Source organism: Schistocerca americana, chromosome 2 (assembly GCF_021461395.2).
Source record: "Schistocerca americana isolate TAMUIC-IGC-003095 chromosome 2, iqSchAmer2.1, whole genome shotgun sequence".
Lineage (NCBI taxonomy): Eukaryota > Metazoa > Arthropoda > Insecta > Orthoptera > Acrididae > Schistocerca > Schistocerca americana.
The window spans coordinates 111,817,714-112,394,429 of NC_060120.1; the positions used below are offsets into that span (position 1 = coordinate 111,817,714).

Here is a 576,716-nt window from a genome sequence, read left to right on the forward strand (position 1 = left end):
ACATGTGATAGAAGAATGTGATGTGAAGAGGTGTGGCACTGCACTATGGCACACTTAAGACCAAATAATTTCTCACATTTCCTCGAACATATATGTTTCATATATCAAACTCTTAAGAAAGATGTGCATTACAAAATGAATATATTTTTGAAAAATTGATTTTTTAAAAATTTTTGACATCCTATCTCAAACGCTTGAGGGAGGGGGGGAACTATCAAGTTTTTGCCCCAGTTTGGAAATATCGTAGCTCCGGGTCAGGCCTAAATATTGTGTTGTGGGAGACATAGATTATTTGAGAAATCTAGTACTGAAGAAGGGTCTCATGAGGAAGATTAAACGGCATTAGAAAAGACTGTGTAAATTCCTTGAAATCGTATTTCTATAACATTATAAGTCAAAGTGCCATTTCTCTCCATCACAGTGCACATGAACCCTGTAAAGCCGCAGTTGAGCAGGCAGGCTACTGCACCAGCCGATGAACTGGAAGAAGAAGATCTCAAAAGCAGCTTAGACAATCAGAGCACATACCATATGATGACCAACTGGTAAGTCACTGATGCTGAGGTCTGCTGTTCAACACTGATGAGCCAGGAGTCCAGCATACAGGCATTAGCAGTATTTCAACTTGGTAAGTACTACACCTGAGCCAGTGCTAAGTAGGTGGTAAGCGTGTATACATACATCATTTACAGATAGTGAATGTGTGCATGTGCAAAAGTAAACAACAATGTTCATCTCCCAAAAGAAACAAGCTGACAAACTGAGTCAATATTGTCTGTTCTCCTACAGACCTGTTCAACTGCTGTGATTCAGTTGTGTTATTGTTAGGGATAATGATTCTTGCCTTTGTTTTGAAGAGCAGTTTTTATTTTTTGTTTTGTTTGTCTGCCAGAGTCATTCCACATCAATCTGGTGGTTTTTTGAGCCTCAAATGTGTATGGCAAGAGCTAGAGATAATTTTAAACTTATTTTGAAGTATTATCTAAGTGAGATAGAGGAGCAATTCCAGAGTTCAAATGAAATTATGAAACTTATTTAGTCAGTTCCTGGTAATCATTTGATATTAGACCCAGAAGTCTCATGGATCATAGTTGGATACCAAAAAATTGAAGTAACATATACAGGCCATAAAAAGGAAATCGAATGCTTTTTAGGTCTTCTACATCACAACAATCTCATTAGACATAAACAGGCATTGTTTGATTTTTGTTGGCAATACACTTAAAATTGTCTCTGGAACCTTAAGTAACAGGGAATTTGTTGATGTAACAGATGAGAGTAACTAGGAAAACGAATACATTCTAATGCTAGAAAATTGCTTGAACATGTAGTAATATTTCACAGTATATAACTGACAATTATCAATAACACGATCTTAATTTGTAAGGTTGTTATCAGTTCAGTGCTAATTTTGGTGATATCTGCAGCAGGAATATAATGAACCAGAAGAAATTTCAAAAATATATCTATGTCTTGAATGCACATGTAGAATTAAATATTTTGTTGTTTAGAATTACTGATAGTTTCTCCAGTACACAAATGGGTGCTTCCAACTTGAGATATGCTATTAAACTAGTGTAAATAATCATGTGAGTAGTGTCTTGTTAAATGTTAAGGATTTAGTATCATTGCCGTTAGCTTAAAGAGAAAACTAACTATTCCTGTGACTATGAGCTTACCCATCACAAAGCAAAATTTGTATTCCTACTACAAATTGAGTGATGATGATGTATGGCACATACAATGAATTAGCTTTAATCACCATCTCCTTAGCTGACTCCACACATCACTTTGAAGTTTACTGTGTGAACACTTATCCATATTTTTGGTGCCATTCCACATTTTTATTCATTATCACCCGCAGGAGAATGTTTTAAGAAGTCAGGGCAGATGATAGTCACATCCACATCACATACTGCTTTACATGAATGTCCTTTGACATAATATCTTACAACAGACAATTTTTGCTGTGGGGCAGATCTCTTGATGAATCTTCAACTGTGGAACTACTGTCCTAGGAATGAAAATGCTAACTAAACCCTGCTGCAATGGTTCACAGCCCAACAGTTGATTTATCTTTCACATGCAAAAAAATATAATACACCTTTACCCTGCAGATGCAGGTAGCAATCTTCTGGTGGATGTAGAAAACTGTCAATTGTCAAGTGGCTTTTCCCATGTATCTCAAATACCCCAAGGCATCTTATAGGCAGAAAGCAAACTATTCCTAACTTTCATTTACACCATATTCCACAGTAATACCTGTTTATTTCAGCTAATGAGTTCATTTAATTTCAAGCGAAATAGATGAATCATACAACCAGATACTGCAAGTACAAAAATTTAAAACCATTACAACCTGTGACATGGATTTTCAAGTGATCATAGACTGTGGTTGATTTGTCATGTGTTACAAATGAAACATAACAAGTCAGGTATGTGAGTGCACCACACTTTTGCAACAATATTAGAATCAGTATGGTAGAGTTATTGTTTTTAATTGAGCCTTTCTGGTAGGCTGCACACTCCACATCATCCTACGCCATGTGAGGCGACTGGCAGCAAATAAAAGACATTCATGTGGAATCAAAACTGTCAGTTGTGCTGTTGTCACTGCCAGTGACATCTGCACTGGGTTTAAGCTGGTTGGTAGCCAGGGTTTTGACCACACACACGTGTGTGTGTGTGTGTGTGTGTGTGTGTGTGTGTGTGTGTGTGTGTGTGTGTGTCCTGACCTTGCACCTCATCACCGCTTATCCTAAATGAAATTCCTTATATCTTTTTATTAAAATCATAGACATCTGTTGGACACTAAAAGTGGGTGTGGGAGCAAGGGGGAGGAGAGGGAGGGGTGCGATGACAACAGTAAAGAACGATTACCGCGCACCATGGAGGTGCATAAAAGGAGCCTCCCCAGTCATACTCTGCGCAACACCAGGAAGGACTAGACATTTCTTGGCAGCTAATTCTTTCAGTTCCATAAATGATCAGTCTCTTTCGGCTTTCGTATGACCAGTTTTGAAAATCAGATCTATCAATATAGAGGCTAAGTCTGCAGCTAAAGAGGAACTCCTCCAAAACTTTTGCCATGAATATCAGTTTGATGTCTTGTGTGTTCAGGAAACTCATGGAAATAACCACCAAAGAAAACCTAAGTTAGCCTGAATAAATCTTGTCATTGAAAAACCCCATTTACAGCATTACGGTGCAATATTTATCGAACATGCCTTGTCAGTTCTCTCCATGGGACTCACAGAGCTGAATGATGTTGAAATTATATCAACTGAGTTGATTCGTTGTGTAGTTTTGTCAGTATAGAAACCACCTGGAACAAATTTCTCTTTTCATGAAGCAAGCAATGTGGATAACCAAAGCTTTAAGTTTGTCATAGGGGGCTTCAGTGGTCATGGTAGTGTTTGGAGTTATGAAGATAATGACAACAGAATGAATTGATTCTACCAATTTGGAATTAATGATAGCAAATCATCATTGTCATTTAATAACAGATGTTACCCTGATCTGATATTTGTCAACAATTGAATTTCCTTCCAGTACATTAAAAGTATTAGCTCTCCAATTCCAGCACAGGCCTGTTGTAAGTCAAACTTTTTCTATTCTACGATATACAACAGTATCATTCAGAAGATGTAACTTCAAGAAAGCGAACTGGAGCAAGCTTTTTGAGACACTAGACAGACTTACATCAAATACAAATCCACTAGCTGAAATATAAGATGACTTTCTGGTTGCTGTGTGGGAATTGTCTAGCAAATCAATTCCCCATGGCTGCCATAACCAGTGCATTCCTGGCCTTAATAGAGAGAGTCCCAACTCTTGGGGGGAATACACGCAGCTCAGTCATACTAATGTGATCAACACCTATGTTCAACATCAGTGTGCAATAACCATTCACAGATGACAGGTGGCCAGAAGTAGAAGGTATATAAAGTGTGTCAGGGAGATGCAGAAAATACTGAGTTGTTGTCATAATGCAGAAACAGAGTGATTTATCTGATGTCCAGAAGGGCATGATTATTGGCTTTTGGGCCAAGGGTGGAAGCATTTCCAAAATGGCTAAGTTCTTAAACTGTTCATATGCCACCATGGTTGAAGTATACCTTGCAGGGCAAAATGGTGTTATCCAAAACCAGTGCCAAGGCAACTGTGGGGCACTAAGGACCATACGTGACAGGAATGAATAACAGCTGTGGAGATGTGTATGGGCAAATATACATAAACTGTTGAGCAGCTGACCACCCAAATCAACCAAAGGGATACCAACACTATCTTCTTGATGATCATTTAGCAAACATTGCAGCATACAGGCCTCGACAGCAGATGGCTTGTTCATGCACCCACGATGACTGCTGTTAGTCAGTGATGCAGGGTGGAATTTACATGCCAGTACCACAAATGGATATCCAATGAAAAGCAACAGGTGGTCTTTCCAGATAGCTCGCGTTTTATGCTCCATTGGACAGATAGCTTGTGGTGTATACCACACGAAACGTCTTGAGAGTAAACACAGGGCGGAGCATTATGGTCTGGAGAATGTTTTCATGACATTCCTTGGGTGATCTCGTCATTCTGGAAGCCACAATGGATCAGCACAAGTATGCATCTATCCATGGGGTCCATGCCTACCCCTACATGCAGTTTAATGTAACTGAATAGACAAAAAATTTACCCACCAAGCAGCGGCAGGAGAACACATATATAAAAAAAGATTTTACGTATGCAGGCTTTTGGAGCCAGTGACTCTTTCTTCCAGCAGACAGGTTGAAGAAAGACTCTTTCTTTCCTTCTCATCCTGTCCAGTAAGTCTCCCTTGAGGTGGGGTTCTTGGTGACTTTTCTGAACTCTTAACTCTTTTCCTAAACCTCTCCAGTCCTTTCCTTCATCCCTCTTCCTTCCCCTTCAACCCTACTAATGGAAGAAGGAGCCATTGGCTCCAAAAGCTTGTAAACATAAAATCCTTTCTTTTCTTAGTGTGACTGGACAGTGTACTAAGCATTTTGATGAAAATCCATTCAGTGAGCAAACTCTGGATGCTGACCAGAAACTTGCCAACTCTCGTGCAGAAACTAAGAAAACATGCTGGAAAGAAATGTTAGAAAGTTTGGATACGACAAAAAGCAGTCACATGGCACGGAGACTATTACGTCAGCTGAATGATGATTCTGCTCTGAAAACAATCCAAAACAAGTGTATCTACATATCAGATTGTTCATCAACTTGTGAATGGAAAAAGTGGGCAAACATAGTGTTGAATCTAAGATACAGAGGAAAGCAAAGCTCTAAACTAATGAAACCTCTCTTTAGAGAGGAAGAAATACGAGAAAGGAACCAAAGAAAATGATTTGGACAAGTAACCATGAAATGATTTGTCTGGTTTGTCAAATTCTTTTGAAACTGCTCACAGCAAAAGTGGATCCCTAAAGCACGATGAAAAACTGAAGTACACTGCACAAAAGAATTAAAGTGTCACTTTTTTGAAATACTGTCATTTTTATCCATTGCAATGCAGAAGTGTGAAACTTGGTTCAAAGGTGACTACAATCTTCCTCTGTAATGGTGCAAAAACGTGGTGCACTGCGATGTTATCCTCAAGCTTGGTGACACTTCAAACAGCTAGGTTTTGGCATATACAAAAGAAAGACCACAGAACTCTGAAGTTCATGTGAGGTGTAGGGTGGGTTAATGATTCACATTGGCACCAAATTTCACCACAATTCTGCCCAACACTACAGTGGATGTGTGACACTACGGAAAGGTCATTACATCCCGCTTACCCACATTTCACCCCTTCTCTCGATACCTCTGCACCGGAGGTCAGGACTGCAACACCCAGCATTGAAATCACTTATGGGTGGCCAAGGAAAACATTTGAGACACACTGCCATTCAGAATCAACATTAAAAGGGCTCAGGAGGTGGCATAAAGAGTGTCAATGAAACCACCTCTTTCCTTGGGGCATTCATTTACACACACCTCATGGTCAAAAACAACAGTTTGCACTGTGATGTGCAACAGAACAACATTCTCCACAACCTTTCACACTGGCCACATCCCTGGGCAATTCAACTTTTCTCTTAGGACGTAATGGGGCTGACTCCTTTGGAATGTATGTAGTGTGACCACAACTTTTACTCTGGTATACAGGGCAAAACCACTAGGGACCATACAAAACTATTCAATGAAATTCTTCAATGTGATCTAAAGAGCAAAGGATGGCTATGCTTTTTCAGCCCTTCTGTTTGACACTCTCTATCAGTATGGTATCAGGAGTTGTGACATTGACACTTGCATGAATAACATGGCAAAAGGTCCCTCTAAAACTTCTTGTTTGGCAACATTCTCAGTGCCACTCATGCACTTTTGTTACGCACTTTAAAATGTATCTGTACAGGGACAACCCTTGACCGATTCCTATGCACCTGCAGGCACACAACTCCTTCAACACCCTATGGCTGAATGGCTGTAGTGCCTGCTTGCAAGCATGTGGAGTCTGAAGGGTGTCAAAGGAGTTGCTTATACACCAGTGCCTAGAAATTGGTCAAGGGCTGTCTCTGTACAGATACACTTTTCAAGCACTCAAGAAAGGTTTGCAGATGGCACAGTGGATGTTGCTGAACTGTGGAATTTTGCGGCGACCCTTTGGTGTTTTATTCATGATGTCAAGTAGCTCCTCTATTGGCTTCACAAGGCTGAGAGCACCCCAGTAGGTCAAAAGTGCATGACAGCCCGGATGGTTACCCATCTGAGTGCTAACAATGCCCGACTGTGCTTCACTTTGGTGATCTGATGGGAACAGATGTATCCACCACAGTACAGCAGCAGGTACTATTTTATGAGTATTATTTCTACTTCCAAGAGGACTCATATAGCCTGCCAAAACGGCTAGAAAATGAAATTTTCTAGATCGAATAATTTGCGAACCAAGTTCTCCTTGTGAAAGTAAACATTTTGGAATCAGAACTCCAAAATTATGATACTGGATTTCAGAAATAACTATTACTTAAGGTATGAATGTTCAGTTACATGAGAATTTTGATTATAAATTAGTTTTGAAATAGATTATTTTTAGGAATAGTAAGATGTTTACAGAAAAACAGAGAATGAGAACTTTTCAATTAGCTATATCACTTTAACAAGAAATACTTATTTTCTCTCTACGAATTTCAGTTCCACAATTACCTTACAAATTTTAAAATATGGGTACTTCATTATAAACATTATTTCCAAATAAACTATTTAGAGTGTTGTCATAAGTAACTGGGAAATCACAGTGTGAGTAATAAAAGTTTATGACTGAATAAGAACATAGCTAATTTATGTAACTGATGTGTATGTGGCATTCGTAAAACTAGAACAAATAAAGGAAAAAATATACTGATATACAAATGGTACAAGAATAAGCAGGATAGTTCCACCTTGCTCTGGTGCAGCTCTGCCCACGCAAAGCAAGTGGACATCACAGTAAATGAAACTCCATGACTGATCACCAGATATCTCAAACTGACACCTATAGACAACTTTTATTGCTTGGGAGCTATTGCACCACCTGATGTATGTTGTAAAGTAGCTGCAGACATTGAAAGGAGAAAGGTTGAACTGAATTACTTATACCCATTCCATGGCCATTAACCACATTAGATTGATCAATCTGGAAATCAGATGTTCGTAAATCCAAGACAATATCATCAAACGTGGATATTCCAAAGCACTGACATAATGTGACTGTGGAGGAGGACAGGGAATTGATCACATGAGCCTCTGTTCATGCTGCCCAGAATCATGCTTTGATGAGGAGCTGATGAGGGGTAAATAAAGATGATGCAGTTGCTGTTGCCCAATACTGGGCAAATATCAGTTAGTCTTTTCTTCTTTTGTTCAATTACATACACCATGTAAATAGTAAATTATTGTTTCAGCGGTTAAAACTGCACAGTCATGTAATGTAGAGTTTTGTATGGTTTCCAACTCAAGTAAATAACCACAACTGCCCCCCCCCCCCCCCCTCCACACACACACACACACACACACATACTTGCACACCCTCCCTTATCAATGAACTGATTAAACCTGGGATATACATCTGTCTCAACTAGGCCTCACTTTATACACCACACTGCCACAACCAGTGTTGGAATGAGCCACAGTAATGTGGGGTAATGCCACATGCCACAGAAACACAAATATGACATCAGCAGTGGATACAGTACAGGGTTGTGGGGCTACCTCTCCTCCAGCCAATGGCGTTATTGACAGGTACAATTCATCAGTTGGTTGCAATGCAATTTCAAATGGTTTTATAAGAAGGCCAGAAAGTCTGATATCCCAAGTATTCATGCTCTAGGGAACATGATACACAGAAATGGATCCTCAAGATGGTTGGACTTTCTCCATTTTAACATTTCGGTTTTGGTATTGTGTCCCTAGAGTTAAATGTGTGGCTGGACTTCTTCCAAGATGAATATACTTAGGCTTAAAAATGTTCTTTTAGTGTTAAGCACAACAACTGGACTTGTTCCATGTTTACTAGCCCTTAGGTTTGGATACTGTGTTTTTTCTAGTGCTAAATTGGAGTGCACAGTTAAGAGATTGTCAGAATACTGCACAAATAGTTAGGCACACTGTGTATTATTCCTCTTATAATACAAAAATCTGTGGCTTGAGTCAAAGGTTGGCTTGCCTGCAGCCTGGGAATTTTTACATTAAAAATATGAAGACTGAAGGGAATTCCAAAATTATAATGTGTCATTCTGTTGTACTATGTTTTTATTTTGGAGGCAAAAACATCAATTTTTATGTTCAAACTCAATATTCAGGACTGGGGTGAGTACATCCCAATTATGAACTGAAGCACTACAGGGCAGTACCTAATGCTCAATGAGACTGCAAGCACACAAATTGGACTGTCGCTCCATCACATCCCTAGCATCTTTGACTTGGATATTGATAGCGTGTTTTCCAGGTGGTGTGAACTAGGACGCATATCATGTTCCATTCACAAACGCAATGGAGGCAGCACCACAGCCCCTATTCTGCTCACATACAGGAAACTCTGTGCCACAACACAAATTGCACTGTGGTAACACTGGTTGCAGCAGTGCCACAGCATGGTAGTGCCTTCCCTGACTAATGCTGCCAACCACTACAGCATACCTTATATGCAATCCTGGAGAAGATTCGCGTATGTTGCGAGTGGCAGCTGATGAGGAAAGTGGCATCGAGCATCTGCATGACAGCCTATGCTGTAAGATTAAGGTGGAAAAAGAGGAGCATAGAAACTGGGTGTGGCCAGACAGGATTGTCGCACTGGTGATGATTCGGTACAGAAAACCACAGAGGTCTTTCTTCAACACACACAGAGGAACTGCTGCTCTTTGCTGCCAGTGATGTGGTTTGCAAGCCCAATGCCAAGCTATGTGTCCTGGCTGAAATGCTGCTGAATACCTCATGCCTCCAAATTTTCCTGATGGGAACAGGTGAAGGAAAGGAAGTCATCAATACTATCACAGCTGACTATGTACTGGTGCAACTTTTGAGGATCAATATTAGGGAAGCAGCTGGCCTTCACCCTCTAACTAAGTTTATTCTATGGAGATTGTCACCTCCTGTTATTAAGCATCTGGTAAGTGAATTAATACATCATTCATCCTAGGACCTTCCCAATGGTGTGGAAGTACAATGAAGCATGGTAAAGATATTTACTTACTGGAAAATCACTAGCATACAGCCTGCTGCCTGTATTCTGAAGGTGTCCAGGAGGCTATACAACAATGGCTTCTTTGATTTGTGCAAGCTGAGTGTCACCTCCCTGTGCAGTAATTTGACTTAGAAACAGAATACCATAACCCATCAAATTCTTAGACTTGTTAAACAAGTGGTAGAGGCTACTGAACATTGGAAAAACCTCAGGGCATGATTCTGTGTGTCTCATGTGCATCTGACTTGTGTAGCTCCGGGGTCTTTTGTGCAAACTATTTGTGTAAGGGATTCTACCACTTCCATAACCTCCTTGTTTAGATATGTCTATTCCTCTTCAACTGAACTATCTTTCCCCTGTATACCTCTTCCTCTTGTGATTGTAGAACTCTGTATTTGATTACTAGCTGTAATTTATTGCAAAATTCTCTCATTCCTATTACTGTGCCCATATTCTCCTGTAGCTCTGTCTTCTAATCCTTCCCCAACTACTGGATTAGATTATCATCTCTCTTTACACACTGTTTTACCCATTCAATATTCTTGTATACTTTCTCCATCTCTGCATCTTCTGCTTATGACAATGGCATGTATATGTGAAATATTGTTGTTGGCATTGGTTTGCTGTTGATTCTGAGAGCATCCCTATCACTGAACTGTTCACAGTAACTCACTCTATGCTCTTTCTTCATATTCATGATGAATCCTACTCCCATTATACAATTTTCCGCTACTTTTGATATACCCTACATTCATATGAGTAGAAATCCTTATCTTCTTTACATGTCACTTCACCAGCCCACACTGTATCTAAATTGAGTCTTTCCGTTTTCCTTCTCAGATTTTCTTGTTTCCCTACCACTTTCAAACTTCTGACATTCTATGCTCTGACTTGTAGAATGTTATCTTTTTGTTGGTTATTCAGTTTTTTCTCATGATTATCTCACAGTTGGCAATCTCCTCCCAGAGTTACAAATGAGCAGACTAATCATGAATCTTTTGCCAGAGGAGAGATTATCATAACACATTTTCAATTACAGGCCTTGTGTTCTGTGAATACACCTTATCTGTCTTTAATGCAGTGGTTTCCATTGCCTTCTTTATCCTCATGCCATTGATTATTGACAACTCTTCTGCCTTCTTTGGACAGCTAATCCTAAAACTCTGTCCACTCTGCTGCCCTCTTTGACAAGGCCATTGGCAGAATGATGGCTACTTAAACTGTAAGTCTATGGATGATATTGCTGATGATTTTTATTCAAAATTTAAGTAGATGCTGGGTTTGAGCTCTCAACTCAGGATGTTTTGCTTACTGGTCAGAGAAACTACACAAAGACCATGGGTCTGGCAAACCAATGTTAGACTGTATTTTGTTACGGATAAAAGTCATAAGACCATTGAAACACCTAGCATTGTTTAATCAGACTAAACAATTACTACGATTCTGCAAGATATTAAGCTGAGTTTGGGACCACTGTTCATGTGCTTCCATACAGTCTAAGTTGTAATTATAATTCACTATTTTGGAAACTAATTAATCATCATTAGTGGTCTATGTTTTGTTTTGTGCTGTCACAACAAAACAACTGGTGTAATGAAGTTAAATTCATCATGTCTTGCCTACAGTCAATTTGTCCACACCACCACATTTACACAATTTTAAATTACTGCTTCAATAGTTACAGGCAATCAGTTCCTTGTCCATGTAGCAGCAGTGTATGGTTGCCCCATGACAGTTATCATGCCATAGTTAATCACAGGAACCAATGCATTGTTAGATCAACCCTTTGGAGAACAGTCAGTTTTATTACAGGGTGTAGTATTTAACACCAAGGCTCAACACATAATTATTTATTGATAGTGTTGTATGCATTTTGTGCATATGTGAAGCTTGCAGTAAAGCAGTCCTCAACATTATTCATTGGGAGTGTTATCGATAGTGCGCATGTGAAACTCAGTGGTCTGATGAGTAACTGCTCACCACGGCCATAAGTGTACTCACTGCCTTCACTGACAGCAGATACTGGAAATAGTAGGATTTAACAAATTATCTAACTGAAAATAAGTATCAAAGTTGATAAGATCTTATGCCATACTTATTTCCATGAACTGTTTAACAGCTGAAAATTGTTGTTTTTTCATTTTCCATCAAATTTTCAGGGAATAGCAGATTTGGTGTGTTGCAAAAGATGAATGTGGTGCTGGTTTCTTTTTTTTAGGGCACAAAAACAATTGAGGTTATAAGCACCCACTTCATAACCCTAGAACACTAATAAGTAAAAGAAGTTAAAAATGACTACACGTTAAGCCCAATCAACAGAATGAAAGAGAGCTAAAGCTACAAACAGCTTTCCCTTGGAGAAAGTTCCATAAAATATGCCATAGAGACAACACAGATCCTAAACATAAGATTAAATGTCCTTTGCATGTTGCTATGATGGAATAAAAGTAAAACACAGTTGACAGCCCGCAAGACATTCGCTAAAATGACCATTAACTCAGATGGCAAACGTATACTGGAATGTAAGCGGTTAAAAAAAAAGAGCATTCGGTCAGGAAATGGTAAACTGTGAAAGATTGATGACAACGAGCACAAAGTGGTGGGGGATCACCACTTAAAAAATGATGATGGCTAAAAAGACAGTGCCTAATACACAACATAGCTAAAGTAATCTCCTCGTGAAGAGAGGGCTGAGAGGAGATCGGTTGAGCTGTTGGGAGAGGTCCAGTTCCCCAGAGCTTGTCCCCATGAAGAGATGCGAAAGTGACTCCATCTGCTGACAGATGGCAACCTGGAGATCATCTGAAGGAAAGAAAGAGCTAGCAGACTGAGATAGGACTGCAGCCTTTGCAGCAGCATTATCAGCCTCATTCCCATCAGACTGATGTGACTAGGAACCCACATGAACGTCACAGGGGCTCCCTCAACATTGAGCAAGTGGAAGCTTTCTTGGACCCATGACACTAAGAGATGGATTGTATACAGTACACAGAGGCTCCAAAGGGCACAGAGACGATCAGAGCATATGACACAGTTACAAAGCTTGTGTCACCGGTGTTACTGGGTGGCCTGATAGAGGATGAAGAGCTATGCTGTAAAAATTGAGCAGTTTTCTGTGAGCTGATACTGAAAATGGTCTATGCAAATGACGAAGGCACACCTGACAACACAATCAGTCCTACAGCCATCAGTGTACACAAAGGTGCTATCGCCAAGCTGTGTGTGAATGTGTAGTGCTGATATTAAGTGCATCACTATAACATGTGGTATGAGATATAACCAGTATAGGCCAAACCACATTGGCAAGGTATTTTATACACTCCAAACTGCTGCATTAGGAAATCACCCTTCACTGATCCACGACTGACACAGAAGCCCTCTCTCTTCCATGGCAGTTAGCTAAATGCTTACAAATATGTTTCTTTCAACAGATTCATAGTGAATAGATCCTCAAGGATGTAGAACATGTCAGCAAACAAGAATACACAATATATATTTACTTCCACAGATCCCACGTGAAATGGTTCTCAAGGATGTGGACTAAGGGAAAAATCTTTAATGTATTTCCTGTTAAAAGATAGTAACAAAACTTGTCACAAAAACGTGTAAATGTACAATATACTGATGTGCATATGATAATTCTTAGACTACCGAGACCTTCATCATACGAGAGAAAAATCAGTTTACATAACTTATTTACATTGATCATGCTACTGCACTAAAGATGTCTGGAAGTCAGATTTTACATTATACTCACATTATTTGAAAATACTAACAGTATATACACATCAGTCAGTTCTACTAAAAAAATTCGTCAATGGAGTATGAGTTGGCCACCAATAAAAAATAACTCTTTTAGACTCCTCTTAAACTGAACTTTCTTAATCTTTTTTTCCAGTGGCTAGTTATTGAAAATGCATTTTCCTAAATAAAGGACAATTTTCTGACTTTCTAGGCCAAAGTAAATGGTCTTAAGCATTTGTGAAAACTTCCAAAGCTGTTGGTTGGACACAGAGCTGTATTTTTATGACAAATTTTATTAAGGATTGAATAAACTGGGAAGCAATAGCTATTATCCCCAGTTCCATGAACAGGCCTCTTCAGGACTTTCTTGAATTCACAACAACAAATAATTCTTATTGTACATTTTTGGACTCAGAAAACTTTAGCTTTGGTTGATGAGTTAGACCAAAAAACTAACCCATATGGCAATATTGAATTACAGTAAGCAAAGTGCGCTAGGGATTTTATTATTATTTTTATATCACCTGTCTCTCACAACACACATATTGCAAAAAAAGATTTGTTTAGGTGCGTCATCAATTCTGTGGTACGCTCCTCCCAGTTGAATTTATCATCAGCTTGTCGTCTTTCTTTTTCCCTGGTCGTATGCCATATCTTCAAGGAGTTGGCACATTAATCGGACTTTGGTAATGTTACTAGCAGAGGGTGGCAGGATGTCCTTCCTGTTGTTATTCGTCTGTAGTTTGCAGAATATCACTTCAGTACTTCATTTTTATGGACAACAATGTGTGAGCACATTGAACTGTACAGGTTCATGAAATGAGAGGATATTCAGTGAATGGATTGGCCTGTCTGTTCTGCTTACTTAAACCTGAATTGAGGAGACATGTTGCACATCTACATGAATCAGTGACCATCCAGCAGTTGTCAACTGCACTGGTGGAGGAACAAAATACCCTACCAGTGTAACTTCATCTCAAATCATACAGGTCATGTCAACTTGTGGTCACGAATTTCTCTGGAAAACAAAAAGCTCCTTCTTAGTGTGTTGAAATTTAGTTGCCACCCACACAGTTTTGGGCCTCCTTTAACTCACAAACTTAAGACGAAGACATGAAATTTAATTCTTCTAATTAATTTTTTTTTCTAATTTGAAAAGTCACAGAATGCTATCTTTTCTGTCATATTACCAGACACTATGGATGTAATTATAAGCAGTATCTTCTATGCTCCAGTTACACGACATTTCATTTCATTACCTGTATTATGTAAATATTTATTACTAAAAATGTAAAAAATTGCATTTTTACGAATTGTTTTCTCAAAAACTTTTGAGACTTACACAAAATGTTGTTTGGTTCACAAGTTAGTAGTCAGTGCAAACAAAGTGGGCAGTATTTTTCTCTGTAAAGTGTTACAAATTTTTCAACACTCTGCATATTTCACATCACTGAATTTCTAGTGTAAAATATGCATGTTGGCAACACTGTTTCCAGTGCTCTTCTGCTTATAACAAACGAGTGAGAACTTGCACATAAACCGTTCTGCATTGAGTTTGCTGTTTGGTTTGAATTTTTTGTTAGATACAATGCCAGTGAGGAAACACAGTAGTGAAAGAGTGAGGTGTGTGGACTACGAAAAAAAAAGACACAAGAAGGTGGTGGTTAAGAAAAGTGAAAAACACTTCACAAATATTGGAAATCTGTCAGAGGTATTGCAGAAATATGTTGGATCTCAAGTAACAGTATTAGCATCACATTCGTTGTGCAGGACTTGCTACACTCACTACAAGAAGAAATTTAGAAACAACCCACCAGAATGATCACCACCATCCGAATGTGAAACTGAAGAAGACAGTGCAGTTGCTTATATTCCTGGGTGTGAAGTTGTTGATGAGTTTATTGTTAGGCATTTCTGCTGTAGCCCTTAAACGTCCAGGAAATGTAAGAAGCACGAGAAGAAAACAGTACATAAAAAGAAAAGTGGAAGAAATTGAAACAAGTTTTACACAAAAGAACACCTTCAAAACTTTGTGAAGTAAATAATGTGGATGCACTTGGTGCAGAACCTGAAGATAGTGATACGTACACGAAATGTGGTGTGTGTTTCAAAACCTAAACACTGCTATCTCAGCAGCCACCTATACTGAGAAGGTACAGTTACCGACACTGATACCAGGTAGCTACTCTAAGCAGCAGGCACAGAAATACATACCCACTTCCGCACGTTATTTGATTTCAAAAGCTCGTAAAATAAAGAATGAGAAAGGTATTTGGGCATGCCCAGATTCTTACTGTGGGCATCCATTGCAAGATGATAGCTTACTGTTGCTCTGTAATATTACCTAAGTGATGACAAAGATTGCAGCAGGCAAAGTCCTAACAAGGGTGATGTTATTTCTGTTAGTGAAAATGGTGGGAATATTAAAAAGGTAAAAAGACATATGACAAGATCAATAACAGAAGCATATTGCCTAATGAAAGAGGCAAATTAGTGTCACAAAATTCTATTCCTTTCGACCAAAATGTGTAAAATGCCAGCCAGTGGAGGAAGCACATGTATTTACTGCACAAATTTGAAACATGCTTGTTTCATCATACGCAATATCTCAGGAAAGTACACAGATGAACCTGATGCTTTTGTGTATATGTCAAGAGCCGCAAGATAAATGTTGGTAGCAGGAGCATGCAATGTGTCCTGGTGCTGAAGTGAGGATTGTTGAAGCATTACACCTTCAGGATACTGACACTGATGTAACCTATGCATTGTGGGAGAGAGGAGAGTTGGTGAAGAAGAGAGTACAGCCAGAGAAGTTTGTTACAGAGGTTAGGCATTGTGTCATGAAATGAATAGTTCACCATCATATCTGGAGGACAAGCCATAGCAAAAGTAAAATCAGCCACATCCCAGAATACTGACACATTATTTCTTCATTTCGACTTTGCTGAGAACTGGTCTGTTTGCTTTACAGAACAAAATTCACACATCACAGATATTAATATTCACATGTGTTGCTCACTTCTGTGTAATATAACACTGTTTTGCTATTGTCAGTGATGATCTCATTCAAGACAGTGCACACACATGCTATGCTGTCAGTATGATAACTGATGACACAGCACCTAGAGGTCATGCATTTCCTAATCGTATGTATGTGACTGATGGCGCAGCATCTTTTCTTAAAAACTGCTTTCAGCTTTATGAGCTTAGTTAATACTGTAGTACAGGAATTACGACAAAAATGGAATTTTCAGCAACAGGTCATGGAAAAAGTGCATGTGATGTGGTAGAAGGTCTCTGTAAAATCTTGTAAAAAGATTTAATCTCCAGTATGAAGTTGTTGATGCTATAAGAGCTGTTACCAGATTTGTGCATAATCATATCAACATTAGGAACAAACATGAAACTCTTAATTCTAAATGAAAGTACATTAAGGGAATTCCATTTCAAAATGAGAGAAGAGTCGTTTGCTATGAAGCCTGTGGTAGGAATTCAATCTGTCACTACTGGGTTGCATCCCAGAGTGGCACATACATTGCAAGAATGGTTCTCCATGAAATGCAACCTGTTATTGTGTGTGAAATGCAGAGACCACAGTATACATCAGAAGGTGTGTATGACAAGGAGTGGAGGGTGGGACAGATACGTGTGTCTCATGAGCTGTAAGATACAATCATCTCCTTTATGTCACCTCATGGTCCTGCTAATGCTTTCAAATGGCCATAATCAAATAATCGGTGTGCAGTTCCAATTTCCCAAGTACTGCTCTTGCTGGATCATCTTTGTCCACATGCAAATTCGGCTCAGTTATACAAGTTGGATGAGAAGCAGATGAAAAAAACAAATGCACTCTCTTCAACAATGCAGTGTAGACTGCTACATTGTAGGCAATTTTAATTCATGAGAAGTTATGAAGAAGTAAAATCAAGACAGAAGACAATAATAATTTGTGAATAATATCATAAAAAGAAGAATGGGTATAAATGTTCTATATCTCATTTTTGTTATAAAAATTATGAATTGTTTTTCCACTCACTTATAATGTTGTAAAGTAATTATTTTCATTCAGAAATACCAGTTTTGCATGACATTTAACTAAAATCAGCAATCAATTTAAATATTTAAGTGTCCATGATTTTTTGACCTTGAGAGTAGAGCTAGGTCTGCCTAAAAAATTTCTCACATTTTGTAGAGACATATATTGTCCATTCTGACTGCACATTTCCCACGTACAATGACCAACTAAAGTACCATGAAATTTTTAGAACATTTAGGATGGGGGTTTTGGAGCAAACAATTTCTAAATATAACCAAAAAATTACAGATTCTTTCATCTTATGTATAAATATTTTGACCGTTCAAGAATTTCAAGCATTAATGTCATAGCTGACAGTTAGCAGTCCTTCAACTTTATCGTTTCTCTCCTACGACTATTTATATTTTCAAAAGATAATTTTGAAACTGGCAAAAAGTTACGAATTTTCATAGTTTATTTTTCCAATATATAGTATTTATTAAAAATAAATTCAGATCTCTAACGCTTTTGGTTTCTTTATTACAATTTTCCCTTTTGTTATTACATTTCCACATATACTCTCTCTAGAGAGGACTGCAGTGTTTTAACAGATCATCAGAAAATCAAAATATTGTAGTCTTGGAGAAGTATCGTCTGGAACTTAAACATCATATAATTTTCAGCAAACTTTGAAACAGTGATGTGGCATATTCGCTCTTGACCTGTATGATTTGAGATGAAATCGCCCACCAGAACTCCTTACCAACCTTGTGACCAGCATGGGAACACACTACAGAGCATGCACTGCTGTCTGTTGTGATCACAACCCTGTTTCCCATCATTTCTAATGTCCAGGGGATTATCACAAATTGTGGCGTCATCAGTGTAACTATTGTTTTTGAATAAATGTGTCTGTCGCTTTTGCACAGCTGTGCATGTTAGAAGACCTGAATATCAGCTATGAGTAATGTGGAGTGAAGGTCAATGTGAATACAAACAAGAAAGATAAAAGTGAAAATTTGTTCTGGGTTAGTCGAAAAGATGATCGCTTAAAGTGCCTAGGATGCAAAATAAACAATAACATGAAATGTAGTCAAGAAATGTTTTACAGTAGTTGGTGGTCCATTAAATAAACAATTAAGGAAATAAGTAGTGAAGTGCACTGAATGGAGAGTTGACCAGTATGGAGAATAAAGATGGGCTCTGGGAAGGATGAGTACAGATTGCATAATAATAAGTACACACTAGAAGGAATGGTGACTGGGAAGAGCATCATAGGAAGAAGAGATCAGTTAATTGATAAAATCGAGATAAATGGATCATACACAGTTACAAAAAGGTTGGGGAAAACTGGGTGGACTGGCGAATGCTGTACTTCTATTGATGGAACAGTGCAATGAGCAGGACACATCATCTTATATCAGCAGACCATTTTCATACTTTGTTAAAAACATTGTCATTACCAAGAGATTTACTACTTCTTAAAGATATATCATCTGTCTTCGGGGAGTGAAATCGATAGCCTGAAATCATTGCCACCATAGGCGTCACTGGCCAATCCAAAGGGGTACAGGAAGATGGTCACATATGTGGAACCACTGTCACCACAAGGCTCACATAATTCACTCTCCAGCAAAGCACAATCACTTCAGATCATGATGTGCTTTGCAGATAACTAAAACTGACAATGTGCTCCACTACACCTTGTGGGTGACTTTGGACTCACTTTCTGTCTCTGTCTCTATCTCTGACTGTCTGTCTGTCAGTCTCTCTCTCTCTCTGGCTGTTTACTTAGTGGCTGATTGGACACTGATGTGACCAAGGACTTGGTGAATTGTTAGGCTGGCTATCTCATTTACGGTGTCAAGGCAGGACCTGGTATTTGAGCCATCAGTGTACTTTCTGAGGTATAAAGAGCAGTGCAATTAATTACTTTTGTTACACTGACACTAGGTGTTACAGTAACTTCATTAGTGGTTGTACTTTTGTAACTAATGTCTGTTGAAATGGTAAATTACTGGATTAATATTTGTTGTTTATAGGGATGTGCCATACTTGTTGCTGCTCAAAGCAAGTAGTCATTAAAATTGTTGGCCTATGATTGTAATTTTTCTTCAATTCTCCTATGGCTATCATCATGTAAATAAATTTCAGTCGCTTCACTATGTTTGTTTCTTAATAATATTCACACTTTCTTTGTTTTATTCTTGGATTAGCTGTTTTTTTTGTGTAAAGCACATTTTATCTGTTCTAATCAATCACACTGGCACAAAATTCATTCTCTCATCTTCAGTGAGACAGATACCACACAGTATTTTCAGAAACAAACTGTTTCCATGTAAGAGGAACAAACATGTAAAATAAGGTGTTCAACTCTCCTGCGTCTGCTGGGTGAAAGAGTGACACTAATTTATTTATAAGCTTCAACCAAGAGTAAGATATATTGTTTCTTGTACTTGTTGCCTAGCACAGAAATTTTAGGTTTCTGGACATGAGTTTCTAAAACACACACACACACACACACACACACACACACACACACATTGGTGCTCAAAATCGGAGTGAGTACAATTCTACTATTGAGAACTGCATACACTAGACGTCACGGCACTGCTATTATTTTAATGCTATACTGGCTTGCTTCCTTCTCACTGTAGTTCCAAAAGTTGGATGAGTCTGAGAACAGCGGCACTGCAGTCAGTCCCTACTCGTCGAATCATTCTCTCTTACTAAAGTGTGCTGGAGGGGGCCTAGTCATGATTTAGTATGGGAAGCTGAGTACATGGTCATGCTGTTGTAAAGTAGTGCTGAAAGGTCAAACTGACTGACTGTCGGAATCAGATGGCCTCTGATGAAGCTGTTTTGAGAGACTGAAGAGGGTATGATACTGACGCAGTGCATACAACTGCCCATGTGCTTCACTAGAGGAGGAATTACATCTGAAAAAAGTTTGTGCTACAGTCCACGCTTCAGAGAGAGAGAGAGAGAGAGAGAGAGAGAGAAAACGCCATACAAACTCTGTCCAGTGCAAACAAAATGGTTGCATTCTTGTTTATACCATCTCCAACACTAGAAAACATATGTGCTCCATCAAATGAAAACTGAGCACAGAGTAACATCACTGTTATGTCTCTGTGACCAAAAAGTGCCTTATTGTGTATTCTTTTGGTCATAGCATTTATGGGTGAATAGCGAGTTGTGTAATTTATCATTAATTTCTGTACATTTTCCAAAGACTGCAATAAATTTGTTTTAATAATTAATCACCACTGAGAGAACACACTTCATCCTTGTGGCCCTTTTTCTTGTAGTTTCATCACAGACTAGGTAACATGCTGAAAATGCATGTACATCAACATAGTTATTAGAGATTCTCTGAACCGACATTAAATATTATAATACATTTACAGCAGTCTTTGAAAAAGTTTTGTATGAAGACATACATACATACATACATGAACAATCATACATATCTGTAAACACATTTGAAAGTGGATGTTGTTCTAAGAGTCATCACGCGCATTTTCTCTGGTGTTTCAGCACATATTTACAATTTCATTCTCACAATGCAGAGGTGGACTCAGTCCAAACAAATATGGTCATCTAATCGTTCAGGCAATGCCAAGTGTTGACAAAGAGTCAGTTCGTTTCCCCATTAGAAACAAAATTATTTTTAAAGAAGAATTTTACATGCCCATTCTACAGCGTGGTCTCAAATTAGGCTAGTGTGATATTCATTTTATTGAGATATACTGACAGGGACAGTAAAACACGAAGAATAACTAGTACTCCAGCAGTGATTGCCATGCAGCAGTGCAACTCAGTTGCTGCTGGAGTACTGATTGTTCTTTGTGTTGGACTGTCCCTGTTGATATGAGGGTGATTCAAATGAAAAACTTAAAAGTTCCCTACAACTTTAAGAAATCATGTGATGGAGTTGGTAATTGGCATTAATGCTATTTGAGATTCAGAAAGTGACCAACAGGTGGCAGAGCAATGAAGGAGAAGGCAGCACTGTCCACAAGGTTACTACCCTCCTGTCAACAAGCAATGTGACTGAGTAGTGATCTGTGTTGCATTTTTTGCGTAGTGAAGGTACTAGACAATCAAAATATATTGCATAATGGCAGCGCAGTACAGAGATTTATATCTGTCATTCCAGCAAGTGCAAAAGTGGTGTAGGAAGTTCAAATGCAGTATAACTTCTGTGGAGGATGCCCCGAGACCAGGGCAGGCGCACCACATCGTGACAGATGAGAACATTGGGTTAGTGGAGGAGAACAAGCGCGTAACTCTGAATGAAATAGCCGCAAGTTTGAACATTAGTAGCAGTTTAGTGTGTAGAATATTGTTCACAATGTAATGCACTTCAATAAGGTGTCTGCACCATGGGGGCCAAGTCACCTGACTGCCGAATTGAAAGACCATTGCTTAGATGTCTGTGAAGAACATTTGTTTCCATATCAGAGGTGATGCATTTCTGGGAAAAATCGTTGCAGGTGATGAGACGTCAGGGAAACAAAAAGTCAAGCGAGGAATGGCGCCACAGCTCACTGCCAAAACTACAAACATTTCTGCTCTCTGAGGTATTTTAGAGCATTAGGGGAGTGACGGTAACCACTGCTTCTTATTCAGACAGGGTGTCAAATCAACTTCATCCTGCAATCAGGAACCAACACGGAGGACTTTGACTACAGGAATACTGCTGCAGCATAACAATGCCTCACTGCATACAGCCTATAAGAAGATAGTTGAAACTATTCAGGAAATTAAATTTGGATGTCTGGTATATCCTCCTCATTCACCAGACCTCACTCCTAGTGACTAACCGTTTTGGGGCACTCAAAGAAGCAATGGGAGGGGCCGTTTCAGAAGTGACAAGAAGAGGTGAATACAGAAATGAATGACTAGCTACGCATACCACCAAAAGAATCCTTTTACTGTGGTATCTATACATTTCCAAACTGAGGGAATACACGAGTTCAACAACAGGAGACAATGTGGAAAAATGACAAGTTAGTTTTTTGTTCATCGTTACAATAAAAGATATTATATCACTTTTAGGGTTTTCACTTGAATCATCCTCAATTATACTGATAAAATGAAAATCACAGTATACTAATTGGAGACTGTCCTAATGAATGTGCATGTAAAATTCAATTTAAAAAATAATTTTTTTGTAACAGGAAACAAACTTTAGCTTTTCTTTGACACTGGGTCTCACATAATCTGTGGTGACTTCAATATTGACTTCCTTATGAATAGTGGAAATAGGGAGACCATTTTGAACCCTGCAACATCCAACAATTTAAAGGCTGAAGTAAAAGCAGCGACCCGAGTATCAGAAACTTGCCAAACAGCTCTTGATCAGTTTCTGGTCAAGAAGAGTTTACACAACACCTCACTAAAAATTTTCAATGCAGGTTTTAGTGATCATTTTGCTCAAATATTAAGCATAAAAGTACAAGGCAGTATTATTAACAACATGCCTTTCAGAACAGCATATCAAAGTTATAATCAGCATAATGTAAACTACTTCAACAACTTATTACAGAAAGAAAAATGGCTAAGAGTGTACAAAATGAACGATGTAAATGGAAAATTCAACACTTTCATTGAAACATTAACCCATTTCTTTGAACTTGCATTCCCACTGAAAACATTAACCATACGGGAAACTCTAGAACAAACAGCTGGATCACAAAGGGAATAAGGGTTTCATACCAGAAGAAAAGACTACTTCATGAAATATGTAACTCAAAAAATTCCTCACCTGTAGTACGCGCACAGTATCAAAAATACTCCAAAATATTAAGAAAAGTAATAAAAGCAGCAAAAATAATGCATAATGATGAAATCATTTATAATTCAGCTAATAAATCAAAGGCTATGTGGAGTGTTATAAAAAAAGAATGTGGAGAATACAGACAACCTTGCAAAAATATAACACTATCAAATAAAAATAAAAAAGTAACAAACCCCTTAGAAGTAGCCAACACATTTAACAACTTTTTCACAGGTGTTGCTGAAAATATGTTACAATCAAACTTTAAGAGCACCCAGGCAAATGAATGTAAAATAAGTGCATGTAGAGGATCAATGTACATCAGTTCTGTTTCACAAGATGAAGTAGCTAAAGCAATAAAAGGACTAAAAAATTCCAAATCGGCAGGTATTGATGGTATACCTGCAACAATGTTAAAGAAGAGCGCATCAAACCTAATTGAAGTACTCACACACTTATGCGACTGCTCACTTCAGGCAGGCACTTTCCCCAATGTGTTGAAAACATCAAAAGTTATTCCTGTATATAAAAAAGGGGATAAAGACAATGTAAATAACTACAGACCCATCACAATTTCCTTCTGCATCTCTAAAGTACTGGAAAAAGTTATGTATGAGAAACTTATGAAATTTATAAATAAAAACAGCATCGTATGTAATGAACAACATGGATTCAGAAATAAGAGGTCAACGACAACTGCTGTCTATGACTGCAGCAATTCCATCCTAAACCTGATGGACAAAAAACAGGAAACAATAGGAGTCTTTATTGACTTGTCAAAAGCTTTTGACATAGTGGACCATAAAATTCTGCTATCAAAGCTAGAAAGATATGGTATTCGAGGTCTGTCCAACAAGTGGATCAGTTCCTTCCTGACTAATCGTATGCAGGCAGTGTGCATCAAGCACACAGATATTGAACTAAAAACTGTATCTAATCACTTATCTGACTATAAACAAATTAAATGTGGTGTACCCCAAGGATCAGTATTGGGACCCCTTTTGTTTCTTCTGTACATAAATGATCTAAGCTTAAATGTTGATGCACACAAAACAATCATATTTGCAGATGACACCACAATTCTACTAAAAGGAGACGACGATGAACAGTTACAGCAGACAGTAAACACCGTTACGAAACAACTTAGCAGCTAGGCACAGAGTAATCAGCTTGTAATAACAGTAAGAAACCCATTGCTCTAAAATTCCACAATGTTCCTAACAAGGACATGTTTATCCCATCAGTCTCTATCAATGACGAACCAGTTGGTAACAATACTAAAACCAAATTCTTAGGACTTTGGCTGCAGAGTAACATCAGATGGAATAAGCATATTGAATATCTCAATGTAGAACTGAGCAAAACATGTTACCTTCTTTGTTCATTAAAATCATGCTGTACTGAGAAAACAGTATTGAATGCATATCATGCGTACTTTCATTCTCGTCTTAGATATGGGGTCGCCTTCTGGGGAAACTCTAAAACAGCTAATAGCACTTTTAAACTACAAAAAAGGGCCATTAGAATCTTGTTTGGGTGCAAGCCTAGAGACTCTTGTAAACCCCTGTTTAAGAAATCTGGTATTCCTCCATTACCATGTGTATACATTATGGAAACCCTTTTGTTCTTTAAATTAAATGTAATAGGCAAGGACCGGAGACTGCAAAAAAACTGTGATATACATGAGCACTTTACCAGACAAAACAGAAACTTACATATGACTCAAATCAGCACAGCACTGTGCCAAAAAGGTACTTTTCACATGGGGAGTTAAGCTTTATAACAAACTTCCTGAAAACATAAAAGATGTCACTGAGGTCAATACATTTGGAAAATCTCTAAAGTCATATTTACAGCATCACTGCTTTTACTCCATTGAAGAATATTTAAATTTATGAAATGTGTTATATAAATACTTACATGTGAAGTGTATTATTGTAACCTTAAATATGTATGCCTTGAAATGACTTTCAGCCTGTATATTTATAACTTGACTTGTCCAATGTCTTATGCATAAGCTGCTATGTAGACAACAGGACCAATAAATAATACAATACAATACAATACAATACAATACAATGGAACATACGATGAGCAGTATTTGTTTGTGCTGATAACACTGAAGAAACCAAATATACAATATCTGGCAAAACACCAGAGAAAATACACATAAACACTCTTACGAGGGACACTCATATACATGTATGTATAAACAGAACAATATTCACTGCTAACAGATCAGTCATTGTGCTGGTATGTAAAACAAACACACACACACACACACACACACACACACACACACACACACACGCACGCACGACCTTTACGAGGATGTATATGCATAATGCACGCAAAATTAATGTCAAATGCTCTACCCATTTTTTTTACCTGTCCATCTGCCCCCTTCCCACCTCCACATACCAGAAAACCCCTCAAAAAGTGTTTAGATCACGCCACTGTATTCTGTGGTGTGGAGCTGACACACTATTCTAGATATAAAGTGCATTAATTATGGCAAGGAATCTGGGACATTCATCACTAGTTGGCATTACTTAAGAAATGTTTACATTAAAATAGGAATATTACATTATATATTCAAATTTAATTAAATTCATTAACAGTCACACTCCAATTGAATTATATCAGTCTTCATGTTTACTCAAAAGGAAACACAATGAGGACACAATAAATTCACAAACAAATAAACTGCAGCAAAACCATCAGTAAAAATGAATTGTATTATATTTCACATTGACGCTCCCAACTTTGCTACACAGCAGCAATTAACGGGGAGCTGACACATCTGGTATCTTATAAAGAAAATTACATTCAGTTTTAACAAATGTCAAATTGCCAGTTAAGTTTTGTGAAATGTTTACACTTACATTCTCTTCGGTTTACAGTTTACATATAAATCCAATACAAAGAGTGGAACTAGTAACAAGACAAGTCAGAATTTGTACACACTGAAACTAAATCTCTGCACTAAATTTTACCACCATATCACACAGACACATGCATACTTTACAATATAAAATTTATGCCAAAATGAAGGCATTAATGGCATCTTATCATTCACAAAAATGTCAATATATATTATTTATGATTGCAGTTAACATATCCTTCTCGTCTTAGGGAGGTCACGAAAAGTTGTCAACAATAGCACACATGGGATAATTCTGTCTGTTGGCACAAGATTAGAAATGACAGAATACACGACATAAATAAGACATCAGCTGCAATATAATTATATTACATTGTATTTCACAGCATAATGACTAACTATTTCCTACTGAACAAAGGATAAATTTCTATCACACATACTATTTCAGAAAGTAAAAGTGATAGCATTAATTAGAACAGTATTACTATATAATAGTTGTATTTCTATTATAATAAATTTCTCTGGGTCATTAAGTGAAAATATTACAACCAAGAATAAATTTTCAGATCCTGATAACTAAAGGGCTAAGGTAGATGAGCATGATGAATGTTAAGGAGCTATTTATGCTCTTGGAAACGTGCTTCATTTCTGAAGTGAGACATGCAATTATTGAGTAGAGAAGGTAGGCAAAGAAAAATCTACTCACAGATGTAGGTACAAGAATCAATTAAGAAGAAAACACATAGTGGAATTTGTAGAGTGGTAACTGGGCATGTAATTCATGTGATTATTAAACATTAACTGTGATTTCTACCAACAGCTGAGCATGTCTCTTTCCCTCCTTCATAAAGATATGAACATAATCTACAGTATGCCTCACAGAGCTCACACTCTTCATAATGATTTATGTAACACTATCAGTGAACCATCCAGTTGGTCTCCAAATAACTTAGTCACTGAGAAACAGCAGCAACAATACTCTAAGTAATGAACTCTGCAATATTGTTTTTCTGGAATAAAGTATAAAATGTGGAAAAAATGCAGTTTCTTTTTTTATTGTTATAATTTGTTTGATTAGTGTAAAACTATTTTTCATTGAAGGTGCACAACACAGCATGATACACAGTAAGCATAATGATTTATAAATGTGGTAGCTTTTAATTGGTTTTGATTATCAACATATTTTCAGTACCTGATTTTGTCTTCTGAAGAAAATTAATGAAGTCAATAAATTCACTTTTGTTAGGAATGCTTGAAACAGAGATTTGTCTATCATATGACAAAGCACAATTTCTATACGCTCTTTAAAGCAATTAAAAGCTCAATCAATTTCAAAGAATAGATCATTAGCATATTTTCAGAATACTGACACATCAATATTCTCTTTGCACTTGTGTGCTCAGTTTTTCTATTGCACTGCCAACAAGAACATTGTGTGGTGACTGCACAAGACAGTTGCTGCTATCATTATTTCTCCCCTTTTGGTCAAGGAGCTACCTGCCTCCTCTGCCCATTTCAACAACTAATCTGCAGATGCATAGATAAAAAAGAATAAATAACTGCTCGATGGCAGAGGCTACGAAGGAGATTCACTCTACAAAACAGCAACTGCATATAGTGAGTTGTTACATTTTCTACAGAGTGTGCTAGATGAATGTATAAGATACAATGCTTAACTAAACCTGCTATACAGAAATTGGAGGGAAAGACATTTACTATTTTGGGTATCCAGTACCTTGCAACAAACTGCATTACACAGATAACACAGTCCTTAATGGAATTTTTTCCTATTAGTTACTGCCTTATACGAGAGTATGATGATAACTAGGGACAGCCCTTGTTATGTCCTCTATAAATTCCAGTTTTTGACAAAAATGGTGAAATTTGGTCATTTAAATAAAAGATTCCTGGCTGACCAAGACAAGATCAAGGTTGGAAAGCAAGAAGGTAGATAACATTTATAACACATGTTTCACACATTAAAAAGTTCAAACTGTAATAACATGTTTCAGGTTTTCATCATTCATATATACATACATAAAATCTGTTCCCCACCAATGCAGTATGACAAGGGTTAACAGAGCTCTGGGTGAGAACAGATACAGTAGACGCAAAAGTAGCATAGGATGGGGAGAAGGATGAACAGCAGCTGAGAACATTAGGAAAGCCCACAGGAGTGTTGTATGTATGAGGGAGATATCTGACATGTACATCAGGATGCAGAGTTCAGGGGGGATGTGGGTGATCCAGATGAGAGAGTGGTGTAGAAAAGAATCAGATAGATTGTGATGCTGGGATGAGGACAGGAGGATGATATGGGGTGGAAAGAGGAGAAGGGATAAAGACAAGGTAGAAGATGGGGACTGCAGGAGACTGAGTTGAGATGTTGTTGTAGTGGTGGTGGTGGTGATCATGGGGGGGGGGGGGGGGGGGGGGGGACGACGACGACACAGGAATGTAGACTGTGTTGCAGGAAAATCTCCCTTGTGGCACAGCCTGTAAAAAATTCTGATGATGATAGGGGAGGGAGGAGATCTAAATCACAGTGGTTGTTGAACAGTGGAGCAGCCATTGAAGTCAACCTCACTGTGTTGAGTAGTATGCTCCAAAACTGACTGATCTAATTCACCCAAGACAAAAGATTTACAGTGGACTTTCATCAAGGTGGATAGCTAGTTTCTGGTTCCAATCTCATAGAATACCATGCAGTAGTTGCGAAGTTCTTCAAAAGCTGTCCCACAGAGAATTCAAAATGGACAGAATTATTTATATATGCCTAGGTGACTGCAAATCAACTAGGATAGGTATTGTATGTAAAATAGGGGAAAGGCAACCACTCACCTACAGCAGACTGATGTGTGGCACATAGAAACATGTAGCAGAAAACAATATTCACACTTGTTTCCGAGCTATCCTGTGTGACTGTGTGTGTGAACATGTGTACTTTTACATAAAAAAGCAAGACCTAGTGTGAATACTGTTTTCTGTTAGGTGTTTCTGTGCATCACACATTAGTCTGCTATAGGTGAGTGGTTTCCATTCCCTTATTTTGTGCATTGTTCCAGCCAGGAAATACTATTATCATTATAGAAGAGCACTTGGCAGTATATAAGCACATATAATATGATAAATGGCAAAGCTTTCTGATGAAGTCCTTGATTCAGAGTGACAACATGCACACACAATCACTACAGCCCCAAATGGGCAAGTAGTGATGATCTGATTAGTGTATGATGTGGGAAAACTGAATGGGCTAGGTTGGGATGAGAGAGAAGCAGCAGAGTGTGGTGATATGTCAGAGTGAAACATGTACATACATGCAGGTAGATGGCTGCCACAAAAGAAGGGAGACAGTGGACAGGGTAGGGGGTTGCTAGAAAGATTGCGGTAGGGGAGTGTTAAGGATTTAGAATAAGAGATGGAAATAGGGAAAGGGAGATAGAGGAGGGTGGGGTGACATACACATTGAGGAAAGAGTGACACTTCACGATAGGTGTTGGTAATATCAGATTGTGAATGCCAACAAAACTGGCTTTCCACTTTGTGATATGCAAATGTGTCTTTGTTTCTCTGCAGAACATTGCAAGTTGGGTGAAAGTTGTGTAGGTGAGAAGGGGAGTCAGATTAGAAACTGGTCTATGTTCTTGAAGATGTGGCAGGTAATTAAAAGAAATTGAGATGATGGGTGACAAACTGTATGTGATAACTTTAGTCTCTATAGGGGAAAAGTAGTAACAAAAAGCAAGGATATGAGAAATGAAAGAAACTGAAACAAATATCTGCTCCAGTTATTAGGATTGTGGGAGAATAGAAACAAAGAAGCTCCTTATGGTCTCACATGAGGAGTATTTAACGAATGCACTAAAAATTTTCAGTAGAATTAACTCTGTCATCATGTGTTCACTATGTGGTGCATGGAAATACTACTTCTATTCCTCAAGCTAGCTGAATGCATTTTGGATTTTGTTGATGAAGCACTGTTCTGAAAAATAAGTTACTTTTTGTCTCAGTAACATTTTCATCAATCATGTGCTGATTTTAACAGCTGTGTATGCATAAGAAATTCAAACAATGAAGCGTAGGAGAGCAAATATTAAAGGAGCATTATCTAAGCTGAATGACTACATTGTGCAGTCGACATGGCAAATGAAAATTACATTCAAATATTTAAGACACCCACAAAGTGAGTTATCACTGCACTTATTACAAATATTTGGGTTTGTGGTTTTGTAAGAGGAAATATAAATAATCAAACAAATTTATGGTATCCTAGGGTTTAAGTATTGTTAGTCATTTATTTTTTAAGGTTTAGGTTAACTCAGTAGGAAAGTTTAAAATGAAGACATGTAATTCAGAATTACAAAGAGTAGTTGCATTTTCAGACCTGAAACATAATAAAATCCCAGTAGCACGGTATAGCAGCAAGGTGCTAGAAAAACCTAAACAAAATGGCTCAGTCCACTGATAAAGTGGAATATGTACAAGAGGTTGTCATCAAGTTTTAACTACCACCTTGAAAATATAAATTTGCACAGTTAATTTTTTGTTTGTTTGCCAATAACAGTGATTCCCCCATGCCACAGTACCAAAGCATGCTGTTAGAGGAGCCAAAACAATATGCACAGCCCATCTCCACTTTATCAATGGGCTACACCATTTGGTTTTGGCACCTCTAGTGGATGACTATGGTGCTGTGGCATGGGAATTTCAGTGTGTTATAAGACTGCAGACATTAAACTGCAAACTAATAAAGCATGAATTACATAATTTTATTTTTTCTAGGTAATAACCAAAACTTAATGACTACCCCCAAATATAATAAAGTCTTTAAACACAGCAAAAAATATGTGGATGTGAATGCTTGAGAGATGGTGGTAGGGGAGACTCAGAATGCTAAACACTGCAGCTGTATCTATTTACTGTACCCAATCCTCCTCTATTCATTCACAGAGAAGAATTTTCCTTTATGTCTGAGGAAGTTGTTCCTTTTAATGTTGGTTGCCTAAATGGTAGTAGCCACTTTCAGAAATTTAAAACAGAAGTGTCACATAAGTGTTCAGATGATGTAGAAAAACTGTGTGTGTGTGTGTGTGTGTGTGTGTGTGTGTGTGTGTGTGTGTGTGTGTGTGTGTCACTCGTGTTGGTAGAAAGAGGGAGACAAATTAACCAAAATAGGAATATCATAATTTTATACTAAAATAGGATTACTTTTTAATATAAAGTGATGTCACAGGAATTCATAGTCTTTGTATGATATATGTGACACCTAATCTTGCCTTAAGTAATCACATTCTTTTCACAAGAAAATTATTACCAGCAGAAACACACACATAAGAAACATAATCTCACAGATAACAAATTATTGTTAAGTATAACGCACTTCCGAACTGTTCTTTATGCTGATAATTATGAGTCATAAATAATGGTACAGGGCAAAGCTAGAATAATGCAACACATGGCTTATTATATTTTTTCTCATTATTATGTAATAATTACCACTACGAAAACATAATTTATATTTTAAACATGACTGAAATATAGAGCAAGTTGCTTTATTTCTCTTTTTATCATTGTCTAGCCAGCTGTTATGTCACTATCAGCACCTTAAATTTTAAGTGCCACAAGCATGTAACTAACATCAAAGAATACGAAAACTGGGTGTGAGGAACACATGTGAGCAGCAAAGAGGAAAACAAATTAAAAACAATGGGACTGCATTCCTTTTTTTCCCAGAAATAGGATCACCTTATATTAAAAAGTGATGTCAGAGGAATTCATGGTCTTTATATATTAGTGATATCCTAGCTCACCCTAAGTCATCACATTCTTTTAAATTTTTCATAGTTAAGAACTAACAACAAAACCAGCTATAAAATTACAATAGTTCAGTGTAGTTTATATAAAAAACTTATACCTGCATACACATACCTCAGGTCAAATCAATTGTGGATACAGTAACCTAATATACAACCGAATGAGGGCCAGATCATGATATCAACAACATTTTGTCAAAATTTTAAGACAGTAATGAAGAGCCCAAGATGTTTTCAATTTATAGACTTCACCAGTTACTGATATTGTAAGCTTTGCTTGATGTTCACAAACAGTACATAAAGACAAATAACACTCGAATTTGAATATGTGTATGTATTAGAAAGAAATGTATGTATGTGAAGTATTCTGTGGCTAAACATATTCACTCTCATCCAAAAAAAAATGCTCCATATTGTAACCAAATATTCTCATAACTTTTGTAAAATAAACCAAACATGTTACACAACTGGATTTAGCAGACAATTTACAACAAAAATAATGTGCTTCAGAACTGGCCCCTACCCCACTTAATTTCAATTATTTTTCTGGATCTGCCATGTGGAAATATATGGATAAAAAGAACAAAATTTTAAGCTCTAATTTGTATCAAGACTGAGAATAATGGTAACAGAGTGGAGCAAAAATTAATACAAATATTATAAGCCAATTCCTATGTTATAAAAAGCACCAAGTATCAGTGTTCTTAAAAATGAATAGTTGTGTGTCTTCAAGAATTTGATTTACAGACATGAAAAAGGAGAATAATTCCAATTACAATGAACATCTCTACATGGAAGCACGGGATTAAATTAACATAACCAATCACATAATATCTATGAAATCTGACAGAAAGGAAGGAAAAATATATTCATCTCATACTCCAGAGGCATAAGAATGTGTGCATATGGCACCGGGTAACATTTTTAAGTACAATATATTTACATTAAGCATGGGTAAATAAATACGAGATATCATCAAATTCTACTACTCTTCTTCCTTCAAAATTTACAATTTATTGTAAAACATTTAATATATTCCCTGAAAAGTGTGCTGCTGCTGAAAACTGAAGCTCTTTTCTGCAATAACAGGTATTATCTTTTTATCACTGAGTGTCTTGTATTTGTAAATCCTTGAATAGTGAGTTGTAAATTCTGTTACATGACCTATCCTAATAACATATTACTCATATGGCCTGCAAAGAAAGAATTTCAAGTGCAGAGATATTTTGTACCATGAATATGACTTGAAAAATACACTTACTACACTAAATCACAGACAATAATATAACAATAACAAATTTAAAACAAACCTATTAATACTGGCAGCTTTATGAACACTGTGATTTATGCTGATGTCCCTGCATTATTACACTAAACATTCTGGGGGACTCACCATGTGATACGCACACACACATAACAAAATAAAACAAAACATTCTATAATACAATGTGTTAGGAAGATGATGATGATGGTGATGATGCGTTGTTGTGGGTCTGTAAAATGAACTGACAAAGTTATACTGCACTGAGAAAATAAATTTTCATACAATAGTCATGTTTTGTGTCTAAAATTGCCAGATTCAACCTAGAGTGTAAGTAAAATACCTGGAGTGCATTTTGTCAAATGCAAATGACCTGTTGAAAAAACTTCATACTTTACATCACTGTCACCAGAATTTACAACATTATTGTTCACAGCTGATTACTCTTGAGAGTTACAAACAGTTGTTTAGTGACTGAATCATGGTGGGAAACATCAACATATCTCTGGTTCCTCTGAGAGATTGAGTCACATTAACTATGTGTTAGCCATCCAAAGGCGGTCCCAGGTAGACCATGGAAACTTCAGTGTTCCCATACACTGCAGACACCGAAGGATATAGTCTTTTATCTGGGAGACCTGTCAACAAATCATGAATGTCAAAATGAAAGAATTTACTGCTGAAATAGTCACAAGCATTATTTATGTGCATGTCAAGCATAAAAATGCTTCTTGAGGATAAAGTGGTAGTGCTACACCAACAAACTGAGAATTAATTGCACAACTGCTATGAAATATCTACCTATATCAAAGTTTGTGTACAAATTTGGAGCAGTCCAATGGAGTTTTACACCAGTTCACAGTCAGCAGCAGGACTGGATTAAGGTTCAACAGACAGAAGCAGCTACTTGGGGCATCAAACAACACAAGTCACCACTTGGGGCATCAGGTTGAGCAGCGCACCAGAGATGCCCCTAGTGCCAAATTTGTACACAGGGTGCATCACAATTAGTAGTGAAATAAATAAATAAATAAATGCTCACTAAATTTTATTTATTTTAAAGTTCTTGTACCAAGACCATAATGAATGTATTGGGAGGGAGGGCAGGAAGGGTAGTGGAGGTGACTAATGATGTTTCTTGTGTGGAACAAATGTTCTCAAAATGGCCCTGGCTTGCAGTCACATCTTTCAAAGATGAAGGTGACTTCAATTACTTTTGTATTCTAATTACCTAGCAGAAACATTCTATAGATCATAATCAGGCTATCTCATTATAATGCACAACATGTCTGCCCAGGATATCCTTCAGCAGTCAGCAGTGAAATGATATCCTATGATGTCACAGACGGTTGGTTTCTTATCAAAGTCCTAGTTAAGCACTGAGCTCAAAGTCTTGCCAACATAGCTAATGGGAGCAATACTGCGGCTGTTTTCGTGTTTCCATGTTTTAATAAGGAGAATTATGATAGTTTCCTATCAAACATTGTGAAGCTGCTCTGTCTCACTGCTTAAATTAAAAAGAGCAGAGCATCTAATGCCTTATAACTGACACTGGCATTAGAGAAGGGGCACAAGCTCAGACTTGGAAAGGATGGGGAAGGAAATTGACCAAGTAATTTTGTATGGAACCATCCTGGCAACCAACTGAATGATTTAGGAAAACCATAGAACATCTGCATTTCTGTGAACAGATGAGGCTTCGAAGCCCACTCCTCTCAAATGCATGTCACAGTGCCAGCTTGCTTTGTGTTTTCTTTTGCCTTCCTGTGAAGAGGAAGGGCAGTTGTAAACTTCAACAATGGTGCAACCACAACTCCAACTGTTCTTTTTATACAGCTCTGTGATGACAGAAACCTAGTTCAGACTAGCAGGGCAGGTAACTTTATTGAAATTCTTGGACACTGTTGGAGGGGTTGTCATCTGGAACCCTCTGGAGAGGACCATTCTTCATTACACTAGTTCTAAGTATCTCCCAGGTATATTTTGCTAACTGAAATGCTGCATAGTTCTCTGCAACTGAGTTGTGCTTAAAACCTGCCAGTCTCACATGCCTGTCTTACATCAGTGAGTGCCACTCCTCATTCCGTCCAGAAACAAGTTGCTTCTGATGCTGGCCTGAAATCTTTGGCACGGATGCACTGAGTCATACGCATTCACTGTATGCTCCAACCATTCCTGTACACTAGTCAACTGGCTGTGCCTGAACAAAAAGATAAAGGATCCAATCTGACAGAATTAATATTTCACTCTTCAGTAGAGTGTACACTGTTGCATAACTTCCTCACAGATTATTAATGTGTGCCAAACTGGAACTTTGATCTGAAACCTTGTCATTCATTCATGGGTACCCTTTGACTGACTGAGCAATCCAGGCATGGCTCATGACCCAACTTCACAAATTTACTAATCCCAAATACCTTGGTGGGTGCTATTCAGGTGGTTCTTTTCATGGACTTTTCACTTTCACAGGTATGTCCAAATAGGGAAGATATCAATGAAGAGCAGGCCTTTAGCAGTTTCTTACTGATAAGTATCTGGAATTATGGATGATGGGCATAATAAGACACTGAGCATACAGAGCAATCCCGTAGCAGCATTAGACATATATCTCTTCTAATTAACTGAGCTTCACTGAACACTGCGTGCACTAAAACTGTCACAAATCTGAAATTGTTGAGGAGTTTCATGATATGGTTGTTGAGAGTTTCAGTGTCTAGGCCTTTATGTGCTGGCAGCAACAAGGAACATATAATTGCCCTACATGGTACATTCAGTTAAAAAGAAACCACCCACAAGCTACTGACGAAGATGACATGTATGAGCAATTATTTCTTCATAGTGGGCAGGGTGCCACAGCCATGAATTTGTTGAATACTGGTGACAGTTTTTCCACCAAGGCTTTATTTAGTAAGACCACTTCTTAGCTACACAACTAACTTCAGCTTAAAAAGCCATTTTTGAGTGTTTACCTGTATAAAAAAGCACACTAAATTACCATGGCAAAAAAAGAACGCAATGGTGCAAATGTATCATAACTGAAAATTAGTTACCCGGAACTAAGTGCCATATGCATGAAAATGTGATGTGCTACTTTTCATGATAGTTAACATCACATATCTGTGATGTTTTGACATTTAGTCAGTGCACTTAACTTAGTCAATGTTACATCTTTACGCATCTTCTCGCATCTTAAGTGCACCAACTATTATATTGTTTGAATTTGCTACCATTTTCATGCATATGGCACCTTGCTCTGTGTAACTATTTCTGTATTACGAGGGTTGGAACTTTAATGGTGGCAACTATTTATTTACAGCTCGTACAAAATAGATACGCCTTTCAAAGTGTTTCTGACCTTCAAAGTAGTCACCAGCATTGGGTATAACCCATTGCCAGCGATGTAGAAGTTGTAGGATACTCTTAGCAGTGCCAGTTGTGTTGACAGTTCGAGCGGTGCAGTCTATTGGCCGACGAATTTGTAGTAGTTATGAAGTGAATGCCGTGAAGTGTTTCCTTCAGTTTAAAAATCGAGCTGAACTTACGAGGGCTTAAGTCAGGGGAGTGCAGTAGGTGGTATAGTACTTAGCAGCCCCATCAGTCAAACAAATCAGTAACAGCTTGCACTGTACGTGCTTGAGCACTTTTGATCTCCTTCCTCCCAGTGTTTGCCTATTAATCATCATTAGTCTTTACCATGCGTATTTCTTGATGACTATTTTGATTTATCATTAATCTGAGCAGAGTTAATGAGAAGACTAAGTTAGCACCTGCTGCTTTGCATGGTCTGCACAGATTTTATCTTTCTTTGTTCAAATTTTTATGTTGTTCATGAATTGCAACAACTTCTAAACTTTTCATGCTAAATAAGTTCACAGAAGCAGTGTCTGTGCAGAAAATACTTCTGACCAAAATGCGATTCTGGTAGCTGGAGTCAGAGGTTTTGTTAATCGTGCTTTTTGTACTCTTGTTGTGGTATTTACATCAAAACTTAATCCCCTAATACATATTTCTTTATATCCAACCAGTAAGTGAAACACTAATTTTCATATATTTACCTTTAAACGTTTAATGTAATAAAATATTTTCTTAAAAATTTTCATCCCTTTTTTTACCCCCTTAGTGGTTGAATTTACAAAAATGCTTAAACACACACACACATATATATATATATATATATATATATATATATATATATATATATATATATATATATATATATATATATATATATATATATTTTTTTTATTTCTGACTGAGAAACCATATACCAATTATTGTAGTTCTAGCTTCAAAATTGTCTTAATAATGACATTTTTCAAAAAGCCTTTCACCCTTATTTCACCTCCTTAGGAGCACAATTTCAAACAATCCCTTCTTAAACGATGCCAACATTATAAGATCCACACCCTCTCCTAATTTCAGGTTTTTATTCTTAGCAGTTTGGGTTGGGCGTTGATGAGTTGATGAATAAGTCTGGCCCTATTCCATCCCCTTAGAGGTAGAAACAAGTATTTTTTCCATTTCTAAATGAGAAGACAAATATCTGTTGTCATAGATACTGGTATAGCTTTCAAAATGCTTTCACACTCATATTTTCATAAAACATTTCACCTCCCTATTTCACCCCCTTAGGGGTTTAGTGTCATAAAACAGTGAAGTGTGTACTTTTTTATTTCTACAAGAGAAGGCAAATGCAAATTTACATAGATTTGTCTTCAAAAATTGCTTGCTTAATGAAATATTTCCATAAAAAATTCCATCGCCTATTTCTCCTCCACACAAGCTCAATTTCAGTGAAACATGTGGTTTTTATTTCCAACCAAGAAGCCAAATTCAAATTTTCATAGATTTACCATTAAAAATGGTTTCATAAGACTCCCCTTTAGGGGCTGAGTTTCCGAACCCACTGGAACACATTTTATTTTATTTATAACTGTTCCAAAAACACAAACACATGTTTTCTATTTTTAACTGAGGATTCAAGTACCAATTTTCATGAAATATTTTAGTACTTCTTTGATAATGATTTTTTCAAAAAACTTTCACCCACAGTTGCACCCCTGTAAGGGTCCAATTTCAAAAAAATGCTGAAACAATTTATTTCTTTATTTCTAACTAAGATACCAAACGCCGATTTATGCACGTATAGCTTCAAAACTGCCTTAATAGCAAAATGTTTTCAAAAACTTTTCATTCCCTTAGGGAAGCAATTTCGAAAAATCCCACCGTAAATGATGCCTACAGTGTACGATCAAAATCCTCTGTAAATTTCAAGTTTCTATCCTTAGTGGTTTGGGCTCAGCTATGATAAGTCAGTTAATGTGTCAGCCAGTGGGGACATTGCCTTTTATAAATAGAGGTTGTTACATCAAACAATGTCATGCTAGTCACAAGAAATCTAGTACTTAACTGATCTATTGTCATAGAGATTCAGATCATTCTATGCACTGTGTAAGGGCACTAGTGTCCAAAATTAAAGCAACAAACTGCTACTTCCCCATCCTGTATCTAATTCACGATATAATCATACAGACTGTCAACAGATGTCATTACGATCGTGTTCTGCATGGAAGACTGCATTCCAATCAATGGACAACCATGCCAGCAATGACATCACGGGGACTATCAAGCTGGGTAATGTTTGCAAGGTATTCCCACATCCACAATCGCTGTGTACACAGTCACAGACAGTACAGTATTCCACAGAGAAGATAACTATGTACACACTGCTTTGGAGGGCCATAGGAGGAATGGAAGCAGGGGAGTCACAAATTGATATAGCGCGATAGCTTAATGTGAATCGTTCTGTTGCTTCTTGGATCAGGTGACAGTTTAGAGAGACTGAAACTGTACCCCAGTGACCAGGACAGGGCCAACCCTATGTGACGCCAGAAAGAGTAGACCATTATTTGGCTATAACGACACGACAGTACCAACTTAGTACTGCGCTGCAACTGGCATCTGACCTTGCAGTATCCTCTGTATGTGTTATATTGAGGCAAATGGTGTACAGAAGGCTTCAGCAGAGTGACCTTTACTGTTGGAGACCTATTGTCTGTTTACCTCTGGCGTGTTTTCACAGAAGGGAACGTCTGAAGTGGAGCCGTCAACGTGCCACCTCGACCTTCGAACGGTGGTCCAACGTTCTTTTCCCAGATGAGTCTCGATTTGGTCTGGAGAGTGATTCCTGACAGATTTGCATCTGAAGGGCACGTGGAATATGATTTTGGGACCCAAACATTGTGGAAAGAGATCAATATTGAGGAGGATCCCTAATGGTGTGGGCAGGGATTATGTTCACCACTTGAAAAACTTTTCATGATATTGTACACATGAATCAGCAAGGTTTAACTACTGTCAAGTACCATGAGGAGATCTTGGGATCTCAGGCGAGGTTGTTGCGAGTTGCTGTGGGCCCAGACTTCATATCAATGTAAGATATTGCACCCGTGGTGTGATGCGCTTGCTCTCCTGATTTGGATCCCATAGAGAACGTCTGGGAGGCACTACAGAGAGGGGTTGCATCATGTCAGCAGCCATCAACCACTCTCTAAGCCTTTTGAGCAGCTCTGCAGGAAGAATGGGCATTATTGCCTCAACATGAGATTGATCACATCATTCACAGCATGTCCCATCATAGTCAGGCCTGTACTGGTGCCAGATGTAGTCACACCTCATATTGAGCACATTAATCAGTTGACGGAATGTGTGGGAAAATCCATTAAGTTGGCAAAAACGAAGAACATTTTTGTCTACTATTATGCAAGTTGCATATGATTACCTACTGTATTCTTTACAATGTTTCTATGTTAGTATCACCTGTTTATACTGTTTTGTGGCAAAATAAGAACAACCTTGCAAAATTTCCATTTGTTGTTTTAATTTTGTACACCAGTGTCTAATGTCACTAGCGCACTACACAGTGGAAAGTTATAATTGAGTTACCAGTACATGGCATTGTAATTAAACACACTCAAAAAGTCAAGAAATTAATTCACAAACATTTTCAAAGGTATGCAAAGTAGATAATTGTAGACAAATGTAAGCAGTAATGCAAACATCACTTACCTCTGAAAGCAACACCAAGGAACTCATAATTTTTTTCGAATGACAATGTATTATCATCACAATCGAGTATAACTCTTATTCTTTCGCCAACCTAAGACAAAACAAATAGAAACAGTAGTTAAGATTTGAGGATCACAAATCTACATATCTGTGTGATAATGACATATCAGTAATTTCATGTGTAACTTAAAACAATGATGATACCTATCAATGATAGAAACATTATGAAATTTAGCTTCTGCTTATTACCAAACTGATTCTGTTCTGAAGCAAAACAAAACCTGAGATGGACATATGGATAATGTGCTCAACCTTTGCAATACAAGTTGTGACTGGAAATGACAACAAAGTTAAATCAAATTACATTTAGAACATTCGTTTGTTTCCATTTGGACATTACATCATAAAGAAAAAACAAACAACTGGAGAAGCAGTAGCACCCTAAAGAAATACCAAAATGTGGTACAAATTTCTGGCTGGAATCAGTCCCAATCATTTTAGCTATCAGTTTCTTTACAACATCAATCACAACATTTTACATGAAAAGTACATTCATAAGCTTGTATAGCTCCTCTTTTTGTCTTGGTTATCTCTTTTGCTGTTTGGCTTATGCTTATGCGATATCTACCAACGCTTCCATATTTTTCTTAAGAAGTTATATTCCCCTAACATTTTTGTAATCATACATTTTATTTGTACTATTATTTCTGACCTACCTTTTTGCAACTCTATAAGCACACTTTAAGGGGTGCAGGGAGGGAGAGAGAACACCCATACTATTAGTAACATAAAATACTCATTACTTTCAATAAAAGTCATGATTAGTGATTAACTGGTACACTGACAGCTCATCTATGTCAGAGACATCAATGTCTACCTATTCTTCTCAAAACAAACTGTGATCGTGTTAGATACTGAATGTGGACATTTGATCAAATTTTCCAGTTTACTGCAGATCTAAAAAGAAAAACAAATAATACTAATTTCAAATCTAGACATGACATGCCTCAGTCAAGTTGTGAAATTTGTTTCAAATGCTCCCAATGTCACAAAGTGAAAATAACTATTTTCTTGGAAGAAAGATGGTAAAATCTCGTTGTCCAGCACCTCAATGTAACTGTTCTGATACAAGATAAATGTCACCTCAACCAAAGGACTGACTTTCATGTAATTTAAACATCCATGAAATGTCACAGTCTCTCCCATATTTTGCTGCTTCTAATTTGTTGTCTTCCTCTAAGGTTTTCAGAAGTTTACGGTAAACTTGTCAATGTGTATCATTCACACTTTATCATGATTGTGTTTTGTTTAATCAAATAGTGGATTTCCAGCCCACTGTTCCTGTTCTCTAAAACCAGGCAACTTTGTAGGCAGAAGTGAGTAAGGACTTCACTCTCACAACTGTGCACCAAATAATCTCCTAATACAATTTTCTTAGTTCCTACATCACTGAGGTGTGGACTTTTCCTTACAAGCTGTTACACATATTGGACATATTTACAGTTGTGGTATATTGTAAGCATATTGTGGTCAGAAATCTAATGTTAATTTCATGTGACTAGAAAGTTTCCAATGTCATCAAGCCAAAAATGTATCATACAGTGATACACGAGTGGATATGTGTAAATTCTGCTGTATGAACTTTAATTTGTCCAAAGGCAGTCACCCCTTTCTTGGCATTTCCTCTCAAATTTTGCATTTTTACACGACAAATGAGAGAGGCATTGAGCTATACTGCCTCCATGGAGACTGAATACTAATTTACAATCAACAAGTCTTTGATTCTCCTTTACCACTCCCTAATTGTTGCTCCTATTTCTTAAGAAGAGGAAACCAAATTTTAAGACACTTGAGAATATTTAGTCTTGTTTTGTGTGTTTTTGTTGTTTTTATTATTTCTGTGAATTCAGCAATCATGTATTTCATTATTCATTTTCCAGTTTTCCACACCTGATATTTTTCTTTACATCATATTTAGGAGTGTAGATTACTGATGCACTTAGTACACAAACAGTGATGGCATGCACTTCACACTGCTTTGTAGAGTGCAGATGGGGATGTACAACAAAGGTACAGAGAAGAAATATACAGGGTGGTCCATTGATAGTGACCGGGCCAAATATCTCACGAAATAAGCATCAAATGAAAAAACTACAAAGAAAGAAACTCGTCTAGCTTGAAGGGGGAAACCAGATGACGCTATTGTTGGCCCGCTAGGTGGTGCTACCATAGGTCAAACGGATATCAACTGCATTTTTAAAAAAAGGAACCCACATTTTTATTACATATTTGTGTCGTACATAAAGAAATATAAATGTTTTAGTTAGACCACTTTTTTCACGTTGCGATAGATGGTGGTGTAATAGTCACAAACGTATAAGTACGTGGTATCATGTAACTTTCCGCCAGTGCGGATGGTATTTGCTTCAGGATACATTACCCCTGTTTACCAATTGCGGAAAAGGTCAATATCGTGTTGATATATGGCTATTGTGATCAAAATGCCCAACGGGCGTGTGCCATGTATGCTGCTCAGTATCCTGGACAACATCATCGAAGTGTCCGGACTGTTCGTCGGATAGTTACGTTATTTAAGGAAACAGAAAGTGTTCAGCCACATGTGAAATGTGCCCAAGTAGGTGTTTTAGCTGCTGTCGCGGCTAATCCGCACATCAGTAGCAGACAAATTGCACGAGAATCGGGAATCTCAAAAACGTTGGTGTTAAGAATGCTACATCAACAACGATTGCACCCGTACCATATTTCTATGCACCAGGAATTGCATGGCGATGACTTTAAACGTCATGTACAGTTCTGCCACTGGGCACAAGAGCAATTACAGAATGATGACAGATTTTTCTGCACGCGCTCTATTTAGCGACGAAGCATTATTCACCTACAGCGGTAACGTAAACCGGCATAATGTGCACTATTGGGCAACGGAAAATCCACGATGGCTGCAACAAGTGGAACATCAGCGACCTTGGCGGGTTAATGTATGGTGCGGCATTATGGGAGGAAGGATAATTGGCCCCCATTTTATTGATGGTAATCTAAATGGTGCAATGTATGCTGATTTCCTATGTAATGTTCTACCGAAGTTACTACAAGATTTTTCACAGCACGACAGAATGGCGAGGTACTTCCAACATGATGGATGTCCGGCACGTAGCTCATGTGCGGTTGAAGCGGTATTGAATAGCATATTTCATGACAGGTGGATTGGTCGTCGAAGCACCATACCATGGCCCGCATGTTCACCAGATCTGACGTCCCCGGAATTCTTTCTGTGGGGAAAGTTGAAGGATATTTACTATTGTGATCCACTGACAACACCTGACAACATGCATCAACGAATTGTCAATATATGTGCAAACATTATGGAAGGCGAACTACTCGCTGTTGAGAGGAATGTCGTTACACGTATTGCCAAATGCATTGAGGTTGACTGACATCATTTTGAGCATTTATTGCATTAATGTGGTATTAACAGATAATTACGCTGTAACAGCCTGCGTTCTCATAAATTATAAGTTCACAAAGGTACATGTATCACATTCGAACAACCAAAATAAAATGTTCAAACGTATTTACGTTCTGTATTTTAATTTAAAAAACCTACCTGTTACCACCTGTTCGTCTAAAATTGTGATCCATATGTTTGTGACTATTACAGCGCCATCTATCACAAAGTGAAAAAAGTGGTCCAACTGAAACATTCATGCTTCTTTACTTACTACATGAATATGTAATAAAAATGGGGGTTCCTATTTTAATAATGCAGTTGATATCCGTTTGACCTATGGCAGCGCCATCTAGTGGGCCAACCATAGCACCATCTGGTTTCCCCCTTCAAGCTAGACAAGTTTTGTTCTTTGTAGTTTATGTGTTTAACACTTATTTCGTGAGATATTTGGCCTGGTCACGATCAATGGACTACCCTGTATAAATAAAAACAAAACAAAATGCGACAGATACCACTACATGAAATTCATTTTTGGGAGTGAATACAGAACATTACTCATAGCCACGTGAATAATGAACATGAAACAAGGACCAGTTTACAGCATCTATCTGCCACAACCTCTAGCCTTTCCTTGAAAAACTGGAGAATAAGGTTTTACAACAGCCTCAAGTGGAAGAGTACTGCTTGTGAAAGGCAGGAATCTACATATGAATCAGCATAGTTACAATCATTAATGTTCTTTAAATGATAGTTACCCCTCATCAGTCTAATGAACTACAAATTGTGAACTTGCGTATCACAGAAACTACTCAACTATGGTGAACTGATGTGTGCAACACAGAAACATGTAACAGAAAGCGGTATTTATATTAGCTTTCAAGTTCTTGCCCTTTTTATAATAAAAGTACACACACACACACACACACACACACACACACACACACACACACACACACACACACACACAACCATGCAGACAACCAAACACACACACTTTCTGCCACAGCATGACTGACTACTGTTGGTTGTCACCTATAGAAAGCAACCATGGAAGCTCCAGGTATGAATATAAGTAATGTAGGAAAAGACAGATTGCTACTTATCACACAGAAGACAAGTTAAGTTGCAGACAGGCACAGTTAAAGGAAACTTACTTACAGCTGGGACTGAAACCTTTATATAAGTGTCTTTTCATTGTGCCTGTCTGCAACTTAACATGTCTTTTATAAATAAGTAGCGCACTATTGAAAGCAGTTGCCTGGGCTGATGGAGGTGGGGCGGGGGGTCTGATGGACACACAAGGCAAGGAGGAGGTAGTGGGATATAGCGAAGCAGATCTTTCAACAGATGAGTCAGTGGCGACACAAGTCAACAAAAGGTGTTCAGACAGTACTGGCATAAGCTGTCACCAGCATGAATATCAATAGTACGCGCTGGATCAAGCGCGCCTATTAGAAGAGACGCCAAAGACAGACTCGCAAGCAACGTACCGCCGACACCCTCTCGACCACAAGTATTTAGAATGCCGCCACTGACCAGAGGGCTCAGTCTCAGTCAACCTCAGTCTGAGTCTCAGTCACTAGCTCAGTCACTAGTTCAGTCACTATCCTAGTTGGCTCCGTCAGTTCACATCACTGGCTACAAGAGTGTATAGCGACTGGAGTAGTGTTTATAGCGGGACTTGTACTTCACCAGCAGTGCGGCAATGTGGTCTATTATTTGATGTGCTTGTACCACAATACACGGATTCTCTTTAAGATAATATAAATAAAGAACCCTGCAACATGTTGCAGTTGTGCTGTAGAAAGAGGATACCGTCCACCAAACAACATCCTCTGCCTTGATTCCTATGGTACAAGACTCAACAGCGGCAATGAGGACAATACAGTGGGGATGGAGATGCAACAGTATCGATTAGGATACAGCAGTGGCAATGAGGATAATTCCGTGGGGATCAAAGTTAATCAACTTGGCCGACGATTTTGCTTACTTCTCTTGTAGCTTGCAGGAATGCTCATTTCTATTTGCTCAATTGTTGTTGTGTTCTTGCATGTATTCCAGGAGGGTGCCACAGAACTAATGAAATTTCTCTTTTCAGAAGTTTTTCTTGTTTTTTGATATAATGTATTTGTGTAAACCATGGCTACCCTGCGGCCTCCACCCCCTGCCCCCTGCCCCCTGCACCTCAGCCTCAGACGACCAATATGATCGATCTAACACAAGCTTTTCAGTTTCAGGACCAACAAATTGCTGCCTTACTGATGATGGGACAACAACTACTGGCTGAGCAAGCTGCGTCAGCCACACGACCAACCAACAAACTAGCCCAACGAGTGCTGCTGACCAACATACCAATGTTCCAGCAATTTAACAACTAACTGACTCAGTTCCAAGCACATTGTCAAGTTCATCAGGTTGAAGGTACTGTAAAGTTAGAATACTTCCTTTCAATTGTGGGGTCCCCAGCGTTCAGGTTAATACAAAAACTATTCCCAACTGCTTATCCCAAGGAACTCAACTATGACCACGTAATTGCAGCATAACTCAGTGTTATGACCAGCAAGTCCAAGTAGCTGCAGCTAGATATCTTTTCTTACATTTGCAGAAAAAGCCAGAACAGACGTACCGTCAGTGGTACACAGAATTAATGAGCATGACTAGGAAGTGTAAATTTAAGTGTAGTTGTGGCAACTTTTACAGTTATTTAATGATAAGGGATGCAATAACATTCAATATCCCAGATAGTAGAATATGGGGCCAGATTCTAAAGTACTCAAATCCATCACTTTCCCAAGTGTTTCAAATCTTAGAGCAATATGATCCAGGTGCCACAGCGGCTGATAAGTTTGACCAGGCACCGATTTGTGGGTCGAGTTGCCCCTTGTTCGCAACCACCCCTAGCAGCCCCATAACGAGCACGTACACAGCCATGCAGACAGCCACATAGACATGTAAACAGGCCTGTGAATTTAGTGAAGTCTTGCCCTAGATGTTTTGCTCACCATAAAAGACAGGATTCCCCATCACGTAACACAACATGTTACACATGTGGAGAAAAGGCTATGTCCCAGCAACTTGTTTGCAATGGCAGAGAAACACCAATTTTGCCCACTCCCAGAAAAAACAGGCTTGTGCACATGCAGTGGATGTTGTGTTTTCCAAACCTACAACAGCCTCTGACAAAAGTAAGATTAAGGTTGTGCTTTCTTCTCGCCCTATTGCTGTGCAACGATGTTCTAACAAACTATTTGTCTTATTATGAATTGCTATCCATCGTGTGAACTTTCAGTTAGACACAGGTGTCTCAGTAACTTTGCTTAATCATGCCATATACAAACAATTAGGCTCACTTTGTCTTCCTAAATCTAGCAAGCACTTCACTGCTTACAAAAAAACAGGAAATTCCAGTGCTTGGACAGTGTAGCTTGCCTGCCACTTACAAATTTCACGCTAGGACAGTGAATTTTACTGTGTTGAAATAAAGATATAGTGAGAACATGTTCAGTTTAGATGCCTTTGATTTGCTTGGCCTTTCAGTATTGGCTGTTGCACCAAACGAAAGTGTCAGTAGCTTGCTTAAAGAATTTCCTGAATTATTTTCCAAAGGAATGGGAAAAGATAATAACTTTGTAATGCATGTTACATTGAAAGACAATGCACAGCCTAAGTTTTTCCATGCCCGCCCTGTTCTAATTTCTTTATGAGACAAAGTAACCAGTGGATTGAAAGAATTGCAAGATAATGGTGTAATTGCTCCCATTCAAGCTAGCCAATGGGCAAGTCTTTTGTTTTGTTGCCTAAGCCTTCTGTCGCATCTGCACTTGTATTGACTTCAAGTCTACAGTCAATCACATACAATAGTTGATACTTATCCAACAGCTCGACCTGACGAACTGATGGACGGGCTTGGTGGAGGACACTACTTTTCTAAGACAGATTTGCATGATGCATACTTGCAAATTCCATTGGATGAAGAAACACAGAAAGTGTTTGTTGTAAATACACACTTAGGACAGCTCAAGTATTTGTTTGACCTCAGTGCATTGGAGAAGTATGTGCAGAAAATGTGGAATGAGGTACCCTCCGCCACGCACCGTATGGTGGACTGCGGAGTATGTATGTAGATGTAGATGTTGTGTTTCCGCACCCACCATTTTTCAACGTTACTTGGAGCAGGTGACTGCAAAAGTGCTGTTTAGTTCAAACTACCTGGCGATATTGTCATCTCAGGTTATATTGCCAGGAACATATCGCCAATTTGTGTACTCTTTTTCAAGTGTTGTCAGAAGACAACGGTGTGGCAGTTTGGGTGGGGAGTGGGGGGGGGGGGGGGGGGGGGGGGGGGGCGGGGAATGTGCCGGTGTAAGCTGTCGCCAGCATACCGGTCAGCAAACATGTAGCGAGATCAATAGTAGGCACTAGATCAAGCACACCTATCAAGAGAGAGGCCAAAGACAGACTCGCAAGCAATGCGCTGCCAACACCCTCTTGACCACAAGTATTTAGATTGCCGCCGCTGACAGGAGAAAAGAGTCTCAGTCACTATCCTAGTTGGCGTCTGTCAGTTCACATCACCAGCTATGAGAGTTTATAGTGACTGGAGTTGTTTTTATAGTGGGACTTTCACTTCAACAGCAGTGAGGCTAACATGGACTATTATTTGAAGAGCTTGTATCATAACACATGGATTCTCTTAAAGATAAGTAGCTTCCTGTTCATGTAAATAAAGAACTCTGTTAATACATGTGTGCAGTTGTGTTGTAGAAAGAGGATACCAGTCAACAAACAAAGTCCTCTCCCTTGATTCCTATAGTACAAGACTCAACACAGATGGTAGACCATAAAACAGATATTGAGAAAAGGCAGGGGAAGCGACAGAAAAAGGGATGAGGAGAAGGGTGGAAAAAAGGAGAGGAACATGGAGATGAAGATGGAGACAGGAAGGCGAGAAGGATGGGGGGGAGGGGGTGGGCGAGGGGTGGAGAGGGGAGGGGGGGGAGAGGGGAGAGGGGGAGGGGGGGAGGGAGAGTGCCTGCATGGTGTGGGGAGAAAGGAGTACAGAATTTGGACAGGAAAGCAATGGTGAAGATAAAAGAAAGAAGAGAGGAGGAAAAAGGTACGGTGAGGTTGTGGGAAATAGGTGAGCAGAGATTTAGATTTAGGTCAGGGAAATTGCATATCCTGTGCTCTCACAATCCCCCCCCCCCCCCCCCCCCCAACAAATTTCCACTAACGTGTTTTCCACTTCCTCACCTAATCTCTTTCCTTCTCTCTTCTGTCCTTTTCACTCCTTTCCTGCCCTGATTCTGTACTCCCTTCTCCCATCATTCTTCCTCCCCACAACATATGGGGTCTCTCTCTCTCTCTCTCTCTCTCTCTCTCTCTCTCTCTCTCTCTCTCTCTCTCTCTCTCTCCTCCCCTTCCCCCCTTTCTTCAACCCTCTCCATTTCTCTTTCCCTTTTCCTCTCCATCTTCCTCTTGATCTTCATCGTTCCTTTCCCCCCCCCCCCCCCTCCCCACCCCTCTCTCCCATCCTCTGCCCCTCTCCGTATCTCTTTTATGTTCTAGCCTCTGAATTCCTTTCATCTTGTTGTGTAGCCACTGAACAATCTGATAAAAGACCTGCCCTGTTCTATCCCACTACCCCCTCCTTGCCTCGCGTGTCCTCCTCTACCCCTCTTCATCTCCATCGGCCCATGTAACTGCTTTCAGTAAACAGTAATCAATTATCTTGCTGCAACTATGGGAATGTGTGTTTGGATGGGTGTCTGTGTGGTTGTGTGTTTGTATGTGTACTTTTACTATAAAAAGAGTAAAAGCTCAAAAGCTAGAGTGAATACTGTTCTCTGTTAAGTGTTCGTATGCTCCACACATCAGTTCGCTACAAGTGAATGGTTGCCTTTCCCTTATTTTAAGTACTGTTCCATTCAGAAATTTCCACTATTGTTATATCACAGGAACTGAATTTTCTAATAAAGTTCACTGCCAAAATGATCTTATTTCATTAATTACATAATTAAATTATCTCTTTGCTGTTGCATGGGCTGCATACTGCAGTACTGTTGACAACAGATACTTCAGAGACTTACTGTCAAAGGCTGCCATAGTTACACTAACCAAGGAACACGAGCATTCAAAGAAACAGGAGTGCTTATGTTTGGCCTTAACTATTCACCATCTTTTGAGTGTTAATTCATTTAGGTCAGATACTCTTCTTGGGTCCCCAAAGTGTTACCTCATCTGTAGCAGATGTTTTTCATGGATAATTATAGTGTAAAAACGGCTGCCACATCCACACTCATATAACATTGCAAGCTTTCCATGCATTCTCACAATTACTGGTACTGCTATCTCACCATCATATTTCATGGATATCCCGTCAGAGAACTGTTGTAGACCAGAAAATACTTTTTGCATTAAGTTACTTCAATCAGCCCATACCTTTACATATTTTTTTCTCTATGTCCTTACAACACCATATTTTTCTTTTTTTGTATACTCCAGTTTTCATCAGGACTAAACTGTCATCCTAATAGGCCGTGTAGGATTTTCATATGAAGTTAGCTGAATTATGTCCTGGGGATGTTACAAAGCCATGGGACTTCAATATGGAACCTTCCACATGTTACCAGAAATTATGTTGATGCCTGTGATGGAGAAACATTAGCAGCAATGCTGAGTCTGTTAAATGGTAGATAACTCAGCTTATTTCCCTACAGCCTTTCAGCATCGTGCACCCATTTCCATGCACCACCACTGTCCTGGTTAAAGCGGTTGAACATTCTGATCTCAACAGCATTTTTGATGACAGAATTCCAGTAGGTAGATGTAAGGACTTAGATACTTGTTTCATTGAATATAATAACATGTTTGTTTATTAAATCGTGTTTTGCAAAGGAAATGTGTCGAAACTGTGACTTTTTAACGATGTGTTGGTGTTTTATTCTCAATTCCGAAATCATTTGTATTGGCAAACCAGTTTAACACCAGTTTAACAGCTACCATATTCATAAGGAATTTTACTAATTACAGGAACACTGAGACTACACAGCATCTCTCTAGTTTTCTTGCGTAGTTGGAAAAATGGAATGAATATCTTTTCTTGTCCAGGACTCAGATGCTGAATGCAGCCTCACAAACAACCATACAATTAGGTCTGATGAAAGAAAATCTTATGCTGTGCAGCTATCTACTTGGATTTTGTCATCAAAGAAGCTTCCGAGATCAAAATGTTTAACAACAACTTTAAATAGGACAGTCACTACACTCATGAATGGGTACTCAATTTGCGAAGTCTACAGAGAAATATGCTTAGTTATTTACCATCTAATGGAATGAGCATCACTAAAAATGTTCCTCCACAATAGAAATCAACATAATCTCTGGTAGAATACGGAAGCTCCATGACTGTAAATTAAAAAGCTCCCACCCAATAAAAACTCTATAATCAATTATTAAATAATAAACACTTGAAATAAAAATTGTAGTATGACAGTTAACTTCTGATAAGAATGACAGAGGAAGTAACTGAAAGCTTGAATATAAAAAAGTTTGAGTATAAAAATAAATCTGATATGGTAAGAAAAGCACGAAATGTTTTTAGTACAAGAATGTCTTTGGCTTTATTTTCATTGTCACCATTGTGAAGTGTCAAAGGAGAATAATGAGTGAAACATAAGTCATAAAAATAAAATATAGGGATAATGAGATCCTCACTATTCAGGAGAGAACCAGGGAATCACTATCATCCATCCAGGATAACTGAAAGTCAGCAATAAGGAGTTGCTGGTACTCTGGATTTAAATGGCATTTTCTGAGTGAGCTGCAACAACTCCATGGGATCACTACTACTTTGGATTCAAGAATGACAATCTTCAATTAACAAAGTGACATTCTGGAAATAATGCCAGATGAGATTTATAAAACTATTCACGGTAGAAAGAAATGTAATGTGCCTCAATTTGGTGTTTCAATGGAGATTATTAAAGAAAGAGAAAAGTTAATGCAACAGGAACTTTGAAAATGATTTACAGGATAATGGAAAGAAATACAATAGCCCAAAACTAGATCAGAGCTATAAATGCTCTACTTCATAAGAAAGGAGATGGATGAGATGTAAAATACTAAAGATTTATCAGTCTCCTTTCCAGATATTCATTAAAATTATCACAATAAACCATTAATTTTACTCACGTAATTTAATAAGTTGGCTATGGAAAAGGTTACAGCACAGTGTATCATTTGCAAGTTCTGAATGAAATTATAAAATGGAGCAATGAGTTGAATTATGACTTTTGCTGTGGCTCATACATTTTTTGAAAGCTTTGACTCAGTTTCAACAAAATCTATGCTAACAACCCTTGAGAAACAGGAGTAATTCAGTAGAAATACGTCAATGTTACAGGCTCTATTAGAATTCATCAAGACTGTGTGAAGTTCAGAACTGAAGCTGGGGATCATACAAGCAAATACAATAATACCAAACTATTCACAGCAGTTCAAGAAGAAATTTTCAGATTCTTAAATTGGAAAACCAAAGAAGGAATGGGTGTTAATGGTACATGTCCGAACTGTCCTCTTTTTGTAGGTGACTTTGTACTGATGTATCTAGAGTAGATAAACTTCAACTACCAGTAGAACACAAAAAATAAAGTTTGAAAGGAGGCCCGAAAATCAATTATAATTAAGTATAAAATAATATATAATCAGCACACTGAAGTGAAAATAGCACAAATTAAAACTGAAATTATTGAGTTTATGTATTTAGGGAAGCTAAAGACAATAACTAAATGGACTGAAGAAGAAATTAACATAAGATTAAAAATTACCAGGAATGTATTTAGGAAAGCAAGAAGTGTCTCTGAAACTAAGCTTTCAAGGTGTCTGAAAGAGAAAGTTTACAGTCAGCTTTGACTCAAGGTGGGGAGACCTGAACTTTTAAGGCGAAAAATATTTGGAGACTGAGGGTTACTAGGCGTACTATGGATGGTTGTGTGCTGCGTATCATTAGATGAGGCATAAAAACAAACAAATGGGTCACAGAACATATTGATATAGAAGAAATAATTGTGACTGTAATCAAAATGAGACTTATAGCCAGGAAAACTGATGGTAGATGGCCTTAAGGAAATTGTTTACTGGATTCCAATAGATATCAGTACCAGTAATGTATTTGTCCAAGGATCGTTTTACAATGATCAGATTCCATCAGTTTAAGGGTACGCTTATGCTGTAGCCTCACTGCTGATACATTGCTTCTTACTGCTTTCTGGGAACCTTGTTACACTTACAATGCAACCTTGCTGCTGGCACATTGCTTCATGTTGGTCCCACAGCATCTTGTCTTCCACTGAGGATCTTTACTCTTCAGCTGTTCACAGTGCTAGTTGAGTGGATTACTTGCAGTGTGTGAAGCAAAAAATATGTTCTATGCAACGTTTGATGGCAACAATAGCAGATCATTTATGCAAAAAATGTGGTTACTGAAAATGAGAAAGAAGAAGTGGTATGGATGCATTTTTTGAAAGTAGATCATCCATACTGCTCATATTTTCATTAATTCTAACAACAGCTCAAAAATTATCCACAGTTCTTTTTCAGACAGTTACATATATCACAACATTTTTTCGAGTTTATTTTACATATCACTGAACCAGAATATCTCAATGAAAAAAACCAATTTCTGAAAATATAATTCGATGAACAAGAAGTCTACTCACGGAAGCTTTTGGGCCCAGTGGTTCCTTCCTCTGGTAGAAGGGTTGAAGAGAAAGAAAAGAGAGTAGAAGAAAAAGGCCTGAAGAGGCTTTGGAAATGAAGAGAGTTATGGAAAAATTGCCCAGAACCCCATGTCAGAAGAGACTTACAGGGCAGTAGCCTTTCCTTCTCATCCTGCCTGGTAAGTCTCCCCTGACTTTCCCATAGATCTTCCCACTTCCTAAACCCTGACAGTTCTTTTCCTTCCCCTTCAACCCCCCTGCCAGAAGGAGCCACTGGCTCCGAAACTGTGTCCACTTCATTAACTTCTATGCATTGAACCAGAACAGTTTGAGATATAAAGATCTGACCCAAAATTATTGGTATAATTCCTATTGAAGAGCTACTTATAATAGTACTAACTCTGAGGTAATACTTTGTCAGTTTTTATCCACATCTCCTTCCTACAATAAATTTTCTACTTGCAGGTTTTCGAGCTGATACACTCGGAGGAAAAAAAAAAAAAAGAAAATGATAAATTAGGTGGAACAGAGCAACTAATTTCCAAAGAGTATTACACCTAACATTGTCCATAAGAAGCAGTTCTGATGACCTGTATGCTACTAGTCAAAGTTAGATCTGCATCCAAAAACTGCTGAAATAAGTGCCTGTTTACAATCACTACTTAGAGTTCTCACACCATTACTGTCTATGTATGGTGGTTTCATTTGTTGGATACTACAAAGTTAGACACGAACTATCTCTCGAAAGACTATTTACAAAGTTTCAAGTACCACCATTAAGTGATGAATCTAGCAATATACTTCAGCTCTCTATACATCACTATTGCAGGGATCGTGAAAATAAGATTAATTTAATTACAGTTTGCACACTTCCATTTAAGAAGTCATTTTTCTCTGCCCTTTACCTTAATATATTGCACAATGGGAAGTACCTTCTGCAGTGCACTTTGCAGGAGTTTACAGAGTATGAATGTACAAGAGTGGTTTGAAAAATTCTCAGAATCACCAGGAGAGGTCAGTGCTAGCACAACGAGTTGTTCACGTGATATTCATTGGACTGTTACTAGTAAACACGTGCCATGTCAGTGCTCTTGGAAGAGAGCTGTGGTGGTGGTGATGTGGCTTTGTTGTTGTTCCCGTGTAGTGATTTGTGAAGATGGAAAAAAAAAAAAAAAAAATCAAGATTCGAGCAGCGATTAAGTACTTCATAAAGAAAGATATGAAAGCAAAAAGACTTTCATGTTGATTTCCAGATTACACTGGGGGACTCTGCTCCTTCATATTCAACTGTTGCCAAGTGGACAAACGAATTTAAATTTGGTCGGGAGAGCTTAGATTATGATCCGCGCAGTGGTCTGCCAAGATGTGTCCCTATTCCACAAATCATTGTAAATGTGCACAAAATAGTCATGGAGAATCGTCAATTGAAAATGCATGAAATTGCTCACACTTGCTAGATGTCATCTGAATTGGTATATCACAATTTAACTGAAGAATTAGAAATGAAAAAATTGATTCACTTCAAACGAAGAATTGATAGCTGGAGTTGACAACTATTTTGCAGGCTTGGAGAAACCTAATTTTCGATGTGGGATCAAGGCACTGGAACATCGTTCGACCAAGTGCATTAATATACAAGGAGATTACACTGAAAAATAAAAAAAAAATTCAGTGATGTAAATACTTCTTTTGTATACCATTCTGAAAACTTTTCAAACCACCCTCGTTTATGCAGATGCATGCCGTGTGAGAAACCACACGATGATGCTGGTTCACAGGTAGGCACAACAAAAAGACTGTCACAATATAAGCTTTCAGCCAATAAGGCCTTTGTCAAAAAATGGACCCCCCCCTCTCCCCTGCACACACGCACACACACACACACACACACACACACACACACACACACACACACACAAATGCAACTCACATACACATGACTGCAAAGCGTATCCTGTGAAAGTCTTTTTGTTGTACCTATAAGTGACTCAGCATCTCCACTGTATGGTGAGTAGCAACTTTCCTTTATGTAATATTGTTACATTCCATCTTGGATTTTCTATTGTTTGAAACCACACAATGAGGAGCACTCAAACATGGCACTGTTAGAGTGACATGGAAGCAGCCAACCACAGCTCAAGTATCAGTACATGCAATGAGGTAACGGCATAAACACACCCTAATTCAGGGAAAATGTAAGTCGTATATACACCCAAACACACAAAAAAATCAGAACGGCCAGACAGAGCAGGAGCTGCCATCCTCCCTAAAATGAGGCCTGTATCTTAATAAGTGTACTATTTCAGTCAGTTATACCTAGTGTATAGCTCTCTTGCATCTGTACATGCTTGGAACAAATTGGCTTGTTAACATAAAAAATAGAAACAAATTACCGAGGAAATGACCATTTATACCTGGAACATAATACTGAAAGTGAGTAACTGCTGTTTGTTTAAAGGAGCCATTTGCTACCTAAACAACAACCAATCAGGAAATGAGCTTAGGCAACAGCTTCTGTTCTGTTCTCTGTTATTACATCACTCTGCTTCCTCTCTTATCAGCTACCACAGAGTGCTGCAGATGATACTTGCAGCTGGTAACATAATAATGTAATTATATATATTGTTTGTTGTTTGTATTGTTTCCCTAAGCAGAATGGGTGGAACTAGACGTGAAAAGAAACAGGTAAGTGATGCTGCTAAGTAAACACAATACTGCTCATTGATAGGGAACATGTGAAAGTATCCAGAGCTGAAGTGTATAGCTGTTGCTGCTGCAATCATATTGTGTGTGCTGGTCAAGGGAAACTGCCAGCATTACTCCCTACCACACTTGACTGTCAGTCACATTTTTATGTTGACCGAGGTACACAAGACATTAGGACTAACATATTGTAAAGTACATAGGAGGCCTTTGTCCAGCAGTGGCTGTCAAATTAGAGAGAGAGAGAGAGAGAGAGAGAGAGAGAGAGAGACCAGAACTCTAAGGGACAGTAAACTGATACAAATAGGTTGGTTCAAATGGATCTGAGCACTACGGCACTATGGGACTTAACTTCTGAGGTCATCAGTCCCCTAGAACGTAGAACTACTTTAACCTAACTAACCTAAGGACATCACACACATCCATGCCCGAGGCAGGATTCGAACCTGCAACCGTAGCGGTCGCGCAGTTCCAGACTGTAGCGCCTAGAACCACTCGGCCACCCCGGCCGGCCAAATAGGTTGAGTTCACACTATTATGTAACAGGCCTGGACATACTCTAGCTGCAACAATGGTTTCAAAAGATCACACCAAAGTAAATGTCACATTCCCACACACTTTGCACAACTTGGGACAAAGTTATCAATCAAAAACTGGACAGTGCTGGCCATGAATGTTCAGTTTCCAAGATTATTTTGGTGAAGGGGGAAGCGTACCCAGAGCAGATATGATGGCTTAAATAATTATTGTGTGCTTTAGTTATGAGATTCATGCGGGTTCTTGCTAGTTTTCACAGAGCCTTACAACTTTTCTCACAAATATGTTTGTCCTATGAGCAGGAAATTATGGAAGATTTGGTGGAATATTTGAATTATTCTGGATGGAAGGAAGAAATATTTGAATGTGAATAGTATGAAAAAGAATCATAACCAGATAAACTACAGTCCAACTACTTATGTTGTTGTTGTGGTCTTCAGTCCTGAGACTGGTTTGATGCAGCTCTCCATGCTACTCTATCCTGTGCAAGCTTTTTCATCTCCCAGTACCTACTGCAACCTACATCCTTCTGAATCTGCTTAGTGTATTCATCTCTTGGTCTCCCTCTACGATTTTTACCCTCCACGCTGCCCTCCAATACTAAATTGGTGATCCCTTGATGCCTCAGAACATGTCCTACCAACCGATCCCTTCTTCTGGTCAAGTTGTGCCACAAACTTCTCTTCTCCCCAATCCTATTCAATACTTCCTCATTCGTTATGTGATCTACCCATCTAATCTTAAGCATTCTTCTGTAGCACCACATTTCGAAAGCTTCTATTCTCTTCTTGTCCAAACTATTTATCGTCCATGTTTCACTTCCATACATGGCTACACTCCATACGAATACTTTCAAAAATGACTTCCTGACACTTAAATCAATACTGGATGTTAACAAATTTCTCTTCTTCAGAAACGCTTTCCTTGCCATTGCCAGCCTACATTTTATATCCTCTCTACTTCGACCATTATCAGTTATTTTGCTCCCCAAATAGCAAAACTCCTTTACTACTTTAAGTGCCTCATTTCCTAATCTAATTCCCTCAGCATCACCCGACTTAATTAGGCTACATTCCATTATCCTTGTTTTGCTTTTGCTGATGTTCATCTTATATCCTCCTTTCAAGACACTGTCCATTCCATTCAACTGCTCTTCCAAGTCCTTCGCTGTCTCGGACAGAATTACAATGTCATCGGCGAACCTCAAAGTTTTTATTTCTTCTCCATGAATTTTAATACCTACTCCGAATTTTTCTTTTGTTTCCTTTACTGCTTGCTCAACATACAGATTGAACAACATCGGGGAGAGGCTACAACCCTGTCTTACTCCCTTCCCAACCACTGCTTCCCTTTCATGTCCCTCGACTCTTATAACTGCCATCTGGTTTCTGTACAAATTGTAAATAGCCTTTCGCTCCCTGTATTTTACCCCTGCCACCTTTAGAATTTGAAAGAGAGTATTCCAGTCAACATTGTCAAAAGCTTTCTCTAAGTCTACAAATGCTGCAAACGTAGGTTTGCCTTTCCTTAATCTTTCTTCTAAGATAAGTCGTAAGGTCAGTATTGCCTCACGTGTTCCAGTGTTTCTACGGAATCCAAACTGATCTTCCCCGAGGTTGGCTTCTACTAGTTTTTCCATTCGTCTGTAAAGAATTCGTGTTAGTATTTTGCAGCTGTGACTTATTAAGCTGATAGTTCGGTAATTTTCACATCTGTCAACACCTGCTTTCTTTGGGATTGGAATTATTATATTCTTCTTGAAGTCTGAGGGTATTTCGCCTGTCTCATACATCTTCCTCACCAGATGGTAGAGTTTTGTCAGGACTGGCTCTCCCACGGCCGTCAGTAGTTCCAATGGAATATTGTCTACTCCGGGGGCTTTGTTTCGACTCAGGTCTTTCAGTGCTCTGTCAAACTCTTCACGCAGTATCATACCTCCCATTTCATCTTCATCTACATCCTCTTCCATTTCCATAATATTGTCCTCAAGTACATCGCCCTTGTATAGACCCTCTATATACTCCTTCCACCTTTCTGCTTTCCCTTCTTTGCTTAGAACTGGGTTTCCATCTGAGCTCTTGATATACATGTAAAGTGGCTCTCTTTTCTCCAAAGGTCTCTTTAATTTTCCTGTAGGCGGTATCTATCTTACCCCTAGTGAGATAGGCCTCTACATCCTTACATTTGTCCTCTAGCCATCCCTGCTTAGCCATTTTGCACTTCCTGTCGATCTCATTTTTGAGACGTTTGTATTCCTTTTTGCCTGTTTCACTTACTGCATTTTTATATTTTCTCCTTTCATCAATTAAATTCAATATTTCTTCTGTTACCCAAGGATTTCTACTAGCCCTCGTCTTTTTACCTACTTGATCCTCTGCTGCCTTCACTACTTCATCCCTCCAAGCTACCCATTCTTCTTCTACTGTATTTATTTCCCCCATTCCTGTCAATTGCTCCCTTATGCTCTCCCTGAATCTCTGTACAACCTCTGGTTCTTTCAGTTTATCCAGGTCCCATCTCCTTAAATTCCCACCTTTTTGCAGTTTCTTCAGTTTTAATCTACAGGTCATAACCAATAGATTGTGGTCAGAGTCCACATCTGCCCCTGGAAATGTCTTACAATTTAAAACCTGGTTCCTAAATCTCTGTCTTACCATTATATAATCTATCTGATACCTTTTAGTATCTCCAGGGTTCTTCCATGTATACAACCTTCTTTCATGATTCTTAAACCAAGTGTTAGTTATGATTATGTTGTGCTCTGTGCAAAATTCTACCAGGCGGCTTCCTCTTTCATTTCTGTCCCCCAATCCATATTCACCTACTATGTTTCCTTCTCTCCCTTTTCCTACACTCGAATTCCAGTCACCCATGACTATTAAATTTTCGTCTCCCTTCACAATCTGAATAATTTCTTTTATTTCATCATACATTTCTTCAATGTCTTCGTCATCTGCAGAGCTAGTTGGCATATAAACTTGTACTACTGTAGTAGGTGTGGGCTTCGTATCTATCTTAGCCACAATAATGCGTTCACTATGCTGTTTGTAGTAGCTTACCCGCATTCCTATTTTCCTATTCATTATTAAACCTACTCCTGCATTACCCCTATTTGATTTTGTGTTTATAACCCTGTAGTCACCTGACCAGAAGTCTTGTTCCTCCTGCCACCGAACTTCACTAATTCCCACAATATCTAACTTCAACCTATCCATTTCCCTTTTTAAATTTTCTAACCTACCTGCCCGATTAAGGGATCTGACATTCCACGCTCCGATCCGTAGAACGCCAGTTTTCTTTCTCCTGATAACGACATCCTCTTGAGTAGTCCCCGCCCGGAGATCCGAATGGGGGACTATTTTACCTCCGGAATATTTTACCCAAGAGGACGCCATCATCATGTAATCATACAGTAAAGCTGCATGCCCTCGGGAAAAATTACGGCTGTAGTTTCCCCTTGCTTTCAGCCGTTCGCAGTACAGGCACGGCAAGGCCGTTTCGGTTATTGTTACAAGGCCAGATCAGTCAATCATCCAGACTGTTGCCCTTGCAACTACTGAAAAGGCTGCTGCCCCTCTTCAGGAACCACACGTTTGTCTGGCCTCTCAACAGATACCCCTCCGTTGTGGTTGCACCTACGGTACGGCTATCTGTATCGCTGAGGCACGCAAGCCTCCCCACCAACGGCAAGGTCCATGGTTCATGGGGGGGCCAACTACTTATACAGTTGCTATTAATAAGAAGGTATCACATTTTACTAGTCTGTCCATCTTTTCCAGAGGAATCTGGTGATGAGCTTTCAGTTGTTTGGAACGATTCCAGTCAATCAAGCAGTCCTCTGCAACAAAGTCAGCTTCATCTCCAAGAAAGAGAGAAAAGGAGATGACTGGTGATGAGTCAGGTTGGTCATTTGCAGACCAAAAGGTCACTTACCAAATACTTCATGAAAGAAGATAAGTAAGAGCAGCAACTATGTGGCAGTATGCTGGAAGCACAGAGCGGCAGCTGGATGGCACTCCCTTGGAAGTATTTCAAATCTTGCTTCCTGTTTCCATGGTGAAATACATAGATCAGAAACAAGTATGCAGATTAGGTTTATGGCAAAGCACCCCCACTACAGCCTCATGGTTGTTGGCACTCGAGGACAGGATGAAGCTACACTATTTTTCTACTCCTGTGGATCGCTATCCACCATGTGTCTAGTGAAAAATCAAAATCTGTGGGCTAGTGGTCTACCAACAGTAGTTCCTTCTCAATGATTTTATCGGGATATATAACAAAAATAAATAGGGTTAAGACATGCTGTACAATTATTATTTGAGTGGCAACCAGTCTTACATTCCTAGAAGAAGAATCCCAGCATAATTCCACACTTACAATTATACTTATTTTGCTCATTCATTGGAAAGCTCCTAAAAATCATTTCATCACTTGAAAACCTCATGATCCATAAATGTATATGGAGATTTCAGTGGAAGAACATATGTCATTTGTACCTACAAAAAAAATCTGATACCTACAGATTAAAGATACTTATTGTACATAATTTCTAGAGTGGTTATGTGCTAGAGCTGGAAATGTTCACTGGTAAAGGATCACAAAATAATTCCATTTTACTGCTCTTTCTGAGACTGTTTACTGATTACATAGGAAATGTTCACGCTGTTTATATAAACAGATTTTGTAGGTCACCAACAAATTATGTTTTTATTTTCAGTAGCAAAATGAAATTAAAGTTTTAGGGACATGTGTGCTTAATCTGAAAGAACTACTGAAACTGTTGTTTCAAATAAACTAAAAAGGTATGAGGCTGTGATGAATCACCTGTTTCATTTAACAGGACAGAAATACATCATGCCTGTCCTTCGCATACAAAATTACTTATTTCAATGTAAGCATTCATAAGAAGGTTGTTATCAAAATAAAATCTAAACCAAATGACATTCTTAACTGCAATATGTACAAAACAAGGGGAAAGGGAAATAACCACAGAGTCTCTCCCTGTCATTCAAGATGGAATAATATGACCAAAGAAGTTGTTCTTACGCACGTTCCTAATAGCTACTTTTGTTCCGTATTGTAAGATTAAGCAGCAAAGCGCAATCTTGTACTTTATGTCTTTTAGAGCCACACTGCTGACGGACTTCCTCAAAAGTGTACAACGCTGCCTCAAGAAAGTGCAAAAGTTCCTTGTGCAACTAATAGCAAGGGGCTTCATCAAAGAAACTTTCAAGAAAAATTTCAGCAACTGCGAAGAGCAAATATCCAATCACATTTTGTAAATGCTTCTTTGGAAAAGTCCAAACATTCTGGTGGCATATCAGTAAAACAAGCTGGTGATGTCCTGACTTTTCCACATGCTTTAATAATTCAAATTGTTTCACACGAACCCCAATAATCAGAGAAATTGGAGTCAGAAATATGGTTTTTAGTAGGGAAAATTACAATCTCTTACTTCATTATTTTTAAAATCAAAATGAATATATATCACACAAAAACTTAACAATATTTCATTTTAAAAAGTGTTATATTTGGCCGATTTTGTGTGTCCCATAAACAGTGTCAGGGCCTCATTATTTCACACAATGGCCACAATAAAGATGAGTGAATAACAGAAACATTTTCACCATATAATCAATGAAATATTATAAAATTTAAGGGAAACATTACTTAAAGTTAAATTCCTTGCTTTATTACGTTGCTGAGCACTGGAGACAATGTGAGGAATTGCATATTGCTTTCCTCAATGAGGTCTTAGTGGAGGTAAGGCTTGCCATTGCCTCCCATGAATTGGATAATGTAAGTTCATATTTGTGGTTGAGTGATGGGTGCTTGTTCATCATAGTGCTGTGCATCTGTTGTTACTGGTGCATATAGGTTGACAAAACAGGAGGGGGTAAAACCCAGTGACAGCACATATCCTACAGTTCTTGGGTAGCATTAAGTAAAATGCCATTTCTGTCCATTACACACTGCAAATCAGCTTGGAAATTAACTGACAATATTGGGACATACTGTGTCTCTCCAAATCCGAGATGACTTGAATGCAAGATGACAACCACCCTACTCTTCAACCATTGTGTTGGATGGCATATTGAAATAAACAGGAGTCTTGTCAGTGCTATTGATTTGCCCTAAGAGGTAAGTCCGTTCCTTTCACAATCTTATACTGTCTCATCAATATTCCAACAACTTCTCCACATACGGTACTGGAAGATGCTGTGTAAGGGGTGCGCAACATCACAGCACAAGTCCATTGCACCGCAAGTACACAGCTGGCTTTAAATTGGACACCATGTCCCTGTACCAATTCATGTGCTTTATTTGATATGACATTGTGGGAAACAGCCCTTCCTTCTTTGTGGGAAATGATCCTTCCTTCTTTATGTTTTACATGCACAAATGCAACTGCTTGGATTTTAGTATTCCCAAACCCCCATTCTATGGGCCACTGAAAGTTTTTATAGTCGACTTCCCATTTTTCACATATTCTTTGTCCTTGTGCCTCCTCTGAACATTGGCTTCTGTGACTTCATACATCCTTTATTCTACACAATTGTTTGTTGCTTCTGTGTGCTGAACAACCACGATTTTGAAATTTGCATCATAGTAACGCCTACATACTGCTGAAAAATTTGATGTTGAAAGGTATTGTTCCACACCACTATTCATAACACATTATACTACGCAGTTTAGAAGTGGGGTTGTCAAAGTCAAACAAATACTGATTAAAAAAAATTACCACAACAAACACCTCCTGCTATCATACGGTGAAGCTCAAAGTGCATGCTTATGTTCAAGGTTAGAGCAACAGATGTGGCACAGAGTAGAGTTGCAGTTTAACGAATGCTCGAGGTTCTATTTAACAAACAGAAGAAAAACTCCACATCACATGCCACAAATGTAAGACGACCTCCTACTTCTGAGCACAAAATGTTGGGAAAAACATTGTCTAGGATTCAGAGATGTATGGGAGTTTAGTAATAAGGAACATTATTCCAGTACCTTTATTCTCCAGCCAAATACTGGTTAGCAAAATTTTGTTTTCAAGTACAATTAAATCAGCTACATCCTGACTGACTGTGATTTAGATGGTGTAATGTTTCTTTTCTTTCAGGGACAAACTGAAACAAAATTTTTGTTTTATAGCTCTTGGCAGAATTAATAAGAAGGAGCTGTGACATTAACCTCTGTGGGAAAAGCACGTGAGAGCTGCATTGACCAAGGTTGGTTTTTCCAAATACAGTAAGTTTCAATGCACACTACAGCAAATAAAAAATACTAACAGTTCAATATTTATAAATTAAAAAAAAAAAAAACAAATGGGGTATGTCTGTACACAGTATACAATCAAACGAAAGTAAAAATTACAGCTAAAATTATAAATGGAGGGAGAAGGGTGCACGCTTATTGATTTCCAAGGTGAAGAATTTGACAGACACATAAAACAAAGAAAACAGTCACTAATGTTGAGTTTTCATTACTTTTCCACTGATAAGAGGGAGAGACAAATAGGGAATGAAATGACAAAAGATGCAAATATAAACGAAAATGGAACAGAAATATTGCTGTCGATCAGGAGAGAGAGAATTTCAGATATTATGATGGTAAAATAAGAAAGGTTTTATATGAAGTTGTATCAAAAGTAATTTTTCCAACACATAAGAATAAGAAAGAGATAAAATGATACTGGTACATTACACACCCTGTGTCACAAACTGTACTCCCTTGTGGAATACAGATGTGCTGCAGACGCCTGTACCATGTGAGAGTCGACATTCATAGTATTAAAAATGATTCACATACAACTGATGGTGTAATTATAAGACCAGAAACAGGAAAAACATAATGAACATAAAGGAACAACAAATAAATGAAGCTAAACGAGGTATGGGGAGGGAAGTGAAGTGGAAAAAGATAAAGGGATTGGGGAGGGGGGGAGGGAGAGAGAGAGAGAATCATGAGTAAAAGTACCTGTAGATGGACAGTTGTCAGTAATGGAGTTCAGAGCCCTGCTATTGGTATGGGAGATATAAATGATTATAGTGGTAAAACAAATTTCCAGATAATTATTTGTTCCACAACTTTAGAGGTTTCGACCCCTTCTTCCATCAGGACATCAGTGGATAATCTTGGGTGTAAAATATAAAAACCTATGTATATGGATAACAATCAACATTAATAATCAAGATATCATTAATGAACAGGCTCAAAAAATGGAACTGAAGGACTCTTCAATTTCTGAAGTAGTAATTATCATAAATTGAGTGTGTGGAAATCTCGTGTGCTTCATTTGGACGGGGTAAAGACAATAAAAAACTAAAGATTCCATACGTTCTCTTGTGCGCATCTGCTCATTGCTTGTGATCTGGTCCAGAAAGAGAGTGGTGGTATATCTTATCTTTGCACTAGTTTCATACCTGAACACATATAACCAATTTCATAAATTTATTAGATACCCAGAATGCATCTCAATTATATCATTCAGACAGAATGGTTCCACTTTATTAGGAAAAGTGTTCTTCATTTTGTGCTGCAACTATCTTCATATGCTCTTCTTTTCCTTCCTACCTCTGCAAGTGCTTCTTGACCTACATTATGCTTGACCTACTTGGTATTTTTCCTCTCTGCTAACACCTTGTTTCCTTCTACTCCTCCAGAAGGAGAAAACTGCACTCTGAAAGATCAAGAAAAATCAACCACTCTTTAATTTGCATGTTGGGATGGCAATTTTTCCTTTTTTTTTTTTTTTTTTTTTTGTAGTTATAGTCAGTTTAAATACCAGAATATAGTAGTGGGTTCTGGTACTTACAGCTGTGGCACTCCACAAAGCATCCAACAAACCCATTTTTGTTACATGTATAACTGAATTCTATCTTTTTGTTCCCATCTACCATGTCCAGAACACTTTGCTGTTTACTGTTCTGATGTTTTAATTTTATAAAAACTTATTAAATTTGTCCATCTGAACTGTACATTTCTGACAAATTTTACACATCCTATTAGTTAAATCTATTCTTATATATCTAGCATCTTTTAAATCTTCTGCCAGTCCACTTTCTACTACAAAAGTTAATGAAACCAACACTTTACATTGCATTAATAATATGAATTAATTAATTAGAAGTGACTGTGACATTAATCTCCGTGGGAAATGCAAATGACAGCTGCATTGACCTGAGGTTATCGTTTCCAAATACAGTAAGTTTCAAGCCCACTACACCAAATAAAAATACTAACAGTTCAATATCTATAAAAAAAAATTAAAAGGTGTAAAACAAATACGGTATAAAATCAAATGAATGTAAAAAATGAAGCTAAAATTATAAATGGCAGGAGAAGAGTGCATGCTTATTGATTTCCAAGGCGAATTTGACAAACACCCAAACAAAGTAAACAGTCACTAATGTTGAGTTATCATTACTGTTCCACTGATGGCAGGGAGAGCCAAACAGGGAATGAAATGACAAGAGAAACAAATGTAAACAAAAGTGGAACAGAATTATTGCTGTGGATCAGGAGAGAGAGAAGTTCAGGTATGAATGAGGCGGGTCTGCAGTGCCCTCACCGACCGTGAAAACAAAAGTGGTGCAACACGGTTATGGAACAGGAAAACAGGAACTGTGTTTATTGTAGGCCAGCCACATGGCAACACTCGAGCAGTGGGAATATGAATAGCTTGTAGGGGAATGGGGTGGAATGAGGGAGGTGGAAGAAGGGAAAAGGGGAGGAGGATAAATATATGGGGAACCTTTTGCACTGATATGAAATAATCAGAAAAGAGAGGTAAAAGAGGAAACTGTATGGTGTGAGGTTCACATAAAATAGAGGGTAATGTTATAATACAGAAAAGGAAAACTTGTCAAAATGTTAGTAGAAAATTTTCCCTGGAAAGAATGGAGAGAAGGTTGGCATAACTGTTCAAAGAAAAGGAAGGTAGTGACGAAGGGGAGGGGGGGGGGGGGAGGGGGGCGAGGCACTCATTTTAATACGGAAATCGGGTAAATGGGAGGGAGTGGGGGCAGTGGATGGTAGTGGGGAGGGGGCGGGTGGTCAGAAAGATTTCACTTTGGAAAGAAGGTGGATAACACAGTATTGTAAAAAGTTTGGTTTTTCTGTAATCAACTAAGAAATGAGCAGTCAAAAACGCTTCAGCCTTCTCCAGTCACCTCATGAGAGCCAACCAAGCATAATCAGCATCCTCAAGATAGGTTCCACAATCTCCACTACAGCACCAAATGGAAAAAGCTTTCACTTTTGGGAGAGTCAGAAATTTCCAAGTTTGTGAGTGATCTGCAAAACACAGTCTCAGTTAGCAGTTCATTACAATACTATGGTACCCACCTTCATCCAAAATGATATCTTCCTGTCCCCTGTCCCTTCACTACCACCCATCCCCTCACCTCCCACTTATCCTATTTCCTTATTAAAACCAATCTGCCCCCCCCCCCCCCCCCCACACACACACACACACGCACCGTCCTTTAACTTTTCTTTCAACAGTTACAGCACCTCTCTCTTCATTGTTCCCATGACAATATTTTCTCATAACTGCACAGCAAGTTTCCCTTTTCTTTATTCTAATGTTATCCTCTTCCTTACATGAACCTCACTTCACTTCATTTCCTTTTTTACTAACCTTTTGCCATTATCTACATCTACATACATACTCCCCAATCCACCATACGGTGCGTGGCAAAGGGTACCTCATACCACAACTAGCATTTCTCTCCCTATCCCACACCCAAAGAGAATGAGGGAAAAATGATTGCCTATATGCCTCTGTACGAGCCCTAATCTCTCTTATCTTATCTTTGTGGTCTTTCTGCGATATGAAAGTTGGCGGCAGTAAAATTGTACTGCAGTCAGCCTCAAATGCTGGTTCTCTAAATTTCCTCAGTAGCGATTCATGAAAAGAACGCTTCCTTTCCTCCAGAGACTCAACCCGAGTTCCTGAAGCATTTACATAACACTCGCGTGATGATCAATCCTACCAGTAACAAATCTAGCAGCCTGTCTCTGAACTGCTTCTATGTCCTCCCTCAATCCGACCTGATAGGGATCCCAAACGCACGAGCAGTACTCAAGAATAGGTCGTATTAGTGTTTTATAAGCGATCTCCTTTACAGATGAATCACATCTTCCCAAAATTCTACCAATGAACCGAAGATGACTATCCGTCTTCCCCACAACTGCCATTACATGCTTGTCCCACTTCATATCGCTCCGCAATGTTACACCCAAATATTTAATCGACGTGACTGTGTCAAGCGCTACACTACTAATGGAGTATTCAAACATTATGGGATTCTTTTTCCTATTCATCTGCATTAATTAACATTTATCTATATTTAGAGTTAGCTGCCATTCTTTACACCAATCACAAATCTTGTCCAAGTCAACATGTATCCTCCTACAGTCACTCAACGACGACACCTTCCCGTACACCACAGCATCATCAGCAAACAGCCGCACATTGCTATCCACCCTATCCAAAAGATCATTTATGTAGATAGAAAACAACAGCGGACCTACCACACTTCCCTGGGGCACTCCAGATGATACCCTCACCTCCGATGAACACTCACCATTGAGGACAGCGTACTGGGTTCTATTACTTAAGAAGTCTTCAAGCCACTCACATATTTGGGAACCAATCCCATATGCTCGTACCTTAGTTAGGAGTCTGTAGTGGGGCACTGAGTCAAATGCTTTCTGGAAGTCAAGGAATATGGCATCAGTCTGATATCCTTCATCTATGGTTTGCAAGATATCATGCGAAAAAAGGGCAGGAGCGATGCTTTCTAAGGCCGTGCTGATGCATGGACAGCAACTTCTCTGTGTCAAGGAAATTCATTATATTCAAACTGAGAATATGTTCGAGAATCCTGCAACAAACCAATGTTAAGGATATTGGTCTGTAATTTTGAGGATTCGTCCTTCTACCCTTCTTATATACAGGCGCCACCTGCGCTTTTTTCCAGTCGCTCGGGACTTTACATTGGGCAAGAGATTCACGATAAATGGAAGCTAAGTAAGGAGCCAGTGCAGTAGAGTACTCTCTTAAAACCGAATTGGAATCCCATCAGGACCTGGCGATTTATTTATTTCCAACCCATTCAGCTGCTTCACAACCTCAGGGATGTCTATCACTATGTCATCCAGACAGGAATCTGTACGAGACGCAAACGGCGCTATGTTTGTACGATCCTCCTGAGTGAAAGATTTCTCAAATGCTAAATATAAAATTTCAGCTTTCGTTTTGCTGTCTTCCGTTGCCAGGCCAGACTGATCAATGAGTGACTGGATGGAAGCCTTCGACCCGCTTACCGATTTTACGTAAGACCAGAATTTCCTTGGGTTTTCAGCAAGATCTTTTGCTAAGGTATGACGGTGGTAGTGGTTGTATGCTTCGCGCATTGCTCTTTTTACAGCAGCATGAATCTCTACTAACTTTTGCCTGTCCTCATTCTCCCGATCTTTCTTGTACCGCGAGTGCAACTGTCTTTGCTTCCTGAGCATTTTCTGAATCGCGCTGTTAAACCACGGTGGGTCTTTTCCGTCCATAACCCAGTTTTTCGGCACATACTTCTCCAATTTACAATGTGTTTAAAATTTGCCCATAATTCCTCCACGTCCATCGTACCGGAAGTAAATGAAGTTGATTCATTTACTAGGTGGGATGCTAACAACTGCTTATCTGCTCTTTCTAGTAAGAATACTCTCCTAGCCTTCTTGACCGACTTTTTAACTTTCGTAACCATAGTTGTAATGACATCATGATCACTAATCCCTGTCTCAAGACTCACACCGTCGATGAGGTCTGGTCTGTTCATGGCGACCGGATCTAAAATATTTCCATTATGCGTTGGCTGTCGATTTAGCTGCTCAAGACAGTTTTTGGATAATGTGTTCAAAAGTAATTCACACGACGGCTTGTCTGTACCACCTGTAATGAATCCGTAGACATCCCAGTCTATACTAGGTAGGTTGAAGTCGCTTCCGACTATTATAGCATGATTAAATGAAACAAAAAGTTTACTGTTACCAGTGACTGGTAACAGTAAACTTTTTGTTTCATTTAATGTCAGTAACAGTCACGGTAAACCCTAACCTAAAAATGTTCGCATTTAAAGTTAAATATAGCATGATCCGAGTACTTCTGCAATACAGAGTGTAGACTCCCTTTGAATGATTCTAGAACTGTCACGGTGGAACCTGGTGACTGGTAATAACACCCTACAATTAACTTTATTTCTCCTAGCCCTATTAAACGTGTCCAGATAACTTCACAATCACACTCTATTATTTTATATCAATACATAAGGTTCCCTGCACATTTAACATCCTCCCCTTTTCCCTCCCCCCAATTCCTCCCCATTCCCCTGCACATCATTTACATTCCTGCTGCTTCAGTGCCTCAACTTATGCAGTTCCTATTCCATTACCTTGCACCACTTCTGCATTATGGTCGGTGACAGCACTGCAGTTACACCTCACTCAGTCTGATGATGTAAACATGTACCTACTGCAGCACTTCCATCTACTATGGAAAGTTTTAATTAAATGACATCTCTTCCTTATTACTTTTATATTTTATTTGTTATGAGAAACTTACAGGGGTAAGAAATACTTATTACAAAGGCTTTAGGAGGAATGATATGAGATCTAATCAGAGAAGCTTAAAGACTAGGTGGTCTGATAGACTTTTCTGAAGTGGGAATGAAGACTATTCTCAGTATTATATGAAATTGTGAGTCACCCTTTAAGGCCACATAAGGAAAACATTGGCAGTATTGTAAAACACAAATTGTGATGTCAAACTTTTGAGGTTGCTACACAAGGGCACATGTGTCATGCTCCACCCAAGCCACAGAATAAAAGGGTGGAGGATAAAAGAAAGCTTCTGAAAACACAAATGAAAATAAGACACGGCAATGAAGAATCTCCTTAACTGTATGCCAGTATTGCCAACACTGCATGTCAATTAAAATATGCACAGAAATGCCCTTGGATTACTAAGAAAGAGATTTTTTAGTTTTTAAGTGTTCTGGATCCTCACACAGGAAATTGTACACACAATGTAAAAAACTTAAACCACATTTAAAATTCATTTTGCATAAATAGGATATCTGAGGAGGAATGGTCAATATTCACGGACATGATAGGAATGATTATTTGAAGTAAAAATGTTTAATAAACATGGGCTATAATGCCTACCTTATGAGCCACGAGTTGTTCTCCATCTTTGATACTGTGAAACAAATCTCTTCCACTGCAAACTCTTTGCTTTCTGTATTTTGAAAGGTGGTAGATTGGACCACTCTGAAACACATATCTTCTACTGAACAAGTGCTCATTGTTCTTAAGACATGCATTTTAGGGCCCATGTTTACTAGAGAATTGTTTCTTGTTTTCATCCGTACTTCCTCTTCTCAAAAAATGGAAAGCAAAAAAGTTATGACAGAAGAGATTTATCTCACAGCATCTAAGATGATGCAGTCCATATTTACTAGACTTTTTTGCTCTGAATGATCATTTCTGTCATATCCTGAATATTGACCACTTCTCCTGGGACACAATGTACATACTCAAGTGAAGATTTGTAATATCTCACACTTATTATCACAAAGATTTGAATTCGTCATCATAATATTACTCTGATATATGGCAAAAATGATGTCCTGCTTCTTATACTTTGGCCTGTATTACAAATAGGCTGGCAATGGGATTTTCTAGAACAAGTGAAAATTTAATTATATGACAGAGGCAAATGATGATAGCATATACAGACTGGTTTGGTAATCAATTACAAATGTTTTGTTTTGCTTGTTTCTTTGATATTCATACACAATTTCATACTTTCACATTCATATTTAGTGAACTTTCCATCTGCTCATACTGTGCCGCCATCTGGTATTTTTGCAGTGAACTCAATGTTACAAAAAATCAAATCGCTCTGAGCACTATGAGACTTAACTTCTGAGGCCATCAGTCCCTAGAACTTAGAACTACTTAAACCTAACTAACCTAAGGACATCACACACATCCATACCTGAGGCAGGATTTGAACCTACGACCGTATCAGTCGTGCGGTTCCACACTGTAGTGCCTAGAACCGCTAGGCCACCCCGGCCGGCTCAATGGTAAGGAGACTGCAATTTTACTGTAATATAACTTCTAATCAAGTGGATGTGGAGACTGCCTAAAAACCACACCCAGGCTAGCCAGTAAACTGGTCCCCATAGATAAGCTGTGAAGCAGATTTGATCTGGAGTTGGCATGCTTCCCAGTGTCCCAGAAGCAGGCACTTCAACGCACTTGGCTATCTATGTGGTTGCACTTAATTCACTAGTGCATAGAGCAAATGCTATCTTGAGTGTTAAAAGAAAGTTCAAAATGAAATCACATGTGTGTTATCAGAAGAATGGTTACAGCACCTTTCAGACTTCATTAGCCCTCTAATTTATAAGAGACAAGGGAGACAAAGTGTGAGACACAAAAGAGAAGAGCATTCTTTTTACGCTCTGGTTCAGCTATAGGAAATAAACCACCTTTGTACAAGCTCAATACAAAGTATGTCATTTCACTGCAAGCAAACAATTCATCAGGTCTTGTGACCTGCTACAGATAACAACAAGTTTCATACACTATGTAATCAAAAGTATCCAGACATCCAGCTGATAATGACTTATAAGTTGGCCCACCCTTAGCCTTGATGACAGTTTCCACTCTCGCAGGCATATGTTCAATCAGGTGCTGGAAGGTTTCTTGGCGAATGGTAGCCCCTTATTCATGGAGTGCTGCACTGAAGAGAGGTATCGATGTCGGTTGGTGAGGCCAGGCATGAAGTCGGCGTTCCAAAACATCCCGAAGGTGTTCTATAGGATTCAGGTCAGGACTCCGTGCAGGGCAGTCCGTTACAGGGATGTTATTGTCATGTAACCATTCCACCACAGGCCGTGCCTTATGAACAGGTGCTCGATCATGTTGAAAAATGCAATCACCAACCCCAAATTGCTCTTCAACAGTGGGAAGCAAGAAGATGCTTAAAACATCAATGTAGGCCAGTGCTGTGATAGTGGCATGCAAACCAACAAGGGGTGCAAGCCCTCTCTATGAAAAACATGATCACACGGTAACACCACCGCCTCCAAATTTTAATGTTGGTACTACACATGCTGGCAGATGATGTTCACCGGGCATTTGCCATGACGTTCACCGGGCATTTGCCATACCCACACCCTGCCATCGGATTGCCACATTGTGAACTGTGATTTGTTATTCCACACATCTTTCCACTGTTCAATTGTACAATGTTTACACTCCTTAGACCAAGCAAGGTGTCTTTTGGCATTTACCGGCATGATGTGTGGCTTATGAGCAGCCCCTCGACCATGAAATTCAAGTTTTCTCACCTCCCGACTAACTGTCGTAGTACTTGCAGTGGATCCTGATGCAGTTTGGAATTCCTGTGTGGTAGTCTGAATAGATGTCTGCCTATTACACATTACGACCCTCTTCAACTGTCAGCGATCTCTGTCAGTCAACAGACGAGGTTGGCCTGTACGCTTTTGTACTGTATGTGTACCTTCACATTTCCACTTCACTATCAAATTGGAAACCGTGGACCTAGGGATGTTTAGGAGTGTGAAAATCTTGCGTACAGTTGTATGACACAAGTGACACCCAATCACCTGACCACATTCGAAGTCCGTGAGTTCTGCGGAGCACCCCATTTTGCTCTCTCACAATGTCTAATGACTACTGAGATCACTGATATTTGGAGTGCCTGATAGTAGGTGGCAGCACAATGCACCTAATATGTAAAACTATGTTTTTGGGGGTGTCTGGATACTTTTGATCACATAGTGTATATTTGATGACAGTTTTCATATCTCCACTGTCCATATAAAATGATCACAAACAAATACATAGCGGGAAATGAGCAAAAAACTGCATTTTCACATTGCGAATGTACAGTTTCTGGGATAGTGCCACTAGGAAGGTAGCTGCCATCAAAATATAGAATGGTTTGGGGATTAACATGGGACAACTATGGCAAAGTTTAACTGTGTTCATGTGAACAACAATAAAGCCTTCATCATGATAGGCATCAATATAATTTCAACTATATGGTAATGAGTCACTTGACAATGGTGAGGAAGAACTCTGACCTTTACATTCATTTTAAACAATTGACAACTCTCGAAACCTGATAATGTTTTATAGTGTTCTGGTAGAGCCGATCACATTTCAACACAACAAAGGATCATACATTTGGTACACAATAAATTTTAGTTCAGAGTAATACAGTGTAACAATGAGAATATTTCACAGATTGTTGGTTCTAAAACCACCACATAATACTGTTCCTGCCTCGCCTGAATATAACATACAAACTATTGCTTGGAAACCAACAGCCACTATCCTTCTTTCACTGAACAATATAACAATCACAACTAGTGTCATACTGTTCTTCATTAAGTTCTGCAAGACATAGTGTGAGTGGTCCTGAGAATTGCCTTTTTTAAACATCCAATTCACTGGAAGCTATTATAAAAACTATATATCATGACAATGTAATCAATTTTATCTAGACTAAGAATCATTTGCCCCATTCAAGTACTGCACTTACAAACAGATCAGAAACAGAAGCATCAGATCAGACTGCCTCCCTACTATGTAAAATTACTCTTAAGTTGCCTAAAAGGTGGTTTATTAATACAGTAATACGTCTCTGCCTATGAACTAACTGAGGTTAATATACATGTTTGCTGTCTGGCCCCTTAGTGGGCTTGAACACTGCAACTTTCTGGGACAGCTCACATATCTTCTCTGTGGTGTAACTTACTCTTCTGCCAAATTCTATGATGCATTCCTCACATTGATATTCTTCTATCTGCATATTTATCTCTACAGCAAGTGCAGCAAAAAGCAGCACTATCTTCACTTTCACACACACGACACTCATACCATATTTAAGAATTGTCAGCACTATGATCTTTAAAATTTTCTTTCTCCAGTAACAACTACTTTCATTTCTTCACTCAATTTTTGCTCAGTAGGAATTCTAATGACACTACGTTACAAAATACATCATAAAATTATTAGAACTTAAAAATGATACTAAATAAACCACTGAACTCTGAAGTTACAAAATTAAAATAACATACAGATAACAACAACAGTAATAATGCTTGCTCAAATGATTTGGATAACCAGCAAAAACCCAAATCAGGATGACTGGATCAATTACACAATCCTGTATTCTCTGTACATAAATAGTTTTGCTTTTCAATTTCAAACACTTTGATTAATTATAACAACATTATGTTGGAGACTTAACAGACATAAACAGTTTTGTCTATTAGACCATTCATTTCAGTGAATCACATTACCATAACAAAATAAAGGAGACCCAAAACATTCCTGCAATGGATAGAAGGACTTTGCCATGGGAAAAGCTTTTGATTCAAGTTTGAAACATGCAATTTGTCAACTCTTGTGGAAGTGTATTGAAAATGTATGCTGCTGAGTGCTAGTAACTTTTACGAGCATTAAAGGAGGTACTTGCAAAATAAAGATGGTTTATCAATTTCATGTTCTCTGAATGGATGATGTTTTTCCTTTCAAACAAGTTCACAATATATACCACAAATTTAACAAAGATGAACTGCAATGTCACTGTATGAATCCCCAGTTTCCTAAACAGGTCAACATGTGGGCTTCAAATAGAGAGCATTTATGGCCCAAAAGGTTCATTTCTGGCCTACAATATTATTTTTACTTGAACCGAGTCATTAAAAAGTTTTCCCCCAGACGACATAAAGAAATGTTTCACTGTATCAAAGGAGCTGACTGCACAATAACCCAAGTGTAACGTCTGCTGCATTCAGCATCTGCAGAGATCAAGTTTGTGAATAGGGCCTACCTTCAGCCCTGAAAATCTGACACATTTTCCTACACTAATAATGTCACCATTGTAAGACAGCTTGCGTAGAAATATGTGTAAGATATTATTATATGTATCATGTGTTAATGCAATCAAGAGTCACCACATTAGCAGCAAGCAACAATATTTTGAGGAAGCTCACAGTCATGACCTAGTTAGCTCACATCCTGAGAACTTCTGCACTTGCACTGCATGTGTTAGCTGTGGATTACACCTCACCTGAGTGGAACGCATCTGCTAACACCAAGCAGGTTGGCACTGCTGTCAGCTTGACTGTCCAAATCCTGTTGGGATATATGAAACCAACACCACACAACAAACACTATGTGATTGCTGGAATAGCTCCCAGCACTGTCAAAAGGGCCATCACTGCTAATGAAAAGAGGGCAAAGTAGATCAATGGTCCCTGTTGTCCATTTCATGACAATGTACCTGTCTTCTGTTGACTGAAATCTACAAAGAGCTTCATTGGTAGGACTCAACCTCTAGATTGGACACTGGAGTCTAACCGCATCACCAGATGAAAGAGTAAGCTGCTGCCAAATATTCTTGCAAAGGATGATCTAGCCTCTGGAAACACTCAGCCCTATACTGTTTGGAAAAAAGACCAAAATGCAAAAATTGGCCATCTTTCTAGTTGAAGGAGAAGTTTCCTGCAAGCATGGAACAACTCAAAGTCTGCACCCCTTGCTTATATGTCCTCTATTGCAATAACCACACTCATCACACAGAACTTGATCGATGCAAATAACAAAGCCACGGGGATGTGCTGCATTCTGGAAATGCTGACCAGCCATGGAATTTAATTAATGAATAACTGTATGTTGGTAAAATAAATAGCCACAGTTTGGAACTCTTAAGAATGCCGTATGTTACAGTACCCCTGCTGGATGCTAGCTCATTTTGTGTTCCACGAGAGGATGAAGCAACACTTCTGGTTATTCTGTTTAGGTAAGACAAACCAACTAAATGACTTACCTGTATTTCCAGAAAGCAATTATTTGTTTTACACAATGAAAACAACTCTGTTAAGCGAAAGAAGGTGCTCAACACCCACACCACTTCCTCAATACCTTCCAATATCTCATGCAAACAGGAGTAGTTGCCTGGAAAACTGATTAGCTATTCTCAAAACCAAACTGCAATTCTAATCTGAGGTCACACAAATAGGAAACTAGTCAACTGTATATTGCATTTTTCAAAACACAAACAACAATGACATTGGCCTATAGTTTTTAACATATACACAGAAGGATGAGCGACAAGGAAGGACACAAACCTAAAATTTTACAAAGCAGTTGCTACCACTGTTCTAACATAACAGAAATAAATATTGGATATTAACTAAAAAAGAATGAATACAGTTGGCTTTTTAAGGAAAGTTGAGGGATGTACCCTCAGAGAGAAAATAGAAAATAATATTATAATAGAAGAAGTTAATATATACTGTATAAATGGAAGAAAGAGTGTGAATGCATAAAGTGGAAACAACTTATTGACAGAATGAGGGAAGATAGATTAGTTAAACAAGTTATCAATTGTAGACCAACAGTAAAGAATCCCTAGATCAAAACTGAACAAGAAAATCCAGAAAAACGTAAACAAAACACCACACAAATCGAGAGACCCATGACACACACACACACACACACACACACACACACACACACACACACACACACACACACAACAACAATAACACCTGCACCTGCACCATGCAGCAAGGGCATAACACAGAAACTCACCAGACAAGCTAGTACAATCTCACATACAGAAACTGACTTACACACAGAACTGAGAACTTTCTTAAGAAACAACGAATAAAAATAGCACACCGAAGTAATAACTCTGTGCAGAAATGTCTTAAAAAGGATGATCACACTGACATACCATAGTAAAGCAATAGTTTTCACATATTAACTCCCTCTCTCTACACACACACACACAGAGAGAGAGAGAGAGAGAGAGAGAGAGAGAGAGAGAGAGAGAGAGAGAGAGAGAGCGCATACCACTACCAAAACAAAGAAAAGATGAACACACCTCGTAAAAGCAAAACAATACACACAAAATGCCGAGACGACAGTGGTTCTCCACAACACAAAAATTTGAATACATCTTGTGTTAGTGAAAGTACTATGTGCTAAAACCTACCACATATATGTGGAAGAACAGGAAGAATGCTGTAAACAATAAAAACCATGAGTAACGATAAGAATTAATACTGTTTATAGTAGTAAGTTAACATGTGTGAAGTGATGATGATCCTAGCAAACAGAAGTACAACAGGAAAAAAAATGCATAGTGTTACAGTGGCCACTTAAGATGCTAAGTCTACACCCTGAAATGATGATTAAGGAAGAAACAGAAGAAGAAGTAGACATAATCTTTGTCTCCTTTTTTATGTGGAGGTATAACCACTCAATGTTTAAACTTATCTGGGAAAATACAGATTGCTTCATAATACTTTTGTCCGCAGCAGGTGGTCTTGCAGCAGCGTTCTCGCTTCCTGAGAACGGGGTCCCGGGTTTGATTCCCGGCGGGGTCAGGTATTTTCACCTGCCTGGAGATGACTGGGTGGTGTTGTGTTGTCATCAACATCATCATTCATTCCCATTACAGTTGGAGGAAGGCAATGGCACACCACCTCCGCTAGGACCTTGCCTAGTACAGTGGTGCGGGTCTCCCGCATCGTCACCTATGCTCTGTCAAGCAGTATGGGACCTCATCATCATCATCATCATCATCATCATCATTACACTTTGTTACATGAATAACTAAGTACACTGGCAATGTAATAAGCACAAATCCTACTTGGTATCTGACTATTATCATACGAGTCCTTGTACTCAGCAGACTTAATAACTGCCTCAATTTCCTTTTATTAGTCTTAAGTAACTGCTTCTCCAGTTGTTTACTTAAAAAGGTGTGTGATAAGAAGTCTTTGTAACTGGCATTATGAAAGAAATTTTGTTTCAGTTTGCACAAAACCATCAATGAAGGCAAGCCACTATTGTAAAAGAAATAGCCATACATTTTACACATCCTAGTAATGTCAGTAACTTTATTCTTCTCATATTTCAATAAACTTACAACTGAATCTTACTGTTGTGTTCCTGAAACTATCCTCTTTGATTTTGTACATCGTACTTGCCAAAATTAGCTAGTCTCTTAACATTTCTTTTTTTGATTTTGCTGCAAGTATAGATAACATTCCTGCTTTCTTGCATGTGAGGTTCTGATGTTTTGTGTTATTCACACTGCAAATTAATGGTTTTCCTATAGTATAGGGGTTATTTCTGGAATAAATCTGTCCCTTTGCAGCACATCACATGGTGGTTTAAAATTCTTTCAGAGCAATGCTCCTACTAACTCAAGTTCCAGGTACAGAACACTGGCTTAAATCTGATATTGACGTCAGCAAGATTTTGATTCTGATTGAGTGTTTAAGGAGATCAAACAGCTAAGGTCATCTCCTATTCACACCCCAGGACAGTAGCAGTGGGAATAGATGAAGTCTGTGTTAGTGTGAGAAATTGTTCTAAGCATTTGCATAATGTGTATCTAAGGAGTAAAATGGGACCCAGGACAGTATATATCTAGTGGGATGTGGGAAATCACCTAAAAACCACACGCAGACTGGATGGCGCACCAACTCCTCATCGTTAAACCACCAGGCGTACTCGATCTGGGGCCGACACACCTTACCAACATAGAACCTGTCATGTTAACATGTGTGGCTAACTGGGTGGGTTCATATAAGCAAGATGTTTTAGGTAAATCTTAGAGTATTGAAAGGATGGGATAATGGGATATAGTGGTGATTTATTTATCACAGTAGGCAAGAAACTCTTAATTCACAGAAAACAATCTGCATGCATGACTGTTTGGTAGAACTCAGATCAATGGTGGCCATAAAATTATAACTGGGTCCTTATATCGATCAAAAAAACTCTCCTTCAGACATAACCATAAAAGTTAGAGAAAATCTCAGCTTGCTAGTACAAATATTCCCCAATCACACTGTCATCATAGAGGATACTTTAATCATCCAACAATTAATTGGGATGCTTACAGTTTTGTAAATGGTGGCTGTGGCAAGACATCCTGAAACCCAATACTAAATACCTTCTTGAAAATGACTTAGAATAGACAGTGGGATGGCACTCATAATGGACAGTGGATCTAATGGTAACAAATAGATCTGACCCCTTTGAGAATGTCCACATTAAACTGGCAACAGTGACCATGAGGCAGTTACTGCAAATATGTTTATTAAAGTATGAAGGGCAGCTAAAGCAAATAGAAAGGTTTACATGTTCAATAAACTAGATAAGGAACAGCAGCGCCTCATCCCTAGGAGAAACTCGTGGCCAAGTACTGAATAGATACATATCTAGTCATGGTAGGGCCACTTCATGATATATAGGCTCTGTAACGAAACTTCTAAAGCAACAGTGACAACTGTGTAAGCATAGAGATGTAGACTGTGAGATATTGATTGCGATGTTTTTGGCTGTCAGAAGAGCAATGGGTGAAGCCTTCAATGGTTACTGTACAAGAATCATTGAAAGACCTCTCTCAAAAACACAAAGAAATTATGGCCACAATTTGAGGCTACCTGAGGTATCAACGTTGGGGTTTAGTGTCCAAAAACTCATTAATGACATAGCAACTGAAACTGAAGAGATCAACGAAATATATGAAATTCTGAACACAGTTTTCAACTTTTTAATGAAGGGAAGTCCATGAATGCTGCCCTAGTTTAATTTTCACAGCAACACGGAGCTGAATGATGTAGACATCTGAGTCAGTGGCACTGATAGACAACTGCAATTGCTAAAATTAAATAAAGTCCTAAAGCCACTTGGAATTTGCAAATAAGCTAGCCCTTTTCTTTACCAAAACCCTCAGCTCAGTGATTAGAAGAAACCACAGGTTACTGGAGGACTGTGAGCTGAGAGACATAACACTGAATAACTGCATCTTTGTAGGTTACCAATTTACCATAAATTTATACAACAGATGAGTCCACACATGAATTATTCTGCATTATCTTGGGGTACCCACACATCATTATAATTGTGTGTTCATAAAATAGCAGACAGTAGCAGGAAAGTTCTTTTAGTACAGTAAATATGGCAGCCATCTTAAATAATCTGGTGACACCTGGATTGACCCACACTTTAACTTGAGTTTTTTCCATCAAACAAGAATTGATGCGATCTTTAGAAATCTGAGAGCATGACTTGTCACAAGCAGGTGCTAGATAAAACACCAGTGGTCAATTCCCCTGAATTTTAAAGTTCTTTTACTGAGACTGCATCATTAGTTTATCATAATTCCAACATAGTTCCATCATCAAACTAACATTATTGTTCATTGGAGCTAATCACTGCTCAGCATAAAACATGAGAATAACTCCAATGATTCATTACTGTTGAAGAATTTTAGAGTATCAAAACAATGGAAAATCTAGGATGGAGTATAACAGTATTACGAAAAGGAAAGTTGCTACTCACCATATAGCGAAGAGCTAAGTCACAGACAGGCACAACAGAAAGACTGTCGCAAATAAATAAAGCTTTTGGCCATTAAGGCCTTTGTCAGCAATCCCACACGACTGCAGCCTCAGGCAACTGAAACCACACTCAGTTGTCTGAGACAGCAGCCGTGTGTTGAGTTACAGTTGTGTGTGTGTGTGTGTGTGTGTGTGTGTGTGTGTGTGTGTGTGTGTGTGTGTGTACGCACACCTATTGTTGATGAAAACCTTAATGGCCAAAAGCTTTATTTATTTGTGACAGTATTTTTGTTGTACCTATCTGTGACTCAGAATCTCCACTACCAAGTGAGTAGCAACTTTCCTTTTCATGATATTGAACTTTAGAGTATCAATGATACTAGCAAACGTGCCTAAATCCCAGTCTATATCACTGTAGCTTGCTGCTACTGCCTCCACAAGCCAACTTGGTTACATCTGCAAGACTCACTGGATATGCAAAACCTACTACTCTCATCCCTCATAGCCTCCAGCCAATTGGCTGTACCATCTCCCTAGCTTTTGATGACACAGTCTATGTGCAGACTGGGGGCAGCAGCTAGCAACCCCCCCCCCCCCTCACCCCCTCCCCTCTCCCACCTCCACCACAACCACAACCACAACCACAACCACAACCAACCCAACTGCTGCCACTGTCATAAAAAAAAACAGGTCTATAATTAAATCCAAGACTACCATGACTCCTTCAGTCCAAGTCCTATAATGAAACTGTCTCACTTCTATTTTCTAACAAATATTTTCAATCGCATTTTAGCCTTTTATATCCTGCGTGTTGTCATACATTATCAGTACCATGTCGGACAGTCAACGTAAAGAGGTTGGCGGTAAATCATATGATTTCCCAACCAATCCACGGTCAGCTCGAAGACACGCCCTCTGCCGCAGAGCACAAGTTGTGCCACTACCAAGCTGACATTTGAAGATGCCGCACCCACGCCAGCCCAGTCGGACAGTGGAGGCCATTAGCCGCATTAGAATCCTAAAAATTGGCCTTACCTTCCTGTGTTGTTATTTATGACAAATATGTCAGTGTAATGGACTTGCTGAACTGAAATTAAGTTCACCAAGTTAAGAACATGTTGTGTGTGTTTCTGATTATTTTGCTCTCTGTCTCACCAGCAAACCCTCTACCGACTCAATAACTCCTCAAAATCAACCACCTGGTGCTGCAGTTAATTGTGTATCCTTTTTTTGCAGAATCGTGATTTTTCACCATGCTTGCCTCACTGTACTTTTGTGTTTCAGAACATGGCCTGCAACTGACTGGGTTCGTGTATACTAAGGCTAACATTCATGCTTTTTTTTTGGGTGTGCATACTCTCTTTCAAATTCTGAAGGTGGCAGGGGTAAAATACAGGGAGCGAAAGGCTACTTACAATTTGTACAGAAACCAGATGGCAGTTGTAAGCGTCGAGGGGCATGAAAGGGAAGCAGTGGTTGGGAAGGGAGTGAGACAGGGTTGTAGCCTATCCCCAATGTTATTCAATCTGTATATTGAGCAAGCAGCAAAGGAAACAAAAGAAAAATGTGGAGTAGGAATTAAAATCCATGGAGAAGAAATAAAAACTTTGAGGTTCGCCAATGACATTGTAATTCTGTCAGAGACAGCAAAGGACCTGGCAGAGCAGCTGAACCAAATGGACAGTGTCTTGAAAGGAGGATATAAGATGAACATCAACAGAAGCAAAACGAGGGTAATAGAATGTAGTCGAATTAAATCGGGTGATGCTGACGGAATTAGATTAGGAAATAAGAGGCTTAAAGTAGAAAATGAGTTTTGCTATTTGGGGAGTAGAGAGGATATAAATTGGAGACTGGCAATGGCAAGGAAACCATTCCTGAAGAAGAGAAATTTGTTAACATCAAGTATAGATTTAAGTGTCAGGAAGTCCTTTCTGAAAGTATTTGTATGGAGTGTAGCCATGTATGGAAGTGAAATGTGGATGATAAACAGTTTAGACAAGAAGAGAATAGAAGCTTTCGAAATGTGGTGCTACAGAAGAATGCTGAAGATTAGATGGGTAGATCACATAACTAACAAGGTGGTACTGAATAGAATTGGAGAGAAGAGAAACTTGTGGCACAACTTGACTAGGAGAAGGGATCAGTTGGTGGGGCATATTCTGAGGCATCAAGGGATCACCAATTTAGTATTGGAGGGCAGTGTGGAGGGTAAAAATCTTAGAGGGATACCAAGAGATGAATACACTAAACAGATTCAGAAGGATGTAGGTTGCAGTACGTACTGGGAGATGAAGAAGCTTGCACAGGATAGAGTAGCATGGAAAGTTGCATCAGTGCGTTCCATGGCGTCGGAGGGACTGGCGAGATCGAGGTCCCCAGCAGACGCCAGGATCTCCACCTTGTCCTCAGACGCAGAGTTTGAAGGCTGCGGTGGGACAGGTGCCACCGCAATGTCAGGATGCTTGGGAGCCTTTTTCTTCAACTGCTTCGCACGCTGTGCCTTGGGAGGGTCTGGCTGGGAGGGCCCCACTGGGTCAGTCTCAGGGACGGACGACGACCGTGAAGCCCTATGACCAGCGACCGGTTGTTGTTTCAAAACTTTGCGGGTGTCCGCTTTGACACTGGGCAAAGCCTGGGAAGGGAGGGCCCCAAGGGACCCCTTCCTGGCTAGAGTAGCCGAAGAAGCCCTACGCTTCTCCGGCTGGGAAGGGGGGACGAAAGTCCCCAATGGTTGGGGTGGTGTTGCTCCTGGAGTAGATGGAGCAACAGTGGGCGAAGTGCCCCCCACAACCAAGGGGGCCGGTTCATTGAGACATAGCTGAGAGGCAACAGTACGTGACGACACGGTAGAGGATCGGACTGCTTGTGCAGCAGCGGCATAGGTGGATGTCATGGGCACGGGATGTAGCCGCTCATATTTCCGCCTTGCCTCGGTGTAGGTCAGGCGGTCCAGGGTCTTATATTCCATTATCTTCCTTTCCTTCTGGAAGATCCGATAGTCCGGTGAGCAGGGGTAATGGTGTTCTCCACAGTTAACACAAATGGGAGGCGGAGCACATGGAGTATCAGGATGCGAAGGACGTCCACAATCCCGACACGTGATGCTGGAAGTACAGCAAGATGACATGTGCCCGAACTTCCAGCATTTAAAACACCGCATCGGAGGAGGGATATATGGTTTCACATCACAACGGTAAACCATCACCTTAACCTTTTCCGGTAAGACATCACCCTCAAAGGCCAAGATGAAGGCACCGGTGGCTACCTGATTATCCCTCGGACCCCGATGGACGCGCCGGACGAAGTGAACACCTCGTCGTTCGAGGTTGGCGCGTAATTCATCGTCGGACTGCAGAAGAAGATCCCGGTGGAATATAATATCCTGGACCATGTTGAGACTCTTATGTGGTGTGATGCTAACGGAAACATCCCCCAACTTGTCACAATTGAGCAACCTCCGCGACTGGGCAGAGGATGCCGTTTTGATGAGCACAGAACCAGAGCGCATCTTGGACAGGCCCTCCACCTCCCCGAACTTGTCCTCTAAATGCTCCACAAAAAACTGGGGCTTGGTCGACATGAATGATTCTCCATCAACCCGCATACACACGAGGTACCGGGGTGAATATTCTCCACTGCCTTCTTTAGCAAGACGTTCCTCCCATGGAGTAGCTTGGGAGGGAAACGATCTCTGATCAAATTTCTTCCCGTTGAGGTTAGACCTCGATCGCTTAGAGACTGCTGGTGGAGGCCCACCAGCGATAGATGATGTACCACGCTTCATTGCGGGTCATCCGCCCTGATGCCACCTACTCCGACCAAGGGCCCTCCCCACGGGCGCCACCCAGCCACAGCAATAGCCACCTGGCAGGATGGCCATTGCCGGGAGTCCTGATACCTCAGGGAGATGGGCATCTACTCCTGGGCATACGTGGGGAGTGAACGGCGCAGGCATCAGTAGAGCGATCCCTGTGTTGTCAGGGGGCTACAACCAAGAGGGTACATGGTGGCCCCACCACAACGGACTGGCTACCGTGCTGGATGTTAGGTGAATGTGGTCCATGGGCGTCGCCAGTGCAGAAAATGGCCCTGCACAGTGCTTGGCAGAAAGAGCACGCAGGAGCGCATCCATGCCCAAGTGATGGAGAGCGGGCAGGACTGCAATGCAACGACGAATAAGATGGCGAAAGTTCTCAACACAACATGGACACAATGCACCAAGTAAGGCGCCCTTCCCCAATCGGCTCGCTCTTCGGAAAAATTTGGAGATATGGAGGTCAAACCCGACAGGGGACCATCACATAAGGCCGAAACGTTTGAGACTCCTTTTAGTCGCCTCTTACGACAGGCAGGAATACCGCGGGCCTATTCTAACCCCCGAACCCGCAGGGGGGACTGTGGTTCTGGAGGAATGTCGATAGGGTATCTTCACCCTCAATCCAAATCATGAAGATGTCATCAATGAATCTGAATCAGGTAAGGGTTTCAGATTATGGGTGTTTAGGAAGGATTCCTCTAGGCGACCCACGAATAGGTTTGCACAGGATGGTGCCATGCAGGTGCCCGTAGCTGTACCTCAGATTTGTTTGTAGGTAATGCCTTCAAAGGAGAAGTAATTGTGGGTGAGGATATAGTTGGTCATGGCACCTAGGAAGGAGGTTGTTGGTTTGGAATCTGTCGGACATTGGGAAGAGTAATGTTCAATGGCGGTAAGGCCACGGACATTAGGGATGTAAAGGGAGGTGGCATCAATAGTGACAAGCAACGTACTGTATGGTAAAGGAACAGGAACTGTGGAGAGTTGTTGGAGGAAATGGTTGATATCTTTTATATAGGCAGGTAGGTTGCAGATAATAGGCTGAAGATGTTGGGCTAAGAGAGTGGATGTTCTCTCAGGAGGGGAGAGAGGAACTGGCCACAATGTGACATCCTGAGTGGTTGGATTTATGGACTCTAGGAAGCATGTAGAATGCAGGAGTGCAGGGAGTGATAGGGGTGAGGAGAGAGATGGACTCTGGGGAGAGGTTCTGGGATGAGATTTGATGAAGAGAGACCAGAGATCCTGCTGGATTTCTGGAATGGGGTCACTGTGGCAGGATTTGTATGTGAATGAATCTCACAACTGGCAGAGTCCTACTGCCAGGTAATCCTTGTGATTTAAAACAAAAGCGGTGGAGCCTTTGTCAGCAGGTACAATTGTAAGGTCGAGGTCAGTTTTTAGGTGGTGTACTGTGGTTCTTTCTGCAAATGTAAGGTTAGTTTGCATTTTGACAGATTTGGGGAATGACTGAGGCAATGTACGAGGTTAAGAAATTCGAGAAAATTAACAGGGGGTGATTTAGGGGCAATGGGGGTGGATCATGTTGAATGGAGGAGTGAATTGTGTCCAGCAGGGTTCAGTATTGGTCTCTGGTCGAGTCTGATTGGTAGGATTCGTGGTGTTTCCACTGTAGGGCAGGGAAAAGGAGAGAAGGCCTTTAACAAGTTCTGCATGATCGAATTTGGCAGTGCGGCATCCTACACTCTCGCCCTGGAGTCCACCTCTCTCCTCACCCCTACCACTCCCCGCACTCCTACCTTGTACCTGCTTCCTAAAGCCCATAAACCTAATACCCAGGATGCCCCATTGTGGCCGGTTACTGTGACCTCACTGAGAGAACCTCCACTCTCGTAGACCAACATCTTCAGCCTATTACCCACAACCTACCCTTCTATATAAAAGATACAAACCATTTCCTCCACCGACTCTCCATAGCTCCTGTTCCTTTAGCACATAGTGCCCTGCTTATCACTATCGATGCCACCTCCCTTTACATCCCTTCTGCCCATAGCCTTACCACCACTGAACAGTACCTTTTCCAATGCCCGGCAGATTCTGAACCAACAATCTCCTTCCTAGTCACCACGACCAACAATATCATCACTCACAATTACTTCATTGAAGGCATTACCTACAAACAAATCCAGTGTACAGCTATGGGCACCCACATGGCACCATCCTATGCCAACCTATTTATGGGCCACCTAGAGAAATCCTTCCTAAACAACCAGAATCCTAAATCCCTTACCTGGTTTAGGTCCATTGATGACATCTTGATGATCTGGATTGAAGGTGAGGACCCCGTGTCTACTTCCTGCAAAACCTCAACACCTTCTCCCCATTTACTTCACCTGGTCCTACTCAAGCTAACAAGCCACCTTCCTCAATGTTGACTTCCACCTCAAAGACAGCGACATCAGTACCTCTGTCCATGTCAAACCTACCAACCAACAACAATACCTCCACTTTGACAGAACTAAAAATTTTCCCTCTTGAAAACAGTTACAGGCACTGGAAATCAGTTAGGCCTATTAATTTTCTTGACTGAATTTTCTTTCGATAGAAAATTAACAATTTTATGAAAAGAACAGATTGCTACTCACCAGAAAGATGATCTGTTGAGTTTCAAGCAGGCACAATGAAAAGACAGTCTTTTTGTTGTGCCCATCTGTAATTCAGTGGACCATCTTTACTGTTAATATTCAGACCTGGAGCTTCCATTGTTTGCTTTTGATAGAATAAGTACATGTACCAGGTGTACTGGTATGAAATGAGCTTTAAGATACAAATGTGTTAATAGGGAACATTTTTGTGAACGAGCCTTAATTATTTTTTTTTTGTTTGTTTGGTATGACATCTGTCAAAGATATTTAGTATACATCAAGTCATGGAACAAACATCATCATATGTTTTCATCGTGTTAACAATGTCGAATTTTGTACCAGAAAGTTCTGATTTGTGGAAAGCATTAATTTTTTTTTGTTTTCAATTGAAAAAAAGTGCGTCAGAGTCGCATCGAATGCTTGTCAAGGCATATGGTGATCATGCTCTATCAGAAGCAACATGCAAAAGACGGTTTCAACGGTTCAGAAATAATGATTTTGATGTAAGAAATGAAGAAACATTGGAAGACCACCAAAAAGTTTGAAGATGTCGAATCGCAAGCAATATTGGATGAAGATGATACTTTGCGTCAGAAGCAGCAATGCTAAATGTTGCACAACAAACAATTTCAGACCGTTTGAAAACTGTGGGAAAGATCCAAAAGTGTGGAAAATGGGTGCCACATGAATTGAACGAAAGACAAATGGAAAACCGAAAAACCATTTGTCAAATTTTGCTTCAAAGACATGAAAGAAAATCAATTTTGCATCGAATTGTTACTGGTGATGTAAAATGGATTTATTTTAAGAATCCTAAACAGGAAAAATCATGGGTTAATCCGGGACAACCATCAACACCGACTGCAAAACCAGATCGATTCGGCAAGAAGACAATGCTCTGAGTTCAGTGGGATCAGAAAGGTGTGGTGTATCATGAGCTTCTAAAGCCCGGTGAAACTGTGAATACTAATCGCTACGGACAACAAATGATCAATTTGAACTAGGCATTGATCAAAAAATGACCAGAATGGGCCAGAAGACATGGCAAAGTAATTTTTTTTTTTACGACAATGCACCTACACACAAAGCAAAACTGGTTCAGGAGACAATCAAAACACTTGGCTGGGAGCTGCTACCCCATCCGCCGTATTCACCAGACTTGGCCCCTTCTGACTACCACTTGTTTTCATCACTGGGACATGCATTGGCTGAGGAACACTTCGATTCCTATGAAGAAGTCGAAAATTGGGTGTCTGATTGGTTTGTTTCAAAAGACGAACATTTCTATTGGCGTGGTGTCCACAAATTGCCAGAAAGGCGGTCAAAATGTATAGAAAGCAATGGTCAGTAATTTGAACAAAATGTTTTTACTTTTCAATTCAAAATTAGTGTTCCATCTTCACACACACACACACACATACACACATACAAAAACACACACAACGCTCATTTCATACCGGTACACCTGGTAAATCAATTATCACCTATAATATTTTACCATTACCATGAAAACTAAATACTAAATTGAATATTGTATATAAGTCTACTAAAAAAGTGGTACAGTTGCCAACATTATATACCCTAGAATTTTTCAAAGAATGCTATGATTCACATTATCACCTTTGTTTATTGCTGTCAGAACACCACACAATACTCAACATAGTACATGTAAGATGAATATTTATATATTAAACAGTAATCTTTATGCAAGTGGCTTTATAAATGAATGTTGTGGTTATATTCACAGCAAATTTCATTTATCCTTCAGCCTCAGCTGCACATTTTTAGTTACATGACATGCTTTGATAACTTTGGATCCTATTCAGATCTACATAAATGCATCAGCAACCTATCTTGTTTATGTAAGAACCACATAACAGAGTACAGTACAGGCAAGATAAGTTGTTGATGCAGCTACTTCTGAAGATAATCCATAGTGATGGAAATAAGTCATCTAGTGTAGTCAAAGACGTAAGACAGGTTGGAGGTCGTAGCTCACTTGTCATGAGAGTATGTGTGTGTGTGTGTGTGTGTGTGTGTGTGTGTGTGTGTGTGTGTGTGTGTGTGTGTGTGTGTGTGTGCCACATGATGCAGTCTGTCGTATTTACATTCTCACTGAAAAGCATTGTTTTCACTCTATAGCCTGATATTTTCAGGTTTTTAACATTTTTGAAGGCATTAATAAAATGTATGTCACCACCCAAAATCAACAGGGATTTCAATACGTTGGTAAAAAATACATAAATGTGCCGCCAAATAACTGCCCCTTTGTTACTATCACTGGTTTAAAGATGATAGGTCCTTCCAGTACTTCCAGACCATGCTGTGGTCAAACTAGCTATTGTGTTATTTTACTTTACACCTAGTGACAAAATTGTTTAGAATAAGTTGTGTTATACACAAAGCACAACAAAAAAAATGCACAAACAAACTGCATACAATTGCCTTTTATCTTTGTTTCCAGACTCAAAGGGGTGACCTAATCATGACACACTATTTACATACATACTTTTGTATCAGATATGCAAAAACTCTGCTACAAAATACTTGTAGAATCTTGGAAAAGCAAGTTATTACTACTAATCTATTACTAATGAAACACTTCCAAATGTTCTGCAAAATTTTGCATGTTCTGCCATATACCAACTGAAAATTCAGTTAATGCTGCTTCAAAATATTTTTCAATTAGTGTATTTCTGGACCTATACAGAAAAATTGGAGTTAATTTTTGAGTAGTAATATATAAATTATTGGACACATAAAGCATATTGTTGACAGTTGCTGCATTTCCACGGAAATAACGTACAACAAACTTTATACACACCTAGTACAGGAAAATATACTCAGCAGCAAAAAGTTTGGATTTCAAAAAGAATTTCAATTAAGCAGGTTATATTTCCCTTTACAAGAAACACTATTAATTAACAAATCAGGAATTGTAACAATGGAAATGTTTAGTGAGTTAGCCAAGGGTTTTGGCTGAGTAAAACATGATATCTTTATGTGAAATTTAAAATATTAGGGAACAGTAGGCACAGCACGATCATGGTTCCTATCTTATCTGAATGATAGAAAGCAGTGTGTACCTGTTCCATGTCAACCATATAATAATAAGCACTCAGATCTCAAGCAAGCATACAAGAGTTCCCACATGGTTTGATTTTGGATTCTGTCTTGTTTCTGACATAAATAAATCATCTTTCATTTGCAGTTTGAGAAGATGCAAATTTTGTACTTTTTGCAGATGGTTCAAGTATAAGAATAAAAAATTGGATCAGCACCACTATTGAAAAGGCAGCTAATGAAATATTTGAAAAATCAACAGACAGCTTAAGGCAAATGGATTATCACTGAATTTTGACAAGGATCAGAACATACAGTTCAGTACTTCTCAACAGCTCCACTAGCTACAAAAATAGGTTTCTCCAACATGGAAAAAATGAGAATTAGACAGTTTTTAGGACTACAGACATCACAACTTAAATTTGAAAACCCACTGCCTCGATTTAATAAGAACCTTGGTTCAGTTATGTTTGCAATAGACATGATTGCTGCTGAAGGCAATTTAAAAATGAAATTAGCTTTATCCGGTTTTAATTCAGAAAATCCTGCAGAGACTGTTCAAAAATGGGTGTTTTGACAATAGCTTCACAATACATATATTAATTAAGTCCCTTTATCTCTGCCAATACTTGTATATTCACGAAAATAGTGAAAAAGATGAATATAACAGCAGGACCAAAAATGACTGCTACAAATACCTCGAGAGGTTAAACATTAGTGCAGAAAGGAGTCAAGAAGGTGGGAAGAAAGGAAAATCTGGGTTTAACATCCTATCAACAATGAGATCATTAGAGACGAACCATAAGCTCTGATTGTTTCAAGGATGATGAAGGAAATTGAGCATACCCTTTCAAAGGAAACATCCCAGCATTTGCTTGTAGTGATTTCGGGAAATCACAGAAAACCTACAGCTGGATGTAGATTTGTACAGTCATCCTCCTGAATGTGAGTTTCATGAGCTAAGAAAGGAGTCAGATACAAGGGTACACATCTATTCAACAACCTACCCCAGCACATTAACTATAATACAGATGATGTAGCAGGTTTTAAGCCTTCATTAAAGAACTTTCTACTGGGCAACTTCTACTCCAATGAAGAGTATCTTCACAGATACTCTTAAATCTAATGTTTTTCTCCTTTGGTAATGCATCATTAGAATCAGCACTGAAATATAGTAATGCAATGTTATATTACTGTATTCCATATCTCTGAGCCCACACACTGTGGGATCCATAGAATGCAACTACCACATAAACATCTACACTGTCTTACGAGATCTGTTACATGCTTTCACAGAGCAGGGTTCTTCTATTTGTCTGATACACATCTTTGCCTACTGTCAATAATTATCCAAAACCAGTATCCATGTACATACGTAATCCACAAGCCAGAGTCTGAAGCATGGCGGACGGTACCTTGTGTCACTACTGGTAATTTCTTTTGCTGTTCCACTCACACATGAAAAGCGAGAGAAAATTGACGTCTATAAGTCTCTATATGAGCCCTAATTTCTCTTATCTTTGTGGTCCTTGTGCGAAATGTGCACTGGCGGCAGTAGAACCATTCAGCAGTCAGATTCAAATACTAGTCCTTTTCTGAATACATTTTACAAAAAGAATGTTATCTTCCTTCCAGGATTCCCACTTGAGTTCACAAAGCTCCTCTGTAATACTCGCATGTTGATCGGACCTACAGGTAAAAAATCTAACTGCCTGTCTCTTAATTGCTTCAAAGTCTTCCTTTAATCTGACATGGGATCCTAAACACTCGAGCAATACTCAAGAATGTGTCATACTGGTGTTCTATAGATGGGCTCCCTTACATATAAATTAGACGTCCCTAAAATTCTTCCAATAAACTCGAGCTGACCATATGCCTTCCCAACTATTGTCCTTACGTGCTTGTTCCATTTCATATCGTTGTGCAGTGTTACACCAAGACATTTAATTGAAGTGACTGCATCTAGCAGTGCACTTCTAATGCTGTATTTGAATATTACAGTATTGTTTTTCCTACTGACCATGGTTAACTCACATTTTCTACATTTTGATCAGGCAGCAATTCATGACACCAACTTGAAATTTTGTTCAAATCCTCCTATGTCTTCCTACAGTCACTCAGCAGCTACACCTTTCATACATTTCAGTCTCATCAGCAAACAGTTGCAGCTGCTATTCACAGGTCGTTTATATATACAGAGAACAAGAGCACGCTTCCCTGGGGCACTCCTGATGATCTCCTCGTCTCTGAACAACTGCCATCCAGGAAAAATTACTTGGTTCTGTTACATAAAAAGTCTTAGAACCACTTGCATATCTGAAAACCTATTTTGTATGCTTAGACCTTTACTAACAGTTAGCAGCATGACTGTGTCAAATATTTTCTGGAAATCTAAGATAATGGCATCTGCATGGTGTGCTTCATCTATGGTTCACAGGATATCATGCGCAAAGAAGTAAGCTGAGGTTCACACAGGCATTGGTTTCTAAATCTGTGCTGATTTTTGAACAGGAGCTTTGATATCTCAAGAAAATTTATTGTATTCAAACTCAGAATATTTTTAAAAATTCTGCAGCAAACGAAAGTTAAGGATATAGGTTTGTAATCTTTTGGTCTGTTCTTTTATCTTTCTTATGTACACAAGTCAAGTGCGCTTTTCTCCAGTCCCTAGAGACATTTTTGGGGGAGGAAGGGGGAGGGATGTTGAGAGATTGAGAACCGTGGTAACTGTCTGCTAAGTAAGGGGATGTAGAGCACTATCAGCAAAGTAAAACTGGCATTCCATCCAGACCTGGCAACTTCTTTGTTTTCAACCCTTTCAGCTGCTTCTCTGCACCCAAGATGCCTATTACTATGTACTCCATATGGGAGTCTGTGTCACAGCCAAACAACAGTATATTTTTAAGATCTTCCTGTCTGAATGATTCCTTAAAAATGAGATTTAAAACTTTCCTTTTCCTTTCTTCTATTAACATACCAAACTGATCAGCTAGTTACCAGATAGAAACCTTCGACTCATTTAGCAATTTTACATAGGACCAGAATTTTCTCAGTTCTCCACAAGATCTTGTACTAAAAGTATCTGACAGTGGTAGCTGTTGAATTCTTGTGCACCTTGTGTGCAATAGTCACTGCTTCATCAGTAGTTTCTAAATATTGTTATTAAAACATGGTGGGTTTTTTCCATTCTTAATTAACTACCCCGGCACATATTTCTCCAGCGCTTTATTTACAATCCATTTAAAGTTTTCTCATAATTTGTCTACATCCATCGCACTGGAACTAAACAATATCTATTCATTTCTAAGTGGGATGATAACAACTGCTTATCTGCTCTCCCTAGCAAAAATCTCCTAGCCCTCTTGGTGGATTTTTTAACTTTAGTAACCATCGTCACTATGATGGCCTTGCAATCACTATCAGCTCTCAATTCTGAGAATAATTTGAGCACTACTGTTTTTATGGAGGACAGTAAATTCAGGAACTTTGTTACGAATCCTTTAACAACTTACTGTGTAGTTTATGCAGCCCAATTCTGCTCTCTGCGTTTTGACTAGCAAGCATTCATCAGAAGACCCTAAACTACTGTCTAGTCTAAAAGAGCTCCATGTGCACTCCACAAGTACTCTGCTACCTGAGTAGCTACTTCTTTTGTATAGTGCATCCTGACCTATCAAGTGGAATCCTACAATTCTCGACCCCATAATGCAGGTCCAGAAATCTGCAGATGATATTATCATAGAATTGATGGAGTCTCTGGTTGAGAGCCTGCACTCGGCTCCAAACCAAAGCCCCTTGATCAATTCTGGGAACGATGCTGCAAATTGTGAGCTCTGCTTGCTTCCTGTGTGTGAGGCTAGCAGTCTTCACCACTTCCACCTGCCACCTGTATGAACTGAGGATGACTTCAGAACCCAACTGACAGATGTCATTGGTGCCCACATGAGCCACAACTTACAGACGGCCATACACTGCACACCCAACAGTTGCAGCCACGGCTTCCTCCACATCTCAGATGAGGCCCCTCAGGAGACATATTGAATGCATGTTCGATTTATTTCTGGCTTTGGAGGCTATTCCCCTAAGGGGCTCCATACTGCGTCTAACAATCGCCCACCACCACCCCTGTGTGCCTGCTTGGACCCTGCAGAAGGAACAGCCACCTGTCCACTCACAGGGGGAATGAGCAAGGCCACACAAGCAGCCTCCACAATGACACTCTGCGTCAAGTGATGTGAATGCGTTACCATCTGACACTCATGCTGAAGTGAGGCAGATCCACCACATCGGGTGTACTGCAAGGTGCCTCAGCAGCAGAGCCTGTGGGCAATAAGTGATGCCTAAGGTGTCCCACATGATGCACCAGGTTCTACGGCACTGCTACACACACCACTGACTGTGACCAGAAGCATCTTCAGCTATTCATGAACTGCAGCCAGCTCCTCCTGCATCTGTACACAGCATGCACACATCCTATCCACCCTAGTATTACTAACTTACTAATCAATATAATGGAAGGAAACATTCCACGTGGGTGTCTGTATGTGTGGATGGATATGTGCGTGTGTGCGAGTGTATACCTGTCCTTTTTTCCCCCTAAGGTAAGTCTTTCCGCTCCCGGGATTGGAATGACTCCTTACCCTCTCCCTTAAAACCCACTTCCTTTCGTCTTCCCCTCTCCTTCCCTCTTTCCTGATGAGGCAACAGTTTGTTGCGAAAGCTTGAATTTTGTGTGTGTGTTTGTGTTTGTTTGTGTGTCTATCGACCTGCCAGCGCTTTTGTTTGGTAAGTCACCTCATCTTTGTTTTTATATATAACTTACTAATCAACTATAAAAGCACACAGACAAAGCTAATTATGTAACTTGCTACACTGCTGAAGTGTCACCGATGAATGCTGACACATTACAGAGATATGTAAGAGGCCACTGAAAAGAAATGACAACTGCGCTACAGATTGCGCATAAAGGTAGAGAAAAAGAATATTATGCACTATTAGGAAAAATCTATTTAGGAGATGAAGAGATGAATCTGTGAATACATTACAGACCTTTATGTTCCATTCCCATTGCAACTGTGATGACAGTTACAGTGTGTACTGAGACATACAAGCTGTCATTATCCCTCTGCCCCATATGCAACTGAAAATTAAACCCTAATAAGTGGTGCAATGTAAAACATGGCTGTAGAGGTGAATGAACAATAATAATCATTCCAGAAAGGCTCAAAAGAAAATCTAGGAAACTGTCATACAAAATTCTTCTTCAAATGTTTTCACAAACTTTGAAAAGAATTGTTGCAACTCAAAAATTATTTATCATCTTCGTCACAGTATGACAAGATTATAATATGTGCATTAACAGTATTAGGAAAGGATAGATTGCTACTCATGCTAAAGATGAACAGTGAGTTGCAGACAGCCGCAATTAAAAGTCTGTTACACATTATAGCTTTTGGCCACAGTCATCTTCAGCGAAGAATCTGACTGTTTGTGCCTGTTTTCTAGGATGAAGAAGGCTTTGGCCTACTGTTGATATTCCATCTTGGACTTTACAATGTTTTAATATGCGCATGACTGTATTTCTAGGAGATAAATGTTTATCTACAGAAAACTCCCAAGAGGTGACAGGAACTTTCTCTGCACTCAGAGACACAACTTACTGTATGAATCTCTCTACAGCTCTTTAAATTAGAAAAAAATACAAAATCGAGGCCAGGATTTGACATGTTTCAGATCGTATGTAAAGGTAGAAAGCAATGGCAGTTATAAAGTCATACTCAAGAAATTATTTCTCAAATCAGAGAATGATTTTGCAGGGAATACAACAAGATTGAATTTGAGTATAAATACTGTTTTTTCCTCTACAGGCCTATTATTAATTTATTGCCAAATAAGATTCCCCATTGTGGTTTAGTTGCAGATGACATTTCCACAGTTACCAGAAATGAAATTAAATATGAAATCCTTGCACGTATCAAAATATACTAGATAACTACAGCAGTGGTTTACTCTTAATATATTAAAAGTTACAGATTGTGAAGATATAGCTGACTGTTTCAACACTAGACAATTAAAATCAGATGGCTTTCAAGTTAACCACAACCCTAGAACCTTAAAGAAGCATATTCTGTCATATGCTTAGTAGCACAAAAACAAATCTCAGTCCTGATTTTCAAAACACATGTTACAGCAGCTAGCAAAAACATCTTGCATGGCCGAAAAGAATACTGCCCTGAGTGGTGACACGGCCACAATAAAGGTAGGTAGGTACTACAGCTAATTTGGCCCTGTTTTAAAATACGGAATTACCTGCTAGGTGAAAGAAATTAGTCCTAGCAGCCTATAAATAGAATACCGAGCCGTGCAAAACAATTATCAGAAATATGTGTAAAGTCTTGGATGTTGAGCCCTTCATGACTTTATACTTACAAATGATGTACCAGTATCTGTACATATGGACACACCTGAATGATTTTGGGTAAACTATTTTCTAAATGTGACAAATAAAGAAATATTGAGAATTTCATGTTTTCTTTTCACAGATTTACAGTACATAGTCAGTGAAAATCCATAACAAATTAAAAGGCGGAAACTTTCACAGAATGAATTTAATAGTAACAAAAAAAATATTATGCTCACTATTTTTGCTATTATTAACCAAAAGAACAATTGCATGATTATAGCACTATCTTCGAAGAATGTAATGGTAACTTGTGCTGGCAGCTGTAAACTGAATTCAGATAGCCTATTTGAGGTTATGAGCATGGTGTCTCATTTCAGTTATGTTTAATAACATTGTAAATTACCATATCATGTAATTTACTAATAGCACTTCTGTTGATTAAAACAAATGTTTTAAATCTGTATGTACTGAGAGAATAAAATTCTGTTTCTGATATGTAAAGAGAGAATGGTAGATAAAGAGGGAGCAAGCATGTGGGAGGCAATGAGTGTGAGGTATGGGGTCCAGGAGAAATATTAATGTCTTCATAAATGATTCAAGGCTATGTACAACAGTTCAACACAAATTGATAACACAGACAGGTGGTTACATATATAAATACATTAGATCTACTGCATTTGCATCCCAACATCTGCCAGCATCATACTCACGCAAAATATTAGCGTTTCATCTTGTGCACAAACCTGATATTTAGGAGCGTTGTTCAGTAGTGGATAGTTTCCTTGCGAATCTCCATTATGAAGTAGATGATTATCCACTAAGTTCCAGCCCCAGCTCTGATCATCAGAACCCAAAAGAGCGACGTAGCCATGGCACTGGAGCGGCGCTTCTTTCGTTGCAATTCCAATTACAGCTACGGTTCCAAGTGGACCTTCCCATATGACTTCCCATGCATGCCTCCCATGCCTAAAGCCAATTTTTCCTCTGGCAGCGTCCGTACTTTGCGCGACAGGGTTGCGATGAAGTGTAAATCCATTAGGTTTGATATAAACGTTCCTCGAACAGTCATTTGGATTCCATGCATGATAAAACGCACGCAACTTTGCTTTATACGTTGGCACAGAAGAAAGTAAATCTGACTTAAGGGCTTCCTCCGCCAATTTTCTTATGCAATGTAAGCGCCACACGTCATTATTTTCATCATTCAAAAACCTGTACCAATTCTTGCACACGAGTGAGCAGTTTCTTAGATCGTGAAGGTCCAAATAAGAAAATATAACTTCCAAAACATTGTCTGGCAGCGTCACTGACAACTCTTCTACCATTTTGCCGGTTCCTACTAACGCACGGAACAAACAAGGAATAATAGGATAAACTAACCAATGAAAAACGATCCCCATTATCAACTTCCGGTTCAATTTTCATCGTTCCTTTTAACCGGAAGTACCTAGCACCACGTGACTTCGTCCGACCAACCAGCTGTTTAGCATTGTGCCTGCCGCCAAGCTCATCTCAGGTGTAGGTACTCGAAAGGGTGGTATTTTGTACGAAGTTCTGTGCTCGATTTTGAAATGTAAAGTAACGGTTGAAGCGTAACTATGTGAAACGTGTATGTTTTGGCTACGCTGTATTCGAAGAGGAGACAGTATTTTAGTGTGAACAGTGAGAAAGAGTGGAGAAATGTTGAGCGTTTGCAGTCGCCATTTTGCAGCATCGAAGAAGGCTGACCTGATCGTTGGCGAAATGACCAATTGATTTTGAAAGAACTGACAAACTGCTTGAAGCAATTTTTTATACCATTAAAGTGTCAGGAGTCCCATAATGACCCAGCAAAACAATACAGTGAATTTTCTGATTCATGATTCGAATGGTACGTACTGAAACATTCACAGTGCATGCGAGTCTTAAAAGACGAACATAGTTCGCATTACCGACGTGATACGTTGTGGATGGTGTTGTCTTACCACCTTTCACTTGAAGATGGATTGTCGAAGGTTTTTATATCCAAGATGTGTTACGGTACCGACGCTATGCACTTTCAGTTGACGCCCACGCAGCAAGCAAAGTCGGTAGATCAACAGTCGCTGGTAACCACGTATCGCTTGTTGAAGAACGTTATCCTACTTAACTTGTGAGGAACAGCGCTATTTTCGTTCGTGGATAAATTTGTATACATTTCTATGTGCTGAGACGTTGACTGCGGGTATTGAATAATGAAAGAAACACATGTTTGCATCTTTTGTAATTTATGGAAACATTCAGTGAACGTCTGCAGGATTTTTCTTAAGGCAAGATTTTTGCCGTGCAAGGTACAGCATATACACGACGGGTAAACATGTTCTGTCTATTAATGAAATGATTCATTCTCAATTCATAAACGAAGTTCTATATTGTATCGTCAATCAGTTGAAATCGACTCCTATTCTGGAACTGTTTGTAATCCGTTGTTTGTAACAAACTAATGCGTGACTTAACGTATCTGTTGTATGATACTGACACTCTTAAAATGAAGTCATAAATCCATAGATTGTTTTTTTTTTGTGTACTCTCGGATTGCCGTTGTTAAAATGTGTATGGTGAGGTTTTGAAAATCAGTGCAGTATTCCAAGAGGGGGCGGCCAAAGTGTTTATTGGGAGTCATATGTTGTGGTTTCAGAATGTCCGACACTTCTAATTTGTTTTCATTGGGTGCAACACATGTTTACTGTGAACATGTAAGATGGCTGTGACAATCTTCTTGCAGCCTGCTTACAGTAGAAACTAAACTTAAGAACCTGCTAGGGACATCACAATAATGCTTTCCCAAACTGAAGTGTAACTATTGGAGTGTTTCGTGGTAAATTATCGAGTTTACTAACAATAATAGCATCGGTTAACTTGGGTCCTTGAGGCATAATGAGAAAAATGACGTATTTCACTAAATAACAACGTGGTGACATGGCCCTGTGCATTAGGCATACGTGTGAACCTATCGAGTAAATAAATAAGTTTAGTGGAAATTCTGTATAAGCTCTTGCTGGACAACATTTCACAAAAATTTCGCAGAGTTTTTCCATGTGTGCTGCTACAGTTTGACTACCATGTGTTTTTTACCCCAAGAATGTAATGGACACATTTAGAATCTCGTAATAAAATTAGAGGTACATGTTCATGTCTTAGCCCCAAGTATTAGAATATTTTTTTGTTGAAGTGAATTCAGTGTACCACTAGCTGTTTTTGTTGATCTAGAGCACATGTAACCAGTAGGCATTAAAGTTTTTTTTATGTACTTACTGGTAAGCCCAACTTTCATAGTAGAAAGCTTGGTAATTTTTGTATTCGCATTTTACTTTTCATTGTTGTAGCCTTTAGCACTAATTATCCAGTTTTCATAATGCAACACACCTGCGAAGACCTATTACTTAGATTCAATAGTCTTTCCTAATATTTTAAATTTTGGAGATTTTAGCATTTTTTAGCTTGATTTATTTCTGATTATGAATGTACATGCACCTTCTTGGCTTCCTTTCAGTTTGTTACCACTGACTTTATTGCGCATTAACATTTGTTGGCTTGGGAAACTGAGTTATCCCCTTTTCACCTAACTTATAGGCCTATCTCCGTATACCCTGCAGATCAAGATGTTGCCACAGCCAATGTTAAAGAGGAGGCCACTATCACTCTGGCTACCAAACCCAACGATGAATTAATATAAAGCAAAAGCGAAGCACCAACGCTTATTAACCCTCACAGAAAGAAAAACATAATCTGAATCTGGTTGCGATCTCCAGATTGTGGATTCTCAGAATGTCTGTCTTATACTGCAGTTGGTTGCCTAAACTACTGGTACTAAAACTAGCAGATCCCATTTGCAAAATTTAATACCCAGCTGTTCTCCCGCAGTGGAGCCATGCTACTCTGCAGTAATGACCTCAGTCGATTGGCTCACTGGATGCTGGTCTTCTGCCGTTTACAGCTTATGTTGTGGCTGAAGCAATTACTTCTCTATCTAGTAGCTACTTGGCCTCACAACGGCTGAATGCACCCCACTTGCCAACAGCACTCGGCAGACTTGGCCGACCGTCTGTTCAAGTGCTAGCCAAGCCCAACAGTGCTTAACTTAGGTTATCTGAAAGGAATTGGTCTTGCCAGTGGAGCAAGACAGTTGACAGTAGTGTGACTACATGTACGATTAACTGTTGGTGTTTCCATTAATAAATAAGCTAATTGTAATGTATAAGATGATTTCAGAAGTAATGTCTCATAGGACAAATAGGGTGAGCCAGGACTCCAACAAACTTTCAAAGCTGGTTGTATGGACTAACAAAAGAAAAGAAAGTCTGGTAAATATGGACTCTAATATGCATACCTTAAATGCTAAGAGCACTTCATTTTCAATACTGTGAAACAAATCTCTTCTATTTATTTTATTTACACGTCAAGTTCCGTAGGACCAAATTGAGGAATAAATCTTCAAGGTCATGGTACATGCCAGTACATGAAGTTACAACATAAAAGCAATAACAGGTAAAAATAAAATGTTTATAAACCGAAGAAACTCAAGCCATAAGTTTAAGTAAATGCAGTCCACAGTACAACAAGAATTGGGTTAATTTTTCAAGGAACTCCTCGACAGTATAAAAGGAGTGACCCATGAGGAAACTCATCAGTTTTGATTTGAAAGCATGTGGATTACTGCAAACATTTCTGAAGTCTAGTGATTGAAAGTTTATTGAAAATGGATGCAGCAGTATACTGCACACCTTTCTGCACAAGAGTTAGGAAATGCGATCCAAATGCAGGTTTGATCTCTGCCGAGTATTAACTGAGTGGATGCTGCTTATTCTTGGGAATAAGCTAATATTGTTAACAAGAAATGACAGTAAGTAATATATATATTGAGAGGCCACTGCCAAATACCCAGACTCGTGAACAGGGGTCGACAAGAGGTTCGTGAACTTACACCACTTATTGCCTGAACAGCCCGTTTCTGAGCCAAAAATATCCTCTTGGAATGGGAATTAATATAATACCATATGACATAAGCAAATTACACTAATTTTCATGTAGAACGATCGCTCACTTCAGATACTGTTCTAATAGTACAAATGGCAGCATTTAGTCTTTGAACAAGATCCTGAACGTGGGCTTTCCACTACAATTTACTATCTATCTGAACACATAGAAATTTAAACTGTTCAGTTTCACTAATAATATGACCACTGTGTGAAATTAAAATGTCGGGGTCTTGTTGAGTTGTGGGTTAGAAACTGTAAAAACTGAGTCTTACTGTGAGTTAGCGTTAGTTTATTTTCTACAAGCCATGAACTTGTCATGAACTGCACTATTTGAAACTGAGCCAATGTTGCACACAACATCCTTTACTACCAAGCTAGTGTCATCAGCAAACAAATATTTTAGTTACCCGTAATATCATTTATATAAATAAGAAAGATGAGTGGTCCCAGCACTGATTTCTGGGGCATCCCCCATTTGACTGTACCCCATACAGACCCCAAATCTCGGCCATTCTCAACACTTTGAATGATGACTTGTTGCTGAAGTAAGAGGTGAACCAATTGTGAGCTTCTCCCCATATTCCATAATGGTCCAACTTCTGGAGCTATATTTTGTGATCACCACAATCAAACACCTTAGTTAAATCAAAAAATATGCATAGTGTTTGAAACCTGCATGGTTGTACCATGCAGTAATGACATCTCAGCCAGCTGAGATGACCTTCACATTTGTTGATAATTGTATTGCACTGCCAGTGTTGTTGGTCCCATCAAAGTAGTTTGATAAACATTACAGTAGACCTACACTTCTTCTGTATCATTGGCAATCAGACCAATGTCCAAGCCCTCTGCTCACTTACATGACACGCAATAAATGATTTGTACACTCAGCATTCAGTGCTGCTTGTAGTTTATTTATCACAATCCTGTCAACTAGGATATTTGTTCTGTTCCCGGTTTTGATGTCTCGTGCTGCTATCAAAATCATGCGAGAGAAATTTATTTTGCAATTAGAGCAGCTTAAATTGTTGTTTTGTGCACCCACAATGACAGATTTTTTACATTTGTGTTTTATTGTAATTGCTGTGGATTCAGGATGTGATCTGTGAGAAATTGAACTGTGTCGTAACTAGGATATGTGCAATTCGTTTTCAATTGCTCCCTTATGGTGTGAACTAATACACTGCCCAAACAAATATCCTTGATGTAAATAGATGTTCAATTAAATGCATAGAGTGGTTGGCAGTTGGGACGAACGCACTAGTGGCAATTTGATGCATCAACAAAAAATGACAGGAGAACAGAGAGTATTCAGAAGGAGAGTAAAACTTGTTTTTACAATCTCGGTTGCATGTGAAAAATGATTCAGCACTAGTTTTGATCATATGTATATGATCATCCTAGAGTTACATAACAAAGAATAACAAAACACACACTTCAAACCGTAGGGGTGTGTGTGTGTGTGAGTGAATACATTACCCTGAGAGGGGTATGGGGAATGGGAAGAAGGGGAGGGCTAGGATTTTGAGGTATAAAATGGCAAAAAGAATATCTTTATTAAAACAAACTATGAGATGGATATGTGAATGTGTCTCTTGGATTGTTAAATAAGTATTCCTTCACTAAAGGACGTAAGACGTGTTCCTTTTGGTGTACAATGAGCGCAGCCTCCATCCCAGCACACAGCCTGCGAGTAGTGCATGTGCTGTTGGAGTCACTTTACATTGAAAGGGGCTGGCCCGTTACAAAGCTGGAAAGTCACTGCTCTGTGGGATGTATAAAAAAAATGAATATTAATGAAACATATATAGGCAATTCCTGAAATCACAGTAAAGATTAAGTTTGTGAACAGGTTGCAGGTGATACCTGTAGAATTGTATGTCTCTGCAACATGAATTGATTTCAGTAACATGTTTTATGCTATTAGAAATAGTCATCCAAGGCTTGATGGTAGAATGTTCGATTTGGTTTTTTATAACTCCAGGCGTAGAACTTTTACCAAAAGATTTGACTGATTTCCAACAATGAACACTTTGGTATTATTAGAATGGCAGAGTTGTAATGAAGATGATCATTCTTCTGCGGACACTACATCGTGGCAGTATTAGTTGGGGAGTGTTTTGAACTATGTGTGAATAAGATACCGGTAGAGGTCGGGCCTCAACTACCATTACCAACCGCAGCAAACAGTTGCACTGTAGCAACTAACAAATGCTTTGTGTCTACAATTTGCTTTGAGTTGCCAGTTGTGGTCTTCTTCTTTTTTTTCTCATTTTGAAATGAGTGAGGAGACTAATCCTGGTGCATAAAAGGATTTAAATGAGACTCTCACCGCAAGACAAGAAATCAATAATCCGTATGACCATTATGTCAGTTCTGCTTTCATGGAAGCACAGAATGGCGACAGATAGGGAGGGCTTATTCCCTCGTATCACCCCCCTTACCTTGGACAGTCAAAGTTTTAATTTGTTTACAGTAGCAGATGACTGCCATGATACACTGTTTGCATAATATCTGCAATCAAAAAAGTTTTCAACTATTTGTACTGTGCAGCTGAAATTGAAAAAATACACTTTTTTAAAAAATGACATTTTTCAGTATGACATACCTGTAGGCATAAACATTAGGCTTCGCTGCAAGTCAGTTTGTCACCGTGACCAGATTTTTTGCTTTAACATTTGTTAGCTTCCTGAGATTGTCAGCTTCCAACCTAATTAAGACTTCAAGCTATGCTACACAACCAAGATTTCAAGGGGGTCCAGCATGTAACTTCAACCCACTTTTCTTAAAATGTACACAGTTGTAGCCTCTCACACAGTGGCCATTGTCAGTATTAGAATATTATCTTGCATTCCACATGTCATTTTTATTTTATACTTATGAAAATCTACCCAAGTAGATTATTCATTTCATACTTTACTTTGCTTTTATTTTGTACTGGAAGCTGTTCTAGAGCCTGATTAAAGTTACTTGTTAATTAACTCTTTAACACTTTGGAGCTCTAACGTACGAACTGTTGCAATTGCCAGTGTGTCACTACAAAGAGTTAATTCACCTGCAGTTATTCACAACAGCTGATGCACTTGGTAATCTGTGGCCTATGTGATTACTGTTCAAAAAGATTTCGGGCTTGCAGCCGGTCGTCGTAAACTTCAATGCACGATATTTCGGCTGAACAACTGCCAGCCATCTTCAGGTGGCTTGAACGAGGACTGACGAAGACACTCCGCTCCAGCTTATATAGTGTGCTGATAGTACTGCCGCGCACGTGTTCCAGTCGCAGCGACAGAAGGGCCCACTGTATAAGCTGGAGCAGAGAGTGTCTTCGTCAGTCCTCGTTCGGGTCACCTGAAGATGGCTGGCAGTTGTCCAGCCAAAACGTCGTGCAATGAAGTTTACGACGACCGGCTGCAAGCCGGAAATCTTTTTGAGTCGTTGATTCGCTGGGAAAATTTCAAATTTTACATGATTACTGTTGATCACTAAGGGCAATCAGTCTGTTTCTTCTGTACAAGCAGCCCCCCACTCCACTCCACCCGATTTGGTTGAGCCTTAACCTATTTGCGAATAGCAGCTGTCATGCCACATAAAAATGTCAACAAACAATTACTTTTAATCAGAGTAAGGCTGTCTTGTCAAAAATGTTACTAGTAATAAGGACAGTACTATGTTTATGCACTAAATCTGATACTGTACTAATACATTTTATTCCTCATAGGTCAGCCCCAAGTGATTAAATTAGTACAAACACATGCTACAAAATCTCACAATAATGTAGCAGTTGATAATCAAGCTCTGAAGACAATATTTAAAGCGCCTAATCAAGATGGTAGCCAGGTATGTATAAGTTAAGTGATGACTTAACATCATGTCACAGATGTTGACATTATTTGGATATGTCATTTTTGTGGTAGGCATTAATTTACAATACTTATGACTTGTTAGTATTAGTGTGGAGCTGTTGTAGTTGAAATGGAATGTTTCTGGAACAGGATTACCGAATGTTGAGATTCTCCTCTACTGCTTTGATCCATAACATCATCAAGATGGTAGATTTTAATCATATACAATGTGGTGAGCATGATGCTACTCATTACACCCCTGAACAGACTGGCAAACTTGCAAAACCATGTGAAAGATTTAACTCCAGCAATAAAATGAAACTGCTGGTACAACCACAGAAAGTAGAGGGTTTTTTGTGGGTACAAACTAAATTTATGTCGATAATAGTGACAGTATTCCAAAATAAATATTAACCCAAAAAATCAATCACAAGAAATATTCAACACAACAACAAAAATGCAAAAACAAACACCATTGGTGTCATGAATTTGATCTATGTAGCCATGAACTCGCACACAACTCGAAAACCCGGTATCACAAATTTTACTTAACCTGTATAGGTCAGACATAGTCCTTGGTAGCATGAACCTGCACACAACTCCTGAGACGGATGCTGCAAATTTTACTTGACCTATATGGTTGCTAAAATGAAACCTGCAGTATCAAATCATCATATCCGTTTTTGAAATCTTCACTTACCGTTTCTGTGTGAAAGCCCACAGTACAACAAACAAAAACTTACTCATGTAACGGATATCAGAAATATAACCTAAACAGTGATGGTAAATCTAGTATCCACAATACTTATCAACCACAGTTTGACACGATTACCAACCACTAACAAGAAAACTCCTAAATTTCTGAAAGCTTGCATAATGATCAACTTAGATATACACAGACAACTACAAACATACTAATACATCATACATACATCACTAAAATGCAAATAAAACCACAAAAAGTACTTACCAACCAAAGTCACTGTCGCATAAATCTAGACTGCACACACACACACACACACACACACACACACACACACACACACACACACACCTAAAAACAGAATAAAATAACTGTAGGAACTTGTCATTTCATCGTTTCAACAAGCAATTACCAGCTCATAAATTTCTGTCATAGCCGTTACTGCCAAAAAGAAGAAACACTATTAAATTTGCGACTATGGGACACACAACACTAGCAATACCAAACAAAAGCCTGACTGCATCACCTAAAATATGCAAAATCCGAATAACTCATTGTTGAACCAGCATAAACTCTTCTAATGAAAACCTTAAACACTCCCCTAACAAGGTCACTCTCTTAAGATACCTAACTAATGGCTTTGAGAAATGAACATCAAACACGAGAGCACCACCAAATACTAGAACACACCATCTACAAGCATGACCGATCGCAAAACTATCATGCCACCATGACGCTGCACAGCACATAGGTCAAAGCAGAGGTATAGGATCGCAATTTTCAGTTGACCCTTCTGTAACTTTTATATGGTGCCCCTCGTGCCTTCCTTCTCTAATTCTACAAGTCATCCCTGCCCACAGATATCGATCCTCAGCTATTGCATTGATGTTATGATTGGTTTTGCACACTATATAGCTCTTCAGTGAAGTTGGTTGTGTGACATGTAGGACACAAATATTTATCATGAAGTGAAGCCCAATCCCAGTAAAACTCAAGTGAGCGCATCCACATATGAATCAGAAGCGCTGCAAAAGCTGGACATCACGTGGCGAGGAGAACAACTGAAACATTGCCCAACACCAGTCTACCTAGGTGTCACACTGGACAGGGCTCTAACGTACAGGCAGTAATGTCGAAACGTGAAACAGAAAGTCATTTCTCACAGTGGGATACTTAAGAAGCTGATTGGCAGCAGTTGTAGAGCTAAACCGCACCTCCTAAGGACTTCCGCACTTGCACTTTGTGGATCAGCTGCTGAGCATGCTGCTCCTGTGTGGAACGTTTCAGCTCATGCTAAGCAAGTTGAGCCAACACCAGAAATTGTATCCGATTGTTGGAATAGCCCCACCCAACATCCAGAGGGCCATTGCTGCAATGAGAGAACAAAGCAGGAGAATGACCACTGACATCCTCTGTATGGTCATCAGGTAGCAAGATCCCGCCTTAAATCCCCCAATAGTTTCCTTGCTAGGCGTGCGCCACTGGAGGGAGCACCAGAGGCAGTTAGTCTTGTAACATGGAAGAGCTTACTGCCCGTAGATATCTCACCAAAAGAACAACTAGCTCCTGGTGCAAACCTACAATACCCTGTGTGGAGGTCCCTCAGCCGCCTAAGAGTGGGCATTCCCCGATACAAGACCAACCTGAAGAAATGGGGAATTCTTCCTGCGAGCGCTGACACCTTTTGCGACTTCAGGGCTGAAGAAGATCCAAGCCATCTACTTGTATGCCCCTTCATGGACAACCTGTGCATGATACAAGATGTTTACGGAGGAAATGACAAAGCTATTGCAGCTGCTATTTTTTGGAAATGCTGACCAGACACGGAAATGAATGAATGTTTGATAGCAGCTTCGCATGATTAATCGTTGGCCCAAAGAAATTCATGCTGTGACAGTTTGCATTTCTGTGTTTTTACGCATTGTTGCCAACTGATAATAGAAAAATGTACAAGCATACTAAACATAAGGCGATGCGTTCTGTCTTCAGTTACAGCACCTGTAGGATGAATTATAAGATATAGTTCATGTTATACATCATTGGATATGTCTCACCATATTGCCTGGGGTGGCACTTGTGGCCTTTTGGTGGTAATTTAGAGGGGTTCTTATGAAGATAGTCAAGGATTCCAGACTTTATTCTAATGTTTATGTCTTATGCTAGTTTAAGTGTCTGATAGTGGGAGAGGTGTTATAGAATATTGTCTTTTGTATGAGGTGACAGTGTCTTAACTCGTCCTGAAAATGTGAATATTTCTAAGGACTTCTTGTATTTTTCTTATATATGCTATTCATCCCAAAATTTGGTTGGTTTTAATATATCCATGCAGAGTATCATTGGGTCATTCTATGTCAAGTCGCACAGTCATGTCATTATAAAATTTTGTTTGCATGCTTGAAACTTCGACTTTTTAGCACTGACTCTTGAAATTTCACCTCCGTGTCATTTATGATATGTTGTACAAAGCTTTCCTGGTTTGGCGAAGATTTTCCCAACACTTAATGATTTAGACAATGCTAAACTTACTGACTAAAGGATTTTTTTAACTATCTGGTTGTATGTTTTGGAAGGATTACATCAAGTTCTTTGATGGCTTTCAAAAACCTGAAGGGATAGTAACTGTGATGTCTACATGTACTTCTTTCTTGATCATCTGGAAAGTTAATACTGGACTGTAACACTGTCAGATCTTGCTGGTCTCCACTCAGCTCTGAAAATTTTTGAAGAGTTTTTAAAAACTGGTGTGTAGGCTGTCAAGTGATACATTGTTGCAAGTAATTTTCCAACACTATTTGATTTGATATTTTCCATAGTAACTAAGTAATCAGTACTTTGGTTAAAAAAATATAAGACGTTACCAACAGAATTATAAATGGTTGGGCCACAAACAAGTATGACCATCTAACAGAAACACAAACAGGAACTGAGGACAAACAGACTGATTGTTGCATATCGGCGATGATCAACAGTACATGGCAGGGATTGTTGCAGTGCTTTCATATATGCACAGGTTTCAAGCAAGCTATTGCAAACGCACAGAACACTTTATCTCTTTGAGCTGGTGGTTTGCTGCAGAGGATATACTACATTGTTTCAAAATTCACTTAATTAATAAAATTAAATTACTTTTCACACTTAAGATTAATTTGCCTATAATAGTTGATATTTAAATATGCTTTTTGAGACCTCTGCATCTGAGGCATTCTGTGTCGGACCTGATGACTCATTTTTCATCACAGTAAAGAATTTATTAATTTTTGATCTATTTATTTGTCCATTCACAGAAAAGATATTAATTTTTTTTTTATTTTGTTAGTCTAGCTTATAACCTCAGGAATCTTAAGACCAAAACTAGGTTCTGCCAGGTCGGCAAAACATGATATAAACGTTTTCCAATGTCCCTGTAAGTTTTCCAGAAATTGGAAATTGTCATACACTAATATTTTTGTACTCACCAAGCTGCACCAGAACACACACATAAAAGGTTATAATTAGGCAAGCTTTCGGAGCCAGTAGAGCTCATTCTTAAGGCAGAAGGGTTGAAGGGGAAGGAAGAGGGGTGAAGGAAAAGGACTGGAGAGGTATAGGGAGGCTTACCAGAGAGATGAGAAGAAAAGACTGATTGTTGGGGAATCCACTGGAGAAGATTTGGAAACCTGAGAGCTTAATGGTGGAAGACAGGATAATGTGAAAGACAGAGATTTCTGATTAAACATCATGCACGAGTTAATAAGAGTGAAAAGCTTGAGTGTATTGTATGTAACAGAGGTGGGAGGGGGGGGGGGGGGCTTGGGAAAATAGACAGGTAAGAAAATGAAAGATGTAGAAGACTAAAACGGATTGAAGAAAGGAGTAGATACTGTGAAGAAATGCGGACAAGGAAGAAGTTTATGAAAATTATAGCCAGGTTGGTGGTGAGGACCAAGGAATGTTGTAGTGATAGTTCCCACCTGCGGAGTTATGAGAAATGGGTGTCTGGGGGGAAGAATACAGATAGTGTGTGTGGTGAAAAAGCACTGAGGTCATGATTGTCCTGTTGTAGTGCATGCTCTGCAACAGGATATTGTGTGTTGCCAGTATACACCCTCTGCCTACCATCATTCATCCTAACTGATAATTTGGTGGTAGTCACGTTAATGTAAAAGGCTGAACAGTGTTTACATAACAGCTGGTATATGACGTGTTGTTTCACAGGTGGCTCTCCCTTTGATAGTATATGTTTTGCCAGACACTGGGCTGGTATAGGTGGTGGTGGGAGGGTGCATAGGGAAAGTCTTGCAGTGGGGATGGTCAGAGGAGTAGGAGCCATTGGGTAGGGAGATGAATTCAGGAGCAGCATAGGGCATGACAAGAGTATTGCGGAGATTGGTAGGGTGACGAAAAGCTATTCTAGATGTGATGGGCAAAATTTCAGCAACTACTGTTGCTTGTTAGTAGGTTTAATGTGAACAGAAGTGTGTAGCTGGCCTTCGGTGAGGACAAGATCAACATCAAGGAAAGTGTCATGGGATTTGTAATAGTACCATGTGAAATTTACTGTTGATCCCTCCAAAAAACAACTTTGAAGAGCATCACTGGTCGCTCAGTATTATCCTGGTCTGGAATGTATTAATCAGCTACTTTGTGTTCCTAAAATGATGCCCTGAGATGAGATCCATTTTGTCTGATGAGATTTTGCCCACCACACCTAGAACAGCTTTTTGTCACCCTCCCAATCTCCGAAATATTCTTGTCAGACCATATGCTCCTTTTGCATCCATCTCCCGACCCTATGGCTCGTACCCCTGTTCCGTCCCTGCTGCGAGACTTGCCGTCCCACCATCACCTGTACCAGCCCTACACGTCATATACCAGTTGTTATGTAAACACTATTCAGCCTTTTACATTGGCATGACTACCTCCAAATTATCTGTTAGGACGAATGGGCATAGGCAGATGGTGTGTAATGGCAACATGGAAAATCTTCAAATGTTTTTTAATTCCATTCTTTGATCAAAATATCAATTCTTTTGACGATGACCAGTTTCAGTCCGCGATGACCATCCTCAGATCTTTTCTACACCATGTCCTAAAGTGATAAGGCCATAATGGAAACTTTTTCAGTCCGTGATGGCCAGCCTCAGATCTTTTCTACACCAGTCTTAAAGTGATAAGGCCATAATGGACACTTTAGGACATGGTGTAGAAAAGATCTGAGGATGGTCATCATGGACTGAAACCGGTCATCGTCAAAAGAATTGATTTTGTGATCAAAGACTGGAGTAAAAACACATTTGACAGTATTGGATCGCTGTTCGTATTCGCGACTATGTCGCAGCTGGTGACCGCAGTATCCTGTTGCAGAGCATGCTCTATAACATGACAGTCATGACCTCAGTGCTGTTTCAGCACAAGTGCCATCTGTATTCTTCCCCCAGACACCAGTTTCCCAGAACTCTGCAGGTGGGAACTATCGCTACAGCATCTCCTCGGTTCTCGCTATCCACCTGGTCGTAGCTTACATTAAATTCTTCATTCTCAGCATTTCTTCACAGTATCTACTCCTTTCTTCAATCTGTTTTAGTTTTCTACAGCTTTTATTTTCTTACCTTTCTATTTTTGGCTGCCCCTCTCCCACCTCTGTTATATACAATTCACTTAGCTTTTCGTTCTTACTAACTCTTGTACAATGTTTAAGCAGTTATCTCAGTCTTGTATATTATCCTGTCCTCCATGTTTAAGCTCTCAGGTTTCCAAATCTTGTCCTGTGCAGTCCCCAAAAGTCAGTCTTTCTTCCTTGTTCTGTTTGGTAAGTCTCCCTTGATATGTGGTTCTGAGTGACTTTCCCGAAATCTACCCTTTTTCCTAGAGCTCTTCAGTCCTTTTCCTTCAACCCTCTTCCTTTCCCTCCAATCCTTCTGCTTTGAGGAGAAGCCACTGGCTCCAAAAGCTTGCCTTCTTATAACTTCTTTTATGTGTGTGTTATGCCACAGCTTGGTAAGTAGATTTTTGTGTGTATTCAAGTAAATTGTTTTGTCAAAAATTGATTGTTTTTGTTGTTATATTAATTTTTTGTAATTTTCTTTGTAGCTTTATTGCTTAAATAAATTCATTCTTGTTAAGTACGTCTCTCTCTCAACTTCTGAAGAAAATTCCGTATCAAAATCTTCATATACATCTGAGTTAGAGTATTTCTGTAGATAAGTGCTACTTTACATGGGCATTCTCACAGAACCAAATTACTAGAACATTACTATAGGCCTATTGAAAATTCAGAATAAAAAAAGTTTGTCTGTGACCAAAAAGTATTTTCAGAAGTTCTTATGTTATAAGTACAGGGTGATTCAAAAAGAATACCACAACTTTAGGAATTTAAAACACTGCAACGACAAAAGGCAGAGCTAAGCGCTATCTGTCGGCGAATTAAGGGAGCTATAAAGTTTCATTTAATTGTACATTTGTTCGCTTGAGGCACTGTTGACAAGGCGTCAGTGTCAGTTGATGCTAAGATGGCGACCGCTCAACAGAAAGCTTTTTGTGTTATTGAGTACGGCAGAAGTGAATCGACGACAGTTGTTCAGCGTGCATTTCGAATGAAGTATGGTGTTAAACCTCCTGATAGGTGGTGTATTAAACGTTGGTATTGTGCCATTTCAGCCAATAAAGTTTTTGGTCCCTTTTTCTTCGAAGGTGCTACTGTAACTGGACTACAGTATCTGGAGATGTTAGAGAATTGGCTGTTCCCTCAGCTCGAACAAGAAGCACAACAATTCATATTTCAGCAGGATGGAGCGCCACCACATTGGCACTTATCTGTCCGTAACTACCTGAATGTCATCTACCTGAGGCGATGGATCGGCCGCCAGGCAGCCCGTGACAGAGCACTTCATCACTGGCCTCCAAGAAGCCCTGATCTTACCCCCTGCGATTTTTTTCTTATGGGGGTATGTTAAGGATATGGTGTTTCGGCCACCTCTCCCAGCCACCATTGATGATTTGAAACAAGAAACAACAGCAGCTATCCAAACTGTTACGCCTGATATGCTACAGAGAGTGTGGAACGAGTTGGAGTATCAGGTTGATATTGCTCGTGTGTCTGGAGGGGGCCATATTGAACATCTCTGAACTTGTTTTTGAGTGAAAAAAAAACCTTTTTAAATACTCTTTGTAATGATGTATAACAGAAGGTTATATTAATATAATGGAAGGAAGCATTCCACGTGGGAAAAATTATATATAAAAACAAAGATGAGGTGACTTACCGAACAAAAGCGCTGGCAGGTCGATAGACACACAAACAAACACAAACATACACACAAAATTCAAGCTTTCGCAACAGACAGTTGCCTCATCAGGAAAGAGGGAAGGAGAGGGGAAGACGAAAGGAAGTGGGTTTTAAGGGAGAGGGTAAGGAGTCATTCCAATCCCGGGAGCGGAAAGACTTACCTTAGGGGGAAAAAAGGACAGGTATACACTCGCACACACGCACATATCCATCCACACATACAGACACAAGCAGACATATTTAAAGACAAAGAGTTTGGGCAGAGATGTCAGTCGAGGCAGAAGTGTAGAGGCAAAGAAGTTGTTGAAAGACAGGTGAGGTATGAGTGGCGGCAACTTTAAATTAGCGGAGATTGAGGCCTGGCGGATGACGAGAAGAGAGGATATACTGAAGGGCAAGTTCCCATCTCCGGAGTTCGGATAGGTTGGTGTTGGTGGGAAGTATCCAGATAACCCGGACGGTGTAACACTGTGCCAAGATGTGCTGGCTGTGCACCAAGGCATGTTTAGCCACAGGGTGATCCTCATTACCAACAAACACTGTCTGCCTGTGTCCATTCATGCGAATGGACAGTTTGTTGCTGGTCATTCCCACATAGAATGCATCACAGTGTAGGCAGGTCAGTTGGTAAATCACGTGGGTGCTTTCACATGTGGCTCTGCCTCTGATCGTGTACACCTTCCGGGTTACAGGACTGGAGTAGGTGGTGGTGGTGGGAGGGTGCATGGGACAGGTTTTGCATCGGGGGGCGGTTACAAGGATAGGAGCCAGAGGGTAGGGAAGGTGGTTTGGGGATTTCATAGGGATGAACTAACAGGGATGAAGGTGGTTTGGGGATTTCATAGGGATGAACTATGATCATCCCGGCCGCCCCATTGTTGCTGGTTACCAAGCCCCCACAGAACGTATCTCTGCCTACGTAGATCAACACCTTCAACCCATTACATGCAGTCTCCCATCCTTCATCAAGGACACCAACCACTTCCTTGAACGCCTGGAATCCTTACCCAATCTGTTACCCCCGGAAACCATCCTTGTAACCATTGATGCCACGTCCTTATACACAAATATTCCGCACGTCCAGGGCCTCGCTGCGATGGAGCATTTCCTTTCACGCCAATCACCTGCCACCCTACCTAAAACCTCTTTCCTCATCACCTTAGCCAGCTTCATCCTGACCCACAACTTCTTCACTTTTGAGGGCCAGACATACCAACAATTAAAGGGAACAGCCATGGGCACCAGGATGGCCCCCTCGTACGCCAACCTATTCATGGGTCGCTTAGAGGAAGCCTTCTTGGTTACCCAAGTCTGCCAACCCAAAGTTTGGTACAGATTTATTGATGACATCTTCATGATCTGGACTCACAGTGAAGAAGAACTCCAGAATTTCCTCTCCAACCTCAACTCCTTTGGTTCCATCAGTTTCACCTGGTCCTACTCCAAATCCCATGCCACTTTCCTTGACGTTGACCTCCACCTGTCCAATGGCCAACTTCACACGTCCGTCCACATCAAACCCACCAACAAGCAACAGTACCTCCATTATGACAGCTGCCACCCATTCCACATCAAACGGTCCCTTCCCTACAGCCTAGGTCTTCGTGGCAAACGAATCTGCTCCAGTCCGGAATCCCTGAATCATTACACCAACAACCTGAAAACGGCTTTCGCATCCCGCAACTACCCTCCCGACCTGGTACAGAAGCAAATAACCAGAGCCACTTCCTCGTCCCCTCAGACCCAGAATCCCCCACAGAAGAACCACAAAAGTGCCCCACTTGTGACAGGATACTTTCCGGGACTGGACCAGACTCTGAATGTGGCTCTCCAGCAGGGATACGACTTCCTCAGATCCTGCCCTGAAATGAGATCCATCCTTCATGAAATCCTCCCCACTCCGCCAAGAGTGTCTTTCCGCCGTCCACCTAACCTTCGTAACCTGTTAGTTCATCCCTATGAAATCCCCAAACCACCTTCCCTACCCTCTGGCTCCTATCCTTGTAACCGCCCCCGATGCAAAACCTGTCCCATGCACCGTCCCACCACCACCTACTCCAGTCCTGTAACCCGGAAGGTGTACACGATCAGAGGCAGAGCCACATGTGAAAGCACCCACGTGATTTACCAACTGACCTGCCTACACTGTGATGCATTCTATGTGGGAATGACCAGCAACAAACTGTCCATTCGCATGAATGGACACAGGCAGACAGTGTTTGTTGGTAATGAGGATCACCCTGTGGCTAAACATGCCTTGGTGCACAGCCAGCACATCTTGGCATAGTGTTACACCGTCCGGGTTATCTGGATACTTCCCACCAACATCAACCTATCCGAACTCCGGAGATGGGAACTTGCCCTTCAGTATATCCTCTCTTCTCGTCATCCGCCAGGCCTCAATCTCCGCTAATTTTAAGTTGCCGCCACTCATACCTCACCTGTCTTTCAACAACTTCTTTGCCTCTACACTTCTGCCTCGACTGACATCTCTGCCCAAACTCTTTGTCTTTAAATATGTCTGCTTGTGTCTGTATGTGTGGATGGATATGTGCGTGTGTGCGAGTGTATACCTGTCCTTTTTTCCCCCTAAGGTAAGTCTTTCCGCTCCCGGGATTGGAATGACTCCTTACCCTCTCCCTTAAAACCCACTTCCTTTCGTCTTCCCCTCTCCTTCCCTCTTTCCTGATGAGGCAACTGTCTGTTGCGAAAGCTTGAATTTTGTGTGTATGTTTGTGTTTGTTTGTGTGTCTATCGACCTGCCAGCGCTTTTGTTCGGTAAGTCATCTCATCTTTGTTTTTATATAAAAGAAGGTTATATTATGTTTCTTTCATTAAATACACATTTTTAAAGTTGTGGTATTCTTTTTGAATCCCCCTGTATAAGCAAATACACAAAGTTTTAGGATAATCTGAGATGGAGGGTTACATATCCCAGAATTATTGGGCGATTCGACATGGAATGACCCCATTGGCCTCCTGTGCCTCCCCCTCCTCCCAATGCGTTTGTGTGTGGCTGCATGAAATAAGTAGGAATTGTAAACTACCTGCCTCCTCCAGTCTTTATACCAGAAGAAAATAACCAATCTGCATCATTCCTATTATTTTCATTTCACGCCGTTGGATCAATCCATACAAGGTGGTTCAGCACTGGTTGTTTGACATATTAGAAAAATTGGATATTCGCTGGGCAATGAATTCCCTGATGTTTAGTGGACTCAAAAATGTTTCTTAAAATTTTTTAATTGTTAATGAGAAATGGTGACCATTTTTGTTTCAGTCTGCATATTTTTGTTTTTGTTTTTTGAAGTATTCAAATAATAGTTTGTACCACGGATTTCAAATAAAAAGCATTTAGTCCAGCACACTCTGGCCTGCAATTTTGAACCATCACCTCCTAGCTGAATTTATTCCCTATGTATTTTTAATAGCTCAAAGGTTTTGGTTGGAAATTTTAAACTCAATTTTTGGACAGCAGCTTTTCAAAAAAAGGAATAATTTCTCAGCTTTAAAATTTTTGGTGCTGTTACATTCTGCAATATAGGTACTTTTTTTTAGAGTATCGTTGCTTAGAAGTTTACATTTAAAAAATATAATATTTTAAAATATAGGTTTTTTGGGAATTTTCATTTTCTTTGAGCAAGTTGTGTGATAGGAATATAAAACAATGAAAAGGTTGAGTGCCTTTAGTATTCTGTAAAGATTTGAACCGTTCCTCCAAGATATTAGCAGAGACTTCTTGTATTCCCTCACATTTTATAAAAAAACATAGGTAACTCCTCCTACCTGTTCCTTACAGAAGGTAAACATTTCTTGACGTGTCAAGATCTGGTTCTCATAGATTCGCTGAAAACCAGCCGTCGTGGTAGCATGTTTTGTCGCGCCCCTGATGCTATCATGAGCCTTCTTCCTAGGCGTGATGTGAAAAGTGTCATTCTACAACAAATCCCCAATCTTCTTTGTGAAAGAAGTTGTAAATAAACTTTTTTTTGTTTCTGTATTGGCTTGCAGCACCATCAGAGTAGTAGCTTGTTTATGGAAGGGTGGTGGTGTTTTATTTAGTTTGTTAATTGCAGTTGAAATTCATGCACTGCTGTAGTGTTGCGTTAAAGTTGGTCACGTATGACACTAAAACTGTGACTCCTTAGTTTATCTTGATCTCTATAACAGAAAAATGAATTGTGGCCAATTTGTTTACCCAGTAGTGTCCTTGCTCTTCATCGTTGACAACAAAGGAATTGTTTTCAGAAAAGTTGGCAACATCCAATCATTCATGAACTGCCAAGGTGTGTTTTTTGTCTTTCACAAATTTACTTTGAGCTTTGACAATAAAATGATATATTTGCGTGTTTTCAAGGTTATTGTGGTTTTGTGATTGTCACCACTTTATAATATTGTTAATTTTTAAACAATATTAACCTTTTTTGTCTTTGAACCTTAGTACCAAACAGTCTTTTTTGGCAGGCATCAAACGGCTGTTGCTGTCATCTACATGAAACCTAATAACCTTTTTGATGGTATTTTCATCTATCAAATAAGATGCATTTTTCTTCTGTAATGCGAGTAAAATTCCCTGGTTATTAAATGTTTTGTTAATTTAAGCAAACATTGTGACCCATTAAATTCATTACTAATGTTTGCTCAACTTCAAGAATTTAACAGTAAACTTATAATCTTAATTTTATCCTAGTTGTTGGAAACACAACATTTATTTTTGAGATTTTCTATCAGATCACCTAGGATTTCGCAAGTGTGTGTGTGTGTGTGTGTGTGTGTGTGTGTGTGTGTGTGTGAGTGTGAGTGTGTGTAAGATGTTGTTGAATGACAAGTGATGTACGAGGGGCAGCAACTTGAAATTAGCGGAGGTTGAGGCCTGGTGGGTAATGGGAAGAGAGAATATATTGAAGGGCAAGTTCCCATCTACAGAGTTCTGATAGGTTGGTGTCAGTGGGAAGTATCCAGATAACCTGGACAGTGTAACACTGTGTCTGTTCATGCGAATGGACAGTTTGTTGCTAGTTATTCCCCCATAGAAGGCTTCACAGTGTAGGCAGGTCAGTTGGTAAATCACGTGGGTGCTTTCACACGTGGCTCTGCCTTTGATCGTGTACACCTTCCGGGTTACAGGACTGGGGTAGGTGGTGGTAGGAGGGTGCATGGGACAGGTTTTGCACTGGGGGCGGTTACAAGGGTAGGAGCCAGAGGGTAGGGAAGGTGATTTGGGGATTTCATAAGGATGAACCAAGAGGTTACAAAGGTTAGGTGGACAGTGGAAAGACACTCTTGGTGGAGTGGGGAGGATTTCATGAAGGATGGATCTCATTTCAGGGCAGGATTTGAGGAAGTCGTATCCACATTCAGAGTCTGATCCAGTCCCGAAAGTACGCTGTCACAAGTGGGGCACTTTTGGGGTTCTTCTGTGGGAGGTTCTGGGTTTGAGGGGATGAGGAAGTGGCTCTGGTAATTTGCTTCTGTGCCAGGTCAGGAGGGTAGTTGCGGGATGCGAAAGCTGTTTTCAGGTTGTTGGTGTAATGGTTCAGGGATTCAGGACTGAAGCAGATTCGCTTGCCACAAAGACCTAAGCTGTAGGGAAGGGACCGTTTGATATGAAATGGGTGGCAGCTGTCATAATGGAGGTACTGTTGCTTGTTGGTGGGTTTGATGTGGACGGATTTGTGATGCTGGCCATTGGACAGATGGAGGTCAACGTCAAGGAAAGTGGCATGGGATTTGGAGTAGGACCAGGTGAATCTGATGGAACCAAAGGAGTTGAGGTTGGAGAGGAAGTTCTGGAGTTCTTCTTCACTGAGAGTCCAGATCATGAAGATGTCATCAATAAATCTGTACCAAACTTTGGGTTGGCTGGCCTGGGTAACCAAGAAGGCTTCCTCTAAGCGACCCATAAATAGGTTGGCATATGAGGGGGCCATCCTGGTATCCATGGCTGTTCCCTTTAATTGTTGGTATGTCTGGCCTTCAAAAGTGAAGAAGTTGTGAGATAGTATGAAGCTGGCTGAGGTAATGAGGAAAGAGGTTTTAGGTAGGGTGGCAGGTGATCGGTGTGAAAGGAAGTGCTCCATCGCAGCGAGGTCCTGGACGTGCGGGATATTTGTGTATAAGGAAGTGGCATCAATGGTTACAAGGATAGTTTCCCGGGGTAACAGATGGGGTAAGGATTCCAGGCGTTCGTGAATGTGGTTGGTGCCTTTGATGAAGGATGGGAGACCGCATGTAACGGGTTGAAGGTGTTGATCTACGTAGGCAGAGATACGTTCTGTGGGGGCTTGGTAACCAGCTACAATGGGGCAGCCAGGATGTTTGGGTTTGTGAATTTTTGGAAGTAGGTAGGAGGTAGGGGTGCGGGATGTCAGTGGGGTCAGGAGGTTGATGGAATCAGGTGAAAGGTTTTGTAGGGGGCCTAAGGTTCTGAGGATTCCTTAAAGCTCTGCCTGAACAATATATATATATATATATATATATAATAGAGGGAAACATTCCACACGGGAAAAATATATTTAAAAACAAAGATGATATGACTTACCATACGAAAGCGCTGGCAGGTCGATAGAAACACAAACAGACACATACATACACACAAAATTCAAGCTTTCGCAACAAACTGTTGGCTTATCTGGAAAGAGGGAAGGAGAGGGAAAGACGAAAGGATGTGGGTTTTAAGGGAGAGGGTAAGGAGTCATTCCAATCCCGGGAGCGGAAAGACTTACCTTAGGGGGAAAAAAGGACGGGTATACATTCGCACACACGCACGTATCCATCCACACATACAGCCACAAGCAGACATATTTTCCCACGTGGAATGTCTTTTAATATGTCTGCTTGTGTCTGTATATGTGTGGATGGATATGTGTGTGTGTGCGCGCGCGAGTGTATACCTGTCCTTTTTTCCCCCTAAGGTAAGTCTTTCCGCTCCCGGGATTGGAATGATTCCTTACCCTCTCCCTTAAAACACACATCCTTCCGTCTTTCCCTCTCATTCCCTCTTTCCTGATGAGGCAACAGTTTGTTGCGAAAGCTTGAATTTTGTGTGTATGTTTGTGTTTGTTTGTGTGTCTGTCGACCTGCCAGCACTTTCATTTGGTAATTCACATCGTCTTTGTTTTTAGATATATATATATTTATTTATTTATTGAGAGGCCAATGTCAAAATACCCAGACTTGTGAAGAGGGGTCGACAAGAGGTTCATAAACTTACACCACTTATTGCCCGAACAGCCCGTTTCTGAGCCATAAATATCCTCTTAGAACGGGAGTTACCCAAAATATAATACCATATGACATAAGCGAATAAAAATAAGCAAATTAAACTAATTTTCATGTAGAACGATCACTCACTACAGATACCGTTCTAGTAGTACAAATGGCAGCATTAAGTCTTTGAACAAGATCCTGAACGTGGGCTTTCCACGACAATTTACTATGTATCTGAACACACAGAAATTTAAACTGTTCAGTTTCGATAATATATGAACACTGCGTGAAATTAAAATGTCGGGTTTGGTGAGTTGTGGGTTAGAAACTGTAAAAACTGAGTCTTACTGTGATTTAGCGTTAGTTTATTTTCTACAAACAGTGAACTTGTGTCATGAAGTGCACTATTTCAAACTGTGGCAGTGTTGCACACAACATCCTTTACTACCAAGCTAGTGTTATCAGCAAACAGAAATATTTTAGAGTTACCTGTAATACTAGAGGGCACATCATTTATATAAATAAGAAACATGAGTGGTTCGAGCACTGATTTCTGGGGTGTCCCCCACTTGACCGTACCCCACTCAGACCCCAAATCACAGCCATTCTCAACTCTTTGAATAATGAGCTTTTGCAGTCTGTTGCTGAAGTAAGAGGTGAACCAGTTGTGAGCTTCTCCCCATATTCCATAATGGTCCAACTTCTGGAGCTATATTTTGTGATCAACGCAATCAAACACCTTAATTAAATCAAAAATATGCCTAGTGTTCGAAACCTTTTGTTTAACCCATCCAGTACCTCACATAGGAAAGAGAATATAGCATTTTCAGTTGTTAAGACTTTCAAAGCCGAAATGTACATTTGATAGCAAATCGTGTGATTTAAAATGATCAGTGATCCTTACATACAAAGTCTTTTCAATAACTTTAGCAAACACTGGTGGCATAGAAATAGGTCTAAAATTTTCTACTGTATCCCTCTCTCCCTCTCTCCCTTTTTCCTTTTTTATAAAGCAGCTTTACTTCTGAGTACTTTAATCGTTTAGGAAACTGACCATTCCAAAAGGAAAAATTATCAATATGGTAAAATACAGGGCTAACATGTGCAGCACAGGACTTTAATATTCCGCTAGACACTCAATCATAACTATGATCGCATTCAGGAGGACGACGGTTCAATCTCACGTCCGGCCATCCTGATTTAGGTTTTCCGTGATTTCCCTAAATCGCTCCGGGCAAATGCTGGGATGGTTCCTTTGAAAGGGCACGGCCGACTTCCTTCCCCATCCTTCCCTTATCTGATGAGACCGATGACCTCGCTGTTTGGTCTCTTCCCCCAAACAACCCAACCCCCCATAACTATGAGAGTCCTTAGTCTTTAGTGATTTAATTATTGATTCAATCTGCCCCTTGTCTTAATCACAGAGGAGTATTTCAGGCATCAATCTCGGAAAGGCATTTGCCAAGAGAGTTACATGGTTTGGTATAGAAACTAAATTTTTATTTAATTCACCGGCAATGCTCAGAAACTGATTGTTAAATACTGTACATATATCTGATTTATCAGTAACAGAAATATTTTTAACTACAAACTGACTGTATACCGTCGACCTTCTGCTGCTGACCAGACTCTTCCTTCACAACTAACCATATGGTTTTAATTTTATCCTGCGAATTAGCTATTCTGCTTGCATCCCACGTACTCTTTGCCTTCCTAATAATGTTTTTAAACACCTTACAAGACTGTAATGGGCTACTGTAGCTTGATTGTGACTACTTCTTACATTTTGATATAATTCCTTCTCTTTGTTGTACATGGTATCCTTTTATCCCACTAGTCAGCCACCCAGGCTGCCTTTTACTGCTAGTAATTCTTTTAGAACATTCTAATGGAAAGCAACTATCAAAGAGCATGAGAAATATATTAAGGAAAACATTATATTTGTCATCTATGTTATCGGCACTATAAACATTCTGCCACTCTTGTTCCTTGGCAACGTTTAAAGAACACTCTATTGCTGTTGGATTAACTTTCTTACTTAGTTTGTAATTACATGTGACATTAGTTTGAATACAAAAGCCTTTTAGTGTTAAAATTTGTGCATCATGGCATGAAAGGCCATTAACCCCTTTACTAACAGAATGCCCATCTAGTAATGAAGAATGAATAAAAATATTGTCTATGGCTGCGACACTGTTCCTCTGCATCCTAATTGAAGAAAAAGAAAAGAAGAAAAAGTCTGCATCAGATCATATGAATTTAGGAGATCTTCCCCATCCTTTTTCTTGCACCATCATACACAGAATTTATATTGAAGTCACCACATAAACCTAATTTCTGGTACTTCCTACAAAGTGAATAAAGAGCTTTCTCTATCTTGAGCAGAAATGCTCTGAAGTCAGAGTTATGGGACCTACAAACAACTGAAATTAGAAGTTTAATTTCACTAAATTCGACTGCCCCTGCACAACATTCAAATATCTGTTCAGTGCAGTGCCGTGATATTCCCATGGGCTCAAATGAAATACTGTTTTTACGCACATAGCCACTCCCCCACCTGCCAAGGAACTCATTGATAAACGGCCAACTAATCTGTATCCTGGTAAAGGAAGCCTCTGAATTGTCAAGTTATTCATGCGGTGCTCCGACATACCAATAATTTCAGAGTCAACATCTATAAGCAGTTCACTAACTTTATCTCTAATACCTCTTATATTTTGATGAAATATGCTAATCCCTTCTCGACTTGGAAACATGACAGCCTCTGAAGGTGAGCCCTTAGTTAGAGGGACTTCCTTTGAACAGGCATACCTATCTATCAACTGGCTTCAATCTAAGGTGCACCTCTTAACACCACCTACTACAGGAATTTTTCCGTGAGTGATCCCACCACAATCCACTACACTGTCAACTGTAACCTCTGCCAGCCTCCCCTTCCCATACCTATTGAGGTGCAGGCCATGCGTAGTGAAACCTGATCTAATGTTAGACCCAACTGGCACCACCGAAATGTGACCCATGCCCTCTGGCATCAGCGCCCTCTCCAGTCCCATGTTAACGCGCCTAACAGCTGCATTAAGATGAGGCCGATCATGACGTTGAAACAGTTGCACGAAATGCACATTAGTGCCACCAGTTTGATTAGCTATCTTTACCACGTCACCACCTACATCATATTCCCTGTCCCTATCAAGTCTTTTCCCTGCTCCACCCACTATCACTACCTGATCTACTTTGTAAAATTCCTGCGTGGCTCCCCTATGCTGTCAGTCACCTGAGCCAACCCTGCACTAGGTTTCACAGTGCTGGTGACGTGATACTCGTTCCCCAACACTTCCTGCAACTGCTGGCCCACACCTCTACCATGCGAACTACCTAGCAGCAGAACCTTCTTCTTTCTGTTAGACTTTGCAACTAACCTAGGCCTCCTAACTGCTGAGGACTGCTGCATGTTCCCTACATCTACATCTACAAGAGGCTCCTCTCCACTCAGCTCTGACAGCTGGTCAAATCTATTGCATATACACAAAGTATAACTGTCTGAATACCTCCTCCTCCTAGCTGCCTTCTTGCCAACAGCCAGTTCCCATTCCCCACCACCCTTCACCCTCCTCAACCTATCTAGTTCCTCATTTGCATATTGTAACTGCACTTGAAGGGCACAGAGCTTATACTCCTGCTCCTTTATCAACTTATTTCTACTACAGATTCTGCTTTCCAAGGAGAGGATCTCGTTAGAATGCCCACTGGCTTCCCCACTGTATTCCCCCCAGTGAAAATACTTTGAACAAACCCCACACCGTAATCCACTACTCACAAACCTTTCACAGAGCTCACACTTCTCACTCATGGTAAAATTCTACAGTTACTGAAAAAAAAGTGTACATCTACATTTCCTAAGTTCAGTTACACCAGTAGAATTATTTATGGAACTAACAATAGTGGTCTCGAAATTCTCTGTCTATTAAGAGAGCAACTACTTGTATTAATACTACTACACTACAGCTAATACCAACACCAATTATTTGCTAAAATCAAAAATTCAAGCGGCCGCTGGAACACTCAACGAACTTAAAACACTGAATGAAAATTTCACTGGAATATTTCACTAGAAACAATAAGAAACATCCGCTGAAAACTAAACCACGAAATTTACTCAATGACTTCAATGATAAGAAAACTCGCAAATAACTTTGTCGGTGCTTAGCTTTATACCTGCTACAGCTGCAGCTGCATGCCGCAAAATGTAAACACACTACTGAGGCGTGAGTCTCGGATGAACAACATAAGCACACTCACGAATAACAGACCACTCGAGTCAATAACACAGGAAGAAAGACTGAGATTATTGAAAATCCACTAATTAGGTACTTTTACAGTGAATGTTAACACAAACTTTAAAATAAGTAACTGAAGACTAAAACTTTATAAAATATTGACGAGCAACTTCAACAGCAGTCTAGCACATGTGGCATCACACCCTCCACTTTTGCCTCGTCCATTCTGTTACATGCTCAGAATACAATTTATCCCTTAATATGGTTGTACTGTTCTTAGATGTATTACCCCCCCCCCCCCCCTCTTAATATTTGTTCTTAGCCCACCTCATTAATTTTATACCATTGAGACACTGGTTTTACTAATCTGTGTTTTTTTCTGTTCTCGCCAATGCAGAAACTATTAGCCCTAGAGAAAAATCAATAGGAACTATTTTGTTGGTAATTTGATGTAGTTTAATTTTGTACTGAGAAACATTTTTGCTCAGTGCTACAGTTTTGGAATTAAGCCAGAAAAAGAATAAAAAGTTACCTTTAAAACCCCCATCCATATGAGAATTTGTAGTACATTGTGAATGCATCCCCCTCACGACTGTAGAGAAGTTTGCCACTAACTTGAATTGTTCCTCTGTTCGCTTTTCCTTGGTCTTTGTTGACTGGACCATATTTTTTGTGGAACATGTTGAATATAAATTTGGAGAACTTGAGTCATTAGGAAAAAATCCACAATGGATTGCTATTGATTAAAGCCTCTTATGCTGCACTCTATAGCTCTCCAGGCATATGAAGCACTGACCCTTGCCCCACTTAAGACTTTGAATATAGCTCAAGGAATCATCAAGGAACCATGACCTATGGATCCCACGGCTGCCTGCTCTTCATCCATCCTCACACTTGTCGTTGGTTTGCTCTTGCAAGAATCCCAGCCACCAAAGGCTGTGTGGAGGAGGAGGAGAAATTGGGACAAGACTACTGTGGTTACCTCAGAGGTGCCAGATCCCCCCATGTTGTCGGATTCTGAACCAATGCTCATTGGTGTGGTTCCACCCCCATCAGCAGGAGGCATGACCTCCTCCTGGCCCCTTCACGCCTAAACTGCCCCGTCGCTGCTAAACTGGATGCCCATAACGTGATCATTAAGTGGAACTGTAATGGATGTTACAGTCACCTGCCAAATTACAACACTTTATTTCCTCCTCTTCTGAAATTTATGTTGTTCCACAATAGTTGCACTTCGTTGACGACCATTCCCCAACACACCGTGGTTATTGTGTGTTCTGTTGAAACTATGCTGGTCCTGAGAGAGCATCGAAAGGGGTCCATACATCAGTTTGCATAGATGTGGTCAGTGAGTGGATTCCCCTTCATACCACACTGGAAGCAATAGCGGTACAGGTGCAAACTACCTCAGTGACCACCATTTGCAACATTTATTTATCTCCAGGCAGGCAGCTTACTTACTTTGAGTTGACCACCTTGATCCAGCAACTGCCCCCTCCTATTTCTCCTCATACTTGGAGATTTCAGTGTATTATACCATGCACCAACCCCTGTGGTGGACTACCACTTCGTCTGGTAGGAGCCTTCTATGTGATCAGCTTCTTACCAACCATGATCTGTGTCTCTTCAATGAATGTACTCCTAGACCCACTCATTTTAATGCCATCCAGGGCACTTTTTCAGCTATCAATATAACCATCTGTTCCATCAGTCTCGTGGCTTCGCCGTATGGATCACTAAATGACGATATTTGTGACAGTGACCATTTTATGGTGCTCCTGTCACTTCACTGCCGCCACCAGACGGACCAGTTACCATACTGGGTGCTTTGAAGAGCCAATTGGCATTTATATGCCTCTTCCATTATTTACGGCCCTTCTCTATCAAATTGCATCAAAGAGGTTGTGTGATCACCCATGCTATTAGAACTGCTATTTCCCTTTCTTCAGTTCCCCTCGACCACTTACCCTTACTATGGTGGGCCAGAGAAGTTCAGGATAGCCAAAGAGCCATACAGTGTTTCAAGCGATACCATTTGCAGACTGACTTTATTGTTAGTAGGTGACTTGTAAGGAGGAATGCTGGGAGCACTACATATCCTCCTTGGGATCATGTGCCTCGTCATCCCAGGTGTGGGCCAAGCTGTGAAATGTCAATGATCATAAACTGTTCCAGATTGTGTCCTTCAGGGCGGTTTTTGTACTGATGCCTTGGTTTTTACTGTACGTCTTTCCACCAACTTGGTGTAAGCATAAACATCCTTTTCTTACATGGCTACCTTTCTCCTGCAGAAGTGACATGTTGAAAATGTCCCGCCCTTCTCGCAATATGGCTCTGGGCCATAATTCAAGTCATAATCAGATGATCCAACACCTGAGTGTTAATCAAAGTCTACGTCTGCTCAGGGTCTACAACCTTATTTAGCTCCTAAGTGTCTTCCCGTCGCCATGGCAAGGTAGCATTGTCGCCCCAATCCTTAAGCCAGGCAAAAACATAATGTCTCAACAATTGATGACCAATTAGCCTTACTAATGAGCTCTGCAAATAGCTTGAAAGGTTTGTACTGGTTTCTTGAGTCTCGGGGCCTTGTTTCCCCCCTATCAGTTTGGTTTGTGGGAGGGAATCTCTACAACTGACCATCTGGTTCATTTGGAATCAGCAATCTGACAGGCTTTTTCTTTTAACGCCATCATGTTAGCGGAGTCTCTTCCTTGACTTACATAAGGCGTACAGCACAGCTTGTTGCCATCACATTTTACATACCCTCCGTGACTGGGGCTTTCGATGCTTTTCGATTTTCATTCGGCAGTTTGATCCCAGCTGTTGTTCTGGGTTCGAGTTGGTTCTTCACTCAGCTTTCCACAGGTCCAAGAGAATGGCATCCTGCAGGGCTCTGTCTTTTATTGTCACACCCTTCCTCATTGCCATAAGTTGGCTCGTGACCTGTGTTGGGTCAGGGCGCTCATCAGCCCGGTGCTGTACATCAATGACCGTTGCAATTGGTGCAGCTTCCACTCAGTAGCTTCAGTTGAAAGCCAGTTCCAAGGCACTCGACAGGGCTCTGTGTGGACCCTTCCCCCTCATTTCCAGTTCTCTCCTGCAAAAATGCATCATCATATCATGGTCCGTCCTGGCCCAAAAGTCTTGGTTAACGAGTGCTTGGAAGTTTTTGCACAGTTCCGTTTTTTGGTAAAAAAACTGACTTTTCTGCCTCATATTTGTCAACCAACAACCAGTTTCACACGGCTTAATGCTCTCTGCTTCCTTGCATATCACGCTTGTCTCATTCTGACTGGGCTATGTTTGCCAGCTTTTAGACATGACAGTGCCTTTGTCCGAGTGTTTTGATTGCAAATCTCACAGGTCAAGAGTGAATGGGCCTAAACATTACTTCAAAGTTTTCTGAGGAAAAAAAAATTACGTTGAAGTTCCACATAACACCTCTCAAAAACTAAAAAAAAATATTTTCTGATTATTTGTTAAGATGTTATAGCCTTCTCTAAATGAAAGCAACAAAAGCAAAAATCAAAATATTGTGGTAAAAAGCTGTAAGCAGTAGAGATCAAAAATTATTTTTAGTAAAAACCTTGTTCACAGTACTGTCAGATACGATTAATACATACACAATTCTGAGCTGTTTTTTATCTTTAATTTGTAAAAAATGAACTACGAAAATATGTAACTATAAGTAAACTTCAGAATTATGTTTTGGAAGTAATAATTGTCATAGGATGTTAACTGTCTTGAGAAATGATTAAGTGGAACTGTCAGCTATGTCATTAATGCCTGACATTTTTAAACTATCAAAATATTTCTACACAAAGATGAGAGAATCCGAAACTTTTTGATTTTTTTAATTTTTTCTCTGAATACCCCATCCTGAATATTCTAAAAGTTGGCAGCTATGTTAGTTGGTCATTGTACTTATGGAAGGTACAATCAGAGTGGGCAGTATTTTGTGGTGCAAAATTGGAGACATTTTTATTTTAGACCTAGGTATTCTCAAGGTTAAAAATTATGAACACTTAAAAATTTTAATTGATTGCTGATGCTGAGTAAATGTAATGCAAAAGTGGTAGTATATTAGTCTAACTACTTATTTTAGTCTTACAAGGGAGTGGGAAAACAACTGTTAATTTTGTCCAAGCAACTTATAAAAACATTAGATATAGAAAATAGCTTCATGTATACCTTTTTCTTTTTCTGATGATATTCAATAATTTCTGCTGTGTTCTGTCATGATTTCACTTCTTAGACATTCCACACATTAAAATTTCCTACCCTGTTGAAAAGAGGGTCCCCCCCACCACCACTACCACACGCACGCACGCACACACACACACACACACACACACACACACACACACACACACACACTTGCTCGTCTTTGAACTTTTGCAGCCGAGCTGAATTTGAACTTGTACAGGGGTGCCCCAACAAGAGCAGTAGTTAGGAAATGGGAACTACACACTCATCTGTTGATGATGGCCATTTGAAAGAAATTACTGGACCATGAGGTGCCATAAAGAAGGTGGTTACATCTTGCAGCTCATGAGAGACTAATTATTTGTCCTACCCACAACTGATTGCCACATCTACAACATATACACAGGAGATGAAGTTGCTCGAAACAGCGTCTTCTAAAGTATACTGAGGTCTCTGCATCTCACACACAGTAACAGACTGCATTTTGTGGAGAACTGTTCTTGCAATGTATATGCCACTCCCAGATGCAAACTAGCAGTGACTTGATGAATTCCTACCACTGGCTTCATATAGACCACTCTTGTCTCTTTTTTAATGGCATTGCCCTAAGGTACTTTCATTTAGAAGTAGGAGTTTCGTGATTTATAATAATTTAGATATGGTCTGAACAAATCCTGTAGCATCTCTTATAACATCAACAGCTTCATGATGGAGATTAGATCTTGTTGCAAGATGTTTACAGAGGCTACCTATTGATTTTGATATGGTCTGTACAAATCCAGTAGCATCTCTTACAGCATCAACAGATTCATGCTGGAGATTAAATCTTGTTGCTACATGTTTAGAGAGACCTTCTACCCCCTCTCACACACTTTTTACATGACCTGTTAGTGAAAATTATCCATCTTTGTCGTAATTCCTGTACAGTGTTTTGTCGTAATTCCTGTACAGTGTTTTGTCGTAATTCCTGTACAGTGTTTTGTCGTAATTCCTGTACAGTGTTTTGTCGTAATTCCTGTACAGTGTTTTGTCGTAATTCCTGTACAGTGTTTTGTCGTAATTCCTGTACAGTGTTTTGTCGTAGTTCCTGTACAGCGTTTTGTCGTAGTTCCTGTACAGTGTTTTGTCGTAGTTCCTGTACAGTGTTTGTGTTTTGTCGTAGTTCCTGTCCAGTGTTTGTGTTTTGTCGTAGTTCCTGTACAGTGTTTGTGTTTTGTCGTAGTTCCTGTACAGTGTTTGTGTTTTGTCGTAGTTCCTGTACAGTGTTTGTGTTTTGTCGTAGTTCCTGTCGTAGTTCATCTACAGTGTTTGTGTTTTGTCGTAGTTCATCTACAGTGTTTGTGTTTTGTCGTAGTTCATCTACAGTGTTTGTGTTTTGTCGTAGTTCATCTACAGTGTTTGTGTTTTGTCGTAGTTCATCTACAGTGTTTGTGTTTTGTCGTGGTTCATCTACAGTGTTTGTGTTTTGTCGTGGTTCATCTACAGTGTTTGTGTTTTGTCGTGGTTCATCTACAGTGTTTTGTCGTGGTTCATCTACAGTGTTTTGTCGTGGTTCATCTACAGTGTTTTGTCGTGGTTCATCTACAGTGTTTTGTCGTGGTTCATCTACAGTGTTTTGTCGTGGTTCATCTACAGTGTTTTGTCGTGGTTCATCTACAGTGTTTTGTCGTGGTTCATCTACAGTGTTTTGTCGTGGTTCATCTACAGTGTTTTGTCGTGGTTCATCTACAGTGTTTTGTCGTGGTTCATCTACAGTGCTTTGTCGTGGTTCATCTACAGTGCTTTGTCGTGGTTCATCTACAGTGCTTTGTCGTGGTTCATCTACAGTGCTTTGTCGTGGTTCATCTACAGTGCTTTGTCGTGGTTCATCTACAGTGCTTTGTCGTGGTTCATCTACAGTGCTTTGTCGTGGTTCATCTACAGTGCTTTGTCGTGGTTCATCTACAGTGCTTTGTCGTGGTTCATCTACAGTGCTTTGTCGTGGTTCATCTACAGTGCTTTGTCGTGGTTCATCTACAGTGCTTTGTCGTGGTTCATCTACAGTGCTTTGTCGTGGTTCATCTACAGTGCTTTGTCGTGGTTCATCTACAGTGCTTTGTCGTGGTTCATCTACAGTGCTTTGTCGTGGTTCATCTACAGTGCTTTGTCGTGGTTCATCTACAGTGCTTTGTCGTGGTTCATCTACAGTGCTTTGTCGTGGTTCATCTACAGTGCTTTGTCGTGGTTCATCTACAGTGTTCTGTCTTGATTCCTGCACAGCGTTTTCCAAGCAAATAAACCTGAAAGCAGTTTTTAAAATGGAGATGCTGCACTGTGAGTCACATAGACATGTTGAGGAAATTTATGGCCTCTAGATGCTATGTGCTCAATTATTATGCTGAAAGCATAGCATGCATGAGCACTGTCATGAATGAGGTCATCGCTGACCATAGTAAAACAGTGTGATGTTCCAAGGAAGTGAGCAACACGTGAATATTGATACTTGTGATGTGTGCCAGTGGTAACTTTGAACTTCGATCTGCAAATCAACAGACTAGTTCTCAACAGTCGAAATGAAGAATTATTGGGTCAGTTTTCTGGGACGTGGCTCATTGTTCCTGTGCTGTGGTCTTTTATTCTGAATCCTGTGGATATGATGATAAGCTGCTACTTTTTATGCTGAACCTCTGTAACAAACTCCCGTAGCTCTACTGTCCTCTTCACCAACTCTCCTCCCTCCCACAATGCGTAGGTCACGTCATCGTCAGTACCCTGAAGGTTCATTGCTTCAGCTGTCATCCCTTCAGCACCAGGACACTCTGCACACTCCTGCAACCAACATTTATTTGCAGCTCTTGACATGTACACAGAAGCATCAGGTCCATATCTGTGTACTTCTTCCCTGTGACACTACTTTTGATGAAACAATTAAATTTCAAATTAGTGCAGTAAATACATGTGCATACTTCCTTAACTAGCTGGCATTGTACCCATTTTGATCCTAAGCAGGAGAATTTTGAGAGAGCAGTTTTTAAATTTGGGTTCTCCTTTTTTGTTAGGAGACGTGCTTCTCTTGCTGATCTTGCCATGTATATTTTTACCATTTTAACTTTTTCGCCATTTTTCCTAATGGAAGTAACATCAGTGTGATTAGGATTTTGCCTGCTGAAATGTTTGTCATCGCTTAGGTAATATTCCAGAGCATCATTAAGCGTACTGTCTTGTAGTGGATGCACACAGTATGACCAGGAATGACCAAATATCGTTTTCATTATTTATTTTATGAGCTTTTGAAATTAAATGTGAGGAAGTGGGTATGTATTTCTGTATCTGTCGCTTGGAGTGGTTATCTGGTATGTGTCCTGAAACCACACTACGTTGAGTGCACTTGCCACTATCTTTACCGAGCAAGTGGCACATTGGTTAATACATTGGACTCGCATTCAGGACGGTAGATCAAACCCGTGGCTGGCCATACTGATTTAGGTTTTCTGTGATTTCCCTAAATTGCTTCAGGCAAATGCTGGCATGGTTCTTTTAAAAGGGCACAACCAATTTCCTTCCCCATCCTTCCTATCTCTGATGACCTCATTGTCAACGGGATGTTAAACACTTAATCTCCTCCTCCTCCTCCACTATCTTTAGGTTTTGCACAAAGTGCATCTACGTTATAAACTTCCCAAAGTTTTGAAAACATTGCATTGAATAAAACTCGTTCAAATTTCTTCCATTTTTCTTAGTACATACCATTTTCTTCTTGTTCTTATTATACCCGTGTGTTTAAAGGGGTGATATATTAGGGGCTACAACAGAAATGTTAACATTTAATGCATTAAGAACTTCACACCATGGAGTACAAGTGTCTTCTTCAGTTTCCTGCACAATGGATGGTAACACAGTTACTTGAGGAGCAAGATATTTCTGTAATCCCTCTGACAGATTTCCAACACTTGTTACATGTTTTTCATGTTCCTTAAACACCACCTTCTTGTGTCTTTTTTCATTGTCCACACACCTCACCCTCTCATTACGGTTTTTTTTTTTACTGACATTGCAATAATGTGCAATTTTCACGAGTTTTGTGACAGGGGTTTTCAAGTAAATAATTTGTAAAAACTCATAAAATGTGATTTTTAATACTTTTAGTAATAAATATATATTCATGATACAGACAACTGGAGCAGAGAAATATTGTTGTAATTGTATCAGTTGTATCTAATAATGTAACAAGGAAGTTAGCATTCTGTGACTTTCCAAATTAAAAATTTCTAAGTAAGAAAAAATTAAAAGTTCTGTATTTTCTTCTTAAATTTTTAAGTTGAAAGAAAGCCCACAAGTGTGTGTGTGTGTGTGTGTGTGTGTGTGTGTGTGTGTGTGTGTGTGAGAAAAATTTGATCATAATAAATTTTGTATAACCAGTTACGCTGCTATTTTTTTATTTGAACTATAGACCTATTTCAGCTATACAGCCATCATCAGATTGTGTTGTTCTATTGTTCTACCTTTTATAAATTTTGGTACATTTGTTGTATGAAATGAGTGTTAATTATGGATAATATAATCTTACATATGTTTTCAAGGCCTGAATTCCTTGCAATACAATCGACTCTGTTGCTCTCTTTTTGTTTACTGGCTGTACTCTTTCATTGTTATTTTTGTACTAATTAGTTGTGTGTTCCTCTATATTTTGACACTTTATCAACAATGGTCAGAAGTAAACTTTATTTCAAGTTGAAATTTTGCGACAGCAATTATGTTAGACAATCAGCGACATTGTATGGTTACATCTATTTGTTGACAATTCTCTCAGCGGTGCTATTGGGTTACATTGAATGAAATTCTGTAGTGTTGTGTTAATTAAAATTGGTGTCTGGTTGTATTATGATTTATCCAGGATCTTGGTGGATAATGTCAATAAAGTTTTCGATGAAGTGTTTACATTTTAGATAATTTTGTTTGTTGAGGATTAAAGATGGACAACGTATAGTGTGTAAGTATATCTCAATTTCATTATTGCTCCTTTTGATGTTACATGTAAAATTTAGACAGCATTTTCCAATAATGTTTTGTGTGTTGTTCACTTTTAATGTGGTGGAAAAAAGGGAATGGGTTGTTGTCACTTAGTCTAACATGCTCTTGATATCTATGGTGAAACTCTGTGGTTATTTGTGTATTATATTCATTCTGTTGTCACATATTGCAGGATTCTGATTTCTTTTTGTATAGTGTCCTGTTCTAGAGGCAGGTTAATCATTCTACTGATCACAGGCCTATAGTTCAAGTAAAAAATGATACCCACAGCAGTGTGACTGGTTATACAAAATTTATTATGCACTTGAAAGACATTTATTGCACAGCGGGCCCCCAGGATTATAAATTTGATCATACAAAGAGGGAGCTTTAAAGTAAAACATCTACCAGATCTCCAGCACTTTTGATCTATTAGTTACATTTTTTTAGGTATCTAATCTTTTAAGAGATATCAATATAATGGAAGGAAACGTTCCACGTGGGAAAAATTATACATAAAAACAAAGATGAGGTGACTTACCGAACAAAAGCGCTGGCAGGTCGATAGACACACAAACAAACACAAACATACACACAAAATTCAAGCTTTCGCAACAAACTGTTGCCTCATCAGGAAAGAGGGAAGGAGAGGGAAAGACGAAAGGATGTGGGTTTTAATGGAGAGGGTAAGGAGTCATCCTTACCCTCTCCCTTAAAACCCACTTCCTTTCGCCTTCCCCTCTCCTTCCCTCTTTCCTGATGAGGCAACAGTTTGTTGCGAAAGCTTGAATTTTGTGTGTATGTTTGTGTTTGTTTGTGTGTCTTTTAAGAGATATGTACAAAATAAACATTTGTCAGAGTAGTGTGCCATTTGCAAAAATCGAGATAAAATGAACATACATAATTTCTTAACACACATTATATAGAGGTCTAACGTATATTTTTTTCCAGATAAATTCATGATCATGAATTGCTGTGCCGTGTATGATTTGAGAAGAAAGTGCTTGTCTTTGAAATTGTTAGACCCAGTCCATCATTTTGGAGGTCATCTGGCCACTGGTGCCTTCTGGACCAGTCTTGTAGGCAGTCGTCTTGCTGAAGAGGTTATCTTACCTCTTCAGTTCAGACAGTACCAACTCTTGGTCTCCTCTGCAATTGTCATTCGACAGTTCTCTGATCATTCCATTTATGCCATTTTTCTTGATATGTGTGGCATTGACCTCCTGATACCCTTTCATGGGTGAGATTACCAGTTGGAATGCGACTTGTAGCTGTCTGCTAGAGTCTCTGCCTCTTGTCCCTGATGTGTGCTCCCCATGCCCCTCCCTCCCCCCGTCCCACAGAAAATGAAGAACTCAAAGATCATCCCACTGCTTAAGCTGTGAAAACCAAGTGACCAGCTAAGGAGAAGAGATATAGACCAATCACACTGCTCAGTGTCATATGTAAGCTGCTTGAGAGACAGACTGAGCCAAAAAATACTGAAATCAATCCCAGATGAACAAGCAAGATTCCGACCTAATAGAAGGTGTACTGGCCAAGTACTTCCCCTGACAACCTACATGGAGGCAGCCTATCAGAAAAAATAAAAAACCTTCAACTGCGTTCATAGATCTGGGTGTAGCCTATGACACCATCTGGAGACTAGGGCTGTTGTACTAATTCAAATAAGTCCATGCTGCAATCCTATCAGACTGATTGGTAACATGCTCGCTGGGAGAGCTTTTAAAGTCTTTACTGGAAAAAGAAAGAGCCCCACCAAGGCACTCAGTAACGGGCTAACCCAGGGCTCAGTCCTTGCCGCATTGATCTTGAGTCTGTATGTTTCAGACATTCCAGACACACAATCTAGGAAGTTTGGCTATGCGGATGACTGGGCACTAGCTGCACAACACGGACCATTTGAGGCCACTGAAGACATCCTGCACTCCGATTTAGTCACTGAGTCACTACTTTCGCAAATGTAATCTGCTGCCAAACCTGAACAAGACCGAAGTATCATGCTTCCACCTTTGCAGCCACTCAGCAAGAAGAGGGCTCAATGTTATTTTTGAAGGCAAATGCCTTAACCATAACAACCACCCCAAATATCTAAGAGTTACAATGGACAGGACACTCTTACAAGGAGCACCTGACAGGACACTCTTACAAGGAGCACCTGACAGGACACTCTTACAAGGAGCACCTGACAAAGACAGCAGGCAAAATGAGGAGAAGAAACATCAGCAATGAATTGTGCGGCATTATGTGTGGCTCCACAGCACACACACACACTAAACATCAGCAATACATCACAGCTCTGCACATCAGCAGTTGGGTTTGTCTACTTAGTGACAGAATACTGCACTCCAGTATGGATCAATAGCCCGTACACAAACAGAATTGATGTGGTATTAAACGACACCATGCACGTAATCAGTGGTACAATAAAATCTACCCCTACTGTATGGCTGCCAACCCTGAGCCATACACCACCACTAGATATACGATGGAAAAATGCCCTCCTCAGACAATAGAACAAGGTAATCAATAACCCTTAGCTGCCCATACACAATGATGCAGCTGACCTGGAGCGCATGACTTAAATAGAGAAGACCACCACTACTCACTGTTAAAGAGATGATGACCTCCAACTTCGACATCTGTAATCTCTGGAAACAACACTGGTGAGAACACTGCTCACCAAAATGCCAAAGCTTCATCATAAATAAGAAGTCGCCAGGCTCAATCAGTCAGGCAAAGTGTGGACATCTTTAAACTGCATACAAGAAGTGCTGATGCCCTCTAAAGATGGGGAAAGATACCAACTCCAAATTGCAACTGTGGTGCTGAAAAACAAACAATCTGGCACATAGTAGAATTACTTCCAGTTCAAGTTTACAAGGGAACCTTTGACTTCCTAGCTGCAACAGAGGAGGCTATCAATTATGTTCAGTGTCTGGATGTCAGTTTGTAATTAAATTGTATATAAAGTGTGTAAGGATAGCAATGTATGCCATACAATAAATGCATTAATAAATTAATTCATGACCTTCTTGCTGAACTCAGCCATATTGAGTACTCAGTTGTCTGTCTCTGGGTCCCAATTCTGGATGACTTAGTGCAGGCCCCCGCTGCCCCCCTCCTCCCCCACTGCCCCCGGGGATGCCAGGTGCAGATTTGCTGCATGGAATGAATTTTGTTGCCTACTGCCCTAATAAACTCTGCATTATCAAGGAGACTACTGTTGCTTGGCAGTCTTCCTTCTGTTCTTTCCAGAAGGATTCCACTGTCTTATGTAGTCTTCCCATTGATAATACCAGGCTGGCCCACAGTTTTATTTCTCATAATGAGCCACCCCCATACTGTAGGTCTGGAGCCACACAGATAGTAGCTCAGGTTCTGGTGGAACGCCCCCTTCTTCTGGCCTTCCATATTAAGCATGGCCTTGGAATTCTTTCCTCAAATATTGGCAGACAGTTTGTGGACAGCTGAACCGATAGTGTGTTTTTCTCCGTGACAGTGGCTTTTCTTTCAGGTGTAAGGTTTTCAGGGCAGGGGCAGGATGGTTGAGATTGTAGCCTCTTTCGTTGCATGCTGTCTCGGAAGGACCCCTGACACTACCTCCTTGACCAGCACACTCGTCCATTCCTTACTCTGTTTTAATTGCTACTAGATGTTAATTGTCTCCTTTTCTGCCACACACTATTTTCTATTTTGTAGGTAACACTGTGTCATGTAGGGGGTTCTCTGTAACATCTTGATTACAATGGAGCACGGGTAGGACAACAGTGGGTAGAAAAATTCGTCACATGTAGAGACCCGGATGCCCGCTTGCTGCCTTAGCTATTTCATTCGTCTCATTATTGTTATTGATTGCCCAACTGATGTCCATTACAATTTTAGCCTTCTTACTTTTACTGTCCTGAATCTGCTCTGTAATTGTCTTCTCCCTTCATTGGGCTGGTGGGTGTTGTTTGCAGTGTGGGACTTTTCTCACCATTGGATGAGACCTGGGAGGCCCCTTGTCTGCTCTGGCCTACATACCGGCCTGACCTATACATTCTCAGGAAATTCTTTCACGACTCTTGCATCAGTATTGCCGTTGATGCCTCACTCTTATCACTTGTACATAATTCCGTCATCAGAACATGTGCTTCCTAGATGTCACTAATTCTGGATGAACTACACTTGGATTTAGGGACTGATGACCTTGCTGTTTGGTCTCCTAGCCCCCCATCAACCAACCAACTGAAAACACCAGTGCCCTGCTTCATCGTTGCATCCCAACAAGTCGACGGTGGCAGAGCACTGTGTGTCGAAGCCTGCATGATGGAATAAAAACACACCATGATTTTAGCACAAATATCAAAATACTGGATCAGTGTTCCTAAGAGAGAGACCATTGAAGTAAGCCCCTGGGACAGTTTATGGCTATCTCAGTGAGATTTGAGAGCCATTCCTAGGTGTAGTTAAGAAAACATTCAGCAAACTAAATGAGATGGTGGCCAGGCCAAGTGCAGTGCCTGTGTCCCCACTGCTATGTCTGGGGAGCCCTGCCGAACATTACCAGCCACAGCGGCCGACACGATGGCCTCTGTGACTGCCATCATGCACCCTCTGTCATGAACCACATATGGAGCAGCCCTCGGAGGGGAGCGATTACAAGTTGACCTTGTGCCCCCAAGAGTTTAATTCGTCAATGCACCTGATGGCGGCATCATGTCTGATCATCAAAATATTGTGCGTTCCACACTATGAACCAGCAGCACACCTTTCTCTTATCTATCAACTAATATGCTGGGAAAAACTGGTTTTTCAGCCAATGAGTACTTCTTTCTTATGGTGCATGTGCGACTAGCAATAGCATGGCCATGTGGCATGTAGCATATGAGCTAGCAGCTACAATCCCCACCACTGACATTGGTCAGTTACAAAGTTACTGCAATTGAAGAATAGATTTCTAACTTTGAGACTCTCTCTCTCTCTCTCTCTCTCTCTCTCTCTCTCGTCCGTCTGCGTGTGTGTGTGTGTCCAAGTGGAGAACAGTTCAGTTGAAAATAGGTTTGGTTGTATGTAGGTTGGTAGGCTCTGTGATGGGATAGAGGAGCAGATAGCCCACACAGAAGGAATGGAGTAATTAGAAAGTGTTTCATATGTCGAGGTGTTGCAGAGCTCTGCCATGTACTCTTCAGTCAAATCTGACAATTGTGAAGCCTTTTTCTGCGGGATGGATGATAGAGCAGTCTGCCTTTAGGTCACAGGTAGTTTGACACTTTAGCCCAAGTAAAGTTGCAGGCTTTTGCGATGTATTTTAAGGAGGAGTCAGGGATAATACTGGATGTGAGGAATTTTGAAATGCTTGAGAGGATGGTTTTGGGGTAGAGCAGGGAGCTGTCTTTCGGGCTTACGTTGGAACTGTTCCAGACAGTATTGATGCTAATCTTCAGTTGTGGGTTGCCAAGGTTATTATATGTACAGTTGTTTCAACTGTAAATCATAACCAATGCACCCACATACTACAGCTCCACCACTGTTATATCTACATACACTGCAAGTCATTGTGAGGTGCATGGTGGAGGTCACCACATACCACTACTAGTTATTTCCTTTTCTGTTCCACTCACAAGTAAAGCAAGGAAAAGAGACTGTCTGTAAGGCTCCTTATGAGGCCTAATTTCTCTCATCCTGTCTTCATGATCATTACGCGAAATGTGTGTTGGTGTCAGTAGAATATCTCTGTGCAGTTGGCCTCCAATGCTGATTATCTAAATTTCTGCGATAGTGCCTTGCGAAAAGACCGTTTTCTTCCCTCCAGGGACTCCTATTTGAGTTCACAAAGTGTGTCCGTAATACTTGGGCTATTTGAACCTACTGGTAACAAATCTAGCAGCACACCTCTGAACTGCTTCAATGTCTTCCTTTAATCAGACGTGGAAGCTATCCTAAACATTTGAGGAGTACACAAGAATGGGTTGAACTAGCATTCTTCTATACATGGTCTTCTTTATAGGTGGAGACTTTAATCTGGCGTCCATTGACTGGGAAAATTACACATTTATCACAGGGAGCAGAAGCGAAGACTCGTGTGAAGTTATTCTAGGAGTGCTGTCAACATACAACCTTGAGCAATTGGTTAGAAAACCAATATGAGACGGGAACATATTTAATATTGTGACGACAAACAGACCTGATCTTTTTGAGGGAGTTAATCTAGAAGAAAGTATTAGCAACCGTGATGTCATTGTGGCTTCTATGTCAGTGGAAGTTGCAAAAACACCAAAGAAACAGCGTAGTAGAGTTTTTTGTTTGGGAAAGCAAATAAAAGTATCATTAATGAATATCTTCAAAGTGAGCTCCAAGCTTTCACTGTGGAACACAGAGAGATTGAGCATATTTGTCGGAATTTAAAGGAATTGTCCACCACTTGCTAGGGAAATATGTACCTAGCAGAAATATAGGGGAAGGAAAGGATCCACCTTGCTTCAACAAACATTTTAGGAAGTTGCTGAGAAAGCAGAGAAATTTGCACAGTCGTTTTAAACGTAGTCACCAACTATCTCACATTCTCTACGAGAGTTCTGCGAATTGCACTACCGAATGGCTGACAAACAGAAATTACGCGAAATGAAAGCAGCTGTCAAAAGGTTAATGAGAGTTAGTTGGTTAAACAAATTTTTCCTTTATTGTGCAGATGTTGACACAGGTTCTGAAGGTAGAAAACAAGTTTATATGTTGAGGTACTATGCTCCAATTTCAGTTCATATGCCTATCCACTGCTCAGTGCCTCTTCTGTATAGTGCTTTATTGTCTTGTCATTTCACTATGTATATTACAGCCATTATTTTTTGGCATCATATTAGGCTATAATACAAAAATTATTAATTTTTCATTTGTCTGAGGGCACATGTCTGCAGTCCCTGTACACAGGGTGAATCACCTAAAACTTGTACCATAAATATTGTGGAAATGGAAAATGCTATTTTTAGAATCTGTAGATAAAATATTGCTTCCAAACTCGTTAAAATACACAGAATGGATTGGTTCTCAGGAACTTGTGTTGTTAACCATTTAACAGATTGTAATAATACTTAAACAATGGAAATGCCAGGTAGGAAGATCAATAGTGGAGGAAAAGAGAGATTGCTACTTACGGTAAAGAGGACATGTTAAGTTGCAGAGAGGCACAAGTGTCTTTTTTAATTGTGCTTGTCTGCAACTTAACGTGTCTTCTTTACAGTACGTAGCAGTCTGTCTTTTCCTACATATTTGTAATGATACTTACGAAGTTTAATTTGTGCAAACATACACTTTTTAAATGGAACAATGCTTAATTGACATTGACAAACTAAAAGTAGGGTAAATTAAAATGTCAGTGGTGTTTGTTGCAGGATTCTAGTGAAGTTGTTTGAGATATCGTATTTTGAAAAGTTCTCACACCAACACTTCAACAATACCTGTCATAGCACACTCTAAAGGACAACACAGGTGCAGACATTAAAACACAGATTCTGACCAGTAACAAGACAATTGACCATCACAGGTTGTGTTCAAAATGACTGCCCGCAGTGGCAATACGTGCTTCCTGTTTGGTATGGAACGACTGCTGCACATGTGCTAGCATTTTAGCAGAGGTGGCTTAGCAGGCCGCAGTAATATGTCACTGCATATCATTGGGTGTAGTTGGTAAGCCCTTGTAGACAGTGTCTTTTGGTTTTACCCACAGCAAAAAGTCCACAGGTGGCAAATCCGGGGAACAGGCCAACCAATGTACAGGTTCTTTACAGCCATCAATTTGATACTAAAGGTTCCTCCTAGTCTGCAGAGGAAAGTCTTCTAGCATCTGTGGAAGATGGTCTGTTAGGAGGCTGTGATACTCACGTGCATACAGTGATCCATATGTGAAAAATGGGCCTATGAGCTAATGGTTTACTATCCCTAACCACACATTTACACTCCATAGATGCTGACAACTCTACATGACAAAGCCAATATTGATTGTCAACAGACAAATAATGCATGTTTCGGCAGTTTACCTGGCCATTACTGGTAAATGTGGCCTCATCACTAAACAAGATACAAGGTACATCTGGAGTATCATGTCTTAATGCCCATGTACAAAAGTTAAAAAGATTCTCATAATCGTTTCTATACAGCTCTTGAAAGGAGGTAGATGAGATAGTAATGGAAATTTATGTCGATGAAGAATGTGTAGGACAGTGGCCTGACTCACGCCACTTGTGAGATTGTGCGGGACCTAATGTGGTGGTCAACTGCAACAGCACCAAGAAAATTAACTTACCCCTCTTTTGTTGTCACTTCTTTCCTCCTGTTATATTGTCTAGGTGTTGCACTACCAATTTAAAAAAAAATACTGGTTGAAGAGGTTGATAAATAATAATCAAGATGGTTGATGTCTATTGGAATATCTTGCCACATATAGTGTGCAGACTTCCTACACTTTCCACACACCACAAGCATGTCGCCTAACCCATGTCTGGCCATCCTGATTTAGGTCTTCTGTGATTTCCCTAAATCGCTTCAGGCAAATGCTGGGATGGTTCCTTTGAAAGGGTACAGTCGATTTCCTTCCGCATCCTTCCCCAATCCGATGGGATCGATGTCTTTGCTCTTTGATTCCCTCCCCCAAATCAACCAGCCATGTTGTCTCTTTCTGCGTGGTAGATCGTATTGTCCACACATGACCCTTGGGCTGTCACGTATGAACTGACAAGCAAGTCACAATGTACTCAAAGAACACCAAGCACACTTTAAGCAAACAAAGCAACATCGTACGCAGCAGCTACGGAGGGTGAATGGCACAAGCATGTAACAGTATGCCAACTTTTCAAACTACGATATGTCATAAATGACTCACACTAGAATCCTCCAATCGACACCACTGACATTCTAATTTTTCGTACTTCTAGAGTGTTAATGTCAGCAGGCATTGTTCAATTTTTTTTTAAAAAAGTGTGTGTGTATACACAAAAAATACACTTTCTAAGTAGTGTTACAATCTGTTTATTGGCTAACAGTACAAGCCACTGATTACCAATCCATTCTCTGAAAACAGCACTTCAATAGCACTTTCCATTTCCACAGTATTTGTGGTGCAAGTTTCAAGTGGTTCGCTGTGTATATAGAAATATCTGGGCTGCAGTATCTTAGCATGCCACTAGATGAGCTGAAACAAAATGGCACAACCCACCAATAAAATTAAGTATGTTGTGATTAGTTTTCGCTAGCAGAGGGAAGAAGTAATTTAGATTGCCTGAGCAGAGCTGCAACATTTCCACTGTCACCAAAAATTAATTACAACAATATAGTCTACATTATCAATAAACTACACCATTTTTTATTTTGATTCCTCAAGTGGTGTGCTAAGATACTGTGGCACTGGTTTCAGTGTGTACCAGGTCTGCAGATATGTACCTGCAAATAAACAAAAAATAGTTCTGCTACTGTTTTTGGAAGTGAAGATTAAAGCTTTATGATTACCACTTGTGGTAGGTGTGACTATTATGTTAGCAACATTTTTAATGTAGCAGATAATGACTCCCATAATACGTAATGATAATATTCATGAGTTATTTGCACTAGAACCCTACAACTAACACCGTTGTTATTTATACCACCAGTTAAAAAAAAAAAGTTTTGTCTATAAGTAAAAAATAAAACAGATTAGAGAAACATTTTACACGCCTTTCAACAATACTTGAAATCCTGTACAGCAAATTTTTGAGACTGAAAAACTGTCAACTCATTTATGACTTTAACTTAGATAATAGAAATATGTCAAATCCAAACAACAACAGACCACATGGTGTACATAATCTAGCACATGAATATCCTCTACCACTCTTAAGATTCTAAGTTGCATATTGAACTTCAAACTCTGTCAGCACCTCTTGTGCTGTTCATGATTTTGAACATCATTCAGAGGCAAGTCAAATGTTTTTAGCTTATAATCTCCTTCATTTCTTGCTTTTAGCAAATGATTTTGTAAAACATTTGATTGTGTTTCTTTTTTCCAATTTTATTTTCAAGTTTTGTTCAGAGAGCATGAAATGTAATATTTTTAAATATTGGTCAATATTCTATAATCATTAACATGTGTAGATCAAGTAAAAGCAGAGAAGTTCAAATTTATGCTGTTATTTTATGTTTATTTTGTATTCTAACTTGAAAGAAAGAAATCCACAATTTATCACATGATGAGAATTAGAATTATGTTAACCTTTTCAGCTCTAGAGATGGTTGATCTTTGTGCTCATTGTTGTCATCATCAAAGGGCAGTGCAATAATAGGTGTAGGAAGTCCTTCCATTCTAAAGTGTTGTTCTGTGTCAAATGGTTGAAGACCTCTCAAATGCACATACTTTTTGACAACTTCTTGTGAGATGCAGCCACAGAACAGTCAGTCTCTGTTATTATCCTCAAAAATGAAAAAAAAGGGGTCAAGAACAAAGTCTGCTCAAAATTACATATACTGAACCACTGATGAACATTCATCTGGCCAAGTAGACTACACCTGAAGGCAAAGTAAGCCCATGTGACGTGTGAGCAGTAGTCTCCCAGCTCAGTATCAAAGGAAGCTGAAGTCATAGGATTTTTGTGTTGAATTTGTGATCATAACTAACAGCTATTGGTTGAATATTACAAAGGTGTTTATCATTAGTTGAAATGTTGAGAGGATTGTCTAAGCGAATGACAACTTCCAGGGGTTGCTGACCTTTGTGAAACTGAACTAGATACACGTCCAGCGAATGTCAAAAATTTTGGTGGTCTGCAATTGTTGCGTGCTTCTGGTGGTACTTGAGACAGTGTGTAGTAATCAGCATGAGAATTAACAGTGCTGTTGATACCTTTAAACTGTGAAGAAGCATTAACAGCTGCTGTGGAAACAATTGTCATCTGTAGAGTTGCGACAACACTGAGACGTTAGAGAAGTTTGGAAAACTGTTTTCCCAGCATCCCTGTTCTTGTAATGTCCTGAATTTAGTGCTTGGTTTGAAGGAAGCCATTTTGACAGTTTTCCACACAAGTGCAACATTTTATGTACAAAATGGCCTGGCTTTGAAGAGAGAGAGTTTTTGACGCTTCATTTACATAGCTAGCAGCAGCTGTTACGAAATATTCCAATTTCTCCTCAAATAACTAATTAAATTTTTCTCAGTTACTCTGGTTTTTCAAACAATTAAATCTTTTTTTGCAAAATTGCACCTCACTAGTCAATTTGATATCCTGTTTGTCCAGTTCCCACTCTTCACTTGGTTATGAACATTCAGACAGGAATCCGTATTGAAAGCTATGTTTGACCATGAAATTTCGGATAAAAATCCATTATGTAGTTTATAGAGAGTGTAATTTATAGACATTGTGCAATTTAAGAAACATACAGGTAGCCCTGTTGAAGATCTTTTCCATTATTGTTCGAATCTTGGTTTAATTTAACTTCGAAACTATCTATGTGTGGTTACATTATCTCAGAACATTGTAATCATATTACAGCTAATTTTTGAAGTTAAAAACTGACAAACATTATTTGTGTTCCACAATATTATTTATTTTATATTTTGTTGTGAACTGGCATCATCAGACAATTCAAGACCATTAAACAGACAGTTTAAATGTCAGCAAGAGCTTCTAGCCGTAAACTTACTGTTACTTTTAAAGATAGTGTGATGATTTAAGATTATGCACCTATTTAGTTCTAAGTTGTCTGATGGTGGGATAAAAAGTTACAACAAAATATAAAGTAAATGTTATTGTGAAACATTAATATTGTGTGGTTTTTAATAGATCTGCCTTTTTTCAAGTTCTGGCTGAATATTGCACATTTTTTTTGAAATGTTTATGGTTGTAGTTCTAAGTGAATTACTTAGTGTGTAAAAGGAAAAATCCGACAAGAATTGCTAGGTAAAACACATTAGTGTGTCATTAAATATATTAGAGGTATGAGCAACAAAAAACAGTAATAGAATTATGTGTAATGAGTGTCATTACAGACTGCTTTTAACAGTATAATTTCTGCTGATACGAAATTTGCTATCTGTATGCTGGTTGACGAGTCATTTTGGTATACAAGAATAAAGTGAAAAGTTCTCGATCTGGCACAGAGAGAGCATTGATATCAATGACTTCGTTTGTACATGTTGATCAATAATGTTACGTACCTAACAGGTTCATTTGGGTGGCTTAATGTGGTCATATGGTGTGTTTCATTCAAATGGAGAAACTGCTGTCATAAAATTCTTTGTGTTGTTTTGTAAATCAACTTTGGATGTCACCCATGGAGATTCATCCAGAGTGAAAGATTTAAACGGCCTCTGCTGTTTTGTTTTTAACAGTTATGAAATTGGTGGCTGAAATAAAATGAAACTGCACTTCTTTTGAAGATGAACCATTTGATGGATGTCCCAAAACTGCAACCACATGAGAAACAGTAACATGACAGAGAACGATTGGCATCTAAAGGCGTACAAAGTAGCTGATTGATAAGCTTATCAGAATAAGTAGTATGATATATTTCAAATGAAATACGGAACTGAACAAGTAAAGTACAACATGGTTTTCGCACTTTTGAAAAGAATCTGACTTATGTTGTATGCTGATCTGTTATTGCAGATACAGTTTAGGTGTACGCACCGTGCCAGAAATGCAACACCAAGGGAGTAGACGGAAGCTGGTTGCTGTGCACGAAAGATGACAGTGTATCATCCACTTTACTTGTTATGACGATTTTTTTTTTTTTTTTTTCCAGGATGCAAAAAGTTCTGCTTCATTGAATATGTAACAAAGAGTTAGATAACTGCAAATACTTGGTAGGTTCTTGACAAACTGAATAAAGAGAGAATTTGAAGAGGCTTGAAATGCAAAAGGAAAAAAATCCTCTTTTTATTAGGGCAACTCACTATTTACATTGGTAGATAGGATAGATTGCCACTTACGTTGTAGAGGAGGTATTGAGTCATAGACAGGTGCAGTGAAAAAGACACTAGGTCACCATCTCAGGGTTCTAGAACTTGATTTCCCAAAAACTTCTCATGTTTCATATCAGACCTTCTTGACCAGTATTTTATTATTGTAGAGTAGTAAGAAAAAGAGAGTGAGGTTTGTTTCATCCATATATATCTTATTTCTCTTGTGTGTGCTAGTCCTTATGTTCATTGTATCATACGTATAGCGCTGCCAGCAAAATTAAGAGGCAATTAAAAGTTGGTAGAATTTTCTCATGTTATAGCAGTTCATTGCTAGACTATAGTGAGCCAGTATGACATGCGGTTTGAGATTGACAGTTGCAGATTTATGGTTTTGTTTTTATTGTTCTTTTTAATCAGTTCTGTTCCTGTTTGCTGGTTGCTAAACACCTTGTAATACCTAATTTAGAATTCAACCTTTGACTACATCCAGTATCTCGGCTGTGTGTATGTGAAAAGTGTTCTGTCGTGTAGTATTACTACACACCATGCGTATCTTGCAACTAGTCATTAGTAGTAAGCAGCTAGTAAATGGTTTCACTGAATAATCCATTATTGTGGCTTTCCAATGAAGAACTGAATGGCAACAGTGTACAATTCATAAATGGACCTGGTGGTCTAGTGGTAAAGTGTGTGTCTGAAAACTGAAAAGTCATGGGTTTGAATCATAGTCAGACCACAGATTTTTTTTCAGTCTACCTTTAACTTAGTCTTCACCACTCGAGAATGTGAAGAGTCACAACAAATGAATTTGCTTAGGATTCTACATTAAACCATAGATCCTTTTTCTCTTGTAGGATAATTGGGTTAGGTTAGGGAAATGCAAGTTGCCAAAGTGAATTTAATTGAATAAATTAGTAAGGAAGCTGCTACTTTGAAAAAACTCCTGCTTCCACAGTTTTACTACAAATCTTTCATTTATTTACTGTCAACAGCTAAATATTTTACTTGATTACATTGGCATTTCTCAAAGAAAATGTTTTTCCTATCAGTCAGTACTGATTACGATATACAGTATATTATTATATGGTTATAATAGAGGGAAACATTCCAAGTAGGAAAAATATATCTAAAAACAAAGATGATGTGACTTACCAAATGAAAGTGCTGGCAGGTCAACAGACACACAAACATACACACAAAATTCAAGCTTTCGCAACAAACTGTTGCCTCATCAGGAAAGAGGAAAGGAGAGGGAAAGACGAAAGGATGTGGGTTTTAAGGGAGAGGGTAAGGAGTCATTCCAATCCCGGGAGCGGAAAGACATACCTTAGGGGAAAAAAGGACGGGAATACGCTCGCGCACACACACACATATCCATCCACACATATACAGACACAAGCAGACATATCATTATATGTGTCTGTATATGTGTGGATGGATATGTGTGTGTGTGCGAGTGTATTCCCGTCCTTTTTTCCCCTAAGGTAAGTCTTTCCGCTCCCGGGATTGGAATGACTCCTTACCCTCTCCCTTAAAACCCACATCCTTTCGTCTTTCCCTCTCCTTCCCTCTTTCCTGATGAGGCAACAGTTTGTTGCGAAAGCTTGAATTTTGTGTGTATGTTTGTGTTTGTTTGTGTGTCTGTCGACCTGCCAGCCCTTTCATTTGGTAAGTCACAGTATATTATTATTATTATTATTATTATTATTATTATTATTTGGTATTCAGCTGTATAACGAACATTACCACTTGCCTTGTGGCTAACAGAACCTTCATTCCCTGATTGTATATATTCCAATATTTTTGTAAAAAGAGTGACTAATGAGGTATGTTTGCATGTCATCTACGAGACACAATTCTGTAATTTAACTACAAGGAAGAATAAGATTAGAAAGTTAGTGTTGATACCACAGAAAGAGTATTACATACCAATTTTAATTTCACTTGGTCACACTTTTAAAAATGGTGTTTTCACTCCTTGATTTAGAAATTTATAACATTTCGGGTTTCTAGCTTATGAATCTTTTTTTTTTTTCTCAGTGATTTGTGCTTCTTCATGAAAAAGTTATGCATGTTACATTTGGACATTTACAATGTAAATTTTTATGGGAGTCATCAAGGAGCCGTACTTATCACTGTTAATTTGGTTGGATATTTGTGGATACCAGACATTGATTCATCAATGCTTAACATGACAGGAAGAGGGAGCATGGAAACAGCCATTTATGTACACTTAGAACAGTTTGTAATAATAAAGGAACAAGATATAAGTATATTATAAAATGAAGTGCACAGCAGGGCTAACTAAACTGAAGCTAGAGAATTTGAGGATTTAAGAATGTGGATTGTTTCTTTTTCCTTTATTTGAGAAAAGATGGAGAGATGATACAGTCATTGTCACATGATCCTATCCGAGGAACCAGGAACTGTAAGAGTATAAACTGGAATATTGTTATTAATCGAACCACTTTTTGTGGTAAATAATGCAATTTTGCTATTTGTTATTCGTTTTGACATGAGAAAAAGGTAACTATATGAAGGCAGAAACTGTTGTAAAAAGAAGACACAGAAGCACCAATGAAAAATGGGATGAAAATAACGAAGTACGTTATTATGAAAATCTGCAAGATGGTTAGAATGTTTGTTTACAACCCGAGAGTTTGATTTAATGTCTGTCTACCAGTGGAGAAGTATCAAATAATATGATAAAGGGTGACATGGGTACAGCGATGGAGTGTTCGGACTTTGGTAGTTGGGTCAACGAAGGAAAATTAGTAGAAAAAATCATGTAATTGCAAATTTTTGTACAGTGTTAAGAGGGTGTGTCATGAACAACATACTATAAATGCTCACCAGTGGGATGTGAGAGTGGAGGTGGGGCAAAATTTGAACATCAATTAATGTTTTTCTTGAGTAACTCATAAACTGTGGCAGTACCAAAAACGTTTTCCAGTAAAAAAGTAAACTGTGTTAAATTCCCAGTAAAATCGCCCTAGCAATTTTTTCCCCCTCTAGGATTAATAGCTTCCATGTTTCAGGGGTGGGAATGGAGGGTAGAAGTGTGATTGGGAAGGTAGGTTGCCAGTTTGTGGTCATGCGCTTCCTTCCTTCATAGTTCTACAAACAGAAGATTGAGCATGTGATTCCCCACTCTATCTACCCCAATACGTGACAAGAAGCAACTATATGGTTCTTCACAAAGTTATACTGATTGTCCGCAGCATGTCATGAGAATCACTGACAATGCTGTTTGCAGACATACCCAGGGCATGTTTACTTTCTACAAAGTGCACCAACACTACATGGAATACAGACATGAGTTACTAATAATACTAACACAAGAAACACATATGGACAGCATCTATGTAAATATCTGCATACTATTCTGCCTAGCCGAGCAGTCTAAGGCGCTGCAGTCATGGACTGTGCAGCTGGTCCCAGCGGAGGTTCGAGTCCTCCCTCGGGCGTGTGTGTTTGTCCTTAGGATAATTTAGGTTAAGTAGTGTGTAAGCTTAGGGACTGATGACCTTTGCAGTTAAGTCCCATAAGATTTCACACACATTTGAACTATTCTGCCCTGCTGAAGAGGAAGTCGATTTGTGGTCGTTCTGTATGGCAGCTTTAGCATTCTTCTAAGAAAAGCAACTTCCGCTACTATGGCCCCTGCTTGCTGTTCAGTTTGCAGGCAGATTATCTACCTCCCCACTATTTAATGCCCAGTTCTCTTGTGCGAGTAGACAAATAACTTGGCTCAGCTTGCATTTATGTAGTGGAGTTATTTTCAGTTTGTTAAAGGAGTACTTATTTGCAGGTGTTAAGTAGACTTTTACGTAAAAGACATTCCTATAAACAGTGGATGAGAAGTGTATAACTCCTAAGTGTGATTGTGTCAGTGGCTTTTGTAGTGTTGGTGCAAAAGATGTTGGATTGATAAATGTGACTCCCTGTTGCTATCTGTCATGGACAGCATATTGCAAAGCCGTGTGATAGTGTTGTTGTCACTTTGTACTGAATTAATGAATGGCTAGAAAGTTACTTCAGTCGTCTGGTTTTTGTGTTACTGGTAAACTGCAAAAATCACTTCCACTGAGGAAATGCTGGAACTTGTAGAGTGGGCTGCACTGAGTGGAACCACTTACCAGAGATCTGCTGTATGTCTTCCAAAGTGGATTTGAATACAAGGTTTTTCAAAATGAATATACTAGTTATAAAGCATTGTAGCATTTATTACGTTCAACTTACAATTGTAAATAATACACCAATGAAAGAGCAACTCAAATGGTTCTGTTTGCATACCTGTGGGAAGAATATGGAATGACAAAGTGTGACTGAAAAACATGTTGAACAAGTGTGAGTCTTTCACACTTAGGTCCAAGAAATATCCCCACTGAAAGTTTATGGGTCTGTCTTTCTCTGTGATCAACTGTAACTGATGTTGCTTATCTTGATGTGCTACAGCTATGACCCGTGCCTCAATGGGGAGAAGCTCAACAACACATACATATTTGGGAGCAAGATGGTGCACCGCCTCACTAGCATAACTCAGTGTGTGACTGGGTAAATGACGTTGCATATGACCATTGGATTGAATGCAAGGGGCCGGTTAACACAGAATTTTATGCATGACCTCCACACTCACACACGATCTGATGCGATCATGTGCATGTGCCTCCAATACCAGATGATCTATCTGGCTTTAGAAACAGTGTTATTGCAACAGTTACTTGTGGCACATTGTTCAGTTTCAAAACAACTCTCTTATCAACTCGATGTGTGATCTGTGTTCACACGGAATAATTGCAAGAAAAACTGTATGTGTTTCCCTTTCATTTGGTGTATTATTTATAATTGTAAGGTGGATTAATATGTGCTACAAAGCCTTAAAACCCATATACTCATTTTGAAACACCTTGAATGTCTAATGGATTGAGACAGTCTAAAAGAGTAATCTGCTGTAATGGATTGCTTGACTTGTGTTGAAATATCGAGACACTAGGTGACTTTCTCCTATTGCAGAGGGAGAGAATTTAAGCCTGTGAGCCTCATCAGATGTTGGGAGTTCAGGGTGACGCATTTGTTACCCTTCATGCTGTGAAAAGTATTCCAGCCAGTGATAGTGGAGACAATGAAGTAAACACTGTTGAATACAATGAAATTTTCGCTCTACAGCGGAGTGTGCGCTGATATGAAACTTCCTGGCAGATTAAAACTGTGTGCCGGACCGAGACTCAAACTCGGGACCTTTGCAAAGGTCCTGAGTTAGTCTCGGTCTGGCACACAGGTTTAATTTGCCAGGAAGTTTCACTGTTGAATACATATTGACAGCTTGTTTGACTTGGGCCCGGCTCTTTAGTGTGATAGATCAACAGCTCTAGCTGTTAGATTTTGTTTATGTAATAGCTTGCATAACTGCAAATAAGTACTCGTTTAATAAACTCCACTGTATGAACATGAGCTCTGTGAAGTTACACTGTCAAAGAGAAATGGACACAAAATTCAGGGAGGTATAGTCTGAAGTAAACTGAAAAAGTGAGCCGTGCTCTCTTTCCCAGAAGAACGCTACAGCTGCCCTATGGAATGACAAGAATAATTTCACTTCTAGAAGTGTAGAACAGTGTGCAGAGATTTATGTAGCTTCTGTCCATATGCGTTTCTTGCCGTAGTACTATTAGTAACTCACACCTGTATTCGACGTAGTGTTAATGCACACAGTAGAAAATTAACACACCCCAGCATGTCTGTGCACTGCTTCAGCAGTGAAGGCACACTGTGGAGGGTTGATATGACTGTGAAACATCCTGCAGTTGCTCCTTGAGACATGGTGGTAGAAATAGTGAAGAATCACTTGCTCACTCTTCAGTTTGCAGACCTAAGATGGAGGGAAGTACCCACATTCTGGCGACCTACATTCCCTTGTGCTTCTACCGTCCACCCTCGCTTTCATCTATTTTTAATTCACTTCATTTAACAGTAAATAATAATTTCGTACCATTAAAACACTATTTTTAATAATAGGGGTTTTTTACATTCCCTGCAATGTGGAAACTGTTAATCCTAAAGAAAAATAATAAAACCTTCTTTTATTATTATTATTATTATTATTATTTTAGATAATTTAATGTAATTTTGTACTGCAAAATGTTTTCACTAGAAATGTGGTTTTAAAGCTATTTGAAAAAATGTTAAGAAGGACCTTTAAATGGGCCCCCAATCCCACTCTCGCACCCCACTGGTGGTGGTTTTTAGAATGTTGTTCATGACAGTCTCTCCTACCACTATATGGTACAAAAATTTTGTGACTACACAATTTTTTCCTCTATTGACGTTGTTTGGATTTTGTTGGCTGGGCTATGAAATTTGAAAGTCTTTGAGGGCAAGAATTTTTAATGCCTTATTTGATTTGACTCCCCTCAGACCAGTCTTTGTTAATGAAACAGTATACTAAACATAAAATTTTTAGTCAGGAATGGCAGCATCAGAAAGTCAGAAACATAATGAAGCTGAAAGACAGACAGTTGTGTTGGACTCATACAGTTGGGCCAGTGTCAGCATACTGTATGCTAGATTTGTTAGAGGAATTTTTTCTCATCTTCATGAATTTTGAGAGATTGTCCCCCTCATATCTTCACAGGCACTTTGCACAGTAGGCTCATTTTCTGGATTTAAAGACATCAAAGTGACTAAATATCAATAAGCTCTGCACCTGTATCATAATATGTTTGTACTCTATTTTTAATTATATTTTGCAAAGTAAGTTTGCTATGTTTTAATTATGAGGAGCCTAATATTATATGCCTTTAGTCTAGCTTCTTATAATCTTTGAGAACAGTGTTGTATATAATATATTATTTACTGGATTATGACTGTCAAGAGAGACTCTGGCAATATGTTGCTTATTTCACAGAAAAAGTAATTTTAAAAAGCTTAAAATATGGCACAGAATTTTTCTGCTTAATCATTATGATACTTAAGACCTCAGGTAAATAAGTGCATATTTTAACCAAGTAATTATATTAATTGCAGGGTGCTGGTGTGATCTCATCTGCACCACAGGTTCTCCGAACACTTAGTTTGCAAAGTCCAAAAACATCTGGGCAGAGTAAGTGCTGTTGTTGTATTATTTATGTTATTCTAAATTATTGAGTATCACAGTTTAAACTTCCCCTATAGATTTCTAATTCTATATAATCATATTAAAATAGTTTAGGCTTTAAGAACAAACTACTAATCCTTTTTGTGTTAAATATGACACAGTGTGTTTTCTTTAGCGCCTCAACTAGTTACTGATGTATTGTAAATCCATCATCTTGATTCTGGTCAGATAGAGATGTACTGCGAAAATAGTCATTGGATAAAAGATGTGATATATTATTATACAAATTAAAGTTCCTTGGTCACTTGTGTGGTTACGTGAAGTTGGTAGTATGTGTCAAATTAAAGATCTCAATCAAGATAATTCTTTAACATTCACTGCATTGCTTATTTTGCTATCTGAACTTACCTGTCATAGCACACTAAAGCTTCAATTTCCCATAGGTTTTTAATTCTTTTCGGGCTCTGCAGAGTCTCTTCCACTATGCTGTAGGACAAATGCTGTAAGGCAAATGATTATAGCAGAGAATTTAGCTTTTACAAAACTTCAGAGCTGTTTATGAAATAGAATTCTTCTAATCTTTAGCAAAACATCCACACCTATTCAAGCTTTCCTTGTGGACAGGTCCGAAGCTTTTACTAACCACCGGCATTTTTCTGCTCCTTCCGCACCACCCACAAGTTGCCGAGATGTAAATTCCTACCAATGTGCACTCTTAAGTGCTAATCATGCCATTGTGGGAGAGCCCCTGTGGAATCATTAAGGAATGGGGGAAAAGCATGTCGCACATGTAAGCTTTGTCCTTCGAATACACTCACGTAGTTGAATTAGCAGTGCACTGTCTGCAAAAGGCTCTTATCTAGCTTAAGTTCAGGTGCGGGTGTGGCAACTGACATGTCATACAGTCGGCTAGATTGTAGAATGTCTCTTTCAAGCGAAGTTGTTACAATATATTCATTGTAAGAGAATATGATAAGTCTAAGAATTCAAAAAATTATTGCATTGTTGAAAATTCTCATGCCTTTCTCAAAAATACGTCAGTGTAGTTACCTATGTGGTAGGAACTTTTAGCTTTCTGTGGTGCAGTATTCTTTTGTAGACTTTACAACTCTCTGAAATTCACTTTTTAGTAACCTAGCATTATACTGAACAAATAGTATTACTTAATAGCAGCAAACAAAATATCAAAGATGAAGAGCATATTGGACAAAATAATAAATAACGAAATTATTCTGTTTGAAAGATACATGATTGAGAGAGTGATAGTGTTGAAGTAATTTTTCTTTTATTGAAAATGGAAATGCTGTGTGGCTATGGCCTCCCATTGGGTAGACCGTTCATCTAGTGCAAGTGTTGAGAGTTGACGACACTTCGGCGACTTGCGTGTTGGTGGGGATGGAAGGATGATGATAAGAACAACACAACACCAGTCCCTGAGCGGAGAAAATCTCCAATCAGCCGGAAATCGAACTCGGGCCGTTAGGTATGACATTCCGTCGCACTGCCCACTCAGCTACCAGGGGCGGACTTTCTTTTATTGTAACATACTCTGCATTACCTTGCAACATCCTCGGAAAACATCGGAAACCTTTGTAAGTGTTCAGCATAGAATTACACGCACCGTTCCCAACAACTGTAACTTTTCTTATCAGTCTTATTTTACTTTACAGTTAGTCAAAAGATCTCACAATGAAAAATGAGTGATTTAATGAAACAGAGGTAACATGTCTCTCTTAGGCCATCGCTATATTGGTGCCTCTGTGGTCTCTAATCTTTCAAAAGGAGTGAACCCATGTTGTTGTAAAGGCATGACTGCGCAGTGTCTAAAATGTTGTGTTACCAAAATTGACTCATATGTTGTTTCCATCATGTACCCCAAAGAATTCGTTGTTTACGTCCATACTCGCCACAGACATTTATCCTTTCCTGCTAATTTTTCAGCTAAAGATTTAGTGATGTTTTTTGTTATTTATTTTTCCATGCATGATTAGGGTCTGTTCGTTCTTAAGCCTAGCCAGGAAAGACTCTGGCATAATACAATACTGGATACAACACTTAGAAGTAACTATTAACATCTATAGTGGAAAGTAACAGTAGCTGCAGTAAAAAAAATTTGTTTATTGAAAGCAGAATAACAAAGGCAGGTTACAAGAAGATAGATTTAAACAAGGGATAGTAGTAGCAGTGGCCATCAGAGGATGTGTGGGGGTGGGGAGAAGGAACAGGATAGAAACATAGTAAAATGGAAGGTGGGGGGGGGGGGGGGGGGAGTGGCTTGACAGACTGAGAAGTGAGAAGCGATCAGGTTCCTCATTAAGTTAAAATGATAATTGGTACAAGGATTCTGAACAATATGGTGGTATCTTTTTGTACTCCCTGGTCTGTGGCTATTGTTGTTGCTTTGAGTGGCAAGATGATTGTCCACTCAAATGGCAGTGTGCAGGGTCATGTTGCTCTGATCCCCACTCATTCCACATAAAACAAGAAAACACATACTTTATAACTATTTCCTAAGGTCATAATGTATAAAAACTCTTCCATGAAATTTTCAAAGAAATATATATCCTTACAGCACTCCGGTGGCAAGGACAGCAGTGTGCTTGATAATTCCTTCGAATTACAATTTATGTTAAGTATTCAGTAATTTTGCTGTGGACAATATGTTTCAGGACTTTGTATCTGTTTAAGATGTTGTCTGTCAAGACTAATACTAAGTTACCCTTCACGCTAATGCTGATACCTTCATTGTTTATCACTGCAGAAGTGATTCTTATTATTGCTTTCCTTGTTATGTGTAATGTGTCATTTTTAAGTAGAAAGCATAGTCTGGCAGTTCTTGGCAGGATGGAGACTTGAGTGGTGCTGAAAAATGTCGTGGAGTTCAACTGAGACCTGAAAAACAGTTGGTGACTTTCTTTCCTACACCCCAGCTTCGGAGATTCTTTCATAGAATCGCAGGGCTCGTATTGGTGCACACAACAAATTTATGTTGACTTCGTATAAAGATAGTGTCATGAATATGCAGTTGGAATTATACACTCCTGGAAATGGAAAAAAGAACACATTGACACCGGTGTGTCAGACCCACCATACTTGCTCCGGACACTGCGACAGGGCTGTACAAGCAATGATCACACGCACGGCACAGCGGACACACCAGGAACCGCGGTGTTGGCCGTCGAATGGCGCTAGCTGCGCAGCATTTGTGCACCGCCGCCGTCAGTGTCAGCCAGTTTGCCGTGGCATACGGAGCTCCATCACAGTCTTTAACACTGGTAGCATGCCGTGACAGCGTGGACGTGAACCGTATGTGCAGTTGACGGACTTTGAGCGAGGGCGTATAGTGGGCATGCGGGAGGCCGGGTGGACGTACCGCCGAATTGCTCAACACGTGGGGCGTGAGGTCTCCACAGTACATCGATGTTGTCGCCAGTGGTCGGCGGAAGGTGCACGTGCCCGTCGACCTGGGACCGGACCGCAGCGACGCATGGATGCACGCCAAGACCGTAGGATCCTACGCAGTGCCGTAGGGGACCGCACCGCCACTTCCCAGCAAATTAGGGACACTGTTGCTCCTGGGGTATCGGCGAGGACCATTCGCAACCGTCTCCATGAAGCTGGGCTACGGTCCCGCACACCGTTAGGCCGTCTTCCGCTCACGCCCCAACATCGTGCAGCCCGCCTCCAGTGGTGTCGCGACAGGCGTGAATGGAGGGACGAATGGAGACGTGTCGTCTTCAGCGATGAGAGTCGCTTCTGCCTTGGTGCCAATGATGGTCGTATGCGTGTTTGGCGCCGTGCAGGTGAGCGCCACAATCAGGACTGCATACGACCGAGGCACACAGGGCCAACACCCGGCATCATGGTGTGGGGAGCGATCTCCTACACTGGCCGTACACCACTGGTGATCGTCGAGGGGACACTGAATAGTGCACGGTACATCCAAACCGTCATCGAACCCATCGTTCTACCATTCCTAGACCGGCAAGGGAACTTGCTGTTCAAACAGGACAATGCACGTCCGCATGTATCCCGTGCCACCCAACGTGCTCTAGAAGGTGTAAGTCAACTACCCTGGCCAGCAAGATCTCCGGATCTGTCCCCCATTGAGCATGTTTGGGACTGGATGAAGCGTCGTCTCATGCGGTCTGCACGTCCAGCACGAACGCTGGTCCAACTGAGGCGCCAGGTGGAAATGGCATGGCAAGCCGTTCCACGGGACTACATCCAGCATCTCTACGATCGTCTCCATGGGAGAATAGCAGCCTGCATTGCTGCGAAAGGTGGATATACACTGTACTAGTGCCGACATTGTGCATGCTCTGTTGCCTGTGTCTATGTGCCTGTGGTTCTGTCAGTGTGATCATGTGATGTATCTGACCCCAGGAATGTGTCAATAAAGTTTCCCCTTCCTGGGACAATGAATTCACGGTGTTCTTATTTCAATTTCCAGGAGTGTACTACAGTAACCCAGACTTTTTGTGTTCACATAATGTATGAACAGAGCTTTTGAATGTCCCAATGGAATTACGATAGTCAAACATTAGAGACATAATTAATGGTTGAAAAACGAATACAAGCAGCCGAAACTAGTCACCATTAAAAATTATATGCAACTATGACAGACGCCATAAAAAATAAATTGAGTTGCTGGTCCTTTAGCCCAACTCAGTGTTTGAATTGTACGAACTGAAGACTTCAGCATAGTTGATTCAGTTTTGTAATTACAAAATGAAAGAGAGAGTGTTATGTATCAGAAAGGAGGCAGTCTGTCCGAGAAAGTACGTCAGTGAAATCAAGGTCTGCTGTGTAACATTTGATACTTTGTTGCTCCACCTTGTACTTTGTAACATGCTTTGATCCTTGTTGGTATGATGTCCATATGAGATATGTTCAAAAACTTCTGGAACTATGTCCACAAAAGTTTTCTACACGTACCTTTTGCTTAATGTGCATGGTCTCCTTCAAAACACTATCCTCCAGAATTGATACACCGCTCCCAATGCCATTTCCACTTCCAGAAGCGGACTTGCAGTGTTGCTGTATCGCTCGAAGTACCATCCACGAATTTTCTTGTATCTTGTTTATCGTTGGAAGTCTTCGTCTTTTCAACGGGTTTTCAACTTTGGAAACAAACAAAAAAGCGGGGGACAGGTCTGGAGAGTACGGAGGATGAGGCAGCTTAGCGATTTTGCTTTTTGTGCAGTAGTTGCGCACCAACAAAGATGAATGTGTGGGTGCGTTATCATGTTGCAAGAGCCATGAATTGTCTCGCCACATTTCAGGCAGTTTCCTTCTCACATTTTCTCGCAGGTGTCGCAACACATCCTGACAGTACTATCGTTTAACAGTTTGTCCTTGTGGCACGAATTCATGATGAATATCAGCACATTGCTTTAAAATTTGACCTGACCTGACGAGCTTTTTTTGGTCTTGGAGAACGTTTCCCGACCCATTGTGAAGATGGAACCTTGGTCTGAACATCCCAGTCGTAGATAACATCTCATCACCAATTATGATCTTCTTAAGGAACATCTCGTTCTCATTTACACGATTGAAAAGCTCTTCACAGATTGCGAGCCAGAGTTCTTTCTGGTCTAGACTCGTGAGCCATGGGACAAATGTGGTAGCTACAGGATGCATTCCAAGATGCTGTGTCAGGATTTCTTGACATGACTGAAATGTTACATTCTTCTGCAATCTCTCGAGCAGCCATCCTTGGATTTTCATGCACAATTTCATTTACATTCCGGGCATAAGCGTTGTCGGTAGGCATTGAAGGATGTGCTGAACTAAGGTCATTTTAAACTTCCGTCCAGCCATTTTTAAACCATGTGAACCATCCGTAACACCAAGTACAGCTTAAGCACTCATCACCATATGCTTCCTGCATAATTTAAAGTGGCTCTGTAAAGGTTTTCTTGAGTTTTGCACAAAATTTAATGCAGATGTGTTGCTCATCTCACTCTGCCATCTTGAAATTCGCGATCTGTGTGACACATCATCCTACTTACTTAATACAGCACTGAACAATAAGTAACAGACATACAACAAGGAAATCTCTGGCAGTGACACATTAAACACAAGCATGTGCGGGGATGCCAACTGCATTTCACTCGCACACCCCATTGGCACAAAATTATGAATGTTCTGGATTTTTTTTGAGCAAACCTTTTAGGTAGCTACCGCATTGCTACACAAACCTGTCCCAGTCTTTGAAAGTACCTCCCTGGAGTCATTTCATTGTTTGTGGAGGGTTCTTATGATAACACTTGCATGTTTCAAATGGTTACAAGAGTGCTCAGTCAGTTACATGTCATTAGGTATGGCATACCATTCCTTGTGGTTGATTCGTACCTTTTGGAGGAAAGTGTTCACTTGGTGGAAATTGTGTGCTTGCACATTATCACCTTGGAAGATAAATCTACCACCGAAATGTTTATTGTAGTACTGGATAATAGATTGGATAATCTTGTTCCAAAACTGCAGTCCTCAAATTTCCGTCAATAGTGATGAAGTGTCGCCAACATCAGTTGATGGTATTTGCCTACCCAAAACCTGACCTCCATCCTGAAGCAAGCTGTTTAACTGTATGCCTGAACTGTGGATTGGTAACTGGCTGCCTCCACAACCTTCTACAGTTATCGTCAGGGGCAAGATTATCTTGCACTCATTTGGAAAGAGAACCAGTTGCCATTAATGCAGGTTCTTTTCCACACTTTCCATTGGCCACTGTCTTTGCACACTGATCAGGGATTTGTGCTTTTCGTAATGACCATGTAGAGGCCAAATTGATTTTGAAGAGATATTTGCAGAAAGCCGGGGCAACACAGGTGTTGCAATTTCCTCCAAAGAGGCAGAACACAGTTTTGTTGCGTTCTCCTCAGGATCGCCACCTGGGGTTGTTAACTGTAGTTGACTGCTATGATCCAGATATAAGATGTTGAATATTCAAATGATGATGCTGTACTATACATCAGTTTGGTGGCCAGCTTTGCAACCCTTCATGTAAAGTGACAATGCGTGCATTGTCTAAACTAAAAGACCCTTCAAGTCTGTTGGTAGACCGAACATTGTATGCAAGCTGTATTGCATTGTTCATGATTAGGGACACTGTGCAGTCTACAGAACGGCAATGTAAATATGCGTTTACTTTACTCCCCTTACATAGGTACCGTTATATGGTGATTTCCTGTGATCACATGTATGTTGAGGTGGTTAAAAAAGGTTTCTGAGCAGTCTACTTAATGCCAAAATAAATCTTTCTCATTCTTGAAAAGAGTTATGTCATTGTCGAGTGCAAAATACAAACAGGTGTAGATGAAACTTCCTGGCAGATTAAAACTGCATGCCGGACCGAGACTCGAACTCGAGCACACTCCGCTGCAGAGTGAAAATCTCATTCAGGTGTAAATGAATATTGGATTTCCAAAGTAATGTATCTCTAAGAAATGAAAATTTTTGGGAAGTTAATAAACGTAATTTTCATTTCAAAGTCCTACATGTTGGCAGATGACTCTACTTCTATGTTATAAAACTGACATAATGGAGAGTAACTTTTGGAGCAAAACCACAAGATTTGTCTGTTTATGTACATTAAAAACATAGTGTTAATCCATTTAACGTAAAAAAAAGTGACGTCATTTACACAATCTCAAACCAGTTTTTAATTTTCTGGAATTGAGAAAAAATTATTTATATGGGTTTGAATGCCTAAATGATGTGGTACTCTTCATCCAAAGAGCAAGTTAATAATTATTTCATAGGAAAAGCACTCACTTGGACTGAAAAGGAAACACTGTCAGAAAATCGCTGAGCATGATGCCCGGAAGTTATCCCTAACGTACTTAAAAGCTAATTCTTGTTGGTCATCATCATCATCATCATCATCATCATCATTTAAGACTGATTATGCCTTTCAGCGTTCAGTCTGGAGCATAGCCCCCCTTATAAAATTCCTCCATGATCCCCTATTCAGTGCTAACATTGGTGCCTCTTCTGATGTTAAACCTATTACTTCAAAATCATTCTTAACCGAATCCAGGTACCTTCTCCTTGGTCTGCCCCGAGTCCTCCTACCCTCTACTGCTGAACCCATGAGTCTCTTGGGTAACCTTGCTTCTCCCATGCGTGTAACATGACCCCACCATCTAAGCCTGTTCGCCCTGACTGCTACATCTATAGAGTTCATTCCCAGTTTTTCTTTGATTTCCTCATTGTGGACACCCTCCTGCCATTGTTCCCATCTACTAGTACCTGCAATCATCCTAGCTACTTTCATATCCGTAACCTCAACCTTATTGATAAGGTAACCTGAATCCACCCAGCTTTTGCTCCCATACAACAAAGTTGGTCGGAAGATTGAACGGTGCACAGACAACTTAGTCTTGGTACTGACTTCCTTCTTGCAGAAGAGAATACATCGTAGCTGAGCGCTCACTGCATTAGCCTTGCTACACCTCGCTTCCAGTTCTTTCACTATGTTGCCATCCTGTGAGAATATGCATCCTAAGTACTTGAAACCGTCCACCTGTTCTAACTTTGTTCCTCCTTTTTGGCACTCAATCCGTTTATATTTCTTTCCCACTGACATTACTTTCGTTTTGGAGATGCTAATCTTCATACCATAGTCCTTACATTTCTGATCTAGCTCTGAAATATTACTCTGCAAATTTTCAATCGAATCTGCCATCACAACTAAGTCATCCGCATATCCAAGACTGCTTATTTTGTGTTCACATATCTTAATCTCACCCAGCCAGTCTATTGTTTTCAACATATGATCCATAAATAATATGAACAACAGTGGAGACAGGTTGCAGCCTTGTCTTACCCCTGAAACTACTCTCAACCATGAACTCAGTTTACCGTTAACTCTAACTGCTGCCTGACTATCCATGTAAAGACCTTTAATTGCTTGCAAAAGTTTGCCTCCTATTCCATAATCTCGTAGAACAGACAATAACCTCCTCCTAGGAACCCGGTCATATGCCTTTTCTAGATCTATAAAGCATAGATACAATTCCCTGTTCCACTCATAACACTTCACCATTATTTGTCGTAAGCTAAAGATCTGGTCCTGACAACCTCTAAGAGGCCTAAACCCACACTGATTTTCATCCAATTGCTCCTCAACTAATACTCGCACTTTCCTTTCAACAATACCTGAGAAGATTTTACCCACAATGCTGATTAAAGAGATACCTCTGTAGTTGTTACAATCTTTTCTGTTTCCATGTTTAAAGATTGGTGTGATTACTGCTTTTGTCCAGTCTGATGGAACCTGTCCCGACTCCCAGGCCATTTCAATTATCTTGTGTAGCCATTTAAGACCTGACATTCCACTGTACTTGATGAGTTCCGACTTAATTTCATCCACCCCAGCTGCTTTATTGCACTGCAATCTATTGACCATTTTCTCCACTTCCTCAAACGTGATCCTATTTCCATAATCATTTCTATCCCATTCTACCTCGAAATCTGAAACATTACTGATCGTATTTTCACCTACATTGAGCAACTCTTCAAAATATTCCCTCCATCTGCCCAAGGCATCCACAGGATTCACCAGCAGTTTTCCTGACCTGTCCAAAATACTTGTCATTTCCTTCTTACCTCCCTTTCGAAGACTGCTAATTACACTCCAGAATGGTTTTCCAGCAGCTTGACCCAATGTCTCCAACCTGTTTCCAAAGTCTTCCCACGATTTCTTCTTGGATGCTGCAATTATCTGTTTGGCTTTGTTTCTTTCTTCAACATAACTTTCTCTGTCTACCTGAGTTCTAGTATGTAGCCATTTTTTACACGCCTTCTTTTTCCTTTTACAGGCTGCCTTGACTGTGTCATTCCACCAAGCTGTTTGCTTCCTCCTACTTTTACACACTACTGTTCCAAGACATTCTTTAGCCACTTCTAGTACTGTGTCCCTGTTCCTTGTCCATTCCTTTTCCAATGACTGTAATTGACTACATTCAACTAACTGGTACCTTTCTGAGATCGCTGTTATGTATTTGTGCCTGATTTCCTTATCCTGAAGTTTCTCCACTCTTATCCTCCTACATATGGACCTGACCTCCTGCACTTTCGGCCTCGCAATCCCAATTTCACTGCAGATTAAATAATGATCAGTGTCATCAAAGAACCCCCTGAATACACGTGTGTCCCTCACAGCCTTCCTGAATTCCTGATCTGTTATTATATAGTCAATGACAGATCTGGTTCCCCTGATTTCCCAAGTATACCGGTGAATGTTCTTATGTTTAAAAAAGGAGTTTGTGATTACTAAGCCCATACTGGCACAGAAATCCAAGAGTTGCTGCCCGTTCCTGTTGGCCTCCATATCCTCTCCAAATTTACCCATAACCTTTTCATACCCTTCTGTTCGATTTCCAATCCTGGCGTTAAAATCACCCATGAGCAGAACACTGTCCTTGTCCTTTACTCTAACAACTACATCACTGAGTGCCTCATAAAAACTATCCATCTTATCTTGATCAGTCCCTTCACAATGCGAATATACTGACACAATCCTAATTTTCTTGCTAGACACTGTCAAATCTATCCACATCAGTCGTTCGTTTACATACCTTATTGCAACTACGCTGGGTTCCATTTCTTTCCTGATGTAAAGCCCTACACCCCATTGTGCTATTCCTGCTTTGACTCCTGACAAGTAGACCTTGTATTCTCCCACTTCTTCTTCTTTCTCACCCCTTACCCGAATGTCACTAACAGCTAAAACGTCCAGCCCCATCATACTTGCAGCCTCTGCCAGCTCTACCTTCTTCCAAGAGTAGCCCCCATTGATATTAATAGCTCCCCATCTCATTACCATTTGTTTACCAAGTCGTATCTTAGGAGTCCCTGGTTTGTCAGTTAGAGGTGGGACTCCGTCACCTCCAAAGGTCCGAGGCATTTTGCTCTGATTGTTGCCAGCATCATATTTAAAGTACCAGGGAAGCAGGTTGCTAGCCTTGCTTGCCCCGAGTCCCATTAGGTTTACCCCTAACGGCTCAGGGACTAACTGGTGGATTTGGTAGTCTTTGCCGTATGAGCACAAAGGTGACCACGACTCAGAATATGTCCGAGATGCCCAGCCTTATTCCAAAGTAACTGGTATCCCGACTGTCGGGACCACTTACTTGGCCACTCATACGTTGCCTGTGGTTCATGAACTAGGACATGACTACAGGAACCCACACCATGGTGTCTCATTCAAATGCCATAAGCAGGCTGCTAAAGGTAGTGCAACATACTTCTACATTATCTGCACAGGAAATGTGCACAAAGTGTGCCACTGAAAACTCACTGCGTAATATATCTACCTCTTCCTTGCAGTTTTCTGTACCAAAATAAAATTTTTACTGAAACTGTTCTGTTGAGGCATATGTTTATAGTTGTAAAACAATTTATGAAAATGATGGTAGTTTTCTTGCTGCATTTTCACTCCCTGGCAGTATCTAACATTGTATTTACAAACCACTGAAAGCTGATTACCATCACTACTCATCTTCCCACTTTATCTTTAGTCTTCTGCCATTCTGATGGATCATGTGGTCTGTATATGGAATATTAGTTTTGTATTTTTGTTGTTTTTTCCTTCAAACTTCAAATTGAATGTTAACAAGTCAATACCAGCTTGACATCTGCTGATCTTATGTGCAGTAAACATCATCATCTTGGAACTCTGCTATGCACCAATCATTTGACATAAAAACATTTCTATTTGCTGTTATGATAGTATGGTATCAGAAGTAAAACTAACTTTGAAAATAACACTATTTTTACTACTCTCAACAGGATAAATGTAGTTTTGAAGAGAAAGAAAAAAGCGATTAGTATGATAGCTTAATACCTAGCCAACATTTTCACTTTGAAAACTGAATATTACCCTGAGGTTTAGGTACTTCAGTTTGGAAATAATGTGCTCTATCTTTGTTCATTGTGTATGTCATTGCCTTCGATTTAGGTGAGTTCTTAGTGTATTTTTTTGGCAACGTGGGAGCATTGCTTCTAATGTTGCTTGTGCTAGTGTTTAAACAGCATCGATATTTTAATTAAAGATTCTTTTAGCAAGCACTTTCCACATTTGGAAGTACTAGTGCTCTATATACAGAGCCAATTTTATGACTTGATTGCACAGACCACTTCTCACTAAATCAGCATACAACACCCAGACATGTGATTATTATTTACAATAATAAATGACAAATGGTCATAACAATAATAGTACCTGTAGCAGTGATCTTGTAACATTCCTCTTATCAAAGTACAAATTTTAGTGACATATTTTCCATTTTCAGATTTGTCATTTGAATGCCCATCATAAGAGGACAAGTTTACTTAAGTAATTTCTTACTCTAATACTTATCTCTGTGTATGGTAGTTTTGTTGTCTTCTTGAGGGGTGATATATGTTGGCTCAAGTTTTTAATAACAGAACAGCTGTAATTATCTTTAAAATCAAAGTGGATTTCGCAGGTAGCATCAGTTATTAAATAACACAATTTTCGTTAAAGTTTTCTGGTCTGCATTTTACCATCAAAGGAGTCTTCTAAATCACAATACATTTTGTCTTCACTGCAATTGCATTACATCATCTTCACAGAAAATAAACACCCAACTGCCTACTAACACTAACATACAGTGCTAACAGTACTTACAGCATGTATGGTGTGAACATAAATATCAACCAATCTTTCTTTTACAATAAATAATAGACTACAATTTAGTGTACACTTAATCATTATAAGCAAAACAGAGAAGAAACATTCATATTTTTAATAAATACATTACTTGCTTTACTTTTCTATAAATTTTACATAATAGAAGTTGTAGCATAAGTTTTAGATAGTTGCATTTCCAAATTACTAGTTGTCAAAATTATTTAATCCACAACGAATCAGTATGAAAACTTTAATTAATTTTCAAGTGTGAGTAATGTAAATTTATGTTCAGTTTTATTTTGCTACTGCAGTTATTGATACCTAGTGGTATTGGTAGGTACATTTAAAGTGTTGGGCTTTTATACTAGTTGCTGATACATAATGTTGTAAGTAGATATAATGTAAAGACATTAAACTTTATTAAACAACAATGTGCAATAGCTTTCTACAAACAATATTTACTGTGAAACTTCCTGGCAGATTAAAACTGTGTGCCCGACCGAGACTCGAACTCGGGACCTTTGCCTTTCGCGGGCAAGTGCTCATCCAACTGAGCTACCGAAGCACGACTCACGACCGGTCCTCACAGCTTTACTTCTGCCAGTACCTCGTCTCCTACCTTCCAAACTTTACAGAAGCTCTCCTGCGAACCATGCAGATCTAGCACTCCTGAAAGTCCCGAGTTCGAGTCTCGGTCGGGCACACGGTTTTAATCTGCCAGGAAGTTTCATATCAGCGCACACTCCGCTGCAGAGTGAAAATCTCATTCTGGAAACATCCCCCAGGCTGTGGCTAAGCCATGTCTCCGCAGTATCCTTTCTTTCAGGAGTGCTAGTTCTGCATGGTTCGCAGGAGAGCTTCTGTAAAGTTTGGAAGGTAGTAGACAAGGTACTGGCAGAAGTAAAGCTGTGAGGACCGGTCGTGAGTCGTGCTTCGGTAGCTCAGTTGGTAGAGCACTTGCCCGCGAAAGGCAAAGGTCCCGAGTTCGAGTCTCAGTCGGGCACACAGTTTTAATCTGCCAGGAAGTTTCATATCAGCGCACACTCTGCTGCAGAGTGAAAATCTCATTCTGGAATATTTTCTGTATATGTAGTGTCACAACCACAGGCAACCGTTCGTGTGCTCACAGCATGTTACAAACAATATTTGACTGGTGGTGGATGTGCTTCAAAATGTCCACATTGTTGGGTGTGTTTTAGAAAATGTCAGACAAATGCCCTCCCTAACCAGTTTACTCAGAGGATGATGATATAATGCAGAAAGTGGTATAGAAACACCAGTTTGTGGCTGTATCACCAATAGTAGTGTTTTTGGCTTGCAGTCATAACATTAAAGACTAACAAATTAAGAGTTTGGTCTTTGAGTGGGCTTCTCCTTGGCGTAAGAGCTGGCGGTGTGTCATGTTTTAGGGTTCTAAGAAATAGTGAATTAAAATTAGTGGTGTGACTCAGTACAAGACCCTAATTGGCCTTATTTGCTATGGCTCTCCATTAATAAAACAGTAAGTTTGTGTTAGAAGATGAGGCTACCTGTTACTTTCTGAAACTACTTGCCACCATTCTCTTGGATTTCATTCATAATAGGGTAAACGTTGGATGTACGCTGCTTAACTCTCAGAAAACAAGCGGCACAGGTTTACTATATTGGGTAATACCTGGCCAGTTCAGAGATATTTAAAACCCAGAATTCAAGGTAGACTTCTGCAGTTTGTTTACATTGCTGTTGAGCTAATACAGGCATGAAGTTTCCTGAGGAGTCTTTTATGTTGATTCATACGGCTTCATATTGTGTTTAACAAGTGAACAGTTGGGTGAAAAGAGGCCAATAGTCTAAATATCATCTCTGAAACTCTAGCCTCCCAGATGAGATTATGAAAACTTGTATTTTATATTTTAGCTAATCACTTATGTAGATTATAATCATTTCCATATCTTAAATAATTTAGAGATCAGGATATATAAATAATTCATACATATAGTTAACCATGTATCATGCATGATTTTTAAACACTGCAAACTTTCCGTACCTTAGAATGCATTCTGCATAGTTACGATCATGATGATAAATTAAAACTTCTGCCATGAATTATTTTGAAAGATATATTTTAACTTTAAATTAAATGAAACAACAAGTTTACTGTTACCAGTCACTGTTTATCTCCATGGCGCATTTCAAAGGTTTAAACCTCCATCATCAGGTGGATTTACGTTTGATAGTATGACATTTGTGTGTGTGTTGTGTTATGATTTTTTGGAGGAACTTGTGGCACTGACTAGTGGAGGAACAAAACACTATTTCAGAACATGGTTTTGGGTTTCTTTTGACAAAACAATTAAACGTATATCTAATGCTAAACATAAAATAAGTAAAATAGAATACCTCCAGTGGTCACAGGTTCCTTTCCCTGTCTTAACACATTACATGTATACTGTCATATTTTGTAAACAAATATGGCATCTGCAAACTATTGGGTGCAAAGATCATATAGCGGAAGAGAAAACATTATCGCAAAGTAAAAGAATATACATTATAAAAACACTATTACAGAATAATTATTTTTAAAAAGGATTTGGAGGTGTTTGTTCTGAGGTGTCTAATACATGCGTTGGAATAAATACTTCAGGTGGTATATAACTCAATTCTGAAAAGTTAAAATAGCTTAAACTTTGTACTAGTTCATACAATCGGATGACATGTTACACACTTTAAGTACAATAACCGTATAGGCTACAGCGGTAAAATTATACATAAATAACCATTTTGATTGGGATTAATAGATACATATGAAAGGCTGGAGGCAAAGGGAGAGGGAGAGGAAGAGAAAGTGAGAGGGTGGAAAGAGTGATTGTATGAGAGCAAACTTTACATGGCAAGGGGTCTTAAGTTAATATCTGTTACATGTAATAACTGCCTAAAGGCTGAGGTAATACATTGGTTAATGCTTTAAAATATACTGATGGATGTACAATCTGTGCCAGAAAGAAGAAAAGAAAGGAGACATACAGCACAATAACAAGAGAAAGCAAGAACCAGAAGAACGATAGAAGGACAACCAACACTGCTATGGACAAAAAAAACAGGAAAAGAAAACCATAGGGAGGAGCAAGAAACAGGTAGAAGGGGTAAAAACAAGAGAGCAGATTGCTGTGGGAGGCTGACCACAAGAATAAAAAGAAAAAGCCAACCTCTCTGTGACACATTAAAACATCCACCGTAAAAGCATTAGAATGGAGAAAACGAAGGGACAAAGGACATGCCGAAGAGGTCAGTTAAAATTAATGACAATGAGTGCCGGGGCAGCCAAAGGACAGCTCACCAAGATACGGGACACTGTCAGCCGGGCACTGCACCGACACTGAGGTAGCCGTGTGTCACCCAAGTGTGGCCAATGCGGAGCCGGCAGAGAACCACAGAGTCCCTGCGAGAGGCCCCACATGGAGGACTGCCACACATTCGTAATCTCCTTAATGGCATGCAATTTGTTGTGCGTGCTGAGGTTATGCCATTTCGTCTCCCAAAGCTGCAAAACCTTGCTGTGTAGTACTTAACGCAGGTCAGTTGCAGAGAAGCCGATCTCCATAAGTGGTTTCCGCGTAGCCTGTTGGCAAGTTCGTTGCCTGGGATTCTGATGTGACCTGCGGTCCAGACGAACACCACTGAATGACCGGACCGTTCCAGGGCACAGATGGACTCCTGGATGGTCTCTATCAAAGGATGGTGGTCGAGAGCTTTTAGGCTGCTCAAGGAGTCAGTACACAGAGGAAACGCCTCCTCAGGGCATGAATGGATGGACTCAAGAGCATGAGGTGTAGCCACCAGCTCGGCAGTGAAAACACTGCCACCATTGGGCAAGGAATGCTGTCCTCCATGGACATACGTGAAGTCAACGTGAGCATCAGCGATCGAGCCATCGGTGTAAACCACTTCGTGGCCTTGGTACTTGTCAAGAACTGAGAGGAAGTGGCAGTGGAGAGCCACGGGGTTGACTGAGTCCTTAGGCCCATGTGAAAGATCCAGGTGAAGCTGCGACCTACGTGTACACCATGGAGGTGTACGTGAATGAACCTCAAGTATAGGTGGTAAAGGCAAAGACTACAGTTCAGAAAGAATGGATCGGACACTAACTGCAATTAGAAGCCCTGACCTGGGCCGCCTATTCGGGAGATGAACCTCCATGGATAGGAAAAGGAGACGGTGATTCAGATGCCTAGGAGAACTACAAACGTATGCTACATAACTGGCCAGCAGTTGTGCACGCCTAACCTGCAATGGAGGCACTCTGGCTTCCACAAGGACACTGGTCACCGGACTCACTCCTAAAAGCTCCTGTCGCTAGGCAAACACCACAGTGGTGCAATGGGTCAATTAAACGCAACGCTGAGGGCGCCGCTGAACCATAAACCAGACTCCCATAGTCAAGGCGGGATTTAACAAGGGCTCTGTAGAGCTGCAACAGCACAGAGTAATCTGCACCCCAGTTGGTGTTGCTCAGGCAACGGAGTGTATTGAGGTGCTGCCAGCACTTCCACTTAAGCTGATGAAGGTGAGGAAGCCAAGTCAATCGGGTGTTGAAAACAAGTCCTAAGAATCGATATGTCTCCACTACAGTGAGTGGATCATCATTAAGGTAACTTTCTGGTTCTGAATGAACAGTACGATGCCGACAGAAGTGCATAACACACGACTTTGTGGCCGGAAACTGGAAACTGTGGGCTAGAGCCCATGAGTGCGCCTTGAGGATGGCTCCCTGAAGGCGCTGCTCAGCAACACCAGTACTGGTGGAGCATTGTGAAATGCAGAAGTTCTCTGCATACAGAGGAGGTCAGAGGGATGGCCCTACAGCTGCTGCTAGACCATTAATGGCCACAAAAAATACAGACACACTCAATATAGAGCCCTGTGAGACTCCATTCTCCTGGATATGGGGGGGAACTATGGGAGGCACAACTTGGACACAGGAAATATGGAGCTACAGGAAATTCTGGATAAAAATCAGGAGTGGGCCTTGGAGACCCCACTCGTATAATGTGGTAAGGATATGATGTCACCAGGTCATGTCATATGCTTTTCGCAAATAAAAAAAGACGGCAACCAGGTGTTAGCGTCCGGAAAAGGCTGTTCGGATGGCAGACTCGAGGGACGCAAGGTTACCAGTGGTAGAGCAACCCTGGCAGAAGCCACCCTGACATGGAGCCAGCCAGTAGGCCACGTGACTCCAGGACCCAACCCAACCACCGACACACCATACATTCCAGCAGCTTACAAAGAATGTTGGTGAGGCTGATGGGCCGATGGCTATCCCCATCAAATGGGTTTTTACCGGGTTTGGGAACTGGAATGATGGTGCTCTCCCACCATTGCAATGGAAAGACACCATCGCACCAGATCTGGCTGAAGGTGACGAGGAGATGTCGCTTGTAGTCAGATAAGAGATGTTTAATCATTTGATTATGGATCTGATCTAGTCCAGGAGCTGTATCAGGCGAATGTGCAAGGGCACTGAGGAGCTCCCACCCTGTAAATAGGGCGTTATAGGATTCATTCACTGTGGTGTGTAGTAAACGAGAGGACTTTCCCTTCCATGCGCCGTTTGAGAGTGCGAAAGGCTGGGGGGTAATTCTCCGACGCAGAGGCTCGAGCTTAGTGCTCGGCAATCGCGTTTGTGTTGGTAGATAACACGCCATTTATGTTAACACTGGGAACACATGTTCGGGTCTGGTACCCGAAAACACATTTGATCTTTGCCCAGACTTGGGAAGGTGATGTATGGTACCCAATGGTCAAGACATATCTCTCCCAACACTCCTGCTTCCGTCGTTTGATAAGCTGGCGAACGTGAGCACAGAGCCGTTTACAGGCTATGAGGTGGTCCAGGGAAGGGTGCTGCTGTAGAGCTCGCCGATACTCCTTAATTGCTTCAGCAACTTCCAGCAACCACCAAGGGACTGTCTTTCGCCAGGGGCACCCTAAAGAGCAAGGGATCGTGTTTTCTGCCGCAGGAATGATTGATGTAGTCACTTGCTCAACCATCGCATCGATGTTGCCGTGTGGGGGAGATTCAACGGTGACCACAGAGGTGAATGTTTCCCAGTCCGACTTGTTTTTAACAAGGCCCATCTGGACAGGTGTCCATGGGCTTGACGCTGGAGCAATGACAGGAAGATGGGGAAGTGTTCACTACCATACAGGTCGTCATGTGCTCTCCAGTGGATAGATGGGAGAAGTCCTGGGCTCCAAATTGATAAATCATTGGCCGAGTAACTATCTCAAGCCACACTGGAATGTGTGGCAGCCCCATTATTTAAGAGGCAGAGGTTGAACTGAGACAGTAAAGTTTCTGCCAGTACGAACGGTGCCACCCCACAAGGGGTTATAGGCGTTAAAATCTCCCAAAAGTAGGAAAGGTTTAGGAAGTTGATCAACTAGTGCAGTTAATACATTCAGGGATACTACACCATCTGGAGGAATATATATATATATATGCAGCCAGTTATTTTCTGTGTCGTCGTTATTCTGACAGCCACAGCTTCAAAAGGGGTTTGAAGGGGTACAGGTTCACTACAGACTGAGTTTAGGACATAAATGCAAAATCCACCTGACACTCGATTATAGTCGCTACGGTTCCTGTAGTATCCCTTATAGCTGTGGAGGGCAGGGGTCTGCATTGCAGGGAACCAGGTTTCCTGGAGGGCAATGCAGAAAGAAGGTGTAAAGCTTAACAGTTGCCGCAGCTCAGCCAGGCGGTGGAAAAAACTGCCGCAATTCCACTGGAGGATGAGAACATGGGACTGGGAAGGCATGGAACATTCAGTGAGGCAGTTTACACCTCAGGGTCACCTGCTGCCAACGATTCTTTGCATGAGCAGTCTATATCCATTTTGTCTCAGGGTCCAGCGAGATCTAGGTCCTCAGCAGGTGCCAGAATCTCCACCTCATCCGCAGACGCAGATCTTGGAGGTAGCGGTGGTGTGGGTGCCACTGCAATTCCCTTAGTCTTGGGGATCTTCTTTTTGGATTTCTCTCGCTGTTCCTTGGGTTTCCCTGACTGGGAGGACTTCACTGATTCAGTCTCCGGGACTGAGGATGAGTGTGAAGCCCTGCGACCAGCTGCTTTTGGGCTCTTTAGCCACTGGCAGGTGTAATCTTTTCCACTAGCAGAAACCTGGGAAGGGAGTGACCCAAGGGACCCCTTTCTAGCGAGAGCTGCCAAAGAAGCTGTATGCTTCTCTGGCTTAGAAGTGGGGACGGACGTCCCAGATGGTTGTGGAGGTGGGGGGGGGTGGGGGGGGGGGGGAGGTGTTACTCCTGAAGTAGGTGGTGCAGGAGCAACAGGGAGGCAAGTGCTCCCCGCCATCAAGGGGCCAGGTGTAGTCTTTTGGCTCTGAGAGGTGACTGGGGTTGGCAGAGCTGATGGGGCTAGAACTGTTGTAACGATGGCATAACACAATGTCATGCATACAGGATGTAGGCATTCAAATTTCCTCTTGGCTTCAGTGTAGGTCAGTCAGTCCAGGGTCTTGTACGTCACGATTTTCCTTTCTTTCTGGAGAATCCTGCAGTTTGGTGAGCAAGGCAAATGGTGCTCTCCACAATTGACACAGATGAGAGGCGGGGCACATGGAGTATTGGGATGTGATGGGCGTCCATAATCTCCATATGGGACACTGGACAAGACATATGACCAAACTTCCAACATTTAAAGCACCGCATTGGGGGAGGGACATAGGGTTTCACATCACTGTGGTAGACCATCACCTTGACTTCCCGGGTAATGTATCACCCTCAAAGGCCACGATGATAGCACCGGTGGCTTTGGACCCTGGTGGACACTCCGAATGAAATATACACATCGCCGTTCTAAATTGGCGTACAGCTCATCGTCGGACTGCAAAAGGAGGTCCCTGTGAAATATGATACCCTGGACCATATTTAAGCTCTTATGGGGAGTGATGGTTACAGAAACATTTCCCAGCTTGTCACAGGCGAGTAACTCCTGTGACTGGGCAGAGGATGCTGTTTTGATCAATACTGACCCAGATCTCATTTTGGACAAGCCCTCCACCTCCCCAAACATGTCCTCTAAATGCTCAACAAAAAACTGAGGCTTCATCGCTATAAAAGATTCCCCATCAGCTCTCGAACATATAAGGTACCGGGGCGAATAAGATCAACTGCCATCCTTAGCTTGACGTTCCTCCTATGGTGTGGCCAGGGAGGGGAATGATTTGGGGTCGTACTTCTGTGCATTGAATTGAGCCCGTGGACACTTAGAGACTGCTAGTGTTAGACCACCAGCAAGAGATGATGTACTACGCTTCATCGCGCGTCATCCACTCTGATGCCACCTACTCCGACATGGGGCCCTCCCACAGCCACCACCCAGTCGCAGCAAAGGCTACCTGGCAGGATGGCCATTGCCGGAGGTTCCGATGCCCCAGCGGGGTGAGTATCTCCCCCTTGGCATACGTGAGGAGTTAATGGTACAGGCATTAGCAGAGCGATCCCTGTGTGGTCAGGGGGCAACAACCAACAGGGTACATGGCGGCCCCACCACAACAGACTGGCTACTATGCTGTATATGAGGTGCAACCAAGCAAACAAGTCCATTATCATCGCCAGCATAGAAAACTATACTGCACAGCAGATGGAAAAATACGCACCCAGGAGGATGACCTCCCCCAACAGTTGGAGAATGAGCAGAAGTGCAGATCCACGTCAACAAAGGATGCAATAGGTCTCAGTGCATAATGGACATGACGCACCATGTAAGGCGCCCTTCCCCAATTGGCTCGCTCTTCGGGAAAATTTTGAAAAATGGAGATCAAACCCTACAGGGGACCATCACAAAGGCCAAAACGTGAGACACGCCTTTTAGTCGCCTCTTACGACAGGCAGGAATACCTCGGGTCTATTCTAACCCGTAGCCACAGGGGGGAAAACACTCGAATTCTTGAGTGAAAAATGAACTGAAAGAACTTCATATTAAAGAACAAATGTTCAACGTACAGCTTTATAATGCAGAATTACAGTTGGGAAAGTTGCTTCATAGACTGGAATACGATTCCATTACCAAAAAAGTCAGAAAGTACACAGAGTTCATGGTACAGAAAACAAAAGCTACACAGAAGAAAAAACTAGCCAATCTTACCAATCTTATAAAGCAACAGTTACGTCCCAACCCAACCAAAAGAGCCGAAGGAAACACACATTCTACACACCTTTCCTCGACAAGACAAACATAATTTTCACTGCAGAAGGAGAGGCACTACTCTGCAAACGTTTAAAACACAACGTCCAACCTTCACTGGACCAAAGGAACCAAGAAACGCTCATCACTAGTGTCACACAGATCTCAACCATCACCTTTAAGAAGCAAAATGACAGAGAAAAGCCACCTGCCACAAAATTAATGAATCATTGAAAAGGAAATTGCAAAACCATTCCCAGCATACAAGAGAAGAGAAGCAGCCCTTACACGTACCATTAAGATTAAATTAAACATGAATAATGCAATAATTGTAAAAGCTGACAAGGGTAACAACTGCTGTAATGAACAGAGCAACATACGTAGAAAAACTTCGGACTTCTTCCAAACCAACAACATAACAGAAATACATAAAGATATAACATCCAGAATACAAAAAAGAGGTTACACATTTCAAACAATACCAACTTTCTACTCGCCATCCAAGAAGCAAGAAACATTGTAACAATGAGCCCACAAGCACCTTGCCTTAGATCACAAAAATAGGACCACCATCAGGCCTATACTGAACTGTAGAAACAGCCCAATATTCAAAATCAACAAAATTTTCTTCAGAATCCTCAAAGAAGCTTACACATTCAATAATGAGAGAACACTTAAAACCACAACAGAATTTACACAACATGTCAAAAACATAGAGGTACCTGATGGAGCCACATTGGCCTCATTTGACATACAAAACCTTTATTCCTCTGTGCCAATAGATCCCACATAGAGGGACACATTCCACGTGGGAGAAATATATATCTACCCGTCCTTTTTTCCCCCTAAGGTAAGTCTTTCCACTCCCGGGATTGGAATGACTCCTTACCCTCTCCCTTAAAACCCAAATCCTTTTGTCTTTCCCTCTCCTTCCCTCTTTCCTGACGAGGCAACCGTTGGTTGCGAAAGCTAGAATTTTATGTGTATGTTTGTGTGTCTGTCGACCTGCCAGCACTTTCATTTGGTAAGTCACATCATCTTTGTTTTTATATATATATATATCCCTTCAACTCACATTACTGAATTAATGGACCTGCTGGAATTCACACTTCCACACAACTATTTTAAATTTAACAGTAAAATCTACAAACAAATAGATGGTCTGGCGGTGGGCACGAATCTTTCCAGATCGCTAGCAGAAACATTTATAAGTAACTTAGAAGACAAAATCCTGATTTCTAATGTCCACCTCCTCAAAAATATCATTTACTACTACAGATATGTAGCTGATACAATCATCTTAATAAGGCGCTGAAGGTGACATCAGTGAGTTATTCAACAACTTCCATGAAAACATAAAATTCACAGTTGAACACCAAACAGATGACAGTATTAATTTCTTAGACCTTATCATTGGAATAAAGAATAACAGACATCAGTTTGAAATTTATAGGAAGCCAACCACAACACATACTTCAGTCCACAACTCCTGTTGTCGCCCCACAGCCCATAAAATGACAGCATTCCGGTACATGATCAATAGAGCTACCCACCTACAACTCTCTGAAGATAAATATGATCAATAAATTGAAATAATAAAACAAACAGCTAATGCAAATGGTTGTAGCAGCTCCATAGTGGACACTCTAAAACACTCAATAATGGCAAAGCAATCACAACACAAAAAACAAAAAGGAAGTAATATCTTCAATACAATCCCCTTTCTAGGTAACATTTCGTATCAGGTTGCCAATGTCTTCGAACAAAAAGGCACAAGCATATCCTTTACCACAGACAACAAGAGTGGACAGAAATTACCACACATCATCAGCACACGAAACCCACTTCATCACACACGTGTGTACAAAATTGATTGTTTGGACTGTGACTGCTTCTACATAGGCCAGACAGGCAGATCATTTGAGATTGGATTCAAAGTACACATGGCAGCACTAAAAATGAAAGAAAGAAAAAGAAAAGAAAAGAAAAATACCACACATCAGCTATAGCCACCCACCTGCATGGGGAAATAATAATAATTATAATAATAATAATCCATGACCAAAATGACAATATTTACAATAGTATCATCTCTGTTTTCAGCAACTATCTAAATTATTAAAATTACACACACACACACACACACACACACACACACACACACACACACACACACACACCTTACTGTTTACTATAAATATTTAGTTATGTTACCATGACAGCTACCAAAAGTACAAAAGATTGACCTCATTTACATATATGTCATCACACCAACAGCTTGTACCCCTTGTCAGCCTGAAATTGTTGTTGTTGTTGTTGTTGTTGTTGTGGTCTTCAGTCCTGAGACTGGTTTGATGCAGCCTGAAACGGTATGTACATCAACTACTGGCACAGATTGTACATCCATCAGTATATTTTAAAGCATTAACCAATGTATTACCTCAGCCTTTAGGCAGTTATTACATGTAACAGATATTAACTGAAGACCCCTCTCCCTCTCCCTTTGCCTCCAGCCTTTCATATGTATCTATTAATCCCAATCAAAATGGTTATTTATGTATAATTTTACCGCTGTAGCCTATACGGTTATTGTACTTAAAGTGTGTAACATGTCATCCGATTGTATGAACTAGTACAAAGTTTAAGCTATTTTAACTTTTCAGAATTGAGTTATATACCACCTGAAGTATTTATTCCAACGCATGTATTAGACACCTCAGAACAAACACCTCCAAATCCTTTTTAAAAATAATTATTCTGTAATAGTGTTTTTATAATGTATATTCTTTTACTTTGCGATAATGTTTTCTCTTCCGCTATATGATCTTTGCACTCAATAGTTTGTAGATGCCATATTTGTTTACAAAGTATGACAGTATACATGTAATGTGTTAAGACAGGGAAAGGAACCTGTGACCACTGGAGGTATTCTATTTTACTTATTTTATGTTTAGCATTAGATATACGTTTAATTTTTTTGTCAAAAGAAACTCAAAACCATGTTCTGAAATAGTGTTTTGTTTCTCCACTAGACAATGCCACAAGTTCCTCCAAAAAATCATAAATCAACACACACACAAATGTCATAATATCAAATGTAATCCACCTGATGATGGGAGGTTTAAAACCTTTGAAACACATCGTGTAGATAAACAAACAGTGACTGGTAACAGTAAACTTGTTGTTTCATTTAATGCCAATAACAGTCGTGGTAAAGGGTAACCTAAAATGTTCGCATTTAAAGTATATTTTAACTGACCACTCAATAAACTATAATGCTGAGGTAAGCCCTGAGCAAAATATATCCCTGAAGTGGGGTTCTTATAATCGTGATTGTGCTTTATGTCTTCTAATGGTCAGTGAATGGAGCAAAAAGGACAACAGTGATTGAATTACACGCATGAACACCTTTGGAATATGACTCTGCCAACAGTCAAAGATACATAACTCGTGGAAAAATGATTTGGAATAAAATGTTATATCAAACACATAACAAAAATCAAGTCTACAGCTTGTCAGCAAGGAGGAAGCTGGCTTGTATGTGGTAATCATACATACGGAATGCTAGACTGACCTGCTGTCACTGTAAGGGCCACTTTATCCCACTCTGGAGATCATGGGAGCATGCATCATGACATGATGTGGCAGCAGGAGACTTGTGTATGTCCAGCAGTTTTGCATCCACTGCTGGCCACAACCATGTGCTGCTGCTGCTGCTTGTGGAAGCAGATAGATAGTCTCAATTTTGGAATCAGTGGATAAAGCAGTGTGCCCAGGTGCCATGCAACATTTGGAAAGAGAAGTTTAGACACTGGTTTAAATTCCAGTAAGTAGAATTGAAAGCCTCTCAAAAGAAAATAATGTAAGACTATACAGCAAAATGGAACTAGTGTCACTGGAAGTAGTTTCAAATAAGAATAGGCTTACACTGTTCATCAACGGAGACTCTTCAGTTCCCTCATCCCCACCCCCGTTGGTGAGGGAAAAAATTATTTCTTGTGCGACAACTAAAGTGCTATATTGTACACTGTGGAATGCTTCATTTACATCTTTGTATTCCCTCATAGACGTAATAATCACGATTTCGTACTTGTAAAAAGTATTGCCAAAGGTGGGAGGCTAACATTTTTAGCTGGAAAGTTGTGCATTAGGACATACCTGTTCCCACTCTATGGAGTCTTTATGTAATCAAAGGTTGTTTACAAGGCTGTTGTGTGATCTTGGCTCATTATGGGCACAGTTCTTAAAATTCTGTCTGTCTGAAACGAAATGTGGTGATGGGCTGCCATCCAGTGAGTTCATTTTAGTGTACAAGACATAAATAGCCTTCTGCTAATTTTGAATAGATTTGTTTGCCATTATTGCTCCATTCCTGCCTGTGTTGACATGCTTAATGTCTTTATTGTTCAATATTGGTGTCCTAACCACATTTGAGAATTTAGCAGTTAGTATGAGTTTGCAAGAAGTACAGTTTGTGTAATCACTTGACTAAATATTTGCCTTTATTCTTATTTTCTTCATTTTTCATCATGTACTTACGTATACACAAGAATTTATTTCCTCGGTGAAGGAAATAGTTCTTTCTATTTGACTTACTTGTGGAAGTTTATGTACAGTATATCGACCTGAGTAGCTGAAGAATGTCAGCAGTTTAATGTTGAAAAAGTGTTATCCAGAGTCTATAGGACACTTAGTACAAATAGTGTACTCAGTTGGAAGAAAGTGTACCTATTGCACAATTGCGCATTGTCACATTGCTGTCTGTGGTTGTAGATTTACTCCAAATCTTTTAATATCTTTGAAGTTAAACTTTTCTAGTCACTGAAATACATTGTCTATTAGTGAGTGCAAGATCTAGTAGCATACTGTCAGGTAGTTTATAGGTAACTGTAATTGCCTCCTGTGAGTAGTGGCAAAATCCCCTTGAAAACTTTATGCCGTTTACTCATGTTTTGTAGCACATTAAGATAATTTTATGTACAGGTAAGAAATGAGGATAGTGCCCTTTATATTGTCTCAAATAATTTTTGTGTGTGTGTATAACCATGTTCTCATTCTTATTACTTTTTAATTCAAAATTGTTTTATTTGAAGGGTCTTCACACATTGTAACCATACCTGTTCAGTCATCTGGTTCCGTGAAAGTTCAAACATTGAAATCATCAGAGCCTACTCTTCTGCCAAAGACAATACATTTAGCTTCTAATCCAATGGTGAGTGAAGTGCTTTTTTCTCCATGCTAATGTGGATGTAGCATAGACTTTTTGATATTTTTTAGCTGTTTATTTTGATTATTACTGCAGGTTTTAAGTACTTCTCAGCGAATAGCTGCACAGCATGTTCTGCCAACAAATCCACCAAAGAATTACATCTCTCCAATCCTTGATCACAGTGGATCTCGAAAACGTCAAGAAATGGAGAATGAATTTATGCCAGAGTAGTAAGTTACTTAACTGGAAGAATGCGGCATGTTTCATTATGTGTAGACTAGCACATTTTTATTAAAATTTGATTTAAGTGGTTTCCTTTCATTAGTGTTGTTATTAGTGTTATTTCAGATTATGTTGTAAATACTGATTTGGTTGAACAAAGATAACTAATTATCAGAAAATGTAACAATGAAAACAAACTATTATTGATAAAATTATTTAATTGGGTAGATAGAAAATCTACTCACCAAGCGGCGGCAGAACGCACACACAAAAGACTGTTGTGATTGGCAAACTTTCGGAGCCATTGGCTCCCCCTTCAGACAGAAGGGTTGAGGGGGAAGGAAGAAGGGTGAAGGAAAAGGGGTAGATCTTGGGAAAATAGCCCTGAACCACAGGTCAAGGGAGACTTACTGTATGGGATGAGAAGGAAAGACTTATTGTTGGGGTACTGCAACAAACGAGATTTGAAAACTGGAGAGCTTAAAGGTGAAGACAGGGTAACATGCAAGACAGAGGTACTACTGAAACATCGTGCATGAGTTAATAAGAGTGAGAAGCTAAGTACATTGTACGTAACAGAGGTGGGAGAGGGCGGTGAATAATAGACGGTAAAGGCAACGAAAGATGTAGGAAATTAAAATGGAGTGAAGCAAACAGTAGTTACAGTGAAGAAAAGTTGAGACAAAAGAAATTAATGTATGACATTCGTGATCTCAGTGCCTGTTTCACCACACGTGTCATCTGGATTCTTCCCCTAAACACTAGTTTCTCAGTACTTCACAGGTGGGAACTAGCACTACAACATGTCGTTGGTTCTCGCCACCCATCTGGACTTAATTTACATTAATGTCTTCCGTCTCAGCTTTTCTTCACCGTAACTACTCTTTGCTTCACTCCGTTTTAATTTCCTAAATTTTTCATTGTCTTTCCCATCTATTTTTCACCGCCTCTTCCCATCTCTGTTAGGAGTAACTCTTATTAACCCGAGCTCGATGTTTTAGTAGTAATCTCTGTCTTGCATATTACCCTGTCTTCCATCTTTAAGCTATCAGGTTTTCAAATATTGTCCGATGCAGTCCCCAACAATCAGTCTTTCCTTCTCAGCTCAACAGACTTGTGTGTGGGTGGGTGGGTGTGGGTGTGGGTGTTATGCTGCTGGTAGCTGAGTAGACTTTTTATCTATCAAATTAATTACCAGGAAAGTTTACTGGTTGCAGCAAACAAGTTATCTCAGAAAAAATGCATGACAAATTAAACGGATTACACTTTTAAGAAACTATTTCCTTAATTGTGAAACACATATTGTTTGCTACTGTACACTGGGGAAAATTGAAATTGAGTTTATGTAAATGTTTTGGGAAACGACATTTTTGTGCAGCTATCAGTTTTCTTTACAGTGTGTATAAAAAGTCTGTTGTTGTCAAAGGTTAAAATTTGTCAACATCAAATCTAGATTTGTGTTTTCGGATTTGTCTACACCTACGTGGCTTCTCTGCAAATCACACTTGTGTGCCTGGCAGAGGGTTCATCGAAGAACCTTCACAACAATTCTCCATTGTTCCACTCTCGAACAGTGCACAGAAAAAATAAACACCTATATCTTTCTGTGCGAGCTTCTGATTTCCCTTGTGTTATGATGATCATTGCTCTCTGTGTAGGTCAGCATAAAAAAATTGCTGATTGAAATTTTGAGAAGAGCCACTGCAGTGAGAAATGCCTTTGTTTTAATGAGGTGTCCCCTAAATTGTGTATCACATCTGTGACACACTCTCCCCTGTTTCTCAATAATGTAAAATGTGCTGCCCTTCTTTGAACTTCCTTGATGTACACAGTTAATCCTATCTGGTGAGGATCCCACACCATGCAGAAGTACTGCAAAAGAGGACGGACAAGCATAGTGTAGCCAGTCTCTTTAGTAGATCTGTTGCATCTTCTAAGTGTTCTGCCAATAATTTGCAGTCTTTAGTTCTCCTTTCCCACGACATTATCTAAGTCTTCTTTCCAACTTAAAGTGTTTCATAATTGTAATTCCTAGGTATTTAGTTGAATTTATGGCTATTAAATTTGACTGATTTGTCGTATAACCAATGTTTAACAGATTACTTTCAGCACTCATGTGGATGACCTCACACTTTTGTTAATTTAGGGCCAGTTACCAATTTTCGCACCATACCGGTAAGTTATCTGAATCACTTCACAATTTGTTTTGATCTCTCTCTGGAAAACGTCAAGCAAATTTTTATCTGCTTTTTTGAGCACACTTTTTTTTTTTTTGTGGGGGGGAGATTGACAGTATTCAGTGTCACTACAACCACCCTGTGTTCACTAATCCCTGTATCCATGTTGATGCTCATCATTAGCTCAGCACTGTTTGTTGCTATGAGATCAAGTGTGTTTCTGCAACCGTTTACTATTTGAGTGAGCTCACGAACTAGTTGCCCAAAATAATTTTCTAAAAATGCATTTAGCACAATTTCAGATGTTTTTTAATGCACACATCTGGATTTAAACATGTATTGTTGCCAACATATCAAGGGTAAACTGAACTCACAACCGATTAAAACTGTATAGGTCGGGTATGTGTTTGAAATTAGACTGAAGTTTTCTTTGAACTTCACAGAAATTATATACCTGAGTTGGGAGGTCAGTAAAAGGATCTAATAGGGTCGTTCTATGTCAAGTCAGTACACTTTAAATAAAAATTTGAGCTCACCCTCTTAGATTTTGCTGAAAGTTGGTTTACGTATAGTGGGTGCTGAAACTAAAAAAATTCCAAATTTCAATTTTTAACCTCAAACCATTTCTGAATATGGTCATGTAAACTTTTCAAAAACTGACCAAAAATGTGTGAATGGACTTATTTTAAATTGCCCTAGGAGCTGCCCCAATTGAGCTAGAGAGCTGGGAAGGGTGTCATTTTGCAGCATTTTTCATGCTCTTTCCAGTGATATACAACAAAACAGCTTCTAATTAATAACCTTTTTCAAAATACTAATTAATATTGTGATTTAATTTTTTTTTACAAAAAGCACATAATTGAAAATTTTCAAAATATTTCCATAACTACTTCATACTGTTGTAAATCACATGGCAAAATATAAATGTGGGATGATGATGGGTTCATTGTTAAAAAAAATATTTCTGATTCTTGTTTTTCACAAACAGCCGTATTTTTCACAAACAGCCGTAGTTTGACCAAACTGACCTTCAACAAACAGGAATTTCATTAAAATATACTGAAAGGTAAGTAAAAAAGTGGTAGAAATATCAAAATATCACCTTTTTGAAACAAAACTAAACATCATTTTCTATAAGTGATTGTTGTTTTTTTTTTTTTTTTTCCTACTAATAGGCTATTAACTGGCAAAACGAAATTTTGAGTGTGGGACCTATAGCTAAGATTTAAATAAGGTGTGAAAAACTTGTAAGTAGACTATTGATGGAATACTTCTGGTCCAAAAATGCACATTTCATTAGCCATTGTATGAAGGCTGAGCATGCTTGTGTTCCTGTCTATGTATGCAGCAGGCTGTCAACACGTTGAAACAAGCACAGTGTTTGATGTCTGTACAATCATTCAGAGACTGGAGCCATTGTTGAGAGGATATAAGACTGTTACATTCTAAGGTTTGGTGTGCCTACAGCATTATTGTGCACTGTGGTTTTAGTCCAAATCAATTGTTACCTCTGAGTTGACCAGTTTGTATCTAGTGTATTTAACAGTTCATTTACAAGTAAATCTATAAATGGAAGGAGAGTTTATAAGTGGTTTTTGTATCAATATGGAGCCAAGTAAAAAGTGCAGTGCTGTAAGAGTGCAGTGTTGTAATCCATTGAAGAAGTCAAATCATTTTATTAGAGACAGGAAAAAACAGAAATGTCACAGCATGGATGCCTTAATTATTTCCACAAATACGTAGTGGTGGCAGGATTTGTGATAAATGTAGGAAAGATGTAACCACATTGAAAAATACACCAAAGCCCATGAGTGATAAGTGTTGAAGATTCTTCTGAATCAGAGATAATCATCCCAGACCAAGAACCTGTCTTCACTGCAACTTCAGTGGTTGTTCAAACACCTAACACATCACTTCAAGAACTAGGTGAGTCCCCAATTGATAAGAAAAAATTAACATCTAGGCGTTACGCCAAATCAAAAGTAAAAAAAATCTTCTCCTCAGTGACACGTAAACATTTTTTTGCTGCTGAAACTTCGTCAGATACTGATGAATCCGTTCTTCAAAACCTCAAAACAAACTTTAATAATTCTATAAGTAGAGCAAAAAAACTGATGATTCTTACAAGTTTACCTGAGGAGTGGAGTGTCAGGGAAATGAGGGAATTTAATGCTCCTAATTACATTGTTCGGCAGTCCAAAAAAATTTTGAAAGAGAAAAGATTCATGGAAGGTCCAAACCCAAAACCAGGGAAGTGTTTACCAACAGAAACTGTCAAAACTGTACATTCATTTTATGAAAATGATGAAGTTAGCCGGGCAATGCCAGGTACTTAAAGATTGTGTGACAATTACAGAACCAAGTGGAAGTAAAACAAAAATATCAAAAAGACTTATTTTGTGTAACCATAAAGAAGCTTACAAACATTTTAAAGACAAGTTTCCTAACATAAAAATAGGTTTCTCTAAATTTGCTGAGTTGAACCCGAAACATTGTGTATTTGCTGGCTGGAGTGGCGCGCGCGCGCCCACACGCACACACACACACACACACACACACACACACACACACACTGTGTGTGTGTGCACAACTCACCGAAACATAAAATTAATAATAGAAAATGCCAAACTAAATACAGTAACAAACAGCATCTTAAACAATTATAAGCAGTGCATTGCAAAAATGTTTTGCAACCCATCATCAGTTTATTGCACCATGGGAAACTGTAAATATTGCCCAGGAGAAACTGTCATACATAAAATTTTACAAGACTCTTTTGATGGAAGCTTAGTTGAATGAGTTGAGTTCCGACAGTGGATGTCAGTTGACCGCTGTAATCTGGAAATCGTTCAGAAAACTTCTGAAGAATTCATAGATTTATTTTGTAGTAAGATGTCTACTTTGATTCGGCATGACTTCATTGCCAAGCAACAGAAGAAAATCTTATAGAATCTGAATTTGTTGTCATACATGATTTTTTGGAACGTTATAAAATAGTTCTACAGGATGAAGCTCAGAGCTACCACTGGACAAGACAACAGATTGCCATTCATTTATTTGTTATATATTACAAACAGGAAGACTAAATTGAGCATATGAGCTTTGTCATTGTTTCTGATTGCCTGGAGCACAATACAGTTGCAGTTTACACCTTTCAAAAGAAGCTTATTTCTTATCTAACAAATAAATTTCAAAAGCTTCCAAAAAAAATATACTATTATTCTGGCAGTTCTGCTGCTCAGTACAAAAATAAGAAAAACTTCCTAAACCTATGCCTTCATGAGGCAGACTTGAACATAAAAGCTGAGTGGCACTTTTCAGCCACAGTACATGGGAAAGGGCCTTATGATGGAGTAGGGGGTTCAGTTAAGAGACTGGCAGCTAGTGCAAGTTTGCGAAGGCCGTACCAAAATCAGATCCAAACCCCACGAGATCTATTTGAGGGGGCAGTAGATAATATCACAAATGTTAATTTTGCGTATTCCACTCAAGAAGACTATGCTGCTTCAGAAATATTATTAAAAAGCTGGCTTGAAGAGGCATTGACAATCAAAGGAACACAGCAATTTCACACTTTCATTCCCAACACTACATCAAAATTAATAGTCAGATACTTTTCAAGTGATGTGCAGAGTTGGGAGAGGGAAGTAACATCATCACCAGACAAACTGAAGTTACAAGATGTAACAGGCTATGTCACCACTGTGTATGGCTGAAACTGGTGGCTTGGGTACATTTTAGAAGAAAAAAAACCAACTTGATGAAGTGAAAATAACTTTTCTTCATCCATGTGGACCAGCTAAGTCATTCTCCTATCACGCACATGCAGATGTCCTTTGGGTGTCAGTTGTGGATGTTGTCACAAAAGTAAATCCATTTACTCTGACAGGGAGAACATACATTCTTAATGAAAGTGATGTAAACCAAACCCATTTGGCTTTATTAAAATGTAATCTGTGAAGTTCCAAGACAATTTGTTGGGAAACTGCTTTCAACTCAAAACTTAATTTTTGTCTCAGGTTAGTGTTAACGTATATTTTATAGAAAGTTGTTCCAAAATTACTGTTAGTACCTATTGTGTTAAATTTAGCTATGTATGGATACCTGTTACTCAAAAACAAGCATTATGTATTTAATTTTTTTTAATAGTTTCATTCCAAACAGCATGCATCAGAACTATTACGTAAACACTTGTACTTTTTCATACTTTATTTCAGTTTGTAGCTAAATGCTCAAACGTTTTTGTTTTGTCAGTTAATATACTGTTAGTTAACTTGTATGAAATTGAAATAAGCAATCAATTACACAATATGCTTATTACTTTTGTTTTAATAAGGTGATGTTTTGATATTTCTAATACTATCTTTTACTTACCTTTCAGTATATTTTAATGAAATTCCTGTTTGTTAAAGGTCAGTTTGGTCAAACTATGGCTGTTAGTGAAAAACAAGAGTCCAGAATAATTTTTTTTAACAATGAACCCATCATCATCCCACATTTATGTTTTGTCATGTGATTTACAACAGTAGAAGTAGTTGTGGAAATATTTTGAAAATTTTCAGTTGTGTATGTTTGTAAAAAAAATTAAATCAAAAAATTAATTAGTATTTTGAAAAAAGGGTTATTAATTAGAAGCTATGTTTTGTTGTATATCCCTGAAAAGAGCATGCAAAATCCAGCAAAATGTCACCTTTCCCAGCTCTCTAGCTCAATTAGAGCAACTGGTAGGGCAGTTTAAAAAAAGTCCGTTCACACATTTTTGGCTGGTTTTTGAAAAGTTTACATAGCCATATTTCAGGAATGGTTTGAGATAAAAAAATTTAAATTTTGAATTTTTCTTAGTTTCAGCCCCCACTAATAATTATTTTATTCCAGTTGCCAAGACTGACATCTATCAATACTAACTCGCAGGAACCATTTACTTAAATTTCACTACAAGATAATCTACTTCTAACAGCAACAAACAGGCCACCACCAACTGTAATTAGCCTATACTTTCTGAACACCATTAGGTCTTCAGCAAAAATGTTGGCTGAACTTATCTCTGGCTTTAGAGCCAGCTTTCGGTTGTAAAATGATCTGAGCATTAGTGCTTTCTACTAGCACCTGGACCTCTGGTACTTCCCCAACACAACTGTTATACACATGGTTCCTAGATCTATGTTCTTCCTGTGTTCAACCTGCACCCTGTGAGACTGAAGCTCTTTCTGTTCCCTCAAGGCCCTCTAACCTAAAAAAAGGCCCAGTCCGTGCCACACAGCCCCCACTACCTGTATAGCCACCTCCTGCATGTAATGGACTCCTGTCCTGTTTAACAGAACCCAAAACCCCATCACCCTGTAGTGCAAGTCAAGAAATCAGAGTCTGCATGGTCGCAGAACAGTCTGAGCCTCTGGATCAGACCCTCCTTACCAGTGGTCCGCAATCGGTTCTGTCACCTATGCTACAAATGGTGAGCTCTGCTTTCATCTCACAAGCAAGACCAAGCTGCTCAAAACCAGAGAGAATCTCTTCCGATCCAAAGTGACACACGTGATTGGTACTGACATGAGCCACCAGCTGCATTTGGCTGCACTCTGTGCTCTTCATGGCATCTGGAAGGACCTGTTCCCATCTAGAATGACTTCACCCAGTATGCACATGGAGTGCACTTTGGTTTTCTTCCCCTCCTTGATGACCATTTTATTGAGGGTCCCCATAATGCACATAACAGTGAAGCTCCCATCTGCTAATAATCCCAACCTCTGTGACTGCCTGGATCATTCAATTGAACTGTTCAGTCACATGAGAAGTTTTTGTTAGAAACTACACTGCTATTAAGCAGTGCAAGAGCTGTTAAACAGTAAACTTAACAGGAGTTCTCAAATACTCAGCTCGAATACCCGAGTGTAGGCGACAATTTTTGACTGGAAAATTCTACATTCTATTTCACAGTTAAAGTAGGGATGACAGTTATCGCTGAAATGAGTTTTCAGGTACATCAGTTTCTTAGGTGCCAGTTTAACCCAACTCTTAAAAGTGCTCAGAATAACCAGTTTCTGAAATAACCGATTTTCCATTTTTTATTCCTTTACTTCCTGTATTAAACATGAAACTGAACAAAGATGGAAAAATGTTGACTGCCTCAGTTCAAGATACACAGAATGAAAATATTAAATTAAATAGGCAGATAAAATAAAACTTAGTCTGTCCACCATTCACTGCTTTTGTTGAAAAGCGAGCAGTTGTTGAAAACTAGGGAGAAATCACCAGTATTCTCCTATGGATTCCAGTTTTTTGAAACTCTGCTCAAAAATAATGTGATAAAGTATCATCCCCCATTTGGGCATTACGAATAGTCTGTGTTAAAGGGTGAAAACGAGGTTGAAGAACTAAATTTTCAATGTTAATTTGTCCATGTTCAAGGGATACAAGCAGATAAAGGCATGTTATGTAGACACAGACAATAGATCAGCCACTTCCTATTTCTGTCATAAACTATGAATGAATCTCTTCTCACGATTTGCGCGTTTGTTGTGGCTCCTCCCCTTTTTATTTTTTTAAAGAAAATGTAGCATTGTACTGCATTGACACTGCACTTTATAAAATACATCCTGTAATACAACAGTGAGAAACAACTGTAGAGACCAGGTGGGGCAAGTCTTGCACCCTGCATGTCCACTTGTACCCTCTAATAGGCTACACCACATGGTAACAAATACATTACTGTCTCAGCAATGCTGTACCAATTCTTATGCCATGTGTTTGTTGCTCAGTTCTGCCGGTGTAGTTGTTAAAATAGCACTGGTCGCTTTCCATTATATGTATCTATCTGCTACTATGGCTAATTGATATATCGGTTTCTTTTATCTGGTTATTAGTAAATATAAAAAAACACCTGTTACAACCAAAAACAAACAAATACTGAAAAATACTGGTATTAGTTTTAACCGGTTGGTTTTTCCGTAAGCGAAAGTCCGGCATTTTGCATTTGTTAACTATATTCTTGATGTGGAACTGGTTTTATACTTTCTAAATAAATTTAGAGATCCATATTGTGTAAGTACTTCTTTTATTAACTGTCTACTTAAAAATCGTAACTATACTGAGTGATACTGCATTTAACTACCACTTGCTTGCTCTGGCAACTTCAACCTAACTCTGGCCCTTATATACATTTATGCCTACTCCTTCCGTTTGCCTCTACCTGTAACAGCAGATGACAGGCTGAGCTGACCGAAAATCAGTGATCAGTAAAGCGCCCTCTGGCCAACGTACCACCGCATCTCCCCAGCAACTTCATTGTGCTTTCTGGATGCCAAACACACCAAACCATTGCTCGAGCAGTTTCCTCCTCCTCCTCCTCCTCCTCCGATTTGACAAGGCAGCACCACCTGGCCATGTTCAGGGCAGCTCGTCCCGCACAATGCTATGTGGCTCTCGCCCCTCCCACCCGACCCCAGTACGCCTATTCTGCGACGTCACTCGCACAACCTGTTACTAACAATCCTCTGCCCAGCCAACTGACGCCTGACCCCTACCAGATTTTGATGCACCTGAGCTCTGAGATGGCAGCACTTACCTCCAGCACCTACCGCCAGGTGCTGATCGCCCCCACCCATGCAATGCTGGGCCAGGCAAAAACAGACACCCCTCCTGATGTGGTTCTAATCATCCCCTGATGACCGCTGCCAACTAGGGGCAACATGCTGATACCACCAGAGGTTTGGTGAGGATGCTTCCAGCTGAAGACCTCCGTGCTTCTGGTCCCCAAGCCCTGGCAGACACTGGGAATAGGCGTGCGTGTTTGCTGTACCATTTCACGGCACCTGTTTGTACAGGATTTGAATGATGCTAGTTCCTCTGTCCACTACCTCGACGACACCAGCTCAGATTTATCAATGTTTCTCTGCAAACAACTACTAAATCCCACTCCCATCCCCCTCCGTTTCCCCTTCTCATTACTGCTGCCAACAACTTTTACATCCCTACTTATGAGGTGCACACATGCGCTTGCTCGATTTAGGCCTTCAGTGCAAACTCCCATGGACCTCCACCCAGTCTGGGTGTCAACTTCCTCGGTCATTACAGTCTACTGGCCAACATAGTGAACGTTGTTTACTCAGCGGCACCTCTGACAGGTCTGTCCACTGACTACTATGCCCTGGCCGCTGCTCAAGAGGATGACCCAGACCTAGCCCACACCCATCGGAATGCTGACTCTGACCTCGACTTCCAGCTAAGATCCATATGAGGCTCCGACGTGAGATCTGGTGTGACGTTGTTTTGGATCCTTCACAACCTGATGGTTCCAATGACCGCCCGCACCATTTCCTCCATCCTACCTTCCAAAAACTGACATTCAACTCCATCCATGGCCTCACACACCTAGGTGTCAGCACCTCTGCAACCCTCATGAAAAAACACTTTGTTTGGCTTGGTATTAACGCAATTGCAGTAGCTGGGCTAGGCCACCCCTACTCTGATATTTCAGCTGAAACTGTGGCTGTAGCCTATGTTCAGACCTGGGGCCGCCAGTTCACCTTGGCCCTCTTCTAATACTGAGAGTGACCTGTCTCTCCAATTTCCACCATACCTCCAGCTACTGGTTTGCAGCTAACGGCGTGGTGGAGCGGTTCCAACCCACACTTAAAGCCACCCTTACGTGTTATTTTTCAAAATGTTTTGCTGCCATAATCCTGGTACTTATAGGCCTGTGACTAACACACAAAACTGACCTGGGAACTTTTGCTGCCAAGCTGGTATACCCCATTTGCCATTCCTGGTGTGTGTGTGTGCGCGCGCGCGCGCACACACACACACACACACACACACACACACACACACACACACACACACACACCAGGAATGGCAAATGGGGTATACCAGCTTGGCAGCAAAAGTTCCCAGGTCAGTTTTGTGTGTTAGTCACAGGCCTATAAGTACCAGGATTATGGCAGCAAAACATTTTGAAAAATAACACGTAAGGGTGGCTTTAAGTGTGGGTTGGAACCGCTCCACCACGCCGTTTGTTGCAGGATTCTTGAACGTATTCTCAGTTCGAATATAATGAATTTCCTTGAGACAGAGAAGTTGCTGTCCATGCATCAGCACGGCTTTAGAAAGCATTGCTCCTGAGAACCGCAACTCGCCCTTTTTTCACATGATATCTTGCAAACCATGGATGAAGGGTATCAGACGGATGCCATATTCCTTGACTTCCGGAAAGCATTTGACTCGGTGCCCCACTGCAGACTCCTAACTAAGGTACGAGCATATGGGATTGGGTCCCAAATGTGTGAGTGGCTTGAAGACTTCTTAAGTAATAGAACCCAGTACGTTGTCCTCGATGGTGAGTGTTCATCGGAGGTGAGGATATCATTTGGAGTGCCCCAGGGAAGTGTGGTAGGTCCGCTGTTGTTTTCTATCTACAAAAATGATTTTTTGGATAGGGTGGATAGCAACGTGCGGCTGTTTGCTGATGATGCTGTGGTGTACGGGAAGTTGCCGTCGTTGAGTGACTGTAGGAGGATACAAGATGACTTGGACAGGGTTGGTGATTGGTGTAAAGAATGGTAGCTAACTCTAAATATAGATAAATGTAAATTAATGCAGAGGAATAGGAAAAAGAATCCCGTAATGTTTGAATACTCCATCAGTAGTGTAGCGCTTGACACAGTCACGTCGATTAATTATTTTGGCGTAACATTGCAGAGCGATATGAAGTGGGACAAGCATGTAATGGCAATTGTGGGGAAGGCGGATAGTCGTCTTCAGTTCATTGGTAGAATTTTGGGAAGATGTGGTTCATCTGTAAAGGAGACCGCTTATAAAACACTAATACAACATATTCTTGAGTACTGCTTGAGCGTTTGGGATCCCTATCACGTCGGATTGAGGGAGGACATAGAAGCAATTCAGTGGCGGGCTGCTAGATTTGTTACTGGTGGGTTTGATCATCATGCGAGTGTTACGGAAATGCTTCAGGAACTCGGGTGGGAGTCTCTGGAGGAAAAGAGGCGTTCTTTTCGTGAATTGCTACTGAGGAAATTTAGAGAACCAGCATTTGAGGCTGACTGCAGTAAAATTTTACCGCTGCCAACTTATATTTCGTAGAAAGACCACGAAGATAAGATAAGAGAGATTGGGGCTCGTACAGAGGCATATAAGCAGTCATTTTTCCCTCGTTCTGTTTGGGAGTGGAACAGGGAGAGAAGATACCCTTCGCCATGCACTGTATGGTGGGACAGGCTTCCCTTGACTGTGGTTGTACAAAGCCTCATGCTGCGCTTCTGGTTCGTCCCCCACAGTATCAGCACCCAAAGTGATGTTTGCAGTGTGGTGTACTTATTGTGGTGAAGTGCAGTGAGTGTCAAGAGTACCAGCCTGGTTTATTACCCTTCCATTGCCAGCCACTTGGGCACCCCTCTACTGCCAAGCGCACCACTGAAGCAAGTTTTCCTGCGATGCTGAGCGAAGTACTGTATACAGTTCATAGTCCAGTCTGTTGAAAAAGACTCAGTCATGATCGTGGACCTCCATTTATTAAGAGATAGTAACTCGTTAAATTCTATTGTAGTTTTTAGAGTTTAGAAATAATATCTTCGAGCCAGCTCATGTGCTTCTTCTGGCACACCTTGTTAATTATTGTTGCTTTCATTATTTGGCACACTGGTGTAGACATGTCTGCCCCTTAGGAGTATAGAAGGGAACCTAAATCGTTCCCTCACATTCATACAACGTGTAATTGTTTTTTATATTGTTGAAATTCCAATTTTTCATAATTAGCAATGAATAATAGATTTTCAATAAATTGTTTTGTGAAGCAAATTTCATCTAGTAAGCCCATTTAATAATTGATATACAAATCTGAGATTTCATCGTAGACAAATTACGATTCTAGTTACCAATGACAGTATTAACTACAATCCCAAATCTTATTAGTTTTATACAAACTGAGATGCTCTAATGCATACTGAATACTATAAATATTGGGTATGTTTACATGCCAACCGCATTTTTTCTCTCATCTTGTTAAATTCTAGTAACATTTCATTCTGTAGGTCAATTATTATTCTGACTTCCATTGTACAATTAGTTTAAATCAAAAACTATGACATAATCACAAATGTACATCCAATCCATGCAGTAGTGTTACAGTGTATGTATACTAAAGAAATATGTTATGTGCTACTGTTTGTGAGCCTAACGCTGTTACATTACTGTATATGTATAAGGACAAGATGGCTTATACCTTGACATACATAAGCATTGTCGAATATGAAACATAGGAATTTGTAACTAAAACGTTTTCAGTAATGTAACTGACTTGCTAGACAATGACAATATCTACCAGAAAAATGCAACAGTGGAAACTCCAGGTGGGATAACAATAATATAAGGATAAAGGTAAATTGCTACTCACTGTAAACATGACGCATTGAGTTTCAGACAAGCACAATGAAAAGACAGTTACCCAATTAATTTGTGACAAAAGCCTTCTTCAGAAAAGGAAACGTGCACACATTCATTCACGCAAGGAAGCACATCTCGTGCACATGACTGGCCACAACCGGAATGGCTTCCGGTCTGAGCTACGAGATACGTCAACTGTGTAAGCGTTAAGTGTGTGCTTGTGGGAATGAATGTGTACATGTTTCCTATTCTGAAAAAAGCTGTGGTCAAAAGCTAAATGTATAAGTCTTTTCAGTATTTCGCCTGCAATTCAATGTGTCGTCTTTACAGTGAATAGCAATCTGTCTTTTTCCTTAATTGTTGCCAGAAGAATGAATAACTGTAGAGGAGAAGTCGCACATAAATTAAAGTTATACCGTTCATTTTTATGCAAATGCTTGCATTATTCTTTTGGGAGGATACAGTTGACAACCATTCTTCCCCCTCTGCTGCCGCCATTTCATCTGACTGCCAAAATGAAAAGTATATGTAGTGGTATACAGATATTATACTAAATCCCATCAAGGAGTTCACAGAGGAGCATTTGCTGCAGAAATGCCCACGTCCTGTTGAACAGGCTTAGTCCTGGGGAAACATTGAGTAAATATACAATAAAAAATCCTCATTTACATCTTGTTCTTGTGTTCTAGTTTAGAAAATGCACAAGCAAAATAAACAGAAAAGAAGACTGGCGTGGAACACAATTGTGACTCTATTGAAAATAAAATTGAGGTCAGCAGGACGTAGTCTGTTGAATTGTTGTTTGATGGACCAAGTAAGTACCAGGAGATGTGAAAAGACATGGACAGTGATATAGGACAGGCTGCACCAGTTTTAGTACCTGCCTGGGGGTGGGCAAACTGATCAGGTGTGGGCAGTTAGGCAGCTGGATCGTAACCTAAGTAACTGTATGAACTGGGCAAGTGCCCACAGGCATAGGAGGATGAGTGACTCATACATGCAACAGAACAGTTCACAAACGTGGTGGAATAGGGCTGCCTGAGTGGTAGCCTGCACTGCCTACAGTCTGCCTGCAGGTGAGCCGACAGTCATGTGCGTATGTCAGTGCACTGTGGGGCAGTATTGGAACAATGTGATGTAGAAAAAATTAAATATTTCTCCACAGATACTCTCCTATTGTGTTGTAAATAATGGATGCTGCTAGCAACTGCCTCATCTTTGACTATTGACCTTTCGATTCATTCTACTATTATCTTTGGCAATAAAAGGAACCTAGTTCAGACCTCAGTGGTTACTTCATAGACCACAATGCCCACTACAGAACAGGGGAATGTGAGGCAAAGACAGCGAGAGGAGCTCTAAGCAAAGCAAATTAGATTCTTTGTGATAATGCAGGTTAATTTAAATTATGATGCCTAGAAGGAGGTAGTAATAATGCCACTGATGCAGGTGTCCCCCAAACTGCTGACCATGTTTGGAAGCAGTGATTCAGCAGATGATCCTTTTTGTTGTTAAAAATAGGCCAGTTAAGTTGAGCAGGCAATTGACTTTATTGCATTTCATGTTCCAGAGTGAGAACTTAATGTATAGAAAGTGAATCAATGGTTGAAAGTGGGCGAAAATTCACAGCATACACTAACCATTCCCCTTCTCTGTCAAGCAGTATTTGGAAAAGAAACTCTCTCCATTGCAGCTACGATTTGTTATAATGTTACTTAAACAGAACTCGCAGTTCTTCCAAAATCTTTTTGTCATCTGTTGGAGTTAATATATTTTTCCAAAGTTGAAGGGGTGGGGGTTGTTATCCCAGTATTATATATATTCCCTTGTGCTACATTACCCTTTGGGTATTGTGCTTGTTAATTATATATCTAAGTGGAAGTGGCACTATATTAACATTATTTTCTGAATGAGTTAAGTTCTAATTTAGAGGTTACGTATTTTTTAATCTGTTTTACATGGATGTTACATTGAGTGTTTTAAATAGTGTTAGGACAAATTCCTTGCTTTGATTAGTTCAGCTGAGTTGATGCACTTTTTGTTTGTAAATTTCATTAAGATACTAATCTTCTAATGAGTAAACAAACAGATTGAGTGCATAAGTTTTGTTTATGCATTTTTTCTTTTTCAAAGTTAAGTAGACTGTATTAAATCATTATTTATATTTACTAATTTTAGGAACTTTGTCTTAAAATTAGTTAAAATTTTTTTTCAAATGTTAGCTTTGAAATCCAGTTTACAAATGAAAGGCTTTAAACATCTTTAATCATATCTGATGAAAGCTTTCTTTGCCATAACTGTCCATTTTATTTTCAGGGGCATTTTCGAGAATTTAATTTCTGATTTTTGATGCAGTGTAGACTAACAGTATCATGAATGCTTACTTCTTGCTGTGTTGCTACATATGAATTTTGACAGAATCTAACTTTTTCATAACTACAATATATCTAGCAATCTCTCTGGATCAGGCCATGAAATTCAGACAACAGTGCATCAGATTATTTAAGAAACCTGGCTCGAGAACGAATTTACTTCGCAAGACTACCAGCAGCAATTGGGATGTGAATGTGAATACTCTACACTCTGCTGCATGCTCTTGTGTATTGTGCTGGCGAATATTGCTCTTCTGAATGGGTAAACAGTTCAACTTACTGAAGCCATGAAGTTGTCACTGTTACTGGTAGATCTACTTTCATTCGGTGGTTACCTGTTGTAGTTTATATTTCTCCGCAAGATTTAAAGAGAGAAGTAGCTAAGACAAACTTCCTGAAGATCACTTCTCATAAGCATTCTCTCTTGTATAATGCTCTAAACGATCGATCAACAACTCATCTGAAGTCATGCAAACCACCCTGTGAAATTGTGCAAACCACCCTGGATTGATTCAAAAAGTATCAGTTCTGTCGACATGACTGCCGGGTGGTGACAGCACTGGAACAAATTCACTGTCTTACAAAGCTCACCAGGTTCAAGATCCAACAAAGAACATACAAGGATTCCAAGTATCATGCCAAAGCTGGTGGAGGCTGAACCACACTAGGGTGGGTCGAGGGAGTTGTGATTACACCTTGAAATGGGGTTTCCATTCATCTGCTGACTGCGAACAATAGAACACACAGTTACGGAGTGCACTGGTCGTCAGTGGACCCTACACTAACTGACGTGGTACTCTGAACTAATTGTCAAATATGGACTTTTCATTTGATTGTAGATACTTCTTTGTTCGTGTAAAAAAATACAATAAATAAATAGTTGTTATTGAATGGTATGTGCTGCCCTTGCTTCATGTTCAGATAAACAATCTAGCAAGCATTATTACCCTAAAGAATTTCATTTAGGAATTGGAGCATGAATTAAATTTTCAGTGACCTTTGTTATTAGGAGCTAGTGATCATCTTTCCTTCAAAACAAAGATGATTTTCTTTCTCATTACAAAATTATAGTAATGGATGAAATATTTCGGGAAGTGAAGAAAACTTTCAGTTGCAAAGTAGATTAAATTCTAAAATTATGATTAAAGCACTTCATTTGCTTTGTTTCTTTTTTTTAAGAAAGAAATACAAAGAAGCAGAAAAGTTCACTGCTCAGTTTTGTTATTATGTATGAACACAATTTCATGTATTAAATTCACAATGAACATTTTCTAAGAGACGACTGTTAAGCAGTTACCATAACACGCCTACAGTGACATGCTTTCATTTATGATACTGAAGGTAAGAAATTATCATTAATACTACCTCACAAGCTAGATTGCAGTTAATGTATTTGTAAGGCAGTTGATTACAGTGTACAATGTTTGGTTTCAGCAAACGAAGAAAAAGTGAAAAAGTTGGAAAGGGACTTAGACATTTTTCAATGAAGGTATGTGAAAAAGTGCGCAAGAAGGGCACAACGTCCTACAACGAGGTTGCTGATGAGTTGGTTGCTGAATTTACAAATCCAAATTTAGTAATTTCACCAACAGATCAGGTAATTTCATGTTGAATTTGAAAAAATAAGTTTTGTTCTGCAGTTTATTTACAAGACTTGTTTGCAGCCTTAGAAAATACAGTAATAGACAATTTTAGAGGTTTTTAATGTTACAATATGCATACAACTATGGAAGTTGTTATGTTGTGTTGCTTTTGTTTATATGTTGGAATGATAATCACTTGTAACCTTATTAATTTGGCAAACATAGTTTGAAAAAAGAATACCCAATAGCCTGTCACTTAAGACTGTGTTGGCTAGCACAGTTATAACTGTGGATGTTTGGCTATAGCTGTGTGGAGCGGCCACGCGATTTGACGTGCCTTGTTGCGGATTGCACGGCCCCTCCTGCCGGAGGTTTGAGTCCTTGTTTGGGTGTAGGTGTGCGTGTTGTTCTTAGCATAAGTTAGTTTAAGTAGTGTGTAAATTTAGGGACCGATGACCTCAGCAGTTTGCTCCCTTAGGAATTCACACACATTTGAACACTTTGGCTACATATTAATGTAATTTTGTTAACAGAGAAACACACAAAACACAGAGCAAATAATCAATGAAGTTGACCACTTCAATAAGCTATGACTGAAGATAAATGAGCACTCTTTGAAAGTACCACATTCACGATCTTGTGCATAAACTAAATTCTGCCATTTTTGCTATGACAATAATCCCCACTGTATGTCACCTTGAAATGCTCAAGCTTTTTTACTTTGTATAGCTTCACTCTATTATATGCTATGGTGTTATATTTTGAAGAAACTCTGCATTTCTCAACAATACTCTTAGCCCAGAAAAGGGCAGTCAGAACGATCTGCAGCATTATTTAGCAAATTTTGTGCAGCCCATTGTTAAAGTATCTTTATAATCTCTGTACATACAGATCACCATGCAATTTGTAGTTAATAGTGTGGACTCATTTGGGGTAGGAATCGCGGTATTGTTTTTAATAGGTTGTCAGCAGGACTGACAAATGCCAGTGATGAACCCAAGATGTAGATGTAGATTTTCTAATCTAAGTTCACAGGCTTCCTTGTGGCACATTCATTTTAATCTGTACAAGAGTTCCTCACTGTGGTTTAAAAACTGGCACTGTCATATGTGATTTATTATGTATACTATTGAATGCTTTTTTTTCCATTTCTTTGTGTAGCTGAAGAAATCACGTTACACTTGTGTTTGGATTCCACAATATTACGTAGGCAAGGAACCACTTACTACTTAATAGTTAGTATCAGTCACAAATCCGACAGTTATCCAATAAGACACAACTATCATACATGCAGAACCATTATTAACACTTATAAGGGGCAATCAAACAGTTAACGTTTTCAGGGTGTTGCAGCAGCGTATATGCAACGCAGTGCAGCTCCAGTGCAGGTGTATAAGCATGCAGTTACGGTAAAACGTCCAGCAAAACTGCAACAAGTGGGTCTGTTGTTCCATGGTAATGCTTGTCCCCAGCATGGAGTTATAGGCTTTTCACACAGCTGGACATGATGTATTACCAGACAGGTATCTTCAACCTTGTGCGTTGATGGGGTGATTGCCTCAATGCTGAAGGTGGTTTTACCAGATTGGTGTACAGATTTTGGACTGTAAGGTCTTTCAACAGAAAGTTTTTGATTGCCTCTGATATATTAGACTGCCCCCTCAATAAAAATTACAATAATAAATGTCTCTAAAATGAACTTGCCACAATAAATCTCTCTTTATATACATATAATGGAAGGAAACATTCCACGTGGGAAAAATTATATATAAAAACAAAGATGAGGTGACTTACCGAACAAAAGCGCTGGCAGGTCGATAGATACACAAACAAACACAAACATACACACAAAATTCAAGCTTTCGCAACAAACTGTTGCCTCATCAGGAAAGAGGGAAGGAGAGGGGAAGACGAAAGGAAGTGGGTTTTAAGGGAGAGGGTAAGGAGTCATTCCAATCCCGGGAGCGGAAAGACTTACCTTAGGGGGAAAAAAGGACAGGTATACACTAGCACACACGCACATATCCATCCACACATACAGACAAATATGTCTGCTTGTGTCTGTATGTGTGGATGGATATGTGCGTGTGTGCTAGTGTATACCTGTCCTTTTTTCCCCCTAAGGTAAGTCTTTCCGCTCCCGGGATTGGAATGACTCCTTACCCTCTCCCTTAAAACCCACTTCCTTTCGTCTTCCCCTCTCCTTCCCTCTTTCCTGATGAGGCAACAGTTTGTTGCGAAAGCTTGAATTTTGTGTGTATGTTTGTGTTTGTTTGTGTATCTCTTTATATACATATCAAAAAAAAGTTTTGCAACATTCCGGTTCTCAGAACTCCTGAAGACAGACGTTGACTGTGGATATTGTATCACAGACACAGTCCCTTTGACTGTTCAGAGAGGTCACTAAACCCATCCAAAGATGTAAACAGCCATCCATGAGCAGTGCCTGTTAGACTGAGCTGGTCCGACAGCCAATCAGTTCCAGTCATTCCACCAGGAGAGAGGTACGTGGCTTGTGTTGTTTGTAGTTCAACCACACCTAGTGGGCGCTAATGACCTCAGCAGTTGAGCGCCCTTAAACCCTACCAAAAAAAAAAAAAAAAACCACACCTAGATGGCCAATACCATGATTCGATCGCATCCCTCATTGTTATTTTGTGCCAAGAAGGGCTCTCAACAAGGGAAGTATCCAGGCGTCTCGGAGTGAACCAAAGCGATGTTGTTCGGACATGGAGGAGATACAGAGAGACAGGAACTGTCAATGACATGACTTGCTAAGGCCGCTCGAGGGCTGCTTCTGCAGTGGAAGACAGCTACTACAGATTATGGCTTGGAGGACCCTGACAGCAATGCCACCATTATTTGTAATTCTTTTCATGCAGCCACAGGAAGTCATGTTACAACTCAAACTGTGCGCAGTAGGCTGCACAATGCGCAACTTCATTCCTGATGTCCATGGCGAGGTCCATCTTTGCAACCACAACACCATGCTGAATGGACCGCTCAGGATTGGCATCACGTTCTCTTCACTGATAAGTGTCGCATATGCCTTCAACCAGACAATCGTCGGAGACGTGTTTTGAGGCAACCGGGTTGGGCTCAACACCTTAGGCTCTCAGTCCAGCGGGTGCAGCAAGGTGGAAGTTCCCCGACAGTGGCATTATGTGGGGCTGACGGACGCCACTGATCGTCACTGAAGGCATTGAAACAGCTGTAAGATACATGAATGCCATCCGCCAACTAATATTGCAACCATATCAGCAGCTTATTGGCGAGACATTTTCGTCTTCGTGGATGACAGTTCTTGCCCCCATTGTGCAGATCCTGTGAATGACTTCCTTCAGGATATCAACATTGCTCGACTAGAGTGGCAAGCATGTTTTCCAGACATGAACCCTATCGACATGCCTGGGATAGATTGAAAAGGGCTGTTTATGGATGAAGTGACCCACCAACCACTCTGAGGAATCCACACTGAATTGCGTTGAGGAGTGGGACAATCTGGACCAACAGTGCCTTGATGAACTTGTGGATAGTATGCCACAACGAATACAGACATACATCAGTGCAAGAGAACGTGCTACTGTGTATTATAGGTATCGGCATGTACAGCAATCTGGACCACCACCTCTGAAGGTCTTGCTGTATGGTGGTACAACATGCAAAGTGTGGTTTTCATGAGGAAAAAAAGGGCGGAAATGATGTTTATGTTGATCTCTATTCCAATTTTCTGTACAGATTCCAGAACCGAGTTTGTGCAAAACTTTTTTGATGTGTGTAGTTGAGAGTAGTTTTATTACAAATGAGACAAAATTATAACCAAAACTCAATAAGTACTTGCATTGAAGTAATCGGATCAGTGCATGAGCGAATTTTTATATAAATTTATGGATAATCAGGAGCCAATTTCACACAGAAATGTATAGATAACATACTGAATATGTAAATTAAGTCTTTATAGAGCTTAATATTGAATGCAATAACTTCGTAGAATCTGTGTTCTATTATTCTTGACTTCTAAATATCTTTTCGTGCCTCAGGAAGTAGTATATGTTCAAGTCTATAAACTTACATGTTATAGCTGCAACAGCTCCTAATGAATACATGTTCTTATCACATTTACTAAATTGTAATAGAGTTTTTCTTCCAAATTCATCATTCACAAATTATAATCACATACTAGCTTGGGTACCCGGCTTCATTCAGGGAGTTGATATGAGATTGTGTGGTAGTTGGAATAAAAGGATGGACTTTGAGGTATATGAGGTTAAAATTGAAAAAATATTCAAACTGTTTACAATACTTGTGTGTTAACATTTTTCATTTTATTATCTGGAGTATATATGTACAAATTTTTTTTATTTACTACTTGAGAGCAAGCTACGTGTAGTTTACAGTGAGAGAAGTACGAGTCTTTGAGATTGATCCTGCAATATTTTAAAGTTTGTCATTGCAATTCGTTAAACTGTAGGCTAATTTGATTTGAATTTGCAGTCTTTTAAATTGTAATGGCAGTTCAGTAGGGATCAGTGGTATTCTGCGGCTAAATGGTGTGTGCCATCTGTACTGTCCAGTCGTAAGTTCAGCTTCGATGATGATATTCAATAGCTGTTTAATCATAATCCTTGTTCCACTACATAATTTAGGTGAGTTGAGATTTCTGTGTAGTATAGTTGGAGATTCAATATTAAGTCGAAGGCAGTGTAATGGCATTCCTGGTATTTGCAGTGTGTTTACAAATTCTGTAGGGAAGTTCACACTTTGTTCAACATGTTCCATCGTGTGAATTGATTGAAATATTCTGTCTTCACTGGGAATTTTTTTATGAATATTAAAGTTGATATCGTCTATAATATTTTTAATTACCAAAATTGCCCTTTCAAATAGCAAGTCTGATTTGGTATAGTTGTAAACATTGTTTGGATAGATTTGGGGAATGAGTTTGTTTTCAGCTGTGGCTATGTTGCAGAAATCACTGTAGAGTTTAATGAGGCCATTTATCTGGTCAGTAGGATAAGTGTCTTTGCCTATTTGTAAAAGTTTTGAGTAAAATGTGCTGTTGTTTCGTCTTTTTATAGTTCAAGTCTCATATTTTTTGTTAGTTGCAGTATTTGTATGAGTGACCAGAGATGTAATTTTTTTTTTAAGCGTGTATTGGTCTTGTCTACTGATATTGGAATATGAGTAGAGCTCCTCGCATTGCTTCACAGTTTCCTCACAAGTCTTGTAACGTTCTGTCCATGGCTTTGAGTGATTTTTTTTTATGTGCCATTGTGCATCTGTCCGAGAAAATAATTTTAGCTCGCTTTAGAAGTTCACCCTGTCCATATGCTCTTTATATTTTACATACCAGGAGTTGTTCTTCAGCTATATTCAACAGTAGTTGTGGATTGGAATGGGCAGTTTGTCCTTCCACAACTGTGGGTGCAATCCTGGATGATGCCAGTGCAAGTGGAATGTGTTGTTTAGCAAGTATTTCCATTAGCAAAAGATTCATTGTGCCGCATGATGCATCCAAGTATATAATTCTTCCAGTGTTGTCAGTCCGGTCTATGATAACGTTGTTTCTTTTTGATTGTCACTTCGTGTTGAGAGCAATGTATTGTAGTAGTTTGGTAGCTATTTTCCTTTGTAATTGCGAAGTTTAGCACACTGATAGCATCTTTCTGTGGTGCTTGCATCCCGAGTTGTACTATGGTCTGGTTGTTCATTGCTAAATATTTATCTTCTAAGCAATTGTGTGTTTCATTGACGATGTTGTCATTGAATTCAATGGTCAGTAAAGGATGAGATTGTCGGATTTGGTGCAGTTTGTCATCACTCATACTCTCTTCGAAGGAGTACCATAGCTGTTTCGGATTCAATGGGTTAGATGTTGTTAGAATTATGGCGAATAAGTTTCTCATTTGTTCAGCTGAGACTGTGAGTGATACTTCTTGTAGTGTTATCACCCAGTGGTTATTATTTTCCTGTAGTCCTAAGCATTGGCATGCTTTTGTGTAGGTCTGGCATGGATAACTGTCAACAGCCGTGAGATCTGCGAAACTTGTTGGTCCCCGTATTTTGTGCATCAACATCCAGAGATATAGCTAAAAACAAAGATGATGTAACTAGAAACATTGGGCATAGTGCACCAGTTTTCATGATTGCTGGATGACCTTCTACTGGAATTCCTTGTTTTTGTCATTGAAAGATTTTTTTCTTGTTGTGTTCCATGTATTGACATGTAGGGACATTGACATATAGTAATATTTTGGTGAATGGCTCCATTTGGCACAATTGGTAAAAAGCTGTTAATGTTATGTTCTGACATGGTTCGCTTACAATTTTTCAAAACCCTCTGCCCATTCCCCAAACGTACTGCTAAAAGTTGCACAGTTAGTTCGCATCCATGTATGGGAAAACCGATAATCCGCCACACTGCTTTGCTATTGTTGATTTATCTTACCATTTGGTACATAAGGGTCTCTTCATTTCTGTTTTGCTTTTTGCTGTTCTTGGCTATTTTAAATACTTCCATGTCACTGCCTTTGTTCGCATACTCACACATATTTGATGAATTTCACTGTATTGCAGTATTCTACATCTGTGTGTCCTCGTAACATTGTGGAAAGTTGTGTTTTACGTGGAACTACCCAGTGATTATCTATTTGCAGTTCATCACTGCCTCATGTTCATATTTTTGCTATGAAGCCGCCATTATCGGGTGATTTTCTTTTATATTGGGGATAGCCATCAACTCTGCTTTGTATGTCATCCAAGAATGTTTTTGGGTATGTTTTTGTACATTTTCCATCATGGCAAATTGTGCTATGGCCCACAAAGTCTGTGAATCACATTTTTCACCATGACATCGTGCAGTTCCGAATTGGGAAATTCAGCGTGGATGATTTTATTAATATCTGTGGGATGAATTGTGTCATGTAGTCATATGAGATTGTGTGGTTGAGGCAGTCCTTGTTTTTATCATTTATTTGTGTACATCCAGCATGTAACAGTTCCAAAGATGTAATTGGATAGGTAAAAAATTACTCACCAAGCAGTGGCAGAACACACACTTAGAGGGTTATCGGAGTCAGTGGCTCCTTTTCAGACAGAAGGGTTGAAGGGGAAGAGGAGTGAAGGAAAAGGATATGAAAAGTCTAGGAAAAGCGGTAGATTTCAGGAAAGTCGCCCTGAACCACGGGTCGTGGGAGACAAACCGCACTGGATGAGAAGGGAAGACTGATAGTTGGGGACTGCATCGGATGAGATTTGAAAATCTGAGAGCTTGAAGTTGGAATACAGGATAATATGCAAGACAGAGATTACTGCTTATATCGTACACGAGGTAATAAGAGTGAAAAGCTAAGTGCATTGCATGTAATGGAGGTGGGCAAGGGAAAATAGACAGGCGAGAAAATGAAAGATGTAGAAAACTAAAACGGACTTCAGAAAGAAGAAGTTACTGTGAAGAAATGCTGAGAGGAAAACAATAATGTAAATCAAGGCCAGATGAGTGGCAAGAACCAAGGACATGTTGTAGCACTAGTTCCCACCTGCGGAGTTACGAGGAACTGGTGTCTAGGGAAAAAATCCAGATGGAGCACATGGTGAAACAGGCATTGAGGTCACGATTGTCAAGCTGTAGAGCATGTTCCGCAATGTGATATTTCTTGTTGCCAGTACACACCCTCTGTCTATGCCCATTCATCTAATTCACAATTTGGTGGTAGTCATGCTCATGTTAAAGGCCGAACAGTGTCTACATAACAGTCAGTATATGACGTGTTGTTTCACAGGTGGCTCTCCCTTTGATAGTATATGTTTTGGCAGTTATAGGGCATACATAGGGCAAGTCTTGCAGCAGGGATAGTAACGGGGGTAGGAGCCATAGGGTAGGAAGATGGGTACAGAAGGAGCAAAGGGTCAGACAAAAATAGTGGGGAGATTGGGAGAGTGACGAAAAGCTATTCTAGGTGTGGTGGGCAAGATTTCAGATAGAATGCATCCCATTTCAGGGCGTGATTTTAGGAAGTCATGGCCCTGTTGAAGTAGCCATTTAATACATTCCAAACCAGGACAATACTGAGTGACCAGTGATGTGCTTCAAAGTTGTTTTTTGGAGGGAGCAGCAGGACCAGGATTGGATGTAATGGCTCGGGAAATCTGCTTTTGATCTTCCACCTTTAAGCTCTCAGATTCTCAAATCTTTTCTAATGCAGGTCCCAACAGTCAGATCTCATCCCATGTAGTAAGTCACTCCTGACCCACGGTTGTGGGTGACCTTCCTGAAATCTACCCCTTTTCGTAGACCTCTCCAGTCATTTTCCTTCGTCCCTCTTCCTTTCCTTTAAGCCCTTCTGCATGAAGGAGCCACTGGCCCCAAAAGCTTTCCTAATTACAACCCCCTTTTCATTGTGTGTGCAGCTGTCACTTGGTGAGTAGATCTTTTATCTATCCAATTAAATTATTTTGTCAGAAATTGTTTTCATTGTTATATAAGTTCCAAAGATGTGGTATTTTGTGATGACTTCAGTAAACATCATTTGTTTTTGTCGGAAAAATCTGGCTAATTGGCATCTTGAGTATATTTGTGTGTGTGTGTCTCGGTCTTCCTGTGTATGATAACGAGATCACCAATGTTCCAATGTTATCAATGTTTTTGTCATTTGGGATTGCATCTTGAAGGTGGAAGAACTCCTTGGAAGTGACTTTTTTGTTTGTTTTTATGGCTCGTTTCGGGTTGTATTAGGTGACAGTTTTTTTCATTGTCCACAACTATGATGGCGACTTTGTCTACCTTAGGTGCATTAAATTGACGTTAGTGTTTTCCATGTCTTGTTTGTTTGGCTCGAGTTATAACTTTATAGTCATCAGAAATCATTCGGTTTAGTGCAGTTTTGAATATGTGAATCAGCTGATTGTATTCGTGTAAGATCCTCTGTATGTACTGGACTACTACTCCTCTCAATCCACTGAGATTTTGTGCATTGTTTATAGTTATGTTTCTTTATTTCTGACGAAATATACTTGCAGAAATTTTTTGGTGTTCGGTGAGTAGTGGCAGTAATGATCCTGTGTGTGCTAGATCTGTCCTAAAAACACAGTCAATAATTTTCTCTGTTAGTGTTGATAGAAGTGACACCGATAGGAGTCATTTGGAAGCATTCATTGTACACTTTCTTATTTTGAAGTACGTGATTTGATCGTGGTTAGCTGAAAACTCTCATCTCTGACATGAAATGACATGCAGACTGCCTGCTACTCAAAACTCACTTGCTCTCAAAGCACTGTAGTTGGAGCTGCGACCACCTGCAGACTAAGCTCTGTGAATATTCACTTTCTCAACTATGTGAATTATTAATTTACTAATCCTGAAACCAATAACAGCTTCAATATCCGATTTTACTAGCCAAAGCGTCGATATTTGGAAGTCGAAATAAATATCTTGGTACCACTAAATTTGCTTTTGTTGATGTTCATCTTATGTCCTCATTTCAAGACACTGTCCATTCCGTTCAACTGCTCTTCCAAGTCCTTTGCTGTCTCTGACGGAATTACAATGTCATCGGCGAACCTCAAAGTTTTTATTTCTTCTCCATGAATTTTAATACCTACTCCAAATTTTTCTTTTGTTTCCTTTACTGCTTGCTCAATATACAGATTGAATAACATTGGGGAGAGGCTACAACCCTGTCTCACTCCCTTCCCAACCACTGCTTCCCTTTCATGCCCCTCGACTCTAATAACTGCCATCTGGTTTCTGTACAAATTGTAAATAGCATTTTCTCGCTGTATTTTACCCCTGCCACCTTCAGAATTCAAAAGAGATCATTCCAGTTAACATTGTCAAAAGCTTTCTCTAAGTCTACAAATGCTAGAAACGTAGGTTTGCCTTTTCTTAACCTTTCTTCTAAGATAAGTCATAAGGTTAGTATTGCCTCACGTGTTCCAACATTTCTACGGAATCCAAACTGATCTTCCCCGAGGTCCGCTGCCACCAGTTTCTCCATTCGTCTGTAAAGAATTCGTGTTAGTATTTTGCAGCTGTGACTTATTAAACTGATAGTTCTTTATTATTATATAGTTCTTTATTATGGCATAATACCATACGTCTAGAAGATTAAAACGTGAACTTGAAATGCAGCGAACAGGTGAAACTAGCCAATATTGTGAATAAACACTTCTTTTCAAATAAATTGGCCTCAGCAGAAGAGATTAATAATAGTCAAAATTTCTTTAACAAACCGCCAAAAATAACTTTTTTGTTCTGCAAGGCGATTAACGCTGGACTGTCAGAAAGGTGGAAACAAAATAAAATCTGAAACTAATAATATATTTAGCCTTTCGTAATTATGTGAATGTATTTTAATTCACTTGTTAGCTCCCAACCACAGAAATCTGTTTTGTTTTCATCTGACATGAGAGCAATAAACAAAACGGAAACAACAAAATCACTTGAACACGGGTCACGTGAAGACTACCAGCTCCCCACTGCAACTCAAGACTGCTCTGTGCATCAGATCTAGATCTACGATATTTCCGAACCGGGACATTATTGGATAGTGGCCCTTCCCCTCCCTCGAGAGTTTGAGGTAGGAGGCCAAAAATTTAAAAAATCGACTTTTCAAAAATATCTTCATTTTGTAGCGCACATCTTTCTAAAGGGTCTGATACATAAAACATATATGATCGAGGGAACTTAAGACGTGTTATTTCGTCTTAAGTGTGCCGAAGTGCAGTGCCACGCCTCTCCACACAGCATTCTTCCATCGCACGTCTCTGCATTTCGCTCTGTGGAATTCAAACGTGTAATATTTTGTAATGGTTGCTATCAAACTATATTCACGCCAGCGGAAATTAAAATGTCCTGTGGCGCCTCTCCTGCTCCCAGTTGGTCGGTTTGACATCCTGCCCCTCTTAAAAAAAAAATTTGCCATTTATACTGGATGGGATTACTTGTAACCGGCAGAACAAGAACTCTTCAGTAAATTTGCAGTCTTTACTGCCTATTAGCTAATAACGTGCTGTTCTGTGTAGCATAAAATTAAATATATGGTACATAAAATGAGTAAAGACAAGAGACAAGCAAGACAGTACACGTTTCTTCAGTCCTCAAGTCCTAGCTATTTTTTCTCTTTAATCTTGCCACAGCTTTATATGGCGTACTTTCCTTTCTGGGAAAGAATCTATTACCTCATCAAAGTTCAACATTTTGCTATATGAAAAAAGGAAATGTCGTCGTCTAATAAAAGAAAAGCTGTTAATACAAATAGTACCCAAGACTGGTGTGGTTTCTCGATCTGATTACGTGTATTTTGTCACTGTCTTCTAGATAAAACGAAATAGGCCTGCCTAATATTGCAGCGATTGTTACACACACCAAATAAACGAGACTGTTTTGGCACAAATGATCATTTTTATAGTACGACAGAATATAATTCATGAATTACCAATATCAAATGCCTATTAGACCTACTACAAGCAAAAAGTTTTATGTTAGGAAATAGTTTCACATTTCACTCATGCTTTCTAGCTTCTGAAGCATGAGATCGATAAGAAGTAGTAGGAAATTAAATTTGAAATCATATTCTTCCGTAATTTGTGAGAGTCCCCGTTTCTTCTCCTTCCTCATTCTAACAAACAATCTTGTCATCACTAATTCTATAACTATTCCTGCCAGTGTCAAAATTTATTCTATGGTTAGGCCTTATTACGTGTATGTAGAACACGTTTTCCGTGCTACTCCCAGAATAGAACTTTAGTGGCTGTTAGCCAGGGATTGTTCAACTGGCCCTTAGTAGTGAGGCGGTCTGGCCAAAAATGTTCTTTCAAAATTTCATTTTCCTGGATACACGGAGAAGACAATACGTAATCTTTGTTTCCTGTTATTCCTGTTAGTCCCTTATTTCCACTCTGGTAGTCCGAATCTATGGAATTCACTAGTAATTATAACAACGCTGATCATTTGTGAACCCAGTCAACCACATAAACTGCGATTGTCATTCACCTTTTCGGCTTTATTCGCTCAGCTTGTATAAACCCGTCCCCTTTTGTCTGGAGGAAAGTTTATTTCTAGATGCGACGGGGATTCCCCTGGCAGACACATCAAGCACACTATGCACGCATTCAAAAATCAACTTAAGATTCATTCAGATAGCAGCATAGAATTTGATAAAAAATGTTCAAAAACCAACAGGGATGCGTTCAAAATCATAAGAGTAATCGATAGACCAACGTGCGCTGGATGCTTGGCGCTTTGTGAAACAAGGTCTTTCTCCTCAATAATATGAATTTGCTCCCCACCCCCTCCCGAAATTACTGCCCGGGGCAGAAATCCTGGTTTGCCCCCACCCCCTAGTTCCGTGCCTATTGTGCATACGTGAATCTGGCAGCTTAGGTGCACCAGTAAAATTTTTCCGGGTAGCATCTGGCTGCTTGCTGCTATTGCTTATACAGCTAACTGCCACACTTTTGTAGCCAGAAGTGGGAGAAGGTGCTACTCATATGCGACTCATCTGCACATGCGCATAAGCTCGCAACCGCTCCCACGAATTTAATGTAAACAGTTGTGACGTAACGCTCATCGGAGGCAATTTGTTGTTATGAAAGGTTCCTAAAGCCTTTGACACATTTTGCTGTTGGCAGATGCTTGTATGAGCACTGTTTCGTTCTCGTATATGGTGCATTTCCTTTGCAACTTACGGAAGCCCTCACATCCTCCGTACAGTCTCTCTCTGTTGCCACGTGTTTTCCATATGTTTGGAGCCGTGAAGAAATACGTTTGTGGTCCATTTGCTTCAGACAAAGAGGTGCACACCAATGAACAATCGTGGTTCTGTGGGCAACCGCAGATATTTTTCTGTGGATGCATTGACTGTTTTGTCTCACAGTGGGATAAATGTGTTAAGTTATGGTGACTACTTTTGAAATAATAAGCAGTTTGGTTACTTTTCACATTTTTCTAGTTTTCATTTGCCTGCCCCTGCCCCTAAACTGAAGCTGTTGTTTTAGAAAGTCCTACTTTATATTTAGAATTTGAATTATTTGACTACCATCAATGTCGAGTAACTATCCCTGGGTTTGCTATTCAGCTGGTGACAGTAAGGCTGCGCGTGGGACTTAAATTGTCTTTGTGCAAAACATCTTTGTTTTTGTTTCACTTGATTGGTTGACCTCAGACATTTTGTTTTAGCAATATGACCAGAAGAACATCAGGAGAAGAGTTTATGATGCTTTGAATGTCCTTATGGCTATGAACATCATCTCCAAAGAAAAAAAAGAAATACGATGGCTGGGTTTACCTACAAATTCGCTTCAAGAATGCCTTACTTTAGAAAAGGACAAACAGAAAAGAATTGAAAGAATAAAAGTTAAAACACAACAGTTGCAGGACCTTATTTTACAGGTAAGATTTAATCCTTAACTCATTGATCTCTACTTGGTATTTGTCTTGCAATATAAAATTGTTAGATTTTTTGGTAATAGTTTCACAGTATTGTCAGACTGCAACCATAGAAAAGCCCAAATCTGAAAGCAGGGTCGATAATGGGGTACAACACTCAGCACTGAAAGCGTGTTTATTGAAACATCGTTGCTCAGCCAGAAGGGGGAGTGCTGTCAGTTATACAAATATCAACTGTTCCGAAATATACAAATGAAAGAAATTTTGAGAAAGTTACAGAAATGATAAATACTAAATAATTGTTGGTGGTCAGATCTGAACTGGCAACTAGCAGCATTACAGCCTGTGAGGCTAACTGCTGTGTCACATTGTATGCACCACAGCTCACAGGATTGCTCCCTCTCCTTGCTGTTCCAAAAATCTTATTCAGCACCATGGATCTAAATATTGTCAGTTTTCCTTTATATGGAGTGCTGGCCAATCCTCACATTGTGGTCGTAATGTCACATCCTCTTCACTGTAATGTGCATCAAAACCTTCGTGTCAAAGCTTGGCAATCATTGAGCACACCTCCAATTTCCTTGAACAAGAAACACACATCACAAATCTACAACTGAGTACTGTAGCTGTGGTTTGCACAGGGGGCTTGTATATCATCTCTGCGCTTTTGTCTTTTTGATGATTGGTCGTAATTGTATGCTTTGTGTGTGTGTCTCAGTTGATGAGCAGCAAGCCTAAAGTATTACAGTAACTTTACTAATAGTCTCACTTTCCACACAAGTGTACAAATACATACCAAGATTTTGCCAGCTGTGTTTGGCATTTTAGAGCTCTCAGTGTTTCTCCTGAGTGCCCAGTGTTTCGTATATAGTCATCTATAGTATCATCTGGTTGGACCAGGAACAGTGTTGCCATTGTCATTTTTGCCTCGTGACCATAGAGCAAAAAGAACTAGTGTCATCCTTCACTGTGTTTTACGCAAATGTCACGGGCAGCATTGTATACCATTCTTTCTGTTGGATATCGAAGTACATCAAGAGCCTGTCTACCTACATCTTATTGAAGCATTCTGGGAGGCCATTTGTCTTTCCGTAGACAGTTGTCATCCTCTAGTTAACATATGTGAAATTATCTCTTGTACCGAGTCTCAGTTGGAAAACCTCTCCACAATCATGGATCATCACATGAGGTGCTCCATTCCATGGTTCAAAATGATGTCTTCCATAATGAACGTTGCAATTTCCACATATTCGGCAGTTGGCACAGCCTTGGTGGCAGCATAGCAGGTGGAGGTAGACAGTGCAGACTATTATCCACCAGTTCCTGTTTGTCGACTTCGGGAACTTCCCGAAAAGGTAGATTCTAATTCTGTGGAATGGTGCTGCTGCTGGCAGAGTTTGTACCAAATATTCTGGAGGGAAATGTGACATTTGTTTCCATCAGTAGTGTTTCTTGCAGTGGGTATCATATTGTGTAACAGATCGGAAGAGACCTGGCCAGTGATATCTACGTCTGATTGTGCCTAGTCTACACAAATCCCAAGTGACTGACCAGATGTTGGAGTGTCATGGAAATACATTAGGATAGCTGGCCACAAATGAGCTGCATAATTGGCAATCATTTCCACGCCATTGGAATTGTGCTACAAATACCACCTTTGTTGAATGATCAAGAAATTTTGGAAGCTCTTATACAATATTCTATGTCTTAATTGAAATGTTTATAAGGTGGTTCCTTCTTCTTCAATGTTCATATAGTTTTCAGCAGAAGTGACATCTACTGCAGTGATTACTCAGATTTCACCCATGTTGCTGTCTTTTCCCAAAGGATTCCTTGAAAGGTAGTTGATATCCTTGTGTTGGCATCAGTAGTTGTATACCACTGTGATGTTGTACTCCTGAAACTTTAGTGCCCATCGTGCCAGTCGACCCGACAGGCCCTTCAGGCTAGTTGGCCAGCGCAGTGAATGGTAGTCCTTTATAATTGTGATGATTTGTCAAATACTACCACAATTTGTTAACGCTTTGGAAACCAGACACTTAAAAGAGTATTGGGTATAGGAAATTGGCCATTTGTGCCGTTATTAAAAGCATCACTGGAACATGTGTAATTGATGTATCATCAAGGCTAATATATAATAAAACAGGACCAGACTGCAGGATTTATTTTTCATATTTACTTTAGTTCTGTGATGGATTACTGATTTTAAAATGATGACAGGCAGTATAATTGTCCTCCCTAGGAAAAAAGTGCTAGGTGAGTTACTGAACAATTTCTTCCTCTTGAACTTCCAAAATTTCTTGAAAATTCAACAGACATGATGTATTTGTAACAGAACTACAGCAGAATGCGAGGCCTGAAGAATACATGCAAAAAATTACGTCAGTGCGATCGTGGTAGCTCAGCATTCATGACATCAGCTGTTATTCTTGCTAATGTTTCTATCGAACTAATTCCAGAAATTGACAACAGAAGGCAGCACCAGTCAAGTGGCAGTCCCGAGACACACGTACATTGTTCTCATATGAAGTGAGTTTTAGTTTTTGAGTGATAGAAGGCTTGCGCATCGAGCAATTTGCAGCATGACCTATACCCGGGCTTCGTTTCCAAAGTGTTAACGAGTCAGACAACTGCAAGCCAATCTTTTTCGGTTGTAGTCCACTTCGGGTGGGAAGAGTATTATGGAAGCATAAGCTATTACTTTTTCAACAACTTTCGAAATATGCACTAGATCTACCCCTATACAATAACCACTAGTGTCAGTGTGAAGTTCTGTATCGGCGTTCTTGTCCTACTATGCTAGGACTGGAGATGATGATAGCACCTCCTCAAGGACAAGGAAAATTTCTAGGAAAATTTGGTCTCTCTCTTCAGTAGTTCTTGCAAGGAATGTGCCTTAGACAGTAGTCCTTTATAAATCACAGGTACTAATAGCCCTTTCTGGGAGCAACTCATGTCATAAATGTGCCAAGGAGTCAGAAAATTTGTGACTGCCCTTTTGTACCTCTGGATAGGGGTGAACTCTTATTGTAATGCACTAGGTGCCCCAAGATTTTTATTTAATCTGTGGCAGAGAAGTTCTTTTTTTGGATTCAGGTGGGAGGCGTGCAGTCAGAACACACTTCAACACTGTTTGCTTACCTGCCAACTTTCCCATTTAGGCAGGAAGCTACAGATTTTATGTTATTCCCCCACTACCCGATTATTTCATTATTTCTACCAATTTTTTGGTAATTATTGTCAAACTAAGACATTTGTTGTGAAAAGCCACTATTTCAGTTTTTTGGCCAATGATTGGAAGTAATTTTCTCATTAGTTGCTTTTAATCAATATACACTTTGAAGTTCATAGAAATCAGGAAACACTTGCAACCTATACATTGAGTGTTATTTTTCCCCTGACATATGCATTTTGTAGAACATTTACATTGCTAAGTGTTGTGTTCTCTTTGGACTTGGGTGGTGTCATTGTGCTTAGGCAAAGTCACTTAGTATTCAACATTTTTATAATTGGTATAAATTTTTAGAGTGGATGGTTGTGAGTGTTATTTTGTTACCTGACTGTCTGAAAGGTTTTATAAATTTAGGCCAGATGGATGGTGAGAACCACGTACATATTGTAACGCTATTTCCCACCTGTGGAGTTCTGAGAAACTGGTGTCAGGAGGGAGAATCCAGGTGGGCACATGCGGTGAAACAGGAACCAAGGTCATGACTATTATTTAGTTAGGCTGTTACAGTAGACAGGATATTGATGTATTTGTAGAGAAACTTCTATCATCTTTGTTCATTGCTTCTACAGGCAAGTGCTTCATTTCAATACAACTGAATTAAGGTGCTCTGCTTTGAGATATGATTGGGAAAGTTTCATTTCCTATCATTGTTGGAAATCGCTAAAAATTCATTGTTGGAAATCGCTAAAAATTCCTTTTGAGCAAATCTCTAGAATCTGCTTTTTTCCTGAAATCTTTGCTTTGCCTGTTTTCACTGGAGGGGTAAGCTGGAGCCAGAATTCTAATGTTAGTCACATCATGTTATGACAGCTGAAGTACAGCCTAATCTGAAAGCGACCACTTTTCATTTTAACTCGCATGTAAAATCATTAACTGGGATCTGAGATTGAAGGAAGCAATCAGAAAAAATAACTCATATATTTGTGGAAGTTATTTATACGGAAAATGGTACAGGATGCACCTAATAAAGGCAGTGAAAGACAAATCTTAAAAGAATTCAATTGATAAGAGTTGTTTGCATCTTATGCCCCCCCCCCCCCCCCCCCCCCCTTGCATTCTAGTCGTCATATCAACCGTCTTTAGCTGATAGCAACTGACTGAACCTGAGTAAAGTAGCTCATAACAATATCAGGTCCTTTCCGAACTACAGCATGAGAGTCTTTATCATTCTCAATGCTACCACCACCTGTATCAGCTTGTTTCTTCGTCAGAATCTCTGTAAGCTCATTCACAGTTGCCTGTGAAAGTAAGAATGTTATTACAAGATTGCCCTGAAATCTTTTATTTGCTAAAACCTCTGTGGTAACTGTCTATTCTACTTTAAGGAAATCATCTCCTGCAGTGAACGCTGCAGTACCACAGCCAGCGTTTGCACAATAGTTTAACACAGTCTGCCAAACCACACCATTCCAGCCCGAAGTGATACATTGAGCTGGATCCTTAAAATGAAATAATAGTTACAGTGGATGCAGATTCTGAAATAGCGTTAGAAAGAATATTGTATAATTTCTGCAATAAGTAATATTGTAAGTTTGACAAAAAATTTAAATAAGTGGATTCTAACTCTGCCATATGTCTTGCACATCAAATTGCGTTCTGAAATTCTGTACATTACGAGGTAAATAAGACACATTTCACATTTCCAGGTAACAACAAAACTGTGAATAGCCTGTAGTCTTCTTTTTGCATGTGGGGCTGGATTGCACTCAGCACCTGCATTTTGCATTCACAGAATGATTTATGCCGAGCTGTTGAGGTTGTAATACAACAGAGTTATCTTTTAGTACAATAAAAAGTAGCAGTAATCATATGTTCTCTTACTTTATTACAATTTAAATGATAATCATGAGTTGTGTAAAACATAACATGTCATACTGCGACTTTGTAATATATAGAGTACAATTATTGAACTTCATGAAATAAAATGGTCATAACTTCTGAAAGTTAGTGTTAGGATGTCCAAACTGCACGGTTGGCCGTGGGGCACAATGGGAATTAGTAAGCTTGTCTATGATGTGGTTTAGCGACAGAGCCCACTTTCATTTGGATGGGTTTGTCAGTAAGAAAAATTGGCGCATTTGAGGGACTGAGAATTCGCATTTCGCGATCGAGAAGTCTCGTCGTTCTCAATGGATGACTGGGTGGTGTGTTTTGTCCAGTCAGGAATTATTGGTGTGATATTGCTTGATGGTAACTACCAAATGGTATGTGAAGGTTTTGGAAGATGATCTCATCCCCATTATCCAAAGTGACAGAGATTTTGACAAGACATGGTTCACGAAGATGTGACAAGCAGGAGTGTGGTTGTCCTGGAGGAGCACTTTGGGGACCACATTCTGGTTCTGGGATACCCAGTGACCACTGGCATGGGCCGTGACTGGCCACCATATTCTCCAGATCTGAACATATGCTACTCCTTTTTGTGGGGCTATATTAAAGACAAGGTGTACAGCAATAATCTCTAAACCGTTGCTGAGCCGAAGAGCCCATTCTGCGGGTCATGCAGAATTTTGCTAATTGTTTGCGCCGCATCATTTCCAATGATGACAGGCAGTCAAACATGTCATAACCAACCGTATTTACTCGAATCTAAGCCGCACCTGAAAAATGAGACTCGAAATAAAGGAAAAAAAAAAAATTCCCAAATCTAAGCCGCACCAGAAATTTGAGACTCGAAATTCAAGGGCAGAGAAAAGTTTTAGGCCACACCTCCAAATCAAAACAAAGTTGGTCCATTGTAATATGAGACCCAATTTAGGTCGAACGGAAGACGATACAGTAGTTTGGTTCGAGTCGTAATCTTAGCAGTTAAGCTTTACCAGGTAGCCATTGCTATGCGTCAGGCGCTCTGTCTGTATTTATTCGGGTACCCTTCCTTTTTCACGTGCTTCGTCTGGTTTGAATCGATTGCTTATTTTGCTTTGATCTGATAAGTGCCGTTTTATTTGTTATAGGTATTTACGTCACTCTAAGCTGAAAATGCATTACTGTACTGCGTCATGCATTGTTTGTCGCATTCTGATAGTGCGTGTTTACAGCGTGTCGCCGCTCGCGGCATGGCTTGCTTTTGTGCGCGCTACCGCCGCTTACAATTAAAAAAAAACAAAAAGGAGAGGAATCGTCTCATTAGCGAAACAATGGCAAGAGACTGCTATTTGTTGTTACTTACACTGTTGCTTTCTTTGACAATGATCAACAAGAACCAAATAATAGACTGCGTATGATAGAACATGTTCTGAATGAGAGTTAGGCGAAAATTTTTCTCCGTTTGAAAATTTTTGCGGCCGCTTCTTTAGTACATCAAATTCTGCACAGAAATTAGTCATCTTAGATTTAAAAATCTACTCAGTTGCTGTGCTTCATTTCTGACTGTGTCACTATTAGGCATAAGAATAATATGAATATAAACATGATACGATACATATATTCTTCCGCATTTGCTGTTGTCTCACTCAAGTTTCGTAGTTTATTAGGCAGACAGGATTTAAATGAGATAGCAGCAAACATGAAAGAACACATGGCAAAATGTTTATATTCGTATTATTCTTATGGTGAAGATAATACTGCATGTGATTCACATTTCATCAGGTTCCTATTAGCAACCATCTCTTCTCACAGGTAGGAAAAAATTCAGAACGTAGAGTTGGCCATACTGACAAACATCCCTAACAGTCTTGCCAGTCGGATTTTCGTAGCACATTGAAATTCTGCTACATTCGAAGATGAACAATATGAAATTTGTATTTTACTTTGCACTCGGTTCTAAGCCGCAGGCGGTTTTTTGGATTACAAAAACCGGAAAAAAGTGCGGCTTGGATTCGAGTAAATACGTTTTGTGCGTGTGTGTGCGTGCGTGCGCGAGTGTATACCTGTCCGTTTTTCCCCCTAAGGTAAGTCTTTCCGCTCCCAGGATTGGAATGACTCCTTACCCTCTCCCTTAAAAGCCACATCCTTTCGTCTTTCCCTCTCCTTTCCTCTTTCCTGATGAAGCAACTGTTGGTTGCGAAGGCTTGAATTTTGTGTGTATATTTGTGTTTGTTTGTGTGTCTATCAACATGCCAACGCTTTCGTTACATCATATATGAGTTTAATAGAGGGAAACATTCCACGTGGGAAAAATATATCCAAAAACAAAGATGATGTAACTTACAAACGAAAGCATTGGCATGTTGATAGACACACACACACACACACACACACACACACACACACACACACACACACAAGCAGACATTTGTAAAGTACAGAGGCAAAGATGTTGTTGAATGACAGGTGAGGTATGAGCGGCGGGAACTTGAAATTAGCAGAGGTTGAGGCCTGGTGGGTAACGGGAAGAGAGGATATACTGAAAGGAAAGCTGTTTTCAGGTTGTCGGTGTAATGGTTCAGGGATTCCGGACTGGAGCACATTCGTTTGCCACAAAGACCTAGGCTGTAGGGAAGGGACCGTTTGATGTGGAATGGGTGGCAGCTGTCACAATGGAGGTACTGTTGCTTGTTGGTGGGTTTGATGTGGACGGATGTGTAAAGCTGGCCATTGGACAGATGGAGGTCAACGTCAAAGAAAGTGGCATGGCATTTGGAGTAGGACCAGGTGAATCTGATGGAACCAATGGAGTTGAGGTTGGAGAGGAAATTCTGGAGCTCTTCTCCACTGTGAGTCCAGATCATGAAGATGTCTTCAGTAAATCTGTACCAAACTTTGGGTTGGCAGGCCTGGGTAACCAAGAAGGCTTCCTCTAAGCGACCCATAAATAGGTTGGCATACGAGGGGGCCTTCCTCGTACCCATGGCTATTCCCTTTAATTGTTGGTATGTCTGGCCTTCAAAAGTGAAGAAGTTGGAGGTAATGAGGAAACATGTTTTAGGTAGGGTGGCAGGTGATCGGCGTGAAAGGAAGTGCTCCATCGCAGCGAGGCCCTGGACGTGCGGAATATTTGTGTATATGGAAGTGGCATCAGTGGTTACAAGGATGGTTTCCGGGGGTAACAGATTCGGTAAGGATTCCAGGCGTTCAAGAAAGTGGTTGGTGTCTTGGATGAAGGATGGGAGACTGCATGTAATGGGTTGGAGGTGTTGATCTAAGTAGGCAGAGATACGTTCTGTGGGGGCTTGGTAACCGGCTACAATGGGGCGGCCGGGATGATTGGGTTTGTGAAATTTAGGAAGTAGGTAGCAGGTGGGGTCAGGAGGTTGATGGAGTCAGGTGAAAGGTTTTGTAGGGGGCCTAAGCTTCTGAGGATTCCTTGAAGCTCCGCCTGGACATCAGGAATGCGATTACCTTGGCAAACTTTGTATGTAGTGTTGTCTGAAAGCTGACGCAGTCCGTCAGCCACATACTCCCTACGATAAAGTACCACAGTCGTGGAACCCTTGTGCGCCGGAAGAATGACAATGGATTGGTCAGCCTTCAGATCACGGATAGCCTGGGCTTCAGCAGTGGTGATGTTGGGAGTAGGATTAAGGTTTTTTAAGAAGGATTGAGGGACAAGGCTGGAAGTGAGAATTTCTTGGAAGGTTTGGAGGGGGTGATTTTGAGGAAGAGGAGGTGGGTCCCGCTGTGACAGAGGATGGAACTGTTCCAGGCAGGGTTCAATTTGGATAGTGTCTTGGGGAGTTTGATCATTAGGAGTAGGATTGGGATTATTTTTTCTTCGTGGCAAAGTGATATTTCCAGCAGAGTGTACGGGTGTAGGACAGTAAATCTTTGACGAGGGCTGTTTCGTTGAATCTGGGAGTAGGGCTGAAGGTGAGGCCTTTGGATAGGACAGAGGTTTCGAATTGGGAGAGAGGTTTGGAGGAAAGGTTAACTACTGAATTAAGGTGTTGTGGTTCCAGATTGTGTTGATTAGAATTTTGTGGTTTTGGGGGGAGTGGAGCTGGAAGTGGGAGATTGAGTAGATGGGAGGGACTGGGTCTGTGTGCAATGAGAGGAGGTTGAGGTTTGCTGAAAAGGTTGTGGAGGGTGAGTGAATTGCCTTTCCAGAGGTGGGAAACCAGGAGATTGGATAGTTTTTTGAGGTGGAGGGTGGCATGCTGTTCCAATTTGCAGTTGGCCTGTAGGAGGATGCTCTGAACAGCCGGTGTGGATGTGGGAGAGGAAAGATTGAGGACTTTTATTAAGGATAGGAGTTGACGGGTGTGTTCATTGGCTGAGTTGATGTGTAGGTGAAGGATTAGGTGGGTGAGGGCAATGGATTGTTCAGTTTGGAACTGGTATAGGGACTGATGGAAAGAAGGGTTGCAGCCAGAGATGGGAACTTTAAGTGTGAGGCCTTTGGGGGTAATGCCAAATGTAAGATAAGCCTAAGTAAATAAAATATGGGAGCGTAATCTGGCTAGCGAAGGCATATTTGCGGAGGGAATGTAAATAAAAGTTAATGGGGTCATTGTGGGGGGGTGTTGTGAGGGTGACATGGTATTAGAAGGTGGAAAGTGTAACATGAGGCTGAAATGAAAATGAAAATAAAAATATATGGGGAGAGATAAAGGTGAACTAGAAAGCAACTGGAGATCTGGTGTGAAAAAAGTCGAAAAAGTGTTGGTTAAAGTTGAGCTATGTTGATTCTGTGGTGAACTGGGGTTGGTAAACAACGATGTGCACAAAGGTTGGGTGGTTGTGTTGCCGCCAAAACACATTAAACGGTGGAGAAACTTGGGAAAATTTCGAAAAAACTGCGTGTAAATGTATTAAAAGGAGTGGTTTTGTGGTGGCAGATTATGAAAATGAGGCTAACAATTGTCTGACGAAGAAAAAATGACGTTAAAACCTGTGGGAAGTGGCTAAAAATGATCATTGATGTGGGAAAAACAGAAATGTAAATAAAGCGAAAGTTGTTAGATCTAGCTGAAATGTTTGTTTAATAGGTGAAAGGAACTGTTTGTGAACTGGAAATGGTGGATTTTATAGCAGCGGTAGTGTTGAAAGCGGAAAAAAATTTTTTGGTTATCATTTGGAACTGGGTTACATATTATTGAGTATATATAGGCGGGATAAAATTGTATGGTAGATTACGATAAAAAGGAGAAGGTGAATACAAAGTGAAACTACTTGCAAAAACAGAAAGAGAAAGTAAGATGACAGAAAAGATTTCGAAATGCAACAGTGAAAATAACAAACGTAATTGTTGGGTTCAAATTAATTATATGAATTTAATAGAGGGAAGCATTCCACGTGGGAAAAAATATCTAAAAACAAAGATGATGTAACTTACTAAACGAAAGCGTTGGCATTTTGATAGAGACACACACACACACACACACACACACACACACACACACACACACACACACACACACAAAATTTAAGCTTTCGCAACCCACGGTTGCTTCATCAGGAAAGAGGGAAGGAGAGGGAAAGACGAAAGGATGTGGGTTTTAATGGAGAGGGTAAGGAGTCATTCCAATCCCGGGAGCGGAGAGACTTACATTAGGGGGAGAAAAGGACAGTTATACACTCGCGCACGCACACACACACACACACACACACACACACACACACACACACACATCCATCCGCACATATACAGACACAAGCAGACATTTGTAAAGGCAAAGAGTTTCGGCAGAGATGTCAGTCGAGGCGGAAGTACAGAGGCAAAGATGTTGTTGAATGACAGGTGAGGTATGAGCGGCAGCAACTTGAAATTAGAGGAGGTTGAGGCCTGGTGGGTAACGGGAAGAAAGCATTCCCTGAAATGAGATCCATCCTTCATGAAATCCTCCCCACTCCACCAAGAGAGTCTTTCCGCCGTCCACCTAACCTTCGTAACCTCTTGGTTTATCCCTATGAAATCCCAAAACCACCTTCCCTACCCCTCTGGCTCCTACCCTTGTAACCAGCCCCAGTGTAAAACCTGTCCCATGCACCCTCCCACCACCACCTACTGCAGTCCTGTAACCTGGAAGACGTACACGATCAAGGGCAGAGCCACGTGTGAAAGCACCCATGTGATTTACCAACTGACCTGCCTACACTGTGAAGCTTTCTATGTGGGAATGACCAGCAACAAACTGTCCATTCTCATGAATGGACACAGGCAGACAGTGTTTGTTGGTAGTGAGGATCACCCTGTGGCTAAACATGCCTTGGTGCACGGCCGGCACATCTTGGCACAGTGTTACACCGTCCAGGTTATCTGGATACTTCCCACTAACACCAACCCGTCAGAACTCCGGAGATGGGAACTTGCCCTTCAGTATAGCCTCTCTTCCCGTTACCCACCAGGTTTCAACCTCCGCTAATTTCAAGTTGCTGCCACTCATACCTCACCTATCATTCAACAACATCTTTGCCTCTGTACTTCCGCATCGACTGACATCTCTGACCAAACTTTTTGCTTTTACAAATGTCAGCTTGTATCTGTATATGTGCGGATGGATATGAGTATGTGTGCGCGCGAGTATATACCTGTCCTTTTCTCCCCCTAAGGTAAGTCTTTCCGCTCCCGGGATTGGAATGACTCCCTACCCTCTCCCTTAAAACACACATCCTTTCGTCTTTCCTTCTCCTTCCCTCTTTCTGATGAAGCAACCGTTGTTTGCGAAAGCTCGAATTTTGTGTTTGTGTTTGTTTGTGTGTCTATCAACATGCCAACGCTTTCGTTTGGTAAGTTACATCATCTTCACCCTGTAATTGCACAGGTAAAATGTACACACCAAGTGGCAGCAGAAGGAAACGTACATAAGTTATGAAAAATGTGCAATCTTTCAGAACCAGTGGCTCCTTCTGGCAGAAGGATTGAAAGGAAATGAAGACGGATGAAAGTGGTAGTTATACTAATGTAGGAAACTGATGAACAATGTTTACATAACAAGTGGTAGATGATATATGTCATTTCACATCTTCCTATGACAGCATATGTTATGCCACTTACGGGTCTGATATGGGTGGTGGTAAGAGAGCACATAGGGCAAGTCTTACAGTGGGGAGAGACACAGGAGTAGGAGCCATATGGTAGGGAGAAGGATGCAGAAGCAGCATAGGATCTGACACCGATATTGCGAAGACTGGGATGGCGACGAAAGCTATTCTTGGGGTGGTGGACAAAATGTCACACAGAGTGGACCTCATTTCAGGGCATAGTTTTAGAAAGTCATAGCCTTGTCGATGTAGTTGATTAATACACTCGGAACAAGGATGATGTTGAGTGTAAGAGGTGTACTAAGTTGTTTTTTGGTGGGTTTGTCAGTGCCAGGATTGGATGTGATGGCCTGGGAAATCTGCTTTTGAACTAAGCTGGTGGAGTAATTACATCTAGCGAAGGCTGAGATGACTGTTGGTGTATTGCTGTAAAGAGACTGCATCTGAACAAATAAGTTTGCCTCAAATACAAAGGCTGTGTGGATGGGAGCAGTTCAAATAGAAAGGATGGCAACTGTCAAAATGTGTAACTATTGTTGTTTGTTAGTAGATTTAATGTGGACAGAAGTGTGTGGCACCCCTCGGTGAGGATGAGATCAACTTCAGGGAAAATGGAATGAGATTCCAAATAGGCCAATGTGAAATTTAGTAGGAAGAATGTATTTAGAGGTTTCAAAAATTTGATCAGATGGTCAACCTCAACACGAGTCCATATGGCTAAAATTTCAGCGATGTATCTAAACCAAATCAGGTTGTGGATCCCAAGAAACCCCCCTCTTACTGACACATGAAAAGGTTGGTATAGGAAGCAGCTCTATGCACCCTTCTACCACCACCTATACCAACCCTGTAAGTAGCAAAACATATGCTATCAAAGGGAGAGCCACCTGTGAAATGACACGTCATGTACCTGCTGTAAGGTAAACATTGTTCTGCATTGGTATGACTACCACCAAGTTGCCAGTTAGGATGAATTGGCATAGACAGTGAATGTATATTGGCAACGAACAATATGCTATTGCAGAGCATACTCTACAACATAGCAGTCATGACCTTGGTGCCTGTTTAACCACACATGCCATCTGGATTCTCCCTCTTGACTCCAGTTTCTCAGAACTCCGCAGGTGGGAACTGGCGTTACAACATGTGCTTGGTTCTCACCCTCCACCTAACCATAATTTATGATAATTACTTTCATCTCAGCACCTCTTTTTGAGAAGTATTTCCTCTGTTCATTCCCTCTTACATTTCTATAGCTTTTATTTTCTGATAAGATACGCGTAATCCCCCTTCCCCCTGTTCCTCACCTATCTACCATGTATAATGCACTTAGCTTTCCACTCTTATCAACTCTTGCACAATGTGTTTTTCCCCCCAGTAATCTCTTTTGTGCTTTTTACCCTATCTTCCACCCTTACAGATCTTAGGTTTTAAAATCTTGTCCTGCACAATCCCAACAGTCTGTCTTTCATTCTCTTCCCGCTCAGTAAGTCTCCCCTGACTAGAAGTTCTGGCCGATTCTTTTAACTCTTCTTGTTTCCTAAATCTTTCCTGTCATTTTTAATCATCACTCTTCCTTTCCCGTAACCCTTCTGCCAGAAGAGTGAGCCAGTGGCTCTGAAAGCTTCCACATTTTCCTCAACTTTTGTGTTTGTTTTTTGCTGGGCAAGTAGATTATTTATCTATTTTGTTATATTACGTTTTCAAAAACTGAAAATATTCCATTCTGGACTTTCCATTGTTTGATGATCAAGAAATTGATTAGTTTCTTTGAAGTGCTATGTCTAGTTGTATTAAGTTTCTTTCCACAAATAATATTGTGACGACGACTGCTAGATGGCATTACATTTGATGAAATCACTGGCAACAATGGCTGTGCATCAGGAGTAACACTGACAGATCTGTGACTATGATATACACTGATAAAAAAAAAATTAACACCAAGGAGGAGTTGTGTGACATAAACTAAAGTTGGTAGGCATGTTTCTACATCTGAAAGATTATATCTATTAAAATTTTGTGCGGGTTGCATATGTGTGGCCACTAATAGAACCCTTACAAAGATATGAATCGGGTTTGCTTTAAATACACGCTGTACTGGTTGTGAGCGTTAGTGACCTTTGAGGTTAGGTATGGTGAGTTGACATTAGTCAAGAATGCTTTTAAGTTTACAGATACCATTATGGACACCTCACTGAGTCCAAACAAGATCTTGTAATAGGACTTTGAGAAGCTAGATGTTCCTTCTGTGATATTGCAGAAAGACTTGCCAGGAATGTAGCCACAGTACATGGTTGCTGGCAGTGGTGGTCATGAGAATGTAAGGTCACAAGAAGACCAGGCTCCGAACTGCCATGTGGCACTACCAAGAGGGAAGATCTTGTGTTCAGCATATGGTTCTGGCACATCATAATGCATCTGCAGCAGCAATGTGAGCAGCAGTTGGCACCACAGTGACACAACAAACTGTTGGAGATTGGTTACTTCAAGAACAGCTCCAAGCCAAATAAGCTATAGTATGCATTCCTGGAGTTATGGTCTGGGGTGCGATTTCATTTGACAGCAGGAGCACTCTTACGTTATCCCATGCACCCTGACTGCAAGTTTGTACATCGATCTGGTGCTTCAACCTGTTGTGCTACCATTCACGAAAAGCATTCGAGAGCGTGTTTTCCACGGGGATAATGTTCACCCACATACCACTGTTGTAACCTAACATGCTCTTCAAAGTGTCGACATGTTGCCTTGGCCTGCACGATCACCAGATCTATCTCCAATTGAGCTCATATGGGACATAATTGGACCCACAACTCCGGTGTCATCCACAAACAGCATTAACTGTCCCTGTATTGACCGACCATGTGCAACAGGCATGGAACTCCGTCCCACAAACTGACATCGGGCACCTGTACGACACAATGCCTGTATATTTGCATGCATGCATTCAACATTCTAGCAGTTACACTGGTTATTAATGTGCCAGCATTTCACACTTAAAATGGCTTAGTTTGCACGCGCACGCGCGCGTGTGTGTGTGTGTGTGTGTGTGTGTGTGTGTGTGTGTGTGTGTGTGTGAGAGAGGGGGGGGGGGGGGGAGTATATTTACAAACAAGACTGTGTGAGTGAAAGGTAAGTTCAGCACCACATGGACAGGAAATGTGCAGTATTTATATGTAGTATTTATTATTTCTTTGAACCTTAGTCAAATCACAGGAGTAGGTACGAAGGCAGCACAATATAAACTTTCTCATCTGCCCTAACTCGTCCAGTGTTCTACAAGCGGTACAGCAAATATATCCAAAAGAAAATATGATTCAGACCATGTGTGATGGCTTCAGTGGATCAAAAACTAATACAAAAAGGTGGCAATTTGGGATACAGCAAAATGGTACAACAGACAAAGTGGCCCAACGAGATTTGAAGATGGTTGTGTAATATGGTGTGCTGTCCCCCGGCAGGCCATCATCTCGTCATCTTACATAAGTCATGCATCATGGGTGTAGTGAATAGTTGGAAGTGGCAAACAACAAACAGCGGTCCATGAAATTGACCACCGAGGCATGTGAAGCTTTGTAGTATACTATTTTCTGTCCAGCATGTTTTAACTACACGTTTTCTGTGCTTACATAAGGGTAACTCTGTCTGGAGATCAGTCAACTATTCTCGCAAATGCCAATACCAGTGTAAACAGTGAACAACTTGTTTTGAAATTGTGCGAAATGTTGGTTTCGCATCCTGAAAGTGTTGAGGAGAGGTGGTTAACAAGCTATGAGTGGATAGCTCAATCAGGCAGTTTAACAATTTTATTAACCACTTTTGAGTGTCTTATTTCAGTGTGTCATCACAGAGACTTCAACAGTTGTTTGTGGATTTTAATGCACTATAAGCAACTAAGCCTTTGGGGATAGACATCTTCCCCAACATGCAATTTGCGTGTTGACACCCACTATGGGTGCTGATGACCATGCTGTATAGTGTCTCAAATAGATCATCAGCCTTAACAAAACCCTTCGGTGCTTCATGTACTGAGCTTAATTCTTCATGAGCTACATAAGAAATTTGTAAGCATTGAAATTCAAAATAGGTGTTTCAGACAAGTGTTGCTGTTAGTTTCTTTGGTAATTGGTGTCATGTTAGACATTGCTATTGTCCTAAATAACCATTATAAATCATTTACTGACATAGGGCAATGGGGGTGATGGCAAAGCAATCCTAAAGAAAGTGGCAACCACAATTGTAGATGTTCCAGCACAACGTCTTGGCATTTTTGCAAAAGTTCAAACACAGAAGTTTCATTTTCTTCTCCCTATCTTTGTTCGCCTTGTAAGCAAAATGTAGTATTTCAATACACAACGATGTTATCTTCCGTTTTAGTATTCGTGTAGCACAAAACATTGTCATAGCAAATGTGTAATCTCAGTTCTATCAGGAGCTCATGTAATAAAAAGCTTATTCTGTCACGTTCTAAAAGCTTCTTCGGTCGTGTTCTCTTTTATTCAGTCTGGTGTAAATGCACATAGAACATCCACAACTAATTCGAGAAAATGACAGAGCGCGTAGATAGTATGATACCAAAATAAGATTTTTGCAACTTTCAACCATGTAACTTATGATGGTAAGATGAAAGCTCATACCCCATGTGATAATGTGAGGTATTACAACCAATGTAACACTTCTTAATATGAATATGAGTGAACTAGGCTTTATAACACAGAAATAAAACTAGGATTCCTATGTGAGAAGTACAGATGCCACATGACACTGATAACGCAGAAATGATTGCGTGTGCTTCCTAATTATTCCTCACAAGTGATGTATTCAAAATCCATTTTTAAATTTTTTTTTTTTTTTTAGGAAAATCTGAAAAACCTATTTATCATTCTCATTCTCCAGTAGTTTTGTTTTGTTTGGCATTTGATTAAGCACTCATGTAGCCATCAGTATACTGTGTGCATGTCAGGTGTTCTGATGCTCCAGTACACACACACACACACACACACACACACACACACACACACACACACAAAGCAGTCTCAGCAATTTTTAATTTTGTACATCTTAGCTATATTTTAAATTAATATATTATATTCATGGAGATTGCTGTAGTAGTGGGGATGGTTGATGTCTTATTGTGTTAATAGTATTTGACTTCTGGTATTATATGTATATGGACTGCCAAAAATGTGGTTAACAGCCACACAAAATGGGGATGCCACCCAGCCAATGCAATGTTGGTATTTTCTGTAGCAGCGTCGGTTGAATGTGAGTCTTCTTACAGCTTCCTTGAAACTTTGTAATCATTGACATTTGTCATGCTGGAAGATAGTCAACAATACCTAGTTAATTTTCTATGCCAACCTATTCATAGGCCATGTAGAGGGAACCTCCCTAACCATCCAGAAACTCCAACTCCTCACCTGGTTCAGATACATTGATGATATCTTCATGATCTGAATTGAGGGTGAGAACCCTCTATCCACATTCTTCCAAAACTTCAACACCTCCTCCCCATGCATACACCCAACTTCTCCTTCTCTGTTCCCACTCCAGCACAACTCAGCCTTGTATTCTGCCAGTGCACTTAGTCTTTTTAAATCTCTCCTTTTTGCCCCCTCCCCACTCTTCGTCTAACCTCCTGCCTGCACCTAGTTGCCCTATCCTCTCTCCACCATGTCCCTGTATGCTCCTGGAAGCAGCACATCACCACCCTCCACCCCTACCCCGCTATCCCTCTCCATCCCTGCCCCAGCATCCTCCTAACCCCACCACACAGATCACTTCTCCCATCATGCGCTGTTGCTTGCAGTCTGTTCTTGGCGGCCAGAGACTGTGTGTGTGTGTGTGTGTGTGTGTGTGTGTGTGTGTGTGTGTGTGTCCTGTCTGTAACCCAGCATGTCCACTGTATGATGAGTAGCAGTCTTTCAAGAACTTAAGAATTTTTCTCGTGCAATTTCTTTCTTCCAGTTACCTTTCTCAGAACTGCACATCTTATTTTGTTATTAGGAAAATGACAAATATCTACCTTCCTCCCCTTTTTAATTTGAATTCACCTTAAGGACTACACACAAACTCACTTTTGCATAAACAAGTGAGTTTGTGTATTGCTTTGTTATTTTATGAGTAGGTAGTTTAAACCATTCTGGATTGTAGACTGCAGACAAATGTCTCATTGTGTCATCCATTCTTATTGAAGTTGGAAGTCTGTGTGTGATAGTTCAGAAAAAAAATTACTAAAGTGAAGCTAAGTATTTATGTTGAAGTAAAACATGTCATGTCTCAATATGGTGAGGAAGTATTTTTGACTGATGTTAAAATACTGTTTTGTAAACTGTGAGAAGTAAGAGTTACTGTTGACCTTTCATTTAATGTTCAGTGGCACGTTTCAATAGATAAACACTACAGCAAATACAGCTAAGGGCATTCCACCAGTCTTTTTAACCATTTTGTGAAGAACAGTTTTTCCTTCATGCAGACATCCCTTAAGTAAATTAAACCATCCAGAATTCTGTGAATTCTTAGAAAAGTACACAAGAAGGTATCTTCCCTATTCTTCCACCTTAAAAAGCTACTACACCAGCCCAAGATATGAAGAAAAAAAAGTGTGTCAGTTGATGAAATCACAGACTTTGTGGAAAGATATTGTGGCAGTGATATTTTTCATGTCTGGTGCAAGGTGAGATCAAAAGTTCGTGAGAGTTTTTTTTTGGTCATGTGTTGTTTTTTATCTTTGCCGTAAGACTATAGGATCTCCTAGTTTTTGTTACTTCTCTGTTGCTTTTTAGTTTCTTCTCATTGTGAGTTTTCACGAATAAATATTTTTTCGTTAACTCCTTATACCGGACAGCTATGCAATTATTTGTTGTAGGCAAGTCTCCTACATAATTGGTGACCTCCGATTAAGGAACTTTAAATCTTTCGTTAGCTACGTCGAACATTAACTGCGAAAGTAATGAACGACGACGGCAAACGATACGGTTCGACAACGGAAGAAATTCATAGGCTTCAGAATGAGATAGAAACTTTACAGTTGCATATTTCGAAAGATATGAACTTAAAGTGTATACCGGACCAAAGGAATGACGTTGGTTCAACAACCACGGCAGCACAACCACAGCAAGTAACAGCAGTGGAAGTACCCGCTGGTTTCAACGCTTCACCAACTCATCGGTTGCAATTACAGGCGCCCCCATTCATGCGTTCTCAGCCACACACATGGTTCGCGGTAATGGTAAATATATTTCTACAACAAAGAATAGTCAGTGATCACGAGAAGTTCACCTCGGTGATAAGTAATTTGGACCATCAGACCTCGGTTTTGATATCTGACATTATAGTGAACCCGCCTACTGAAGGAGCATACTGTAGACTGAAAGAAGAATTAATTTCTTGGTGTGTGAAGTCAGTCGACATCAGAGTCAAACAAGTACTGTACCAAGAGAAATGGGGAGATAGGACCGCATCAGAATACTGGCGTCATTTACGCAGCCTGGTAGATAGATAGACAGTCTCTGATAGACTGTTACTCCACGTGTGGGAACAACAGCTACCAATGCAAGTAAGAACTACACTAGCTATATACGATGAAAGATCAGTTGACAAACTGCTGCTCGCTGCAGGCAGAATCTAAGAGACGCACGAGCCTACTGCAACAGTCGCAATGACGTTGACAGATGCCACGTATGGTAACTACCATTACCAGCAAGACCAAACTGGCGATATAACAGTAAACTGTGCCGCGGTCGCAACGCGACAAACAGCAAAAAGTTCAAACGAAATTAGAGATTTAAAAACTGCAATAGAGGATTTGCGAGCGCAAGTACGCACGCTACAACGACCACAAGTTACCTTTAAGCGCAAGAGAGACCGGGCTGGGCGTGAAACACGAAGTCAACAAAAGAGGACGAGCGTAAGGTGTGTTGGTACCATAAATGTTTTGGGAGAGATGCTACAAGATGTACATCACCATGCACCTACTCAGACAATCAAGGTATGTACAGAAACAGTGCAGTGTTTTCATGTCAGCGACAACAGTCGTGAATACATATGCCTCTTGCTTCGAAAAGATTGTATGTATCAGACGTACTTACGGGTACAAGATTTTTGGTGGATACTGGGTCAGACATTAGTTCGCTTCCTGTCAGCCATGCGCCACACAACAAAAAAGGCATACAGCCACGTTTGAAGGCAGTGAATAACTCGGTGATTAACACGTACGGATGTAAAGTGTGCAAGATTGATGTGGGTTTTTCCAAACAGTTTACCTGGTTTTTTGTGATAGCTGGTATATCAGAACCTATTTTGGGCGCTGATTTTCTGGCACATTTTGAGTTGGCGGTCGACTTACAAGGAAAACGTTTGTTAAATCTGACGGACAACAGTGCAATATCAAGCACTAAAGGGCATACAACTTGTGAGAAGCTACAGGCGATTGCCAACTCTGTAGCCGAAGAGCTACATGACGAAGAGAAGATTCGGAGATGTTCTGACGGACAGACAAAAGAAGTTAAACATAGTACGGTTCACTATATTCGTACCACGCCAGGACAGCCAGTTTCACAACGAGCACGTAGAATTGACAGAAACAAAGGCGATATTCGAGGAAATGTTAAAGGCGGGAATAATTCGCCGGTCAGACAGTCCGTGGTCTTCACCCCTACACTTAGTACGTAAGAAAGATGGATCATGGAGACCATGTGGGGATTACCGAGCATTAAACTCAAGAACCATTCCAGATAGATACCCAGTACCTAATATACAGGATTTCACATGTGCTTTGGCTGGCGCGAAAATTTTTAGCGTCTTCGATTGCAAGAAAGCATACAACCAGATACCGGTGGCTCCAAGAGATGTTCAGAAGAGAGCAGTGATTACACCATTTGGATTATTAGAGTTTTTATTTATGCCTTTTGGCCTTAAGAACGCAGCACAGACTTGGCAGCGATTTATCGACGAGGTGATAAAGGGATTAACATTTTGCTTTGCTTATCTTGATGACATTTTGGTTTTCTCTCCAGATAGTCAAACACATGAACAGCATCTGTGTCAACTTCGCAAGCATCTATCTGACTAGGGAGTCGTTTTAAACGAAAATAAATGCGTCATGCACAAGAACCAAGTAACTTTCCTCGGCCATACTGTGTCATCAGAAGGTATATTGCCTCTGCCAGAGAAGATCACGGCGATACAGGCCCTTCCGAAACCGACAAACTACCAAGAGCTACGACGATACATGGGATTAATAAATTTTTATAGACGTCACCTACCAGCAACAGCTGCGGTGCAAGCACCACTCACTGATGCACTCAAGGGACACGACGCGAAAGGTCGACGAATAGTTAAGTGGACACAAGAAATGGACAAAGCATTTAATGATCTTCAAGCAAGCCTCAGCAAAGCAGTGTTGCTCGCTCAACCAGTTCACTACGCACAGCTAGCTATTGTAGATGCGAGCCAGTCAGCAATAGGGGTGGTGCTGCACCATCGTGTAGAAGGGCAATGGCAACCACTACGGTTTTTCTCTAAAAAGTTACAGACTGCGCAACAGAAGTGGAGCGCGTATGACGGAGAATTGTTCGCGATCTATGAAGCAATTCGATACTTCCGCCCACAAATAGAGGCTAGACCAGTGACTGTGTTTACAGACCACAAACCCATAACATCGGCTTTTAGAAACAACAGTGATAAATGCTCACCAAGACAGTTCCATTATATTGAGTTCATAAGTCAGTTCACGACAGATATACGCCATTTAAGAGGCGCAGAAAATTTAGTGGCTGACTATTTTTCACGTATTTGCGGGATTTCAGAAATTATAGACTATGATAAACTTGCAGTGGAACAGACCAAGGATGCAGAGCTACGACAGCTGTTAAACGACCCGTCTACAAGTCTGAAGTTCGAGCAAATTCTGGTGCCTAACTCCAAGCGGAAGCTGTGGTGCGACTTTTCTCAAGGCAGACCAAGACCATTCATTTCAGAAATATTGCGCAAGACGGCATTCGACAGTGTCCACACACTATCGCACCCAGGAGCCAACGCTACAATAAAGCTGCTGACAGACCGCTATGTGTGGCCTTCTATGAAAAGAGACGCGCGCCTTTGGGTACGTTCCTGCATTCCTTGTCAACAGAGTAAAGTAGGACGACATGTGCGTGCTGATATTGGAGATTTTCAAGGTACCTCTGCTAGATTCGCACACGTTCACGTGGACCTGGTTGGACCTCTCCCACAGTCAGAGGGTTACAGATATTTGTTTACGGCCATAGATAGGTGCACAAGATGGGCAGAAGCAACTCCAATAGTCGATATTTCAGCCGAAACTACTGCTAAGACGTTTCTGTGTACGTGGGTTGCCCGTTTTAGATGCCCCCTTCAAGTCACAACTGACCAAGGACGTCAGTTTGAATCTACGTTGTTCCTCGAGCTATCCAAAATGCGTGGTTTCCAACGCCACCACACGACTGCCTATCACCCTGCCAGTAATGGTATGGTCGAACGATGGCACAGAACACTCAAAGCAGCATTGATGTGTCGTCAAGAGAGATGGACGGAAGCATTACCATTAGTGTTGTTAGGCCTGCGGACAGCTCACAAACCCGATATTGGTGCATTAGTTGCCGAGATGGTTTACGGCGAGCCGCTACGGATTCCTGCAGATTATTTAGTACCAACCTTACTACCTGGATCAGAGGGCCTCACACACTGGGTGCAGCAGCTAAAAAGTCACTGCACAAATATACGTTGCCCGCCACCTTCTCGCCATGGTAACCGTAAGGTGTTTGTACACAAAGACTTGTACAATTGCTCTCACGTAATGTTGCGAACAGACTCAGTCAGATCGCCTTTACAACCACCATATACGGGTCCATTTCAGGTGCTGAGTAGAAATAAGCATACCGTGGACATAATGTACAGTGGTGTTCCGACAAAGGTATCTATTGAACGTGTCAAGCCAGCATGGGTTTTACCCTCTCCGACCTCTGACACCACGCCTGTGCATCAACACATGATGGACGCAGAGCATACCAAAACACCGCTCAGTACATTGTCCGAGACAGGTGAATCACCACCACAAACGACGATGTCACCGCCCCCGAGGCACCCGACGCACACCAGACCTGGACGTCGAATAAAATTCAAGTATCAAGATATCCCTGGGGCTCCGCACTTTAAGGGGGGGGGGGGGGGGGCTGTGTGGCAGTGATATTTTTCATGTCTGGTGCAAAGTGAGATCAAAAGTGCGCGAGAGGGTGTTTTTTTTATCTTTGCTGTAAGACTATAGGATCTCCTAGTTTTTGTTACTTCTGTTGTTTTTTAGTTTCTTCTCATTGTGAGTTTTCACGAATAAATATTTTTTCGTTAACTCCTTATACTGGACGGCTATGCAATTATTTGTTGTAGGCAAGTCGCCTACAATATATTCATATGTCATTGTGGGAACTTTGGAAGAAGATGGCCCGGATGAAAAGTTTCTAATAGACTGTGAACATTTAGAAAAAGTAACTCTTTTTCACCATTAATAAATAGTCTGACATCTGTGGGTACCATATGGCCCAAAGGCATTAAGCAAAACAAACAACTTCTCTTTGTAACAGATGATGTGCCTTATATGATGAAAGCTGCCAATTCGTTTAGAGCATTACATAGTGTAATAGGGCATGTTACTTGTTTAGCTCACACCTTACAGATTTCCGGAAGAGATTTGTAGTAAATGCAGTTTTTTGACAGATTTATTTGGTGTGTTGAAAAGGTATTTTTGAAAAGCCCTTGATGTGTTGCAACATTCAAGTTGTTAACTCCAGACGTTTCCTTCCCATCTCTCATTTTTACAAGATGGAGTCGCAGATTGTTGCTGCAGCTGTTAGTACCAGAACTTCAATGTTGTGAAAAGTGGGTATTGATTCAAGCGATAGCAATGAAGCCACTTCAATTGCACTGGTGCAAGAATTAATGTCTAATGCTAATGCAGACAAACTCATACATAAAATCAAATTGTGGATTTATTCCTGTTGTCATAACTGCTTTGAAGCAGATTGAACAAGTGAAAAAATTGAGAATAAATCAGCTGATGTGGTAAAGTGAGAAAACAGTATGTCAGGAAGTGGGAAACATCTTAGGAAAAAGGGCAAGGGGGGGGGGGGGGGTGTATCTTACACGTGTGTTCAATTTAAGGGGTGGGGAATGTATCGTACACTGTGTTTTATTTTAGTGACTTTGTTGGGTGACAAGTTCTATCTTGATTATTTAGATTTAGCTTTGTTTGTTATTGTCCATTTTAAGTATACTCCTTTTGTGTCAGCTGAAGTAGAAAGAAGTTTTCAAACTGCAAGGCTTCATTGGCTGACAGTAGGAAATATTTTTTATTTGAAAATTTGCACAAGGTATTCATTGTATATTGCAGCTTAGACCTCATAGGTTCAAGTAAAAACCAAGATGTGCTATACACACACACACACACACACACACACACACACACACACACACACACACTAACACACACCAAAGGTTAACTATGTTCTGATAATGTTAATAAAAAGCACACATCATCATCAAATTCCATAGTTTAGCTTATTTTGTGCATTTTATTCTTAAGTAGTTTATCATCATAAACTGACTTACTGCTCTATTTTAAAAGAAAAGTTTTCTCTCTTTTTAACATTGTTAGGTCATATTTTTATGTTCTGAATATTTTTTGTAAATTTTTGTTCATAGCAGCGTATTTTTTGTGCATATCTTGATTTCTGGATCATAATAATCCTACCACTGTTTGTCATAATCTGTGCTATTGATTTTCCGTGCTCTCACCATTTTGCATTCAATTTGTCTTTGATTACTGGTTTGAGGACATTTAAAAGATATGACACTTGTACTCCTAGATGTTACCTCTTTATGCAGTAAGTGGTTGTTGTGCTAGCTGGTATCTACTTTCGTTTGCAGAAGAGCTGCAGTGAGTTTTTATACAGCTTTTATCCAGTTGTGAACTTTAATATCAAGTTAATGGTTTCATATGCCACAAGACGATAGTCTCTTGGATTGTAGAGTTATCTCAGTAATTAAAGTGCTGATCTGAAATGTATGATGAACACAAACTCATCATAGATACTTCTCAGTATATAGAAACTCTTTAATGTCTAGACAAGTTCCTGTCATAATTGTGGTTTCCTTAGCCAGCATGAATTTCTTATCCGTGGTTTAGCTGCTATCCCAGTAAGTACAACCACATTTGTCTTCTTTCCTTGAATCATTTGTGTAGAAGAACATAGTATTTTCCATTGTTGAGGGGATACTCATTCAAAATATAATAGTTTTGGTATCCGTAGCCAAAGTCTGACTAATACAACTTGTGGTTCTAATCTGTTGATGTGGTAATCAGAATCATAGTAATGCAGTCTTTATACAGATAAATTACTTTTGATTAATGGATAAGTTCCGTATATTCCACAAGACTGGGTATCTCACAATATTTTGTTTTGTGCAAATTGCGACTGCTTCAGTAAAAAAGCACTTAAGTATTTGTGATGTATGTTAGAGGTGGGTCATTTACCTTGACGGAGATAGCATTAATTGGAGTAGATTTCATTATCTTCAGTTATAATTAGTACTTTATACTCCATTTATCTAGTGGTTTGACTAGCGTTCCTAGTTGACAAAAAACTGATGGACATAATCTGTATCTGACCTTATTGAAGCATGGTATAAACCTTAGTCAAATATGTGCACTCCCAAACTTACACCCTTGATAGCACACAATATATTAATGGAATTTTATAGTTTACAGCAACTTCTATATGAAATGTGCCTTCTATTGGAATCAAAATCTACCTTCTCAGATAGCACCTCTTTAAGGGAGATCCTGTGTATCTTTAGTAGCATAAATTGAGGACTTTCCAGACAATATATGAAAACCAAATTTCATCTTGCTCATCAAATAAATGCACAGTCAGCCAGTGCATTACAAAACTGTTACATTGAATGACAGTGTCATGTGGATCAAAAAATTTTTGAATAGCAGAGGTTGTCGTACTAATGGCATAGTCCTTTGCTTGTTGTTCTGGACTGCTGTGAAAGATTTCAGCTTAATTGTCATCAGTAATGTGTGTGAAAGTATGAAGTTTGTTCGAGAAGATACCAAAAATATTACTTTTCTGAGTTTTGGCACCAGTTATCATTAATACAACAAGGTTAAAATGTGAAGTAAGACAATGTAATTACTAAATTTGTTAATTTCATTATTCATTATTCTCCAGAATGCCTAAATTGTCACTTGATTCTAAGCTAGCAACATTATTTGCACTCAAATAGGCTTCCATAATTAGACTAGCCCTGTTTTATATCAGCCATTTTGCATAGTATGTTGTTAACAACTGTTTGCAATTTATTGATTTGGCAATTAAAAAAATAAATACTGTGCTATGGCAGCATGGTGGACTGGGTTGACAAAGTGAGCAGACAATGAGCACGTACTACCGTGCCTTACAAGGGAACATTCCCAAGTGATGTCAGTGAACAATGTGATAATATTTGGCAGGTGACTAGAGGAGGCAGAATAATACAATTACTTCTTTTTTCCCCAGATTCACTTTTTAGGGGTAAAGCACACCCCAAAAGGTAATTCAGTATATAAGGTTTAGGGTTAATAGATCCAAAACCGTGAAATATGTTTCATATAAAAGTTGTTCTTGAAAACTATATAATCAATTTTTGAAAAAAATTACCCCACCACTATTAATGAGTTTTGCAAAATGGAAACTTTGTTACAACATAAATGAAAGAAACTTTCACGTCACACACACATTTTTCGAAAATAAGTTGTACAGAGTGTGCTGTCAGAGTATGTGCAACATACCTAATTAAAATTTCTAAGCATTCATTATTATTCTAGTTATTTATTCTACATATTTGTGCTGTATTACGTAAATTGTTATTTTGTGTTCCCACATATTTGTATTCTGTTAATTCAAAATAACTCAGTAGTGTGATGCAAAATCGTTACAGCAATGAAAACATTCCCGCTTCCATGGCTGATGTCATTAACACATGCTTGTGTGGTGGCAGGGGTAAGCCAAATCGAACCCTGGTAGCGCAAAAAAAAAAAAAAAAAAAAAAAATTCGTTGCCAGTATTTGGGCACAGAGGGAGGAAAGGTGGTGGCGTCAAGTTCCTGATCACCAAACTTCACGCCATTGACCTGGTTTAAAAACAAAACGCCTCCACAGTGTCTCATGAAGTGTGGGTATGTAACACTGTTGATCGTGATCTGTCCGTCAGTAAGCTTTGTTGCCCCATTAGTGCTATTCACAAGGAGTAGTCTATGCACTTCTCTCTCTCTCTCTCTCTCTCTCTCTCTCTCTCTCTCTCGGACCTTCACACACACACACACACACACACACACACACACACACACACACACACAGGGCATTACAAACATTGTAGTGGAGCATGTTGCAAATAAATAAATAAACAAAAAAAATGGAAACCTGTAAAGAAATGCTTAAAACATAATGTTTTTGTAAACCATGCTCACTAAATGAACAACTGTTGTTCATATAATACACACCATGGGAAAGGCAATAAAAACAAAGTTCAGCAGGTGTTACAAATTGTGGCGAACAATCCTCAAAATAGTCTGATTTGTACCAGGCACTTTTCAGTACATTGGAAAACCTCGGCAAATAGAATTGGTTATGTACTAATGACTGCAACTTCAATATATTGTTTCTCAAATGGAGAATGACATCATAATGATGCAGTAGAATTAGATCTTAAAATCTTCTCATGAAGTTCTTCCAACATCGAAAGCCGTATGTGTCTTAACAGCTGTACCTATCCTGTTGAGCCTTCTGGGATCACCAGATGAAAAAGTTCATTGTCCTCAGGTAAGACACTCAAAATTCTTCTTTCACACTGATCACCCAATAAATCTAACAGTAATACAGATTTTTCTCCTGTATTGGGAAAGATAACTTCTGTCAAATACCTTTTGATGTTGTTAGAAGTTAGTTTACAACATTTCAATGCCGTCACAAGACTCTTTCGCATTTCAAAAAGAGATTCTCTAATTCTCAGTCCAAACTCAGGTGGGTAACCAGTTTACCAGCTGCAGAGACTGTAGCCTGAATTGAGTAACTGAAGGCAATGACTGTGCCATGGATTCAAATGTCTTTGCACACTTTTGGAACAAAGTATGTCCAGAGCGCAACTCCAGATTGAAGTTCGAGAACCTCTTGTCGACCCCTATTCAATAGTCTGGGAATTCTGACATTGCCTCACAGTATATATTTTCTTTAATGTCGTTTGTTGTTAGCAATATCAGCTTATTCCCAAGAGTTAGCAACTTTCACTCAGTTAATACAGGGCTATTACAAATGATTGAACCGATTTCATAAATTCACTGTAGCTCCATTCATTGACATATGGTCACGACACACTACAGATACGTAGAAAAACTCATAAAGTTTTGTTCGGCTGAAGCCGCACTTCAGGTTTCTGCCGCCATAGCGCTCGAGAGCGCAGTGAGACAAAATGGCGACAGGAGCCGAGAAAGCGTATGTCGTGCTTGAAATGCACTCACATCAGTCAGTCATAACAGTGCAACGACACTTCAGGACGAAGTTCAACAAAGATCCACCAACTGCTAACCCCATTCGGCGATGGTATGCGCAGTTTAAAGCTTCTGAATGCCTCTGTAAGGGGAAATCAACGGGTCGGCCTGCAGTGAGCGAAGAAACGGTTGAACGCGTGGGGCAAGTTTCATGCGTAGCCCGCGGAAGTCGACGAGTAAACCAAGCAGGGAGCTAAATGTACCACAGCCGACGGTTCGGAAAATCTTACAGAAAAGGCGAAAGCAGAAGCCTTACCGTTTACAACTGCTACACTTCCATAATGATGTTCGGCATTTCTTAAACAGGAGATTGGAAAACCGATGGATCGGTCGTGGTGGAGATCATGATCAGCAATTCATGTCATGGCCTCCACGCTCTCACGACTTAACCCCATGCGATTTCTTTCTGTGGGGTTATGTGAAAGATTCAGTGTTTAAACCTCCTCTACCAAGAAACGTGCCAGAACTGCGAGCTCGCATCAACGATGCTTTCGAACTCATTGATGGGGACATGCTGCGCCGAGTGTGGGAGGAACTTGATTATTGGCTTGATGTCTGCCGAATCACTAAAGGGGCACATATCGAACATTTGTGAATGCCTAAAAAAAACTTTTTGAGTTTTTGTATGTGTGTGCAAAGCATTGTGAAAATATCTCAAATAATGAAGTTATTGTAGAGCTGCGAAATCGCTTCAATCATTTGTAATAACCCTGTACTAGGCAGAAATCAAATCTGCATGTGGAATGCACTTCCTTGACTCTTGTGCAGAAAGGAGTGACTATTCTGCTGCATCCATTTTCAATAAGCTACCACAAGAACTCAAAAATCTTAGCAGTAGTCCAAACGCTTTTAAATCTAAACTGAAGAGTTTCCTTATGGCTCACTGCTTCTATTCTGTCGAGGAACTCCTGGAAGAGCTGAAAAATTAAGCAAATTGCAGTGTTACATTGTTGATTTTCTTTATTTAAACTTACGAATTGTCACCTGAATATATGTTTCTACTATCATGTATTGACGCGTTCCATGACCATGGAGACATCTCCTTAATTTGGTCCCACAGAACAGTAAATAAATAAATAAAGAAATAAAATCTAAAAATGACCTAATTGAGATCATTTGTATCTTTTATATAGTGTCTAGTTATAAATCTGGTTTTTCTGAGTTACAATTTCGCGAATCTTTTTAAAATTCGATAGCCATTTGGGACTTGCCTTGAAATTATGGAATTTAACTTCCCTTCTCATTTGCAAGACCAATATTTGAATGTCAATGCCATCGATCACTAGCTGATGATCCATAGGCTTTAGAAAAGTCCAGCAGTGTATTATCTTCATATTATCACATTTTGAGCCACTGTTGAGAATATACTTTTCCCAGGGATACAGCTGTTTCACTGACTTAACTTTGTATTGTTTATCCTGCATGGCTGAAAGCGATCTTTTTCCCTTCTTTCCATTTTTCCAAAATTCAATCACAGATTTCTTATATTAAAATTTTAATTCACTTAGTAAAGAAACATTGCCCAAGATGGACTCCTCATGTGTTACAGATAAGCCATCACTGTCAATCGTTACTACACCATGGAGCTGCGCTGCATCAAACATAGCCCATTATCTTGTTCCGTAGTAGTCAAATGTCCATCCATGCTGTCCACAAATCAATGCTACACGGGTGTCTTTCAGTTCCACTTCCTGAAAATAGATGGAACTCTAGGGGAATTCCATGCTGTATAAAGATTTGGCAAGTATTAACTGGGTTAACAGTTGGCATCTTCTTTATTTGTAAACACAGTTTCACGTCAGTTCAGCAACACAGGTTCAGTGAATACTGACAAGTACAAGTGGTCCAAAGAAGAATCCACAGAAATGTTTTTGTTAATGACCATGTCCAGAAACCCGTGTGACATGTAGTAATCCAAAGAGTTCTCTGAGAGAGAGGTCTTGAAGAGTGTAGCGAGGACCAGAAGTCGTGTGGTAATACAATTCTGTAGTAGTATCAAGCAGCAGGTGAGACTGCTGCAGAGCTGTCAGCACCGACTTATATGACAGGAGGCACCCACGAGAAGATAGCAGCATGTACAGCTCTACTCATATTCGCAATGTGTTATGATGTTGCCAACTAGCAACACAGCGTTGTACCCTATGAGCTGCTAGTTGGCAAACCTCGTTATACTGCAGGCCACAAACTGCATCATCTCTGAGCTGCTGCTAGTTGGAAGGGGTGTCGGACAGGGCTGGGCCCTGGAGATGGTAACAGTATGCGTTATCACATGTTGCAATCCTTTTCTAATCTTCAAATAACAATCTTCAGAAAAAATTAGTAATTTATGAAACAAGTCCTGAAATCACCGTCATTGTGCCATGAAGAACTTGTCGCAGCAACCATTTTACATGGATAGCGCACCAAGCAGTACTTACTCAAACTCATCATCCCAACAGACTGGTGTTTGCTGACATTACGTATGCTGTTTGATTGTTTGTGAGATCTTCTCTTTGAGAACCTTATGAGATGCACCACAAAGAGATCTTCGTCTACGTGGTTCAGTCATCAGTCTCTGCAGCTGGCAAATTGCTTATGCCCTATTTCCATAGTTTTAAAAGAAACTAATGGATAGGTTGGACCAAGAATTCAAGAATATCTTTATGAAGCCCTGAATGCTCTTGTGACGGCATCATAATCTGGTAAGCTATCAACCGAACCATCAAACAATATTTGACAGACATTGTCTTCCCTGGTGTGGGAGAAAATTCATTCCATTTTGTGTGCATGGTGTAAACAAACATTGTTGTAAGAATTTCTTCACTAATTATCATTATTGTAATGATTTTGTATCATCATAATGAGTTACTTAATATTTACAATTAACAAAATAGTTATGTTAAATGGTAAACTAAAGAGAAAGGAAAGAAAATTTAATTTACAGTGTCTTACAACTGTTTAAAATATGAAACAAGATAAGTAAACAGATAATTAGAATAATAATGAATGTTTAGATATTTGAATTAGGTATGTTGCACATACTCCAACATCATATTGTTTTCCAAAAATGGTTGTACAGAAACCAGCTTTATAACACGTGCATGTATGTGGTGTGGAAGCTTCTTTAACTTCAGTTGTAACAAAAGTTTCCATTTTGCAAAATTGATTAATGTTGGTGGGGTAATTTGAAAATTTTCAAAAATTTTCCAAAGTTGTTTATAAAGTTTTCAAGAAATTCAGTAACATTTCAATTTTTATATGAAACACATTTCTTTTATTTCTTGATTTTGAAGCTATTCCCTCTAAGCCTAATATGCCAAATTACCTTTGGGGGTGTTCTTTACCCGTTAACAGTGAAATTTGGCACATAATAGTGTAACTGGGTGCAAACAAAAAATATGTATTGCATTATTTTGCCGAGTCTAGACATGTGCCAAGTTTTGTCAAGATCATTCATTGACACTTGGGAATGTTCCCTAATTGCTCTTATAATACTGGGCATAATAAGAATGAAACAAACTGCTGTGACAGATGCCCTCCCTTTTGAGAGAAGAAAATGCCTTCGGATCTGAATCCTCCTTAAACACGATCAGGCGTATAAAAACTAAAACTACATAGGATAGACCGCTTAACTCTAGATTAAAATGCTGGAACTGGCCAGAGCTTGGCTTGTGCTCTATTTAATTTGATGTGCCGAATAGCAAAACTGTTACTATGAAAGATGCTAAAACTGTAACTATAAAAACACATGTACATGAGAAAATGTACTACACTACTGTGTTTTCATGTTGTGGTGCTGGTACTAAATTTAATCTAGTGATCATTTTCAAGTGCAAAACAATGCCATAATCTTTTGAAATCCTGTCAGATGTTGTTGTTCATGCCCATAACAAGGGTTTGATGGATGAGGCTGGTATGAAATTATGGATTAACAGAGAGAAGGAAAGGCACTTTACTGAAGAATTCTCTTCTCATGCTAGATCAGTTTAATAGTCATTTGAAAAATCTATGAAAGAGAAATTGAGACAGGCAAATACAGAGCCTGCTGTTAATCTGGTAGGATTTGCTTCACAATTGCAACTTCTTGATGTCTCGATAAATAAACCATTTAAAGTATGTATGAGAGTGGAGTGGAACAATGAATGATGGATGAATCCCAATATGAATTCACACCGAAGGGAGCTTTAAAACGACCTACAAACAAACAAGTGTGTCAGTGGCTAAAACAGTTGTGGTGTAGAGTGAGAGAAGACATTATTGTTAAATCTTTCAAGAAGTGCAGCATAAGTAATACTCTCAATGGGAGTGAAGACCATCTTATATATGAAAAGGACAATATGACAAGGATGAAGAAGAAGAAGAAGAAAGATCAAATGAATACTTTAAGGTATTTTAAGTCGGTTCAGTTTTATAAACTAACAATTTCTTTAATCTGCCTTTTGCAATACAGTAACAAATATGGCAGTTTTTTAATTGCTTGAAAATTAAGGTGTGTCTCAGTCGATAAAATACAGCATTTTGTTCTGAATGCATTGGTTTCTGTTCAAATTGACAATAGTCAGGATTATGTGATGCAATAATTATTATTGAAAATTGCCAGTAGTCAGGATTATGTGATGCAATAGTTATTATTGACTTGATTGGTGGAATTTGTATTCTCATGTCATTTGGAACAAAGTCTATTGTGGACTTTATTTTTGTTGACAGAGGCTGCACGTGTTTCCAGTTGCATGTGGTAGTCTGCAGCTCTTTGTCTTGTGGCTAGCATTGCTGCCTGTGGGTCACTTGGTCCCGGGTTAGATTCCTAGGCAGGTCGGGGATTTTGTCCTGGCGACGGGGTGTTTGTGTTGTCCTCATCATTTGCGAAAGTGGCGAGACTGGACATTGAAAAAGATTGGGAATTTGTTCGCGCAGTTGAGTGCTCCACGAACCAAATCTCATCATCATCCAGTTGCAAATGGTAGAAGTACCAACATGGCCTACTGTGACAGTTGAGGATGTTTATCTTTTGAACTCCACCAGAATTAATTTAAATTTTTCTTCCAATGACTAATTCAGTTGCCAGTTCTTTAAAAGTTTCATATTATTATGCTGACATGTATGGTTAAATGATGATAGTGTCCTCGTGGGTAAAATATTCCGGAGGTAAAATAGTCCTTGATTCAGATCTCCGGGCGGGGACTACTCAAGAGGACGTCGTTATCAGGAGAAACAAGACTGGCGTTGTACGGATTGGAGCGTTGAATATTGGCTCCCTTAATCGGGCAGATGGGTTAGAAAATTTAAAAAGGGAAATGGATAGTTTAAAATTAGATATAGTGGGAATTAGTGAAGTTCGGTGGCAGAAGGATTAAGACTTTTGGTCAGGTGAATACAGGGTTATAAATACAAAATCAAATAGGGTTAATGGAGGAGTAGGTTTAATAATGAATAAAAAAATAGGAGTGCGGGTAAGCTACTACAAACAGCATAGTGAATGCATTATTGTGGCCAAGATAGACATGAAGCCCATGCCCCCCCAGGGGGTCCACAACTCTTTTGTGGATACGTCCGTAGCGAGCACGGAACCCCTCGCTAATGTGGCCTTCCTTCCTTTCCGGGCTGCATACCTTCCCTTTCCACATCCTTCCCCATCCCCCATCTTCGCCACCCCCCCCCCCCCTCACCTCCGCCTCTTTCCTTTCCTTCCCCCCCCTCTGGGAGTATGTTTTCTGTCTACGTCCGGAGACGGACACTCGAAACTGTAACGAATCCTTTGCTTTCTCCGCTTGCAAATCTCCGTCCTTCCTTTGTCCTTACCTCTACTCTTTGCCCTTTTCTCCGCTGCGGCGTTTGAGACCTCTCTTCTTTCCTTTCCCTTTCTCTTTTTTCCTCCCTGTGCGTGTCTGAAGGCCGACCCACGCATTTCCATGCGTAGCCAGTGACAGGGTAACGCGTAATTCCCCGCCCCGGGTAGACAGGTAGGACACGTACGTACCCCCTGGTAACGGCCAGGCTCAGGGAGGGGTGATTACCCGAGCTGATACCTTCCAAAAGTGCCGATTAGTCCCTCCGTCCGTTTGTCGGGAGGTGTGACCTGAGGTGTGAACAGTCACCTAAGGCGGGAGTGCCCTCAGAGAGGGCCCCCACAAGGAAGGAGCGCGCCATCGGAGACGCCGGTAATCATGGGGGATACTTTCGCAATGGTTTCCTCATCTTCTACTATGTCAGCTCACAAGCATAATTTCCATGAGTCTCAGCCACAGACAGTCCTTCCATTGTTGCCACAGTTCCTTGTTGTTTCTCGGTCTGACGAAGGTCACGACTTCTCCACGGTCAACCCTTTCATTATTCAGAAAGGTGTCGACGCAATTGCAGGTCCTGTAAAGTCTTGTTCCAGATAACGAAATGGCACCTTGTTGTTAGAAACAGTCAGTGCCCTCCAGGCACAAAAATTGCTGCGTACTTCACTGCTACACACCTTCCCTGTCCAGGTGGAACCGCACCGTACTTTAAATTCATCACATGGGGTCGTTTATACTCGCTCCCTTGACGGATTGTCCGACGAGGAAATTTAACACTACCTGTCTGACCAGGGCCTAACGGCAGTTCATAGAGTCATGAAAAGGGTTGACACGAACATCATTCCAACCCGTACTGTCTTCTTGACATTTGACAAAGTTCAACTCCCATTGAAAATCAAAGCAGGCTATGAGATAATTTCCGTTCGCCCTTACATCCCAAACCCTACGCATTGCCATCGGTGTCAGCGGTTCAATCACACCAGCCAGTCCTGTTCCAATCCGGCCAAATGTGTTACGTGTGGCAAGGATGCCCATGAGGGTGCTTGTCCTCCTCCATCCCCTCGTTGCATCAACTGTATGGGTGACCACACTGCTTCCTCTCGAGATTGCCCCATTTTTAAAGACGAAAAGCTCATTCAGGAAATCGGAGTGAAGGAAAATGTGTCGACCTTTGCTGCTCGAAAATTATTCGCCAGTCGACAGCCCACCGTGCCTCAGACAGGAAAATACAGCACTGTCCTTGCCTCTCCTCGACCAACAAAGGAGGCAGCCACGCAGATTGGTGACCTTACCTTTAGTGCCACGGTCGTCAGATCGGCCAGCGCAAAGATCTCCCCACTTTCGCCTGCCCACTCTATGGCTCACCCTTCATCGGGTTCTGCTAAATCTCGAGCCCAAAAGTCAGACACCAAGACTTCGAAAAAAGAGCATACTCGTGAAGATTTTTTACGTACCCCAACTTCACAACCATCGGTTCCTCCTTCATCTAAACATCATGTTTCCAAGAAGGCTGTCCGTCTTTCCCTTTCTGGGTATACCTTTTCTCTTTGTACTGTAAACATTCCATCGTCCACACCAATGGCACGAGCTGATCTCCTTCATCTTCTTGGTCAGCTTCCACCACCCTATTTGCTGGTTGGGGACTCCAATGCCCACCACCCGCTTTGGGTATCTCCACATCCTTGTCCGCGTGGCTCACTATTGCTAGACGTCTTCCACCAAGCGGATCTAGTTTGCCTCAACACTGGGGACCCTACATTTTTGTCTGCCTCCACGACAAATTTATCTCATTTGGACGTTTCGGTCGGTACTGTTCCGCTAGCTCGGCGCTTCGAATGGTTCGCCCTTGATGATACACACTCGAGTGACCACTTTCCATGTGTCCTTAGACTGCAGCCTCAACAGCCATATATGCGCTCGCGACGCTGGAAGTTCGGCCAAGCCGATTGGACACTTTTTTCGTCTCTAGCGACATTCGATGATCATCACTTTCCTAGTGTCGACAATGAGGTCACACATATTACAGACGTTATTCTTACAGCTGCGTAACATTCAATACCACGCACCTCCGCATTGCCCCGGCGCCCCCCAGTTCCTTGGTGGAACGCGGCATGCCGTGACGCAATACGTGAGTGGCGACGTGCTCTTCGCGTTTTCCACCACCATCCTACTTTGGACAACTGTATCCGCTATAAGCAGTTCCCAGTGCGATGCCGTTGCGTCATCTACGATAGCAAGAAGGAAAGCTGGAAATTCCTTACTAGCTCATTTAACACCTTCACTCCCTCCTCGGAAGTTCGGAGTCGGATTCGATGGTTCTCAGGTGCGCCTAGTTTCTCCCTGGTCTCTGGGCTCACTGTCGCGCATGATACATTAGTGGACCCCGTCGGAATTTCTAACTCATTGGGTCAACACTTTGCTGAGATTTCGAGCTCTTCAAATTACCCGCCAGCGTTTCTCCCGAAAAAACGTGCAGCGGAAGTGCGACCTCTTGCTTTCTCCTCTCAAAATCGCGAAAGCTACAATACTGTTTTCTCCATGCGGGAACTCCAACATGCAATCTCTTCTTCCTGCTCCTCCGCCCCAGGACCGGATGGTATCCACATCCAAATGTTGCTGCATTTATCATACCATAGTCTGCTTTACCTCCCCTGCCTTTATAATCGAATTTGGACCGACAGTACTTTTCCCAGATGATGGCGGGATGCTATCGTCGTTCCTGTTCCGAAACCTGGAAAGGACAAACATCTCCCCTCTAGCTATCGCCCCATTTCTCTCACGAGCAGTGTATGTAATGTTTTTGAGCGTATGGTGAATTGCCGTTTAGCTTGGTGGCTGGAGTCCCGCAGTCTTTTAACACCTGCCCAATGCGGTTTCCGAAAGCATTGTTCTGCAGTTAACCATCTTGTTGCTCTCTCCACTCATATGAACAATTCTCTCCGGAAACGCCAAACAGTAGCAATATTTTTTGATACGGAGAGAGCATACGATACCTGTTGGAGGACAGGCATCCTCTGCACACTGTTCTCTTGGGGCTTTCAAGGTCAGCTGCCCCTTTTTCTTCACGAATTTATGGCAGAGCGCACATTTAGAGTGCGGGTGAACACCACTCTCTCCCGTACTTTCTCCCAAGAAAACGATGTACCCCAGGGCTCCGTGCTGAGTGTTGTACTGTTTGCCATTGCCATAAATCCGATTATGGATTGTCTCCTTGCTGATGTCTCGGGCTCCCTCTTTGTGGACGATTTTGCGATCTACTACAGCTCTCAACGGACCAGCCTTCTTGAACGACGTCTTCAAGGATGTCTCGATCGCCTCCACTCTTGGAGCATCGAAACCGGCTTCTGTTTTTCTCCAAGTAAGACCGATTGTGTTAATTTTTGGCGACATAAGGAGTTTCTTCCACCCTCCTTACATCTAGGACCTGTCAACCTTCCGTTTTCGGACGTCGCTAAATTCTTGGGTCTTATGTTTGACAGAAAACTGTGCTGGTCCTCCCACGTTTCCTATCTTTTGGCTCGCTGTCTGCGATCCCTCAACACCCTCCGTGTCCTGAATGGTACCTACTGGGGAGCGGACCGAGTGGTCCTTCTCCGCCTCTATCGCGCCTTAGTGCGCTCGAAATTGGACTATGGAAGCATAGTTTACTCCTCTGCTCGGCCGTCTATTCTTCAGCGTCTCGACTCTATCCACCACCGTGGATTGCATTTAGTGTCTGGAGCTTTTTACACCAGCCCTGTGGAAAGCCTTTATGCTGAGACTGCTGAACCTCCGCTGTCCAATCGGTGAGCTGTCCTTCTGAGTCGTTATGCTAGCCATCTGTCTTCCATGCCTGCTAATCCGGCCCATGACATTTTTTTCGATGCCTCCTTGGATGTAGGGTGTGCAGGCTGCCCTTCCTCCCTACTACCACCGGGCGTCCGCTTCCGTCAACTGCTCCATTCTCTTTCCTTCCACTTTCCTAACACCTTCTTGACAACTTGGGGTACAGCACCGCCTTGGCTCCGTCCCCGGATCTGCCTGCTCCGTGACCTTTGTCAATTTCCCAAGGATGGTACCCCTTCACTTGTTTTATCATCGGGCATTTGCTGCTTTATGTGCACAAATTAAGGAAGCCACATTTATTTACACTGATGGCTCGGAAACATCATTAGGTGTAGGGAGTGCCTATATTGTTGGCGACACCCCAAATCGATTTCGGCTTCCCGACCAGTGTTCGATTTATACTGCGGAGCTTTACGCTGTTCTCCAGGCTGTCCAATACATCCGCCGCCATCAGCGGATACAGTATGTTATCTGTTCGATTCTCTCAGCTCTCTCCTCAGTCTAGCAAGCTCTCTACCCTGTCCACCCTCTGGTCCACCGGATTCAGGACTGCCTGCGCTTGCTCCATTTGGGGGGCGTCTGTGTGGCAATGAGGCGGCCGATATAGCGGCCAAGGCTGCAGTCTCTCTTCTTCGGCCAGCTATTCGATCGATTCCCTTCGCCGATCTACAGAGCATTTTATGTCGTCGTGTTGTTCTTTTATGGCACGCACATTGGTTGACACTTCCCCATAATAAATTGCGGGACGTGAAAGCTCTTCCCTGTGCTTGGACTTCTTCCTCCTGAACGCGTCGTCGGGAGGAGGTATTTTTAACTAGACTCCGGATAGGGCACTGTCTTTTTAGCCATTGACATCTTTTAAGCGGCGATCCTCCCCCACTCTGTCCCCACTGCTCTCAGCTGTGGACGGTAAGACACCTTTTAATTGAGTGCCCCTATTTTACTCCGTTACGCGCCCATCTACAGCTGTCGCCTGAGATATCGTCCATTTTAGTAGATGACACGCGCTTGGCCGATCGCGTTCTCGAGTTCATTAGTGCCAGTGAGATGACATCAGTCATTTGAAGCTCTTTTTGGGGACAACCAACCCATTTCTGTAGTGGATTTTTAAGCTTTCCTTCTGCTTTTAGTTTCTCCAATTTTTTTAGTTTCGTTCCCATTGCTGCTGCTTTCCATTTTCGTTTTTTACCGTTTCCTAAGTCACAGATGGGGCGCTAATGACCATAGCAGTTTTGCACCCTTAAAAAAAAAAAGTAGTAGGTGAATATGGATTGGGGGTAAGAAATGAAAGAGGAAGCCACCTGGTAGAATTTTGCACAGAGCATAACTTACCGTAGCTAACACTTGGTTCAAGAATCATAAAAGAAGGTTGTATACATGAAAGAAGCCTGGAGATACTGACAGGTTTCAGATAGATTATATAATAGTAAGACAGAGATTTAGGAACCACATTTTAAATTGTAAGACATTTCCAGGGGCGGATGTGGACTCTGACCACAATCTATTGGTTATGAACTGTAGATTAAAACTGAAGAAACTGCAAAAATGTTGGAATTTAAGGAGATGGGACGTGGATAAACTGAAAGAACCAGAGGTTGTACAGAGTTTCAGGGAGAGCATAAGGGAACAATTGACAAGAATGGGCGAAAGAAATACAGTAGAAGAAGAATGGATAGCTCTGAAGGATGAAGTAGTGAAGGCAGCCGAGGATCAAGTAGGTAAAAAGGCGAGGGCTAATAGAAATCGTTGGATAACAGAAGACATTTTGAATGTAATTGATGAAAGGAGAAAATATAAAAATGCAGTAAATGAAGCAGGCAAAAGGGAATACAAATGTCTCAAAAATGAGATATACAGGAAGTGCAAAATGGCTGAGCAGGCATGGCTAGAGCAGGAAAATTAGAGATATCTTTGGAGAAAAGAGAACCACTTGTATGAATATCAAGAGCTCAGATGGAAACCCAGTTCTAAGCAAAGAAGGGAAAGTAGAAAGGTGGAAGGAGTATATAGAGGGTCTATACGAGGGCGAGGTACTTGAGGGCAAAATTATGGAAATGGAAGAGGGTGAAGATGAAATGGGAGATACAATACTGCGTGAAGAGTTTGACAGAGCACTGAAAGACCTAAACCGAAACAAGGCCCGGGAGTAGACATCATTCCATTAGAACTACTGACAGCCTTGGGAGAGCCAGCCCTGACAAACTTCTACCATCTGGTGAGCAAGATGTATGAGACAGGCGAAATTCCCTCAGACTTCATGAAGAATGTAATAATTCCAATCCCAAATAAAGCAGGTGTTGACTGATGTGAAAATTACCGAACTATCAGTTTAATAAGTCACGGCTGCAAAATACTAACACGAATTCTTTACATACGAATGGAAAAACTGGTAGAAGCAGACCTCGGGGAAGATCAGTTTGGATTCCGTAGAAATATTGGAACACGTGAGGCAATACTGACCCTACAACTTATCTTAGAAGCTAGATCAAGAAAAGGCAAACCTATGTTTCTAGCATTTGTAGACTTAGAGAAAGTTTTTGACAATGTTGACTGGAATACTCCCTTCCAAATTCTGATGGTGATAGTGGTAAAATACAGGGAGCGAAAGGCTATTTACTATTTGTACAGAAACCAGAAGGCAGTTACAAGAGTTGAGGGACATGAAAGGGAAGTAGTGGTTGGGAAGGGAGTGAGACAGGGTTGTAGCCTCTCCCCAATGTTATTCAATCTGTATATTGAGCAAGCAGTAAAGGAAACAAAAGAAAAATTCGGATTAGGTATTAATATCCATGGAGAAGAAATAAAAATTTTGAGGTTTGCCAATGACATTGTAATTCTGTCAGAGACAGCAAAGGACTTGGAAGAGCAGTTGAATGGAATGGACAGTGTCTTGAAAGGAGGATATAAGATGAACATCAACAAAAGCAAAGCGAGGTTAATGGAATGTAGTCGGATGGTGCTGAGGGAATTAGATCAGGAAATGAGACAATTAAAGTAGTAAAGGAGTTTTGCTATTTGGGGAGCAAAAAACTGATGATGGTCGAAGTAGAGAGGATATAAAATGTAGACTGGCTATGGCAAGGAAAGCGTTTCTGAAGAAGAGAAATTTGTTAACATTGAGTATAGATTTAAGTGTCTGGAAGTCGTTTCTGAAAGTATTTGTGTGGAGTGTAGCCATGTATGGAAGTGAAACATGGACGATAAATAGTTTGGACAAGAAGAGAATAGAAGCTTTCGAAATGTGGTGCTACAGAAGAATGCTGAAGATTAGATGGGTAGATCATGTAACTAATAAGGAGGTATTGAATAGAATTGGGGAGAAGAGGAGTTTGTAGCACAACCTGACTAGAAGAAGGGATCGGTTGGTAGGACATAAGGGATCACCGGTTTAGTATTGGAAGGCAGCGTGGAGTGTAAAAATCGTAGAGGGAGACCAAGAGATGAATACACTAAGCATATTCAGAAGGATGTAGGCTGCAGCACGTACTGGGAGATTAAGCAGCTTGCACAGGATGGAGTAGCATAGATCTCTCTTATTATTGGAAACTGTCTGAACCTGTGAGACGCATTCACATTTTTGAAAAATCGTGTCTTTTTCTGGAAAGTAAGAATTTTTTCTTGATCAGTAAATATACAGGGTGTACATAAAGTCCAGGACACTTTCAATTATTTATTGCACAAGAACCAAACATGGTACAGATATTATACATATGTCATTTTGAAGAGAAACCCTGAAAGGCCCCCTCTCCCTTTATGACGCCACAGTGTAGTTTGATAGTTTGCCAGTAGTCAGCACTAGTCGCAACCATGGAGAGTTCAGATGCGGAGCGAGCTTTCTGTGTGTTGGAGTTCGACAAAAACAAGTGTGTTACAGCTGTTCAACGGATGTTTAGAACTAAGTACGGTAAGAAACCACCACCATGGAAGGCCATTAACTGATGGCACAACAAATTCGTTAAGACGAGTTGCTTGTGCCCGGCAAAGAGAAGTGGACATCCCAGTGTGAGTGATGTGAATGTGGAGCGTATTCGATTACTGTATTGACGTCTGCTGGGTCACTCATGGTTCACATATTGAATGTTTGCACCCTGTATTTGCTTTCCTGGGAGGATTGAGTTCAGGCCATTGATCTCTGTAAAAATCTGAAGCTAGCTACTTCTATCAAATAATCAGCCTTTCAATTCAAAGTTGTGATCTTAAAAACATGAACCTCGTGCCACAGCTCCAAAAAAACTGAATTTTAATTTTCACTCCAGGTTATCATCTGATACCAGTATGAAGGCTGGGTGTGCATGTAACTTGGCCATATTTTGAATAAACAGTTATTTTAAGGCCAAGATTTTAAGAAGTTAATGGTTTTGATGACCTTGTGAAGAGGTACTCATAACTGCAGATAATTAATTTGCATAAAGTCCCTGCTGAGCTAGGTGGTGCAGTGATAAGCACATTAGACTTAGCATTCAGGAGGATGACGCTTTGAACCCGCATCTGGCCGTGTAGATTTAGGATTTCTACAATTTTCTTTAATCGCTTCCGGAAACTGCTGATATGGTTCCTTTGAAAGGATACAACTGGTTTCCTTACTCATCCTTCCCTAATCCAAGCTTGTGTGCTATCTTCAGTGGTCTCATTGTCGACAGGACATTAAATACTAATCTCTCCATCAAGTCCCTGCCTATGTTTCATGCAGTGGCTACTAAAACAGTTTTTGACAGTATTTTTATTAAGCTGTACAGCATCATTAACTATGCCATTTATATCTTTGCTTCATGGATACAGACATCAAAGCAGTTAGCTCATGGTATATTATTCTGTTCAAAAAAAGAATTTAAGGTAGCCAAATATTTCAACTCCAGTAGTATGCATAGGTAGAGATTTTCGTAAAAAAATATCTCAAGTGATACGTTCTTGTTCTGATACTAGTCTATTCGTTTAAGACAATAAGTCCAGATCAGTAGGTAGATTCACTCACTTGTAAAGAAAATTTGTATCACTTCAGATGAAAAGTAAGTTTATTCATTATATTGGTCTCTAAATCTCATGCACTGAGCTACTGTCATTCAAAAGTGATATCTTAGCCTTTCTTTCACTGATTTTTCACCTGGTATACATTTTACCAGCCTTTCTTTCACTGATTTTTCACCGGGTATACGTTTTACCATCTTCATAGCAGAAAGTATAACAAGATTTTCTGAAAATGAGTCTGCTTCGCCACATTGAGCTGTCTTAAGTAAGAAGCCTCAAAAACACGAACATTTTCAGTTTTAAGAGTTCATCGTATGCTTGAAAAAAGAATGCAGCATATTTTATTTTTAAGCCCATCGATCTACATAACACATTTTAGCTGAAACCATAGAGCTGTTTTAGGGAACTTTGCTGCGTATAACATATTGAGGATTGGCATTGTTGTTCATGAATCCTAAAGATATATTTTTCATCATACTTCTTAATTGTTTTAGCAATTATTTTTGTTTGAAGGCTTGTAGAAACATTAAATTGACGTAACTTCTTTTGAGGTGATTTCATTGGCACCAGTCGCATTACTACCACAATCACCTTTAGCAAAAGAGCTAGTTGGTGAGTTCAAAGCTAAGCAATCAAGTTCATCTAAAGCAGAGCAATCACGTTCGCTATAAGGCTTTGGCCTACCTTTTTAAACCCACCTTTCTTTCCAGCAATAAAATACTGAAAACAAGTGTAAGGCAAAAAATATGGCGATATCTAAAGTTTAGGGCTGAATGAAGTTTAAATGGATACTTACATTGATAGAACACTGGCAGTTTGATTGATATGTTACAATCACACTTTTTACAGTTGGCCTTCATTGCAGAGTTTGGCGTCTCAAGGTATCTGATAAATACAGCCTTATTTGTGTACAAGGTTGTTGTTTGGTCTCTGATAAATACAGCCTTATCCTCTGACAGTGTTGCATTTGTACTGACTATCCAAATCAGTAAGTCTAACAGAAGATTGTTATTGTACCTTCTTTAATTGCTTTTTTTTTTGCTTTTTGAGTTACTTATTAGAAAGTTATTAAAAAAGGGACCCTTGAGTGATTTCCATGGATCCCAGGGATCTGCAAAACAGTTTCTACACTTTCAGTACCAGTGGTTTGTGCCCAAAACCACCATTTTTTCCCTCCTTCTTCTCCCCCTTCTGCCCCTTCTCCCCCTCCTCCCCCTTCTGTCCCTTCTCCCCCTCCTTCCCCTTCTTCTCCTCCCCTTCTTCTTCTTCTTCTCCCCTTCTTCTTCTTCTCCCCTTCTTCTTCTTCTCCCCTTCTTCTTCTTCTCCCCTCCCCCACACCTCCTCCCCTCCCCCACACCTCCTGCCCTCCCCCACACCTCCTGCCCTCCCCCACACCTCCTGCCCTCCCCCACACCTCCTGCCCTCCCCCACACCTCCTGCCCTCCCCCACACCTCCTGCCCTCCCCCACACCTCCTGCCCTCCCCCACACCTCCTGCCCTCCCCCACACCTCCTGCCCTCCCCCACACCTCCTGCCCTCCCCCACACCTCCTGCCCTCCCCCACACCTCCTGCCCTCCCCCACACCTCCTGCCCTCCCCCACACCTCCTGCCCTCCCCCACACCTCCTGCCCTCCCCCACACCTCCTCCCCTCCCCCCACCACTCCTTCTCCCCTACTCCTACTCCTTCTCCCCTCCCCCTACTCCTGCTCCTACTCCCTCCCCCCCCTCCTCCTACTCCCATCCCCCCCTACTCCTACTCCCATCCCCCTGCTCCTCCCCCTATTCCTCCACACCCTCCTACCGCCCGTTCCTCCGCCCCCTCCTACCGCCCGTTCCTCCGCCCCCTCCTACCGCCCGTTCCTCCGCCCCCTCCTACCGCCCGTTCCTCCGCCCCCTCCTACCGCCCGTTCCTCCGCCCCCTCCTACCGCCCGTTCCTCCGCCCCCTCCTACCGCCCGTTCCTCCGCCCCCTCCTACCGCCCGTTCCTCCGCCCCCTCCTACCGCCCGTTCCTCCGCCCCCTCCTACCGCCCGTTCCTCCGCCCCCTCCTACCGCCCGTTCCTCCGCCCCCTCCTACCGCCCGTTCCTCCGCCCCCTCCTACCGCCCGTTCCTCCGCCCCCTCCTACCGCCCCGTCCTACCGCCTACTCCAGCTTTTACAAAATACAAGCCAAAACAGAGTTGAAATTGCAGTTAATATTATTTTGGAATTACGAATTTTTAGCTCCGTGAAATTGAAATGTTTACAACTCTGTCGCACATGGGGAGTACATAGTTTCAGCATGTAGTACATTGGTTGCTGTCAACTAATTAGTGAATGTAAGTACAAATCTCTGGGTGGCAAAAACTATACTCTGCATCTTGAAATTGCCACTATAAAGTTTGTTGCCGTTAGATAGAAAACTGTGGTTTAAGTCACAATATGCTTATTATGACATAGTCCATAGAGTGGAGAAGAGATGAAAGTTGAACACTGCATTTACATTATTGAGCAAAGTGATATCTGACTTCATTTCCAGTTTGTACCGTTAATGTGTATTTGGTGGAGTAGAATTCTGATTCTTAAGTAATTATTTACACGGCTTACTGTGTCTGTATTCCAGTGGCTACAATGAATGTTAGATTTTTTGTGGGCATGTGAGTGCGCGTGTGCACATGCGTGTGTGTCCAGTGGGACTGAAAATAAGGTGAAGAGAATTGTACCACCAGTTCCCATAGAAGCTGGTTGTTCTTTTACCGGTTATATTTAATGGGTTAAATCCTCATCACATACTTCTGTTAGAACTCTTTGTGAATTACATGCACATGGATTTTTAAAAGTTGAAAGTCATTCTTAAATCTAATTTATTTTTATCTTCCAGCAAATATCATTCAAAAATTTGGTGGAGAGGAACAAGAAAATGGAGGAAGAGTGTGGTGCACCACTTCCAAACTCTGCAATCCACTTGCCTTTCATAATTGTTAACACAAGTAAGAAGACTGTTATTGACTGCAGTATATCAAATGACAAGTAAGGATTTCACTATAGCAAAAATAGTTACCATAATCACAAATTATTTGTAAAGGTGTTTATCTGTGGTTTATACCATAAAGTTGTAATAGGTTCTTGCTGTAATATAATTGTGAGGCAGCCTTTTGACTGCTGAAGGTGTTATCTATTTTAAGTGCACAGATTATGGTACAAACTAAGTAGAAATCAGTAGTGGAAAAAATATGCATTCGGGCATGTTTTTAATTTGACATTCAAAATAAGTGAAGCATGTGCACAAGTAATCGTGTGTGGCACATTTTGCCATTTTTAGGAAACAGACATAAACTGTTAATTACTTGGAATTATTGCAAAATAATAATGTAATAGCAGATTTGTATTGTTTGTACATACATACTCCGAAAGTACTTGTTTGTGCTTTTCAAAATTTCTTAAAATAAGTAAATATTAAAATGCTGTGTGACAATGGACATACAGGATTATTCCAGAGCACTCTGTATTCTGCTGTGATGATCAGGTTGTGTAGAATCTAAAAGTTGTAAGAAAGGAAATTATGGCAAGACACGAAACACGAAATAATAATGCCCCCCCCCCCCCCCCCAAAAAAAAAAAAAAAAAAAAAAAAAAAAAAAAAAAAAAAAAAAAAAAAGAATCGTTTCGGCCTACTAGGGACCACGGGGCTCATCTTAACTCTTAGCTAGGGTCTTCTGCCATTTCTTGGCACAGTATGCCTTCATCTTCTGGCTGTGAGACTGCTTCCTCTCATATGTCCACTTAGGTCTGGTGGTGCCTGTACACTTCTTGCTTGAGAGACACAGTGGGAACACTTCCTGCAGGATGGCCTGTTGGTATTGAGTTTGGTTCTCAGTCGTCTTTAATGGGATCTGCAGTTCCTTTAAGTCTAATTTAACAGAAGGTGATCCACTTGGCTGTGAACGCGTATCCTCTACTTGTCACTGTGAGGATCCTTTTGGTGATCCAGGAGTGATTCACGTGGGTCATGTGCCCATAGAAAGTCGGTCACCTTTTCCTCATACATGTGACTATGTCTTCCTGATGTTCATAGAGCTCATTCTTGTGCCCGATTCTGTGGGTACCATCTTCCTCTCTTATGGGTCCTAGTATTCTCCTCAGGATCTTCCTCTCTTTAAGTTCTAGTTTCCTGAGTGGGCCCTTTAAATTCATCAAGAGGCACTCAGATGCATAGAGTGCAGAGGGTGTTACTACAAAGTTGTAGTGCTTCAGCTTTGTGTTCGTGGATAGGTACTTGGAGGTATAGATGTTCTTACAGGAATGATAGGCACCTCTCTAACTTGGTGCACCCTGGCACCTATGGTCAAGGTTTCACTCTTGCATGCTGAGATCCACTCTCCCAAGTACTTGACTGCAGGAACTTTACAGATAGTATTGTTTCCTAGTGGGGTTGTAGAAGAAACCTGCTTGATATTGGTGATAAACTCAGTCTTCTGTATGTTGACCCTCAAGCCAGTTTTTACAACACTGTAGGGGCTCTGTAGTTGGTGAGTAACCTCCTCCATACTGTTGGCCAGTAGGATGAGTTCATCAGCAAAGGCTAGACAGGGACCAATGAGGTTGTCTTTCTTGTACCCAAGCTTCAGTCCTGCTTCTCATGACAATGTGGAAGTCCACTCTCTTAAGATTTTCTCCTCAACACAGTTGAAGAGGATGCGAGAGAGGCCATCTCTCTGCCTGACTCTTGTCTGGAGGGGAAAGCTCACTGTGTGTTCGCGCCTGAACTTGACTTTGGAGGTGGTGTTCTTCAGGGTAGCTTGGACCAATCTGGTAGTCTTCTCATTTAGGCCTAGTTCCCACAGGGTAGAGAAGAGGGTCTGTCGATCTATTGAGTCATATGCCTTTTGGAAGTGTACCATAATGGCTACCCAGAGGTGTCCTCCCCTCGGCTCCTATATGAGAGGATGGTCTTGAGGTTTTGAATCTGTTCTGTGTAGGACCTACTCACACAGAACCTGGTATTCACCTAGTTGGGAGTCTAGCTGTTTGATGACACTATTTTGCCGAGCTTTAGAGAAGAACTTGTAGGTTATAAGCAACAAGAAGATGCCTCTGTAGTTGTTGAGGTCGGTCTTACTTCCTTTCTTGTGTAGTGGGTGGATCACAGCTGAGATGCATCCCTCTGGCAAGTCCTCTGTTTGCCAAACGTCTTGAATGATCTGGATTATACTCTGCCGGGACTGGTCATCTATGTGCTTCTACATTTCTGCAATTTACCATCTTCAACTGAAGTATTTATATTTATTGTAAACTGATTACTTTGGTCTTGAAAAGGATAATAGTTTTTATCAAGTTATGTGACAAATCTGATACATTAAACTCAGTTTTCACACTGCAAGTTTTCATAATAATGCCTGTATTGTAGCTCCATGTATTTAATCATGTCAGGTAGGTCCCTTTTCTTCTCCTTATGAAGTTTCAGTGCCCCATTGTAGGGAAGCCAAAGACCAGAAGGCAACAGAAAGTTTTTTATTTAATATTTAAAACCATTTTTTAGAATACAGTGTCATTGCCATGGGCAAAGCACATTGTGACTACGACGCAAGCTTACGCCTCGAGGACCATCACTTCACAGCTTCAACCAGAGTACATCAGCAATTTTCAAAGCATGTGGCTTTGTTAAAACCAACTCAGTGGATCCTAAGTCCTTGAACATCATCATCATCATCTGAATGGTCAGTTCTATAGGGTTTACAAAGGCCTCAGCAGTGACATACTTCCATTCTGAAGTAATCATATTTCTTGATTCTTTCTTTTCTTGATCCTGTGAAGTTGCTGTTACAAGGTAGGAAACTAAGATCTTAGCATAAAAACTTCTGATGTATTTATGTAAATACTTGCCGCTGACAGGCTACTAATAAAGCACTAAAACTGTCCAGTTGTTCTGCCAGTGGTCAGACCATATAATTAGTTTGTGTTACATACCTTCCTCAAACATACTATAATTGTTAGTCACAAATTTAAGCAGACAGGAATTGATTCCCACTGAACCTCTCCTTGCAGTGAATTCATTCCACAAATTTACTGTGATGTTTCCGGTACCAGTGCCATATACCATGAAATTACACAACAGTTGTCTAGTAGAATATCGTGGAATGCATCAATGTATGACAAAATAAAACCTGTTGTAGGTCAACACACATTACATGTATATTGCTGTTCCTTTTTTAGCCATTTCCATATCGATTTTATCACTTTGAATGCTTGTTCTGCTTTTGTGTTGTGCAACTGATTCTCAAGTCTGGTGTTGTGCAGTTCTGTGTTGCCAGAAGCTGCGATCATTTTGTGAAACAACAAATCGCACTGTCTGCAAGTATATGACCTAGGTGTCCTGAAACACAAATTAAAATCTGTTTGAAACTCACTTTGATAGGCTGACCTACTTATTGATCCATCAGGAAAATTTTTGGTAAATGATCAATACATTCAGTAGAAGTTGAGATCGGGGTGCAGACATTCTTTTGGGGATTTGTTGCTGCTTTAATGTTTCATGTGCTCTGGGGAGCTCGAAATGTGTTCCCGAATCAGAGCCTTGTCATCATTTGATATGACATGTGGCCTATTGAAATGTGTTCCCTCGACTGTCTTCAGGAATGGTCATTCTAGCTTTTAGTTTATGTCGAAGAGTCTGTATTCATCATTTTTTGACACACTTCTTCTGAACGGGCTGTGTATTTGAAAGTACCTTGTTTCTGTGAAATATCTTCTGTCTTACTGTTCTTTCGTCTGGCTGGCTTGCCTATTTCCTTGATTTTATGAAGTAAGTGGACTGCTCATCATACATAAAGACATGATATTCTTTGTACAGCATTAACTAATTTACGGGTTTATGCTCTTGCCCCATCTTTTGAGCTTGCTTCGGGATTGCATGCAAGATCCTGAATCATGCAATCAGTCAATATTACTACCCAATATTCAACTAGATTATCATATTTCACATTCTCTTTTAATAATACAGCAGTGCTCAGATTGTGTATTATATTTTTTGTCAATGATAACTACAGAACTGTACTTAATTTTATTCATGTTACGTATTCTTACTGCAGTGTTTTCAGAAGATGCGCATAATGTACTTCGTCAGAGCATTTTACTCTAGAGGGCACATACGCCACTGTAGAGGACGCCTATGCTACTCTATACGCATATGTCTTTTTAAAAAACCCATACAACTTTATTCCATATACCTGCGTTGGAGGCTACCTTTTCTTTTTGTGATTTATGTCCTAATCCAATATCACGAAGTTATTTCCTCTTAATATTCTGCCAGTTGTCGATGTTAATTTTCCATTTTTGTGCATTATTTGCATGTTCCAAACAATTTGCAGTGTCATCATGCTACATTTGGCCATTCTTGTAACATAGAGCATGAAAACTGTCTCTCTTTACTCGCTGTTCAGTGCTGACCTCAAGCAGTAAACAGGTCAGCTATTACGGCAGCCAATCCAGACTTCCGTACACAACATTATTCCACGTGGTTCTACAAAATGTCAAAATATGCTACACAGCGTTATTCGTGCGCCCACTACAAATACTGCTCACCTTCTGCTTGTGGTCTGTTGGGGGTTTGGTGGGACATAGTTATGTTCAACATAAAGGCACACCGCACCACCTGATTTTCAAAATCTGAGACAGTGGGAGAGAAGGGATTGGGTACTTGATAAATATTTGTAGAGCTATTTAAACACCTTTGTGAAGGTCTGCATTCATATACAAACTGTGATTTTTTGCTTTTTGTAAGTAACTATGTACTAAAAGTTTCATAATTGGCTCCAATAAGCCGCACAATTTGTTAGTGTACAAATATAATTTTGTATGTGACTTGATTTATTTAAATGCTTGAGGGTTTGCACCTACTCATCGTCATAGATTGCGTCCAGATTTATGGTATCTGCAGAGCTCGTCCAGGCATCAAAGTGACAGAAGAAGGAGTGCCAGATAGCTGAGTGTTTAGAAAGAACATCATTCTTAGTGTGGTTTAGGTGTGACATGAGGTGTTTGTGTGCGTGGTGTCCAGGCAGCTGTTGGGCACAGTGGAAAGAGTACAGAACAATGATCCATAGGGTCAAGTCTCTATGCAGAAAAGTTTTTCAATTTTTACATTGCTTACACTGCTAATATACCGAAATTGTGCTCAGTGTATTGTATTTACTAATATTTTCATAAAATGCATGAAAAGGAAAGGCAAAGGAAAATTTAGGATGGCAAATAAATTTCTGGGAAGGCATAGTAAGGCATACACAAAAACTTCAAACATAAAGTTATATACTTTTAATATTTTACAGTTCACTTACAGGTGCTTGGGCGATATCCATTGTAAAATTGGGAAACTCATTTTCTTGGCATCTTACACACTTTATAAATGCCACTTTTTTACATTTACATGCTTGTTTTAATGTTTCTGTAGAAAAACAAGCACTGTTTACATTCATAAAAGGTTCTCTCTCTTTGGACACTTTTAAAGCAAACCATGCATAATGATGTCCTGTGTGCCTGGATTACAATCCCTTCTTGGCAAGGTCTTTGCAGAGTCTTCCTGGATGCTGTTAAGTACAGTCCATTCTTGGAATTTTATTTTCTCAATTCCAAATTTTCCTTTGCCTTTTCTCATGCTTTTTATGAAAATATTGTTTACTGCAATATTCATACATTATTTTGGTTTATATGCAGTGTAAATAATGTAAGAAATTAAAAAAATACCCACACTATCTTTCTGCTGTGTCATCTGCTTTCTGGAAACTACATAAATATAAATGGCTCATGCCTCACCCAAGCTGTGCCAATAATGCTTTTGTGTGTGTGTGTGTGTGTGTGTGTGTGTGTGTGTGTGTGTGTGTGTGTGTGTGTGAAGATCAGGTCCAGTGAGAAGTGAAGAGATGGTTAAAGTACTAAAGACATTTTTGGTATGTGTACATACGAGATTATTCTCAACTCTTAAGTCTGAACAAATGTACGTAATGCTGGTGAGAGTGCATGTGCGTGTGTGCATTAAACAATATATCTGTATAATCTGGCATAAGAAATTAGTGATTTTTTTCCCCTGATGTTTTCAATAATTAACCTCTTGTCTTCCCACAGCTTTTTAAATTGTATTTGCTCTTTGGGATCTACTGCCTTACTTTCACAAAATTAATGTTTTACAGGAGCTCACTGACATGTAGCTGTGCACTGACAAGGCCATATGTGTCCTTTGTCCTTTCTATTGTGTTATGAGCAAGCTGCTGTCCCCAAAGAAAGTATGTTGATCCTGGGGTTTGCTCTTAAGTGAATTGTTGTAGAATAACTGTCAAATTTATGTTGGCTCAACCCATCATTAATATCTGTGGTAACTTTTTCATCAGTTCTATCATACATGCTCTTTATTTTGATCGTGGTATTTAAATAAAAAATTAGTGTTGTCTGTTCTGTTGGGCATGGCCAGGCTGTACTTAATTTTCTGAAATAGAAGAAGGGGAAGAAAGGGAAAGGGGTAGGTTGGAAATGATGACACCCAGCCACCTGGGGAATTGCGGTATTGCAGCGACGCAAAAATATGTGCCAGACCTGGACTTGAACATGTATGCTCCACTTCTCTAGAAAGGTTGCTTTAACTGTCTTGACTACCTGCACATGCCTCCCATCCATCCCAATTTATCAACTTATTGCAAGCTGCATTTTAGTGTGCCTCATCTGGTACACTTCGTACTTGCAAATTCTTGATTTCCATAGAGGTTTGAATGATAGTTGAGCATCCACACTGAAACCTATGTCATAGAGCCATCACACTCGATTATATTAATGTAACTGAGTATTGTTGTTCTGTCAGTCACGTTCTGCTAGCATTACTAAGGAACTATCTATATTACTAAACAGCTAAAACTGTCACCAGGTCATAGTTGCAGGTTGCTGCTTTCTGTGGCAACAAAAATATGCTCTTCAGCATTTCATATAATATTTGACCAAATTAAAACACTGTCATAATCTACTCGTTAGGAAGTGTACACTAGATTAACAGTTTAACAAAACAAGTTAGGCATTAATGTTATAAACTATCTTTCTGACTTGAGCTGTAGTGACTCACCCAAGCTATATTCATCCAATATTTCAGACTGAGAGCACTTAGGAGCTTCCAACAAATTTTAAACATTTTGTCAAACTTCAGTAACCTTTGCTTGCTTATAGCCCCACAAAAAAAATTAAGTTTGTTTATTAAATTTTTAAATAATGGGAAATCCAGGATGGAATTAACAATATATGAAAAGGGTAGTTGCCATTCACCATACAGCGGAGATGCTGAGTCGCAGGAAACCACAACAAAAAGACTGTCGGAAAGTTAGCTTTGTCAAAAGTTGACAACATACACACACGCAAACGCGGCTAACACAGATGTGACTTCAGTCTCTGGCAGCTAGAGCCAGACCACGAGCAGCAGAGCATTATGGAAGATGCAACCGGTTGGGGGTAAGGAGGAGGCTGGGGCAGGGAGGGGGAGGGATAGCAGGGTAGAGGTCAGGGACAGTAAAGTGCTGCTGTGAGCGTGCAGGGATGACATGGAGAGTGTGGCAGCTAGGTGCAGTCGGGGGAGGTTAGATGGAGGGCAGTGGAGAGAGTGGGGTTAGCAGAAAAGGAGAGAAGTAAAAGGACTGGGTGCATCGATGGAACAAAGGGCTGTGTAGTGCTGGAATGGGAACAGGAAAGGGGCTAGATTGGTAAGGACAATGGCTAACGAAGGTTGAGGCCAGGAGGGTTAAGGGAATGTAGGATATATTGCAGGGAGAATTCCCACCTGTGCAGTTCAGAAAAGCTGGTGTTGATGGGAAGGATTCAGCTGTCATGTTAGGCGGTGGGGAGAGGGGTTGCACAGTAACTGGTCGTAATTGAGCATTTTGGGTGTTGGGGTTAATAAACTTTAGGAAGTGTGTGCAGGGATGGGCCTAAGGATTTGAGTGGAACTGGAGATCCTGCTGGATTTCTGGAATGAGGTCACTGTGGCAGCGTTTGTAGCTGGATGTATCTGACAGCTGGCGGATTCCTTTTACCAGATAATCCTTGCAATTCAAAACAACCGGAGTGGAGCGTTTGTCAGCAGGTAGGGTTATGAGGTTGGGATCAGTTTTTAGGTGGTAAATTGCTGATCTTTCTGCAGATGTAGGGTTAGTTTGTATGTTAAGGGATTTGGGGAATGATGGTGAGGCAAGGTTCAAGGTTAAGAAATTCTGGAAAGTTAACAGGAGGTGATTTGGGGGCAGTGGTCGTGGATCCTGGTTGGCTCGGGGTGAACTGATTCAGGCAGGGTTCAACATTGCTCTTTAGTTGAGCTTGATTGGTAGGGTTGCTGGTGAAAAAGTGTTTCCATTGTAGGGACTGGGAGAAAGAGAGAAGGACCTTAACAAGTCCTGCATTATTGAATTTGGGATGGGACAAAAGGTGAGGCCTTTGGAAAGGACTGATACTTCTTCAGGGCTAAGGTGTTTGTTTCATTACTTTGTTTCAGATCTGTATTCTCTGTGGTGGTGGGAGGGAATTTTGAAGGGTTGGGTAAGTGTAGTAGGTGTGCGTGACAGGGTTTGTCAGCTATAAGGGGATGTGGGGGAGGTTTGGAGGTTGTTGTAGAGATGGTGGGAGTAGGAAGTGAGCAGGTTGGGGAGTTTTTGGGGTGACATTGTGCATGTTGATCTAGTTCCTGGAGGGCAAGATTTTCAATGTGTGTTATGGGATGTAGGAATTCGGGATTGCATAGGAGAATTTTATGGATGGACAGAAGGTATTGCAAGGAGGTTTGGGCCTGATTGATTTGGTTTTGCAGGACTGTGTTGTTGAGGACTAAGGATTGGTGGAATCTGAACAGATGGAGGTCATTGTGGAAGGAATGGTGTGGTAGACATAGATGGGTAATTTGATGGTAAGGCCATTTGGGGGGATTCCATGGACCAAGCAACAACACAGGAACAGTATCTGGGGCTAGAATCTGGCTAGGGATAAGGAAGCTTTTCTGTATTGATGTAGATGGAAGGAGCAAGGATCCATGATAGTGGAAAAAATACATAAACAATATATATAAATGACTTAGTAGATAGTGTCGGAAGTTCCATGCGGCTTTTCGCGGATGATGCTGTAGTATACAGAGAAGTTGCTGCATTAGAAAATTGTAGCGAAATACAGGAAGATCTGCAGCGGATAGGCACTTGGTGCAGGGAGTGGCAACTGACCCTTAACATAGACAAATGTAATATATTGCGAATACATAGAAAGAAGGATCCTTTATTGTATGATTATATGATAGCGGAACAAACACTGGTAGCAGTTACTTCTGTAAAATATCTGGGAGTATGCGTACGGAACGATTTGAAGTGGAATGATCATATAAAACTAATTGTTGGTAAGGCGGGTACCAGGTTGAGATTCATTGGGAGAGTGCTTAGAAAATGTAGTCCATCAACAAAGGAGGTGGCTTACAAAACACTCGTTCGACCTATACTTGAGTGTTGCTCATCAGTGTGGGATCCGTACCAGGTCGGGTTGACGGAGGAGATAGAGAAGATCCAAAGAAGAGCGGCGCGTTTCGTCACTGGGTTATTTGGTAACCGTGATAGCGTTACGGAGATGTTTAATAAACTCAAGTGGCAGACTCTGCAAGAGAGGCGCTCTGCATCGCGGTGTAGCTTGCTCGCCAGGTTTCGAGAGGGTGCGTTTCTGGATGAGGTATCGAATATATTGCTTCCCCCTACTTATACTTCCCGAGGAGATCACGAATGTAAAATTAGAGAGATTAGAGCGCGCACGGAGGCTTTCAGACAGTCGTTATTCCCGCGAACCATACGCGACTGGAACAGGAAAGGGAGGTAATGACAGTGGCACGTAAAGTGCCCTCCGCCACACACCGTTGGGTGGCTTGCGGAGTATCAATGTAGATGTAGATGTAGATGTAGAATCTAGTCACTTCTGCTGTCCTCCTTTTGACACACCAACACACAGTCGTGGTGACTCAGTGTCACCCACAACTGGAACAACTGAATTACATTCTGTGCCAGGGTTTTGGCTACCTGTCATAATGCCCTAAAATGAGAAATGTCCTACCCACTATCCTTCCCATTCCACCCACAGTGGTATTCCATCGCCTACCAAATCTACACAGTAACCTTGTCCATACCTGTAAAACCCCTCCTCCCAGCCCCTGGCCTCATGGCACATATCCCTGTAATAGACCTAGATGCAAGACCTGCCCCATACATCCTTCCACCACAATCTACTCCAGTCCTGTCACAAACATCACCTATCCCACCAAAGGTAGGGCTACCTGAAAGACATGTGATCTACAAGCTAAGCAGCAGCCACCGTCTATGTGGCTGTGACAACCAACAATGTGTGTATGGTCACTGAGAAACTGTGACCAAGAAACAAGTGCATCACCCTGTTCCTGAGCCCGCCGCCTAACATAATATACTTCATTTCAATGACTGCTTCACAGTCTGTGCCAGCTGGATCCTTTGCACCAGCACCAGCTTTTCTGAACTGCATAAGTGGGAACTCTCCCTGCAATATAGCCTACGTTCTCAGAACCCTCCTGGCCTCAACCTTCATTAGTCGTTGTCCTTACCCATCTAGCCCCTTTCCCTGTTCCCATTCCAGCACAACACAACCCTCTATTCCACCAATGCACCCAGTTCTTTTACTTCTCTCCTTTTCTGCTAACTCCACCCACTCTACCCCGCCTTCCGTCTAACCTGCCAACTGCACTTAGTTGCCCACTCTCCATCTCGTCCCTGCATGCTCCCAGTAGCGCTTCACCATCTCCAACATCTACCCTGCTATCACTCCTGCTCCCCTCCCCGTTCCAGTGGCCTCCTTACCGCCACCCAGTTGCCTTTCCCATAATCCTCGGGTGCTCACACTCTGGCTCTAGTTGCCGAAGATTGTGGTCATGTGTGTGTTAGTTATGTTTACATGGGTGTGTGTATGTTGTCTACTTCTGACAAAGGCCTTGTTAGCTGAAAGCTAACTTTCCAACAGTCTTTTTGTTGTGGCTTTCTGCAACTTGGCATCCCTGCTATATGATGAGTAGCAACTATCCTTTTCATATATTGGTTATTAAATGTTTGTTGTTTGTGCTCTATCAGTTACGTTGCAGTGGAGTAACTGTTTACTTCAGACCTATTCTTGTCCTCTGCTAGAAAGTGTCATTATATTAAAAGAGAGCGAGTAAAACTGTAGCGCCAGGCATATTTTATTGCATTCAGCGTCTGCATATATCATTAAACATACAAAAATATAAAATTGTATGAAACATAGAACAGGAGAAAAACTAACTTTTGTACAGAATTAAAGTAGTTATGAATATCTTAATGTGAAATACACAAAATCTTAACTCATTTGTAAGATAATCATGCATTTGAAGCTGTTTTATACAAGGAAGTTTGATTCTTTAAGAATTTTCGGAAGGTGATTATTAGTTTGTTAGAAGATAAGCGTGCAACTGTTTCTTATCAAGTTGTATGTTGTGCTGTGACTAGTTTCTACTTGTTTCATCAGTTCAGCAAAGGAGCTGTTTGCTACAGCCTTATTCTTGTTCTGTGTTAAAAAATGTCATAGTCATAAGGGAATGAGTTGTCCCAAGTTTAGTTTTTTTGCGTAGACAGTTATGGAGAAAAGTTTTTGTCATCATGCAGGTTTCCATGAATGGCATAAAGCATTTTCAGGAAAGGTCTCATCCAAATCATTTACTTTAATAAAGGAGTTGAAAACGAGGAAAATGTTAGTCAAAATGATGTGACAAAATTGCCTGAGTGAAAGCAAGATAACTTAGGAATATATTAATGAAAAGCTCAGTTTTTAATAGGTATTATTACTGCTGAGGAGATTTGGATATTTATAAATAATCTACAGGCAGCGTCGATCGGTGCAAAGGAATTCACCATTTTACCACACTAGTGAGAATGCTTAAATCACTCAAAGTTCAAGATGATGTCTTGTTATTTTCTTCTGCATCTAGGGCATTGCTATAGGTAATTGCATGCCCAGTGGTTAGACAGGTAACCATAGATATGAAGCAATTCTGGAAAAATAGTGTGGCTTTGTACAATCGTTACTCTCTGTTGTAGAGAAGTGTGTCGATCTAACATCATGGTAGTAAGCATGATCTCAGTGTTTTCTCATTGAGGAGCTATTAGGGTACTAAAAGTAGACCTTGAAATCGACCTTTCTCATTGTGGCTTATCAATGCATGATTTTTTTAGATTTCCGAAAATGAAATTGGTGCTAAAAGGAACTAAATTTGTGCCTATGAAGAGGTAACAAACAGTGGAGCCTCTGCAGATTATCACGGAAAACCACATGCAGAAATGTTTAGGATGGCTGAATGAATGAATGAATGAATGTGAACATGAGTGGCATCAAATTTTTTTTGTGAGGGCCATTTGCCATCTTTTTTCTCATCATACGGGAAGCCTGTAGAACAAAATATGTTACTGGCGTGTGTAGTTGGCTACATATGGGACTACATATTTCTTAAAGTAATTGCATATGCTGTTTCATTTAATCTCAATCCAATCTCTGTTCATTGTGTTCTACAGTTTAAAAACTAAAATATATTGTCATCAAACTATATCTGTGATATGAGAATGCAGGCTTTCTTAGGGAATCTCAGTGACAGAATCTTCTCGGGTTGACAGCCGAGTCAGTGTGTTGTTCTCTGGCAATGTTTCAGCAAGTTTCGTACTTGCCATCTTCAGGTGAAGATTACAAGAAAGAAACTTACTGGAACATTGCTGGAGAATAATCCATTGACTCACCTGTTAACCCGAGATTTTATCATATATCTGTGATATACAATACGATAGATAAAATCTACTCGACAAGTGGCAGCAGGAGAAACCTCACCTAAAAGAATGGAAATGTGCAAGTTTTTGGAGCCAGTGGCTCCTCCTCCTAACAGAAGGCTGAAGGGAAAGGAAAAGGGATGAAGGAAAAGGATGGGCAAGGCTTAGGAAATGGGACAGTTATGGAAAAGTTATCAGTGGAGACTCATTGGATGGGAAGAGAAGGAAGGACTTCTCATGGGAAGGAAAGTTTTTCCTTCTTATCCTGGCCTGTAAGTCTCTTCTGACCCAGGATTCTGACTGACTTTTCCACGAAAGTATCTCTGTTTCCCGAACCTCACCAGTCCTTTTTCTTCATTGCTTCATTTTCCTTCAATTCTCCTGACTTGGACGAGGAGGAGCCATTGGTTCCAAAAGCTTGCACATTCCCGTATCATTTCTGTGTCTCCCATGCTGCCGCTTGGTGAGTAGATTTTTGTTGTTTACCCATATTTATATAATAGTCTCAAATGATTATACATTTTGTATTTATGAATTTGGCCAGCTATGGAGCACATACAAATTGAGACGCGTGGTGTTTCTTTTTCTTCCTTTTTTCCCAGTTCTCCATTTCCTCTGCAACCGCTCGTCTCTTACCTGTCCACACACTATTTGGTCAAGGTTTTGGCTTATATTCTCCATAGCTTGCGTTTTCTGTCAGTATCCTGAAATGATTCCTGCCACATATTATTTCTTCTGTAACACCATTTTTGTATGTATCTTTTCTTCACTGCTTCTATCCATACTACAGTTTTCTTCTGATTTCTTGTCGTGGTAGTTTTGTGTTAATTTTTATGCATATTCTTCTTTCTTTGTTTGTGTTACACAATCCATTAGCTCGGATCCATTCCCCAAGGTGTTTGTTTATCAGCTCTTTTTTTTCTGTAATCTGTCATCATAAATTTTGCTCTATAATGTTGGTGTTCTATACACTTGGGTTTTTCATAAGGTATTTTTAGCCCAATCTTTTCAGCAATCTCATGTAATAGATCAAGCATAACAGTTGCGTCTGTTCTCAGTTATCAGTGCTATATCATCCCTTATCAGTGCTATATCATCCTCAAAGACTAAACATTTTATTCCAAATTTGTTCTTTCCTTGTTCTATGTACACATCTTTTACACCTCTGTTTTCTAATGTGTGTTTCCATGTTTTTACTATTTTATCTAAAATCAGGTGAAAGAGAATTTGGGACAGTCCATCTCCTTGTGGATCTCCTGTTTTTGTTTTGAACATTTCAGGGATTTCACCTTGAAATTTATTCCTTGATGTTGTGTTTGTGAGTGTTTGTTCAACAAGTCTTCTGGTATTTGCATCTATCCCTGATTTGTATATTATTCAACATAATGTTTGTCTGTCAACTGAGCTGTAAGCTTTCTTGAAGCCTACAAAAGTAACTACTGTGTTTTTATTTTGCATACCTCTCACTCTCAAAATGGTTTTTAGGTTAAGAATTTGTTCTACACATGATCTGCCTTTCGTAAATCCTGCGTGGTACTCTCCTATGTTAGATCATACTTGTTCCTCTATTCTGTTTAGAAGTGCTTTAGACAATATTTTGTAAGTTAATGGTAACAAGGAGATAACCCCTATAGTTGTTGCTGTCTGTTTTCTCTCTTTTTTTGTGGAGAGTGCTTTTTCCAGTCACTGAGTAAGATTCCTTTTGTCCAAGTGTCTTTAATTACCCCATAAATTTCTGCCATGTGGATAAGCTCCTTAGTTTCCACATTTCTGCTATCCCAGCCTCTCCTGGCATTTTGTAATTCTTCAGCGACTTGATAATCATTTCTATTTCTTTTATTGTAGGTGGCTCTGATGGCGGATTTTCATGTTGTGGAATTGTTATTTGTCAATAGACTTTTCACAATTACTAGATTTTCAAAGTATTCAGCTAAAAGTTGGCATGTCTCTTTATTGCTTAAAATCATTGATTATTATATATGTATACAGTGTTAAGTAATAGTGCTTTGATTTAAGGGGGGGGGGGGGGTGAATATTTTGAGTTTATTGAAATGCAATTACTCTATTAAATTTGGTAGTTCTGTGATTGTAGATATGTTACTAAAATTCCATTTAAAAGCTTACTAGCTTTTTTTGTGTGTGTTCTCCATAGGACCGAGTACGTGTTCAATTTTGATAACAAGTTTGAAATCCATGATGACATCGAGGTCCTGAAACGAATGGGCATGGTACTAGGTAAGATAAAAATTGTTTTTGATGCTACAGTGATTTATTTTGCCAACTTATATTTGTGTAGTTTAAATGGTAAAAAATTCGTTTACAGTTAGAAGTAAGCATCAAGCTATTTATCAATCAGTTTGCAACTTGAATTTGTTTCTTGACACTAATCTTTTGTTCTGTTACGTGCAGTTGTGTGTTAATAGTTTTATACAATTGAAAACTGTTTTATTTCAGCATCTTGACTCTAGTGTTAAAGTAAATAGCATTAACATCGAAACATTTAGCTAACAAAAATAAGAGATCTAAACGTGGTCTTGAAGTGACTACTGTAAGAAAAAATGTCTGAAACAAGCACTGTAAGGCATCATAAGATCATATATTGAATAAGCCTGGTGACAAAGTGGGTGTTGCACTAGAAATCTAAGGGTTAAAGGTTCAGTGCTCAGTCAGCACGAAGATTATTATTCATTCTTTCACTCCAGAAATGGTTTGTATATGAGAATAAGGATGAGCCCACCTGTTCAGAGCCGTTTGTCCCCTGTAACAGGTTGGTTAATTCAGTTAAAAGGTTGAATGAAGGTAAACGGACTAAGTCTAGTACAATGCTATGGCTTTTAAACAGATCTTCTGGTGATGACGGCTTCAGTTATACCCAAAATAAACAGGAATATTTGTAGATTATAGACTTCCATTATCTAATATGAAACGTTGAAAATGTTTGCTCAGTCCTAGTTGTGATGACTCTCAGTAACATGTGCTACACTGTGTGTATAGCATTAACTAAGAGTGTCACAAACATGGGGTCACATTCACTCAACCGAATGTAAATCCGCTTGATGTGGAACTGTGTCACAAGCAAATATTTTATTCCATTCCATTTTTAGGAATATTTTAATGAGATCCAAAGCCATAATCTTTGGTCTCAAATAAAATCAGATGTGAATAGGAAGAAAAATAATTCTATTTTACTCATCTAGAAAAAGTTTATGTTGTTTAAGATCCTGATTATATGTTTTTTGAACCAACTCTCAGCCATCTTCAATCAAGTGTATTCGTTGGCACCCAGCGTTCATAGGCTACCAGTGCCATTCTCATTTTGAATAAATGCTTATGCTGCACCACTTTAAAATGCTAAAGCAAGTGAACTCTGTCATTTTGACCAACATGGTGCAGTGATCCTCTTAAAAACGATGCATCCTAATGCCCAAAATTATTGTATTCAAAATAAGAAAAACATTTACCGCTTATTTGCAGTTTCCTTCTTTGTGTATTTATTTTTTGTTTGATTACATCTACAGCCATACTCTGCAGATCATTGTGAAGTTTGTGGCAGAAGGCATATCCCATTGTACCAGCATTAGGATTCTTTCCCATTGTGTCCCATTCACATATGGAGCACCAGAAGAACGATTGCTTACATGCCTCTATGTGTACTGTAATTATCTGTCAGAGAGAAATGTAAGCGGTTCTAACACATTTCTAGAATCATCACTTATAGTTGGTTCTAGAAACATTACAAGTATGTTTTAGTTTGTGTCTGTCTTAAATTGTCTGCAGCTCAGTTCTTTTAGCATCTGTGACATTCTCCCATGAGTCAAACGAAACCTGTGACCACTCATGCTATGATATCTCGTATCTGTTAAATTTAAAGTTAGCCCAGTTTGGTACAGGTTCCACACATATCGGCATATTCCAGGATACATATGATAAGAGTTTTTTTATACAGTCTTCTTTGTGGACTTACAGCGTTTCCTTATTATTCTACCAATGAGCTGCAGTCTTCCACCTTCTTTACCTACATCTAAGACTGTGATTGTTCAGTTTTGTACAAATTGTTACACCCAGGTATGTAAATGAATTTACCGATTCTACCTATGACTGTGTTGACGGAGCCATAGTGTAATACAATTTTTTGTTTTGTGAAGTGCACAGTTTTATATTTTAAGTAAGTTACCAATTTTTGCACCACTTGGAAATCTTACCAAGGTCTGACTTTCTGCGCTCTTCTTTCAGATGGTACTTAATTATAGAGAAATACATTGGTACATTTCAGCAAAAAATCTGAGGTCATTATTATTATCCACAAGGTCATTAATGTACAATGTGAACAGCAAAGGCCTCAAGAAACTTCCCCAGGGCACATCTGAAGTTATTTCTACACCTGTCAGACACTTCATCCTAGATAACTTGCTGCATCCACTCTACCAAAAAATTCTCCGTCCAGTCAAAACTTTTTGATAGTAAGCATACAGGTTATAATGAGTCAAATGCTCTCTGGTTGCCAAGAAATACTGCACCTACCTGATTCCCTTGATCCGTGGATTTCAGTGTGACATGTGAGAAAGGATCAACTTGGGTTTAACATGATTGATGTTTTTGTAATTCGTCCTGGTTGGTCTGGAGGAGGACATTTTGTTAGACGCACAAGGTCTATTCAAAAACTTGCGGAACATTCGTAATTTCGCGCCAATGTTGTGCTGGGGCATAATGGGGTTGGCATCCCTGCACACGCCTTTTTTTTATGTTTAACTACTGGAAGTCTGATTGTTATCTGTCTGTCAGTTATTGTTCAGTGCTGTATTGAGTAGAACAATGTGTCGCACAGTTTGCAAATTTTGAGATGGCAGAGTTAGAAGAACAACACATCTATGTTAAAGTTTGCATGAATCTCAAGACGAACCTGTACAGAGACACATCAATTTTGCAGGAGGCCTTCGATGACGAGTGCTTAAACCATACTCGGTGTTATGAATGGTTCACATGGTTTAAAAATGGCCGAACAGAAGTTAAAAGATAACCCCTCTTTCACAGTGCCCTTTAACATCTACTGACGATGCTCGTGTCAGAAATGCCAACGAAATTGTGCGTTCCAATGGAAGACTGACGGTTGTCTATTTCAGAAGAAGGCCTTCTGGCTGAAAGCTTTCATGTTTAATAGGACTTTTTGTTGTGTCCTGTCTGCGACTTGGTTTCTCCTCTGTATTGTGAGTCGCTTTTTCTAATATTGTCATTATTCTGTCCTGGATTTTCCATTGTTTTAGTATCCATTATGAGATATATGTATGGACATTTACAGTTTCTCTTTCAAGCCTTCCACTTTTACCCAAAACCAGGGGCCACAATCTGTTGTGGGAACAGTGCTGCAGATTTTGCACTTCATTGAAATTCCATGAGCAAGCCTGGTATTCTCAACTTCCCCCAGTGGGTTCACCACTCTTTGGTGAGTTTGTGCTTGGCTACCCAGGTCCCCAGCCTTTGCAGTACCTCTTCCCTTTCCGTGCGGCATGTCTGTCCTCCCTCCTTTGAGGAACATGCCATGGATATTTTTGGGAATTCATGTTCCCGTTTCAATAGACCAGTATCGGGACAGTCCCTCATCTGTTTTTCTTTCATTATTCATCTCTGCTTTGGCGTTCGAGGTTTCACTTTGTTTCTTCTTCCTCCCTATGTGCTCCTGAAGGCCGGCGCATGCATTCGATCCGTAACAGGTGACTGGGTAATGCATAATTCTCAGCCCCAGATCAACAGGTAGAGCTTGCATGGTACAGGCCAGGCCAAGGAGAGATGGTTGCCCTGAGCTGTTACCTTCTCCTCTCTATCAGGAGTTTGGAAGGTGTGATAATCACCCAAGGCGGGTGAGGCCCCTCTTAGAGGACTCCCAGTTGGAAGGAGCATGGCATCCAGTACACCGGTCATTGTGGGGATTTTTTTCACAATGAGCCAATCATCTGAGCTTAGGTCTATGAAATATGAACAGAATGAGGTTAAAGATTCAAAGGCACTCTCAGCTGCCCCGTGGTTCCTCATGGTATCATGTATCAAAGGTGGTCAGTCCTTTGCTACAGTTAATCCTTTATTTTTTCAGGCCCTGTGAAACCCTGCTCTCTCTTATATAATGAGACTTTACTTCTGTAGACCAGTTGTGATTTTCAAGCCCAACAACTGCATACAGCTTCGCTCCTCCACGGCTACCCTATTTTTATCGAGGCCCATCATGCACTGAATACTTTGTATGGTGTTATTTACACTCAGGTGCTTGATGGTTTGACCAAGGGAGAAATCCAAGCTTACTTTTCTGATTAGGTGATCTCTGCATCCATCGGGTAATGAAGAAGGTTGATACAACCTTGGTACCCTACACGTATTCCTTTTTCTGATGTTTGATCTAGTAATTCTTCCATCCAAGATCAAAAAAGGCTATGAAATCATCACAGTCTGACTGTACATTCCAAATCCGATGCATTGCTACCACTGTCAGTGTTACTCGATGAGCAGGCCACAGAGGAGCTCAGAGTGAAGGGAAAAGTACCTCACTCTGCCGCTCTCATGTTGTTGGCTAGTCGAAAACCCTTATTTTACCATTTACAGTACCATTCTTGCTCCACCCTTACTCCACGAAGGACATGGCCACACAAATCTGCGACCTCCAATTTGGTACTGCAGTTGTAAAATCGCCCAATATCACATAGTATCCCAGTCTTCTTCTCCTAAAGATATGCAACAGTCCATCAAATATTTGCCCCCATGGCGAAATCACCTGCTACACAAATGGCAGGCCAGGAAAGGACAGAAGGAATATTCCAACGAAGGCTTTCTACGTCCCTCCAGCCGACAACTGTGCTTGTCTGCCAACTGTAATGGCTCTAAGGAATCGACTAAATGCAAACAACTTTCTCCTTCCCAGACTCAAAGATCCTCTTAAACGGTGTCTCTGCATGATACCCTCACCCAGCCGACCTCCATTTCGCTGATGCACACTGCCTACTGTTTTTTTGCCCCCTCATGCCCATCAGTGAGAATGCCGACGCATCTGTAGATTGCATGGAACAGGATCCTCCAGCCTCTGTGCCCTGCAGCAGTGAGTTTTCAAAGGCTGGCACTCCACAACCGCCGAGGTGACTACCCTGTATTTGTTCCCTCCTCCCCATTCCCCATTATGACTCTTGTCCAGTGGAACATTCAAGGCATTAGGTCCATTAAGGAGGAATTATGGCTGCTCATGAAATTGGGGAAATTGCAGCTATCGGTTGTTTTCTGCCTCTAAGTAACAAAATTGCATCTTTTGACTGCTTCGACCCCTTGCGTTTCCTTCCAGCTTCACTCCTCCTTTGCAGCCTTCACCAAACGTCATTTCCCCAGTTGTGATGACCACATAGAGCACCTTATGAATGTTACACTTACCGCCACAGAACAATCTATACCTCTCACCTCATCTTTCCCACACTGTGTCCCAGTCCCATGACAGCACAATTCACACATGGGAACATGATCTGTATTCTTTATAAGCAGTTGTGTGTGCAGAGACGTTGCGTTCTTTGAGATAGGAAAAAAGTTAGCTGGATCTCATTTACCAGTTCTTTTAACTCTCTCTCTCTCTCTCTCTCTCTCTCTCTCTCTCTGTCTGTCTCTCTCTCTCTCTCTCTCTCTCTCTCTCTCTCTCTCTCTCACGTGTCGTGCAGGGCAACCTCCATTGGCTCTCTGAGACGAAGGTCCATTCCGCGATTTTCAGCCTGACCATAGCAGGTAATGTCATTGTGGGCCCTGTAGCTAACTCTAACCACTTGGGCCGCTATTTTGTGGAGATTTTCTACCCATTATCACCCCGCCTTCCATCCTTAGAAACAAGTGGGGATGTCTTGGTGATATCCTTCTTCTCTCAGAATCGTAAATGCTACTACAGTGCCACCCTTACTATGAGGAAGCTGGACCATGTTCTCACCTCATCCCATCCCGATCTTCCGCCCCTGGGCCAATGTTCACCTTCAGATGTTGCAGCACATTTCTCTTGTGGGCAAGCACTTTCTCCTTCATACTTACAATCGCATTTGGGCAGGTGGCATGTTTTCCAGGCACTGCCGTGAAGCCAGTATCAAATCCATACCTAAGCCCAGTAAGTTATTTATAGTAACTGTAAATCACAAATGCTGAATTACTACAAAATGAAAAACCCTTGTAACTCAAAATGTTTTTTAAAAATGGCATGGGTTTCTAAATTCTGAAAATTCTTGGAAAGATGTTCTCTCCCCCCCCCCCCCCCCCCCCCCAAAAAAAAAAAAAAAAAAAAAAAAAAAACAAAAAATATGTATATATATAAAAACAAAGATGAGGTGACTTACCGAACAAAAGCGCTGGCAGATCGATAGACACACAAACATACACACAAAATTCAAGCTTTCGCAACAAACTGTTGCCTCATCAGAAAGAGGGAAGGAGAGGGGAAGACGAAAGGAAGTGGGTTTTAAGGGAGAGGGTAAGGAGTCATTCCAATCCCGAGAGCGGAAAGACTTACCTTAGGGGGAAAAAAGGACAGGTATACACTCGCACACACGCACATATCCATCCACACATACAGACACAAGCTTGTGTCTGTATGTGTGGATGGATATGTGCGTGTGTGCGAGTGTATACCTGTCCTTTTTTCCCCCTAAGGTAAGTCTTTCCGCTCCCGGGATTGGAATGACTCCTTACCCTCTCCCTTAAAACCCACTTCCTTTCGTCTTCCCCTCTCCTTCCCTCTTTCCTGATGAGGCAACAGTTTGTTGCGAAAGCTTGAATTTTGTGTGTATGTTTGTGTTTGTTTGTGTGTCTATCGACCTGCCAGCGCTTTTGTTCGGTAAGTCACCTCATCTTTGTTTTTATATATAATTTTTCCCACGTGGAATGTTTCCTTCCATTATATATATATATATATATATATATATATATATATATATATATATATATATATATATAAAAAGAAAGATGATGAAACTTACCAAACAAAAGCGCTGGCAGGTCGATAGACACACAAACAAACTTAAACATACACACAAAATTCTAGCTTTCGCAACCAATGGTTGCCTCGTCAGGAAAGAGGGAAGGAGAAGGAAAGACAAAAGGATATGGGTTTTAAGGGAGAGGGTAAGGAGTCATTCCAATCCCGGGAGCGGAAAGACTTACCTTAGGGGGAAAAAAGGACAGGTATACACTCGCGCACACACACACATATCCATCCACACATACACACATATATATATATATATATATATATATATATATATATATAATTAATTAATTTACAGTCTAGTAAGAAGTTTTCATGACAAATGTTCATAAAAACACAAAATATTAAGATATACAGGGACTAGTGATGTAATGATGAAAGATTGTGCAGAAACAAGGTAAAAAGTAGAATGTTAGAATCCAAAATTTCAAATTGTACGTGTCTGACACATGGCCTCATTCGGGAAATCTTTAGAAGTTGGGTTAAATATGTAAATAAATGTGTGAATTGCATGTACTTTTTACTTAGGTAAATATGATACACTAGCATACAAAAGACGAACACTGCAACACAGTCAAAATTTCAAAAATTGTGGAGCAGTAAAAAAATATGTCATCTGCTAGTGGCAACTCACAACGCAAGTTAACCTCGAAAGATTTAGTGGAAGTGGTATGCGAACTCGGAGTGACTTAACTTTTGAAAAATTGAAGAAATTAAATCTGATAACAAATCGTGATGTAATATTTCTGTTTGTGCCAAATAGAAATGGAATGACAAAAATAGACACAAAATAATAAATTATTTAAAACACAACAATAATTAGAGCACTTTAAATATTATTTACACTCCAGATTAAAAATATGGGCATTTATTGTCTGATTTTAGTATAATAGAAAGATTAACATCTAGTAATTTTGCCCAGACGTGGTACATAATTTAATAAACAGTTGTTTCCATCTACATGCCTTTAAATTTAATTCTTTATGTTTCCTAATTTCATAACCTTGAAAATTCGCTAGTGGCAGCATTAACTTTCAGCAGCCGAAAGATACTAATGAACTACAAAATGAAATTTTTACTCTGCAGCAGTGTGTGCACTGATATGAACCTTCCTGGCACATCAAAACTGTACGTTAGACTGAGACTTGAACTTGGCACTCTTGCCTTTCATGGGCAAGTTCTGTACCAAATGAGCTACCGAAGCACAACTCACGATGATCTGCGAGGAAATTTTGTATCAGCACACTCTGTTGCAGAGTGAAAATTTCATTCTGTAAACTTCCCCAGGCTGTGGTAAGCCATGTCTCGACAAAATCGTTTCTTCCAGGAATACTACTCTTGCAAGTTCGCAGGAAGGATTCTGTGAAGTTTGGAAGGTAGTTGAGACACTGGCGGCAAAAAGCTGTGAGTACGGCTTGTGAGTTACGGTTCATTAAATCAGTTGGTAGGGCATTTGCCTGCAAAAGGCAAATGTCCCAAGTTTGGATCGCTTTCTGGCACACAGTTTTAATCTGGCAGGATGTTTCAGTACTAACAAACTGCTTTCTGCATGCCCTCTTCCACGTTACATCATTACATAGTTTCTGTTCTGTTACAAAGTCAAAATGGTATGGTAAGTTTTTTTTTTTTTTTGGGGGGGGGGGGGGGAGTTAAGAAGCCCTGTCCCTGACTTTTTCTTGGCAGTGGTGGTGTTCAGGTGAGAAAACAGTCCGTACACTTCATGTAAAGCAGGCCCACAGCCTCTGTAAATTATTTAAATGCCCAGCATTTTGGTGTAACTGTTTTTATTGTGCAATTGCAGTTTCAATCTATGTGCTATTGTCAAGTATTTTCTTCTTCCTGAAACATTCCTGTTTGTGGAGGTTCTTCATAGAGTCCCTACCAGTTTTCTCTCTCTTCCCCGACAGTGTACGGTCCCTCCCATTATAATCCTTTTTGGTTCCCATCACCCTTCAACTGATCTTGTCGTCTTGTTCATGGTCTTCCAGTTGGCCTGCAAAGAGCATTGACATATAATAAGGGGAGGCGGTGCTACAGACTTTGGCTGTACATTGATCCGAAGCTGGCACCGCCATGAAAGTAGCCCCTAAACATTTGCAGATTGCTGTCGACAATTGCTTCTTGTTCCAACGTTATGAGAATGAAAGTTGCTACTCACCATGTAGCGGAGATGCTGAGTCACAGATAGGCACAACAAAAAGACTCTCACAGTTATAGCTTTTGGCTATTAAGGTGTTTGTCAAAAACACACACACACACGACTGCAGTCTCAGGCAACTGAAACCGCACTTTGTGTACATATGTGTGTGTATTGTTGACAAAAGCCTTTATGGCCGAAAGCTAAGCTATAAATGTGAGTCTTTTTCTTGTACCTACCTGCTACTCAGCATCTCCGCCATATGGTGAGTAGCAACTTTCCTTCTCACAATATTGTTACAGTCCATCCTGGATTTTCCATTGTTTGATTGCATCTTGATTTCTGCTGTGTCCACACAACAGTTGCTTTAAATAGTAAATATCACAGTGCTTTTGTGAATAACTGTGTGTCAGGAAGGCAATTCTAGATTTTTTTCTGGCCTTCAAGGCATGTTTGATCCAGTAATAGGGTGCATTTGGCCTCTTTAATGTAATTTGCTTTTTGTTACAGCTTTTGAATAACCAAAACCTGAAGTGTGTGGTAGGAAAAGAGTGCTTTTGTTGTTCAGCATTTTCCTTAATATGGAATGATTAAACTGTTGTTCAGTTTTTGTGAACACATTTTGCTGTGTTTGGATGGTTTGCAATATTTCCTTCTCACAGCATTCAGCCAGAGTGCTCTTAGAATTGTATTGATAGTAAATTTAAAGTCAGATTACCTGGAGTAAAACCACTATAGTAAAAGTAACCAGTTGTTGTTGTTGTTGTTGTTGTTGTGATCTTCAGTCCTGAGACTGGTTTGATGCAGCTCTCCATGCTACTCTATCCTGTGCAAGCTTTTTCATCTCCCAGTACCTACTGCAACCTACATCCTTCTGAATCTGCTTAGTGTATTCATCTCTTGGTCTCCCTCTACGATTTTTACCCTCCACGCTGCCCTCCAATACTAAATTGGTGATCCCTTGATGCCTCAGAACATGTCCTACCAACCGATCCCTTCTTCTGGTCAAGTTGTGCCACAAACTTCTCTTTTCCCCAATTCTATTCAATACCTCCTCATTAGTTATGTGATATACCCATCTAATCTTCAGCATTCTTCTGTAGCACCACATTTCGAAAACTTCTATTCTCCTCTTGTCCAAACTATTTATTGTCCATGTAACATCTATTTTTACCAAAATTCACAATTGTTTGGTAAAATATGCATCTATTTGTGTAAAAAATCACATCAGTTTTTTTGTTTGTAAATGATTAGTTGCACAAATTTATAGTGTTGTCACACTAAATGGCTGGAATATTTGCTTTAAAAAAAAATAAATAAAAATAGAGAGAGAGAGAGAGAGAGAGAGAGAGAGAGAGAGAGAGAGAGAGAGAGAGAGGAGGAGGAGAAGAAGTTGACATTGTTTCTTTCCACCCAGTTTAATGTCGACAAAAGCTGGAGACTATTAATTTCTACCTTTCGTGGGCGTTCGTAGTTATGCAACCCTCACATGACAATGCAACAGATACAACTGACAAGGCTGTTAATGTAGAATTACAACTGAAAGTAACTTCAATTGAACATTAGGGAAAGAATTTCAGCTTTGTCAGAAAAAGTGACAGATTTTGTTTTCCAATCACTATAGTGGCGGGTGCTGACGCTATATAGTGGCTGCTGGCCGCAAGCATAAACAAATTAGAATGCTGACCACTGGAGAAGTAGAATGTTGACCACCGGAGGAGAAAGAACATTGCAGAGAGACAAGCCCTGCCTCCTCCTTGCAGGGCAGCGGCCTACACCTGTGTTCCGCTAAAGCAGAACTGACACATTGTCACGGGAATCGCCAATTCCATCTCGTGTTGTGAAGTTTACAATCGAAATCCATTATGGGCCAGGATTAGTCATTTATCTCATTTCAAAGTAAGAAAACGATGAGCACGCACAACTCACAGCATTCGGAAACAGCTACCGCGCAGTTTCTTGTTGAGGTTGGGAGAGTATTGTTAACGAGGTAGTTCAGGCCCGATCTCTAGTGGTATTAGACACAGCCACAGTTCAAAACATCCACTACCTAACTTGCCATGTTAAAAGTGTCCACATTATACCAACTTTTGAACTTAAGCTAACAAACAAAAAAATGCAGTTCTTTGTTATAAAATGTTAGGTCCCACAGCCGAGTATTACATTGCATCACACAGTAAGTATCTTAAGTAGACCCACAATGGGTGTGACACCAAAGAATCAAGCTCATTGATATGTCGTTGCATTTGTGCACTTTTTATTTTACGAACTGGTTCAAATGAACATTATCTTTCCAAATAGGGCTCTGCCAGGTGATGTATGATACCAGTAACTATAAACTGCTTACATTTTTTTTATATTAATATGCAGAAAATAAAGCTGTTTAACTGTGTCTAGTGATAGCTGATGATTGGAGAGATGACATCACAGTCACTGCTAATCTGCGTAAACCAGTTATGTTGGCCACTGATGCAACGTATTTATGGATTGTGTTTACCCGTTCGTCATCAGCTAAGGGCTGAAGATGGTGCATTGAAGTGCCGAAACTGGTAGCTACACAATAAATGACTACATAAGGACAGCCGTAGGTGTTTCATTTTCTTACAATAGTGAACGGCTGTAGTCTTCCGGACCTCCAGTTGAAAAGATGGGCATACAAAAAATTGTACTTGTAATTGTCCAGACACGGTATACGAATCATGCCTTACCGTTGTTATGTATGTCTTCTTCCACTGCTTAACAACAGATGCCACATGTGTTTGCAGTTTATTCCCAACTGAATTGTTTTGTCAGAATAGGTCATAGTTAATTGTTGGGTTTGCTCTGCATGTTGCTGCAACATTATTGCGTGACTCTCAATTTGTTCCTATAACTTCTGTTTGCAAGCCTCTAAAGATTGGTTAATGGCTGCTTTACTAGTAGTACTGAATTCTATTTTAAGGTTATCCTGTATATTACTAGTAGGTATGACTATTTCCAGCTTAATTTTTGTCTGCCTTCTTTTCACTCGTCACTAATTTTGACAACAAAAGGTCGTGTAACATGCTTGTTTGAGTCTCAAGTTGTTTACTTTGTGTAGGTTCTAGTTTGGCAGTGAACGAGAATGTTCCTGTACCTCGCTCACTGATGTTGCTTCGGTAATCTTTTCTACATTGGATACTTCCAGTTCAGATGTTTCCCCGTACTCATTAATTTGTTTTTGTGTTAGTATTAGCATACGTGATTGTATGTTGTTGCTTAACTCGGACTACTTGGATGCAATTATAGAAACCCTGTTAATGTAACACTAATGCTTTTAATACTGTATGTTGAATTTGTGCCACTACATTGGGGGCCAGATGTAAGGGGTGTGAGTGAGAGGGAGGGGGGGTTGCATGTGTATTTTGATGTGTTGACTGCTGGCAGAATTAACAATAGGCTTACCTGTGTGCATGGGGGTCCGTTATTCAATTCCAGAACTGCTCCCATTCCCTGGTGGCATTGCTAAATTCACCAGCTGCTGAATAATGTAGAACTACTTGTAAACATGACCACAGATACTATTGTTACTCATTCAGCCATTGTAAAGATTACTCCAAAGAAGATAAATGCCTATTCTCACTTTGAGATACTGATATTTCCTTTACCAGGGGTTTGACATTAATGAATCTCATATCTATGACTGTATAATCTTAAAGTTCATCAGCCACTGTAAACATCACTCTTAAATATTACCAGTGTTGTCAATATATCACATCAGACTCACTTCGACTCTCGATGTATATTTTCCTCCAGCCAGATATCCAATAAACATAAGTTACCTTGAGACTTACAATATCCCAGAGGATTCACGAAATCACATGTTCTGTCATTTCAGTTTCTATGATTTTCGATTGATGAATTAATATTTCATGAGTGTTACATCTGTTGTCTTCCTGAGTAACCAATAACAATGATCATGTTGGACAGTTACAGCGTATATAATTATTCCATGAAAAATACACTAGTCTACTGCATTTAGATATTGCGTTTCTTTGGCACTTTGTTGCCCACACAGTTATTGTTAGGGACCAGAAAAACTCACATTTTGTGATATTTGTGCAATAGACGCAAATTCTGCCTCCAACTGCAAAAACGCAAAGTTTCTTAATAGATGCTATTTCGTAGTGAATTGTATCCATATGAACTATTTTATCAGAATAGATTGAAATAGCTTTATTTTCTATATGTAAATATTGAAAATGTAACCAATTTTCAGTTACTGGTATTTTATATCATCTGGCAACACCCAGTTTGGAAAGATAATGCGCATAAGAACCTATTTGCAAAATAAAAAGTTTGTGAATGCAATGATGCAGCAATGTGCACAGTGATCTTGCGCCATGCTAATTGTGGATGGTTGAATGGTCTATTTAATTTAGTAGTACTCAGCCACAGGGTCTAGCATTTTACAACAAAGAAATATGTACATTTGTTTTTTAGCCAAAGCTAAACCTTCAACATGGCAAATTAGGTGGTGGTTGTTTAGAACTGTGGTCACATTGAATACCGCTAGAGGTCAGGCCTGAACTACTTCATTAACAGTAATCTGCTAACCTCAACAGGCAATCCCCAAATGCCTTGTGTAGTGTTTTGCTCATGGTTTTCTTTCCTTATTTTGAAAAAAGTGAAGTGACTACTCCTGTCAACCATGGGTTTCAATTTCCACCCTTACAACACCAGAGGAGACCGACGATCCCTGTAACAATGTTCAGTCCTGCTGTAGGCTGCTGCCCTGCTAAAGGAAACTGGGGCTTGTTTCCGTGCACATCTCCTCTCCCATCTAGCGATCAAAATTCTAGTTCGTTTACACTCACAGCTATCTGCCACTATAGCCAATAGCGCCTGCACTCTGCACCATAGCAACTGGAAAATGAATCTGTAACTTTTTTTGGCTGTGCTGAAATCCTTCCCCTAAAGTTAAAACAGAATTACCACATGTTTGGTTCGACTTCCGTGCTAAGTATCTTGTCAGTTTAGTTTGTACAGTTGTCAAGCATGAGTTGCACAGCTATGAAAGTCTACTTGTCTTTCCCACCTAATTCGATGATTACAAAATCTGCAATGTCCAGAAACACTTTAATTTGGTGACACATTCAGTTCATTTGTGGGAAAATACTGCTGCTTTTTAACAAATCAATCATTCTTGAAAACTTAAATACTGCCCAACCAAGAAAATGAAGACCATTTTGGAACAAAAAGGTATGAAATTTTTGCGAAAGCAAACAGTCCAGTCAAAAAGTTTCCATTTGGCACACAGTCAGTTTCAAGGAACTAAGGCTTTGTTCATCTTCATCCGTGCAGCATGATAACCTTTTGTATTAGTGCATCTAATCATTTACAAACTCAATAAAATAGAAATAGATGTGAATTTTACAAAAAATAAATGCAAATTTTGTCACAAGTAGATACATTTCCCTTTCCCTAGTAATTACAGATGCCGCATATTGTAGAAACATGCGACACTAAAAGGGACATTTGTCAAAAAAAGGACGTCGCACAGTGTGTAATGTTTGTGAACAATATGTGAAAGGCAATGCCTTTTCAGCATCATTGCGTCTCAGTAACAGTTTTCTTTCTCTCACTTAACATTGTTTCATTAAGTATGATGGGAAATTATGTTAATGAAACTCCGGGTGGAAATTAACATTTGGGATGTGAACGGCCCGATAAAACATGTTGTAAAAAGCACAAAACTGTTGATTCTAGGAACGTAGAAGTGGGGTTACACGGTGCATACAGCTCTTTGCCTACTATGTGCTACCTTGATGTTTTTTATTATTTGTTTATACATGCTTTATAATTGCATATAGATTACAATTGCAGTAGCATCATAAAAACAATTAAGGCTAAAAGCAGAAGTTATTTAGTGTGTCCATTCATTTTGTCTTGTGGTAAGATTATCTTCTGTTTTGGGGAGTATTTCTCATTAAGTGCATCACAGAATCTTTTAAGCCTTATTTAGACAAGAATGAGTGGATGTGAACACAAGCAAACTGGGATTTTTAAAATCTGTTTACTACTGGTCACGGTTGTTATCTTTTACGTCTTGGCAAACATTTACATTTGAGTGAACAGAAGAGAATGTGAGAGAATGAGCACTGAAGCATACAGATGGTGCATTACCAGTTCTCTCTCCTTCCCCATTTCCAGCGTAAAGTGAATGGCACAAGGGTTTCACTCTATACAGTGCTAGTCAGTCATGATGCCATTATAAGCTTCTTTTGATGATTTCCTGAAAGGCTGACAATCAGCAGAATGTGAATGTGAACCAAATGTTGTTTCTTCTTGCCCATCTACCATTTATACCAGAGAGAATGCTCATTCATTTGTGTTCAGTAGGGTATAATTATTTTCTGCTCTTTGCCAGATTGGAGAGAATAAAGCAGAATGGGTACCCCATCTACTTAGAAGATACTGCAAAGAACCTTTTTTTTTCTGAAATGTCATGAATTTCTTTCTAGAAGTATTCTGCTTTTTGGCTGTAATTTCATGGTGAATGAATGAAGTTTTTCTGAGATAATTTGATTAAAAATGTCCTTCAACTAAATGTTTTGACCTTGAAGATATTGTCTTAAATTACTCGCCACACCACCTCATGTGGTGGATAACTTCACTGTTCATGATGTGGGGATGTACATTTGTCTCTGTAGTGATGATCTTGTTCCACCTGATATACTAGTATTAGTAGTAGCAACAATTTTAGTAACTATTGAATAATCTTGTGATTCTGTCATACTGTTCCATCAGGTAAAAGTACCAAGTTCTCTTTGTGGGTCTGTGGAGGAAAATCCACAATTGAAAATTAGAAGATTAAGTTATAAAACATTTGTTATCTTTTAACATAGTCATCGCTAGCTGACCGTGTTGTGTGAAAATTTGGTAACCATAAAGTTGCTGTTGGGTTATTCCATGCCAAGTGGTCTAGAGCTACCCACATGACCATCACAAATTTTGATGAAATTTTGTATTCACAATGTTCCCAATAAACTAATTCAATACTTCTGGATATAGCCTTTGTTTAGCCCCGTAGTGTGGCTATCAACAATGCACCCATGGGTTACTATACATTGCATTAGAATCAAAACAAACACCTCTAAAATCATATACAAATGATTTAATAGAAGAAGTCATCCACATTTCGTCAGTATGACTTAATGTACGTGTTTGAGAATTATATGTTTCATAATTAGTACCTATAGTAATTCTAGTTGTCATCTGAATTACCATTTTAGCATTTACAAATGAATTTCCTTCTGTAGGAGTATTATTTGCTACAGGATTAATACCTAAACTGTAACTAGGTATTTGAAGTGCTTGATGAATTTCATTTAATTTACCTATTTCCTGACCTTTTTCAATACACTGGTCATACACAAATAATGTTATATTATTAGATATTGGTTTTAATTTTTCATTTTCTTCTTGCATTGCAAAACCAGATGGACTTAAATTTTTCATTACAGTTGAAAAAGCAGGTCTATTCGTCGAACCTAACATATATGTATCATCTGCTAAACCAATACCATGAGCACGCCGTGCTGTTTTAATTATACCTATTTGTGGCTTGTAATTCCATGAACAAATTTCTGAATTATCAACTGCCCGACTTGCTATACCTTGTGAATATATTTTATTTAATAATACTGGTCCTCTTACTTCATTTTGTATACTCCACATATTATTTTTTCCTGAACCATTATTATCAAAGGGTATAACCCATGAATCATAATTAGGCCAATTATGTACTACTGTTGTACAAGAAGGATAATCGTTATATCCATCTCCCCACATAATTTTTGATATATCTTTCTTTCCCTTAATACCACTAATTAACATTGGATTAGTAGATGTGCTACTTATTTCAACTATTTCATGAGCAACAGCTAAAGTTCCACCTTTATTATAAATAATAAATGGTACATGTGTTATAGATCCTGATCCACTTAATGTACTACCGTATTTACTCGAATCTAAGCCGCACCTTTTTTCCGGTTTTTGTAATCCAAAAAACTGCCTGCGGCCTAGAATCGAGTGCAAAGTAAGCGGAAGTTCTGAAAAATGTTGGTAGGTGTCGCCACAACTAACTTCTGCTGTCAAATATATGTAGCGTTACACAGGTATGCTTTGCAGGCACAAAGATAAATACTGGCGCCAAAACCTCTGCGTCAGTAAATAAATTAAAAGGTAGGAGAATGTAAACATTATGCTGTGTAGTCTTTCGTGTTTGCTGCTATTTCATTTAAATCCTGTCTGCCTAATAAACTACGAAACTAGAACAGCAAACACGGAAGAATATACATATCGTGTCATGTTTATATTCGTATTATTCTTATGCTGAATAGTGATACAGTCAGAAACTAAGCACAGCAACTGACTACATTTTTAAATCTAAGATGACCCTAATTTCTGTGCAGAATGTAACGTACCAAAGAGTCATCTGCAAAGATTTTTAAAAGGAGGAAAATTTTCGCTAAACTCTCGTTCAGAAAATCTTCTGTCATACGCAGTCTATTATTTGGTTCTTGTTGATCATTATCGAAGAAAGCAGCAGTTTAAGTAACAACAAATAGCAGACTCTTGCCATTTTTTCGCTTATGAGACAATTCCTCTCCTTTTTTTTAAAAAAAATTGTAAGCCGCGGTAGCACGCACAAAAGCAAGCCTTGCCGCAAGCGGTGACAGGTCGTAAACACGCATTATCAGAATGTAACAAACAACGCACGACACAGTACAATAATGCATTTTCAGCTTAGAGTGACATAAACACCTATAACAAAGAGAACGGCACTTATCAGATCAAAGCAAAATAAGCAATCGATTCAAACCAGACGAAGCACACGAAAAAGGAAAGGGTACCCGTACAAATACGGACGGAGCGCTTGACACATAGCAATGGCTACCTGGTAAAGCTTAACTGCTAAGCTTACGACTCGAAACAACTACTGTAGCTCTATCTTCATCCATTCGACCTCGATTGTGTTTCAAGTTACAATGGATCAACTGTTTTTCGATTTGGAGGGGCGGTCTAAAACTTTTCTCTCACCTTGAATTTAGAGTCTCAAATTTCAGGAGCGGCTTAGATTCGGGAAAAATTTTTTTCGTTGTTTTCGAGTCTCATTTTTCGGGTGTGGCTTAGATTCGAGTGCGGCTTAGATTCGAGTAAATACATGAGCAACAGCTAAATTTCCACCTTTATTATAAATAATAAATGGTACATGTGTCATAGATCCTGATCCACTTAATGTACTATTTTTGGAAAATGAAGCTTCTAATCCAACAGGAATTAAATCAATAGATATAGATTTAACATAGCAATAATCACGTAAACTATGAAAGTGAGCTTTAGATAAAAATTGACTTAATTGATTAGAATACCATTGAGCTGCAGACATTACATAACGTTTACCATAAATATTACCTTGAGCATCTTTAATATCTTGCCAGCTGTGTCCATAGCCCCATGCTTCGAACAAATGAGTATTAATAAAATGTATATCACCATTTTTAATAGCATCTACACTTTTCCACATAGAAAACTTTGATGACTGATCCACACTATTAGTACCACCATCAGTACCACTGTCGCTATTTACAGAACAAATTTGTGCAAAATATTCTTCAGCCATTTCTATTTCGTAACCTGAAGTTTCCTCACGGGTTGCTTATGTTCTGCTGAATCAGGCCGAAGATCTTCTTCAGCTTTCCGTTTTATTCCAAAATGTTTATCTGTTTCCTCAATAGGTGGAGTGTTTAATTCGCTACTATCAGACGCTTCTTGAATGACATCTCGTGGCTCTTGTGGTTCGTCGTCTAAATTAGAAAACAAATCAACAATGGCGCCAAGCACCTCATGTGTATCAGTAGCAGCACGTGTTGCAGATGTAGCTGCTCTTGAAGCATTAATTCTTCTTATTGCAGCCGACGGTAATGAACGAGTTGCACCTGTCTTTTTGTCCTTCCATGTTTTCGACTTGGGCATTATGTTTCCATTGTCACTGCAATACAACTGAACATCTGCCGTCTACTGCAGTCCTTCTATACCTATATCTCTTTGGATAGCCTTGACTGATCACTTGCCAACAGCAACCCACGACCCCGGCACCTTGGCCTTTACAATGTCTGCTTGTGTCTGTGTATGTGCGGATGGATATGTGTGTGTGTGCGTGCGTGCGAGTGTAACCTGTCCTTTTTTCCCCCTAAGGTAAGTCTTTCCGCTCCCGGGATTGGAATGACTCCTTACCCTCTCCCTTAAAACCCACATCCTTTCGTCTTTCCCTCTCCTTCCCTCTTTCCTGACGAAGCAGCCGTTGGTTGCGAAACCTAGAATTTTGTGTGTATGTTTGTGTTTGTTTGTGTGTCTATCGACCTGCCAGCGCTTTTGTTTGGTAAGTCTCATCATCTTTGTTTTTAGATATGTTTTTCCTACGTGGAATGTTTTCCATATATATAACATACATAAAATTCAAGCTTTCGCAACCAACGGTTGCTTCGTCAGGAAAGAGGGAAGGAGAGGGAAAGACGAAAGGATGTGGGTTTTAAGGGAGAGGGTAAGGAGTCATTCCAATCCCGGGAGCGGAAAGACTTACCTTGGGGGGAAAAAAGGACAGGTATACACACGCGCGCGCGCACACACACACACACACACACACACACACACACACACACACACACACACACACACACACACACAAGCAGACATTTGTAAAGGCAAAGAGTTTGGGCAGAGATGTCAGTCGAGGCGGAAGTACAGAGGCAAAGATGTTGTTGAAAGACAGGTGAGGTATGAGCGGCGGCAAATTGAAATTAGAAATCAGCGGAGATTGAGGCCTGGCGGATAGCGAGAAGAGAGGATATGCTGAAGGGCAAGTTCCCATCTCCGGAGTTCTGACGGGTTGGTGTTAGTGGGAAGTATCCAGATAACCCGGACGGTGTAACACTGTGCCAAGATGTGCTGGCTGTGCACCAAGGCCTGTTTAGCCACAGGGTGATCCTCATTACCAACAAACACTGTCTGCCTGTGTCCATTCATGCGAATGGAAAGTTTGTTGCTGGTCATTCCAACATTGAAGGCTTCACAGTGTAGGCAGGTCAGTTGGTAAATCACGTGGGTGCTTTCACCCGTGGCTCTGGCCTTTGATCGTGTACACCTTCCGGGTTACAGGACTGGAGTAGGTGGTGGTGGGAGGGTGCATGGGACAGGTTTTACACCAGGGGCGGTTACAAAGGTAGGAGCCAGAGGGTAGGGAAGGTGGTTTGGGGATTTCATAGGGATGACCTAAGAGGTTACGAAGGTTAGGTGGACGGCGGAAAGACACTCTAGGTGGAGTGGGGAGGATTTCATGAAGGATGGATCTCATTTCAGGGCAGGATTTGAGGAAGTCGTATTCCTGCTGGAGAGCCACATTCAGAATCTGATCCAGTCCCGGAAAGTATCCTGCCACAAGTGGGGCACTTTTGGGGTTCTTCTGTGGGAGGTTCCGGGTTTGAGGAGATGAGGAAGTGGCTCTGGTTATTTGCTTCTGTACCAGGTCGGGAGGTTAGTTACAGGATGCGAAAGCTGTTTTCAGGTTGTTGGTGTAATGGTTCAAGGATTCCGGACTGGGGCAGATTCGTTTGCCACGAAGACCTAGGCTGTAGGGAAGGGACCGTTTGATGTGGAATGCGTGGCAGCTGTCATAATGGAGGTACTGTTGCTTGTTGGTGGGTTTGATGTGGACGGACGTGTGAAGCTGGCCATTGGACAGGTGGAGGTCAACGTCAAGGAAAGTGGCATGGGATTTAGAGTAGGATCTGATAGGATCTGATGGAACCAAAGGAGTTGTGGTTGGAGAGGAAATTCTGGAGTTCTTCTTCACTGTGAGTCCAGATCATGAAAATGTCATCAATAAATCTGTACCAAACTTTGGGTTGGCAGGCCTGGGTAACCAAGAAGGCTTCCTCTAAGCGACCCATGAATAGGTTGGCGTATGAGGGGGCCATCCTGGTACCCATGGCTGTTCCCTTTAATTGTTGGTATGTCTGGCCTTCGAAAGTGAAGAAGTTGTGGGTCAGGATGAAGCTGGCTAAGGTAATGAGGAAAGAGGTTTTAGGTAGGGTGGCAGGTGATCGGCGTGAAAGGAAGCGCTCCATCGCAGCGAGGCCCTGGACGTGCGGAATATTTGTGTATAAGGAAGTGGCATCAATGGTTACAAGGATGGTTTCCGGGGGTAACAGACTGGGTAGGGATTCCAGGCTTTCCAGAAAGTGGTTGGTGTCTTTGATGAAGGATGGGAGACTGCATGTAATGGGTTGATGGTGTTGATCTACGTAGGCAGAGATACGTTCTGTGGGGGCTTGGTAACCAGCTACATCGGGACGGCCGGGATGATTGGGTTTGTGAATTTTAGGAAGAAGGTAGAAGGTAGGGGTGCAGGGTGTTGGTGGGGTCAGGAGGTTGATGGAGTCAGGTGAAAGGTTTTGTAGGGGGCCTAAGGTTCTGAGGATTCCTTGAAGCTCCGCCTGGACATCAGGAATGGGATTACCTTGGCAAACTTTGTAAGTAGTGTTGTCTGAAAGCTGACGCAGTCCCTCAGCCACGTACTCCCGACGATCAAGTACCACGGTCGTGGAACCCTTGTCCGCCGGAAGAATGACGATGGATTGGTTAGCCTTCAGATTACGGATAGCCTGGGCTTCAGCAGTGGTGATGTTGGGAGTAGGATTAAGGTTTTTTAAGGAGGATTGAGAGGCAAGGCTGGAAGTCACAAATTCCTGGAAGGTTAGGAGAGGGTGATTTTGAGGAAGAGGAGGTGGGTCCCGCTGTGATGGAGGACGGAACTGTTCCAGGCAGGGTTCAATTTGGATAGTGTCTTGGGGAGTTGGATCATTAGGAGTAGGATTAGGATCATTTTTCTTCGTGGCAAAGTGATATTTCCAGTAGAGAGTACGGGTGTAGGACAGTAAATCTTTGATGAGGGCTGTTTGGTTAAACCTGGGAGTGGGGCTGAAGGTGAGGCCTTTGGATAGGACAGAGATTTCGGATTGGGAGAGAGGTTTGGAGGAAATGTTAACTACTGAATTGGGGTGTTGTGGTTCCAGATTGTGTTGATTGGAATTTTGAGGTTTTGGAGGGAGTGCAGCTGGAAGTGGGAGATTGAGTAGATGGGAGAGACTGGGTTTGTGTGCAATGAGAGGAGATTGAGGTTGGCTGGAAAGGTTGTGAAGGGGAGTGAGTTGCCTTTCCGGAGGTGGGAAACCAGGAGATTGGATAGTTTTTTAAGGTGGAGGGTGGCATGCTGTTCTAATTTGCGGTTGGCCTGTAAGCGATGCTCTGAACAGCCGGTGTGGATGTGGGAGAGGAAAGATTGAGGACTTTTATTAAGGATGGGAGTTGACGGGTGTGTTGATTGGCTGAGTGGATGTGTAGGTGAAGGATTAGGTGGGTGAGGGCAATGGATTGTTCAGTTTGGTTAGAGCTGGGCTATGTTGATCCTGTGGTGAACTTGTGTAGGTAGATAAAGATGTGCGTAAAGATTAGGTGGTTGTGTTGCCTCCAAAACACGTTACAGGGTGGAGAAATTTGGGAAAATTTCGAAAAATCTACGTGAGGATGTATCTCTGGCTGCAACCCTTCTTTCCATCAGTCCCTATGCCAGTTCCAAACTGAACAATCCATTGCCCTCACCCACCTAATCCTTCACCTACACATCCACTCAGCCAATCAACGCACCCGTCACCTCCTATCCTTAATAAAAGTCCTCAATCTTTCCTCTCCCACATCCACTCCGGCTGTTCAGAGCATCCTCCTACAGGCCAACCGCAAATTAGAACAGCATGCCACCCTCCACCTTAAAAAACTATCCAATCTCCTGGTTTCCCACCTCCGACAAAGGCAACTCACTCCCCTTCACAACCTTTCCAGCAAACCTCGACCTCCTCTCATTGCACACAAACCCAGTCTCTCCCATCTACTCAATCTCCCACTTCCAGCTGCACTCCCTCCAAAACCTCAAATTCCAATCAACACAATCTGGAACCACAACACTCCAATTCAGTAGTTAACCTTTCCTCCAAACCTCTCTCCCAATCCGAAATCTCTGTCCTATCCAAAGGCCTCACCTTCAGCCCCACTCCCAGGTTTAACCAAACAGCCCTCGTCAAAGATTTACTGTCCTACACCTGTACTCTCTGCTGGAAATATCACTTTGCCACGAAGAAAAATGATCCTAATCCTACTCCTAATGATCCAACTCCCCAAGACACTCTCCAAACTGAACCCTGCCTGGAACAGTTCCGTCCTCCATCACAGCGGGACCCACCTCCTCTTCCTCAAAATCACCCTCTCCTAACCTTCCAGGAATTTGTGACTTCCAGCCTTGCCTCTCAATCCTTCTTAAAAAACCTTAATCCTACTCCCAACATCACCACTGCTGAAGCCCAGGCTATCCGTGATCTGAAGGCTGACCAATCCATCGTCATTCTTCCGGCGGACAAGGGTTCCACGACCGTGGTACTTGATCGTCGGGAGTATGTGGCTGAGGGACTGCGTCAGCTTTCAGACAACACTACTTACAAAGTTTGCCAAGGTAATCCCATTCCTGATGTCCAGGCGGAGCTTCAAGGAATCCTCAGAACCTTAGGCCCCCTACAAAACCTTTCACCTGACTCCATCAACCTCCTGACCCCACCAACACCCTGCACCCCTACCTTCTACCTTCTTCCTAAAATTCATAAACCCAATCATCCCGGCCGTCCCATTGTAGCTGGTTACAAAGCCCCCACAGAACGCATCTCTGCCTACGTAGATCAACACCTTCAACCCATTACATGCAGTCTCCCATCCTTCATCAAAGACACCAACCACTTTCTGGAACACCTGGAATCCCTACCCAGTCTGTTACCCCCAGAAACCATCCTTGTAACCATTGATGCCACTTCCTTATACACAAATATTCCGCACGTCCAGGGCCTCGCTGCGATGGGGCGCTTCCTTTCATGCCGATCACCTGCCACCCTACCTAAAACCTCTTTCCTCATTACCTTAGCCAGCTTCATCCTGACCCACAACTTCTTCACTTTCGAAGGCCAGACATACCAACAATTAAAGGGAGCAGCCATGGGTACCAGGATGGCCCCCCTTGTACGCCAACCTATTCAAGGGTCGCTTAGAGGAAGCCTTCTTGGTTACCCAGGCCTGCCAACCCAAAGTTTGGTACAGATTTATTGATGACATTTTCATGATCTGGACTCACAGTGAAGAAGAACTCCAGAATTTCCTCTCCAACCTCAAACTCCTTTGGTTCCATCATATTCACCTGGTCCTACTCTAAATCCCATGCCACTTTCCTTGACATTGACCTCCACCTGTCCAATGGCCAGCTTCACACGTCCATCCACATCAAACCCACCAACAAGCAACAGTACCTCCATTATGACAGCTGCCACCCATTCCACATCAAACGGTCCCTTCCCTACAGCCTAGGTCTTCGTGGCAAACGAATCTGCTCCAGTCCGGAATCCTTGAACCATTACACCAACAACCTGAAAACAGCTTTCGCATCCCGTAACTACCGTCCCGACCTGGTACAGAAGCAAATAACTATAGCCACTTCCTCATCTCCTCAAACCCGGAACCTCCCACAGAAGAACCCCAAAAGTGCCCCACTTGTGACAGGATACTTTCCGGGACTGGATCAGATTCTGAATGTGGCTCTCCAGCAGGGAGACGACTTCCTCAAATCCTGCCCTGAAATGAGATCCATCCTTCATGAAATCCTCCCCACTCCATCTAACCTTCGTAACCTCTTAGTTCATCCCTATGAAATCCCCAAACCACCTTCCCTACCCTCTGGCTCCTACCCTTGTAACCGCCCCCGGTGTAAAACCTGTCCCATGCACCCTCCCACCACCACCTACTCCAGTCCTGTAACCCGGAAGGTGTACACGATCAAAGGCAGAGCCACGTGTGAAAGCACCCACGTGATTTACCAACTGACCTGCCTACACTGTGAAGCCTTGTATGTGGGAATGACCAGCAACAAACTGTCCATTCACATGAATGGACACAGGCAGACAGTGTTTGTTGGTAATGAGGATCACCCTGTGGCTAAACATGCCTTGGTGCACGGCCGGCACATCTTGGCACAGTGTTACACCGTCCGGGTTATCTGGATACTTCCCACTAACACCAACCTGTCAGAACTCCGGAGATGGGAACTTGCCCTTCAGCATATCCTCTCTTCTCGCTATCCGCCAGGCCTCAATCTCCCCTGATTTCTAATTTCAATTTGCCGCCGCTCATACCTCACCTGTCGTTCAACAACATCTTTGCCTCTGTACTTCCGCCTCGACTGACATCTCTGCCCAAACTCTTTGCCTTTACAAATGTCTGCTTGTGTCTGTGTATATGCGGATGGATGTGTGTGTGTGTGTGTGTGTGTGTGTGTGTGTGTGTGTGTGTGTGTGTGTGCATACCTGTCCTTTTTTCCCGCGCGACTGCTACGGTCGCAGGTTCGAATCCTGCCTCGGGCATGGATGTGTGTGATGTCTTTAGGTTAGTTAGGTTTAAGTAGTTCGAAGTTCTAGGGGACTGATGACCACAGATGTTAAGTCCCATAGTGCTCAGAGCCATTTGAACCATTTTGTCCTTTTTTCCCCCCAAGGTAAGTCTTTCCGCTCCCGGGATTGGAATGACTCCTTACCCTCTGCCTTAAAACCCACATCCTTTCGTCTTTCCCTCTCCTTCCCTCTTTCCTGACGAAGCAACCGTTGGTTGCGAAAGCTTGAATTTTGTGTAGGTTTGTGTGTGTTTGTGCGTCTATCGACCTGCCAGCGCTTTTGTTTGGCAAGTCTCATCATAAAAAACAAAGATGAGGTGACTTACCGAACAAAAGCGCTGGCAGGTCGATAGACACACAAACAAACACAAACATACACACAAAATTCAAGCTTTCGCAACAAACTGTTGCCTCATCAGGAAAGAGGGAAGGAGAGGGGAAGACGAAAGGAAGTGGGTTTTAAAGGAGAGGGTAAGGAGTCATTCCAATCCCGGGAGCGGAAAGACTTACCTTAGGGGGAGAAAAGGACAGGTATACACTCGCACACACGCACATATCCATCCACACATACAGACACAAGCAGACATATTTCCCACGTGGAATGTTTCCTTCCATTATATATATATATATATATATATATATATATATATATATATATATATATATATATATATATATATATATATATATATATATAATATGGAAACATTCCACGTAGGAAAAATTAGTTTTATGTATTTTGTAATTTTAATTGCTTATTGCATGATAATACTAATATACACAATAAATTCGATGTCAGTCGGTAACCTTCAGATCCCATAAATACGGCGAAAATCAAAGACAAGCAATCTGTTGGTTGGTTGGTTGGGGAAGGAGACCAGACAGCGAGGTCATCGGTCTCTTCGGATTAGGGAAGGACGGGGAAGGAAGTCGGCCGTGCCCTTTGAAAGGAACCATCCCAACATTTGCCTGGAGCGATTTAGGGAAATCACGGAAAACCTAAATCAGGATGGCCGGACGCGGGATTGAACCGTCGTCCTCCCGAAGAGCAATCTGTAAGCTCCCTTGTAAATACTAAACATTGTAAATTCCATTTATACTGGTATCTCAATCTGTGCTGTAGTTACTTCTACTGGACAGCTGATAATCTCTTCTGACACTGAAATTTTCCCTTGGTCTCGTATTTAATGTACCTCTAAGGTTTCTATACTTTCCTGTATTTATATAATAAACCTGCCGTCTGTATCTGGCAACAATACCTTTGCATTTCTAAAAAATATTGGGCTTCTTGCTGATATCCATAATTACACACAACAAATTTCCGTTTTGAAGTTGTTAGAGGTTTTCAATGCTGCTTTAACAAAACTTCAATGAAATGTTTATTGGGGGAAGGGTCTATTTCCAGGCAATGGAATGACTCTGGGACAACAGCCATCCAGCCTGCAGTTGAGTCTACACACATTTTGCTAAAGCAACCTGCGTGCATGTCCACATCATGTCTGCTCCTTGTGCAATTGTGCTGAAGTGCAACTACTCATTAGTGAATGTGGTGGTTTTGTCACAGTTGCTATTATCAATGTGTTATGTTACCCAGTAGCCATGTACTGAACTTGTTCACCACACACAGTTTATAACACCCCCTGACTTTAGCTTTGCTAATATATTAATACCTCACTGGTCAATAGTGTTGCCGCTACCCCTTCTAAAGCCTATGCCTAAACATCCTCCTCTTAATCGTGGCACAATTGCGTGCGGATTCGCATCAGCCCACGCATATTGATTGTGAAAATTTAAAATTTGATCACGTTGGAATGAAGCCTCATCCTTAAAGATAACTTTGCATTGAAACCTTAGAGGTACATTAAATACAAGAACAAGGGAAGGTTTCAGTGTCAGAAGAGATTATGAACAACTCAAGTCATAGAATGCTGTATGTGGATAACACTTGCCTTCCAAATTGAACCACCTACCCCATCAAGAACAGTCCAGACTGAGTAAGGCCACTGCAACTCAGACAAAACTTGGTGTTTTAGCATTTTCTTGACAAATCGTCAATACACTCAGAAGCAATCTGGTGCCAGTCTTTCAATTGGATGCTATTTTGGCGACTTGCATGATAACAGGATCATTGTTGATTTTTCTCCAACCATTCTTTTGTTTTGTTGGAGGAAGACAGCTTGTCTACTGAAAACTATTGTTTATACAACTCCTTACGTGCCAGGGTCTGATGCCACTTGGTAACTCAATTTTTTTCCCCTGTAGTTTTAAAATAATTTCGCTTCCAGGATGTCAGTTAACCCAACAGTTTTATTGCTAAATTATGGAACCACCAGTGTTAATTATGGAGCATAACTGGAGAAATAGTTGGGTGCAAAAAACATTCCATTCCATGTATGTGCTGTCCAACTGACTCGCATTTGCCAGCTTGTGGTACATCTGTAATAATTTAAAACATGTTAAAAAGAAAAAAGAAAGTAAGTTGCAGTTTCTCGTGAAGGAACTGTGTTATGGATCACCATGGATATTAATTTGGAAATTACCATCTACTATATAAATTTTCTGCAACTTTGTTACAATTATTGCCTATAATTAATTTTTATTTATTTATTTTTACATTGACTGAAGCGGCGAGTGAAAATTTGTACCAATGCAGGAATTAAACCTGGGTCTCCTGCTTATCAAAATTGTATCTGTATGAGGCCAGTAAAGTTTCTGAAATCATGTTATTTCATTAATTTTTATTTTTTATGCACCACATATTGTGGAAACATGAATTTTTCTTGTAAATTCCTTGACCAAAATGTTTACTAATTGGGTATGTTTGTAGGTCTTGACAGAGGAGAGTGCTCAGATGCAGACCTGCAGAAGGCCAAATCCATGGTTCCCAAAGCCTTGGAAAATTACGTTGTCCGTGAGTATACCTGTTTGTGTTGCTTCAAAGTTGTACCTATATATACGCGTGAAAATTTCAGACACATTCCTACTTCATAATCCTTTTTAGGATAATACCTGCAAGATTAAAACAATTTCCCCCCCCCCTCCTCCCCCCCCCCCTCCTCCTCCACCTCAACCTCCTCCCCCTGCCCCTCCTCCTCCTCCTCCTCTGTGTTGTCTCATAACTGACTTGGTACTTATTGTTGCTTTCATTGTTTGGAATATGTTAAGACTTATTGTTTGTCCTGAGATGTTATTTTTCTGCAAATTATATGGCCTGGTAATTACACAAATACATAATTTTTTTTCCCCACTCTTTCAGTATAACTGTATTAAAGCATACTTTTCTTCTCCTGTGCCAGCAATTTTCTTCTGGTGCTAGAAGAATGACTGACAGCTACTACAGATATTAACAATAACATCTTTCTTGTCAAGCAGTCTGTTTTTACAGGCTCAGGTACAATAGGTCAGGAAAAGACACAAGCTGCATGCTTCAGATTTGTTACATTTGTGTTGACATTATTTAACCAAGGATCATTTTCATTGCCAAACATGATGAATGAAATGAGCTAAGAATTACTGAAAAAAAACACAGTAATTTGACAACACACAGGACTAAATTACGTATTCTTATCCTTGGATACAGGTACCTATATCAGCAGCCGCAAACAGTTCACTGTGCAGTTGCTAAATCTGTGCAACTTCTGAATTCTTAAAATTTTCATTATAGGTTGCACAAAACATATGTATCGTTATTAACTCTAAGACAATGATGAATTTTAGTTCCAGTGCAGTAGTGAAGCTTACAGATAGTACTCAATCTCACTGATCTTGTTATAGGCACTGTTGTGACTGTGACTGACCGTTCATCTCTTTTGAACACTTAAAATTTTGGTTGAATTAAATCAAAGTAACAAACATAGTTTTTGTTTATTCGTGTCAGAAGCATTTACAATGTATAAAATAATGTAAAATATTTACTTGTCACGTGTGTGTATATATATATATATATATATATATATATATATATATATATATATATATATATATATATATATATATATATAAAAACAAAGATGATGTAACTTACCAAAGAAAGTGTTGGCATGTTGATAGACACACAAACACACACACAAAATTCAAGCTTTCGCAACCAACGGTTGCTTCATCAGGAAAGAGGGAAGGAGAGGGAAAGACGAAAGGAGGAGAGGGTTTTAAGGGAGAGGGTAAGGAGTCATTCCAATCCCAGGAGCAGAAAGACTTACCTTAGGGAGAAAAAAGGACAGGCATACTCGCTCGCGCGCGCGCCCGCGCGCGCGCACACACACACACATCCATCCGCACATATGTATGTGTGCGAGTGTATATTATGTGTGCGAGTGTATACCTGTCCTTTTTTCTCCCTGAGGTAAGTCTTTCCACTCCCGGGATTGGAATGACTCCTTACCCTCTCCCTTAAAACCCACATCCTTTCGTCTTTCCCTCTCCTTCCCTCTTTCCTGATGAAGCAACCGTTGGTTGCGAAAGCTTGAATTTTGTGTGTGTGTGTGTGTGTGTGTGTGTGTGTGTGTGTGTGTTTGTGTTTGTTTGTGTTTGTTTGTGTGTCTGTCAACATGCCAACGCTTTCATTTGGTAAGTTACATCATCTTTGTTTTTAGATATATTTTTTCCCACATGGAATGTTTCTGTCTACTATATACAGGGTGTTACAAAAAGGTACGGCCAAACTTTCAGGAAACATTCCTCACACACAAAGAAAGAAAATATGTTATGTGGACACGTGTCCAGAAACGCTTATTTTGCATGTTAGAGCTCATTTTATTACTTCTCTTCAAATCACATTAATCATGGAATGGGAACACACAGCAACAGAACGTACCAGTGTGACTTCAAACACTTTGTTACAGGAAATGTTCAAAATGACCTCTGTTAGTGAGGATACATGCATCCACCCTCCGTCGCATGGAATCCTTGATGCAACCCTGGAGAACGGCGTATTGTATCACAGCCGTCCACGATAGCAGCACGAAGAGTCTCTACATTTGGTACCGGGGTTGCGTAGACAAGAGCTTTCAAATGACCCCTTAAATGAAAGTCAATAGGGTTGCTGTCAGGAGAGCGTGGAGGCCATGGAATTGGTCCGCCTCTACCAATTGATCGGTCACTGAATCTGTTGTTGAGAAGCGTACAAACACTTCAACTGAGATGTGCACGAGCTCCATCGTGCATGAACCACATGTTGTGTCGTACTTGTAAAGGCACATGTTCTAGCAGCACAGGTAGAGTATCCCATATGAAATCATGATAACGTGCTCCATTGAGCGTAGGTGGAAGAACATGGGACCCAATCAAAACATCACCAACAATGCCTGCCCAAACGTTCACAGAAAATCTGTGTTGATGACGTGATTGCACAATTGCGTGCGGATTCGCATCAGCCCACACATGTTGATTGTGAAAATTTAAAATTTGATCACGTTGGAATGAAGCCTCATCCTTAAAGAGAACTTTGCATTGAAATGAGGATTGACACATTGTTGGATGAACCATTCGCAGAAGTGCACCCGTGGAGGCCAATCAGCTGCTGATAGTGCCTGAACACGCTGTACATGGTATGGAAACAACTGGTTCTCCTGCAGCACTCTCCATACAGTGACGTGGTCAACGTTACCTCGTACAGCAGCAACTTCCGTGGCGCTGACATTAGGGTTATCGTCAACTGCACGAAGAATTGCCTCGCCCATTGCAGGTGTCCTCGTCGTTCTAGGTCTTCCCCAGTTGTGAGTCATAGGCTGGAATGTTCCGTGCTCCCTAAGACGCCGATCAATTGCTTCGAACGTCTTCTTGTCGGGACACCTTCGTTCTGGAAATCTGTCTCGATACAAACGTACCGCGCCACGGCTATTGCCCCGTGCTAATCCATACATCAAATGGACATCTGCCACCTCCGCATTTGTAAACATTGCACTGACTGCAAACCCACGTTCGTGATGAACACTAACCTGTTGATGCTATGTACTGATGTGCTTGATGCTAGTATTGTAGAGCAATGAGTCGCATGTCAACACAAGCACCGAAGTCAACATTACCTTCCTTGAATTGGGCCAACTGGTAGTGAATCGAGGAAGTACAGTACATACTGACGGAACTAAAATGAGCTCTATCATGGAAATTAAGCGTTTCCGGGCACATGTCCACATAACATCTTTTCTTTATTTGTGTGTGAGGAATGTTTCCTTAAAGTTTGGCCGTACCTTTTTGTAAACAAAGAAGATGTGACTTACCAAACAAAAACGCTGGCAGGTTGATAGACACACAAACATACACACAAAATTCAAGCTTTCACAACCAACAGTTGCTTCATCAGGAAAGAGGGAAGGAGAGGGAAAGATGAAAGGATGTGGGTTTTAAGGGAGAGGGTAAGAAGTCATTCCAATCCCGGGAGCGGAAAGACTTACCTTAGGGGGAAATGAGGACAGGTATACACTCGCATACACACACATATCCATCCGCACATACACAGACACAAGCGGACATTTGTAAAGGCAAAGAGTTAAGGCAGAGATGTCAGTCGAGGCGGAAGTACAAAGGCAAAGATGTTGTCGAATGACAGGTGAGGTATGAGTGGCGGCAACTTGAAATTAGCAGAGGTGGAGGCCTAGTGGGTAACTAGAAGAGAGGATATACTGAAGGGCAAGTTCCCATCTCCGGAGTTCTGACAGGTTGGTGTTAGTGGGAAGTATCCAGATAACCCGGACGGTGTAACACTGCCAAGATGTGCTGGTTGTGCACCGAGGCATGTTTAGCCACAGGGTGATCCTCATTACCAACAAACACTGTCTGCCTGTGTTCATTCATGCGAATGGACAGTTTGTTGCTGGTCATTCCCACATAGAAGGCTTCACAGTGTAGGCAGGTCAGTTGGTAAATCACGTAAGTGCTTTCACACGTGGCTCTGCCTTTGATCGTGTACACCTTCCGGGTTACAGGACCGGAGTAGGTGGTGGTGGGAGGGTGCATGGGACAGGTTTTACACCGGGGGGCGGTTACAAGGGTAGGAGCCAGAGGGTAGGGGAGGTGGTTTGGGGATTTCATAGGGATGAACTACGAGGTTACGAAGGTTAGGTGGACGGCGGATAGACTCTCTTGGTGGAGTGGGGAGGATTTCATGTAGGATGGATCTCATTTCAGGGCAGGATTTGAGGAAATGAGATCCATCATATATATATATATATATATATATATATATATATATATATATATATATATATATATATATATATATATATATATATAAAAATACAAAGATGAGGTGACTTACCGAACAAAAACGCTGGCAGGTCGATAGACACACAAACAAACACAAACATACACACAAAATTCAAGCTTTCGCAACAAATTGTTGCCTCATCAGGAAAGAGGGAAGGAGAGGGGAAGACGAAAGGAAGTGGGTTTTAAAGGAGAGGGTAAGGAGTCATTCCAATCCCGGGAGCGGAAAGACTTCGAAGTCTTTCCGCTCCCGGGATTGGAATGACTCCTTACCCTCTCCTTTAAAACCCACTTCCTTTCGTCTTCCCCTCTCCTTCCCTCTTTCCTGATGAGGCAACAATTTGTTGCGAAAGCTTGAATTTTGTGTGTATGTTTGTGTTTGTTTGTGTGTCTATCGACCTGCCAGCGTTTTTGTTCGGTAAGTCACCTCATCTTTGTATTTATATATAATTTTTCCCACGTGGAATGTTTCCTTCCATTATATTGATATCATATATATATATATATATATATATATATATATATATATATATATATATATATATATATATATTATATTGATATCATATATATATATATATATATATATATATAATGGAAGGAAACATTCCACGTGGGAAAAATTATATATAAAAACAAAGATGAGGTGACTTACCGAACAAAAGCGCTGGCAGGTCGATAGACACACAAACAAACACAAACATACACACAAAATTCAAGCTTTCGCAACAAACTGTTGCCTCATCAGGAAAGAGGGAAGGAGAGGGGAAGACGAAAGGAAGTGGGTTTTAAGGGAGAGGGTAAGGAGTCATTCCAATCCCGGGAGCGGAAAGACTTACCTTAGGGGGAAAAAAGGACAGGTATACACTCGCACACACGCACATATCCATCCACACATACAGACAGTCTTTAAATATGTCTGCTTGTGTCTGTATGTGTGGATGGATATGTGCGTGTGTGCGAGTGTATACCTGTCCTTTTTTCCCCCTAAGGTAAGTCTTTCCGCTCCCGTGATTGGAATGACTCCTTACCCTCTCCCTTAAAACCCACTTCCTTTCGTCTTCCCCTCTCCTTCCCTCTTTCCTGATGAGGCAACAGTTTGTTGCGAAAGCTTGAATTTTGTGTGTATGTTTGTGTTTGTTTGTGTGTCTATCGACCTGCCAGCGCTTTTGTTCGGTAAGTCACCTCATCTTTGTTTTTATATATAATTTTTCCCACGTGGAATGTTTCCTTCCATTATATTGATATCATATATATATATATATATATATATATATATATATATATATATATATATATATATTATATTGATATCATATATATATATATATATATATATATATATATATATATATATATATATATAATGGAAGGAAACATTCCACGTGGGAAAAATTATATATAAAAACAAAGATGAGGTGACTTACCGAACAAAAGCGCTGGCAGGTCGATAGACACACAAACAAACACAAACATACACACAAAATTCAAGCTTTCGCAACAAACTGTTGCCTCATCAGGAAAGAGGGAAGGAGAGGGGAAGACGAAAGGAAGTGGGTTTTAAGGGAGAGGGTAAGGAGTCATTCCAATCCCGGGAGCGGAAAGACTTACCTTAGGGGGAAAAAAGGACAGGTATACACTCGCACACACGCACATATCCATCCACACATACAGACAGTCTTTAAATATGTCTGCTTGTGTCTGTATGTGTGGATGGATATGTGCGTGTGTGCGAGTGTATACCTGTCCTTTTTTCCCCCTAAGGTAAGTCTTTCCGCTCCCGGGATTGGAATGACTCCTTACCCTCTCCCTTAAAACCCACTTCCTTTCGTCTTCCCCTCTCCTTCCCTCTTTCCTGATGAGGCAACAGTTTGTTGCGAAAGCTTGAATTTTGTGTGTATGTTTGTGTTTGTTTGTGTGTCTATCGACCTGCCAGCGCTTTTGTTCGGTAAGTCACCTCATCTTTGTTTTTTTATATATATATATATATATATATATATATATATATATATATATATAAGACAATTATTTACACTTTTGCCACCCAAAAGTTTGCGACCTCTATTGCATTTGGCATTGCATGTAGCAGTCTTCTGTTGTGCATGTTGTTGGACATTGGGTACACTGGAGCAGGTGGAAGGTCGTCTGCGACAAACATGGTTATACTCAGCCATTTCTGCTGCCAGCTGTGGTAGCATACATAAGAAAACAAATTTGCACCCACTCCCTCTCCCTCTGTCCGCAGCTCGTGGTCTAGTGCCTAGCATTGCTGCCTCTGGATGACAGGATCCCGGGTTCGATTCCTAGCCAGGTTGGAGATTTTCTCTGCTTGGGGACTGGGTGTTTGTGTGTCCTCATCATTTCATCATCATCATCATCTGTGTGTGTGTGTGTGTGTGTGTGTGTGTGTGTGTGTTTGTGTCATATAGGGTTAGGGTTGCCACTTTTCTCTGAGCAAATAAAGTGTATTGGTTGTTACAGGTAGGGAAAAATACTTTGTATGTTAAAGTATTATTTAATTTGCTTAATTTTCAATGCAGAGCATCTTTGCACTCTACATTTAAGATAAATAAATAACTCATTTTTTATCAAGTTCGTGTGTGCTTTAATTCTTTCATCCTGCCACTTAATACTCATCACAATAGAAACTCTCTCTCTGTGAATACTGAAGTAGTGGGAATCGATGATAGAAATGAAATTAATTTTTGCAGATTTGTAAAGTCATACTTTCTCTTATTAAATATTTGTTGTCATTTGTTAGCAGTGGGTAAATCCGCAAAATTTCAGAAATATATAATTGACCACAATTTGTTTAATAATGCAATTTACTTGAAAAAATCATTCATATTTAAATTCAAATTTTACAGCTTTAAATTTTAACCATGTTCACAAAAAGTGAAATTCAACATCGTTTTTTAAATTTATATTTCTTGGTGCTCCAAATAAACTGTTGGTGTCCCTCAAACGAACCTTTTATTTACATGCTCTAAAGGTTTGTCAGCAAATTTATGAAACAGATCTGTGAATTTCCTGGTCAGTTCATGTAAAAACAACTTGTATCATGTCAAACAAAGAGATCTTACTTTCGTTTTATTGGCCGTGTTTAAGATTCTCCAAGATATTATTCACATCCGAAATTCTTATGCAGTTGCCTTTCAAGTATTTTATAGTTTTAATAAATAGGGTTAATTTAGCTACAAAAATTCAAGTAAATGTCAGTCAAGACCTTGTCAGTGTTAAGCACAAATAAATTTTGCAAAATCGTAGAACAAATTCCTTCTGAGCTTACAAAATAATGCTGATTGCTTTCTAATTTAATAATATACATGTGCAGGGTAAAGGAGAGGGCTATTTTGTTCCCATATGGTGTTTCACTTCATGGAACTTGCCATCCACAGATTCTAATTTTTTTATTTTTTTATTTATTTTTTTTATTTTTTATTTTTTTTTATTTTTTTCAGTTTTGCGCTTTTTACAGTAGAGTGGAATTTAGTATAAATTTTGAAAATTACAATGCCTGTGTTGTAAGACAATATGTTGCGGCATGTCTCACACAGCTATAGGCACTGCAGATGAATGACAATTTCCCTTCATCAAATCTGGTACCAAATCTGTCACATTTGTAAATAAAGAATGGTTTACACCAAAATTAGTAGTTTTGTTGTCAGCATTAACTCGGGTACATTATGAAAAGGTAACTTGTATTTTTCAACATGCCATCAGCAGATTTGCCACTCATTTTCATCATCATCATCATCATCAACAACAACAACAACCAATTCAATCACGTTGATGCGGCATCTTGAAGTTGGTGTGCAACATAGGATTCCATTTTGAGCAAAACTGAGTAACTTATTTTAAAAGCAATTTTTGGCTGTAAAATATTATACCACTAACTGAAACACTGTTATGTTTTTATTGTTAGAAGCATCTGTTCGCGAGCAGTAAAATAAAACAAGCCAATGATGGAAAAACCTTTTTTTGCTGAAAATATCGTATTCTTATGTTTTTTAAGGGTGGGAAATCCAAATATGATACTTAAACTGTATCACCCACCATTCTTTCACATTTTACAGATAAATTTATTAAATTAAGCAATTTTTTAAAAGAATTCAACAGCTTTTATATATAGTTAAAATAATTTAAAAAGGAGGTGTAATGAATCTAGATGACTTTGCGTTAGTAGCACTGCTGAAAAACATTCGCTGGCAAAAAAAGATCAATTCTTTTTATGTGTTAACAGATGGTGTTTTCTTTACTGTCAACCTAACCTCACTCTCCCATTTCCTGCACATGTGCCTAGTACAGTGTCTACTCATGGTTGTAAAAACTCTGCTGACAGTTTTTGCTATATTTGTGGTGAATTTGTGATTAAAACACACCAAAGAAACATTACAGCCTTTGTGAAAAAGGTTTATCTATCATACTTTGTATCTAAACTTGGTGATCAAGATAAATCTTGGGCACCACGTAAGGTATGTTATGTGTGTGTTGAAGGTCTGAGAAAATGGTCCAAAAGGAGAAAAAAGCCTTTAGATTTGCTGTTCCTATGGTGTGGAGGGTGCCAAGAAATCATTCTGATGATTGCTACTTTTGCAGTGTTGATATTACTGGTCATAATTCAAAAAACAAGAAGGTAATAAGCTACCCTAACCTTCCGCCCTCCATCCAACCAGTAGGGCATGTTGTAGATTTGCCGGTTCCTGAACCACCAGATGATTTAAATTCTTTTCCAGCAGAAGTATTTTCTGATGTACAATCTGATTTAGATGAACCAGATGATGATGAATTTCATTGTAATACAGAAAGTCTAGATCCCAAATTGTTTACTCAGACCAAGGTGAACAATTTGGTTAAAGATCTGGGCTTAACGAAAGAAAAAGCTGAATTGCTTGGCTCTAGATTAAAAGAAAAGAACTTGTCGGCAGTTGGAACCAGCATATACATGTATAGAAAGAGAGAGCAGCAATTTCCTAAGATTTTTTCAACAAGAAGGAGATTTAATATACTGCTCAGACATTCCCGGTCTGATGAATGAATTTGGTATTGAATACAAAAAGGAAGACTGGAGGCTATTCATTGATTCATCCAAAACTAGTATAAGGCTGTTTTATTACACAATGGTGGCTAGTATGCATCTATACATGTTAGACATTCTGTACATATGAAAGCAAGCTGTGAAAACGAAGAAATAGTGCTAAATAAAATAGGCTACTCTGCTCATGGTTGGATGATATGTGGCGATTTAAAAGTAATGAGCATGCTTCTTGGTCAGCAAAGTGGCTTTACCAAATTTCCATGTTTCTTGTGTGAATGGGACAGTAGGACTTGGGATCAACACTGGTGCAGAAAGCACTGGCCTGTGATGGAGTCTTTAAAACCTGGTGAGAAGAACATTCTCCACAAAAAACATTGTAGATCCAAATCATGTACTCCTACCACCTCTACATATAAAGTTAGGCCTAATGAAACCGTTTGTAAAGGCTTTGCCTAAAGATGGTCCCAGTTTTAAGTATCTCTGCCAAAAGTTTCCACACTTTCAGAAGCTAAACTGAAAGAAAGCGTCTTTGTCGGGCCTGACTTTAGAAAATTGATGTTAACTTTGAATCCACAATGACCTTAAATTAGAAAGAAGCCTGGGTGTCATTCAAGCAAGTTGTTACAAAGTTCTTAGGACATGAAAAAACCCATAATATGTTTCCAAGAAAAAAAGAGAAAGAAAACACAAATCAATTCCAGCTGACAAGGGAAACCTCTATTAACACATATTGTTTTAAATAGCTTACTTTAAATACAAACCATGTTTATGTTGTAACAAACCGTTTCATTAATTTCCCCCGTTTACCATATAGCAGAGGATTTTTATACTATATAATAAAAAGCATATTGCTCAAAAACTATGGGTGATGCAAAAAAACTAAGGCTAGATTTGGATTCAGCTCATAAAAATCTATAAAGATCAGCTATCAAATTTAAAAAAAAAAGTTTTTCATTGGCCTGTGTGGTTTGTCTGTGTTTAGATCTTGCGTTTTAAATAGCATATGACTCCAGTATCTCTACAGCTAGAGTTTCCCTTTTGGTTCTAGCCAGACAGACGCTTGAAGCTATTCTTGTATTGACATAAAAATTTTATTCAGTTGTACAATACAATCCATACTGTTGTTGGACAAATTATGTTTTACGGGTTAGTTCAGCAGCAGAGTTCAGATGTTTTTCCATATCCGATTTAGATGTATGACATTTTTTACCAAGGCAGGGTGTATATGCCCCAGGAAATCCAGGAAAAACCCAGTAATGTTCCATTGTGTTAGTTCTCATTAAATATTTTTAATATTGATTAGTAAGAATTGATAGTCTACCAAACAATTTTGCTTTAGCCCGGTACTGCAGCAATAAAAGATAAACGAGATAATAACACCAATATAAAACTTCAGTTGCAAAGAAAGTGCACCATTTACAACAAAACAAAACACAGTGCACACACAAGTGTCTGCCAACAGCAAAATTCATCAAAAGTATTTAGGATGAAGATCATGAAATACCTCATAACAGATTGCTTCATGTGAGTGTGATATCACAACTGTTTACATTTCTGACAGGTCATATGTAAATGTTGCAAATGGTGATTTGAGAAGCGTTACTTTCAAAGTAAATTGCCTTTTAAGCCGTATGAATTATACTACGTGTGAGAGTATGTGATGAATTTCTTAGATCGCGGAGCATTTGATTCTCATTCAAAACTTAACACTTTGAGGATCAGCCATTTAAAATTGCTTGATAGGTGATGTCTGTTACATGCTTTGGTGTTACCACATTGGCCACCGGCTGCCACTCAGTTATAAGTGACACACAAACATGGCAAGTCACTGTACAAATGCTATTGATCTGTAATACGGAGCACTGCTGGAAGTAACCGCCACAAGGTATGTCAGAAATGTGAGATGCTTTGTCAACAGCTTCTGTTAAGTGACCAATCACTAAACTGCAGCAGGAGACCCATTTTGTAGCCCCTAATTTAAACTCTTGTCCTAAGCTAACCACAGATTCGTGATGTGTAATGTATCCAAGAAAGCAATGTTTAGCAGTCTGTAGCAGAACTAAAATCACAATCACTTTGTTCGGGGCTATAAAAGCTAACCTCTCCGAACAAATCAAGACAGAAAAAGTTCAGTTTCAGTGCTAAAAGTAAACTGTTAATTTCTCGCTATCATTGGTTACCTAAAACTGTCCTCTCACTGGCTACACGAGCTGCTGCATTACCAACCAATGAGCAGTCCTCTTCGGCACTTGTTTGTGGATTATGAATGGCACAGGCAGATTCCAGACTAAAAAAGAACGATACATAGAAAAATAATAGCAAATAAAATAGTCAACACGAAGATGGTGATAATGATGTGACAAAGAATTCGAAATGAAAAAATTACTTTTAAACCAATTAATAGAATAAGAATGATTATCTAACTCTTTTGATGAGATTCCAATCTACGACCTTCAACATGGCAAGTAACTACACTAACTGTTGTGCTAAAGTAAAACACTGAGTCAGGTTGTTATATTTTTCACTGTAATTACCCAGTTGCATTTATGGATCGCAGCCTTCAAAAACTTGGTGACATGCCATGTTGTATGAAACTTATCTAATCTAAGCCGATTTCTTTAATTATGATAACTGCACATGTGGCACTGAATCATGTCTTCTACGGAAATATCCAGCAGTGTTTAGTTAGTGCTATGTATGAAACATATGTTTCATTAGCATCGTTATTTGTGTGTGGTGTTTGTCGTGTGGTGATGAAATACAAAATAAAAGTGCCAGACCCATGATTCAGAATCCAAACACATCCAGAAAGAATGTGGGACAAGGAATTAGAATTGAACTGACCGATTGTTGTGGCAGTTTGGCAATGCTGGCAGAAACCAGCTAAAACACGTGAAGTGTCAACTATTGAGTAATTTTATTCAGACTATAGAAAAATTTTGGGCCCAGAGGGACGTTCTTTTATGCCATTATTTAAAATTTTACTGGAAGATTTGTGTTTGATATATATTAAAGGGTAACACACACTAAAAAAGACCAAGCTGCAGGATAGTTTTTCATTTTTATTTTAGTTCTTTCATAGATTACAAATTATGCAATAACAATAGCAAAAAGTATAATCACCCCTCACAAAAGAAAGAGAGAAAAATTGTGGGGTGAGTTCTCGAGCAGTTTCACACGTAAATAGCTTTTCTATGGAGAAGTTGAAGTGCTCGAGGAATAAGTATTTGGCCAGGTAACCGACAAAACATTTGGTTCACGGAGCTGCAATTTAAGCTGTGCTCTTAGGATTCTGCCTAACCACACCCTCAAATATTATACGTGAAAGGTTAGCTGATCATACTGCATTATAGTAATTCAAACAGTTAACTTTTCTTAATTGTGTGTTCGCGCTACTTAACAGGGATGTTGCTGTTGGCTGATCGCACAGTTTTACTAGGGTCCTTGCAGTGGATGCTGGGAGCGGAAGCTTGCTATCAGCTTGTAGCATATTGGCTGCTGAGACAAGCCCAGCCTCCTTTTCCCAAAGCAGCAAGCTTACAGCAAATAAAAGAAATGAACATGTAATGCTGGTGTGTCCAGCTTACCTGAACCACTTTGGAAAAAGACGAATATTTTTGGACTGCACATAATATACTTAACATTAATAATTTCTGCTGAACTTACATGTGCTGGGAGTTTCACTTTGAAAGTATTTAGTTTATCTTATCTGTACATAAATGGAATTCCCCCACTCCCCAAAATTTGTGTGATAGTTGCTCACTTCTTGGGCCGCATGTGGCCTGTGGGTTGGACACCCCGGATGTAATGGATTAATGTGTCATGGAACTGACATTGAAATTTATGGCAAGTCACTAGAAAAACCAGGTACAGCCTCTTCACTCATTTTTGTAAATAATATTAACAATTACTGCACACAACAGCGCACACAGATCAGAGCAGACTTCAATCGATCACAGAGAGGACTGAGTAAAAGTGTGTGACCTAGTACATCACATTTTCTGTGCTCTGAATATCTGCTGTCATTGGCTGGCGAGTTCAAGTGACATGAGCTATGACTGGCTGACAAGAACACATCACAATCTCGATTTCAGTGCTTCTGAAGCTATCATGCTCAGTTTGGTGGAATTTGCATTTATATTTTCATAATATGAAAATATGCAGTTGCCTAAAATGCCAGGAAGGAGTTCTATGCTGATGTATAAAACTGTTACCATTCAAATGATTGGTAAGTTTTATAGCTCTGAGGGAAATTTTGTTGCAGCTTAACATGGAAAAAATGTATTTTCACCCAGTGTATAGTGTATTTTCTCCCCATGTCTGTGTATACGCCCTGTTAGATGTTTATACCCTGTTAGAGGTTTCTTAACCTGAAAATGAGATCAGACCATTCACTTCACCTACAGCCATCACGATGACGACAAACAAAAAACACACACACACACAAACCGAAGTTTGTAAATGTAACTCTACATAAATTGCTAATTATATTCCACTATATTTGTTTCGTGGATCATTAGTTAACCAAACACCATGTTTGATTTCCCATAGACTTTCATACATAGACAATAGTTTTGTCATTTGTATCATCATATCAATCTTTTTGGCACTTTTTTCAGTGTAACATATTCACTACCTCTTTCATTGTTTCATGATTAAAATTATGTTTTGTAGTTTTCAGTTTACTGAAGTAGCCTTGATCCATCATCAACATTTGAGTTCAGGTTGCATTCAGAAACAGTACTAAGTTCATGATTCAGTTACTTAGCCAATCTATTATACACAAGAGTACAATCAGCTTTTGTGGTCTTTTAATGACTTACGTAAAATGAATTGTATAAAAAATTAAAACTATGTGAAGTAAAGTATTTTCATGTACTTCGTTCCCATAAAGTATAGCAAACAATTCTCTGCAGTAGTGTACAATACTTTATAATAAAAAGTACAGGCTGCAACCCTGCATAGAAGGTACTTCAGGCAGGAGTGAATCATATCTAAAATGACGCGTATAAGATGATAAATGCTTGACAAGAAATATCACATGTTAAGTAGTGCCAGGACGAAAATTTTTAGTAGTGTGTGAATAAGAGTAAGTTTGAGTAAGTAGAATACACTTCAGTTCAGTCTCTGTAACAATAATTCTGGACTTCAACACTCTAAGCCATGCATCTTACTTGTATTTACATTTCCCATGTGGTGTAGATATATAATTTGCAATGTGTTCATGTGACTAATAATTTTTCTTCTCTGTTTTAATGTTGCTTGTGCAGAATTAGCCAGTGGGCACTTGGATACAGTTCTGCCAGATTTGGAAGCCGGGCCAAGTTCATCTCTTTCTGTGGATGACCTGGATGCTAGTCTTGGCGTCAATGAACTTTCAAGACCATCGTCACATGCATCATTATCTGATCCATTGTCTCCTTCTATACAAGATTTTTCTGATGAGGAGTCTGACATTTCGAGTGACCTTGAAGTAAATTAGTTGCCTTGACACTCACTGTGAGACTGTGAAAATGTGTATGTTCTTGCTGGAGTGTTGCATCGTATCAGTTTTACAAGTGTATATTTATTTCTTCTTCTTCCTTCTCCTCCCCCCTCCTACTGCCCCCCCTCCTCCTCCTCCTCCTCCTCCTCCTCATTCTTATTCATTGAATCTCTTGTCTGAAAGTATTGCAGTCTTTGACATTGTTTTCTGAACTGCCTGGTGCTTAATTCTATTTATATGTGTATTTATAGGGCTGCAAAAGGCTGGTACTGTTGTCTTTTCCTTATTTCTCAGTTTGTTACTACTTGAGCACCCTACCAGCAAGTCATATTCACCGTCCAGCCAGATAAATATTAGTACATTTTTCACTGTAATAATTGACGGGAGAATTGCAGTTGTAAGAAGCCTTTGGACAGTGTGTTATTTGACAGGGACCATAGTAATTGGATCTTTAAGCTTGAATTTATGGAATAAAATTTTATGATCATTGTACATTGAAAGAGCTTCAGTAACATTGTAAGAAAGTCTGTGTAATTTTAAATTGGATTTACACAGGTTTTTTTTGTTCAATATTTCAAAAGAAGAGCATTGCAAGAAATGGGCTTGTAATTGGCAACAACCATATATTTCACTGGCACTTTACAGATGATTTGTTGTTACAATAGTCAGTCATGGTATGAAAGTTTAATGCCACAGTTAGATCCACACTACAGTATTTTCTTCTGCTATGTAGTTGCTTTTACTAGTTGTTACAAAACACAAAGCGTTCTCTTATTCCAATTTTAGTGTGTCTCACGACAGTGGAATGAGGATGTGACTGTTGATATAAAGAAAAATTGCAACTAATAAAATATATTTTTAAAATTAATAACTGAGCTGCAATTAACATGGTAAAGTTTCTTTCTGCCAGTTATTACTGTAAGTTGATTGTGGCCTGTGGAGAGCCATCAAAAAGTTTTTCACTACATAGAGCACATTTTATCAGGTACAAATGGAGGGTGAAAAATCACAGTGCTTTCTTTACTCTAATTTTTTGTTTTTATATGAAATATGAACTTACATTAGTGTGTTGCAATGGTTGTACGTAGCTATGCAATATACACTGTAAATAGAAAGTCTGTGATTGTTTACCTTAAATGGTAGTCTTTGAGAGCTTCTTGAGTGTGATTAATATTGTATAAAAATGTAAACAATTGTTAATAGTGATGTTCCTTGTTATGAGGAATTCTGGCAGGACTAGATTTCTGCTATAACTTTTAAATGCCTCTTTGCTTTCATTCCAAAATGAGATGAGGCTAATCAGATGTAACTCAGGATACCATGTGCCCAATGATTTCAGTGAAATTATTTTTACGAAGCACCCTTGTATGTGGGGATATCCAAGACTGTTGGATACTGTTTTGAATGTAGTGTAGACTTGTTTTATAGTAAAATGTAATTAGGTTGCATGCATACATTTGTGCATTTGTACATCATTGTCGTCATCATCATCATAATTTTACATGTTAAAACAATAAAACTGCAATGATTGCTGCTGCATCTTTTGTTGGTGATTACATAATAAATATTATTTAATGCTGTTACAATTAACCTCAAGGTGCCTGCACTAGATTTCATGTAAAAGTCCAGTCCCTTTCTACAACCTGGGTATAACATACAGTAAGTACTGAAGTTGTAAACAATGAACCCTAAATGTAGATATGAGATTATTAAGAGTGGGCATCACTGGCTTTATTGTGCAATCATACTCTGAGAAAGACTACAACAGAACATTGTCTTAATATCAAGAGCTCTGTGGCTTTACTCTTTCCCTCATTAATGTGATCTATAATAGAGTTGGCAAAAGATTTCTGACAGTTGAAATGGTCTTGGTGTGGCTGCTTTGCATGTCTACCTCAGTCAATTACATACCACGATTTTGAATGCGTGTCTAGGCAACGACTCGTCGCAGCTATATAAATAAATATTGTATGTGTGTGCGTGTGCGCAGCTGTTGGACAGTTGAAAATTGTCAACAGTGAAGCCATCTGTTAGGGATATTCTTTTGCCAACTCTGCTATAGGATTCTGATTATATTCTTCCCACATTTTCTGATTGAACACTTCAGTGACACATTAAAAACCAATAAAGTGTATGTAATCATTGAAACAGTTTATAAACTTTTGTTTGCCCTGGCTTAGGTAAGTGGCCTGATTAGTGAAATGCTGCTTATGATTTGTTGGAAAGTAATTAACAGCTGATTTGTTTAAAAGGCACATTTTTCAGTCACAATCAGTTTTCTAAAAGTGTTAGAGTGTGATTTTTGTAAGGTTTGCAACAGTGTGTTTTCACAACACAAATTCCAATATAAGAATAAAAAATTAGTCTCAGTGTTACATAGTAACTGTTGGTAGAGTGTGTGTGATATACACACACACACACACACACACACACACTGATGCTGTAACTTACCAAACGAAAGTGTTGGTATGTTGATAGAGACAAAACACACGCACACACACACACACACACACACACACACACACACACACACACACACACACACTCATATCCATCCACACATATACAGACACAGGCAGACATGTGTAAATGCAAAGAGGTCCATTTTCCCCCCTAAGGTAAGTCTTTCCACTACCAGGATTGGAATGACTCCTTACCCTCTCCCTTAAAACCCACATCCTTTTGTCTTTCCCTCTCCTTCCCTCTTTCCTGATGAAGCAACCATGGGTTGCGAAAGCTTAAATTTTGTTTGTGTTTGTTAGTGTCGGTATCAACATACCAATGCTTTCGTTTGGTAAGTTACATTATCTTTGTTATTAGATATATTTTTCCCACGTGGAATGTTTCCCTATATATATATATATATATATATATATATATATATATATATATATATGTATATATATATATATGTATATATATATATACAAAGATAATGTGACTTACCAAATGAAAGTGCTGGCAGGTCGACAGACACACAAACGCACACAAACATACACACAAAATTCAAGCTTTCGCAACAAACTGTTGCCTCATCAGGAAAGAGGGAAGGAGAGGGAAAGACGAAAGGATGTGCGTTTTAAGCGAGAGGGTAAGGAGTCATTCCAATCCCGGGAGCGGAAAGACTTACCTTAGGGGGAAAAAAGGACGGGTACACACACACACACACACACACACACACACACACACACACACACACACATCTGGATGTGTGTGTGTGTGTGTGTGTGTGTGTGTGTGTGTGTGTGTGTGTGTGTGCGCGCGCGCGCAAGTGTATACCCGTCCTTTTTTCCCCCTAAGGTAAGTCTTTCCGCTCCCGGAATTGGAATGACAAATGTGAGACCTGTTTTGGCAGCTATGAAGTCAAACTACCATTCAAAGTTGAATGTAAGCAAAGAGCTTCAAGTGACTGTTTCTACTGCTGCACCACATCCTTGAGAAACTTTTCTCAAAACGAAGTTCATCCATCACACTGAACTTTGCTGTTCAAATATTTAATGATCTTGTAACCCTTGTTTGCTGAACTGTAAATATTGCCCATTTCACAGTTTTTGGATAAATGAAGATGTTACAAAGATAAATTTGTTCCATATTTTAGTTGTAATAATTCATTTAGTTTTGGGTGCTATTGTGTAAAATCCTTCTAAATTGAATTTGGTAAAACGGAGAATATTAAATTATTTTTATTAGTAAAACAGGCCTTAGAGGAAAAACGTTTGAGAACCACTGCAATATACTATTGTACAGTTCTACTTGCAACATTTAAAAAAGCTACAGACAAATGTTATTTTGTAACTTGATGATTAATGTAGACATCTTACGGATAAAATATATTCTGAACCTGCGATAGTAGAAACAGGATACTGGATGGAATCACATTTGAAAAAGAGATGAAATATTTGAATACAAATGAGAATAAATTATTTTTTCCAGATTAATCTCAAACAAAACAGCAGAATGCAGACTTTTCTTGGGCAGAGAGGCGATTTTATTGGAGGGAGTGATATATGGTGGCTTGCAATGGAGTTATTGGCTTATGATGATAGTCTGACCATTAAGATTTAGGTTTTCTGTAGCTCATCTTAAGTAAAACCAGAAATAAAACCAATAAAAAGATTGTAGTCAATACTTTGCTGAGTAATTTTTAACTAAATACCTCACATCAGTTAATTCTGACTAGGAAAAACAATTGATTAGATCAGTGGTCGTGAAACTTTCTTGCTCAAGGACCAGTACTGACATTGTGGGGCAGCACCTTGGCCTCACATGTACCAATCTTATTATTAATTGTAACCTACATAAATTAGTATATTATGAGCCCCCAATAGACTAGTTATAGTAAGGGCATGATAAGTTGTCCCCCAAGTGGCTACTGATCGTTGAAAGTCTGCAGTATTTTGTGTTAATTGTTCTCAGTTTCAGATCGCTGCCACACTTGGCAGCCTCAAAGTTGTGGCACTGGAATTGCCTGATGAAGTGGTGGCATATTGCCTGTGTGAACAGATGATTAATTAATTAATAACAACAATTTTACATATTTAAATGCATTATACCATATGAGAGATGGACCATAAATGTTTACTAAATGTTTTTAATATAAATTTCCTTGTATTCATTAAGTTACATTACAACCACCATAATTTAATGTCAAATGCTGTCTTAATTTAATGATGTATTCCTTGCTACAAATATGTAGTGAATTTGAAGATGACAGTATCTATGATGCGCATTCACTAATCCATGTTACTTCCTTTTGAAATTAATACCATAGCAGCTGATCAGAATAAGGCACGCACGCTGTGAGTTATCAGAACTGGAAGACAAACAACAATTCTCCTTCTCACATCTTCTAGCCTTGCAGTTGCTTTGCTACTTACCCCTCCGCCTGAAGTAAGCAGTCAACTGTATCTAGATCAGTCGAATTCACCAAAATCAATTAAAATTAACCACATCCTAACATACATTTGCCCTGCATGTTGTCCTTATTTTTGTAAAGGCAGGAAAACTACCTCTTAAGAAACTGTTAATGTTAGTTGAAATTTTTTGATTTGTCTATTTCTTGCTAGATGCATATTAGTATAAAATGCAGGTGAGAGCTGCAGACCACTGGACTAGCTCAATACTACTTTTACTGAAAGTCCACTTGCTATCTCTGAGAAACTTGTCAATCTTGTTTGCATAGATTAATTTGAACATGTCATTAACACTTTTCAATGCCAGTAGTAGGTAGAGGTGGTAAGCAGTTTTGTGCAGATCTCATGCAAGTCTGAATGAATTTTTACGATATTGTTGAGTACATTACTGTTTGAACGGACAGTACCTGCAAATACAATGATTTGACCTTTTTTACCAGAGGAAGTGGGAGGCTTCAAGGGTGCAATTTGTTGTCAGTCTCTCATAATTTAACTTTATGGATATGTTTATGTCAAATTTTATCAACAAATAATATAATTTTGAGGATAACATCAAGTTTTATTCAAGATACCTGAACTGTTAATTTTAGGGAGTGTTGTAGGGGTGAGAGATGTAGTGCCAAATGTTGAGATGCTTTGAACTTGTAGAGGGATGAATGAATGGAGTAGACAAAACAAGTATATGAGACGAGTGTGGCTGGGACATTTGGAAGAGGTTGACCTCAGCGAATCTACTTCAGTCAGATTGATGTGGTTTTTGCAAAACCCACTTCATAGTGATTAAGTTAATAACAGTGTAACTATCTATATTTTAAGTTTAAAGTATTTGCTCTCAAAAGAATTCTCATTGTTGATACGCGGCTTTTTCAGCCAATGAATTTGCTGACCACTGCCGTACGTGATTTCCTTTGTCCACAGTATTAAAAGATACTCTGACTGACATGTGGATAATGAGATGTCATTCAATTGTATAGACATATTTGTGGTTTGATAAAACAACTTCCCAGCACAAAATGGTGTTATCAAAGATTGGAAGGTATTGTGTGTCATCCAGTCTTAATTTAATAGAACTGTGCATTTGACTGTAACATGATTAAGAAAATGTGTCTGGTGATTACATTGTGTTAAAGAATGAATTTTTCTGTAGCATTTGAACAAGATAGCCACTTAATTGCTTTCTGTTAGTGGAAATCCATTTGTAACAGGTAACTCATTTTAAAAGGGGGAAGGGGAGATATTTAAATTGAAAATCATACACCTCATCAGATTACCAAATACATTTTGATCAGTATTTCCTAATATTATCCTGTTTGTATTTGACACAGAAAGGTGATAATACTACATGAAAGACTAGTCTTGCGAGAATTACATTTTGTTGATGTTTTTATCATGGAATTACGTTTGTTGCAAACTGATTTCTACCTAGGTATGTTCATGAGACCAATATAGTTGCATGTTGAGACAGTGGGAAGGAACTGCTTGTGGTATCAAATTTGCTATATGCCACTAAACTCCATCCAGTAAAGGGTGTTCTGAACTATCAAATGGCACTGTAGCAGATGTCACATTCATTTACTTGGTGTGACAATGAGAAACTGCAGTTCACATACAAATAACAAAACTTCATATCTGTTTAGTTGGTTGATTCGGATGAGGAGACTAAATAGCAAGGTCATCAGCCCCATCAGATTAGGGAAGGAAGTCGGCCGTGTCCTTTCAAATGAACCATCCTGGCATTTACCTGAAGCAATTTGAGGAAATCACAGAAAACCAATCAGGATGGCCAGACGCAGGTTTGAAGCGTTGCCCTCCTGGATGCGAGTCCAATGTGCTAACCACTGCAGCATTTCTCTCAGTTTCATGCCTGAGGTGCAATATTGTGACATGTTAGCTTTTCACCATGAGTTACTTGAAAAAAAATGTGGACAGAATGTGTTTTAGGATTAATGCACAAACTCTGTGAAGGTATGTCATGAAATAACAGAAGTTTAATTAAAAGTGTGGATAATATGAACTGATTCTTCAAGTATCCGCCAAAAGTGTGTTAGTAAGAAGACAACATCTGGAATTCAATATGAAAGTGACTATATTATGATATACAGTGGAGTAAAGCAGGCACAAAGAGCAAGTAAGGGTGTTGCCATCTACATTCAAAGAAAGTGGGAAGATAAACTATGAAGATGTAAGTGAATGAATTGTACTAGTAGGAATACAAGGTTCAAGAGAAATCTTATGAAAAATTGCGACTTACACCCAAGAAGAAGGAAACATTGATGATTCCAAGGCCTTTTACATACAATTAGAGGTGGCGGAGATATACAAATTCCAAAAATTATACGTACATTTGGAGAAAATATATGTAATGAAAACAGATAACTACCCAGAGATCCTGATACCTGTAATCATTTAAAACTTGCCAATAGTTTCTTTAGGAGGAACAACATGCACAAATTTACCTGGTCAGCATCAGGATGTAGGTCTATTGCAGATTATATAATAATAAATGAGGGATTTCCTGGACAGGTTAGAGATAACCAGAGTTGATCGAGCAGTTGATATTGGTTCAGATCACTTCTTATTGGTGTCAGTTACTGACATCTATGCAAAATGGAGAAAACTGTAGAGACCAATTAAGGATCAAAACGGAGAACAGGTTCTTAAAGCTTACTCTTTAGAAGATGGCAGCATAAGAGATCTCTACCAAAAGTGGACAACAAAAACGTTAGCAAATTTAGAAATGGTAAAAGACTTGGAAGAACTTAAAAATAACTGTATCAAACCTAACTAATGAGGATGTGGTGAAGAAAAGGAAATAAGGAAACATACAGAAGAAAGGTTTGGATGCCTGAAATGGATACAGCAATTAAAGAAAACAATAAGCTTTCACGACTTACATAGGTAATCTCACTAATGAAAAGTACAATGAATATAAAGAGAAGAAAAATATAATGTGTAAATCTTAAAGCACACACAGAATCGTGGGAACGCTCTTTTAGCAATATAAAGCACGATTTTCATGGCAGACAAACTGTTGCTTGTGGTGAAATCGCTCAATAGACAAGAAAATGATCATATACATGTTAATACTGTAATATAGGTGAGAATGAATGGGTAGCTCATTATAAAAAATTGTGGTATGATGATACTTTAATTCAGAGATTACCTGGACTACACAAAAGGCCTGGATGATATTGATATGAGAGAACTAACAGAAGCTTCAAAAGCTACCAAAAATAGGAAGTCCATCAGTTTGGATGGTATTAATGTGGAAATATGGAGGGTTATTCCTACATTGAAGACTTCTTCACATACTGAATCAATGTGGCAGAAATGAGGAGGGACCAATACACTGGCTGAGAGCCACAGTAGGGCCTAATGTCGATCTTTAAACAGGACAATAAAAATAAAAGTAGTAACTATCAAGGTATAAGCCACCTGGATTTAGACTATTAACTACATGCCAAAATCCTGAATGCAAGACTTGAAAATATCACGGAAAAGTAAATATCTGAAGAACAATCAGGTTTTAGAAAAGGACGATAAACTGTTGACAATGTTTTTACACCGCGACAAGTTACGGAAAAGAGAGAAGAGTTCAGCAGTAAAATCCATCTGCTTTTGTGGATTTTAAGAAAGCAATCAATAACAGGAATACAGAAAACCTATGGACTATCATGGCTGAACACACAGAGAGAGAGAGAGAGAATTTCCTTTTTTTAGCATTCGCTGAAAGTTCCATTTTGTGATTTTTTTTCTCGTACTTGTCATGTCTTCTGTGAAGGTGTTCAGTTATGTGAAGTCTTAAATCATTTCCATTACTCAGTTGTTTTTCACTGTGTTAAAATGTTTCTTGGTCAATCTATTTTCATTCATCCTATGTATGTGTTCATAGAACTTTGCTCTTCTCCTCCTAATGCTACTTGTAATCGTCTCTGTCCGTTCATACAGTTCTTTTGTCAGTATCTTTATACAGATCCCCTCTTTGTGAACTGGCCTGTAGATCTTTCTCACAAGGGAACCTCCCCATCGCACCCTCCTCAGATTTAGTTATAAGTTGGCACAGTGGATAGGCCTTGAAAAACTGAACACAGATCAATCGAGAAAACAGGAAGAAGTTGTGTGGAACTACGAAAAAAATAAGCAATGGGTATCTGTGGATTTTGTGTCCAAGTACAATTGCAAAGCCAGATAAAAAAATTCTTAGTGTATTAAACTGACCTGGCCTTTAAACTTCCCGAAAATTGTCATCTGAACATTCTTCTGCTACATCTTTGTCGTCATTGTTGTTTCATATATATAAGATGGTCTTAACTTCAATCGAGAGCCTTACTTATGCCGCACTCCTTGAAAGATTTAACAATAATGTCTTCTCTCACCCTAGAATACAACTGTTTTATCCACTGACATACTTGTTTGATTGTAGGTCACTTTGAAGCCCCCTTTGGTATGAATTCAAGTTTGGTTTCATCCATTTGTCCCATCCCTCTCTCATACACACTTTAAATGGCTTATTTATCTTGACATGAAGAGGTTGCAATTGTAAAGTAAGTCTTCCTGGAATAACAGTAAGCTCTGTATTTCTCCTTCTCAATTTCTCTTTCACGGAATGTTCCAATGACTACTAAACTGATCTAGCAAAGAAGAGAACTCTTCTTCAATAAATTACCTTTCTTTGTCTCCCACACTTTGTTAATGCATAATTTCATACCAGCATCGTCCATTCAGCTTGTGTCATGTATGTGAACACCACCACTTGACAGTATTTCAGAACCTTTTGGCATTGTTATGCGCTTGAAAATAATCATTGGATTAAGTTTAGTACCGGCAACACAGCCTGAAAGTGCAGTGTGTTTTCTCATGTATACTTGTTTTTATAGTTACAGTTTTAGCACCTTTCATAGCAACAGTTCTGTTACTTGGCGCATCAAATGTCAGAGGAGTTTCGTTCATATTTGCTATTTGGCTTAGTTCCACACTGGTGTTCACTCCATGTTGAATAATAAAGCAATGGAAAGATAATATTTTCTTTTCATATTCTTGGGGCATTTTCTGAGATATTTTGGTTTTGTTTCGCTTGCTACGTCCATGACGCTTCATAAACTTGTAGCACCAACCAACTATATCCTTAACGTCTGTGTTCCACTATAGTGTTAGCTTACGAGTGTGCATTTGAATAATTTTTGTAATAATTCCAATGTCATTTTGAGTGTCCTTGGATCCATTTCAATATGCCATCATCTTGTTTTGGCAATTTTTCATTCAGTCCACTGTTTGCACATACAGTCTTCCTCACTTTTTCAGTTCTTTTTACTGCCCCACCAATCGCGATTGGTTTTTTTCTGTTGGTGGAGAGCCGAAATGTTGCTCAGCTGCTCTATTGCCACATTCTTCTGCATATGCAATTACTTTCAGTTTATAGCCCGCATCATATGAATACCTTTTATTTTTTTTCCATTACGAAACTAGCTACTAACAAAAATATTGTTCTGCTATAACACAAATCACTTTCAATTAAAGTTCACTGGCGCCATAGACTGCAATGACACATCATAATAAGCTAGAGAGGTTGGGTTTGTGACAGCGGGGTGGGAGGGAGACATTGTTAGCAACCTTGTGAATCACCGCGGCTCATGTTTAGCGTATCAGGGCACTGCTGCTGCCAGTTTTATTCAATGTTGCCAAATAGAAAGAGGTTTCGCGTGGCTTCGAATATGTAGTCATTTTTAAGGCTGGCAGGAATTTTAAATCAGACACTGTACATTTTTATATTTATTTTGACTACAAGGCCCGCATGAAGTTTGGAGGCAGTTTTTTGAAGAAAAAAGTGCATCTTATAGTTCGTAAAATACGGTATATCATCAGCAAAGGTCATACAATCTGTGTTGACAGTTCTAGCCTTGTGTCTCCCCATGTTTACCGCCACTGACTCCTTTGTCCCATGTACTGATTATTTTCTCCAAAACTGAGTTAAATAACATGTCTGACAGGCCATCTCACTGACTCACTCGTCTTGATTTTGAATGGTTCCGAGATCTCTCCCATAAACTTCACTTTGGAGGCTGCATTTGTTAGTGTTTCCTGGTTTTGTTGTCAACCGCCATATCTTCCAGTGTATTTAAGACACTTTCTTGTTGTTAGTATTGTTCTCATGCACCAGATCTGTTCACTGCGTGCTCTTCTCTTTCTGAACCCTCCTTGGTATTTTCCTGTCTGTTGATCTATTTTAGGCTCTAGCCAATTAAACAGGGTGTTTGATGGAATTTTGTATGTCACAGGCAGTAGTGAAATTCCTCTGTAGTTATTGGGGTCTGTTTTGTCTCCTTTCTTGTGCAGAGGGTGTATTAGCACTGACATCCATTCTTCTTGTACATTTTCTGTTTCCCAGATGTTTTTGATGATACTGTGTATTTTGGATGTAATGTGTTCATGGTCCAGATGTCCGCAATCAGTCCATCTTCTCCAGGTGCTCTGTTATTTTTCAATGATTTTGTTCTTTTCGCGATCTCCTCGTGTGTTGGTGGCTGGGTTTTGGCTTCTCGAACTATAAGATCTTCATCGGTTTATCACCGTTTAGTTGTGGATCAAAGTATTGCGCTAATATTTCAGTTCTTTTTCAGTTTTGTCTCCAGTGTTCCACCTTGTCTTTTGGAGCATAGGCTCGGTAGTTGGTATCCTGCCACATTTTCTGTGAATGTTCTGCAAAAATTTTGTGTATTGTTTTTGTTGAAGTTCTGTTGTATCTCTTTGCATCTGTTGTTTTCATAACCTCTTTTACCTCTCTGGATTATTTTTGAAGTTGTCCTCTGTATCCTGTTGAATTCTTCCTACTTTCCGATATTCTATGACTGTCAGTTTTTTTCCAGAATTGTTTGCTATGTTCTGTAGCTGTCTTGTTCCACCATCTGTGTTTCCTTTTTCTTGGTAGTTGCCCAAATTTTACCAGTACCTTAATTTTTCTGTTACTTCTTTGTTGTTTAATTTTAGGTACCTTGGTATTGTTCTGAAAGTTCTCTTGATTCATCTGTTGGGTATACATTTCGCTTTAATTTGGAGTAGGTGATTATCGGATTCAAAAAATGCTTTCCTTGTTCTTACATTCATAATTTCTCTGGTGTTTTTTTGTGGATATCACAATGTGGTCTAACTGAAATTCTGCTAGGGCATTGTTGGGTGAGTTCCAAGTTCATAGTTATGGAATTGCATAGACATGAGTTTGAGATCGGAATTCGTGCAGAAATTTATCGGTATCTCTCAATTCTTGTTTGTTTGCTTGTGGGCCATGTGTTTTCCTGTTGTCTTGAAAATACAAGATAATACTTGCAAATATATCCTTAAATGAAATTTTCAGATCTTTTTGGTCCAGTCCAAACTCAAATAATTCAAGATTATGAAGGAGAAATAGTCTTAAGAAATTGTTTGTTTCTCAAAATCATGTGTAATATTGAGCTGCATTTTAGTACACAAAATAGTCTTCTGTTGCCTGTATCATGATTAAGGTAGCTCAGTAAATGTTAATGTGAAAACTGCAAAGTTTCACTGTGGTTCAGAGTCCCTCTGTAACTAACAGGATAAGTCAGTTCAAAGACCAGAGGAAGGCAAGGATGTACCATATCCGCTAGGATTCAGGCCTGTAAAACACTGTGGTGGTCAGACATACCCGCTGCTAATACATTCTGCCATGTATAATGGATTCCCTCAGTATGTTAATAATTAATATTCATGTTCCTGTGAGCAAAAGACATGATTTAAGAGTGAGCCCTTCATTACATGGTTAAATATGTTCTTGTTGTTTAGATGATGAGTAACCTACACAGTATTTGGGCTTTTTTCTGAATAGCATGTTTTGTGTGGTGTGTTTTAAGTCACACATAGGTTGTTGTAGATCAAAATGCAGAGTGCTAGGCTAAAAGACGGCAGGTAGCTTATAGCTGTTAAATTGTACTATGTGGATTTTCTAAGCAAAATCTTAATGCTCAGTCACCCAGCACTCTTGAACCAAAAGATTCTGCAGAGACCTGTAATGTGTCCTGTAGTTTTTATTCTCCTGCAAAGTTGGGACATTCCTTGCTGTAAACTGAATGGGCTTGAGAGCATGGCTGAGGCAGTACATCAAATACATGTGATGCAGGGAGCAGAGTCGCGTCTTCCACATGTTTCTTGACCATTACAACCCATGGCAGTGTGGCCGAAGCACACCGGATTAGGGACATAAGGCCTAACTTACAGTTGGAGAAACTGTGCTGCAGTATACTCTGGCAGCTTCGATAGACAATATCAGGATACAAGGTGCTGACTTCTGGAGCTCACCATCAATCAATTTCATGAAACAGTGAATTGTTCATTTTCCCATTCCTGCTGGAATTCTTTGGTATCTATATCTTCTGGCACATCACTACATCTTTACAACAATTTAAGCCAATGTGCAGCTCACTGCTGGTAGCATATTACACAAGTAGTTTAGCATTTAACAGCTTGTTCACTGGGTAGCCTTCAGTGTATTAATCAGGAGGGTACCCTGCAAAGCCTCTTGAAGAGTGTAGTTTTCCTGCTTAGTAGCATTCAAAAATACAGAGGCAGTAATATCTTAAGACGTGCTTAATTGTAATTGGCATTGATGAATTCAGCTGCTTACCTCAGAGGCATGGGGGTAATTAAGTGTGCTCATTGTGGTGTGAGGGGAAGAATGTTTTATTGTTTATCCTCCAGCACCGTCGACAACTCACGTGCACGTGTGACTTGTACGGATTAGCTACAATGGTATAAATTTCAAACAGAAATAATGTCGATCCGTAAATGCGCATTGTAAAGACACATAGGAAGTTAGTTCTATTCTGACTGTATGTTGGTAATGAACGTGTTTTCAGTGCTAATTTTTGTACTTAATTGACAACCCTGCCCTCAGATCTTGATTGTGGTTTTGACGTGACAATGTTTATAGCAAAAACTATGAAATTAAATTAAGGCTGTTGTAATACAACAATGACTAGATTGCATTCAAACCTTTTTAGCATTTGTGAATGTGTCTCATACTGCAGACAATACTTTGTCAGGAAATTACATTGCCCCAAGTTTGGGGTCACTGAGGGTTACAGCAATCTGATACTGAGAACAATTGACACGAAACACTTAAAATGCTTCCAACTTTCAACAATCGGTGGCTACTTGCGAGCCAACTTATCATGCCCCTTACTATAGCTAGTATATTGGGGGCTCATAACATACTAATTTATGTAGGTTACCAGTTAATAATAAGATTTGTGCATATGCGAACGGAAGTGCTGCTCCATGATATCAGGATTGGCTCGAGAGTAAAAGTTTGACAACTACTGCTCTAGAGCTTTATGGATGTAAAAAAAGTTGGCAATTACTCGGAGGAACAGTCTACACATCTAACAACAATAAATAAATTATCTACCACAGGATGTGGCGTTACTATTAATGCTCTGACATTCACAGATGTCTTAGGTGGATTAGCCACATGAGGTCTCTCTGGAAATACTGCCCAACGGACCACCCAAACTTTTGGGAGTAGAAGAAAGGAATGTGGCTTCATGGAAGTCCCATAAGCAGCTAGAGAAGTAAGCATCCACCTTAACAAATCCATGCTCACCTGGTTAAGCCTTGTACAATTCACGTGTAGTCAGTCCCCCCGAGATTGCCTGCTAATGACTGTTCTACCTCAAAAGCTGTTTGTCTCATCATTTATCTATTTACACGTCAAGTTCCATAGGAGCAAATGTCCAAGGTCATGATATGTGCCAGTACATGAAATTACAACATAAAAGTAATAACAGATAATAATAAAATGTTTATGAACCCGAAGGAAGTCAAGCCATAAGTTTAAGTAAACTCTATCAACTATACAACAAGAATCAGCTTAATTTTTCAAGGAACGGCTTGACAGAATAGAGGGAGTAACCCATGAGGAAACTCTTCAGTTTTGATTTGAAAGTGCATGGATTACTGCCAAGATTTTTGAATTCTAGTGGCAGCTTATTGAAAAGAGATGCAGCAGTATACTGCACACCTTTCCACACAAGAGTTGAGAAAGTGCAATCCAAATGCAGGTTTGATTTGTGACGAGTATCAACAGAGTGAAAGCTGCTTATTTTTGGGAATAAGCTAATATTGTTAACAAGAAATGACAGTAAGGTATATATATATATATATATATATAGAGAGAGAGAGAGAGAGAGAGAGAGAGAGAGAAACATTCCACGTAGGAAAAATATATCTAAAAACAAAGATGATGTGACTTACCAAATGAAAGTGCTGGCAGGTCGACAGACACACAAACATACACACAAAATTCAAGCTTTCGCAACAAACTGTTGCCTCATCAGGAAAGAGGGAAGGAGAGGGAAAGACGAAAGGAAGTGGGTTTTAAGGGAGAGGGTAAGGAGTCATTCCAATCCCGGGAGCGGAAAGACTTACCTTAGGGGGAAAAAAGGACGGGTATACATTCGCGCACACACACACACATATCCATCCACACATATACAGACACAAGCAGACATAAAGCTTGAATTTTGTGTGTATGTTTGTGTTTGTTTGTGTGTCTGTCGACCTGCCAGCACTTTCATTTGGTAAGTCACATCATCTTTGGTTTTATATATATATATATGAGAGGCCAATTTCAAAATACCCAGACTCATGAAAAGGGGTTGACAAGATGTTCGTTTCAGAGCCAAAAATATCCGTTTGGAATGGGAATAGTTACCCCAAAATATAATACCATACAACATCTGCGAATGAAAATAAGCAAAGTAGACTAATTTTCATGTCGAATGATCACTCACTTTACATACCTCTCAAATAGTAAAAATGGCAACGTTAAGTCTCTGAACAAGATCCTGAACGTGGGCTTTCCACAACAGTTTACTATCATCTGAACACCTACAAATTTGAACAGTTCAGTTTCACGAATCATATGCCCATTCTGTGAAATTAAAACATCAGGTTCGTTGAATTGTGTGTTAGAAACTAAAAATTGAGTCTTACTGTGATTTAGTGTTAGTTTATTTTCTACAAGCCACAAACTTAGGTCATGAACTGCACTATTTGAAACTGAGCCAATGTTGCACACAACGTCCTTTACTACCAAGCTAGTATCAACAGCAAACAGAAGTATTTTACAGTTACCCGTAATACTTGAGGGTATATGATTTATGCAAATAAGAAACAGGAGTGGCCCCAGCACTGATCCCTGGGGCACCCCCCATTTGACTGTACCCCACTCAGACCACACATCACAACCATTCTCAACATTGTGAATGACGACCTTTTGCCATCTGTTGCTAAAGTAAGAGGTGAACCAATTGTGAGCTACTCCCCATATTCTGTAATGGTCCACCTTCGGTACATTTGATAGCAAATCATGTGATACAAAATGATCAATTATTCTTACATCCACATCCTTTTCAGTAACTCTAGCAAACACTGAGGGCATAGAAACAGGTCTAAAATTGTCTACATTATCCCTTTCTCCCTTTTTATAAAGCTGCATCAGATCATATGAATTTAGGAGATCTACAAACATCCCTTTTCGTGCACCATCATATGCAAGATATACAGAAGTCATCACATACAACTAATTTCTGGTACTTCCTATGAAGTGAATCAAGAACCTTCTATAGCTTGAGCAGAAATGCTCTGAAGTAAGAGTTAGGGGATCTATAAACAACAACAATTAGAAGTTTAGTTTCACTAAATTCGACTGCCCCTGCACAACATCGAATATCTGTTCTGTGCACTGCCATGATATGTCTATGGAATCAAATGGAATACTGTTTTTAAGTACATAGCCACTCCCCCACCTGGCAAGGAAGTCCTTGAAAAACAGCCAGATAATCTGTATCCTAGTAAAGGAAGCCTCTGAAATGTCATATTATTTAAGGGGTGCTCCAATATATCAATAATTTCAGAGTCAACATCTATAAGCAGTTCACTAACTATCTCTAATACCTCTTATATTTTGATGAAATATGCTAATTCCTTTTCTACTTGGAAACATGACATCCTCTGAAGATAAGCCCTTAGTTAGAGGGGCTTCCTTTAAGCAGGTTTACCTATCAGCTGACTTCAATCTAAAAAAGGTGCAGCTCTAACTCCAACTACTATAGGAATTTTTCCATGATAGATTTTCCAGATAGACTGTGTTCTTACAGAGATTTTAATCATCCTAATGACCTGGACAGATAAGCTGAGATTCTTGTCTCCGTAATACCCATTGTTTTACAGCCATGTTGCACATTGGTCGCTATAGCTGTAAATTGTCAAAGATGTTTGTTGAAACAACCAGAGCTCCAAATGTTAATAGAAAGCACTGAAACAGAAATTATTACAGATACTCAAAGCTGATTTAAGCCAAAGATAAATGCAGCTGAAGTTTTTACCAAGGACCTGATAGAGTTCAGAAATGATAGATTAAATTCAGTTGGTCATGGCATGTTTGTTGCTGTACAAAGTGGTTTTTGTCTTCTACTGAAGCTGAACTACATAGTTGCTGTTAGTATAGGTAGAAGTTATACTCAACAACCAGAATATATTAATACTTGGATCCTTTTCTGACCTACATGACTCAGATGATATAATTGCTGAAATGTTCAAAGAAAATTGGAGTCTCATTTCAATAGGTACATGACTCATACAATTACAGTTGGTAGTGACTTCAATCTATCCTCAGTATGTTGGCGAAAATACATGGTTAAAGTTGGAGGTAAGCCTAAAACCTCATCCAAAACTGTACTTGTGCTTTCTCCAAAACTTATTTTGGCGATTAGTTCAGGAGCACCCACATGAAGTGTAAATGGTTGCAGTACTATACTAGACCTCTTAGTGAAACAATCCTGAGCAGAGAGTGCAATGATGGGTGGAGGAATTAGTGACTACAAGATTGAGATTCAATTCCACGACATTCAACACCACCACAAATAAATGCAGAATTATATAAAAAAAAAAAAAAAAAAAAAAGGCAGATAAAAATTAGCTTGCCACCTTCCTGAGAGAGTCTGCATTACCTCCAAACTGTGTTAAGAGTGGTCCAGATGTGGTTTAAATTCAGAGAAATAGTACTGATGGCAACAGAGAGACTTACAACATATAAGTTAATAAGATCAAAGAAAACCTCTTAAACCAGTCATGTGGTCTACAAGCTAAGCTGCAACCTCTGTGCTGCATTCTATGTAAGCATGACAACCAACAAGCTGTCTGTCCACATGAATGACCACCAACAAACTGTGGCCAAGAAACAAGTGGACCACCCTGTTGCTGAACACACTGCCAAACATTATGTCCTTCATTTCAGTGACTGCTTCATAGCCTGTGCCATATGGATCCTTCCCAACAACACCAGCTTTTCTGAAATGCGCAGGAGGGAACTTTCCCTGCAATACATCTTATGTTCCCGTAACTCTCCTGGCCTCAACCTTCGTTAGTCACTGTCCTCGTCCATCCAGCTCCTTCCCTGTTTCCATTCCAGCACTACACAGCCTTTTTATTTCTCTCTTTTTCTCCTACTTGCTGGTTTATGCTGTCAACGGTTTGTTTGGAGTCAATGAATAGGGAATGCAGATCTATATCATATTCATAGAACTTGCCATCATTTGTCCTATCATATATATTTTATCACTTGTTCCTCTGGTCTAAAGCCATACTGGTAGTCCCTAGTACGTCTTCTGCTCAATTCTGTATCCTTTTGTTTAATATACTTGTGAAGACGTTGTAAGCTATGCTTAGGAGTGTTATACCTCTAGTTTTCACATGCTGTTCTATCCCCTTTCCTATAAATGGGGATTATTATTCCCATTTATCTGGCGTAGTTTCCGTATCCTATATATCTGACAATGTGTGCAGTTCCTTTATTACAACCTCTCCACAAGTTTTTATTAATTCTGGGATTATGCTGTCTTCCCCAGAGGCTCGATTGTTTTTCGTCTTATGCACAGCCTGGGAGACCTTTTGCAATGTTGTATTTCTTGCCTCATTGGCATCATATTCTACTTCCAGTTCCACTCTTTCCTCCTATGTAGCTGTCTCTTCTTCTTCTTCTTCTTCTTCTTCTTCTTCTATGCCGGTATTCAGTGTATCTTTGAAATACTCTGCCCATCTTCCCATTATCTGTTCTTCCTCTCATTTTCCCCATCTTTACTGGAGCACGTCATTTTTTGGCTGGACTCTGCCCTTTATTTTTACTATAGCATGATGGAATGTTCCTTTAACTCTTCAAGTTCTTGAAATTTCTTCTTAGTCCACCCTTTTCTTTCTCTTACACAGTCTGTTAGCTCTTCTCCTTGATTCTACATATGTTCTTCCACATTATTTCTGGTTTCTCTCTGTTGCACTTTTATTCTTGCCCTGTTCTACTGCTGACCTGCAATTTTCATCAAACCATTCCTGGATTCTTCTGTTCTTCCTTGTGCCCATTATTTCTTCTGCAGCATCTCCAATGGCTTTTTCAATCCTTTCGTCTGTTCCTAATGCAGTCTCTTCATTGCTCAGCTTTGTGCTTAGTGTTACTTGGTATTATTTTACTTCCTCAGGGATTTTCAGTTTGTCAGTATTTCAGTTTGTCTTTCCTGTTCTTTTGCCATCAAATGACAGTTTCTCTCTCATGACTAATTTTATCACAGAGTGGTCTGAGTCACAGTTTGGTCCTCTGCAGCTCCATACATCTGTAACTGACATGGACTGGTGTGCAATCACTAAAATATGGTCAATCTGATTGACTACTCCACTGACTGCAGACTTCCAAGTACCCAGATGGATCCTTTTATGTGAGAAGCAGGTACTCTTAATAATCAAATTATTCCTTGCTGTGAATTGGCATAGTAAGTCTCCATTCTTGTGGTTTCCTTCACGTAGTGAATATTTTCCAGAAACTTCATACTGTTCATTCCTCCATATTTTTGCATTTAACCTCCTCTTACTAGCATCAGGTCACATTTAGGTACTGCACAGCACACTTTTTCCAAGTCTTCATAGAACTGTTTTTATTATATGCACTTCTTCTGTAGGTGCAAGTGCATTTACTATTGATATATTCCTACATTTATCCCTTTAGTCCGAGTCTGCACATCCTTTCATTTGTATGTTCAAATTCTAATAGGCTTTTCTTAACTTCCCTCATTATAAACCCTGTTCCGAAGTGGCCTGTTCTTTCTTCCAGTCCACAGTATACCAAAGTATATTCAGGTTTATCTATCTACCCATGTCCTTGCCATCTTATTTTCTGTAGCCCTACATCATACTTAGATTTTAAAATTTCATTAGCTATTTCTTTCATCTTCCCAGGCTGTAGCATTGCCCTCACATCCGTTTCCTTTGCTGGAGTCATGATACATGTTTTCCAGCCAGTTTCCAATGCTTCTGCTGAATTTCCACTATTTTATTTTATTTTATTTTACAGTATGGGGTTATTCGCCCCATGTCTCCCCCCCCCCCCCCCCCCCACACACACACACACACAAACGTGGGTTTGCACAGGAGGGGAGGGGGGGGGGGGGGGAGATAGTGCCAATTGAACCTAAACAATGAAAAATGTTAGGTCCTCCACACGACTACTACAAAAATCCATTAAATTTTATTGTGTAACTAAATTACATCACATAAAAGTCACCAGTTCAACTAAACACCTACAGATTGCAACTGTGAACAATTTAAATTGGAACAATCGTACAGAAAAAATTGGAACCATCACACAGAAAATGATGTGGATAAGATAACAAAAGACTGCATTTTTTTCTTTCTTTTTTTTTCCTCCAGAACAAATGGAAGCTGCATAGATCTACCTAGAGTACACTTTTCCATCCTTCCCGAATAATGCTGCATAATATGGAATCCTTACCAGATAGGACAATTAAAAAGTACTACTGTAAAATAGTGGTCCAAGTGTCTCAGATATGATATGCGAGTTAGGGCGGCAGACAGAAAAACAAAGGTGTTTCTCATTGCAGCAAGATCTTTTCACAAACTTTCAAGCAACTTTTTCCTCTAAATGCAAAAATATTTTGTTGACTTCCACCTACATAAGAGGAAATGACCATTGTAACAAAATATTAAAGATTTCAGAGCTCATGCAAAAAGATGTAGTTTCCATTTATACCAGATGCTACACGAGAGTGGAATGGTCAAGATGTAGTCTAAACACGATTAACTGTAACAGAGCTTGGAGCAAAGAACAACACACAAGAAAATGGGCATTGGCCACTGCTGGTCACTGCATCTGTGTGCTCAACATCCCAGCAGATGATGTCCCTCCTTTATAGTCATAATTGCTCGTGTCAATGCCCTAGGCCTATCCTTCAAGAAGCCTCTCCAGTTTGACTGACTGTTGCACGCTGACTGCCCTCCTGTTACCACCTTCATTCCAGACATTTCTGTGGTGACACAAAAATGTCTCTCCCACAAAATAGCCGGACCAACCACCATAGCCGCACAGCTCAGCAACAATGTGACATCCAGCCCTTGTTGCTCAACAACCTATCTACGATGCACTGTCCCTACCAACACTGTGGTTCAAACCCCTGTCCAGTGGCTGAGCATCCAGGAGCTCCGGCACTCTTCCACCTTCATGGAACTTACTGGGAATCTAACCATCCCCACCTCTAAACAGAAGCACCCCTTCACCCTCAGCTGCTGAGGCAGGACACAGTCTGCCATACTCACTGCAAAGCAGACACACTGGGCCAGTATGCTACAGGGTAGGTTATGAGATATTCCATTAATGCAGCAGCAGCAGCAGCAGCCACAACATCTGCGTTTTCATTAGCCAGACCATGCCAGAAGCTGACGTACTGATGGAAGCTGTTATGTTGTAATTGCACCACTTTCCATTGATGCTGGCAACTTCAAAGCCCCGTGATTGTAAATAAACAGCAATAAAGTAGTTCTTGTATCTACAGACTGCATTCTCTAACTGCACCTGCATCAATCTTTGCAGAGAACTGCAGCCAGACCCAGCCATCTCCTAAATCTTTTTAGAATCAGTGTCAGAATTTAACCACCTTCTCGTATCCTGTTAGAGACAAAGTGGTTCTAGTGTACATTTTTTCTCATTATGTTCTCTACAGGCTTCCTTGGCTGCTACATCTGTTTGCTCATTTCCTCGACTTACTACAAGCTCCAGCACCCAGCACAAGATACATGTTTTCCCTGCTGTTGAAGGAGAAGCAGTTTGTCCAGAATCATTTTGATCATTTTCTCTGTTGGATATATTTGTTGCAATACCTATAAGTTGCCAATGTAATCAGAGTGGATGAGAATCTTTTTGTTTTGGCAACACCACATCTGCTTTAGTGCTTTCACGATCACGTGCAGCTGAGTGCTAAAAACTGACGAGTTGCTATCTGTAGACAGACTTTGGAAAGACTACTGAGCAGCCGAGGGTACCCCTCTTTTCAATCCAGTATACATACAATAAAATTACAGTGCTTATTTCAAATTTTATACGAATGCAGTTAATTTTAAAATAATTCTGGTGCTTGCAGCTGATTTCAATTACATTTGACTCATGTTCCTGCCAGTATCACAAATGTTAACAGTAAGTGCACAATTTTGCCTAAGACAAACCATCCATACAGTAACACAGGAGAACAACAGCTCAGGAGTTCAGCATTATTCATACAATCTCATTGCAAGAAGGTCTAATTTTTGCAGATTCTTATTAATACTCTAAGACAGCTATGATTGGTCTAAATTACTTCCCCACGCCACATAATTTCCCAATAATCATATGGTCAAGTTTTAGTTATTTCTTGTACTTTACTTTCACAAAAACCTTAAATGGCCCCATACCTGTGACCCTATACATGTTGTTCTGAAACAGTTTTACAGGAGGAATAAATACACTTATAGTGCCAAGGTCATAAGGTGAGGTTAGAAACAATTTGCGTCCTCTCCTGATTTTGCAGTGTCTCGCTCTGCAACATTCTCATTATGTTGTTTATGCACTGGTCTTCTTGGGTTGGGTAAGCCAGGACGACATCCATGAAATCCCATGGTGCAACACTGATTTGTTTGTGACACTCCAAAGGGTTTACAATTTGACAGGCTTTGCACAATTCTTCCACTATCGAATTTAAAAATTTTGTGAATATGACTTGTGGTGCTGTAGGTGGGTTCAGAGAGGGCTATATCCTGGCCCAAAGTGACACTTATTGACGCAAGACTAAATTTTGTGCAACTTGAAGCGAACAACTAGTGGACCATGTTTTTAAAAGATGGTATTATTTCTTGAATTATCCAAAAGAATTCTTAAAGCAGAAAACTTCAAATGCAGTAGGAACATATCAAATACATGTCATATTCACTCTACAATATATTCCAAAGACACTTATATTTTCTGAAGAGTGCTACCAGTTTTATGCTTCACAACTCCAACCAACATTTCATCTGAATAAAAGAGGGACAAAGTTGTCTGCTTCTGTAAAACACATCTTCCCAGAATGAACAAATGAATGTTTCATCAAATTTTTATTAACAAATTAAACATAACTAAAAAACACCAACACATGAGATTTGAAAACACAGTATCAGTCATTTAAACTTCAGACACACAAATATGATGCACTCTTCATAATTTGGTTTTTCATTACACAAGCACATTTGTTTGAATGGTCACTGTAGATCTTCGTCATCGTACAGATCCTCAAAATCTGAAACAAAGGCAAGATCATAAAACTCAAAGAATTAGAAGGGTAGAAACAGTACTGAGTATATTCTCCATCTCTTACCATTAAAGAAATCTGCATGTACAGCCTTTTCATTTGCTGCCAAATCCATCAATAACCCTGATGAACCACCAGCCTACAAAAATATGTGTGATTAATCAGACAGCATACAAGTGTTATCTGTCACAGGATTAGATTCCAGTACAGCATTTGGTCTAGCAATGAGTAAGCCAATATTAATAACCCAGAGTCTAGTGTGGAAGCCACATACTCAAACATAATGATGTCCAATGATGCCACTAGCAAAAACACCAGCAGGTAGTCATGTATGTATAGTCCATGAGGCCTAATTGGAGTTATTTTCAATTTCAGCCCTATGAAGAATGCTGTGTGTGTGTGTGGGGGGGGGGGGGGGGGGGGGAGGCTCCCTTGTAATGTTTTTATTGACAATTTTCACCAAGTGCAAATAAAATTTAGCCACCACTTTCATGATAGTGGTCTACTTATCCAGAGCTTACTATTCACCATATTCCCTCTGTAAGTTGAGTTTTTCCCACTAATGTATTTTAATAAAAAAAGTCTAAGATCTGATATGACAATGGATGTACTGGAGGATGTTGTTGGTACATCTTTTCATCTCACTAGCTCCAGAGAGAGAGAGAGAGAGAGAGAGAGAGAGAGAGAGAGAGAGATTGAATGAATTTATGATGAGATAAAAATAACAATGATCATTCTTGGATATAAAAATTTAATTCTCACATGGGAATGGAATTCAATAGAACAAAAAAGAAAGGAAACTAACATGGACTGGGGAAAGGAATGAAAGGGGAAGCCACCTGGTAGAATTTTGCACAGAGCACAATTTATTCATTGATAAGTCTTGGTTTATGGATCATAAAAGACAAGTTTTACGTGTGGATACAATAAAAGGTTTCAGACAGATTATATAAAGGGCAGATAGCTTTCAAACTGCAAAACACTTCAAAGACCAGATGTGGAGACTAACCATAATTTACTGGTTACGAATTGCAGGTTAAAACTGAAGAACCAGCACAGAAAGATGGAAATTAAGGAGATAGGATCTAGATAAATTGAAAGTACCATAGGGCGTCAAGACTTCCAAAGGGAACAAAAGGAATCAATTGACTGAAATGGGGGGATGGAATGTAAAAGATGAACGTGTAACATTCAAAGATGAAATAGTGAAGCAAGTAGAGGCTCAAATAGACAAAAGGACAATGCCTAATATAAATCCAAGGATAACACACAAGCTAAAGAAAAAAAAAGTGACAAAAACAGCAAAATGACAAGACACAAATGGCAGAGAAGAAATGCAAAGCTGTAGAAAAGTTGGAGACACTTGGAGAGAAAAGAGAAGCAGCAATATGAATATCAGGAAAAAAGTTGAAGAGAATGTTATATAAAGGCAAGAGGAAGTCCATGAAGATTAGATGGGAGATTAAGAAGAATGTGACAATTCCAATAAGAGCCAGTGTATTACCGAACTAACAATTTAATAAGTCATGGTTGCAAAACCAAGGGAAGCAGCAGTTGAGACGGTAGTGAGACACAGTTGAAACTTAACCTCTATTGTTCAATCCATACACTAGGCAAGTAATAATGGAAACCAAGGAGGAATTTGAAAAGGGAATGAAAAATCAGGGACAAGAATTAAAAATTTTGTTGTAGCCATAGTGGCTATTCTTGGCAAACCAGGATAGGGAAATAAATGGAAAAGTTACAGTAAAAGGTGTCCATTGTCTTCACAGTGGTATTATTGTGCTTACGTACACTTCACAGTCACAGCCTCATCGTTAGGTATTTAGCTCTTAGCCTATTAAGCAACTTCACTGCAATGTCAACATGCCAGAACGAAGTAACTCCCATACATTAAACATACACCGTTTATGAAACTTGCGAAATTTTCCAAGAAATGAAAACTTTGAGGTTTGTCAGTAACACCACAATTCTGTCAGGAACAGAAAAATACCTCTAAGCTCAGTTGAATGGAATGGATTGAGTCTTGAAAAGAGGTTAGGAATATCAACAAAAGTAAAACAATTGTACTGGAATGCAGTTACAATTAAATCAGATAACAGATTAGATAATGAGACACAACATAATCCAAGCATTTTGCTGCATGGGCAATGAAATAATTGACGATGGCAGAAGTAGAGAAAATATAAAATGTCAGAGTCTGTATAGATTACTTTATCATTATTAACATGGAAGCACCATATTCAATTATTTTGTTGTGATGACATTTTGAAAGTGGAGGCCAATTTGTCCATAAATATATTTGCTGCAGAGCTGCCATCAGATTGGCACTATATTTCACCATAAGTTAACATCTTCCAGTTATCCTGGGAGTTCTACTACTGTGCAATAAACAGTTAATTTTCCTTGGTGATTTACGATTCTGTTGGTGAGGGATTTGTCTTCATGGCACGCAAAACTGCAATTACTGCACAAATATCAAATTCTATGCAGATAAATATTTAATTAGAAACACTCATATACTCACACCCACAAAGCAAGTTAAAATTGCAACTTCCCCTTGCTTTAAAATTTACTCAAATTAACATAACAATGGATATAGCAATACGCCTGCAAAATTTTTATGCTTAATAGGATAAAACAAAGGTGAGATCAAGCACACTGTAAACACACTAACACCTTCTCCTTAAAAATCAGATAGGTCACCAAACGGTATATAAAAATTTATTGAAAGTCCCTCACTTCCTTCCATTTTCACTAACAATCACACCTATAAACACTTAAAATTGTGAATGGTCATTTTTCTACACTTAAAACCTAGAAAGGATTACAAAGGCAATAATGAAAGTGTGGTTGGCTGTTAATTTTAAAATCTACTCCCTGATAATTTAGGAACATCACCTATTTCACAGAATCTTAAAATTCTTTTAACACTGGTCTTAACATCTGCTAAACTGAGAGCAGGCCAGTTGGTAAATTAGCACCTACCCTCTTGTCTATATGTAAGACATGAAGTTAAAATGTGGCATACTGAAATCAATACCACCAACCATCCAACTGAATCAATAACCACTTCCACACTGTGGCCAAGAACTTGTTAACCACCATGCTCTACTTCAATGCCTGCTTCACAACCCATATCATCTGGTTTACCCCACCTCTCCCCATTCAAATGCTAGTTTCTCAAAATTACGACAGCAGAAACTGTCCCTACAACACAGCCTTCAACCAAGCAATCCTCCTGTACTCAACCTCCACTAGCCTGTCTCACATCCACATCCATCCTTGTCTTCATGCCTCCCACTGCATCCTATTAATGTTCATTCATATTACCCTCTCCATTGTCTCTCCCTTCCCCTTCAATACCAGTCCCATTCCCAACTTGCTCTTCTTCTTCTTCATTTGGAGCCACGTATAACTCCTGTCTGCATCAGGGCTAACAGTTACACTCTCTCATCCTAGTTATAAACTCTTATCCTATTGCCTCACAGCCTCTCCGTGCCACTCTTCAGCCACCCTCCCCCTCCCCCTCTCCAACTTTCTTCTTTCACCACTATCACAATTCTTCACCCCCTCCCCAACAACATCCCTGTCAAACAGCTGTTCATAATAATATAGCTAGCCAGGACAGTACAGCTATGTGTGCTGTATTAGCTGGTTCAGGAGGGCACTGTGAAAAGCCTAGTAATTTTTTCAGTTGTTTATGTACCTAGCAACCATTCATCTACAAACTGAGTCACGACTTAGTTTTTCAATTAAGGAAGAACTGGAAATTTGTAGTAAGATGTTATGGGACCAAACTGCTGACGTCCTCAGTCCCTAACCTTACACTCTATTTAGTCTAACTTAAACTAACTTACGCTACGGACAACACACACACCCATGCCCGAGGGAGGACTCGAACCTCCGACGGAGGGAGCCGCACAGACCGTGACAAGGCATCTCAGACTGCACCGCTTTCAATTAAGAATACCTCATTAGCCACTATCATTTCTCAGAATATTAGAAGTCAGGAATGTAAAATTCTGGATAACACTAATGTTCACATGACAGACTTTAGCTTAACCAGTAAATAGAAAGCAGTTTGACTCATTCCATACCTAAAGTCCTGGTTGTGTGACCAAGTCACAGGTGATAAAATTACCAGTGTTATGGCTGCTGTTGCATGCATCCGTAATTCTTTCCATCCTGGGATTTTTGGAACAAAGTACATAAATGAATGTGGCAAGTGTGGTTGTGAGCTTTCAGCCTGACTTATCACTGACAACTTAACTCTGCCAATGTCGTTGGAATATAAAATGCGCTCTTAAAATGTGGTGATTAAAGGCTGAGAATTGCGTGAAGTAGTAAGCTAATGAAATGGGAACTGTACAAGATGTAACAGCGCTAGTGTTCAGAGGGAACATTAAGCAGTGACTGACAGGTGTAAGAAATGAAGCAGTAGATGAAAGGATAGCTTTAAATGATGAAATAGTGAAGGCAGCAGAGGAAAACTAATAAGCAATAAAGAATAAGTGTCTTAAAAATGAGAAGATCGGCAAAATTTAAGAAAACCACGTGTAAATGAATATAGTATAATCAAATCATGTGGTGTCACTAGATTTGAGAGCTAGGACAGAAGTAAAATGTCGATGAAAGGTGCGGACAAAAAAGAAGATTTTGGAATATATTGCTACAGAAGAGTGTTTAAATTTATATAACTATACTGAACATCTAACTATAGTATTAAAATATCGGAAAAAAGAACTTAATGAGGATGAACCTCACAGTAGTTACATTGCGGTACAGAGGTTTGCACATGGAAGACTAGTGCAGATGGCTGCATCCGAACAGTTTTCAGGCTAAGGCAGCAACATTATAGTGACTCGTGCTCAAAAAGCGCCACATACAAAATTACTGGTGCATCCGGCACAAATGACTTGTTAACCTTCGCAGGCTATTTACAGACCTAGAGAAAAAAAAAACGTGTCTACCCCTCTTCATATACGCGTGTTAGTAAAGCTATCATCAATCTTCCGTGATTCTTTCTGGTGGAGTCTGTGTACGAAATAAATACAATTTATTCTCCACTGAAACGAGCACTCCTCATTCTGATAGTACCACCTTTAAAATTATACCAGTCCGTACAGAAAGCTAGTGCGTCTGTTTATTCCTTCAATTTTATTATATATTCTGTATCATTAGCCGTCTCTTGAATTCCAAGGACGAATGTTTGTTTATAACATATAACAATGATAGCTTTTACAACTGATATTTCCATTAAACAGGCTCTCGACATCTCGTTGTCATATCATTGGAATAAAATTGTGTTACTGACAGAACAAAGTACAATACAGTACAAAACAATAAGCACCTCCTCCAAATCCATATACGGCCCTGCACCTTCAGGGAACATTTCATCAGCAACAACGGTGGGTTTCATTCTTCGATGGTCACAGCTTGACAAATACCTACACAAACTATACTTAGTATACTAGTCGTTACCCGGTAGTCTGTACACTGTTGTTCGGCGTACCATGCGGATAACCCAAAGTTAAAAACAGTTGACACTTGACACTTCGAAGGTCGATATTTCATCAAGTGTTGCAAGTCGAGTACAGCCACGAGAACTTGCACATGCATCTCTCCACGAGCACATCAGACACCAAACTGGCGTGTTAAAATCCTCGCTGTCATGCAAGCTGGCAAGACAGAAAAGTCAATAGTTGCAAGTCGAATACAGCCACGAGATCTTGCACATGCATCTCTCCACGATCACATCAGACACCAAACGGACGTGTTAAAATTCTCGCTGTCATGCAAGCTGGCAAGAGGGATCAGTCAATACCTTATTTTTTTTATAAACTGCGACAGTAGTGCGTCATGCGCTCAGTGAGCTACACTGAATAATACGATGATTTTTTAAATAAACGGCAGAAATAAACACTGCAACAATAAAGGCCAATTCATATTGGCTGTCCCATCAATACATTATGAAATGCATTTCGAGCGGCGGGAACCGCACTGGCCGTCACGGCACCGTCAAGGTTTGTCTGTAGCTGATCACGTGACCCACAAGCTGATTCCCGCCCTATATATGGCCGCAGGCAGATCTACATATTCCGTTTCGTCGTGGTGGATGTCTGTTGCTTGTTGTTTAGTATAAATTATTTCGTTTTGTTATTTCTTTTGTTAAAATTTATAATAATTGGCGACAAATTAATGGAAGCAATGAGACAGCAGTCGGAATTGTACGACATGAGCGTAGTAAATTACTTGCCCTCGACTACATTTATAAAGTGGATTTTTATACATACTGGCAGCGTATTTAATATTTTTCAATGAAATGGATTGCAACATGGCTGCAACTTGAAGTGAAAAATGTACTATGAATAGAATATTAAGTGAAATTTATTTGTATGTTGTAAGGCACTTTTAGTGTTACATAAAGAAATGCATTGCAATCCCCAGACACTGTGATTTGTTTGTTTGAATATTATTTGTAGCACACCTGTTTATTGTTAAGCAGCTCTCTGAATTGTGAGTGAAACAGTTCTACAGGCACCAGTGTTCAATATTTATGTCGTTACAGTGGCTAACCCCAGTACAAATAAGGCATTTGAGCTACTGAAGGTTAAATAAATGTAAAGAAAACCTATCTATCTTGAAGGGAAAGGTATTGAGGGTGATATCATTAATGCACAAAAACTTGCACTGAACTTGCAACTAAAGTTACCCTTAAACCAAATTTTCACGGGATGTGATGACAGCTAGTAACACTGTGTTTCTTTTAGTAGTTCTGTGTGAAATTTCACGTAGAAAAAGAAAAAAAGGATGCTTCCAAAATAGAAAATACAGATTCCTCTTCCTCAAACTCCTTGTACTCTGTGTGAAATTCCCCTTCTGTACCACATGATGGCATTTTCTCGGGTCTACGCACTTTCTTTGGATTGTTTTGCACTTCTGTCTCCTTTCTCTAATATACAAGCTATCCCTGAAAGCTGCAAACTATCTGAGTCCAATAAATGTCATTTTCATACTAATGTGGACTCTTAACATCCACGCATATAAGCTACCACGCTGTGTATGTGCACTTCGCATGTAAATACAGTTGAAAATCATCTTGCGAGGGCCGTAATCCCCGCAAAAAGAACAGCCAAGGACAGCAATGCGAGTTTAGATGACATGACCTGAATTGACATGACATGCCATAATGTGATGGACAGTGTGAATACACCTTGACGTGATGGTGCCGTGATGTGATGGTGTTATGATGTGACGGTAACACACAGACATACATACATTAATCCTTATTCCATAGATCATGAATACGGCATTTCACAGTGATGTGGAACATGTCACTTTAACATAAGTTTTCTTTATACTAAATATTTTATTAATTAATTTAATTTTTTATTTTCTTTTTTTATTTTTTTTATTTTTTTTACAGTTACTACTTCGTATCCAAGATTTCATCTATTGAGTAGAAGGAGTTGTCATTCAGAAATTCTTTTAAGTTGCTTTTAAGTGTTGGTTGGCTATCTGTCAGACATTTAATACTATTTGGCAAATGACCAAAGATTTTTGTGGCAGCATAACTCACCCCTTTCTGTGCCAAAGTGAGATTTAATCCAGAATAGTGAATATCATCCTTTCTTCTAGTGTTGTAGCTATGCACTTTGCTGTTATTTTTTAATTGGGATGGGTTATTAATGACAAATTTCATAAGTGAATATATGTATTGCGAAGGTACTTTGAATATCCTGAATTCCTTAAATAAATGTCTGCAAGGTGGTCTTGGGTGGGCTCCAGCTATTATTCTGATTACATGCTTTTGTGCAATGAATACTTTCTCTCTTAATGACGAATTGCCCCAAAATATGATGCCATATGAAAGCAGTCAATGAAAACAGGCATAGTAGGCTAATTTACTGATATGTTTATCACCAAAATTTGCAATAACCCTAATAGCATAAGTAGCTGAACCTAACCATTTCAGCAGATCATCGATGTGTTTCTTCCAATTCAATTTCTCATCAATGCACACAGCCAGAAATTTTGAGTATTCTACCTTAGCAACGGACTTCCGTTCATAGTCTATATTTATCAATGGTGTTATGCCACTTACTGTACAGAATTATATAAACTGTGTTTTCTCAAAATTTAGTGATAGTCCATTTGCAGAGAACCGCTTAATAATTTTCTGAAAGACATTATTTGCAATTTCCTCAGCTGATTCTAGCTTCGTGGGTGTAATTACTATAGTTGTATCATCAGCAAAAAGAACTAACTTTGCATCTTCAGGAATACAGAGTGGCAAATCGTTAATATATATTGAGAACAATAAGGGACCCAAGACTGAACCCTGTGGGACACCATTCTTGATACCTCTCCGGTTAGAGGACTCTGCTGGTTTTTGTAGACTATCTGTACTGTTAATTTCAAGCTTCAGCATTCTTCCAGATAAGTATGAATTAATCCATTTGTGCACTGTCCCACTCATACCACAATACTTAAGCTTATCTAGAAGAATTTCATGAATTACATAATCAAAAGTCTTTGAGAGATCACAAAATATCCCAAAGGATGGTGTTCTGTTATTCATTGCATGTAATATTTGATCAGCGAAAGCATATATAGCATTTTCCGTTGAAAAGCCTTTCTGAAAACCAAATTGACATTTTGTTAGTACTTCATTCTTACAAATATGTGATGCTACTCTTGAATACATTGCTTTTTCAAGAATTTTGGATAAAGCTGTCAGAAGTGAGACTGGGCAGTAGTTGTTAGCATCAGACCTATCCTCTTTTTTATGCAATGGTTTAACAATAGCATATTTCAGTCTATCTGGAAAAATTCCCTGTTTCAATGAGCTACTATATATGTGGTTGAGAATCCTACTTATTTGTTGGGAACAAGCTTTTAGTACTCTGTTGGAAATGCCATCAATTCCATATGAATTTTTACTTTTGAGTGAATTTATTACTTTCCTGGTTTCATTAGGAGAGGTGGGTTGAATTTCAATTTATCAAATTGCGTAGGTACTGCCTCTTCCCTATACTGCCTTGCATTTTCTAATGAATACCTGGAACCTATTTTCTCTAGGACACTTAAGAAATGATTATTAAAAATGTTTTGTACTGCTGACTTCTTGTTAACAAACTTTTCATTGTGTTTGATAGAAATACAGTCTTCCTGTGCCCTCAACTGCCCTTTTCCCTTTTCACAATATTCCAAATTGTTTTAGTTTTATTATCAGTTGTGCTAATCTCAGACATAATGCACATACATCTGGACTTTTTAATTTCTTTCCTTAACACAGTGCAGTAGTTTTTATAATGTTTCACTGTTTTGGGATCATTACTCCTCCTAGCTATAAGATACATTTCCCTTTTCTGTTTACAAGATATTTTTATCCCTTTAGTAAGCCATGGATTTTTACACAGTTCCTTACAATTATATTTCATATATTTCACTGTTTTCTTAGGGAAGCTGTTTTTAAATTAGCATCGTGTTCCCTGTACACCTCATCCCAGTCTAACTGTTACAAGCTTTTCTAAAATTTTGAAATGTTAAATCGTTAATGGAATGCACTATTTTGGAGGACTGTTTTGCATTACTGTATGGAGCTATATCATATACTGTAACTAGCTGTGCATCATGATCAGACAGACCATTCTTAACAGGAAAAGTTTTTATTTGATTAAATTTATCTTGGTCTACGAAAACGTTATCTATCAGTTTGTTGCTTTCCTGTACCACCCGAGTGGGAAAATCAATAACTGATGTCATATTGAAGGAGCCAAGTAATACTTCAAGGTCAAGCTTTCTATCTCACTCTTTCAGAAAATCTACATTTAAATCCCCACAAACAATAATTTGCTTTCCTTTGTCTGACAGGTAGCACAACAAAGAACCCAAGTTTTTTCAAAAATAGTTGCAAATTTCCCAATGGGAACCTATACATGGCTACAATTATAAAAAAAGTGCCTTTATTTAGTTTAAGCTCACATGCACATGCTTCTGTGTGTTGCTCTACGCAAAATTTTTTAGTTTCCAAATTTTTCACACTATGACTGATTTTAACATATAAGGCAGCTCCTCCTCTCTCTATAGTGTCTCTACTTATATGATCTGAAAGCTTATATCCACCTACATTTACCAATTCCATATCTGTGACCATATGATGTTCAGACAGGCATAGTACATCTATTCCACCCTCAGTTCCTAAATATTCTATACAAACAAGAAGCTCATCTACTTTGTTTTTTAATCCCCTGATATTCTGATGCAATATATTAACATTTTTTTTACTGTGCTTTTATGTGAATCTTGTGACATACTAACATTTTTCACTGTACTGTTATGAGAATCTTGTGATATTTTCACATCTCTAGTACCTGCCTGTCTGAACTTTTCATTAAGCTTAATTTCAATCAACATAGGATGATTAGATACTGATCTTAACCTGAAAAAGAACTCCCATGAGTTTCAGTGCCCCCCCTTAAAGATTTTACTATCATCCCAGCCAGTTTATCCTTCCCTTTCCCATTGAGGTACAGCCCATGTCTTGTGAAGCGCCACCTACCAATACCATCAACAGGAACCAAACCTTTGCTTGACAAAGTAGTCGCCCGAAGCAGCTGATCTAGCTCCATATTGACCCTCCTGACAGAGCTGTTTAATTGGGGCCGGTCATACTGCATGAAAGCAGGAACCAAACCAACGTTTGTATGGTTCGTTGCAGATGCTATTTTTACCAGGTCACACTCGATATTGTAGCCCTGATCCCTATCAATACTGTTTCCCGTTCCATCCACAACCACAACATGATCCTACTTTGTAAAACCTTTGCACAATGATCCTACATCCTCTATCACTTGGCTAAGACATGCACTGAGGTTGAAAATACTTGTGACCTGGTACCTGTCACCTAATTTTTCCTGCAAAATCTGGCCCACGCCTCTTCCATGGCTACTACCTAACAACAGAACTTTCCTCCTACTTTCTACTTTTTTTGCAACATTTGGTTTCGCAGTGAAAGTCTGTTGAGTGCTGACTACACTTACATCTCCTGAGCCTCTTCCTTTGCTGACTGAAGTAGCAAGGCAAATCTGTTGTTTGTGCCAATGATGAAACTGTCTGATACTGTTCTCTTTCTGTGGCTCCTGTTCCTTGCTACCACTTCCCACCTGTCTTCACCCTCCTCCCCCTTAACCTCATCAGTTCCTCCCTAGCATTATCCAGTTCAGCCTGAAGGGCTCTAATCTTCCCTTCCTGTTCCGCTATTTTCCTATCCCTTGAACATAATCTGCAATACCATGGAAGAGACCCATTTACTTTCCCGATTCCCATGCCACTACATTCACTCCTATATAACCATCTGACACAACAGCTGCACAGAACTCCAGAACTGACTTTCCTAAGGCAGCTCAAACACTTCTCGCTCATGGTTGTTTACAATATTTTTTACAAAATTTATCTAGCCAATACAGTAACATTCTATTAACTACAGACCACAAAAGCCACTAAAGTTATGTGGAACACTAATATACGCGTATACAATTAATACAGTAACGTAATGCAGATAAACTAATGTTAAAAATCAAAACTTGTATACCCGAAAAATCAGACCTAAGATCGTGTATGCGGGATACGTACTTTATGCGCTTTGAAAGGAAATAAAAGGTAGAACTTATATCCTTTAATTCCCCAAGTAGATACGGTACTACTAAAGACCTGTGTAATGAAAACAATCTAAATTCTTCACTTAATACGTAAAGAAATGTCTTAAATTTGTATGTAAACCTACGTCCAAAGTAAGCGAAAACCGGTCATTATGTTGTTTTTGTTTCTGTTTTTTAGAGAAATACTTCGAAACGAGTGAAACCTTCAATAGATAATATAAAAGAGACTCTAATTAACTTCGTTATCGTATAATATTAACTTAATTGACAGTTATTATAGAATTAATCACTTATCTCGATGAGCTTAATATTCAAGCGTGTGCGATCTGCGCCAGTGCTGACAACCCAATTAAACCATGATAGGCAGTGTGAATTGGTCTTAATAGAAAGACTGCGACAAGTATGAAATTACAGGAGTATTTAGCTACAATTCTCTTGGAATCAACAGACATTTAACAAAGATTTACAGTTTTTGTAGGAATGCACTGAGGCAACTAAATAATAGAAGACATTATGTTTTGCAGAAAGGCTTTGTATACTTATACAATAAATGTTATTATGTGGTACAGAAGGGGAGTTTCACATATTGTACAAGGAGCTGGAGAAGAGGGATTTGCATTTTATGTTTTGGAAAATGGAAGTATCAGCTTTTTCACTTGTTACATCAAATTGCACCCAGAATTACTAAAAGAAACACAGTGTTATGAGCTGCCATGACATGAAATTTAGTCCAGTGCCAATTTCTGTACAATAGTCATATCTCCCTCAATAGCTTTCCCTTTAAGACTGATAGGTTTTTCTTTATGTCTTGTATTTGGCTTTTAATAGTTCACATGTCTTATTTGTACTGGGGTTAGCTAGTGAAACCACGTAAATATTGACCACTGATGCTTCCAAAATTGTTTCACACACAATCCAGTGTGCCATTTAACAATAAATATGCCTGCCACAAACACATATTTAAACAAATAACTTGCAGTGTTTGAAGGTTCTATGCTATTTGTTTCAGAAACACTGCAAATGCCTCACAATATATAAATAAATTCCACCTACTAATCATTCTGATTCTATCCATAGTACTTTTTTCTCTTCAAGCTGCATCCATACTACATGCATGTCACTGTAAAATATTAAAGACTGTACCAGTATGCATAAAAATCCGCTTTATAAATGTAATACAGGGCAAGTAATTTACCACACTCATGTCATACAATTTGGACTGCTGCCTTACTGCTTCAATTAATCTGTTGGCATTTATTATAAACCTTAACAAAAGAAATAACGAAATGAAACAATTTGATACCAAACAACTAACAAAAACCAACCGATGTTAACCACGAAAATCACAACTAAACGAAATATGGAGATCTGTGCATGGCCATATGTCAATAGGAAATGAGCTTGGGGGTCACGTGATCAACAACTAATGGATGATGTCAGCCATCAAAACTTTCTTGCCAAGAAACCTTGATGGTGCTGTGACATGACATGGCTGGATGGGACAGTCAGTGCCGATGCAAGCATTTGAAATGCATTGCAGAATGTTTTGATGGGATGGAACATGACATGATGTGATGACCAGTTTGAACTGGCCTTAAAATGTCAGAATCAATAAAACTGTTTCCCAGTGCAGAAGAAACTACTTCCACAATTGTTGCTACATCAAAGCCTGAAATATCAAATCTACATATATCATACTCTTCAATACAGACATGCTTAGAAGATGAAATAAAATAATCTTGTATAGGAAAATCTAGTGAAGTTTAAGAAGTTGCAAAGCATTAGAATCCATGCAAAATTAGCAAAGTGGCTATCAAAATAAGAATAAAAAACTTTCTGTAAAATTTAGTCCAGTGCCAATTTCTGTACAATAGTCATATCTCCCTCAGTACCCTTCCCTTTAAGACTGATAGGTTTTCTTTACGTCTTGTATTTGGCTTTTAATAGTTCAAGTGCATAAATTCCTCGTTATTTTTGACAGATTGCCCCTTCTAAGTTCTTGGCTTGAGGAAATTGAGTTATAATAAGAATAGCCTGCCCCATATATATTGCAGAAATCAAGTGAAGACAATCAAGTATGTTTTAAGATCTGTTGGGTCCAGGTACTTAAAAAAGATCCTCTTGATTAATTATTAAGCCAGATCAGAATTGAAGGGAAAACAAGGAGGAGATGAAAAGAATTTTGAAAGTATTTCTTGAGGAATGCAGTGTAGCCTATGTAATTTCATTTATAAGTTTTGACTGTATTTACATTTATTTTATGATCATTCACGTCTCTTGATATTTACTAATTCTTTAGATGCAGTAACATAGTAGTTGCAGAGAAAAAGCATTAAAAACAAACATTATTCTTTACGATGTATGAGCATTAGGAGATGTTGGCCATCTTTCTTGCTGCTTGGAATGACAGAATCGCTGCAACTGTCATTATATAACATTTTCACAGCAAAGATATTGTGACTGTATTTGTTAGGTTGTGCTTTAACTTGACAATGTAAGTTTTCACAGAAGTTACTTTGAATAAATGCTGTGAGCTCCTTGTGGTCATCTGTTAGCATTGCTGACTGTCAATCATGGAACCCGTGTTACTGAGTTTTGCCCACACATTCTCACATGCACCTTCAGTTTCTATTTTGGTGGATCTGAGTTTCTTGTCTACTGCAATAAATACACCACCTCCATTTTTCATTTGCCTATCTTTGCTATACACACTCAAATTTTCCTGAAAAATCTCACTGTTACCAATTTCAGGTTTCAACTGCCTTTCTGTACCTAGTATTATGCGAGCTACACTGCTTTTCAGGAGCTCTACAGAATTTGTTGCTAGTGCTTAGGCAGTTAATCATGTATAAGTGTCATGGAGTTTTGTGATTTTTATGTGTGTTCTTGTGTTATTCTTATCTTAACGACAAGAAGCAGTTTTTAGTACAGTTACATTCAGTCTGTACAAAGACTCTGTGTCATCAAGCAACAAGCTTGTTATTTCTTTACAAAAAAAACTCAGTTCCTCAGGTGAATGCAACAAAAAGACAGTTTTCATGTGCAATAATAAGTAACTTCACGCACCTGCAGGCTAGGTGACCAATCTACCAATGACGAATCTGGCAGTATAAATCACAACTTTATTTAATTTGTCGAATTATGTCATGAAGTCACAGAACTGCCATATGCTGCCAGAAATTATGACAGTGTTTTAGGCTGCTTCGATCATTTCAGCTGACATACGAACTCTGGTTAACATGATTTATATGTTTAATTAATCCAATTCTCACTTGACAACTAAAAGTAACCAGAGAACCATTAAAACTTGAGTAAACGTAAGGTAAACCCAGCTGGTTGACCAAAGAATAATATACATGTTCTCAATCACTGCCTGAATTTGCCACTTCCCATACAGTCCCCTCCCGTACCAGCACCCCCCCCCCCCCCCCGCCCACCACCACCACCACACCCTGACAGTAGAGCAGAACTCTTGGATGTGTGGGTATTTATGCTGTACCCATCAACCAACCCTTGCATAGGTTACCACTGTCTACGGCACTTCCTGTGGACTCATTCACTGAGTCACAGCTGATGCTGCTGTTGGCAAACCAGTTGACCTGTACAGTTGACTCAAGATTGACTCAAAGTCGCTGGTGTAGTATCCAAGATATCATGTTGTTGTGCAGGTGCACCTGGAGTTAACAAATATGCTGGTTTTTCCCATTCTCATAACACTGTTATTTGCTTGCCATTGTGCTTTATCTGCACCATATGTTCCTCAAGTTTTAACACCTGGAAAGGTCCAGCGTATTGGTGATTGCAACAGTAGGCATACTGCATCTGTTCACAACATCACAAGAGAGTGTTTTAAGGTCCTTGTAGATGAACACTCTTTGATCTCCATGGTGCGACACTGGTGATGGGTGCAGCTTAACTATTTGGAGCTTGACTTGTTGCAGCATATATGGTATGTCTGTCTTCATTTGTGTCAATATCATCGAAAAAAAACTTCGACGACAGTCGCAGCTTGTCTCCATACACCATCTCTGCAGTAGATGCCCCAAGTGTTCAGTTTAAAGGTTGTGTGAAGCTCCACAAAAACTTTCTACGCCAGCACCCTGTGATCCCATTGCTTGTAGAGTGGTAGCTGGTCATATAATGATGCTGGAACACACAGAATCTAGACAGTTACAGAAACAGTGTTGACTCAAATTGCTGGCCTTGATCCGTGGTGACTTGAGCCGGACAGCTGAAATGGGAAATCCACGTTTTTAGATAGGTCCTTCCTGTCGTTTCTGCTGATATACCATCAATTGGAGTTACCTCTGCCGAGCAGGTCCCTAAGACGTCCCCATGATGGCGGAAGCCGGCTCACAAGGTCTAAGCGAACATGAGAGAAACGACTTCTTGTCCCTGGAAATTCTACCACTGGCTTGAATATACATCTGCAACTTTGCACTGTTGATATGCTACTAACACTGTCGACCATTGGTGACAGTCTTTTTTAATACTGGGCCACACAACTTTCTCCATCAACAGTTAAATGGTGGCTTTTGCACAGGGATGGATGAGGTTTTGAACTGTCAAAAACAACCCTTCACAACATTCCGCACATGAACGGTGTAGGTCAGGGTCTAGACACGTCATACCTGCATTTTTTTGAGGTGCAAAGCTGTTGAGCCGTCATGGAAATATTGTTGCAGGTGCTTAGCTGTAGCTTATGCTGCCCTAATTTGATCGTAATTTATTGCAAAAGAAGTTGTCCCGGCTCTATAAAAGAAATCAGTCACTGCATTTTCTGCCCCTTTTATGTCTGTCATGAATTGCCGAATAATCCCTAGCTGGCAGAACTTCTGGGGTGAACAATCTTCCTTAACCTTGTTAAAAGTGGAAGTGAGTGGCATATGATCTGTGTAGATTGTAAATGGTCTAGCATCAACATAAGGATGGAAGTGTAGCTTCATAAATAGCCAGCAGCCTTCAATTGCACACACTCCAATCAGTTTTGGGCCTCTGTCAGCTTCCAGGAGTAAAACCTCAAAGGATTCCAACTATTGTTGACAAACTGATGGAGATCTGCTACAATAGCGTGCTGGCTGGCATTCCATAATTGTCATTAATAGTGCTTTATCGACTGGACGAGATAAGAAGGGTTGCATTTTGCAAATTAATGCTTATCTTTTCAGAGCCGTGTTGCATCATGGGTGTCCATCACAGGAGATGTCCGCCCACAGCTTTGTGTCCCACTGGTGCATCTGTTAGTGCTGCCTATCTCTTCTGTTCCAAGTAGATGATGCCAGTAAAAGTTGACGGTCCTCAGGAATCTTGTTATTTACTGGCAATGTGTCGGCAAAGGAATGTTCTTAATGACCTCTATCTCCTATTGAAGAGGATAAATAGCGGCAGCTGAGAACACATGACCAAAAACGTTACCTGTTTTTGACGCAGAGCACATTTTGCCTCATTTAGCACCAGACCATATTTACATATGCTATAGAACACTGCCTTAAAGAGTTCCTCATGTAATTCAGCTGTCTTTGAAAATATCAAAATATCTTCGAGATAGACGAAACAGAAATCCAAATCCCTTAGTACTTCATCTGCAAACCTCTCCCACATATGAGTTGCATTCTTTAAAAGAAATGGCATGAGTAGATATTCGAAGAGACCAGATGGCGTTACTGCACCAGTCTTGCGAATGTCTCCTTCTGTCACCAGTCCTCCACGCCAAAGATCGTAGCTCTAGCTAAAACATTCATGAAATCCCGTAGGTTAGGAATAGGATAATGGAGAGGATTGTTTGTGTATTTAGGGTGTGGTAAACCCTGGAGGTTCTCCAGGTGCTGTCTTTCGTTTTAGCTAGATGCAACGGTGATGCCCATGGGCTGTCAGACCTGCGTATGATGCCTGCACATAACGTCTCATCAGATTGCGCTTTTGCTACTAAAACACAGTTGGGTGCTAATCTCCGTGGATGTCGAGAGGCTGATTGGCCATACGTCGTCCTAATGTGATGCGCCATGGTATGCAATACCTTCTGTAACCAGTCAGCAATCTCTTATCTAGCTTCTCGACCAATCAGACTAATAGGTAAGGTGATGGCATTGTTAGTTCTTCTGCCTATAGTGCCCATTACTGCTTCACTATCAAACTTAATTTGTGCTGTACTTAGCTTTATTTACGGTCCCTAGTGGTGTATGAAGTCTGCATCTCATACTGGTTCACTAACATCTGCCAGAATGAACCGCCACTTGAACGTTTTACTTAAACCCAGGTCCACCGTCGCTTCACACATGCTGCAAGCTGTGATGGGTGAGTTGTTAGTTGCCACTGCAGCCTTGCTTTACGTGAACGGCAGAGCACTTATATCCAAGCCCGAATCGATACGTGAGCACTGATCTGCCTTCCTGTCTTTCACATACAAACAGGACAATACGGTAACGTGAGTGAATACGTTTGCTTCACTGTGTTTGCAGATGCGGCCGAATTTTCACAAATAACTGGTTCAATCTTGAGTGTTGAGTCGTAGTTCCTTCTAGTTCTGTCACCGTTGGTGTCTGAGGAAGTAGCGGCAACTCCCACATCTACACTTTGGCGCTCCTGTGGCATTCTGTGGCCTGCTGCAACTATTGCAGACCGTGGTGGTCATTTGGGAATGCGCAGCGCGATGTGCATCTCGTAGCCTGACCGCCAAAACGTTTGTGGTACCAACACATCCGTGATTTGTCCTCCTTGTCTCATCTGGCCGTCTGATTCTGCTTGCTGGATGGCTATTCCTCTTCTTTACCTTTCCTTGCGTGTGTCCGCTTATTCATCACGAGTGCCAACAATTGCTTCTGAATTGCGTCCATTTGGTATTTCAGAATTTGGTGCTGCTCTTTTGTGTTCATCTGTTGCTTGTGCCATATAGTTGCTTTCTCCACAGCGGTGACGTCGCTAGCTGCCTGTGTCACCATCGAGGTACTTTCCTGTCCCACTGTAGCGTGCACCTTGTCTGCTACTGCAAGCACAGAATTAATGTCGCTCTTGTTGTGTCCCAGCACAGTTTCCCTACATCATTTTTTTTCTTTCGGCTTAAGTGTTAACTTAGTGGCCCAATAGGCACATTAACGACAATTGGGTTTATTTAGCTTGTTTGTTAACCTTTGTAGCAGAGATGGGAGGGAGGGGTTCTCCTCGGTTGGGATAGTTGTTCGGTTACAACAGGTCGGTAATTCTCATGGAGTTGGCAGGGCAGATCTGCTGAAGTAGAAAATTACTACTTTTAGTTAATTCGTTTATTGCTCTAACCAACACATTTGTTTATTGAGATGTCAGACCAACACCCCTAAACCGAATATCAGACGCTTTCAATAATCACTAACAAAAACCTTCATCACAGAGGAGTGCTTTCACTCCAATTGGTCTGCTAACAACTGGCCACCAGGCCTAAATGTAAATCACGAACATTTCGAAATAATTCACTATCAATCAAGGGCCACTTGCCATATAGCGCAAGAGGCAAGTACCAACAGTAAACTGTTCCTGCTGATCACTAAAATTCCTCTGACTTAGTGCTTTGAGGCAGATACAGGCAGACTCTGTTCAATGCTATTCCAATGACTACTGAAAATTTTTGCTTAGCTTGCAGATACCATGTGTCTACCAGAGTCTATCACGTCTTCTCATAGTTGAAGTGTCTATTGCTCCATCAGGTGCTGCTGAGGAAGACCTCTGAGCTCCATCTGCTCGGATTATTTGGTGAGTCCCTACTCTCGTTTAATCTGCCCCTCGCTGAGCTCTGTTGGTCGTAACTATAATTAAGCTCTGTGGCATGTGAATAGACGATAATATTATATCAAAAAAGTTAATTTGACAACTTAAAAAAGCATGTGCGAATTAGTGAACTGAAGCATCAGTGCAATGGATAGCACAATTCAGAATTATTTATAAAAACCTAAATTATTTTACACTTTATATCATTGGAAAAATCCCTTTGGAAAAGTATTCAAGACATCATCAAGCTTTTCAGTGTTTCATGAAAACAAAATAAACAATACAATGAATATTGAGAAAACGCATATGTACAAATTCTTTTGTTATAATAAGAGGTTAGGTTAACTTCCGATTTTAATAGATGACACCACCATCCTACCACTACCATCACTGTGAAAACATTCTTTTCAAAAAATCTTAACACTAATCTCCTGTTCAGCCCATTCATCAATGGAATGTATGAATTCTGACATTTAAAATGCGTTGTGGAATGTTTCGACATTATGCGGTATTGCATTAAATAGGAATTAACCTTTAGAAACACTTCTTCCCTCAGATTTCTACACAAAATACATACTAACCACCACTGTAAGATTACTATTACATTAAATAAGTGGTGAGAAGGTCTTCTCACTCTACTGCCAAATATATTAATTTGTTAATGTATATAGATGGAAATAATTTTTCTCATATTTTTGGTAGCATTTCTCCAAGGGTCAGTTTGTTTTTTATCCAAAATAGCCCTGATGGCATGTTTTGTAGTATAACATTAGTTTTTTAAATTTGGTGATGGGAGTTTTCACATATAAGTTAAAAAAAACTACGTAATGTAAAAAATTTAAACCTCACAGCTGCTACTTGAATCTGTTCATCAACTTGCTTCTCTAAAACTGCTACTAAACCGTTGTAGGCAACATTCTCTGGGCGTGTTATGAGAAACAGTTCACAGCAAAGCCATTATGTTTCAACGCCAACATTTTAAAGAGAACGAGCAAGCTGCTCCGCACCTTGAATGTGATAGGCTGTAAAGTGCGCCTGCAGTGCAGACCTCCTGCTGTTAGTTGAATTCTCGGAAGTTAGGTGCACAGACGGACGCTGCGGCATGGCCTGGGTAGCAGGAAGCGATGCCGTTATATTTGATTGCGAATCCAAGAGTATTTTCATAACGGCCATGAGCTGTTGAATTTTTTGTGACTCAAACTGCGCGACTTTTGAAAATCACCATATAGTGGAGATGATGAGTCGTAATAGGCACAATAAAAATATTCCCACAGTCATAGCTTTCGGCCATTAAGGCTTTTGTCAACAGTAGACACACATACACACACTCACGCAAACGCGACTTGCACACACGTCTGCAGTCTCAGAGAGCTGAAACTACACTGCAAGCAGCAGCACCAGTGCATGATGGGAGTGGCGACTGGGTGGGGGCAAGGAGGAGGCTGGGGTGGGGAGGGGGGAGGGATAGTATGGTGGGAGTGGCGGACAGCCTGTGCTGTATGGATCCTTCCCACCAACACCAGCTTTTCTGAATTGCATAGGTGGGAATTTTCCCTACTTTCCCATAACCCTCCTGGCCTCAACCTTCGTTAGTCACTGTCCTCACCCTTCCAGCCCCCTCCTTGTTCCCATTCCAGCACCACACAGCCGTCATTTCACCGCGACACCCAGCCTTTTAATTTTTTTTTTAATTTCTGTCCTTTCCACTACTTACCCCCTCCCCCCTCCGCACCTTCTCTCCTGCCCTCCGTCAAAACTGCAACACTTCACTCTCCGCCACTTCCACCATACTATCCCTCCTCCTCCCCGCCCCAGCCTCCTCCTTACCCCCACCCAGTCCAGACTCCCATCATGCACTGGTGCTGCTGCTCGCAGTTTAGTTACAGCTCTCTGAGACTGCAGACGTGTGAGCAAGTTGCGTTTGCGTGAGTGTGTGCGCATGTGTGTATGTGTGTCTACTGCTGACAAAGGCCTTAATGGCCGAAAGCTATGAGTGTGTGAATCTTTTTATTGTGCCTATCGCGACTCAGCATCTCCGCTATATGTTGAGTAGCAACTTTCCTTCTCTGGTGTTGTTACATTCCATCCTGGATTTTCCATTGTTCGACTTTTGTAAATGACATTTCTAGTATAGCCAGGGTGTACACAAATACAAGTAAAGGCGAAAGGAATAATTAATTATAAGCAAAAGCGAAAGTGGAGCACTACAAACTACAAAATAAATCATATACACTGGAAGTAGTCTTTTGCAGAATTCTGCAAATAAGAACATGTCATTACACTTAAATACTGATGGGCAATGGCCGGATCTGAAACAGACACATGTTCTCTCAGAATTAAGCAGCATCTTCAAAATCTTTTTCTTCGTTGCCAGATGTTATAGCGTTTAGCATCGGCACCAAATCATGTTTCCAAGTGGTAGATACGCATACAAAATACATTTCTGTTCAGGGAGGCACACGTGAACTGAAGCATAAATCAAACATGGAATGAATAAAATACACCGCTGTAAAATAGCTATATTATGAATATTTCACTTATATGTTGAAGATCTGCATGTGGCACAGTAAAAAGTCTTTGCCTACTGATGGTGTTGACATGCACTATTGTTAAGTTTTCATACAACAGTTCAGTTGCACCTCACTGAAGTTATGGTTGCATGAAATACATGAGTTGGTGTTTCTGAGGCAAGATAAACGTTGAATAGCGATGTACGTCACTATACTGCTAAGTGCTTCCGCTGATGTCGTAAACAATACCAAATAAGCAAACGATTCTAGTCCCGTGTTGTCGAATGAACCAAAGCAGAATGAGAGCAGATCTACCTAGAGGGAGTTGCGACATCATGCAAGAAAGTTAATCGTCTTTTAACTTTCATAACATACACGTAAGTTGGCGTGACAGTCTGCAAGTGGGATGCTTCCATATATAAGTGACTTATGCTAATGATGATGGGGGAATGCATGTGTAATTCATGCCTCTGGAAACCTGGCTTAAAAGATAATGGCAACTTGCTGTGAAGTATTAAATATAAAATTTACGAAGTTATTTGTAACGTTATTAAACAACCACTCAATTCAAAGGAATTTCAATAGAATGCGGACGCTATACTGAGGCAGTCGATCTGAGTTTAGGCTGCCTGGGACGAGAATACTGGAGCAGGAGAGCAAGCCCCGCTTCCCTCTCGCAGGGTTGGCAGTCTACGTCCGTATTCTTTGCTTCTGGTAAAAGGGCTGGCTCGTCCCTTCTGCTGTTACAAGGGTCGTACTTGAACCCTGTTATGGACTAGGATTAGTCTCTTTACTCATTTCAAAATAATAAGAGAAACCAATAAGCAACATGCAACATAAAGTGTAGTGCACAAAGCATTCGGTAATGGCTACAGCGTAGTTGTTTGCTGAAGTAGACGTCCTCTGCTTAGGGTCCGGTGTCTTAACGTAGCCTCATATAACCCTGCGTCGCTCGCGCGGATGACACTGGTCATCCACATGACTTTCCCGCTCAATTTTGTCTGACAGTGCAGGATTGAGATCGCGCCATTTTCAGTACCTTTATGTTAACTCTCCTGCAGTTTAGCTCCAATCATTGTTAGCTTTCAGTTTCGAAAGATACATTGTTTATGAAACATTATTATAGTCTGGAGGACACCAGTCATCCGCGCGAGTTCTGCTGCCACAATCTGAAACAAAGTCTGTATTACTTTATTGCTTTCCTAGACTCAATCGATCTTTCATGTGCGTAAATTTGGACTAATTGAAACTGAGTGCAGTTACTTTCCGTGTTACCTTTAGATTGTGCAAGAAATGTCAAAAGCAAAAAAACCTCGGACAGAGTTTAGTAGAGATCCTAATGTATGGTTGGAATGGTTCAATGAGCTGAGTGATGAAGATGCTCACAGCTGACTCAGAGACTGAGGACTGTGTTCATGAAAGCGGTCATGATTCATGAACAGAACAAGAAGTGCCAGAGAATGATGAGTCACAGGAAAAATAACTCAAGAGGATGCATTTCTTTTAGGGAAATATGGAATAACCAAACGGAGGAAAAATAAATATCCTACCATAGTCAGAAGCAGATCTTGTAATATTATTACGCATTTGCCTGGACCAAAACATCAAGCTCGTATAAAAGAGACAGAAATAGAAATTCCGAATTTGTTCTCGGATGAAAAAATAATAAGCATTATCGCAACAAGCACTAATATATCCCATCAGTGAAGTTCATGGTAACTTGTCTAGGGAGAGGGATGCTAAAGAAACAGTTGCGATAGAGATCAGAGCTTTCATTGGTTTGTTATATCTATGTGGATCTTTGAGATGTTCTAGGAGGAGTATATCGAAATTGTGGGATAACTCAAAGGGAAACGGACTTCAATCATGTTATTTACGCATAAGTGAAAACCGATTCAGATTTCTGTTGAGATGTCCCAGGTTTGATAATATCCGTGATAGAGGTGTTCGGAGAGAGATTGACAAGTTGGCTGCTATCAGAGCTATCAGAGAGGCAGTTGAACTATTCACGAACAATTGCCAAAAATATTTTTCACCTAGTGAATATCTTACTGTTGACGAAAAACTTTTGGCATTTAGAGGAAACTGCCCATTCCATTCAGGCAATATACAGGGTGAGTCACCTAACATTACCGCTGGATATATTTCGTAAACCACATCAAATACCGACGAATCGATTCCACAGACCGAACGTGAGGAGAGGGGCTAGTGTAATTGGTTAATACAAACCTTAAAAAAATGCACGGAAGTATGTTTTTTAACACAAACCTACGTTTCTTTAAATGGAACCCCGTTAGTTTTGTTAGCTCATCTGAACATATAAACAAATACGTAATAAGTGCCGTTTGTTGCATTGTAAAATGTTAATTACATCCGGAGATATTGTAACCTAAACTTGACGCTTGAGTACCACTCCTCCGCTGTTCGATCGTGTGTATCGGAGAGCACCGAATTACGTAGGGATCCAAAGGGAACGGTGATGGACCTTAGGTACAGAAGAGACTGGAACAGCACATTACGTCCACATGCTAACACCTTTTTATTGGTCTTTTTCACTGACGCGCATGTACATTACCATGAGGGGTGAGGTACACGTACACACGTGGTTTCAGATTTCAATTACGGAGTGGAATAGAGTGTGTCCCGACATGTCAGGCCAATAGATGTTCAATGTGGTGGCCATCATTTGCTGCACACAATTGCAATATCTGGCGTAATGAATGTCGTACACGCCGCAGTACATCTGGTGTAATGTCGCCGCAGGCTGCCACAGTACGTTGTTTCATATCCTCTGGGGTTGTAGGCACATCACGGTACACATTCTCCTTTAACGTATACCACAGAAAGAAGTCCAGAGGTATAAGATCAGGAGAACGGGCTGGCCAATTTATGCGTCCTCCACGTCCTATGAAACGCCCGTCGAACATCCTGTCAAGAGTCAGCCTAGTGTTAATTGCAGAATGTGCAGATGGACCATCATGCTGATACCACATACGTCGACGCGTTTCCAGTGGGACATTTTCGAGCAACGTTGGCAGGTCATTCTGTAGAAACGCGATGTATGTTGCAGCTGTTTGGGCCCCTGCAATGAAGTGAGGACCAATGAGGTGGTCGCCAATGATTCCGCACCATACAGTTACAGTCCACGGTCGCTGTCGCTCTACCTGTCTGAGCCAGCGAGGATTGTCCACGGACCAGTAATGCATGTTCCGTAGATTCACTGCCCCGTGGTTTGTGAAACCCGCTTCATCGGTAAACGGGTAGAATTGCGACGCATTCTCTGTTAATGCCCATTGACAGAATTGCACTCGATGATTAAAGTCATCACCATGTAATTGCTGATGTAGCGACACACGAAACGGGTGGAAGCGGTGACGATGCAGTATGCGCATGACACTACTGTGACTCAGTCCACCGGCTCTCGCAATGTCCCGTGTACTTATGTGAGGGTTCATGGCAACAGCAGCTAACACACCAACTGCACCCGCTTCTCCTGTGACGGGCCTGTTACGGACCCGTTTGCGTGCTACGACCATACCTGTTGCATACAGTTGGCGGTAGATGTTTTGCAATGTGCGGCACGTTGGATGCTCTCTGTCCGGGTACCGTTCTGCATACACCCTGCAGGCTTCAGCTGCATTTCGTCGACAGTCGCCATAGATGAGTATCATCTCCGCCTTTTCAGAGTTCGAATACACCATGGTCACAGTTCCTACAACACTACACTATCGCAGACGTCTGGTAACACGGTGCACTACAGTTGGTCTGCGTGCGGAGACGAATGCAGAATAACAATAGCAGCAAGCGCTACATGCGGACACTGCGACAGCTAGACCAAACCACAACAGTGCACTACAGCCACACTCGTAAACACGGTCGTCATCGTAAACATGTCCCTGCAGATGCTGCTCGCCGACTGTGGCCCGTGTTTGTTACAACACGCAACTGAACGTCGGAGGCTTCAAGCGTCAACTTTAGGTTACAATATCTCCGGATATAATTAACATTTTACAATGCAACAAACGGCACTGATTACGTATTTGTTTATATGTTCAGATGTGCTAACAAAACTAACGTGGTTCCATTTTAAAAGTGTTTGCTTTGGTTGACGTAAAAACAGCTTACACTTTGAATTTAGAACTGTACGTCGGTAAGCAACCTGTAATGCCAGTATTTCAGCTGAAGATATTGTTCTTCGCATGGTCGGACTGTTTCAAAAGTTAGAATATATTATACTGCGTACGAATATTATATGTATTATATTGAGATTTAATGAAAAATCATAACATCACCCATAAAGACCGTTCAAAGTATACAAATAGACCGCTTGCTTTGTGGATGACACCTCGACGCGAGTGACCATGTTACGAATTTTCGCGCAAGTAACGGAGGGTTAAAACTGCCACATCAGAGGGCAAAAAATGTACTGGCCGCGTGCCGTGGCAGTTGGTGGGTAAGCCGTTGCCAGTTACTATAGTCTAATATGAAGGACGACACAGTGGTTGCCGCTTAACCGTGAGGGCGCGCGGCAGATGCTGTTGCCTGCGGGCAAACTCGACTCACGCGATTGTCGACATCGGCAAACTCCCCCGGAAGGCATTATTTAGCTGCAACAGATAGAAGACGTGCTTTGCTGGTGCTGCACATTTTAGCGATTTTTATCGAGACCAACTCACGCTGCAGTTCTTCTTCGGCACGCCAGAGTAGAAGTGTGCACAGAAACAGCTAAGTGAAAATTCTGTGCACGACACACACGTTTATTTATACACAAATGCCGACTTCGGGACTTCCTTTTGTGTGAGACCTCGTGTATTTGTACTTGAAGTTCTAGATTCGTATATTTTACTGTTCGTATCGCTTGTGCATAATCTTTCCTCGATTGTATCAGTGTCCGTTTGTATTGTGATATATTGCGAAATTTCGAACATTCGCGAGTTCTGCGAGAAACTCTTACTGCTATCCTCAATTGTAGGCTTAGACTTAAAAAGTGGGTTTTGGGCTTCGAGGAAACGGTTTGTTTACTGGGTTGGAATGAACTGCAAATACTTGTTTTCGGGAAATAAAATCACTAGAAGGTTTGGCTAAGCGTTTTATTCAGGGTGAGAAGGGTCTTAAATCGTGGGATGCACTGAAGAAAGCTTTGCAGGAAGAATTCGACGTGAAAACATTTGCTGCGGAGATCCACCAACAGCTCTCTCGACGAAAGAAGAAACGGGAAGAGTCTCTTCTAGAATATTTTCTTATAATGAAGGAAATCGTCAGCTGTACTGGTATTGATAACGACTCGCTATTTCGGTGTGTGATTGACGGGATAGAAGACGACTGAGGCACAAAAACGTCTACTCTATGGCGCTGGAAGTTCGAAAGAATTTAAGGGAAAAATGAGGCATTTCTAAGGAGCTGAAAAGTAGTTGTCGAAAAGAAATAACAAACGTTACAGTAGCGAAAATTTAAACTTAAGCCAGAAATATGCTAAAGACTCGAGTAATAGAAATACTAAAAGGGAAGCTTGGGATCGAAACAAAAAGTATCTAAATTGTGGTGCAAGTGGTCACAAGTCAAGTGTTGTAACTACAAGACCAAGGGAAAGAGATGCTATAATTGCAATGAGTTTAGCCATCGCATCTGAATGCACGAAAGGGAAGAATAATCAAAAGGCGACTATGAATTCGAACACTCTTACGAAGAGTATTAACAATTGTAAATTTAAAAATGTACAAATGAGCAAGCGATAGTTCAAGACGCCAACTGACATTGGCAGTCAATTTACACTGAAGCGCCAAATAAACTGGTATAGGCATCCGTACCCAAATGCAGAGGTATGTAAACAGGCAGAATACGTCGCTGCGGTCGGCAACGCCTGTATCACCCAATTGCCTGTCGCAGCTGTTAGAACAGTTACTGCCGCTACAATGGCAGCTTTTCAAGATTTGACACGTTCGCTGCCACTATAATTGGCCTTGCGTTGCTACGTAACCAATTTTTTTTTTAATTGAATCTCAAACTGTATTGCTAAAAGTAATGTAAAATGTATTTATTTTATAAGTGAAAGATAAAATTTACTCTCGTGAATCAATTTTTTGGGGGTGCACTAAGGCGTCAGTGGCATATCAGGCCACGTTCTGTAGCGGGTGTCCATGGACACGCTAGTGCGTCTCGTTATTTTTCCTGAAAATTGTGACAATTTAGGGTACTACATTTTTATTTTATATTCAAAACCAAAACGAAACACCCTACTGACAAACGACATATCTATTGAACAAAAAAATAGTAGAAACAGCGTACAAAAACAAACACAAGATCTTGGAGAAACTTCTGAAATACAGTGTATGTCAAATCTGAGAAAAGATACAATCAAGAACTTTACCGATTTCTCTCAAACAAATAAAATAAATACAAAGTTCAAGAATAGTACCTACACATAACTGTCGAAAAATGAAAGAACAACGAAAGTGCTATCTGCCTTTAGAGGTGGTGAATAACACAACAATTCAAACAATACCCTGCTTTATTTGGGCAATCAGGACACTCGTAAATCGTGTCTGTTCGTTGTCCTCGGCTGGCGCATGATATGCACTTTTTTCTCGGTGTTTTTGATTTTCCAGTTGATTCTCGTTTTACCACAACATGTTGGGCATTTCTGACTGGTCGTTCTATCTACTTTTGTGGGAATAGTGCTCTTATAATACTGAGTCTGAATTCTTGGAGGGGCATTTTTGTACCAGAATATTTATTGTGTAAGGCATGTGCGTTTGTCAGCATCATTTCCATAACGTGGATAAAAAGTCTCTTGTACCAGCGTATGGTTTTTCGTTCCGAGAGGTAATATGATAACATCTGATAGTGCCGATCAACTGCTGACATAAATTTATTGTAGTTAATTATAACTTAAATTTCTTCTCCTTTCTTTTGTTTTCAACCTCAATCATTTCATTTGTAAATGCATTAGAAATATAGCAAACCTCCCTCTTATCACGCCACTTAACTATCATAACTCCTTCCGCAAATCTGGCAACGGCTTCACCTTTTCGTAATTTTGCCTTCTGTATTTACTTGGATGTTGTTGTTGTTGTTGTTGTGGTCTTCAGTACTCTGAGACTGGTTTGATGCAGCTCTCCATGCTACTCTATCCTGTGCAAGTTTCTTCATCTCCCAATACCTACCACAACCTACATCCTTCTGAATCTGCTTAGTGTATTCATCTCTTGGTCTCCCTCTACGATTTTTACCCTTCACGCTGCCCTCCAATACTAAATTGGTGATCCCTTGATGCCTCAGAACATGTCCTACCAACCGATCCCTTCTTCTAGTCAAGTTGTGCCACAAACTTCTCTTCTCCCCAATCCTATTCAATACATCCTCATTAGTTATGTGATCTACGCATCTAATCTTCAGTATTCTTCTGTAGCACCACATTTCAAAAGCTTCTATTTTCTTCTTGTCCAAACTATTTATCGTCCATGTTTCTCTTCCATACATGGCTACACTCCATACAAATACTTTCAAAAATGACTTCCTGACACCTAAATCTATACTCGATGTTAACAAATTTCGCTTCTTCAGAAACGCTTTCCTTGCCATTGCCAGTCTACATTTTATATCCTCTCTACTTCGGCCATCATCAGTTATTTTGCTCCCCAAATAGCAAAACTCCTTTACTACTTTAAGTGTCTCATTTCCTAATCTAATTCCCTCAGCATCACCCGACTTTATTCGACTACATTCCATTATCCTCGATTTGCTTTTGTTGATGTTCATCTTATATCCTCCTTTCAAGACACTGTCCATTCCGTTCAACTGCTCTTCCAAGTCTTTTGCTGTCTCTGACAGAATTGGATGTATCCTTCCTATTCGCCCTCAGAGTTCCCGTGCACTGAGTCTTCTTATCCAGGGGCAACTTAGCCAGTGCGAAGTTATTATAGTAATTGACCATGTACACGTGGTGATCAGCATTCAACTTTTCATCCAGTAAATGAAGAGCAATTTTTTGCGCATGGCCTCTTCCTCTTAAATCTTACAGCATGCCAGTGTATACAGCGAATTTTAGAACCAATCCAGTGGGAGTTGTCAAAATATATAGCTTTATGCCATATTTGTGCTTTTATTTTTGATATATTGGCAGCAAAGTAATGTTCCAGGATCATTGATTCGTCCAGTGACAGTTCCGGTCCAGGGTAGTACGCTTGGCACATACTTTCATTGAAGAAACTGATAACTGGACGAATTTTATACAACCTGTCGGATGGTTTTGGTTCGCCCTGTTTCGGATTTTCAGAAAAATGCAATGTACGTAGTATTAGAAGAAAACTATTTCGTGAAATACTATTGGCAATTCCTTTCACGTGAAATAAAGGGTCCTTTTTCGAATAGTCCTGCAACTTCCTTATCTTTATATTTCCCATGTGCAGGAAAACTCCCAAGAACACAAACAATTCGCCAACCGTCAAATCTCTCCAACAATTTATTCGTAATTGTTCTTTGGTTCCCACAGAAAGGAATAATTCAAATGCTTTTCGATTTGTTCCTTCTACAACTTTCAATAGAAATTCGACCGTCAGCAAAAGACGAAAATAATCCAAGGGAGTGTTTCCCGTTGGTTGAATTAGCGGTCCCTCATTTTTACACCACTTGTTTCCACTCCTTCTGCTCTTTCCCTGTCGCTTGGATTCATAGCAATTTCTACAGTCTCATCTAAAGCAAACTCGGCTCCGTGAGACTCTTCACTGGATTCCCACCCTTCCTCCACACTGGGCAATTCCGTTTCCGAATCGCTTTCTTCTAACATTCGTAATAATTCCGCATCCGTTAGTTTTTGTACGATATTGTATCCCGTATTTTACGTTTCTTAGGTTCTGAAGCGCCCGCCGTGTAACGATTGTTTTCTATTTTCAGTCCCACAACAGAGAAAAACTGTAGGGAAAAAATGCGAACAGCACCAGTAAAAATTGAAAACAATACGATCTTAGAGTGCCTGCGCAATAAACCACACCGAATGTCTGTGCCCGACTAAACCGTAGTGCGTCGCAACAGCTGAGTCTCTCGCCGCACCGGCGCGTCCGCGGCATGTCCACCAGTATCGGCCGGACGCGCTGGTGCGCCGATGGCAGAGAAACGTGTTAAGTAAGTTCGAACTTGGTGTTATAGTCGGCGCACGAGCGATGGAACACTGTATCTCCGAGGTAGCGATGAAATGGGGGTTTCCCCATACATCGATTTCACGAGTGTACCGTGAATATCCCCATGAACCATGGACCTTGCCGTTGGTGGGGAGGCTTGGGTGCCTCAGCGATACAGATAGCCGGACCGTAGGTGCAACCACAACGGAGGGGTATCTGTTGAGAGGCCAGACAAACATGTGGTTCCTGAAGAGGGGCAGCAGTCTTTTCAGTAGTTGCAGGGGCAACAGTCTGGATGATTGACTGACCTGGCCTTGTAACACTAACTAAAACGGTCTTGCTGTGCTGGTACTGAGAACGGCTGAAAGCAAGGGGAAATTTTCCCGAGGGCATGCAGCTTTACTGTACGTTTAAATGATGATGGCGTCCTCTTGGGTAAAATATTCCGGAGGTAAAATAGCCCCCATTCAGATCTCCGGGCGGGGACCACTCAGGAGGACGTTGTTATCAGGAGAAAGAAAACCGGCGTTCTACGGATCAGAGCGTGGAATGTCGATCCCTTAATCGGGCAGGTAGGTTAGAGAATTTTAAAAGGCAAATGGATAGGTTAAAGTTAGATATAGTGGGAATTTGTGAAGTTCGGTGGCAGGAGGAACAAGACTTCTGGTCAGGTGAATACAGGGTTATAAATACAAAATCAAATAGGGGTAATGCAGGAGTAGGTTTAATAATGAAGAGGAAAATAGGAATTCGGGTATGGTACTACAAACAGCATAGTGAACGCATTATTGTGGTCAAGATAGATATGACGCCAACGCCTGTCACAGCAGGACAGGTTTATATGCCAACTAGCTCCGCAGATGACGAAGAGATTAATGAAATGTATGCTGAGATAAAAGAAATTATTCAGATAGTGAAGGGAGACGAAAATTAAATAGTCATGGGTGACTGGAATTCTATAGTAAGAAAAGGAAGAGAAGGAAACGTAGTAGGTGAATATGGAATAGGAGTAAGGAATGAAAGAGGAAGCCACCTGATAGGATTTTGCACAGAGCATAACATAATTATAGCTAACACTTGGTTCAAGAATCATGAAAGAACGTTGTATACATGGAACAAGCCTGGAGATACTGGAAGGTTTCAGATAGATTATATAATGGTAAGACAGAGATTCAGGAACCAGGTTTTAAATTGTAAGACATTTCCAGGGGCAGATGTGGACTCTGACCACAATCTATTGGTTGTGAACTGTAAATTAGAACTGAAGAAACTGCAAAAAGGTGGGAATTTGAAAAGATGGGACGTGGATAAACTGAAAGAACCAGAGGTTGTACAGAGTTTCAGGGAGAGCATTAGGGAACGATTGACAAGAATGGGGGGGGGGGGGGGGGGGGGAAGAAATACAGTAGAAGAAGAATGGGTAGCTTGGAGAGATGAAATAGTGAAGGCAGCAAAGCATCACGTAGGTAAAAAGACGAGGGCTAATAGAAATCCTTGGGTAACAGAAGAGATATTGAATTTAATTGATGAAAGGAGAAAATACATAAATGCAGTAAATGAAGCAGGCAAAAAGGAATACAAACGTCTCAAAAATGAGATCGACAGGAAGTGCAAAATGGGTAAGCAGGGATGGCTAGAGGGTGTAGAGGTGCATATCACTAGGGGTAAGATAGATACTGCCTACAGGAAAATTAAAGACACCTTTGGAGAAAAGAGAAGCACTTGCGTGAATGTCAACGAGTTCAGATGGGAACCCAGTTCTAAGCAAAGAAGGGAAAGCAGAAACGTGGAAGGAGTATATAGAGGGTCTATACAAGGGTGATGTTCTTGAGGACAATATTATAGAAATGGAAGAGAATGTAGATGAAAATGAAATAGGAGATAAGATACTGTGTGAAGAGTTTGACAGAGCACTGAAAGACCCAAGTCGTAACAAGGCCCCAGGAATAGACAACATTCCATTACAAATACAGACAGCATTTGGAGAGCCAGGCCTCACAAAACTCTACCATCTGGTGAGCAAGATGTATGAGACAGGCGAAATACCGTCAGACTTCAAGAAGAACATAATAATTCCAATCCCAAAGAAAGCAGGTGTTGACAGATGTGAAAATTGCTGAACTATCAGTTTAATAAGCCACGGCTGCAAAATACTAACACGAATTGTTTACAGACGAATGGAAAAACTGGTAGAAGCCAACCTCGGGGAACATCAGTTTGGATTCCTTAGAAATGCTGGAGCACGTGAGGCAATACCGACCCTACGACTTATCTTAGAAAAAAGATTAAGGAAAGGCAAACCTACGTTTCTAGCATTTATAGACTTAGAGAAAGCTTTTGACAATGTTGACTGGAATACTCTCTTTCAAATTCTTAAGGTGGCAGGGGTAAAATACAGGGAGTGAAAGGCTATTTACAATTTGTACAGAAACCAGAAGGCAGTTTTAAGAGTCGAGGGGCAGGAAAGGGTAGCAGTGGTTGGGAATGGAGTGAGACAGGATTGTAGCCTCTCCCCAATGTTATTCAATCTGTGTATTGAGCAAGCAATAAAGGAAACAAAAGAAAAATTCGGAGTAGGAATTAAAATCCATGGAGAAGAAAGAAAAACTCTGAGGTTCGCCGATGACATTGTAATTCTGTCAGAGACAGCAAAGGACCTGGAAGGGCAGCTGAACGGAATACAGTGTCTTGAAAGGAGGATATAAGATGAACATCAACAAAAGCAAAACGAGGATAATGGAATGTAGTCGAAGTAAATCGGGTGATGCTGTGGGAATCAGATTAGGAAATGAGACGTTTAAAGCAGTAAATGAGTTTTTCTATTTGGGGAGCAAAATAACTGATGATGGTCGAAGTACAGAGGATATAAAATGTAGACTGGCAATGGCAAGGAAAGCGTTTCTGAAGGAAAGAAATTTGTTAACATCGAGTATAGATTTAAGTGTCAGGAAGTCGATTCTGAAAGTATTTGTATGGAGTGTAGCCATGTATGGAAGTGAAACGTGAACGATAAATAGTTTAGACAAGAAGAGAATAGAAGCTTTCGAAATGTGGCGTTACAGAAGAATGCTGAAGATTAGATGGGTAAATCACATAACTAATGAGGAGGTATTGAATAGAACTGGAGACAAGGGAAATTCGTAGTACAACTTGACTAGAAGAAGGGATCGGTTTTTAGGGCATATTCTGAGGCATCAAGGGATCACCAATTTGGTATTGGAGAGCAGCTGTGAGGGTAAAAATCGTAGAGGGAGACTAAGAGATGAATACACTAAACAGATTCAGAAGGATGTAGGTTGCAGTAGGTTCTGAGAGATGAAGAAGCTTGCACAGGATAGAGTAGCATGGAGAGCTGCATCAAAGCAGTCTCTGTACTGAAGATCACAACAACAACCGTGAATATCAGGAATCCAGTAAAACATCATATCTCCGACATCGTTGCAGCCGGAAAAAGAGGACCAAAGACTGCTGAAGAGAATCGTTTAACGTGACAAAAATGTACACCCTTCCACAAATTGCTGCACATTTCACTGCTGGGCCACCAAGTGTCAGCGTGCGAACCATTCACCGAAACGTCACTGATATGGGCTTTCAGAACTGAAGGCCCACTTGTGTACCTTTGATAACTGCATGACACAAAGCTTTAATCCTCGCCTGGGTCCGTCAACACCGTCATTGGACTGTGGATGACTGGAAGCATGTTGCCTGGTCGGACGAGTCTCATTTCAAATTGTATCTAGTGGATTGACGCATACGGGATGGAGACAACCTCATGAATCCATGGACCCTGCATGTCAAGCGTGTCAACAGGGGACGGTTCAAGCTGGTGGAGGCTGTGTAATGGTGTGGGGCGCGTGTAGTTGGAGTGATGTGGGACCCCTGACACGTCAGGATAAGACTCTGACAGGTGACATGTACATAAGAATCTTGTCTGATCACCTGCATCTATTCACATCCATTGTACATTCCGACGGAATTGGGCAATTCCAGCAGGATGATGCGGCACCCCACACATTCAGAATTGCTACAGAGTGGCTCCAGGAACACTCTTCTGAATTTAAATACTTCCGCTGGCCACCAAACTCCCCAGACATGAACATTACTGACCATATCTTGGATGTCTTGCAACGTGCTGTTCGGGAGAAATCTCCACCCCACACGTGCTCTTATGGATTTATGGACACCCTAGCAGGATTGATGGTGTCAGTTCTCTCTAGCACTACTTCAGATATTAGTCGAGTCCATGTCATGTCGTGTTGCGGTACTTCTGTGTGCTCGTGGAGGTCCTGTACGATATTAGGCAGGTGTACCAATTTCTTTGGTTGTTCTTCAGTGTTTTACGACAAGAGGTTTATGAGATTGTGGATGTTCCAAGTTTGCAAAAAACTAGTCTTGACAGGATCTGGGAAAAACTTCATCTCTCCTGTAGAGTATTTTACAGGTGTAGTTGAGATTGATGATGTGAAAATTGAAACAGGCTTTTATCTGGTTTTAGAGAGACAGTGAGTTTAGAAAAGATAGGTGGGAAACGATTTTCTAGATAAAATTGAAGTTTTTATAAACAAAGACGGAGTTACTATTAGGAAACCAGAAGGGAAAAGTTCATCTTATGTGTATCCATGTAGCAGACAAACCAGAATTAGATATTGAAAGCTCTGTTAGTGATGCAACAAAGGAACACATAAAAGATTCAGTGACTAATTACACCCAGGCCGTACTGGAGGGGCAACGCGGATGGACGCCGTCCCTCCACTTTTTTCAGGGAGGGAACACGGTCTCCTTACTATTTTACGTGGAGAATATTGTATTATTAGTTATTACAGTAATTCTCTTTCATCGTCTCTCTAAATTAAATTATCTCAATTCTGAGTTATAGCTCATAGAACATACACTCCTGGAAATTGAAATAAGAACACCGTGAATTCATTGTCCCAGGAAGGGGAAACTTTATTGACACATTCCTGGGGTCAGATACATCACATGATCACACTGACAGAACCACAGGCACATAGACACAGGCAACAGAGCATGCACAATGTCGGCACTAGTACAGTGTATATCCACCTTTCGCAGCAATGGAGGCTGCTATTCTCCCATGGAGACGATCGTAGAGATGCTGGATGTAGTCCTGTGGAACGGCTTGCCATGCCATTTCCACCTGGCGCCTCAGTTGGACCAGCGTTCGTGCTGGACGTGCAGACCGCGTGAGACGACGCTTCATCCAGTCCCAAACATGCTTAATGGGGGACAGATCCGGAGATCTTGCTGGCCAGGGTAGTTGACTTACACCTTCTAGAGCACGTTGGGTGGCACGGGATACATGCGGACGTGCATTGTCCTGTTGGAACAGCAAGTTCCCTTGCCGGTCTAGGAATGGTAGAAACGATGGGTTCGATGACGGTTTGGATGTACCGTGCACTATTCAGTGTCCCCTCGACGATCACCAGTGGTGTACGGCCAGTGTAGGAGATCGCTCCCCACACCATGATGCAGGGTGCCTCGGTCGTATGCAGTCCTGATTGTGGCGCTCACCTGCACGGCGCCAAACACGCATACGACCATCATTGGCACCAAGGCAGAAGCGACTCTCATCGCTGAAGACGACACGTCTCCATTCGTCCCTCCATTCACGCCTGTCGCGACACCACTGGAGGCGGGCTGCACGATGTTGGGGCGTGAGCGGAAGACGGCCTAACGGTGTGCGGGACCGTAGCCCAGCTTCATGGAGACGGTTGCGAATGGTCCTTGCCGATACCCCAGGAGCAACAGTGTCCCTAATTTGCTGGGAAGTGGCGGTGCGGTCCCCTACGGCACTGCGTAGGATCCTACGGTCTTGGCGTGCATCCGTGCGTCGCTGCGGTCCGGTCCCAGGTCGACGGGCACGTGCACCTTCCGCCGACCACTGGCGACAACATCGATGTACTGTGGAGACCTCACGCCCCACGTGTTGAGCAATTCGGCGGTACGTCCACCCGGCCTCCCGCATGCCCACTATACGCCCTCGCTCAAAGTCCGTCAACTGCACATACGGTTCACGTCCACGCTGTCGCGGCATGCTACCAGTGTTAAAGACTGCGATGGAGCTCCATATGCCACGGCAAACTGGCTGACACTGACGGCGGCGGTGCACAAATGCTGCGCAGCTAGCGTCATTCGACGGCCAACACCGCGGTTCCTGGTGTGTCCGCTGTGCCGTGCGTGTGATCATTGCTTGTACAGCCCTCTCGCAGTGTCCAGAGCAAGTATGGTGGGTCTGACACACCGGTGTCAATGTGTTCTTTTTTCCATTTCCAGGAGTGTATTAACTGTGAAGTCAAATGATCATTTGATAAATGGCCAACCAAACAACACGATAAAAAAGAACAACAAACATCAGGTGCATTGGGGTCGCGCATCCACGAAAGCCAAGAAGGAGGTTTGGCGCAGCGCGCCACGTGTGGAATATATAAGTTCCGTGCAGTTTCTCAACCTCAAAGTAAATGCGCGGTCTGTTTGGGCGGCATTTCTCGTTTTCCATTATTGTACACATGCATGCGCGCACACACTGGGGCATTGCTGCGGCACCTATAAAGACTCGGCCCCATTCTTGGGAGTTCTGGGCTGCTCTGAGCTGGTCTGAGGGGTGCTGCGTGGCGTTGCACATCAAATGTCGACTCGCCCGTGGATTCTCACATTTTGTGACGTGATAATAATGTCTGAAATCACTTACTTTCCTTCTTCGGCACGCTGATGCTGTATTCTTTAATAATACTACAAAGCCCAACTCCTATCTGGAACTTAATCTGTAAGATAAAAGTAAAATAAAAGCATTTCTCATTTCCTCATACTGATATCGCATTCTTCAATGATCCAACCACAATGTCGAATGTCGAATTTGAGGCAACGGCTAATTCCGAAAGAAAAGGAAGAACTTTAATCCTTCACGAAAGAGTTTGATATTTTGACCGTAAAAAATGTCCCTATGACTTTGTGAGTCCATGGAAGGTATTATAACATCAACAAAGAGTGATGATGAGAATTTCAACAGCTTGGTTTATCGTTAGAAACTGCCGAAGAATATGGCTTGAAAATTAATTTCGAAAAATGCCAGTTCTTGAAGAAACTGTTGAGGTTCTTGGGTATGTGGAAAAATCCGACCTTCTCCTGAGGAGACAATAGCTGTTCAAAACTTTCCAGAACGGTAATCTATTGCAGAAATACAAAGTTTCTTAAGTCTAATAGGCTACTTTAGGAAGTTTACCTCAAATTACTCTGCAATCCCAAAACCTCTAGGCGATTTACTGAGAAATAAACGAAAATATAAGTCTGAAGAAGAACAGAGCATTCGAGGCGCTCAGCGATACTCTTTCATAGGATACAGTTTTCAAAATCTACAGCGCAAAACGCGAAACTGAGCTACACACGGACGCAAACAAAGGAGATTTTGGAGCCATATTATTACAAAAATCTCCAGATGATGACCAATTCCATTTAGTATCGCATTTGACTGAAAAAAAAATTCTCAAGAGAAATAATACAGTAATTAAGGGTTTGAAGAGTTAGCTAAGGATAATGACTTGCGAAAATTCTGGATATAATTGCTAGGAATATGTTGTAAAACAGTAACGAACTACGCTGCACTCCAAAAGATTATGAACAAGAAGGACTTGTCATGAAGAATAGCAAGATGGGCTTTAGTCTTGGAAGAATATTCCTACAACACTTCACACCAATATGGTTCTAGGATGAAACATGCAGATGCCTTAAGTCGTCATGTGAATGAACTGTTTGGTTTTGCAGATGGCTTAATAGTTAGGTTCGGGAGCATTCTCAGAGAATGGCTTTATGAAAACTTTTTAATGAAAGATGGAATTCTTTTCAAGTCCTATGAAGATTAAGAGATTTTAGTGGTTCCACCCACCATATAACGTGAAATCATCAAGCTTGTGCATGAGAAAGATCATTATGCAGTGAAGCGAATTGAGGAGGCAATAAAACAAGATTATTATATACGAAATCTGATGGACAAGGTAAAAAAAGAGTGATCTCAGACTGTATAAAATATTTAATTGTGAATAAGAAATCAAGACAAAAGGAAGGTCTCCTTCATCCCTTATCCAAAGCAAGTGAGCCATTATATACTTATCCCATGGACCATACTGGACTGCTTCAATCAGTGCACAAACGATACAATCACAGTCTACATGTTATTGGCGCATTTAACAAGTTTACTTGGTTGTATCCTGTAAATACTACAAAATAAACAGAAGCAATTAGTAAGATGGAATAACAGTAAATTAATTTTGGGAATTCAGTCGACGTAGTCACTGATAGACAGACTTTCTTTACTTCTGAAAAATTAAAGGACTACTGCATTACAGAAGGAATTGAACACATTTTAATAACGACAGGACTACCTAGAGCCAATGGACAGGTTGAGAGGTACAATTCTACTTTGTTTAAAATCATTGCTAAGCTTAGTATTGATAATCATAATTAATTTATGATGACTGCTCGTCATCCGAGTTGGTTGATGGAACAAACAAATGTGGGATTTGGATGGGGAGTTGAATGGTTTCCCTGCCGAGCAGACTGGTGACACACCAGAGAAGCTGAATATTGGACAAAAGCTTTGTGCGTTACGGAGAAACACTGTTCTTGAAAAACACAAGATTGTTGATTAAGTACTTCTGTTTCTTTTAGAGTCCAGTACTAACAATTGTAACTGGGAGATTAATAGTTCTTCATGAAGATCGTAAAAGTTTTTCCAACACACACACAAAATATATATTATTCTATCAACCAATATAGAAACCTATATATATATATATATATATATATATATATATATATATATATATATATATATATATTTCGTGAGATATTTGGCCCGGTCAAGATCAATGGACCATCCAAAATATATATATATATATATATATATATATATATATATATATATATATATATAAGCGTCAAACGAAAAAACTGCAAAGAACGAAACTTGTCCAGCTTGAAGAGGGAAACCAGATGGCGCTGCCATAAGTCAAACGGATATCAACTGCGTTTTTTTAAATAGGAACTTCCATTTTTTATTACATATTCGCGTAGTATGTAAAGAAATTTGAATGTGTCACAAACATATGACTCAGTATTTTAGACGAATAGTTGGTAACAGGTAGGTTTTTTAAATTAAAATACAGAACGTAGGTACATTTGAACATTTTATTTCGGTTGTTCCAATGTGATACATGTACTTTTGGGAACTTATCATTTCTGAGAACGCATGCTGTTACAGCGCGATTACCTGTATATACCACAATAATGCAGTAAATGCTCAAAATGATGTCCGTCAACTTCAATGCATTTGGCAAGACGTGTAACGACATTCCTCTCAACAGCGAGTAATTCGCCTTCCGTAATGTTCGCACATGCATTGACAGTGGGCTGACGCATGTTGTCAGGCGTTGTCGGTAGATCACGATAGCAAAATATCCTTCAACTTACCCCACAGAAAGAAATCCGGGGACGTCAGATCCGGTGAACGTGTGGGCCTTCGTATGGTGCTTCGACGACCAATCTACCTGTCATGAAAAATGCTATTCAATACCGCTTCAACTGCACGCGAGCTAAGTGCCAGACATCCATCATGTTGGAAGTACATCGCCATTCTGTCATGCAGTGAAACATCTTGTAATAACATTGGTAGAACATTACGCAGGAGATCAGCATACATTGCACCATTTAGAGTGCCATCGATAAAATGGGGGCCAAATATCCTTCCTCCCATAATGCTGCACCATACATTAACCCACTGATGTTCCACTTGTCGCAGCCATTGTGGATTTTCCATTGCCCAGTAGTGCATATTATGCCGGTTTACGTTACCGCTGTTGGTTAATGACGCTTCGTCGCTAAATAGAACGCGTGCAAAAAAATCTGTCATCGTCCCGTAATTTCTCTTGTGCCCAGTGGCAGAACTGAACAGCACACGACGTTCAAAGTCGTCGCCATGCAATTCCCATGCAACTCCTGGTGCATAGAAATATGGTACGGGTGCAATCCATGTTGATGTAGCATTCTCAACACCGAAGTTTTTGAGATTCCCGATTCTCGCGCAATTTGTCTGCTACTGATGTGCGGATTAGCCACGACAGCAGCTAAAACACCTACTTGAGCATCATCATTTGTCGCAGATCATGGTTGACGTTTCACATGTGGCTGAACACCTCCTGTTTCCTTAAGTAACGTAACTATCCGGCGAACGGTCCGGACACTCGGATGATGTCGTCCAGGTTACCGAGCAGCATACATAGCACATGCCCGTTGGGCATTTTTACCACAATAGCCATACATCAACACAATATCGATCTTTTCCGCAATTGGTAAACGGTCCATTTTAACACGGATAATGTATCACAAAGCAAATACCGTCCGCACTGGCAGAATGTTACGTGATACCACGTACTTATAATTTTGTGACTATTACAGCGCCATCTATCACAAAGCGAAAAAGGTGGTCCAACTAAAACATTCATATTTCTTTACATACTACACGAATATGTAATAAAAATGGGGGTTCCTATTTAAAAAAAAAAAAAAAAACGCAGTTGATATCCGTTTGACTTACGGCAGCGCCATCTAGCGGGCCAACCATAGCGCCATCTGGTTTCCCCCTTCAGGGTAGACGAGTTTCGATCCTTGTAGTTTTTTCGTTTAATGCTTATTCGTGAGATATTTGGCCTGGTCAGGATCAATGGACCACCCTATATATATATAATACCGGTCTTTGATTCAGAGGTGGTTTTTCTGACAGTTGGACCAACGGCTTTTTTGATACCTTAGTGTCCCCAGAAGCAGCTGTTCTCTGTGTACCTGAACATAATTTCAGCCAGTAATTATGTACACGTCTCCTGGATGGAGTTACTGCACATAGGTTTCTTTTGTAAGCAAGTGAGGCTCTTTGTTTAGCCTCAATGATGGGCATAATCTCGTCCGCATGTTCTTCGTGCCAGTCCTTGTTTCTATTTTCTTTTATTCCATATGCCAATACTGCTAAGCTGTAGGCGACACCAGAAAGTTGTGCCCATTTGTTATCAGTAAACGTGATTGACAAAAAGTTTTGCATCAGAAGCCTCTCAATTTGACCACTGAAGCACAAAAATGCGCTAATGCCTAAGGTGATCATTATGAACATCTTTTTCAACAATTATTTTAATAAATGCAAAATTTAAATTACAGAATATCCATAACATTTTATTCCGGCATTATCTACCAATTCTGTAGTAGTTATGTTATGGGTTCGGACTTACGTTGCTCACACTGTATCTTGAAACTTAGTATTCCACCATGAAAGCAATTTGATGTCAACGGTTATGGTGAGATGAATTATTGCGACGGTATAAACATACAAAGAAGACCAAAAATTCTAAATTTTGTCAAAAATAGGCATAGAAAACATTAAATGCCTTGCTAAACATGTTTCTTCTGGGAAATATTCATTAATTGTCAATTTCAATGTCTCTGATGCTGATATTTTGCCTCGGACTTTTATATCGCTTTTCTTTGCTGTGTTCTCATTGTTTTCAGTTCAAGCCAGGTTTGCCTTCAGTGTGTCAGTATCTCGTTTCCCGTTATTACTTCAATGTAATGTAGATTTCCAGCCGCTTAAGAGCCCCCAAAACAAGCACTGACTCCAACACGGACAGCAGCACCCCAAGTGATATGCTGATGCACTAAAGCAGAAGTTTGTGTAGGGCAGGGCACTTAGCTTGGGTAGTTCGTGCTGTGGTGGTGTAGTGGTTAGCATTTCTGCCTAGCAAGCAAGAAGGCCTGGGTTTGAGTCCCGGCTGCAGCACAAATTTTAATCCATTTCTTCTGCTTCAATCTTTATCGCAGAAGTAAAGTTGTAAACAATGGGAGTTGTGCCCCTGTAGCATACACAGTACCCTTTTTTATGTTTTTAATTTTACTAATGCCAGTTTTTTGAACTTGCAAACTGATCTTTTTGACTAGCATCCGAATAAACCAAATATAGTTATAACACAATGCAATACAGCAGTTACTAACTCACCTGTATGACAATAACAACGGTATTAATTTATGCAAATGGAATAATGATTATGCTAAACTACAGAAATAGTTCACGAAACAAAACTGAAATTTATGTCATTGTCAGTAGAGGCAGTGGCAGATTTAGAGGCGGGGGGGGGGGGGGGGGGGGAGGGGGGGGAGGGGGGGGGCACAGGGGCTGATGCGACCCTACCCCCAGACTGGGTTAGAATAAAACATTGCTTGTTAGAACATTGGATTCATGACCCATTCAGTTTGCATGTACGTACTTGCAACTATGTATGTACTTGCAACTTGGCTGTAATAGAGGCACTGCTATTCCTATTCGGTACAATTTAAACAAGCATGTTGCAATCTACAAAATGAATTTGACGAATGTGATGACTTCAGGAATTGTTTGTAAGCATACATTATTGTGTTTTCTTCCCACTGTGCGTTAAATAGGAGACGATATGAATGGCTTTAAACAACAAAAGACACTTCACTGGTTTTTTTGTAAAAACTAATGTTGGAAAAGGGGCATCACTTCCAGAGATGGTGGATTCAGCTTATATTGGTAATTCCTCTGTATGTAATGTGAGTGGTTTATGTGATGACGAGACTGTGGATGAACATAATACCGGTCATTTGGTGAGCAGAAGTCAACATCTGATGGATGTATTTGGGTGCCTTCTACCAAATTTTGCTTTGCACAGATTGCAAAAGATAATTAAATGCTGTCATTCCGAAGAAAATGGCTACAAGAAACTGTTTGGCTGGCTTACAGCAACAAATTAACTGGCGATTTTGTAAAGCTTGTGTTCTCTTCGATAGGGTAGAATGAGGTAACAATGATGTAAAATTAGGAAGACTAGTGAGTGAACCAATGAAAATGTATAAAAAAGTGACTAACATTATACACGGTAACTATGAGAAAGAGTATCAGAAGAGAAATATAGTTGTCTGGCAGAAATTTCTGCATGTGACTGAAGGGAAGTCAACGGATGTTTTAATAAGAATGCATGAGATTAGAAAGAGAAGATTGGACGAAATAGAAAAAAAGACTAATCCAAAATCCCAATTATAAAGACAATAATGTTATGTAGAGCCCAGAATATACACTTGCTGGGTCACAGTGATGGATTATTGCCTGAAGAAGGCAGTTAGATGGCCAGTGAATCATTGGAATTTACTTCAGAGGAAAACTTTTGTGCTTTACTGAAATTTCAGATGCACACAGGCAATAAAGTATTAATACAACACTCAAAAATACCGGTTATATCAGTAAGACAACACAAAATGATATACTAGATTGCTGTGCTGATGTTATTACTGGGAAAATGGTTGATACCATAAAGGAATCAAAATTTTTCACCATAATAGGAAATAAGACGACTGATATAAGCATCCCAAATTATCGCTATCAATGCTTCTTTGATGTCGAGAGCAGTGTTGTAAGAGAAGAATTTTTAAAATTCATTGCTGTTACTGACCTGATTGGTGAAAACTTGGCAAACACCATCCTGCACGAGATTGAAGTAAATGGCATTGATGAACCGTTTCTTATTGCCAAAGACAATCCTATGGCGGAGGAGCGAATGAGTGATAAATTTAAAGGAGTTCGAGCTATTACATCACAGAAACAGCCATTAGCAATGTACAGTCAATGTGCTAGTCAATGGCTCAATCTTGCTCTAAGCAAAGCCTGTACTCTCAGCAGCGTACGAAATGCTATCGGTATAATTGGTTCAGTTGTGAACTTCATCAGAGAATCCGCTCAACGATGACACTTACTAGAGGAAGAAATACCATCACCTCTACCAGCAGAGAAGAGTCACACAATAAAGAAACTGTGTGAAAGACGTTGGGTAGAGATGCATGATGCTGTCTTGCATTCTCAAGGTATTTTTCCTAGCCCAAATATTGCACTGCAGAAACATTGTAACATTTGCAGTGGAAGTAGTGCTGCAAGTAGTGCAATTTCCTTACTTCTTGCTGTGCAGTCATTAGAACTTACTGTAAGTTTATGTGTACTTGTCAAAGTGCTTGGGATAACGTTGCCACCTGCTCAACAACTGCAAGAAAAGGAAATCAATCTATTCCGAGCAATGCAACTCACGGAAGCACTGTAAGACAGCCTGAAAGATCTCTGTCAGGACAGTATTTTACACTTTCATCCTGTCTTTAAAGCAGCAGAAGAACTTGCTGAGATATTTGGCACTGAGATAAAAACAACTGCCCTACAGAAGAACTGAGCCCCAGCTGAGTCACACAAGGAATACTTTAGAGTGGCAATCTGGATTCCTTTTCAAGATATTCTTTACACTGAACTAGCCTACAGATTCACCAAAGTACACCTTGAAGCTGTTGGTCAGTTAAGGAAGCTAATACCAAAACACATTTCTGATGTTTCCCCTGGGGATGTGTTGAAGAGTGCTGAAACATACAAAAATGATTTGCCACGTTTCGCATTTTTGGAAGGGGAACTTATGATCTGGAATCAGTTCTGGAATAAACAAGACCACAAGCCAACCTCTTCAGCAGAAGCTCTTAAACGTTCATCTTGTTTTCCAAAGATCGCAGTCCCACTTCACCTCCTATCGATTCTGCCCATCACTAATAACACAGTAGATCATTGTTTGGACTCTGCTACTCACTCCAACTGCCATCTAGTGGCAGCTTCAAACTGGGCAGGTCAGATTGTCCAGTATAGTCTGCTCCCTGTCAGAAGAATTTGCAACCTATGTGCGGAAGTGGACCTCGCAGATCCTTTGTGCGCGCAGGTAGGATTAGCCGTTGTAACGGCCGGGCAGGTAGCTGCGAGACCCCGTAGCGGACGGGCGTATATGTCTTCCAGCTAAGCCAGGAGCCGCAGTTGGCGCGCTGCCTGTGCGTGTTGTAACGTTTAATGTAATAAACAATTATACCAGACAACTTGTTCCGTCTAGTTATTGTGAGTGGAAACAAGGGGAGGACAGTAAGTTCTCTCGCACTATACATTCACACAAAAAATGTGCACGTGGGCTCTTCTTCCCGTGGAGGCAGATTGGAGTGTGAATGTATAGTGCGAGAGAACTTACTGTCCTCCCCTTGCTTCCACTCACAATAACTAGACGGAACAAGTTGTCTGGTATAATTGTTTATTACATTAAACGTTACAACTTGCACAGGCAGCGCGCCAACTGCGGCTGCCATGCAAATGAATAAAGCAATATAAGCCTTGGTGGTAACTTTATTCCGTCTTCCACCATGCTTTACAGTAACAGGGCCTGCATAATCTACTCCACAGTGCTGGAATGGATGAGACTGGTTTACTCTAGCTGCAGGTAGCTGACCCATGAGTTGAACTGCTGTCTTGGACTTAAACCTAAAGCATTTTAAACATTTTCTGATAACTCCCTTGACTGTGTTACGCCCATTGGGGATCCAAAACCTCCTAAGCAACATAGCCAACAAAAGTTGTGACCCAGCGTGCAACAGATTTTCATGTTCATCTATTATCAGAATTTTTGTCAAATGATGCTTAGGCAGTACGATAATAGGATGGCGCTCATCATATGGTACATCAGCATTCATTAATCTCCCTCCCACTCATAAAATACCTTCGGCATCAACAAACGGGTGCAAATCCCTTAATTTGCTATTATGTGGAATAGGGGAGCTGGCCTTCAACAAAGCGATCTCATTACCATATTCACTATGTTGAGCTGTGCCAAATGCCCTTTTGATAGCGTTGTGGCATTCCTCCTGTCTAATTTTTATGACTCCAATTGAACCAAAATGCTCCTCTATATCAATCTCTGTCAATGCTGGGCTCATTCCAGACACAAATATTGTGTCCTCTTGTACAATCATATCACCATGGTCACCATAGCCTTTGATAAAACCACCCCTGCCGCCACTGCCATAGCTTCCACGGCCGTACACTTAGAATTAGTTAGTGACTTGGTAACAAGTTCATTTTCGGCCGCCCTCAGGAGATTCATTGCAAGAAGAGGGAAACCTTCTCACATATACAGTGACAATGGCACCACATTTGTACGTGCAGACAATAAGCTTCAACGTTTTCTCTCCAACGATGTTACTGTTGAAGGTGTGGTGAATTATTCGACCTCAGAGGGAATCAGTTGGAGGTTCACTCCACCTCGTGCCCCTCACTTTGGTGGACTCTGGGAGACAGGAATCAAATGTATGAAGTCTTATCTCAAACGTGTCATCGGCAATGCAGTGCTGACATTTGAAGAACTGACCACTGTGTTAATTCAGATAGAAGCATGCTTGAATTCAAGGCTGTTGTGTCTTCTCTCTGATGACCTAGATTCTCCTGCTGCTCTCACTCCTGGTCATTTCCTAATCAGACAGCCCCTTTGTGCTCATCCTGAATCCTCTGTCCTTGAGGTTCTCGCCAATAGGTTGCACAGATGGCAACTTGTGCAGCAGTTGCATCAGTCCTTTTGGAAGAGGTGGTCCACAGAATATATACATGATCTGCAGCAACGCAAAAAATGGACATCAGAAGGAGCATGGCAACCCCAGATCGGCGATCATGTGCTGGTCAAGGAGGATAATTTGCCTCCCTTGGTGTGGAGGCTGGGTGTCATTGACCACCTGTTTCCCGGTCCTGATAAGTGTGTGCGTGTGGTAAAGATAAAAACTGCTAATGGGCATATTAAGAGGCCTATAGCAAAATTGTGTCCCCTACCTAAGCAGTGAATCAGTTAAGAGTTCCCTCAGATCTGTGTAGTGGTATATGATACAGAGCCACTGCCAAATTACTTTTTACTGGAATAACCTCATAATTCATAAAATCAGCTTGGGAGGCTGTGGATGTTTCTTGTGGACTAACTGCTGTTAGTATTGATTTCATGTTTTTGTGCAGTATAATATTAATACTTTATTGTTTTGTGTCCTGCATGTTAGTACCCATCGTGTTTCACATGCAGCATGACAGTGGTGTTTGGTGATGTGGGCATCCCAAATGTTAGTATATTCATGTTTTATGTGCATTGATATTGTGTCTAGTTACATTTTTATTGTTTACTTGTTTTGGTGTTGTTGTTTGTTAAAATGTTGGTTATTTGTAAAAAAATGTTAGTGTATTCATATGTATGTGCATTGATCTTGTACCTAGTTATATTTTTTATTGTTTACTTGTTTTGGTTTTGTTGTTTCTTAAAATTTTGGTATTTGTAAAATGAGAAAACTCATTTTAGAGTGGGAGTATGTTTGGACTCTGCTACTCACTCCAACTGCCATCTAGTGGCAGCTTCAAACTGGGCAGGTCAGACTGTCCAGTAGTCTGCTCCCTGTCGGAAGAATTTGCAACCTATGTGCGGAAGTGGACCTCTCAGGTCCTTTGTGCGCGCAGGTAGGATTAGCCATTGCAACGGCCGAGCAGGTAGTTGCGAGACCCCATAGCGGACGGGCATGTATGTCTTCCAGCTAAGCCAGGAGCCGCAGTTGGCGCGCTGCCTGTGCAAGTTGTAAAGTTTAATGTAATAAACAAGTATATCAGACAACTTGTTCCGTCTACTTATTGTGAGTGACAGTAAGTTCTCTCGCACTATACATTCACACTCCAATGTGCCACCACGGGAAGAAGAGCCCGCGCGCACAATCATATTGTACATGCAATACATAAAAACCAATCTTCATAGCATCATGGCAGAAAACCAACAATGGTTGAGCTTTGATGCACATCAACAGGAACATCAAATTCACAGGAGAGGAAGTGCTAGAAGTCTTCTGTCAAAAATTTGAAGAGAAGACTAAACCTGCAGTATTTTTGGAAGTGCAGTATTTTCCAGTGTGTACCTTATGTTATATCTATATAAAATGTTTGTTTAACTTGCTTTGCTTGAATAAAACAGTGCAGTTGACTTAAATGTATTACCAAGTCCTTGTGAAGACCACCATCACCTTGACATATACACTATGTGATCAAAAGTATCCGTACACCCCCAAGAACATACGTTTTTTCATATTAGGTGCATTGCACTGCCGCCTACTGCCAGGTACTCCATATCAGCGACCTCTGTAGTCGTTAGACATCGTGAGAGACCACAATGGGGAGCTCCACAGAACTCACAGACTTCGAACGTCGTCAGGTGATGGGGTGTCACTTGTGTCATACGTCTGTATATGAGATTTCCAGACTCCTAAATGTCCCTAGGTCCACTGTTTACGATGTGATAGTGAAGTGGAAACGTGAAGGGACACATACAGCACAAAAGCATACAGGCCGACCTTGTCTGTTGACTGACAGAGAGCGCCGACAGTTGAAGAGGGTCATAATGTGTAATAGGCAGACATCTATCCAGACCATCACACAGGAATTCCAAACTGCATCAGGATCCACTGCAAGTACTATAACAGTTAGGCAGGAGGTGAGAAAACGGCTGCTCATAAGCCACACATCATGCCAGTAAATGCCAAACGACGCCTAGTTTGGGGTAAGGAGCCTTTAACATTGGACGACTGAACAGTGGAAAAACATTGGGTGGGATGACAGAATCACGGTGCACAACGTGGCGATCCGATGGCATGGTGTTGGTATGGCGAATACACGGTGATCGTCATCTGCCAGTGTGTGTAGGGCCAACAGTAAAACTTGGAGGCGGTGGTGTTATGGTGTGGTCGTGTTTTTCATGGAGGAGGCTTGCACCCCTTGTTGTTTTGCGTGTCACAATCACAGCACAGGCCTACACTCATGTTTTAAGCACCTCTTTGCTTCCCACTGTTGAAGAGCAATTCGGGTATGGCTATTGCATCTTTCAACACGATAGAGCACCTGTTCATAACGCACGGCCTATGGCGGAGTGGTTACACGACAATAACATCCCTTAATGGACTGGCCTACACAGAGTCCTGACCTGAATATCGACCGACATTGATACCTCTCCTTAGCACAGTACTCCGTGAAGAATGGGCTGCCATTCCTTCCAGCACCTGATTGAACATATGCCTGCGAGACTGGAAGCTGTCATCAAGGCTAAGGGTGGGCCAACACGATACTGAATACCAGCATTACCAATAGAGGGCGCCACGAACTTGTAAGTCATTTTCAGCCAGGTGTCTAGTTACTTTTGATCACATAGTGTAGGTACTCTGTCACAGACAGATATACTGCGACATGGATAATCATCGATGTGAAGGTTTGTGCTTCCCCCAGAAAAATATTGTAAATCTGCCCTGAGCAGAGGCAAGTCAATTCAAATAATTCACTAATTTACTAAAAGAAAGTCTTTGCATTATCTTTAAATTTCTTATGACATACGTATATTCAGTCAGTTTTGTTTTGCTTTGGTTTAGGACTGTACGTGCCCACGTCAAAACTGATAGAACATGAAGGCAAAGAGAGGAGTTAAAAACGACTACACGTCAATCCTAATCGAACGAAGACAGCTAAAATCAGGGATGGGGAGAAAGGTCTATAAAATACTCCACAGAGAAATGGAGATCCAGAATTAAAAATTAAATGGCCTTCGCCATATTGCTATGGCAGATAAAAAATAAAATGCGCGTCGTGCCAAAACGACCGACCGACAACTCAGACGGCAAACAGAAACGGGAACATAAGCGGTTAATAAAATGTCATTCCATCAGGAAATGGCGGACAGTCAAAAGTTGAGAGCAGTGTGCACAAAGTGGTAGTGGAGAACCACTTAACAAATGGTGTGGCTAAAAAGACAGTGGTCAATACTCAACCTAGTTAAAATGTTCTCCTCGCGGCGAGAGGAGGTCATTCAAGCCGCTGGAAGAGGCTTAATAACCTGGAGCTTGTTCCCATAAAGGGAGGACCAGTGGTGATGCCAAAGTGACATCACTTACTGACAGATGCAACACAAGACCATCAGAGGGAATGTAAGAACTAGCGGGCTGAGGTACGAGGACAGCCGCCTTGCAGCAGCATCAGCAGCCTCGTTTCCTGTGAGACTGATGTGACCAGGAACCCACATAAACATCACAGTGGCTCCATCAAGAGTGAGCAAGCGACAGCTTTCCTGGACCCGTTGCACTAAATTATGGGTGGTGTATAGCACACAGAGGCTTTGAAGGGCAATGAGAGAGTCTGAGCAGATGATACAATCGAAAAGCCTGTGTCACTGGATGTACTGCATGGCCTGATACAGGGTGAAGAGCTATGCTGTAAATACTGAGCAGTGTTCCAGAAGCCGATACCGAAAAATGTAGGCACCAATGATGAAGGTACACCCGACACCACAGTCAGTCTGAGAGCCATCAGTGTACACTAAGGTACTATCGCAGAGTTCCATGCGAATGTCGTGAAACTGAAGGCGACAGAGCAAGGCTGGAGTAGTGTCCTTAGGAAGCAAACGAAGGCCAAGGCGAACACGGGCCGCCGCATGTAGCCAAGGTGGCGAATGGATCACACCCGCCTGGAAAGTTGCAGGTAGCGTGAAGTTAAGCTGCCAGAACAAGAGCCGAAAGCAAACTCCAGGAGGTAACAGAGAAGAGGGATGCGCCCCATACTGGCAATCAAAGGAGTCATCGAAGAAGGAGGCATAGGATGGGTGGCCACTTATGGCAGACAGATGGCATGCATATCTGCTAAGGAGCAAGCCACAGCGGTAGTTTGGCAGCTTCTGCATACAGGCTCTCAACTGGGCTAGTGTAAAAGGCGCCAGTGGCCAAATGGATGCCACGATGTTGGATAGTATTGAGATGGTGTAAGAGAGACGAATGTGCTGAGCATAAACGAAACACCCATAGTCTAGTTTGGAATGGACAAGGGACCGGTGCAAGTGGAGTAGGGTAGTTCGATCTGCACCCCAGGAAGTACTGTTGAGGACACGTAAGACTCTGGGGGACCACATACAGCGGGCTGCCAGGTAAGATACATGGGACGACCAAGATAGTTTCCTATCGAGCATGAGCCCCAGGAATTTCGTAGTTTCAACGAACAGAAGATCAATAGGCGCAAGATGTAAAGACGGTCGATGACACCAATTGCGTCGCCAGAAAGTCAAACAAATAGTTTTGTAAGTGGGGAAAAGAAAGCCATTGTCGATGCTCCATGAGTAAAGACGATCGAGACATCGTGGAAGACACCGCTCACTGAGACAAGTCCATGGAAAACTCCAACAATGGCAAAATCATCAATAAAAAGGGAACCGGAGTTGCCCGGTGGGAAACAGCAAAGAGGACAACACTCAGGATGGAACACTGTTTTCCTGGATAAAGATATCCGACAAGGCAGAACTCACACGTACCTTGAAAACTCAGTCTCTTAAAAATTCCTGAAGGAAACAGGGCAGGCTGCCACGGAAGCCCCACGTGTAGAGATTATGGAGGATACCAGTCCTCCAGCAGGTGTCATAGGCTTTCTCCAAATCGAAAAACATGGCCAGTCTGGGATTTCTGCAGAAAACCATTCATGACATGGGTGGACAAAGTGATGAGATGGTCAACTGTAGAACGGCAAGCTCGAAATCCACACTGTGCAGTGGTTAGTAAATTGCGAGACTCGAGCCACCATACCAGCTGGGCATGAATCATGTGTTCCATCACCTTGCAAACACAGCTGGTGAGCGAAATGGGGCGATAGCTAGAAGGAAGGAGTTTATCCTTACTGCACTTACGTATTGGTATGACCGTGGCTTCACGCCAGCGTCTGGGAAACGTGCCCTCTGCCCAAATGTGGTTGTGCATATGAAGCAGAAAGTGCTTGCCTGCAAGAGAAAGGTGCTGCAACATCTGAATGTAAACAGCGTCTGTGCCTGGGGCAGAGGACCAGGATGAAGCGAGAGCAATCTAGCTCCCTCATAGTAAAGGCGGCATTGTAGCACTCACGATGCTGAGAAGAGAAGGGTATCGCCCAAGCCTCCTCCACTCGTTTCCAATGGAGGAAGGCGGAGTGATAGTGGGAAGAGCTCGAAATCTCCGCAAAATGGCGGCCCAAGGTGTCGGAGATAGCAAGAAGGTCCACAATGACATCATCAGTTACTGTCAGGCCGGAAATTGGGGAATGGATCTTGGTCCCAGAGAGCCGTCAGATGTTGGCGCACACGATGGAAGAGGGACTGGAACTGTTAAAAGAACTAGTGAATGAAATCCAGCTGTTTTTTTGCTATCCCTAAGAACGCAACGACATTGTGCATGCATCTGATTATAATAAATGCAGTTTGTCATCATAGGATGATGGTTAAAAACATGGACAGCATGTCTCTGTTCGCGAAATGCATTGCGGCACACCCCAGTCCACCAAAGGACTGGGTCACGGCCTGGCGAAGAGGAAGTTAGAGGAACGGAACATTCTGTGGAGCTAAGGATAACATTTGTAAGATACTCCACCTAGCCACCACAAGTGGGGAAATGTTGGTTGTCAAAGGTCACCAGAGAGGTGTAAAACCTCCAGTCACCCTTAGTTATCTGCCATTTGGGTGTTCATGTAGGTGGAGTAGGAGTCAGCAAATGGATGGCACACGTGAAATGGTTGCTCAAGTATGTGTCAGAGAGAATGGACCACTCGAGATGATGGGCAAGCTGGGCAGTGCGAAGGATAGGTCCCAATACGAATAGGTGTGCACAGAGTCTGAAAGGAACATGGGTGCTCCTGTCTTAAGATAGAAGAGGTTAAGTCAATTAAGAAGGTCAGCCAAGAGGCCACCTCTCGTACAGGTTCTGGGAGAACCCCAGAGGGGATGGTGTGCATTAAAGTCACCGTGCAGCAGAAAGGGGCGAGATAGTTGCCCACAAAGTTGTGGGAAGTCTGCCCTGATACACTGAATGATGGAGGGAAGTAAACAGTACAAATGGAACAGGTCAAGTGAGGAAAAAAAGATGAACTGCAACAGCTTGAAGGCAGGTAGTCAGGGAGAAGGGTTGACTATGAACGTCATCCCGTATGAGCAGCATGACTCCCCCCATGAGATGGAATGCTGATCCGGGGTGGGGGGGGGGTCAAAACACAATGGGAAAGAATGCGAAAGATCAAAGCGCTCACAAGGATGCAATTTTGTTTCCTGAAGGCAAAGAACAAATAGACGCTGCAGTTCTAAGAGCAGCTGTAAATCCTCTTTGTTGGATCAAAGACTGCGTACATTCCATGGGAGTAGTGTCACGTCAGGGAAAAAATGAATGGGTGGCACTTGGTGGCTGCCAACTGCCAGCCTTCAAAGACTCACTGCTACAGGGCACAGAGGCAGGAGGATCCTGCTCCTTGAGGTCTACAGAGGCGTCAGCATTCTTCTGCTGTCGGCCTGTGGATTCCAAGGCAGAAGAATGGTTGGTGGTGTGCACTGGCAACACGGAGGTTGCTCGGCCAAGGGTATCATGTTATGACACCGTCGAAGAGGATCTTCGAACCGGCGAAGGAGAAGACTGTTTGTCTCTGCTTGACTTCTTTGAGACTTTCCGGTTAGCAGAGGGAGACTCAGATGTTGTGGTGTGTCGTGCAGCTGGAGGAAAAGACGAGGTTGCTACCATGCGTTGTGCGATTTCACTACCACGGTGCTAAGTTTGGGGTCGCATGTCTATGTGGCCATGTCCTTTGTGGAGCAAAATGTAGCAAGAACAGTACTATAGGTCCCATATGGTAGAAAGCAGGGTTTCCAACTAGCCAATAACTTTCGAGTGACCAGGTAAGACACTGTTTCCTTCAGCCAGATCTCCTGGACAGTCCACTCATCGAGATACACAGGACAATCAAGGGAGGAGGCGGCATGGTCGCCATTTCAGTTGATGCAGCAGACAGGAGGCAATGGCCCTCGTGAGCACCCTTACCACAGGTTACACATTTGGCTGGATGTCGACAGGACTCTCGAGTGTGGATGTAACAATGACACTGGTAGCAGTGCACCAGGTTCGGAATATATGTCTGACTGTGAGAACTTCATAACCTGCTTTGATCTTTGATGGAAGAACCACTCTATCAAAAGTGAGTGCATGTGGGCATTAAAGAGACACCTACCTTTTTCATCACCCGACGTCAATGACCCCTGATCAGAGAGATGCGTCTGGATTTCTACCTCAGTCAGACCATAGAGCAGCCTAGAGTAAACAACACAACGGGAAGAATTCAGTGTTCAATGGGCCTCGACATGAACAGGATAGCCATGGAAGAGCGAAGCTGCAAACCACTGTAGTGCTTGATAATCGGAAGTAGTCTCCAAAAGCAAAGTGTCATTGTGTAAACGAGAGCAGGATTTCAACACCTTTCTGAACAACAAACGGATTTACCATAACGAAAGACTGGTTGTCTTCAGTACATGAAACCACAAGGAACCTTGGTGCAGCTGGGAGAGTCTCTGAATCGTTAGCCTCATTCCATTTATGTCTCGTAGCTGTTGACTGTGAAGACGATTGGTTCATTGCAAGAAAATCCTCCATGATTGCCAGTGTCTCCAATGGCGCGCTCCTTCCAACTGGGGGGGGGGGGGGGGGCGGCCTTCAAAAGGGAGCACATCTGCCTTAGGCGATTGTTCACACCTCAGGTCACACCTCTCAGACACTTGACAGAGGGACCAATCTGAAATACGGGAAGGTAGCAGCTCATGCAATCATCCGTCCCTGGGCCTAGCGTTTACCAAGGGGTACATGCGAACCCTACCTGTCGACCAGGGGCTGGGAACTATACGTTACCGAGTCACCTGTTATGCGTCAGATGCGTGGGTCTGAATTCAGGAGCACACAGGGAGGAGGAAGAAAAAGAGGAACCTCACACGCGGAAGCAGAGGAAGTGTAGGAGAAGGTGAACGAAGAAAGAGAAAATAAACAATGGAGAGGATTCTGATACTGACTACCAAAAATGCAGAATACGTTTCCAAAAACAGCCCAGACATGTTCCCCAAAGGAGGGGAAAAAGAACAGCAAGAGAATAGACAAGCAACACAGAAGGGAAAAGATGCTGCAAAGTCTGTGGCCTTGTGGTAGCCGAGCATGAACTCACTACAAAGTAGATCTCCCCCTGGGGCAGTGTTCAGTCAGTGGGACATAAAACACATATTTATTTCCTTCTTTCATGTCCAAGCCACAGATAATACTTTATTGCAGTTCCCTCCATACATGGACGAGAATTAACGCAATTTAATTGTGAGCAACAGGTCTACCTCCAAGCTTAAATTCCTTTCTTGACTGTCTTTCCGACTTAACTATTGTTAACAGAATGTTAACCCATCTTACCGAGCACCTGTCACCAAGTGCAAACAATTTTTTAATAGGTAACCATTATCTTCCATTGCTTAACACCAGTAACTATCACATAAACAGTGAATTTTACACATGATAACCTGCAGGTATACCATTTTCCCAAACGACCATCATAGGACAACTCAGGACATACTCTTCAAATTTTCATATCAACGAATGACTACAATAACACAAAATAATTAGTACCTCCTAGTGGATGAATCATATAGGTCTAACAGCTAAAATTGGTCAGAACTGTATTTAACGAAATGTGTGCTTTTAACCAGTGAATGCTTTTAAAATGTTCCTACAGCTTAAAAGAAATGTAAATGCTTCAAAACAAAGTTTGTCCATTACTTACTTTCCTGCCAATTAGCAAAATGTGCTACTTTTAGTAGTTCATCTCCTAATTTCATTTCCTCAGCATCACCCAATTTAATTTGTTACAGTCCATTACCCACATTTTATTCCTGTTGTTTATTTTATCGACTCTTCAAGACACTATCCACTCTGCTCAATTGCTCTTCAAAGGTAATAATGGACATTTTCAAGGTTACTGAATAACTGCACAGGCAGTGACGAAGTTATACACGCTAAGGATATAGTCTGACTACAAACTGAAGCGTGGGCAGCATGTGGCAAGAGAGGTGGTCTTCCTCAGATTTCCCATCTAGCAGTGCCGTTTGGCTTGAACAAATTCTATGTACATTAGCGATATTAGTAATTAATTTCTGTATTCTGTACAGTGTTAATAGATTTAATGGAAATCAAGACTACTGACAAATGTTTGCACACCACGTTCCTACTCATGAAAAGGTATATTGCAGTTGTGTCACTATAACCTTGTCAAGCAGCATGCTGGCACTTCCCTCGAGTCACTGGGGTTGGTTGGTTTAAAAGAGGAGGGAAGGGACCAAACTACGAGGTCATCGGTCCCTTGTTCCTAATAAAACAATGCCACAAGTGTGGGAATAAAACAGAAGAGACATATAACACAAAATGGAAAGAAAGGAAAAACCACAAGAAGGAAAGCCAAAGAACACTAAAAGGAACAAAAGAGGACAAGAAAACAACAGGGAGACGCTAGAAACATAAGAGAGTAAAACAAGAAAGCAGGTTACAGTGGCTGACCGACCACAAGAATAAAAAGGAGAAGCCAGCATGCTGCAACAGATTAAAACCTCCACCTCAAAAGCACTAGGGTGGAGGGTACAGAGGGACAAAGGACATGTGCTAAATCCACCCTCACGAATAAAACATAAAACTAAATCAGCCAATGAGGCGTTGTCAGCTAAAATGAGCGGCAACGAGTCCAGTAACCCAAGATTTCGTCGCTGGGCAGTCGAAGTGGGACAGTGAAGGAGAATATGGGGCACTGTCAACAGGGCGCCGCACCAACACTGAGGTGGGTCTTCACGGCTCAGGAGGTAACTGTGGGTCGCCCAAACGTGGTCAATGCGGAGCTGGCAGAGGACAACTAATTCCTTGTGAGAGGCCCGCATGGAAGACTTCCACACATCCATAGTCTCCTTAATGCAGTTTCTTGTGCGTACTGTTATGCCATTCAGTCTCCCAAAGCCGAAAAATCCTTCAGTGTAAGTCAGAACGCAGGTCAGGTTCAGAGTCGCCCATCTCCATAAGCGGTTTCTGCATAGCCTGCTTGGCCAGCCAGTCGGCAAGTTCATTGCCTGGGATTCCGACATGACCTGGGGTCCAGAGAAACACCACTGATCGACTGGACCATTCCAGGGCATAGATGGACTCCTGGATGGTCGCTGTCTAAGGATGACGAGGGTAGCACTGGTCGAGAGCTTGTAGGCTGCTCAAATAGTCAGTACACAGAAGAAACGCCTCCCCAGGGCATGAACGGATGTGCTCAAGAGCACGAGATATAGCCACTTGCTCGGCAGTGAAAGCACTGCAGCCATAGAGCAAGGAATGCTGTTCAATATGTCCTCCATGGACATATGCGAAGCTGACGTCAGCATCAGCCATCGAGTCGTCAGTGTAAACCACTTCATAACCTCAGTACTTGTCACGAATCGAGAGGAAGTGGCAGGAGAGAGCCGCGAGGTTAACAGAGTCCTTAGGGCCATGTGAAAGGTCCAGGCGAAGCTGCAGCCTAGATGTACACCATGGACGTGTACGTGAATGGACCTCATGTATAGGTGGTAAAGGCAAGGACTCCAGTTCAGAAAGAAGGGATTGGACACGAACTGCAATTGGAAGCCCTGACCTGGGCCGCCGATGCAGGTGATGAACCGCTGTGGTTGGAAAAAGGAGAAGGTGATTCAGATGTGCAGGAGAACTACGAATGTGTACTACATAACTGGCCAGCAGTTGTGCACGACTAACCTGCAAGGGAGGCACTCCAGCTTCCACAAGGACGCTGGTCACCGGACTCGTCCTAAAAGCCCCTGCCGCTAGGCGAACGCCACAGTGGTACACTGGGTCGAGTAAACGCAACGTTGAGGGCGCCGCTGGACCATAAACCAGACTCCCACAGTGAAGGTAGGATTGAACAAGGGCACTGTGGAGCTGCAGCAGCGTACAGCGATCTGCACCCCAGTTGGTGTTGCTCAGGCAGTGGAGGGTATTGATGTGCTGCCAGCACTTCCGCTTAAGCTGATGAAGATGAGGAAGCCACGTCAATCGGACGTCGAAAACCAGTCCTAAGAATCAATATGTCTCCACTACACTGAGTGGATTGGCATTAAGGTAAAGTTCTGGTTCTGGATTAACGTTACGACGCCAACAGAAATGCATAACACAGGACTTTGCGGCCGAAAACCGGAAACCGTGGGATACAGCCCATGATTGCGCCTTGTGGATGGCACCCTGTAGGCGCCGCTCAGCAACACCAGTACTGGTGGAGCAGTACGAAATGCATACAGAGAAGGTGAGACAGATGGCCCTACAGCTGCTGCTAGACCATTAGTGGCCACTAAAAATAGAGAGACACTCAATAAAGAGCCCTGCATGACTCTGTTCTCCTGGGTATGGGGGGGAACCAAGAGAGGCACCAACTTGGTCACAGAAAGTACGAAGCGACAGGAAATTCTGGATAAAAATCGGGATTGGGTCTTGGAGACCCCACTCATACAATGTGGCAAGGATATGATGTCGCCAGGTCGTGTCATACGCTTTTCGCAAATCAAAAAAGACAACAACCAGGTGTTGGCGTCTGGAAAAGGCTGTTCGGATGGAGACTTGAGGGACACAAGATCATCAGTGATAGGGCGACCCTGGCAGAAGCTGCTCTGCCATGGAGCCAGTAGGCCACATGACTCCAGGACCCAACCCAACCGCCGACACACTATATGTTCCAGCAGCTTACAAAGAACATTGGTGAGGCTGATGGGCCGATAGCTATCCACATAAAGTGGGTTTTTACCAGTTTTAAGCACCGGAATGATGGTGCTTTCTCTCCACTGCGATGGAAAGACGCCATCGCACCAGATCCGGTTGAAGATGTTGAGAAGATGTTGCTTGTTATCAGATGAGAGATGTTTAACCTTCTGACTGTGGATCTGATCTGGTCCAGGAGCTGTGTCGGGGCAATGTGCAAGGGCACTGAGGAGCTCCCACTCTGTAAATGGGGTGTTATAGGATACACTGTGGCATGTAGTAAACGAGAGGACTTTCTCTTCCAGCCGACATTTGAGAGTGCTCCGACGCAGAGGCTCGAGCATAGTGCTCAGCAAAGTGCTCGGCAATCGCCATTTATGTTAACACCGGGAACACCTGTTTGGGTCTGATACCCGGAAACACGTTCGATCTTTGCCCAGGCTTGGGAAGGTGACGTATGGTACCAAATGGTCGAGACATACCTCTCCCAACACTCCTGCTTCCGTCGTTTGATAAGTTGGCAGACGCGAGCACGGAGCGGTTTAAAAGGCTATGAGGTGCTCAAGGGAAGGGTGCCGCTTATGCCACTGTAGAGCTCGCCAACGCTCCTTAATTGCTTCAGTGACTTCCGGCGACCACCAAGGGACTGTCTTTCGTTGGGGACACCCTAAAGGGCGAGGGATCGTGTTTTCTGCCGCAGGAATAATTGTTGTAGTCACGTGCTTAACCATCACATCAATGTTCCAGTGTGGGGGAGATTCGACAGTGACAGCAGAGGTGAAAGTTTCCCAGTCCGCCTTGTATAAAGCCCATCTGGGCAGGCGTTCATGGGCTTGACACTGGGGCAGTGACAGGAAGATGGGGAAGTGGTCACTACCACACAGGTCGCCATGTGCTCTCCAGTAGATAGATGGGAGAAGTCCTGGGCTGCAAATTGATAAATCAATGGCCAAGTAACTACCTTGAGCCACACTGAAACGTGTGGTGGCCCCAGTATTTAAGAGGCAGAGGTCGAACTCAGACAATAAAGTTTCGACATCTCTGCCTCAGCCAGTGAGCATGGTGCCACCCACAAGGGGTTATGGGCGTTAAAATCTCCCAAAAGTAGGAAAGGTGTAGGGAGTTGATCAATCAGTGCAGTTAATACATTCAGGGATACTACACCATCTGGAGGAAGATATACATTGCAGACAGTTATTTCCTATGTCGTCCTTATTCTGACATCCACAGCTTCAAAAGGGGTTTGAAGGGGTACAGGTTCACTACAGACTGAGTTTAGGACATAAATGCAAACTCCACCTGACACTGGATTACAGTCGCTACGGTTCCTGCAGTACCTCTTATAGCCATGGAGGGCAGGGGTCCGGAGGGCAATGCAGAAAGCAGATGTAAAGCTTAATAGTTGCCATACCTCAGCCAGGCAGTAGAAAAAACCGCCACAATCCCACTGGAGGAAGACATCATCGTGAGACTGGGAAGGCATGGAACATTCAATGAGGCAGTTTACGCCTCAGGATCACCTGCTGCCACCGACTTTTTGCCTGAGCAGTCTATATCCATTTTGTCTGGGGGTCTGGCGAGATCTAGGTCCTCAGTGGACGCCAGAATCTCCACCTCATCCACAGACACAGAGCCTGGAGGTAGCGGTGGTGTGGGTGTCACCACAATTCCCTTGGTCTTGGGGACCTTCTTTTTGGATTTCTCTTGCTGTTCCTTGGGTTTCCCTGGCTGGGAGGACTTCACTGATTTAGTCTCCAGGACTGACGATGAGCGTGAAGCTCTGTGACCAGCTGCTTTTGGACTCTTCACCCACTGGCAGGTGTCATCTTTCCCACTAGCAGAAACTTGGGAAGAGAGTGACCCAAGGGACCCCTTCCCAGCGAGAGCAGCCAAAGAAGTTGTACACTTTTCTGGCTTAGAAGTGGGGCGGACGTCCCCGATGGTTGGGGGGGGGGGGTTGCTCCTGAAGTTGGTGGTGGAGGAGCAACAGGGAGGGAAGTGCCCCCCACCATCAAAGAGGCAGATGTAGTCTTCTGGCTCTGAGAGGTGACTGGGGTTGGCAGAGCTGATTGGGCTAGAACTGTTGTAGTGGCGGCTTAAGACGTTTCACGTGTACAGGATGTAAGAGGTCAAATTTCCTCTTAGCCTCAGTGTAGGTCAGTCGGTCCAGGGTCTTGCACTCCATGATTTTCCTATCTTTCTGGAGAATCCTGCAGTCTGCTGAGCAAGGCGAATGGTTCTCTCCACAGTTGACACAGATGGGAGGCAGGGCACATGGAGAGATGGGCATCCACTGTCTTGACAGGTGATGCTGGAAGTACAGTGAGAAGACATATGACCGAACTTCCAACATTTAAAGCACCTAATTGGGGAGGGATATAGGGTTTTACATCACAGCAGTAGACCATCACCTTGACCTTGGGTAATGTATCACCCTCGAAGGCCAAGATGAAGGCACTGGTGGCTACCTGATTATCCCTCGGACCACAGTGGACACACCCAATGTACACCTCGCCATTCTAAATTGGCCTGCAGCTCATTGGCGGACTGCAAAAGAAGGTCCCAGTGAAATATGATACCCTGGACCATATTTAAGCTCTTATGGGGTGTGATGGTTAAGAAACATCCCCCAGCTTGTCATTTGTGAGTAACGCCCATGACTGGGCAGAGAATGCTGTTTTGATGAAGGCTGACCCAGATCTCATTTTGGACAAGCCCTCCACCTCCGCAAATGTGTCCTCTAAATGCTCAACAAAAATCTGAGGCTTCATCGTCATGAAAGATTCCCCATCAGCTCTTGAACAGACAAGGTACTGGGGCGAATAAGAGCCACTGCCATCCTTAGCCTGATGTTCCTCCCACGGTGTGGCCAGGGAGGGGAACGATTTGGGGTCATATTTCTGTGCATTGAATTGAGGCTGTGAACACTTAGAGACTGCTGGTGTTTGACAACCAGCAATAGGTGATGTACTACACTTCATCGCATGTCATCCATCCTGATGCCACCGACTCCAACCAGGGGCCCTCTCCACGAGTGCCGCCCAGCCACAGCAAAAGCCACCAGGCAGGATGGCCATTGCTCGGAGTCCTGATGCCCCAAGGGGATGGGCATGTACCCCTTGGCACATGTGGGGAGTTAACGGCGCAGGCATCAGCAGAGCGATCTCTGTGTAGTCAGAGGGCTACAACCAACAGGGTACTTGGCAGCCCCACCAAAACGGACTGGCTACTGTGCTGGATATCAGGTGCAACCAAGTAAATAAGTCCATCATCATCGTCAGCATAGAAAACGATACTGCACAGTTGATGGAAAAATGCACACCCAGGAGGGTGACCTCGCCCAACAGTTGGAGAATGAGCAGGAGTGCAGAGCCACATGAACAAAGGTGCCCTTTGTTCGGGAAAATTTTGAAAAATGGAGACCCTACAGGGGTCGATCACAAAGGCCTCTTATGACAGGCCTATTCTAACCCCCAGACCTGCAGGGGGATGAGTCATTGGGGTACACAATGTGGACACACTCTTCAATTTGGAGGCTGTAGATCAGTTTCAGTCACTTTTAGCAACTATTCAAAAAAAGCGATTTATTGAAACGAAAGAAAATGCCTGCATCAGCTTTAACCCAACAGCACTGGTGCAACCCAACAAGATCATCTCGATAGCAGGTTGATCCGCATTAACATGTGCCAGTCGGTTAATACTGAGCATTTCGCAATTCCATAGCAACAGAAGAAAATAAACATAGGGGTCACAGCTGCAAGTGGCCAATGACGAAAAAGGCCAAAGGCAAGATACTGTAGCACCAACTGGGTGTATGATTAATTTCGAGTAATGGTTCTTATTGCACGTTCGTAAAAGTTCATTTCCAGAAAACATTTGTAGCTGAGTGTACACTAATTTAACTATTTCATACGTTTTGTTTCTCAGCCAGACTTGTTATAGTAAATTATACAGGGCGGTCCATTGATAGTGAGTGGGCCAAATATCTCACGAAATAAGCATCAAATGAAAAAACTACAAAGAACGAAACTCATCTAGCTTCAAGGGGGAAACCAGATGGTGCTATGGTTGGCCCCCGCTAGATGGTTAGATGACTATTACAGCACCATCTATCACAAAGCAAAAAAAGTGGTCCAACTAAAACATTCATATTTCTTTACATACTACACAAATACGTGATAAAAAATGGAGGTTCCTATTTTAAAAAACGCAGTCGATATCCATTTGACCTATGGCAGCGCCATCTAGTGGGCCAACCATAGTGCCATCTGGTTTCCCTCTTCAAGCTAGACAAGTTTCGTTCTTTGTAGTTTTTTCGTTTGACACTTATTTCTTGAGATATTTGGTCCGGTCACGATCAATGGACCACCCTGTATATGGAAACCTATTCCAATTTCTGGGACCAGTTCATGCAGGTCATAGTGGTGGCATCAACGTCCTGATGAATCCTCTCTCAGCTGGGCAGTCTGACACGAGACAACTAATTGTCTTGGTCCTTTACAACATGTAAGATAGGACAATGCCAAACTACACAAATGGATAGAGAGAGATTTGCTTCTCCAGTAGGCTGAATTAGTCACCACCACCACCACCACCACCACCTCCTCCTCCTCCACAAGCAGTGCTTACACTCAGTGAGCCAATACTACTTTTAGATTTTTCAACGGTATGTCATCATATTGGAAAACTTAACACTAGTTTCAGTCTTTTGGGGGATGAAAATCACCGTTTCTAGGTATACCGATTTCAGCAGTTACATCTCTACTGAGGCACTGCACGTGCTGGCTGGGAGGCTGACACCTACAATGTTTCAGGAGCCAAATCAATGTGATATAAGTAGTTCAAAGAGCTGTAGATATTTTCATGTCTCAGGTGACTTATGCACAGGTGACAAAATTGGTAATTCTCAGCCATTGTCCAACATCATGAACAAAAAATTTTTTGTGTACTCTGCCAAAGGGAAAAACTTCAGTAGTGATGAATCAATGATACCCTATTATGTCATCATGGATGTAAACAGCATATTCAGGGAAAGCTAATCTGTGTTGGATTCAATGCATGGGTTGCAGCAACTCATTTACGGAACTGTTTTCAAGCTGATGTGTATAAAGGATGACCTGAAGAACAAGATACAGGGTTTGGGAAACATTTTTTCAAACAATCAAATACAATAAAGAATCATTATCCAGACCCACAGTTTTCTGTGTGCTGCGACATCTTTTTGTATCCTGAAACCTAACAGCCCATTTTCGATTAAGATTTTGAAGCTAACTTGGATCGCTTGATGAAAAGTCGCTGGTAGGACTCATGGAATTCCACCTTTTGAGCTCTTCAATGTAATTTTACAACAACTTCAAGGCAAAGTACTGGTTAATATTATGTACAAGCATTCGCAGGAATGTGTATGGTCTATTTGTTTAATTGTAATTAGGACTTTTCATTTACAAACAATTGGATAACAAAAGCAGCACCAAACATACATATTTTATAATGTTAGAAACCTGTTATCAATGTTCATTTTTAGTCCAACTTCAGAACACACTAATCGAAGTTAATTAACTAATACTTGACATTCTTCTGTGCCATTGTTTAATGTAAGGGCATCTAATTACTTTGGAATTACTACAATTCACAATACAGAACTGAATGACAAAGTAAACAAAGTGTTTCAGACAGTGGATTATATATTGAAATTCCATCTGCACAGCAGTCTGATTAAAATTACTTGACAATTGACTCTTCATGCATTGGAGCTGGTTTCCTTCTATCAGACCAACTTGCATTAGCTAGGTTTCACAAGATAATGCGTGAAACCCATTTTTAAGGTTACACTTCATTATTGGTATGATGATCACAGTGAAAACCAGTTTGCCACAGTACTGTACATTAGCTTACTGGTTGGGATAATAACTTGCCATGTTGAAGGCCACCTGTTCAAATCTCATCAAATGTCTTTATTTCTACATCTAATCAAAATAATTTCATCATTTTTATTCAATTAATTGGTTTAAATGTAGTTTTTTATATCTACTATGCCACATAATTTTCATCATCACATTTACTTTATTTGCTTTTTCTATCTAAATGTTCTTGATTCATCTGGTGTATGCCAGTGCCGCCTACTCAGCAACTGAAATAAGGCAGCTCGTGTAATCAGTGAGAATGGTTTTAGGTATCCAATGATAAAGAGAAATTACAGTTTGCTCTCCCTGCTGAAACAACTTTTTCTGCCTTTGCTTGCAGAGATTAGCTTTAATAGCTTTCTTGGATACATCACACATCACGAAGTTGTGTTGGCTTATGATCACTAGTTTAAATTCAGGGCTACAAAGCACATCTACCTTTGCAGTTTAGTCACAGGTCACTTAAAATCAGCTGTCTACAGGGCATCTCGCATTTCCGACAAACCTTGCAGGGGCCGTTACATTATCCCTAGGATGTAGAAATAAAGACATTTGATGAGATTTGAACAGGTGGCCTTCAACATGGCAAGTTCCTAGGAACGGCCAGTGTCGGTTGGTCGCAGTCAGTGTGCTCCCTGCCGCCGTTGGATAAGCAGCTGAGCAGCAAGTCGTATACTCCTAGCTCACTCATTTGTTACATAGTTTAATTCTTCATTTCTTTGCGTGTTTTTGGTTCTTGCATTGTTTAATTCATAAATTTCGGGCGTATTATAGTATTTGAGAGTGTAGCATCGTGTTTTAGTACCTGAATAGTGTAATTTCGCTTAGTCTCCTTCCGCCACCGAGCAGTGTCAGCAGTGCGCAAGTAGCAGCATTACTGCATTTACTAGGCAATCTTGTATTTTAATAACCGTTTAAATTTTGTCGATTTGTTTGCGCTCTCTGTAGATTAGTTCAGACGTTCTTAGCAAAACAGTTTTTAGCATGGATAGGGACTGCAACTGCTGTGTTCGGATGCAGGCTGAGTTGGCATCCCTTCGCTCCCAGCTTCAGGCAGTGTTGGCTTCGGTCACACAGCTTGAGGCTGTTGCCAATGGGCATCACTGTGGGGGTCGGGATGGGGGTTTGTCGGGGACGGCCAGCTCGTCCCACGCATCCCCTGATCGGACTACGACTGTGGTTGCCCGGGATACTGCCCGCATTGAGGCTGATCCCTCACCTGTGGTAGAGTGGGAGGTCGTTTCAAGGTGTGGCAGGGGGCGAAAGACATTCCGGAGGGCTGAACGGAAAGCCTCTCCAGTTTGTCTGACGAACCGGTTTCAGGCTCTGTCTCAGGCTGATACTGATCTTCGGCCTGACATGGCTGCTTGTCCTGTTCCAGAGGTTGCCCCTCAGTCTGCAAGATCCGGGCAGTTGCAGAGGGTGGGCTTACTGGTAGTTGGGAGCTCCAACGTCAGGCGCGTAATGGGGCCCCTTAGGGAAATGGCAGCAAGAGAGGGGAAGAAAACCAATGTGCACTCCGTGTGCATACCGGGGGGAGTCATTCCAGATGTGGAAAGGGTCCTTCCGGATGCCATGAAGGGTACAGGGTGCACCCATCTGCAGGTGGTCGCTCATGTCGGCACCAATGATGTGTGTCGCTATGGATCGGAGGAAACCCTCTCTGGCTTCCGGCGGCTATCTGATTTGGTGAAGACTGCTAGTCTCGCTAGCGGGATGAAAGCAGAGCTCACCATCTGCAGCATCGTCGACAGGACTGACTGCGGACCTTTGGTACAGAGCCGAGTGGAGGGTCTGAATCAGAGGCTGAGACGGTTCTGCGACCGTGTGGGCTGCAGATTCCTCGACTTGCGCCATAGGGTGGTGGGGTTTCGGGTTCCGCTGGATAGGTCAGGAGTCCACTACACGCAACAAGCGGCTACACGGGTAGCGGGGGTTGTGTGGCGTGGGCTGGGCGGTTTTTTAGGTTAGATGGCCTTGGGCAAGTACAGAAAGGGCAACAGCCTCAACGGGTGCGGGGCAAAGTCAGGACATGCGGGGACCAAGCAGCAATCGGTATTGTAATTGTCAACTGTCGAAGCTGCGTTGGTAAAGTACCGGAACTTCAAGCGCTGATAGAAAGCACCGAAGCTGAAATCGTTATAGGTACGGAAAGCTGGCTTAAGCCAGAGATAAATTCTGCCGAAATTTTTACAAAGGTACAGACGGTGTTTAGAAAGGATAGATTGCATGCAAACGGTGGTGGAGTGTTCATCGCTGTTAGTAGTAGTTTATCCTGTAGTGAAGTGGATAGTTCCTGTGAATTATTATGGGTGGAGGTTACACTAAACAACCGAACTAGGTTAATAATTGGCTCCTTTTACCGACCTCCCGACTCAGCAGCATTAGTGGCAGAACAACTGAGAGAAAATTTGGAATACATTTCACATAAATTTTCTCAGCATGTTATAGTCTTAGGTGGAGATTTCAATTTACCAGATATAGACTGGGACACTCAGATGTTTAGGACGGGTGGTAGGGACAGAGCATCGAGTGACATTATACTGAGTGCACTATCCGAAAATTACCTCGAGCAATTAAACAGAGAACCGACTCGTGGAGATAACATATTGGACCTACTGATAACAAACAGACCCGAACTTTTCGACTCTGTATGTACAGAACAGGGAATCAGTGATCATAAGGCCGTTGCAGCATCCCTGAATATGGAAGTTAATAGGAATATAAAAAAAGGGAGGAAGGTTTATCTGTTTAGCAAGAGTAATAGAAGGCAGATTTCAGACTACCTAACAGATCAAAACGAAAATTTCTGTTCAGACACTGACAATGTTGAGTGTTTATGGAAAAAGTTCAAGGCAATCGTAAAATGCGTTTTAGACAGGTACGTGCTGAGTAAAACTGTGAGGGACGGGAAAAACCCACCGTGGTACAACAACAAAGTTAGGAAACTACTGCGAAAGCAAAGAGAGCTCCACTCCAAGTTTAAACGCAGCCAAAACCTCTCAGACAAACAGAAGCTAAACGATGTCAAAGTTAGCGTAAGGAGGGCTATGCGTGAAGCGTTCATTGAATTCGAAAGTAAAATTCTATGTACCGACTTGACAGAAAATCCTAGGAAGTTCTGGTCTTACGTTAAATCAGTAAGTGGCTCGAAACAGCATATCCAGACACTACGGGATGATGATGGCATTGAAACAGAGGATGACACGCGTAAAGCTGAAATACTAAACACCTTTTTCCAAAGCTGTTTCACAGAGGAAGACCGCACTGCAGTTCCTTCTCTAAATCCTCGCACAAACAAAAAAATGGCTGACATCGAAATAAGTGTCCAAGGAATAGAAAAGCAACTGGAATCACTCAATAGAGGAAAGTCCACTGGACCTGACGGGATACCAATTCGATTCTACACAGAGTACGCGAAAGAACTTGCCCCCCTTCTAACAGCCGTGTACCGCAAGTCTCTAGAGGAACGGAGGGTTCCAAATGATTGGAAAAGAGCACAGATAGTCCCAGTCTTCAAGAAGGGTCGTCGAGCAGATGTGCAAAACTATAGACCTATATCTCTTACGTCGATCTCTTGTAGAATTTTAGAACATGTTTTTTGCTCGCGTATCATGTCATTTCTGGAAACCCAGAATCTACTATGTAGGAATCAACATGGATTCCGGAAACAGCGATCGTGTGAGACCCAACTCGCCTTATTTGTTCATGAGACCCAGAAAATATTAGATACAGGCTCCCAGGTAGATGCTATTTTTCTTGACTTCCGGAAGGCGTTCGATACAGTTCCGCACTGTCGCCTGATAAACAAAGTAAGAGCCTACGGAATATCAGACCAGCTGTGTGGCTGGATTGAAGAGTTTTTAGCAAACAGAACACAGCATGTTGTTATCAATGGAGAGACGTCTACAGACGTTAAAGTAACCTCTGGCGTGCCACAGGGGAGTGTTATGGGACCATTGCTTTTCACAATATATATAAATGACTTAGTAGATAGTGTCGGAAGTTCCATGCGGCTTTTCGCGGATGATGCTGTAGTATACAGAGAAGTTGCTGCATTAGAAAATTGTAGCGAAATACAGGAAGATCTGCAGCGGATAGGCACTTGGTGCAGGGAGTGGCAACTGACCCTTAACATAGACAAATGTAATGTATTGCGAATACATAGAAAGAAGGATCCCTTATTGTATGATTATATGATAGCGGAACAAACACTGGTAGCAGTTACTTCTGTAAAATATCTGGGAGTATGCGTACGGAACGATTTGAAGTGGAATGATCATATAAAACTAATTGTTGGTAAGGCGGGTACCAGGTTGAGATTCATTGGGAGAGTGCTTAGAAAATGTAGTCCATCAACAAAGGAGGTGGCTTACAAAACACTCGTTCGACCTATACTTGAGTATTGCTCATCAGTGTGGGATCCGTACCAGGTCGGGTTGACGGAGGAGATAGAGAAGATCCAAAGAAGAGCGGCGCGTTTCGTCACTGGGTTATTTGGTAACCGTGATAGCGTTACGGAGATGTTTAATAAACTCAAGTGGCAGACTCTGCAAGAGAGGCGCTCTGCATCGCGGTGTAGCTTGCTGTCCAGGTTTCGAGAGGGTGCGTTTCTGGATGAGATATCGAATATATTGCTTCCCCCTACTTATACTTCCCGAGGAGATCACGAATGTAAAATTAGAGAGATTAGAGCGCGCACGGAGGCTTTCAGACAGTCGTTCTTCCCGCGAACCATACGCGACTGGAACAGGAAAGGGAGGTAATGACAGTGGCACGTAAAGTGCCCTCCGCCACACACCGTTGGGTGGCTTGCGGAGTATCGATGTAGATGTAGATGTAGATGTAGATGCATGGTGGCGAAAACACACATGAATGCATATGCAGGGCCTCCAAGGCCTTGCCCTAATTTCAAATTTTCATATAATCATTCTTCGGAGCTAAATTTATTTCTGTCAAATTTATTGTCATATTGAAAGATTCCTAAGTTACAGTAACAGGATCTGATTGACGTGATTAACATTTTATTAACTTTTTAAAAAAAATTCTAAGAGTGAATTTTTATTAGTTACATTCATTTACATACAACATACACAAATAATTTTATTAATTCACTTATAAGTTGCAGTTTACATTTTATAACATTTATTACAACCAATTTCTTCAATTAAAACATACTCATTATTCACAATATTATGTATATAGGCAATATTTTGACAAAAAGTTATTATTCATTGTTCACATAAAATTGCATTTTTCTTAGTTTTCAGCATGTGACAAACTAGAAGCACAAAGAACACCACTATGTTCCCTACAGATGTTGGTTTTACACTTAATGCATGTCATAGTACTTTTTCTGTGTTTATTATATGGACAATAATTTCAGCTTCTTCTTTTTCCTGAAACAAGTAGTTGGTTCGGCAATATGACATCTTTTTGAACACCACATCTTTGCATGGCATCAACGATTTTCTTTGGAAGATTAGGGATCTGAATACGAAGTTCCATTAGCGGTCTTACCATTTCCTCTGCTAAATCTCTTAGGAACAAACACCTTTTATCACTTCTTCCACTATGGTATGTCAGATGTTGGGTGGAAAATAAAATTTCACTATTCATTGCTGCGAGTCCATCATATTCATCTATAATGCAAATGGCCATCGTCTTGTTTGTCTCCTGCAAGTGTAATAACGAATTTTCTGGTCCATTTGATCTACTCCACCCTTCGTATAGTTATAGAACTTTATTATAACTGGTTTCTTTTTTGCACAAGTTTCATCAATGTTTCTGTCATGATGCATTGTGCTAATGAGAACTACAGACTTTTTCTTTTTGGGTACATAACTCACAATTGTAATGTCAACTCTAAATGCAAACAAAGAGGAATGAATCGCTCTTGAGGCAGATGGTTTCATCTCATTAGGAATTTCTGGTTTATTTTGTGTGATTGTTCCCACCACTGTAATTTGCTTCTGAAGCATCTCTTCTGCCAGCTGCACACTAGTAAAGAAGTTGTCAACAGTAATTTTTTTTATGATCTTTCAATGCTTTTAGCAAGACCTTTCACCACATTCCATCCAAGATTTTACTGAATAGGTTCTTGGGGCTTCCTTCCCGTGTAAACAATTCCGTCTAAAGCATATGCAGATGTAGCACCAAATAACCAGAATATGTTTATGCCATACTTGGCTGGTTTAGAGGGCATATACTGGGTGAAGCTACATATTCCACGGAATGGGGCTAGCTGTTCGTCAACTGTGAGCGAATCATTGGGAATAATTCTATTTCTACACTTGTCGAGAAATAGTTCCCATACATAGGTAACAGCTGCAAGTTTGTCATCTGCAGATCGAGATTCACGGGTACGCCTGTCATCAAATCTAATCATTCTCCTTATATCCTCGAATCTATTTATTGACATGGTGGCCTTATATGTAGGATTTGCCTTTTCATCCACGAATAATTCTCTAATAGGGACATCCCAACTCTTCTCAACACCAGAAAGCAGTGAAAGATCAATAAAACCCTCCATTTCAGCAAGTGAAACGTTTTTCCATGTTTTACCACGTAAAGCAGCCACTCTTCTGCCTTCAATATTTGTGCAGTTTATGATTTCCTCTAGTATTTCCTTGGAGATGAAATAGTCCCAGGCATCCTTAGGTTTACAGGTTTCCAAGCCACAGGCTGGACCAGGTGCCTTCTTTACGATATTATGGACAGGCGTACGAAAAGCTGCAGGAGGATCTAATTTCCAAATCATTCCATTCCGACTAACGTATGTGTGGTCTTCTACACCTTTTTGTGGTGGTTCTTCATTTTCAGACTCTGATGAAGTAATATTATCGGAAGGACTGTCATCTGCCTCAATATTTACATCTGCAGGTTCATTGGCTGATACTTCACAACTTGCATCTTCAAAAATATTTCCTTTCTCACAAGAATAATCTTCTTCAAACCACTGAGCCACAACACTTTCAAAATTAGCTGCATTTTCACGTAGTGACTCTCTTGCTTTGCGTGTCGAAGCCATAGCAAAAGGCGTATCTCTCGAACAGCAGCTTTTGCAGCACTAAACGAGTCATACTCGTAACAACATGGGCCTTGCAGCGACGAACAAACTACAGTAACAATGAGGCGGACAAGAGCAGCACAGGATAACAACACTATGCAATAATATAACATTTGATAGCAAAAAGATCAATAGTACACCGACATCGCCCATATGTGAAAGTAGTGTGTATTACTTTTTGGTTCTACTATTACTACTACAGCTACTGCTGCTGTTGGCACTCCTGTTGCTGGAAATACCACTACAGTTATTGTTGAATTAATAACTGCTCCCAAACAAATGTTGAAGACAATATAGGATAAAGAAGATTTATAAATGTGAGAGGGGTTCTGAAGCCCTGCTTATGCATTCACGGTGTATGGATAAACGTATTGAATTATACAAAAAACTTAAAGGTATCTCGTTCAGACTTCATAGGAAGAATGTCACAGTGTTAGTGAAAGAGTACTGGAAAGCAGTTTGAAATCAAACAAAAAATTACACTTTTTTTTTAAAAAAAAATGAAGACATACAAGGGCCTTGGAGGCCCTGTATATGCATCCTAGTGTTAACAGCATTTGTTAAGTGATTTGCCCTGTTTGTGTTACCTATAACCAATCAGTAGCCAGCAGCCGATGTGGCAACTCCGTAGCAGCAAGTGACAAGATGGCAATTATCAATTAATTTTACAGCAACCATAAAAAGTAAGGGACTCGTATTTTAAATGGGAAACATGGCAGAAATACCTGGGATACTGTAGCCTCAGTGAAAATAACAAAAATGTAAACAGCATTGTTATTTGAATCATTTCACTTATTGTTTAAATGAAAAGGACAAATATGTATTTGACTTTGTATACCGTTACATGTATCTCCTAATGATAACATTTCCAGTAACTCTGAACTAATTAACAAAATTACTATATGCAACAATGTTCGTATTGTTTGCAAGAGTGTGTAAGACAAGCGACAAATCATGTGAAGTAGGAATGGGGAGGAGGCTGGGTCGGGGGAAGCTGGTACACAGAGGTTTTGAGCTGTACTGTGCAATGTAATGTCCGATCTGTGTACACATGAATCTTTGACTTTTCACATTATTGGAGAACCATGGTGTTCTCTTGCCCGTATTGATTTAAGAAATTTGCAGAAAATGCAACTGCAGCGGAGGAACGGAGCTAAGTTCAGGCAAACATACATTTTTTTTAAGAACCTGAGTTACACCTGTCCAACTTCAAGATTAAAATTTGTATAGACTCACTTTGATTTACTATTATTTGACAATCATCATCCTCAGCAAGGCAGTTACACCACCAACCCCAGGTTGTTAATCACTTTGCAAAGCAACAATGTGACTGTTCTCTAAGCAATTTCGAGCCTATCTAATAAAAAGCACTCCAATATTGCCGATCAACCAAACATTGGACATCAGTACAACTGATTTATGGTTGGAGTAGACAGACTAGATGCTAATGTTGGAGTTTACCAGATTGCCATAAGACGAAGAAAGTGGTGTATTCCTATTCTGATGTGGCTCCTTGACATCAGAATCAACAGTTCTTAACTGCTTGCCAGATCAATAGGGGCAGACATAGCAACATTGCGATTTCGCCAATGTATTGTGTAGTCTTTACTTCATAAATATGGTGACACAAACTCAACTTGGGCCACAGAAGAAAAATGGGGATGATTGTATTTTTACTGGTAAGAAACTTTCAGCTTAACGGGACCACGCCATAGTTCAGGTCGAAAAACATCGATTTTCAGTTTTCATCATATTTCAATAGATTAAGGTTTTATATAAGTACTCTGAAAAGGATTTTGCTGAAAATTTTTTTTTAGTATTTGCCTACCACGTGTGTGTATGTGCCACACCCACTTTTCCCACATATATTTTAGATCTTTATACCCCTACATTGCATGTTGGGGATTTTTTTTTACTCCCGGGTGTGTTGGCTATCATTGGAATGCAACGGTTGGTATTCTTTTGTTTCTGCTGTTTGTAAACAACACACTTTCAAACAAGTGGTTAGTTTTGTTCAAGTGTGATTGCGAGTAGTAGCTGTACTTACATTTGCAGTGCTTGTTTGTGTGTGTTTATTGAAGATGACGAAACATAGAGGCATTTTCAAGAAACAATTTAGAGAAAACAAGTTTGGAAAGCTTTCTGTACAAGAGGTTATGTCGCCAGGCAATAATGTTTCTAATTGTAATTCTTCAACAAGTGCATCATCAAAGAAGCTCTCACCATTTCAAGAGAGTTACAATGAATTTACATTAAGTGACAAGGGGTGCAGTAAAAATATAAATTTGAGAGTATTATCAGATGTAATTTCTAAATTTGTACAATGTAGACAGTGTGGTGAATCACAGAGTGTGAAAATTTATGAGGGTGCCAGTGGGAGAAATGGCCTAGCAATTGCTTTGGATTTAATTTGCACTAAATGCTCAGCTGCAATTTCATTTATGAGTTCTTCAAAACCAGATGCAAGTGGCCCTTATGAAATCAATACTAGATTAGTTTATGCCTTATGGTTCATTGGCAAGGGCATGGCTATAGGGAGAACATTTTGTTCAATGATGAACATACATCAACCACCAAATAAATTTGAAAAGCTGACTGCAATATTAGAGAAAGCTGTATGCGAGGTCAGTGAGGAAAGCATGAAACTGGCTGCTAGGGAAGCAGTGGAAGAAAATGATGTTTGGATATTGCAGTTGCACTTTATTGAAGTTAGCAGAAACGAGAACATACTTCTCTGAATGGAGCAGTGACTGCCACGAGTATAGACACCTGTAATGTGTTGAATGTGGACAACGTCTAAATATTGCAAATGTTGTAAAATCAATGAACATAAAGAACACAACTGAGTGGCTAATTTTAGAGGAAGAAGTGGTGGTATGGAAGTTCACTGAGTACAACAAATATTTCATTGCACCGTAGAGACGAGGCGTACGATACACCAACTATTTGGGCGATGGTGACAATAAGGCCTACAACATGGTGAACTCTCAGCATTCTCTTCCTGCCGCTGTTATTACAGCTATTAAACCTATTTTCAGAGACTTGGCTCATCCTGACCTCCTAAGGAAATGCGTGTATGGGCAGACACAGACCCCAAACGAGTGTTTCAACAGTATAATTTGTAACTGCCTTCCTGAAACTGTATTTGTAGGCATGCATACAATGAAACTAGGAGTTCATGATGCTGATATTACATTCAATTGTGATAATACTGGTAACTGTTGGGTACTGAAAAATTGGGGAATTAATCCTGGTGAAAATATGACCACTGGGCTGCAACATTGTGATAAAATGAGGATAACCGATGCAGGCAGGTCTGCATCTAATGTGGCCAAGAAAGCAAGACAAACATCCAGGAAGGCGAAAAAGAAGCTAGAAGACCTGCTAGAGGCCAAAGAAGGGCCATCATATGCAGCAGGACAGTTAATTAACTGTAAGTAAAAAATTTCAAAAGTTTCCCTTTAAAGTCAATTTCCCACACTCTAAAATTTTCAGTACATATGTCACATTACATCAGAAACTATAATAGATAGTATGGAATGTAGCCATGTATGGAAGTGAAACATGGATGATAAATAGTTTGGACAAGAAGAGAATAGAAGCCTTTGGAATGTGGTGCTACAGAAAAATGCTGAAGATTAGATGGGTAGATCATGTAACTAATGAGGAAGTATTTAATAGGATTGGGGAGAAGAGGAGTTTGTGGCACAACTTGACAAGAAGAAGGGATCGGTTGGTAGGACATGTTCTGAGGCATCAAGGGCTCACCAATTTAGTATTGGAGGGCAGCGAGGAGGGTAAGAATCTTAGAGGGAGACCAAGAGATGAATACACTAAACAGATTCAGAAGGATATAGGCTGCAGTACGTATTGGGAGATTAAGAAGCTTGCACAGGATAGAGTAGCATGGAGAGCCGCATCAAACCAGTCTCAGGACTGAAGACCACAACAACAACAACAATAATAATAATAGATAAATAATGAAATTTTCAGAGACTCTGCATAACATAAAAATGCACCTCTGGTACTACATTCATTACTATTCTCCCATTAGGAAGTTCACAAAAAAAATATTTTCAGCAGAAAAAACTTAATATTTTTGTTGTTGTCATCTTCTTCAGTCCAGAGACTGCTTTGATGCAGCTCTCCATGCTACTCTATCCTGTGCAAGCTTCTTCATCTCCCAGTACCTACTGCAACCTACATCCTTCTGAATCAGTTTAGTGTATTCATCTCTTGGTCTCCCTCCAGGATTTTTACCCTCCACACTTCCCTCCAATACTAAATTGGTGATCCTTGTCTCAGAATATGCCCTACCAACTGATCTATTCTAGTCAATTGGTGCCACAAACTCCTCTTCTCTCCAATTCTATTCAATACCTCCTCATTAGTTATATGATCTAACCATCTAATCGTCAGCATTATTCTGTAACATTTTGAAAGCTTCTATTTGTTTTGTACCCATCTAATCTTCGGCATTCTTCTGTAGCATCACATTTCGAAAGCTTCTATTCTTTTGTCTAAACTATTTAACACCCACATTTCACTTCCATACAAGGCTACATTCCATACAAATACTTTCAGGAACGTCTTCCTGACACTTAAACCTATACTCAATGTTAACAAATTTCTCCAGAAACACTTTCCTTGCCATTGCTAGTCTACATTTTATATCCTCTACTTCGACCGTCGTCAGTTATCTAGCTCCCCAAATAGCAAAACTTATTTACTACTTTAAGCGTCTCATTTCCTAATCTAATTCCCGCAGCATCACCCAATTTAATTCGACTACATTCCATTACCCCATTTTGCTTTTGTTGATATTCATCTTATATCCTCCTTTCAAGACGTTGTATTCTGTTCAGCTGCTCTGCCAGGTCCTTTACTGTCTCTAACAGAATTACTTTGTCATCGGCGAACCTCAAAGTTTTTATTCTTCTCCATAGATTTTAATTCCTACTCCGAGTTTTCCTTTTGTTTCCTTTACCGCTTGCTCAATATGCAGATTGAATAACATCGGGGAGAGGCTACACCCCTGTCTCACTCGCTTCCCAACCACTGCTTCCCTTTCATGTCCCTCAACACTCATCACTGCCATCTGGTTTCTGTACAAATTGTAAATAGCCTTTCGTTCCTTGTATTATACCCCTGCCACGTTCAGAATTTGAAAGAGTATTCCAGTCAACATTGTCAAAAGCTTTCTCTAAGTCTACAAATGCTAGAAACTTAGGTTTGCTTTTCCTTAATCTAGCTTCTAAGGTAAGTCGTAGAGTCAGTAGGCCTACTGTCTCACGTGTTGCAACATTTCTACGGAATCCAAACTGATCTTCCCTGAGGTCGGCTTCTACTAGTTTTTCCATTCATTTGTATAGAATTCGTGTTAGTATTTTGCAGCCATGGCTCAAACTGATAGTTCACTAATTTTCACGTCTGTCAACACCTGCTTTCTTTGTGATTGGAATTATTATAATCTTCTTGAAGTCTGACAGTAATTCACCTTCTCATACATTTTGCTCACCAGATGGTATAGTTTTGTGAGGCCTAGCTCTCCCAATGCTGTCTGTATTTGTAATGGAATGTTGTCTATTCCTGGGGCCTTGTTTCGACTAAGGTCTTTCAGTGCTCTGTCAAACTCTTCACACAGTATCTTATCTCCTATTTCATTTTCATCTACATTCTCTTCCATTTCTATAATATTGTCCTCAAGAACATCACCCTTGTACAGACCCTCTATATACTCCTTCCACGTTTCTGCTTTCCCTTCTTTGCTTAGAACTGGGCTTCCATCTGAACTCGTTGACATTCACAGAAGTGCTTCTCTTTTCTCCAAAGGTGTGTGTAATTTTCCTGTAGGCAGTATCTATCTTACCCTTAGTGATATGCACCTCTACATCCTATAGCCATCCCTGCTTAGCCATTTTGCACTTCCTGTCAATCTGAGACGTTTGTATTCCTTTTTGCCGGCTTCATTTACTGCATTTTTATATTTTCTCCTTTCATCAATTAAATTCAACATTTCTTCTGTTACCCAAGGATTTCTATTAGCCCTCGTCTTTTACCTACTTAAGCCACTGCTGCCTTCACTACATCTCTCAAAGCTACCCATTCTTCTGCTATTTTATTTCTTTCCCCCATTCTTGTCAATGGTTCCCTAATACTTTCCCTGAAGCTCTCTACAACCTCTGGTTCTTTCAGTTTATCCGCGTCCCATCTCCTCAAATTCCCACCTTTCTGTAGTTTCTTCAATTTTAATCTACAGTTCATAACCAATAGATTGTGATCAGAGTCCACATCTGTTCCCGGAAATGTCTTACAATTTAAAACGTGGTTCCTGAATCTCTGTCTTACCAATATATAATCTGAGACCTACCAGTATCTCCAGGCTTCTTCCATGTATACAACCTTCTTTTATGATTCTTGAACCAAGTGTTAGCCATGATTAAGTTATGCTCTGTGCAAAATTCTACCAGGTGGCTTCCTCGTTCATTCCTTAATCCCACTCCATGTTCACCTACTACGTTTCCTTCTCTTCCTTTTCTACTATCGAGTTCATCACCCATGACTATTAAATTTTCATCTCCCCTCACTATCTGAATAATTTCTTTGATCTCATCACACATTTCATTTCATCAATCTCTTCGTCTTCTGCAGAGATAGTTGGCATATTAACTTGTACTACTGTGGTAGGCGTGGGCTTCGTATAGCTTACCCGCATTCCTATTTTCCTATTCATTATTAAACCTACTCCTGCATTACACCTATTTGATTTTGTATTTATAACCCTGTATTCACCTGACCAAAAGTCTTGTTCCTCCTGCCACCGAACTTCACTAATTCCCACTATATGTAACTTTAACCTATCCATTTCTCTTTTTAAATTTTCTAACCTACCTGCTCGATTAAGGGATCTGACATTCCATGCTCCGATCTGTAGAATGCCAGTTTCATAACTAAGTAAGTATTTATTAAAATCTACAAAATGGATAAAGTAGATTTTAGTACAGTTGACCGTTAGCATCATGTAACATACAGCAAAAATATTAAGGTCTTGCAGCAAATAGTTTTTTCAGAAATGGGTCAAATACTTGCCTAAATTAACACGGGTTAGATAGGCAGGGTGCGGTCTCCTTAACAAATGAGTCATTGGTCAGGTCAGAAGATGTGCACTTTGTAAAAAGGAAACTGTCAAATATGCCAAAAATGTATTATAAATTTGCATGATAAATGCTTTGCCGAGTTTCATGTGCCATGGTACTACATTTTACATTCCTTGTCTAGTTAATCTGAGAATAGTTCTCAACTTGCAATAATGAAGATGAATTATAAAATTCCTGATAATAGATGTTGACCAGTGTAAAATGTGATAATTCCTGTTAGATAATAGTGTATTACCTTTTGTGCTCACGGGGTCATTCAACAAACCACTAAAAAAAAAAAAAAAAAAAAAAAAAACCTTCATAACTGACAACTACAAATTACTGTTATGTTTCTTGTACGTAGTCGTAAATTACAAGTGAGAATCAGAACTCCATGTTATAATTCGGGGCATATATGGACAATGATTTGTTTGAATACACAGTAATTTATTAGGCACAGTCCAATAGGAGATGTACACTACTTTCTTCCTATCTCAATTGTCAGATTCGGCCCTACAGTTTGATTATGAAACAATGCAACTTTGCATGTCCTGCATTACCAAGTCATTGCCACAGATTGAAAGAGTGACTATTTTAGCAAAAAGATCAGGCGTCAAAACCCAAAACTCCTTTCACAATTTAGTGCCTATCCCTCTTAGAAAATCTAAATTGGTATTGCTGAACTGAGATTTGAGCTTCATTCCTCACAAATTGTCTTACCTGCTGCGCAAACTTTCATTAGGCACATGAACTTGAAGTATTAGTTGGTTTATTGGGACAAGTACGATAATATCTCTTAAGTCCTTAAGTCTGTCTCCACAGCTGAGTGGTCAGCACGGTGGAATGCCATTTGAGGGGCCTGGATTCAATGCCCAGCTGAGATGGAGACTTTCTCCATTTGGAGACTGTATGCAGTGTTTTCTTCCCGATCATATCACACTCATCAACAAGCAAGTAGCTGAAGAGACATCACCTAAGACAACTTGCACCAGGTGACCAGTCTACCTGACAGGAGGCCCTAGCCACACAAAATTTCACATTTTATTTCTCAAAATTTGGAAAGCTTAATAGTTCTGAAAATACAATATTAAATGGAAGGACTATATAATCCCCATGAAAGTCTTTATTTTTAGAGACACTATACAAAATCGTCACATACAATAACAGTGCAAGGAATCAACAAAGATAATATATAACTTTCAGTCTCAATAAGCATATCTTCCACTTCAGATCGTATCACATTCACACTACTAAATCTTACACAACTAGAAAGTTACATTTTACAAAGAGTTCAAACTGGTTCTGTACAGATATCTTCAGAGGGTTGGTATATCAACTGAGAAATGAGTAATTTGTTTCAAATAAAGTATAAAATATGCAGCTGGCATCTCATGGGGTACAAGCTTCACATTACCAAGCTCATAGTTTTGACATTAGGTTTATGTTTTTTTAAGATCACATTAATACACAGTTTATCAGCAGAATTTAAGTGGACCAAACTCAAAATAGCACGGAATGATGTAGACATTTGTTGAAGATACTAATGTCAGTTCATTAATAGATAAAATACAGCTTCAGGAATTCTGTTCATGATAACACCTACAACCAAGATCTTAATTGTTATCAATCTTATTTCCATACTCTAAGGCTGCAAAGTAAAGCCATGGTAAAAACAGTACAGTGGCTTCAAGGAAACTTTTAAATAACATTACTCTAACAATACTAAACGTACAAGTGTGAAACTGGAATAAAAAGGAACTTAAAATTTCTTTGAAGAGTACTCAGCTACATCAAAAATATAACCACTGTAACTTTTGTTTTCAAGTCACTGTATAGCACAATATATACTGGCAACTATGACGAGATGATGTTCAAGCTGCCTTGTGAAATTATGTTGCTCTGGTTTTATGACATGTGGTATTATTTGTTTTGGGTAGGCAGCTACTTGTCTCAGTTCCAGTACTTTCACATACTCAAGTATCCACGTGCTTGAGACCTACGTCGACCAACTAAGTATCCAATCAAAACAACTGCAACCAGACCAACAAGTGCGCACCCAACTGTTATAGGTACTATATCAGTTGACCTCTCACAGTCTTCAACTGTAAAAGAAAGGAAAGATTAACATTGTGCAGCAAACATCAGATCAAAATAAAATTAAAGTAGTAAATGAAGGAGAATCATAAGCTGTATGCATACAACCAAAAATCCCTACTTACTTGCACCAAAATCTGTTGAGTTGGTTTCATGAAATGCTTCCAACTGCACTTTACTAACAGTCAACACTCCCACTGTTTCATTGCTGTTTTTCTTAAACAAATCAACTTCCTGAGACTTCATACACCTATAGGACCTCGTCAAACTTGTCGCAAACAAGTTGTGATTGTGGAAAAAGGTCAAGTTTGTAACACCTATAAAATAATAGAGTATTTAAATCAAATTACGATAACTGAAGGCTTACTGCTTCTAATATAATATTCTACGTTCTCACACAATATGGTTAGAGTTCACCTCAAAAATATTCAAATTTCAGAATTTATGTATACTGACAAGTAATTTCAAAAGTGTCTGATTTTATGTCAAGTTTAGGTTGATTCAAACCCAATAGTAGTGTGTTCGAAGTACAAATAACAGTCTGTTTTATCCCCACCTACATGTCTAACATGTAACTTCTGCCTGCATACATACAGCCCCCTGGAGATTGAACACCTGAAGGAACAGAGCACAAAACAAAGCAATGGAGGCAGTTTGTGGAAGCAGCATGTGATCTGCAGGGCCTGTGACCAATGAATTATCTAAATGGTTTAACAATAGCTCATGATCAATATTTAACATTTTTTAATAGATAGCACAGCTGCTAACATGCTGGCATTGCTGAAACTGCTTTCTTCGCATGTTCAGGAATAGGAGCAGTTTACACCAACATTTGCATAAGCTGCTGTATAATTTTGTGTATAAACTGAAAATATTAAAAGTTGGAGTAAACACCTTGGTTTAAGAACAGGACAGGAAAGGGCAGGAGGGTCATCCCATGTCAAGTCACATAAATTTAGACAAGCTCCCCACTCTACCATCTCCAATTTTTACAGGATCTACATACAGACCTTACATGAAGCACTGCCAAATTACAGCTTCATAAGTACGAGGAGCATTCAAGTTCTAAGGCCTCCGATTTTTTTTCTCCAGACTGGAAAGAGATAGAAACATGCGCATTGTTTTAAAATGAGGCCGCGTTCATTGCCAGAGATGGCAGCACCGTACGGCAGATGGAATTTTACTGTCAGCGGCGAGAATGAGAACTGTTTTAAATACTTAAAATGGCGACGTTTTCCTTACTTGAACAGCGTGCAATCATTCGTTTTCTGAATTTGCGTGGTGTGAAACCAATTGAAATTCATCGACAGTTGCAGGAGACATTTGGTGACGGAGTTATGGATGTGTCGAAAGTGCGTTCGTGGGTGCGACAGTTTAATGAAGGCAGAACATCGTGTGACAACAAACCGAAACAACCTCTGGCTCGCACAAGCCGGTCTGACGACATGATCGAGAAAGTGGAGAGAATTGTTTTGGGGGATCGCCGAATGACTGTTGAACAGATCGCCTCCAGAGTTGGCATTTCTGTGCACACAATCCTGCACGACGACCTGAAAATGCGGAAAGTGTCATCCAGGTGGGTGCCACAAATGCTGACGGACCACCGCATGTCTGCCCGTGTGACATGTTGCCAAGCAATGTTGACACGCAACGACAGCATGAATGGGACTTCCTTTTCATCGGTTGTGACAATGGATGAGATGTGGATGCGATTTTTCAATCCAGAAACAAAGCGCCAGTCAGCTCAATGGAAGCGCACAGATTAACCGCCACCAAAAAAATTTCGGGTAACCGCCAGTGCTGAAAAAATGATGGTGTCCATGTTCTGGGACAGCGAGGGTGTAATCCTTACCCATTGCGTTCCAAAGGGCACTACGGTAACATGTGCATCCTACGAAAATGTTTTGAAGAACAAATTCCTTCCTGCACTGCAACAAAAAAGTCCGGGAAGGGCTGCGCGTGTGCTGTTTCACCAAGACAATGCACCCGCACATCAAGCTAATGTTACGCAACAGTTTCTTCATGATAACAACTTTGAAGTGATTCCTCATGCTCCCTACTCACCTGACCTGGCTCCTAGTGACTTTTGGCTTTTTCCAACAATGAAAGACACTCTCCGTGGCCACACATTCACCAGCCGTGCTGCTATTGCCTCAGCGATTTTCCAGTGGTCAAAACAGACTCCTAAAGAAGCCTTCGCCGCTGCCATGGAATCATGGCATCAGCGTTGTGAAAAATATGTACGTCTGCAGGGCGATTACGTCGAGAACCAACGCCAGTTTCATCGATTTCGGGTGAGTAGTTAATTAGAAAAAATTCTGAGGCCTTAGAACTTGAATGCACCTCGTAGTGTGGTGAGGTCACTAGCCACCTTTTCGTAAAGGCTCATTTTTTGAATGAGACTGTTTTACCATTGTTCAGGATCTGAGAGACCTGTCATGCTGAAACTGTGATCCTGTTCAACTTATTGGGTAGAACAGCTTAGCTGTAAAACAAAAGGTCAAACTATGGTAAATTCATCAGTGTGCTATCAAAGTGGCCCATAAATCTAGTCATACCAAATTAACTTACATTTATAAATACATGTACCAGTCTTACACTTTATGGTTCCCAAGCCAAATATTTCAGTTCTTATTAATTCATTTGCTGAAATTTGTTAATAGCAATTACAGTTGATTCTAACAAGCTATAATGTCTGCCCATTCTTGTTTGTGATGGAGCTGGAATGACAGAAATAATATGTTCGTTTGGAATCCAACAAGCATCCTGCCTAGCTGGCCAATAGAATGAATGTGCAGGTCCACTGGGATGCATGAAACTGATAAAAATTTTCTTCTTCTGAAACTTCAGACACATTACCAATCCACCATTTTCTATCATATATACAGACAATGTATTGGCCCAGTTGTAAGGCTGTAATATTTCTGAATGAAACTGTTGCTTGACTGGTTAACATTTGCCACAAAAAAAAATTGTATCATTGGACACACTTCCAATACAAACTTGCTTTTCATTTTATGGCCCAAAATGGTGATTCTCTTGTTCCTGATACTGTGCAGCCATTTTTGAACCTTGCTTCCTGCTCAGTTTTTAATGTTTCAATTTCTTCTTTTGAAACAAAAATGGATTCATCCGATACTCTGCACAGTATTTAAACAAATCAGTTGGTGTCAAAATCTGGTCTTCAGTTAGTCTCTGAAGGCTCACTCTTGCTGCCAGGCACTTTACAGTTCCTCCAATTCTATCACATGGAGATTTTCCATGGCTTGTAGCAAAAATGTTCCATTCAGCTGATCATTTTGATGGTGGCAGAGATTTTTGAAGTTTTTGTACTGCACTGCCAACCCATCACTGAAGTAGCAAATGTGTGTGATTTTTCCAAGGAGACACTTTAGACCTATTACTTTCACTATAAAAGCATGTACAGCGATTGCATCATATTTCAGGCTGTCTCTTATTATACAGTAGCTGATGCTGCTGATGTCCAAGTTATTTCTGAAGTACACAACAAATAGGTGTAAAGTTGCTTGGCTGTTATTCCAGTGAAGCCCTTCAGCTGCATCCTGGACAATGAAGGAATAATTTTCAGCAAAGTCTATTAATATGATCATTTCAGTTTGCTTACAGCTTTCGTTTATGCATTTTAGGTCTTGCTCTGGTGTTTTGTAACATAATGAGTGGAAAGTTTGTCAATTTTTGAAATCAGATCTTCAATAAACTGCTCTGTGGTCATCTGCTTGGTTTCTAATGTATATCAGTGTGCACCTACTGTGAACTCAATGGTATCATCTGGATTACTGTCTTCAAAACTACTTTCTAAAATCTGTTCCAGTAGTTCTTTTCCCAACCAGACTTCACAGTGATGAAGCATGCAGTTTTTGGATTCCAAATCAGACATTGTTTTAGCAATCAGACTTTTATAATCTTCTTTAATCTGAGTGCTTGCAAGCGTCAGTTTCACATTTTGGTGTAAAGTGCAAACAGAGGGTTCCTGCAGCACCCACAGCGATGCACCATTTTGCCCTCAATGTGCGAAATTTGGAAAATCCAATTTCAGACCCATGCTGAAGTCGATATGCAGCAAACATTTCTTTCAAATTATTCATAAGAAGATTTTTGCATCAAAACTTTCTTCCATTCTATTCTAATTGATACTGTCTTTTTACCTGGACAAATTCGATTAAATTCTTCATTCTGAAAAAAATGTTATCACTTTTCTTTTATGGCATCTGGAATCATCTTGCCACACTTGCTCTTTGGCAGGGCTAATACACCATTTTACCTGGAACTTCCTAGCTGCTTTTACCATCCTCTCTGAAATGCCAATTTCTTGCTTTGTCTCTTTTTATAGTCCAGCTTTATGGTACTAATGTCAGTATTTCCAATTTTTCAGGCTGCCTTGACAATTGCAACTTCTCTTTCAATTCTTTAATCAGCTGATTATAATCTTCACAATCAGGACATGTCTTGCTTGTACTAGGTGTTTGAACATCTTTTTGGGAAAATCCACCACCAGCAGCAGCAGCAGCAGCAGCAGCTGCTACAATGTTATTCGCAATTGCCTCTCGAGCTTCGCTTATTTTTCCTTTTGCGTAACCTTTCACATCCTTTTTTGATACTCTGAAATTTTAGACGGGAGACCCCAAAGGCAGTTAGGCTTGAATCGATTGATACTTCTGGATATGCTTCATCTTCTGACTGGTTTGAAGTAGACTGATTTTTCTGCTTTCTTTGCTAAAATTTGTTTTCTGCAACTTGGACAGACAATCTGACATGTTTCGCATTGCTCTTAGTCACAGCTTGCACTTCTTTTGCTGTTTCCACAATGACAGTCCATAAATCCTTTTTAACAGAATGGTTCTTTGCACCGAAAGGATTACAACAAGATATCTGTAGAAAGTAATATTTGTCCACAAGTATTGCTTTGTGATGAAAGCATATTTGTGCATTTTCAGTAAGACATATCTTACTTCTTTGGTTTATCAATTCCAGTTGCTCTACTGAAAATTCTTTGATTGGAATGAAGCCTTCTTGATGTGTGTAGGTTTTCACATGACATGCAGAATTATCTGCAAGGCCAATGACACATGGTATTGAAACTTCGTTGATATCCATTGTAATCCAATTAAATGTATGCTTCCAACTGCCATTTGTTTCAATATTAGGTAAGGTGGAAGTGGTGTATATTTCCAACAGAAAAATATTGAACAATCATAGATAATGGAACTTCCTTTAGAATACAACAGAAAAAAAATTAAATAACCTGATAAACATTTCTAAAGAGTCACCCATTGCTTTGAAATAAAAATGATGTTTATCCAGTAATGACAACACGCTTTACATAATTTAAAAACACACACACACACACACACACACACACACACACACACACACTCTTCACAACAGTGTGCTCCAGTCCGATTGTTGAAGCATGTTACCAAACTCCATTGTTGACACTAAACTGGTCTGCCTCCACAATAAAAACAACTTTCTGATCAGACAAGGTGTGCTCAGATAACTCAGTTATTATTTGAGCAATCTGGATGCCACACACAGAGCTTTATTACATGCTGACAGGTTGCACGTAACGTAAAGTATCAGCTTCAGAAACTTATTCTTTCAGCAGACAAGGCAAAAAAGTATAGTCAAAATTTGGTACGACAGGATTTATGTGCCACTTTGATAGCACACTATGATGAATTTACCATAGTTCGACCTTTTGTTTTACCGCTAAGCTATTGTACCCAAAAAGTTGAACAGGATCACTAAGTTTCAGCACAATGGGTCTCAGATCCTGAATAATGGTAAAACAAAATTGATCATTTATTCATTTCAGTTGCAATGTCAAAAAAACAAGCCTTTACAAAAAGGTGGCTAGTGGCCCCACCACACTACTCATGAAGCTGTAATTTAGCAATGCTTCATGTAAGGTCTATATGTTGTTTTTTTTTTTTTTTTTTTTTTTTTTTTGTGGCGCACAACTTCAATGGTCATTAGCGCCCTGACTACGTTAAGAATGCACCGCAAGGCACAAGTTTAAAACAACAACTAAAAGGGAAAACACGATAAAAGACAGACTGACAGGCATAGGATTAAAAAACAGCATCATCAAATGGCCTTAGAGAGGTTTGTCAAATTGATAAAACGAAGAACGCGAGCAACTGCTCGTGGGTCATCCGCTAAAATGGCATCTAGAGTACATGGCATGCTAAGATCAAGACGCAGTGTGTTAAAATCCGGACAGGACATTAAAATGTGGCGGACCGTCAGCAATTGCCCACATGGGCAGAATGGCGCCGGCGCAGCCGTCAGCAGATGGCGATGGCTGAACCGGCAGTGTCCAATGCGTAACCGGGCCAAAACGACCTCCTCCCGCCGAGAAGGGCGGGAGGAGGACGTCCAAGCTGCGGGAAGAGGTTTCAAGGCCCGAAGCTTGTTGTCTGTAAATGCAGCCCAATCGGCATGCCACAGCGATAAAATGCGCCGACAAATTACCCTGCTACAATCCGACGAAGGGACACAACAAGAAGTTGTCCGAGGCTGGAGGACCGCAGCCTTGGCCGCGGCATCTGCAGCTTCGTTCCCAGGGATACCGACATGGCCAGGGACCCACATAAAGCTAACCGGAGAACCGACGTCCACCAGCTGCTGAAGAGAGCGTTGGATCCGGTGCACGAAAGGGTGAACCGGGTACGGATCACTGAGGCTCTGGATGGCGCTCAGGGAATCGGAGCAGATGACATAAGCAGAATGTCGGCGGCGGCAGATGTAAAGAACAGCCTGGTAGAGGGCAAAGAGCTCAGCTGTGAAGACCGAACAATGGCCATGGAGCCGGTATTTGAAACTGTGTGCCCCGACAATAAAAGAACACCCGACCCCGTCATTGGTCTTTGAGCCATCTGTATAAATGAAGGCCATATTGATGCACTTCGAACGAAGTTCAACAAAACGGAAGTGGTAGACCGAACCGGGGGTAACCTCTTTTGGGAGCGAGCTGAGGTCAAGGTGAACCCGGACCTGAGCCTGGAGCCAAGGTGGCGCGTGGCTCTCACCCATTCGAAAGGTTGCAGGGAGGGAAAAATTAAGGTGTTGGAGGCGACGAAAGCGAACTCCAGGGGGTAGCAGGGCAGAGACATACAACCCGTATTGACGGTCGAGAGAGTCGTCAAAAAAGGAACGATAAGACGGGTGGTCGGGCATTGACAGTAGCCGACAGGCATACCGACAAAGCAGTATATCACGCCGGTAGGTGAGTGGCAATTCGCCAGCATCAGCATGAAGACTCTCTACGGGACTAGTATAAAACGCTCCGATTGCAAGTCATAAACCCCGATGTTGTATGGAGTTGAGGCGGCGTAAGATGGATGGCCGTGCAGAGGAGTATACGAAGCTCCCATAATCCAGCTTGGAGCGGACGATTGACCGATATGGACGAAGCAGGATGGTTCGATCCGCTCTCCACGACATACCACTGAGAACACGGAAGACATTTAAAGAATGGGTACAACAGGCAGCCAAATATGACATGTGGAGACCAGCTAAGTTTCCTGTCAAATGTAAGACCTAAAAATTTTGTTGTCTCCACGATTGGGAGAGCAACGGGACCGAGTCGTAAGGATGGTGGGAGAAACTCTTTGTAGCGCCAGAAGTTAATACAGACCGTCTTCTCGGCAGAAAAACGGAAGCCATTGGCGACACTCCAGGAGTAAAGACGGTCAAGAGAACGCTGAAGACAGCGCTCCAGGACACGTGTACACTGCGCGCTGCAATGGATGGTAAAATCGTCCACGAAAAGGGAGCCGGATACATCAGCGGGGAGGCAATCCATTATTGGATTGATCGCGATGGCGAAGAGAGCGACGCTCAAAACTGAGCCCTGTGGCACCCCATTCTCCTGGCGAAAGGTGTCTGACAGGACAGAACCCACACGTACCCTGAACTGTCGATCCATTAAAAAGGAACGAATAAAAAGAGGGAGGTGACCGCGAAGGCCCCATGTATGCATGGTGCGGAGAATGCCCGCCCTCCAACAGGTGTCGTAAGCCTTCTCCAAATCAAAGAACACAGCTGCGGTCGGGCGCTTCCGCAAGAAGTTATTCATAATGAAGGTCGACAAGGTAACCAGATGGTCAACAGCAGAGCGGCACCTACGAAATCCACATTGTACATTGGTAAATAGGCGTCGAGACCCGAGCAGCCAAACCAATCGAGAGTTAACCATTCGCTCCATCACTTTACAGACACAGCTGGTAAGCGAGATGGGTCGATAACTGGAAGGCAAGTGCTTGTCCTTCCCCGGCTTAGGAATCGGGACAATAGACTCGCGCCAGCATGCGGAACATGTCCCTCAATCCAGATGCGATTGTAAGTACGAAGAAGAAAACCTTTACCTGCAGGAGAAAGGTTCTTCAGCATCTGAATATGAATAGGATCAGGCCCTGGAGCGGAGGACCGTGATCGGCCCAGTGCGTTTTCGAGTTCCCGCATGGTGAATGGGGCATTATAACTTTCACGATTCGAGGAGCAGAAGTTAGGTGGCCTAGCCTCCTCTGCCTGTTTGCGGGGGAGGAAGGCAGGGTGGTAATGAGCGGAGCTCGAAACCTCGGCGAAAAATCGGCCGAAGGCATTGGAGACATCCTCAGGGGCCACAAGGACGTCATTCGCGACCGTCAAGCCAGAAACTGGTGAGTGGACCTTAGTGCCAGATAGCCGGCGCAGGCTACCCCAGACAACAGAAGGAGTAAAACTGTTGTAGGTGCTTGTGAAAGCAGCCCAGCTGGCTTTCTTGCTTTCTTTAATAATACGACGACACTGTGCACGTAATCGTTTATAATCGATACAATTCGCCACTGTAGGGTGGCGTTTAAAGGTGCGTAAAGCACGTTGACGAGCACGTAAAGCGTCTCTACATGCTGCGGTCCACCAGGGGACCGGTACGCGACGTGGAGAAGGAGTAGGGTAAGGGATGGAATATTCAGCAGCAGCGAGAATGACTTCCGTGAGGTGTGCGACCTGACGATCGCAGCTTGTGAAGGTTTGATCCTGAAAGGTCGCTCTGGAAGAGAAGATCCCCCAGTCTGCTTTGGAGATGGTCCAACTAGATGAGCACGGAGAGGGGGTATGCTGCAGGAGATGGATAACACACGGGAAATGGTTGCTCGAATATGTATCAGAAAGTGCATACCACTCAAACCGGCGTGCAAGTTGGGGAGTACATATAGAGAGGTCTAAATGGAAATAGGTGTGAGATGTGTCCGAAAGAAAAGTAGGGGCACCAGTATTGAGGCAGACAAGATTGAGCTGGTTGAAAAGGTCTGTTAACAGGGAGCCCCTCGGGCAGGATGCTGGAGAGCCCCAAAGGGGATGGTGGGCATTGAAGTCTCCAGTTAACAAAAATGGTGCAGGTAGCTGAGCAATAAGTTGCATCATGTCTGCCCTGGTAACGGCAGATGACGATGGAGTGTAAACGGTACAAATGGAAAAGTGGGGAGAGTAATGCGGATGGCAACTGCCTGCAGGCCGGTGTGCAACGTGATGGGATCGTAGTAAATATCATCCCGGACCAGCAACATAACCCCTCCATGAGCCGGGATACCTACTACAGGGGTAGGTCAAAACGCACAGAGGTGTAGTGTGCCAAGGCAATTTGATCGCATGGGCGTAGCTTCGTTTCCTGGAGGGCTACGACGAGCGGACGGTGCAAGCGGAGCAGCAACTTCAAGTCCTCTCGGTTGGAGCAAATGCTGCGAATATTCCAGTGAATAAGTGCCATCGTAAGAAGAAAAGGAAGACGAAAGAAGGGGTCACCTCGAAGGCCGCTGAGGGCCTGGCTTCGAGCGAGCACTGCCGCCGCTATCACTAGGCGGACAGTCATCGTCCATTGGGTCTATACGTTCATCGGCCATCTTGGGAAGATGGCCGGGAGGGGGAGCTTCCTCCGCCGGTGAACGGCCAGATGTTCGGCTACCAGCGGTGCGGCCAGGCGAAATGGATGACGGCCTGGGGCGGCAACCGCTGGTTGGCGCAGGAGAAGAAATGCGCCGTGGCGGAGAAGGAGAACTGTGCTTCCTATGAGCTTTCTTGAAAGGACGTTTGGTGGAAGTACAGGTCGAAGGCTGGGAGGTCGAGGTACGTAGGAAGTCTGCACGGGACGGTTCCTTCTTGAAGGCCCGTGCACCTGACTTCTGGGTCTTCGTCTTAGCAGAAGCTGATGAAGGGGCTGGTGTCTGGGGTGATGGGAAGAAGAGGAGACGTCGACCGCGCGATCTTAGCACTGGCCGAACGGACGACCGTGGTGCTGAAAGTCAGATCGCATGTCTGGGTTGCCACCTCCCTGGTAGTCCGAGGAGAGGCGAGGACAGTACTGTATTTCACCGCTGGGAGCAGCGTGGGCTTCCTACTAGCCAATAGCTTGCGAGCAGCCGAGGTGGACACTTTCTCTTTGACCCGAATTTCTTGGATACAGCATTCTTCCTTATAGACAGGACAGTCGCGGGAGGATGCGGCATGGTCACCCTGACAGTTCACACAACGAGGAGACGGAGGTGGACAGTCACCCTCATGGGCATCCCTGCCACAAGTGACACATTTAGCCGCATTGGAACAAGACTGTTGAGTGTGATTGAACGCTGACACTGGTAGCAGCGCGTAGGTGTCGGGACATAGGGGCGAACAGAAATAACCTCGTAGCCCGCCTTGATGCGCGATGGCAGCTTGACACTATCGAAGGTCAAGAAAAGTGTCCTGGTCGGTACAAGGTCATTGTTGACCTTTTTCATGACCCCTATGGACAGCCGTCACGCCCTGCTCAGCGAGGAAAGATTGAATCTCCTCGTCAGTCAATCCGTCGAGGGAGCTAGTATAGACTACACCACGAGACGAATTCAAAGTTCGGTGAGCCTCCACCCGGACAGGGAACGTGTACAGGAGTGTTGCCCGAAGCAGTTTTTGTGCCTGAAAGGCGCTCTGTTTCTAGTAATAAGGTACCGTTACGCAACCTGGTACATGATTTGACAGATCCGGCTATGGCATCTACGCCCTTCTGGATAACGAAAGGGTTGACAGAGGAAAAATCCTTTCCGTCCTCAGATCGAGAAACGACGACGAACTGTGGGGCAGGCGGTAGTACTTTTGTCACTGGTGGCTGGTCATGTTTCCGTTTTTGGGCAGAAGTCGAGAGAGATGGAGTGAAATCCATTGCGGAGGAATCCCCCATGATTGCCAGCGTTTCCGATGGCGCGCTCCTTCCTTGTGGGGACCCTCTCAGAGGGCACTCCCGCCTTAGGTGAATGTTTACACCTCAGGTCACACCTCCCGAGAAACAGACGGAGGGACCAATCGGCATGGTCAGAAGGTATCAGCTCAGGCAATCACCGCTCCCTGGGCCTGGCCTTTACCAGGGGGTACGTGCGTGCCTTACATGTCTACCCAGGGCGGGGAATTACGCGTTACCCCGTCACCGGCTACGTGTGCCAACGCGTGGGTCGGCCTTCAGGCACGCACAGGGAGGAAGGAAGAAGAAAAAGAAGAGAGAGAGGGAGAGAGAGGACAGACTGTCTCAAACGCTGAGGCGGAGACTAGAGAAGGCAATGAGAAGAAGGCAATGAGAAGAAGGCAATGAGAAGAAGGCAATGAGAAGAAGGCAATGAGAAGAAGGCAATGAGAAGAAGGCAATGAGAAGAAGGCAATGAGAAGAAGGCAATGAGAAGAAGGCAATGAGAAGAAGGCAATGAGAAGAAGGCAATGAGAAGAAGGCAATGAGAAGAAGGCAATGAGAAGAAGGCAATGAGAAGAAGGCAATGAGAAGAAGGCAATGAGAAGAAGGCAATGAGAAGAAGGCAATGAGAAGAAGGCAATGAGAAGAAGGCAATGAGAAGAAGGCAATGAGAAGAAGGCAATGAGAAGAAGGCAATGAGAAGAAGGCAATGAGAAGAAGGCAATGAGAAGAAGGCAATGAGAAGAAGGCAATGAGAAGAAGGCAATGAGAAGAAGGCAATGAGAAGAAGGCAATGAGAAGAAGGCAATGAGAAGAAGGCAATGAGAAGAAGGCAATGAGAAGAAGGCAATGAGAAGAAGGCAATGAGAAGAAGGCAATGAGAAGAAGGCAATGAGAAGAAGGCAATGAGAAGAAGGCAATGAGAAGAAGGCAATGAGAAGAAGGCAATGAGAAGAAGGCAATGAGAAGAAGGCAATGAGAAGAAGGCAATGAGAAGAAGGCAATGAGAAGAAGGCAATGAGAAGAAGGCAATGAGAAGAAGGCAATGAGAAGAAGGCAATGAGAAGAAGGCAATGAGAAGAAGGCAATGAGAAGAAGGCAATGAGAAGAAGGCAATGAGAAGAAGGCAATGAGAAGAAGGCAATGAGAAGAAGGCAATGAGAAGAAGGCAATGAGAAGAAGGCAATGAGAAGAAGGCAATGAGAAGAAGGCAATGAGAAGAAGGCAATGAGAAGAAGGCAATGAGAAGAAGGCAATGAGAAGAAGGCAATGAGAAGAAGGCAATGAGAAGAAGGCAATGAGAAGAAGGCAATGAGAAGAAGGCAATGAGAAGAAGGCAATGAGAAGAAGGCAATGAGAAGAAGGCAATGAGAAGAAGGCAATGAGAAGAAGGCAATGAGAAGAAGGCAATGAGAAGAAGGCAATGAGAAGAAGGCAATGAGAAGAAGGCAATGAGAAGAAGGCAATGAGAAGAAGGCAATGAGAAGAAGGCAATGAGAAGAAGGCAATGAGAAGAAGGCAATGAGAAGAAGGCAATGAGAAGAAGGCAATGAGAAGAAGGCAATGAGAAGAAGGCAATGAGAAGAAGGCAATGAGAAGAAGGCAATGAGAAGAAGGCAATGAGAAGAAGGCAATGAGAAGAAGGCAATGAGAAGAAGGCAATGAGAAGAAGGCAATGAGAAGAAGGCAATGAGAAGAAGGCAATGAGAAGAAGGCAATGAGAAGAAGACAAGGGAAAGAGTAAGGAAGACAGTGAGGTGGAGAAGAGCAAAGAAAGGAACCAACCAAAGGAAGGAAGAAACGAGAAGTGAAAAAGCAAAATGACCGCAAATAGAGGTCGTGGAACCGTCCGTCTCCGGACGCAGGCGCTAACGACCCCCTTGAGGGGGTGGGACTCCTTTTAGTCGCCTCTTACGACAGGCAGGAATACCTCGGGCCTATTCTAATCCCCGGACCCGCAGGGGGGTATATGTTGTTGTTGTTGTTGTTTTCAGTCCTGAGACTGGTTTGATGCAGCTCTCCATGCTACTCTATCCTGTGCAAGCTTCTTCATCTCCCAGTACCTGCTGCAGATCCTGCTTAGTGCATTTACCTCTGTCTCCCTCTACGATTTTTAACCTCCACGCTGCCCTCCAGTACTAAATTGGTGATCCCTTGACGCCTCAGAACATGTCCTACCAACTGATCCCTTCTTCTAGTCCAGTTGTGCCACAAACTCCTCTTCTGCCCAATTCTATTCAATAACTCCTCATTAGTTATGTGATCTACCCATCCTACCCATCTAATCTTCGGCATTCTTCTGTAGCACCACATTTCGAAAGCTTCCATTCTCTTCTTGTCTAAACTATTTATCATCCATGTTTCACTTCCATACATGGCTACACTCCATACAAATACTTTCAAGAACGACTTCCTGACAAATCTATACTCGATTTTAACAAATTTCTCTTTCCCTGCCATTGCCAGTCAGGTATACGTTGGCAAACAGCTCACATGCAGTCAGACCTCAGCTACCTGAGGGCCCACAATTAGGGGTAGTCAAATAGGTCACAGGCATGTCAAACCAGGGCATGAACATGGGGCAATAGGGCAATGTGGTTGGTAGTGTATATTACCTGCACTTGTCTGTAGGCAGCTGTGCCCTATGGAGCACAGTGGGAACAGCCTACCCAGTACAGTATGGTTTCACAGATATATACTAGACAAAATGGTTGAGTTCTGAGAAGACCCAAGCTAAGAAGATAAAAGTAAAAGGAAACTACTAAATAAAAACACTACTGTTCACGATGTAAATGGAAATGTAAAAGAAAGTACATTTGATGACAGCAATTCAGACACATTTTGGATCAAAATTGGGTAGCTGAAGGGAAAAACTGGAAAGGATTTTATTCAGGCAGACAGTTATCAGCACTGAGCAGTATGAAAGGACAGGCATAACAGGTAGAGGGATATCAGTGGAAATGCTAAATTCAGTTTGAGTTACAGGGAAGCAGTGGCTATACCATGAGATGAGGGTAGTCTGGAAGCAGATGACAATCCTAGAAAATTGCAAGAGAGGCATAATTGTACCTGTCCTCAATAAAGGTAACAGGGAAGAATTTAAGACCTACAGACAGGTGACACCATTCTGTCCTGGGCAAAAAGCATTCCAAAAATTCTAAGGATTACAAGAGATCAAGTTAAGCAACTCGGCATAAAACATGCAACTGACTGGGAACAATGTTTACCTCTACAGTAAAAGCTATGCTAAATAGGAGATGAGGTAACATATTGCATGAAACATACCTAAGATTGCACATTCTTTTAAATGTCATCTTTACTTTTTTTGCGACTGCGTGGATGACAATTCATAGCAAGGCAGAAAGAGTTGGAGATGGTCACAAGTTAATGGCCTACTAAATTTAACATGAGGAAGAAAGTTCATTATTGTGACCAGGACAAGTGAAGGGACAAGCCAAAACTCATGCTGATGGGGGAGGGGAGAACAGCAAAGTCTGGAGCTTGAAATATCATGGAAGCATAGCAGCAACAAATGAAGTCAATACGATACACTGACAAGTAGTAGTGTTTCAGAGAAGTGCCAGGAACTTTCTATTCCCTTAGGGTAGTGTTTGAACAGCTTACACTGTAGACTCCCGGGACAACAATTCAATTATAAATTTGACATCACAAACTATGAACTTTTACACATCCACCACACTTCCAATACATCTAAAGTCTGCAAATACAGCAGTCTATACATTCACTGCACATACTGCATGGTACGTAATGAAAACTCAAACTGCTGTACTTTTCACTTACTTTGAGTTGCGTTAGGGAAGTCGTCTGGATTAACTGAAAGTGTTAAATTAATATTGTGAACCACAAATTTCTTTTCTGTTTCGTTTTTCTCAAAGACCATTTCCAGCACGTTACTGTAATTTTTATCTGTCCCATGCGGCCATTCAAGCCGCAATGTTTGTGTCTCATTGCCACAAGTTCCATTGCTAGTTGCCTCTTTTGGGATATTCAGCACTGCAAAACCAGTCTGAAACAGAGTGTGTGTTGTAAAAATATTTGTCATGGCAGTACAAATAAGAACAAAAACACAAAAAACAACATTGACACTGAATATTCATTGTGTGCGAATCTTGTCTTAAACTATTTGTAAAATCACTTCTGACAAATGTTAAAGGAACACTTCAGCTATGCACTGGATACTAAATTTGCAAGTTATAGTAAGATTGAAACAGAAATGTTCATTATGTAGTTAGGTTACCACGAATGTAACCTATTCAACTGTTGTATTACAAAGTTGGCACTGTTTATTAGTTTGAAGACACTGGTGAGCTACTTATAAAGGTGAGTAAGTTTATGCCAAATGAGATTGAGCAAAAGCTTTTTCACTTCAAGTTTATTTTCTAGACACTTTTTGAATGCTTAATACAGAATGAACATGTCTTATACAATTAAGTTTAAGTATGTGTTATAACCACTAATACTACTGTATGAATTTTACGTAGTAGTACTTTACAATTGTATGAAAGCAATGAGAAATTGCACATCAACTTTTCTAACACTTTTCAGTCTATCTGTTCCAGTGAATTTTATAATCTGTCATTACAAACTAGTGCCCTAACAAATGTGAAAAAAATGCTCCTATCTCAGCTGCATATGTGCACTGCATTAGATGCAACAGCAACATGTGAAAACTTGTTCCAGACGGACTAAAATGGATGCTCCACAACAGTTCACTTAACCACCTTTGCCATTCAAGAACACCTCCCATCCAGCCCAAATTCCCACATGCCACACACTATAAATTTAGTGTTCTCCATCTATCATCCATTATTTGCTAGCAGCTATTCAACTTAGTCCCACAACATTTCGAACACACGAACGCATCCGCACGGATATAATTTCATCATCGACGTGCATATGTGTACATATTTATACAGTGTGTTCAAAAACTCCAATTACAAACTTCTAGAACTTGTAGAGGGGAGTGAGTAGGTAATATTTTGACCAGAAACTTACATTTCTGTGCTACAACCATTTGCAAACATGTTGGTAACATGATCACTTTTACGAGTAATTGATTAGGTGTGACAGAGTACATCACTGTTTTACAATTCCACTCATTAACAGCTACAGAAATAGCTTGTGTACTCATTGATGGATCCTCTCCAACGTTATGAAGTATGGCCTTTTCCAACTCTAGTGTGCAGCATCTAGGAGTACCACAGTTACACCTGCTGAAAGTTGAGGTACCCTTTCTTGAAGCCACTGCATAACTGTGGGGAAAAGGATATGCAACAGAAAGAAATTGTTGAGAACAACATTCAGAAAGGCAACAAGCAGCTCTTCCATTACCATGAGCTTTGCCATTCAGAAGGATCATGTCAGTGTATTCTGCAAATGTGTACTCAACAATGCTGCTGTAACACACAAACAAGTGAATGAGGCTCTAACCAGGTCAGAGAGGTAGGACGGATGTCAAATGACATAAGCACATCCGATGTAGCACTTAGCGCCTCCCGCCCCTCTCCCCCTGCACCACAAATACCTTGTTACATATCTAGGCCCTTTCCCACAGTTATGCAGTGGCTTCAAGAAAGGGTACCTGCACTTTCAGCAGGTGTAACTGTGGTACTCCTAGATGCTGCACATTGGAGTTGGGAAAGGCCATACATCATAACGTTGGAGAGGATCCATCAGTGAGTACACAAGCTATTTCTTTAGCTATTAATGAGTGGAATTGTAAAACAGCGACGTACTCTGTCACGCCTCGCAAACATGTAAAACAAACGGCTGCAGCACAGAAATTCGCCAAAATGGTAGCATGACTCAGTAGAATCGAAACCTCCGAGAAAACAAGGCCAACCAACAGGGGTTGCTACGTCACCGTGACGTCACGACAAGCAGCCCAATATGGCGATAGTATATTGCTGTGAGTGGATTGCTTTTGAGTGTCGAGCTGCGAGTTGCTGAAACTGTTGTTATTTTGATACATCTCTTTCACCACCGCAAAGTACTTGTCCGTTACACTATGGTGAATAAGTGCTGTGTACCGGGCTGTACTGGCAACTACTGGACTGGGAAAAGATTTCTGTGTTCAGACTTCCAAAGAACACTGAACTGAGGAAGAAGTGGACACCTGCTATTCGACGGCAGAACTTCACTCCCTCTCAACATTCAGTGGTAAGTAGTAACATGTCACATTATTAACAAAAAACTGAAGCTAATTTCGTAAGAATAAATTACAACTACAAAGACTCCACTGTTTACTTTCATTGAAAGTATTGTTTAAACTATTTTTATTGTTTCGATTTAGAATGTTTCAGTATGTATTAACTGTAAAGTGTTTAAGTTAACGTAAAACTATAGCTAACAATGTAAGCAGTGTATTTGATTTAGGCTAGCAGTTACAAATGCAGGTCAGGCTACCAAATGCCCTGGCCCTAAAGTTTTTTCATTTGATGAGTAGCATTTCTGCATTACTAACAACAAAACATTTTAAGGTAGTGTTAAGTACTTATCTCACATTGTGTCAAAGATGTGCGGCGTACTTTTACTAATGTGAAATCTTTATAACCTAAGTACAATTAATTAATTTCAAAATTATTGTGGAACAATTTTCTTTTCATTTCCTTTCCAGGTTTGTCAAGAACACTTCAGTCTGAGTGACCTGATTCTTCAAACCACAGCAGTTTACTGGAAAACAGAGAACGTTGACATTGCCTCTTACTGGAAAACAGAGAACGTTGACATTGCCTCTAGAAAAACCAAGACTGAAAGAAAAGCAGTGCTATGTTTCCTGCCAAAATGTCCCAGTTATTTAAGCTCAAGACAAGATGTTCCGAAGCAGATGCCTTAAGTAAAGCTATATCTGAAAGTATAGAAATAGCTTTTGCACAAAGAGAAAATGACAGTTTTCAAGATTATACTGAATTTTTGAAGAAGTGAGAATGTTACATTAAATCAACAGTGGAGTAAAGTTGTTAAAGAAGACTGTATATTGTTCCTCTACCTTAACTTTGAGAAAACTCCACATGATATTGTGTATTTAACAGTTTGTAGAAACCCCCATGTTAAATTGTATGAAAATGGTGCTGAGCTTGTTGCCAGCACACTTCCACATTACCAGTGAAAGAAGGTAAGAGGAAGGTTGTTTCATTCTTGAGGTCACAATGTGCATTATGTCTTCAATCCAAGGCACACCATAAATTTGATCCAGAGGTTTGATTCTTTGTTCAGTGTTTACAATTTCTTCACATGCTTACAAGTTTTTGCAATCATCTGGTTTTTTCATTCTACCACATCCAAACACATTAAGGAAGCTTAGTTGTAATATACATGTGAACCCAAGTAATCCAAATTTTTAAGTAATTTTAAAGATGAAGTTTCATGTTTGGAACCACATGAACTGTTTGACCTTTATGCTAGATGAGATCCACATCAAACCATATGTAGATATTTTAGAACTCGTCTGTTCACCCACAAGAGAAGCTGAGAATTGTAGAGATGCATAGTTGTGATGAAAGTACTGAGAGCAGTGTGAATGATAGTGAATATACCTTTAATGTCAATATCAGTGAAGATGATTTTAAAAAATGTTGAATCTGAACTCCCAGTTTTAACTTACATTGCTGGTTTCTATTGCCACTCATTGATTAGGAAACTTCAGTGCAGTGACTGCACAGATTTGATACTGGATAGGTCAATGACAACTGAGAAACAGTTTAATTTAATTAGACAATTGGACAGAGGAAGTTTGAAATTCCCACATGCATTTCCTGTGACAGTAATCATGTACAGTTACTTGACTCTACAAAAGTTGTTGGCAACATCATCATTCCTGAAGCTGCTGAATCAAAGAGCAGTAGCAGCTGAACTAATTTGGAAAATAATTATGGTTGCTGATCTGTTGTGTGAAAGTTCTTGTCCTCAGCACACTGTATCAGAAATGTGAAGAAAATTATATGGACCACTGTAAATATAGTACTAAATAATTTTGTAAAAAGAAAAATGATGAAACTTTTGTACAGTCTCTCCAAAGTTCTAAGAAGAGGAAACGTCTAACACTATGCCACAATTTGAAATAAACTTTTTAAAAATTTAATAGCTTTAATCTGTATTTTATTGCTACCTCCTACTGAACTCCTAAAGTCCCCAACACAAAATGTTTTACTCATTGATGAAATGTGTTTCGTGTAAAATCAAATGCAAGTGCTGTACAGTGTCTTCAAAGTACTAAGAATCAAAAATCTACTTCTTAATGGCCACAATATTTTTGCAATATTGCTTAAAATACATTGCTCGCTCCCTGTCACTAACCTCCAGATAAGTAAACTGCTTTTATCCTTTAAATGAATGATGTTATGCTCTGTCAAGTGTTAAAGTGCTGTCAAGTGTTAAAGTGCTCTACAGTTTCCTGAAAATTGTAAGAAACAAAACAGTCTTTTTGGCACAGCCCTAACATCTTATTTTATTGCTTAGCATGAATTGATTACTACCTGTCATTAGCCTGCATCTGAACCCACAGTAAATTCAGAAACTTCTGACTAAAAGTAAGGAATACGTGGTACAATTTCCTGGGTAAGTTCATTACTTGGTTGGACAAATGTAGAAGTTTAAAATTGCAGAATGGTAAATTGCCCCTAGAGAAATATACAGCACTTAGGGTTACCGCATATGGCTTAGTGAAGATAAATTATTACTGCTGTGGAGAACTAAATATGTCATATATCCTGCAATAAATTTCAAACTGACTCACTAGATCCTGGTGGCTTGAATTGAACTTTACTGGCAACTGTTCTATAGAGGCGGGGATGTGAATTCGAGTCCCAGTCCAGCACAAATTTAATTCAGTGCCCATAAACAGCTGAGATCTGAAAGTCTTTTTCATTCTGTATATACAGCTGATGAATCACCCAAAAAGTGTTTTCTTTCTGACACCTTCAGAAGAACATACACCAAATGTATGAGAAGGTGCTTTAATATTAGCCATAAAACCAATTACATTTTGTTTGGAAGCCACTGAGCTCTGTTACTGTTATATGTGCTTGTATGAGAAACTAAAATATCTTACCTTATTGTCTGCTTTACTGTATGTAACATTAATCCTTATTGCCATATTGACAATAACACAAGTTACATCTGATGCGTTATTTCTTACTGACCATGAACCTGCAGCAGGTTGAGGCATTGGCGTTGGTGAAGGGGCAGGTGCAGGAGTAGTAGTATTTGGGCTTGGTGTCGTGACAGGGCCAACAGTAGTTGTGTTTGGAGCTACAGGAGTTGTGCTGGTCGTGGTTGTGTTTGGAGCTACAGTAGTTGTGCTGGTCGTGGTTGTGTTTGGAGCTACTGTCGTAGTAGTAGTAGTTGTTGTTGGAGCTACAGTGGTAGTAGTTGTCGCATTTGGAGCCAGTGTAGTGGTAGTACTAGTAGTTGTGTTGGGGTTTGGAGTAGTGGTATTTGGGCTTGGGGATGGTGTGCTTGGGGGAGGCTGTGGTGGTGGTGCAGCAACATCTGTAAAGAATAAAAATTTAACATTAGTGCCAATTCTTTGAAACTACTTTCGTTACTGTTTGACATAAAACAAAATGTGCAAAATACAGATACTGCAGTTACAAACAACTATTTCAAACAAGTTTTGATGATGATCATCATCAAGCTTCCAGACTCTGGCTGGGTCTGCTTAGGACATAGGTCTCCCCCACCTTTTCCTGTCCTCCCAACATTTTTCTTTCCACTTTGTCCCAATCTTCTCTCTTCATCACATATCCCTTCAGTTCAATGATCACTGTTTCCGTCTTCCTCTAGTCTTTTGCCGCGTTCTGTCATTTCGTAGCCAGCCTCAGTATCCTGCCAAAACTGTTGTAAAATGTCCTTAACATCTTTATCTTTACTTTTCTGTGGTCTCTTGCATGAACTTTTCTTTATTTCTCTCAATTTTTTCCATTCCAGAAAGCACTATTCTACTTTTTTGAAGTTTCATCTCTCAAGCCTGTATCCTGCTCACCTGCCTTTTCTCCATTAATCACGTTTCTGGTGCACAAGTGAGTAATTGACCATAATACATTCTTGGTACAGATTCTTACTACAGACCAGGCTTCCCTACACACTGCAGGAAACCTAGGGCTTGCCTTCCCTTTGTATCAATATCCTTGTGATTCCTTGCACTATGTTCTACTGTTCTCAGGTATTTCGAACTTTACACTTTATACTTGCCCTCTAATATTTATATCCATTGCTACTCTCCGCCTCTAATATTTATATCCATTGCTACTCTCCTCCTATTCCTTACCACAATCACTTCACACTTCGTTGCATCGAATTTCAGTTCATAATGTTCCACCACTCTCTCCTACACATTTAGGCTCTCTCTGAACCTCTCTTCCATTCCCCATCATCAAATCATTTGCAAATGCCACTGCTTTTATATTTTTATTTATTTGCACTACCCACCCCTGTTACTATCTCACCCTTAATGGTAATGAAAAGTAGAAGCAGTAGGTTCCGTCAATTTTTCTGCTCAAATGGCCTGTCGCCCAACCCCTTCCCCTTCAACCCCATTTTTATAGAACTCACACTCTTTCAGTACATTTACTTTTAGTTCTCGTAGTCACCCTTCCAATTCCCTTTTTTGGATGGTTTTCCGGGTTTTTCTCCTTTTCGCACCATCTTACACTTTCTCCATGTCCGTGAATACCACTACTAAATTCTTACCAATTCGCAGAATCTATGAGTTGTGTTACATGAGAATGTTAGACTGACTGTACACTCCAGGTCTAAACCCATATTGTTCCTCTCTTAGTCCTGTCTCTCTCTTCAAGAATTTAATTTAATGCATGACAATTCTGGAGCATGGTTAATTACAATCCACTGCAAAAAAAAACATTTTTTGTGTATTAAACTAGTATCTAGTCAATCAAAAGAACAGAATCACCTGCAACAATGAATTATGGTGAAGTAACTGTCCACAGTCTATAACAATGCACATGTTAGAAGGGAAGGAGATGGATTAATTCATAACACTAAAAATTTTTATATCATGTGCAGCACTTACTATTATCATAATTCTGTGCCTGCTTTTGCCATAACTTTTGGGGCATACATTTACATTAGCACTGATTTTCAAGTTAGTTCATGTATAACGACTGCTATATTGACAATGCTGAGTTCATTATGGCCAACAAAACCAACAGTAACTGCTGCATTGAGAAACAATCTATGTACATAATTATTTGAAAGGAAGCTGTATCAACTGTGTTCCCCTGTGACACACCCCAGCACCATCAGCTGCCCAAGGAGCTAACAGCACAATGATCACTTGGATTAGATCAGATATACTTTTTGTTCCAATGATTCCGTGTGAAGAGCTTTCAGGAAGTACACTATATCTAAGCAAGAATACATACTGAGTATTTACATACGAGCAAGCTAATGTATCTTCCACAGATACCCCGTGAAATGAGAATTTTTTTCTTTTAAGAATATTCATTATGAGGTTATAAATACTGAATAGGTGAATCATTTTATAACACTTACTTAAAATTATCACATTACTGCACTGAATTTGTACTAAATTGTACTAAAGTCAGACTGCACTAATATTCACATTATTTAATATTATTAGTGACACCCCCCCCCCCCCAACTGTTTCTACTAAAGTTCATCAATGGCGTAGTAGCAGTAGTGTGCCACCAATAAATCTTTTAGGCTCCTCAAACCGAACACTATTGGTAGTTAAAACTTTTATGGCGGCTGGCTTGGAGATGTGTGTTCCTGAATAATGAACACCTTTTTGGACCAAAGTGACTAAATCTTTGTGAAGAGTATTCTTATTTCTAGTACTGAGTCCCTGAACTGGGCTGTTTGAAAAAAAATACAATAATAATAAACCCATATATGACATTATGGAATGAAAGTAAGAGTATGTCGGCTTTTTCATTTTTATATCCCCTATGTCTGGCAACATACAGATTTGTTTGCCCACTACTTGCGTCAGTCACCAGTTTAGACATATACTGGTGGGAAACCAGTTACATGTTCTAAATGGCATGTAGTGTTTTTTCCTCCCAAAATTTACTGACAAAAGACTTAGCTAGGAACCATTTATTAATGTCCATGAAAATTTGATGCACCGATCTTTCTACGACTAGACTATTTGCTATTCAATGCCATGTTTGTATCATCTGCAAATGAAAAACTTGGCATCTGGTAATGTTACTGACAGGAACCTCCAAAATCTCATTAATTAGTTCCCAGATAGCCTGATAGCTTAATACAAGACTCTTTCCTACTGATGCTGTTGCCTGTCAGATACAATATGAACCATTTTGTAACATCTATTATTACACTGTAGTAGTCTCATTTACTTCAAAGGATAATGTAATTCACACAGTCAAATCCATTTAACAGACCACTAACACAAAGTGTACATAAAGTCTGGGAACACTTTCAATTATTTATTGCACAAGTACTAAACATTATACAGATGTCATACAATATTGCATTTTGAAGAGAAACTCCTGAAAGTATCTTTCTTTTCTTTTTTTTTTTTTTTTTTTACAAACATTCGATACGAGAACCACGAGCAACTCAGCAGACGTCAATACGGTAGTCGAATTCTTGTCATACCCGTACCAGCATGGCGTCGTCGACTGTGGCAGTCGCTTCCCATGCTCTCTCCCAGAGCTAGGCTACATCACGTGGTACAGGCAGTACATACTCCAGATCTAATGTGCCTCCACAGAAAGTCACATGGTGTGAGATCTGGTGATCATTGAGGCCATTTTATGAAACAGCTGTCCCCTTCTGTAGCACAGCTGACATGTTTGCGACTAGCGCTAACTATCGCCAAATTGCCAAACTTTGCTGTGGCGGTATACATAAAAAAACTTTCAGGGTTTCTCAGCAAAATGAGGTGTGATATCTGTAAAATGTTTGGTTCTTGTGCAATAAATAACTAAAAGTGTTCCCGGACTTTGTGTACACCCTGTATATACCAGTACATGACTGCTTAATGAATTAAGTAAATTCTTGCAATATGTGTATAGATCTTTTTCAATATCAGAATCTTTCAGAAATCTGAACTGTAGCTTTCATAATAAATTATTTGTAGAAAGACATGTTTACACCAGCGACTGTTAAACTTCATTTCCACTATTGCAATTTCAGCCTTAGGCCAGTATCAAGTGCAGATGTATTGGCTTTAAGCCATGTCTACTTTATACAAGCAGACATTTATATGTCGTCGTCATTTGCTGTTATATACATTGACAACAGCATATCAATGTGTCAGCTTGTGTAAAGTAGACATTGCTTAAAGCCAAAACATCCGCACCTGATAATGGCCTAAGTCCGAAATTACAACAGCGGAAACAAAAAATTTTTAACAGTAGCTGGCGTAAACATGATGCCTTTCAAGAAATTTCAAGTGACTGAATCCCAGTTACGAAAGTTAATTAAATTATTTGTATTTAGGTGGTTACGAAGACAGTTATCCAATTATATATCACCTTTTCCAACTTTTTCGTGAATGATGGTAAAAATGAAATTAGACGGTAATTCTTTCTTTACCTCCTTTCATAAACAAAGGCTTAACTTAGCCTATTCCAAACACTTTGAAAACCTTACACTGATAAATGACTTGTTACACAAATGATTCAATATGTAAACTACAGCCTAGTTGGTGTAAGCTGATCCTTCAAAGTTTCAGAGGGCTAAGCACAGCACCTTCATAGGCCTACCTCAACCAGTAGCTTAACACTTTTTTTGTTAACATCTCAAAGTCAATGTCTCTGTGTTGTCACAGCCCTACTGATTTCACCTGCAGCCATTAACACTTCACAGTTGAAAGCTGGCATCAGTGCTGCAAACTGTCGAATCTTCCTAAACCATCTGCCCATTAGAATTTCCTGATTTTTAAATATTTATGGTGGTCTTTAACCCTTAAGCAGTCGCGTGGGGTGTTCAGAACACCCCAGTCATCCTTATCGATGGATTATTACATAATGGATAGGAGTGTAACATCATGTTCTTTGGTACCTTTCTAGGACATAATATGAAAGCTTTGAGTAACAGAATCTACAATGGAAGCACAAGTTATAAGAAAACATGCAACAATGTGCCTTGGGGTGTTGTCAGCACCCCGCGTGGCTTTTTATGTTGCAGTGCTGCGATAAAGTGCACACACTGTGCAGTTGAAGTACCTATGGAGCGTTGCAAAACGGAGCAAGAAAAAGTGCGAAACCTTCTGGAAGAGGTCTTAGACGAAACTTTTGAAGGAGGAGAAGAGAAAGAGGAGACAGACAGTTGTGAAGTTGTCTCCTATCACAGTGACACAGAAACAGAGGAGAAGACAACCTGGGACTGGAATCGCAAGTAAGTGTAGCAGATAACAAAAGGAAGCATAGTTTTTTAATTGGAAAGGATAAGGTTACAAAATGGATGAAAAGTTGTCCTAGCCGTAGCGTAAGAACTAGAAGTGTAGACCCAGTTATTCATCTCCCTGGTGTGAAAGTTATCGCAAAATCTGCTGTGGACGGTTTTTCAATATTTATTAATGACATAATAATTAGAACAATTACATTGTGCACAAATATTTACATACAACACATTGCATCAAATTTCACAAAAGACCATGATGCCAAACCAACATATGAGGAAGAAATCTAATCTCTTCTGGGTCAGCTGATGTTGGCTGGGCATTACAGGGCAGAACACCAAAATTTGGAAGACTTATCGGACACAAATGGTTTTGGAATTGCAAAATTTCATGCAAAAATGAAATTGTGGCACTTTTGTTTCTTTTTCAATGATATTCCAGACCGACCACAGCATAGAGAACTTTATCGCCTAGCTGTGTTCAGAGAAGTGTTTGAATTTTTCATATCAAACTGTGTCAGTAATTATACTGTGTCTGAATATACGACAGTGGGTGAACGACTGGTTGCATTTAGAGACAAATGTTGTTTCCAACAGTACATCCAACAAGCCTGCAAAATATGGTTTGAAAATTTTCACCCTATGTGACGCAAGAACACGGTATACTTCGGGGATGGAAACCTATGTTGGGAAACAGCCAGAAGGTCCCTTTGCACTATCAAACTCGCATAAGGAGATAGTAAATAGACTTGTACAGCCTATCGAAGGTACAGGACGCAATGTGACACTGGACAACTGGTTTTGTTCATGCTGGTCATTTGCCCTATTTTTCCAAATGACTGACATTGCTTGCATTAACGTCTTCATCATATACGCAAATAATAAAAATGAGAGGATTCCTGAAGAATGTTTTTATGTGACGCCGGAAGGTCATTAGTAAATCCCGTAGTGTCCAAGAGAGCAGCCACTCACTCCCTGCCTAAACAAGTTAGACGAAAGCCACTAAAATGGCGGGAATTGAAGACAGCAACAATGCATCACCTTCTGAACAAAGAATACTTAAGCCCAGGTGCTGCACAGTTTGTCCTCTGAGTAAAGATATGAAAGTTAAATTGCACTGTGCTCAATGTTTGAAAGTTACGTGTTCAGTCATCTCCACTAATCCTTCACTGATCCGACACTATTCTGCTACCTGTATTTTGTTATCTGACATGACTCTCTCGCTAACAATGCATTTGCTTTGCTGTCTGCATTACAAACTTTAATATTTTGAAGTATGTCTTAACAAGCTATATAATGAACATCGCAGATGTTTCTGACAATCTGTTTTCTGTTTGTATACAAGATACCTTTATTCCTTGAGTAAGCCATCACAGCTTTTTTGTAAAAAAAAAACTTTTTTCAAATAAGGCAAGGACTTTTATTAATGTGTTTTATTTTTCATTCATGCCGTCAGCAATGTATATGACTAGTTCATGTATCTAAGAGTTCCCTGAAACAATTTTTGGCTTCCTGACTACTTTCAAACTAAGATATAACTCTGATCAGCATTAACATTCAACAAAAGGATGTGTGTATCATGGTATGAGGTGATTGATGGGTGGTTTTGTAATTTTGCTTGTAATGTCTATCTATACAGATTAGCAAATTGTTGAGAATGACCATTGATATCCTTATTGGGAAGTTTACAGTTGGAATTATGTTAAATGATGTTACCGACTGCAATAAATTCTTATTGGATGAAATGTCAAGAACCGACATTAAAAGATATTTCTTTGTTTCTGCTGTTAAATAGTGAATAAAGCTTTAAGGTGATTTATGAACAGATTGAAACTCACCTGCAAGTGTTTGGTGCATCCTATTATCAGGTATTATGAAACTTTATGCAAGCAAAATTGTGTGTGTCAAACATATTAAATTTATGAGTTTCTGACGAATGTTGTAACTACTACTTTCTCAGTGCAAGTGAGAGGCTAACCTAAATTCCAGAAATCACATGGTAAGAGATTATGTCAACTAGGTTCTAGGACTAATTTATCAATGTTGATAAGTAGTTAATTATACTTCTCAGTCCTCTAATATTTTGATGCCATAAAACATTTCTGGTGATTGCTGAAAAGTGCACGAAAGTTTAGTTTCATTCTTAATCAAAAATTTGTTTCCATTTCAACCTGGAACTGTGTCATCCCCACAAAAAAGTTTTCAACTCCCCCCCCCCCCCCCATTTCCTGTGATCTTTTTTGTGTGTTTAGGTGAAGGTCATGCCTAGCATAATCTCATCTACTGACTGACAGAAGGGTTATGGAACTAAACAATCAGGTCATCAGTTCCACGATTCAAAAGTTACTTGTGTAAGATAGAGGTGTCCGCTAAAAGTAGACTGATCCAGTCAGAGGGGTTAAACTATGAAGCGAGGAAGCTAAAAACACATACAGCATAAAGTGATAGGCCAAATCTAAAAAATTGGAAAACATAGGGACAACAGTGTTGTCTTTTCAAGGGGGAGTGGTCATGGGTCTCAGACCCAGAAAACAGAGAGGTCCGAACAATAACCATCCTGCCCCTGCTCTAGAAGTAAAGTAAAACCTTACAACTAAAAATAGAAACTACACTACTGGCCATTAAAATTGCTACACCAAGAAGAATCTTTCACATGGAGAGACATACCATGTCACAGGAATAAGAAATGAGAGGTGAACAACTAATTAGTTTCTGTAAAGAAAATTCACTAGCAGTGGGTAACATCATTTGAACACCACAAAAGAAGACGTTACAGATGGATATCAAATTTGAATAGGGAAAGATATCAGCTGGACTACATGCTGATACAAAAAAGGTTTAGGAACTGTTTGAAGAATGCTGAAGCTTATCCAGGAGCAGATATAAATTCAGACCACAACTTAGTGATGGGAGAAATACGAGTGAAGTTGAAGAAAGTCTGGAGAGGTAAAGTAAAGGAAAGACTAAACATAGAAAGACTCAAAGAGGTAGGAAAGACATCAGATTTGGAGAACAGATTTATGTAAAAAATGGCAAAGAGGTAGTGTTGATGAATTTGTTAATGACAAGTGGATAAAAAAGAGGGAAGGACTCATGGACTCTGCCAAAGAAGTACTAGGAATTAGAGTATCACAAAGCACCACGAAAGAATGGATAACAGAAAACATTTTGAAAAAGATGGAAGAGCACAGAAAGTGGAAAAGTGCACAAACTGAAGAAGGCAAAAAGAGGTACAGGAAACTGAATAATGAATAATGAATTAAGAAGAGAAACTGAAGAAGCAAGAGAAAAATGGATGAAACACAAATGTGACAAAATAGAGAAAATGGAGAGAGAGGGAAAGTATGAAATGATGTATAGACTGGCTAGTGAGATAGTTTTTGAACGTAAAAGAAAGAGGAATAACATGGAAATAGAAGGAGCGGATGGTACTCTAGCAGAAGAACCAAGGAGGTTTTGAACAGATGGCAAGAATATATTGAATGTCTGTATAAGGGGGATGAAATGCGAAGCGAAATTAAGGTTGAAGAGGAGCAATATGTGCCGGAAGATGGAAAGGGATTTACCATCTTTGACGTAGAAGTAGAAAAGGCGCTGAACGAGATGAAGAATAGGAAGGCATGTGGAATAGATGATTTGTCAGCAGAACTGTTGAAGAGTCTGGGAAACAAGGCAAGAAAAGACAGTCTACCCCCGTAACGCGATATATATGACAAAGGGGAATGGCCTGAGGACTTCGCTGGAACATTTATGATACCAATAGACAACGAGAAATACTAAAAAATGTGAAGAGCACCGGACCATCATCAGTCTAATTTCTCATGCAGCTAGTCTTGCTGAGAGTGTTGAATAGAAGGTTATATGGCAAGCTGGATAGAGGGATTGCAGAGGAGCAGTTCGGATTTAGAAGAGGAAAAGGAACAAGAGATGCTATTGCCTGCTAAGAACTATAGGGGAAAGATATATGGAAGAGGGTAGAGATCTTTGAAGTTTTTATAGATTTAGAAAAGGCTTTTGACAGAGTTCAGTGGAACAAGCTGATGGATATCGTGAAGAGGAAAGGAGTAGATTGGAAAGAGACGACTGATACAAAATCTATATTTACATCAGAAAGTAAGGATAAGGACTGGAAATGAAATGTCAGAAGGAAGCAGCATTCATCGAGGTGTTAGACAAGGTTGTTGCCTTTCCCCACTGTTGTTTAACGTATACCTTGAAGAGATTATTGCGAAAAGTTTAGATGGGAAAAGAGGAATATGTATTGGTGGAAAGAGAATAGAATGTATAAGATTTGCTGATGACATGACATTAGTGGCAGAAAGTGAGTGGACAGTGAATAACATGCTCAAAGATCTGAATGAAGCTTGTGTGGAATATGGAACGCAAATAAACACAGCAAAAACAAAGAGTATGGTCATCAGTACAAGATGCAGACTGTCCAACATTAAAATAGGACAATCTAACATTAGCCAAGTAAGTGAATTTAAATAACTCAAAAGCACAATAACGTAAGACTTGAGGTGTCACCAGGAGGTGAAAACTCGAATTGCCATAGTGAAGGAGGCATTCAACAGAAAGAGGAGACTTATGTGGCAAATTAGATAAAGGACTAAGGAATAGGCTTGGCAAATGTTTTGTCTGGAATGTGGCACTATATGGGGCAGAAACATGGACACTGAGACAAGAGGATGAAAAAGGGTTAGAAGCATCTGAGATGTGGATGTGGAGGAGAATGGAGAGAATAAGCTGGATGGAAAGAGTGAGTAACGAAAGAGTATTGGAAAGGGTTGGTGAGAGAAGATGTCTGCTGAAGGTTGTAAGAGAAAGGAAAAATAATTGGTTGGGACATTCATTGAGAAGGGAGTGCTTGCTAGTAGATGCTTTGGAAGGATTGGTTTGTGGGAGAAGACAAAGACAGAGGAAGAAGGAGATACAAAATGATAGACGAAAAAGGGAAGGGGAAATTATGCAGACCTGAAGAGGATGGCAGAAGACCAGACAGCCTGGAGAACTAACATGTGAAAACCTGCCTTTAGGCAGAACACTGATGATGATGACCAAGAAGAAATGCAGATAATAAACGGGTATTCATTCGACAAATATATTATACTAGAACTGACGAGTGATTACATTTTCACACAATTTGAGTGCATAGATCCTGAGAAATCAGTACCCAGAACAACCACCTCTGGCCGTAATAACACCTTGATACACCTGGGCATTGAGCCAAACAGAGCTTGGATGGCATGTACAGGTACAACTGCCCATGCAGCTTCAACACGACACCACAGTTCATCAAGATTGGTGACTGGCGTATTGTGACGACCCAGCTGCTCGGCCACCATTGCCCAGACGTTTTCAGTTGGTGAGAGATCTGGAGAATGTGCTGGCCAGGGCAGCAGTCGAACATTTTCTGTATCCAGAAAGGCCCTTACAGGACCTGCAACATGCAGTCTAGCATTATCCTACTGAAATGTAGGGTTTCACAGGGATCGAATGAAGGATAGAGCCACGGGTCTTAACACATCTGAAATATAGCGTCAATGCGAACAAGAGGTGACCGAGACGTGTAACCAATCACACCCCATACCATCTTGGGTGGGTGATACGCCAGTATGGCGATGACGAATACACTCTTCCAATGTGCATTCACCGCGATGTCGCCAAACCATCATGACGCAGTAAACAGAACCTGGATTCATCCGAAAAAATGACGTTTTGCCATTCGTGCACCCAGGTTCGTCGTTCAGTCCACCAACGCAGGCGCTCCTGTCTGTGATGCAGCGTGAAGGATAACCGCAGCCATGGTCTTTTGAGCTGATAGTCCATGCTGCTGCAAACATCATCGATCTGTTCGTGCAGATGGTTGTTGTCTTGCAAACGTCCCCATCTGTTGGCTCAGGGATCGAGACTTGGCTGCACGATCCGTTACAGCCATGCGGATAAGATGCCTGTCACCTCGACTGCTAGTGATACGAGGCCGTTGGGATCCAGCGCAGCGTTCCGTATTACCCTCCTGAACCCACCGATTCCATATTCTGCTAACAGTCATTGGATCTCTATCAACGTGAGCAGCAATGTCTTGATACGATAAACCACATTCGCGATAGGCTACAATCCGACCTTCATTAAAGTCGGAAACATGATGGTACGCATTTCTCCTCCTTACACGAGGCATCACAACAATGTTTCACCAGGCAACGCCGGTCAACTGCTGTTTGTGTATGAGAAATCAGTTGGAAACTATCCTCGTGTCGGCACATTGTAGGTGTTGCCACCGGTGCCAACCTTTTGTGAATGCTCTGAAAAGCTGATCATTTGCATATCACAGCATCTTCCTGTCGGTTAAATTTCGCGTCTGTAGCACGCCATCTTCGTGGTGTAGCAATTTTAATGGCCAGTAGTGTACTTTCATGTAGGAAACTGAGGAACAGTTAAACCATCAACGGACTGTCTTTAATATTAAAGACACACAATCTGGGAGACTATACTTAGTGCGAAGGGTCAAAAGAAGGTGACATTCCATCCCATCGGTCTGGTTCCACAGCCACATTGATGGGGTGGCTCATTACGTAAGAGGAAACAATGGGTGAGCCTTTTATGAGCAATGCATACACAGCACGACAGTTGATTACTACTAAGAGGGGCAGAAGGAAGAGCGACAACTGCAGTAGTCTCCTTGATTGTGCAGAGTTTATTACTGAGGGCAGTAGCGCAGCAGATGTCATTCCACTTCTGGGCAAACAGATCTGACACGTATCCACATATCTACACCTCAAATAATGAAAGGGAATTGGGGCTAAGTATCTGTCTCTCCAGCCAAAGCGGCAGCCAGTTTTTTCCCTGGGATACCCTCTTAACTCAGGACCCAGAGACAGACAACTGAGCCAAGGGCAGAGAGGTGGTCATGGATAGCACAGACCAAATGGTGATAAAGAGTGGCATTGGTGTGTAGCCTGCAGGCTGCTCACTGAGTATGGAGGGAGGGCTGATTAACAAAATGGTGGGCACTGTTAATAGCTAGCAGCTCTGCTGTAAACACACTACCTGTTACAAGCAGTAAACGGTGTGCCATGCTAGCAGGAGACAAAGGCATATCCCACCTTATCTATTGTTTTAGAACTATCAGTGTAGAAAACACTAGCATCCTGGAACTCTGCAAGGATGGAATGTACAAGATGCCAGAATATCATGGGGGCAACAAGAGACCTAGAACCCTGGAATAGGTTAGTAAATCCATGGTCTAGCCACCACCCACAGTGGGTATTCAGGGGGAAATACAGAGGGTTTATTCCAGTGAATGGAGATGGGAGATCCCAATGGAGGGGAGTGAGAGGCATTCAAACTGGCAATCCCACTTGAAGGGTAGCAGGAGGGAGACATCCATTTATGCAAAGGCTGCTGAGCCATAAGCCTATCAACCATGATCTAGTCTGCACAAACCTAGAGAACAGTATATATGAAGACTAGTAGTATGGTCTGCACCCCTCAATGTCTGGGCCAGGTGGCAGAGAGCATTAAGCTTCAGCATGCAGGCAGTCTTCAGGTGGAGAATATGGGGCAGCCACACGAGCTTTTATCAAAGAGAAGGCTAAGAAACAGGACTGTGCTACAATTTCTAGGTGCTGGTTGCCTAAATAAAATTATGGATTGGAGGTGGGCAAAATGCTGTGAGCTGACAGCAAAAATGCATACCCTATGTTTAGGAAGGATAAAACTGGAAGCCAGGCGACAGAGCCCACATAGAGGCCCATCAGATGGCACCTTGGAGCTGGCATTCAGCAGCTGCTCCAGATGCAAAAATCTGTTGACATACAACACTACAGCAACAGGAGGCCCAATACGTGTTACAAGCCCATTGATGGCAAACAGGAGGAATGTGACACTTAACACACAACCCCACAGGATACTATTCTCCTGGATCCAAAGGGTGCTGAGTGAAGTGCTAACTAGCCCCGAAGAGCCAGTGGAATAAAAGCTTTTGGATAAAAATCTAAAGGGGGCCGCAAAAGCCCATCACGGAGGGTAACAAAAATGTACAGAGCCAAGTCATGTCGTATATTGTAAGTAGGTTAAATTAGACTTGAGGTGTCAGCATTCGGAAAAAACCTGTTGGTTTGCTTTTCCAATCCGAGTAAATGGTTAGCACATCATCCTTCAAGAAGCCACAGTGATATGGGGACAAAAGGACTCTAGGTTCAAGTACACAACATAATCTCAAGCTAACCATCCTCACTAGCAGTTTACGAAATATGTTGCCGAGGCTAACTGGTCGGTAGCTGTCTAGAGACGTTGAGTTCTTTCCATGCTTAAGTACAGGGATAACTATGCTATCTCATCATTGTGAAGGGAAGACACCCGTGAGCCAAAAGCAGCTGAAGAAAAGTAGAGGTTGCCTCTGGGTAATGTCCAAGTGTTGGCTCATCTGGTTGTTGATGGAATCTGGACGTGGGGCCACTTGTGTGGCGAGGTACGAGCCTGCATGAAATCCCATTCAGTGATGGGATTATTATAGGCTTCCACTTGGCGGAGGAGGTTTCTTCAATTAATCGTTTCTGCCAGACATGTAGCAGGATAGGAAGCAAAAGTAAACTGAGCACACTGTAGGATATGGCCCTGGACAGTACTGTCACTGGCAGCCCCCAAGGCTACAGAGCTTAGACCAAACGAGATGAGAGGTATGCGTCCCCAGGGAGGAAACAGTGTTCCCAGCAATCCGTTTTACTCTGCTTAATAAGGTAGTGAGCCTTACATGAAGATGCTTTAAAGCACTAAGGTTGGACCGTGAAGGGCACTTAAATGGCTGAAGCACCTGTTGGCACTCCTGGACAACGACTGCTACATCCTTGGTCCACCAAAGTACCAGTCGACGACATGGGGGGGGGGGGGCTGTGGATAGGGAGACAGCAACACCAGCAGTATGAAGAATGTCACGTCTCGCATGACCATATCATCAATACAATGCAAGAGAGGTGGCAAAGTGCACAGAAGACACACAAAGGCTCACTGGCTCTGCAGAATACTCTATGTGTATGCCTGTATACATAGTGGCGGCACAGAAATTATAGAATCACTGGAAAGTTATCACTGTCACAAAGATCATGACACTTCCCCCACATAGGGTGGTGTGCTTGAGTCCCTGAGGAGGTGGTACAGGGGCAGCAATTGCTGTATTAATGTAGGCAGTTCAACATAAGGAATTTGTCTACCTGGAAGGAGGTAGATACTGAAATTGGCGATTGCTGAGGGCTCTTGCTTCCAGGTTGGTATAATGAGAGGACCCAGTTACTAATTACATTGATCCAAAGCACAGACCTCTCCAAACGCTATCTTGGGGCTGGTACGGTTCAGATAGAACACTCGGTAACCACAAACGGAAAGTGGTCATCATGGACTTTTGTTTCTTGAAGAGCAAGACAGACTGCAGAATAAGAGGAAACAAGTTGTTGTTCCCGTACATTACAGTAATATCCGTTGCAATTCCACTGGATTATCGTGTGGTGAGAGTCCAGGTTAGATGTGAAGAAGCCAAAGGGAGATCACATCGCCAGGTCAGTGAACATCACTGACGAAGATGGGGAGACATCAATAAAAACCCTGTTAATTCAGAATAAGAAGCAGGAAATGAAGCCCCCTGGGATGTTGGGGAAGTATCATCCTTGGACTTGCACTGTTGCTGCTTCTCCCTCAGAGGAAGGGAGGCAGTCTTTATCAGTTAGGAAATACTGTGAAGCGATGTCCAGATCGGACAGACAGTGAGCGGCTTTGGGGCTCTCAGAGTGGGTCCCTCATCCAATCCGAGGTTGCAGTCTTCCTATCTTGGAAACACCAGGAATAAAGTTGGCAAAAAATAACTGATAGAAATAACCAGTTATTGAGAAGTAGCAGTTACTGTGATAACTGCTCGTCTGATATCGGCAGTTATTTTGGTTGGTTGGTTGTTGGTTGTTTGAGGTTAAAGGGACCAAACAGCAAGGTCATCAGTCCCTTGTTTCAAATAGACTCCATTCTGCTAACGGGACATCTCAGTATAGTCAGAAAAATAAAACAGAAAAAGGGGAAACGTAAAACGGCAGTCACGTTGTCATTAGTAGAAACAAATGAAGGAAGTTGGCAAGAGAACGGACCCAACACTATGCTGAAGCAGCATAGGCAAGACCACCTGTGTCTTAAAAGGCAGTTATTTTAGTAACTGCCAACAGTGCCTCGCGCCACCTGTTTACAGAAGATCGTACCATGCTTTCATGTCAACTCATCTGAGACCTGGCTACAATGGAGACGGATAGACCATCTGGTAGGTGTTCTATCCAACAGGGAAATAACTGCGAGACTGTGTGCCATCTGTTGATAGAACTGTGTACCATTTCATGCACACTAACTACTTTCAGCACAAACGATTAAATTAATGTCAGAGCACTGGCTGATAGGATGACCATGAAGGCATTGCACGTGTAACAATCATTCCCTTGAGTCACCGTTCTATGGGTCAATTTAGTTTGGGCGGATAGTACAAATACTTACCATAAATTCGAGCAACTACGTAAATAACTGTCAGAGGCCAATATTTTTTGCTGGTTATTGCTAGCAGTTACTGCATTCATTCACCAGTTCTTGTTCTCTGGCAGTTAACAGGCTGTCACTACAGGTAACCTGGTAGTTGGTAACTGTGTTCCTGAATCCATTTAAAGGTCGTAGAGCCCGGTGATATTTCCAGAGAGGACAGTAACTAGAGTGAACAAAATATTTTTTTACTGCTACAGAAATAACTGCTGACCATCAGGGGTTCCAGATAGTTTATCAATGGGATTTTATTCTATCCATTTCTTGTAGTTCCCAAAGAGGTGTCACTCTTTCTGGCCTTTGGTTGTGTTAGAGGGTATTTACTTTCATTTCGCATTTTTTTCTGTGTTGTTGCCACTAGGCCAGTAGAACTAGCAATAATCTTATATATGGAAAGCTATGAAATATTGTACAGAGTATGAAACATGTTAACATTTTTTTAGGGGTTTTATACTTTCTGAAATATCTGAGTACTGTAAGTGATCTAAAAATGGAAAATAGCTGAGTATCTTCTCAAAGTATACCATATCCCTAATGCTCAGTGGCATCATTCTCATCATAAAGTGCCAGTGCTGTATCAGATCAATCCCGTTAAAGTGTATCTTATCAACTTCAATACAAAAAACCGTGTGCACTTCGGTGAAATATTGCTTTGCGGCTTTACTAAGAGAAAAACAAGTTTTGTCAATTTGTACCTGTCCGTTGCAAATGGCCTCTTTTTATTTAATTATGGCCATTAACTTTGAAACAGTTTCTGCATATTATTGAGCACATTAACTTCATTCATGAAAATTGTACAATGGAATATTTACACTTCAGACACATGTATGACACATTAACCATTTGATGGAGGCATATTTAGAATGAATACAGGTATGCTTACAACAATAATCATGTCAAGTACTTTGTCAGTGGTATTTGAATAGAAGTATTGATTTACGTATATTACAGACTACTAGTACTTGTGCATACTGCATGAACTTTCTTAAATAATATATGCTTTTTTGTTTTCAAAGAGCTCAAGTCATTTCATTTTCCATTATGTTAAACACTAAAAAGCTTTGTCAGGTGCACTCATTGCTATGTTGAAGTTCTATTATACGCCAAATTTAGCCCTTCATTTTGAGTGTTCCTATCTCATTCATGAATTAGTCTATTACATATTTGGTCAGTTAACTGACATGTTAAATTGTAAAAAGAAGTCAAAGCAGGTAGGTAAAACTGACAGATGGAATGTTTATTATGCCTCCTACATGTGACAGAAAGGGGGAGGGGGAGAGAGCAAAACATGAAATTGATACATAAAATATGCCTCAGGACAGGAAATTTTTTTACCGAGAGATTGCTGAAAACTTAAAGCAAATTCACATTCCCACCATCAATACTATTAATTCAGACACTCACAATCTGGATATCCAAAGAAGAATTAGATGAACAGAGTACAAAAGATATCTTAATGATGTCTGAGAAGTATAAAACTTGTTACCCTTAGGAGGTCAACACAATCAATCATCCACTGGAATTACAAGGAAAGGTGTCCTAACTTTAAATAGAAGCAACGCATGGAAGGTGGAATGAATGGATTGATGTTGCATCTGTATACCATTACCTTGACCTTCTCAGGCAGGGTATGCCCCATGGGCAGGATGCAAGCCCATGTGTCTACACGACTGTCTTTAGGGGCTGTAGACATGCCGGATGAAATGAATGCCAAGTTGTTCCAGATTAGCCCTAAGTTCATCATTTAACTGCAGGAGAATGTCAGGGGGCTCAGCCAGATGAGCGCATAACAGCCCAACCACAGACTGGCTACCCAGCTGGTGACCTAGCAAGGAAGGAAAAGGGTTATGGCAGGGAGGGAGGAGAAGGGGGAGGAGAAGAAAGGGGAGGGAGGGAGGGAGGGAGGGAGAGAGAGAGAGAGAGAGAGAAATGGTTCAAATGGCTCTGAGCACTATGGGACTCAACATCTTATGTCATAAGTCCCCTAGAACTTAGAACTACTTAAACCTAACTAACCTAAGGACACCACACACACCCATGCCCGAGGCAGGATTCGAACCTGCGACCGCAGCAGTCCCGCGGTTCCGGACTGCAGCGCCAGAACCGCTAGACCACCGCGGCCGGCAGAGAGAGAGAGAGAGAGAGAGAGAGAGAGAGAGAGAGAGAGAGAGAGAGAGAGAGCGCAGGAGGAAGAGGAGGGAGGGCAGTGGAGATGAACCCACACCGAAGACACTATGTAGAGTTCTTCCCCACCTGGGGAGGTCAGGATTGGATTGGATTGTTTGGGGGAAGAGACCAAACAGCGAGGTCATCGGCCTCATTAGATTAGGGAAGGAAGTGGGCCGGGCCCTTTCAAAGGAACCATCCCAGCATTTACCTGGAGCAATTTAGGGAAATCAAGGAAAACATAAATCAGGATGACCGATGCAGGACTGAACCGTCGTCCTCCCGAACACAAGTTCACTGTGCTAACCACTGCACCACCTCACTCAGTGAGATGGATGTCAAATACCTAAGGTTGACCAAATGAGAAAAGCTAAAAAGGAGCAACAAAAAGCAAACAAAATCAAAATAACAAGACGAAACAAGTCAGGATGTTAGCCAGGCTAACATTAATAAGAACACCAAGAGGGGGAAAGGGGCAGAGGGAAAGGAATAAGGACAGAAGGAGAAGAAGGTAAAGCAACCTGGAAAAGAAAAAAGTCTGCAATAGCTTGGGGACCTGTGCATGCCAAATACGTATCCACAAAAGAGCTGTGGGCCCCTGTGGAGCATCTACTTACAGAATCAACAGGAACCATCTCCATGTGACCCTGAACAGGCAGAAGCAGCCATTTACTCCAAATTAGCTCTCCTGGCATCAAATGAGGTCTATAATGGAATTTCCTAACAGATACAAACTCAACATTGTTATGTCTATGCTGATATAATGTTGATTAGATTACACTACACTGCTCAGGATCTCCCATCAATAATATTGTCCAGCCCACCAACTATACCCAGTGTCTTCCTTGGTGAAAATTTCAAAAGCGTGTTATCCTAAATTCCTCACCATCTGATCCACAAAAGCACTAGGTTCAATAAACTTATGCTCCAGAGTTGTGTTCCTACATCATCCTGCAAAAGTTGGTCAACATCTCTATCCTGATTATTACCTAACAAAGCTCTTACCAGCTTCCCTATAGTTTTGATTTTTAATTTATTGCTTACAATCTTGTTGGGCACTGTCCACACCAACACCCACCCATCCCCATCTAACTGAAGCAATAGGTCAAACTTATTTCTCACCTTCAAAAAAGCTGTCAATTGCCGAAATAATGGGTCCAAATCCAATAATGTTCCTTCACATCAATTTAATTTAATCATGAAATTTTTGTCTTCTTTAAGAGCAATGTTTCTTTGAACTGACATTTTATGGCCAGATCAAGAGTTGGCCCTTGGTTTGCATTTATCATTCCATGCAATACTATATTATCTTTGAAATAAATTTAGCATGCATGTAAATTAACAACAGTGTAACTCTACACACCCCACTCCCAGCCCGGAGTTCATTAACTCCGTGCCCAGACGTACATATAGCAGGACCAGATCAAGTTTTTGGAGAACAATGAACCCCTATAATCTTGTTATGGTTAATTAAAGATTGATTAGCATCTGTTCTTTTAGTTCATTGTTATTAGCTGTTAGCAACAGTCCACCACTGAACAGCTGGAAACTGAAATTAAACCTTTTTATCTGCTGTCTGACTCAATATACCATGGATAGCATATATAACAAAATATTTCATCATTCGGATTCAAAAACTTGACAGTTGATCAATACACCAACAATCACATCTTATTTAAACTTATGCAACACCATTTATGTCACAGGGGCACACAATACATTTTCAGCACTATGAGAGCACTTCAATTGTTTAACATTTATTATTACAGCTTTTAAATGTTTTAATTTGTTAATTTTTCTTAGAGAAAATTTTTTTAGGCACTGGCACTATCGAGAAAAATCTTGTCCTAAACTGTCCCTTTCCAAAGAAGAGAGTAAGGCAGACAAGAACATTAGGATTTAACATCCACTGTCATTATCATCAACAGAGATGGAGCACAAGCTCTGATAGTTTCAAGGCTGGGGAAGGAAACCTGTTGTGCCATTTCAAAGGGAACTTCCTGTCATTTTACTGGAATGATTTAGAAGAAATCACGGAGAGCCTAAATCAGAGTGGTCAGGGACCATCCTCCCGAATACAAGTCGTGTGTGCTAACCACTGCGCCACAATGCTCAGTCCTTGCAAAGAAATCAGAGGAAGATAGAAGAGATGTTATTCATTCTGCCATACTGAAGGAAAATAACTACTTTGTCTAACAGGCATGACAACTCCATCTCTGCAGCATACAATACCACTGGTGTGAATCCAGTAACTAATGGTAAAAGGTTCTCAGCAGTCAAGGAAAAACACTGAAGTTCCTCGACCCCCATGCTGACAATTACAACAAGCTCATGGGTGGAACTCACTGAATGGATCACGATATCTGTACAGGATACATATCTGTATCAGGAAATGGTACTAATCTCTTCAGGTGGTTACTGAATACCAGTGTAAACTATGCCTGGATATTCTACCACGAAGAAGGAACTAGAATCTCTCATGTAAACTGTCAAAGCGACTGATGTACTCTATGGTAGGCAATGTCACCAAAAGGACCTGGAACACTGCATTCCAGTACTCTTAGCAGATGAGTTCCAGACTGATGGAATGAACTATCCAATTGTGAAAATTCACCAACTCAGAAGTAATGTGTTGGAATAAACTGTACATCAGCACATACCCATTGCAAGACACATAATGTGGGTCTGAGCTGAATGTTTTGCTACTAATCATACCAATTCAGTATTTTTATTTATTTATAATTTATCCTTACGTTTGTTTAATTCAGTACAAAAATGTTTAACTTTTCATTTGAATTCACGATTTGCTCTAATAATGCTTAGCAATACATGTAAGGTATGGTACATTATATTAAATATAGAAAGATTAAATCAAACAATGGAAAATCTAGGCTCAAATAATGACAATATTATGAAAAGAACAATTGCTACTCACCATACAGCAGAGATGCTGGGTCACAGACAGGCATAACAAAGACTGTCAAAGCTTTTGCACACACACACACACACACACACACACACACACACACACACACACACACTATCTTGTCTCTGAATATGAGGGAATATATCTACTTTATTTCAATCAATAGTAAGTGGAAAATGCAGAACTGAAAATTTAAAGGGAGAATGTACCTTTGTAGGGGCAAAATATATAAAATCAATGGTTCATAAACATTCCTTAGAGTGTATTTTACTAGAGAAATGTTTCCTACAGGCATTTTAGCCATTAAAGGCTTTAAATATTCATTTACTTTAAGGGTAGCACACATTGCTAGACCCCTTTTTCCTTCTGTCAACTTCTTGAACTTCAAAACCTAATTTGCTGATATGTGAAAATATTTCGTGCTCACAATTGTCAGACCTGATCGCACACCACATTCACTTGTTTCTCGTGCTTCCGGAGCATTTTCTGTGCTTGTTTACATTGGAAAGTTTGTTACTGTGACAAGATGCCTTGAATTGGGAGAGTATACAAGAAATGCAAAGGAGGGCTTGGAAGAAACCTGAAATCAAATGTAGCTAATGATGATTAAAGTGTAAATAATAGGGATTTTGTCTGTGAGAGTGCTGCAGGCTGTTCTAGGTTAGATTCAACTCCAACTTCCTCAGTGATTGCAAGTGATATTTCTAGCAGTGAAAATAACGAGTTTTAGGACCAGTGATTCCAGATGAAAGCTGAACAATAATTCAAGTTCAGAATCATTTGTAAGTACTAAATATAATTATGAACAGACAAGTGGCAATATTACAAAAGATATTTAACTATTGTCATCTGCCGTATATTCATTTGCAGTTTGTCACGTTATTGCCAGTTTATTTTGTTATGAAGATACCACTGCAAGGTATGGACTTGCAAGTAAACTATTTTTGAACTCCAGAAACTGTAAATCTCAGTGTTCATTTCATATCAGTAGGTAGATTGACAGCAGCGAGTATGAAACTAACATCAGGTTTGTGTATTGACTGTATACTATAGGTAAAGGTGAATTGCCTGGTAAGACACTATGTGCAGTCATGAATGCCCTAAGTGGCCCAACAAGATTTCAGAAGTACACAGGTACATTAAATGAAGCTGCTAAGCATCAAGCTGTTGCCTCTATGAAGGCTGCTGTCAATGAGGCAATTGAAATGAATGACAATTACATGTATATTGCTGTGGCTGTTGATGGGACATGGAAGTGTAGAGGGCATCCAAGACTGAATGGTGTAACTACAACAAGCATGGATAATAAAGTGCTTGATGTAGAGGTACTGAGTAAGTGCTGTGATAAGTACAGATTTATAAAGGACAAAGAAAAACTTAAATCTTGTAAGGAAAGTTCTGAATGTAGTGTAAATTTTGAAGGGTCTAGGGGGAACATTTTTTCCAGATCAGCTGATATATTTGGAGTAAGGCGCATAAAATATTTAGGGGATGGAGACAATAAGAGCTTCAAGAATGTGGATGAAGCAAAACCATACAGAGATGTCAGTGTAGAAAAGCTGGAATGTATTGGGCATGTCCAGAAAACAACAGGAACCCACCTTTGTGTTGAGAAGAGATATGAAAGGCATAAAACTACCATTCAGAAACCCACTATCTGGGAAATGGTAGGCTCACAGACAAGGAGTTCAGACAGTTTGCAGAATTATTATATGTCAATTAAAAGGAACTGTGACATTGAGATGAAAATGAAGAGGATATCTGGGCAACTTATTTTGATCAGTTGTCAACTGATAAGGAGCCTTATGTCTTGTGCCCAAAAGAACCAACATCCTGATGCAAAATACAATAGTGCTCTAGCAGCTGGTCAACAGTACAGTCATAGGCATTCATTGCCTGTTGAAATGTACAATGTAATGAAACCAATTTTAAGAAGTGTCACTGTTCAAAACCTGTTACGGAAGTGTTTTCATGGAAAAACACAGAACCCAAATGAATCATTTCCCAGTGCCATATGGTCTAGAATTCTTAGAACAGTATTTGTAAATGAAGATACATTGGATTTGGGTGTTTATGATGCAATTCTTTCATTTAATGATGGCAATGTGGGGAGAGTTAGGCTGCTTCAAAAGTTAGGCATACAACCTGGTGATGGTATGTTCCGAATTGGATGCTGTCGGTGTGAAGAAAGCAGATTATGAAGTCACTGTGATAGCTAGGAAGGCAAGAATGCACTCAAGGGATGCTAAGAGAGCCAGGGAGAAATGCAGATGACCCAGGATATGGTACAGGTATGTTCTCAGGCCAGTAACAAACTATACTCATTTTTAAAGCCAGATTCCTGAGATTTTATTTTTTAATGATTAGGTAGAACTTATATCATAGAACAGTGGAACTCTCACAATTTACAGAAACTGGGCTGAACATCAATGATGCATTTTTAAGGCAGCTCAGTTTCATATTTTAAAAATTATGAATAAAGCTTGAATATGTGGAAAAAATTTTACAACTTGCAAAAAATTCTCTAAAAACAAATTATGCAAGCAACTTCTCTACAAAAATAGGTCAATGGAGAGAGACTTCCTTCACCGGCCATTAAAATTTTATAACATTACCATGAACTGTTCACAAGATAAATGTACCTAAAATTGAGAAAATTAACATTTTAAGTATATAAGGTATAATCTCTCCTCAATTTTGCATAACTTGGAACTGTTTTCACTGAATAACAATTCTCGAGTGGATAATAGGCAGAAACCTACTGTCAACTGTTGTCCTGTTTCAAACGGCCTGATTCCTAAATAAATATAAGATGGCCCAGTGAACAGATATTTTAGCCATCTGAAATTCAAACTGTTTAAAGTTGCAACCTCCCCCCCCCCCCCCCACCCCAAAAAAAAAAACACTGATTTGTGAAGATACAATCCAAAATTGGGAACTAGATAAAAATGGAAACCACAGTCTTTCTATATGAACTACCACTTACATATAATCTATGGCAAATTTACTATCCCAAATTTAGAAAATGTTACTTTGTTCGATACCAATACACATTATAATTTACCCAGAGGGAACACTTAACACCACAACTAATCAGCTACTGAAACCCAACTCCAAATTTTTTAACCCTTTGCATTTAGTGAAAATTTCTGAAAGGAGCAGCTGGCAATGATTAAAGCTAACCCTCAGAGAAAGTATCAAAATTTGTTAATGTTTTAAATATGCAGGTTAAAATTTTCTAGAATACTTCTTTCTCAGTAGCACCATAGCACTCTGCTCAGTCTGCCCAAATGCAATACACCAGGCCACACACGTTTAACATTTCAGGAAGAGTACACATTCAGTAGTATTTAAACACAGTTTGCAATAGACTATTTTCTAGTTCACTATTAATGTAATTTGTATCTATTGTTTGGTGGTCCACTATTGTCACAATGCACCAGAAAATGTGAAATGCACAGAAGTGGCAACTTACAAGTCTTCAACCAATCTGACAAGCTAATGTAGCTTGCCAAAATTCTGAATGAGACTTTCAGAAGTCTCACATCCAACTGAATGAGGAGAATACCCTTCAGCAGAAAACAATAGGCACAGGATACAACATATTGGAGGATTCAGATCAGTGTAGTTTCAGAAACAGGAGGTAAGATATAGCTGGAAAAAAAATCACAGGACTTAAATGCAACATATCACACAGCAAGGGAGTCCTAATTCACCTAGAGCAGTAATTCAAAATGGGCATTGCACTTTAAAAGCACCACAACAGTTCTGTGCTGCAAACTAGATCTACTGAAATTAACAACTTTCAGTTTTTGAAAACTTAGTGGGAACAGAGTTATAAAATATACTACCAAACATCAGCCAACATGACATACAAAATGCAAGTGCATTAAAAGTTTAAGTAGTCACAAATTTTTTGTTACATTACCATAAGTAAGGAAAGAATATTTCCTCACTTTTAAGTGTTTCTATAGTGTAAACAAACTTTTTTACTCGCAGAAATAATCCCCCATTCATTGTTGAATATGCACCATCTGCGCCGAGTTTCTATTTGCACAAGAATGATTCTACTGCTGGTTTCCTGCTTTCTCTGCTTCAGATCCAGTATACAGCCTCCAAGAAGGGCTCAAATGCATGGGTAAGTTGTGATGGATGTAGTGTTGGCAGCTGTTTGTGTGTTCAAATATTACACTTTTTGGCATTGTTATAAAATGTGTTCATGTGTCAAATTTCTCAGAGTGTTTTATATCAGATTTATGTTCTGGTTACATAATCCATGCTTATGATAAAACTATGAGACTATAGTGTCTTAGAGATCTAGGCTTTATTCTGTCAGTTCAGTTCATGGAAAAAAGATATTTTAATTTGAAGTTTTAAGAGCATGTTCAGCTGAGTAGTTTGGATATTTACCTTAGTGACAGCATACCATGCCAAAGAACAAATAGATGGCACTTTTTTTTACCTCAGTGACAGAAGTATTTTTGGAATTGAGCACAACAGTCTTACCTTCACAATTACAAACACTGAATTTACTTGGTTAGGATATACAGATTTTAATTTGTGTATTAAAAACTTAACGGAATTGCTTTGGTTCTTTCAATAGGTTTCATTTCTATCTGATTTCTTGGCTAGGAAAAATGAATTTGACAAAGTGACTCCACATGGATTCCATTTTCACCGAATGAGGTACAGAACCCTAAAAAGGACTGGCATACAAAGACTAACTTCCATTGCAATGGATGGTTGTATAGCTAGTTGATTATACTTGCGATCTCTTCGTGTAAGCAATTTCCTGCCCAATCATGATTTGAACGAAGTGGCTAAGCCAGTGCCAAAGCATTGGTCTCTTATTTGGGAGGAGATGGATTTGGCCATTCTAACTTGGATTTTCCCAAGTTAGTAAAGTGAATGCTGCTAAGGCCATGGTGAACTTTTCCTATCATACTTTTGTACACGTTTTATATAGAGTATATATTACCTCTATTATGTGACATCCAATACTGTTTTACTGTATGGCCTAAAGACAAATGAATGAATAAATAAATCACAAAATCATCAAAACATGTTTTAATGCTATTCTATCGACAACCACTTTTGGTTCAAGCAACCATCAAGCCACAAATATCATTGGATAAGATTAAATGAACATTCACTGACAAGTACATAACTGCAGCGTTTCATACACATGTCCACTGTCCTACATGTATTTAATATTAATTAGTCACTAAGTGCACAAGTTGACAGCCCAATGCACTACTCTACATGCTGTCACATCAAAGGCATATAGAACTGATGATTACATATTTTTAAGTCATCTTCCTTTAATCTGATGTAATTATATCTGCGACTAAGATGGGTTACTTACCAAAACTGGTCATCAATATACACTCAGTACCTACTTCATGATGGTGCACAGGCAGTCCATTGTTAATGATCAAGAAGAAATGTTTTAAATGATTTGTAGAGTACAGATAATGTGTAGAGGAAATGTGAAATAGACAATGGTGCTATGTTAGTTCTTGATTAGAACAACAGACCATATTAATGTCATTATGTATGCTGATAGCACTTCTGTTATAATCAGCAGCAAAACACCGGGAGAACTTGAGAAATGGTAGTGCAATGCATGCAACAGTAACAATAGGTTTACACATGAAGAAAGTCAATCACGAAAACTCAGTCCTACAATGGGAAACCTATTTGAATTTGGGTAAATTGCAGGAAATACTCGTCAATTATAAAGTACAGAAACATTCTCGATGAGTGTCACAGCAATAGTTAGAGAAACGTTGTGGGCTAACGCTCATCTACTTATGTTATTAAAGCTTATTTGAAGCCACTGGACACATTTTGAAACTTCTAAAACAACCATACAGGAAGTGGGGGAGTGAGAGATGCTGCTTAGTAAATATAAAATTACTGATCTTTAAGGATCTTAACAGCCTCATTCAAAATAAAAAAACTTTGCTAATACTAGACGGATCATTATCCTGTAAATGTAAAAGTGAGTCAATTGTCTTTATGCTTTGTCTTTACTCAAGGGTTACAAAATTCTTATGTAAAGATTAATTATTTTCCAATCGAATTTTTCAGCTGTAACCTTTGCCATATGATCATTTCAAACATGAAAATATCTTATCACTCCACACTAAGTGAATGGGTTCTAAATATAACCCAAACCTGCAACCTGATGGGATTTTCTATAGAGCAGTGTAGTGTGACAGTTCGCCAAATTTTACATTGCTCAATTTATTCCTATTGTAGACAATCTCAATCATACAGAACTAGCAATAATCTGTGGGATTATCTGGATACAGAGGATGACTTTTTGAGCTGTACACACTTAAAGAGTAAAGGGTCAGTCATTAACTACTTTAATGCCACAAGAGGTCAAAGTCAGGGAAACTCACCTGCAACAATGTTTCACCCATTCTGTAGCTGCAAAACAGTATTAACGAAGTATTTGAGCTTTCTTTGCCAGTTGTGCACAGAAAGAGTTCTATGGAGTTGTGTCTTATTTTAAAGCATTCTAGAACTTCAAACGAAAACCTGTCATCTAAACTTTTTGCACAAAATTTGGGCACACTTTGATATCAGGTTGCTAAATATTATCACCCACAATTTATTTCTGTCAGGGTAAGGAAGTGGTTTCTTTGTAATACTAGAAAAGTTTCTTTTATTGTATCTCTGGATAAGTCTAGTAAAAATGTGAGCTTTCAAATACTACCAAACATGTACAAACTGTTACATTTAATTTTTAATAGAATAAGCGAGTTAGAAGCTGAAATTTTTTGAATCTGCTAATGCTTTTTTTTTTTTTTTTATGCATCTGATTACAATGATCTTTTGTAACTGTGGAAATTTATACTGCAAGCAATTATTAAAAGTTCACGGGTTACCACACCTATAAATTTCCAGGCACAAATTCTTTTACACACACACACACACACACACACACACACACACACACACACTGCATTTTAATTGCTATCACCAAAAACTAAAACCACAACCATTATCAATCTCTTACATCTACAGGTGATAAGTGCTAAAGTTTTTGTCCTACTGGAAAAAAACCCGAGTAACTCAAGTCTAGGGATAGTAAGCATTTGTAGCTCCTTTAGTGTTCATGCCAACAATAAAAAAATAATCTGTATATTTGTCAGTTTCAAGATGCTATAGAACATAATACTAAATTTTCTTGTTTAACTCATGAAGCGAACTTGTTTGGACAGTTATTTCATGATCGTGGACAAGACAGATGAATGTTCTTGGCGTAAACTTGAAACAGATTGAATAGTGTGCCTCAGTCAAGCTTTGCTTCTCAGTTACTGTGAAGGTACTGCTGAGGTCTTATGTAAATTTTTTTTTACGTTAGACGGAGTCAAAGTTCTCAAAGCAAAAACAGCTGAAGCTTACAAAATGTGGATTTTATCAAGAACGTTCCATAGTATTGTCGGCAGGGAGACTACAGAGGTTCAGGTTCAGCCATCTTATCAGAAAACTTGTTTCCCTCTGTACAACAGCTCCCTTCCTCATGGCACAAGCTTTGCTATGTATTTTTTGCTGGTATGTGAAGTGTGGTATGTTTCAGTTGCATCGTGAGAAAAAGGAGATGAAAACTAACACTGATATCTTCCTCCTCCTATAGTAACAAAGGGGGGGTATAAATTGTGCCCAACATACTGAAACGCGTTTCACACAAAACTCACTGTTGTATTCTCCTCAGAGGCTCCTGACGATGAGCAAATGGAAATTGTAGAAAAGGACATCAAGATTGCCAATCTCATTTCTTTAAAATACAGATTCCCAGGGCTACATAAAGGGAACGTTTTATGCGTTTCCAGCAGGTTCAAGTAAAAAACATTTGAAGAGCAAAATTTAAATGATCAGCAGTGCAAATACATACTGAAAATAGGGCCTACCAAACAATCTGAAGCAAATCCATTAATTTCTCCAAAAGATGAGAAACTGCAAACATTAATATTTTCCCCAAAGTATCACTTAATAGCACAAGTGACCTCTGAATTTTCAGTTTCAATGACATCAAAGGAAGCTTGAAAGCTTCACACAAAAGCAGGCATCTTAATACGTGAAATGTCTTTCATAGAGGATAACAGTAAGTCAGAAACTAAGTTCATTACATGGACAATTCTCAAAAACTATAGGCCTACTCTATTATATTAATGAATTTTATTATTTTATTTTTCTCAAATAAAATATACTTTAAAAAAGTGACAGTTTGTTAAGGTTCGATGATCTATTTAAGCTCATTTTCTTGACCTTATCTACAATGTCTCAATTTTTTTTGAATACAAAAAACTTTGCAATGAAAAAATTTAATTGGCTACCATCTAATCATACAACGTCAAAGTATGCACCAATCTGGTGCAAACCTTTTAGAGATGATGTTTTCCCATAAGAGTATCTACAGTACCTGAACTGCTGCACCGAAGGAGAACTGATACAACACTACAAAACTACTATATAAGGCCACTACTACTGGCCAAAAATAATTGCTAGTGTTGAGCACAAGAAGTTGCCCACCTAATCCAATATCTCACATTACAATCTTCAAGTTTCAGCTGTGGTAAATTTAACTTGGCTGTTATATAGTTCTGGTGACATTTTCCACTCCCCTATTACAAACCTAACGCAAAATTTCATTACTAAGTAGATGTTCAGGTGCGAAGCGTGTAATTTTGTGCGTTTGTGTTCCAGCCTTCGAGGACATTTTGCCGCAGGTTTTGTAACTATAAATCTTCGGCCAAATTATTAATTACAGGACAAACTCCAATTGGAAGAATTGTAGAAGACCTAGCTTGCACGTAAGTGGGGGGAAAAAAGTTACTTAAATTTAAATTATTAGTCATAATTCAGCCCCATACATCCAGATTATTGCGTTATTAAGTTGTTGGAGCAACGACGAAAATTTGAAACTTGTAGCAACTTTGGAACATCAACAATTTCCCCATGTAGTCCAATACATAACATTAACCCGTACTTACGTAGGGAGAGAAATACAAATTGCGAATTAACCGTTAGCACTTTAAAGCCGTTTGTATCTTCGTTGAACACTTTAAAATATGTATCTTCGTCGAAGATATACAAAATCGCAACAATAAGTAGACCAACTGATAATGACCTAGCTAGTAAAGTACATTAAGCTTTCTACATAGTTCCCTGCAAGAGTTAACCGCACCTCAGTAATAATACAATAAAACTGCGAAACATGGGCACGGAAATTTCTCTGCACCTGTGCATTATCTACAAAGCCGCTTCAATCAGACTGCAAATCTATAATGTATGACATGTTCAGAAAAAAAACGCAACTGTATGATGCAGTCTTACTGTCCTTTTAAACACTATCCAACAATTACATCTTACTCGACACAACAAATCACCAAGTCCGCGGGGGAGGCAATTTTAGAAAATAAAAACACAATGGTAAACGTATTCCGTAGTGTTTTCACAAGTGAATGTCAAGCTGCAGCCATTAAGAACTACCATACTAGACTGTATTAAAACAACACTAAATTCACAAATCGCAACAGTAACTCAGCTTACCGTTACAGAAAACAGCTACTGGTAGTAACAAGAAAAAACACAGAGCCTTCATTTTGTCAAATTTATGAAATCTCCTTCCACTCTCAAGCACCCCGAGACACTGCGACAAAAGAGTCACACAAACCAGTACTGTGACTTCTGAACCACGCAACAACTCGTGACTTGCAGTTCCGGTTTCTTGCCCATAGATTGCGAGACTGTCGCAGCTGTTTCTAGCACTGGTTCGCAGAAGTGTGCATTTCAATATTTGTAAACTATAAATAAGTATGTTTATTTAATACCAATGTGGGTACTATGTCAATTCCATTAAATTTCTCCCACAAAATAACGCCTCCAGATATATTAATGCAAAAACAAAAACAAAGCAAAGGAGTGCTGCGAAGATTACTTTCGAGAGTGCACTTTGCGAAAATAACTGGCCATTCAGACTCTATTAATAACTAAAAGAACTGTCATTTATAATAATTTTACCATAGCGAACTTCTGAACGGATTTACCTGCGGATGAAACAAATGAAGGGAATTAGCAATAGTTCATATTTACAGTAGTTGGCTATCAAAGAAGCTGAAATCAATTAATTGATTGCACAAATGAAATAATTGACTGCGTAAACAGTTACTTATATCTGAATTATTCCCGTTTATCGATAAACAGAAATTAACCGTTCAACACTGATTCCATTTTACACATGAATTTGTTAATTCTCTATTATACAAAACATCAGAATCTTACTTTCTCCAAAATATTATATAATGAGAAACTACTGCAGCGGAGGAATTATATTCTCGTAATACATAATAATCGTTTGAAATACTTTTGAGCGTATATATTGCTGCATTTTGTTCATAACTACTTGGCCTTGTGCTATTAGTGTACCCATACGGGATTTTATATTATTTTGTTATTGCTTTAAGTCCATGAGATCATTTTTTTCGTTACTATTATTTATTGTCTCCCAGAAGCGGTAAATAAATGGAAAGTACAATTGACTTTATATTCTCTTGTAAATCAATCTGGAATGGTACAGATTTTCCAGAGGAATCAGGAAATGGTATACCTAAGACTAGCGGAATAGTAGTTTCACTATAAAAACATAAACACTGTGAATACCTGTGATTTACCATTCTCAAAATGATGAATATACCGTCTGACAACATTTCGACAGTTTCTATCAGTCACTTTACTATTGTGAACAAGAAAGAGTGAAGTTCGAAAATGAACAAATACCATAAGAGTGTTCCAGTAGATGGAAGTCATGATTAAGACTGTGAGGATAGCTTGAAAGGTTACCTCAGTTAAATGTTTCCCATGAAGAAGTTCAAGCGCTGTCTCAGTTTTAATGATCATGCAGCTTTGAATTTTAACTCATGTAAGTCAAATCTGTTTAATCAGATGGGAATCGAAAAGTTTTCGTAAATGTCATATCAAAGATAAATTTTGACTGCCTTTTCATGCATCTGACAAAGAAATAAAAAAATTAACCTGTCTTTGCAAATTTTTCCAGATGCTCCTCATTTTACAACCATTTGTGTTACAAATAAAACAGAGGATATGTTGCCATTATGTGCTATTGTTTATATATTTATTCATAGGTTCTGTAAGTCGTGATTTACTACAAAGCTTGCACAAACGATATAGGACCAGTCAGGTTTGATATAGTATTTACAGTTTATACACACTATGATTTTGAAAAATCATTCATTGCATGTCACGTACTGGTACGATATTTATAAAAGCAGTAAGATGATTGAAAGAATATTATTTTTAAGATTACTTGAGTAATTACATTAATACTTATGGTCCTCCAGAAACTCAGAAACAGAATAGAAGCAGAATTAAGATTACAGAAATGTGATACTGAGACGTATTATGTGTATATTACCAGTAAGTGTAAAAGACAAAGAGAAAATTAAAGAAAGTACCTATCAAAACTTAGATGTTGTAAAACGAAGTTCATTGTCAGTTGTAATAACATATATGCCTAAGTGGTGTTTCAACTGCAAGAGCCACATGGTGTAGCAGCGCGATCTAAGGTGTCTTGCCACGGTTTGTGCGGCTCCCCCCCGTCAAAGGTTCAAGTCCTCCCTTGGACATGGATGTGTGTGTTGTCCTTAGAGTAAGTTAGTATAAGTAAGATTAAGTAGTGTGTAAGCCTAGGAACCGATGACCTCACAAGTTTGGTCCCATAGAAATTTACCACTTTTTTTTCAGTTGCAAGGCAGTTGGAAAATTTGTAGAGGTGGTGTTAGGAGAAAGTACACTGCCTTCCATTTTCAGTTCATATATACATATAAAATGTTACAAAATGTTTAAAGGCACAAGATGACGTGTAAAACATGAATGAAATTGGTGTGATTTCACAACTACAAAAATACTATTACAGATGACAGCATTAATTATATGTGAAGTTTACCTAAATGTAACAATGGTTATTCGTTATATCACCTTTACAACCACAAACTTCACATGCACTAAATAATGATGATGGTAGTAGCTGAAACAACTTAATAAATGTAAAAATTTTAATTGAACCAAACGCCTTTGTTCACAAAAATCTTCAAGGATTGCAGACTGATTTAGGAATTTTATTTCCCTTATAAATTTGGTCCCATGATACTTTTCTGGAAAGAGTTACACATTATAACCAAAAGAGAAGAAAGTTATATTCAATTATCTGAAATCACATTTCTTAGAATAACAAAAGAATGTACAAGGTGATACAGAAACCAAAACAGTGATATTAGAAATTAGCTGATCATATTTATTTATTTGTGTTCCTTTGACCCAGTAGACAAAAGAACTGCATGGATATGGAATGAGTCAAGCTGAACAAAGTAAAAACAAAATAAACAAAAAATTAAAAATTGAGATATGTAACCATAAACATGAACAGTACAATAAATATACAATCTCTACATATTGTAATATAACGTGAATATGGGAACAAAATATTAGAATTATTTTAAACTGGAGCTTAAAGTCCAGTGAAACTGAAGTATAAAACAATAAAATCATATTATATAGTTAACATATGTTAAAAGCTGTAAAATTCTAAAATTAAAATACATTATTATATATCTACACAGTGGTAATAATAGATATAACACGTACTGTGTGTCATTCCTAAACTGCTATGAAGAAACATTTACATTAAAAAAATAACGAAGCATGTAAAAAGAGTTTTCCTGTATACATTCCTTCAATTTCCTCTTAAACTGTGCAGTATGATAGTAAGATTTTTTTAATGTTGGATGGGAGTGCATTGAACACCTTTGTGGTTAAGTAATGTACTCCAGTTTGCACAAGACTGAACAGATTGAAGTTTTGGTTGTTAGTGGTGTAGGTCATATTTAGATCTTGTACTATGATCATGAGGTAGAATATATCATGAGGTAATTGTTAATAGTTTATGTTTTTAGAAAAGATTTCTGCAAGAAAATTGACTCCACTTAGAATTGGGCTTGTTCTTCTATGTGCAACAGTCACCTTCTTTGCTGCTGGCTCAAAAATGGCTCTGAGCACTATGGGACTTAACATCTGAGGTCATCAGTCCCCAAGAACTTAGAACTACTTAAACCTAACTAACCTAAGGACATCACACACTTCCACGCCTGAGGCAGGATTCGAACCTGCGACTGTAGCAATAGCGTGGTTCCGGACTGAAGCACCTAGACCCGCTCGGCCACACCGACTGGCTCTTTGCCGCTGCTTGGTTACCCCAAAATACACTCCTGGAAATGGAAAAAAGAACACATTGACACCGGTGTGTCAGACCCACCATACTTGCTCCGGACACTGCGAGAGGGCTGTACAAGCAATGATCACACGCACGGCACAGGGGACATACCAGGAACCGCGGTGTTGGCCGTCGAATGGCGCTAGCTGCGCAGCATTTGTGCACCGCCGCCGTCAGTGTCAGCCAGTTTGCCGTGGCATACGGAGCTCCATCGCAGTCTTTAACACTGGTAGCATGCCGCGACAGCGTGGACGTGAACCGTATGTGCAGTTGACGGACTTTGAGCGAGGGCGTATAGTGGGCATGCGGGAGGACGGGTGGACGTACCGCCGAATTGCTCAACACGTGGGGCGTGAGGTCTCCACAGTACATCGATGTTGTCGCCAGTGGTCGGCGAAAGGTGCACGTGCCCGTCGACCTGGGACCGGACCGCAGCGACGCACGGATGCACGCCAAGACCGTAGGATCCTACGCAGTGCCGTAGGGGACCGCACCGCCACTTCCCAGCAAATTAGGGACACTGTTGCTCCTGGGGTATCGGCGAGGACCATTCGCAACCGTCTCCATGAAGCTGGGCTACGGTCCCGCACACCGTTAGGCCGTCTTCCGCTCACGCCCCAACATCGTGCAGCCCGCCTCCAGTGGTGTCGCGACAGGCGTGAATGGAGGGACAAATGGAGACGTGTCGTCTTCAGCGATGAGAGTCGCTTCTGCCTTGGTGCCAATGATGGTCGTATGCGTGTTTGGCGCCGTGCAGGTGAGCGCCACAATCAGGACTGCATACGACCGAGGCACACAGGGCCAACATCCGGCATCATGGTGTGGGGAGCGATCTCCTACACTGGCCGTACACCACTGGTGATCGTCGAGGGGACACTGAATAGTGCACGGTACATCCAAACCGTCATCGAACCCATCGTTCTACCATTCCTAGACCGGCAAGGGAACTTGCTGTTCCAACAGGACAATGCACGTCCGCATGTATCCCGTGCCACCCAACGTGCTCTAGAAGGTGTAAGTCAACTACCCTGGCCAGCAAGATCTCCGGATCTGTCCCCCATTGAGCATGTTTGGGACTGGATGATCGTCGTCTCACGCGGTCTGCACGTCCAGCACGAACGCTGGTCCAACTGAGGCGCCAGGTGGAAATGGCATGGCAAGCCGTTCCACAGGACTACATCCAGCATCTCTACGATCGTCTCCATGGGAGAATAGCAGCCTGCATTGCTGCGAAAGGTGGATATACACTGTACTAGTGCCGACATTGTGCATGCTCTGTTGCCTGTGTCTATGTGCCTGTGGTTCTGTCAGTGCGATCATATGATGTATCTGACCCCAGGAATGTGTCAATAAAGTTTCCCCTTCCTGGGACAATGAATTCACGGTGTTCTTATTTCAATTTCCAGGAGTGTATAATGCTGTACGACAATAATGAATGAAAATAACCAAAATAAGTAGCCTTAAGAGCATCAGTATCAGTAGTCATTCCTTTAATGCTTAGTGCAGAAAATGCTGAAATAAGTTTTTTGTCAAATCCAGAATGTGAAAAGATCAATTTCATCAAATGTCAATGTGTAGGACAAAACATTTTACAGAATATACATGGTGCACGTCTTTAATATTGCATTTCAATCTTATGTCCTCCAGAACTTTATGAGACCCATGAAATGGTATGTACTGAGTTTTTTAGCATTTAAAACAGGCCATGCCAACCAAACCACTTCTCAATATCAGAGAAAACAAAGTTGGCAGACGTTGAAAGAACATTGTCAGGTGAGTTTTCAAGTAAAAGATGTTTTATCAACAAAGAGAGTAAATTTGCTTTTAGCTTTACCTTTTGTACATAGTGAAGGACCATTAATAAAAATAAGAAAGAGCAAGTGGGTCAGTACAGAACAGTCCTGTACTTACTGTTCCCTAGTCAAACGAAGCTATTGTACCATCTCTATGCTTAAGTGAAGCCACAGTTGCCTATCAAGTAGGTACAAACTACACCACGTTCCTACTGCACCACTTTGTAAGGAAGATTTCATGGTTCACACAGTCAAAAGCCTTGATCAGATCACAAAATGTACCAACAGAAGTCAGTCTATTGTCAAGTGTTTCTAAAACATTATTGGTAAAGTAAATTGTAGTGTCGTCAGTTGATAGGCTTGTTTGGAAACTGAATTGACAATGACTGACTGCCTTGTGGATGTTTAGGTGTTCAACAATTCTCCTATGCAATAGTTTATCCAGAACATTGGCGAAACATCTTAAAAGGGAGATAGGGTGGTAGAGAGATGCATTAGTTTTATATTGCCTAAGGCAGGAGTTGCAAACTGTGCATCCAGGGGTGTTGCAGCCTTATGTAAGTTGCATCGTGGCGGTTTTGTAAAAATAATAATTTGGTTTATTTGTTTCTGAGGAAAGAAACAATGTGTATACTAGTAGTGATATCTAGAGGGCCAACAAGTAAATCTTATTACTATGGCACTGTGGTAGATAGCAGTTGAATAGTACTATGTGACCGATTGTTTCTATTCAGTAACAATCGGTTTGAAGGTCAGTTTTGTCAAATGCAGATATTTTTAATTGGTGTTTGTCTTCTGCAACTTGGGTTTCACATTTGGATTCTAATCATAGTAGTTTGGTAAATAAAACATGAGAGTACTTTTTCAGCAAGTTAAAAGATATAACAGAACAAAAAAAAAAACAAATTCACTAAACAAGTTATGAGTCTTACAAAGGCTATTTTTCGCCTTAAAAAGTTACCTTCTGTGTAGCAAAGAGCAAGGAACCTTACACCATAGCGTAACAATTTATTTTACCAGCTACTCTAGACATGTGCCTTTGTCTGTGCCTTTGTCAGATAACACTATTAGTCCTCAAATATTCGATATGGCTGATGACATTAGTCATCAGGTGGTTGAAAAACTCGAAGGTAATGGTGATTTCATTATTCAGTTGTATGGAGGTACAGACAGGCACAGTGATGCATATCTAATTTGTTAAATGCTGCTTATAAATGACAACAAATTTCGCAAAGATCCTCTATGCATGAAATTAACTCTTGGAACAAAGGAAATGGAAATCTTTGAAACACTATCCTCCTTTATCGGAGGAAACGACACTAATTGGGACAACTGTGTATGCAACATTTGGAGGTCATTGTATGGCTGCCTGTTACACCGGATTGCAAGCTCTGATCTGTAAGGGGCTATTTGGACACACTGTTTTATTTGCAGAGAAGCACTGACATAAAAAAGCATGAGTCATGTCCAGGGTCAGTTTAACCCCTTCAGTCCTGAATTATTTTAAAAACAGAAAAAAATTATTTTTTTGCACTTCATCGTGTCTATATGGACCTATTTAGTGTATATTAGAGCAAAATTAAAATATTGCATATGTGCTTTAAAAAATGAAATGTTGTCCAATAAATTGGACATTGGGTCTCGGAGGTGTTGGTAATGTGTAATAGGAAGTCAGTAGTTACAATTTATACAGCAATATTTATTGCGCAAAATCTTTCCAAGAGTGGAATTATACTAATAATTTTAACTACTGGTATAATGATTTACAGAACAGTTAAAAAGTTGAACACTTACAGAGGGCAGTTTTGTTACATTCATTTTGTATGAAAGGCCACAAAGGAATTTGCATCTTTTTTTAGGCAAAGATGAACATCACATTTTATACAGATTATTTTTGATTTCCCTTGACATGGTGTGTTTTTGCATCTACCTCCATCTTTGCATTGATCTACCACTGGGAGATGGTTAATACCATCTTATTGTACATTTGATTGAGGTTGTCTCTCTACTTTGAATCTTTTCTGTTGAGTCTCTTTTCCAGATTCTTCACTGCTTAGCCTACCTCTTCTTCTCTTTGTGTTTGTCCCTGCTCTCACAAGACTTACAACTACACTCATTCAAAACTGCAGTAAGTCGAGTACTTTGTTGTCTTGAATTTTATCACTGTAAAGTGTTTTCGATATTCTAACCAGTTGTTGACCAGTTCTGTTATCAAGCCACTTTGTCAGGACTAAATTATTGTCTCTACTGACAACCTGGTCAGAAAATCCTCTCTCCTTCTTTCTGATATCTTTGCCATTTATGAATGTAGGAGGAAAAAACCTGTTCACATGAACTGTTCCAGCAGCAAAAATATTTCTGTGTTTTAGTACTTGAAGAAGATGATAAGAAGAGAAGTAATTGTCAAAATATAGCTTGTGTCCTTCACTTTTTATTCTGTCACACAAATGGAGAACAACAGATGCACCTAAACCAAATATTTTCTTGTTCCGTTCATCAAACTCAGCCAAACTACCCTGATATATTGGGAAGTCATAAGCAACACCAGATCTTCCAGTCAAAACAAATATTTTAATTCCCCAAGGACGTGGCTTGCCTTTCACATACTGCTTGATTGAAAGCTGACCTTTGAATGGAACCATCTGTTCATCAATACATAAAGATTCTTCAAGGGAGATTTCTAAACATCTTCTTCTGATGGCATTGTACAAAGGTCAAACTTTATACAATTTGTTTAGATTAGATTAGATTTACTTTCATTGCAATTGATCCATAGTGAGGAGGTTCTCCAGGATGTAGAACATGTCAGAAAAACAACAATACATGACAAATATTTACAACTAAAAAAAGCTAATTTACCATTCCACAGGTCCCAAGTGGAATTATCGTCATTTTTTAATGAACATTATATGAAAGAGTCATTTAACAAATACTAATGCAAAGAATTTAAAATTAAAAACTTTTTTATTTATTTATAAGGTAATAAGCAAGTAATACAACTACTCTAAACTTATTTACAATGAACACATTACTGCACTGAAAAGGTGCAGAAGTTATATATATATATATATATATATATATATATATATATATATATATATATATATAAATCAATTGGTTTTACTGAGAAATTCACCAATGGAGTAGAAGGAGTTGGCCACCAATAAATCCTTTAGGCTTCTCTTAAACTGAATTTCATTGGTTGTTAAGCTTTTTATGGCTGCTGGCAAGTTATTATAAATGTGTGCTCCTGAATAATGCACACCTTTTTGTACAAGACTAAGTGACTTTAAATCCTTGTGAAGATTATTCTTATTTCTAGTATTGATTCCATGAATAGAGGTGTTGGTCTGAAAAAGTGATATATTTTTAATGACAAATTTCATTAAGGAATAAATATATTGGAAAGCAGTAGTTAGTATCCCTACTTCCCTAAAAAGGCTTCTGCAGGATGTTCTTGAGTTCACACCACATATAATTCTTACTGCACGTTTTTGTGCCTGGAAAACTTTAGTTTGGCTTGATCAATTACCCCAAAAAATAATCCCATTTGACATTATGGAATGAAAGTAAGCATAGTACACCAGATTTTTAATTTTTATATCCCCTATGTCTGACACTATTCGCATCGCAAACAGAGATTTGTTAAGACGCTTCAGCAGTTCTGTGGTGTGCTCATCCCAGCTTGATAGCTGTAATCCCAAGAATTTAACACTTTCCACTTCTTCTATCTTCTTGTCATCGTATGTTAGACATATACTCGTGGGACACCCCTTACAAGTTCTGAACTGCATGTAGTGTGTTTTTTTCAAAGTTTAGTGACAAAGAATTGGCTAGAAACCAGTGATTAATGTCCACAAATATTTTATTAGCTGATCTTTCTACGACTACACTTGAGTTGCTATTTATTGCAATGTTTGTATCATTGGCAAACAAAACGAACTTGGCATCTGGTATTGTTACTGATGAAAGGTCATTGATATACACAAGAAAAAGTAAGGGCCCTGAAATGGAACCTTGTGGGACCCCACATGTAATTAATTCCCAGTTGGATGATGCCTGATAGCTTGATACATGTCTATTTCCTAATAACACCCTTTGTTTCCTGCCAGAGATATAAAATTTGAATCATTTTGCAGCATTTCCTGTTACTCTATAATATTCTAATTTACTTAAAAGGATATTGTGATTTACACAGTTTGACAATATGCAGAGCATTTTGCAACTGGAAAAACCTATCTCTAGTCATAGAATCTAAGAATAAACCTATTCCAACAAACTTAACCCATTAAAGTCTCACTCGAGGGAATTTCAAGTTTCCTATCGCTCTAAGCAGCCAATGAGTGCTTTTATTTCATCTGGGTTAATTGGTTTGAAATTTGTGTACACAGACTGTAATGCATATATATTTGTGTTTCTCGAAAACATTTCCCATTCGTGTTCAGTTACGTATTTCATAAAGTAACAGACAGGTTCTTCTTCAACTTCTTGATCAATATAGCACTGATTCTCAAAGTGAATAGGAGCGGTGACCAAGGGTGACGCCTATACTTTATTTCTTCTTTCCTAGTGGTATAGTCATACTCTGGTTCACTATTACATACAGTCCCTGCAGGTACAGATAGCTCATGTGGCTCTTCGTCACCTTCTAGATCATTAGCAACTGACGCTACCTCCACTACATCTTCTGTGAATTCAAATTGTGTCACCAACAACTCATCTTTCGCTGTCATTTTCTCACTTCCTATCCTTCAAGTTGTGGAAACAGCACCTGGAATATTTTCAAGATGATCTTAGTCATCTGAAATATCGATATCGATATCACAAACATCTCCCGCTGCTAAGAGGTCCAGTATCTCCTTGATGTGGTCTGGATTTGTTGTGTCACATACCTTCCTATGAACTACAAACAAAAACCGAGTTTTAGCAAACTACCATGTATGTTACAGATGAAAACGTCATAAAATTCAATGCTAATTGCTGGATACCACAGATAAAATAATTGCTTAGCTAATATATTATGCTATGAATCCAAAGAGAAACGCAACATTAATTGAAAGAATGTTGTAAGACAGTAGTAGGTTGAAAACAACCATTATATCAATGCCTTCACTGCAGCTTATTAAGGAAAAATATTACCACCGAATCCTGATGTCCAGAATTTTGGACGACGTAATTTAGTGTCATAATAGCTCAGTTCATAATCTCACATCTCTTACGTTAAATGCAATCTCTACCAAATATATTTCTTTTTTGAGCACCAGAAAATGTGTATATTGGAGTATTTAACATGTAAATATGACTTACCTGGAGCATTTCGCAACGGGTCCGCCATCTTGATTGTTTTTCGATGTAGTACACAGTTTCAGCAACAGAGGGCAGCAAGATGCATGGAATTTAACGCGAGAGATGTCCAGTAAACAAACTGGGTTTCAATGGTGAATGAAATCGTTTACTGTTATAAAATGTGTATAAAAGTCAGTGTCCAATATATTGGACGCCAGGTCTGAAGGGGTTAAGGCCCAAATGATACAAGCTACCACTTGGTGTACCAAGGCGAGAGGGGCACCAGAATCGTCACAAATGTAATATTTATATACAGGACGTATCGTAATTATTAGCGATTGCTTGGGGCTCAAAGCTGAAAGGAGCGCTATGGGCGTCACAGTACAAGATTTGTTCATATGATGTGACACAGTTGATAGCAAAAACTGACATTGGCCCATATGTGCAAGGCAAATTGGGGGACGGGAGCCCAATGATAAGTCACTTTGGAAAATGTTCTCGGACCAGCTCTGACCATGCCCTTCATGAGTTTCTTCAACAAGCGATCAAAGTGGTAAACTTCATTAAAAATCAGCCACTTAAGTCGAGTTGGTTCCAACAAATGCGCATAAATATGGAGGATGAACACATTCCCCTAATTTATTGCAGTAATTCTCTCTGGCTTTCATGTGGAAATCTCTTGAGAAGGCTGTATGAACTAAGGCACGATGTTCACTCTAACCTTGTTCAAGACAAACAGTTGAGTTCCAAGAAGTTCGTAGACAGTGGTTTTGTTTTGAAGCTAGTGCATCTTTGTGACGTCTCTGAAAAAAACAATTCCATGACTATAGCCCTTTAAAATAATGAGACCAACATTCTGTGACTGTCATACAAAATTTCAGCCTGCAGAGAGAAACTACTATTATGGAAGGAAGAGTTGGATGATAAAAATGTACATTATGTTTTCCCTGGTCTTCACACGGTTCTGGAAGACAAAGACCTTCAGCTGAGTGAAGAATTGAAATCTGTTGTTGTAGATCACTCAACAGAACTCAGCGACTACTTTCTAAAATATTTTACAGAACAAGTTCATCAACACAACTGCATGAAAGGTGTGTTCAGAGCGGACCATCCATCAACACTTACCACTAAAGAACAAGAGCAACTTATTATTTCTGCACACTCTAGATTGAAATCGAAGTTCCTGTTCCCATCTCTGCTTGAGTTTTGGAGCTTTGTGGAGCAGGAGTATGTAGAAATACATAACAAGCCCCTACGAGTTTTGATATCTTCTGTTACACTACGTTAACCCGTGGCAGGCTTCTTCGCATTGGCAGCCATCAACACGAAATATAGATCGCGAATGACTGAGGGGAAACAGAGATGAGTCGCAATTTTCAATCTTCTGCCGCTAAGGACTGACGATAAAAAAAGGAAATTTATCCTTCCCATTCATTTCCCATTTATTTTTCCCGCGCTTAGAGTTGGATGTCATGTCTGAAATGAGCTGTGGATGTTAGCGTTCAGGTCAAAGGAGCCATGGACTCATGAAATTTGAAAATCATTGGCCTAACACAAAATTGAAGCACTTTAATGATCACATTTATGTTTTATTTGTACTTGTTTACTTGTCTTTTGATCATTCTGCACAACATAAATGTACAATTTATTAAAATAATGTTTGGAGTATCCCCCTCCATTACTCTCTCTCTCCCTACACCACCCCATCTCTCTCTCTCTCTCTTTCTCTCTCTCTCTCTCTCTCTCTCTCTCTCTCTCACTCTCACTCTCACTCACTCACACACACACACACACACACACACACACACACACACACACACACACACACATCTGTCCAATGAAACCATCATAGCATAATCATTAGTCTCTTCAGGAAACTATGAAAGATCTAATTCTGGATAGCTGAGTGGGAGGTTGACACCCAGTCCTCCTTAATGGGAGTCAAATTATTGCTGCCTTGATTGCATTAGGAAACAACAAAATGGGTGGAATGTTTACCTCATACAAGGAACACAGCTTCATCTAACCCACAAGTTCACAATATACTTCTGAAAAGTTTTTATACTGCAACTACACAAACAGCATAAAAAAGGCAGAGGGAATCACAGATCAGAAATAAATTAAAATATTGTTTCAGATAATTGTATTCATACAATATTAAAGACTACACACGAGCTAGACATTAACCTTCAAAATAAACTTCAAAAATTAGTAAAGGTGAGATCTTACTTATTATAGTTTTCTGGTTCAGTATGTGAATATTTCAAATTTTCGTTTGTTTTGGTTCTCTGTTTCATGCAGCTCTGGAAACTAATATCTATAGGAGGTAAGAATGGAAGGGCAAGAACAGTGCTGAGAATGTGGAAGCAAGGAATATACAGTTTGAGCAGAAAACTATGTTCCTTGTAATGCGTGTTAATGTTAATTCAGTTAAAAATAGTGTCTTAATTTTATACAAATTTGCTTCTTAATGGTTCAGAAGTATAGAATTCTTCCATATTTTGTTGTATGCTTTGGTTATATCTGTTAGATTTTGTGTTACTGATGATGATTAACAGTGCAGGTCTATATAAATTAGTCCTTTCATTACCTACTTTTTTGATTTGGTATACAACGAGATTATTCCGTAAGCAATTTGGACAGCTTGTTTTAAACTGTTTTAACTTGATGTAATATTGCAACAAAATAGAAACCAAAAATAATTACAACTATTACTACGTGTACAGGGAAGTACTGTAACTATACACAATTTTTCGAATAAAGGTTTGCAGTGTGCCTATTTAGGATATTGTTACATGCTTAGACCAATTCTTTCTACAATAATATATATGTTCTTTGAACATGGCTGTTACTTTTACCCCATAATACTATTCCACATAAAGGAATTGCAAATACCAAAAATGTATCAGTTTTGTATCAACTGTGGTGCATATTTCTCACATGATTATCAGAACAAAATAGGCCAAATTGAATCTCTGAGGCAGTCTCATTAAATAGTCAGTCTAATTTTTGTCTTTGTATATATGTATTCCTAGCCATTCTGTACTTAATATTTCTAAATTTTGATTTCATGCCACTTCCTGTTATTTTTTAGTTATTTGTTGTACAATTGCACAATTTCAGTTCTGGGTTATCATTAGAATCTAAGACAGACGTATCATATACACACTGTATTAACCCAGATCATGAAAGTCTATCATATGATCTTGAGTATCAGTATCAGTTAAGAATGAAACATAAATTATGTCAGCCCTCAGGATAAGTTAAAAATTATAACTTTTTGCACAGAAAATTGTCAATGGTACATTATGCCATAAAGTTTTTGCTTACAATTATATTTAATATTATTCATTATTGTGTTTTTGAGTACACTGAAGAGTCAAAGAAACTGGTGCATCTGCATAATGTCATGTACGGCCCCTGCGAGAATGCAGAAATGCTCCGACATGACATGGCATGAACTCAACTAAAGTCTGAAGTAGTCCTCTAGGGAATTGATAACAAGAATCCTGCAGGGATGTCCATAAATACGTAAGATTACGAGGGGGTGGAGATCTCTTCTGAACAGCACGTTGCAAGGCATCCCAGATATGCTCAATAATGTTCATTTCTAGCGAGTTTGATGGCCAGCGGAAGTGTATAAACTCAGAAGAGTGTTCCTGGAGCCTCTCTGTAGGAATCTGGACGTGTGGGGTGTCGCATTGTCCTGCTGGAATTGTCAAACTCCGTCGGAATGCACAATGGACATGAAAGGCTGCAGGTGATGAGACAGGATGCTTATGTACATGTCACCTGTCAGAGTCATATCTAGATGTATCAAGCATCCCACATCACTCCAACTGCAAACAAACCACACCATTACAGAGCATCCACCAGCTTGAACAGTCCCCTGCTGACATGCTGGATCTATGGATTCATGAGGCTGTCTTCATACCCGTACATGTCCATTTGCTTGATACAATTTGAAACGAGATTCGTCTGACCAGGCAACATGTTTCAGTCATCAGCAGGCCAAAGCCAGTGCTGACAGGCCCAGGTGAGGCGAAAATCTATGTGCCCATATCGATGATGTTCCGTTGAATGTTTTGCACACTCACACTGCCCTGAAATCTGCAGCAATTTTCAGAAGGGTTGCTCTTTTGTCACGTTGAACGATTCTGTTCAGTCATTGTTGGTCCCATTCTTACAGGTTCATTTTCTGGCCACAGTGCTGTTGGCGATTTGATGTTTTAGTGAATTCCTGATATTCACAGTACACTCTTGATATGGTTGTATGGGAAAATCCCCACTTCATCGCTTATTTGAAGAAGCTGTGTTCTATCGCTCATGCACCGACTATAACACCACATTCAGACTCACTTAAATCTTAATAACCTGCCATTATAGCAGCAGTAACCGATCTAACAACTGCTCCAGACACTTGTCGTCTTATATAGGCGTTGCTGACTGCAGTTCGGTATTCTGCTTGTGTACATATCTCTGTACTTAAATACATCTGTCTATATCAGTTTCTTTGGCGCTTCAGTGTATATGAAACTGTCATAAAATTGGCAATGTTAGCTTAGTCATCATTGAATCAAATCACTATTAGACAGTTGTTATTATGACAGTAACATACAGCCATAAACACAACAACAAAGAATGCTATTTAAATATACTGTGTCATATAACAGGCCACTGACAATCTTTTGTGAAATACATTATAATTCCTAGCATATCTTCAGGTCTGACATACTTTTGTTTAATTTTGGACTCATGCTAACACATTGTATGTATGATACTTCTATTTTAGATACATGATCTTTGACAAAAATTGTACAACAAGTAAATAAAAATTATAGCTAAAGGTAGTATGGAATAATTTGAACAACAAATCACAGCTAGACATCCAGTCTGAATGAAGATCTTAATTTTGATTAAATTTCTGAGTTTAATGTAAAAATATGTGTGTGAAGTGTCAATTGGGCACATTTAACAATTAATGTATGTGTCTGAGGACTTGATCAGTTTCCGAATACAAAAGACTCAGTTACTTCACAAACTATTAACCTAGAGTCATCTGCAAACAACATGATCTCGGTGGTCAGAAACAGACTGAAAAGCTTGCAAGAGTTTTGCAGGGGAGATAATGCTCAGAAATAATTGTTAAGAAAAAAATATGGATGCACTGCACTGTTTCTGAGTTATTTACAATTGAAGTTAGATAATTCGGCCATTGAGCGCTCAAATTAAAGAACTTGGAAACACTAAAATGTGGCAACGCAAAGACTTCTGTGGGTCTGTGAGTTACCACTTGTTCAAATGCTCATTACTATTTATATTTTGCCATTTCTGGAAATGATAAATTGGAACTAGGTGAGCAAAAGCTACGTTTGTTTGGTTTGAGAAAACCAAATGAAGGACAAGCTTGGCGACACTGTCTCTGGCAAGCTGCTTGAACTCGCACGCAGAACAACCTGATTGGGTAACTTCAGTGCTAAATAACTCAGAAAAGATGCAACATATCGAATTTTTTCTTAACAGTTGTTTCTCAGCGCAACCTCCCCTGTAACAGCCTTACAAGCTTTTCAGACTCTTTCTAATCCCCCGATTTATTGGATTTATTTAAATTAGGAATAATAGTGAACCAAGTATGCTGCCTTTCGGAACATTTCCTTACATCAAATACCACCCTGACTTTGTGAAAAGAATGATTTGATTTGTTTCACAACATGTGTTGTAATTTACAGAGATGATCTGAGTCACATTTGTACTATTTCTTGAATTTTTATCGCTTTGAGCTTGTGTTGCATAATTTTATGACTGCTATGCTAAAAACCTAAGAAAAATTCATGGATGACCCCAACACACATTATTTCCAAAGTTTTTGATTGTATCTTTAGTGTAGTACACTGCTGATGGTTCTTTACATCTATCTGTCTAAAAGCCATGCAGATTACTACTCTGCGTTATGAAATCAGTGAAGTATTTAGTGACGATGTGCCAGAGAATAATGTGCTTGGCATAGCCAGGTAAAATGAAGACACCTCCTCCACCAATAAAAGAAGCCACAGATGGAGATAAGGCCACAACAGATGGGCGGAATTGTATGAGGGAATGCCTGCTGTTGTAGCAAGTGTTACTGTCACACAACCAAGGCAGTTGCTTCACAGTTTCGTCAAGCTGAGTGGCCAGAGGTACAGAAATACTGACATAGCAAAAAGACAGAGTGACCACGCAGCAGACGGCTTGATTACCTCACGCACAGGCCGAGGTTGTGTTATGACTTGAGTTGAAGGAAGAATTGCTGCAGCAAAACAAGCAGAATCAGGCCCAAATAATTATTCCTCATTAGCAACTATTGGTAGCTCATTCTGCTGGCACCCAACTGCAAGATGGGATCTATGACAGTCGACAGTCTTTGCACCTACCAATCTACAGTCCCATGGGTCTACACGTCTTCTCCTGTGGTCTTAGATGCTTCAAGCCACGGCGCTGTGCTCACCAGTGTCCACCCTTGGGGACTCGGCACTCTGCAACTGAACTGCCACCTAGTGACCACTGGTTCAGGGGGGTACAGCTGCTAGTCTGCTTCCACTGGTACAGGCGAATTACGTGCTGCCTCCACCGTTTGCTTGGGCAGACTCCACCACTTGGGGACCCTTCTTCTACATGCACTCTACGGCGAAGTCATGCTCTCCCCTGTCACCTAATCTAACAGACGATGGGTCATGTGAGTGACACAGTGTGATGGCTCTGTGGGGTTAGCTGCCTTGTCGCATTGTCCGGCATCCATTCACTTCGTTATCAGTCACTCTAACCTGAGGTGTTGGTAAATCGACCTCCTGACCTCGATCTTCACCCCACCACTAGCCATCTTGACAGCTGACAAATCTGGCCTTGCAGTGACTTGCTACTTCAGAAGTTTCTCAAAACTCTGAAGAATGCCGAGAAGAATGTTGCAGTTTAATAATTTTTAATTTTGTACCTGTTATGACATTGTAATACAGTATCAGTTCTGAAATTTTTAATGTCATGGAAGCACTCCTTCATTAGATGATAAATTAGAAATGTATGCTAAGGGTTATGCTAATTATGGAATAGTTTTGGGCGTAAATTACACAGATGCTTCACCTACACTTACTGACACTTTGCGTTTTGGACTTTTAAATCTTCAGTACTTCATGTTTGTTTATTGCAACCATCCTAGTGCTATAAAGTAGGTCTTTGGTGTTTAATGTTTCCTGTTTTACCCATGTTCAAGATCAAAATATGTGAAGCATTTGCAAAGTAATTATCACTACCGTTTGGTAGGTATGTTTTGTCCACTAATAATGTCTTATAACCCTTTGAGTGTTTTTTCTTGTGTTTCCACATTTCACTTTTTGCACTTTTCCACATAACTTTTAATTTATTCACTGACCATATTAATAAGCACTCATTTCTTAGGAATTTTACTTTTGCTATAATCTTTTGATTGTGGGCCCAGCTCAGATGTCAACTCTGTCCCAAGGACTAGTTACAACAATTGGCAGCGACATTGCCTTTCAGGAGGATGACAGTTCAAACCTGTGTCTGACCATCCTGATTTGTTTTCTGTGATTTTCCTACAATTACTTCAGGCAAATTTCGGGATGGTTACTTTAAAAGAACGGAGACAATTTCCTGCCCCATCTCTTCCTGAAGCACCAAGCTGAGAGCAGAAACACTCGCCTCAGATGTTTTCGACATAGGGGCAGTGGAAGTGGGTGTGTCAATGTCGTAGGCTCAGAAGAACTCTCTTTAATCTGGTCAAATGCTCATTGCAACTGCAGGGTCCATACAAGACCTCACTTGCCGAATGTGTGTTTGCCCACCTGAGCATTCATTAATGGAGTGTGAATGGCAACTGTGTGAAGCAAGTGCCGACGATAAAATTTTACCATTCGGAAAAATCTGTAGCTGCAACAGCTGGGTTTCCACAGCTGACACATGTCGTCATTGATCACAACGCCAAAATGTTGCAGTGTTTCGAAAAAGGGTTTGAGATGCTCCTTTTGTTGGTGTGCGAAAATGAAAAAGACAGATATATCTTTGCAGTGTGCATAGCAGAAGGTGAACTTGATGAGAGTACTTGTCTATGAATCCTTAACAGGTCTGCACCGCATTTTTCAGTCTGTAGGGTATAAAAGAAATTGATAAAGACCAAATGGATTTATAATCGCTGTCTTGGGTACGTCCTTCTTGTCCATAGGAACCTGGATGTGGGCTTTTTTACAATCTAAAACACTGAACACAGAGGCACACGCTAAGGTACAGGTGACATACTGAACTTTTGGGATCAGATACCTGTACAGAATCGTGTGGAGGTTGAGAGCTGAGTAATTGCCACATAGCGTATATGTTCCATCCTTTTTCGGGACGAGGTGGTTGGGTGGAGCCCCTGGACTATAGACTCTCTGATGATTCTTACTTGTAATAATTCGTTTATAGCCGACTTGGCTGGACAAAGTCTATCTGGGGCTAGTCACTGCACTTTGTAGCGAACCAGAAGGCCCAGCATGGTATTAATCTTATGCACAGTAAACTCTCTCATAACGTAACATGCGAGTCATGAAGGTAAAGTAGTCAACGACAGGGAATTTGTTCGAAATGTGAGAAAAAGGCACTGGACTGATCTGTATTGGTGGTGGTACATGTCATGTAGGCTGCCCTGATGGCGTGTCTGTGCCTGCCTCCAGCACCTCAGCACTTGCCGTCTCATTTCTGATGACAATGTTGGAACAATATGATTGCTCGTGTGTAAGGTGTTGCAGGTAAAAACATGCAGCGTTAATCAAATCTGCAGTCAAACGAATGCTGGCGCACACTTCTATTCGTGTAAGCTCAGCAATCCTTGTCTGATGTCGTCGTGATGTTGGATGATCTTCTGTAATTCCAATTCCAGCTCTCGGCAGTCTTGGAGAATCTGTCACAGTTATTGTATGCATCGATGGGGTGCAATGGCTGCAGGTCAGTATTCATCAAAGGCCTTAGCGGTAGCGTGCCAAAGATGCTGGTAACAAACTCTCTGCTCCTGTGGCATAGGAGGGTTCCCATGCCAAGTCAGAAAGAGGAAATTTCCCTGCAGCACAGGCTCTCTGACGTCGGCGATGAGAACGTGACCTTCAATGCAACGTCCACAGATCAACAGGCAGTTCCATAAATTGTGATGGAGGAGTCGTTTGCAGTACAAACATGGGTGGGCTGTAGAGTGCACTTGGACTGTGGTTCCTTCCCAGGAGTGGCACTCATTTCTGACCTTGTGTCGATGTGAAAGTATTGGTTGTTCGAATGATATAGCACAAATCATCTGTTACCACAGGATGGAATTGGAGCAAAACTAGTTTAATGTTGTAGGCCACATGTATTAGTGCAGCGATCTGGGGCACCAATTGTGGATCGCCATTCTCATTAGGGTGATCACACGGTGCCACACAGTTGTGCACTTTGTCACTGAAGTCTGCCTGGAACCAACAAAGGGGTGACAAAGACTGCCTGCCTGAGTGCATAGTATTACTGACAGCTGGGTGCATGTTTGGTTTGACTGGCAGAAGGTCGCTGCTCACACAGCAGCTGCGAGTGACGTCATCCTTGGTGTCACCTGTGTTTGCTCAAGGCAGCTCGGATGACTGCGGTTGCTGGCCGCAGGGTGATCCCTGGCTGGACTGGACATCAGTCGATCTCCAAGAAATCCACGTATTGGCTAGAAGCTCATCAGCTACAAATATTTTTCGTTCTATCGTTTCATTCTAATGCGAAATCTTGGTCATTCGTACATATGACGGTAATGTGACGAATCACAGTGTCCATAATGGGCCTTCTGGCATGAGGACTGAGTCGATTTATATTCGCAGGCTTCTCAAAAGTTGAATTTGCTCATCGTAAATGATTTGACATAATTGTTGCTCTGGTGTTCTAGCTAACCAGTCAAGCAATGCTGCCTTTGCTGTACCATATTCGTTGGACGTCAGAGGTGTCTCAATGATTTCACTGATGATGTCAGCGTGCTTGCCTACATGGCTCAGTTGTGTGACGAACTTGAAGCTGTAATTGAAAATGCCGAGAAAACACTTGGTGATAGCGAATCACACTGCCAGTCGTTCCAAGGGTGGGTTCCTGGTCGAATAGCCGGCCGCTGTGGCCGAGCGGTTCTAGGCGTTTCAGTATGGAAAGCGCGCTGCTGCTACGGCCGCAGGTTTGAATCCTGTCTCGAGTATGGATGTGTGTGATGTCCTTAGGTTGGTTAGGTTTAAGTAGTTCTAGGTATAGGGGACTGATGACCTCAGATGTTAAGTCCCATAATGCTTAGAGCCATTTGAACCTGGTCGAACAGAAGTTCCACAACAATTTCAGCATGGCTATGGTGGCAAGAGAAGTCGGAGAGCAAGGGCAGACGAGCTCATCTGATGCAAACAGTGCGTGGAAGGAAGTCCCACGAGAGTGTTGTCATGGGACTTAACTTCTGAGGTCATCGGTCCCCTAGAATTTAGAACTACTTAAACCTAACTAACCTAAGGACATCATACACATCCATGCCCGAGGAAGGATTCGAACCTGCGACCGTAGCGGTCGCGCGGTTCCAGACTGTAGCGCCTAGAACCGCTTGGCCACCCCGGCCGGCGTGTTGTCATGTGGCGCGACTATCTGGGCTCTGCACGACGTCACGAATGGATTCAGCGGATATGTTCCTGGTGTGGGTGGCGCGATAAGTTCACATGGCAAGCCAGTATGTCTGCCTGCGACAGTCTGACATTGCTAGGAAAATGTGTTAAACTCGTTACCGAAATCATCCAGAATATCGGCAACCACTACACATGGTTCATGTAGACTAGGGTCACTTTTGCTACTAGCAGTACGACACAGAAAAGCGTCAGTTTCCCGTTTCACAGCAACCGTAAATTGTTCCCACTGATTTGTGGCACTAAAGGAAGTCTTGCAGTTGAAGTACACCAAAACCGTAAATGCAGTGTTGTTCCACTGTTAGGGCGCAGGTGATGAGATGCAGCAAACTGATCAATCTGCAGGAGGTGCTGACATTTGTCACTGGCTCACCAGTGTGGGGAGGATCCAGCTAGGGTTATTCACAGCGAATAATGTGTGCAGTAAGTGAAGATAATATACGCTTTATTTACTTACACTGTGGCAAACAAGATAGTGCGTGTACACACACAGATTTTGTTTAGAGTGAACTGTCAGTTAGAGACGGTGCCTTAGTGGAGCCCTGCCCTGCTGACCAAAGAGTTTGCTAAAGCGGCAGATAGCTGAGTCGCCACAGACTAATTTGTAAAACATTTCATGTAACATGTGTTCCTGTCATTTGTTACAGAGGTACCGCTTGTTACAGTGATAAGTTTACATTTTGTGCGTTGATACCCCAGTTGCTGTAGGTACAATTATTATTTTTGGTTTGTAAATTCAATTTGTTAAGTTGTGCTTGAGTTTACATACTTGAAGTTTTCAACTGTGATTGTGATTGTTGTTTGTTGGACCATTTTATAGTATCATTTAATTGTGTCACCCTTACGATCTGTCACGCGTTTTTACAAGTACTGAGTATCCCAATGTAGCACTTGTGTGTGCGTTTTGTAATGAAACGCTACTTCTGCTTAGACATAATATGGTATCTGTTTTCCTAACCACAGAGTATCCCATTAAAGAGTGTTTACTTGTGTTTTCATTGAATTGCATAAGACTGTTGCAGTACCCACCAGTCTCATCTCATCTGAACATGCAGATGAAAATTGTGGATGAAGCAGAACGCAGTCCTTCAACAAGCACACACACAATTTCCACATCTACCAGTGTTCCACATACAAGAATATGGCAGACATTAAATAGTTAATTAGTTAGTTCCTTGTTTATGAGATCAAATTCGCGATAAACACGATGATATGGAATGTTTCAACAGAACCAACAAAGAGCACTTGTACGACTTTAAAAAAGAATAATATTTATAGGGCTACATACTGTCCATTTACTCTTTTAATGACTAAATAGCTGGAGCTGTTAAGAAGAAACATCTTTAATCTACATCTGAACACACTTCTGCTACCCGACAGTTGTTGCATTTGCATGGGTAGATTGTCAAAGAATTATATAGGTGCATATTTCACCCTGTTTTGTGACAAAGTTAGACTCATTAGAGGGTAATGCGGAACATGTTTCCTTTTATTTTTGTACTTCTGAATATCTCTGTTACTATCAGACTTGTACATACTGTTGATAACAAATTTCATATATGAATAAATGTACTACCAGTTTGTGGTTAATATTCACAGCTGATGCCCATTTATGAACTCCATACATAATTCTAATTGCTTTCTTTTGTGCAATGAATACTTTTCACCTAAGCGACGAGTTAGCCCAGAGCATTATCCCACAAAACACCAATGAATGAAAGTATGCAAAATATAGTAACTTACTGACTTCTGTATCTCAAGACCTTGGTAATTTTTCTCATGACAAAGGTAGATGAACATAAAAGTTTTAGCAGATCTGTTATATAGTTTATCTGGTTTACGTTTTTATCAATATACACAACTAGGAAGTTATAATTTTCTACCCTATTTATTACTTCTCACCGATATTAGGTTAATAGGGGATGGGATCTTTTTGACAGTACAAGCTGAGTGAACTAAGTTTTTTACAGCTTAAAGCTAGTCTATTTGTGTAAATACGTTCAGTAACTTCTATAAAAACATCATTTACTAGCTTTTATGTTGATGCTTCCTTGCTAAGCTTCACAAAATTGCTTGTATCATATGCCAATACAGTTAATTCTACCTCCTGATTCAAATAAAATGGCAGGTCACTAACATAAAGCAAGAACAGTAGTGGGTCAATGATCAAACCTTGTGAAACCACCACTGTAATTTTTCCTCATGTAGATGATGTGACATCCTTCTTTATACTATTCAAACAGCCTTGGGTAACTTTCTGCATTCAGTATGTTAAATAAGAACTAATTCAGGAATTTACTGAATTATAAATTCCATAAAAATGTAACTTTTCGAATAGAGTATTATGATTGATACAATCATATTCCTTCGATAAGTCACAGAAGATCCCAGTTGATGATATTTAAATCATTAAAAGTTTTTAATATTTGCTAAGTAAATTTATAAATAGCTGATTCAGTAGAATGGTCTTTTTGAAATCTAAACTGTGATTGGCTAAGTATACTATTAGTTTACAGGTGGATGACAATCATGCAGTGCATTAACTTCTCAAAAATTTTGACAAATGATCTCGTGAGTAGAACTGGGTGGTAGTAACTGACATATGTGGAGTCACCCTTTTTATAGAGAGGTCCAATGATGGCGTATTTCAATATTTCTGGGAAAACAGCGTAAGGTAATGATGCATGATATAAGTGACTAACACCATGACATGTTAGAGAGATACAACATTATAGTGTCTAGTTGGAGATACATCCACCACATACAAACTTTTACTTTATAGAGTGATGATGATCTTTCCTTCAGATGGGGATGTGGGGTCAATTTTTAATTCACTAAATGTTTTCTGTATTTGCTTCTTCAGTGCACTGTTCTGCTTCTCTTCTGAACTATTTGGACTCATTCTCTTACCTACTTTTAAGAAGTAGTTATTATAAATATCTGCTACACATGAATTGTCTTTTACAGCACTTCCATTCTCTTTAACAGTATTTAAGTCTGATTCTATGGCTTCTTTCCCTGTCTCTCTTTTCACAATATTCCATCTTGACTTTATCCTTTCTATGTCATGAAGAGACTCTGATAACCATAGTGAACCAAGGTTTCTTTAATGATTTGCCATTATTTATATTTAATTATCTGTTTAGGAAAGCTAATTTGAAACAGGTACAAACTCAATAAGACATATGTTGAATATAGAGTTAGCACTAGGCTCATTGTAAACTTCATACCAGTCGACATTTGTAAAGCTTTTTTAAAAATCTTCAGTAGTCTTGTCATTACCCAGTCTCACTGCTTTCTTAGACTGTTCGTGAACTGCACATGGAGCTAACTTACGTAATGTGCTTAACTATGCATCATGTTCCAGTGATCTGTTCATCACCATCTATGTAGATATCCACTTGACTTCTGCTTTTGAATGATTACATTACCTATAAGAATACTACTATTCTGAACAATGCAGGTAGCTAAATTATCACTGGTACCAAATTGTAAGCAGCTAAATGCACATCTGGATCGCTTTTCATCTGCAGTGCATTCACCTTCGAGAAGGAGATAAAGGTGGAAGACACACTGGTGCTTCAACGAAAACTCACAAGCCTTTGTAGAGGCACATTTTAGTAATGCTCCCCTGTAAATGTGTAGTGTGATATGATAGACAATCAGTTCATAGGGCTTTTTGTGTTATCACATCAATCTTATGGGGCTGTATTATCTATACTTCTAACATTACTAGAAGAAAGACCTTTAGCTACAAACTTGGGTGTTTTCTTCCAACATGACAGAGCCCAGTATCTATTCTAGTCGTCATGTGACACACTGTGTGTACCTAACAATACCTGGGAGATGATCACATTTCATGGCTATGAAGGACCCTGAAATATACTCCTTTATGTTTTTGCTGGTGGATCTACAGTAGCGTGCAGGAAGTAGCAGCAAATGATGCATTTCAAAGTTCTTCCAGATCATCAAAACCAAATTTCATTATATCAGTCCTCCTGTCACAACACATTGAAAAAAAATTGTGGAAAACTAGTGAAACGAAAAAAATTACAATTCATTTATGGCTATTAGACGATCACCTCAAAGCAGCAACAGATACCAGTTCAAAGGAAATTTCTTATAGCAAATATCCCCTTTCAAAGGAACCATCCTGGCATTTGCCTGGACCGATTTAGGGAAATCACAGAAAACCTAAATCAGGGTGGTCGGACGCGGGATTGAACCGATTGAAAGATTATTGCATTTTCATATCAGTTCAGAATTCAGAATTTTAATTTTTGAACATTCAGTGTAATTATTCGTGAATCATGGAAATGACTGCTATGACTTAAAAGTCAAGTTCATACTCAAGAGCTACTTCAAAAGTCAAATCTGGTAACTGGCAATACAGTTAGTGAACTATTGATTCAAGAGTTGAAACATTCAGCTACCTCAAACATGATAATTTTCTCTACATTAAATGGTGTGGTCTGTAGAGTGTTCTGTGTAATCTAAACTCATTAGATTACACCACTTGCTATAAGGAGCATGAGGCCAGATGTATCATATATACTGTGTTATAGATACAGACAATTTAGTTGCTAAATAACAAACTAAGAGAGACATACATCCACACATATTGCCACTATTGCAAGAATGTGCTGAGTAAACCTTTGTAATAAATCAAGACACTCTTTAATAAAATATTTTTACTCTATTCATTGTTGTAGATTGTAAAAGATACTTTGTGTGTCAAGCACATCTTGTAAATTTGTTTGCAGCATGTTATTGAAACTGATTGTGAGAACAGCTAGTGAAGCTGGGAGACATGCATATCTGTCACTGCCTACTTCTTACAGCAAAAAAGATGATTGAAGGCAAGAGCTTACATTTACTAGTGCCTGTTTAAACTGTGTCAGTTTGTGAAATTTGTATCACAAACATTACTTCTACATCGTGGCTATGTTCACTGGCACAGATCCAGCTGAATAATTTCTTTGTAATTGGATCTGTCCTATCTACAGTGATTTCTTCTAGGTTTGTAGACACAAATACACTCTTCATCAGTGCTACAACATATTGTGTGAGCATTTTTGTATTTTTTCTGTTTTTTTTTTTTTTAGTGTAGTGAGTTAATCGATTAGTGCATCAGGAAACTTTATGGTACTCACTCGCTTGCAATTCAAAATGAATACCCAGGAAATGACACATGTAAAATTCTTAGATAGTATGGAGGCCATTCCTGTGTCTGAAAATCAAATGATATCTGATTCCAGGATAATTGATAGTCATGTAGAAAGTACTGAGTCTTCAACAGTGAACCAGATGGTGATATGGAGGAAATTTCAAGTACAGGCAATAATAACTTAGCTCTTAACTGTAGGTCTCGACTGATGGGTATACTCGCAAATATTACTACCAAACTTGATAAAACTGATTGCATAGCTGCTCAGCAAGCCAGTATGTCTGCACAAATCACTAAAATAGATGCTACAGCTACACAGGAAGCCTAAATGTTAGAACATATGAAAGGCTTAGCAACCAAAAGGGACCAAATAAGACAAAAGGTCAATTTTCAAAACTTTGTTTCGGTATAGAAAATATAGAAACACATAAGGAAGAAAATGATCAAACTGTTGAAGAATAAGCACATAAGGTGTCTCAAATAAACTATGGCCATGAAGAATTAATGAAAGGAGAACTCAAAGAGCACATAAAAACTGTCTCAATCAAGCTCAGTGACAGGACTGAGACTAAAAACAAACAGGCTTCCGCTCATATCTTGTAAAGCATAAAATCTATGGTAGAAAAACTTCCAAGAAGTATCTCATCCCCTGATAATGTTTTAAAACGCGAAATACAACAGATTGAACAGCAAATTGTGACTGTACCAGTAACTAGGCAACAAATTTTGAACAATGGATCATATTGTGACAACAATAATGGGTGGCCTATGTCACCGACTATTAATTGTCATGAGCATGGATCATTACCTCTACAAAATCATTATAGCCAATGCTAATGGAGGAGAAGTTGTTGATATATAGACAATTTCTGCCTTTTATTCCGGAAAGACGATGTATGAGCCTCATTGTCTTCGTAAGATGATTTCGAAATGTATTGCCCTGTTCATGGTTCGAACGCCAAAAGATAAGTAACATATCCAGATATACCCAGGGTGAAGGCTCGTCATGGGCAAATGATGTCGTGGAATCTTGTGCAAGTAACAAGACGTTTGAAAAATCTGTCTTATCCAAATACTGGTATAAAAGGTTCCAAGAGTGGCTATGCAAAGAAGTTTGTAATCCAGAGCCTTGTCACTCCATAGTGGGAAGCTACGAAGATACTTTGAGAAATACCTCAGCAAGCCAAAATATTGGAATGCTCTGATTGCTCATATGGATATTATTACAATCTAAAGGCAAAATTGGCACTTGACATTCAAGAAAAACTGCTCCATGTTTCTGAAGAGAATTTAGAAACGTTTTATCTGCTTTTGGTTCTACAGATCTCCTCCAGGAAGACACTAGGTTTAGAAATAATGGTGCATATTTACAAAATGAAGGTGCTAGAGGAACCCACACGAACAGAGTAAATGAGTCAGTCAATCCCGAGAATTTGAATAAGCCACCACCAAATCTTATTGATGACACGTGGGTACCGTGAGCAATTTTAAAGCAAGTGGTGGTCCTCATGCATTCTGTAATAACCATGGTCGGCCGAATCGTGCCGAAAGGGAATATCAACCAGGTTATCATAATCAGAATCCCTATAACAGGACAAATGATGTATGAAACACGCCTCATCAGTAGATGAATATTCCTTGGAGAGAACAGACACTGATTATCATTGAGATGACAGGGGAGGCAGTACCTGATACTGACTCCCTACTCCCCCTTCTTTAAATTAAAAGCAGATGGACCAAAACTGCTGCCAGCCAAAAAGACTGGGGACACGTAACAGGGTACATTTCTTCCAGTACAAAAGCAGTGTGGATATGAGGGAGGATCTTGCACCCAGCATTTACCACTGTGAAAAGACACATCCCAAAGTGCCTTTATCAGTTGTCACAGTACATGTATCTGGAATTCCGACTGAAGCAACTCTCGACACAAGTGCATCAGTTAATAGATTACCTGAATCCTTGTTTTACAATTTAGCAGACAGGATCAAGGTGCTGGTATTTCCTGTACAAGACTGCAAAATAGTAGGTGTTGTGGGCACTCATTTCAGGAACTGAAGGTTAGAAAGTCAGCTAAGCTTCGATTTTGGAAATGGAGTGACAAAGTGCTTATTTCCTGTTGTACTAAACTAGAGCTGACTGTACCCTGGATACACACTTTTTCCATGAGAGGTATCGGAAGATCAACTTATCAGTGGGCCCATTCTGTTTGCTGGTTTGAGGAGCAATAATAATGGTGCCACTATTTCAAGAAAATGGGAAACACATGGGGTATTATAGATCAAAGCTGATCAGTCTAAATTTGAAAAGGAGGATATGTATCTGGCCTTTCTCAATTTTTCAAATAGACTTTACAGAGATATCTAACATTATCGAGAAAAAATTGGAAAAGCTGGAAAACCTAACAGAATTTGACAAGAGACAACTACCTGATTTATTGAGGTATTACAAGAAGGAAGAGGGACAAATAGCTCTAAAAATAATGAGACATTGGGAATAAGAGCACAGAGTGTTGGAAACCTATTAAACAAGTATTTTCTATGTGTTACTGATAGCTTGTTATCATGTTCAGTACACAGTGCAATGGAATATCTGAGACCAGTCTCTACAAATAACTTCAGTAAAATGGTAATCACACTCACTTCTCCCAGAGAAGTAGCATCCATCATAAAATCCTTAAAACAAATGTATTCTAGTGATTATGATATCATATCAATGAAGTTAATCAAAGAGTGTTCCTGTGAGTTGAATTCTACCTAAAGTTATTTGTGTAATCAATCTCTTATCAGTGGAACATTTCCAAACTGGCTAAAATATGTTGAAATTGAACTTCTTTACAAGAAGGAGAGAGATAGCATCAAACTACCGACCAATTTCACTTATGCTGCCTTTTTCAAAAATATGGTGAAAGACCCCTGGATATGGTAAAGTTAAAATTTATCAAAAAAATGAAACAGCAATAGTGACAGAATCAGAGACCAACTATAAGCGTTGGCAAATACATTAGTTGTGAAAGCACAGTAAAGTGTAGAGAAATGACCATAAAACATCATTCACTTTTTTGTGTATGATTTTGTTTCACTCTCTTGTATGTAGAAGGATCGTTAAGCTGAGCTCAGAGTATGACAGGCTACAAGTGTTTTATATCATATGTGAAGAGTTAATAACAGTATTAAGTATTTTTAATAAAGTGAAACAGAACCAATTAAAGAAGAATTCCTTCACCGGTGGCCTCTGGAGTTGACTGCCTGCATCTACAATAGAAATGGAGGAAAAGAAGTCCATGGTCATATTTTTGTAAAATTAATAGAATCAGAAGCTTCCAGAAGACGAGAAATATAGTTAAAATATGTACAGTGATGGACACAGAAAAAGAAATGACACAAGGTATAGTGAATAAACAATAGAACAATTTCGTACACGCAGAACATTTCATGCTATTGATGTTGTATTAATATTGTCTTTTCATTGTAAGCAAAATGATAATTATCAATCAATTCCTTTAATCCTTTTTTAATTATTTTTATTATTATAATACAAATGGCGACCTAAGCGCCACAACTTCAGGACACTGGTTGTTAAGTAGGGTGTGTTAACTATTGTTATAGTAAGAAATTTCTATGACATTGCTATTAGTCATAAAAACTAATTGTCTTTTTTTCAGTTTGCATGAATAACAACAGGGACCAGGTAAAGGAAAAAGGAAAAAACAGAGGGGAAATTTTGGAAAGAAATAGGAGTTGGTCCCAGGTTATGTAAAATTTTCCATAGTATGCTGTTTTGTTCGGCGCAGCAAAGGTAGACGGCTACACAAGTTGCTTGTGTCATTACACTTGGTAACACCTCTTTTGAGGTGGATAGAAACCTTTTCCTCATTAGTCCCTTCCTTGAATTTTTTTGTGGAAAATTTCCAGGAATTTTTCAGTGTGATATGCATTGTTAGTAAAACATAAAGAATTACAACACAATAGTTTGCATGTCATTGTAGACGTGAAACAGGCTTTGACATTGCGTAAATTACAATTGTCAAGTATAATAATTAGCATAGGAAATTTTTCCATTTTTTGTGATATTCTAATATTTGGGTAATCATACAGCATGGCAGAAAAATATATGTCCATTGTTGATAGTAATAGCAGAAAATCAATCAGCCAAGATGGTGTAGAACTGCGCATTTGAACAAATGAAGTTCAGGCGCCATGCACGCCTACCGCAGACAGTTTAAGTAGGTCAGAGATGAGTGTCGCAGGTGTGACAAATGATAGCGACACTCCACAGCAGAATAACTTTGACGACCCAGTGTTAACTCCCAGAGCGATATACCAATCATGAATGGAACATTGGAGAGCGATACAAACATGAATCTCAACAACTTGTTCACAACACAAACATTAACTTGGAAAGTACAGCAGACAGCAACCACAGTAGTGCAACTGACACACTGCTGTGGCAGTTATCATCCAACATAAACACGAAATTAGATAATATGAACACCAATTTCAGTGATTTGAAACAAGATATAAATATGGTAAAACAGCGACAAAACACTGTTATACAAGATCTAAATACAATTAAACAAAAACAAGTATTCAAGGATTTGCAAGGCAAGTTCGATGGCATAGCCAAAAATTGTAGCATTGAAATAGACGAAAAATTGAATGATTTCAAAAAACAAGCAAAGCACGAAGTAATTTCTGAAATTAACAGTAACATTACGGAGTTAAACAGAAGGTAGAGTCGTCATGATCTGTTAGAGCAAGAAAATCACAGATGCAAAACAGACGTTGCAGCCACATAGAACCAGTTGTGTTCGACACCAAAAAAGGTAACCACTGTCATTAACAAACTAAATGAAGACTATGAAGGTGTGCCTCTAGCTTTAGAAGAGCTTACTTTAAAAGTAGTAACATTAGAAGTTAACTCAGCAGGTGCTAAGAAGGACAGAGAGCAGATCAATGAAAATATAAGTTATATCATTAGTCAAGCTAAAGGAGGTATGTTAGATAAGAGTAATACCATTGTAGAGAATTTAGTAACCGATTGTAAGTTATGCACAGGTGTAGTAGAGAAAGCTATTAAGGAAAAAGATAATGAAATAGTAGCAAGGTAAACATTAGCCCACAAGCAGCAGAAGGTAGGATCTGCAATCGTTTAGAAGAAAAATTAATCGGATCTCGAAATATGCACGTAAATAATACACATGCTACAGTGAACAAACCACAAGCTATCGGTATATATCCACAAATTGTCACGAGTCCTACAGCAGGTACCAGTGACAGTTGTAGAGTGCAAAATGTAAACATACCCAAAACCCCAACACCTGAGCAATTACCAACTGGAGTTACAGGTTACTACAATAGCAACATAAATACGACAGAAAATTCTACATGTCTATCAACTATATTTCCAGACGAAGGTTTACTGAGGCAAATAAAGCTCTACAAAGAAAGTCGAAAATATACAGCATTTGTTTGCGTGGCAGAAGTTATGAATTTCGTGTTCTGCCTTTTGGACTGAACATTAGTGTAGGTGTGTTTATATCTGCACTGGACAAGGTATTAGGACCATAACTGCTTAGAAAAGTCACTGTTTACGTAAAAGACATGCTAATATCCACACCCACTTGGTTAGAACATATCAGGCTGATTGAACAGGTATGTCAATGATTTGCAGAATATGGAGCAACAGCAATTTAAAAGAGTCTGGTTTTGGTAAGGAGCAAGTCAGATTTTTAGGACATGTTGTGTCAGAACAAGGTATACTACCTGATCTGAAAAACGTGACGCCATTTGCTCCAAGGGATAAAAAACAACTTAAAGCTTATTTAGGACTAACATTCTTTTTTCGTAAATTCGTACCTCAGCAACTGATGAACAGTGATGCATTACTCAAATTGCTATGAAAAAATAGGTCTTGGTTATGGGATGATAAGTGTCAGGAGGCATTAGTCAATGTAAACATTCTTAGCCGCCCTGAAATGCCTCATCTCAGGGGCTGGGTGCTTGCTTGTTCTAGATGCGAGAAACAGAAGGTAAGGAAGTACCAAAGGTCATCAGTTTTGCTAGTCAAACACTATATGAAGCTGAAAGATCTTACTCTGTGTCGGAATATGGGTATTTAAAAAGTTCGAATATTTTTTGTGGGGTAAGCACACCAAGACTTACTGTGACCATCAGTCACTGTCATTTCTTTTGGCGTGTAAACTATTGCACTATAGATTAGCAAGGTGGTCTCTATAGTTACAAGAATTCAGTTCCAAGATAATTTATATTAAAGGAAGTCAAAATGTTATTGCAGATGCCTTGTGTAGGTTACCATCAAAGTTTGGATGAATTTAGTGAATTAACAGTGCAAGATGCAGAAATCAAAACGTTATTAATGCAAGGTACAATACAACAGTCTGATTACCGTAAGTTTTGTGAGCAAATGAAAATTATACAATAGCAAGATCGCAGATGGAGTAAAGTCATGCAAAACCTTAAGCAAGATAGACGTCGAGAGGTAAGTAAATGGTATCAGTTGTAAAAGGGAATTTGTTTCATAGGAAACATGAAAAGTCTGATTAATGGTGTGGGTATATTCCTGAAGATTATATCGACGGATTTATAAGACACACACATGAAGTATAGGGGCATTATAGAGTGGGCAAATGTACCAAAAAAATTACACCACTTCCTTATTTACCAAATTTGAGAATGCGAGTCCTACAGATATTAAGAAAGTGTGCATTACATCAAAAATCAAAACTGTCTAATGTTTCAAAATTACTGAGCTACACCCAACAGTCAGAAAAAACCCTCTAGATATAGATTCGTTGGTCATAGCAAGATCGCAGATGGAGTAAAGTCATGCAAAACCTTAAGCAACATAGACGTCGAGAGGTAAGTAAATGGTATCAGTTGTAAAGGGGAATTTTGTTTCATAGGAAACGTGAAAAATCTGATTAATGGTGTGCGTATATTCCTGAAGATTATATCGACAAATTTATAAGACACACACATGAAGTATAGGGGCATTATAGAGTGGGCAAATCTACCGAAAAAATTGCACCACTTCCTTATTTACCAAATTTGAGAATGCGAGTCCTACAGATATTAAGAAAGTGTGCATTACATCAAAAATCAAAACTGTCTAATGTTTCAAAAGTACTGAGCTACACCAAACAGTCAGAAAAAGCCCTCTAGACACAGTATCGCTGGTCATAGCTGGTCCATATCCAAGTAGTAAAGGAGGTGTAAGATACATAGTGGCACTATACGATATTTTCTCGAAACATATCAAAACGTATGCCATTAAAAATGCAACAGCCACTAACAACAGAAAAAGAATTGAGGAAAACTACTTGAGAAGAACAGGTGAAACAAAGGTACTACTAAACATACCAGTGCACAGGCGAAAAACCCGGCAACAAAGCAAAATGAACATTATTGTCAACATGCAATATTCAAATATGTAATGAACTATCAATTATGTATATAATCTTTTGATTTCTTGTAGAACTCTAACATACATAGGATAAGCTGACACAGCCATTCCATAAAAAAAAGAGAAATCGACAATAAAAGGAAATTGACCCATATCAGCAAATGTAAATATAAGTTATACACATACAAATACACTGTATGTCTCTATACCATGTCAACCTCAAGTGTGGGGGCAGTTGTGTAGGTACATGGTGAAAGACCCCACAGATATAGTAAAGTTAAAATTTATTAAAAAATGAAGCAGCGATGATGACAGTATCAAAAACCAACAATAAGTGTTGTCAAGGACATTAGTTATGAATGCACAGTAAAGTGTAGACAAATGACCATAAAACATCATTCACTTTTTTGTACATGATTTGGTTTCACTCTCTTGTATGAGAATATTTAATAACAGCATTAAGTATTTTTATTAAAGCGAAATAGTACCAAGTAAAGAAGAATTCGTTCATATTTTATATCAACTTGGGAGACACTGGTGTTCCCTGTCGTCAGTTGCCTGCATCTACAATTGAAATGGAGGAAAAGAAGTCCATAGTCATATTTCCATAAAATTAACAGAAGGAGAAGCTTTTAGAAGACAAAAAATGTAATTAAAATATATATAGTGATGGACACAGAAAAAGAAACGATGCAAGGTAAAGTGAATAAACAATAGCACAATTTCGAACATACAGGCAATTTCATGATATTGCAATTGTACTAATATTCTCTTTTCATTGCAAGTGAAAGGACAATTACCAATCAATTTCTATAATTATTTTTAATTATTTTTTATGATTATAATACCATAAACAATCAGTTTTCATCTGACTGGGAATCAATTAATTATAGGTGGTGTTCCTCAAGATTCTATCTTGGGTCCATTGCTTTTTCTTGTATACATTAAAAATGACCTCTCGTCTGTTACATTGCCAGATGCTAAGTTTATTTTGTTTGCAGATGATACACACATAACAGTAACTAGTAAGTAAAGTATGGATTTAGAAATGGCTGCTAATCAAATTTTCACCAACATTAATAAGTGGTTTACTGCTAATTCATAGACATTAAACTTTGAAAAGACTCAACAATGCAGTATCTGTAAGAGATTTAATTTCAGCATGTGTATAACATATGAAGGCATCCAGATAGAAGGGGCTGAAAGTGTTAAATTTCTGGGATTAGAACTCAATAATAAATTCAGTTGGGAAGGGAATACTGCAGAATTGCTGACACACCTAAATAACTAAGTAAGTCTGTATTTACAATGCAGATGATGTCAGATGTAGGAGATGTAAAGATAAAAACACTTGAATACTTTGCTTTCTTTCATTATATTGTGTCATATGGTATCTTATTTTGGGGTAACTCATGAAACCAAGCAAAAGTTTTTAGAGTAATAACACTCATTTGTGGTGTAAATTCAACAACACTATGTTGAAATCTGTTCAAGGAACTAGGTATTCTAACCACTGCTTCTCAATATATTTATTCCTTAATGAAATTTGTTGTGAATAATATATCTCTATTTCCAACCAATAGCTCAACACTAGGTATCAAAACTAGGAATAAGAACAATCTGTGTAAAGACTTAAAATCCTTTGACTTGATCGAAAAAAGGGTCCAATTCTCAGGAACATACATTTCCAATAAATTGCACACAACCAACAAAAACTTGGTTTCAGTGAAAGCATAATTTAAACAGAGTATGGAAGATTTTTTCATAGGCAACTCCTTCTACTCTGTAGATGAGTATCTTAAGAGGGACTGTTAGATCAGCTTAAGTAAAAATGTCTGTTATATTTCAGTTTTTACAACAGGTAGTCACAACAGTCAAGATTAGGTATTCTGTATATGATAAATTTACTAAAAGTGCATAGCTATGTTTCATTCTGAGAGTGTCTTGATTCTCTAAATATTATCAATTCCAATTTACTGTGATGTATTCACATATGTTAACAATCTCGTGACAAATGATCAGGAAAATAAGTATTATAGTCAGATGTTCTTGCGTTTCATGCTGTACTTTCTGTCATATTCCACACCTAAGAGAGTCAACTCATTTTTGAGTCTATGGAACGAAAAGTGAATAGACTCTAATCTAATCCAGTCTTCAAGAAGAAGCCTGGAAACATTAAGTGTAATGAATTCAAGGTAGAGGTATGTGCACATTAAGCATCCTGTCAACATTTCTACACAGTTACCTGGTTGTAGATGAAGTGTGTCGAAGAAGAGATCCAGCAAATACTCAAACAGGATTTAACTGGATCTTCCACAAGCCCTTTGCTGGTGGTTCCAAGACCTGATGATAAGTGCATCTGGGTGCAAGAGAAATTAGTCTAATTATCATACCATTTCAAATGCAACCTGAAAACATAGATGAACTTATTCAAAAATTTGATGGAGTGCAGTATTTTAAAAACATAGACCTAAAAGCTTTCTACAAGGACGTGCTCATGACACCTGAATCACGCAAATATATCGCTTTCATTTTGCTGCCGAAAGCTATTATTTCAAAGTCCTGCCCTTTGATTTGATTATTAGCTTCAGAGCATTCATCTCAACCCTGGGTTTTGCTGTAGGGCCGAAGTTATGAAGCCAGATTAATCTGTCTGTTAATGATCTATTAGTAGTTACCACTACCCGTACTGGACATCTGTCGATACTATCACAAGTTGCAGAAGTATTCAAACAAACAGGAATCAGCGCTAACATACAGAAATCTCACTTTGGACTAAAAAGTATTAAATTCTTAGGTTACCTCATTGATTCGAAAGGCATTCTCGCATACCATGAAACGACCAGAGCAACAGCCAATTGTACTACACCCAAGACTAAGAATCTTAAGCAATTCTCGGGAATGACATCGTTTTTAAAAAGATTCATGTTTGACCAATCTCTGTAAGCTGAGCCTTTGTTAATATTATTAAGAAAGGGCGTTAGTAGGCAATGGTCTGAAGAATGTCAGCATGACTTTGAAAATATAAAGAGTTCTTTTTCAGAGGTACCACTGTTGTATCACTTCAATATGAACATAGAATTTTGTTTAATGTGTGATGCTCTTCAGTTGGCCTTTGTTCATACCCCTTTCAGCAAATAATTGTGCATGGGAAATTAATCTTTTGTCCCATTGATTTTGTGAGGCATAAATTATCAGATTGTGAATGATCTTATACTATTTCTGGACTAGAAGCACTTCCAGTAGTCTGGTCATTCAAAAAAATTCACTTTTTTCTCTATCGCAATACTATGACAGTGTTATGTGACCATCAAGCCCTCAACTTCCTGTAGACTTGCAAATTGTTGCATATAAGTCTAGCTTGATGGCTGTTGACCTTTTTAGTAACATCTTATCAAAATCACATACATTGAAGGAAGGAAAAATTTCATTGCAGATGTTTTATCTAGGCTCCCTGAGGGTCTTCGAACAGGATTGATATTTGAGCAGCAGATTACAGAATTTAATGTGTTGCTAATGAAGGTTGAAGCTTACCACATGTACTATTTTGGTATGTGCAAACACTGTCATAGTATTGTGATAGAGAAATTAGTGGAATTTTTTGAATGACCAGATTACTGCAAGCGTTTCTAGTCTAGTAGTAGTACAAGATCATTCACAATCTGATAAAGTATGCCTCACGAAATCAATGGGACAAAAGATTAATTTCCCATGCACAATTATTTGCTGAAAGAGGCATAAACGAAGGCCAACTGAAGAGCATCACAAATTAAACCGAATTCTAGGTTCATATTGAAGTGATATAACAGTGGTGCCTCTGAAAAAGAACTCTTTACGTTTTTACAGTGATGCTGACTCCCGGAAGCTGATGGCTGGCTGAGTGAAGTGTCCAAACCATCGACTAACACAGTATTATCGATTGGAACAAAATGTTTACTTTTCTGTAAGACTGCATAGTCAGAGGCCTGGTGTTTGTATACCCTCAGCATGTAAAGAATGACTAATTTTACATGCTCACTTAGCTTGGGAACATTTTGGAGAGCTGAAATGTTCGAAAAAAATTGGATCCTACTGTTACTTACTCAACATGAGGTGGAAAGTTCAGAAAGTTCTACAGAACAATGTTATGTGCCAAAAACCAGAAAAGATAATCATGTGCATAAATCATTCTTGTACACAATCTTACCAGACAGACCATTACCATTGGTATTACCATTGGACCGGTGCCAAAGTCAAGCGATGGATGTAGATGCATGGTTGTTCACTGTGATGTATTCACTAAGTACCTGAGATTATGTCCGTTGAACACTGCCACTAAAGCTGCAATACTGAACAGGTTATTTAATAAATACATTCCACTAGTGTGATTTTATAGGTAAGATTAAGAAAATGCTATTATGTGCTATTGTTACCAACTGGCATTATTCGTTTTAGTTACATTGACTAATACATAATATGATGTGTATACATGTATGATAATATCCCATTTATTTCCAGCAAGAATCTAGTATATTAGAGACTTTCATTATTTCAACTGAATTTTATGATTTCATTAAAAAGTAAGGACTCTGATAAAACCCAATTAGCAGATAAAATCAGATGTTGCATCTAGTTATGAGAAGAGGTACATTTACATGTGATATAATTGATAATCAAGAACATGTGTACTCTTGTGTTTTACAATGTGTAATATGAGGATTTGTTTAATATAATAAATTTCACTAATTAAAGTTAATTTCTTTGAAGTGCCAGTTAGGGGGAAATAAATCAATATCAAGCTGGTAAATCTGGGAGCTAGACTGCTGAATACTAGTCAGTTTTCAGTATTTGTTGTAGCCAACTCATTATTAAGTTAAGCCATTCCTCACATTGGTATTTATATAGTTGTGCTACTCTTGATTTGGGTTAATGAAAGATTCCCGTAGAGCAATAGAACTGTGAGTGGAAGTTTATTATGTGGGTTATATATAATTTTATTGCAGTAATTGAGAGTGAAATAAACAAGACTATCTAGAGTAATATAGATTATGAAGATGAGTTTATGGAAAATTGTGACAACAGGTGTGCAATGAAAGCTTTGCGCCTGAGGACAGAAAAGTGCCTATGGAACTTAATAGCAAACGTTACTGTGGAAAGCTCGACAGTAGATACATTTTAATATGATTGGAATGCAGATTGGAAATGCAGATGTATGCTGCTGCGTTATGTGAAGATGACAATCTTTGTGGTCATCAGGAATATGATAAAAATAGTCAACCATCCAAAATAAAACAAAGGTATGTTCATTACTGGATCAATGGTATTTCGAACCAATGCCGTTTCTCATCAGAAACAGATCTGTCTATTAACCCTTTCTTCTCTCAACATTCTATCCTGTATTCGATAATACAATCGAATTGTGTATATGTTTCATGTCCTGCCATTTGTGGAGAGTTGGGCACTGCAATGTCTGTCCCACTTGATGACCAACTTTTCCTGTCCTTCTCTACCAAGAGAATACTCTGCTTGATGACCATCCAACATCTCCATCACTCATAGATCTGCACCCTCAAGGCACATACATTGCCATACCAATGCCACTACACTTCAGATTATAAATTGTATATGTCATGCCACAAATATCCACATGCTTCATGTCCTGCCATTTGTGGAGAGTTGGGCACCGCAATGTCTGTCCCACTCGATGACCAACGTTTCCCTGTCCTTCTCTACCAAGAGAATACTCTGCTTGATGACCATCCAACATCTCAATCACTCACAGATCTGCACCCTCAAGGCACATATATTGCCATACCAATGCTGCTACACTTCACCTGACAAATTGTATATGTCGTACCACAAATATCCTTGCTTCCAACGATGTATGTGGTTCCGCAATATTTCATCTACCACAGTGCTATAAAATTCTTAAATTTTTTCTGATTGATATACAGATGACGAAGAAATTGAAGAAATGTATGATGAGATAAAAGAAATTATTCAGATAGTGAAGGGAGACGAAAATTTAATAGTCATAGGTGACTGGAAAAAGCAAGAGAAGGCAACGTAGTAGGTGAATATGGATTGGGGGGAAGAAATGAAAGAGGAAGCCGCCCGGTAGAATTTTGCACAGTACATAACTTAATCATAGCTAACACTTGGTTCAAGAATCATGAAAGAAGGTTGTGTACATGGAAGAACCCTGGAAATACTGACAGGTTTCAGATAGATTATATAATGGTAAGACAGTGATTTAGGAACCAGGTTAAATTGTATGACATTTCCTGGGGCAGGTGTGGACTCTGACCACAATCTATTGGTTATGAACTGCAGATTAAAACTGAAGAAACTGCAGAAAGGTGGGAATTTAAGGAGATGGGACATGGATAAACTGACTAAACCAGAGGTTGTACAGAGTTTCAGGGAGAGCATAAGGGATCAATTGACAAGAATGGGGGAAAGAAATACAGTAGAAGAAGAATGGGTAGCTTTGAGGGATGAAATAGTGAAGGCAGCAGAGAATCAAGTAGGTAAAAAGACGAGGGCTAGCAGAAATCATTGGTGACAGAAGAAATATTGAATTTAATTGATGAAAGGAGAAAATATAAAAATGCAGTATATGAAGCAGGCGAAAAGGAATACAAACGTCTCAAAAATGAGATCGACAGGAAGTGCAAAATGGCTAAGCAGGCATGGCTAGAGGACAAATGTAAGGATGTAGAGGCTTATATCACTAGGGGTAAGATAGATACTGCCTACAGGAAAATTAAAGAGACCTTTGTAGAAAAGAAAACCACTTGTATGAATATCAAGAGCTCGGATGGAAACCCAGTTCTAAGCAAAGAAGGGAAAGCAGAAAGGTGGAAGGAGTATATAGAGGGTCTATACAAGGCTGATGTACTTCACGGCAATATTATGGAAATAGAAGAGGATGTAGATGAAGATGAAATGGGAGATCTGATACTGCGTGAAGAGTCTGACAGAGCACTAAAAGACCTAAGTCGAAACAAGGGCCCAGTAGTAGACAACATTCCATTAGAACTGCTGACAGCCTAGGGAGAGCCAGTCCTGACAAAACTCTACCATCTGGTGAGCAAAATGTATGAGACTGGCGAAATACCCTCAGACTTCAAGAAGAATATAATAATTCCAATCCCAAAGAAAGCAGGTGTTGACAGATGTGAAAATTACCGAACTATCAGTTTAATAAGTCACGGCTGCAAAATACTAACGCGAATTCTGTACAGACGAATGGAAAAACTAGTAGAAGCCGACCTCAAGGAAGACCAGTTTGGATTCCGTAGAAATATTGGAACACATGAGGCAACACTGACCCTACGACTTACCTTAGAAGCTAGATTAAGAAAAGGCAAACCTATGTTTCTAGCATTTGTAGATTTAGAGAAAGCTTTTGACAATGTTGACCGGAATACTCTCTTTCAAATTCTGAAGGTGGCAGGGGTAAAATGTAGGGAGCGAAAGGCTATTAACAGTTTGTACAGAAACCAGATGGCAGTTATAAGAGTCGAGGGACATGAAAGGGAAGCAGTGGTTGGGAAGGGAGTGAGACAGGGTTGTAGCCTCTCCCCGATGTTGTTCAATCTGTATATTGAACAAGCAGTAAAGGAAACAAAAGAAAAATTCGAATTAGGTATTAAAATCCAAGGAGAAGAAATAAAAACTTTAAGGTTCGCCGATGACATTGTAATTCTGTCAGAGACAGCAAAGGACTTGGAAGAGCAGTTGAACGGAATGGGTAGTGTCTTGAAAGGAGGATATAAGATGAACAGCAACAAAAGCAAAACGAAGATAATGGAATGTAGTCGAATTAAATCGGGTAATGCTGAGGGAATTAGATTAGAAAATGAGACAATTAAAGGGATCGGTTGGTAGGAGATGTACTGAGGCATCAAGGGATCACCAGTTCAGTATTGGAGGGCAGGGTGGACGGTAAAAATCGTAGAGGGAGACCTAGAAATGAATACACTAAGCAAATTCAGAGGGATGTAGGCTGCAGTACGTACTGGGAGATGAAGCAGCTTGCACAGGATAGAGTAGCATAGAAAGCTGCATCAAACCAGTCTCAGGACTGAAGACCACAACAACAACAACATAGTCCAATAATCAAAATGATCTAATGAAATCTGTATTTAGTTTCACTGTACTGTTTCATAACTGCTTTTAAAAACAATTGACAAATTTGGTGTACTGGAAACAAATAACGTGTTACAAATTTACCGTCATTTACTTACCATTCAGTGACGTGTAGTGTGCAGTCTCCTTTTATTTAATGTGCAAATTCATAACAAGAGCAAATAACGCTATACTGTGTTGCGATCTGTCAGTGCTGAGCAGTGCATTTCATGTTCTTGTCTAATATGAAAGGTATAATCACAAGTGCCAGAAGCAACACACTTATGCAGAAGCTCCTCCAAGCTATATTGTCGATGACTTGTTCATTATTCTTGGTTTTTATGCAATTGGTAAGTACAATAAGACTTAGATGAAGGGAATATGACTTGATTGGTACATGATGGTAAATGTTTTCTACACTAGACTATTTCTTATCAAGTGTCATGTGCCATCTTAGGTACATAAAAGAAAGTTCTTATTAGAAGTCGAATGGAAATGTAAGTATGTTGTCCAGTGTATGGAGAGTGCTTTAAGAAGATTACTCAACAATGTATGAAGTTAAGATGTTTCTTTGAAACTAATTTCTGACTTACCAAGAACATTTATCATTGTGTGACTGCTACACTGTAGACTGGGATTGCATGTAATTCAGTTGCATGGAAGAATCTGCAATTTCTACATGGTCATAATGTTCTTCTTGTCATCGCTGGACAATTTAAGTCGCAAATCGCATTCACTGCCCCCCACAATCTTCGAAATTATATGTGTCACTTCATCATCTGCGTGAACTATCTGCATGGCATAAAACCTATTTCTGTGGTGTGGTTCTCAAGAATTTCAGGGAGTGCAGCAGCTTCCTGAGACAAGTGTAAAATGTGACTGAACTCCATCAAGTAAGTGAAAACTCTGTGTGTTATATGGGTGAACAAGAGTTAAAGCTGTATCGACGAATTACACAGTTAAATAATTCTTTCACTCAGAATTAATGATCGATAATTACATCTTTATATAAGTTCAGAATTTTATATTTGAACATTCCGTATAGTTACTCGTGATTCATGCCAATGACTGCGATCACTTAAACGTTAAGTTCATACTCAAGAGCTACTTCAGAAGTCAAATCTGGTAACTGGCAATACAGTTAGTGAACTATTGATTCAAGAGTTGAAATATTAGATACCTCGAACTTTATCATTTTCTCAGCATTAAATGGCGTGGTCTGTGTGACTGTGTGCTGTGTAATCCAAACCATTAGATTATACCACCTGTTATCCAAACCACTTGTCAAAATGCATCACAAGTAGTTTGTTAGAGAGACATACAGTTCAGTTGCCAAATAACGATACAACAAATAAAGAGACACAAGCATCCACACATTTTTCGGTAAAGAAACAGATAGTGTAGTATGCAAAATATCCACCCTGCGTACTGCAGTCAGGCAGTGATTTCTCAGTTACTAGCATTTGAGAAATTGGACCATTTGACTTCTTCTTGGAATTTATTTTGTCCCTGGCAAAAGGAAGCACATCACTTGTACCCTACACTTTAAACAAAAACTACAAGCGTATACTGTATTCAATATAACTATTTGAAGTGGCACACACTATCAACACAACAAATTCGAGAACAGATGCTTCGTATAATCACGGTCTAACATAACAGTCACGACACTCACTACTTTAAGAGCTGTCACCGTTTGATAGCTGGATTGACACTAGCGCTCCAAGAGGCAAGAAAGGAGAAAGTTAGATGCTGCATCCCTTTCCTACATGATTTACGACTATTTTAATTATTTTGTGCCTCCAAGAGTTTGTGTAATGACAGAAGACACAGATGTTTCTAAAAATAATTCTAAAATAATCACAAGTAGGGATAAAAATCATGAATCCAGTGGCAAGCTACAACACTTTCACGAAGAAACACTTGTGACGTTGGATAGAACCGCAGATTACCACATTGATATCAAAAGAATATAAACACACAAATTCACACGTAAGAAGTACAGACATGTATCCCTATGTGCAAAAGGGATCGATGCCCCATTTATCGTTCTGTAGATCTACTGTGTGTTAGTCATTGTCCCCTTCTCCACATTACATTATTCTATATGGGACAAGCAATTGCCAAATAGTGGGAGAAATACCCTGTGCATATAAATCACAAGTCGTCAAAGCCAATAACACTGTCAGAATCGCTGTCATATGATAAATTTGCCATTAGAGACATTTCATCCAATGACATATTCACTAGTTTATCAGTATCAGAGAAATGCTGTACCTACTGCTTTAAAAGGTAGAATAAATTGTCACTTATCCCACATTTTATTTGTATGCGTTCCACATCTCACTGTAATGTATGCGCTGAAGGAAGCATAAAACATTATGACAAAACATGTATGCCTGAGTGCTGTAATATACACACATCAAAAAAGTTTTGCATCACCCCAGTTCCCAGAATTCCTGACAATAGATGTTGACTGTAGATATTGTATCACAGACACAGTCCCTTTGACTGTTCAGAGACGTCACTAAACTCGCCCAAAGATGTAAACAACCACGTATGAGCAGTGCCAATTAGACAGAGGTGGTCCGACAGCCAATCAGTTCCATTCATTCCACCAGGAAGGAGGTACACAGCTTGTGTTGTCTGTAGTTCAACCACGCCTAGAGTGTCATTAACGCGGTTCGATCAGGTCCCCATTGTTACTTTGTGCCAGGAAGCGCTCTCAACAATGGAAGTGTCCAGTTGTCTCGGACATGGAGGAGATACAGAGAGACAGGAACTGTCGATGACATGCCTCGCTCAGGCCGCCCAAGGGCTACTACTGCAGTGGATGACTGCTACCTACGGATTATGGCTCGGAGGAACCCTGACAGCAACGCCGCCATGTTGAATAATGCTTTTCGTGCAGCCACAGGACGTCGTGTTACGACTCAAACTGTGCCCAATAGGCTGCATGACGTGCAACTTCACTCCCGACGTCCATGGCGAGGTCCATATTTCCAACCACGACACCATGCAGCTCGCTACAGCTGGGCCCAACATGCCGAATGAACCGCTCAGGATTAGTATCATGTTCTCTTCACCGATGAGTGTCGCATATGCCTTCAACCAGATAATCGTCGGAGAAGTGTCTGGAGGCAATCCGGTCAGGCTGAACGCCTTAGACACAGTGTCCAGCGAGTGCAGCAAGGTGGAGGTTCCCTGCATTATGTGGGGCCGACGTATACCGCAGGTGGTCATGGAAGGCTCTGTAACTGCTGTACGATACGTGAATGACATCCTCCGACCGATAGTGCAACCATATCGTCAGCATACTGGCGAAGCATTCGTCTTCATGGGCGACAATTCGCGCCCCCATCGCGCACATCTTGTGAATGAACTCGTTCAGAATAACGACATCGCTCGACTAAAGTGGCCAGCATGTTCTCCAGGCATGAGCCCTCTCGAACATGCCTGGGATAGATTGAAAAGGGCTGTTTATGGACGACGTGACCCACCAACCACTCTGAGGGATCTACGCGCGAATCGCCGTTGAGGAGTGGGACAATTTGGAGCAACAGTGCCTTGATGAACTTGTGGATAGTATACCATGATGAATACAGGCATTCATCAATGCAAGACGACGTCCTACTGGGTATTAGAGGTACCGGTGTGTACAGCAATTTGGACCACCAACTCTGAAGGTCTCGCTGTATGGTGGTACAACATGCAATGTGTGATTTTCATGAGCAATAAAAAGGGCGGAAATGATATTTATGTTGATCTCTGCACAGGTTCCGGAACTCTCGGAACCGAGGTGATGCAAAACTTTTTTTGATGTGTGTAATAAATTTATAGCAAAACCGCTTATTTTCGTCTTTAAATCTCGCAGCGCGTTTCTCCTTCAATAGCATTCTAATCTGGCGCAACAACAAGTCAAGGGCATCTTTTTTTGTTAATATCGGGATCCTATGGTCTTCAAAATTCGTTTGTCCTTCTTCACTAATCCTCCTGATACAGTTTCTGTTGCTCTCTGTACCTAAAATGAGAGACATTTTCCTTGACCCCTAAGAGTTTTGCACGAATTCTAGCGATCTGAACATTCTGACACTTCGAACTCTTTTGCAGGTCATTAATGGTTCAAATGGCTCTGAGCACTATGGGACTTAACATCTTAGGTCATCAGTCCCCTAGAACTTAGAACTACTTAAACCTAACTAACCTAAGGACATCACACACATCCATGCCCGAGGCAGGATTCGAACCTGCGACCGTAGCAGTCCCGCGGTTCCGGACTGCAGCGCCTAGAACCGCACGGCCACCGCGGCCGGCTAGGTCATTAATAACTGAACTTAATCTAACTACTACATCGTCAAAGCAGGTCTGTGTTGACGATTCAGATGAATCTGTCACTGACATATGGAGTTGAACTGGGTGCTTCTGTGTCATAGGACTGTTTTACAGCTTTAGACGAATTATCGAACCTTTGTGGCAGTTTCCCCTTCATCGTCAGTTGAGGTAGCTTACTCGGAGTGTCAAAAAGTGTGGGTACTGCAATCCACAAGAGTTTATTATTGTCTGCATTCATAAACTGGTTTATTCGAAGTGTAGAGAACAAAGCTTAACATTATTACAAGGATTATTCGGAAAGTAAGGAACGATTGGTCGCGAAATGGAAAATACAGTGAAAATATGATAAATTTTTACACAGTTGCGTTGGGCACTGTGTCCAGTATCCACGTCGATCGCATCATGTCGCTCTTTTCAGTTCTGAGCACACAGTGAGAACGAAAAGATGGCTAGAAATTAGCGTCTCCCGCCAAGTATGAGGGCCAGGCGAAAGATTTCGTCTGAAGCTATGCAATCCAACAACATAACTGTCATGCGATTCGTTCTACACGACAATTCTTGGCCGCACCCTGCAGGGGCAATGAAGATGATCCTGCAACGTTTTCGATGGTAGGTGTTTGATCATCCACAATACAGCCCGTAATTGGCCACCCCTAAGTTCACCTCTGCTCGAATGAACCGCTGGCTATGAAGACAATATTTTGACACAGACAACGAATTGCAGTTCAGAGCAGAAAGTTGTCGAAAAGCACTGGCGGCTGACTTCTGTAACGAGGGAATTGAAAAGTTGGTACAACGCTATGACAGATGCCTAAGTCTGAGCGGCGACTGTGTAGAGAAGTAGCTGGTAGATGTAGTTAACCGTTGCAAATAAACCAATTTTGATTTTCACTGTGGTTTCCATTTCAGGACCTATCGTTTCTTACTTTCTGAATAGCCCTCGTATAAAGGTAAACACGGTCTTTTTCATAAGATCTTCTCGTCTGCTATTCACTGACTATTTTCTGCTCCTAAAACGAAACAGTCTAATGCACCTGCAGTTTGCAAGCGAATCCTGACAACGCAGTTTAGTAACATGATGATATGTCCCTCCCAGGGTCCTTAAGAAACTTAAAAAAAGGCAGATGTATTATCTCCTTCTTGTTGTTGCTGCATTTTATGCGCTACAAACGCCACCGTTTGTAAAAACCATTGCACACACCAAAATAAGCAACTACCTTTCACTTTCACTTTGACGATCGCGCTGAACTGAACAGTTTGGCTTACTAGCCGTTTGGTGCGCTGCTGGCGCAGTAGGCAACAAAATCAGAGACAAAGGGTCGCGACTGTTACGAGGGTTGGGACTTGAATAGTGGCAACTATTTATTCACACCTACCCCCACGAACCATGGACCTTGCCGTTGGTGGGGAGGCTTGCGTGCCTCAGCGATACAGATAGCCGTACCGTAGGTGCAACCACAACGGAGGGGTATCAGTTGAGGGGCCAGACAAACGTGTGGTTCCTGAAGAGGGGCAGAAGCGTTTTCAGTAGTTGCGGGGGCAACAGTCTGGATGATTGACTGACCTGGCCTTGTAACACTAACCAAAACGGCCTTGCTGTCCTGGTACTGCGAACGGTTGAAAGCAAGGGGAAACTACGGCCGTAATTTTTCCCGAGGGCATGCAGCTTTACTGTGTGGTTAAATGATGATGGCGTCCTCTTGGGTAAAACATTCCGGAGGTAAAATAGTCCCCCATTCGGATCTCCGGGTGCGGACTACTCGAGTGGATGTCGTTATCAGGAGCAAGAAAACTGGCGTTCTACGGATCGGAGCGTGAAATACCAAATCCCTTAATCGGGCAGGTAGGTTAGAAAATTTAAAAAGGGAAATGGATAGGTTAAAGTTACATATAGTGGGAATTAGTGAAGTTCGGTGGCAGGAGGAACAACACTTCTGGTCAGGTGACTACAGGGTTATAAACACAAAATCAAATAGGGGTAATGCAGGAGTAGGTTTAATTATGAATAGGAAAATAGGAATGCGGGTAAGCTATTACAAACATCATAGTGAACGCATTATTGTGGACAAGAAAGATACGAAGCCCACGCCTACCACAGTAGTACAAGTTTATATGCCAACTAGCTCTGCTGATGACGAAGGAATTGAAGAAATGTATGATGAAATAAAAGAAATTATTCAGATAGTGAAGGGAAATGAAAATTTAATAGTCATGGGTGACTGGAATTTGTCAGTAGGAAAAGGGAGAGAAGGAAACGGAGTAGGTGAATATGCATTGGGGGTAAGAAACGAAAGAGGAAGCCGCCTGGTAGAATTTTGCACAGAGCGCAACCTAATCATAGCTAACACTTGGTTCAAGAATCATAAAAGAACATTGTATACATGGAAGAAGCCTGGAGATACTGACAGGTTTCAGATAGACAGAGATTTAGGAACCAGATTTTAAATTGTAAGACATTTCCAGGGGCAGATGTGGACTCTGACCACAATCTATTGGTTATGAACTGCAGATTAAAACTGAAGAAACTGCAGAAAGGTGGGAATTTAAGGAGATGGGACCTGGATAAACTGACTAAACCAGAGGTTGTACAGAGTTTCAGGGAGAGCATAAGGGAACAATTGACAAGAACGGGGGAAAGAAATAAAGTAGAAGAAGAATGGGTAGCTTTGAGGGAAGAAGTGGTGAAGGCAGCAGAGGATCACGTAGGTAAAAAGACGAGGGCTAGTAGAAATCTTTGGGTAGCAGAAGAAATATTGAATTTAATTGATGAAAGGAGAAAATATAAAAATGCAGTATATGAAGCAGGCAAAAAGGAATACAAACGTCTCAAAAATGAGATCGACAGGAAGTGCAAAATGGCTAAGCAGGCATGGCTAGAGGACAAATGTAAGGATGTAGAGGCTTATATCACTAGGGGTAAGATGGATACTGCATACAGGAAAATTAAAGAGACCTTTGGAGAAAAGAGAACGACTTGTATGAATATCAAGAGCTCACATGGAAACCCAGTTCTAAGCAAAGAAGGGAAAGCAGAAAGGTGGAAGGCGTATATAGAGGGTCTATACAAGGCTGATGTACTTCACGGCAATATTATGGAAATAGAAGAGGATGTAGATGAAGATGAAATGGGAGATCTGATACTGCGTGAAGAGTCTGACAGAGCACTAAAAGACCTGAGTCGAAACAAGGCCCCAGTAGTAGACAACATTCCATTAGAACTGCTGACAGCCTTGGGAGAGCCAATCCTGACAAAACTCTACCATCTGGTGAGCAAAATGTATGAGACTGGCGAAATACCCTCAGACTTCAAGAAGAATATAATAATTCCAATCCCAAAGAAAGCAGGTGTTGACAGATGTGAAAATTACCGAACTATCAGTTTAATAAGTCACGGCTGCAAAATACTAACGCGAATTCTGTACAGACGAATGGAAAAACTAGTAGAAGCCGACCTCGGGAAAGATCAGTTTGGATTCCGTAGAAATATTGGAACACGTGAGGCAATACTGACCCTACGACTTATCTTAGAAGCTAGATTAAGAAAAGGCAAACCTACGTTTCTAGCATTTGTAGATTTAGAGAAAGCTTTTGACAATGTTGACTGGAATACTCTCTTTCAAATTCTGAAGGTCGCAGGCGTAAAATGTAGGGAGCGAAAGGCAATTTACAGTTTGTACAGAAACCAGATGGCAGTTATAAGAGTCGAGGGACATGAAAGGGAAGCAGTGGTTGGGTAGGGAGTGAGACAGGGTTGTAGCCTCTCCCCAATGTTGTTCAATCTGTATATTGAACAAGCAGTAAAGGAAACAAAAGAAAAATTCGGAGTAGGTATTAAAATCCATGGAGAAGAAATAAAAACTTCAGGGTTCGCCGATGACATTGTAATTCTGTCAGAGACAGCAAAGGACTTGGAAGAGCAGTTGAACGGAATGGATAGTGTCTTGAAAGGAGGATATAAGATGAACATCAACAAAAGCAAAACGAGGATAATGGAATGTAGTCGAATTAAGTCGGGTGATGCTGCGGGAATTAGATTAGGAAATGAGACACTTAAAATAGTAAAGGAGTTCTGCTATTTGGGGAGCAAAATAACTGATGATTGTCGAAGTAGAGAGGATATAAAATGTAGACTGGCAATGGCAAGGATAGCGTCTCTGAAGAAGAGAAATTTGTTAACATCGAGTATAGGTTTAAGTGTCAGGAAGTCGTTTCTGAAAGTATTTGTATGGAGTGTAGCCATGTATGGAAGTGAAACATGGGCGATAAATAGTTTGGACAAGATGAGAATAGAAGCTTTCGAAATGTGGTGCTACAGAAGAATGCTGAAGATTAAATGGGTAGATCACATAACTAATGAGGAGGTATTGAATAGGATTGGGGAGAAGAGAAGTTTGTGACACAACTTGACTAGAAGAAGGGATCGGTTGGTAGGACATGTTCTGAGGCATCAAGGGATCACCAGTTTAGTATTGGAGGGCAGAGTGGAGGGTAAAAATCGTAGAGGGAGACCAAGAGGTGAATACACTAAGCGGTTTCAGAAGGATGTAGGTTGCAGTAGGTACTGGGAGATGAAGAAGCTTGCACAGGATAGAGTAGCATGGAGAGCTGCATCAAACCAGTCACAGGACTGAAGACCACAACAACAACATTTATTCACAACCGTTTGCACCTGTTACTGTCCTTTAAAATAGTTACCAGCGTTGTGTAGAACACGTTGCCAGCGATGTGGAAGGTGTAGTATACCGTTAGCAGAGCCTGTTCTGTTGATGGTGCGATTGGAGCGGTTTGCTGCCTGTAGAATCTCTGGAACAGTACTGAACGAAGCGAATGCCACGAAGTCGTTCCTTCATCTTCGTAATCAAATCAAAGTCACAAGGACTTAAGTCCGGGGAGTATGGTGGACGGTACAGTACTTCCCAGTCCAATCGACCGAACAGAGCAGCCACAGCTTGCGCAGTATGCACCCGCGCATTGTCGTGCAAAATGATAGGTGGGTTGCGCAGAATGTGTCGCCACGTCTTTCGCAAAGCTGGTCGCAGGTGATGCTCAGAAAGGAACAGTAATACTGTACATTGACAGTCTACCGTGGAGGAACGTAATGCGTTAGTGTAACACCATCATAGTCCTGCACGAGAATCACCATAACTTGCATCATACTGGGGCTCTGACGCACTTTCGATTTTCGCGGCGACCCACATGACGCCATTCGTTGGATTGGCGCTTCAGTTTTGGCTCGTACGATGTGGCCCATGTCTCATCTAGTGTTACGATACGGCGTAAGAAAGCCTCCCCTTCGCGCTCATAGCGTTCCAAGTGCGTCTGAGTAGCGTCGTAGCGCATCCATGTCTGCATTTCCGTCAATTCACGTGGAACCGATCGTGACGCAATTTTTCGAATGCCCAGGCGTTCCTTCAGGATGCGAAGCACAGTCGTATGCGCTAATCCGGTTTCATGGGCAAGCTGACGAATCGTATGGCGTCGATAACTCTCCACTAACGCGGCAAAAGCAAGCACTTCTTCTTCAGAGACGCTAGGATGGCCTGCCTGATGCATGTCTATTTATTCACAACCTTTTGCCGACCTTCGTCGACGGCGTTTACCCAACATGCCACTGTTCTGTACGGCAATGCCGATTACCCGCACGCCTCTTGAAGACCATGATGAGACTGACGAGCTGTACAACCTCTGGCACATTCAATCTTGATCCAACTCCGTTGTTACTGTTTTGAAAACGTAGTGATACCGTTACATTAGATCGCTCGCTCACAATCGACTGTGTTTCCCTCGATTGTGAGCACGCCGGTGACGTGGGACGGGTGAGTTCATTTGCTTGGAGGTAAGGTAGGTGTGTCAGCGATGTGTGGTATCAGCGACAATAGCAGCAGTGTTACCACTATTTAAGTTTCAACCTACGTATGTTAGACTATGGTATAATGAACTGTCGACAGCTAATGACGTCACCTTCCAATATGGTCGCTGTGGGTAGGTGTGAAGAGAGTGTCACAGCTATGTCCAATCAAATGTATTGAGACACGTATAGGAATGATATTGAGCATCGCGGACAATCACCCTTTCCCATTCCCAACAGACTGTAAAGTTAAAGCTCCAGGGAGCCCAAATAAATATTATTTTCCTTTTATTATTTAGTTTTCTCAATTATGTTTTGCAATAATTGTCAGTACATTCAAATATTACATGAATATAAATGTACCAGTCCATCTGTATTTACCCTGAAGTTAACTGAAGTATTTACCTTATCCATGAGAGATCCTGTTTTCGACTTTCGAAACTGAACAGTCTAGTGGTAGGGCAGTGACGAATAAAGGAAGCTCATTGTTGAGTTGTTGACGTGGCAGTAAGGCTGGTGTGTTTGTTTTTCGTGCCTAAACACACATTTAAATTAAATGCAGCAAGATAGTGATTAATACTGAGCGAACTGTGAGCTCCACGAAGTGCTTTTATTTGTGAATGAAATAACTCAAATTTTGTGTACGCATTGGTCGCGGATCGGAGGATCACAGGTGAAACTATGCGTGTGTACGAAGTCAGGTTTCAAAATTTCGAGGACTGTGCTTTGATATAAATAAGTCTTGACTTATGTCGCATCAGTCGTCGAACTTCAACTGTTTCATGGGTGCCACGGAGTAGCGCATTGTATAGACTATAGAGGAATATACTCTGTAAATACGTCAGTGCCGAATATTTCAAACTGTCCACACTCTGGAAGTGCAATCTCATGACATCAAGCTCACGACGACAGGAGTCCTATCATTACAATCAAGACATATATAACGGATCTGGAGGCGTTACTTCCAGTTCACAATCGCCAAATACCAGCATCGTACGTCATCGTGTCGGACAAGTATTTTGAAACTTACTCCTAAATAAGATGACGCTCTCAGTTACAAAAGTTATGAGATGTTCTTTCTACAGTTAGCGGGAAGTGTACTTACCACTAACAGTATTTCTTTCCTGCATACATAGGAATATGTCGTACCACCCCTGGGCGCTCCTGGCATCTAGTGATAGTTTGCTGCATCAGCTGTAGTTTCTGTTTGTTATGAAGGCTTTTAACTGTTGTTAATTGTTATCTTGTGTCTTTCAGGGCCTGTGGGGTGTATATATATCACCAAACAAACGATGTTTGGAAGGCCGGCGTGAAATATGCTTACCAACAAAGTAATTTTTCTATGAGACAAGGGATTTATACTGACCGCAACATTAAAATTTATTTTTGTGAACTGCAGTAAACGTACGTAACACCAATTTCATTGTTTTACTACGTTCATAAGAATTTTTATTACCACCTCTGGATATTCCTGATATCTTGTGATAGTGCGCTGTATCAGATTTATAAAAACTGCCATGAACCATGGACCTTGTCGTTGGTGGGGAGGCTTGCGTGCCTCAGCGATAGAGATAGCCATATCGTAGGTACAACCACAACGGAGGGGTATCTGTTGAGAGGCCAGACAAACGTGTGGTTCCTGAAGAGGGGCAGCAGCCTTTTCAGTAGTTGCAAGGGCAACAGTCTGGATGATTGACTGATCTGGCCTTGTAACAATACCCAAAACGGCCTTGCTGTCCTGGTACTGCGAACGGCTGAAAGCAAGGGGAAACTACGGCCGTAATTTTTCCCGAGGGCATGCAGCTTTACTGTATGAATAAATGATGATGGCGTCCTCTTGGGTAAAATATTCCGGAGGTAAAATAGTCCCCCATTTGGATCTCTGGGCGGGAACTACTCAAGAGGATGTCGTTATCAGGAGAAAGAAAACTGGCGTTCTACGGATCGGAGCGTGGAATGTCAGGTCCCTTAATCGGGCAGGTAGGTTAGAAAATTTGAAAAGGGAAATGGATAGGTTAAAGTTAGATATAGTGGGAATTAGTGAAGTTCGGTGGCAGGAGGAACAACACTTCTGGTCAGGTGATTACAGGGTTATAAACACAAAGTCAAATAGGGGTATTGCAGGAGTAGGTTTAATAATGAATAGGAAAATAGGAACGCGGGTAAGCTACTACAAACAGCTTAGTGAACGCATTATTGTGGCCAAGATAGATACGAAGCCCACACCTGCTACAGTAGTACAAGTTTATATGCCAACTAGCTCTTCAGATGACGAAGAAATTGAAGAAATGTATGATGAAATAAAAGAAATTATTCAGGTAGTGAAGGGAGACGAAAATTTAATAGTCATGGGTGACTGGAATTCGAGTGTAGGAAAAGGGAGAGAAGGAAACGTAGTAGGTGAATATGGATTGGGGCTACGAAATGAAAGAGGAAGCCGCCTGGTAGAATTTTGCACAGAACACAACTTAATCATAGCTAACACTTGGTTTAAGAATCATGATAGAAGGTTGTATACAAGGAAGAATCCTGGAGATACTAAAAGGTATCAGATAGATTATATAATGGTAAGACAGAGATTTAGGAACCAGGTTTTAAATTGTAAGACATTTCTAGGGGCAGATGCGGACTCTGACCACAATCTATTGGTTATGACCTGTAGATTAAAACTGAAGAAACTGCAAAAAGGTGGGAATTTAAGGAGATGGGACCTGGATAAACTAAAGGAACCAGAGGTTGTACAGAGTTTCAGGGAGAGCATAAGGGAACAATTGACAGGAATGGGGGAAAGAAATACAGTAGAAGAAGAATGGGTAGCTTTGAGGGATGTAGTAGTGAAGGCAGCAGAGGATCAAGTAGGTAAAAAGACAAAGGGCTAGTAGAAATCCTTGGGTAACAGAAGAAATATTGAATTTAATTGATGAAAGGAGAAAATATAAAAATGCAGTAAATGAAGCAGCCAAAATGGAATACAAACGTCTCAAAAATGAGATCGACAGGAAGTGCAAAATGGCTAAGCGGGGATGGCTAGAGGACAAATGTAAGGATGTAGAGGCTTATCTCACTAGGGGTAAGACAGATACTGCCTACAGGAAAATTAAAGAGACCTTTGGAGATAAGAGAAACACTTGTATGAACATCAAGAGCTCAGATGGAAACCCAGTTCTAAGCAAAGAAGGGAAAGCAGAAAGATGGAAGGAGTATATAGAGGGACTATACAAGGGCGATGTACTTGAGGACAATATTATGGAAATGGAAGAGGATGTAGATGAAGATGAAATGGGAGATACGATACTGCGTGAAGAATTTGACAGAGCACTGAAAGACCTGAGACGAAACAAGGCCCCCGGCGTAGACAACATTCCATTGGAACTACTGACGGCCTTGGGAGAGCCAGTCCTGACAAAACTCTACCATCTGGTGAGCAAGATGTATGAAACAGGCGAAATACCCTCAGACTTCAAGAAGAATATAATAATTCCAATCCCAAAGAAAGCAGGAGTTGACAGATGTGAGAATTACCGAACAATCAGTTTAATAAGCCACAGCTGCAAAATACTAACACGAATTCTTTACAGACGAATGGAAAAACTAGTAGAAGCCGACCTCGGGGAAGATCAGTTTGGATTCCGTAGAAATATTGGAACACGTGAGGCAATACTGACACTACGACTTATCTTAGAAGAAAGATTAAGGAAAGGCAAACCTACGTTTCTAGCATTTGTAGACTTACAGAAAGCTTTTGACAATGTTGACTGGAATACTCTCTTTCAAATTCTAAAGGTGGCAGGGGTAAAATACAGGGAGCGAAAGGCTATTTACAATTTGTACAGAAACCAGATGGCAGTTATAAGACTCGAGGGCCATGAAAGGGAAGCAGTGGTTGGGAAGGGAGTGAGACAGGGTTGTAGCTTCTCCCCGATGTTATTCAATCTGTATATTGAGCAAGCAGTAAAGGAAACAAAAGAAAAATTCGGAGTAGGTATTAAAATCCAGGGAGAAGAAATAAGAACTTTGAGGTTCGCTGATGACATTGTAATTCTGTCAGAGACAGCAAAGGACTTGGAAGAGCAGTTGAACGGAATGGATAGTGTCTTGAAGGGAGGATATAAGATGAACATCAACACAAGCAAAACGAGGATAATGGAATGTAGTCGAATTAAGTCGGGTGATGTTGAGGGTATTAGATTAGGAAATGAGGCAGTTAAAGTAGTAAAGGAGTTTTGCTATTTGGGGAGCAAAATAACTGATGATGGTCGAAGTAGAGAGGATATGAAATGTAGACTGGCAATGGCAAGGAAAGCGTTTCTGAAGAAGAGAAATTTGTTAACATCGAGTATAGATTTAAGTGTCAGGAAGTCATTTCTGAAAGTATTTGTATGGAGTGTAGCCATGTACGGAAGTGAAACATGGACAGTAAATAATTTGCACAAGAAGAGAATAGAAGCTTTCGAAATGTGGTGCTACAGAAGAATGCTGAAGATTAGATGGGTAGATCACGTAACTAATGAGGAAGTATTGAATAGGATTGGGGAGAAGAGAAGTTTGTGGCACAACTTGACTAGAAGAAGGGATCGGTTGGTAGGACATGTTTTGAGGCATCAAGGGATCACAAATTTAGCATTGGAGGGCAGTGTGGAGGGTAAAAATCGTAGAGGTAGACCAAGAGATGAATACACTAAGCAGATTCAGAAGGATGTAGGCTGCAGTAGGTACTGGGAGATGAAGAAGATTGCACAGGATAGAGTAGCATGGAGAGCTGCATCAAACCAGTCTCAGAACTGAAGACCACAACAACAACAACATAACAAAAAATGGTTCAAATGGCTCTGAGCGCTATGGGACTTTACTTCTGAGGTCATCAGTCCCCTAGAACTTAGAACTTCTTAATCCTAACTAACCTAAGGACATCACACACATCCATGCCCGAGGCAGGACTCGAACCTGCGACCGTAGCGGTCGTGGGTTCCAGACTGTAGCGCCTAGAACCGCTCGGTCACTTCGGCCGGCTGCTGTAACAATCAGTTTCTATTTGTTGTGAAATGACAACTGTTGTCAATTGTTAAGTCGTAACACATTGCATCGTTTCTACAGCATACATTATTGTTACTTGCTGCAATTCATTTCTTAAATGTGTGATAAGTCGAGTTCCTAGGACTGTTTTACACAATGTGGCAAATAAACTTGAATATTGGCAACAAAATATTTTTAAAAATTAGTCTACCATTTATTGCTCCTATTATAATAATTGGTCATCTCTTGTAGTAAAAATGTTGAAGAAGCTGGTCTGTACCAAAAGATACGCCCCAGCAGAAGCGGTGGAGTTGTGCAGTGGTCCTGAGGTTCCTTAAATAGAAATGCGAAGCTACAGGTGACGAATTCGTTTCAGGCATTGTACAGGATCCTGAAGCATTTTTGGTTCAGCAGCTTCAAGACAACAGTTGTCGAAATGGCATCTATGGTATGGACGTAGAGATTTCTAGTGATGGTACTGTAAGTCAAGAAGAGTGGTTGGCAGAAGAAGAATGGTCACATGTCACTGTTGTTTGAGAATTACTTCACACTGACGTATAATGAGATGCAGTTATCAGTACAGCACAAAGAAATGCTATTTTCTGTCTTTATTTGCCACTGAGATGTTAGAGCATGTGCTTCAACAGACAAATGTGTATCAGATCATCTGAAACAAAAATGCCAAACTGATCAGGCCACAAGGGAAAGTTGCCTGTAGACGAGTTACTGGCTTGGACTGGTATGAATATCTTGATAGATATCGTTGTGTTGGCATGAATAGTGCATTACTGGAGTTTAGAAACTGCCTTAGTTCAACCTGATGTATCGAACTGTATCACATGGAAAGTTTCAAAATGATACTTCAAACTATTCACATGAATTCTCCAAAATGGCAATAGTTATTCTGTGAGCATTGAAGCATAGATAACGATCTTGTCTTAGCATCACGGATAAGGACTTCCAGTGTCAGATTACACACTTGGGTGACTTATATTCAAGGATATTCCATCCAGTCTACTACTTTTGGGGAACCACCAGGAATTGATTAAGGCCACCCAGGGGAACCCTCGAGACAAATTAGCCTAGTCGATTACTTATATTCAAGTCATGATGTAATTCAATACTTGTCATATGACATAAAATTAGTGGTAAACTCTTTCCATCTCCCTATCTCCCTCAGCCAGTCAGAACACAATAAAACGATGGGAAATGCAATCATAAGATTAGAACGCCTCCTCTTCATCCCCTTTACCATCCTTCACAACTGGCGTCTCCCTTTCACATCTGAGCATCGTGAGGGAGAGGTTCAGATTTCTTATGAGTAATAATAAAGTAAGTTCTGTGTCATCAACAATAATTCACTCTCTCTGTAGTTCAGTTGCATGAGACTAGTCAATTGTACTCTACTGTGAAGGGGTTACATTCTTTTGTAAATAATAACACTGATTTGAAAGAATAACTTACCGTTTACTGACGATATTTTTATCCTTTTCTTAAATTTTTTTGTATATTTATTAACAACAATATTTTCTTAATGTATGGCTTATTTGCAAAATATTTACTAGGTTATTTTACAGTAAATTATTTTTTCTTGTAACCTAAAATATTGCTTATATATACATTTTTCTTGAAAACTAATACTATCAGGTACAGAGATACTGTTTCCACCAAAGCTAGGAGAGAAGAGGAACTTAAATACTATATGTCCCATTTTTTATACACACTTGCTATTCTTTTATACAAAACTTAACATTTCTTTTGTGATCATGCTACGTACAGCGCTCACATTTAACTCAATGATTTCTGGTCATTTATTTCTTTATATACAATATATACAGGGGAAATAGGGACTAGCAGCACCAGTAGAAGAGAAAACCACACACACACAACTGTGACAAGTGGTTCATCCAACTACCTCACACACTTACTCATACAGACACAAATCAACTATTAGAAATAAATATGCAGCAACACACTCAATCACTCCGATAAATAGTGTGAGTATGGTAGGGTGCTGATCCTGGCTCCACAGATAATCTATTTGTTGTCATGATGCAAAAGCCCTGCTTTCAGCTGCAGTGTGCTACATACCTCATTGCCTCCTGATCCAAAGATTCCCTAGTGCACCATATGTGGAGCGTCCTCGAGAAGGCATCTCTTGCAGTCTTCAATCCTGAAAGCCTTAGATGCAAACCTTAACTTGCCTTTGAGTGGCACCTACATCTGTATGATATGCATACATCTTTGATCAGAGCCCCACAATCTTCATAATCTGTGACCCATTCACCTCATCTTTCATCAGGCCAATAATATTTTTATCGAAACTGAGGGTGGAGGAGAAGAAAGGAAAGGGAAGGAACTAATAATATCAGTTGCATTTTAACTTTATATGGAATCAGTGGCAACAACTGAAAATTTGTCCTGGACTGGAATTCGAACTGGTGATGTTCTGCTTATAGACAGTTGTGTTAACCACTGCATCAACCAGACACAGTGGTTATTGCAAATGTGGGGACTATCTTAGCACACTCTCCAGCTAACCCACATTCCCAACTAGCGCCACTTATCCACTTATCCCCCCCCCCCCTGTTTACCTATTTTAGATTCCCACTGGAGGTCAAATGTAAATGTGCATCTACACTGAAGGTTCTGGATTCGTACCCCATCACCCCATCAAAGAGAATCAGTTATATGAATATATATGAATTGTTATAATTGATTCACCTCAGTGGCTTATTCATATAACTGATTTGTCTTGATAAGCTATGAATCCACAACCTTCAGTGTGGATGCACATTTACGTACGACGTCCAGTGAGAATTTAAAATTAGGGAGCATGGAGTACATGGATGAGGACTGTGAATAGGTGGCACTAGGTGGGAGTGTGGGTCGGTCATGGAGCATGTCGAGATAGTCCACTCATTTGTAATAAAATATGGATGGTAAAGTGGTTAATGCAACTGCTTAGTAGGCAGGAGACCCTGGGTTCAAATACCAGACTGGCACACATTTTCACTCGTTTGTGCTGATTTCACATAAAATCCCAATGCAGCTGATGTCATTAGCTTCTTCCCTTTCCTTTCTCTTCCCACCACCTTCAGTTTACATAATATGTATCACTGCTGCTGGTTCCGTGTGATGTCTGTTCTTTCAGGAATGTCTAAAAGAACAGACACCAGGCATTCATATAAATAATCTTTTTGTTTTGGCGAGTTCTTCCAAACGGATTATCGTCTGCATATCCAGAAGTGTCTAATGTTTTGGGATTGTACCTGGTTACTTCATATGGATCGCAGCCTTTCACCCAATAGATAAAACTATCAGTATCCATATAAGGTAAATCGGGGTCAGTGAAGCCTGGTTCAACAAAGACGTGGTGTAAATGGCACATGTGCAGTTTGGAGAGATCCAAAATGCACATATCGATATAGACAGGCTTTGTGAATTTCACTGAAACCTTGCCATCTCTCTCCCGGAGAGATCAACAGGTCTATGTGTTCGGGGCGCTGACTGGCTGGGAATTGAATAATCAGGATTCTGCTTCTCAAAATTTGAAATCTCTTAGAATTTTCCAGGGAATGAGACGCCTTGAAAATTGTAATGACCATGGACATCAGGTGTTTCATATTTACTTGTATGCTGTGCATATTTTGGGAAATTTCTATCGCTAGCCAGAAGCAACTATGCAATGTAAAATACATCCCTTTCACCAGTATTCCAGACATTAATGTACACATGTTTAGTGGTATATATTTCTGAAGAGGGATGTAACTGAACTCCCCAATAATTGGATCTAAGACATGTGAGACCCCCCTGTGGGTTTGGGGGTTAGAATAGGCCCGCAGTATTCCTGCCTGTCATAAGAGGCGACTAAAAGGAGTCTCAGCTGTTTCGGCCTTTAATGTGATGGTCCCCATTAGGGTTTGACCTCCATCTTTCTAAACTCTTCCGATGAGCGAGCCAATTGGGGAAGGGCGCCTTACATGGTGCACTGTATACGTCGTGCGTTGAGACCTTTAGCCGGCCTTCTCGTCGTCGCAATGCTGTCCCTCTCGTTTTCCACTTATTGGGCGAGGATATGTTCCTGGGTGCGATTACCACTATGCACTGTGCAGTGTTGCTTTTTGCTGAGACGACGACCTTGGACATTTTTGCATCTAAGAACCAGCATGGTAGCCAGTCCATTGTGGTGGAGCCACCATGTACCCTGTTGGTTGTAGCCCCCTGATAACACAGGGATCGCTCTGCTGATGCCTGCGCCGTTAACTCCCCACGTATGCCAAGGAGTAGATGTCTATCTCCCTGGGGCATCAGGACTCCTGGCAATGGCCATCCTGCCAGGTGGCTGGCCCTTGCTGAGGCTGGGTGGCGCCCGTGGGGAGAGCCCTTGGTCGGAGTGGGTGGCATGAGGGCGGATGACCCGCAATGTAGTGTGGTACATCATCTCTCGCTGGTGGCCAGCCGAAAACGTTCCCCTCCCTGGCCACACCTTGGGAGGAGCGTAAGTCTCAGGATGGCGGTGACAGTTATTCGCTCCGGTTCCTAGTTTGTACGAGAGCTGATGGGTAGTCTTTCATGTCCACAAAGCCTCAGTTCTTCATAGAGCATTTAGAGGACAAGTTTGGGGAGGTGGAGGGCATGTCCAAAATGCGCTCTGGGTCAGTTTTAATAAAAACGGCATCATCTGCCCAGTCACGAAGGTTACTTGCTTGTGACAAGTTGGGGGATGTTAACGTTACCATCACACCACATAAAAGTCTAAATATGGTCCAGGGAATTATTTTCCATAGGGACCTACTTTTGCAGTCTGATGACAAGCTGCGCACCAAGTTAGAGCGTCACGGTGTTCATTTCGTCCACCGCATTCATCGGGGTCCGTGGGATAATCAGGTTGCTACTGCTGCCTTCATCTTGGCCTTCGAGGGTGATATATTACCAGAGAAGGTCAAGGTGATGGTCTACCGGTGTGATTTCAAGCCCTATATCCATCCCCTGATGTGGTGCTTTAAGTGCTGGAAGTTTGGCTATATGTCTTCCCACTGTACTTCCAGCCTCACATGTCGAGATTGCGGACGCCCATCACATCCTGATACTCCATGTGCCCCGCCTCCCATCCGTGTCAACTGCGGAGAGCATCATTCACCTTGCTCGCCAGACTGCAGGATCTTACAGAAAGAGCGCAAAATCATGGAATATTAGACCCTGGACCGACTGACCTATACTGAGGCTAAGAGGAAATATGAATGACTGCATCCTGTGTGAATGACTGCCTCATGTGCCGCTGCAACGACAACTGTGATAGCCCCATCTGTTCCGTGAATTCCGGTCGGATCGCCAAACAGGACGAGACATACTCCCTTGCCAGTAGGGGGCCCTATCTTCCCTGTTGCTCCTGCGCCGCCAACCTCAGTAGCAACGCCCCCCCCCTCCCCCGGCCCCCACACATACACACACATCGGGACGCCTTCACCCTTTCCTCTGCATTGCTCTTCAAGAAACTTGGTTTCCGGCAAAGCGAACCCCAGCCCTCCGTGGCTATCGGGGTTATTATAGGAACCGGGCAGATTATGAAAGGGTATCTGGTGGCGTCTGCATCTACGTCCTTCACCCTCTTCACAGCGACTCTGTCCCTCTACAAACACCTTCAGAGGCTGTCGCTGTTTGGGTGTGGACGCTACAGGCTGTTACTGTCTGCAGTCTTTATCTTCCACCGGATGGTGATGTCCACAACATGTCCTGGCTGCGCTTATAGCCCAATTGCCGCCACCTTTCCTGTTACTGGGTGACTTCAACGCCCATAACCCTCTGTGGGGTGGGTCAGTGGCAACAGGTCGAGGCACCACCGTTGAGAATGTATTGACACAGCTCGACTTTTCCATTTTAAATGATGGTGCCTTCACACATTTCAGTGTGGTGCATGGCACATACTCCGCCATCGACCTTTCGATCTGCAGCACTAGGCTCTTACCGTCTGTCCAATGGAGTGTGCATGACGACCTGTGTGGTAGCGACCACTTCCCGATCTTTCTGTCACTGCCACAGCGTCACTCTTCTGGGCGCCCTTGCAGTTGGGCTGTGAATAAGGCTGACTGGGACTTGTTCTCCTCCACTGCCACTATTGAGCCTCTTTCTACTGAAGCCATTGATGCGGTGGCTCATTCGGTCACCACCAGCATCGTTACTGCCGCAGAATCTGCCATTCCCCGTTCTTCTGGGTCCCCTCCGCGGAGGACTGTGCCTTGGTGGGCGCCTGCGATCGCCGAGGCGATTAAAGATCGCAGGCGGGCGCTCCAGCGTCACAAGCGGCATCCCTCATTAGAAAACGTCATCGCTTTTTAACGGCTCCGTGCGCAGGCCCGCCGCATCATTCGCCAACACAAGCAGGAGTGCTGAGAACGGTATGTCTGCACAATTGGCCTCCATATCTCTCCATCGCAGGTTTGGGCCAAGATTAGGCGCCTCTATGGCTTTCGGACCCCTGTCAGCATCCCTGCGCACTCACTGAATGGAGCAGTTTGTACTGACTCCGACATAATAGCAAACCACTTAGCAGACCATTTTTCTCTCAGTTCAGCTTCTGTGAATTACCCACTGACTTTCCGCTGCATTAAAGAGCGGTTGGAACGCCGAAGCCTTTCATTTCATACCCGCCATTCTGAATCCTACAATGTTCCATTAAGTGATAGGGAATTCCACAGTGCCGTAGCCGCATGCCATGATACAGCTCCCGGGCCAGATCGCATCCACTGTCAGATGCTGAAACACCTCTCAGTGGACTGTCAGCCACGCTTCCTCGACCTTTACAACTGTATCTGGGAAAGCATTGTTATCCCCATTTTGAAACCTGGCAAGAACCCCTTGGAGGTGGACAGCTACCACCCCATTAGCCTCACCAACGTTCTTTGGTGCTCGGACGCATGGTGAGCCGGCGGTTGAGTTGGGTACTCGAGTCTTGGGGCCTTCTGGCTCCGTCTCAGGGTGGGTTCCGTAAAGGCCGCTCTGCCGTCGACAGTTTGGTGATCCATAGGGCCTTTTCACGCCGTCAGCACCTCGTTGCTGTTTTTTTGACATGCGGAAGGCGTACGATACGACATGGCACCTTCACATCCTCTGTATGCTTCATGGCTGGGGTCTTCGAGGTCCGCTGCCGATATTCATACGAATATTTCTGTCGCATCGTACTTTCCGCGTGCATGTCGCGGCCTCCCATAGTTCCCCCCGAGTTCAGGAGAATAGGGTACCACAGGGATCTGTCTTAAGTGTCTGCCTGTTTTTAATTGCAATTAACGGGCTCGCTGCAGCGGTAGGAACGTCTGTCTCAGCTTCCTTGTATGCTGATGACTTCTGCCTCTGCTATAGCTCCATTGGCATTGCAGCTGCTGAATGTCAGCTGCACGGTGCTATCCGCAAGGCGTAGTCTTGGGCTGTAGCGCATGGCTTCCAGTTTTCGGCTGCCAAGACATGCGTTATACATTTCTGCCGGCGACACACTGTTCGCCCTGAGCTGCAGCTTTATCTTGACGGCAAACCTCTTGCTGAGGTGGAGACACATCGGTTTCTGGGTGTGGTTTTTGATGCTCGGTTGACTTGGCTCCCATATATTCGGCAGTTTAAACAGATGTGTTGGCGGCATCTTAATGCTCTGCGATGCTTGAGCCACACCAGCTGGGGCGCCGACCGATCCACCCTCTTACGGCTCTACCAGGCTTTAATCCATTCCCGTCTGGATTATGGGAGCCTGGCTTATGGTTCAGCATCCCCTTCTGCTTTGCAGGTGCTGGACCCAATCCTTCACAGCAGGATACGACTTGCCACTGGTGCTTTCCGGACCAGCCCTGTGAACAGCATACTTGCAGAGGCAGGTGTCCCTCCACTGCAGTTCTGGCGCCCACGTTTACTGACCGCTTATGCTACACATGTTTTTAGCTTGCCCGGGCATCCTAATTATCATCTCCTGTTCCCTCTGTCAGTCGTCCATCTCCCAGAACGTCGGCCCCGGTCGGGTTGTATGATCGCAGTCTGCATCAGAGAGCTTCTCTCCAGGCTTGGGGTTTTCCCTCTTCCACCTCCTTTCCGGGCCCCCTGTGTAATCCCCTGTGGTGTGTCCCCCGTCCTTGCCTTCGGCTTGAATTTGCACAGGGCCTGAAGGACTGACTCCCTCCTGAGGCCTTCCGCTGTCGCTTTTTTTCCATCCTTGCCACGTATCAGCGCTCTGGCGTTGTTTACACTGACGGTTCGATGGTTGCTGGTCGTGTAGGTTATGCTCTCATTCTAGGGGACCATTACGAACAATGCTCACTGCCGGCTGGCTGCAGCGTTTTCACTGCTGAGCTGGTCGTCATCTTTCGTCCCCTAGAGTATATCCGCTCCTGCTCAGGTGAGGCCTTCATTCTCTGTAGCGACTCCCTGAGCAGTTTATGAGCTATGGACCAGTGCTTCCCTTGCTCTCGTCTGGAGATGGCTGTCCAGGAGTCCCTCCATACTCTTGCCCATTGCAGCCACTCTGTGGTCTTTGTGTGGACCCATGATCATGTCGGCATCCCGGGCAATGAACATGTTGACCGCCTGAGCAAACAGGCCACCAGTGAACCAACTCTGGACATTGGCCTCCCAGAGACTGATTTGCGAGCAGTCTTACGCTGCAAAGTTTTCGCGCATTGGGACGCTGAATGGCACGATCTGACCACATCCAATAAATTCCGTGCTATCAAGGAGACGACGACTGTGAGGCGGTCATCCATGTGAGCCACTCGCAGGGACTCAGTTGTCCTTTGTCGGCTCCGCATTGGCCACACCCGGCTGACGCACAGATATTTACTGTGCCGTGAGGACCCGCCTCTATGTCGCTTTGACGGTGGTCCACATTTTGTTGACCTGTCCCCTTTTAGCTGTGCTGCCTGATACGCTCCCTGCCCTTTTAACAGATGACACTGCCATGGCAGGCTTAGTTTTGTGTTTTATTTGGGCAGGAGGCTTTTATCACTTACTCAAATTGTTTGTCTTTTTTGTGTTGAGTCTGGCCTTTGGCCTACGATTTAAAGCTGAGTTTTTAATGTGTTTCTCAGTGGTTGGCTTTTCCTTTTTCTCTCTATGGTCGGCCAACCAATGTCACACGCTGTGTGATTTTAATTCCTTTTCTCTGGTCTCTGTCTAAGTCTTTTTTGTCCTGTGTCATCTGCCGTCTTTTCCATTGTTCATTTTTATTCTGTGTGGGTGTTTGAAATTTTGGAAAAAGGAACCAACGACCGTAGCAGTCTGGTCCCGTCAATCCCACAAACCAACCAACCTAAGACATGTGAGAATATATCGAGATGGCTGAGTGCCTTACTGCCCCCCCCCCCCTTCCTACATTTAGGGAAAATGGCCCAGTATGATACTCTTGGTAAAAGTTCCAAGCCACTCAGTGATTGACACACCCCATGATATCACCCATATTTGGATGATGCTCTTATCCTCAACATCCATATTACTGTGCCTTTTGGGAGGAATGGGGGGGGGAGGGGGAGGAGCATCAGTTCACAGTACAGAACTGCTTTGCAATTAATTGGATGGATATTGCAGATCATTGACATATGTATGGAGCTCCCTTTCCAAAACTGCTTGATGGGCATTAAGGAAAGTGGTTGGATCTCTACAGTCTACATTCGATTTATCAATGCGGGCAAGAGGCATCCTGCTTAAAATGCGCCAGCAATCACTGAGTAGTTCAGTGAAGCTACAGGATTTGGCAATGCATAGCAGTATGGGCTGGGGTGTTGCTGCTGCTAGATCCAACGCCAGGTGACATTTGTGAGCAGGACCAAAGCATGACCTGTACCACAGCAAATGGGCCGGAGACATGTTGCTATGTCTGAATGTTGGACCAGCCCAGGGCGTCAACAGCTTGGGCTGCCCTGCAGACGATGATGGACCCTGTTGATGCTACTGCTGCACAGCTGGCTATGAGTACATCATTGCAGATGATGGACCATGCTGCTGCATGGCCAGCTGTGGGTACGGCATGATCATGGCCAGTAGAGTGCGCTGCTTCTTGGCCACCTGCACGTATACATTCATGGGTGACAGACTGGGCTGCATCATCATGGGTGACAAGGTGGGCTCTTGGAACATCTTCATTGATGTTGGTACCCTGGGCTGCAATGCATCCATCCACAGGTGCACCATTATCATTGGGTCAGTTGCTGCAAGTGCATGTCCACCACTCCCTATATCCTCCATATCACTAGCACAGACAGAAAGAGGAAAAATATTAAGTAGCATGCATAAGTAAATAATAAACAGACATAGTTAGTTGTCTGTAGCGTTTCTACTCATGTTCAAAATTCACCGTATCCAAACATGCATATGACATTCTATTGGCCACTGTCTCCAGCATTAGTTGGTCCAGCTATGCCTGGGGATCCACTCTCCGCTGGCTCATGTCATTGAGTGCACATAGAAACTAACAAGAACACATTACATTAGTAATCCAAGCGTGCAACTGTATGTTGGGTGTTAGTATTGTAGGAGAAGGATAGAAAGAATTACTACTCATGTATTTGCTCCTTGATAACCTGCATTGTCCACTACGAACTAATGCTGGAGAATGAGCTCAAAGGCTGTGTCAAAACACTCGTCCAGGATTCATCATCAGCATTAGTTGTACCTACAAGCAGAAAAAAACACATCTTTTAATAAGGCAAGCATACAACTGTGTGTGGTGTATTATTATTCTACAAGAATAGAAAGAATTGCTACTCATGTATTCATTCCTCAGTGACTGGCGTCATTCACCATGAGCTCATAGTACATAAAGGTGTTGGTAGTAATACAGGGATCTCCTGCACATCATCACCCTCATTGTGGTAATTAGTATGGACCACAGCAGCACTGAGTCAAGGTTTCTAGGACTCAGCTATGACTTAAGATGCATACCCATGGCCACAAGCTCACTGAAGAATTCTGCGACAGACAGACACAATAAAGCATAACGTGAGACAACTGCATTTTTATTCACACATTTGGAGGAGGAAGGGAGAGAGAGAGATAAACTAGTACTTTTGTTCACAAGAATTGTGATTTAACACGCCGCCATCCTCTGGAACGCCACTAGATCCTCGAGAGCACAGTCGCTCAATAGGGGTGACCATTGCCCACTCTGCAGCAGAAGAGGAAGAAGAAATTGGTCATCAGATTGCAATCCAAAAAAAGAAATATGCGCAAAACATAGAAAAACAATGTGAACAAAAATCATCTCAACTTGTACAATCATCATCATGGTCTAGGTGTGAAGGAAAGAAGACAAGGGTAACAGCAATGGGAATGAAGGGAATGCCAGGATAGTTACTATTGAGATCTACTTAACAGAGAATGCTGTGATGATTACTAATGAGAAACACCAATGGGTCGCCTTTGCCACTCTGTTCAATAGGGAATCAGGGCTTTGACACTTACTGAGAAGCACCAAATAGCCCCTTTGACCAGTCTACTCATTAGCGGAAGGAAGGGAAGTGACTCTTGTCAGTGATCAGACCAGAATGATTCTCCATGCCAAAGCACCCTTTTTTATAGGTGAGAGCTGCACATTTCAGTCAAAAGGAAACGAGAATGCCTATCACTGTCCAGACAGTTTCATTCCGGAATGCATAAGTGTGTGCAAGTCAGTGTCTGCCCGCCATCATGCCACAGCATCCTGTGCTCAAAATAATAGTATTTTCTTCCGCAGCTCAGCAGCAGTATTATCACACTGTGATATATTTCAGTGCAGATGTGCAGTATATCATATTCGAGGTTGCCGCCAGTTGCCGCTACCAGAAGAGGTCTGCCCAACTGGAATGATATCGCCAGCAGGTGGTGCAGACCTGTCCATTTCTCTGGACTTGGCCAGCCGAGGCGGCTCTGCACCAAGCGCTGAATCTGATACAGTGCGCTCACACGCGAGACAGTCGCAGTGGTGGCGAAGAACACGCATTTTATTGAAGAGGTGTGTACCTCAGTTCACATATTAAACGACTGGCCACTTACCGCGTACAGAGAGGCTTGTATGGAACCATAAGTGCAGGCAGATGTGGACCGGTGACACATCAAGAAATGTATTGAGGAGGCTTCTAGAATCATAATTCCGGTACTTAGTGAACCTCACAGTGTGTAATGAATACTTACCCAAAACCTGTAAGAGAAGGAAAAGGAGGAGATGTGAATAAATAAAAAAACAGTTTTTAAAAGAGATAATACCATTTACAGATAATCAGCTTAAAAGCTTATAAGTATCTGTGCATTTTCTGAAACACAAATATAATTAATTATGCATCCACCACCATAATTTTCCCTGAGTCTCTGAATGGCTGGGAATTTATAATCTTCAAGATTCTTTACTGATACACTTCTGAAAACATTATGAACCTACAAAACATTTCATAGCCTTTGATATAAACAATGTAAGTAAGAGTGACGTCATCTTTTCTTAGTACTTCAATCCGACTTTGTCCCATCTCTTTGTGTGGTGATCGTTGGTTAACCAGGCAGCAGTTCAGCGATTCTTGGCACTATGTACCGGTATAAACAGTTTGGTGGAAGCGACGATTGTTGAGAACATTGTCAATATTCGTCCAGTATTTTCGAATGCAATGAGGTACTTCGTGGAGTGTCTCTGGTGTGAAGCAGCACCGACACATTTATACAAATCGCTGCACAATTCCAGTGAGAGGCGAGTAATGAATGACAATTTAGAAACAGTAATGTGTACACCACTGTATTTTGACGGAAATAATCTGATGATTCAAATTCAATATGGATGTCTATAGGCCTGTCTTGATACTCTCATTTTGCTTTTTGCAGTCAATCACAACAACTGCTGATAAATCTTCAAGTTTCTGTGGGGTGAGCGTACATCCAGATTCATCACCCCCATAGTAAGAGCGAGCAAAACCTTGAATACATATTGTACAGTAGATCGAAACTGTCAATATTTTAGTCAAGTTGTCGATTATCATACAGGTAATCTACTGAATTGAGGAACCTCTTGCTTTGGTTGTGTTACAGTTACCGAACACACTGGAATTCTTAGTCACATTCCCTTTCCTGTCTGTTTGCAGCCCCTGAATAATGAATTGAGGCATTTACATTAACTGACAAGCTATATCTTGAAGTCATTGGCAGATCTGGATACTCATAGAGTTCCCACGAATGGAAATTTAATGACAGATGATGTCTAGAATTTAGCATATATACAAGTTTCGGTTTGGGCTCACCTGATACGGAAAATGTGTGATACTCTGAACACTAATTTATCCAAAATAATTTTTTTTCTACTGCCTGGACTTCTTCAGTGTACACATTATCTGTAGCACTTTGAACAACAATCAGTTCCTGCTTAGCATTCATAATGATTCACTTATTATCTTCGATGAGTTCCATAACAATTTTAAAAGGTATGCATCTACTAAAGTGATTACTCATCGATCCATCAGTGAATCATCTTGTACCCTGCTAGAGTGCCTCCATCATTCTTCACAGATGCCCTTCCAAGTACAGGAAACTGCTGTTTGGGATTCTTAAATCATCTGGATTCTGAATCAGAATTCTAACCTCATCGTTAACACTGAGTGTCGCTGAAGAAAAGAAAAAAGCTATTCCTGATAAATGATTCATTCATCATATTAAACTCGTGCCGTTATTTTAAGTGACGTTGAAAGTTTTTAGTCTTATCGACTTTAGGAATTTGTAATTCTGATGTGTTATTCCCTTGCCCTTGAACTACAGAGTGGAGCACTGACTAGTGTGTGGGCTGTTTTCGTACTTTATGCCCATAGTGTTGCTGTTGCTTCAAATGAAGACTACTTTGATATCCTCTCTTTGAAAACCAGCCAGTTTCCACAATGCTCAACTCGAGATGGTTTAATATCTGCATAGTCACTGGGAGGTATATTTGACTACTGGGCACATGAACTAGTTTGCATCCTGATCCCACTGTAAGGAAAAGTGTGTAGGGGGTATGTATTAATCAGTGTTTGATGTATGAATTTGTAGTGATATTACACTTGACGCGGATTGTGCTAACAGATAGAATATCCATTGGTTGATTCAACTCGTAAATTTTCTCAGTACTATTAGCCAAAACCTGACTCCTCGAGAAACCGAATATTGACCCTGTTGAGCCTTCCCAGCTGAAGTCTATTGTATGGTTTGTCGCTTTTATCCCATTCAGGAAACTCCTCACACTTGGCTGTATTATAACAATCTTCTACTGTTAAAACTAGGAGATCATATGTCTGTTTTGGAAAAATCAAACAGATGGTGCTAAATGTGTCCTTAAAAAGCTCCTACATATTGAACAATGCATCCACTAATTTCATGGAAAATATAGAAATGTGACATTTATTTGAACATTTGTTTGCATGCACTTGATTGTTAACATTAAACTTGGAAACATATAGTATAAATATTTTTGGAATAAACTAATATACGAACACAACTGTACCAACATATATATGTAACGTTCGTTCCACAACCCTTCTTACAGTTTTTTATCAATTTTAAAATGCTTTTTATACATGCTTCATTCATTCAAAGCATATGCCGTGTTTCATATATTCTGAGCTCTCACATAATGCGTAATTAGCTTTCTGAAGTGAGTAAGCTGGCTGATTTGTTTGCAATATTACTCGAGTCATGTGAGTTGGGCAAGTCAGTATAATTCGAGTAACTGAGTGCAATTCTGGGTGCATTTTTACTTACCATTCAATAACATTGCTACTACACACTTGTGGCAATTATATCTAATGCCAGAGAGTGATGTTCATTTAATTTTCTTGATCTTGGTATTTGCTTGTTTGAGTTAACGTACAGGACAAATAAATGAGTACACTTTATTGCTTCTGAGTTGATCAGTAAATTTAATTTCATTCTTTTCGTCACAGAAACTCACATATGGAATCATCATTGTTGACTAACATTCTTCATTTTATTCAGTGTAACATAATGAGATAAGGTTACCACTTGACACTATTTAAATTTAGGTTGACCATTTCACTGTGTTGTAAGCCCATGTTCTGAAATTAATCAAGAAACATATCGTCCCTTCAATATGTATCGCGTATAATGACCATGATGCTAAGTTAGAGAAATTCGTGTTCCTAAGGAAGGGCACAGACAATATTTCTTCCCCAACACCATATGCAATATGGAGTAGGGATAGAGAACTTTATACTTAGGCACTATATGGTGGCTCGCGTAGTACAGCTGTAGACGTCACTGTGGAAGTAGACCATAATAAGACGCCTTTAGTGTTAAAGCCTCAGAATTCAAATGATGAATGAAATATAAATCCTGTAATTATGACCATACTTGAATATTTATAACAAACAGAATTTTTGACAAGAGTCACGAAACCTAGACTAGAAAGGTGTACCCATCTTATCCAATTCACAGGTGTCAAACATATCTTACAAATGGTAGCCGTGATCAAAATAATTAAAATTACAAACTTTCATTATCAAGACTGCCAAAAATATCCCAGAAACATACATAGCAAGCATCTGAATATTTATTACAAATGGTGAACATACAGAAGGGTTTTTACGAAATGTCCTTTAACAATCTTTGATCGTAACCTTGTGTTTCCACATTTAAGACATCCAAATCACAAAGTCGAAATACTTTTAATTTTGAATACTGAAATATTAAATAAAGATAATATTATCTATGAAAAATTAAATTGAGTAGCGAAGTGCTGAATGACTGAATGCTTGTGGGGCTACCTAACTGACGACAAATCAGCTCGAAAATGAATGAACAGGGTCGAGAAGACTACAAAAAATCTAGTAAGAGAAGTATCCATGCCTGCATGGCTAAATGCGAATAAAAATACTTTAAAAGCTGGAAATGTATCTACTTTACCACCTGTCAAGATCATTTATCTCTATGTAATCTATGTTTGAAAGTTAATGAATCTGAAGGCTATACATGCACAAATCGCTGATGAAATAATACTGTGTAATGGACAATTATGGCCAGCAGACTCACATGGAGTATTATTTGACAAAAAACTAAACGTTTGCAGAAAGAAATATACAGGTATGTAAATACAAGCAAATATTTCAGAGTCAAATGTCTTCCTGCGTAGCGCAGTGGTAGCGTTACCGCCTACCACAAAAGGGGGCCCGGGTTTGATTCCCAGCAGGGGACTGGGTGTTGTGTGTCCTTCATAATCACTTTCATCATCATTGACATGCAAGTCGCCACAGTGACGTCAACTAAAAAGACTTGCAATACGGCGGCCGAACCCCGAAGGGGATATCCCAGCCAATAAATGCCATATGATCATTTATTTTCACAGAGTCAAATTTTCAAAAATAGTTCTGTGTTGTTGTACATCCTTTCCTTATTCAATATCGAAGTAGAAACGTCAAGTTACAAAGAAGTGACTAACAGTGGAATGTAACAGTAGTGTGCTTATCTGACAAGAGCAACATGCTGAGATGCTACATCTTTGGGATGTGGACGTGGTACATCATTTCGGTGTATCTACGCTACAGTAGTCCATCATCAAAACCTACGGTAATCGCATTATGAAATGATGCAACAGCAATATCAATTTTAGAACAGATCTTTGCCACAATTATGTTTAAATAGTTCTGTATCTCAGTGCAGAAATTTGGTTGTAGATAACAGACGAAATATGACTGAAAATACTCATGTAAGTTGACCTGTGGGTTGTCAGTGTGCAAGTATACAGAACCAACAATCCATCTGAAAAAAAAGTAAGAGTAAAATCCAGGAACTGACTTGTCTCGCCAAAGGTTAGCTGTGTGTTGCTGTTTGAGAAAAATTCATACCAGTGTGTGTAGTACGTCTAGGATGCCGCCACACTATAACTCAAGTTTCTGCTGCCAGTCAGTTTTTCATTTGCTGAAAAATCCAAGATGGTGGTGGTGGAAAATTAAAAAAATGCAAGATGGCGAATGGCATGAAATTTTTAAAAAATGCAAGATGGCATTGCAAGAAAATTTAAAAATTCAGTGGTAGAAATTTAAAGAATGCATGACAGTTGAACTAACCCAGTTGTGCTTTGCACACCCTCCTCCTCCTTCTCCCTTCATCACCTCTTTTCTCCCACCTCTTAGTCAATCTCATTGTAGTGTAAAAGGAGTCAGTCAGTTACTTCAATTGCATGACAATAGTGCCAATTTGGAAGATAACCAGTGTTTAAAAAAAATAAGTTTCCTTTGAGATGGGCTTATGATCAAAGATATTTGTGAAAGACATAATTTGAAATGATATTTGCCTGTGAACTGCCAGACATTCACGTGCACGACCCTCCTCCCCCCCCCCACACACACACATACATAAAACACTGTCAGTATGGGGCAGAAAAGTGCTGACATCAGCATCAGCACTTTCTCATCTGTGGTGTAATAGTACAGCTCACAAAATTGCACTTGTCATATTTTGCTGACATCAGGATCATCACTTCTTTATCTTCAAGGCCATTCTAGGATCCCTACTATGCTTATGCAATTGCACATATCAAATTTCGCTGACAACAGCATCAGCACTTCCTTACCTCCACCGAGCGAGGTGGCGCAGTGGTTAGCACACTGGACTCGCATTCGGGAGGACGACGGTTCAATCCCGTCTCCGGCCATCCTGATTTAGGTTTTCCGTGATTTCCCTAAATCGTTTCAGGCAAATGCCAGGATGGTTCCTTTGAAAGGGCATGGCCGATTTCCTTCCCAATCCTTCCCTAACCCGAGCTTGCACTCTGTCTCTAATGACCTCGTTGTCGACGGGACGTTAAACACTAACCACCACCACCACCTCCTTACCTCCAAGGTCATTCCAGCAATCACACCAGCCACATGTATTGCACCCTACCTTATGCCCCCCACACCCACACACCTGTCACTACGCTCAGAAGCCTACTGCATGGAGTGCAGTAGACAAAATGTGATTTGGTGATGTTAGAGAATAATTTAATATGTAATGAAGACGTAATGGACAAATATGATAAAATATGTGAATTACCTAAAACACCAAAACCTTTGTCAACTATGTTTGCAATACAAAATTCGGCATAAGGACTGGCACATGAGTCACATACATAAATTATGTTCAAAGATATATATCATTTGGAATGTAACATTGGAATGAGAAGATATTCCTCTATAAATAACAAAAGACTGACAGTTGCTTATAAAATACAAATTAACGAAGTATGAAAATATACTTGTTGAAAATGAGTTTTACCTTAAACACTACTTTGCAAACCCAGAAAACACGGAATAAAATCAAGTCTTCTATCACATTTCAGCTGCTTACTATCACCAGCAGATGGGTGCACTGTAGAAAACGAGCCTAATTCGATCTGTCTTCTACAATTGCTTCTCTGTCACCAAGAGATGCTAGTACAGTAGAAAACGTGCATCGTCCATCAGTTGTACCATTAGTTCCATATGTCACAAAAAGATGGCTACACCACTGAAAATGAGCATTGCACTGTTAAGTAACGATAATTGGTCGTTCTGAGTACAATACTTGGTTTAAGAGATACCAGAGCTATAAATTAATTATTTTCAGCATCTATAATACTTTCCTACTATTCCCCACATCAATGACGCTCTTCAGATGTCACAGTGACCTAAAATATTCCTCAAAAAGAAGTCTGCAACGTAAATAAAGTGCAAGTGTCCTGATGTTAATTTCACAAATACACATAGTCATCAAATTAGTGCCCAAAATACTAATGAATGTATTAAAATGCTAGTTTTCCCTGTCTAATAATGCTTGACATTTTAGAAGGTAGGCTTAAGGAATCTAGATCATAAAACTAACCTTACCGGGCTTATAACTGCAAAAAAGGTGTGTAACCTAAATTACTACGCTAAACAGGTAAACACACATCCAAATTGTCAATCTGAGTGTAACTAATTAGGCCTGCTCTTGATATAAGCCATAATACAGCTTTAGAGTAAATATTTCCACCTTGAAATTGTTCTCAAGCACCATTTTGTGAGGGACAGACATGAGACGCCATGTTATTCACTAGAAAAAATACAACTGATTATAACGATAGCCAGTTATTGCTATTATTACAAATGAGCCAGACCTACTGGAGGGCTATGTGCAATAATAACATTCGACGATATTTGCAATCAGAATTATGGGGCCAACAGTCTCTAAACGCTTTGTAGACTGTATTTCCCATATTATTTTACGCATCATAACGAGACAATATTCTAAAACGTCTGCAAAATATATGGGCAATGCGAATAGTGCGATGTTTACATTTATTATCTAGAACCTAGTTGAGTATATGCACAAAAACTACGCTGTAAGGTGCAAATCAATTACTTTACCACATCTATGATGTCACAATATACTAAAAGGCACCAGAAAATGTAATGTTTACATTGCAGCAGTATTTACATACATAAAGTGAGTTTTTAATCTGTGCAACTGTATTTCAGGATGCTAAAGCTCGCTAAAATAAAAGCTGTAATCAGGTACACTAACAACTAATTAAAGTACCATCAATACACACACACACACACACACACACACACACACACACACACATACATACACAGTACACAGTTGTCTTATTAGGGAAGGAAGTAAAGAGGTCTTCGGTTTTGGGAGGTGATAACATGCTTTATTATGATATACGACTTAATTTGCAGAACAACAGGAAGTGTTTATAAACAAACACTCAAGGGAAAGACTACCAGATGGTAGCAGAGAGAGATGAGACATTTCCAAAGGCGATGCCAGGGGCGATATCTCGTAAATAAATTAAATTACTTACCCCTTATTGTGAGACATATTACATTTTTGCAAGCACAATGAAGCTCCAAACATTAAATATTACCACATCTACAAGCTGAGGAAGTTTCTCCTTGGCAACTCCTTCTACTCTGTAGAAGAGTTTCTGTTAATGTAATGTGTAAAACGTGCTGGGTAGGAATTACTAACTCACATCTGTATATCTTTTCTTCTTTTTGTAAAAAAATTATAAATATTCAGAAAGTAAACCATATGTACAAATTAATTTGAGATGTGAATGTATAATGACTCATTCCACATTACTATGATTTGTCAAGTAAAATGATCCATGGGAAATGTTACTAACTAACTAACTAAATATCTCTAAATTGCCTGTATAACTCATTAGATTGCATCCTTATCACTGTATGAAAGAGCTCTACAGAAATTCTAGATGAGGTAAAATTGAATTATATGTAGGATTCCACACAACCTGCAAGCACCATGAGGCACCAGATATGCCTAACACATAACACAAGACATTCTCTGTAAGCACTCCATTGTATGACCCCCATTCATTGCTATAAATGCTAAACATACGCCGCTGCACACATTAAAGCGATGTTAGTCTGTGTAACATACAATATGTTGATGTAGATGAGGAAGTAGTTGTTTTCTAAAATTTAGTGGGTCACAACCAGAAATAAGGTCAGAGATTCTACCAACCATTTACACTACTATAGTTGAAATATATATTTAATGTCAAGTTCTCAATAACATCATTAATGTTTGGACACTCAATAGGCAAAGTTGAAACAAAACAGCTGTAAATATTATGGTGAATGGTACTTCAACATTGCAGTGTGACGACATGACATTACTGGTTTGCAGCAATAATGATATCAACTCCATAATACTCAGATAACAGAAACAAAATAATGTGATTACAGCAGCCAGTCTATGTGTGATGTTCTGCAGTTTGAATACTGGAGTAATAAGCCCCTAAGCATGAATAATGTTTTGAGTATATGGAAAAAAGAAAACCAGAAATGTATGACCTTGAAATCATGAAACGAAAACTGGAGAATATGGCACAGACAACAGTTAAGTTAATGCACAGTCTGTAAAGACTGCAAAACAAGACCCTCATCTTTCATGTTCTCACACAGTAAAGAGATACCTACAGCATAAAATGGTACATGTATCTCCTAATGTCTTTTTCTGTGTGAGGTGTCACCTTCAAGCAAACGTTACACATGACAGACGAAAATTTATAGAGCTGCCAAAGCAACCTGTTTACACTAGATGGTACCTTAGCATGCAGTCATTATAATGTATGGTGCAATACTACTATTTCATAGTAACAAGATAATGTGTGGATCAATTGATAACACAACTCCACCATAAGTATTACATAACGCTTGATCATGCAGAACAGATTGAGCAGTATGATTATCCAAAGACTGGAGAATTTTTCGGAAGATTTCAGAACATATACTGTTTTTAACAGTAAGAAACAGTTCCATACGTTCGAATTCACTTATCTCCAGCGTAACGCAACGTATTGAGCACAAAATGTGACAGTGCAACCTCCCTACACATGAGTAGTGGTGCATTAAGCTCCTAAGGATCCTGTGACAATGAAAACTCTATAACCAATATTTGTAGACACTTTGGTCAGTCAAGAATTCCATGTGTATGATGCATCTGGAACATGGTCAATGTCACAGCAAGAATGTTACTAAAAGAATACAGTCAGATATGCATGTTGGGTATCCTATATTCATTATAAGCAAGACTGACAATCTATGGAAATTCTGCATATGGAAGAGAAAAGATAGAGGGAGAGAGAAGAGAGTCAGCTTCTGTTGCTTAATATAGCGCAATCAATTTATATGATGGGTTTTTTAAAAACCCATAACAAGGAAGAGAAATATTGAAATATGTTCCAATAATAATAATAATAATAATAAGTATATAAACCAGCCCTTGAAATTAAGATCTGCATAAGACCTTCTGACTGCATTAGAAGTGATGTGAGATGAACTGGCCATGCCACACTCAACAGCAGCCATATCAAGACGCCCCCCCCCCCACTATACGCACACATAGAAATAGCACACCCACCTGCAGACAGTCAACCAACTAGCCAGCTCTAACCCAAGGCACAGACCATTTATGTCTTTTGCGGTATGATTTACACCTGGGAAAGTAGACAGCCAGAAAAGAATTTTTTTTAATTGAAATTTCTTTAATGTATGCTGATTATTCTTGCATTACCACTACCAATAACAACATAACATAGTCTTGATTGCCTGACAGTATCCACAAACGAAGTATTTCCACTTCCTCCTACCATTAATAAATGCTCCATTAACATGTGTATCACTACCGAAGTGTTATATTAAAGCAGCAGAAGAAACATACTTTTTTCTTTACATCATTGACGTCATAACTCATACCAGATTTTGCCCTTATTATTATGACTACCAAAGAAAACCGCTGGGAAAGTTGTGCCATAGTAACTGCAAATAGCTATATGTTGGAGTACTGATCGAAAAATGTCAGAATCGAGACCACATACTGCATTACTGGACATAGGTAGTAATATCCGTAGACTATATCTATTGGCAGGTTGCAGTCTTCTGTGGTTACATACATTATAGATGTAATTGTCAAATTTGTAGTACTTATTAAAATGTAAGCTTATCATAACGTAAGCAAGATCTCTTTATGAAAATTCGAGCAAAAACAAAGTTGCATTATACATATATTTTGTACACTTTGCAAGGAGAATGAGGCATCAGATACACTTAACTGCTAACGCCCAATACCGAACGCCTAACACCTAACAGTTAATGCATAATGCCTAGGATATGATGCCTAACGCAAAAATCTAACACCTTATGCAGTACAGTACCTCTGTAAGTACAGTACTATTGACCACCTCCCTCTGCCAGAAAGCCTAAAAAAACTCACGTAACACGTATTACAGCGTCATACAAAATAAAGACATCATGATTTTTTCTGTAAGCATACCTAATTTCAGACGTTATTTACTATAATTTTCACAGATTTTTTTCTCTCAATACCTCCACATTTCCTTTCTAAGATATATGCAAACTCCCGGTTTTAAATTATTAATAAGTAGCACAGTGCGGTATTTGAACAAATAATTTGAAACAAGTAGCACAACACAATAATTTAGTTACACATTAAAACCATTGGATGTGGACAGACACTCGCTAGCTGTTACGCAATGTGTACAACAATACGACATTTACTTGCGTCTTCTAAAGTGATAGCCTTCTACACTAGACTGCTGCAATAGTCAGGCACTTCTCACAAATGTGTTAAGTTGATGTCAGCAAGGGTCACTGTCCTGTGGGCTGTACACAACGGATTGACAACCTAATATTCCGAATCTAGATGGCTGGAAGTGGAATAGTGGCGTTCTGCTAAAGGTAGATAGTAAGGCAACACCTCATCCTGATTTGCTCTTACAACACATTGAGATTTCACATTATGGTGCAGCAATACAGGTGTAAAGCAGGTAGAGGCGCAAAGCATTCAATGTCACTCACAGGTCGGCAGCACCACCTAGGGAATTTTAAGTTAACGATCATGTGACCAGTGTAGTAATAGATACATTACTGTTTGTAAGGATCGAAATACAAGATGCAGGCATCTATTTGTAACACACGTTTATGGCATGATACCCATGCAGTTTGTAGTTTTCTGAATATGTACGGATGTGGGGGTGCTTTCACACCCATACACATTAATATCTTGATGTGTAGCTGACATATTTGATCTCTGTATGCTCAAATTTACTGTCATAGAGACAATGACAATTGGAAAAGGGGGTCACTATGTTTTCAGAAACCTAGTTTCAACTAATTTTCCAGGTTACTCAACTATCCCCTGACTTGTAAAATAGTCTTCTATTCAAAATAATACACATGTGTCCTTTGGACAGTTACCTTGAAAAGCAGTGGGTAATTAGGTGGCCTTGAAAAGTAGTTGAAACAAAGTGACCGAAAGCATAGCGACCCCTTTTCTTACCTATAAGAAAGTCATCGTCTCTGTGACAGTAAATCTAAGCATGCAGAGATCAGATATACATCAAGATATTAATGTATATGTGTCAAAGCACCTCTGCCTCGATACTTGAGGACACTGTATGGGTGTCATGGTATAAACGTATGTTACAGTTAGATGCCGGCATTTACATTTTGAGCCTTACAATCTATAATGTGTTTACTACTATGTTGATCACCTGATTATTAATTTGAAATTCCGTAGGAGGTTCGGCCTACTTGTGAGTGACATTGGATGCCTTGCTTCTCTGCCTGATTTACACCTATGTTCCTGAGCCACTTGTTATGATGTGGAATCTCGAGGTGTTGAGGCGCAAAATGATATAGTCATAAACGAAGCATTTGTTAATACTGGGAGAAACTGGAAATCGATTCGTTGTTGGATACTGTCATAGAATGAAGACTATGCTATGGTAACATCTGGTGTAAAATGTTTGCTTTGATACTTCTATAAAGGTTTGTATCTCAGATGTAATGTTATTTTAGAGGTGACTTCTCACATATAGAGACACCTAACGTTATATTTTGGTAGAAATGTGTACCTTTCTTATGCTGCGGTATCGTTTTACTGTGCAAGAATATAAAAGAAGGACGGTGTTCTTGTTTTTGTACTGTTTACAGACAATGCATTGACTCAGATGTAGTCTAAGCCATATACTCTTGTTTTCGTTGCTTGGCTTCAAGGTCCTACATCTCAGGTTTCCTTGTTCTTTGCATACTTATAACATTAACCATGGTTAGGAGCTTATCACTCCGGTATCCTGACTGCAGAACGCCACACGTGGATCAACTGCCGTAATCACATTATTTCGTCTCTGTTTTCTGTGTATTAAGACGTCGATGTCATCGGCTTTGCGAACTGTCAATACCACGCTGCCACATTCCAATGTTGAAGCACCATAACTCCTAATATTTACTGCCAACTGTTTAAACTTTGGACATTGGGGGTCCGAACATGAACATTGTGGTTGAGAACTTGATATTAATCGAATGTTTAAGAGGTAGCATCATAAACGGTTGGTAGGATCTCTAATGTTATTTCTGGTTGTGACCCACTAAACATTAGAACTTAACTTCCTCATCTACATCTACATACTGTACATTATAGACACTAACATCGTTTTAATATATGTTGTGGCATTTGTTTAGCGTTCATAGTGATGAAGGGTGTCATACAAGTGAGTGCTTACAGAGAATGTCTTGTGTTAAGTGTTGAGTGTATTCGATGCCTCGTTGTGCTTGCGAGTTGTGCGAAATATTACATGTAGTATAACTTTATTTTTGCTCCAAGTTTCGTTGTGGTTTTGCATATTTTACACTAAGCATCCATTTTAATGAGTTATAAAGGCCACTTAGATGTGGCAGTATTTAATCTTTGGAGCTTCACTGTCCTTACAAAGTCGGAGACATCTCACAATAAAGGGTAGATAATTTACAGTGAGCTCAATACTAAACTGGCGTCACAGTTTCCATGTCCATGGGGACAAGGTGTCAAATTGTTCTGCTACATAGAAAAAGTACAATTACCATTTATGTAACGACATGAGGGTGTGAGTGTTTAGTTTATCGTTCATTGTTAGCTATTGCCTTGTACCTTCCAACCCTTCCCTGCAAGGTCAGTTCCACAGTTATTCTGCTGTGTTTACATATGTACTTTCTCTACTGCTGTTAAGTCTACTGACAAGTTTTGCTTCTCAAAAATCTTAACTCTGTGCAAAAGATTTTTTGCTTTCACTGTTCACATTTTATGTCCTGAATGATGAGACTATACAGCAACACTAAATGACCAAAGAAGGAGGTGGTCAAATTATTAACTCGTAAACATTAAATTTTAATTTTTATTTATTTTTTAGCTTTATTCAATGCCCGAAGCAGGATTCGAACCTGCGACTATAGCAGTCGCGCGGATCCAGACTGAAGCGCCACTCGGCCACACCGGCCAGCTGGGTAAACTGTAAGCAGTATGAATAATACAGCCTTAATGTAACAATCAAACAGTTTGTTATACTGAAACACAAACAGTTTAGTGTAATACATACATTCATAGCTATTGTACACTTTGAAAATAACAATGTGTTTGTAATCTGTAAAACACTCTCTTAAGCTAGTGTATTATGTCCCCACTCACTTCTGAAAAAACATTTAGATCACAGACTAAGCCAATGACTTTATATGTGAGAACTAAACACTGTTGTGGATTAAGCTAGGAGCCACAACAATATTCTTTCAGTGATCTAACATAAATATTTCTTATAGGTCCTCTGTGCAATACTTTGTAAACAGAAACGCATTTTTGTATACACAGTTTTTTCTTTCTAGCATATACTGTATGAAGAAAATTAGTATTACTATTTTCGAAATCAATTGTGTCCACGTTATTCAGTCTTCTGTGATGAGTCATATACATGGAACCACTGTTGAGTAAGTCAAGTACACCAACACTGATGCTCAAGAATCTTGATGCCATCTATATTATACTGTCTTTCACATGAACCAGAACCACCTCAAATTTACTGTTGACACATGGAGTACTGGTTGCTGTTGCCTCTTCTGCACTGCTGATAATCTTTCATTGCTTACTGCACTTCCATTGAAAACCAGGTGCTTCAAGTTCTATGATATGTATGCAGAATAATCTTTACCTTCTCGGTTACAAAAACCAATTGACAAGAGAAATTTATAGATTGTATCAATGGTATAGAGTGCAAGTTGTATTTAAATTTTACATGGAGAAAGAAGAAAGCAATGAATGATGACAGTGACTATGATGATGATGATGATGGTATCTCTGAGAGTGCAGGAACACTGACAAGCTACTCCAGTGAGGCTTCCAGGTTTTATAGCACATCATTATGCAGAAGCAGCAAGTTCTAAAAATTCGATTAGTAAACATTGGTCAGCAAGTCCTGTCTTGTTGATGTAAATCTCGTATTTCAGATTTTCCACATTCCGAAGGAACACCATCTCTGAGGCATGCAAGTTCTGAGATACCTGCATAATGAAGGAAACGATCTTGGATTTGCTTGTTGAATCTCTGCAACAGGAAACAAATATTCAAGGGATTCTGCATCTGCATGCTGTGGCTGACCATAATTTGTAGCACATTTTTTATCTACTCTTTAATTCACTCATAATAACACAATCCTGGTCGTGTCTCAGTTGACAAAACACCCATCAGTGCCCGCTAGCCACCTCTGCAAAGATAGACATCCTAGCTGTTGCTCCCTCAGACACTGCTCTCTGTTATGTGGATGAAATACTGGCTCTACAATTCGGCCTATATTTTCAACTCTCCTGTGAAATCGAATACAGTCTCTTGCCACCTATTTCCTAGTTCCAGTGTGTGCTGTTTGATTTACAAAATCTCATACACTAATTACGCGAATTGATTTTAAATCTGTAAAATATACTTTTTGCAGACATCTTTCAACTGTGGGACGTTTTCATAAATTACTTCCCATTCTGCAATGAAGTCTCTTACTTTATTTTTGGCAGCCATTATCAACTTCAAACAATAACCAATGTTTCATGAAGCTCCTCTTCAATAGATATTATTTGTAACTCTTCAGGCTTTCCCAGCGATCTAATGACATCTTGGGTTGTCGGGTGTTCTGCCGGATATCAGCGTCGTACTTGCACGATATTTCGGTCACATAGCTCGAGACCTTCATCAGGTGCGACCTGAGACTGCTCCTCGAGTGGACCTGGTCCAGTATTTATGCCTATGGCCTTCCCCCTCCACCAACGGCAGAACACCCGACAACCCAAGATGTCATTAGATCGCCGGGAAAGCCTGAAGAGTTACATCAAAAGTCTCTATGGGGAGGAGATGTATCAGAATATCAAGAAGCTGGACAAGCTACGGCAGAAGAAAGGGAAGATGCTGAGTTCTCTCAGTTTTTGCTGAGGTGTCGAGATGGAGAAGTGGTACCAGTATTTGCCAGAATTAAACATCACATCAACTCCAGAGCCGCGAACAAGATAAAACGCAGAGCTAGCATGGCACTGGTGAGAGAGAGGATTCGAGATATGCGCCACAGGTTAGATGTTGTGGCCAGGGAGCTGTTACACATTCATCTGTACATGGCAGCCTCCTTAACAAGAGAAGATTGGGATTGGGTAGACCGTGCCTCCTGGTCTTTAGCTGAGTGTGCTAGAAGGAATGCCTCATCTTGCCAATCTGCAAAGTTTGACCGCATGAGCAAGAAAGCACAGCAGATGGAAGAGACACGCACGGTGACGAATCTGAGTGGCATACAGTTTGATGATACAACCTTAAAGGTACTCAGCAGGGGTCTCAACTTTGCTATGACCCCTAGAAACGTATCCATTTCAGGTTTCGTCAGTGCAGTAGAGCAAGTTGCAGCCACACTTCCACCTAATGTGGCAGAGGAAGTCCGCCGAGAGACCTGCAGGGCCCTCACCAAGGCCAGGCCGCCGAAATCGAACATCACAACCGAGGAGAGGCTTGCACTCAAGAAACTACAGGAAGACAACAGCATTGTGGTACTGCCAGCAGACAAAGGGAACTCCACTGTCATCTTGCAGCGAGTGGATTATGATGAGAAAGTACGCCAATTTCTGGAGGACCCTGCATACAGAATTCTGGAGTGTGACTCCACGGACAAGGTGGCCAAGAAGACTAGTGCTCTCTTGAAGGAAACAGGGATGCCCGATAAGATCATCAGACAACTACGGGAAAAAGCGCCAGTGCCACCTAGACTGTCTGGTCTGCCTAAAATACACGAGGAGGGTGTGCCCCTACGTCCTATTGTCAGTAATATTGGGGCACCTACGTACACAACAGCCAAGTACCTGAAAGGTCTCCTGGCTCCATATGTGGGGAAATGTATTCACCACATCCGCAACTCAGAAGATTTCCTGCAACGCCTCAAGCAACTGCACATCACAGATTCGGACATCATGGTTAGTTTTGATGTGGTATCGCTGTTCACCAGGGTCCCACTGAAGGACTCACTAGAACTGATTGCAGAGAAATTTGATGGTGCTCTGTTGGACCTGTTCAGTCATACACTGACATCCACGTATTTCCTGTACAGAAACCAATATTACGAGCAAACTGAAGGTGTAGCTATGGGCAGCCCACTGTCCCCTGTGGTTGCCAACATGTTTATGGAGAGTTTTGAGGAGAGGGCATTGGAGACAGCCACATTTAAACCCACATGCTTCTTTAGGTATGTGGATGACACCTTCCTGATCTGGCCACATGGGATGGACAGGCTCAATGAGTTTCTTGAACATCTTAACTCATGCCACCCTAATATCACGTTCACCATGGAACTGGAGAAGAATGGCCAGCTGTCATTTCTGGATGTACTAGTCCAGAGGAAAGCAGATGGATCAATTGGCCACAGTGTGTACCGAAAACCTACACACACTGATTTATATCCGCGGGCCAGCAGTTGTCACCACCCTGCACAGAAGAATGGGGTTCTGAAGACTTTAGTCCACAGAGCACGTGCCCTATCAGACCAAGAGAATCTACCCATAGAGATAGAACGTCTCAAAACAGTTTTCTCCAAGAATGGATACATGGACAGACAAATTGAGAGGGCACTCCGACCAGCCACTATACCACAGATTCCTGAAGAAGACCAAGATGAAGCAAGGAAGGTGGCATATCTGCCCTATGATGGCTCTATTTCTGCCAGAATCAGTAGGATCCTGCGTAAACACAATATCAAGTGTGTTTTCTGTCCATCCAACAAGATCGGGGGACTGCTGGGGAGTGTCAAAGACGACCTGGGGTTACGAAAACCAGGGATTTACAATATACCTTGTCAATGTGGCATGTCCTACATTGGCCAGACGACAAGAACTGTGGAGATCAGGTGCAAAGAACATCAGAGGCACACTAGATTAAGACAGGTGACTAAGTCAGCCATTGCTGAACACTGTCTAGAACTAGATCATGCCATGAAGTATGAGGATACCAAGATTCTAGCACAAACACCCAGATTTTGGGACAGTGTTATAAGAGAATCGATTGAGATTAAAATGGCTGACGATCTTATGAATCGTGACACAGGGTACCAGCTAAGCAGAGCCTGGGATCCGGCTCTGGAATTGTTAAAGGAGCAACGGGGCCAGCTGCAACACTACACAAACAGAAGAACCAGAGACATGGAGATGGTAAACGAGCCCCTGACGGACTGCCAGGAGCACCAGACCGAAGATGGAACACCCAGAAGTGGGACTGGTGGGCGCGGACCGCAGAGGGAACATCCAGAGCCGCAGCAGACGAAAAACGGAGCGGCAACGCTCCAACAGGTCGTGGTGAGCGGGCGCGGACCGCAGGGGGAACGCCTGGTACCACAGACCGTAGACGAAACCCCCAGGAGCGGGTTTGGTGGGCGCGGACCGCAGAGGGAACACCTAGAACCGCAGCGGACGGAAAACGGAGCAGCAACGCTCCAGCAGGTCACAGGGAATGGGCGCGGACCACAGAGGAAGCGCCTGCAGCCGTTGGTGGAGGGGGAAGGCCATAGGCATAAATACTGGACCAGATATTATTTCATTATTCTGTGAGTAATTGCCTACTGCTATAGAAACTAGCAAGAACTCTAATTATTTCACTGATTCATTTGTGTTATTCTTGTGAGCGAAACTGATAGGTGCTGGAGATTCAGTGGAGAATTTCTTCAAATCATGAACGTGAAGCATACTTTTGTAATCCCCCGTATTGATATAATGTCATCATCTGTAGTGTGATTCAGCATCACTTTTTTCTGAAGCATGATGATACGGTATGATATGACATGATATATATTTGAGGCCTCTGAAGCAGAAGTAGTTTTGCTTACGAGCATTAGCAGTCATTAGAATTGCAAAGTAATTTTCAAGATCTTGTACTGAGTAACTGCATTTAGAAGGTTTAATTTTTAACAATAGATTGCATAATCCCCTCTTTCCCTAGTATTTTACATAGCAAATTATTAAATCATCCCCATCAAGATCTACTTGTGAATCATCAATCGCCCACACTTTTGCTATCAGATCATATTTGATGCTGTAAACAGTATCAAGCATTCTGTGTACTGGTGTACTGGTGTTGCCAGTTTACCCCATACCGCAGGCATAATCTTCTTAGATGATTCTTTTTCATTTCCATCACCATGTTCCTGACTGTGATCATCATATCATCTCCATCACATCATACCATTTCATCATACCATGTCATATCATCATATCATATCCATCGTATCATACTTACTTACTTACTCTTACTCTCCAGGCCCCCAAACTGCAGTCGGTTTTTGGCTTCGTCAAGGAGCCTCTTGTATAGTATTTTGTCTTCAGTATCTTTTCTCCTTCCTCGCAGTACCTGGAGATCCTTCGAAACCTGGTTCGTCTATCTCATTTTCGGCCTGTATAGAGGTCTTCGTCCTTCTGGTTTATTCTCTGAAACTTCTCTCAGTAAAGATCCCTGGTCTCTTCTATAGACGTGGGTGGCCCATCTTATTCTTCTTGTCTTGGCTACCGCAACTACATCTGGTTATTGCATAGATCCCTGAGCTCCCTGTTCTTTCTTCTTAGCTATTCTCCTCCCTCGTAGATTGGTCGCAATATCTTTTGCAGGATTTCGTTTTCAAAAACGTCTATCTTTCTCTCTGTGTATTTATCTCTTCTCCATATTTCTGCCCCATATAGCAATACTGGTCTGATTATGGTTTTATATGTACTTACTGTGGTTCGTCTTGAAAAACTTTTAGATGACAGAAGTTTTTCACAATAAAGGATGGCAGCCAAAAACAGTTGCAGGATAGAATTTTTTTATTAAAATTCTTGACCAAGGTTTCGGTACATATAAATATACCTTCATCAGAAGTACATTTCCTGAATAGAAAGACACATTCATTAGAAAAGCCATATCAACGAAAGTGAGAAACAGAAGCTTAAATAACGGTGAAATTGCTAAAGTAATACAGACACACAATCTTTAGTACTTACTAAAATTACATCATGCACTGGAGAATAATGAAACAATTATGCCAAAAGGCGTCGTCAGTAATTAAAATATCATCTCCATTTGTACAACATGTGTAATGGGTACAGGATCAAAGCGAACAGTTTAACAATGTTACTTCGCCTATGAACTGTTGAGACACGAGTGTGAAGGCACTAAGGTAGATTGTTTCGCCGAGAGAGGGCACTTGCATGTGTCAGACTCGCGCATATTACAATCCATAAATACATACATAAGCGCATCAAAATTATTAAAGGTTGTGTTAATTCAAACTTTGTCTTAATAAATAAAGCGTATCACGCCAATTAAAGACATTTATGTAAACTAGAAATATTGAACCAAATTTACCTGTGTCCTAGTGTCAAACGGATAAAGCTTGCGCTTGGAACATCTAACGAGAGAGGGCACTACTGTAATGCGCGAGAGTCTCGCGTAACGTAGGCAGTGAAATACATACTAGCGAAACAACCAAAATGTTATAATAAAACGAAACCATCTGTCTGTATGACTAAAACATAGTAGTCATTTAACCACACATACACATTGAAATTCATAATTAACAAACATCACAATATGTAGATCCCAACAAGATAGGAAAAGCGCATTTCACCGGCATCAACAAGCAAGAAAATAACTCCTAGTCAGCCAGACTATATTACATTAAGGCAATGAGGGGTTTGAAACTGTCTAAAAAATTTTTGTTTCGAAGCTGCTCCTGTTCATTAAGAACAAAACCATCTTTTAGAGACAGATGCTTGAAAATCTCTAATTCTTCGAGCAAGTCTAGTTTGTCACCTTTATCAGCTTCATGAAGCAGCTCTACGTCGTCCAGTTCTCTTGGCGTGTGCTGTAAGAGCCATAGATGTTCAGCAAAGGTGGAATTATATACGTTTTCTCCATTTTTACCTAACTTGTGTTCTTTATACCTAACTTTAATGGGTCTACCTGTCTGCCCTATGTAATAGTTTGGGCAGTCGTTACAAGTAATTTTGTATACACCGGACTTAGTGCTGAGTTCTTCTCGTGCTCCAATATTATGAATTACTCTACGTTTGAGGCTATTATTTACGGAAAAAGCAACTCTATAACCGTATTGTTTCTGTAAAAGTCTTTTAATCTTATATGAAACGTTCCCTAAAAATGGAATAGAAATAAAGTTATTACTCTCATAGTTTTTTGTCCTGTTATCTCCTAAAGTAGAAAATTTTACAGCTGTTTTTTTCTTAGCAATTTGGTCAATTAATTTAGGGTCGTATCCATTGTTAGTGGCTATTGATTTTAATAAAAATATTTCATTGTCAAAACAATTCTGTGCGAAAGGTGTGCTCACAGCGCGATGGACTGCAGAATGAAAAAAGGCGATCTTGTGAGTTTGAGGATGACAGGAATCTGCTGGAATAATATTATCAGAAAAAGTTTCTTTACGGAAAATGTCGAAGCTAATGGTGTTACCCGATAACTTAAGTTTCAAATCAAGAAAATTGAGTTCTCTCTCGTTATTTTGTATCTCTTTTGTAAATTTCATTTTCTCGTGGAAACTGTTGAAAACATGAAACAGTTGTTGTAGATCTTGGTCACAACCTTGAAATAGTATGAGTATATCATCAACATAACGAGCATAAAAAGAAATCTTATTGCCTAACGTAGGGTTGTTTTTGAAGAAATTTTCTTCTAGTGCATTCATAAAGATGTCAGCGAAGATGCCAGCTAACGGGCAACCCATGGCTAAGCCGAATGGTTGCTCATACATTTTACCATTAAACTGAAAGTAATTGTAATCTAGTACAACCTGCAGTAGTGACATAAGTTCCGACAACTGTAGCTCACTTAAAGTTTTATGTTGTCGAATGTTACCTTCAATAATCTTAAGAGTGATATCCACTGGAACATTAGTGTATAAACTTACGACGTCAAAAGAAACCAAACGAGAGGAAGAAGTGATCTCTATTGATTTTAGCTTGTTTATTACCTCAGCACTATTTTTAACAGAGTAATTGTTTTCAAAAACAAAGGCTTCTTTAATTTTAGTGTGTAAAAATCTCGCTAATTTGTGATGTGGGCTCTTTATTCCATTAACAATGGGACGAACTGGGTGTTGACTTTTGTGTACCTTAAACTGACTTCTAAGCGTAGGTGCTCTAGGGTTCATGTTAATTAAGGTTTTCTTTTGAAACTCTTTCATAAGATGTTTACTTCTCCTTAACGTATCTCTAATTTGCTTTTGTAACGTAGGGGTATGATCCTGCTCAATTTCAAATATACCATTTTCTTCGAAGAAAGCCAAAGTTTTAGCAATGTATTCACTTTTGTAGGCTACAACAAGCGAATTTCCTTTGTCTGATTTAGTGATGAGAGCCTCATTATTTTTTAATTTACGGTTAATACTAGTAATAATGTTACCACCTCTCTGTTTTAAATCACTGTTTTTTACCGACTTGACCTCTCTTTCTATAATTGCGCTACATTCATGAGCTATCCTATTTTGTTGGGATTTTTCAGTTTTTACGGAGTCAAGACCAACTTTAAGGTCAACAATAAAATTATCTATCACTTTAGGATCGTTAATATCAGGCATGAAATTGTATTTAAAACCTCTCGCTAGCATGGCGCTTTCTTGAGGGGTAAAGCTTATAGAAGTTTTGTTTAGTACTCTGTCGAAAAATTGGTGTTCGCAATTGACAGTTCTTTTTGCATGAACAACATTAGATTTTGGGGTAACATTTTCCAGTTTATGAAGTTTAAAATCATGTCTACACTGAATTTCAACCTTACGATTGTGTAACCACTCATTAACACTATGCCAAACACTGTCTACGTGAAAGTTAAAATAATCTTTAAAAGTTCTAGTAATATAGAGATACAAAGAGTAAGCTTCTTCATTTAGTTTATCTTTCTTCTTATAAAGGTCACTGATTCTATCACTCATAATTTGTTTCGCCAGTTTAGCTTTAGTAGATGGAAACTTCTTACACTGTTTCACATTGATAAAAGCCTTCACATAATTCGGTGTCAAATGGCGTCTCTCACACTGTTTAGTGAAGTCAATAGCCATACCTGTTTTCAGGATTTTAAATGAGATGTCCATGTATTTTGAAACAGCCTTTGAAACCTGGGCAGGTACATATTTCAAGATTTTAAACATGGCTGCAGCAGCAACTGTTAAAATTCTTCACAATAAAGGATGGCAGCCAAAAACAGTTGCAGGATAGAATTTTTTTTTATTAAAATTCTTGACCAAGGTTTCGGAACATATAAATATACCTTCATCAGAAGTACATTTCCTGAATAGAAAGACACATTCATTAGAAAAGCCATATCAACGAAAGTGAGAAACAGAAGCTTAAATAACGGTGAAATTGCTAAAGTAATACAGACACACAATCTTTAGTACTTACTAAAATTACATCATGCACTGGAGAATAATGAAACAATTATGCCAAAAGGCGTCGTCAGTAATTAAAATATCATCTCCATTTGTACAACATGTGTAATGGGTACAGGATCAAAGCGAACAGTTTAACAATATTACAGAAACAATACGGTTATAGAGTTGCTTTTTCCGTAAATAATAGCCTCAAACGTAGAGTAATTCATAATATTGGAGCACGAGAAGAACTCAGCACTAAGTCCGGTGTATACAAAATTACTTGTAACGACTGCCCAAACTATTACATAGGGCAGACAGGTAGACCCATTAAAGTTAGGTATAAAGAACACAAGTTAGGTAAAAATGGAGAAAACGTATATAATTCCACCTTTGCTGAACATCTATGGCTCTTACAGCACACGCCAAGAGAACTGGACGACGTAGAGCTGCTTCATGAAGCTGATAAAGGTGACAAACTAGACTTGCTCGAAGAATTAGAGATTTTCAAGCATCTGTCTCTAAAAGATGGTTTTGTTCTTAATGAACAGGTGCAGCTTCGAAACAAAAATTTTTTAGACAGTTTCAAACCCCTCATTGCCTTAATGTAATATAGTCTGGCTGACTAGGAGTTATTTTCTTGCTTGTTGATGCCGGTGAAATGCGCTTTTCCTATCTTGTTGGGATCTACATATTGTGATGTTTGTTAATTATGAATTTCAATGTGTATGTGTGGTTAAATGACTACTATGTTTTAGTCATACAGACAGATGGTTTCGTTTTATTATAACATTTTGGTTGTTTCGCTAGTATGTATTTCACTGCCTACGTTACGCGAGACTCTCGCGCATTACAGTAGTGCCCTCTCTCGTTAGATGTTCCAAGCGCAAGCTTTATCCGTTTGACACTAGGACACAGGTAAATTTGGTTCAATATTTCTAGTTTACATAAATGTCTTTAATTGGCGTGATACGCTTTATTTATTAAGACAAAGTTTGAATTAACACAACCTTTAATAATTTTGATGCGCTTATGTATGTATTTATGGATTGTAATATGCGCGAGTCTGACACATGCAAGTGCCCTCTCTCGGCGAAACAATCTACCTTAGTGCCTTCACACTCGTGTCTCAACAGTTCATAGGCGAAGTAACATTGTTAAACTGTTCGCTTTGATCCTGTACCCATTACACATGTTGTACAAATGGAGATGATATTTTAATTACTGACGACGCCTTTTGGCATAATTGTTTCATTATTCTCCAGTGCATGATGTAATTTTAGTAAGTACTAAAGATTGTGTGTCTGTATTACTTTAGCAATTTCACCGTTATTTAAGCTTCTGTTTCTCACTTTCGTTGATATGGCTTTTCTAATGAATGTGTCTTTCTATTCAGGAAATGTACTTCTGATGAAGGTATATTTATATGTACCGAAACCTTGGTCAAGAATTTTAATAAAAAAATTCTATCCTGCAACTGTTTTTGGCTGCCATCCTTTATTGTGAAGAATTTTAACAGTTGCTGCTGCAGCCATGTTTAAAATCTTGAAATATGTACCTGCCCAGGTTTCAAAGGCTGTTTCAAAATACATGGACATCTCATTTAAAATCCTGAAAACAGGTATGGCTATTGACTTCACTAAACAGTGTGAGAGACGCCATTTGACACCGAATTATGTGAAGGCTTTTATCAATGTGAAACAGTGTAAGAAGTTTCCATCTACTAAAGCTAAACTGGCGAAACAAATTATGAGTGATAGAATCAGTGACCTTTATAAGAAGAAAGATAAACTAAATGAAGAAGCTTACTCTTTGTATCTCTATATTACTAGAACTTTTAAAGATTATTTTAACTTTCACGTAGACAGTGTTTGGCATAGTGTTAATGAGTGGTTACACAATCGTAAGGTTGAAATTCAGTGTAGACATGATTTTAAACTTCATAAACTGGAAAATGTTACCCCAAAATCTAATGTTGTTCATGCAAAAAGAACTGTCAATTGCGAACACCAATTTTTCGACAGAGTACTAAACAAAACTTCTATAAGCTTTACCCCTCAAGAAAGCGCCATGCTAGCGAGAGGTTTTAAATACAATTTCATGCCTGATATTAACGATCCTAAAGTGATAGATAATTTTATTGTTGACCTTAAAGTTGGTCTTGACTCCGTAAAAACTGAAAAATCCCAACAAAATAGGATAGCTCATGAATGTAGCGCAATTATAGAAAGAGAGGTCAAGTCGGTAAAAAACAGTGATTTAAAAAGAGAGGTGGTAACATTATTACTAGTATTAACCGTAAATTAAAAAATAATGAGGCTCTCATCACTAAATCAGACAAAGGAAATTCGCTTGTTGTAGCCTACAAAAGTGAATACATTGCTAAAACTTTGGCTTTTTTCGAAGAAAATGGTATATTTGAAATTGAGCAGGATCATACCCCTACGTTACAAAAGCAAATTAGAGATACGTTAAGGAGAAGTAAACATCTTATGAAAGAGTTTCAAAAGAAAACCTTAATTAACATGAACCCTAGAGCACCTACGCTTAGAAGTCAGTTTAAGGTACATAAAAGTCAACACCCAGTTCGTCCCATTGTTAATGGAATAAAGAGCCCACATCACAAATTAGCGAGATTTTTACACACTAAAATTAAAGAAGCCTTTGTTTTTGAAAACAATTACTCTGTTAAAAATAGTGCTGAGGTAATAAACAAGCTAAAATCAATAGAGATCACTTCTTCCTCTCGTTTGGTTTCTTTTGACGTCGTAAGTTTATACACTAATGTTCCAGTGGATATCACTCTTAAGATTATTGAAGGTAACATTCGACAACATAAAACTTTAAGTGAGCTACAGTTGTCGGAACTTATGTCACTACTGCAGGTTGTACTAGATTACAATTACTTTCAGTTTAATGGTAAAATGTATGAGCAACCATTCGGCTTAGCCATGGGTTGCCCGTTAGCTGGCATCTTCGCTGACATCTTTATGAATGCACTAGAAGAAAATTTCTTCAAAAACAACCCTACGTTAGGCAATAAGATTTCTTTTTATGCTCGTTATGTTGATGATATACTCATACTATTTCAAGGTTGTGACCAAGATCTACAACAACTGTTTCATGTTTTCAACAGTTTCCACGAGAAAATGAAATTTACAAAAGAGATACAAAATAACGAGAGAGAACTCAATTTTCTTGATTTGAAACTTAAGTTATCGGGTAACACCATTAGCTTCGACATTTTCCGTAAAGAAACTTTTTCTGATAATATTATTCCAGCAGATTCCTGTCATCCTCAAACTCACAAGATCGCCTTTTTTCATTCTGCAGTCCATTGCGCTGTGAGCACACCTTTAGCACAGAATTGTTTTGACAATGAAATATTTTTATTAAAATCAATAGCCACTAACAATGGATACGACCCTAAATTAATTGACCAAATTGCTAAGAAAAAAACAGCTGTAAAATTTTCTACTTTAGGAGATAACAGGACAAAAAACTATGAGAGTAATAACTTTATTTCTATTCCATTTTTAGGGAACGTTTCATATAAGATTAAAAGACTTTTACAGAAACAATACGGTTATAGAGTTGCTTTTTCCGTAAATAATAGCCTCAAACGTAGAGTAATTCATAATATTGGAGCACGAGAAGAACTCAGCACTAAGTCCGGTGTATACAAAATTACTTGTAACGACTGCCCAAACTATTACATAGGGCAGACAGGTAGACCCATTAAAGTTAGGTATAAAGAACACAAGTTAGGTAAAAATGGAGAAAACGTATATAATTCCACCTTTGCTGAACATCTATGGCTCTTACAGCACACGCCAAGAGAACTGGACGACGTAGAGCTGCTTCATGAAGCTGATAAAGGTGACAAACTAGACTTGCTCGAAGAATTAGAGATTTTCAAGCATCTGTCTCTAAAAGATGGTTTTGTTCTTAATGAACAGGTGCAGCTTCGAAACAAAAATTTTTTAGACAGTTTCAAACCCCTCATTGCCTTAATGTAATATAGTCTGGCTGACTAGGAGTTATTTTCTTGCTTGTTGATGCCGGTGAAATGCGCTTTTCCTATCTTGTTGGGATCTACATATTGTGATGTTTGTTAATTATGAATTTCAATGTGTATGTGTGGTTAAATGACTACTATGTTTTAGTCATACAGACAGATGGTTTCGTTTTATTATAACATTTTGGTTGTTTCGCTAGTATGTATTTCACTGCCTACGTTACGCGAGACTCTCGCGCATTACAGTAGTGCCCTCTCTCGTTAGATGTTCCAAGCGCAAGCTTTATCCGTTTGACACTAGGACACAGGTAAATTTGGTTCAATATTTCTAGTTTACATAAATGTCTTTAATTGGCGTGATACGCTTTATTTATTAAGACAAAGTTTGAATTAACACAACCTTTAATAATTTTGATGCGCTTATGTATGTATTTATGGATTGTAATATGCGCGAGTCTGACACATGCAAGTGCCCTCTCTCGGCGAAACAATCTACCTTAGTGCCTTCACACTCGTGTCTCAACAGTTCATAGGCGAAGTAACATTGTTAAACTGTTCGCTTTGATCCTGTACCCATTACACATGTTGTACAAATGGAGATGAAATTTTAATTACTGACGACGCCTTTTGGCATAATTGTTTCATTATTCTCCAGTGCATGATGTAATTTTAGTAAGTACTAAAGATTGTGTGTCTGTATTACTTTAGCAATTTCACCGTTATTTAAGCTTCTGTTTCTCACTTTCGTTGATATGGCTTTTCTAATGAATGTGTCTTTCTATTCAGGAAATGTACTTCTGATGAAGGTATATTTATATGTACCGAAACCTTGGTCAAGAATTTTAATAAAAAAATTCTATCCTGCAACTGTTTTTGGCTGCCATCCTTTATTGTGAAGAATTTTAACAGTTGCTGCTGCAGCCATGTTTAAAATCTTGAAATATGTACCTGCCCAGGTTTCAAAGGCTGTTTCAAAATACATGGACATCTCATTTAAAATCCTGAAAACAGGTATGGCTATTGACTTCACTAAACAGTGTGAGAGACGCCATTTGACACCGAATTATGTGAAGGCTTTTATCAATGTGAAACAGTGTAAGAAGTTTCCATCTACTAAAGCTAAACTGGCGAACAAATTATGAGTGATAGAATCAGTGACCTTTATAAGAAGAAAGATAAACTAAATGAAGAAGCTTACTCTTTGTATCTCTATATTACTAGAACTTTTAAAGATTATTTTAACTTTCACGTAGACAGTGTTTGGCATAGTGTTAATGAGTGGTTACACAATCGTAAGGTTGAAATTCAGTGTAGACATGATTTTAAACTTCATAAACTGGAAAATGTTACCCCAAAATCTAATGTTGTTCATGCAAAAAGAACTGTCAATTGCGAACACCAATTTTTCGACAGAGTACTAAACAAAACTTCTATAAGCTTTACCCCTCAAGAAAGCGCCATGCTAGCGAGAGGTTTTAAATACAATTTCATGCCTGATATTAACGATCCTAAAGTGATAGATAATTTTATTGTTGACCTTAAAGTTGGTCTTGACTCCGTAAAAACTGAAAAATCCCAACAAAATAGGATAGCTCATGAATGTAGCGCAATTATAGAAAGAGAGGTCAAGTCGGTAAAAAACAGTGATTTAAAACAGAGAGGTGGTAACATTATTACTAGTATTAACCGTAAATTAAAAAATAATGAGGCTCTCATCACTAAATCAGACAAAGGAAATTCGCTTGTTGTAGCCTACAAAAGTGAATACATTGCTAAAACTTTGGCTTTTTTCGAAGAAAATGGTATATTTGAAATTGAGCAGGATCATACCCCTACGTTACAAAAGCAAATTAGAGATACGTTAAGGAGAAGTAAACATCTTATGAAAGAGTTTCAAAAGAAAACCTTAATTAACATGAACCCTAGAGCACCTACGCTTAGAAGTCAGTTTAAGGTACACAAAAGTCAACACCCAGTTCGTCCCATTGTTAATGGAATAAAGAGCCCACATCACAAATTAGCGAGATTTTTACACACTAAAATTAAAGAAGCCTTTGTTTTTGAAAACAATTACTCTGTTAAAAATAGTGCTGAGGTAATAAACAAGCTAAAATCAATAGAGATCACTTCTTCCTCTCGTTTGGTTTCTTTTGACGTCGTAAGTTTATACACTAATGTTCCAGTGGATATCACTCTTAAGATTATTGAAGGTAACATTCGACAACATAAAACTTTAAGTGAGCTACAGTTGTCGGAACTTATGTCACTACTGCAGGTTGTACTAGATTACAATTACTTTCAGTTTAATGGTAAAATGTATGAGCAACCATTCGGCTTAGCAATGGGTTGCCCGTTAGCTGGCATCTTCGCTGACATCTTTATGAATGCACTAGAAGAAAATTTCTTCAAAAACAACCCTACGTTAGGCAATAAGATTTCTTTTTATGCTCGTTATGTTGATGATATACTCATACTATTTCAAGGTTGTGACCAAGATCTACAACAACTGTTTCATGTTTTCAACAGTTTCCACGAGAAAATGAAATTTACAAAAGAGATACAAAATAACGAGAGAGAACTCAATTTTCTTGATTTGAAACTTAAGTTATCGGGTAACACCATTAATTCGACATTTTCCGTAAAGAAACTTTTTCTGATAATATTATTCCAGCAGATTCCTGTCATCCTCAAACTCACAAGATCACCTTTTTTCATTCTGCAGTCCATCGCGCTGTGAGCACACCTTTAGCACAGAATTGTTTTGACAATGAAATATTTTTATTAAAATCAATAGCCACTAACAATGGATACGACCCTAAATTAATTGACCAAATTGCTAAGAAAAAAACAGCTGTAAAATTTTCTACTTTAGGAGATAACAGGACAAAAAACTATGAGAGTAATAACTTTATTTCTATTCCATTTTTAGGGAACGTTTCATATAAGATTAAAAGACTTTTACAGAAACAATACGGTTATAGAGTTGCTTTTTCCGTAAATAATAGCCTCAAACGTAGAGTAATTCATAATATTGGAGCACGAGAAGAACTCAGCACTAAGTCCGGTGTATACAAAATTACTTGTAACGACTGCCCAAACTATTACATAGGGCAGACAGGTAGACCCATTAAAGTTAGGTATAAAGAACACAAGTTAGGTAAAAATGGAGAAAACGTATATAATTCCACCTTTGCTGAACATCTATGGCTCTTACAGCACACGCCAAGAGAACTGGACGACGTAGAGCTGCTTCATGAAGCTGATAAAGGTGACAAACTAGACTTGCTCGAAGAATTAGAGATTTTCAAGCATCTGTCTCTAAAAGATGGTTTTGTTCTTAATGAACAGGTGCAGCTTCGAAACAAAAATTTTTTAGACAGTTTCAAACCCCTCATTGCCTTAATGTAATATAGTCTGGCTGACTAGGAGTTATTTTCTTGCTTGTTGATGCCGGTGAAATGCGCTTTTCCTATCTTGTTGGGATCTACATATTGTGATGTTTGTTAATTATGAATTTCAATGTGTATGTGTGGTTAAATGACTACTATGTTTTAGTCATACAGACAGATGGTTTCGTTTTATTATAACATTTTGGTTGTTTCGCTAGTATGTATTTCACTGCCTACGTTACGCGAGACTCTCGCGCATTACAGTAGTGCCCTCTCTCGTTAGATGTTCCAAGCGCAAGCTTTATCCGTTTGACACTAGGACACAGGTAAATTTGGTTCAATATTTCTAGTTTACATAAATGTCTTTAATTGGCGTGATACGCTTTATTTATTAAGACAAAGTTTGAATTAACACAACCTTTAATAATTTTGATGCGCTTATGTATGTATTTATGGATTGTAATATGCGCGAGTCTGACACATGCAAGTGCCCTCTCTCGGCGAAACAATCTACCTTAGTGCCTTCACACTCGTGTCTCAACAGTTCATAGGCGAAGTAACATTGTTAAACTGTTCGCTTTGATCCTGTACCCATTACACATGTTGTACAAATGGAGATGATATTTTAATTACTGACGACGCCTTTTGGCATAATTGTTTCATTATTCTCCAGTGCATGATGTAATTTTAGTAAGTACTAAAGATTGTGTGTCTGTATTACTTTAGCAATTTCACCGTTATTTAAGCTTCTGTTTCTCACTTTCGTTGATATGGCTTTTCTAATGAATGTGTCTTTCTATTCAGGAAATGTACTTCTGATGAAGGTATATTTATATGTACCGAAACCTTGGTCAAGAATTTTAATAAAAAAATTCTATCCTGCAACTGTTTTTGGCTGCCATCCTTTATTGTGAAGAATTTTAACAGTTGCTGCTGCAGCCATGTTTAAAATCTTGAAATATGTACCTGCCCAGGTTTCAAAGGCTGTTTCAAAATACATGGACATCTCATTTAAAATCCTGAAAACAGGTATGGCTATTGACTTCACTAAACAGTGTGAGAGACGCCATTTGACACCGAATTATGTGAAGGCTTTTATCAATGTGAAACAGTGTAAGAAGTTTCCATCTACTAAAGCTAAACTGGCGAAACAAATTATGAGTGATAGAATCAGTGACCTTTATAAGAAGAAAGATAAACTAAATGAAGAAGCTTACTCTTTGTATCTCTATATTACTAGAACTTTTAAAGATTATTTTAACTTTCACGTAGACAGTGTTTGGCATAGTGTTAATGAGTGGTTACACAATCGTAAGGTTGAAATTCAGTGTAGACATGATTTTAAACTTCATAAACTGGAAAATGTTACCCCAAAATCTAATGTTGTTCATGCAAAAAGAACTGTCAATTGCGAACACCAATTTTTCGACAGAGTACTAAACAAAACTTCTATAAGCTTTACCCCTCAAGAAAGCGCCTTGCTAGCGAGAGGTTTTAAATACAATTTCATACCTGATATTAACGATCCTAAAGTGATAGATAATTTTATTGTTGACCTTAAAGTTGGTCTTGACTCCGTAAAAACTGAAAAATCCCAACAAAATAGGATAGCTCATGAATGTAGCGCAATTATAGAAAGAGAGGTCAAGTCGGTAAAAAACAGTGATTTAAAACAGAGAGGTGGTAACATTATTACTAGTATTAACCGTAAATTAAAAAATAATGAGGCTCTCATCACTAAATCAGACAAAGGAAATTCGCTTGTTGTAGCCTACAAAAGTGAATACATTGCTAAAACTTTGGCTTTTTTCGAAGAAAATGGTATATTTGAAATTGAGCAGGATCATACCCCTACGTTACAAAAGCAAATTAGAGATACGTTAAGGAGAAGTAAACATCTTATGAAAGAGTTTCAAAAGAAAACCTTAATTAACATGAACCCTAGAGCACCTACGCTTAGAAGTCAGTTTAAGGTACACAAAAGTCAACACCCAGTTCGTCCCATTGTTAATGGAATAAAGAGCCCACATCACAAATTAGCGAGATTTTTACACACTAAAATTAAAGAAGCCTTTGTTTTTGAAAACAATTACTCTGTTAAAAATAGTGCTGAGGTAATAAACAAGCTAAAATCAATAGAGATCACTTCTTCCTCTCGTTTGGTTTCTTTTGACGTCGTAAGTTTATACACTAATGTTCCAGTGGATATCACTCTTAAGATTATTGAAGGTAACATTCGACAACATAAAACTTTAAGTGAGCTACAGTTGTCGGAACTTATGTCACTACTGCAGGTTGTACTAGATTACAATTACTTTCAGTTTAATGGTAAAATGTATGAGCAACCATTCGGCTTAGCCATGGGTTGCCCGTTAGCTGGCATCTTCGCTGACATCTTTATGAATGCACTAGAAGAAAATTTCTTCAAAAACAACCCTACGTTAGGCAATAAGATTTCTTTTTATGCTCGTTATGTTGATGATATACTCATACTATTTCAAGGTTGTGACCAAGATCTACAACAACTGTTTCATGTTTTCAACAGTTTCCACGAGAAAATGAAATTTACAAAAGAGATACAAAATAACGAGAGAGAACTCAATTTTCTTGATTTGAAACTTAAGTTATCGGGTAACACCATTAATTCGACATTTTCCGTAAAGAAACTTTTTCTGATAATATTATTCCAGCAGATTCCTGTCATCCTCAAACTCACAAGATCACTTTTTTTCATTCTGCAGTCCATCGCGCTGTGAGCACACCTTTAGCACAGAATTGTTTTGACAATGAAATATTTTTATTAAAATCAATAGCCACTAACAATGGATACGACCCTAAATTAATTGACCAAATTGCTAAGAAAAAAACAGCTGTAAAATTTTCTACTTTAGGAGATAACAGGACAAAAAACTATGAGAGTAATAACTTTATTTCTATTCCATTTTTAGGGAACGTTTCATATAAGATTAAAAGACTTTTACAGAAACAATACGGTTATAGAGTTGCTTTTTCCGTAAATAATAGCCTCAAACGTAGAGTAATTCATAATATTGGAGCACGAGAAGAACTCAGCACTAAGTCCGGTGTATACAAAATTACTTGTAACGACTGCCCAAACTATTACATAGGGCAGACAGGTAGACCCATTAAAGTTAGGTATAAAGAACACAAGTTAGGTAAAAATGGAGAAAACGTATATAATTCCACCTTTGCTGAACATCTATGGCTCTTACAGCACACGCCAAGAGAACTGGACGACGTAGAGCTGCTTCATGAAGCTGATAAAGGTGACAAACTAGACTTGCTCGAAGAATTAGAGATTTTCAAGCATCTGTCTCTAAAAGATGGTTTTGTTCTTAATGAACAGGTGCAGCTTCGAA

At 40.2% G+C, this 576,716-nt stretch overlaps 4 protein-coding genes, 1 long non-coding RNA gene and 1 other non-coding gene across 6 annotated transcripts; 3 read left to right on the forward strand and 3 right to left on the reverse strand.

The window, feature by feature from the left end:
- Nucleotides 1-33,717: 33,717 nt before the first annotated feature.
- Nucleotides 33,718-98,408, reverse strand: LOC124595239 (F-box/SPRY domain-containing protein 1). The gene is made up of 3 exons (XM_047133898.1): nt 97,816-98,408; nt 40,283-40,373; nt 33,718-33,852 (listed from the first exon to the last, which is right to left on the reverse strand). The coding sequence occupies exons 1-3, from the start codon at nt 98,395-98,397 to the stop codon at nt 33,758-33,760; spliced, it is 768 nt and encodes a 255-aa protein (XP_046989854.1). The 5' UTR covers nt 98,398-98,408; the 3' UTR covers nt 33,718-33,757.
- Nucleotides 98,409-98,566: 158 nt separating this feature from the next.
- LOC124595238 (transcription factor Dp-1) lies at nt 98,567-318,749 on the forward strand. The gene is made up of 11 exons (XM_047133897.1): nt 98,567-98,942; nt 105,788-105,906; nt 154,487-154,562; nt 181,501-181,619; nt 181,710-181,846; nt 199,216-199,378; nt 212,542-212,754; nt 258,858-259,006; nt 273,962-274,044; nt 302,312-302,395; nt 316,996-318,749. The coding sequence occupies exons 1-11, from the start codon at nt 98,894-98,896 to the stop codon at nt 317,205-317,207; spliced, it is 1,404 nt and encodes a 467-aa protein (XP_046989853.1). The 5' UTR covers nt 98,567-98,893; the 3' UTR covers nt 317,208-318,749.
- Nucleotides 318,750-340,714: 21,965 nt separating this feature from the next.
- On the reverse strand, nt 340,715-346,113 carry LOC124594869. The gene is made up of 3 exons (XR_006978163.1): nt 344,889-346,113; nt 340,855-340,927; nt 340,715-340,776 (listed from the first exon to the last, which is right to left on the reverse strand). It is a non-coding gene; the product is annotated as an uncharacterized LOC124594869 (long non-coding RNA).
- A 37,464-nt stretch (nt 346,114-383,577) lies between these two features.
- On the forward strand, nt 383,578-383,650 carry Trnaa-agc. The gene has a single exon. It is a non-coding gene; the product is annotated as a tRNA-Ala (tRNA).
- A 4,055-nt stretch (nt 383,651-387,705) lies between these two features.
- On the forward strand, nt 387,706-388,557 carry LOC124593816. Its single transcript, XM_047132165.1, has one exon. The coding sequence runs from the start codon at nt 387,706-387,708 to the stop codon at nt 388,555-388,557; it is 852 nt and encodes a 283-aa protein (XP_046988121.1).
- Nucleotides 388,558-421,536: 32,979 nt separating this feature from the next.
- On the reverse strand, nt 421,537-473,515 carry LOC124595493 (lysosome-associated membrane glycoprotein 1-like). Its single transcript, XM_047134257.1, has 5 exons — nt 473,351-473,515; nt 442,829-443,268; nt 437,560-437,785; nt 422,669-422,860; nt 421,537-422,551 (listed from the first exon to the last, which is right to left on the reverse strand). Exons 1-5 carry the CDS (start codon nt 473,400-473,402, stop codon nt 422,415-422,417), a joined length of 1,047 nt encoding a protein of 348 aa, XP_046990213.1. The 5' UTR covers nt 473,403-473,515; the 3' UTR covers nt 421,537-422,414.
- Between the last annotated feature and the right edge of the window lie 103,201 nt (nt 473,516-576,716).

Coding starts and splice junctions, on each gene's coding strand:
- LOC124595239 (XM_047133898.1), bottom strand. CDS start 98,397: ATGGTAGAAGAGTTGTCAGTGACGCTGCCAGACAATGTTTTGGAAGTT. Junction 40,374..97,815: donor ACAACGCTCCTAAATATCAG/GTTTGTGCACAA, acceptor GTTTTGTCTTAG/GTTGGCGAAAGAATAAGAGT. Junction 33,853..40,282: donor CCTTGGTGTTGCTTTCAGAG/GTAAGTGATGTT, acceptor ATTTGTTGACAG/GTCTCCCAGATAAAAGACTA.
- LOC124595238 (XM_047133897.1), top strand. CDS start 98,894: ATGACCCAGCAAAACAATACAGTGAATTTTCTGATTCATGATTCGAAT. Junction 181,620..181,709: donor ATTTAGCTTCTAATCCAATG/GTGAGTGAAGTG, acceptor TTATTACTGCAG/GTTTTAAGTACTTCTCAGCG. Junction 212,755..258,857: donor TGCAGGACCTTATTTTACAG/GTAAGATTTAAT, acceptor TTTATCTTCCAG/CAAATATCATTCAAAAATTT.
- LOC124593816 (XM_047132165.1), top strand. CDS start 387,706: ATGGTCACCATAGCCTTTGATAAAACCACCCCTGCCGCCACTGCCATA.
- LOC124595493 (XM_047134257.1), bottom strand. CDS start 473,402: ATGAAGGCTCTGTGTTTTTTCTTGTTACTACCAGTAGCTGTTTTCTGT. Junction 437,786..442,828: donor ACAGTAAAGCAGACAATAAG/GTAAGATATTTT, acceptor ACTCTGTTTCAG/ACTGGTTTTGCAGTGCTGAA. Junction 422,861..437,559: donor CTTCCCTAACGCAACTCAAA/GTAAGTGAAAAG, acceptor ATTATTTTATAG/GTGTTACAAACTTGACCTTT.